Genomic DNA, 547580 nt, shown 5'->3' with positions numbered 1-547580 from the left:
CAGATTCAAAGAAGATAGACCAATGGCACATCCAAAGGAGATTGACTAATTGCAGATCCACTTAGGATTGACTAATGTGGGGTCCACATAGTATTGACTAATAGCGGATCCATGTAGGATTGATTAATGGCAAATCCAAGGAGGATTCGCTTATGGTGCACCCAACTATTATTGACTAAGTACTGATTTTGGTCCCCAGCATTCTGTCAGTGTTGTTGAATACAAAGTATGCCAAATATTGGCTGGTGCTGCTTGGCAAACTTGTTCCCATGGGTTTTGGGGCACTGAGTGGCTATAGGCCAGTTCTTTGGAGACCAGATGTCATTCACCCCACAAGTGTCCCAGGGCCCTGCGGTCTCCAGCTCTGCCTCTCTGAAGAGTAGCGCAATCAAGCGTTCAGTGCCTTAACTATGAAGTGGTGAGGGCTTGAAAATCAGATACTCTATGACACATAACAGCACCAAATAAAGGGAGTTATCTTTCAGAACTTTATTCTGAAAAAAATAAGTATATTTCTATAAGTACAATGTCAACATTTAAATGAGTAAACGTGAAGATATAGATAAAGAAACAAATACCTTTTTGCCTTCTGGTGCCAAGACATAACCCAAAGCATTTTATAGCACTTTTACCGTAAACCTCTACTGTTTTAGTAAATGTCATTCACCAGGGCAATTGAATCCTATTGGGAAAAGATCGGGAGCATAAGTCTAGCCTTAGAGCTCTTTGGGTCCCTGTGTTCACATCGTGGTGTTATTCCCACTCCAGTGTTCACTGAATAAAGGCACCAGAGGGAATACTTCAATGTGGCAACGATACTACCATCCATCTGCTGTTTCCCTACTTTCTCAGAGGCCTGGGACAAGGAGTGTAACTTAGTGGGTCAGAGTACAAGAGCTGAGACATTGACAATTCCAGGGTTTCCTGGATCGCGATAGTTAGCATTAGAGATTTCGATTCAACATTAGCCCATTTTCAGCCCTGACTTATCTCCAAATCAGAGTCATACGTGGGGAGGACTCACGATGGCATGGACTAGCACCCACCGGGCCCCATCAGATCTTATTGACACGTGGGCCCAGATATACAAACCTGTCACACTACGTAGCAGAGCACCCAATGTTGCTGTGCTGAGTTGCATGAGAAGGAGAAAGCAGGACAGAGCCATATCTAAGCAGATGAGATATTGCACTGACCTGCTCTGTCTCTAGAGCTGGTGCACAATCAGGTTTCCGAGCGCCAAACACACACATTTGCACCATGGTGCAAAGGTGTCTGTGTGAGTGTAGCATACGTTTTGTACTGGATACTACCAAATACTATGCTTAGAATAACTTTAAAACTCTTCCCACCTTGGATGTATGCTATACAGTACAGCACACATGGACAGTGGGAAACGTTGCGAGAAATGAAAGCATATCTCCTTTTTAAAGCCTACTTTCAAGTGGCTTTAATTTGTGGCGCGAAAACTGTCTACCAATGTTAGTAAATAGGGTTTTGCAACAGAAATCATGGGTGATTAAGTGGGGGTGCCTATATACCATCCATGGTAAGTCTCCTTGTCGGAGAGTAACCCACAGCAGTGCTTCTCACTATTTTGTGTTACTTTTTCTTACAAATCAACGCAAATATCAATTTACATTGGTTTGCAAATCCCAAAAAGGATTTTGCGTTGGGTCTACATTGAAAAAGTAACACAAACCAGAGGCAAAACCTTTGTAAATCTAGGCCTAGGTCGCATTCAAGGTTTCTAAGTTGACGATGAGTCCATGTAACCCGTAGCACTTACAGGATCCCACTTGTTCTAACCACCAATGTACATCTTTGAGCTCTCAGAAGCTTGCAAAAGACAAGGATAACAGGCTTAGAGCACAGACTGGCATTCCTGTCCTGTCTGCTTCCACCAGCTGTAAGTTACTACTTCATGCTACACACATACACACCTGCTTTGTCTCGAAAGTAGGTATGAGTAAATAATGATGTAGTAAGACATGCTCATGGGCATTTTGGGCTGTCAACGGTATGTGGCACAGTGGAGGCTACAACTGCTGCAGGTTGGCACTGGGTTAGTGGCTCAGTGGAGGGTGGTCTAGGTTGGCACAGGGTTAGTGGCCTTGGTAGATAGTCAAGGCCAAAGCAATCTAAGTAGCAGTTCAGGCTTACATTGAGTTAGTGGCACAGAGAAGTGCTTTGGTCTAGGCTGGCATTGAGTTAGATAGCAGATGTATAGTGCTAGTTGGCACTTCAATAGCACCACACTGCATAGTACAGCTGGGAAAAATGACATAGTAGGGGTGTGGACAAGGGTGGAACCAGGTTACTGGTACAATGGACTATGCATTCTAGGTTAGCCAGGACAATGTTTATATAATAATTCAGCACAGATGGGCACTACGATTGGCACTGTGTAGATTAAGCCACCTATTGGTGCTATAGCTTGTATGATGGTCCCAAAGTCACAAATCCACCAGGAGCGCTGGGGCTGGAATAATCCAGGCTGACATAATCCGGGGCTTCATTGGAATCTCAGGAAAGGATGTTGTGTTCAGCCTTGCACAGAAGAACTAGAAGAGGCGGAGCATTCTACCCTCTATTCATGGCTATGTTGGCTTTCTACAGGAGCGAATAACGCAACACATCTATTTATAACACCTCACCTAAAACTGGATTGCGTCTTGGAATGTGACAAACTAGCAAATAGTTAAGTGGTCGTTGCCTGATAGATTCTGCCACTCATTGGTCCTTCATTCTAGTGAGACTTCTGCTTCCTTGGCATCAAAACAGAGACCTCCCAAACAACTCTTTGCATGATTTTGGCCACAAGAACATATCAGCCAACCCAGACGTGCCACCATGCGGCCTGGAACCATGCCATGCAGATACTTAAAAGCCAGGCAGAACATTCCGGATGACATTTTGCCTCCCAGTGACACCCATTGCAAGGCACCTGCCCACCTGATAGGACAACTGCTTCCAATGTGATGTCAGTGTCATTTGCATAGTGTGGTGTAACGTCTCTAGTGCACTGAGAGTCTACGATGGCTAGCAACTGGGGGTTTGGTGTATTTATTTAGAATATCTAATATTTACAGATAGATGTTTATTGATGGCATACCATTGACATGGTGCATTAAGACAGAGTGGTCTTGCAGAACCTCAGGGTACTGGTACACGTCACATGTTGCGTGAGATGGAGTTCTAAAGGTGACTGAAAGTACCTCAGACCCTGACAGAGTAGACTGACTACAGGGTCTTAAAGGCATCAACAATTTGGAACCCGTCTCAAACGCACATTGAATAACACCTCTTCACTAGCATGGCGATTGGATTGTCACACCCGAGATAGTGCCACGCAAGCCAGCACTAGGAGAGGATGTACTTAAGGACATCACTGTGGGTTTGATTTGATACTGAACCATTACCTTAGCCTTGGAAAGAGGCGGTCATGGAAGTTGGCTTTGCCAATCAGACTCAGTGATAACCGTGAAACACGATTTGCGCAACTGGCAGCCTGCCAATGTCCGGTGCACACTCCCAATGCTCAGTGTTGCCCATCTGTGTTGAGCAATGTGATGTTCTGTCTCTCCACCTCCATCCACCACATGCCAAGTAGAGCATTGAAGCTGGTCTAGGGTTTAACATACAGCTGTGGTTTGAGCAATGCCTCATAGTACAGCTCAGTGACTACAGGAAGTCTTGCTGTCCATCGCTATGAAGCACATACTATGTTCCTAAAAGGATGATCGTAGACATATGCTAACTTCTGTAGTAGGAGGTACCCGCTTATCAGGTACCAATGCATTGTGTTCACTCTCTTTGCAACACTTTTTCATACAACCTTTTTATTATGTTAAAAAGTGGCTGAGAATCTCTGAAGATATAATTAAAACGTAATTACTAGCCTGGGGGCGGGGGGGGTATCCAAATCTGCTGCCATAGTCTAGCTGCTTGTTTATTCGTGATTGGATCCCAGAATGTGTTGTCTTAGTGGCCGAGAACGGTGGCCATGTTGACCCTTAATGTGGTTAGCCATACGTTTGCAAAAAACTCTGTCTGACAAACCCACTGGGTGGATGCAGTGAGTAAATCCCATTAACATCCTCCCCACCACTACTGGAACCATGATAGACACAGGGAATGAACAGGAGCCATGATGACAGGAGAGAGCGGTTTTGTGGGCCCATGTGCTCTTATAATCCGGTGCTGATGTTCTTCTTGTTACCTTCATGTAATACGTCATATGTTGAGGGACGAGGAAAGACCGACTATGAATGGTTGCCATTGCAGATATTGTTCACTCATTTTCCTCTGGCAGTCCCTTGAACCTCACCTCTAGTTTTTCACTTGTGGCTGCTGGCAAGAAGGGCTGTCGTTGCTGTCGGCGTCTGCAGCGCTCCATGGCCTGGCTGTACTTGGATTCTTGGATGAGCTGCTTGTTCTGCCCCTCCAGGTGCAGCTTGTGTGCCTGCAGTATGCGCGAGCGCCGGATCAGGTGCAGGAGCTCCTGCCGCAGCTGCTGGTTTTCTTGCACCACCCCCTCATTATGCTCCTTCATAAAGCGCTCTGCTTCCTTTTCCGCCTCCTTGGCGAGCGCCAGCACCTGCTGCTCAGAGTCTGCCATGTACAAAGCCTTACCCTGAAGGAAAGCTGCTTTGATCTTCAGCAGGGTGTCTGCGTTCTGGGCCCTGGAGGTCATGACGTCTTGTTCCAGCTCCTTGATCCTGGCGATTTGCTCTAGCTGCAGGTCCTTGACGGGCTGGAGATCTTCGATTTCCTGGTTGACTTGAGCCAGTTTGGCCTCTTTCTGAAGGAGCAAGTCCTTGAGCTGGGCCTCCTTCTCCATGAAGTTGGTTTGCAGTTCCTCTTGTTGCCTTTTGAGCTCCTCCAGCTCCCTCTGGTTCTGGTCGCTCAAGGTGATGATGGTGTTTTCCCGCTTCTGGGTCCTCTTGGACATGTAGGACATGTATTCTTGGCTCTCCACCCGGATCCGCTGGGCCTCCTCCTGCAAGAACTCATTGTCATGCCGCAGCATGTCTAGTCTCTTCCTCAGAGTCTCCATGCTCAGCGCCAGCTGGCTATTCTCTTGCTGAAGGAAGGCCTCCTTCTCAGACAAGACTGGCTCGATCGTGCCCTCCTCCTCTCCCTGTGTCTCACCTGTTGTGGGAGGAGCCTCTTTTGCAGATTTCCCTCCTATGCTCTTGGCATTGTCGGTCGGTTGCTTCTTTTTGGCTGGCATGGTGTTCGGCCCAGTCTTTAACCCTAGAGAAACAATCCCAAAAACAAGTGATGAGTCTGGGGTAAATTACTTAACAAAACAAAATACACCACCCACAGCATTTAAAAGTTCTAGCTAAGGACATCTGAAGCAATCACTACAGTATAAAGACTGATAGTGATGACTTTGTGTGACCTTTGAGTTTGAAGGACACCACTGTTATCTCAGTAAACTGATAAGAATGCTTGGGAGATTATCACGCCTATTTAGGGTAAATTGAGGATCCGAGACATAAGTTAACTCCTACTCCCACCTCTTCCAAGACTGTCGAAATGACAATGTTATTGCTGTTTGAGATTTTTCTTGGCGGCATTGAGGGTGGTGGTTGCTCTAATGTCCAAAGGGCAGAGTCCCAGTGGTAGGAATGAAAGATGTCCCGGATATCAAGGTGGCATGGAGAATTACAAGATGGATGGTATGGTGGTGAATGATCTGGGCTCTAAGGGTGCCACTGGGGTTGATTAAGGAGAAAGACACGATAATTACTGGAAACATATGCTCCTAGACGTCAGGTGCTAAATGACACCTCAAGGAGTTTAAGGTTGGGATTTTCAGCACACAAAATGGAAAATTCCAAACAGGGTTTCAGAAAGACTAAAGAATATGAAAATGACCCCATTGCAATATATGAATCTGTTGCATAAATATATTTATTAGGGAAATCATGAACTTGAATCTTAGGTCTGGCACAAACAATACATTTTTCTTTAAAAGATATATGCAGAGAATGAGCTTTGGGGCAACCTCCTTCAACCATTGAGGCCCATATTTATGGGCTTTCTGGCATAGGTCAGTGCAGCAAGTCAGCTTGCTGCACTGCGCTGTGTCACAGGGAAAGGGCAGGACTGCACTGTATTTATCCAAAACACACATTCTTGTTCTTTCCCCTGCGCTGGCGTCATTTTGGCTGCCTAGTGCCAACACAGGCACCCTTGCATCATGGTGCAAGAGTGCCTGCGTTGCACGCAGGATTGCTTTTGTGCAGGAAGGAGAACCTTCTTGCACATAAACAATCCTAAGAGTTTTTCCCTCTTTCTATCTCATTCTGCAGCACACACAAAAAGAGGAATAAATGAGGAAAATTAAACATATTTCTTCTCTTTACACCTCTCCTGGGGAGGCAGATCATTTTGCCACATTCACAGGTTTACAAGATCTTGGAAATTTGGGAATGCGTAAAAATCCATGGATGTTGTGCAGGTACACCCACGCAACACTCATGGAAATGCCTGGCGCAGAGTAATGTAACAGTGATTTGTGCTGTGGTGACCTTGCGTGTCTTCATAAATCTCATTTACGGTTTGCATCGCTCTTGCACCACGTTGCCCAGTGTGCTTTGGGTTAGCCCCCTTCAGCTTCAAACACATCTTGGATGAACTTAGACGAGTAGTTCTCTCTTAGCATCATGCTATTGGCTATCACACATATTATTCTGCCTCCTACGGGGTACTTCATATGCATTGCATGAGGGTCATTGTTTTCAGCATCTGGCAGGGCCTACTTGTTGAATACCGAACCCATCTTGCAGATAAGGCCTTCTCCACTAAAAGCACACACTTCCATTGGTACACACTGTCTTGAGGTTTCAACTAAATGAGTATGTAAATGCTTTATATAACTTCCCAAGTGTTCTTTTACCCTAAAAAATATTGTTTGCACAAAAAATGACACATACCAATAAATATATAATGTTTACATACCTGTTTAGGTGATATTTTAATAGTTTTTGGTGGTGAAAGCCACCAGTCTATGGTGGTTTCCTTCACATAGGGTATGCTTCTCCTCTTTTCTGTGTTCTTTTAGGTCGAGAATTTGAGACCTCTTGTATATACTTTAGTAAATACTTCTTTGTGGGCACTCTGCTTTTTCATTTGTTTGTTTCAGTGTTCTTAAAAGATCATTGCTCGCTAGTGGTCAGTCCTTCGTCTTTGTCCCTCCTTTTCCTATCTGAAAGAGCAGTGCCCCAGTACTTGTACCCTTCCACTTGTCCAATTGTAGCATCTGTTTAGGGACTAGTTTTCCCTTTCTCTAGGAGCATTTGACCAGAGTGCTAGATGTTTTCAGTAGCACTGAGGCCTGTTTCATTAAGCAAGGCTGTAAATCATGTTCTTATCTCATTACATTTGCTGTGCATTCAAAGACAGTAGTGCCAATGCTCCAATAAATCTGAGCTTTTCATCCGAGTATTTCTTTCATTATAACGCAAATGTTAAAGGCTGTTTTCCGAGGGCGCCTGTTTCCGCCCCTCCCCCTTGGTTGTTTCCAAGCATGGAGCCGCCCCTGCCACTCTGTTAAGTGCCATGTGTGCTGCCTGCTGGTACATGCAGTTTCTCGTGTGTTTTGTCGCACCAGCGTTGAGCGGGCACTCCAAGCTCTGTTTCTGTTCACAGGGCTGTAATTTTTGGATCTATTTTGGTGAAACTCTGTCATGAGGCCGTCGGTGCTTGTAGTCAGCACAGAGGGCTAGTTAATCAAATCAAACCTGTTAAGTGTTTAATGGTACTATGGGTATCTTATTCAGGGCAGTGATGGGGGTCATGACAGCTCAGCTCTGTGCGCTACTACTTTTGTCTGCCCATGCCGAGGCAGCGCCGAGGTTCGTCTGTACTTGGGTCAGATCTGTCCAATAGAGCCGACCTCCAAAGGCTGCTAAAGAGCGGGAGATACACAATACCAAAGAGACACCAAAAATATTACATGACACTAGTGTACCTCATCGAAAACATCACTCAGTTCCAAAATGGCTGCGCAAGAGGCGTTGCAGTCCTCTTTCTATTATCCTTCATGCGACTACCTGACTACTACTAGTTTCGGTCGAGATGTAAGAAAAAAAGAAGTGACAACTGAACACAAAGCTGCAATATTAATACTGAGAGGAAGCAGGAAAAGGTATAAGCTTTGCAAATTAACTGTGTGAAGGGCCTGACACTTAACTGTCTGTGGAGCACTAACCCTTGTCTGCTGCCTTCTAATTTCACTATTTCCTGTCCGCAATTTCCCACCCAAAGCTGATTAAAGGACAAGGTGAGAGCGGCTGGAAAGAGCATAGGGTATTATTCTGAGCATGCACCTGCATCGCACCAATAACCCATCCTTTGCGTTATTCTACTTTGTACCCCATTCAAAAACAAGTTTTACAGTTTAGTCCAAGGAGTCCGGTCTGTAACAGCATGAGGCCTAACCGTACCAGCAGCGGGCTGTAGGCGATCCAACAACTTAGGTTAATCTTCATCTACACAGCATATATAGTATTACGTTTGTTCAGGGGTCTTATGCAACAATTTACCATGTACAGAAGTGGGAAAGAAGCCAAATTCATAGTGAGAGCTGGGACAGAACTGAACAAAAGATATCGTCCTAAACTAAGGGCCAAAGTTTGAGCTGCAGCACCAAAATAATTGTCAAGTAGAATATTAAAATAAGGGTATTTAATGAACTGTTTAAAATTCCAAATGATTTATTTTTCTACAATTGTGGAGATAAAAGAAGGACATCACGGGCGTGGCAACAGACAAGTAAGAGGTGGCAGTACATAAATATTGAGTTGCACATATCTCACTCACATTATCTTTTTGAGTCTGAATCTGAGATATAAACCCAGCACATTAGTTTCTGAGCACTTTTGAAAATCAATCTATGGTTTTCAGGTTTTGTTTCATAACACCATTTCACTGAATTTGAGGGGTTTTGTTCAACACATATGTGATGTCTTATGAACAAAAAAACATAACTTACCCTTAAAGTTGCTTTGAGTGTTTTTTTGTTGATTGTACTACAAGTTTTTCATCCACCTCTTCCCAACCTCCTGTGTGGTAGCAATGGGTTCATGTGGCCTATATGCCATGCATCTATGATGCCCAAGACAGGAGCAGTCCCCTGCATCTGCGATCCCAAAGGTAATTCTGCCTTCTTGTGGTACATCATGGTTCCCAAGGGAACTGGAATCCCCCAAGCCAAGTATCTCCAATCCTGAGGTCACTGCCAGGCCCCCTACATACAGCTCTGATCCCCAAGCCACTGCCACTTCCCATGCCATACATCGATTTAAATCTAAGGCGGTACCAGCCCATACTGTTTTATGCAGGCTAATTCCAGGTGTCGCTGTGGCTACAGCTCTAATCTACCTGAAGTTGTGTCACCTGTGCTGTTTCTGGTCGTGCACAAAGGGCCAGAAACTGAGGTTTACGCATTAGGTAGTCTGATAATGTGCTCCATGGCTAAACACTAATAAGGTCCCATAGGCGGGCTTATTGGCTATGCCAATGCGTGTTTCATTTGTGCTCATGCTGCCGAGCATTGGATAAGGCCATCGTACATGTCTTGCAGCTCCTACAGGTAACAGTGTCTTCAAAACCTGCTTCATCCGAAAATTCCCTGTATCTCATCACCTTGGGCTTGTGTACACTTCTTTGTGCCATGTCTGCTGTTGTCTGCACAATGGGTTCCTGCTTGCTGGGGCTCATAACAGTAAGTGGCAAGGAATGTCTGCATGTCTGGCTTGGCATCCCAATTTCAACCCCAAACGCAAAGTGGGAGTGAGGAGAAGCAGGCAGACTGGGGTGACGGTCCTCTGCCTCTCCTCATTCTGGCACTGATCCCATTAACAAAGAGAAGCACCGCCATTTGCTGCACCTCCCTCTCACCTGTACGCTTCACACAGATTTTTCATGGCCCCCACTTTACCCATGCCATGTATGTAGCTGCAGTGGGAGGCGCAGTGTGCCAAGATACACCACAGCATCCTTGCACACTGCAAGATGGCCACTGATCTTTCATAAGCAGACCAGACACATAGCTTTGCAACAGGCCTTCTTTTATGTTTATTATTTCAATGTTTTTCAAAGGTATTTGATGCTGATTTGTGCTGTGAGCATCTCATGTGGCATCCTGATATGCCGCAGCAGTTTAGTCCATACTGCCCACTCCTTGCATACACATCTAAGGCTCAATGCATCTTAGCTGAAGTAACGTAAGCACAGCTTGTCAGTCATTGCATGCTAAAGGGGTTTGAGTTTCTGTCACATCAGCTGCAGGAAAGCCCTGCCTCACATATTGCTTGGTCACCAGCATGCTTGTTGTAAATCGAGTTAGGTTCAGAGACTTCACTCACAGTCGATTCGTTTGAGGAGCAGGGGCCGTATTACAGAAAGCTCCCGGGAGTGCACAGGGACACGCGCCTGCTGCCCCCGAGGCTCAATGCTTTCACAGGAGCCAAGTACGCTTGTCCGCCCCTCTGTAATACTGATAAAGATGAGCACACACAGCAGCAGCGTTATCATGAGAGGGCGTTCCCTCATTTGAGGAACCGCGTTGCCTGTGCCGCATTGAGGACAGGGCGCAGAGGCAAGGATGCCCTTAGGAGGTGCGCTGTAAATACACCGTATAAAGTGGCAATGTGGAGGGGACAAGTGGGGTTCCGTGGACACCTCTGACATCCGCCTGCTGGCAAGTGCGCTCACTCCCTGCACCTGCCTATAAGGGGATCTCTCTCCCCTCGTCACACTGCAGATGGCATGCTGCCTGCAGGGTGAAACACTGAGCTGCTTTCAAGCAGTCACTCTGGCCCGTATTTATACTCCATTTGCGCCGAATTAGCGTCGTTTTTTTCGACGCAAATTCGGCGCAAAACTAACGCCATATTTATACTTTGGCGTTAGACGCGTCTAGCGCCAAAGTATGGGCAAATAGCGTCATTTTTTTGCGTGAACGCCTTCCTTGCGTTAATGAGATGCAAGGTAGGCGTTCCCGTCTAAAAAAATGACGGCGACGCAAATGCGTCGTATTTATACTCCCGGGCAAAAATCACGCCCGGGAGTGGTCGGGTCAAAAAAACCCGCATTTGCGCCACTTTTTAACGCCTGGGTCAGGGTAGGCGTTAAGGGGCCTGTGGGCTCAAAATGAGCCCACAGGTGCCCTCCCATGCCCCCAGGGACCCCCCCTGCCACTCTTGCCCACCCCAGGAGGACACCCAAGGATGGAGGGACCCATCCCAGGGACATTCAGGTAAGTTCAGGTAAGTATAATTTTTAATTTTTTTAAATTTTTTTGGGTGGCATAGGGGGGCCTTATTTGTGCCCCCCTACATGCCACTATGCCCAATGACCATGCCCAGGGGACATAAGTCCCCTGGGCATGGCCATTGGGCAAGGGGGCATGACTCCTGTCTTTACTAAGACAGGAGTCATTTAAATGGCGTCTGGGCGCAAATCGGGTTGAGGCGATTTTTTTGCCTCAACCTGACTTGCCCCATTTTAAGACGCCCTAACGCCATTTTCCCCCTGCGCCGGCGCTGCCTGGTCTACGTGGTTTTTTTCCACGCACACCAGGCAGCGCCGGTCTGCTAGCGCCGGCTAACGCCATTCCATAAATACGGCGCCCGCATGGCGCTTCAGAATGGCGTTAGACGGCGCTAAATTTTTTGACGCTAAACTGCGTTAGCGCAGTTTAGCGTCAAAAAGTATAAATATGGGCCTATGTGTTTCACTCAAATGCGCTGCCCCGAGAACAACACAAGTTCGGGCTGCCCTGTGGGCATTGCATTCTTTATATTGTGGCACACTGTCCCTCTTCGCACCTGGAGCACCTTTTGAAAGCTGCACCGTGGCACAAATAGGGTAAGCGCGTCGTATGCATAATACGGCCCAAGGACAGTAAAGTATTTCCATAGACGGCAATGACTGTTTATGTTACGTAATGTTAATTAAGCTTATACTTAGCACATTAACCAGCTGTTTCTTGCCACTTTTCAGAATACAGAACTACTGATGAAACTTCTTAAAACCAGAGAGACTGCTCAGTTCAGTAAGCTTGCTTAAAAAGCCATGTCTTTAAGGATTTATGAAATAAACTGAAATCAGTTTCTTGGCGAATATTATCTGGCAATGCTGTAAATGTGTCCACCTGATCTGCATTTACAGAACTTTGGGACCATAAGTCAATTCCCATGCATCAATCTTAAGTTATGTTATTTACTGAGCTTGGTAAGAACTGATTTGAAAATATTTAATATTCTAATACATCATCTCTACCACACAGCAAAAACAGGAATGGGGTTTGTTACAGATACTTTTAAGACCTGGTGTGTCAGTTTTTAAATAAACATACATACGATGGAAGGCCTTCAAAAGCTCACAGCTATGTGATATGGCTCAAGCTTTAACAACCGCTAGGTCTAACTTTAATGTTATAACACATGCAAAACACAAGAATAACAAATGCTGTTTATATCTGTTAGCATCCTGAATCCAGATCTATTGATTTTTCCAATGCTTGTTGTTGGAAATGGCCTCTCTGCAGGGTCACCCCCAAACTTTTTGCCTTCCTCCTTCTCTTTTTCTGACCTCATTTTTGCTGGCTTTAGGATTCTGCATACTTTACCACTCCTAACCAGTGCTAAAGTGCATATGCTCTCTCCCTTAAAACATGGTAACATTGGTTCACACCCAACTGGCATATTTGAGCTACTTGTAAGTCCCTAGTAAAGTGCACTACATGTGTCTAGGGCCTTTTGATTAAATGCTATCAGTGGGCCTGCAGCACTGGCTGTGCCACCCACCTAAGTAGCCCCTTAACCATGTCTCCGGCCTGCCATTGCAAGGCCCGTGTGTGCAGTTTCACTGCCACTTCGACTTGGCATTTAAAAGTACTTGCCAAAACCTTAAACTCCCCTTTTTCTACATCTAAGTCACCCCTAAGGTAGCCCTAGCTAACCCATAGGGCAGGGTGCTGTGTAGGTAATAGGCAGGACATGTACCTGTGTAGTTATATGTCCTGGTAGTGGAAAACTACTACATTTGTTTTCCACCGCTTTGAGGCCTGCTCCTTTCATAGGATAGCACTAGGGTTACCCTCATATACTGTTTGAGTGTTAGATTCTGATCAGAAAGGGGTAAACAGGTCATGTTTAGTATGGCCTGAATGGTAATACAAAATCCTGCTTAATGGTGAGGTTCGATTTTATATTACTATTTCAGAAATTCCACTTTTAGAAAGTGAGCATTTCTCTGCACTTAAAAACCATCTGTGCCTTACAGCCTGTCTCCAATCTAAGTCTGGGCTGGTTGACAGCTCCCTTGTGCATTTCACACGGACAACCACAAACACAGGATGCTCAGTCACACTTGCACACATCTGCATACTGAATGGGTCCTCCTGGGATGGAAGGGTGGAAGGGCTTGACACTTACCTTTCAAAGGCTAGTGGTCTACCCTCAAACATAGGACTGCCAAAGCCCTTACTGGGACCTAGGCAGACAGACCTGTACTGAAAGGGGACCATGTGCACTTCAAAACAACTCTTTGAAGTCTCCCCCGCTTCAAAGGCACTTTTGGGTATACAAACTGGGTCCCTGGCTCTACCAACTCAGACACTTCCTGGGACAGACACTCTGAACCAGATCCTGTAACCTGCCAAGAGGAGCTGCCTGACTGCCCAAAGGACTCATCTGGACTGCTTTGTAGTGAAGGACTGCTACCTTGCTGTTGCCCTGCTGCCTTGCTGGCCTCTGGCTCTGCTGAGAAGGGCTCTCCAAGGGCTTGGATTGAGTTTGCCTCCTGTTCCTGAAGTCTCAGAGCCAAAAAGACTTCCTCTCTTCAAAGGAACTACTTGTGCAGCAAAAATCGATGCACAGCCTGCCAGAATCAACGCAGCCTGCCTAGTTGTGAGAGAATTACTGTATCACCGACCCGGAACGACGCAGCCAGGCTCCCCGAGTGGAGATCGATGCAGCGCCAGTGTTGCGACCGGAACTTCGACACACAGCCCACCGGATTGACTCATCACCAAGCCGGAACGATGCAGGCCGACTTCCTGCATGAGGAATCAACCCAATGCCTGTCGTGCGACAGAAACTCTGATGCATCGCCCACTGGATCGACACAGCACCTGTGACTTTGTCCTGCACGCCCAGGTTTTTCACGTATCGTTCCTGGGCATCAAACGACCCCGCATTGCAGAGAGGATCCAAGACTGCATGCCGGAAATCGACGCAAAGCCCTTGCAGTGTGTGAAGAAGAATCAACGGATCGTCTGTGCGTGTCTGGAAATCCGACGCACACCTTACTTTTTCCACGCATCTCCTCCTCTGCGGTCACCGTGCGTGTAATTTTGACGCATGCCAGGTACTTTGTGCACACAAGAGACATTTGTTAATTTTTTAAGACTAAGGCCCTCATTAGGACCTTGGCAGCACATGCCGCCTACCGCCATGGTGACAGCCACCAACATACATGGACAACAATGACCATGGCATTATGACCGTAGACGGAATACCGCCAGAAGGCTGGCGGAATTCCATCTACGGTCATGGTGGTGGAAGGCGGTAATGTTCCATGATACGGCCTGCAGTGTTTTGCTGGCAGACGCTGTTGCTGGCAGTAGCGCTGCATCCCGTCTCCTTCCGGAGGACCCCCTGCAAGCAGGTAAGTCGGGTTCTCCGACAGGAGAGGGGGCTGTGGGGTGTTGTGTGCATGAGTTGGGGTGTGTGACTGTGTTTAAATGCGTGCAGGAGTGTGTAATGCATGTGTGCATAAGTGGGTGTGAGTGTACGTGCATGTTGTGTTGTGAGATTGCGTGTGTGCCTGGATGTATGTTCGTGAGTGCTGCTGTGGGTGTGTATGAATGCCTGGGTGAATGTGTGTATGCGTATGTGTATGTATGTGCGTGTATGTGTGTAAGTGTGCGGGGGGGTCGGGAGAGGGAGGGCGAAGGTGGGGAAGGGCTCCTGGGAGGAATTCCCTGGCACTGATAGTGCCTACCCCCATGGTTTCAGTGGCGGTACAGAAACCACTGAAGCCATGGTGGTGGGTGGGGTCATAATGCCATGGGCGGCCTACTGACGGACGCCGGGCTCGTGACTGAAGTCTCCAGCCCGGCGGTCGTTACCGCCATGGCGGTCAGTGTGGTACCAATGTCATAATAGTGGAGGTAGGTACTGCCAGCCTGTTGGCGGTAATACCTCCACTATACCACCGACCGCCGGGGTCGTAATGACCCCCTAAGTCTCATCTTATCATTGCAAAAGCGATATTTCAACTTGTGCTTATCAAATCTTGATTGTTTTAACCTTGATTTACTCAGATAAATATCTTATATTTTTCTAAACCTGTGTGGTGTTTTCACTGTGTTATTGTATGATTTATTGCACAAATACTTCACACATTCCGTTCTAAGTTAAGCCTGACTGCTCAGTGCCAAGCTACCAGAGGGTGGGCACAGGATAATTTGGATTGCGTATGACTTACCCTGATTAGGATTGTGGTTTCTACTTGGTCAAGGGTGTATACTTCTGCCAACTAGAGACCCCATTTCCAACACTTGTTATGCTGGTTCTGTCCACAAGGACAATCTTAACTGAGAGGAAAGAAGACCTCTGAGTGACTGTTGCAACTTGCATCTCATTTTGAGGACCTCTGCTGCCTGGGGTTGTGGGATAGAGGAGAAGCTGCCCAATATGGCCAATAATCCACCTGGAAAACCTGAAACTCTAGACTGATACCATAGGCATCTGTATACTTCTGGGTTGTAATGGAATGCCTCTTTTTTTTCATTAATCGGCTTGCTTATGCCAACTGTTTTACTTTTTTTTTCAGTTTGTGTGCCAAAAAGTCCAGTTAGTCATTTTCAACGCAAATAGCTCTAACTCGCGCAAACGCGAGAACCACTGCATTGCAAATACTTGTAAATATATTGTTTCCCACATCACCGACTGTATCCCAGTACCTTTGTTTCTACCCAAAACGTGCTCACCCAATAGGGGCTTTGTTGTAAAATGGGATTTCTATTTACCTTTAGTTACTAGTCAGCACGCGCGGGTGATTTCTCCTATTCTCTGTTGGTTTTAGCACAAGGTTTGGGCAGGGTATGTAAACATAAATGACACTCTTATGCTGCTGTCCCAAGTATGATTGTCTCCCGCAAACAAACCTACCGTCCAGCAGTTTAACATTAACATCTAACGTCTATTTAACTATCTTTGCAGAGATGGTAACTTACTGCCTTTAACACTGGCTGAAGCGTCAGTTCTCTCATAAGTGTTTTCAACAGTCTTGGCCTTTTGTGCTCGACTGTAACACGTGACTTTCAAAGTACCACTTTGCCTTTAAAGTGAATAACACTTACAAAGTCTACCCTGCCTTATCGGCTCATCTGAAGCTCTGTTCTTTGTACAATGTGTTACGTTTGCCCTTGTTTACCGGCACTTGTGAGACGTTGCATATATTACATATAAATGATCCTACCTCAGCATTAACTATTGCTCTGAATGCATATAACTGAAAAGCTTTACCTATACAAATGCAAGAAAGGGTTTTAGCAATTGCATTTGGTGTAAAGGGGGTGGAGTAGAAAGTCGCAGTCTACCTTTCTGTGGCAGCAGCAACCTTTTGTTTATTTTAAGCACACTTACTGTGAAGCATGTACACGCTCCCTTGGTGCTATAGGATGGAGCCAGCCTGCGGGGAAAAGGCTGAGTAATCAAAGGCGGTGTCTGGTTAGTAGTCTGGATTGCCATAGAGGTCAGTAATTAAGATTTTATCAAGTAAAAAAGTAGAGAGTGAAAAAAGAAACCAAGAAAGTCCCCACAATCTTGAGTTTCATGTGTTTACGATAAAAAAAAAACACAAAAAACATGTGTTTAACTTTAACAAGCATCCAAGCTATTCTATTTACTAGCAACATAATGGGCCTGATTACAACTTTGGAGGAGGTGTTAATCCGTCCCAAATGTGACGGATATACCGCCGGCCGTATTACGTATTTTCCCAAAATGAATACACATGGCTATGTTGTATGGAGTTGTGTTTAAATAATCTTTTTTTTTATTTGTTGATTGGTATATACGGCATGCACATTTCACCTTTAATATTATTTAAAGGATCTTATGAAATAACCCATGAGACAGCAATGGAGTTGTATTTCGTCTGATTTCTGCATTTTACGGTGTCCGAACAGAGGCAGAAAATAGCTGCTTTTGAGTGGGAACCAAGTTGGTTTATTTTCCATTGCGTTGTTGCAATTTAAGATATACAGTGCCAGTAAATTATTTTGTATATCCCACCTCGCTATCATTATAAGGAAAAGCTCACGAAATAAACAAAGTATTTGCATTAAGGCTGCGTTTCACATTACCGGACAGACGGAGACATACAAGACACACAATAGCTGCTTAGAAGAGAGGACCCAAACCTTTGGTTTTGATGTGTGTTTTGTGTACCAAAAGAATGTTCATTGGTTTTTTAACTATGCAGAGTGGTCAAATCTTTATGACATGGCACTAAACAATTTCAAAATTGGAGACTGCATAAATTAAAACATTATGAACTGAATGGTGTCTATTTTGTGACGGTATTAAAAACATGGAGCACACACACGTTTTATGCAATCTTTCTGTTATAAATTACATTTGTTGCATGCATGCTTTCATATGCTGACCCTCTAATTCATAACACTAGTTCTCTTTGACTTTTCCTCTTCAATCTTTATGTCATAACAAAATCTCACCATCATCTTCATTGTCTCTCCACACTGTCATTAATATTATCTATATCTATCCATCTTATCAACTCTCATGCACACCTTTCTTTTGCACATGTTTATGGATCTGTGGCCCACTCTCCCCCTCTTTTTCTCTTTCTCACATACTCGCTCTGCTCCTCTAGAGGTCAGTCACCACTGCATACACAAACTCCCTATCTCTCTCTATTTTCCTTTCTATCTATTCTGTGCAGCTCTTACCCCTATCTGTTCACCATATCACATAATTCCACTACACAAGGACACTACACGCCACACATAACTCCACAACAAACCACATTCAGCCATTTCACTATAAACAAAACCATGTAGATAAAAAAAATGTCAATAGCTCCCACTCTCGCAAATGCATTGTAAATGTTTGGTATTGGTGCATTTTGTGAAATGTCCCTCATTTGTGTGCTGAGTTCCCTCCCAGGCGATTTAACTAAGTGAACATTTTTGTTGGCCATCACACTACCTCACGCTTCCTCCTGTTACAGCGTGTGATGGCCCCTCCTCCAGTTTTGGTTTGCCTTTCATTCCAGCCAGGATCCTTTCTAGACATTCACGCAGGGAGCCAATAACTCTCGCGCTCATGGCACTTTGAACTGACTTGCTTATGTAGACTTTTTTTACTTTTCATTTTCAATTTATGTGGCAAGAAAAGTCCAGTTGGGAATTTACAACGCTAATAGCTCTAACTTGAGCAAACGTGAGACCCATTACATTGCAAATGCTTGTTAATATATGCAAGTCACCCCTAAGGTAGACCTAATGAATCCTAAGTCAGGATGTGGTATATTACAACGTGGAACTTGTACTTCTACATGTTCCAACAGTAAAAACCCACAATTGTGATTTTTACTGTGGGAAAGGCTAGAAACCCCATTGGCTAGTGCAGAGTTACAGGCTGGCACCACAACCTTGCTAACTTCTGATTGGGGTACTAAAATTGATACTGTAAGGTATCAAACAGCTCATTACATTGAGCCTGTCTTGATGCCCAAGTCAAAATGAATGTAACTTTTTGCCAGTTTGTTGTCTTACGTTTCCTGTGCCCATTCACAGTTGCGCATGGGGTCTGTACCTTAGATAACTTTCTGCCCTTTTTGGGGAGTCGGGCTAACGGCTCCCAGGAAAGAACACAATAGAAACTTTTGTGGGGGAGAATGTTACCTCTCCCAGGCAGTAAGCCACAAAGGTATTGGACGAAAAGGGAAGCTTCAAAGGAAGCTTCAAATGGGAATCACTTGGGAGAGGGGTCCCTGTATTGTTTAGGTGGAGAGGCCGGCACTGGGGTAACAGTATCTCTATAGGGGTGAACCGAGGCCGGGAAGCCAGACTCCTCACCCGGAACGGAAGGAAGAGAATTTCCCTGGTGAACCTATAGGGGTCAAAGAAATACACTCTCCCTAGAACAATAAAACTCAAATCAGAGTATTTTCTCCCTGTGGGCCAGTTTATACGTATTAGGGGAAATTGTTCCTCTTTGGAAGATTACAAGCGAGAATCCAAAGTTCTTACAGAGAAACTATGCAACAAGAAATATCCAGAACCGATTATCAATAGAGCCAGAAAAAGTGTTTGGTATACACCGTGTGAATCTCGTCTAGAACCAAGTATATCCAAAGGCAGGGAATCCATCATCTGTGTAACAACTTATAACAACTAATTAAATTCTCTGAAAAAAAATATTAATAAGCACTGGAGGATTCTTAATTCCAACTGTTTATCTTTCGACAGACCCATGTTCTCCTTCAAGAAAAATAAGACCATAAAAGACCACCTGGCCCACACAAGGCCAGTTCAACAGCCCACAACTCAGCAAACCACTTTATGGAATTCGTCACCACTCACAGGACACTATCCCTGTGGCCAATGGGCTGCGTGTCCTTTCACGAGACAGTTGAGATTTTTAGACCTGGGTTTACCTCAACAGTGGGGACAACGCTCACATATGAATTGTAACTCTGAGAATATAGTCTACCTTATTGAATGTCCATGTAAACTTAAATACATTGGTATGACATCTCGAAAAGTCAAGATAAGGATAGGGGAACATAGGCGCAAGATCCATTGTAGAAAAGCATCCACAAGAATGACAGCACCTTTTTTAGAGAAGGGACACAACGTAAGCAATATAAGTTGGAGCGTCATTGAAAAGATATCCCATAATCCAACCATCCCCAAACTTCTTTTGGAAAGAGAACAACGTTCGGCTTATGAACTCAAAACACACATAGGAGGTCTAAATGATGATATTCCTCGGAACTCTTTGAACTTGCCTAATTGATTAGAGGCTGAGACTACTGACTATTGGTTGGCCTTCCATTGGTTTTTAAGTGAGCAAACTGAATACTCTGTTGTGCAGTTATGCTGGGATACATATTGTGGGGCGACAGTGATCCTATTTTTGCACTAATGTGACAGAGATGTACTGAGTTATGGAAAATGTGGAGTTTTTGTCGATCCATATCGTCCTTTATTTCTAGGGGATAAATACAACCCATTTTGTGAGGGAAATATTTACTGTTACCCTTACAAATTGACACTGAGCATGATGCCTGGGTGATATTTAACTTCCTTTACATCACTTTGTTTTTCTTTTTTTTACATTTGTTAGCGTTCTCGGCCCTGACCATTTCCTGACTTGCATTTTTGTGTTTATTAATATTTCTTTCTCTTTTTCTGAGATATACTATGGGCAAACTTTTTTGTGGCCAATAAATGGCTTATGCCTCACATAAAGTACCCCCTCATACATCAGTAAATTCCTTTTGCAGGTTACAGGGGTCATGTAAGTGCAGGTGTGTTTGCACATGTAGTTAGATTCTTAGTTTTCACCCTTCTGTTGGGGATGTGACATCACAATTTTTATATCCAAATTATGGCCAATTGATGGTGGCCTACAATGGCATATTTCACACATTAAGTATTTTGCTCTATGAATCTCTAAAAACAATTTTCAGGTCATAATAGCAATGACCGCAGGACCGTTTGTGAGTTTAAGTAACTCATCCATTTTTACTACCATGTGGGGGATGTGACACTACAAAATCACGGCCCGCATTGGACTCTTGAACCCACCCTGAAGCCGCACTGCAATGTGCAGGCACTGAAAATAGTGCCTCTCATTTCAACCAATCACCGCAACTAGCGGCACAAGCCTGGGATGGGCGGCCTAAATCAGGTGCGTTTGTAGTGCATTTCCCCCCGTGAGGATGTGAGTAGGGAGATTATCTCCCATGCAAAATTAGAGATATGGGTTCTCTGTTCCTTCTGCCTGTCCTAAGTTTGGTTTTTCTTTTCTCTCTGTCAGTCAGTCCAGCCACAACTTTAATATGAGGGAACTGCGCGGTGACCCGTCCGCTGGCGCCGAATGAGACAGAAGCCGGACCAACCGATTAAGTCACACGTGAAACCAACTCTAAGCACACTCGGTAGCCACTGGATGCACTGGCTCCGACCCACCCTCCTGACATCATATTGTCGGGCGCGGTACTGAGTGTACTTACCTTAGTCAGTGTTACATTGTAGTACCACTGTGCAGCTGAGCCAGAGTCCCCAAGCCTGCTGGAAGCAGTTTGCTCTTTGCGGCCCCTGGCACTGCCTTGCCGACCCTCTGGTCTCAGCGGTGGCAAATTCAGTGTCAGGAACACAGTCGCTGCTCATCCTTTAGGGCTACGCTCTCTTTGTTTTCTCTCAATTTTTTATTACAATTAGAGTGAATAATAATATATTCTTCACTATTTTTGTAATAAAAATGGAGTACAATTAGCTGTAATATACCCTTCCAGGGCAGCTGAAGTAAGTAAAAATGCATTTAAATGTATGTTAAAAATGGCGTCTTTGGTTGTTAGTCAGGTTACCCCATGTCCAAGCAAGGACCCTCACTCTAGTCAGGGTAAGTCACGCACAATCGAAATTATCCTGTGCCCATCCTCTGGTAGCTTGGCACTGAGCAGTCAGGCTTAACTTAGAAGGCAATGTGTAAAGTATTTGTGCAATAAATCACGCAATAACACAGTAGAACACAACAAAATTACACCACACAGTGTTTAGAAAAATATATAATATTTATCTGACAAGATGCAGGTCAAAACGATTAAGATGCAACAAGTATATGTTGAAATATCACTGTAAAAATGATATACCGTGTCTTTAGTCTCTTAGAGAAGCAACAAGTGTCTCTTGCAAGCACAAAGTACCTGGTTTGTGTTCAAATTCTCCGCAAGGGACCGCAGAGGATGAGAAGGGTGGAAAACGGGGAGGTGTGCGTTTTTTTTTCTGGCAGACACAGGCGATGCGTCATTGAGTTTTCACGCAGGGTAAGCTTTGCATCGGTTTCTGGCATGTAGATTGCGATCCTCTTCGGGTTGTGGGGTTTTCAGATGCCCCGGTGATGATGCGTTGAAACCTGGCGCTTGCAAAATGAAGTCATAGGGGCTGCGTCGATCCAGTGGGCGTTGTATAGAAATTTTTACCGCATGGCAGGCGCTGCGTTGATTCCTCTCAGGGAGTTGGGATACGTCGTTCTTGCTCGGCTTTGTGTCGATCCAGTGGGCCGTGCATCGACTTTCCGGTCGCTACGCTGGTGCCGTGTCGATCTTCTCCTTGCAAAGTCAGGCAGCGTCGTTCTGTTTCGGTGTGCGGGGATCTTCTCAATGCGATGCAGGCTGTGCGTCGTTTCTTGCAGGCTGTGCGTCGATTTTCACCGCACAAGACTTTCTCTTGCAGGAATGAAGTCTTTTTGGTCCTGAGACTTAAGGGAACAGGAGGCAAGCTCTATCCAAGCTCTTGGAGAGCACTTCTCAGCACAGCCTGAGAGCAGCAGGGCAACAGCAAGACAGCAGTCCTTCTCAGAAAAGCAGTCAGGTGAGTCCTTTGGGCAGCCAGGCAGTTCTTCTTGGCAGGTTGCAGGTTCTTGTTCAAGGTTTCATTTCCAGTGGTTCTTGTCCAGAAGTGTCTTGATGAAGTAGAGTATCTACCTCAGAAGTGTCTCCGTTCGTAGGGGCAGCGGCCCTGTTTGAATACCCAAATGTGCCTTTGAAGTGGGGGAGACTTCAAAGAGTGGTTTAGAAGTGCACAAGGTCCCCTTTCAGTTCCATCTTGTCTGCCAGGGTCCCAGTAGGGGGTGTGGCAGTGCTTTGTGTGAGGGCAGGCTACTGTCCTTTGACACGTAGGTGTCAGGCCCTCCACCCTCCCAGCCCAGGAAGACCCATTCAGTATGCAGATATGTGCAGGTGTGACTGAGCATCCTGTGTTTGGGGTTTGTCTGAGTGAATGCACAAAGGAGCTGTCAACTAAACCTAGCCAGACGTAGATTGTAAGGCACAGAAGGATTTAAGTGCAGAGAAATGCTCACTTTCTAAAAGTGGCATTTCTAAAATAGTAATATTAAATCCAACTTCACCAGACAGCAGGATTTTGCATTACCATTCTGGCCATACTAAAAATGACCTTGTTACTCCTTTCAGATCAGCAGCTACCACTCAAACAGTAGTTGAGGGTAGCCCTAATGTTAGCCTATGAAGGGAGCAGGCCTCACAGGAGTGTAAAACGAATTTAGGAGTTTTACACTACCAGGACATGTAAACTACACAGATACATGTCCTGCCTTGTGCCTATACAGCACCCTGCCCTATGGGTTACCTAGGGCCTACCTTAGGGGTTTCTTATATGTAGAAAAAGGGGAGTTTTAGGCTCGGCAAGTACTTTTAAAGGTCGAAATTGGTGAGCTTTGTGGTGTCATCTGCTCTTTGACATACAGCTGCAGTCGACGACCACTGTTGTGCCCTGTTCCGCACTCGGTTAATGATGCCGCTGAGTGACGCACGTTCGCAGTTGCTGGGCGCTTGGCCTAAGGATCACACGGACACAAGTTGTTTGGTTATACTGCTAGTCCAGCGGGTCACACTAACCACCCCGTCCCTCACACTTTCTTAACTGCCTCAAGTGACCTGGGACGTAACCAACAAAGTCAGCTGCAGAGGGGTTTTCACAACGGCACTCCCTGGGATCGTAACATAACGTTTCATCCTATAGTGCACATTCGTTACAGCACAAATGCAACACTACAAGCTTCTACTAATATTGCCCACACACCAAATAAAACACAAGGAGAAGCATTCGAGCCAATGGTGTAAACCAGGAAGGCACCAGGAGTGTGCTTCAGAGCATAAGATATTTTTGGATTTTCATATGAAAATAAACCCGTAGGTGAACCCAAGGGTAAATGGTGCTGTGGCTGCCAAGGGCATATTTCTTTAAGGCGCAGGAGGTTTTAGTTGGAGTATAGCGCTTATTACTACCATTCTGCAGCTATAATAAGTAGCAGAGCGAGTAATTGATATAGTTATATTATGATATTTACAGGATATTGGGTTTACAAAATTTTTGGTCACCAACAAATAACTCTTTACCAACACACACTAATTGTGGAACGCACATTATTAACGAACCTCAGGCCCTGTGGAAACACTGGGAGACAAAGTCTGGAAAAACAAAGAAGTTAAGGTGTTTAGGAGCCCTGTAATACTGAGGTTGGACCCACAAGCATGCTCAGTTTGGACTACACAGGAAAAGTCTGTAAGGACAACCAAGTATAGAGTGTTGGACTACCCAGGAATAATGTGCCTGGAACCCCTAACTAAATCCCGTGTCTGGAACCACAAGCGACGAGAGTCTCGGACTACCCAGTAATACTGAGTCTGAAACCAGAACCAGATACAGAGTAATGGACCAGACAGAAACGCAAAGTCTGAAACCACAAGCACAGTGCCTTCCACCATACAGTAATACTGAGGAAAGCTTGAACTGCAGCTGCCTGTGTTGGTGTGCATGAGAAGATTGCTTACTCCAGCTTGTGCTGTTCCTCTTGTGTGTACAAGAAGCTTGCTTGCTCCCGCCTGTGCTGGAATATGTGTGTATAAGAAGCTTGCTTGCTCCTGCCTGTACTGTCGCTGTGGTGTATATGAGAATCTTGCCTGCTGCCGCCTGTGCTGTCCCCGTTGTCTATATGAGAAGCTTGCTGGCTCCCACCTCAGCTGTCCCTATTGTGCATATGAGAAGCCTCCTTGTTCTCGCCTGTGCTCTCCCTGTTGTGTGTATGAGAAGCTTGCTTGCTCCGCCTGCACATTCCTGTTGTGCATATGAGAAGCTTGCTTGCTCCTGCCTGTGCTGTTGTGTATGAGAAGCTTGCTCCTGCCTGTGCTGCTGTGTATGAGAAGCTTGCTTGCTCCAGACTGCGCTTCCCCTGTTAGGTGTATTAGAAGTTTGCTTGCTTCAGCCTGTGCTGTCCCTGTTGTGTCTATGAGACGCTTGCTTGCTCCTGTCTGTGCAGTCCCTGTTATGTGTTTGAGAAGCTTGTTTGTCCCCAGTTGTGCTGTCGCTGTTGTGCATATGAGAAGCTTGTTTGCTGCTGCCTGTGCTGTCGTCCCTGTTGTGTGTTTGAGAAGCTTGCTTTTCCCACCTGTATTATGTGTGCATGAGAAGCTGCTGCCTACTGTCCATACCGAGTCTTGCCTGTAGTAAAGCGTGCCTGCTGCTGCTGTTTTTCTCGTCTCCGAGTCTGTAGTCGTGTTTCACTCTTCACGTGTCACTCTCTTTCACTATTAGGTTCTCAAATGTGACGTCATTCCGCCTCTTCTCTTACCCCATATTTCGTCCTGTTTCCTTCACTTCTCTTTATCTTGATGGTCCCTACTGCGGCGTCAGGCTCCTGCTACGTCACAGCTCAGTGCTGCAGCAGACAAACCCCACAGGACTGAGCACCGCAGCACATCACACTCCACAGCACAGCAGACGTCATCACCTCGTGTCTCAGTGGTGTAGGGCAGGAGCACAGCACAGAATGTGACACCGGCATCACAGCAGAGCACAGAGCCCAGCAGCGCACGCCGGCGGTGCAGCAACACCCCGTGACGTCACAGCACGTCAGTGAACGCAGCACCCCGTGACGTCACAGCACGTCAGTAAACCACGCAACACCCCGTGACGTCAATGCGCGTCAGTAAACACGCAACACCGAGCACGTCAGTGAACGAGGCAACACCCCGTGACGTTAGAGCACGTCAGTGAACCACGTAACAACCCGTGACGTCAGAGCCACGCAACACCTCGTGACGTCAGAGCACGTCAGTGAACCACGCAACACCCAGATTCAGAGCAAGTGACCTACCCAAGACCCCGTGACGTCAGAGCACGTGGCTGCGCTTCACAGGCCCGCGGCGGCACGCACACTAGGGCGCACCACGTGACATCAAAGGACGTCACACCGCACGGGATGACGTTGAACTAGAGCAGAACATACCACATGACGACACGCACGAGCAGCGCGCACCGCAGCAGACAGGGCGGCAGCACCGCGCACTACAGCACCCGGGGCCGCAGCACAACACCGCACAACCCCGCACCACAGCGAAACTCACCCCGTCACGGTGCAGTCACTGCAGGGCGACACCACCCGAGGGCGCCGGACGCAAAGTCACACACTAAACAGTGCGGCGCATCACAACCTACCGCGTCACAACCGCATACCGCATCACAACTACCGCATCACAACACACCGCATCACAACCTACCGCATACCGCATCACAACATACCGCACCACAACACACCGCATCACAACCTACCACACAACCACATACCGCATCACAACCGCATATCGCATCACAACCTACCGCATCACAACCGCATACCGCATCACAACTACCGCATCACAACCTACCGCATCACAACCTACCGCACCACAACCTACCGCATCACAACCTACCACACAACCGCATACCGCATCACAACTACCGCATCACAACCTACCGCATCACAACATACCACACAACCACATACCGCACAACCACATACCGCATCACAACCTACCACACCACAACACACCGCATCACAACCTACCGCATCACAACCTACCGCGTCACAACCGCATACCGCATCACAACCGCATACCGCACCACAACACACCGCATCACAACCTACCGCATACCGCATCACAACATACCGCACCACAACACACCGCATCACAACCTACCACACAACCACATACCGCATCACAACCTACCGCATCACAACCGCATACCGCACCACAACACACCGCATCACAACCTACCGCACCACAACACACCGCATCACAACCTACCGCATACCGCATCACAACATACCGCACCACAACACACCGCATCACAACCGCATACCGCACCACAACACACCGCATCACAACCTACCGCATACCGCATCACAACATACCGCACCACAACACACCGCATCACAACATACCACACAACCACATACCGCACCACAACCTACCGCATCACAACATACCACACAACCGCATACCGCATCACAACCGCATACCGCATCACAACTACCGCATCACAACCTACCGCATCACAACTACCGCATCACAACTACCGCATCACAACCTACCGCACCACAGCATACCGCACAACCGCATACCACACAACTGCATACCGCATCACAACATACCACACAACCACATACCACACAACCGCATACCGCATCGCAACCTACCGCATCACATTAACCGCATCACAACCTACCGCATCACAACACACCGCATCACAACCTACCGCACCACAACATACCGCACAACCGCATACCACACAACCGCATACCGCATCACAACATACCACACAACCACATACCGCACAACCGCATACCGCATCACAACATACCACACAACCACATACCGCATCACAACATACCGCACCACAACACACCGCATCACAACATACCACACAACCACATACCGCACCACAACCTACCGCATCACAACATACCACACAACCGCATACCGCATCACAACATACCACACAACCGCATACCGCATCACAACCGCATACCGCATCACAACTACCGCATCACAACCTACCGCATCACAACTACCGCATCACAACTACCGCATCACAACCTACCGCACCACAGCATACCGCACAACCGCATACCACACAACTGCATACCGCATCACAACATACCACACAACCACATACCACACAACCGCATACCGCATCGCAACCTACCGCATCACATTAACCGCATCACAACCTACCGCATCACAACACACCGCATCACAACCTACCGCACCACAACATACCGCACAACCGCATACCACACAACCGCATACCGCATCACAACATACCACACAACCACATACCGCACAACCGCATACCGCATCACAACATACCACACAACCACATACCGCATCACAACTACCGCATCACAACCTACCGCATCACAACTACCGCATCACAACTACCGCATCACAACCTACCGCATCACAACTACCGCATCACAACTACCGCATCACAACCTACCGCATCACAACCTACCGCATCACAACTACCGCATCACAACCTACCGCACCACAACATACCGCACAACCGCATACCGCATCACAACATACCGCACAACCGCATACCGCATACCGCATCACAACATGCCGCACAACCGCATACCGCATCACAACCGCATACCGCACCACAACATACCACACAACCACATACCACACAACCACATACCGCACCACAACCTACCGCACAACCGCATACCACACAACCACATACCGCACCACAACATGCCGCACAACCGCATACCGCATCACAACCGCATACCGCATCACAAGCACATACCGCACCACAACATACCACACAACCACATACCGCATCACAACATACCACACAACCACATACCGCATCACAACCGCATACCGCATCACAAGCACATACCGCACCACAACATACCACACAACCACATACCGCATCACAACATACCACACAACCACATACCGCATCCCAACCGCATACCGCATCACAAGCACTTACCGCACCACAACATACCACACAACCACATACCGCATCACAACATACCACACAACCACATACCGCATCACAACCGCATACCGCATCACAAGCACATACCGCACCACAACATACCACACAACCACATACCGCATCACAACATACCACACAACCACATACCGCATCACAACCGCATACCGCATCACAAGCACATACCGCACCACAACATGCCACACAACCACATACCGCATCACAACATACCACACAACCACATACCGCATCACAACCGCATACCGCATCACAAGCACATACCGCACCACAACATGCCACACAACCACATACCGCATCACAACATACCACACAACCGCATACCGCATCACACCCGCATACCGCATCACAACCTACCGCATCACAACCACATACCGCATCACAACCTACCGCACCACAACATACCACACAACCACATACCGCATCACAACCTACCACAAAACAACATACCACATCACAACCACATACCGCATCACAACCACATACCGCATCACAACACACCGCATCACCACATACCGCATCACAACCGCATACCGCATCACAACACACCGCATCACAACACACCGCATCACCACTACCGCATCACAACCACATACCGCATCACAACCTACCACAAAACAACATATCACATCACAACCACATACCGCATCACAACACACCGCATCACAACACACCGCATCACAACCACATACCGCATCACAACATACCGCATCACAACCTACCACAAAACAACATACCACATCACAACCACATACCGCATCACAACTACCGCATCACCACATACCGCAACATACCGCAATGGAGAGCTGCGGTGGCAGCGGCGCCTGGCACGGACCCGGAGTCCCACGGGAGAGCGGCGCTGTCACCGGAGACAAACTGCACAACCCTCCTGCGAGGCCCGGAGTTACCAGGCGACCGCAAACAAACCCTGTCCTGGGCCGCGCGGCCGGGGAGGGGCCCCGGGGCTCGGGTAGGCGCTAGAGGAGGGGGCCCCGGGGCTCGGGTAGGCGCTAGAGGAGGGGGCCCCGGGGCTCGGGTAGGCGCTAGAGGAGGGGGCCCCGGGACTCGGGTGGGCGCTAGAGGAGGGCGCCGGAGGAGGGGGCCCCGGGGCTCGGGTGGGCGCCGGAGGAGGGGGCCCCGGGGCTCGGGTGGGCGCCGGAGGAGGGGGCCCCGGGGCTCGGGTGGGTGCCAGAGGAGGGGGCCCCGGGGCTCGGGTGGGCGCCAGAGGAGGGGGCCGGGTGGGCGCCAGAGGAGGGGGCCCCGGGGCTCGGGTGGGCGCCAGAGGAGGGGGCCGGGTGGGCGCCGGAGGAGGGGGCCCCGGGGCTCGGGTGGGCGCCGGAGGAGGGGGCCCCGGGGCTCGGGTGGGCACCAGAGGAGGGGGCCGGGTGGGCGCCAGAGGAGGGGGCCCCGGGGCTCGGGTGGGCGCCAGAGGAGGGGGCCGGGTGGGCGCCAGAGGAGGGGGCCCTGGGGCTCGGGTGGGCGCCGGAGGAGGGGGCCCCGGGGCTCGGGTGGGCGCCGGAGGAGGGGGCCCGGGGCTCGGGTGGGCGCCGGAGGAGGGGGCCCCGGGGCTCGGGTGGGCACCGGAGGAGGGGGCCCCGGGGCTCGGGTGGGCGCCGGAGGAGGGGGCCCCGGGGCTCGGGTAGGCGCTAGAGGAGGGCGCCCGACCACAGGTGCGCTCATATGTAACACGTGCCAAACAGGGCCCTGGGCGGCCACCCGTGTGCTCTCCGCTACCGTTTCTACAATTAAGGAACTTTGGAAAACCTAGCACACAGTAGCGCTCTCCTAACATTTGCGCGTGCAGACTTTATTCCAGGTGTACATTTCTGCGGGGCTGTCTTAAAAGGATGCAGAAGTAAGGGAATGAGTGCTCCACAAGTTTACCTACTCCTAAAACCCTTTCTAGGGTCGAGCCTGCGAGTGCACGCGTCTCGCTTGTGAGACTCTGTTGTGTACAATAAAGGGCTTGGAGCCCACCCATAGTTTACCATATGTTGGCTCACGAGACACTCTTGTTTAAAGCCTCATAATTCCTCACTACTAATTCATCACTGCAGGTCTGGCATCATTTCCATTTCTCTCTGTGGAGCAGGAACCAAGCACTGACTGATTCAACTGAATCAGTGCCCGTTATTTATGGACTGGAAAAAACGTGCCCAACAGGACAAACAAAATTGCAAAGTTTTATTTTTTATACCTAACTTTTTTTTATTTTGCCAAGTTGTCTTTTCTCATTTTCCACTCATGTTTTTGCTTGCAGCAACTCTTCTCAAAAGATGGCAATTATCTTGGTTGAAATATGGCAAAGCAACACAGTTTCTTTATTATCTGTAATTTCTGAAATTATGCTTTAACACATAACTGTACACCCCAATTCCCCCCACTCCAATCCGCCCCACTCCAGTCCACCCCACCCAATCCAAACCACTCACCTCAATTCAATCCACTCCAATTATTCTACCCCACCCCAATCTAATCTGCCCCACTCCAATCCAAAACAATCTGCCTCACTTTCATCTACCCCACTCCATTTCAAAACAATCTGCCCGCTCTAATCTGCCACAATCCAAATCAATCTGCCCCACTCCAGTCCAGAAGAATCTGCCCGCTCCAATCTGCCCCACTTTAATCCAAAACAACCTTCCCCACTCCAGTCTGCCCCACTCCAATCCACCTCACCTCACCCCAATCCAACCCACCCCAGATTCACAAAACTCCATTCCACCACAATCCATCCCACTACAATCCTGTCCACCCAGCACCAATCCAATTTACCGCAGTCCAGCCCAGTCCAATCCACCCAGTCAATTCCACCCCAACTCAATCTATTCCACCCCCTCAAGTCCGCCCACCCCATCCCATTTCGAGCCACTCCACCACACTCTACTCCAATCCACCCACCCCATCCCAGTTCAGTTTACTGCAATCCAATCCACCCACCCCAATCTACTCATCCCAGTTCAGTCCACCCCACTCAATTCTATCCACCCCACAGCACTCCAATCCATTCCACCTCAAAGCAATCCACCCTACTCCACTCATCCCACTACAGCCCACCTCACCACACCACACCCCAATCCATTCCACCCCACCTCAATCCATCCCACTCCACTCCAGTCCACCCCAATCCAATCTACCCCACTCACTCCAATCCATCACACTGTAGTCCAATCCACCCACTCAATCCAAATCCAATGCAATACGCCCCATCCCAGTTCAGCCTGCTCCACTCCAATCCATCCAACCCACCCGAATCCACTCCACTCAAACCCATTTCACCCCACTACAATCCAATCCACCCCACTCCAATCATGTTCACCTCATTCCAGTCCTATCCACCCCACTTCAATCCTATCCACCCCACTCCAGTCCAATCCACCACACTCCAATTCAGTGAATCCAATCTAATCCACCCCACTCCAATCCAAACCAGTCCACTCCACCCACTCCAATCCAATCGACCCAGTCCTCACTCTAATCCACCCCACCCGCCCCAATTCGATCTAATCCACCCCACTCGAATCCACCCCAATCCTATCCACCTCACCCCATTTCAATCCACCCCACTCAAATCCAATCCACCCCACTACCTCAATCCACTCCAACCCATTCCACCCCACTACACTCTGCCACTGAACTCTATGGCACTCTACTTCTCCTACTCCACACCATTCCAACAACAACACCCTACTCTCCCCTCCCTCTGACACTCAACACCACTAACCTTTACCCATGCTGAGCACAGCCACACCGGTGTACACGGCAATCACATTGCAAAGCCAATAGCTCAAGCAGTGCACTTCACTGTAGTGGTGCAAGCGTGCGCTTACATCTTCCTTTCTGAGTGTCTTTAAACCCAACTAACTGTTGCTGGAAATGACACCCACTGCAGGTTTTGTAAGGCGTGTTAAGGTTAGCCTATGAGCAGTGACGTGCTTGCAATTGCACCCAGGAGGCATCTCTGCCCTCTCACCCACTGGGCTGTTTAACCCTTTACTGCCTACAAGAAAAAGGCAAGGAAGCAAAAAATTAACTTTTATTGTGCATTTCACATCTCTACGCTTTGGCAGTAGGACAGAGGATTCCATCATCTATTTTTGATTTCTCTAACCAACGGCACGTTGCATTGTGGGCCTTGTAGTTTTGCTTTTAACAGTTTCATCAGCTATTTTTTTAAAATTCCACCAAGTCATTGGCTATCTTTTAAAAAATTCCATAGTCGACTACGCCATTAAAAAAAAAACCTTGTTTACGCATAAATTCAAAAGTAAACTATGCTCACATATTTTGTGACGGTTCACCCTTTCATTCACGTCATGCATTTAAACAAGCACTGGTAATATGAATAATTTTTAGGTCTTAGCGTAAGCATACGACCTCTTGTATATTCCTAAGTATACTTCGTCTATGGGCTCCTGGCTATTTCATTTGTTAGTTTCAGTGTTCAGTGCTAGTGGTCAGCCATGCCTCCTTGTCCCTCCTTCTTCTGTGTGGGAGCAGGGACCAATGACTGTATAATTACGCTTTGTCCTGTTTATCTTGTCTGTAGGGGACTTTTTTAAACTTTGTTTCCTGCTCCTGTCCAGTGAAGCTTATCTTTTCATTTGCAGAGCATTCTTCCTCTGAGCATACCTGTAAACAAGGCTATAAATCAGGCTGTTATCTTGGTCACATCTGGTCTTTGTGGGCACTCTGCACCCTCTCAGCTGCCTGGCTCCCCTTCCTTGGCATGGATTTTTTTACCAAGTGTGCCTGCCTGTGTGCTGAGTGCAAGGGCAGAGGGTCGCTTTCAATTGTTTGTAGCCTAGGCACTCGTCTGTACCTGGGCTCCGCAATCCTTAGAGACAGTGCCCACACCTGCTCTATACTAGGATCCCACTCGCAGCTCCATCAGTGCACCTCAGTTCACACACTCCAAGCCCTCAGCCGTGCCAGTGCCAGGAACCACACACAGGCTGTCTGCCAGAGCGCCTCAGTTCTTGCAGCAAGTACACTCTGCTGCTCCAGTACTGGGACCTCGGGCGCAGCTCCATCAGTGCACCTCAGTTCACACCCTCCAAGCCCTCAGCCGTGCAAGTAACCCCACATATGCTGTCTGCCAGAGCACCTCAGTTCTTACGATCAGTACACTCTGCTGTTCCAGTACTGGGACCTCGGGCGCAGCTCCATCGGTGCACCTCAGTTCACACCCTCCAAGCCCTCAGCCGTGCAAGTAACCCCACATACGCTGTCTGCCAGAGCACCTCAGTTCTTACGATCAGTACACTCTGCTGTTCCAGTACCAGGACCATGGGCGCAGCTCCATCGGTGCACCTCAGTTCTACCCCAGCGAGGCCACTTCCTTTCCTATACTGGGACCCTGCTCACATACGGTTCCATTACAGCAGCTCAATTCAAATATTCAGTACCACTTCAAAGCCAGTACTGGACCCAAAAGTGCAAAACACCGCCCAGCCAGTTCATCTGAAGTCTAACATCCAACGCCATTGTTGATGGGAACCACCACAGCTCCACCAGAATCCATCAATTCTAACATTCAGTGCACATTTCTTCTCAGTACCAAGGCTCACACACACACCCTTCAGGACTCCTCGCTTCTGTGGTTCAGAGGCAAAGCCACTCCCATGCTGGACCCCACTCGCAGCTTTATTTCTACTCCTCTCCCTTTTTTTATTTTTCTCTTCCTCTTGCTACCTCCTCTTTCAAACTTGCCAAACGTGGTTATTTCTTTCCTTGTTTCGTTCCTCTCTTTTTTCATCAGGTGTTCAATCTTTCACTATTTTTTCTCTTCCCTTTGTTCTTTCTTTGCCTCTTTTATTTGCTTGTTCCTTTGACTTGGTATGTATCCTTCCACTTTTTTTTCAATCTTTCTTCCTTTCTTTCTCTGGTGTTTTTCTTATCGTTGTCTGTTAATTCAGATTTTACTATAAATCCTTCTTTTTCCTGTCTTTATGTGGAAACCACAAGTTACTTGTTGGACCTGAAGTGTCAATGTGGTTTTGCCATTCTGTGTCTGTGTGAAATGCATCGATACATACAAGCCCTGGTTCTTTTGCTGCTTGTTCCTTTCACCATCTCTTTTTTTCTCTAATGTTAATTTTTCTCTTTCTTTTCACACTTTCATTATTTTTTCCTCTTTATCTTTCGTTCGCTTGCTTCCTTCCCTTTTTTCTTTTGTTTGACACATTTGCTCTATTTCTTCTCTTAGTCGTGTTTTCATTTTCTCATTCTTTCTTTCCCTTTTTTCTTTAATTTTTTTGCGACCCCTTCTCTTCCGTTTGTCTGTTGTATTCCTTTCGCTTCTCTTTTTCTGCCCCATCCGCTTTCTCTCCTGGGGCCTTGTTATCAATGGAGCAACAGGTGCAGTGGCACCAGGGCCCAGAGTCCCATGGACCTCACTCAACTGTAATTGCTGCTGTATTTTCCTACCGAAATTGCAGTCAACCATTTTCCTTTCTTACTCCCGGGCCCCTGTCACCATTACTACGCCACTAGTCCTCTCCATCTTTATTCCAAACTCCCTCTTTCCTCTCACCCTCCAATCTGTCCCAAATTATATTTTTGTTATGGTGTTTTGAGCAATACACTCTAATGCCAAAAGTTTATTTCTGATGAAGGTTTATATGATAATTGTATATGTTTTAAGCTAGAGAAAGAAGGTAAATTGAAGTGCTTTAGTTAAATGCTGGGCCGCTGGAATTATATGGCGGGAGAAGACAAAATAATGAGACAGGATTGACCAGTTTATCTGACAAGAAATATCCAGTTCTGAATTTACAGTGCCAATAGCTCTAACTCAAGAAAATAGGAGACCTATTGCAAATACTTGTTTTTCTTTGTGCCAGTTCACAAGACATTAAAGGTACAACATGAATAGCAGCAACACAACCGTCTCTAACACAAATAATAAATTAAGGACGTGGCAGAAGTAGAAGGAGCATAACACGATTCTCTCACACATACAGGACTGGTACGACACAGGTAACTAACACACTAAAGAGTCAGCAAGAGGCCTAAAATGGCAGTTTTATAATTTCCATAAACATATGAGAAGTAGAAAACATCTGGAAGAAAAACCCAAACCTCATCTGGAATTAACATACAATCCTACTCATATAGGATGATGAACACTCACCTGCATAGTGTGGTGCTCTTCATCAGCGGGCTCCACATCTTGCACTGGGAAGCATTCACGAGTACCTCTGTTCACTATTTTTACTGTATCCTCACTATGGGTTCCCTAGTTTGGGAGTAGTTATGTCACGTGTCAAAATTTATGTTTGTTCTTTGTTACACTGTTAGACCTATAATCTGCCTGTGGATGAGCTAAAATTTAGTTTACTGGTGTTTCCCTACCAGATGAGGGAAGAGCAGCGGACCATACTTCTTTTTTCCATTAACATGTTTCGGAGGTTGCCCCTATTTCACCAGACGTCTTCCCCAGGAATAGAGGTATCTCCCATGAAGTATTGTGGAAAAGTCCCTGCTTCACATGGCATGTTCACTAACCTCAGAAAGAGGGTGGAGAGGGTGATGGGGTAAATGTTTTAGGCCTCACTCCTTGAAGAGACCTCACTATGTGCTCCTGGCGAGGTTGTCAAAACGTGCAGCATGTTTCATAGGGTGAGTCACTGTAGTCATAGTCTGCGCTATAAACAGGATGTGCCACGCTGCCAAGCCACGCTCACAACTGACTGGGTGTGGGAAGTGGGGATGCAACGAAGAGTATCCTACCTTGCTACCTGTACCACCAGGGGAGAGGTTGAGAAGCAGTGAGTGGCGTCTGCATTGCATCCTGTCTGAACCCTGCACAGTGGAGGCTGAGAGCAGCCCTTAGCTCATCCTGGACCTCCTAACCTACCGCAAGTGTCGCTGATTACCACATCATTTGTAGCTGAGGTGTGAACTCTTAACAAGTGTATTTTGGATTGTTTCACTTTAGCACCTTAGATTATGGGCTTGCACTAAGCTGCCTTTATTAGTGAACGACACCCTTTCTGCCATGACAGTTTAATTAATGACTTAAGAGGCAAGGGTCACACTGTTTGGTCAAGTTTGGAAGCCAGGAAAGAAACCAGGATTCCCAATTAGACATTGTGCAGGTCTGATCCTGGATGGTTTTCACATCCGTTCCCCTTCTGCCCTAATGACAATTCTATTAGTGAATAAATGCAAATTTGTTACATGCACAGATACTTTGGAAAGCAATGTCATGTCGCTGGAAGCGAGGGTAAAAGGCCTTTATTGTCCATCCAGGCAAGGCCATCCATACAAGGCCTTTATTGTTATTAATGAAGCAACGTTAGGGTCCGTTATACCACATACAAGAGTTATTTGTACAGTGCACATCATGAATTGAATTATTTCAAGGTGCTCTCAAATGTGTTGATCACTGAAAAAGAGGCAAAGAGAAGGAAAGTAATTGCCCAAGGCCACACAGTTTGGACAAGCTGGGAAGCTGTGACTGAAACCTGGGTTTTTCTGTCGGGGCTCTGCAACTAGTTTCCACTGGTTCAGACAAACGCTTCAGACTGGCCTTGGTACGTTATTAAGTGCGTTCAAAATATCCTTTGTAGTTTTATGAGATAGAGCAGCAGCATTGGAAACACCCCTCTCCACTGAACAGGTGCACCTTGGGTAGAAACAGTGCAGGCTTCCAAGAGGACAGGTACAGCTCGGGCAGCATCTGCACAAACCTTTCCCATCACAGAACAGGTACAAATCGTGCAGGGCAGTGCCAGGTTTACTTCCTCATAGAAGAGGGACAATATGGCAGTAACAAAGGAAGCTTGCCTCTTCTCAAAGAACATATACACATAAGGCCTGAGTGACATGTAGGTTACAGACAGCTTTCTGAAGTGGGGCCTAAGTTACTGAGAGGAATGCACAGGTGATGAGGTAGTGAATATGCACGTTCTGACAGAATTCTTGATTAGATGTTATTCCAAATCAGCATCATGGAAGTCCTACTGCTATCAGTTGGTGAACTGCTGTTTGTACTGGTTCTCTGGTGTTCCATACATTGAGAAGTAGCCATTAAATTGTAGGTCATTATTATTTGGAACAGCCCTGCCACAGCCTACGTAACTATGTTGTAGACATGTAGCAACCACTTTGAAGAAGTTCTGAATGTGTGCGCTCACCAGGTGTTGTGCAATCCCCAGCTCGATGATCCACCTGGTGCTGAAAATGTTTAGGGCCACCAGTGCAATCAGCACCCTTTTATTTTAAATGGAGTTAGGGTGTTTCAGATGTTTGGGGGGCCAAGTCACTAAGGCGCGTAAGAGTATGACAGGACTACCATTTTATTTACTGCAAATTGCCTTTGTGAATAGGTCCATGCATGTCTGAATGTGATGCAAATGTGCATTGGCAGAAGTAACTTAGTCGAGGCTAGCACAAGACATTCATGCATATTAATTAGGGTGCCAGAAGAAACCTTAGGTGCTGGAAGTAGAGGTGCACCATTACCGCAGCACCTCCAAAATAACCATGCTGGAGTTCTAAAGGTGAAAAAGCAGTAAATATGTCTTTACATTTTGTTTTCATTTTGTCACATCTGCTGTGTGTTCAAAGAGAGAGGTCAAATGTCAGGTTATGTCTTCTGACAAACTGCTGCTTATTCTTTTGACACTGGAGGCTGGTGTTTAATTTTTATTCTCTGCCTGTAAAGTTAGAGGATTTTATAAAGTGAATTAGGAGGCAATTTAGGTGGGGTACACGGAGTGTGAAACGAAAGATCATAGGATGTCAAGCTTGTTTAACACACAACAAAGTTTAAATATGTGTAAATGAACTGTATAAGTTATGCAAAATATATCAACCGTTAGGAAAGCATAAACAAAGCACCTTTTTGACATTCTGAAGTGCGATGGAAACAGATGGAAAGTACGACTTTGCTTGGTGATGCACAAATGATAAATATTCGTCAAATGCATTTCCACACATTATTGTTTGTGTGCTGTATAGTTTTGTTAGTAAAACTGCACGTCTGTGCAAATTTGGTGGCCATTTCAATAGAAAATGTGCTGGTTGTAAATGACTGTGCGCTACCGCTCCATGCCTCAGTAATATACTCGTGACAGTGTGCTCCAAAGTACACCATCAGCTAAATACCACACCCTTACCACTCTCCTGCAGAATGGGCGTGGCTCGTTTGCTACACTTGTTCTTAGTTGTGACGCTTGAAGTTTTTTTACTGACTTCAGTGATGTGACATTGATGACAGTACTCCCACTCTGAGAATTGTTTCAACATCATTGTAAGAAATGTACAAATATATTAGGGAATCTGCCAAGATACTCATCTATAGCAAAATGGCTGCATCAAGAGACTTTCACATATTAATGAGAGTGACATAAAATACTTTTGCATATTAGATAGACAGCCACAAGAGACCCATACAGAAGGAAAATGTTACTTGCCTGTAACAATAGTTTTCGGCTTGAAACCTTTTCTGGAGACAAATGCTGTGTGTTATTCTGCCATCTAGTGTTTGGGTCCAGAAATGTCCCCATTTTTCTCTTATCTGTTTTTTCATGTTGGGCATTGCCCAGTAGGTGGGTGGTGCATCCTCCTATAATGTCAGACATATAGCCACAGTGCCTCAGTGCCTGATCGCCAGCTTCAGATTTGTTTTTTCTTCCCTTCTTGGTTATCTGTGCTCTCCTACAGCTTTTTATCTTTTTAATGTCTAATATTGTTTTCTCACATTTTGCTTAAACTCACACCCCTTCCTTGTGCAGGCGGGAGTTGAGACAAGCCTCCAAGCTGCAAAACCATTGTTACAGGTAAGTAATCTGTTTTTCTTTTATTTTTGTAGCGTGTATCCTTTGTAGATTCATGAGCTGTGCATAGAATTTACAGGTGTAACCTCCACTTGGGAGGGTGGGTTGAAGTTTGTGCGCATTTGCAAACATGTTTCCTAAATACATTTTGACCCACTTGTGCCTCTCTATTATTATGGATGTCAACAAAGTATAATTTTGTGACTGTATGCATTGATGACCATGTGGCTGCCATAGAAAGGTAATTTGTGGAAACATTACCTAGGGATGCTCGAGCGGCTGTTTTTAGGTCGAATCCTTCCAGAAGCACGCATGTCTGGGTGCAGGAGGTATTGGAGTCATGTCCATAGCTTACCTGGAAAGCAACCCCACCCATTGTTGTCCACTGGCTTTTTGTTTTGTCACTTTTACTTTCTTGCTTTCTATTTATTGTTTTTATCTGCTTTAGCCCGTTCATCTCCTGTTTGCCTCTCCCATAGAGTACAACCTGCTTATGCCCCCCCCAGGTGACTGTTTCTAAGCTTCTAACAGCACTGCTTTTCAGGAACAATTTTCTTCTTTTTGTGAAGCGCTCCATGGGAGGGCATGCGTTTCCCAGCTCTCGTGCTTTTCTCCAGCCCGCCCCTCTTTTTGATTTGTTCTGTCTCCTGTGTGTACTTTTGTTTGCTAACTGCAGTTCTCCCCACCACTGGCTTTCCTGGGCTGCTTTGTACCCCACCTGCCCTTCTGTCCTGCTTTTTCCCCATCTGCCCTCCCTGCCTGCTTTGAGCCTCCTCCACTTTCACAAACCTTCTGCGATGGGGGGGGGGGAGGATTGCATGTGAATGTAGAAGTGTCAATCTGAATAATTATAATCACACATAAGCAACTGGTTTCTTTTGCAGCATGACATCTCTTCTAGGTTCACATGCTTTGCAAAAATAATGTAGCTGTATTATCTGCCCTTTGGCAGTGGGTAGAATAGGGAGTGGAAACAAATGTTTCTAAGCAGGATTTGTCCCAGTTCAACCTCTTTGTTTGAATGTAAGTCAACACAGCAATGATTTGTTAAAGTACACCCTGAGGCCCATGTGGCTGCTTTGCATATTTCCTGCATGGAGGTATTGGCCATAAAGGTCATTGTAGCCTCTTTCTTCCTGGTAGAATGTGCCCTTGGCTTAGTGTCAAAGGTTGGTTTGCTAATGTGTAACACAGCTGAATAGTCTGTACAATCCATCTAGAAGGAAATACTGTTCTTACCTAAAGGTGTCCCTAGAGCCTGCGTTGTATGCCCCACAAAGAACTGCATCCAACAGGCCAGGGCCCCTTTCTGCTGTGTTTGAACGCTTTTGGAAGAAAGTCACTATAGTGATGGTCTGGTTAAAGTGAAAAGGTGAGATAGCCTTTGATAAAGATTTTGGATGTCTTTTCATTACTACTTTATCCTTGTATATGGAAATAGTTCTTGTACTGTTACTATCTCGTTCACTATCCATAGCGATGTAATTACCGGCAAGAATGTTTTTTAATGTGAGGTGTCCCAGTGGGCCTTATTCATTGGTTCAAAAGGTAATTTTATCAATCCAGACTGCACTAGATTATGATTCCACTGCAGATTATTTCTTTGTGCCCCTTCCATGAACCTTTTGATTAGTGGAAGAAAAAAGAATGCTTTGTAGGTGCAGGGCTTTCAATTAAATTGAAATCACTGACAAATGTTCCCTTACCGAGGCATATGACCATCTACATTCCGTGAGCGGTGTGAGAGACTATGACCATTTGCTGATTAAGTATGTGTTGCATTTTCTTGGTTTGGCGCCATGTTATGTACCACTTGTACTCAAAGGTATAGCACTTCCTAGTGGCTGTCTCTGTGCTTTCCTGATGATATGCAATGTTGCCCTTAGTAGGTGTAAGTGGTCAAATTCTGCTATTTGAGGAACAATGGTATTAACTGCACTCCCCAAGGGTCTGGTTGGAATATTTCCCTTGCTACATGGCTAGGATGTCCCTTTGTAGTGGAATTTTGACATGCTGTTTTTTTTTACAGCTGGAGTAGGTGTGTGATGCATGGCTGCGTGGCCACCTTAGAGCAAAGAGAATCATTGTTGTGTTGGAGATCCTCAATCCTTCTAGAACAACCAGGATCAGTGGTAGAGGGGGAAAAGCATGTGCAAAAATACCATGCCAGTTTATCAACAGGACATTGTAGGAAGTTGGCTCTGTATGTGCTATTTCAAAGTAAGGAATAGCATGCACAGAGTCCAAGGGTTCCCCTTAGAGGTAAAATAGTGGTAAAAATAGATAATACTAATGCTCTATTTTGTGGTAGTGTGGTCGAGCAGTAGGCTTATCCAAGGAGTAGTGTTAAGCATTTGTTGTACATACACATAGACAATAAATGAGGTACACACACTCAGAGACAAATCCAGCCAATAGGTTTTGTTATAGAAAAATATATTTTCTTAGTTTATTTTAAGAACCACAGGTTCAAATTTAACATGTAATATCTTGTTTGAAAGGTATTGCAGGTAAGTACATTAGGAACTTTGAATCATTTCAATTGCATGTATACTTTTCAAGTTATTCACCAATAGCTATTTCAAAAGTGGACACAGTGCAATTTTCACAGTTCCTGGGGGAGGTAAGTTTTGGTTAGTTTTACCAGGTAAGTAAGACACTTACAGGGTTCAGTTCTTGGTCCAAGGTAGCCCACCGTTGGGGGTTCAGAGCAACTCCAAAGTCACCACACCAGCAGCTCAGGGCCGGTCAGGTGCAGAGTTCAAAGTGGTGCCCAAAACGCATAGGCTAGAATGGAGAGAAGGGGGTGCCCCGGTTCCGGTCTGCTTGCAGGTAAGTACCCGCGTCTTCGGAGGGCAGACCAGGGGGGTTTTGTAGGGCACCGGGGGGGACACAAGCCCACACAGAAATTTCACCCTCAGCAGCGCGGGGGCGGACGGGTGCAGTGTAGAAACAAGCGTCGGGTTTGCAATGTTAGTCTATGAGAGATCAAGGGATCTCTTCAGCGCTGCCGGCAGGCAAGGGGGGGCTTCCTCGGGGAAACCTCCACTTGGGCAAGGGAGAGGGACTCCTGGGGGTCACTTCTGCAGTGAAAGTCCGGTCCTTCAGGTCCTGGGGGCTGCGGGTGCAGGGTCTTTTCCAGGCGTCGGGACTTAGGTTTCAGAGAGTCGCGGTCAGGGGAAGCCTCGGGATTCCCTCTGCAGGCGGCACTGTGGGGTCTCAGGGGGGACAGGTTTTGGTACTCACAGTCGTAGAGTAGTCCGGGGGTCCTCCCTGGGGTGTTGGTCCTCCACCAGCCGAGTCGGGGTCGCCGGGTGCAGGGTTGCAAGTCTCACGCTTCTTGCGGGGAGTTGCAGGGTTCTTTAAAGCTGCTTCTGGAAACAAAGTTGCAGTCTTTTTGGAGCAGGTCCGCTGTCCTCGGGAGTTTCTTGTCTTTTTCGAAGCAGGGCAGTCCTCAGAGGATTCAGAGGTCGCTGGTCCCTTGGAAGGCGTCGCTGGAGCAGAGTTCTTTGGAAGGCAGGAGACAGGCCGGTGAGTTTCTGGAGCCAAGGCAGTTGTTGTCTTCTGGTCTTCCTCTGCAGGGGTTTTCAGCTGGGCAGTCCTTCTTCTTGTTGTTGCAGGAATCAAATTTTCTAGGGTTCAGGGTAGCCCTTAAATACTAAATTTAAGGGCGTGTTTAGGTCTGGGGGGTTAGTAGCCAATGGCTACTAGCCCTGAGGGTGGGTACACCCTCTTTGTGCCTCCTCCCAAGGGGAGGGGGTCACAATCCTAACCCTATTGGGGGAATCCTCCATCTGCAAGATGGAGGATTTCTAAAAGTCAGAGTCACCTCAGCTCAGGACACCTTAGGGGCTGTCCTGACTGGCCAGTGACTCCTCCTTGTTGCTTTCTTTGTTCCCTCCAGCCTTGCCGCCAAAAGTGGGGGCCGTGGCCGGAGGGGGCGGGCAACTCCACTAAGCTGGAGTGCCCTGCTGGGCTGTGACAAAGGGGTGAGCCTTTGAGGCTCACCGCCAGGTGTCACAGCTCCTGCTTGGGGGAGGTGTTAGCATCTCCACCCAGTGCAGGCTTTGTTACTGGCCTCAGAGTGACAAAGGCACTCTCCCCATGGGGCCAGCAACATGTCTCTGGTGTGGCAGGCTGCTGGAACTAGTCAGCCTACACAGACAGTCGGTTAAGTTTCAGGGGGCACCTCTAAGGTGCCCTCTGGGGTGTATTTTGCAATAAAATGTACACTGGCATCAGTGTGCATTTATTGTGCTGAGAAGTTTGATACCAAACTTCCCAGTTTTCAGTGTAGCCATTATGGTGCTGTGGAGTTCGTGTTTGACAGACTCCCAGACCATATACTCTTATGGCTACCCTGCACTTACAATGTCTAAGGTTTTGTTTAGACACTGTAGGGGTACCATGCTCATGCACTGGTACCCTCACCTATGGTATAGTGCACCCTGCCTTAGGGCTGTAAGGCCTGCTAGAGGGGTGTCTTACCTATACTGCATAGGCAGTGAGAGTCTGGCATGGCACCCTGAGGGGAGTGCCATGTCGACTTACTCGTTTTGTCCTCACTAGCACACACAAGCTGGCAAGCAGTGTGTCTGTGCTGAGTGAGAGGTCTCCAGGGTGGCATAAGACATGCTGCAGCCCTTAGAGACCTTCCTTGGCATCAGGGCCCTTGGTACTAGAAGTACCAGTTACAAGGGACTTATCTGGATGCCAGGGTCTGCCAATTGTGGATACAAAAGTACAGGTTAGGGAAAGAACACTGGTGCTGGGGCCTGGTTAGCAGGCCTCAGCACACTTTCAATTGTAAACATAGCATCAGCAAAGGCAAAAAGTCAGGGGGCAACCATGCCAAGGAGGCATTTCCTTACAGACATATACTAGAGACTGGGGATGGAAGTGGCTGAATGCGAAGCACTGGCATTTTGTTTTCTGGTGTTGCAAAGAGGTCTATGTCTGATGTTCCCTACAGTTTGAAAAGTGTGCCTACTATAGACTGTTGTACCTCTCAATTGTGGTTGCAACTTTATTATCTGCTTAGCCTGTCAACTTGTACATTTTCATGCTTTGCTACTAATTAAAAGTTCTTTAAAAGGGCCCACTCCCAAATGTTCTGGGTTGAGTGCGACAGTCGGTATGATACTGTCCCCTTTTGCAAAACATTGCAGTTGTACTGGGTGTTAATATTTGCACAGGTTTCCCCTTACCTGGCCCTGGAAGGCCTTCAGTGCTAGGAAGGTTGTTTTCAACTCAAGAAAATTGACGTGTCTAGTTGCATCTTGTTCGGACTATAGCCACCTTATCTTTAGAGTGTCCATGTGTGCCACCCAGCTACTAATGAGGGACCTGTGGTAATGGTATCTTGGAGGGTCGCCCTTTAGCATATTAACTATGCTCCACCACCTTAGTCCCTTGTCTGTTACAACCACTACATCCTCCCAGTTGCTTGTTCTCTGTGCCCACTGTTTAACCATTCTTTTACTGACCTCATGTAAAGTCTTAAGTTGGGAATGAGGTGGATACAGAAAGCCATCATCCCTAAGTGCTTTGTTACCGTCCTGACCATCAGAGACCATGATGCCTAGGAGGGGCGAAGCTGGGCCAACATGACCCGTACTCTCCATGTAGTCGGGTATGCCACTGCCAATTGTGTGTTGAGATCTGCCCCTTGGAAAGTTTTCCTTGTGTCTGAGCTGGGAGACACTTTTTCTCAGTTCACTGTAAATCCTAATGTTTGCAGCAGTAATACTATCTTTCTCATTTGCTTTCACTAGCCAATAGTCTAGGTAAGGATAAACGTCATATGTGCAGTCTTCTGAGCTGTGCAGCTACCACCACCGGTGCCTTGGTAGAGGTCGTTGGCAAGGAGTTTAACCTGAATGGCAGGACCTTGAACTGATGATGTTCCCTCTCCATAAAAACCTTAGGTACGTCTTGTATGGTGTGTGTATGCGTTTGTGGAAGTTGGCATACATGGGATCTACAGTTGGTATGTAGCCTCCTCTGCCTGGCAAGGGTATAGCATCTTGTAAAGTTTTCATTTGAAATGTTTTGCATCTTTTTGTATCTGTTAAAAAAGCACACCTCTGGAATTGTTCGCATGGTCAAGTCTTGTTTTGGTACAGGAAGTACACTAAGTACACAGCTGTGCATCTTTCCTCTTGCGGATAGTCTTGTCAACAGCTGTTGGACCTCGTTTTACAAGATTTGCAATTCGTTCTTTTTGTAATGCTGATGCTCTGTTGGCTTTGGTATAAAGTCTATTCATTAATTGTGATGAACTATATTTACAACCCACTTGTCTGTGGAAATGGCTTCCTAATTTGGTGTGTTGTTTGTTAGAGGAGAGAAGGCAGTCACTTAGAGGAGCTGGAAGCAAAACCTCTGCAGTTTCCACCACTCAGTTTACCTCTGCCTTGAAAAGGGGGTTTGGGGGGCTGTTTCTGCCACTGTCCATGACCTGGGAATTGACCCTGTGCCTCCATCATCGGCCTCTCCTCTTCTGAGGCCTCCCTCCCTTAAGTGTAGTCCTAAAAACTTGAAGGGCTTCCATAGCCTTTGCCGTTTCCTTTGCCTTGTTCATCTCTTCCAGTGCTTAGTCCCCCCCCCATATCATCTGGTTCCATGTGAAAGGTTTGATAGTACGGGATTTCACCTCAGGATGAAAAACGGAAATGCAGTGTTGGACCTGGCCCTTCCTGCAGGGTCATCCCCAATCATTTTGCCTCCTTCCTCTTATCTTTTCTGATCTGTTTTGTTGGCTTTAGGACTCTGTGCTAAAGTGCATATGTTATCTGGCTAAATTGTATTGGTGATTGTTTTCTCCACGATTTAAATATTTGATTTACTAGTAAGTCCCTAGTATAGTGCACCATGTGTGCCCAGGGCCTGTAAACCAAATGCCACTAGTGATCCTGCAGCTCTGATTGTGCCACCCACAGGAGTAGCCCTGTAAACATGTCTCAAACCTGCCACTGCAGTGTCTGTTCGTGCAGTTTTAAACTGCCAGTTCGACCTGGAAAGTGTACCCACTTGCCATGCCCAAACCTTCCCTTTTTCTACATATAAATCACCCCTGAAGTAGGCATAAGGCAGCCCTATGGGCAGGGTGCAGTGTCTGTTAAAGGTGAGACATGTACTGATGTGTTTTACATGTCCTGATAGTGAAATACTGCCAAATTTGTTTTTCACCTTTGCAAGGCCTACCTCTCCCATAGGTTAACATGGGGATTGCCTTGAAATATCTTGTAAGTGTAGTTTCCCATTGGGACCAGATAGAGATATGGAATTTGGGATCTCTGAACTCACAATGTAAAAATACATCTCTTGGTAAAGTTGTTTTTTAGATTGTAAGTTTGAAAATGCTACTGTTAGAAAGTGGGCATTTACTTCCTTAACCATTTTGTGCCTCTGCCTGTTTGTGTAATCCCTGTCTGGGTCAGACTGACAGTTTGTGAATCTCCACTAGACAGTGATACAAAGGGAGCTGAAGTGTGTCCTGCATTTCCTGATCGGTCTTCTTGGGCTGGAGTGGAGGAAGGAGCTGACACTTGGACCTGAAAGGGCTCTGCCTGCCCTCACACAATACAGTCTGTAACCCCCTAGAGTGTGTCTGGGGTAGGGCAAGGCAGGGGCAGGGTCTTGTGCACTATAAAGACTTTCCTTTGAAGTTTGACTATTTCAAAGGCAGAAATGAGTGTAAGTACTGGACCCAAAACCCCAGACTTTCAGATTACTTCTGGATCCAGAGGAACCTCTGCCAAAGAGAAAAGCTTGATGCTTGAGGAGCCCCTGCCACTCTGCCTGTTGCTTTGCTGTGCTGGCCTGCTGCTTCTGCCTTAAGAGGGAAAGGACTGGACTTTGCTTTCTAAATCCTGATTGTGAAGTTTCTCGAATGGCTTGGACTGAGCTTGCCCCCTGTTAAGAAGTATCAGGGACATCAAGGACTCCACCTGCCAGCACCGGGGTACTCCTGCTGAGGACCTTGACTAGCCAAGTGGTGCCATTCCAGTCCCTGGGCCCTTGGAAGTGAGTTCTGGTGAGAAACAAGAAGATCCAGGCACACCAACTCCAGAACTGGTGCCACTGCATAACACTGCGCAGCTGTCTGCAACACAAAGCCGTGGTCCTCGCTGGAGTACGACGACCCCGCCTGACACCGCAGGCCCGACTCCGCCGCAGCCTCGCTGAAGTCCTGCAGCGGTGTGAGTCCCGAAGTGCTGTGTCACCAACATCAGTGACACCCGACACCACTGTGACGCCTGGAGCCCTGTGGTTTAACCGCAACCCCAAGAGGTCGCCTATCATGTCTTGATTCGCTGGATTCATCGACCCTGCTGGACCGTCAGGAACCTACACCTCGCACCAATGCTGCATCACCTCCCCTTCTCTGCAGTAAGGAACCAATGCCGCACCAGATCCAGTTATGCCTCAGCTCCCCGACTCCGTACACCGGCTTGTCTTCTTGGTTACCAAAGGTACTGTATCTGGGGGTCCGTGCGACTCCGTGACCGGCGCCGCCCTCCCCGTGAGTGGTGCTGGGTTGTTGGGTACGAGGTTGGAGCAACTGTATTTTTAAGTGCTTTATTGGGATTAAATCTTTAAAAAAACATGTTGTTTTGATCTTGTTTGATTTAGATAAATATTGGCTATTTTTAGGATTGAGCGCGCAAAGCGCTCTGTCTCTGTTGTAATCTCTCTATGTGCTTTTAACCACACCCATCAGTTTGGTTGGTTTGTGAGATTGCCTTTTAAAATTCGCTTGATTTCATTAGTGAAAGGCATGCATACGTCATGCTTTTTCTGGTGTTTAGCCCTCCTTGAGGGCATCAGTCAACTACTAAAACATTTTAGGCTCCATGTTTTCAGTATGGTTTCTGGACTAATTTTTCTCTTTATTTTGTAGGCAGTGCGATCTCACTGGGCACGATGTACCGAGACTGGCCGGCCAAATCTTTTCTTGCTATCAGCTGGTCAGGGCCTCCTAGAGCGCCCAGATCAGGCCCACGTATAACGTGCCCTTTCAATAAAATGGAATAAAATTTGAAAAAGTCCCCCCTATTGCCACCTCTGGCCTCTGAACACGGACCGAGAGTGGCAGAGTAAAACAACCTCCTTCTCAGAGTTATTCTGATATTAAGAACAATTATACTCCCAACACAAGACTTCTAAATTGTTTAAAACAGACTAAAAAGAGTGCACAGTCACCTGTGGCTGTGTCTCGAGGAATCCGCTGCGTGCCCGCAGCATAACAGCCTTTATTGGCTCCAATTACCAGAGCATCACGCGGCTAGCCCGCTGACCTCCAAAGATGGCGGCTGAAAGTATGCCCCTAAAGAGGTTGGAAAATGGCCACCGTCTCGATGTACCAAGACCGGCCGGCCAAATCCTTTCTTGCTATCAGCTAGTCAGGGCCTCCTAGAGCACACAGATCAGGCCCCCGTATAACCTGCCCCTTCAATAAAATGGAATAAATGTACTAGGATCCCCAGATATTTAAGGCAGAATTGTTTTCAGGAAACCTGGAGGATCTTGAGAACTGCACTCGTAGTTATTGGGGACAGGGGTGAAGCTTCACTCTTATCCCAGTTTATTTTAAATCCTGATAGTGCCTCAAATTCTGCCAGGATAACTCGCAGTGCTTCGAGGGAACACGAGAGGTGCGTGAGTAAAATGTCATTAGCATATAAGTAAATCGACCTCCTGGGAAAGGGACACCAGCTGTGAGGGGTGGCCGTTAGATAGTAGCTGCCAGAGGCTCGACTGTCAAGAGGAATAGCAACAGCGATAGTGGACAACCCTGCGGGGTTTCCAGCTGGACAGAAAATACATCAGAGAGGAATCCCCCACAGTTGAACTGTGCCGTGGGTGAGCTGTATAGCCAACGGACTTTGGCAATGAACCCCTTTCCCAGACCACAGCGTTTCTGGGTCTCAAAACAATACCACCATTCGATTCGGTAGAAGGCCTTCTCAGCGTCAAGGGAGAGAGCCACAGCCTCCTCCCTGGAGTTTCTGTTGGCCCATAGTGCATGTGGTAGGGTGCAAAGGTGGTTCCTAGAGGAGCGTCCGGGTACAAATCCCAGCTGGGTATGATGGATAAGAGACAGAATGACTTTTTTGAGGTGGGACGCCTAGATGCTAGCCAGTATCTTAACATCCCTGTTGAGGAGGGAAATGGGACAATAGCTGCCACATAATAAGGGGTGCTTTCCTGGTTTCCAGAGGACCTCTATGGATGCCCTGTTAGAAAAAGGATACAAAGATCCTGTAGTTTCTGCACCCGAAAGGCTTCATAGAGGGAGTCCAATGTATCTGCTCCGGTCCATTTGTAATATTCTGCTGGGAATTCGTCCTCCCACGGGGATTTTTGTGGTAGGGTAGATTGGCTATAACATGCAATATCTCCTCTTTGCTGATCTCGCCTCCTAGTAGCCCTCTACCTTCCTCTGTAAGACTAGGAATCTGGGCCTCCTAAAAAAAAAGCAGCCAGTCGATCAGGATTTTCTCGTTTCGGGGGTATAGAGGGCCAGATAAAAGCATGTATCAGCTATATCCTGTGGGTGTGCGAGGAGCGTCCCTTCATCATCCTGAATGGCAGGGATCGTGAGCACTGCCTTCTGCTAGCGGAGTTGGGCCGCTAGCAGTCGACCTGCCTTTTCACCCTCCTCATAGTGTCTGCCCTTTATTCTTTGAAGGGCATACTCTTTCGGGGATGTATATAAAGTATTGAGCTCCATCTTTGCCTTCTCAAGACAGCGTGTGGTCGGGGAGGGAGCCCCAGTTTAATCGTGGGCATATATTGCTATTAGTCCTTCCAGTTCTCGTTGGCGAGATCGTCTTTGGCCGTTAGCAAGGTCTGTCTCTCTCATGAGTTGTCCCCTGATTGTCGCCTTTGCTGCAGCCCAGAAGACTTGAGGAGAAGAGACCGAACCTTTATTGTCGGTTTTATAGGCAGAGACGTGGGCACGGAGTTGCTCCTTGCCCTGCGGCGTATTATAGCGTGATGTGTTTAGACTCCATGGCTTACGGATGGAAGAAGCAAGGCCCAAATCTAGCACAAACTGACGGAGACATGGTCAGAGATTGCTGCCTCCAGTATCTGGGAGTCTCTGACCATGGGACCAGCGTATGAGAGACGAGGAAGTTGTCGATCCGGGACTGTGTCCAATGCACCAGTGATATAAAAGTGTACTCCCGGTCTATTGGATGTGTAAGGCGCCAATGGTCTACCAGTCCGTGGTCAGATATTACGTCTCCCCACAGTGCCCTGTCCATGTTGTTGACGATGTCCAAGCTGCCGATTCTATCAAGAACCAGGTTGCGGGCCAGGTTCCAGTCTCCACCCAGGAGGTATTGGGAGGCTCCTATCTCTGTCAAGAGGTGGTTAAAGCGTAGAAAGAAGGAATGTTTGGAGCCCTTAGGGGCATACATGGACCCAATGCAAAGTGTGCGACCTCCAAGTTTGAGTTTGGTAAAAATACATCGACCATCCGGGTCGGACCACGGCTGGAGCACCTTAAACAGTAAGGAACGGCAAAGGAGGATCGCGACCCCACATTTGCGTAAAGAGCTAGAGCCTCCCGACAGGGACGGCAGGCTACCACTATAATGCGCTTTGCCCACCCAGTCACGGTGCAGTTTTTCAGATTCCAAAGGTGATAAATGTGTTTCTTGCAAGAGGGAAATATCTGTGCGTTTGGATCGTAAATAAGAAATGACCTTCTTTCTTTTAATATAATGCGTGCGGCCGTGAACATTCTATGATACTGTTGTAAATGGCAGAGTGGTCCCCACATCAGGGACTGTCATAGGGGTCAGCTGGAGTAAAAAAAGGGCTCTTCTGGGTTTAGAAAACACGGGGAGGTGACTCGGACTTCCTATGTCGAAGTAGGTGGTAATGAGAAAAATAGACGGAGGGAGAAGTGGGAAGGGAAGGTAGGGAAAGGAACTGTGGTCGTATTCAGGAAATAAAGACCAGTCAAAGAAGAGGAAAATAAGAAGGGAAAAGAGAAAAGGAGTGAGTGAAAAAGAAAGAGACAGAGAGGAGAGAGTGGGGATAGTTATAGAGCTCACAGAGAGTGAGGGAGAAGTAATCGAAGATCGCTATGTGAGCAGGGGGGCACATTGTGTGGGCCAAACGCTGTTAAAACGTGGGTCTAAGCCTGGGAGACCTGTGATCAGGCGAGCACAGGAGGTGGGCAGGCAAGCAGCTGACGGGAAGAAAAGAGAACTACAGCACCAGAGTGTAGGTGGGGAAGCCAAGAGTCAGGGAGGGGGAAAAGGGAGAGGAGGAAGACCGACGGGGAGGTAAGCGGTGCTGGGGTAACAGGGAAAGAAAAGCAATAGTAGACCAGGATGGGAACGGTGGGTCCCCTGAAATGACCCCCAGGCAGCTGAGATGTACCCACAGACACATGGTGATTGAGGACAGAGGAGCAAGGATAGAGTCTCGAGAATATACGGGGGTATAGGGGTTTCATTTGGGTGTCAGTCGGGTAGGACATGAGGGGGAAACAACAAAGCAAAAACAAGCAGGGTGGAAGGGAGCTGTACCTTGTGGGATAACAGAACCTTAAACACACAAACCAGCATTGCTCATAGGAGAACAGTTCACTATAAAAGAATTGTCGTGAAGCAAAGCGGCAGATGCATGAGAGCCACCACATACTGGACTTAAGAATACCAATCTGGAGAACAAACGGAGGGTCCCCACACGTCAATCCATAGCGCAAGAACATCAGTATCAATAACCGTAACTGTATCAAAAACAGTGATATCAACAATGACAGAATAGCGGAGGAATGCACGCATGATACATAGCTTTCAGCGGATGATCATTCCGGAGATCCGGCCACAGACTGCAGGCGGGTCAGCAAATGTCCCCATGAGACATGGCCGTCCATCAGTCAGAAGGTGGCAGGGGCTGCAGTAGGGACTTTGATTGGTCTCTGTGTAGACCTTTGGTAATGTCTGCCACTGCCTGTAGAGCCACGTCTCTGTCATCCTGAGACATCAGTGGGTGATCCAGAAAGCGTCCCCTTTTGGGCGACGCAAAGGAGGTGAGGAGGGCGCCAGGGTCCATGTCAATGGTTCGGGTGTAGGTAATGAAGGTGGAAAGACTGGACAACAGGTCCGCGGATTCATGGTCCATGGGTTGGGCAGAGAGGCTATCCAAGTAAGAACGCAAGTCCGTAGGCTCAAAAAAGTCCCTGGAGTTACTGTCCACTGTTATCCACATGCGGGCTGGTTCAAAGAGCCCAAATTTCATGTTTAGATGATGCAACTGAGGTCTAAGGGGTGGGGGACGGGTCAGGGGGAGTTGCACCAAAAGTCCAGGGGCCGGTAGAGCCCAGAGCCGGAGTCCCAGTATCAAAGTATCAGCAGTGTCAGTGGGAGCCCGGATGCTGCTCAAAGGATCCCAACTATATCAGGAATATAGGACGTATCACCGACATCGAGCGGTACTTGTCCCTCCGTGTAGAGAAAGTGTAGTAGGGCTTACCAGTACCGAGGATCATGTAAACAAAGAAGGTCGCGGTAGCATCAGGCACGGACCCTGAAGACGAAGACGGTGGGCCACAGGCCAATGGTAGAAAGGTGCCGCAGAAGAGCAGTGGTCTCTGAAGTCTCTGGTCACTATCAGAAGTCAGTTCCATCTCTTGAAGATGGGCGAGAGAAGCGAAGTGCAAGGGAGTAGTACCCTAATGCATTGCTATGTACAAGTGGTCAGGCAAGGAGTCTGTCGGGGCTGGCAGGAGAAGAGGAAGACTCATGTTCATGGTGCGAAGAGAGAAGAAATACTGCATGTGAAACGCTTCCCTGGTAGCCCAGGACTAGGAGGCGCCACCTCGAGGTGGTCAGTGCGGTGTCTCGTAGGATTGTTGTGGCCCGCTGTGGAGGAGGAGGAGGTGTAAGGATGCTCCAGAACGTTGACTAGTCCCCCGGTCAGCCATCTCCTCTAGAATGCCCACCCCAGGCAGAGGTGGCAGTTTGTGGGTGAAAACAACGAGGGAGGTGTGGATAGGAGTCAAACAAACCCGGTCCGTGGCCGTCAACGCCGCCTCCAGTCCGGCAGACACCTTTAGGTGGGAAATAGCCAGATTTATAATAAAGAGGGGGAGCAGAATGCATAAACTGTATGAGGTTATAGCAATGCGTCAGGCACACAAGACACCCCTCTGGCAACGACTCCGCTGATGCCTTCTGTCGTCCAGAATACTGCGGGTGTCCGGCAGGTGCAGGGGTCGGCCTAGGACATGGGGTCATGGAGAATCCCAGGCGTTTGGGGGCCCTGAGGGGAAAAATGCCTTAAGGATGCCAGGGATGTTGGAATGTGGGTCTTTAGCTGCTCCCACGGCTGCTGGCTCTCCTGGCACTGCACAAAGCACAGAAATTGCGTAGAAGGCCTCTCTAGCGGGCCCCTAATGGTGCTTGCCATCGTGGTCCCCAAGGCAGGTGTCTGAGATGAAAAGTGAGCCCGTGGGCTACTTTGTGATGCTGCAGAGTGTCTGAAGCTCTCGATCCCCTCTAAGGATAACCTCAGTCGGCCAGGTAGGGGGCTCCCCCAATGGCCCAGCAATCCTACCCCCAAGCACTAACCAGGCCGCGGGGGCTTGACAAGCCGGCAGTGAGTGTCCTCAATACCTGGCCACACCCCTTTCAAAATCGAGCCCGCGGCTATTCACTTCCGCATGGCTGCGGGCTGCTCTGTCTCGCTACGGAGCTATTCTGGTTATGGGAGGCCCCCCGGGCCCAGCCGCTGGTAAGCTCTGCCGTTCTTGGGAAGGGTGTGAGGCTTCCCCCAATGGCCCATCTGTCCTACCGCCGCTTCTAAGCTCCCACGGGGCCACGGGGCCACGGGGCTCGGGAGTCAGGCAGCCATATGCACTCGTGGCCAGACCATGCCAGTCTCCATTTCTAACATTGGTGAGAATAGGACTTGTATTTGTACTTGACATACAGTGATTGGTGTACACTACTATTTTATTGCAGAACATTACACAACCACATACTGTTTTCCTCTTGGATGTTTGCTTTCTCCTTTTTTTGGATTTCCCTTGCCTCCTGAAAAACTGCACCTTTGTTGAGCCTTACTCACAATCATGTCTTAGTCTGGTGAACCATCAGTTGGAGCTGCAGAAGTAGTGTTTGCGCAGGAGAGGTTGGAGACCTATATGGTGCGTCAGCTCAAAAGGTTCTGCAGAGAGGTCAAATGTCCTATTAAAAACCTCATTGAAAAGGAGAAGCTCTGCAAAAGGAGCTCAGGGCCTGGCTGGCAGCAAAGGAGGCTGATGGGCCCATAGAGGAGAATGTTGCTATGGATGGGGAGGTCCAGAATATCCATGATGTATTTTTGGATAACCAAAGCCTGCCTGGAGGGAGGGCTTCTAGGGCAGGCAGGCAGCAGTGCTTCTTCCAAAGGCCTGACCCAGGAGGAACTGGAGGACAGGCGGGATCTCAGGAGACATCAATTGGAAATAGAGAAACTCATGCTGCAGCATGAAAGGGAACTTCAGCTGGATCTGGCTAGGATGAGAAGGGAGGAGAAAGACAAAATTGCTATGGAAAAGGAGAAAATGCATTTAGCTCAGGAGCGGAGCTTGAAAGAGCTGGATTGCAGAAGCAGGTCCAGCACAGAGGGTGGCAGAGTTTCTTCAGTGCAGTCTGAGAGCAGAGTGCACCTTCCCAAGAGTGTAGGGAAAGAGTACACTAAAGAGGATGACATCCACAGGTGGTTTCAGGGCTATGGGGCAGCTCTTCACTTGCATAGGATCCCTGAGAGATTGGGGGTAGGGGCCTGTGGAACTACTTCACAGTAGAGGGGAGGGACACCTTGTTAGCACTAGGAGCAGCTAGTGAGCTCATCTACTCTAACATGAAGGATGCTGTAGGAAGTTGGCTCTGTATGCACTATTTCAAAGTAAGGAATAGTATGCACGGAGTCCAAGGGTTCCCCTTAGTGGTAAGATAGTGGCAAAAAGAGATAATTCTAATGCTCTATTTTGTGGTAGTGTGGTCGAGCAGTAGGCTTATCAAAGGAGTAGTGTTAAGCATTTGTTGTACATACACAAGCAATAAATGAGGAAACCACACTCAGACAATTCCAGGCCAATAGGTTTTTGTATAGAAAAATATATTTTCTTAGTTTATTTTAAGAACCACAGGTTCAAGATTTATATGTAATACTTCAAATGAAAGGTATTGCAGGTAGGTACTTTAGGAACTTTGAATTAGCAAAATAGCATATACAGTTTTCACATAAATCAAATATAGCTATTTTAAAACTAGACAGTGCAATTTTCAACAGTTCCTTGGGGGAGTAAGAGTTTGTTAGTTTTTGCAGGTAAGTAAACCACCTACGGGGTTCAGGTTTGGGTCCAAGGTAGCCCACCGTTGGGGGTTCAGAGCAACCCCAAAGTTACCACACCAGCAGCTCAGGGCCGGTCAGGTGCAGAGGTCAAAGTGGTGCCCAAAACGCATAGGCTTCAATGGAGAAGGGGGTGCCCCGGTTCCAGTCTGCCAGCAGGTAAGTACCTGCGTCTTCGGAGGGCAGACCAGGGGGGGTTTTGTAGGGCACCGGAGGGGGACACAAGTCCACACAGAAAGTACACCTTCAGTGGCACGGGGGCGGCCGGGTGCAGTGTGCAAACAAGCGTCGGGTTTTCAATAGAAAGCAATGGGAGCAGAGAGTCAAGTCTCACGCTTCCGGCGGGAAACGCAAGTTTTTGCAAAGTTGCTTCTTTGTTTCAAAGTTGCCGTCTTTGGTGAACAGGGCCACTGTCCTCGGGAGTTCTTGGTTCTTCTAGATGCTGGGCAGTCCTCTGAGGCTTCAGAGGTCGCTGGTCCTTGGGGAGAGCGTCGCTGGAGCAGTGTCTTTAGAAGTGGGGAGACAGGCCGGTAGAGCTGGGGCCAAAGCAGTTGGCGTCTCCGTCTTCTCTGCAGGGTTTTTCAGCTTAGCATTCCTCTTCTTCTTAGGTTGCAGGAATCTATCTTGCTGGGTTCTGGGAGCCCCTAAATACTCAATTTAGGGGTGTGTATAGGTCTGGGAGGGCAGTAGCCAATGGCTACTAGCCCTGAGGGTGGCTACACCCTCTTTGTGCCTCCTCCCTGAGGGGAGGGGGCACATCCCTAATCCTATTGGGGGAATCCTCCATCTGCAAGATGGAGGATTTCTAAAAGTCAGAGTCACCTCAGCTCAGGACACCTTAGGGGCTGTCCTGACTGGCCAGTGACTCCTCCTTGTTTTTCTCATTATCTCTCCTGGACTCGCCGCCAAAAGTGGGAGCTGTGTCCAGAGTGCGGGCATCTCCACTAGCTGGAGTGCCCTGGGGCATTGTAACACGAAGCCTGAGCCTTTGAGGCTCACTGCTAGGTGTTACAGTTCCTGCAGGGGGGAGGTGTGAAGCACCTCCACCCAGAGCAGGCTTTTGTTTCTGTCCTCAGAGAGCACAAAGGCCCTCACCACATGGGGTCAAAAACTCGTCTCTCAGCAGCAGGCTGGCACAGACCAGTCAGTCCTGCACTGAACAATTGGGTAAAATACAGGGGGCATCTCTAAGATGCCCTCTGTGTGCATTTTTTTATAAATCCAACACTGGCATCAGTGTGGGTTTATTATTCTGAGAAGTTCGATACCAAACTTCCCAGTATTCAGTGTAGCCATTATGGAGCTGTGGAGTTCGTTTTTGACAGACTCCCAGACCATATACTCTTATGGCTACCCTGCACTTACAATATCTAAGGTTTTGCTTAGACACTGTAGGGGCATAGTGCTCATGCACATATGCCCTCACCTGTGGTATAGTGCACCCTGCCTTAGGGCTGTAAGGCCTGCTAGAGGGGTGACTTACCTATGCCACAGGCATTGTGAGGTTGGCATGGCACCCTGAGGGGAGTGCCATGTCGACTTAGTCATTTTCTCCCCACCATCACACACAAGCTGGCAAGCAGTGTGTCTGTGCTGAGTGAGGGGTCCCTAGGGTGGCTTAAGACATGCTGCAGCCCTTAGAGACCTTCCCTGGCATCAGGGCCCTTGGTACCAGTTACAAGGGACTTACCTGGGTGCCAGGGCTGTGCCAATTGTGGAGACAATGGTACATTTTAGGTGAAAGCACACTGGTGCTGGGGCCTGGTTAGCAGGGTCCCAGCACACTTCTCAGTAAAATCAGCATCAGTATCAGGCAACAAGTGGGGGTAACTGCAACAGGGAGCCATTTCTTTACAGATGCCCTCATCACTAGGTATGGCCTGACACCAGACATGTACAGGAAGAAGTTCAGGGAGAGTAGGAAACTTGATTCCCAGACCTGGCTTGAATGTGTGGATTTATTTTGCAAAGCACTGGATGGTTAGGTGAAGGGCAGTGAGGTAAGAGATTACCAGGGGCTGTACAATTTGTTTGTATGGGAACACTTGTCTAGTCTGTGTTTTCCAGAGCTGCACCAGCACTTGATTGACAGCAGGCTTACTGAACCCCGGAAGCTTGCTCAGGAGGCGGACCGTTGGGTGGGTACCAGGTTCCACAAAAAGTTGTATGGGGGAGACTCTGGCAAGGGTGGCTAAGGTCCTCAACAAAAGAAGGACGGGGGGGGGAACAAGGATAAAAGTAAGGAGTTCTCTAAAGGGCCCCAAACTAGTTCCCCGGGTAAAGATTCCCAGCCCCTTTTTGAGAAGAGTCGGTTTCCTTCAGGAAAGCCTGCAGGGAAGGGACGCATCAAGTGCCTTGCCTGTGGTCAGGAAAGACACATCAGAGACAGTCACAAGTGTACTAAGGGGGCACAGCCCCCCACCGGTGGGCAGTCACTTGGGGTGGTCAGTGTAGGACTTGGGGAGGAGTTGGCCCAAGTTAGTGGTGGGGAGCCACCTGAGTTAACACTAGTCTCCCTGGGTGAGGGGGAAGTGGTCCAGAGAACCCCCATGCCTGATAATACCAAGAAGTACAGGCAGTGGGTGACCATCAATGGGAGCCAGGTGGAGGCTCTTCGAGCCAGTGGAGCCAGTATGACAACAGTCCGCTGTCATCTGGTGTCTCAAGAGCATATAATCCCTAATGTGGTCAACCAAGCGGTAGCAGTAGACAACAGTGAGTGCCAATGCTTGGTAGCTAAGGTTCCCTTTGAATGGGGGAGAGGGGTGTCTCAGGTTCTTTGAGGGTAGCTGCGAGTCCATCCATGCCTGTTGACTGTCTGCTAGGGAGTGACATAGAGCATACAGCCTGAAAGGAGGTAGGGCTCAGGTTTCATTTGGAAATGTTGGGATTGCCAGAGTGGGTGTGCATGACCACAAGGTCCATGGCCGCCAGAGAGGGTAGTCAGGAGAACCTGAAGCCTGAAACAGTGGCCCAGGTCCCTGCCAGGAAATGAAGGGGCAAGGTGTGCGGGAAATCTGCTCCGGAGATTCCCACAGCCTGGGAGGAATCTGAGGAGGACGCCCCAGAATCTACAGGGGAAGACATGGCTGAACTGGGGGACCTGCCTGAGCTGATCCATTGGCAACAGGAACAAGGCCCCACCAGGGAGGAGTTATGTACAGAGCAGAAAGCATGCCCCAAACTTGAGGGCCTCTGGAAGCAGGCCCAGGCAGCTGGTGACACCTCTGGATCTCACCTGGTTTACTGGGAAAACAATCTTTTGTATAGTGAGCCTAATGTTACTGAGCCTGGGACAGCCCATGTGATGGTGGTACCCCAGTGTTTCAGAGTCTTCTTACTAGGCTTGCCTCATGATGTTTGCCTCTGGCAGGTCATTTGGGGCAGGGCAAAACCTTTGGCAGGCTTGTCACCCACCTTTATTGGCCTCAAATGAGGAATAACGCAGATGAATTCTGCAGGACTTGTCAGACCTGCCAGGCGAGTGGCAAATCAGGGAAGAGGTGCAAAACTCCTGTTCAACCCTTTCCTGTCGTGAGCACCCCTTTTGAGCGGGTGGGCATTGACATTTTGGGGGCTCTGGATCCAAAGACAGCCCTAGTAGAAGGTTTATCCAGGTCTTGGTGGACTATGCCACCCAGTACCCGAAACCTTTCTGTAGGAAAGTACCATCTTGCCTGGCATGTTACCCCCATTTTTCACTGTATATATGTTGTTTTAGTTGTATGTGTCACTGGGACCCTGGTAACCCAGGGCCCCAGTGCTCATAAGTGTGCCTGAATGTGTTACCTGTGTAGTGACTAACTGTCTCACTGAGGCTCTGCTAACCAGAACCTCAGTGGTTATGCTCTCTCATTTCTTTCCAAATTGTCACTGACAGGCTAGTGACCATTTTTTACCAATTTACATTGGCTTACTGGAACACCCTTATAATTCCCTAGTATATGGTACTGAGGTACCCAGGGTATTGGGGTTCCAGGAGATCCCTATGGGCTGCAGCATTTCTTTTGCCACCCATAGGGAGCTCTGACAATTCTTACACAGGCCTGCCACTGCAGCCTGAGTGAAATAACGTCCACGTTATTTCACAGCCATTTTACACTGCACTTAAGTAACTTATAAGTCACCTATATGTCTAACCTTGTGCCCCCACATTGTTCAGAGCCAATTCCCTGAACTTTGTGAGTGCGGGGACACCATTACACGCGTGCACTACATATAGGTCACTACCTATATGTAGCTTCACAATGGTAACTCCGAATATGGCCATGTAACATGTCTATGATCATGGAATTGCCCCCTCTATGTCATCCTGGCATAGTTGGCACAATCCCATGATCCCAGTGGTCTGTAGCACAGACCCTGGTACTGCCAAACTGCCCTTCCTGGGGTTTCACTGCAGCTGCTGCTGCTGCCAACCCCTCAAACAGGCAGCTGCCCTCCTGGGGTCCAGCCAGGCCTGGCCCAGGATGGCAGAACAAAGAACTTCCTCTGAGAGAGGGTGTGACACCCTCTCCCTTTGGAAAATGGTGTGAAGGCAGGGGAGGAGTAGCCTCCCCCAGCCTCTGGAAATGCTTTGTTGGGCACAGATGTGCCCAATTCTGCATAAGCCAGTCTACACCGGTTCAGGGACCCCTTAGCCCCTGCTCTGGCGCGAAACTGGACAAAGGAAAGGGGAGTGACCACTCCCCTGACCTGCACCTCCCCTGGGAGGTGTCCAGAGCTCCTCCAGTGTGCTCCAGACCTCTGCCATCTTGGAAACAGAGGTGCTGCTGGCACACTGGACTGCTCTGAGTGGCCGGTGCCACCAGGTGACGTCAGAGACTCCTTGTGATAGGCTCCTTCAGGTGTTGCTAGCCTATCCTCTCTCCTAGGTAGCCAAACCCTCTTTTCTGGCTATTTAGGGTCTCTGTCTCTGGGGAAACTTTAGATAACGAATGCAAGAGCTCATCCGAGTTCCTCTGCATCTCTCTCTTCACCTTCTGATAAGGAATCGACTGCTGACCGCGCTGGAAGCCTGCAAACCTGCAACATAGTAGCAAAGACGACTACTGCAACTCTGTAACGCTGATCCTGCCGCCTTCTCGACTGTTTTCCTGCTTGTGCATGCTGTGGGGGTAGTCTGCCTCCTCTCTGCACCAGAAGCTCCGAAGAAATCTCCTGTGGGTCGACGGAATCTTCCCCCTGCAACCGCAGGCACCAAAAAGCTGCATTACCGGTCCCTTGGGTCTCCTCTCAGCACGACGAGCGAGGTCCCTCGAATCCAGCAACTCTGTCCAAGTGACCCCCACAGTCCAGTGACTCTTCAGCCCAAGTTTGGTGGAGGTAAGTCCTTGCCTCACCTCGCTGGGCTGCATTGCTGGGAACCGCGACTTTGCAGCTACTCCGGCCCCTGTGCACTTCCGGCGGAAATCCTTTGTGCACAGCCAAGCTTGGGTCCACGGCACTCTAACCTGCATTGCACGACTTTCTAAGTCGGTCTCCGGCGACGTGGGACTCCTTTGTGCAACTTCGGCGAGCACCGTTTCACGCATCCTCGTAGTGCCTGTTTCTGGCACTTCTCCGGGTGCTACCTGCTTCAGTGAGGGCTCTTTGTCTTGCTCGACGTCCCCTCTCTCTTCAGGTCCAATTTGCGACCTCCTGGTCCCTCCTGGGCCCCAGCAGCGTCCAAAAACGCCAAACGCACGATTTGCAGCTAGCAAGGCTTGTTGGCGTTCTTTCGGCGGGAAAACACTTCTGCACGACTCTCCACGGCGAGAGGGATCCGTCCACCAAAGGGGAAGTCTCTAGCCCTTTTCGTTCCTGCAGAAACCTCAGCTTCTTCTGTCCAGTCGAAGCTTCTTTGCACCCGCAGCTGGCATTTCCTGGGCATCTGCCCATCTCCGACTTGCTTGTGACTTTTGGACTTGGTCCCCTTGTTCCACAGGTACCCTAGATTGGAAATCCACAGTTGTTGCATTGCTGGTTTGTGTTTTTTCTGCATTATTCCTCTAACACGACTACTTTGTCCTTAGGGGAACTTTAGTGCACTTTGCACTCACTTTTCAGGGTCTTGGGGAGGGTTATTTTTCTAACTCTCACTATTTTCTAATAGTCCCAGCGACCCTCTACAAGGTCACATAGGTTTGGGGTCCATTCGTGGTTCGCATTCCACTTTTGGAGTATATGGTTTGTGTTGCCCCTATCCCTAGGTTTCCCCATTGCATCCTATTGTAACTATACATTGTTTGCACTGTTTTCTAAGACTATACTGCATATTTTTGCTATTGTGTATATATATCTTGTGTATATTTCCTATCCTCTCACTGAGGGTACACTCTAAGATACTTTGGCATATTGTCATAAAAATAAAGTACCTTTATTTTTAGTATAACTGTGTATTGTGTTTTCTTATGATATTGTGCATATGACACTAAGTGGTACTGTAGTAGCACACGTCTCCTAGTTCAGCCTAAGCTGCTCTGCTAAGCTACCATTATCTATCAGCCTAAGCTGCTAGACACCCTATACACTAATAAGGGATAACTGGGCCTGGTGCAAGGTGCAAGTACCCCTTGGTACTCACTACAAGCCAGTCCAGCCTCCTACACTTTCCCCCTGAGGACAATGACTGCGTGCAGTGGCCAGGGCACTGATGGGGATCTTTACTCCTCTGGGTTTCCCCAAGTAAGTGGTATCTGACCTGAGTACCATTTTCATGTCACTGTACATGAAGGCCATGTGGAAGGTGTGTGGTGTAACATACATGTTCACCACGCCTTACCACTCCCAAAGCAATAGGTTGGTTGAGAGATTCAACCATACCCTGAAGGGTATGATTGTGGGGCTCTATGAACCCATGAGGCATAAGTGGGTATTCTATTTCTATGCCTGTTGTTTGCTGAGATACCATAGAAGAGGGTTGGCTTCAGACCTTTTGAGCTTCTGTATGGGCACCCTGTGAAAGGACCCCTCAGTTTGGTGGAGGAGGTCTGGGAGCAAGCTCCCAAGTAGCCCCCCAAGATGTATTCAGTTACATGCTGGCCTTCAGGAACCAGACAGCCTGCTTCTGGAAACTCTCCCAAGAGAATCTGGAAGCTAGCCAGGAAGATATGAAACACTGGTATGACCAGAATATTCCACTGGTTGAGTTTCAGCCTGGCCAGAAAGTGTGGATGATGGCCCCAGTAAAGCCCAGTGCTCTCCAAGACTGTTGGTCTGGGCCATTTGAGGCGAAGGAGCACAAAAGTAGTGTCACCTAATTTGTGGACATGCAGGCTACTAGAAACACTTTATGAGTGTTACACATAAACTGCCTCAAACCACACTTTGAGAAGTCTGAGTTGAGCATGCTCTTAGTCACAGATGATGGGGGTGGAAGAGGAGAATGAACCTCTCCCCAACATCCTGCCTGCCAAAGAGCAGGATGGGTCAGTGGAGAGTGTGAACCTCTCCCCTACTTTGACCCTAGAACAGCAGAGGGACTGTCGCCAGTTACTGGGTCAGTTCGCCTCACTGTTCTCACTCACCCCTGGGGTCACCCATTGGTGCACCCATGATTATTGACACTGGGGACAGTCTGCCTGTCAAGCACATGTCTTACAGGGTGACTGACATAGTGAGAGACGGCATCAAGGAGGAGGTCTCTAAGATGCTGGAGTTAGGGGTCATTGAGAAATCTAAAAGCCCTTGGTTCAGTCCTGTGGTTCTGGTTCCCAAAACTGCGCCACCTGGTGTCACACCTGAACTTAGTTTCTGTGTTGACTAACGGGGGCTCAATGCAGTCACCAGGAGTGATGTACACCCCATCCCCAGAGCTGATGAGCTAATTGATCGGTTGGGAGCTGCCAAGGTCCTCCGCATATTTGACATCTGGGTACTCGCAGATTGCCTCAACAGAGGGAGCAAAAGAGAGGATGGTGTTCTTCAACACCAGAGGGGCACTACCAGTATTGTGCCATGCCCTTTGGGTTGAAGAATGCCCTGCCATGTTCCAGAGGCAGGTCAACCAGGTGCTGGCTGGGCTGGAGAACTTGAGTGATGCCTACCTAGACAACATTGCTTTCTTCAGCTCCAGCTGGGTCGACTACTTGCACCACCGCCAGGAAGTGTTGAAGGCCCTGCAGAGTGCAGGCCTCACTATTAAGGCCAGTAAGTACCAAATAGGGCAGGGGCCTGTAGAATACTTAGGACACTAAGTAGGAAGCGGCCAGGTGACCCCCTACAGGTAAAATTGACACCATTCTGGTTTGGGCAGCCCCCAAGACACAGACCGAGGTGAGGGCTTTCTTAGGTCTCAAAGGATATTACAGGAGATTGGTCAAGGGGTACTGCACGGTTGTTCCCTTGACACAGTTGACTTCCAAGAAGCAGCCACCTCGGGTGATCTGGACCAAAGTGTGCCAGACTGCTTTTGACACCCTGAAGGAGGCCATGTGCACAGCACCCGTGCTCACGGCTCCTGACTTTTCCAAGGAGTTTGTGATGCAGACAGATGCTTCAGAGCATGTTGTGGGAGCTGTGCTCTCACGGCTGAACGAAGATGGCCAAGATCAACCTGAAGGGGATTATTTCCCTGGGAACAGAAGTGAAGTGCAATAGAAAGGGAAGCTTTTGCTGTGGTCTGGGCACTAAAGAAGCTAAGAACCTACTTGTTTGGTATTCACTTCCAGGTTCAGACAGACCACAGGCCCCTCAGGTGGCTAATGCAGATGAGAGACGAGAATCCTAAACTGTTGAGGTGGTCCATCTCTCTACAGGGAATTGACTTTAAAGTGGAACACCACCCTGGAACAGATCACGCAATACTGATGGTCTTTTCAGGTTTTTCCACCTTAGTGATGAGAACTCCCAAGGGGTTGGGTAGTTCTCCCCACTTTCAGCTGGAGGGGACACGTTAGACCTGGCAGCTCTTGGCATAGTTTCCCTGTACTTTTTTGCTTTGGACCCCCTGTTTTTGGATCCTGTGCTGTAATTTATTTTTGCAGGTTTTGATACTCTGAGCACTTTACCACTGCTAACCAGTGCTAAAGTGCAAGTGCTTTCTCTCTCAAATATATTGGTAATTGGTTTTCCATAACTGGCACATTTGATTTACTGGTAAGTCCCTAGTACAGTGCACTCTGTGTGTCCAGGGCCTGTGAATCAAATGCTACTAGTGGGCCTGTAGCACTGATTGTGCCACCCACATGAGTTGCCCTATAAACATGTCTCAGACCTGCCACTGCAGGGTCTGTGTCTGCAGAACTGCGCTGCCAATTCGACCTGGTAAGTGTACCCACTTGCCAGGCCCAAACCCTCCTTTTTACTACATGTAAGTCACCCCTAAGGTAGACCCTAGGTGGCCCCATTGGCAGGGTGCAGTGTATTTAAAAGGTAGGACATGCACTGTTGTGTTTTCCATGTCCTGACAGTGAAATACTGCCATATTCAGTTTTCACTATTGCAAGGCCTATCTCTCCCATAGGTTAACATGGGGATTGCCTTTAAATATCTTTTAAGTGCAGTTTCCCATTGGGAGCAGATCAGATATGGAGTTTGGGGTCTCTGAACTCACAATTTAAAAACACATCTTTTGGCGAAGTTGGTTTTTAGATTGTCCTTTTGAAAATGCCACTTTTAGAAAGGGGGCGTTTTTATGCTAAACCATTTTGTGCCTCTGCCTGGCTGCTGAATACACACCTGGGTCAGACTGACAGTTGGGCTGTTTGTGAATTCACTCTAGACAGTGACACAAAGGGAGCTGATGTGTGCCTTCCTGGGCTATAGTGGGAGGGAGGAGCGAACACTTACCCTTGGAAGGGCTGTGCCTACCCTCACACACTACAGTTTCCAACCCCCTAGTGTGTGTCTGGGGCAAGGCAAGGAAAAGGCAGGGTCTTGTGTACTACAAAGACTTTCCTTTGAAGCTTGCCTACTTCAAAAGTTAAAATGAGTATAAGTAGTGGACCCAAAACCCCAGAATTTCAGATTACATCTGGATCCAAAGGAACCTCTGCCAAAGAGAAGAGCTTGATGCTTGAGGAGGACCTGCCACTCTCCCTGTTGCTTTGCTGGCCTGCTGCTGCTTCTGCCTTAGGAGGGAAAACTGGACTTTGCTTTCAGAAATCCTGCTTGTGAAGTTTCTCCAAGGGCTTGGACTGAGCGTGTCTCCTGTCAAGAAGTCTCAGAGACATCAAAGACTTCACCTGCTAGCACTGGGGTACTCCTGCTGAGGACCCCAACTAGCCACGTGGTGCTATTCCAGTGCCTGGGCCCTTGGAAGAGAGTTCTGGTAAGAAACAAGATCCTGGCACACCGACTCCGGGTGACTCCAGAACTGGCGCTGCTGCACGACTCTGCGCCACTGCCTGCAACACAAAGCAGTGGTCCCCACTGGAGTGCGACGACCCCACCCTACAGGGCAGGCCTGACGCCACTGCAGCCTTGCTGAAGTCCCACATCTCCGTGAGTCCCGAAGTGCCGTCACACTGCTGCCCGTGATATCCGACACCGCTGCGGCGCCTGGAACCCCGTGCCGTGACCGCAACCCTGAGAGGTCGCCCATCGCGCCTTCTTCCACCCGATTCATCGGCCCTGCCGGATTGTTGGAAACCGCTGCCTCACACCAACGCCACATCACCTCCCCTGCTCTGTAGTACGGAACCGACGTCGCACTTGATTCAGCGACACCTCACCTCCCAGACTCCGTGCACCGGCTTGTTTTCTTTGTTACCAAAGATAGTGTACCTGGGGGTCCATGCGACTCTGTGACCGGCGCTGCCCTCGGACTGTTGGAAATGACTCAGTCAACGACATTGTGAAAACCCAAGGTCTTGTTTAATCTAGAGAAATAATGGCTATTTTTCTAAACTGGTTTGGAGTCCTTTTGTGGTGTTTTCACTGTGTTACTGCATGTGTTTGCACAAATACTTTACACATTGCCTCTGAGATAAGGCAGACTGCTCATGCCAAGCTACCAAGGGTGTGGGCAGGGGCTATCTGAGATATATATATCTCACTTACCCTGCGTAGAGTGCATGTCCCTGCTTGGACAGATTGCAAACTGACTGCCAACCAGAGACCCCATTTCTACCAGAAGTCATTTTGAGAAATGCCCTCTAATTCACATGCTAGAATGGAGACCCCCAAATTCAGAGATGTGCAAATAACCGGGTATACAATGAAAACCCATTGCAAGGTTCAGCTTATTTATTGCCTCTGGGTACCTTAGGTTCTTGATGAACCTACAAGCCATATATATACCTGCAACCAGAAGGGTCCAGCAAACAGACGCTTTAAAAAATCTGCTATAGCTGGAAAAAGTTACAGAAGTAAACGTAGACAGAAATGGCTGTTTTTTTCAACTAAATTTCAATTTTATTTTTATTTTAACTGTTATTTTCTATAAGAAAACCTTGAAGGTTCTGCACAAATGGCCCCATGCTCAATTCAGAATGCCTACTTTTCAGAAATGTTTAGCTGTGCCGGATCCACCCATTTCTGTCACTAACTGGAAGGAGGCTGAAACCACAAAAATAGTAAAATGGGGTATATATCCCAGTAAAATGCCAAAACTGTGCTGAAAAATGTGGTTTTCTTATTCAAGCCTGAATATTCCTGAAAACAGGGAAGATGGTGATTTTACCACCACAAACCCTTTGTTGCTGCCATTTGCAGGAAAAAAAAACAGATGCTTTCTTCTGCAGCACTTTTACCCCCCATTTTTCTCAATCAACCATCATTTTAGCTGTATTTTGGCTAATTTCTTGGTCTCCTTGGGGGAACCCACAAACTCTGGGTACCTTCAGAATTCGAATTCTCAGGTTGATGGAAAAATTGACGCAATTTTGGCATGGATAGCTTATGAGGACGAAAAGTTATGGGGGACCTAAGTGTGAACTACCGCAAATAGCCAAAAGAAAAAGGCTTGGCACAGGAGGGTGAAGAAGCCTGGCAGTGAAGGGGTTAAAGAAAATGAATACACTTCCTGACACAACCTCTAGATGGCAGGTTTGAACACAGCATGTGTATCTAGAAGAGATTTCATGCTGCAAAACACATAATTCCATAACACAGCATGGTTCTGTATAACAATAAAACAACACAGATCAGCATGCATAACACGTCAGCATGCGTAATTCACTAACATCCTAAAATTAAAACATAATCTACAGCATGACATAGAATAGCAAAAAATCCTAACAAAACACAGAATAGCACACCATGGGGTCATACAAGTGTGCTCTCTCCTCTCTATTACTGAGTCAATATTTAGTCTTGCTGGAGCAATCAGAAGAACTGCAGAGCTTATCCTAGGTGGCCAGCCACATAGTGAACTCTATTTCTTTTTTTTTCATAAGTTAACACTTTTGGCAGCTAATGTGTGCTCTGTCTCTAGATGGGGGGAGCTTCACCAGAGATGCTTCCCAGTCTCAAAAAGCACTTTAGAAAACATGCTGGTGTTCCAGGTTTGCTGAACAGAGGGAAACATTTATTGCAAACAGAATATTTTTTTTTCCAATCCAAAATTATTGTACTACTAAATGTTATAAAAGAGTATCCTTTTGAATCACCAACTGTAGCTACTTTTTAAAAAAAATAATTAACGTTAATTATAAGCCATACTGGATTTGCCAATGTTTGTTTTTCTTATTAATAACAGAATCCTATGTGCTGTTCTACCAATTGCTAAATACTAACACTTCAGTTTTGTTTGGTATATATAATTTGTTTTATCACAAATACAGCCTCTTTATTGCTTTGAACTATTTAAATAAAGTTCAGTTAGACATTATGTATTTATTGCTAACAGTTGTATGGCAATATCCTCTTTTGGTATTCACTGTCTTACATGTATGTACTAAAAGAACCTGACACCGTCTGCACCCTCATGTACCTGTGCATTGCAGCAGGCTGCTTCCATCAGATGACCCGCAAGTGGTGACTATCACCACCCCCACATCCCTCAAGGTCTGAAACCCAAGTGATGTCAGCCATCTTTTAAAAGATCACTTCTCACATCCCTCTGGCATCATTTTTTGCACCTAGCATTTATGAACCTGTTGGAAACCTTGTGTGAACCTGACACGCATAGCATGGGTCCTCATGGTTTATAGTGCAATTTCTAACTCAGGTGAAAAAATTAAATTCAATTCAGGGGGATTTGTAAAGCGCATTGCTACTGACGGGCTTTCCAGCGCTGGGTGGGTTAGGTTCAGACAGGGAGTCCTAATCCGATAAGTACGGTTTCAGTTGTTTTGTTAAACTTAGGTGATTGTTATTTGATTTGAGGGTGAGCAGCAAAGTGTTCCAAAGTTTTAGGGGAATAAAGGCAAAGGAGCACCCTCCACATCTGGCCCTTTTCACCCTAGAGATAGAGCTGGTGCGGGCTGTGTAGGGAACTGGGTTCTTTGTTGCGGTACCCCCCCACCCACACGCACATACTTTTTGCTTAGTATTTGATGCTACTTTGAATGAAGTGCACAGGGTCCCTGCCAACCACGTCCCCAGTGCCAGTGTTCTTTCCCACAAAACTGTACAACGGACAACATCTTTAGCACCCTGTTCAAGTCCCTAGTAAACGGTGTCCCTGGTTCCTTGGCCTGAGGTGGTAAAGAGGATCCCTAAGGGCTGCAGTAAAAATTGTGCCACCCTGAGGGAGCCCTTACTAAGCACATGAGAGGCTGCCATTGGTGCAGACAAAAGTGAAAACACCACTTGGCACCCAGCCTGTGGTGCCATGTCCCCTGACACTGCATGTAATATATGTAAGTCACTCCTACAGAAGGCCTAAGGCAGGGAGCATTATATAACATGTAGGGGCATATCAGCATGAGCCGATATGCCCGTTAGGACTTTGTCAATCCTGAGACATAGTCAGTGGCCAGGAAAGCCATTTTAAATGTATGTGCTCGACACTGGTCAATACGAGTTCCCCAGCTACATTATGGCTTCACTGAAGATAGGGATGTTTGGTATCAAACATCTTGTGTCGATAAGCCCATATTGATTCCAGCGATGGATTTATCAATACATGCACCCAGAGGGCACCTTAGAGGTGCCACCTGAGACACTGTTCTGACCCCCTAGGGTGTGAGCCTTCTGATCTCAGGAGGCCCAGCACACAGGCCTGCCTGGGAAAATGTTGTAACACCCCCTCCCACATGCAAGTTGGCCAAAACTCCCTCAAGATGGTATCTCTGAGTGATGGGACTTCAAAGCTAATGGCCGCCTAGAAGCCCAGGCTACAGAGACCTGAAATCCTGACTCAGTAAGACTAATCAAGTAGATGCAGTCTGCCGCTGTCTGCAGTCGTCCTCTGCTGCAGCCACATCAATGTCACTGAATCTCTGAAGGATGCATCTGGATGGTGAAGAGGTAATATATGTTTATAGGTAGATATGAAAGGGTTAGATATTTATATAGATTTCTGCTTACTGAGGATATTCAATGCAATGGCCCGATACAGGCTTAATTTTAATGGTGCTACCCGCCAAGATGACCCCACTGAAGAACAGTTAAGCTCACCCGAGATTTTAAAATGTCACAAGTATTCACTCATGTTCCTAGGGTCTCTAGAATAAGTTACCTTTTCCAAGGCTCCCTCTTCAGGGAGCCTATAGAGGTTGAGTGCAAAAGGTTTGAAACTCGTCTGCAGGTTGTATTTTTGGACAAGTTTACAGTCCTGAGCTTAAACCTAAAAAAGGCAAGCAAGTTCCAATTTGAAGTATCAATGTCTGTGAAAGACCACTTTAGTAGACTACTGCCACCTAGATCCGTTCCCGAAGATGATTTCAGTTAGGGGTGTGTGAAGTTGTATTTATTTTCTTTGTGACCTGTATAAAGTTCTATTCAAAACTTTGCAACTTCACACTAGTCTGAAAGATTTTCCACTTGATACTTGTAAGTGAAGACCAGGACTTTAGAGACAATTGATCCTGCACATTTAACACTCTGAAAAATGCTTGGACAAAGGTAAATTGGAAAAATATGCTAAGCCGAAAACCTGAAACGTTTGCTGTTGGACCTACATTTTAGGAAAATGGAAGCTATTAACTCCATTTCAAGATGTGGATGATGATTTGTAAGTCACACCTGCAAGCAGGTGGGAATATTCTACGTTTAGGACTATCAGTTAAGATTCTACAATGCAGAAGCAATGGATCCACACTGGATCTTTCCGCAGAGGATCCTTGTCATAAATCAGTAGAAAAGGGAGGCGGGTTTCACTTGGGCACAGAGAGCTCTGCTACTTTGAAGGTTTGCCCTAACAGTGCATAGGTCCCTGGGGGGCTGAGCTAACCGCCAAAGATGGCGGCGGCGTAGCGGAGTGGCTCCGGACCGGCCTACAGAGCATTCTGCCTATCTGGGCACTGCCCCGGGCTATATACGGCTCTGGAACTGGCGGCACGCGGCCGGGGAACGGAGCGGCCGCAGGACAACAGCCTCCTGTGGTGCGGAGCGGCAGTGCTGAAGAGGTGGTGAGCAGAGATGTCATGGCTACACAAAATGGCAGGCGCGCACGGTCTCTACTGAATTAGTGGTGTGTGCTGGCTGCTGCCGGTGGGCAGAGAGCGCAGGAACACCGGGCGCTGGTGCATACAGACGCTGCAGGTGCCCCGGGGCCCTCGGGGGGCAGAAGCTAGAAGTAACGGATGACGACGAAGACAGGAGGAGAATGAGGCCCGAAGGGGCTCCGCCCCCACCCCACCTTGCCCAGACTAGGAGTGGATGGGCGGATGGCACCTGATGTAGAGCTGGCAGACCCCCACGGCACAAAAGGGGAGCGGATACATCATGATGGGACAAAACTGTGAGGTGCGACCTGGGCAGATGTACTAGCACCAGTGAGCGCTGTGGGTCCGGCCTTCCATAGCCTGCCTGGGCGCGAACCACAGAGCCTGCAAGGAGTGCAATGGAGGGTGGTGCCAATACAGCAATAGTGGAAGACGGATCCCCCCCTCTTACTAGATCTTGAAACTCGGGAGTCGCGCGGAGAACCGGTTCAGGCTGGACCAATCTACCTGGGGGCGACGCAGGACCCCTGTTGAGGTGATACCGGGGGGGTCGGGGGTGGGAGGGGCGGCTCGGGCCACCGGCGGCCCTGTGCCTTGGAGGGCCTGCTGTGACCCTGCGGACCCCGAGCAGGGTCACAGCAGGCCAACATTGGTGGCAAGAGGCCCCCCTAGATTTATAACTGGTTACCGTGACCAAGTGAGCCTAATGGTGAAGCAACGCCCTAGGCCGCAGGAATCGCAGGCAGCAAGCCCGGACGCTGACCGTAGGACCACAACGCTGACCCCACAGATAGCACCCTAGTAGCCCCAGGTGTAAGACACCTTACAAAAGATCCTGGAGGTAATTGAGGACTCTAAGAACACCCTCTGACAAGAAATAGGGAAAGTGTCAGCTGAACTGGGCCTTCAAAGAACGGACAACCGAAAGCTGGTGGAGAGAGTGGACAATGCAGAGGAAGAGCTGAATGAAATGGGCACATCCCACCGGGTGCAACAAACTCAATTTACCCACCTTACAGACAGAGTGCAGAGACTGGAACATTGGTCTGAAAACACAGAGGGCCACAGCTGGCGTAACAAAGTCTGAATAGTAGGCCTACCAGAAGGAGTGGAGGGCAGCGACATGGTGGCCTTTTTGGGACCCTGGATGAAAGGACTTATGGGCCCTCACCAACTCACACCGTTCTTTGCCCTGGAGAGAGAGCACAGGGTCCCGACCAGGCCTCCTGCACCGGGACGACCCCCAGACCTGTTGTGGCCAAGATGCTCCATTACAAGGATTGGGACTTGCTACTTCAGAAAGCGCAGGAAGAGGGGCCCTATGATGTGGAGAACAGCAGGGTCAGTATGTATCCAGACTACACAGCCACGGTGCAGGCCAAGAGGGCATCTTATACTGAAGTGAAAAAGGCCCTACGGACTGAAGGGATTCGATATGCTCTGCTCTTTCCCTTGAAACTAAAAATAATGTGGGACGGCCACACCCATTTCTGCCTGAGCCCAGAGGAAGTATGGTCCTGCCTTGAAATGCATATAACTGGGACAGATGATCAGAACCTGCCTGAGCCCCCCCCCCCCCCCCGGCCAGACGCCGGAAAAAGACGCTGCTCCGGTGACAGCACTCTCAGAGACAGGGCGCTTGGGCCAACGAAAACACAAGCCAGCCAAGGCAAACGGGTGGCAATTCAAGCAGCCGCGTCTCTGACGGAGTCGCCCTCCTCTGATCAGGACAAATCAAGTCACACGGCTGCAGGAGAGGGGACTCATCGGACTATGAGTTGGTCGTGGATCCACTTGCCGGTCTGCCGCATGTGACACCTCAGACAGTTGAAGACATTATTGAGCCCCTGCCGCTTCTCGCCACTACATGGAACTCCGCTATATGGGAGCAGTGCCCGGAGTGCGAGTATAGGCTAATCCGACTACACCGATGGCCGACGCTACTGCGATGCTCAAAGACAAACATAACCCCCCCATTTGCCCCTGGACTGTTCCAGCAGTGTGAAGGCGATGGCTAGTATTAGACTGTTAACACAGATTTGGGAGGTCGGCCGTTGCCGTTCTGTTCTGGGGATGGGGAGCTGGGGATTGATTACTACTGTTGAGGTTCTTGCTGTTGTTGATGCCCAGGATGAAGATTGGTGTGCGGGGCTGGGGGGCGGGGGAACTAGCGGCAAGTGACAGGCTGGTTTCCTGAGGCCTGCAGTAACAACTCTTAAACTGATGTCTTGGAACATTCTGGGGATGAGGAGCATGTCAAAGCGCCACAGTATCCTGACATACCTGAAGAGAAGGGGAGTCCATATTGCATTGTCACAGGAGTCACACCTCACCAAGGTGGAGGTCGACCGCCTTCACAAACGATGGCAGGAGCAACTGTTTGCCACCACGTACTCTGCATATCCGCGTGGAGCATTGGTCTGGGTGAGGGCGGGAGTGCCGTTTGAACCAGCCTCAGTGGACGCGGACAGAGAGGGCCGTTATGTCTTGGTGGAAGGCCGCTTGTGCGGATGACTGGTGGTGCTGGGAGCATATACGCGCCCAACCAAGATCAAGTTTCCTTCTTACACAAGGTGTCTGCTCGACTGGCCATACACCCGGGCGGTCCTTATCTCCTGGGGGGAGACTTCAACGCTGTCCCTGATCCCGACATAGACCGTTCTACTCCACCTCTGTGGGGGGCGGCGGAAAACAGGGTGCCTGAGGGCCTGGTGAGTTGGAGATCTGGGTGGGAACTGGAAGATATATGGCGGTTGCACCGCCAGCACAGCAGAGAGTTCTCACACTACTCTCACATTTATCAAATACATAATAGAATCGACCATATGCTCTGTACGGCCAGCATTAGCAGTAAGTTCACAAACTCAAAATATTTAGGCCGCACGGTGTCAGATCACAGTCCACTGCTAGTGACGATGCAGACAGCTGAGAAATTACTACCAATCCCAACGTGGCACCTGTATCCTAGAGCCTTAGAGGACGAGGTCTTCCACGGCGCCTTAGTGTACTTCACCTTAAATAAAGGGACAGCCTCAGATCGGAGGGTGGAGTGGGAAACTCTGAAGGTGGTAATCCGAGGCCATTGCCTAGGTCAAACAGTGGGAATCAGAAGGGATCTGACAGCTGAAGTTCTTCGCATAGAGACAACACTACGTAGGTGGGAGTCGGAGTTGGGTATCAATCCGGAGGCAACTCGACTGCTCTCAGCAGCGCAGGAAGCACATAATGAGGCACTAGAACGCCGTTGCTGCCACGACTATAATATACACACTAATAGAATTCACGAGGAGGAGGTGAGAGCTGGGACGCTACTGGCTTGGCTGATAAAACCGGAAAGCAGGGGCACTCCAATTACCCACCTGACGACCCAGGACAGGACTATACTGCATCCACCGACGCACATTAATGATGAGTTTAGATCTTGCTACATGACCCTCTATAGCGCACCACTGCTGGCAGAGAGGAGTGAGCTGCACATTTATTTGAGTGGCTTACAACTGCGAATGCTGCCAGGACCTGACATTGAACAATTAGGGGCGCCAGTGACGGCAATGGAGATGCAGACTGCTATAAAATACCTGGTGACGGGGAAAACCACTTGGAGTGACGGTCTCCCCCCCTGAATTTTATCAAAGGTTCGTGGGAGAACGGACGCGACGACTGATGGAGTTGTATGCAGAGGCCTATGAGAAGAGGGAATTGCCTAACTCTGTTAGGCGTCAGTGATACCCTTACCTAAGAGGAGGTGGGACGGGGCGATGGTTGCTGATTATCGCCCACTTTCAATGTTAAACACCAACTTTAAAATACTCAGCAAGGTGCTGGCGAACAGACTAGCCCCACATATGAGGGACCTCATCCATGAGGACCAAAACGGGTTCATATCTGCGCAAAACACATCCAGTAATCTACGGAGGCTCTACAAGCTGCTCTATGATGAGAAACACCCACATGACCCTACAGCTATGAAAGTGTGAGTAGACCTGGAAAAGGCCTTTGACACTGTATGTTGGGATTTCCTGGAAAACGTAATGCAACGCATGGACCTGGGACTGGAGTGGGGGAAATGGGTAAACTTGCTCCACACTCACCCTTCAGTTAGGTCAGAGGTCTCCAAACTTTTTAATGCCCCCCCCCCCCCCCAATTGAAAAAAAAAGAAATCCTTGTGCCCCCCCCCTCAGAATTGTTCACAATTATTTTATAAACATGGCAATGTTTAAATATGTCTAAACCTATTTAAACATTGCAGTTAAGTACTGTTACCTTTTTAAAACTGCAATAACATGCTTCTGCTTTAAACAAAGGCCTGTTATCTGTATAATATTTATTTTGGCCAGAGTCTGCCCCCCCCCCCCCCCCCCTGGGATCAATTCAGGCCCCCCTAGGGGGGCCCGCCCCCCAGTTTAAAGACCTCTGAGTTAGGGTCAAAACAGGATGCACGATCTCTGCCAGCTATGAGGTTCATAGGAGAACTAGACAAGGCTGCCCACTCTCACCCCTACTATTTGCCTTGGGTATAGAGCCCTTGGCAGAGAAGTTCAGGAGTGAAGGACAGGAGTGGGGTGTCATTAGAGGAGGGGGTCCCACACATCATCTCCCTGTATGCAGACGACCTCCTTATCTATGTACGAGATGGGGGCGCTGTGCTTCTAAAGGTGCTCCAGACAGTGGAGGATTTCGGTAAACACTTGAGCTTACAGCTTAACAGGCAAAATACGTATGTGTTCCCCATGATAGAGGGGGTGACGCATACGCTATTGTGCCTGATGGATGTACAATGGGCCCCCCAGACGTTTAAGTAACTGGGGATCCATATTTACCATAATAAAAAAAGACCTTTGGGAGGGCAACTTGGGGAAAGCATATCAGGCTCTGAAAGCAGAGGTAGCCTTCTGACATTCATTAAAGCTACCAGTTATGACCAGGATTGCGTTTACCAAGATGGTGATGCTCCCTAGACTCCTCTATTATTTTACCAACTTACCGCTGACTGTGCCTGTATCGTGGTTTCAGACAAATTCTCTATTACGTGAGCTGATATGGGTCGGGGGACCCCAACGTGTGGCACTGGGGACGCTTCGTCTGCCAACTGAGAAGGGGGGGGACTCGGAGCCCCAGATTTTGAACTCTACTATCTGTCAGCTCAATTACAATAACTGGAGCGATGGCTAAATAGGCTAAACTTGGCAGAGAACGCTGGACGGTGAACCCGGGCGAGGGGAGGAACTCATAATACGTATGCTCGGGGAGAAAACAATACCGCCCAAACCGAAGAATACTGGTATCGAAGCTCTGGCAGCATGGAGTAGAGCCCATCGGAGAACAAATACAACTAATCCTTATGCACCTGCACTTCCCCTTGTGGGACTCCCACGTGATGCAGCTCGGTCCGCCTTCACCCCTGGACAACTTAAATATTGGACAGAGGCAGGGATCACTACTATGGGCGACTGCTACCAGGGAGGGATGTTGATCCCCTTCAGGGTCCTTGCAGACCAAAGGGGGCTGCTGCTCTGCCAATTCCTGACTTATGAGGCAGTGGCACAGGCCGTGAGAGCAGACTGTACTGGTTGCGGTGGAGGTTTGCACTTGTTTACCTGGATATATAAGGCTCTAAAAAGGATGATTGAGAGGCCACTAGACGGACTGCGACTCAAATAGGATGCCGACATAGATCGAACCATGACAGATGCCGAATGGCATAAGACTCTAGCCTCTGTATGTAAGATTTTACGCAATACATGTCTGAAGTTTATACAACATAACTATGTTCACAGGACCTATCTCACCCAGCACAGAATTAACCAGATGTACAGGGAGCGACAGGAGCATGCCCCCGATGTCAGTTGATTGCTGCGGACCTTCGCCATATGACTTGGGGCTGCCCATCGCTAAGACCCTACTGGGGAAAGGTGACTGCCCGTCTCAACACAGTTTTACAAAGACAACTAGATGATAGGCCAGCGGTGTGTCTGTTGGGCCTTTTTGACAGGCTTTTAGCTATAAAAAAAAAAAGTGGCGAATATGGTTGCAGATTTGGCATTAGTACTTGCGCACAGGAGAGTGGCGATGGCCTGGAAAAGCAAGTGTGGACCCCGGCTTGCCGAGTGGGTGGTAGATGTTACTCATTGGGCAAGGGCTAAGGAGAGAGTACTGCGAAGAGAAGAGATGAGGGACTGAGACGCCGACCGATTGCCTCTTTGTGGGCAGAAGTAGTGGACAATTATGAGGCGTTGGACGTCGAGGCGGATGATAACATGGTGGAGCCCCGACTTCAAACGGTATGGGGATGACTGAGCCCTAAGGCGGACCGGACCGCTGCCGGTCTGCGTTCTGGGAGGGATTTCCCCCTCGAACTCCCCCATCGTGTCCCCCCTTCTCCCACATAACCCCCCCCACCCTCTTTCCTGGCCCATGGGATCGAGGGCCGGCACAGACAACCGCACACATGACTTTTGAAACTCTGGGCAAGTTAACGGGAATTAAGTGTGATGTTTTGTTTCTTTCCACTTTGTTTTTGGCTTACGTACAAAGGGAGGACAGGTAGGCATTTCTGAGATGTTCATCGGAGCGATTACCAGCTCCCAGTCTCGCAAACACACAACTGAGACCTTGAGGGAGATTGAGATTTTGCCACTATGATTCTTTATGTCATACATCAAATAAGGTACTAGATACTTTGTAACTATGGTTCTACGAAGCAGGTAGTGGTTACCCACAAGCGGTATACCAATGTGATATAGCGCCTTGAGCGTTCAGTTTTGGCAAAATGAACTAACAAAATTGTACTCTTTGAAATGCCAATAAACAGAATTGTTTAAAAAAACAAAACAGTGCAGAGGTCCCAAGCTTGGCCCAGCTGCCCAAACCAACCAGGCTTCAGCTTGTATAGGAAGGGAGCCAAATCTTCCTGCAAGCTCCAATGACCAACCAGGCAATGCAAGCTCAGTTTACAGTATGTACACACGGGGTCCCAGGAACTCCAGCACTTGCGAGTTCATAGTCACACAGTGAAACACACACACATTACAAGGGACTGCACTGAATTCACCCATGGGGACCATCAGATAAATAATGGTGACATACTGAGGAAATGAGCTCACCAGTAAATAGCAAATGCAACAATTTGTTTTTATTCTACAGAGTTGTTATTAGTAACAGGATTTAAAAAAGGGAAAAGGTTTGGAAATAAGTTCATCTGTGGGAATTCAGGAATTGATTTTGCTTTATGATGTATACATGTTCCAACTCTTTGAATCGACCAACAGGCAAATTGAGGCACGCTGTTAAAATATAAATGAATGTTTGTCCTTCCTTTAAAGGAATGCACAGTAGCGGACTGGTTCACCATGATCGTAGGTAACTGTTGTGCATTTCTCTTGTCCCCAGGCAAGTTACAATTAGAGCACAGTTCAGACTTACTGTTAAAATGCAGTGTAGTTAAGCACACATTTCAGAAAAATACAATCTCAGCAAAAACAAAGCCATGACAACCAGACTCCAGTGACTTTATTGGAACAGAGGACAGCAGTAACGCAGTGATCGCCAAGTGGCATTTTCAATAAAGTGTTAACTGGGAAAGCAGTCTTGATCCAAACCAAAGTCAGTGGATCAATAAAGTGAATTAACAGTGGGATTATTTTATAAAAAATGTCACTTTTTGCTGGAAAACTGATAGCGGAGTTAGCAGCAGTTAATAAGTGTACAAACTAGGGAGTCTCTCATGCCCCTTCAGTCAGACATTTGATAAAACGGTACAGTAACACATGGACCATCATTTCATGGACTACGGCTAATGACAAAGGCAAGAGTTCAGTGTTTTTCTATACTGAAAAGGGTTTCGCACATGTCAAGCCACAGATCAGGAAGAGTATGGGAAGCAGTGGTGCAAAGTTCCCTCACACACACAACAGGAACAAAATCATAAGGAGGAGAACTGCAGACTTCCTTCACATTCTTACATTAAACACACAAAACAGGTGTGCTGCACATGTTTACAGCACAGGCACCCACAGAAATAAGGTCCTCCCTCACACAAACACACACACACCAGCTAAAGTATACTCAGCTGAGAAGCAAAAACAAACAAAGGAGGCAGTGGTGCAAACTCCACTGCACACGCCTAACAGGCAGGCCAAAGGCCTCATCAGTGTCCGCCTGCTTACATACTGGACTGGTGCAGCACCACTGTAAGCTTCCACTCTTCTCACAAGTGTGTGCAGCACCAGTGTAAGCTTCCACCCTTCTCACAAGTGTGTGCAGCACCAGTGTAAGCTTCCACCCTTCTCACAAGTGTGTGCAGCACCAGTGTAAGCTTCCACCCTTCTCACAAGTGTGTGCAGCACCAGTGTAAGCTTCCACCCTTCTCACAAGTGTGTGCAGCTCGCGTGTAAGCTTCCACCCTTCTCACAAGTGTGTGCAGCTCGCGTGTAAGCTTCCCAAGCACCCACACACCCACGGTCGTGAGATGAAGCTTTACCTGAGGGCAGGAGGAGAGCAGGCTTCAGGGACACTTGCAGCACAGCCTGAGGGGACAGGGAGAGGAAGTTTGTGAAAGAAAGAGGGCGTGTGTAACAGAGGTGGCGACACAGGACACAGGGAGTGGCTGCCAAGTGCTAGATACAGCGTGATGGGAAAAGGCAGACAGATTATAAAAGACCATCACCAGCTCATTGCAGGTGGACCCCAATATAACTCTCCAGGAGCCCGTAAAAATACTCACCAGCCTCAGAACCTAGAACACCCACAATTAGAGGACCCAAGAATTCACACTTCAGAGCTCACTAAATCTATAGAAAATAATAGGGCACTGAATCCCAAAACGGAGATTGTGGCATGAGGTGGGGAGGAAGGCAGTGAGACGTTTACACAGCAGGGTTGTGGAATAGGCAGAAATGATCGGAAGCAACACCTGTCGACCTGAGAACATGGTTGTGGTAGAAGAGGGGCTGAGGTGCTGTGGTGGGTGGGGCGTGAAGGGGGATGGACAGTCCCTGGAGACGCGAGAACATGAGTGGGGGAGATATGAAAGGCCTAGAGTTTGCCCCATGGTAATCACAGTCTCAATGTAGTGCAAGACAACGCGATCAATCCTCCGCGCACCCCCACACCAGACGTTGCTTGTTCTTGCTGCCAAAGCCCTAGATGCATCACAACTGAATTAACCACACACTTCCTGCCAAAAATATACATTTAAGTCCTGTCTCTAAGTTATCACCACAAAGTTCTAAGCCAATAACATAGTCAGACACCACTTCCCCGAAATTGATCAGCGCGCCAAGCTGATATTAGCAAGCACCAAGCGCACAGAGACACTCCTTAAGGTTTCAGGCAAAATATAACAGTAGAAGCATAAAAGGCCAGTCCCACTGAAGCAACAGGTTTACCTTACTGGGTAAAAATAAGAAGACATGGAAATATGCAGTCCTGCAAACCAAGACAGGGCCCATTCCTGCAGCCCCCTTTTCAGCCATAAGGACGTTATTTTATGGCCAAAATGGTGCACAGGAGTGGAGGAATGGCTGTAGGAGAAACTGAGCTGCAATACTGTTGGTACTAAGAAGAATTTATGTCCTAACCATAGCGCAATTAATGCATCAAGACATGACTGTGGAGGAGGAAGCAGCCATCACATGCAGTATAAACGTTTGCCAGGCCTGATCAAACTAAGAAAAGCCTGGGACAAACACCCAACTCATGTTGAGGTGGTACACCGGGAGCTTTGCACAGGTCTATGGAAAGCTGCTTATGGTGCATTCGCATCATGCTGGTGGGAGAGATCCCCTGTGGTGTGTCTTAGACGAACAGAACATAGTTTAACCAGAAATGAAAGATTTGACTGACAAAATGAACAAACATCTTTTTGGACAACTGAGTGTCTCTAGAATGCTCCAAGTATCAAGGTGGGTCAACTACATATTGGCCAAATGCTAGGAGCTTTCTGGCTGTAGGATACACTCGCAGGAATTGTGAATGAGAAGTCACAGCTCTGTGTTGACTCCTTTGTGGGTAGAAGGTGGGAAAAGGGTCAGAAGGAAATGCTTTTTTTAGGCACAAAAATAAAGGAAAGTGTATTTGGAGCATCATCTTGTCCTTCAGCAACTTCCTGCAGAACATTTTTAGCCAGCTAAACTTGAATATCAGCAAAACCACTTGCTACTGATAAAGCAGTATTCTCGGACATCAGTTAAACACCACATGGAATCATGGGCTCAAAGCACTTCTTAGCCAATGTGTCAATGTGTTTGACTTTCTGTTGGGAAAAAATGCAGAGATCAACCAAAAAGTCTAGTTTCATTGGAAGCAGTCCTGGAGGTTCTGGTGATACTGGAATGGGCATGAAATGTACAAATTACATTATGTCATCCACACTGGTGCTCCACTGCCAGGAATCTTCAGTAGTAACCCCTGCCTGACAACACACTTTGGGAGCCTAAAAAATGCCCCCCCCCCCCGAGGCATAACAGAACCAGATACATGTAAGAGGTAGAGAAAAAGAAAGGAATCAAAAAAGGACTGTGAAAATGTTTTATAACCACAGTTGGGGAAAACCAAAGTGAAAAGAGCCAGTAGGACTCTACTGGGTGGAGATATTAGGATGCAGCATGTCAAGTCACATGAACATCCAATGACAGTGTGCATCGTAGAGGAGGTTTCGAGGGTCTGGATATACGAATAAGTATGGGGAAACTTTCCAGGGAGTTATAAAGAACATCATAAAAATCAGGTAGGAAGCTCCTTTGGAGAAGAAGGAGGTGTTTTTAACAATAAGGCGAGAGAAATGCACTGAACCTACTAGCGACTGTGGTGTACCAGGCTCTTACTGTGCACACTATAAAAGAGTGATATTAAACAACAAACTACATTTCACTGGAGACAGGTGCCCTGCCAGAGGCCTACTTAAAGCGTGGTATCACGTACACACCACAGAGAAGAGGGACTGTGAGTGAGGAGTACCTCTTTCCCCTCGGGAGCCAGTATCAGGGACTAAGACACCATTGCTTGGAGAGCTGCTCTAAGAGAAGACTAACAGTTCATTGACAAGTTTCTGGTCCAAAGTAGCACTTGTCAGTGCACCATTCTACATTGTCACTTGCGTTTACGGTCAAGTTTTAGCACTGCTGCCTTTATGAGGCCTGGCTTCAATGTGGTAGTTTTAGCCAACCCTGGCTTCAGCTCCGTTGTCTTGCCCAACCCCGTCTTGGGCACTGCGGCCTTGATGAGCCCAGGCTTGAGCTCTGCTTTCTCGCCCAGTTCTGGTTTCAGTACAGCCTCCTTTATGAATCCGGGTTTCACCTCTGGGGTCTTAAAGGGCGTCAATGCGGCAGGTTTCACAATGGGCTGTCGTGCTCTCCAGATGACGGACCGGATCTCCTCCTCCATGCTGTTGGGGCTGCTTGCCCTGCTCTCACTGTCACTCTCAGATGGCACGCTGCGCATTCGCTCACTCTCGTTCTTAATTATGGTGGGTCTTGGGAGTTCCTCCTCAGCATCAGTGAGCTTTTTCACAGCGCCTTTCTTCTTCCCCCCTTTAGTAGCCTGCTTTTTCTTCTTCACTTTCTTTTTGTCATCCTCCTCTTGCATTTTCAACATTCTGTCAAAATTTCGAGCTGATCTGCTCTTTACTACAAACCATTCCTAAAGTAAAGAAAAGGACAGCATGTGGTAATATATTAAGATTCAAGCTAGCGGCCAGTGGGACATAATTATGCACAATATAAGTTAAAAGAACGATCCAAAGTCAGACTTAGGTGTGCACACAAAATGCGGTATATATATATGTGTATATATATATATATATATATATATATATATATATATATATATATATATATATATAATGTCACTTACCCAGTGTACATCTGTTCGTGGCATGAGGCGCTGCAGATTCACATGCTGTGCATTATCCTGCCATCTAGTGTTGGGCTTGGAGTGTTACAAGTTGTTTTTCTTCGAAGAAGTGTTTTCAAGACATGAGACCGAGGGACTCCTCCCTTTCGGCTTGTAGGAAGTTGGCTCTGTATGTGCTATTTCAAAGTAAGGAATAGCATGCACAGAGTCCAAGGGTTCCCCTTAGAGGTAAAATAGTGGTAAAAATAGATAATACTAATGCTCTATTTTGTGGTAGTGGGGTCGAGCAGTAGGCTTATCCAAGGAGTAGTGTTAAGCATTTGTTGTACATACACATAGACAATAAATGAGGTACACACACTCAGGGACAAATCCAGCCAATAGGTTTTTGTATAGAAAAATATCTTTTCTTAGTTTATTTTAAGAACCACAGGTTCAAATTCTACATGTAATATCTCATTTGAAAGGTATTGCAGGTAAGTACTTTAGGAACTTTAAATCATAAAAATTGCATGTATACTTTTCAAGTTATTGACAAATAGCTGTTTTAAAAGTGGACACTTAGTGCAATTTTCACAGTTCCTGGGGGAGGTAAGTTTTTGTTAGTTTTACCAGGTAAGTAAGACACTTACAGGGTTCAGTTCTTGGTCCAAGGTAGCCCACCGTTGGGGGTTCAGAGCAACCCCAAAGTCACCACACCAGCAGCTCAGGGCCGGTCAGGTGCAGAGTTCAAAGTGGTGCCCAAAACACATAGGCTAGAATGGAGAGAAGGGGGGTGCCCCGGTTCCGGTCTGCTTGCAGGTAAGTACCCGCGTCTTCGGAGGGCAGACCAGGGGGGTTTTGTAGGGCACCGGGGGGGACACAAGCCCACACAGAAATTTCACCCTCAGCAGCGCGGGGGCGGCCGGGTGCAGTGTAGAAACAAGCGTCGGGTTTGTAATGGAAGTCAATGGGAGATCTAGGGATCTCTTCAGCGCTGCAGGCAGGCAAGGGGGGGGTTCCTCGGGGAAACCTCCACTTGGTCAAGGGAGAGGGACTCCTGGGGGTCACTCCTCCAGTGAAAGTCCGGTCCTTCAGGTCCTGGGGGCTGCGGGTGCAGGGTCTCTCCCAGGTGTCGGGACTTAGGATTCAAAGAGTCGCGGTCAGGGGAAGCCTCGGGATTCCCTCTGCAGGCGGCGCTGTGGGGGCTCAGGGGGGACAGGTTTTTGTACTCACAGTCTTAGAGTAGTCCTGGGGTCCCTCCTGAGGTGTTGGATCGCCACCAGCCAAGTCGGGGTCGCCGGGTGCAGTGTTGCAAGTCTCACGCTTCTTGCGGGGAGCTTGCAGGGTTCTTTCAAGGCTGCTGGAAACAAAGTTGCAGCCTTTCTTGGAGCAGGTCCGCTGTCCTCGGGAGTTTCTTGTCTTTTCGAAGCAGGGGCAGTCCTCAGAGGATGTCGAGGTCGCTGGTCCCTTTGGAAGGCGTCGCTGGAGCAGGATCTTTGGAAGGCAGGAGACAGGCCGGTGAGTTTCTGGAGCCAAGGCAGTTGTCGTCTTCTGGTCTTCCTCTGCAGGGGTTTTCAGCTAGGCAGTCCTTCTTCTTGTAGTTTGCAGGAATCTAATTTTCTAGGGTTCAGGGTAGCCCTTAAATACTAAATTTAAGGGCGTGTTTTAGGTCTGGGGGGTTAGTAGCCAATGGCTACTAGCCCTGAGGGTGGGTACACCCTCTTTGTGCCTCCTCCCAAGGGGAGGGGGTCACAATCCTAACCCTATTGGGGGAATCCTCCATCTGCAAGATGGAGGATTTCTAAAAGTTAGAGTCACTTCAGCTCAGGACACCTTAGGGGCTGTCCTGACTGGCCAGTGACTCCTCCTTGTTTTTCTCATTATTTTCTCCGGCCTTGCCGCCAAAAGTGGGGCCTGGCCGGAGGGGGCGGGCAACTCCACTAGCTGGAGTGTCCTGCTGGGTTGGCACAAAGGAGGTGACCCTTTGAGGCTCACCGCCAGGTGTGACAATTCCTGCCTGGGGGAGGTGTTAGCATCTCCACCCAGTGCAGGCTTTGTTACTGGCCTCAGAGTGACAAAGGCACTCTCCCCATGGGGCCAGCAACATGTCTCGGTTTGTGGCAGGCTGCTAAAACTAGTCAGCCTACACAGATAGTCGGATAAGTTTCAGGGGGCACCTCTAAGGTGCCCTCTGGGGTGTATTTTACAATAAAATGTACACTGGCATCAGTGTGCATTTATTGTGCTGAGAAGTTTGATACCAAACTTCCCAGTTTTCAGTGTAGCCATTATGGTGCTGTGGAGTTCGTGTTTGACGGACTCCCAGACCATATACTCTTATGGCTACCCTGCACTTACAATGTCTAAGGTTTTGTTTAGACACTGTAGGGGTACCATGCTCATGCACTGGTACCCTCACCTATGGTATAGTGCACCCTGCCTTAGGGCTGTAAGGCCTGCTAGAGGGGTGTCTTACCTATACTGCATAGGCAGTGAGAGGCTGGCATGGCACCCTGAGGGGAGTGCCATGTCGACTTACTCGTTTTGTCCTCACTAGCACATACAAGCTGGCAAGCAGAGTGTCTGTGCTGAGTGAGAGGTCTCCAGGGTGGCATAAGACATGCTGCAGCCCTTAGAGACCTTCCTTGGCATCAGGGCCCTTGGTACTAGAAGTACCAGTTACAAGGGACTTATCTGGATGCCAGGGTCTGCCAATTGTGGATACAAAAGTACAGGTTAGGGAAAGAACACTGGTGCTGGGGCCTGGTTAGCAGGCCTCAGCACACTTTCAATTGTAAACATAGCATCAGCAAAGGCAAAAAGTCAGGGGGCAACCATGCCAAGGAGGCATTTCCTTACACAACCCCCCCCCAAACGAAAGAGGATGAGACTAACCTTTCCCAAGAGAGTCTTCATTTTCTAAGTGGAAGAACCTGGAAAGGCCATCTGCATTGGCATGGGCAGTCCCAGGTCTGTGTTCCACTATAAAGTCCATTCCCTGTAGGGAGATGGACCACCTCAACAGTTTAGGATTTTCACCTTTCATTTGCATCAGCCATTTGAGAGGTCTGTGGTCAGTTTGAACTAGGAAGTGAGTCCCAAAGAGGTATGGTCTCAGCTTCTTCAGGGACCAAACCACAGCAAAGGCCTCCCTCTCAATGGCACTCCAACGCTGCTCCCTGGGGAGTAACCTCCTGCTAATGAAAGCAACAGGCTGGTCAAGGCCATCATCATTTGTTTGGGACAAAACTGCCCCTATCCCATGTTCAGAGGCATCAGTCTGCACAATGAACTGCTTAGAATAATCTGGAGCTTTTAGAACTGGTGCTGAGCACATTGCTTGTTTCAGGGTGTCAAAGGCCTGTTGGCATTCTACAGTCCAGTTCACTTTCTTGGGCATTTTCTTGGAGGTGAGTTCAGTGAGGGCTGTCACAATGGATCCATATCCCTTCACAAACCTCCTGTAATACCCAGTCAAGCCAAGGAATGCCCTGACTTGAGTCTGGGTTTTTGGAGCTACCCAGTCCAGAATAGTCTGGATCTTGGGTTGGAGTGGCTGAACTTGGCCTCCACCTACAAGGTGTCCCAAGTAAACCACAGTTCCCTGCCCTATCTGGCATTTGGATGCCTTGATAGAGAGGCCTGCAGATTGCAGAGCCTTCAAAACCTTCTTCAGGTGGACCAGGTGATCCTGCCAGGTGGAGCTAAAGACAGCAATATCATCAAGATAAGCTGTGCTAAAGGACTCCAAGCCAGCAAGGACTTGATTCACCAACCTTTGGAAGGTGGCAGGGGCATTCTTTAAACCAAAGGGCATAACAGTAAACTGATAATGCCCATCAGGTGTGGAGAATGCTGTTTTCTCTTTTGCTCCAGGTGCCATTTTTATTTGCCAGTACCCTGCTGTCAAGTCAAAGGTACTTAAGAATTTGGCAGCACCTAATTTGTCTATGAGCTCATCAGCTCTTGGAATTGGATGAGCATCTGTCTTGGTGACAGAATTGAGCCCTCTGTAGTCCACACAAAACCTCATCTCTTTCTTTCCATCTTTGGTGTGAGGTTTGGGGACTAAGACCACTGGGCTAGCCCAGGGGCTGTCAGAGCGCTCAATTACTCCCAATTCCAGCATCTTGTGGACTTCCACCTTGATGCTTTCTTTAACATGGTCAGATTGTCTAAAGATTTTGTTCTTGACAGGCATGCTGTCTCCTGTGTCCACATCATGGGTACACAGGTGTGTCTGACCAGGGGTTAAGGAGAAGAGTTCAGGAAACTGTTGTAGGACTCTCCTACAATCAGCTTGCTGTTGGCCAGAGAGGGTGTCTGAGTAGATCACTCCATCTACTGTGCCATCTTTTGGGTCTGATGACAGAAGATCAGGGAGAGGTTCACTCTCTGCCTCCTGATCCTCATCTGTTACCATCAACAGATTGACATCAGCCCTGTCGTGGAAGAGCTTAAGGCGGTTTACATGGATCACCCTCTTGGGGCTCCTGCTTGTGCCCAGGTCCACCAGGTAGGTGACCTGACTCTTCCTTTCTAGTACTGGGTAAGGGCCACTCCATTTGTCCTGGAGTGCCCTGGGAGCCACAGGCTCCAGAACCCAGACTTTCTGCCCTGGTTGGAACTCAACCAGTGCAGCCTTTTGGTCATACCAAAACTTCTGGAGCTGTTGGCTGGCCTCAAGGTTTTTGGTTGCCTTTTCCATGTACTCTGCCATTCTAGAGCGAAGGCCAAGTACATAGTCCACTATGTCCTGTTTAGGCTCATGGAGAGGTCTCTCCCAGCCTTCTTTAACAAGGGCAAGTGGTCCCCTTACAGGGTGACCAAACAGAAGTTCAAAGGGTGAGAATCCTACTCCCTTCTGTGGCACCTCTCTGTAAGCGAAAAGCAGACATGGCAAGAGGACATCCCATCTCCTTTTGAGCTTTTCTGGGAGCCCCATGATCATGCCTTTTAATGTCTTGTTGAATCTCTCAACCAAGCCATTAGTTTGTGGATGGTATGGTGTAGTGAATTTATAAGTCACTCCACACTCATTCCACATGTGCTTTAGGTATGCTGACATGAAGTTGGTACCTCTGTCAGACACCACCTCCTTAGGGAAACCCACTCTGGTAAAGATACCAATGAGGGCCTTGGCTACTGCAGGGGCAGTAGTCGACCTAAGGGGAATAGCTTCAGGATACCTGGTAGCATGATCCACTACTACCAGGATATACATATTTCCTGAGGCTGTGGGAGGTTCTAGTGGACCAACTATGTCCACACCCACTCTTTCAAAGGGCACCCCCACCACTGGAAGTGGAATGAGGGGGGCCTTTGGATGCCCACCTGTTTTACCACTGGCTTGACAGGTGGGGCAGGAGAGGCAAAACTCCTTAACCATGTTGGACATATTGGGCCAGTAGAAGTGGTTGACTAACCTCTCCCACGTCTTGGTTTGTCCCAAATGTCCAGCAAGGGGAATGTCATGGGCCAATGTTAGGATGAACTTCCTGAACAGCTGAGGCACTACCACTCTCCTAGTGGCACCAGGTTTGGGGTCTCTGGCCTCAGTGTACAGGAGTCCATCTTCCCAATAGACCCTATGCGTTCCATTTTTCTTGCCTTTGGACTCTTCAGCAGCTTGCTGCCTAAGGCCTTCAAGAGAGGGACAGGTTTCTTGTCCCTTACACAGCTCCTCCCTTGAGGGTCCCCCTGGGCCTAAGAGCTCAACCTGATAAGGTTCAAGCTCCAAAGGCTCAGTTCCCTCAGAGGGCAGAACTTCTTCCTGAGAAGAGAGGTTCCCTTTCTTTTGCTGTGTTGCAGTTGGTTTCCCAACTGACTTTCCTTTCCTCTTGGTAGGCTGGGCCATTCTTCCAGACTCCAGCTCTACTTGTTCACCCTGTGCCTTGCATTGTGCTCTTGTTTTCACACACACCAGTTCAGGGATACCCAGCATTGCTGCATGGGTTTTTAGTTCTACCTCAGCCCATGCTGAGGACTCCAGGTCATTTCCAAGCAGACAGTCCACTGGGATATTTGAGGAGACCACCACCTGTTTCAGGCCATTGACCCCTCCCCATTCTAAAGTAACCATTGCCATGGGATGTACTTTTCTCTGATTGTCAGTGTTGGTGACTGTGTAAGTTTTTCCAGTCAGGTATTGGCCAGGGGAAACCAGTTTCTCTGTCACCATGGTGACACTGGCACCTGTATCCCTCAGGCCCTCTATTCTAGTCCCATTAATTAAGAGTTGCTGTCTGTATTTTTGCATGTTAGGCGGCCAGACAGCTAGTGTGGCTAAATCCACCCCACCCTCAGAAACTAGAGTAGCTTCAGTGTGGACCCTGATTTGCTCTGGGCACACTGTTGATCCCACTTGGAGACTAGCCATACCAGTGTTACCTGGATGGGAGTTTGGAGTGGAACCTTTCTTGGGACAGGCCTTGTCTCCAGTTTGGTGTCCATGCTGTTTACAGCTATGACACCAGGCCTTTTTGGGATCAAAGTTTTTACCCTTGTACCCATTGTTTTGTGAAGAGGCTCTGGGCCCACCCTCCTGTGCAGGTTTTTGGGGGCCTGTAGAAGACTCTTTACTATTTTTAGTTTTGGTTGTCTCATCACTCTTCCCCTGGGGAGTCTTTGTGACCCCTTTCTTTTGGTCACCCCCTGTTGAAGTCTTGGACACCCTTGTCTTGACCCAATGGTCCGCCTTCTTTCCCAATTCTTGGGGAGAAATTGGTCCTAGGTCTACCAGATGCTGATGCAGTTTATCATTGAAACAATTACTTAACAGGTGTTCTTTCACAAATAAATTGTACAGCCCATCATAATTACTTACACCACTGCCTTGAATCCAACCATCTAGTGTTTTCACTGAGTAGTCAACAAAGTCAACCCAGGTCTGGCTCGAGGATTTTTGAGCCCCCCTGAACCTAATCCTGTACTCCTCAGTGGAGAATCCAAAGCCCTCAATCAGGGTACCATTCATGAGGTCATAAGATTCTGCATCTTTTCCAGAGAGTGTGAGGAGTCTATCCCTACACTTTCCAGTGAACATTTCCCAAAGGAGAGCACCCCAGTGAGATCTGTTCACTTTTCTGGTTACACAAGCCCTCTCAAAAGCTGTGAACCACTTGGTGATGTCATCACCATCTTCAAATTTTGTCACAATCCCTTTGGGGATTTTTAACATGTCAGGAGAATCTCTGACCCTATTTATATTGCTGCCACCATTGATGGGTCCTAGGCCCATCTCTTGTCTTTCCCTTTCTATGGCTAGGAGCTGTCTCTCTAAAGCCAATCTTTTGGCCATCCTGGCTAACAGGAGGTCATCTTCACTGAGAGCATCCTCAGTGATTTCAGAAATGTGGGACCCTCCTGTGAGGGACTCACTATTTCTGACTAACACAGTTGGAGACAGGACTTGAGGGGTCCTGTTCTCCCTATTTAGGACTGGAGGAGGGACATTGGCCTCCAAGTCACTAATTTCTTCCTCTGTGAGGTCATCATCAGAGGGGTTGGCTTTTTCAAACTCTGCCAACAGCTCCTGGAGCTGAATTTTGGTAGGCCTGGAGCCAATGGTTATTTTTTTGATATTACAGAGAGACCTTAGCTCCCTCATCTTAAGATGGAGGTAAGGTGTGGTGTCGAGTTCCACCACCTGCATCTCTGTATCAGACATTATTCTGCTAAGAGTTGGAATACTTTTTTAAGAATCTAAAACTGTTTCTAGAATCTAATTCAAACTTTTAACAAACTTTTAAACTCTAAAAGACAATGCTAAACAGGGACTTAACACACAAAGCCCTAGCAGGACTTTTAAGAATTTAGAAAAATTTCAAATTGCAAAAATGAATTTCTAATGACAATTTTGGAATTTGTCGTGTGATCAGGTATTGGCTGAGTAGTCCAGCAAATGCAAAGTCTTGTACCCCACCGCTGATCCACCAATGTAGGAAGTTGGCTCTGTATGTGCTATTTCAAAGTAAGGAATAGCATGCACAGAGTCCAAGGGTTCCCCTTAGAGGTAAAATAGTGGTAAAAATAGATAATACTAATGCTCTATTTTGTGGTAGTGGGGTCGAGCAGTAGGCTTATCCAAGGAGTAGTGTTAAGCATTTGTTGTACATACACATAGACAATAAATGAGGTACACACACTCAGGGACAAATCCAGCCAATAGGTTTTTGTATAGAAAAATATATTTTCTTAGTTTATTTTAAGAACCACAGGTTCAAATTCTACATGTAATATCTCATTTGAAAGGTATTGCAGGTAAGTACTTTAGGAACTTTAAATCATAAAAATTGCATGTATACTTTTCAAGTTATTGACAAATAGCTGTTTTAAAAGTGGACACTTAGTGCAATTTTCACAGTTCCTGGGGGAGGTAAGTTTTTGTTAGTTTTACCAGGTAAGTAAGACACTTACAGGGTTCAGTTCTTGGTCCAAGGTAGCCCACCGTTGGGGGTTCAGAGCAACCCCAAAGTCACCACACCAGCAGCTCAGGGCCGGTCAGGTGCAGAGTTCAAAGTGGTGCCCAAAACACATAGGCTAGAATGGAGAGAAGGGGGGTGCCCCGGTTCCGGTCTGCTTGCAGGTAAGTACCCGCGTCTTCGGAGGGCAGACCAGGGGGGTTTTGTAGGGCACCGGGGGGGACACAAGCCCACACAGAAATTTCACCCTCAGCAGCGCGGGGGCGGCCGGGTGCAGTGTAGAAACAAGCGTCGGGTTTGTAATGGAAGTCAATGGGAGATCTAGGGATCTCTTCAGCGCTGCAGGCAGGCAAGGGGGGGGTTCCTCGGGGAAACCTCCACTTGGTCAAGGGAGAGGGACTCCTGGGGGTCACTCCTCCAGTGAAAGTCCGGTCCTTCAGGTCCTGGGGGCTGCGGGTGCAGGGTCTCTCCCAGGTGTCGGGACTTAGGATTCAAAGAGTCGCGGTCAGGGGAAGCCTCGGGATTCCCTCTGCAGGCGGCGCTGTGGGGGCTCAGGGGGGACAGGTTTTGGTACTCACAGTATCAGAGTAGTCCTGGGGTCCCGCCTGAGGTGTTGGATCGCCACCAGCCGAGTCGGGGTCGCCGGGTGCAGTGTTGCAAGTCTCACGCTTCTTGCGGGGAGCTTGCAGGGTTCTTTCAAGGCTGCTGGAAACAAAGTTGCAGCCTTTCTTGGAGCAGGTCCGCTGTCCTCGGGAGTTTCTTGTCTTTTCGAAGCAGGGGCAGTCCTCAGAGGATGTCGAGGTCGCTGGTCCCTTTGGAAGGCGTCGCTGGAGCAGGATCTTTGGAAGGCAGGAGACAGGCCGGTGAGTTTCTGGAGCCAAGGCAGTTGTCGTCTTCTGGTCTTCCTCTGCAGGGGTTTTCAGCTAGGCAGTCCTTCTTCTTGTAGTTTGCAGGAATCTAATTTTCTAGGGTTCAGGGTAGCCCTTAAATACTAAATTTAAGGGCGTGTTTTAGGTCTGGGGGGTTAGTAGCCAATGGCTACTAGCCCTGAGGGTGGGTACACCCTCTTTGTGCCTCCTCCCAAGGGGAGGGGGTCACAATCCTAACCCTATTGGGGGAATCCTCCATCTGCAAGATGGAGGATTTCTAAAAGTTAGAGTCACTTCAGCTCAGGACACCTTAGGGGCTGTCCTGACTGGCCAGTGACTCCTCCTTGTTTTTCTCATTATTTTCTCCGGCCTTGCCGCCAAAAGTGGGGCCTGGCCGGAGGGGGCGGGCAACTCCACTAGCTGGAGTGTCCTGCTGGGTTGGCACAAAGGAGGTGAGCCTTTGAGGCTCACCGCCAGGTGTGACAATTCCTGCCTGGGGGAGGTGTTAGCATCTCCACCCAGTGCAGGCTTTGTTACTGGCCTCAGAGTGACAAAGGCACTCTCCCCATGGGGCCAGCAACATGTCTCGGTTTGTGGCAGGCTGCTAAAACTAGTCAGCCTACACAGATAGTCGGATAAGTTTCAGGGGGCACCTCTAAGGTGCCCTCTGGGGTGTATTTTACAATAAAATGTACACTGGCATCAGTGTGCATTTATTGTGCTGAGAAGTTTGATACCAAACTTCCCAGTTTTCAGTGTAGCCATTATGGTGCTGTGGAGTTCGTGTTTGACGGACTCCCAGACCATATACTCTTATGGCTACCCTGCACTTACAATGTCTAAGGTTTTGTTTAGACACTGTAGGGGTACCATGCTCATGCACTGGTACCCTCACCTATGGTATAGTGCACCCTGCCTTAGGGCTGTAAGGCCTGCTAGAGGGGTGTCTTACCTATACTGCATAGGCAGTGAGAGGCTGGCATGGCACCCTGAGGGGAGTGCCATGTCGACTTACTCGTTTTGTCCTCACTAGCACATACAAGCTGGCAAGCAGAGTGTCTGTGCTGAGTGAGAGGTCTCCAGGGTGGCATAAGACATGCTGCAGCCCTTAGAGACCTTCCTTGGCATCAGGGCCCTTGGTACTAGAAGTACCAGTTACAAGGGACTTATCTGGATGCCAGGGTCTGCCAATTGTGGATACAAAAGTACAGGTTAGGGAAAGAACACTGGTGCTGGGGCCTGGTTAGCAGGCCTCAGCACACTTTCAATTGTAAACATAGCATCAGCAAAGGCAAAAAGTCAGGGGGCAACCATGCCAAGGAGGCATTTCCTTACACAACCCCCCCCCAAACGAAAGAGGATGAGACTAACCTTTCCCAAGAGAGTCTTCATTTTCTAAGTGGAAGAACCTGGAAAGGCCATCTGCATTGGCATGGGCAGTCCCAGGTCTGTGTTCCACTATAAAGTCCATTCCCTGTAGGGAGATGGACCACCTCAACAGTTTAGGATTTTCACCTTTCATTTGCATCAGCCATTTGAGAGGTCTGTGGTCAGTTTGAACTAGGAAGTGAGTCCCAAAGAGGTATGGTCTCAGCTTCTTCAGGGACCAAACCACAGCAAAGGCCTCCCTCTCAATGGCACTCCAACGCTGCTCCCTGGGGAGTAACCTCCTGCTAATGAAAGCAACAGGCTGGTCAAGGCCATCATCATTTGTTTGGGACAAAACTGCCCCTATCCCATGTTCAGAGGCATCAGTCTGCACAATGAACTGCTTAGAATAATCTGGAGCTTTTAGAACTGGTGCTGAGCACATTGCTTGTTTCAGGGTGTCAAAGGCCTGTTGGCATTCTACAGTCCAGTTCACTTTCTTGGGCATTTTCTTGGAGGTGAGTTCAGTGAGGGCTGTCACAATGGATCCATATCCCTTCACAAACCTCCTGTAATACCCAGTCAAGCCAAGGAATGCCCTGACTTGAGTCTGGGTTTTTGGAGCTACCCAGTCCAGAATAGTCTGGATCTTGGGTTGGAGTGGCTGAACTTGGCCTCCACCTACAAGGTGTCCCAAGTAAACCACAGTTCCCTGCCCTATCTGGCATTTGGATGCCTTGATAGAGAGGCCTGCAGATTGCAGAGCCTTCAAAACCTTCTTCAGGTGGACCAGGTGATCCTGCCAGGTGGAGCTAAAGACAGCAATATCATCAAGATAAGCTGTGCTAAAGGACTCCAAGCCAGCAAGGACTTGATTCACCAACCTTTGGAAGGTGGCAGGGGCATTCTTTAAACCAAAGGGCATAACAGTAAACTGATAATGCCCATCAGGTGTGGAGAATGCTGTTTTCTCTTTTGCTCCAGGTGCCATTTTTATTTGCCAGTACCCTGCTGTCAAGTCAAAGGTACTTAAGAATTTGGCAGCACCTAATTTGTCTATGAGCTCATCAGCTCTTGGAATTGGATGAGCATCTGTCTTGGTGACAGAATTGAGCCCTCTGTAGTCCACACAAAACCTCATCTCTTTCTTTCCATCTTTGGTGTGAGGTTTGGGGACTAAGACCACTGGGCTAGCCCAGGGGCTGTCAGAGCGCTCAATTACTCCCAATTCCAGCATCTTGTGGACTTCCACCTTGATGCTTTCTTTAACATGGTCAGATTGTCTAAAGATTTTGTTCTTGACAGGCATGCTGTCTCCTGTGTCCACATCATGGGTACACAGGTGTGTCTGACCAGGGGTTAAGGAGAAGAGTTCAGGAAACTGTTGTAGGACTCTCCTACAATCAGCTTGCTGTTGGCCAGAGAGGGTGTCTGAGTAGATCACTCCATCTACTGTGCCATCTTTTGGGTCTGATGACAGAAGATCAGGGAGAGGTTCACTCTCTGCCTCCTGATCCTCATCTGTTACCATCAACAGATTGACATCAGCCCTGTCGTGGAAGAGCTTAAGGCGGTTTACATGGATCACCCTCTTGGGGCTCCTGCTTGTGCCCAGGTCCACCAGGTAGGTGACCTGACTCTTCCTTTCTAGTACTGGGTAAGGGCCACTCCATTTGTCCTGGAGTGCCCTGGGAGCCACAGGCTCCAGAACCCAGACTTTCTGCCCTGGTTGGAACTCAACCAGTGCAGCCTTTTGGTCATACCAAAACTTCTGGAGCTGTTGGCTGGCCTCAAGGTTTTTGGTTGCCTTTTCCATGTACTCTGCCATTCTAGAGCGAAGGCCAAGTACATAGTCCACTATGTCCTGTTTAGGCTCATGGAGAGGTCTCTCCCAGCCTTCTTTAACAAGGGCAAGTGGTCCCCTTACAGGGTGACCAAACAGAAGTTCAAAGGGTGAGAATCCTACTCCCTTCTGTGGCACCTCTCTGTAAGCGAAAAGCAGACATGGCAAGAGGACATCCCATCTCCTTTTGAGCTTTTCTGGGAGCCCCATGATCATGCCTTTTAATGTCTTGTTGAATCTCTCAACCAAGCCATTAGTTTGTGGATGGTATGGTGTAGTGAATTTATAAGTCACTCCACACTCATTCCACATGTGCTTTAGGTATGCTGACATGAAGTTGGTACCTCTGTCAGACACCACCTCCTTAGGGAAACCCACTCTGGTAAAGATACCAATGAGGGCCTTGGCTACTGCAGGGGCAGTAGTCGACCTAAGGGGAATAGCTTCAGGATACCTGGTAGCATGATCCACTACTACCAGGATATACATATTTCCTGAGGCTGTGGGAGGTTCTAGTGGACCAACTATGTCCACACCCACTCTTTCAAAGGGCACCCCCACCACTGGAAGTGGAATGAGGGGGGCCTTTGGATGCCCACCTGTCTTACCACTGGCTTGACAGGTGGGGCAGGAGAGGCAAAACTCCTTAACCATGTTGGACATATTGGGCCAGTAGAAGTGGTTGACTAACCTCTCCCACGTCTTGGTTTGTCCCAAATGTCCAGCAAGGGGAATGTCATGGGCCAATGTTAGGATGAACTTCCTGAACAGCTGAGGCACTACCACTCTCCTAGTGGCACCAGGTTTGGGGTCTCTGGCCTCAGTGTACAGGAGTCCATCTTCCCAATAGACCCTATGCGTTCCATTTTTCTTGCCTTTGGACTCTTCAGCAGCTTGCTGCCTAAGGCCTTCAAGAGAGGGACAGGTTTCTTGTCCCTTACACAGCTCCTCCCTTGAGGGTCCCCCTGGGCCTAAGAGCTCAACCTGATAAGGTTCAAGCTCCAAAGGCTCAGTTCCCTCAGAGGGCAGAACTTCTTCCTGAGAAGAGAGGTTCCCTTTCTTTTGCTGTGTTGCAGTTGGTTTCCCAACTGACTTTCCTTTCCTCTTGGTAGGCTGGGCCATTCTTCCAGACTCCAGCTCTACTTGTTCACCCTGTGCCTTGCATTGTGCTCTTGTTTTCACACACACCAGTTCAGGGATACCCAGCATTGCTGCATGGGTTTTTAGTTCTACCTCAGCCCATGCTGAGGACTCCAGGTCATTTCCAAGCAGACAGTCCACTGGGATATTTGAGGAGACCACCACCTGTTTCAGGCCATTGACCCCTCCCCATTCTAAAGTAACCATTGCCATGGGATGTACTTTTCTCTGATTGTCAGCGTTGGTGACTGTGTAAGTTTTTCCAGTCAGGTATTGGCCAGGGGAAACCAGTTTCTCTGTCACCATGGTGACACTGGCACCTGTATCCCTCAGGCCCTCTATTCTAGTCCCATTAATTAAGAGTTGCTGTCTGTATTTTTGCATGTTAGGCGGCCAGACAGCTAGTGTGGCTAAATCCACCCCACCCTCAGAAACTAGAGTAGCTTCAGTGTGGACCCTGATTTGCTCTGGGCACACTGTTGATCCCACTTGGAGACTAGCCATACCAGTGTTACCTGGATGGGAGTTTGGAGTGGAACCTTTCTTGGGACAGGCCTTGTCTCCAGTTTGGTGTCCATGCTGTTTACAGCTATGACACCAGGCCTTTTTGGGATCAAAGTTTTTACCCTTGTACCCATTGTTTTGTGAAGAGGCTCTGGGCCCACCCTCCTGTGCAGGTTTTTGGGGGCCTGTAGAAGACTCTTTACTATTTTTAGTTTTGGTTGTCTCATCACTCTTCCCCTGGGGAGTCTTTGTGACCCCTTTCTTTTGGTCACCCCCTGTTGAAGTCTTGGACACCCTTGTCTTGACCCAATGGTCCGCCTTCTTTCCCAATTCTTGGGGAGAAATTGGTCCTAGGTCTACCAGATGCTGATGCAGTTTATCATTGAAACAATTACTTAACAGGTGTTCTTTCACAAATAAATTGTACAGCCCATCATAATTACTTACACCACTGCCTTGAATCCAACCATCTAGTGTTTTCACTGAGTAGTCAACAAAGTCAACCCAGGTCTGGCTCGAGGATTTTTGAGCCCCCCTGAACCTAATCCTGTACTCCTCAGTGGAGAATCCAAAGCCCTCAATCAGGGTACCATTCATGAGGTCATAAGATTCTGCATCTTTTCCAGAGAGTGTGAGGAGTCTATCCCTACACTTTCCAGTGAACATTTCCCAAAGGAGAGCACCCCAGTGAGATCTGTTCACTTTTCTGGTTACACAAGCCCTCTCAAAAGCTGTGAACCACTTGGTGATGTCATCACCATCTTCAAATTTTGTCACAATCCCTTTGGGGATTTTTAACATGTCAGGAGAATCTCTGACCCTATTTATATTGCTGCCACCATTGATGGGTCCTAGGCCCATCTCTTGTCTTTCCCTTTCTATGGCTAGGAGCTGTCTCTCTAAAGCCAATCTTTTGGCCATCCTGGCTAACAGGAGGTCATCTTCACTGAGAGCATCCTCAGTGATTTCAGAAATGTGGGACCCTCCTGTGAGGGACTCACTATTTCTGACTAACACAGTTGGAGACAGGACTTGAGGGGTCCTGTTCTCCCTATTTAGGACTGGAGGAGGGACATTGGCCTCCAAGTCACTAATTTCTTCCTCTGTGAGGTCATCATCAGAGGGGTTGGCTTTTTCAAACTCTGCCAACAGCTCCTGGAGCTGAATTTTGGTAGGCCTGGAGCCAATGGTTATTTTTTTGATATTACAGAGAGACCTTAGCTCCCTCATCTTAAGATGGAGGTAAGGTGTGGTGTCGAGTTCCACCACCTGCATCTCTGTATCAGACATTATTCTGCTAAGAGTTGGAATACTTTTTTAAGAATCTAAAACTGTTTCTAGAATCTAATTCAAACTTTTAACAAACTTTTAAACTCTAAAAGACAATGCTAAACAGGGACTTAACACACAAAGCCCTAGCAGGACTTTTAAGAATTTAGAAAAATTTCAAATTGCAAAAATGAATTTCTAATGACAATTTTGGAATTTGTCGTGTGATCAGGTATTGGCTGAGTAGTCCAGCAAATGCAAAGTCTTGTACCCCACCGCTGATCCACCAATGTAGGAAGTTGGCTCTGTATGTGCTATTTCAAAGTAAGGAATAGCATGCACAGAGTCCAAGGGTTCCCCTTAGAGGTAAAATAGTGGTAAAAATAGATAATACTAATGCTCTATTTTGTGGTAGTGGGGTCGAGCAGTAGGCTTATCCAAGGAGTAGTGTTAAGCATTTGTTGTACATACACATAGACAATAAATGAGGTACACACACTCAGGGACAAATCCAGCCAATAGGTTTTTGTATAGAAAAATATATTTTCTTAGTTTATTTTAAGAACCACAGGTTCAAATTCTACATGTAATATCTCATTTGAAAGGTATTGCAGGTAAGTACTTTAGGAACTTTAAATCATAAAAATTGCATGTATACTTTTCAAGTTATTGACAAATAGCTGTTTTAAAAGTGGACACTTAGTGCAATTTTCACAGTTCCTGGGGGAGGTAAGTTTTTGTTAGTTTTACCAGGTAAGTAAGACACTTACAGGGTTCAGTTCTTGGTCCAAGGTAGCCCACCGTTGGGGGTTCAGAGCAACCCCAAAGTCACCACACCAGCAGCTCAGGGCCGGTCAGGTGCAGAGTTCAAAGTGGTGCCCAAAACACATAGGCTAGAATGGAGAGAAGGGGGGTGCCCCGGTTCCGGTCTGCTTGCAGGTAAGTACCCGCGTCTTCGGAGGGCAGACCAGGGGGGTTTTGTAGGGCACCGGGGGGGACACAAGCCCACACAGAAATTTCACCCTCAGCAGCGCGGGGGCGGCCGGGTGCAGTGTAGAAACAAGCGTCAGGTTTGTAATGGAAGTCAATGGGAGATCTAGGGATCTCTTCAGCGCTGCAGGCAGGCAAGGGGGGGGTTCCTCGGGGAAACCTCCACTTGGTCAAGGGAGAGGGACTCCTGGGGGTCACTCCTCCAGTGAAAGTCCGGTCCTTCAGGTCCTGGGGGCTGCGGGTGCAGGGTCTCTCCCAGGTGTCGGGACTTAGGATTCAAAGAGTCGCGGTCAGGGGAAGCCTCGGGATTCCCTCTGCAGGCGGCGCTGTGGGGGCTCAGGGGGGACAGGTTTTGGTACTCACAGTATCAGAGTAGTCCTGGGGTCCCGCCTGAGGTGTTGGATCGCCACCAGCCGAGTCGGGGTCGCCGGGTGCAGTGTTGCAAGTCTCACGCTTCTTGCGGGGAGCTTGCAGGGTTCTTTCAAGGCTGCTGGAAACAAAGTTGCAGCCTTTCTTGGAGCAGGTCCGCTGTCCTCGGGAGTTTCTTGTCTTTTCGAAGCAGGGGCAGTCCTCAGAGGATGTCGAGGTCGCTGGTCCCTTTGGAAGGCGTCGCTGGAGCAGGATCTTTGGAAGGCAGGAGACAGGCCGGTGAGTTTCTGGAGCCAAGGCAGTTGTCGTCTTCTGGTCTTCCTCTGCAGGGGTTTTCAGCTAGGCAGTCCTTCTTCTTGTAGTTTGCAGGAATCTAATTTTCTAGGGTTCAGGGTAGCCCTTAAATACTAAATTTAAGGGCGTGTTTTAGGTCTGGGGGGTTAGTAGCCAATGGCTACTAGCCCTGAGGGTGGGTACACCCTCTTTGTGCCTCCTCCCAAGGGGAGGGGGTCACAATCCTAACCCTATTGGGGGAATCCTCCATCTGCAAGATGGAGGATTTCTAAAAGTTAGAGTCACTTCAGCTCAGGACACCTTAGGGGCTGTCCTGACTGGCCAGTGACTCCTCCTTGTTTTTCTCATTATTTTCTCCGGCCTTGCCGCCAAAAGTGGGGCCTGGCCGGAGGGGGCGGGCAACTCCACTAGCTGGAGTGTCCTGCTGGGTTGGCACAAAGGAGGTGAGCCTTTGAGGCTCACCGCCAGGTGTGACAATTCCTGCCTGGGGGAGGTGTTAGCATCTCCACCCAGTGCAGGCTTTGTTACTGGCCTCAGAGTGACAAAGGCACTCTCCCCATGGGGCCAGCAACATGTCTCGGTTTGTGGCAGGCTGCTAAAACTAGTCAGCCTACACAGATAGTCGGATAAGTTTCAGGGGGCACCTCTAAGGTGCCCTCTGGGGTGTATTTTACAATAAAATGTACACTGGCATCAGTGTGCATTTATTGTGCTGAGAAGTTTGATACCAAACTTCCCAGTTTTCAGTGTAGCCATTATGGTGCTGTGGAGTTCGTGTTTGACGGACTCCCAGACCATATACTCTTATGGCTACCCTGCACTTACAATGTCTAAGGTTTTGTTTAGACACTGTAGGGGTACCATGCTCATGCACTGGTACCCTCACCTATGGTATAGTGCACCCTGCCTTAGGGCTGTAAGGCCTGCTAGAGGGGTGTCTTACCTATACTGCATAGGCAGTGAGAGGCTGGCATGGCACCCTGAGGGGAGTGCCATGTCGACTTACTCGTTTTGTCCTCACTAGCACATACAAGCTGGCAAGCAGAGTGTCTGTGCTGAGTGAGAGGTCTCCAGGGTGGCATAAGACATGCTGCAGCCCTTAGAGACCTTCCTTGGCATCAGGGCCCTTGGTACTAGAAGTACCAGTTACAAGGGACTTATCTGGATGCCAGGGTCTGCCAATTGTGGATACAAAAGTACAGGTTAGGGAAAGAACACTGGTGCTGGGGCCTGGTTAGCAGGCCTCAGCACACTTTCAATTGTAAACATAGCATCAGCAAAGGCAAAAAGTCAGGGGGCAACCATGCCAAGGAGGCATTTCCTTACACGGCTCCATTGCGCATGGGCGTCGACTCCATCTTAGATTGTTTTCCCCGCTGAAGGTGAGGTAGGAGTTGAGAGTATACTAGATGTGCCCATGCAATAAAGTAGGTAAGTATGTACATAATGTGTCTTAAAAGAATATTTATTTACAAATTTACAATTCTTATTCAACTAACAACAGCTACAGGCTCCCGGGGAGGTGGGAGGGCGCATGTGAATCTGCAGCGTCTCTTGCCACGAACAGATGTACACCGGGTAAGTGACATTTTCCGTTCGGTGGCATGTGTAGCTGCAGATATACATGCTGTGCATAGACTAATAAGCAGTAATCTCCCCAAAAAGCGGTGGCTTAGCCTGTAGGAGTTGAAGTTGTCTGAAATAATGTTCTCAATACAGCCTGTCCTACTGTGGCTTGTTGTGTTGTTAACACATCTACACAGTAATGCTTTGTGAATGTATGAGGCGTGGACCATGTGGCTGCCTTACAGATTTCTGTCAGAGGTATATTCCCCAGAAAAGCCATTGTGGCGCCTTTTTTCCTAGTGGAATGCGCTCTTGGTGTAATAGGTAGATCTCTTTTTGCTTTAATATAGCAAGTTTGAATACATTCAACTTTCCATCTGGCGATGCCTTGTTTGGATATAGGATTACCTGCATGAGGTTTTTGGAAGGCTACAAACAATTGTTTTGTTTTACGAAATTGTTCTGTCCTGTCAATGTAATACATTAGTGCTCTTTTTATGTCTAATGTATGTAAGGCTCTTTTGGCTACTGAGTCTGGTTGTGGAAAGAAGACTGGGAGTTCCACTGTTTGGTTTAGGTGGAATGGCGATATGACCTTTGGTAGGAATTTGAGATTTGTACGGAGAACAACTTTATGTTTATGTATTTGTATAAAGGGTTCTTGTATAGTAAATGCTTGTATCTCACTTACTCTTCTAAGTGATGTGATAGCTATTAGAAAGGCTACTTTCCAAGTTAAGTATTGCATGTCACACGAGTGCATGTGTTCGAATGGTAGTCCCATGAGTCGTGTTAATACAATATTAAGGCTCCACAAAGGTACTGGTGGTGTTCTTGGGGGTATGATTCTTTTTAGTCCCTCCATAAATGCTTTGATGACTGGAATTCTAAAAAGCGATGTTGAATGTGTAATCTGCAGATAGGCAGATATTGCTGTGAGATGTATTTTAATTGAAGAGAATGCTAACTTAGACTTTAGTAAGTGTAATAAGTAGCCTACAATGTCCTTTGCGGAAGCATGTATTGGTTGAATTTGATTAGTGTGGCAGTAGTAAACAAGTCTTTTCCTTTTGTTTGCGTAACAATGTCTTGAAGTGGGTTTTCTAGCTTGTTTAATGACCTCCATACATTCTTGTGTAAGGTCTAAGTGTCCAAATTCTAAGACTTCAGGAGCCAGATTGCTAGATTGAGCGATGCTGGATTTGGGTGTCTGATCTGTTGTTTGTGTTGCGTTAACAGATCTGGCCTGTTTGGTAATTTGATGTGAGGTACTACTGATAAGTCCAGCAGTGTTGTGTACCACGGTTGGCGAGCCCAGGTTGGTGCTATGAGTATTAGTTTGAGTTTGTTTTGACTTAGTTTGTTTACCAGATAAGGAATGAGTGGGAGAGGGGGAAAAGCGTAAGCAAATATCCCTGACCAACTGATCCATAATGCATTGCCCTTGGATTGAGGGTGTGGCTACCTGGACGCGAGGTTTTGGCATTTTGCGTTTTCTTTTGTTGCGAATTGGTCTATTTGTGGTGTTCCCCAGCGTAGGAAGTAATCTTGCAGGATCTGGGGATGAATTTCCCATTCGTGTGTTTGTTGGTGATCTCGAATGAGACTGTCGGGCAACTGATTCTGAATGCCTGGGATGTATTGTGCTATTAGGCGAATGTGATTGTGAATTGCCCAATGCCAAAGTTTTTGTGCTAAGAGACACAGTTGTGGCGAGTGTGTCCCTCCTTGTTTCTTGAGATAATACATTGTTGTCATGTTGTCGGTTTTGACAAGAATGTGTTTGTGGGCTATTAGTGGTTGAAACACTTTTAATGCTAGAAACACTGCCAACAGTTCTAAATGATTTATGTGAAGTTGTTTTTGTTGATTGTCCCATTGTACCTGTATGCTGTGCTGGTTGGGGTGTGCTCCCCACCCCATGGAAGCATCTGTTGTTATTACGTCTTGAGGCACTGGGTTCTGGAATGGCCGCCCTTGGTTTAAATTTATAGGGTTCCACCATTGAAGCGAGAAGTGTGTCTGGCGGTCTACTAACACGGGATCTTGGAGTTGACCCTGTGCTTGTGTCCATTGTTTTGCTAGGCACTGTTATAAGGGCCGCATGTGTAATCTCGCGTTTGGGACAATGGCTATGCATGAAGACCTTATGCCTAGAAGTTTCATTACAAACCTTACTTGGTAGTGTTGGTTTGGCTGTATGTTTGATGTTATAGTTTGGAATGCTTGGACCCTTTGTGGACTTGGAGTGGCAATCGCTTTTTGTGCGTTGAGTGTTGCTCCCAAGTATTGTTGTATTTGGGATGGCTGCAGATGTGATTTCTGGTAATTTATAGAAAATCCTAGTTTGTGTAGAGTTTCTATAATATATTGTGTGTGAAGAAGACACTGTTGTTGAGTGATGGTTTTTATTAGCCAGTCGTCTAAGTATGGGAATACGTGCATGTGCTGTCTCCTTATGTGAGCGGCTACTACTGCAAGGCATTTTGTGAATACCCTTGGGACTGTTGTTATCCCGAACGGTAACACTTTGAATTGATAGTGCACGCCGTGTATTACAAACCTTAAGTATTTTCTGTGAGAAGGATGTATGGGTATGTGAAAGTAGGCATCCTTGAGATCTAACGTTGACATGTAGTCCTCTTTTTTTTAGTAAGGGAACCACGTCTTGAAGTGTTACCATGTGGAAGTGATCCAATTTGATGAAGAGATTCAGTGTTCTGAGGTCTAATATAGGTCTTAACGTTTTGTCCTTTTTTGGAATTAGGAAATATAGTGAGTAGACACCTGTTCCTTTCTGATGGTTGGGTACTAACTCTATTGCTTGTTTTTGTAATAATGCTTGGACCTCTAGTTGTAATAGGTCTAAGTGCTGTTTGGACATACTGTGTGCCCTTGGGGGCACATCTGGCGGGAAATTTATGAATTCTATGCAATAACCATGTTGGATAATGGCTAGGACCCATGCGTCCGTAGTTATGTGTGTCCAGTTTCGGTAGTATGCGGTAAGTCTCCCCCCCACTGGTGTTAAGTGTTGGGGTTTTGTGACATTGAAGTCACTGTTTGGTTTGACTTGTCTTAGGTGTTTGGAATTTTCCCCTTCCTCTTGGGAATTGTCCACCTCTATATGAGCCACAAAACCCTCCTCTCTGGTATTGTCCCTGATAGGTAGGTCTTGTTTGCGAGGTGGAAGGCTCTGGTGTTTGCATTCGAAACCCCCCTCTAAATTGTGGCTTTCTAAATGTGCCTCTGCTCTGTGGGGAGTATAGCGCGCCCATGGCTTTGGCCGTGTCCTTCTTTAATTTTTCAATTGCTGTGCCCACTTCCGGCCCAAACAATTGTTCCTGGTTAAAAGGCATGTTTAAGACAGCTTGTTGGATTTCTGGCATGAATCCTGAGCTTCGTAACCATGCCTGCCTGTGAATGGTTACCGCAGTGTTGCCTGTTAGTGCTGCTGTGTCTGCTGAGTCTAATGCAAACATTATTTGGTTGTTGGATATTACTTGTCCTTCTTCCACAACCTGTTGGGCACGTTTCTGGTGTTCTTTGGGCAAGTGCTGTATAATGTGTTGCATCTTGTCCCAGTGTGCCCTGTCGTAGCGAGCCAGTAGGGCTTGTGAGTTTGCGATCCGCCATTGATTGGCTGCCTGTGCTGCCACTAGTTTGCCCGCTGCATCAAACTTCCTACTCTCTTTGTTAGGCGGTGGAGCGTCTCCTGACGATTGAGAGTTTGCCCTCTTTCTTGCTGCTCCTACAACCACAGAGTCTTGTGTAAGTTGCTGTGTTATAAACACAGGGTCCGTTGGGGGAGGCTTGTATTTTTTCTCCACCCTAGGTGTGATAGCCCTTCCTTTAACTGGCTCTTGGAATACCTGTTTTGCATGCTTGAGCATGCCCGGGAGCATTGGCAGACTCTGGTAGGAAGTGTGGGTGTATGCCAAGGTGTTGAACAGGAAATCATCCTCTATTGGCTCGGAATTGTTTGCTACATTGTGGAACGTAGCTGCCCTTGATAGTACCTGCGTATATGCCGTACTGTCCTCTGGAGGTGACGGCATTGTTGGGTAACAATCTGGGCTGTTGTCTGATACTGGAGCATCATATAAGTCCCATGCATCCGGATCATCCTGTGTCATCCCTGTGTGCGTAGGTGACTGCATTGGAGGTGTTGTTACCGGGGACAGCGGTGGTGAGTGTAGTGGGGAAGGTTGTGGCGAAAACCTTGGTGGTGGGGTTTTATCTCTGCCCACCTTCGGCTGCATTTCTGACTCATGAAATGCCAGCTTTCGTTTGGTTTTGATTGGAGGAAGAGTTTGTATTTTTCCAGTCTCTTTCTGGATATGCAACCTCCTTTGCGTATGGTCTGGTTTCCCCCATACTTATTTCCTGCTCAAATCTGTGTTTTTCTTGCATTTGGCTGGAAAGTCCTTGCTCTTCTGTGTCTAAGAGCTTCTTTTCGGCTCCAAAGCCGTTTTTTTCGGTACAGATGCTTCCGATAAAGTATTTTTCGGTTCCGACGTTACTTTTCTCACCTTGGGTGAGTCGAACTCTCGGTGTCGAGATCGTTTGATGCCTGAATCTCAACCGGAGTCGGATGTCTTCGCCAATTCTTTGGCCTTTTTCGGTGCTGATGTTTGGTCACCTTCTTTTCGATGGGTTAAGCCATGGCCTGCTGGTGGTGGCATCCCCTTGGCCTTAACGATCTTTGTGTGAGTCTTGGACGGGGCAGTTTTACTCACTGTTTTCTGCATCGTCGTGGGTCGCTCACTTTCGGATTCGTCAGAGTCCGTCCCCTGGATGGAAATTCTTTCCTCCTCTTCAACGTCGAGTTGTTCTCTCGGTGTCGACGCCATTTGTAGTCTTCTCGCTCTTCGATCACGTAGGATCTTTTTTGATCGAAACACCCGACAGGCCTCACAAGTATCCTCCCTGTGTTCTGGTGATAAACACAGATTACAGACCAAGTGTTGGTCTGTATAAGGATACTTCGAGTGGCACTTCGGACAGAAACGGAAGGGGGTCCGGTCCATTAGTCTGGGACGACGGGTGTGGTCGGGCCCACCAGGCCTCGATGAAGAGTGGAAGCGCCGAAGCGGTCTTGATGTCGGTGCCGATACACTAACACTAAACCGGTACCGAACGAGAACAATACCGTCAAATTTTCGATACTTTAGCTAACTTTCCCGATTAGAAATACGGAGCGAAGAGGAACACGTCTGAACCCGATGGCGGAAAGAAAACAATCTAAGATGGAGTCGACGCCCATGCGCAATGGAGCCCAAAGGGAGGAGTCACTCAGTCCTGTGACTCGAAAAGACTTTTTCGAAGAAAAACAACTTGTAACTCCGAGCCCAACACTAGATGGCAGGAACAGTGCACAGCATGTGTATCTGCAGCTACACAAGCCATCGAATATATCACAACATTTATGTTTGCATGAGATGTTTAATAATCCACTGTGACTTACAATGGCTTCTTGATCTTGGAACTCTAACCTGGGAGTTCTTAGGCTTGCAAGTAGGTGAAGTGAGCTGAACCTCCACATACAAGGGAGCAGAGGTACAAAGGAGAGGAGTGTGGGTAAAATGAATAAATAACTTTTTAAGGAGGAGTAGTGGAGGCTGGAGGAGCAGATAGGGGTGCGGGGGGATACGATGAAGGCTTCTGCATTAGTGAAGCTTGCAGTGGTTTAGTTTGCATTCTAGTGGAGTGAAAACATGGGCAGCAGAGAAACATGCAGATGTCGACCAGGCTGTAGTGGACATGATGCCAGTGAATGTGAGGAAGCCTCGTTTTGCTGTCAAGGAGATGAGGCGCGAGTCAAGGAAGCGGTCGCAGGCATAATCAATACATTGTTTTGGATGTAGTAGGCAAGGAGAAATAACTGGACAGTCGTGGCGGTTTTGAGCATAAAGCAGTCATTTGCTGAGGGGTAGTCTACTGCAAGTGCAACGAACGGGATAGTCGAGAGTAGGAAAGGAAACTAGAAGGGGAAATGGCTAAGACACAAGTCTAGAAAGATACCGAATAGGTAGTGATGCAGCTGTACATTGGCAAAACACCAGCACATCGACTAAGGTAGGCAAACAAGGAAGGGGAGCTAGGATAGTGAAGTCACAATAATACTATCCAAGGTTTAGTTTCATATTTCACACACAAAGGAGGAGACACCAGGATCAGTATCTAAACTTGTAGGCTTTGTTAGGTGGGTCAAGAGTTCCAGAATGCATCAGAGATACTCCTGAGAAGGTCTCTGTTGCATAAGAAACATGTCAGGACGGCTCACAGGGCTGGATCTGTTTAACAATATGTTGTTCAAGGAACAGAAGACTGTGTTTAAAAAAAAGCAGCTCTTGCTTTTCAGGCACACACCAAAGTAGTAAAGTGAGCAGAATCCGTAGCGAGACTGAGCGTGAAGTAGATCTAGGTGTCGAGGCAACGGTCTGCTTACACGTACCTCACAATGTGCCCAATTGATGTGATACTTCACACCACTTTCAGAGCTGAATTCCTTGTCGCAAATCAGACACTTGTATTTCCCAGCAACAAAGTCCCCCTGAGATACAGAGAAAAAAGAAGAAAACAAATATTACAATAAATAAATAGTAATACATAGCACCTTTTCTCAAATAACAAATAGATGATGAGGCGAGGGAAGGAATGTATATGGAACTGCTATACGCAGACAAAGGAGTAACAAGCATTAGCAATGCAATGGGTCTCGTATTTTTTCAAGTTAGAGCTATTAGCATTGTAAACTCCTAACTAGACTTTTCTTGCCATATAAATTGAAAATGAAAAGTAAAACAGTTGACATAAGTGAGCTGATTCAAAGTGCCACGAGCGCGAAGAGACACAAAAATAAAATGAAGTTTGCAGTCAAATGCATTGGCAAATGTGCAATTATCAATGTAACAGGGTCGATGGCCAAGAAGGTAACAAAACTGCCCCAAGGAGGGACAAACGTAAAGCATTTACCAATGATAAAGGATTTTTTAAAGGCAAGCCCATCAATGAGTGATAATGATGTGTGTGAGGTGGGCGTAGTTGAAAGGCCACAAATAGATTACAACAGGCCAGAGCGCTGGCACGCTCAACCTAAAAATCACACACACTGAAGTCTCCAGACTCTGAGCCATAGACATAGAGAAGCTGAGGGATTGACAGTATTTATGGGATCTCACTGCAGACAGCATTGCAAAAACAAACTGTAGCATATACTTAGACTGGACGACCTCTTGTTTAAATTTCCAGCTCCTGTTCTGGGAACTACTATTCCTTTTATTAGTCTGTGGACATTACAGTGAACTGCACAGAAATCATACCGAACCTCAGCCTCAAATACCGGGCATTAGGCGCTGAAGGAGAAAATACCTCTAAATAATTGCATTCTATTAGCTGACCTGCATTCATGGATATTGTTGTCCACTTGCCGGTCATGAGAAAAAAGTGCACGCCACATAGGCTTTATGAACCCGCTTCTGAAGCCACCTGAGTCACAACTTTCCCGAAATGGCACTACCTTGACTGCGACTTGTCCTGCCCATATTGCTCCTGAATGATTTTATGCCTTGGTGCTATGATGGCGCAGGTCACCTGTAAGGAAATGCCTCCTTGGCATGGTTGCCCCCTGACTTTTTGCCTTTGCTGATGCTATGTTTACAATTGAAAGTGTGCTGAGGCCTGCTAACCAGGCCCCAGCACCAGTGTTCTTTCCCTAACCTGTACTTTTGTATCCACAATTGGCAGACCCTGGCATCCAGATAAGTCCCTTGTAACTGGTACTTCTAGTACCAAGGGCCCTGATGCCAAGGAAGGTCTCTAAGGGCTGCAGCATGTCTTATGCCACCCTGGAGACCCCTCACTCAGCACAGACACACTGCTTGCCAGCTTGTGTGTGCTAGTGAGGACAAAACGAGTAAGTCGACATGGCACTCCCCTCAGGGTGCCATGCCAGCCTCTCACTGCCTATGCAGTATAGGTAAGACACCCCTCTAGCAGGCCTTACAGCCCTAAGGCAGGGTGCACTATACCATAGGTGAGGGTACCAGTGCATGAGCATGGTACCCCTACAGTGTCTAAACAAAACCTTAGACATTGTAAGTGCAGGGTAGCCATAAGAGTATATGGTCTGGGAGTCTGTCAAACACGAACTCCACAGCACCATAATGGCTACACTGAAAACTGGGAAGTTTGGTATCAAACTTCTCAGCACAATAAATGCACACTGATGCCAGTGTACATTTTATTGTAAAATACACCACAGAGGGCACCTTAGAGGTGCCCCCTGAAACTTAACCGACTATCTGTGTAGGCTGACTAGTTTTAGCAGCCTGCCACAAACCGAGACATGTTGCTGGCCCCATGGGGAGAGTGCCTTTGTCACTCTGAGGCCAGTAACAAAGCCTGCACTGGGTGGAGATGCTAACACCTCTCCCGGGCAGGAATTGTCACACCTGGCGGTGAGCCTCAAAGGCTCACCTCCTTTGTGCCAACCCAGCAGGACACTCCAGCTAGTGGAGTTGCCCGCCCCCTCCGGCCAGGCCCCACTTTTGGCGGCAAGGCCGGAGAAAATAATGAGAATAACAAGGAGGAGTCACTGGCCAGTCAGGACAGCCCCTAAGGTGTCCTGAGCTGAGGTGACTCTAACTTTTAGAAATCCTCCATCTTGCAGATGGAGGATTCCCCCCAATAGGATTAGGGATGTGACCCCCTCCCCTTGGGAGGAGGCACAAAGAGGGTGTACCCACCCTCAGGGCTAGTGGCCATTGGCTACTAACCCCCCAGACCTAAACACGCCCTTAAATTTAGTATTTAAGGGCTACCCTGAACCCTAGAAAATTAGATTCCTGCAACTACAAGAAGAAGGACTGCCTAGCTGAAAACCCCTGCAGCGGAAGACCAGAAGACGACAACTGCCTTGGCTCCAGAAACTCACCGGCCTGTCTCCTGCCTTCCAAAGATCCTGCTCCAGCGACGCCTTCCAAAGGGACCAGCGACCTCGACATCCTCTGAGGACTGCCCCTGCTTCGAAAAGACAAGAAACTCCCGAGGACAGCGGACCTGCTCCAAGAAAAGCTGCAACTTCGTTTCCAGCAGCTTTAAAGAACCCTGCAAGCTCCCCGCAAGAAGCGTGAGACTTGCAACACTGCACCCGGCGACCCCGACTCGGCTGGTGGCGATCCAACACCTCAGGAGGGACCCCAGGACTACTCTGATACTGTGAGTACCAAAACCTGTCCCCCCTGAGCCCCCACAGCGCCGCCTGCAGAGGGAATCCCGAGGCTTCCCCTGACCGCGACTCTTTGAACCTAAAGTCCCGACGCCTGGGAGAGACCCTGCACCCGCAGCCCCCAGGACCTGAAGGACCGGACTTTCACTGGAGAAGTGACCCCCAGGAGTCCCTCTCCCTTGCCCAAGTGGAGGTTTCCCCGAGGAATCCCCCCCTTGCCTGCCTGCAGCGCTGAAGAGATCCCGAGATCTCTCATAGACTAACATTGCGAACCCGACGCCTGTTTCTACACTGCACCCGGCCGCCCCCGCGCTGCTGAGGGTGAAATTTCTGTGTGGACCTGTGTCCCCCCCGGTGCCCTACAAAACCCCCCTGGTCTGCCCTCCGAAGACGCGGGTACTTACCTGCAAGCAGACCGGAACCGGGGCACCCCCCTTCTCTCCATTCTAGCCTATGTGTTTTGGGCACCACTTTGAACTCTGCACCTGACCGGCCCTGAGCTGCTGGTGTGGTGACTTTGGGGTTGCTCTGAACCCCCAACGGTGGGCTACCTTGGACCAAGAACTGAACCCTGTAAGTGTCCTACTTACCTGGTAAAACTAACAAAAACTTACCTCCCCCAGGAACTGTGAAAATTGCACTAAGTGTCCACTTTTGAAATAGCTATTTGTGAATAACTTGAAAAGTATACATGCAATTTTGATGATTTGAAGTTCCTAAAGTACTTACCTGCAATACCTTTCGAATGAGATATTCCATGTAGAATTTGAACCTGTGGTTCTTAAAATAAACTAAGAAAAGTTATTTTTCTATATAAAAACCTATTGGCTGGATTTGTCTCTGAGTGTGTGTACCTCATTTATTGTCTATGTGTATGTACAACAAATGCTTAACACTACTCCTTGGATAAGCCTACTGCTCGACCACACTACCACAAAATAGAGCATTAGTATTATCTATTTTTACCACTATTTTACCTCTAAGGGGAACCCTTGGACTCTGTGCATGCTATTCCTTACTTTGAAATAGCACATACAGAGCCAACTTCCTACATCACCCAAGAGAACCTCAACAGCCTAAGGCTGGAGAGTGTTTTTACTTTCAAGAAGGTTATAGCACTTAGAGAACCTGCCTCCAACAGCTGTCCTCCTTGACATGTTTCTTCAGATTCACAACTGTTTAGCAGAGTGGAAGATGAGCTTAAGTAGAAACAAACCATGGAATACAATCAACTGAAGAGTCCAACTTGGGAAGCGAAAGCATGCTTCAAGCAAAGATGGTGAAGAATGCTGAATTGAGTAGCCCAGAGTCCTGACTCTAGAGAAGACATGAGCTGCCATCTCTCAAATATCTTCATGGAAAAGAATGGACTGAGCTAAGAAAATGCTTTAAATTATCGATACAAATGCACCTATGGAAAGAGCATCCATTACAACAACTTAAAGAGCTCTAGTTAAGAATCTTTGATGGAACCATATGAAACAAAGCTAATTGTCTAGCCCAGTGGTTCCCAACCTGTGGTCTGAGGACCCCTGGGGGTCCGCGAAGCCTCCTCAGGGGGTCCGCGACTGCTTAGAAAATCAAATAATATTAACACATTAGGTCCCCAGCTTTCACTAATGACTTGGTGGTGGGGTCCCCGGATTCTAATAATGTTTAGTGGGGGTCCCCGGGATCCAGTAATGATAAAGTGGAGGTCCACAGAAGTCACAAGGTTGGGAACCATTGGTCTAGCCTTCAATCATCTTCACAAACTATCTTCCTACCGGGAGGTTCCTTCCCATGATTCCAACGGTCACAATATGCATGTCAATTCATTCATTAATTGATAACATTTCAAGGAAAAAGGACAGTGATTTACCAATCACTACAAAGACATAAAAGACTATTTACGTAAGTAGACTGAAAATCTGTTTCTATAAACTTAGCCATCCACTGGTACCAGTGGGTGCTAATGGAGGGTAGAGAACAAGCTACCCACAGGTACTTCATGGATAAAGGAAAAATGACTTTTACCGTGCTTATCTATAATCTTAGTTCTGGTTGTCTCTCCTTCAAAAACTGATTGCAAAGTCTATACTGCAAGTAAGGCTAGAAGAAACCATCTCCAAAAGAATCGGTCAGTTCAAGAAACTGGTTAAGAAACCTAGTGCGAGCACCCCCTTTTTTGTGCAACACCAACACTTCCCGCTCAAATGTAAATCAAGAAGAAACATAATAACTTTGCTTGCTACTCCACCTTTTAAAAGAGATGGAGCTCCCCGCACCACGAAAACAACCTACGCTATTGACTGAGTGGATCACCAGAAAATCTAGTGCACCAATATTTATCCATCTGATTTTACCCAACCGCACCTCTGCTGGAAGTATTAACCCTCCAAGACATTAACCAACATTTCTTCATTTCCACCCATAACACTGCAATACCAGATCTCATACCTGCCTTAACTAATTTCCTATAAAATAAGGTGCAAGGTAACAGAAGGAGCCCAATCACTCGCCAATCATTTAATACCACACCATTTCCCTTATTATTTATGTGTGTTATAATGAGTTAATTATCGTAGTGCAATCATTTCTGAGAGTTATCTTAGATCCTAATGGTGACGAAAAAACTGAAGATGCCCCAACTACACATCCTATAGAACTCCTAAACAAACATAAAATACCCCTACTACTCATCCCACCGGATTTTCTATCCGGGATGGATTCCATCTAAAACCAACTATCCAACTCTCAGCTAATCACTGATCTACACAAGAGCCTTTGAAGATGATCCATTCACCATTTCACCCTGCCCTCAAACACCCTTCAATTTTTAGGAACAAGACACACAAAAAGATCAAGATGCCTTGAAAAAATCTGTCAACTTTGAAAGCGAATACGAAAACCCCAAATAATTAATCAATCCACTTGAGATAAATAACATGAACACCAGACACTTCTGTCACCATCCGCTGGATGGTGCAATCAACACTATTACATTAAAAAAACACACATACACAACGTTCACATACTAAAGAGATGTGCAACATCTATAACATTTATGTAAATGAAATATACATTTATAACATTTATGTAATTGAAAATGTGTAAATCGATGATGAAATCTTCCCCACGACCCTTCCCAGGGAGCCACATCTACCCGGGAGGTATTCTTTTAGGAAAACAATTATTATCCTTGATGACCCTTGCCTCGTTGACACCATCAAATCCACCTTGTTAACACTAATAATCAGCTATGCGCCCTTTCTCAATTTTTTCAAATTAATTCATTGCATAGTGTAAGGAAATGCCTCCTTGGCATGGTTACCCCCTGACTTTTTGCCTTTGCTGATGCTATGTTTTGAATTGAAAGTGTGCTGAGGCCTGCTAACGAGGCCCCAGCACCAGTGTTCTTTCCCTAACCTGTACTTTTGTATCCACAATTGGCACACCCTGGCATCCAGATAAGTCCCTTGTAACTGGTACCCCTGGTGCCAAGGGCCCTGATGCCAGGGAAGGTCTCTAAGGGCTGCAGCATATCTTATGCCACCCTAGAGACTCCTCACTCAGCACAGACACACTGCTTGCCAGCTTGTGTGTGCTAGTGAGAACAAAATGAGTAAGTCGACATGGCACTCCCCTAAGGGTGCCATGCCAGCCTCTCACTGCCTATGCAGTATAGGTAAGACACCCCTCTAGCAGGCCTTACAGCCCTAAGGCAGGGTGCACTATACCATAGGTGAGGGCACCAGTGCATGAGCACTGTGCCCCTACAGTGTCAAAGCCAAACCTTAGACATTGTAAGTGCAGGGTAGCTGTAGGAAGTTGGCTCTGTATGTGCTATTTCAAAGTAAGGAATAGCATGCACAGAGTCCAAGGGTTCCCCTTAGAGGTAAGATAGTGGCAAAAAGAGATAATACTAATGCTCTATTTTGTGGTAGTGTGGTCGAGCAGTAGGCTTATCCAAGGAGTAGTGTTAAGCATTTGTTGTACATACACATAGACAATAAATGAGGTACACACACTCAGAGACAAATCCAGCCAATAGGTTTTTGTATAGAAAAATATATTTTCTTAGTTTATTTTAAGAACCACAGGTTCAAATTCTACATGTAATATCTCATTCGAAAGGTATTGCAGGTAAGTACTTTAGGAACTTCAAATCATCAAAATTGCATGTATACTTTTCAAGTTATTCACAAATAGCTGTTTTAAAAGTGGACACAGTGCAATTTTCACAGTTCCTAGGGGAGGTAAGTATTTGTTAGTTTTACCAGGTAAGTAAGACACTTACAGGGTTCAGTTCTTGGTCCAAGGTAGCCCACCGTTGGGGGTTCAGAGCAACCCCAAAGTCACCACACCAGCAGCTCAGGGCCGGTCAGGTGCAGAGTTCAAAGTGGTGCCCAAAACACATAGGCTAGAATGGAGAGAAGGGGGTGCCCCGGTTCCGGTCTGCTTGCAGGTAAGTACCCGCGTCTTCGGAGGGCAGACCAGGGGGGTTTTGTAGGGCACCGGGGGGGACACAAGTCCACACAGAAATTTCACCCTCAGCAGCGCGGGGGCGGCCGGGTGCAGTGTAGGAACAGGCGTCGGGTTCGCAATGTTAGTCTATGAGAGATCTCGGGATCTCTTCAGCGCTGCAGGCAGGCAAGGGGGGGATTCCTCGGGGAAACCTCCACTTGGGCAAGGGAGAGGGACTCCTGGGGGTCACTTCTCCAGTGAAAGTCCGGTCCTTCAGGTCCTGGGGGCTGCGGGTGCAGGGTCTCTCCCAGGCGTCGGGACTTTAGGTTCAAAGAGTCGCGGTCAGGGGAAGCCTCGGGATTCCCTCTGCAGGCGGCGCTGTGGGGGCTCAGGGGGGCCAGGTTTTGGTACTCACAGTATAAGAGTAGTCCTGGGGTCCCTCCTGAGGTGTTGGGTCGCCACCAGCCGAATCGGGGTCGCCGGGTGCAGTGTTGCAAGTCTCACGCTTCTTGCGGGGAGCTTGCAGGGTTCTTTAAAGCTGCTGGAAACAAAGTTGCAGCTTTTCTTGGAGCAGGTCCGCTGTCCTCGGGAGTTTCTTGTCTTTTCGAAGCAGGGGCAGTCCTCAGAGGATGTCGAGGTCGCTGGTCCCTTTGGAAGGCGTCGCTGGAGCAGGATCTTTGGAAGGCAGGAGACAGGCCGGTGAGTTTCTGGAGCCAAGGCAGTTGTCGTCTTCTGGTCTTCCGCTGCAGGGGTTTTCAGCTAGGCAGTCCTTCTTCTTGTAGTTGCAGGAATCTAATTTTCTAGGGTTCAGGGTAGCCCTTAAATACTAAATTTAAGGGCGTGTTTAGGTCTGGGGGGTTAGTAGCCAATGGCTACTAGCCCTGAGGGTGGGTACACCCTCTTTGTGCATCCTCCCAAGGGGAGGGGGTCACAATCCTAACCCTATTGGGGGAATCCTCCATCTGCAAGATGGAGGATTTCTAAAAGTCAGAGTCACCTCAGCTCAGGACACCTTAGGGGTTGTCCTGACTGGCCAGTGACTCCTCCTTGTTGCTTTCTTTGTTCCCTCCAGCCTTGCCGCCAAAAGTGGGGGCCGTGGCCGGAGGGGGCGGGCAACTCCACTAAGCTGGAGTGCCCTGCTGGGCTGTGACAAAGGGGTGAGCCTTTGAGGCTCACCGCCAGGTGTCACAGCTCCTGCCTGGGGGAGGTGTTAGCATCTCCACCCAGTGCAGGCTTTGTTACTGGCCTCAGAGTGACAAAGGCACTCTCCCCATGGGGCCAGCAACATGTCTCTAGTGTGGCAGGCTGCTGGAACTAGTCAGCCTACACAGATAGTCGGTTAAGTTTTAGGGGGCACCTCTAAGGTGCCCTCTGTGGTGTATTTTACAATAAAATGTACACTGGCATCAGTGTGCATTTATTGTGCTGAGAAGTTTGATACCAAACTTCCCAGTTTTCAGTGTAGCCATTATGGTGCTGTGGAGTTCGTGTAAAACAGACTCCCAGACCATATACTCTTATGGCTACCCTGCACTTACAATGTCTAAGGTTTTGTTTAGACACTGTAGGGGCACAGTGCTCATGCACTGGTACCCTCACCTATGGTATAGTGCACCCTGCCTTAGGGCTGTAAGGCCTGCTAGAGGGGTGTCTTACCTATACTGCATAGGCAGTGAGAGGCTGGCATGGCACCCTGAGGGGAGTGCCATGTCGACTTACTCATTTTGTTCTCACTAGCACACACAGGCTTGTAAGCAGTGTGTCTGTGCTGAGTGAGGGGTCTCTAGGGTGGCATAAGACATGCTGCAGCCCTTAGAGACCTTTCTTGGCATCAGGGCCCTTGGTACTAGAAGTACCAGTTACAAGGGACTTATCTGAATGCCAGGGTGTGCCAATTGTGGATACAATGGTACCTTTTAGGTGAAGGAACACTGGTGCTGGGGCCTGGTTAGCAGGGTCCCAGCACACTTCTCAGTCAAGTCAGCATCAGTATCAGGCAAAAAGTGGGGGGTAACTGCAACAGGGAGCCATTTCTTTACACAAGCCCCCCCCAGCCCACAGGCCAGGAGACTCAGCCCAAGCTGGGAGAGTCTTCCTAGTCTGTCAGGCGAGGAAGAGTAGGAGAAATAGGCTGGTTAGTTGCAGGGCCTACTCTGCCTTACATCCTTCTGTTCAGGTCATTCCCTTTGGGGAACTGACCCACTTCCACAGTGATAGGACCTAGTCTGAATTGCCTCTTGTCTGCCTCTTCAATGTCTCCACCCATTCTTTCTATTTTGGTCTTAGAGGTGTCCACCTCTGCTAACCTTATCTTGGCCAGGGTCACCCCTAGCTTACCCAGAGAGGTTACCCAGAGCTGGAGTAACCCCACCATGACCAATAGGGTCAGGGGGCCTAACTTGCTATTTGGCATGGGGTCAGACCACCATGCTAAGGATAGTGCAGCCATAAAGGCTAACACCCAGCAGAGGCCACTGACAGCTGTCAGTGCCCAGAACCACACCTTTAGCTCTTCACCTCCAAGGGAAGGGGCTAAGTTACAGGCTTCTTTGGGTTCAGGGTGCCTGTCTGCTGTATTAGAGTTGGGGGTTACCACATTTTGTAGTAAACACCCTTCTTCCACTCTTTCTTCTGTTAGCTGAGGGGCCACCCACTCAGGTTTAACAGTTGCCTGACTAGCCAGGACTTCTTGTGGGTCAGGTTGGACTTTATCAGGGCCATTTTTGGAGTTCTCCCCTACTGGAGCAGAATCTCCCTGGCTTGCTGTAACCTTGGCTAAAGGTTGTCCACCCTTCCTACTCTGTTTTCTTTTCTTCTTCTTCTGGGGCCTGCTTGCATTTACTGCAGAGGCAGGACTTCCAGAATCCTTGGGAGAGGACTGGCACTGGACCAGTTCCTCTCTTGGGCTCTGACTAACCTCTGGGTAGTCATTTCCAAGGAGACAATCAAGGGGGAGGTCTGTACTGACTACTACCCTTCTCCAGCTAAGAGTGCCACCCACTTCTATGGGCACTAAAGCCACAGGCCTCTTAGTGACCCTATCTAGGCTAACTCTTACCCTGGCAGTCTCACCTGGGATGTACTGGTTTGAGAGCACCAGCCTGTCATGCACAATAGTGTGACTGGCACAAGTGTCTCTCAGGGCAGTGGTTGGGATTCCATTCACCAGTAGGTGGTGGAAGTGTCTACTTCCCTCTGGAATCTCCAACTCACCTGTTGGGCCCTGTTTCCAGTTGAAGGCTAGGAAGACCTCCTCATCTGAGGAGTCATCTCCCATGGCTACACTGGTTACCCCAGGAATTTTGTTCTGGGGTTTGTTTTTGGGACAAGAAGTGTCCTTGGTGTGGTGCCCAGACTGTTTACAGTTGTGGCACCAGGCCTTAGTGGCATCCCAGTTCTTACCCTGGTACCCACCTTTGTTTTGGGTTGTGTCTTGGGGCCCACCCACCTGTTCTGGTTTTTGGGGGCCTACAGAGGACTCTTTTTCTTTGTTTCTAGTGTTACCCACTTTCTCCTGGGGAGTTTTTGTAACCCCTTTCTTTTGGTCACCCCCAGTGGAAGTTTTGGTTACCCTAGTCTTGACCCAGTGGTCTGCCTTCTTTCCCAATTCTTGGGGAGAAATTGGACCTAGGTCTACCAGATACTGATGCAACTTTTCATTGAAGCAGTTACTTAAAATGTGTTCTTTCATAAACAAATTATAAAGCCCAACATAGTCACACACTTCATTTCCAGTTAACCAACCATCTAGTGTTTTTACTGAGTAGTCTACAAAATCAACCCAGGTCTGGCTCGAGGATTTTTGAGCCCCCCTGAATCTAATTCTATACTCCTCAGTGGAGAATCCAAAGCCCTCAATCAGGGTACCCTTCATGAGGTCATAAGATTCTGCATTTTTTCCAGAGAGTGTGAGGAGTCTATCCCTACACTTTCCAGTGAACATTTCCCAAAGGAGAGCACCCCAGTGAGATCTGTTTACTTTTCTGGTTACACAAGCCCTCTCAAAAGCTGTGAACCATTTGGTGATGTCATCACCATCTTCATATTTTGTTACAATCCCTTTGGGGATTTTTAGGATGTCAGGAGAATCTCTGACCCTATTTAAGTTGCTGCCACCATCGATGGGACCTAGGCCCATCTCTTTTCTTTCCCTTTCTATGGCTAGGAGCTGCTTTTCCAAAGCCAATCTTTTGGCCATCCTGGCTAACAGGAGGTCATCTTCACTGAGAGCATCTGTAAAGAAATGGCTCCCTGTTGCAGTTACCCCCCACTTTTTGCCTGATACTGATGCAGACTTGACTGAGAAGTGTGCTGGGACCCTGCTAACCAGGCCCCAGCACCAGTGTTCCTTCACCTAAAATGTACCATTGTATCCACAATTGGCACACCCTGGCATTCAGATAAGTCCCTTGTAACTGGTACTTCTAGTACCAAGGGCCCTGATGCCAAGAAAGGTCTCTAAGGGCTGCAGCATGTCTTATGCCACCCTAGAGACCCCTCACTCAGCACAGACACACTGCTTACAAGCCTGTGTGTGCTAGTGAGAACAAAATGAGTAAGTCGACATGGCACTCCCCTCAGGGTGCCATGCCAGCCTCTCACTGCCTATGCAGTATAGGTAAGACACCCCTCTAGCAGGCCTTACAGCCCTAAGGCAGGGTGCACTATACCATAGGTGAGGGTACCAGTGCATGAGCACTGTGCCCCTACAGTGTCTAAACAAAACCTTAGACATTGTAAGTGCAGGGTAGCCATAAGAGTATATGGTCTGGGAGTCTGTTTTACACGAACTCCACAGCACCATAATGGCTACACTGAAAACTGGGAAGTTTGGTATCAAACTTCTCAGCACAATAAATGCACACTGATGCCAGTGTACATTTTATTGTAAAATACACCACAGAGGGCACCTTAGAGGTGCCCCCTGAAACTTAACCAACTAGCTGTGTAGGCTGACTGGTTCCAGCAGCCTGCCACACTAGAGACATGTTGCTGGCCCCATGGGGAGAGTGCCTTTGTCACTCTGAGGCCAGTAACAAAGCCTGCACTGGGTGGAGATGCTAACACCTCCCCCAGGCAGGAGCTGTGACACCTGGCGGTGAGCCTCAAAGGCTCACCCCTTTGTCACAGCCCAGCAGGGCACTCCAGCTTAGTGGAGTTGCCCGCCCCCTCCGGCCACGGCCCCCACTTTTGGCGGCAAGGCTGGAGGGAACAAAGAAAGCAACAAGGAGGAGTCACTGGCCAGTCAGGACAGCCCCTGAGGTGTCCTGAGCTGAAGTGACTAACTTTTAGAAATCCTCCATCTTGCAGATGGAGGATTCCCCCAATAGGGTTAGGATTGTGACCCCCTCCCCTTGGGAGGAGGCACAAAGAGGGTGTACCCACCCTCAGGGCTAGTAGCCATTGGCTACTAACCCCCCAGACCTAAACACGCCCTTAAATTTAGTATTTAAGGGCTACCCTGAACCCTAGAAAATTAGATTCCTGCAACAACAAGAAGAAGGACTGCCTAGCTGAAAACCCCTGCAGAGGAAGCCCAGAAGACAACAACTGCCTTGGCTCCAGAAACTCACCGGCCTGTCTCCTGCCTTCCAAAGATCCTGCTCCAGCGACGCCTTCCAAAGGGACCAGCGACCTCGACATCCTCTGAGGACTGCCCCTGCTTCGAAAAGACAAGAAACTCCCGAGGACAGCGGACCTGCTCCAAGAAAAGCTGCAACTTTGTTTCCAGCAGCTTTAAAGAACCCTGCAAGCTCCCCGCAAGAAGCGTGAGACTTGCAACACTGCACCCGGCGACCCCGACTCGGCTGGTGGAGAACCGACACCTCAGGAGGGACCCCAGGACTACTCTGATACTGTGAGTACCAAAACCTGTCCCCCCTGAGCCCCCACAGCGCCGCCTGCAGAGGGAATCCCGAGGCTTCCCCTGACCGCGACTCTTTGAATCCAAAGTCCCGACACCTGGGAGAGACCCTGCACCCGCAGCCCCCAGGACCTGACGGACCGGACTTTCACTGGAGGAGTGACCCCCAGGAGTCCCTCTCCCTTGATCAAGTGGAGGTTTCCCCGAGGAACCCCCCCCTTGCCTGCCTGCAGCGCTGAAGAGATCCCTAGATCTCCCATTGACTTCCATTACAAACCCGACGCTTGTTTCTACACTGCACCCGGCCGCCCCCGCGCTGCTGAGGGTGAAATTTCTGTGTGGGCTTGTGTCCCCCCCGGTGCCCTACAAAACCCCCCTGGTCTGCCCTCCGAAGACGCGGGTACTTACCTGCAAGCAGACCGGAACCGGGGCACCCCCTTCTCTCCATTCTAGCCTATGTGTTTTGGGCACCACTTTGAACTCTGCACCTGACCGGCCCTGAGCTGCTGGTGTGGTGACTTTGGGGTTGCTCTGAACCCCCAACGGTGGGCTACCTTGGACCAAGAACTGAACCCTGTAAGTGTCGTACTTACCTGGTAAAACTAACAAAAACTTACCTCCCCCAGGAACTGTGAAAATTGCACTAAGTGTCCACTTTTAAAACAGCTATTTGTGAATAACTTGAAAAGTATACATGCAATTTTGATGATTTGAAGTTCCTAAAGTACTTACCTGCAATACCTTTCGAATGAGATATTACATGTAGAATTTGAACCTGTGGTTCTTAAAATAAACTAAGAAAAGATATTTTTCTATATAAAAACCTATTGGCTGGATTTGTCCCTGAGTGTGTGTACCTCATTTATTGTCTATGTGTATGTACAACAAATGCTTAACACTACTCCTTGGATAAGCCTACTGCTCGACCACACTACCACAAAATAGAGCATTAGTATTATCTATTTTTACCACTATTTTACCTCTAAGGGGAACCCTTGGACTCTGTGCATGCTATTCCTTACTTTGAAATAGCACATACAGAGCCAACTTCCTACAGCATCCTCAGTGATTTCAGAAATGTGGGACCCTCCTGTGAGGGACTCACCATTTCTGACTAACACAGTTGGAGACAGGACTTGAGGGGTCCTGTTCTCCCTATTTAGGACTGGAGGAGGGACATTGGCCTCCAAGTCACTAATTTCTTCCTCTGTGATGTCATCATCAGAGGGGTTGGCTTTTTCAAACTCTGCCAACAGCTCCTGGAGCTGAATTTTGGTAGGTCTGGAGCCAATGGTTATTTTTTTGATATTACAGAGAGACCTTAGCTCCCTCATCTTAAGATGGAGGTAAGGTGTGGTGTCGAGTTCCACCACATTCATCTCTGTATCAGACATTATTTTGCTAAAAGTTGGAAGACTTTTTAAAGAATCTAACACTGTTTCTAGAATCTAATTTCAAACTTTTAACAAATTTTTAAACTCTAAAAGAAAATGCTAAACAGGGACTTAACACACAAGGCCCTAGCAGGACTTTTAAGAATTTAGAAAAATTTCAAATTGCAAAAATGAATTTCTAATGACAATTTTGGAATTTGTCGTGTGATCAGGTATTGGCTGAGTAGTCCAGCAAATGCAAAGTCTTGTATCCCACCGCTGCCACACCAATGTAGGAAGTTGGCTCTGTATGTGCTATTTCAAAGTAAGGAATAGCATGCACAGAGTGCAAGGGTTCCCCTTAGAGGTAAGATAGTGGCAAAAAGAGATAATACTAATGCTCTATTTTGTGGTAGTGTGGTCGAGCAGTAGGCTTATCCAAGGAGTAGTGTTAAGCATTTGTTGTACATACACATAGACAATAAATGAGGTACACACACTCAGAGACAAATCCAGCCAATAGGTTTTTGTATAGAAAAATATCTTTTCTTAGTTTATTTTAAGAACCACAGGTTCAAATTCTACATGTAATATCTCATTCGAAAGGTATTGCAGGTAAGTACTTTAGGAACTTCAAATCATCAAAATTGCATGTATACTTTTCAAGTTATTCACAAATAGCTGTTTTAAAAGTGGACACTTAGTGCAATTTTCACAGTTCCTAGGGGAGGTAAGTATTTGTTAGTTTTACCAGGTAAGTAAGACACTTACAGGGTTCAGTTCTTGGTCCAAGGTAGCCCACCGTTGGGGGTTCAGAGCAACCCCAAAGTCACCACACCAGCAGCTCAGGGCCGGTCAGGTGCAGAGTTCAAAGTGGTGCCCAAAACACATAGGCTAGAATGGAGAGAAGGGGGTGCCCCGGTTCCGGTCTGCTTGCAGGTAAGTACCCGCGTCTTCGGAGGGCAGACCAGGGGGGTTTTGTAGGGCACCGGGGGGGACACAAGTCCACACAGAAATTTCACCCTCAGCAGCGCGGGGCGGCCGGGTGCAGTGTAGGAACAGGCGTCGGGTTTGCAATGTTAGTCTATGAGAGATCTCGGGATCTCTTCAGCGCTGCAGGCAGGCAAGGGGGGGATTCCTCGGGGAAACCTCCACTTGGGCAAGGGAGAGGGACTCCTGGGGGTCACTTCTCCAGTGAAAGTCCGGTCCTTCAGGTCCTGGGGGCTGCGGGTGCAGGGTCTCTCCCAGGCGTCGGGACTTTAGGTTCATAGAGTCGCGGTCAGGGGAAGCCTCGGGATTCCCTCTGCAGGCGGCGCTGTGGGGGCTCAGGGGGGACAGGTTTTGGTACTCACAGTATCAGAGTAGTCCTGGGGTCCCTCCTGAGGTGTTGGGTCGCCACCAGCCGAATCGGGGTCGCCGGGTGCAGTGTTGCAAGTCTCACGCTTCTTGCGGGGAGCTTGCAGGGTTCTTTAAAGCTGCTGGAAACAAAGTTGCAGCTTTTCTTGGAGCAGGTCCGCTGTCCTCGGGAGTTTCTTGTCTTTTCGAAGCAGGGGCAGTCCTCAGAGGATGTCGAGGTCGCTGGTCCCTTTGGAAGGCGTCGCTGGAGCAGGATCTTTGGAAGGCAGGAGACAGGCCGGTGAGTTTCTGGAGCCAAGGCAGTTGTCGTCTTCTGGTCTTGCGCTGCAGGGGTTTTCAGCTAGGCAGTCCTTCTTCTTGTAGTTGCAGGAATCTAATTTTCTAGGGTTCAGGGTAGCCCTTAAATACTAAATTTAAGGGCGTGTTTAGGTCTGGGGGGTTAGTAGCCAATGGCTACTAGCCCTGAGGGTGGGTACACCCTCTTTGTGCATCCTCCCAAGGGGAGGGGGTCACAATCCTAACCCTATTGGGGGAATCCTCCATCTGCAAGATGGAGGATTTCTAAAAGTCAGAGTCACCTCAGCTCAGGACACCTTAGGGGCTGTCCTGACTGGCCAGTGACTCCTCCTTGTTGCTTTCTTTGTTCCCTCCAGCCTTGCCGCCAAAAGTGGGGGCCGTGGCCGGAGGGGGCGGGCAACTCCACTAAGCTGGAGTGCCCTGCTGGGCTGTGACAAAGGGGTGAGCCTTTGAGGCTCACCGCCAGGTGTCACAGCTCCTGCCTGGGGGAGGTGTTAGCATCTCCACCCAGTGCAGGCTTTGTTACTGGCCTCAGAGTGACAAAGGCACTCTCCCCATGGGGCCAGCAACATGTCTCTAGTGTGGCAGGCTGCTGGAACTAGTCAGCCTACACAGATAGTCGGTTAAGTTTTAGGGGGCACCTCTAAGGTGCCCTCTGTGGTGTATTTTACAATAAAATGTACACTGGCATCAGTGTGCATTTATTGTGCTGAGAAGTTTGATACCAAACTTCCCAGTTTTCAGTGTAGCCATTATGGTGCTGTGGAGTTCGTGTAAAACAGACTCCCAGACCATATACTCTTATGGCTACCCTGCACTTACAATGTCTAAGGTTTTGTTTAGACACTGTAGGGGCACAGTGCTCATGCACTGGTACCCTCACCTATGGTATAGTGCACCCTGCCTTAGGGCTGTAAGGCCTGCTAGAGGGGTGTCTTACCTATACTGCATAGGCAGTGAGAGGCTGGCATGGCACCCTGAGGGGAGTGCCATGTCGACTTACTCATTTTGTTCTCACTAGCACACACAGGCTTGTAAGCAGTGTGTCTGTGCTGAGTGAGGGGTCTCTAGGGTGGCATAAGACATGCTGCAGCCCTTAGAGACCTTTCTTGGCATCAGGGCCCTTGGTACTAGAAGTACCAGTTACAAGGGACTTATCTGAATGCCAGGGTGTGCCAATTGTGGATACAATGGTACCTTTTAGGTGAAGGAACACTGGTGCTGGGGCCTGGTTAGCAGGGTCCCAGCACACTTCTCAGTCAAGTCAGCATCAGTATCAGGCAAAAAGTGGGGGGTAACTGCAACAGGGAGCCATTTCTTTACAGTAGCCATAAGAGTATATGGTCTGGGAGTCTGTCAAACACGAACTCCACAGCACCATAATGGCTACACTGAAAACTGGGAAGTTTGGTATCAAATTTCTCAGCACAATAAATGCACACTGATGCCAGTGTACATTTTATTGTAAAACACACCACAGAGGGCACCTTAGAGGTGCCCCCTGAAACCTTAACCAACTATCTGTGTAGGCTGACTGGTTCCAGCAGCCTGCCACACCAGAGACATGTTGCTGGCCCCATGGGGAGAGTGCCTTTGTCACTCTGAGACCAGTAACAAAGCCTGCACTGGGTGGAGATGCTAACACCTCCCCCAGGCAGGAGCTGTAACACCTGGCGGTGAGCCTCGAAGGCTCACCCCTTTGTCACAGTACCGCAGGACACTCCAGCTAGTGGAGTTGCCCGCCCCCTCCGGCCACGGCCCCCACTTTGGGCGGCAAGGCCGGAGGAAACAAAGAAAACAATAAGGAGGAGTCACTGGCCAGTCAGGACAGCCCCTAAGGTGTCCTGAGCTGAAGTGACTAACTTTTAGAAATCCTCCATCTTGCAGATGGAGGATTCCCCCAATAGGATTAGGGATGTGACCCCCTCCCCTTGGGAGGAGGCACAAAGAGGGTGTACTCACCCTCAGGGCTAGTAGCCATTGGCTACTAACCCCCCAGACCTAAAGAAGCCCTTAAATTTAGTATTTAAGGGCTCCCCTGAACCTAAGATTTAGATTCCTGCAACTTACCTGAAGAAGAGGACTGCTGAGCTGAAAACCCCTGCAGAAAGAAGAAAGAAGACACCAACTGCTTTGGCCCCAGCCCTACCGGCCTGTCTCCTGCCTTCCAAAAGAAACCTGCTCCAGCGACGCTTTCCTAAGGACCAGCGACCCCTGAATCCTCAGAGGACTGCCCTGCTTCAAGAAAAGACAAGAAACTCCCGAGGACAGCGGCACTGCTTCAAAAGAACTGCAACTTTGTTACAGAGGAGCAGATTTAAAGACCCCTGCAAATCCCCGCAAGAAGCGTGAGACTTGCAACACTGCACCCGGCGACCCCGACTCGACTGGTGGAGAACAAACAACTCAGGGAGGACCCTCCGGCGACTCCGAGACCGTGAGTAACCAAAGTTGTACCCACTGAGCCCCCACAGCGACGCCTGCAGAGGGAATCCCGAGGCTCCCCCTGACCGCGACTGCCTGAAACTCCATTTCCCGACGGCTGGAAAAGACCCTGCACCCGCAGCCCCCAGCACCTAAAGGAACGGAACTCCTGTGCAGGAGTGACCCCCAGGAAGCCCTCTCCCTTGCCCAGGTGGTGGCTACCCCGAGGAGCCCCCCCCTTGCCTGCATCGCTGAAGAGACCTCTTGGTCTCCCATTGAAATCTACAGAAAACCCGACGCTTGTTTGCACACTGCACCCGGCCGCCCCCGCGCTGCTGAGGGTGTACTTTTTGTGTGGACTTGTGTCCCCCACGGTGCCCTACAAAACCCCCCTGGTCTGCCCTCCGAAGACGCGGGTACTTACCTGCTGGCAGACTGGAACCGGGGCACCCCCTTCTCTCCATTGAAGCCTATGTGTTTTGGGCACCTCTTTGACCTCTGCACCTGACCGGCCCTGAGCTGCTGGTGTGGTGACTTTGGGGTTGCTCTGAACCCCCAACGGTGGGCTAACTTGGACCAAAAACTGAAACCTGTAAGTGACTTACTTACCTGTGAAATCTAACAAAACTTTACCTCCCCCAGGAACTGTGAAAATTGCAGTGTGTCCACTTTTAAAACAGCTATTTGTGTTTTATGTAAAAAGTATACATGCTAAAGTAATTGTAAGGAAATGCCTCCTTGGCATGGTTGCCCCCTGACTTTTTGCCTTTGCTGATGCTATGTTTACAATTGAAAGTGTGCTGAGGCCTGCTAACCAGGCCCCAGCACCAGTGTTCTTTCCCTAACCTGTACTTTTGTATCCACAATTGGCAGACCCTGGCATCCAGATAAGTCCCTTGTAACTGGTACTTCTAGTACCAAGGGCCCTGATGCCAAGGAAGGTCTCTAAGGGCTGCAGCATGTCTTATGCCACCCTGGAGACCTCTCACTCAGCACAGACACACTGCTTGCCAGCTTGTGTGTGCTAGTGAGGACAAAACGAGTAAGTCGACATGGCACTCCCCTCAGGGTGCCATGCCAGCCTCTCACTGCCTATGCAGTATAGGTAAGACACCCCTCTAGCAGGCCTTACAGCCCTAAGGCAGGGTGCACTATACCATAGGTGAGGGTACCAGTGCATGAGCATGGTACCCCTACAGTGTCTAAACAAAACCTTAGACATTGTAAGTGCAGGGTAGCCATAAGAGTATATGGTCTGGGAGTTTGTCAAACACGAACTCCACAGCACCATAATGGCTACACTGAAAACTGGGAAGTTTGGTATCAAACTTCTCAGCACAATAAATGCACACTGATGCCAGTGTACATTTTATTGCAAAATACACCCCAGAGGGCACCTTAGAGGTGCCCCCTGAAACTTAACCGACTGTCTGTGTAGGCTGATTAGTTCCAGCAGCCTGCCACACTAGAGACATGTTGCTGGCCCCATGGGGAGAGTGCCTTTGTCACTCTGAGGCCAGTAACAAAGCCTGCACTGGGTGGAGATGCTAACACCTCCCCCAGGCAGGAGCTGTAACACCTGGCGGTGAGCCTCAAAGGCTCACCCCTTTGTCACAGCCCAGCAGGGCACTCCAGCTTAGTGGAGTTGCCCGCCCCCTCCGGCCACGGCCCCCACTTTTGGCGGCAAGGCTGGAGGGAACAAAGAAAGCAACAAGGAGGAGTCACTGGCCAGTCAGGACAGCCCCTAAGGTGTCCTGAGCTGAGGTGACTCTAACTTTTAGAAATCCTCCATCTTGCAGATGGAGGATTCCCCCAATAGGGTTAGGATTGTGACCCCCCTCCCCTTGGGAGGAGGCACAAAGAGGGTGTACCCACCCTCAGGGCTAGTAGCCATTGGCTACTAACCCCCCAGACCTAAACACGCCCTTAAATTTAGTATTTAAGGGCTACCCTGAACCCTAGAAAATTAGATTCCTGCAACAACAAGAAGAAGGACTGCCTAGCTGAAAACCCCTGCAGAGGAAGACCAGAAGACAACAACTGCCTTGGCTCCAGAAACTCACCGGCCTGTCTCCTGCCTTCCAAAGAACTCTGCTCCAGCGACGCCTTCCAAAGGGACCAGCGACCTCTGCATCCTCTGAGGACTGCCCTGCTTCGACGACGACAAGAAACTCCCGAGGACAGCGGACCTGCTCCAAAAAGACTGCAACTTTGTTTCAAGAAGCAGCTTTAAAGAACCCTGCAACTCCCCGCAAGAAGCGTGAGACTTCCAACACTGCACCCGGCGACCCCGACTCGGCTGGTGGAGAACCAACACCTCAGGGAGGACCCCCGGACTACTCTACGACTGTGAGTACCAAAACCTGTCCCCCCTGAGCCCCCACAGCGCCGCCTGCAGAGGGAATCCCGAGGCTTCCCCTGACCGCGACTCTCTGAAACCTAAGTCCCGACGCCTGGAAAAGACCCTGCACCCGCAGCCCCCAGGACCTGAAGGACCGGACTTTCACTGCAGAAGTGACCCCCAGGAGTCCCTCTCCCTTGCCCAAGTGGAGGTTTCCCCGAGGAATCCCCCCCTTGCCTGCCTGCAGCGCTGAAGAGATCCCTTGATCTCTCATTGACTTCCATTGCGAACCCGACGCTGGTTCTAACACTGCACCCGGCCGCCCCCGCGCCGCTGAGGGTGAAATTTCTGTGTGGGCTTGTGTCCCCCCCGGTGCCCTACAAAACCCCCCTGGTCTGCCCTCCGAAGACGCGGGTACTTACCTGCTGGCAGACTGGAACCGGGGCACCCCCTTCTCTCCATTGAAGCCTATGCGTTTTGGGCACCACTTTGAACTCTGCACCTGACCGGCCCTGAGCTGCTGGTGTGGTAACTTTGGGGTTGCTCTGAACCCCCAACGGTGGGCTACCTTGGACCAAGAACTGAACCCTGTAAGTGTCTTACTTACCTGGTAAAACTAACAAATAGCGGTGGGGTACAAGACTTTGCATTTGCTGGACTACTCAGCCAATACCTGATCACACGACAAATTCCAAAATTGTCATTAGAAATTGATTTTTGCAATTTGAAAAGTTTTCTAAATTCTTAAAAGACCTGCTAGGGCCTTGTGTTAGATCCTGTTTAGCATTTCTTTTAGAGTTTAAAAGTTTGTAAAAGTTTGAATTAGATTCTAGAACCAGTTTTAGATTCTTAAAAAGTATTCCAACTTTTAGAAGCAAAATGTCTAGCACAGATGTGACTGTGGTGGAACTCGACACCACACCTTACCTCCATCTACAGATGAGAGAGCTAAGGTCACTCTGTAAACTAAAGAAAATAGCAATGGGCCCCAAACCTACCAAAGTACAGCTCCAGGAGCTTTTGGCAGAGTTTGAAAAGGCCAACCCCTCTGAGGATGGCAACTCAGAGGATGAAGATAGTGACTTGGAGGGAAATTCCCCCCCTCCAGTCCTACTTAGGGAGAGCAGGGCTTCTCAAGCCCTGACTCCACAAATAATAGTCAGAGATGCTGGGTCCCTCACAGGAGGGACCAACAACTCTGAAATCACTGAGGATAACCCCAGTGAAGAGGACATCCAGTTAGCCAGGATGGCCAAAAGATTGGCTTTGGTAAGACAGATCCTAGCCATAGAGAGGGAAAGACAAGAGATGGGCGTAGGACCCATCAATGGTGGCAGCAACATAAATAGGGTCAGAGATTCTCCTGACATGTTGAAAATCCCTAAAGGGATTGTAACTAAATATGAAGATGGTGATGACATCACCAAATGGTTCACAGCTTTTGAGAGGGCTTGTGTAACCATAAAAGTGAACAAATCTCACTGGGGTGCTCTCCTTTGGGAAATGTTCACAGGAAAGTGTAGGGATAGACTCCTCACACTCTCTGGAAAAGATGCAGAATCTTATGACCTCATGAAGGGTACCCTGATTGAGGGCTTTGGATTCTCCACTGAGGAGTATAGGATTAGATTCAGGGGGGCTCAAAAAACCTCGAGCCAGACCTGGGTTGACTTTGTAGACTACTCAGTAAAAACACTAGATGGTTGGATTCAAGGCAGTGGTGTAAGTAATTATGATGGGCTGTACAATTTATTTGTGAAAGAACACCTGTTAAGTAATTGTTTCAATGATAAACTGCATCAGCATCTGGTAGACCTAGGACCAATTTCTCCCCAAGAATTGGGAAAGAAGGCGGACCATTGGGTCAAGACTAGGGTGTCCAAAACTTCCACAGGGGGTGACCAAAAGAAAGGGGTCACAAAACCTCCCCAGGGGAAAGGTGGTGAGACAGCCAAAAATAAAAATAGTCAAGAGTCTTCTACAGGCCCCCAAAAATCTGCACAGGAGGGTGGGCCCAGAGCCTCTTCACAAAACAATCCTGGGTACAAGGGTAAAAACTTTGATCCCAAAAAGGCCTGGTGTCGAAACTGTAGTCAGTCTGGACACCAAACTGGAGACAAGGCCTGTCCCAAGAAAAGTTCCACTCCAAACTCCAATCCAGGTAACACTGGAATGGCTAGTCTCCAAGTGGGATCAACAGTGTGCCCAGAGCAAATCAGGGTCCACACTGAAGCTACTCTAGTCTCTGAGGGTGGGGTGGATTTAGCCACACTAGCTGCCTGGCCTCCTAACATGCAAAAATACAGGCAGCAGCTCTTTATTAATGGGACAAGTGTAGAGGGCCTGAGGGATACAGGTGCCAGTATCACCATGGTGACAGAGAAACTGGTTTCCCCTGGCCAATACCTGACTGGAAAAACTTATACAGTCACCAACGCTGACAATCAGACTAAAGCACATCCCATGGCAATGGTAACTTTAGAATGGGGAGGGGTCAATGGCCTGAAACAGGTGGTGGTCTCCTCAAACATCCCAGTAGACTGTCTGCTTGGAAATGACCTGGAGTCCTCAGCATGGGCTGAGGTAGAACTAAAAACCCATGCAGCCATGCTGGGTATCCCTGAACTGGTGTGTGTAAAAACAAGAGCACAATGCAAGGCACAGGGTGAAAAAGTAGAGCTGGAGTCTGGAAAAATGGCCCAGCCTACCAAGAGAAAAGGAAAGTCAGTTGGGAAACCAACTGCAACACAGTCAGAAAAAGAGAACCTCTCTTCTCAGGAAGAAGTTCTGCCCTCTGAGGGAACTGAGCCTTTGGAGCTTGAACCTTATCAGGTTGAGCTCTTAGGCCCAGGGGGACCCTCAAGGGAAGAGCTGTGTAAGGGACAAGAAACCTGTCCCTCTCTTGAAGGCCTTAGGCAGCAAGCTGCTTAAGAGTCCAAGGGCAAGAAAAATGGAACACATAGGGTCTATTGGGAAGATGGACTCCTGTACACTGAGGCCAGAGACCCCAAACCTGGTGCCACTAGGAGAGTGGTAGTGCTTCAGTCGTTCAGAGAGTTTATTCTGACCTTAGCCCATGATATTCCCCTTGCTGGGCATTTGGGACAAACCAAGACGTGGGAGAGGTTAGTCAACCACTTCTACTGGCCCAATATGTCCCAGAAGGTTAAGGAGTTTTGTCTCTCCTGCCCCACCTGTCAATCCAGTGGTAAGACAGGTGGGCACCCAAAGGCCCCCCTCATTCCACTTCCAGTGGTGGGGGTCCCCTTTGAAAGAGTGGGTGTGGACATAGTTGGTCCACTGGAACCTCCCACAGCCTCAGGAAATATGTACATCCTAGTAGTAGTGGATCATGCTACTAGGTATCCTGAAGCTATTCCCCTTAGGTCGACTACTGCCCCTGCAGTAGCCAAGGCCCTCATTGGTATCTTTACCAGAGTGGGTTTCCCTAAGGAGGTGGTGTCTGACAGAGGTACCAACTTCATGTCAGCATACCTAAAACACATGTGGAATGAGTGTGGAGTGACTTACAAATTCACTACACCATACCATCCACAAACTAATGGCTTAGTTGAGAGATTCAACAAGACATTAAAAGGCATGATCATGGGGCTCCCAGAAAAACTCAAAAGGAGATGGGATGTCCTCTTGCCATGTCTGCTTTTTGCTTACAGAGAGGTGCCACAGAAGGGAGTAGGATTCTCACCCTTTGAACTTCTGTTTGGTCACCCTGTAAGGGGACCACTTGCTCTTGTTAAAGAAGGCTGGGAGAGACCTCTTCATGAGCCTAAACAAGACATAGTGGACTATGTACTTGGCCTTCGCTCTAGAATGGCAGAGTACATGGAAAAGGCAACCAAAAACCTTGAGGCCAGCCAACAGCTCCAGAAGTTTTGGTATGACCAAAAGGCTGCACTGGTTGAGTTCCAACCAGGGCAGAAAGTCTGGGTTCTGGAGCCTGTGGCTCCCAGGGCACTCCAGGACAAATGGAGTGGCCCTTACCCAGTGCTAGAAAGGAAGAGTCAGGTCACCTACCTGGTGGACCTGGGCACAAGCAGGAGCCCCAAGAGGGTGATCCATGTGAACCGCCTTAAGCTCTTCCATGACAGGGCTGATGTAAATCTGTTGATGGTAACAGATGAGGATCAGGAGGCAGAGAGTGAACCTCTCCCTGATCTTCTGTCATCAGACCCAAAAGATGGCTCAGTAGATGGGGTGATCTACTCAGACACCCTCTCTGGCCAACAGCAAGCTGATTGTAGGAGAGTCCTACAACAGTTTCCTGAACTGTTCTCCTTAACCCCTGGTCAGACACACCTGTGTACCCATGATGTGGACACAGGAGACAGCATGCCTGTCAAAAACAAAATCTTTAGATAGTCTGACCATGTTAAGGAAAGCATCAAGGTGGAAGTCCACAAGATGCTGGAATTGGGAGTAATTGAGCGCTCTGACAGCCCCTGGGCTAGCCCAGTGGTCTTAGTCCCCAAACCTCACACCAAAGATGGAAAGAAAGAGATGAGGTTTTGTGTGGACTACAGAGGGCTCAACTCTGTCACCAAGACAGATGCTCATCCAATTCCTAGAGCTGATGAGCTCATAGACAAATTAGGTGCTGCCAAATTCTTAAGTACCTTTGACTTGACAGCAGGGTACTGGCAAATAAAAATGGCACCTGGCGCAAAAGAGAAAACAGCATTCTCCACCCCTGATGGGCATTATCAGTTTACTGTTATGCCCTTTGGTTTAAAGAATGCCCCTGCCACCTTCCAAAGGTTGGTGAATCAAGTCCTTGCTGGTTTGGAGGCCTTTAGCACAGCTTATCTTGATGATATTGCTGTCTTTAGCTCCACCTGGCAGGATCACCTGGTCCACCTGAAGAAGGTTTTGAAGGCTCTGCAATCTGCAGGCCTCTCTATCAAGGCATCCAAATGCCAGATAGGGCAGGGAACTGTGGTTTACTTGGGCCACCTTGTAGGTGGAGGCCAAGTTCAGCCACTCCAACCCAAGATCCAGACTATTCTGGACTGGGCAGCTCCAAAAACCCAGACTCAAGTCAGGGCATTCCTTGGCTTGACTGGGTACTACAGGAGGTTTGTGAAGGGATATGGATCCATTGTGACAGCCCTCACAGAACTCACCTCCAGGAAAATGCCCAAGAAAGTAAACTGGACTGTAGAATGCCAACAGGTCTTTGACACCCTGAAACAAGCTATGTGCACAGCACCAGTTCTAAAAGCTCCAGATTATTCTAAGCAGTTCATTGTGCAGACAGATGCCTCTGAACATGGGATAGGGGCAGTTTTGTCCCAAACAAATGATGATGGCCTTGACCAGCCTGTTGCTTTCATTAGCAGGAGGTTACTCCCCAGGGAGCAGCGTTGGAGTGCCATTGAGAGGGAGGCCTTTGCTGTGGTTTGGTCCCTGAAGAAGCTGAGACCATACCTCTTTGGGACTCTGTAAGGAAATGCCTCCTTGGCATGGTTGCCCCCTGACTTTTTGCCTTTGCTGATGCTATGTTTACAATTGAAAGTGTGCTGAGGCCTGCTAACCAGGCCCCAGCACCAGTGTTCTTTCCCTAACCTGTACTTTTGTATCCACAATTGGCAGACCCTGGCATCCAGATAAGTCCCTTGTAACTGGTACTTCTAGTACCAAGGGCCCTGATGCCAAGGAAGGTCTCTAAGGGCTGCAGCATGTCTTATGCCACCCTGGAGACCTCTCACTCAGCACAGACACACTGCTTGCCAGCTTGTGTGTGCTAGTGAGGACAAAACGAGTAAGTCGACATGGCACTCCCCTCAGGGTGCCATGCCAGCCTCTCACTGCCTATGCAGTATAGGTAAGACACCCCTCTAGCAGGCCTTACAGCCCTAAGGCAGGGTGCACTATACCATAGGTGAGGGTACCAGTGCATGAGCATGGTACCCCTACAGTGTCTAAACAAAACCTTAGACATTGTAAGTGCAGGGTAGCCATAAGAGTATATGGTCTGGGAGTCTGTCAAACACGAACTCCACAGCACCATAATGGCTACACTGAAAACTGGGACGTTTGGTATCAAACTTCTCAGCACAATAAATGCACACTGATGCCAGTGTATATTTTATTGTAAAATACACCACAGAGGGCACCTTAGAGGTGCCCCCTGAAACTTAACCGACTATCTGTGTAGGCTGACTAGTTTTAGCAGCCTGCCACAAACCGAGACATGTTGCTGGCCCCATGGGGAGAGTGCCTTTGTCACTCTGAGGCCAGTAACAAAGCCTGCACTGGGTGGAGATGCTAACACCTCCCCCAGGCAGGAATTGTCACACCTGGCGGTGAGCCTCAAAGGCTCACCTCCTTTGTGCCAACCCAGCAGGACACTCCAGCTAGTGGAGTTGCCCGCCCCCTCCGGCCAGGCCCCACTTTTGGCGGCAAGGCCGGAGAAAATAATGAGAAAAACAAGGAGGAGTCACTGACCAGTCAGGACAGCCCCTAAGGTGTCCTGAGCTGAGGTGACTCTAACTTTTAGAAATCCTCCATCTTGCAGATGGAGGATTCCCCCAATAGGGTTAGGATTGTGACCCCCTCCCCTTGGGAGGAGGCACAAAGAGGGTGTACCCACCCTCAGGGCTAGTAGCCATTGGCTACTAACCCCCCAGACCTAAACACGCCCTTAAATTTAGTATTTAAGGGCTACCCTGAACCCTAGAAAATTAGATTCCTGCAACTACAAGAAGAAGGACTGCCTAGCTGAAAACCCCTGCAGAGGAAGACCAGAAGACGACAACTGCCTTGGCTCCAGAAACTCACCGGCCTGTCTCCTGCCTTCCAAAGATCCTGCTCCAGCGACGCCTTCCAAAGGGACCAGCGACCTCGACATCCTCGGAGGACTGCCCCTGCTTCGAAAAGACAAGAAACTCCCGAGGACAGCGGACCTGCTCCAAGAAAAGCTGCAACTTTGTTTCCAGCAGCTTTAAATAACCCTGCAAGCTCCCCGCAAGAAGCGTGAGACTTGCAACACTGCACCCGGCGACCCCGACTCGGCTGGTGGCGATCCAACACCTCAGGAGGGACCCCAGGACTACTCTGATACTGTGAGTACCAAAACCTGTCCCCCCTGAGCCCCCACAGCGCCGCCTGCAGAGGGAATCCCGAGGCTTCCCCTGACCGCGACTCTTTGAACCTAAAGTCCCGACGCCTGGGAGAGACCCTGCATCCGCAGCCCCCAGGACCTGAAGGACCGGACTTTCACTGGAGAAGTGACCCCCAGGAGTCCCTCTCCCTTGCCCAAGTGGAGGTTTCCCCGAGGAATCCCCCCCTTGCCTGCCTGCAGCGCTGAAGAGATCCCGAGATCTCTCATAGACTAACATTGCGAACCCGACGCTTGTTTCGACACTGCACCCGGCCGCCCCCGCGCTGCTGAGGGTGAAATTTCTGTGTGGACTTGTGTCCCCCCCGGTGCCCTACAAAACCCCCCTGGTCTGCCCTCCGAAGACGCGGGTACTTACCTGCAAGCAGACCGGAACCGGGGCACCCCCTTCTCTCCATTCTAGCCTATGTGTTTTGGGCACCACTTTGAACTCTGCACCTGACCGGCCCTGAGCTGCTGGTGTGGTAACTTTGGGGTTGCTCTGAACCCCCAACGGTGGGCTACCTTGGACCAAGAACTAAGCCCTGTAAGTGTCTTACTTACCTGGTTAACCTAACAAATACTTACCTCCCCTAGGAACTGTGAAAATTGCACTAAGTGTCCACTTTTAAAACAGCTATTTGTGAATAACTTGAAAAGTATACATGCAATTTTGATGATTTGAAGTTCCTAATGTACTTACCTGCAATACCTTTCAAACAAGATATTACATGTTAAATTTGAACCTGTGGTTCTTAAAATAAACTAAGAAAAGATATTTTTCTATAACAAAACATATTGGCTGGATTTGTCTCTGAGTGTGTGTACCTCATTTATTGTCTATGTGTATGTACAACAAATGCTTAACACTACTCCTTGGATAAGCCTACTGCTCGACCACACTACCACAAAATAGAGCATTAGTATTATCTCTTTTTACCACTATTTTACCTCTAAGGGGAACCCTTGGACTCTGTGCATGCTATTCCTTACTTTGAAATAGCACATACAGAGCCAACTTCCTACAGTAGTGCAAAGAGTTAACAACTGCGCTGTGAAGTGCGTGCTTTTTATTGTCATTGTATTTCCACAGTGCTTACTTCACCTGGAGGTGTTGAAGGGACAGCTATTAAAAAATAAAAGGTATTGCATATCCTCTGATATTACTTAAATCTACATTCTGGAACCACAGTTTAAGCTTAAACCTTTTTGTAGTGGCCTATCTTATACTGTGTGTAATGCAAATATAAAATAATGCCTTACATATTCACAGTGCTTTCTGACACAGGCTGTGACCTCGTGACACTAAAAATACAGAAGTCACTATTATCAACTGCACTAACCAAGATTTAGTTCTGTCACTCTCTGGTTACACGCAGACCTCTGCAGTGCATTAACTAATAGAGGTTTCATAATGCAATAATGCACTACAGTTCCTTTACCAATGAGTAACAACTTTTTTTTATTTATTTTTCATTTAAGCTGGCTGTTATTTTATATGTAGCTTCCTGACAGTGAAAGACCTAAAAAAAAAACGTAGAGAATATTTTGGGTTTGTTTATGAGAGGCTTGCGCTGCTGGAGCATCACTTTTTTTTACGCTCCAGCGGCGCAAGCCTCTCAATCATACCTATGAGGTGACGCAAAGCCTTCCTGAGTGGCTTTGAATGGCATTGTAGATATGGAGAAAGGCAAAGCAGTGCAAGCTGCTGCATTGCCTTACTTTGCGTCGAGGAGGCGTTCCATGGGCGTAGTGGTAGGTGTTCCCATGCAACACGCATGGATTTTGACGCTGCCCCAGATTTACAATATGAGGAGAAATGTTTTCATTTCTCCTTGTTTTTTCCTCTTTCCATGTGTGTTGCTATCTGCCGCACATCTAGAAAGGATTGTTTTTGTGCCGGAAGGTGCCCCTTCCTGCACAAATACTATCCTGCCTATATTGGCGCTAGGCAACAATCGTGCGCCAGCGCATGGGGAAAGGACAGAAATGCACTGTATTTCATAAATACGGTGCATTCCTGCCCTTTTATATTGGCTTGGGGCAGTGTAGCAAGAAAACCTGTGGCACTGTCATATGCCATATCATCATAAAGAAGTACCTTTGTTTTTAGCCACACCCTTGACCACTCCCCAACACTCACTGACCTTTGGTTTGCTATACACTGTTTAATATTATTTCCTCACAGTAAAAATGATTTGCTGTGGGCAAAGGGGGACGTTTATTATTGTTGTTGATGATGAGGAGTACCAGGTTCTAGACATTTTTATCAGAAGGGGGTCCTTACACCTAAAAATGTTTAAGAGGGGGTCCCGGCATCATAAAGTTTGAAGACCTCTGCTTTAAGGCCTACATCTTCTGCCCCAGTCTGCTTCCCTTTGGTGGTAAGTGTGGGGGAAACTCTTTGCTCCTGCTGTAACTTTATGATATTGTGGATGGAAGGTAAGAGAATGAAAGAAGTCCATAGCGATCACTGGAGTTTTGGTCTCATTATATGTAGAACCCTTCTCTGCCATAAGTATGAAATCCGCATTCTTTTAGAGGAGGAACAGTATGATTCCCTGTGTTCCTTACAGAGACCTAGCTTTATGATTGCTCTATCCCGGACATTAACCAGGCACTCCCACCAGGTTACTACATCTGTCGGAGAGATTGGCCGCAGAAAAGGTGAGGAGGAATCGCCATTATCCTAAAAGATATCAATAAATGTCTATTTAATTCTCTAGACAACCCAAACTGTGACAACATTGACTTTACTATTAATCTCTCCCCCACATTCATTTTCTCTGGGATGCTAATATATCTTCCCCCCCCCCCCGGTCCTAGTTCTAGGTTTATGTATAGGTTTCCTTAAACTGTGGCTGGTCTCATAATTGGGAAAAAACAACTACACATTGTTAGATTTTAATGTTCATCTTAAGGAAGCTACTAACCCTCAAGTGACTAAAATCCTGCAAGACCTGGACAGGATGCAGTTAACGCAAAAGGTTAATGGACCTACGCATGTCAAGGGTCAGCTGTTACTGCTCATTACTAAATAGTGTCTGCCTTAATGTAAAGGCCACCCGACAAATAGCTTCGACAGATCATGCCCTTATTGCATTCACACTGGAAGGCCCCTCTGGTGGCCCCAAAGCTAAGACTAAATATAGTAAGGGCTGTAAGTGGTCTAGTCTTAAAGAGTCTTGGAGATCAGTGCTGGCCAGTACAAGACCAGTGTTAGGTTATGACTTGGATGAAAGTAACTTGAGGTTGAATACCTGGATACAGCATTCATTTGACACCACCATTACTTTCTCCATTATAAGAAAAAGCAGGAAAGAAAAGTCTGCACCATGGTTTAATGAACAGCTAATGGCTTTAAAAAAAAAAAAAAAAGGTTGCAAAAAGCTGGAAAGAATATGGATACGTCAATATGATAATTGACCCGTGCCTACCATCTAGAGATCAGGAAGGCTCAAGCTGCTTACTATGAAGACCTTTTGGGTAAGGCTGCGAATGTCCAGAGGGAATTGTTTCAGATTGTACAGCCCCTAAATACCCTTAAAGCTGGTAACCCACCCCCAGCTCCCACAGAAGAACACTGTAATGAGCTTGCAACCTATTTTCAGGATAAAGTGGAGAGAATTTACACAGAATTACTAAAGGGAAGAGATGTATCACCTACAATAGCAGGAGCCCCCCTGTTTGGAAAGCTATGTACTCTTGATAGTTTCCGTCTTATCAAAGAAGAGAACGTCCCGGCCGTGCTAAGGTCAGTAACACTGGTACCCCCCCCTTGGAGTTGGCGCCTCCGCGTATCATCTGGGAAGGTAGACAGGAGATTTGACCTGCTATCTTGGATCTTTCAAACCTCTCCATTATATCAGGTTCAGTCCCGCTGGAATGGAAGCAGGCAGTAGTCAAAGCACTGTTGAAGAAAGCTGGCCTCCATCCTGCCTTACCTGCCAATTACAGGCCCTTTTACTTGCTGCCATTTTTGGGAAAAGTTATAGAGAGGCACATCAACAAGTCCCTCTCTAATAACTTCGAGATAAATTGGCAACTTGACTCGACCCAAAACAGCTTTCGGCCTAAACAAAGCACGGAATTGGCCATGCTATAACTTACGGAGGAGGTCAAACAACTCCTTGATAAAGAGGCAGCGGCCGCAATCATTCTACTAGATTTTAGTGCAGCATTCAACACTGTTGACCATGAAATCCTAGGACTTAGGTTGAGTGAGATAGGGGTAAAGAAACAATCCTTAAAATGGCTGTGCTCTTTTCTTAAAGACAGATCCTTTCAGGTCTGGGATCCCCCATTCTTATCTGAAGTCTTCCCCCTCAAATATGTGGTGCCGCAGAGGTCCACTTTTAGCCTAACGCTTTACAACATTTATTTGCAGCCTTTGGCTGCTTTGATGAAGGGATTTGGGGTAGCCATTATTTCTTACGCCAATGATATGCAGCTGGTGGTCTCTATTTCCTTTAATAACGGTACCCAAGATAGGTTGGAACCCTGTCTGGATATGGTCGCCCTATGGATGCCAAATTGCTCTCTAAAACTAAATGGAGAGAAAACTGAGCTGCTCATGGTCCAAAATAATGCCTTCCTTGGCAGTCCGGGAGGATGCACTGGATTGTCCTAGGAGCCTTGGGACCTCTCCTCAGCCCTCAAATACTATAAAAAAGTCTAGGGATTTGATTAGACAGTTCTCTGTCAATGGAAGTGCAGGTAAAAAAAAATGATGTGCTCATGTTTTGCCTCACTAAGGATGCGGCGCAGAATTCTGCACCTATTACCTTTCACATCCAGGAGAATCGTGGCGTTGATATTGTCCCACCTAGACTATGGGAATTCCTTATATTTAGGATCACTTAAATCAGTCCTTAAGAGACTACAGATTGTTCAGAATGCTGCGGCCAGGACCATTCTTAAATTACCAAAGCAGGCCCCAGTGAAAGAGGCTTTGGCCTCTCGGCATTGGCTCTAGGTGGAGGAAAGAATTAAATTCAAGGTGCTGTGTCTCACTCACGGAGCGGTTAATGACGAAGGGCCGAAGCTGGTTAGGGATCTTTTTACTTTATACCCTCCCAGCAGAACTCCAAGGTCCGCTAGTTCTGGTCTGCTGAAGGTCTCTCGGATTCATAGGGCTTCATGGGGAGGAAGATCTTTCTTCTACATCTCCCCTAAATTGTGGAACTCTTTGCCACGCGGATTGAGAATAGTCTAATTAAATTATTTTCAGGAAATGTCTTAAAACTTGGCTCTGGCCAATCTCTTGAATCACCTGCTAACTGGAGTGGTGCTGCATATTTTCATAGCGCGGGGAAGCCTCCAGGTAGCCATGCACTTTATAAACCCCGATAAGATAAGGCTGTTGTAAAAGGACAGGTCGTCTGGCGGTAAAGGCCTCAACAGATAGTTATCCACACCCTCCTTCGGGGATCCGGTGTAGTGATCATGCCAAGTATCCTCAAACTGGCCATCTTCCTGCAATGCTGATTATTTGTCTTCATCGAACATGAAGAACTCTTCCTGTCCTTTCACATGTGGCTATGAGGATGAGGGTTTTTCAATGTCCACCTGTTTGTCCTCCATCTCGGTTGTTCCGGAATATCTTTCCGGGATGTGAAGATTCCTCAAGGATTTGTCAAACTTCTTTTTACTCTGAAGGAGGGTTGCCATTTCGGCCTCGAGTCTATGTGTTTGTGTTCAACCTAGAGCGCCCTTTGTTTGGTGCTGAGTGTGGGATGTGTCTTTAACTGTGGCACCAGCGGTTCTTTCACTTTTGGCTCCTTGCCCTATTTCTTCACTCCCTCTTGAGCACCTGCTTGCGTTGAGGGTTTGCACAAACGTTTGTCTCTATCAGTGTCCTTTGGTTCAGACTGATGCAGCTCCTTATGCTTGTGGTGGCCTTCAGTCGTTAGATGCTTCAAAGTTGAGGCAGCTTTTGGTGACTTAAGAGTCTGAGGGCTAAGCATCTTAGCTTATCAGCATTTTTGTTACCACCTGCAGTTTTATTTTGGTGTCTCTCGCCACTCTTCTTGTGGATTCCATGTTTTCGGCATCAGCAGTGCTACCTTTAGCGTCCAACTCCCCTCCCTGTGCTGGTTCGGCCCCCTCAATGTTTTCCTCATCCTTGCTGGACAGAGCAAGATCCTTAAGGGATTCCTGTGTCTTGTGCGTGCTAGCCATGGTGTGGTGTACTAGTCATAGTGGGAGTCTTCCATAGAGTGTCTTCGGTGCAAATGTGGCATAGACCTCATAATCTTTGTTTTTATCAGGCTTCAGTGTAGCTCACTTCAAGAGCTTTGAATTTCACTATTGGACTGATGCACCAGATGCTCAACCTGTGTCTCCTATGTCACCATCTGTCCAAACTCTGCTCCTTTCTAGTAAGCGGTGCACCTGTGTGTGAGTAGCGTGGCTGTGTCAGGGCTGAACATCTATCATGTTTTTTTAATGCATTTTGGGGGATGTGCCTGTGTGAATGCAGAATTAATACTGCCTTTTGTGAGTGCAGGATTTGTGGTCTACGGGTTGAATGTTGTGCCTGTTTGAGTACAGAGTAAGCCATATGCCTGTGTGAGTGCAGCATGAGGGATGTGCCTATGTCAGGGCATCAGTGTGACTGTAGATCCTAGGTCTTTGTGTGCATGCAGTTTACAAAAACCAAACCTATTGGCTTTGGTGATGTTTTAAAGGTTATGGCTTTGACTTTCAGAAATGCAGTGCATTTAGCAGAAAAACAATAGAGTGTCTCTGAGACTCGTAGTGAGTTTTGATATTGCAGACTGTTGAAGGAGGTTGAGGAGTATCGGGGACAGCTGACCGACTGAGACACCACCCTAGAGAGGGAAGCAGTTACTGTGCTTGCATGAGGGCCCATGGCAACCTAGCTACGCTACTGCTGGGGGCCCGCTCACATCTCACCGAGGTGCTATTCAGCTCCTGGCTGAGAGCTGGAAGCGCAAGCAAATGAGCTTTTAGAGGTTTTAGGCAGATAAAAGGGAACTTTCAAACAGTACCCTCTGTAAAACATTTATGACAAATTTGAATATACCAAGAAATGTAATTGCAATAACTTAAAAAAGTACAAGAATTAACTTTTGAGTTGGTTGGTAGGCAGAGATAACTTTATTAAGTTTAATAATGCTTCCCAGTGCTTTCCTATGGAACAGCGAACCTGGCTACAGTGGAAATAACTTTAAGGGCTGTATCAATATAAGGACATGCGTTACATTAAACCTACACATGGCCTACCTTAAAGTAACAGGGGTAACTTACTAATATTTAAAAGGAGGGTTTAGGCCTGTGAAAAAGGCGGGGGGGGGGGGGATTTTGACAGGCCGAACTTGCAGCTTTATACCTGCACAGACAGGCTACAGTAGCAGGCCTGCAGTCATATTTTGCACTGTCACTTTAGTGGTGGCAAAATGTGTGCTCCAGTCCAATAATGTCAGTTAACTTGCAGTCCTTGGGTATACTTTGTACCATATATTAGGGACTTAGTTAAATTTGCCACTTAGGTGAATATACAATGTTTCAGGGGTCAGGGCCCATGCACGTGGGGCTGATTAGCGGAGTCCCAGTACACATACAAAAAAAAAAAAAGCACTGAAATTAAGCAAAAAGTGAGGGTGACCAAACAAAACAAAATGGTAGATAACCGTGCAAAAAGAAGCATTTTCTTGTAATCAATTTAGAACATAGTTACATGACCTAAATTTAAGGTCCCTCTCAATGTAATGCATGCAATATTGAGAATACAGCAACGATTGTTCCAGAACGACAAAATACCTGTGTACAAGAGCCAAGGTGAGCCTTCAATCCTGAGACACTGCTGTACACTGATACGCAGCCCTGAAAAATCAAAAAGGTCTATATATAACAAATATTGTGGTAAACAATCAAATATACCTCAAGAACGAATACAAGAGTCTTTTTATGTATGCTGTTCACTGCTGTGATATGTTTAGCTTTTATCGTGCAGCAGTAACACAAGGTGTCGAAAGAAATGTTTGTGATTCATATATTAGAGTGGCAGAACATAGAGGCAGACATCAGTGGAAGAATAACAACATTTAATCTGCCCAATTCAGAGCAGCTACACCATCCCAGTGACTATTTAATTTACAACTGAGTTACAGATTCACAAACTGCATAGTGCAATGTGTTGCAGCAGTCAGTGTGCTGACTGTTATGAGCAGTCACATTTTAGCCCTGCCCTTCTCCTCCCCATTACCTTCAATTACTGCGAGTTCCACTGTCTCTTGTTGCTGTTCTGATCAGCGGTGTCTTGAGTTCTCAGAGTGCTATCCCACAGGGACAACATAACTCAAAGGGGAAAGACAGCACAGGTAAGCAAATCCTGGCTCTTTCTGCAACTTTATTGCTTGGGTTAGATCCCCTGCCATACACCCCCCCCACCCCAATGTTTGGCTAGTGACAGCTTTTTGATGCCTACTGGTTTTATGCGCTTTATAAATTTAAGATTCAATTCAGTTCAAACTTGCAAAACCCTTCATTTGATTAGTTTCAATTGTCGAGCCTTTAACTGAATGTACTCCCTGGAGTGCAAGCTTTGAAAGAGCTTGTAGGCAAACTCGCATAAATTATTCTGAAAGACTGCCCTTAAACCTACAGTTTTAGGCCTGTGGTCAACATGTACAGAGTTGATCATGAAAGTGTGACCAGAAAAAACAGAAGCGTTTGCATTTGATCTTTTACTGGTGTTTAAAATGAATCTATGACTGTAGAGGGGGAAGCAGGGAGTGTTGCTCACCACATGCATAAAATCCCTGGCACCTTCTCTTAGTGACAGCAGGGACCTAACAAAATGTTAGTTTTTTTTTAATAAGGTCTCGAACTTGTCCAAAAGGCTGAAACCCATGTAGTTTCAGGCACTTCAAGACGTAACAGACGTTCACGAATACCAAGACCTCTTCACTGGCTACCCATCAGCTCCAGAGTTTCTTTCATACCTGTAGGAAGTTGGCTCTGTATGCACTATTTCAAAGTAAGGAATAGCATGCACAGAGTCCAAGGGTTCCCCTTAGAGGTAAGATAGTGGCAAAAAGAGATAATACTAATGCTCTATTTTGTGGTAGTGTGGTCGAGCAATAGGCTTATCAGAGGGTAGTGTTAAGCATTTGTTGTACATACACACAGGCAATAAATGAGGAACACACACTCAGAGACAATTCCAGGCCAATAGGTTTTTGTATAGAAAAATATATTTTCTTAGTTTATTTTAAGAACCACAGGTTCAAATTCTACATGCAATATCTCATTTGAAAGGTATTGCAGGTAAGTACTTTAGGAACTTTGAATAATCACAATAGCATATATACTTTTGAAATAAAACACATATAGCTATTTTAAAACTAGACAGTGCAATTTTCACAGTTCCTGGGGGAGGTAAGTTATTGTTAGTTCTTGCAGGTAAGTAAACCACCTACGGGGTTCAAATTGGGGTCCAAGGTAGCCCACCGTTGGGGGTTCAGAGCAACCCCAAAGTTACCACACCAGCAGCTCAGGGCCGGTCAGGTGCAGAGTTCAAAGTGGTGCCCAAAACACATAGGCTTCAATGGAGAAGGTGTTGCCCCGGTTCCAGTCTGCCAGCAGGTAAGTACCCGCATCTTCGGAGGGCAGACCAGGGGGGTTTTGGAGGGCACCGGGGGGGGACCACAAGTCAACACAGAAAGTACACCCTCAGCAGCACGGGGGCGGCCGGGTGCAGTGTGCAAACACGCGTCGGGTTTTCAATAGGTTTCAATGGGAGACCAAGGGGTCTCTTCAGCGATGCAGGCAGGCAAGGGGGGGGGCTCCTCGGGGTAGCCACCACCTGGGCAAGGGAGAGGGCCTCCTGGGGGTCGCTCCTGCACTGGAGTTCCGATCCTTCAGGTCTTGGGGGCTGCGGGTGCAGGGTCTTTTCCAGGCTTCGGGATCTGGGAGTCAGACAGTCGCGGTCAGGGGGAGCCTGGGGATTCCCTCTGTAGGCGTCGCTGTGGGGGCTCAGGGGGGACAACTTTGGTTACTCACAGTCTCTGAGTCGCCGGGGAGTCCTCCCTGAAGCGTTGTTTCTTCACCAGTCGAGTCGGGGTCGCCGGGTGCAGAGTTGCAAGTCTCACGCTTCTGGCGGGAATTGCAGGGGTCTTTAAATTGCTTCTTTGAGACAAAGTTGCAGTCTTGGGTGAACAGGGCCGCTGTTCTCGGGAGTTTCTTGGTCCTTTTAGAGCAGGGCAGTCCTCTGAGGATTCAGAGGTCGCTGGTCCTGGGGAAAGCGTCGCTGGAGCAGTTTTCTTCCGAAGGGGGGAAGACAGGCTGGTAGGGCTGGGCCCAAAGCAGTTGGTGTCTCTGTCTTCTCTGCAGGGTTTTTCAGCTCAGCAGTCCTCTTTTTCTTAGGTTGCAGTAATCTAAGGTTCAGGCGAGCCCCTAAATACAGAATTTAGGGGTGTGTTTAGGTCAGGGAGGGCAGTAGCCAATGGCTACTACCCCTGAGGGTGGCTACACCCTCTTTGTGCCTCCTCCCAAGGGGAGGGGGGGTCACATTCCTATCCCTATTGGGGGGATCCTCCATCTGCAAGCTGGAGAATTCCTAAAAGTCAGAGTCACTTCAGCTCAGGTTGCCTTAGGGGCTGTCCTGACTGGTCAGTGACTCCTCCTTGTTTTTCTCATTATCTCCTCCGGCCTTGCCGCCAAAAGTGGGGCTGTGGCCGGAGGGGGCGGGCAACTCCACTAGCTGGAATGCCCTGTGGCGCTGGAACAAAGGGGGTGAGCCTTTGAGGCTCACCGCCAGCTGTTACAGCTCCTGCAAGGGGGAGGTGATAGCATCTCCACCCAGTGCAGGCTTTGTTACTAGCCACAGAGTGACAAAGGCACTCTCCCCATGTGGCCAGCAACATGTCTCAAGTGTGGCAGGCTGCTAAAACCAGTCAGCCTACACAGGTAGGTGGTTAAGGTTTCAGGGGGCACCTCTAAGGTGCCCTCTGGGGTGTACTTTACAATAAAATGTACACTGGCATCAGTGTGCATTTATTGTGCTGAGAAGTTTGATACCAAACTTCCCAGTATTCAGAGTAGCCATTATGGAGCTGTGGAGTTCGTTTTTGACAGACTCCCAGCCCATATACTCTTATCGCTACCCTGCACTTACAATGTCTAAGGTTTTGCTTAGACACTGTAGGGGCATAGTGCTCATGCACATATGCCCTCACCTGTGGTATAGTGCACCCTGCCTTAGGGCTGTAAGGCCTGCTAGAGGGGTGACTTACCTATGCCACAGGCAGTGTGAGGTTGGCATGGCACCCTGAGGGGAGTGCCATGTCGACTTAGTCATTTTCTCCCCACCAACACACACAAGCTGGCAAGCAGTGTGTCTGTGCTGAGTGAGGGGTCCCTAGGGTGGCATAAGACATGCTGCAGCCCTTAGAGACCTTCCCTGGTATCAGGGCCCTTGGTACCAGGGGTACCAGTTACAAGGGACTTACCTGGGTGCCAGGGTTGTGCCAATTGTGGAGACAATGGTACATTTTAGGTGAAAGAACACTGGTGCTGGGGCCTGGTTAGCAGGATCCCAGCACACTTCTCAGTCAAGTCAGCATCAGTATCAGGCAAAAAGTGGGGGGTAACTGCAACAGGGAGCCATTTCTTTACAGCGACAATCAAGCATTCCTGGGAGGCTGGGCTCTCGAGGAGTACAGGTTTCCTTAGCTTTTGGAGATCCTGAAGCTTAACAGGAGGCTTGTCAACTAGTCCTTGGAGTCGCTTCTTCTCTCCTAGCATAAGTGGAGCTCTTTTTCACATGTTTGTAAGCCAACCACCCCAGGAAGGGATGCAAAGTGGGAAGGGTTGCTTCATGAAAACTATTACCCCATTGGCTAGTAAGCCCTCTCCTTCAACAAACGAGAACCTTGCATGAAAGTGGCACCCCAGAAACACAGGTTCACATCACTACTGAACTGGAAGGAAGACAGAAGGACTGCCCTGCAGCGCCCTGGAACAATCAAAGAGTAGCTGCACCTGCTGCACCCGAGGGTCCTGCAAAGAGGAATGTGCCTGCTGTGTCCACATGTGAAAAAGAGCTCCACTTGTGCTGGGAGAGAAGAAGTGACTCCAAGGACTAGTTGACTAGCCTCCTGTTAAGCTTCAGGATCTCCAAAAGCTAAGGAAACCTATACTCCTTGAGAGCCCAGCCTCCCAGGAATGCTTGATTATCGCTGGACACCAAAGTCGCTGTTGGGGGGACTAAGTCCTGATCTCTCAGATGTGACCCTGATTAAGTGGGATCCGTAGCCGAAGTAGAACGTGGTACTCAGAAAGAAAAGATTTCCTTACCTGTAAGCAACCACTGAAACTGCGGTAACCAGGAGATCTACTGACCAATGGCGACTGGACATGCACTTGACTTCACTGCTGCATTGTGGGAGATTCAGTCCTGAGGCCAGAGACGACCCCGATGATGGCTATCAGGGTGACACCAGGAACACTCACTGCATTTCTACAGCATCCTGTATACTGCAGCATCAGGACCAATTCTTTGATGGACTGCGGTAGAGACAAGCAGTGCACTGAGGACCAGAGACTGCTGGACCCAACAGATAAGTGTCTCCCTGGACCTAAGTGGCCCCTGTAACTGGCTCCCATCCTGTTGTGGCCTATCCAAGTGAAGAGAAGAAGCCAATCTAACTAGTTCGCTAAAAACTGCTAAATCACTTACAATTCAATTATTGCATTTCCTAAAAGTGAACTACAGTAATTTACTTACCTTTGCAAACTCATATATTCGGTTTCATTAAATTTTGTCATTTTGGTGTCTATTTTAAGATAACAATACAATATAATCTATTTATAAATTGATGTCAGATTTTCATTTTGTTACATTTCTAGTTCTGTTACTTATGCTTTACATTAAGCCAGGCTGCTCTGTGCCACTATTACCAGGACTGAGTTGAGGGTTTTATTAAGAAACCTAACTGGACCTGATAAAAAAGTTGACTTTATTTCATGGTGAGCTCTCACTACTACATCGCATAATAATCCACTCTCCTGCCTGCTCCAGAGCAGCACACCAGATGATCTACCTTTCCATTACACTCCATTCATCCCCGGCTGACAGAAAACAATCTGAAGATGGAGTCGAGGATTATCCACAAACAAGAGCAGTCACTATGTTCCGTGACTCGAAAGACTTTCGAACGCAAACAAGATGCAACTTTCCAGACCTAGGACTAGATGGCAGAAGTATGCAGAACATATGTATCTACAACTTCACATGCCATCAAACATATAGATATGGAAAATGTCACTTACCCAGTGTACATCTGTTCGTGGCATTAGTCGCTGCAGATTCACATGCTGTGCATAGTCCGCCGTCTGGTGTTGGGCTCGGAGTGTTACAAGTTGTTTTTCTTCGAAGAAGTCTTTTCGAGTCACGAGACCGAGGGACTCCTCCTACTTTGGTTCCATTGCGCATGGGCGTCGACTCCATCTTAGATTGTTTTCCCCGCAGAGGGTGAGGTAGGAGTTGTGTATGTTGGTAATAGTGCCCATGCAATGGAATGAATAAGTATGTACAAAATGAAGGTTAAAGTAATATATTTACAAATGTACAAATGTTGAAGATTACTTCCAAACGGCTACAGGCTCCCAGGGAGGCGGGTGGGCACATGTGAATCTGCAGCGACTAATGCCACGAACAGATGTACACTGGGTAAGTGACATTTTCCGTTTGGTGGCATGTGTAGCTGCAGATACACATGCTGTGCATAGACTAGTAAGCAGTTATCTCCCCAAAAGCGGTGGTTCAGCCTGTAGGAGTGGAAGTAGTTTGAAATAAAGTTCTTAGTACAGCTTGACCTACTGTGGCTTATTGTGCAGATAACACGTCTACACAGTATTGCTTAGTAAATGTATGAGGCGTAGACCATGTTGCTGCCTTACATATTTCGTTCATTGGAATATTTCCTAGAAAGGCCATGGTAGCACCTTTCTTTCTGGTTGAGTGTGCCTTTGGTGTAATAGGCAGCTCTCTCTTTGCTTTAAGGTAGCAGGTTTGGATGCATCGAACTATCCATCTAGCTATACCTTGTTTTGATATTGGATTTCCTGAAGGAGGTTTTTGAAATGCAATAATGAAAATGTCACTTACCCAGTGTACATCTGTTCGTGGCATCAGTCGCTGAGATTCACATGGTATGCATGAGCTCGCCATCTGGTGTTGGGTCGGAGTGTTACAAGTTGTTTTTCTTCGAAGAAGTGTTTTCGAGTCACGGGACCGAGTGACTCCTCCTTCTGTGCTCATTGCGCATGGGCGTCGACTCCATCTTCGATTGTTTTCCCTGCAGAGGGTGAGGTAGGAGTTGTACTATAGTAATAGTGCCCGCGCAATGAAAAATGTAAGTATGTACCTATTAAAGGATTAAATAATATATATACAAATGTACAAAATTGAAGGTAACTTCTGAACTGCTACAGGCTTCCGGGGAGGTGGGTGGGTCCATGTGAATCTCAGCGACTGATGCCACGAACAGATGTACACTGGGTAAGTGACATTTTCAGTTCGATGGCATCTGTCGCTGTAGATACACATGGTATGCATAGACTAGTAAGCAGTTAGTTCCCCATAAGCGGTGGTTTAGCCTGTAGGAGTAGAAGTTGTCTGAAATAGAGTTCTTAATACAGCTTGACCTACTGTAGCTTGTTGTGCGGATAGCACATCTATACAGTAGTGTTTGGTGAATGTGTGAGGCGTAGACCAAGTGGCTGCCTTACATATTTCCTGCATTGGGATGTTTCCTAAAAAGGCCATTGAAGCACCTTTTTTCCTTGTTGAATGTGCCCTGGGAGTAATGGGCAGTTGTCTTTTTGCTTTAAGGTAGCAGATTTGGATGCATTTAACTATCCATCTGGCTATACCTTGTTTTGATATTGGGTTACCTGCATGAGGTTTTTGGAATGCAATAAATAGCTGTTTAGTTTTTCTGATGTTTTTTGTTCTGTCAATGTAGTACATTAATGCTCTCTTGACATCTAATGTATGTAGTGCTCTTTCAGCCACAGAATCTGGCTGTGGGAAAAAAACTGGTAGTTCTACCGTTTGATTTAGATGGAATGGTGAAATAACTTTTGGTAAAAATTTTGGATTAGGTCGTAGGACGACCTTATTTTTATGTATTTGTATAAAAGGCTCTTGTGTTGTGAACGCTTGAATTTCACTTACTCTTCTTAGAGATGTAATGGCGATGAGAAAGGCAACTTTCCAGGTTAGGAATTGTATTCCGCAAGAGTGCATGGGTTCGAAAGGTGGGCCCATGAGTCTTGTTAGAACCACGTTTAGGTTCCATGAAGGAACAGGTGGTGTTCTTGGTGGTATAATTCTTTTAAGCCCTTCTATGAATGCTTTGATAATTGGTATCCTATACAAGGAAGTTGAATAGGTAGTTTGCAGGTATGCAGATATTGCTGCAAGGTGTATTTTAATAGAAGAGAAGGCTAGCTTTGCTTTTTGTAAATGGAGCAAGTAATTTACTATATGTTTTGGAGTTGCGTCTAGTGGTTGTATCTGATTATGATGGCAGTACCAAACAAATCTTTTCCACTTACTTGCGTAGCAGTGTCTAGTGGATGGCCTTCTGGCCTGCTTTATGACTTCCATACACTCTTGGCTAAGTTGTAAGTGTCCGAATTCTAGGATTTCAGGAGCCAGATTGCTAGATTCAGCGATGCTGGGTCCGGGTGTCTGATCTGTTGGTTGTGTTGCGTTAACAGATCTGGTTTGTTGGGCAGTTTGATGTGTGGTACTACAGACAGATCTAGCAGTGTTGTGTACCAGGGTTGTCTTGCCCAAGTTGGTGCTATTAAAATGAGTTTGAGTTTGTTTTGACTCAATTTGTTTACTAGGTAAGGAAGGAGAGGGAGAGGAGGAAAAGCGTAAGCAAATATTCCTGACCAGTTCATCCATAGGGCATTGCCTTGGGATTGCTTGTGTGGGTATCTGGACGCGAAGTTTTGGCATTTTGCGTTCTCTTTTGTTGCAAATAAGTCTATTTGTGGTGTTCCCCAGAGTGTGAAGTAGGTGTTCAGAATCTGTGGGTGGATTTCCCATTCGTGGACTTGCTGGTGATCTCGAGAGAGATTGTCTGCCAGCTGATTCTGGATCCCCGGAATAAACTGTGCTATTAGACCAATTTGATGGTGGATTGCCCACTTCCATATTTTTTGAGCTAACAAGCTTAACTGCGTTGAATGTGTTCCACCTTGTTTGTTTAGATAATACATCGTTGTCATGTTGTCTGTTTTGACAAGGATGTATTTGTGGGTTATGATTGGTTGGAAAGCTTTTAGTGCTTGAAAAACTGCTAATAATTCTAGATGATTTATATGCAGTTTTGTTTGATGTATGTTCCATTGTCCTCTTATGTTGTGTTGATTGAGATGTGCTCCCCACCCTGTCATGGAAGCATCTGTTGTTATTACGTACTGTGGCACTGGGTCTTGGAAAGGCCGCCCTATGTTTAAATTTATACTGTTCCACCATAGAAGCGAGAGGTAAGTTTGGCGGTCTAGCAACACCAGATCTAGAAGGTGACCCTGTGCTTGAGACCACTGTGAGGCTAGGCACTGTTGTAAGGGCCTCATGTGCAGTCTTGCGTTTGGGACAATGGCTATGCATGAGGACATCATGCCTAGGAGCTGTAGTATTGTTCTTGCTTGTATTGTTTGGTTTGGAGACATGTGTTGAATGACCCTGTTGAAATTGTGGATCCTTTGTGGAGTTGGCGTTGCTACTCCTTTTGTCGTGTCTATTATGGCTCCTAGATATTGCTGTACTTTGCTTGGCAGAATGTTTGATTTTGCAAAGTTGACGGTGAACCCTAGTTTGTAGAGGGTTTGTATGACTTGATTTGTGTGGTTTGAGCATTGTGTGAGCGAACTGGTTTTGATTAGCCAGTCGTCTAGATACGGGAACACATGTATTTGCTGCCTTCTGATGTGTGCAGCGACTACTGCTAGGCATTTTGTGAATACTCTTGGAGCGGTTGTTAAACCAAAAGGCAATACTTTGAATTGGTAATGTATTCCTTTGAATACAAACCTTAGATATTTCCTGTGTGATTGATGTATTGGTATATGGAAATATGCGTCCTTGAGGTCTAGGGTTGTCATGTAGTTGTGTTTTTTGAGCAATGGTAACACTTCTTGTAGTGTGACCATGTGAAAGTGGTCTGATTTGATGAATGTGTTTACTACTCTGAGGTCTAGAATTGGTCTCAGTGTTTCGTCCTTTTTTGGTATCAAGAAGTACAGTGAATAAACTCCTGTGTTTATTTGTGTGCTTGGTACTAATTCTATTGCATTTTTTTGCAGTAGTGCTTGAACTTCTATCTCTAGAAGCTGTGAATGGTATTTTGATAAATTTTGTGATTTTGGTGGTATGTCTGGAGGGAATTGCAGGAATTCTATGCAATAACCATGTTGGATAATTGCTAGGACCCATGTGTCTGTAGTTATTTTGTCCCATGCTTCGTAATATTGACGTATCCTCCCCCCCACTGGTGTTGTGTGGGAGGGGTGAGTGACGTGTGAGTCACTGCTTGTTGGTAGTGGTTTTGGGGCTTTGAAATCTTCCCCTATTCCTAGGGAATTGCCCCCCTCTATACTGGCCCCGAAAACCTCCCCTGTACTGTCCCTGGTAGGTGGGCGGTGCGGACTGTGAGGTGCTAGCTTGTGTGGCCTGACCCCGAAACCCTCCTCTAAAAGGTGTTTTGCGGAAGGTGTTATAAGATCCTCTGCTCTGCGGGGAGTAGAGTGCGCCCATGGCCTTGGCAGTGTCAGTGTCCTTCTTGAGCTTTTCTATGGCTGTGTCGACCTCCGGACCGAACAGAAGTTTTTCGTTTACTGGCATGTTAAGCACTGCCTGCTGAATTTCTGGCTTGAATCCAGACTTTCTGAGCCATGCGTGCCTACGGATGGTAACCGACGTATTAATGGTCCTTGCGGCCGTGTCTGCTGCATCCATGGAGGAGCGTATTTGATTGTTGGAAATGTTTTGACCCTCCTCAACAACCTGTTTTGCTCTTTTTTGCAGATCTTTTGGGAGATGTTCAATGAGATGCTGCATCTCATCCCAGTGGGCTCTGTCGTATCGCGCTAGCAGCGCTTGTGAATTTGCAATGCGCCACTGGTTTGCTGCTTGGACCGCAACCCTCTTCCCGGCTGCATCGAACTTCCTGCTTTCTTTATCTGGGGGAGGTGCATCCCCAGAAGTGTGTGAATTTGCCCGTTTTCTGGCAGCCCCTACCACCACAGAATCTGGTGGCAGCTGAGAGGTGATGAATACAGGGTCCGTAGGAGGCGCCTTATACTTTTTGTCCACCCTAGGCGTCACTGCCCTACTTTTAACTGGCTCCTTGAAAATGTCCTTTGCATGGCGTAGCATGCCTGGGAGCATCGGCAGGCTTTGGTAGGAGCTGTGGGTTGAAGAGAGGGTGTTAAATAAAAAATCATCCTCTACTTGTTCAGAGTGTAGTTCCACATTATGGAATAGTGCTGCTCTAGCCACCACTTGTGAGTAGGCTGTGCTGTCTTCCGGTGGTGATGGCCTAGTTGGGTATGTGTCTGGGCTGTTATCAGACACTGGTGCGTCGTACAAGTCCCACGCATCCTGATCTTGGTCATCGTGGCTCATGGCGGTGTGAGCTGGCGAATGTGACGGGGTGTAAGTTGGTGAAGCCGGAGTTACAGGTGGAGGCGAGGGAGGAGGTGTTACCTTTTGTGCTGTTTGTTGCTGAGGAGTAAACTGAAGCGTTCTCTTTCGTTTGACAGGTGGAAGGGTACTGATCTTCCCAGTCCCCTGCTGAATAAAGATACGCTTTTGCGTGTGATCCACGTCAGTGGATTGCAGTTCTTGTTCAAATCTATGTTTCTTCATTTGTGAAGACATAGAATGCTCTTCAGTATAGGAGCCTGAAACAGGGTCTGATGTCGCTTTTTTCGGCTCCGAAAACCCTGTTGATTGTTTTTTCGGCTCCGAGGTAACCTTCCTCTTTTTCTGTGCCGAAAATTCTTGGCCTCTATGGTCTTCGGCGCCACTGTCTCGGCGTTGATCCGTGTCGACACCGAACTCTCGGTGTCGATGCTTCTGTTTAGCACTCTCTCGGTCCCGAGGAGGCTGCGTGCCGGTGTCTCGACCGAAGTCGGACGATCTCGACACTGAATGGGCCTTTTTCGGTGCCGATTGTTGGTCACCGAGAATTTGGGTGGAGCCATGGCCGGTTGGCAGTGGCGTCCCCTGGGCCTTCTTTCCTTTTTTAAGTTCTGATCTCGACGTCTTACTCACAGTTTTTGTAGAGCCTAGCTCGTCGGAGTCTGAATCCTGGATGGAAAAGGATTCCTCCTGTTCCTCTTCTGTCTCGAACTGTCGACGCTCCTTTGGCGTGGACGCCATCTGCAGTCTTCTCGCTCGACGGTCGCGCAGAGTTTTTCGGGACCGGAACGCCCGACAGGCCTCACAGGATTCTTCGCTGTGCTCGGGTGACAGGCACAGGTTACAGACCGAGTGTAGGTCTGTATAAGGATATTTGTTGTGGCATTCGGGGCAGAATCGAAACGGGGTCCGTTCCATCGGCGTTGTTCTCCACGCGGTCGGGCCGACTAGGCCCCGACGGGGTGCCGAAATCTACCCCGAAGGGCACCGAAGCGCTTCGATGTTCAACGCGTCGTCGTATGTGTCTATCTCGAACCGGATCGCAACGATACCGTCGAAAATCTTCCGTTTTCAGCTATCTTTCCGTTCCGAAACCCGGAGCGACAGGAACACGTCCGAACCCGATGGCGGAAAGAAAACAATCGAAGATGGAGTCGACGCCCATGCGCAATGAGCACAGAAGGAGGAGTCACTCGGTCCCGTGACTCAAAAACACTTCTTCGAAGAAAAACAACTTGTAACACTCCGACCCAACACCAGATGGCGAGCTCATGCATACCATGTGTATCTACAGCGACAGATGCCATCGAACATAGTTGTTTTGTTTTCCTAATTAGTTTTGTTCTGTCAATGTAGTACATTAGTGCTCTTTTGATGTCTAATGTATGTAGTGCTCTTTCAGCTATTGAGTCTGGCTGTGGGAAGAACACTGGTAATTCTACTGTTTGATTTAAGTGGAACGGTGAGATAACCTTTGGTAAGAATTTTGGGTTGGTTCCTAGAACTACCTTATTTTTTTGTATTTGAATAAATGGTTCTTGTATGGTAAACGCCTGAATTTCACTTACTCTTCTTAGAGATGTGATGGCAATGAGAAATGCAACTTTACACGTTAAGTATTGCATTTCACAAGAATGCATGGGTTCGAAAGGTGGACCCATGAGTCTTGTTAAGACAATGTTGAGGTTCCATGAAGGAACAGGTGGTGTCCTTGGTGGTATAATTCTTTTTAGGCCTTCCATAAACGCTTTAATGACAGGTATTCTAAATAGGGAAGTAGAATGAGTAATCTGCAGGTATGCAGATATTGCTGCGAGATGTATCTTTATGGAAGAGAAAGCTAGATTTGACTTTTGCAAATGTAGTAAACACCTTACAACATCTTTTGGAGATGCATGCAATGGTTGAACTTGATTATTATGGCAGTAGCAAACAAACCTTTTCCATTCATTGCATAGCAGTGTCTAGTGGATGGCCTTCTAGCTTGTTTTATGTCCTCCATACATTCTTGTGTGAGGTTTAAGTGTCCAAATTCTAGGGTTTCAGGAGCCAAATTGCTAGATTCAGCGATGCTGGGTTTGGATGTCTGATCTGTTGTTTGTGTTGTGTTAACAGATCTGGCCTGTTGGGTAGTTTGACATGAGGTACTACTGACAGGTCTAGTAGTGTTGTATACCAAGGTTGTCTTGCCCATGTTGGTGCAATTAGTATGAGTTTGAGTTTGTTTTGACTCCATCTGTTTACTAGATATGGAAGTAGAGGGAGAGGGGGAAAAGCGTATGCAAATATTGAGGTGTTCCCCAAATTTGGAAGTAAGTGTTCAGGATTTGGGGGTGAATCTCCCATTTGTGGACCTGTTGATGATCCCGAGAGAGATTGTCTGCTAGCTGGTTCTGGATCCCTGGAATAAACTGTGCTATTAGGCGAATGTGGTTGTGAATTGCCCAATGCCATATTTTTTGTGTTAGGAGACACAACTGTGTTGAGTGTGTTCCTCCCTGTTTGTTTAAATAATACATTGTCGTCATGTTGTCTGTTTTGACAAGAATGTATTTGTGGGTTATCATGGGTTGGAATGCTTTCAACGCTAGAAATACTGCGAGCAATTCGAGGTGATTTATATGAAACTTTCTTTGATGTACGTCCCATTGTCCTTGGATGCTGTGTTGATTGAGGTGTGCTCCCCACCCTGTCATGGAAGCATCTGTTGTTATGACGTATTGTGGCACTGGGTCTTGGAAAGGCCGCCCTTTGTTTAAATTTGTACTGTTCCACCATAGAAGCGATATATATGTTTGGCGGTCTATCAACACCAGATCTAGAAGTTGACCCTGTGCATGTGACCATTGTGACGCTAGGCACTGTTGTAAGGGCCTCATGTGCAATCTTGCGTTTGGGACAATGGCTATGCATGAGGACATCATGCCTAGGAGTTTTAATACCATCTTTGCATGTATGTTTTGTGTTGGATACATGGCTTGTATTACCTTGTGAAAATTTTGAACCCTTTGTGGACTTGGAGTGGCTATCCCTTTTGTTGTGTTGATTGTCGCTCCTAAGTATTGCTGTGTTTGACACAGCAGAATGTGTAACTTTGCATAGTTGATGGAGAATCCCAGTTTGTAAAGGGTTTGTATAACATAATGTGTGTGGTGTGAACACTTTGTTAGCGAGTTGGTCTTTATTAACCAATCGTCTAGGTACGGGAACACATGTATTTGCTGCCTCCTGATATGTGCAGCTACTACTGCTAGACATTTTGTAAAGACTCTTGGCGCGGTTGTTATTCCGAATGGCAACACTTTGAATTGGTAATGTATTCCTTTGAATACGAACCTTAGGTATTTCCTGTGCGAGGGATGTATCGGTATATGGAAATACGCGTCTTTTAGATCTAAGGTTGTCATGTAGTCCTGCTGTTTTAGTAGTGGTATAACGTCTTGTAATGTGACCATGTGAAAGTGGTCTGATTTGATGTAGGTGTTTAATGTTCTGAGATCTAATATTGGTCTCAGACTTTTGTCCTTTTTCGGTTTTAGAAAGTACAGTGAGTAAACTCCTGTGTTGTTTTGTGGACCTGGTACTAATTCTATTGCGTCTTTTTGCAGTAATGCTTGAACCTCTAGTTCTAGAAGGTCTAAATGCTGCTTTGACATATTGTGTGTTTTCGGTGGGACGTTTGGAGGGAGTTGGAGAAATTCTATGCAATAACCATGTTGGATAATTGCTAAGACCCAAGTGTCTGTTGTTATTTCCTCCCAAGATTTGTAGAACTGTCTTAGTCTTCCCCCCACTGGTGTTGTGTGAAGGGGTTGTGTGACCTGTGAGTCACTGCTTATTTTGAGGGGTTTTGGGACCTTGAAATTTCCCCCGGTTTCTTGGGAATTGGCCCCCTCTGTATTGGCCCCGAAAGCCTCCCCTTTGATATTGTCCCTGGTAGGTGGGTGGTGTTGTTTGTGAGGTGCTGGCTTGTGTGGCTTGACCTCGAAACCCTCCTCTGAAAGTTGTTTTGCGAAATGTGCCAAATGTGCCTCTGCCCTGCGGGGAATAGAGTGCGCCCATGGCCTTAGCTGTGTCAGTGTCTTTCTTCAATTTTTCAATTGCAGTGTCCACTTCCGGTCCAAACAATTGTTGTTCATTGAACGGCATATTGAGCACTGCCTGTTGTATCTCAGGTTTGAAGCCAGATGTGCGCAACCATGCGTGCCTCCTTATCGTTACAGCAGTATTTATTGTTCTTGCAGCTGTATCTGCTGCATCCATAGAGGAACGTATTTGGTTGTTGGAGATATTTTGTCCCTCCTTAACCACTTGTTTTGCCCGTTTCTGGAATTCTTTGGGGAGGTGCTCGATGAGATGCTGCATCTCGTCCCAATGGGCTCTGTCATATCGCGCTAGGAGTGCCTGTGAGTTGGCGATGCGCCACTGATTTGCAGCTTGTACTGCAACTCTTTTCCCAGCTGCATCAAACTTGCGGCTCTCCTTGTCTGGAGGTGATGCGTCGCCTGATGTGTGCGAGTTGGCTCTTTTACGAGCTGCTCCTACGACAACTGAATCTGGTGTCAGTTGTGATGTAATAAAAGCAGGGTCTGTGGGCGGTGCCTTGTATTTCTTCTCCACCCTTGGAGTTATTGCTCTGCTTTTAACTGGCTCCTTAAAGATTTGTTTAGCGTGCCTTAGCATTCCTGGGAGCATAGGAAGGCTTTGATAATTGCTATGGGTGGAGGACAGGGTGTTAAAAAGGAAGTCATCCTCGATAGGCTCTGAATGTAGCGATACGTTATGAAACTCTGCTGCCCTAGCTACCACCTGTGCATAGGCTGTACTGTCCTCAGGTGGTGAGGGCTTAGTGGGGTACGACTCAGGGCTATTGTCCGATACTGGGGCGTCATAGAGATCCCATGCGTCCTGGTCATCTTGGCTCATCGTGGTATGAGCTGGTGATTGTGACGGAGTCTGTGCTGGTGATATATGAGTTGCCGGTGGTGGAGAGGGTGGTGGAGTTAACTTCTTTACCACTTTTGCTTGTGGTGTCTTTTCTTGTTGTTGGAAATCTAGTTTCCTTTTTCTTCTGATGGGGGAAGAGTGCTGATCTTCCACTTTGTATAAAGATCCGCTTTTGCGTGTGATCTACATCTGTTGTTTGTAATTCCTCCTCAAACCTGTGTTTTTGTAGTTGGGAGGACAGTGATTGTTCCTCTGAGTAGGAACTGGCTTTCGGTTCGGTTGCTGGGCGTTTTGGCACCGAAACCGTGTCTTTTGTTGTTTTCGGCTCCGACGAGATTTTTCTCTTCGGTGTCGTACCCTCTCGGCGTCGACCATCTTCGGTGCCGCTATCTCTGTGCCGAGCAGCTTCGGTGCCGCTGTCTCGGTGTCGACCCTTTTCTGCAGCACTTTCTCGGTCCCGAGATTGCTGCGTGCCTGTGTCACGACCTGAGTCGGACGACCTCAGCACTAGCTCGCCCTTTTTCGGTGCCGATGGATGGTCACTTAATTTATGGGTTGAGCCATGGCCTGTTGGCAGTGGCGTCCCCTGGGCTTTGTCTGTTTTTCCGTGTGATGTTTGTTTCGACGTCTTACTCACGGTTTCTTCGACGTCGAATTCTTCGGAATCCGATTCGTGGATGGAGAAAGTTTCTTCTTCTTCTCCCTCTTCCTTGAACCGTCGTTGTCCTGTCGGCGTGGACGCCATTTGCAACCTTCTGGCTCTTCGGTCTCGGAGCGTTTTTCTCAACCGAAACGCTCGACAGGCCTCACACGTCTCTTCTTTATGCTCGGGTGACAGGCACAAATTACAGACCAAATGTTGGTCTGTATAGGGATATTTACTGTGGCATTTAGGACAGAATCGGAACGGGGTCCGTTCCATCAGTGTCGATGTTGCACGCGGTCGGGCCGACCAGGCCCCGACGGGGGATCGAAATTACCCCGAAGGGCTACCGGAGCTCTTCAAGATTCGGTGTTGATTCTAATCTAACCCGATACCGAACGAAACAATACCGACGTAGTTTTCCGAGATTCTGACTAACTTTCCGACCCGAAACACGGAGCGAAAAGGAACACGTCCGAACCCGATGGTGGAAAAAAAACAATCTAAGATGGAGTCGACGCCCATGCGCAATGGAACCAAAGTAGGAGGAGTCCCTCGGTCTCGTGACTCGAAAAGACTTCTTCGAAGAAAAACAACTTGTAACACTCCGAGCCCAACACCAGACGGCGGACTATGCACAGCATGTGTATCTGCAGCTACACATGCCACCGAACATATAGTTTCATTGTGTTTGTGAAAGAGTCAAGATTAAACAGAAAGGGGCGGCTAATCAACGATGCACTCTCACAGCTGGCATTAGGTTTTCAGAACAATCAGCTGAAATTAGGAGGATGGGATGACTGCAGCATCTGGGTCCTGCCTGCTTGCTAGTGCTTGGAGGGTTGAGATTCATACTTGCACTGGTACCTTTATCCACCGGGGACCTACTGTGATCTGACAACAGGTAGGATGGAAAACCATAATGTAAAAGAACCATGAGCAATGCTGTAGTGGGCTGCTGGGCAGCCAGACACCACAGAGGTCAGCTTAAGCTCTGGTCGTGAGAGCTAGGTTTTCATAAGCCATGTGATTAGGGAGAGACTGCACAGCTCAATTACAGGCATGGAGGGGCCTGGGGTTGTATAAATGTAGGAAGCTGGCTCTTTATATAGTCAAACAAAATGAGATATACTGTGCAAAGAGGCCAGGCAGATCCCGAAGGTATCACAGAGGCCCAAATGAAACCCTAAATGCTCTCTTTTTTGGTCGTGTGGTCGAGGGTAGTGCTAAGCATGTAAGGCGCACTGTAAGGAAATGCCTCCTTGGCATGGTTGCCCCCTGACTTTTTGCCTTTGCTGATGCTATGTTTACAATTGAAAGTGTGCTGAGGCCTGCTAACCAGGCCCCAGCACCAGTGTTCTTTCCCTAACCTGTACTTTTGTATCCACAATTGGCAGACCCTGGCATCCAGATAAGTCCCTTGTAACTGGTGCTTCTAGTACCAAGGGCCCTGATGCCAAGGAAGGTCTCTAAGGGCTGCAGCATGTTTTATGCCACCCTGGAGACCTCTCACTCAGCACAGACACACTGCTTGCCAGCTTGTGTGTGCGAGTGAGGACAAAACGAGTAAGTCGACATGGCACTCCCCTCAGGGTGCCATGCCAGCCTCTCACTGCCTATGCAGTATAGGTAAGACACCCCTCTAGCAGGCCTTACAGCCCTAAGGCAGGGTGCACTATACCATAGGTGAGGGTACCAGTGCATGAGCATGGTACCCCTACAGTGTCTAAACAAAACCTTAGACATTGTAAGTGCAGGGTAGCCATAAGAGTATATGGTCTGGGAGTTTGTCAAACACGAACTCCACAGCACCATAATGGCTACACTGAAAACTGGGAAGTTTGGTATCAAACTTCTCAGCACAATAAATGCACACTGATGCCAGTGTACATTTTATTGTAAAATACACCCCAGAGGGCCCCTTAGAGGTGCCCCCTGAAACTTAACCGACTATCTGTGTAGGCTGACTAGTTTTAGCAGCCTGCCACAAACCGAGACATGTTGCTGGCCCCATGGGGAGAGTGCCTTTGTCACTCTGAGGCCAGTAACAAAGCCTGCACTGGGTGGAGATGCTAACACCTCCCCCAGGCAGGAATTGTCACACCTGGCGGTGAGCCTCAAAGGCTCACCTCTTTTGTGCCAACCCAGCAGGACACTCCAGCTAGTGGAGTTGCCCGCCCCCTCCGGCCAGGCCCCACTTTTGGCGGCAAGGCCGGAGAAGATAATGAGGAAAACAAGGAGGAGTCACTGGCCAGTCAGGACAGCCCCTAAGGTGTCCTGAGCTGAGGTGACTCTGACTTTTAGAAATCCTCCATCTTGCAGATGGAGGATTCCCCCAATAGGGTTAGGATTGTGACCCCCTCCCCTTGGGAGGAGGCACAAAGAGGGTGTACCCACCCTCAGGGCTAGTAGCCATTGGCTACTAACCCCCCAGACCTAAACACGCCCTTAAATTTAGTATTTAAGGGCTACCCTGAACCCTAGAAAATTAGATTCCTGCAACTACAAGAAGAAGGACTGCCCAGCTGAAAACCCCTGCAGCGGAAGACCAGAAGACGACAACTGCCTTGGCTCCAGAAACTCACCGGCCTGTCTCCTGCCTTCCAAAGATCCTGCTCCAGCGACGCCTTCCAAAGGGACCAGCGACCTCGACACCCTCTGAGGACTGCCCCTGCTTCGAAAAGACAAGAAACTCCCGAGGACAGCGGACCTGCTCCAAGAAAAGCTGCAACTTTGTTTCCAGCAGCTTTAAAGAACCCTGCAAGCTCCCCGCAAGAAGCGTGAGACTTGCAACACTGCACCCGGCGACCCCGACCCGGCTGGTGGAGAACCGACACCTCAGGAGGGACCCCAGGACTACTCTGATACTGTGAGTACCAAAACCTGTCCCCCCTGATCCCCCACAGCGCCGCCTGCAGAGGGAATCCCGAGGCTTCCCCTGACCGCGACTCTTTGAATCCAAAGTCCCGACACCTGGGAGAGACCCTGCACCCGCAGCCCCCAGGACCTGAAGGACCGGACTTTCACTGGAGAAGTGACCCCCAGGAGTCCCTCTCCCTTGCCCAAGTGGAGGTTTCCCCGAGGAACCCCCCCCTTGCCTGCCTGCAGCGCTGAAGAGATCCCGAGATCTCTCATAGACTAACATTGCGAACCCAACGCTTGTTTCTACACTGCACCCGGCCGCCCCCGCGCCGCTGAGGGTGAAATTTCTGTGTGGGCTTGTGTCCCCCCCGGTGCCCTACAAAACCCCCCCTGGTCTGCCCTCCGAAGACGCGGGTACTTACCTGCAAGCAGACCGGAACCGGGGCATCCCCTTCTCTCCATTCTAGCCTATGTGTTTTGGGCACCACTTTGAACTCTGCACCTGACCGGCCCTGAGCTGCTGGTGTGGTGACTTTGGGGTTGCTCGGAACCCCCAACGGTGGACTACCTTGGACCAAGAACTAAGCCCTGTAAGTGTCTTACTTACCTGGTTAACCTAACAAATACTTACCTCCCCTAGGAACTGTGAAAATTGCACTAAGTGTCCACTTTTAAAACAGCTATTTGTGAATAACTTGAAAAGTATACATGCAATTTTGATGATTTGAAGTTCCTAAAGTACTTACCTGCAATACCTTTCGAATGAGATATTACATGTAGAATTTGAACCTGTGGTTCTTAAAATAAACTAAGAAAAGATATTTTTCTATACAAAAACCTATTGGCTGGATTTGTCTCTGAGTGTGTGTACCTCATTTATTGTCTATGTGTATGTACAACAAATGCTTAACACTACTCCTTGGATAAGCCTACTGCTCGACCACACTACCACAAAATAGAGCATTAGTATTATCTCTTTTTGCCACTATCTTACCTCTAAGGGGAACCCTTGGACTCTGTGCATGCTATTCCTTACTTTGAAATAGCACATACAGAGCCAACTTCCTACATTGGTGGATCAGCGGTGGGGTACAAGACTTTGCATTTGCTGGACTACTCAGCCAATACCTGATCACACGACAAATTCCAAAATTGTCATTAGAAATTCATTTTTGCAATTTAAAATTTTTCTAAATTCTTAAAAGTCCTGCTAGGGGCTTGTGTGTTAAGTCCCTGTTTAGCATTGTCTTTTAGAGTTTAAAAGTTTGTTAAAAGTTTGAAATTAGATTCTAGAAACAGTTTTAGATTCTTTAAAAAGTATTCCAACTCTTAGCAGAATAATGTCTGATACAGAGATGCAGGTGGTGGAACTCGACACCACACCTTACCTCCATCTTAAGATGAGGGAGCTAAGGTCTCTCTGTAATATAAAGAAAATAACCATTGGCTCCAGACCTACCAAAATTCAGCTCCAGGAGCTGTTGGCAGAGTTTGAAAAAGCCAACCCCTCTGATGATGACATCACAGAGGAAGAAATTAGTGACTTGGAGGCCAATGTCCCTCCTCCAGTCCTAAATAGGGAGAACAGGACCCCTCAAGTCCTGTCTCCAACTGTGTTAGTCAGAAATAGTGAGTCCCTCACAGGAGGGTCCCACATTTCTGAAATCACTGAGGATGCTCTCAGTGAAGATGACCTCCTGTTAGCCAGGATGGCCAAAAGATTGGCTTTAGAGAGACAGCTCCTAGCCATAGAAAGGGAAAGACAAGAGATGGGCCTAGGACCCATCAATGGTGGCAGCAATATAAATAGGGTCAGAGATTCTCCTGACATGTTAAAAATCCCCAAAGGGATTGTGACAAAATTTGAAGATGGTGATGACATCACCAAGTGGTTCACAGCTTTTGAGAGGGCTTGTGTAACCAGAAAAGTGAACAGATCTCACTGGGGTGCTCTCCTTTGGGAAATGTTCACTGGAAAGTGTAGGGATAGACTCCTCACACTCTCTGGAAAAGATGCAGAATCTTATGACCTCATGAAGGGTACCCTGATTGAGGGCTTTGGATTCTCCACTGAGGAGTACAGGATTAGGTTCAGGGGGGCTCAAAAATCCTCGAGCCAGACCTGGGTTGACTTTGTTGACTACTCAGTGAAAACACTAGATGGTTGGATTCAAGGCAGTGGTGTAAGTAATTATGATGGGCTGTACAATTTATTTGTGAAAGAACACCTGTTAAGTAATTGTTTCAATGATAAACTGCATCAGCATCTGGTAGACCTAGGACCAATTTCTCCTCAAGAATTGGGAAAGAAGGCGGACCATTGGGTCAAGACAAGGGTGTCCAAGACTTCAACAGGGGGTGACCAAAAGAAAGGGGTCACAAAGACTCCCCAGGGGAAGGGTGATGAGACAACCAAAACTAAAAATAGTAAAGAGTCTTCTACAGGCCCCCAAAAACCTGCACAGGAGGGTGGGCCCAGAGCCTCTTCACAAAACAATGGGTACAAGGGTAAAAACTTTGATCCCAAAAAGGCCTGGTGTCATAGCTGTAAACAGCATGGACACCAAACTGGAGACAAGGCCTGTCCCAAGAAAGGTTCCACTCCAAACTCCCATCCAGGTAACACTGGTATGGCTAGTCTCCAAGTGGGATCAACAGTGTGCCCAGAGCAAATCAGGGTCCACACTGAAGCTATTCTAGTTTCTGAGGGTGGGGTGGATTTAGCCACACTAGCTGTCTGGCCTCCTAACATGCAAAAATACAGACAGCAACTCTTAATTAATGGGACTAGAATAGAGGGCCTGAGGGATACAGGTGCCAGTGTCACCATGGTGACAGAGAAACTGGTTTCCCCTGGCCAATACCTGACTGGAAAAACTTACACAGTCACCAACGCTGACAATCAGAGAAAAGTACATCCCATGGCAATGGTTACTTTAGAATGGGGAGGGGTCAATGGCCTGAAACAGGTGGTGGTCTCCTCAAATATCCCAGTGGACTGTCTGCTTGGAAATGACCTGGAGTCCTCAGCATGGGCTGAGGTAGAACTAAAAACCCATGCAGCAATGCTGGGTATCCCTGAACTGGTGTGTGTGAAAACAAGAGCACAGTGCAAGGCACAGGGTGAACAAGTAGAGCTGGAGTCTGGAAGAATGGCCCAGCCTACCAAGAGAACAGGAAAGTCAGTTGGGAAACCAACTACAACACAGCAAAAGAAAGGGAACCTCTCTTCTCAGGAAGAAGTTCTGCCCTCTGAGGGAACTGAGCCTTTGGAGCTTGAACCTTATCAGGTTGAGCTCTTAGGCCCAGGGGGACCCTCAATGGAGGAGCTGTGTAAGGGACAAGAAACCTGTCCCTCTCTTGAAGGCCTTAGGCAGCAAGCTGCTGAAGAGTCCAAAGGCAAGAAAAATGGAACGCATAGGGTCTATTGGGAAGATGGACTCCTGTACACTGAGGCCAGAGACCCCAAACCTGGTGCCACTAGGAGAGTGGTAGTGCCTCAGCTGTTCAGGAAGTTCATCCTAACATTGGCCCATGACATTCCCCTTGCTGGACATTTGGGACAAACCAAGACGTGGGAGAGGTTAGTCAACCACTTCTACTGGCCCAATATGTCCAACATGGTTAAGGAGTTTTGCCTCTCCTGCCCCACCTGTCAAGCCAGTGGTAAGACAGGTGGACATCCAAAGGCCCCCCTCATTCCACTTCCAGTGGTGGGGGTCCCCTTTGAAAGAGTGGGTGTGGACATAGTTGGTCCACTGGAACCTCCCACAGCCTCAGGAAATATGTATATCCTGGTAGTAGTGGATCATGCTACCAGGTATCCTGAAGCTATTCCCCTTAGGTCGACTACTGCCCCGGCAGTAGCCAAGGCCCTCATTGGTATCTTTACCAGAGTGGGTTTCCCTAAGGAGGTGGTGTCCGACAGAGGTACCAACTTCATGTCAGCATACCTAAAGCACATGTGGAATGAGTGTGGAGTGACTTATAAATTCACTACACCATACCATCCACAAACTAATGGCTTGGTTGAGAGATTCAAGAAGACATTAAAAGGCATGATCATGGGGCTCCCAGAAAAGCTCAAAAGGAGATGGGATGTCCTCTTGCCATGTCTGCTTTTCGCTTACAGGGAGGTGCCACAGAAGGGAGTAGGATTCTCACCCTTTGAACTTCTGTTTGGTCATCCTGTAAGGGGACCACTTGCCCTTGTTAAAGAAGGCTGGGAGAGACCTCTCCATGAGCCTAAACAGGACATAGTGGACTATGTACTTGGCCTTCGCTCTAGAATGGCAGAGTACATGGAAAAGGCAACCAAAAACATTGAGGCCAGCCAACAGCTCCAGAAGTTTTGGTATGACCAAAAGGCTGCACTGGTTGAGTTCCAACCAGGGCAGAAAGTCTGGGTTCTGGAGCCTGTGGCTCCCAGGGCACTCCAGGACAAATGGAGTGGCCCTTACCCAGTGCTAGAAAGGAAGAGTCAGGTCACCTACCTGGTGGACCTGGGCACAAGCAGGAGCCCCAAGAGGGTGATCCATGTGAACCGCCTTAAGCTCTTCCATGACAGGGCTGATGTGAATCTGTTGATGGTAACAGATGAGGATCAGGAGGCAGAGAGTGAACCTCTCCCTGATCTTCTGTCATCAGACCCAAAAGATGGCACAGTAGATGGAGTGATCTACTCAGACACCCTCTCTGGCCAACAGCAAGCTGATTGTAGGAGAGTCCTACAACAGTTTCCTGAACTCTTCTCCTTAACCCCTGGTCAGACACACCTGTGTACCCATGATGTGGACACAGGAGACAGCATGCCTGTCAAGAACAAAATCTTTAGACAATCTGACCATGTTAAGGAAAGCATCAAGGTGGAAGTCCACAAGATGCTGGAATTGGGAGTAATTGAGCGCTCTGACAGCCCCTGGGCTAGCACAGTGGTCTTAGTCCCCAAACCTCACACCAAAGATGGAAAGAAAGAGATGAGGTTTTGTGTGGACTACAGAGGGCTCAATTCTGTCACCAAGACAGATGCTCATCCAATTCCAAGAGCCGATGAGCTCATAGACAAATTAGGTGCTGCCAAATTCTTAAGTACCTTTGACTTGACAGCAGGGTACTGGCAAATAAAAATGGCACCTGGAGCAAAAGAGAAAACAGCATTCTCCACACCTGATGGGCATTATCAGTTTACTGTTATGCCCTTTGGTTTAAAGAATGCCCCTGCCACCTTCCAAAGGTTGGTGAATCAAGTCCTTGCTGGCTTGGAGTCCTTTAGCACAGCTTATCTTGATGATATTGCGGTCTTTAGCTCCACCTGGCAGGATCACCTGGTCCACCTGAAGAAGGTTTTGAAGGCTCTGCAATCTGCAGGCCTCTCTATCAAGGCATCCAAATGCCAGATAGGGCAGGGAACTGTGGTTTACTTGGGACACCTTGTAGGTGGAGGCCAAGTTCAGCCACTCCAACCCAAGATCCAGACTATTCTGGACTGGGTAGCTCCAAAAACCCAGACTCAAGTCAGGGCATTCCTTGGCTTGACTGGGTACTATAGGAGGTTTGTGAAGGGATATGGATCCATTGTGACAGCCCTCACTGAACTCACCTCCAAGAAAATGCCCAAGAAAGTGAACTGGACTGTGGAATGCCAACAGGCCTTTGACACCCTGAAACAAGCAATGTGCTCAGCACCAGTTCTAAAAGCTCCAGATTATTCTAAGCAGTTCATTGTGCAGACTGATGCCTCTGAACATGGGATAGGGGCAGTTTTGTCCCAAACAAATGATGATGGCCTTGACCAGCCTGTTGCTTTCATTAGCAGGAGGTTACTCCCCAGGGAGCAGCGTTGGAGTGCCATTGAGAGGGAGGCCTTTGCTGTGGTTTGGTCCCTGAAGAAGCTGAGACCATACCTCTTTGGGACTCACTTCCTAGTTCAAACTGACCACAGACCTCTCAAATGGCTGATGCAAATGAAAGGTGAAAATCCTAAACTGTTGAGGTGGTCCATCTCCCTACAGGGAATGGACTTTATAGTGGAACACAGACCTGGGACTGCCCATGTGTAAGGAAATGCCTCCTTGGCATGGTTGCCCCCTGACTTTTTGCCTTTGCTGATGCTATGTTTACAATTGAAAGTGTGCTGAGGCCTGCTAACCAGGCCCCAGCACCAGTGTTCTTTCCCTAACCTGTACTTTTGTATCCACAATTGGCAGACCCTGGCATCCAGATAAGTCCCTTGTAACTGGTACTTCTAGTACCAAGGGCCCTGATGCCAAGGAAGGTCTCTAAGGGATGCAGCATGTCTTATGCCACCCTGGAGACCTCTCACTCAGCACAGACACACTGCTTGCCAGCTTGTGTGTGCTAGTGAGGACAAAACGAGTAAGTCGACATGGCACTCCCCTCAGGGTGCCATGCCAGCCTCTCACTGCCTATGCAGTATAGGTAAGACACCCCTCTAGCAGGCCTTACAGCCCTAAGGCAGGGTGCACTATACCATAGGTGAGGGTACCAGTGCATGAGCATGGTACCCCTACAGTGTCTAAACAAAACCTTAGACATTGTAAGTGCAGGGTAGCCATAAGAGTATATGGTCTGGGAGTCTGTCAAACACGAACTCCACAGCACCATAATGGCTACACTGAAAACTGGGAAGTTTGGTATCAAACTTCTCAGCACAATAAATGCACACTGATGCCAGTGTACATTTTATTGTAAAATACACCACAGAGGGCACCTTAGAGGTGCCCCCTGAAACTTAACCGACTGTCTGTGTAGGCTGACTAGTTCCAGCAGCCTGCCACACCAGAGACATGTTGCTGGCCCCATGGGGAGAGTGCCTTTGTCACTCTGAGGCCAGTAACAAAGCCTGCACTGGGTGGAGATGCTAACACCTCCCCCAGGCAGGAGCTGTGACACCTGGCGGTGAGCCTCAAAGGCTCACCCCTTTGTCACAGCCCAGCAGGGCACTCCAGCTTAGTGGAGTTGCCCGCCCCCTCCGGCCACGGCCCCCACTTTTGGCGGCAAGGCTGGAGAGAACAAAGAAAGCAACAAGGAGGAGTCACTGGCCAGTCAGGACAGCCCCTAAGGTGTCCTGAGCTGAGGTGACTCTGACTTTTAGAAATCCTCCATCTTGCAGATGGAGGATTCCCCCAATAGGGTTAGGATTGTGACCCCCTCCCCTTGGGAGGGGGCACAAAGAGGGTGTACCCACCCTCAGGGCTAGTAGCCATTGGCTACTAACCCCCCAGACCTAAACACGCCCTTAAATTTAGTATTTAAGGGCTACCCTGAACCCTAGAAAATCAGATTCCTGCAACAACAAGAAGGACTGCCTAGCTGAAAACCCCTGCAGAGGAAGACCAGAAGAAAACAACTGCCTTGGCTCCAGAAACTCACCGGCCTGTCTCCTGCCTTCCAAAGAACTCTGCTCCAGCGACGCCTTCCAAAGGGACCAGCGACCTCTGAATCCTCTGAGGACTGCCCTGCTTCGACGACGACAAGAAACTCCCGAGGACAGCGGACCTGCTCCAAAAAGACTGCAACTTTATCCAAAGAAGCAGCTTTAAAGAACCCTGCAATCTCCCCGCAAGAAGCGTGAGACTTGCAACACTGCACCCGGCGACCCCGAATCGGCTGGTGGAGAACCGACACCTCAGGGAGGACCCCCGGACTACTCTACGACCGTGAGTACCAAAACCTGTCCCCCCTGAGTCCCCACAGCGCCGCCTGCAGAGGGAATCCCGAGGCTTCCCCTGACCGCGACTCTCTGAAACCTAAGTCCCGACGCCTGGAAAAGACCCTGCACCCGCAGCCCCCAGGACCTGAAGGACCAGACTTTCACTGCAGAAGTGACCCCCAGGAGTCCTGCTCCCTTGCCCAATGGAGGTTTCCCAGAGGAAGCCCCCCCTTGCCTGCCTGCAGCGCTGAAGAGATCCCTTGATCTCTCATTGACTTCCATTGCGAACCCGACGCTTGTTCTAACACTGCACCCGGCCGCCCCCGCGCCGCTGAGGGTGAAATTTCTGTGTGGGCTTGTGTACCCCCCGGTGCCCTACAAAACCCCCCTGGTCTGCCCTCCGAAGACGCGGGTACTTACCTGCTGGCAGACTGGAAACGGGGCACCCCCTTCTCTCCATTGAAACCTATGCGTTTTGGGCACCACTTTGAACTCTGCACCTGACCGGCCCTGAGCTGCTGGTGTGGTGACTTTGGGGTTGCTCTGAACCCCCAACGGTGGGCTACCTTGGACCAAGAACTGAACCCTGTAAGTGTCTTACTTACCTGGTAAAACTAACAAATACTTACCTCCCCTAGGAACTGTGAAAATTGCACTAAGTGTCCACTTTTAAAACAGCTATTTGTCAATAACTTGGAAAGTATACATGCAATTTTGATGATTTGAAGTTCCTAAAGTACTTACCTGCAATACCTTTCGAATGAGCTATTACATGTAGAATTTGAACCTGTGGTTCTTAAAATAAACTAAGAAAAGATATTTTTCTATATAAAAACCTATTGGCTGGATTTGTCTCTGAGTGTGTGTACCTCATTTATTGTCTTGTGTATGTACAACAAATGCTTAACACTACTCCTTGGATAAGCCTACTGCTCGACCACACTACCACAAAATAGAGCATTAGTATTATCTCTTTTTACCACTATTTTACCTCTAAGGGGAACCCTTGGACTCTGTGCATGCTATTCCTTACTTTGAAATAGCACATACAGAGCCAACTTCCTACATTGGTGGATCAGCGGTGGGGTACAAGACTTTGCATTTGCTGGACTACTCAGCCAATACCTGATCACACGACAAATTCCAAAATTGTCATTAGAAATTGATTTTTGCAATTTGAAAAGTTTTCTAAATTCTTAAAAGACCTGCTAGGGCCTTGTGTTAGATCCTGTTTAGCATTTCTTTTAGAGTTTAAAAGTTTGTTAAAAGTTTGAATTAGATTCTAGAACCAGTTTTAGTTTCTTAAAAAGTATTCCAACTTTTAGAAGCATAATGTCTAGCACAGATGTGAATGTGGTGGAACTCGACACCACACCTTACCTCCATCTACAGATGAGAGAGCTAAGGTCACTCTGTAAACTAAAGAAAATAGCAATGGGCCCCAAACCTACCAAAGTACAGCTCCAGGAGCTTTTGGCAGAGTTTGAAAAGGCCAACCCCTCTGAGGATGGCAACTCAGAGGATGAAGATAGTGACTTGGAGGGAAATTCCCCCCCTCCAGTCCTACTTAGGGAGAGCAGGGCTTCTCAAGCCCTGACTCCACAAATAATAGTCAGAGATGCTGGTTCCCTCACAGGAGGGACCAACAACTCTGAAATCACTGAGGATAACTCCAGTGAAGAGGACATCCAGTTAGCCAGGATGGCCAAAAGATTGGCTTTGGAAAGACAGATCCTAGCCATAGAGAGGGAAAGACAAGAGATGGGCCTAGGACCCATCAATGGTGGCAGCAACATAAATAGGGTCAGAGATTCTCCTGACATGTTGAAAATCCCCAAAGGGATTGTAACTAAATATGAAGATGGTGATGACATCACCAAATGGTTCACAGCTTTTGAGAGGGCTTGTGTAACCAGAAAAGTGAACAGATCCCACTGGGGTGCTCTCCTTTGGGAAATGTTCACTGGAAAGTGTAGGGATAGACTCCTCACACTCTCTGGAAAAGATGCAGAATCTTATGACCTCATGAAGGGTACCCTGATTGAGGGCTTTGGATTCTCCACTGAGGAGTACAGGATTAGGTTCAGGGGGGCTCAAAAATCCTCGAGCCAGACCTGGGTTGACTTTGTTGACTACTCAGTGAAAACACTAGATGGTTGGATTCAAGGCAGTGGTGTAAATAATTATGATGGGCTGTACAATTTATTTGTGAAAGAACACCTGTTAAGTAATTGTTTCAATGATAAACTGCATCAGCATCTGGTAGACCTAGGACCAATTTCTCCCCAAGAATTGGGAAAGAAGGCGGACCATTGGGTCAAGACAAGGGTGTCCAAGACTTCAACAGGGGGTGACCAAAAGAAAGGGGTCACAAAGACTCCCCAGCAGAAGGGTGATGAGACAACCAAAACTAAAAATAGTAAAGAGTCTTCTACAGGCCCCCAAAAACCTGCACAGGAGGGTGGGCCCAGAGCCTCTTCACAAAACAATGGGTACAAGGGTAAAAACTTTGATCCCAAAAAGGCCTGGTGTCATAGCTGTAAACAGCATGGACACCAAACTGGAGACAAGGCCTGTCCCAAGAAAAGTTCCACTCCAAACTCCAATCCAGGTAACACTGGAATGGCTAGTCTCCAAGTGGGATCAACAGTGTGCCCAGAGCAAATCAGGGTCCACACTGAAGCTACTCTAGTCTCTGAGGGTGGGGTGGATTTAGCCACACTAGCTGCCTGGCCGCCTAACATGCAAAAATACAGGCAGCAGCTCTTTATTAATGGGACAAGTGTAGAGGGCCTGAGGGATACAGGTGCCAGTGTCACCATGGTGACAGAGAAACTGGTTTCCCCTGGCCAATACCTGACTGGAAAAACTTATACAGTCACCAATGCTGACAATCAAACTAAAGCACATCCCATGGCAATGGTAACTTTAGAATGGGGAGGGGTCAATGGCCTGAAGCAGGTGGTGGTCTCCTCAAATATCCCAGTGGACTGTCTGCTTGGAAATGACCTGGAGTCCTCAGCATGGGCTGAGGTAGAGCTAAAAACCCATGCAGCAATGCTGGGTATCCCTGAACTGGTGTGTGTGAAAACAAGAGCACAGTGCAAGGCACAGGGTGAAAAAGTAGAGCTGGAGTCTGGAAAAATGGCCCAGCCTACCAAGAGAACAGGAAAGTCAGTTGGGAAACCAACTGCAACACAGCAAAAGAAAGGGAACCTCTCTTCTCAGGAAGAAGTTCTGCCCTCTGAGGGAACTGAGCCTTTGGAGCTTGAACCTTATCAGGTTGAGCTCTTAGGCCCAGGGGGACCCTCAAGGGAAGAGCTGTGTAAGGGACAAGAAACCTGTCCCTCTCTTGAAGGCCTTAGGCAGCAAGCTGCTGAAGAGTCCAAAGGCAAGAAAAATGGAACACATAGGGTCTATTGGGAAGATGGGCTCCTGTACACTGAGGCCAGAGACCCCAAACCTGGTGCCACTAGGAGAGTGGTAGTGCCTCAGCTGTTCAGGGAGTTCATCCTAACATTGGCCCATGACATTCCCCTTGCTGGACATTTGGGACAAACCAAGACGTGGGAGAGGTTAGTCAACCACTTCTACTGGCCCAATATGTCCAACATGGTTAAGGAGTTTTGCCTCTCCTGCCCCACCTGTCAAGCCAGTGGTAAGACAGGTGGGCATCCAAAGGCCCCCCTCATTCCACTTCCAGTGGTGGGGGTGCCCTTTGAAAGAGTGGGTGTGGACATAGTTGGTCCACTGGAACCTCCCACAGCCTCAGGAAATATGTATATCCTGGTAGTAGTGGATCATGCTACCAGGTATCCTGAAGCTATTCCCCTTAGGTCGACTACTGCCCCTGCAGTAGCCAAGGCCCTCATTGGTATCTTTACCAGAGTGGGTTTCCCTAAGGAGGTGGTGTCTGACAGAGGTACCAACTTCATGTCAGCATACCTAAAGCACATGTGGAATGAGTGTGGAGTGACTTATAAATTCACTACCCCTTACCATCCACAAACTAATGGCTTAGTTGAGAGATTCAACAAGACATTAAAGGGCATGATCATGGGGCTCCCAGAAAAACTCAAAAGGAGATGGGATGTCCTCCTGCCATGTCTGCTTTTCGCTTACAGGGAGGTACCACAGAAGGGAGTAGGGTTCTCACCCTTTGAACTTCTGTTTGGTCATCCTGTAAGGGGACCACTTGCCCTTGTTAAAGAAGGCTGGGAGAGACCTCTCCATGAGCCTAAACAGGACATAGTGGACTATGTACTTGGCCTTCGCTCTAGAATGGCAGAGTACATGGAAAAGGCAACCAAAAACCTTGAGGCCAGCCAACAACTCCAGAAGTTTTGGTATGACCAAAAGGCTGCACTGGTTGAGTTCCAACCAGGGCAGAAAGTCTGGGTTCTGGAGCCTGTGGCTCCCAGGGCACTCCAGGACAAATGGAGTGGCCCTTACCCAGTGCTAGAGAGGAAGAGTCAGGTCACCTACCTGGTGGACCTGGGCACAAGCAGGAGCCCCAAGAGGGTGATCCATGTGAACCGCCTTAAGCTCTTCCATGACAGGGCTGATGTGAATCTGTTAATGGTAACAGATGAGGATCAGGAGGCAGAGAGTGAACCTCTCCCTGATCTTCTGTCATCAGACCCAAAAGATGGCACAGTAGATGGAGTGATCTACTCAGACACCCTCTCTGGCCAACAGCAGGCTGATTGTAGGAGAGTCCTACAACAGTTTCCTGAGCTTTTCTCCCTAACCCCTGGTCAGACACACCTGTGTACCCATGATGTGGACACAGGAGACAGCATGCCTGTCAAGAACAAAATCTTCAGACAGTCTGACCATGTTAAGGAAAGCATCAAGATGGAAGTCCACAAGATGCTGGAATTGGGAGTGATTGAGCACTCTGACAGCCCCTGGGCTAGCCCAGTGGTCTTAGTCCCCAAACCTCACACCAAAGATGGAAAGAAAGAGATGAGGTTTTGTGTGGACTACAGAGGGCTCAACTCTGTCACCAAGACAGATGCCCATCCAATTCCAAGAGCTGATGAGCTCATTGACAAATTAGGTGCTGCCAAATTTCTAAGTACCTTTGACTTGACAGCAGGGTACTGGCAAATAAAAATGGCACCTGGAGCAAAAGAGAAGACAGCATTCTCCACACCTGATGGGCATTATCAGTTTACTGTTATGCCCTTTGGTTTAAAGAATGCCCCTGCCACCTTCCAAAGGTTGGTGAATCAAGTCCTTGCTGGCTTGGAGTCCTTTAGCACAGCTTATCTTGATGATATTGCTGTCTTTAGCTCCACCTGGCAGGATCACCTGGTCCACCTGAGGAAGGTTTTGAAGGCTCTGCAATCTGCAGGCCTCTCTATCAAGGCATCCAAATGCCAGATAGGGCAGGGAACTGTGGTTTACTTGGGACACCTTGTAGGTGGAGGCCAAGTTCAGCCACTCCAACCCAAGATCCAGACCATTCTGGACTGGGTAGCTCCAAAAACCCAGACTCAAGTCAGGGCATTCCTTGGCTTGACTGGGTACTACAGGAGGTTTGTGAAGGGATATGGATCCATTGTGACAGCCCTCACTGAGCTCACCTCCAAGAAAATGCCCAAGAAAGTGAACTGGACTGTGGACTGCCAACAGGCCTTTGACACCCTGAAACAAGCAATGTGCTCAGCACCAGTTCTCAAAGCTCCAGATTATTCTAAGCAGTTCATTGTGCAGACTGATGCCTCTGAACATGGGATAGGGGCAGTTTTGTCCCAAACAAATGATGATGGCCTTGACCAGCCTGTTGCTTTCATTAGCAGGAGGTTACTCCCCAGGGAGCAGCGTTGGAGTGCCATTGAGAGGGAGGCCTTTGCTGTGGTTTGGTCCCTGAAGAAGCTGAGACCATACCTCTTTGGGACTCACTTCCTAGTTCAAACTGACCACAGACCTCTCAAATGGCTGATGCAAATGAAAGGTGAAAATCCTAAACTGTTGAGGTGGTCCATCTCCCTACAGGGAATGGACTTTATAGTGGAACACAGACCTGGGACTGCCCATGCCAATGCAGATGGCCTTTCCAGGTTCTTCCACTTAGAAAATGAAGACTCTCTTGGGAAAGGTTAGTCTCATCCTCTTTCGTTTGGGGGGGGGTTGTGTAAGGAAATGCCTCCTTGGCATGGTTGCCCCCTGACTTTTTGCCTTTGCTGATGCTATGTTTACAATTGAAAGTGTGCTGAGGCCTGCTAACCAGGCCCCAGCACCAGTGTTCTTTCCCTAACCTGTACTTTTGTATCCACAATTGGCAGACCCTGGCATCCAGATAAGTCCCTTGTAACTGGTACTTCTAGTACCAAGGGCCCTGATGCCAAGGAAGGTCTCTAAGGGATGCAGCATGTCTTATGCCACCCTGGAGACCTCTCACTCAGCACAGACACACTGCTTGCCAGCTTGTGTGTGCTAGTGAGGACAAAACGAGTAAGTCGACATGGCACTCCCCTCAGGGTGCCATGCCAGCCTCTCACTGCCTATGCAGTATAGGTAAGACACCCCTCTAGCAGGCCTTACAGCCCTAAGGCAGGGTGCACTATACCATAGGTGAGGGTACCAGTGCATGAGCATGGTACCCCTACAGTGTCTAAACAAAACCTTAGACATTGTAAGTGCAGGGTAGCCATAAGAGTATATGGTCTGGGAGTCTGTCAAACACGAACTCCACAGCACCATAATGGCTACACTGAAAACTGGGAAGTTTGGTATCAAACTTCTCAGCACAATAAATGCACACTGATGCCAGTGTACATTTTATTGTAAAATACACCACAGAGGGCACCTTAGAGGTGCCCCCTGAAACTTAACCGACTGTCTGTGTAGGCTGACTAGTTCCAGCAGCCTGCCACACCAGAGACATGTTGCTGGCCCCATGGGGAGAGTGCCTTTGTCACTCTGAGGCCAGTAACAAAGCCTGCACTGGGTGGAGATGCTAACACCTCCCCCAGGCAGGAGCTGTGACACCTGGCGGTGAGCCTCAAAGGCTCACCCCTTTGTCACAGCCCAGCAGGGCACTCCAGCTTAGTGGAGTTGCCCGCCCCCTCCGGCCACGGCCCCCACTTTTGGCGGCAAGGCTGGAGAGAACAAAGAAAGCAACAAGGAGGAGTCACTGGCCAGTCAGGACAGCCCCTAAGGTGTCCTGAGCTGAGGTGACTCTGACTTTTAGAAATCCTCCATCTTGCAGATGGAGGATTCCCCCAATAGGGTTAGGATTGTGACCCCCTCCCCTTGGGAGGGGGCACAAAGAGGGTGTACCCACCCTCAGGGCTAGTAGCCATTGGCTACTAACCCCCCAGACCTAAACACGCCCTTAAATTTAGTATTTAAGGGCTACCCTGAACCCTAGAAAATCAGATTCCTGCAACAACAAGAAGGACTGCCTAGCTGAAAACCCCTGCAGAGGAAGACCAGAAGAAAACAACTGCCTTGGCTCCAGAAACTCACCGGCCTGTCTCCTGCCTTCCAAAGAACTCTGCTCCAGCGACGCCTTCCAAAGGGACCAGCGACCTCTGAATCCTCTGAGGACTGCCCTGCTTCGACGACGACAAGAAACTCCCGAGGACAGCGGACCTGCTCCAAAAAGACTGCAACTTTATCCAAAGAAGCAGCTTTAAAGAACCCTGCAATCTCCCCGCAAGAAGCGTGAGACTTGCAACACTGCACCCGGCGACCCCGAATCGGCTGGTGGAGAACCGACACCTCAGGGAGGACCCCCGGACTACTCTACGACCGTGAGTACCAAAACCTGTCCCCCCTGAGTCCCCACAGCGCCGCCTGCAGAGGGAATCCCGAGGCTTCCCCTGACCGCGACTCTCTGAAACCTAAGTCCCGACGCCTGGAAAAGACCCTGCACCCGCAGCCCCCAGGACCTGAAGGACCAGACTTTCACTGCAGAAGTGACCCCCAGGAGTCCTGCTCCCTTGCCCAATGGAGGTTTCCCAGAGGAAGCCCCCCCTTGCCTGCCTGCAGCGCTGAAGAGATCCCTTGATCTCTCATTGACTTCCATTGCGAACCCGACGCTTGTTCTAACACTGCACCCGGCCGCCCCCGCGCCGCTGAGGGTGAAATTTCTGTGTGGGCTTGTGTACCCCCCGGTGCCCTACAAAACCCCCCTGGTCTGCCCTCCGAAGACGCGGGTACTTACCTGCTGGCAGACTGGAAACGGGGCACCCCCTTCTCTCCATTGAAACCTATGCGTTTTGGGCACCACTTTGAACTCTGCACCTGACCGGCCCTGAGCTGCTGGTGTGGTGACTTTGGGGTTGCTCTGAACCCCCAACGGTGGGCTACCTTGGACCAAGAACTGAACCCTGTAAGTGTCTTACTTACCTGGTAAAACTAACAAATACTTACCTCCCCTAGGAACTGTGAAAATTGCACTAAGTGTCCACTTTTAAAACAGCTATTTGTCAATAACTTGGAAAGTATACATGCAATTTTGATGATTTGAAGTTCCTAAAGTACTTACCTGCAATACCTTTCGAATGAGCTATTACATGTAGAATTTGAACCTGTGGTTCTTAAAATAAACTAAGAAAAGATATTTTTCTATATAAAAACCTATTGGCTGGATTTGTCTCTGAGTGTGTGTACCTCATTTATTGTCTTGTGTATGTACAACAAATGCTTAACACTACTCCTTGGATAAGCCTACTGCTCGACCACACTACCACAAAATAGAGCATTAGTATTATCTCTTTTTACCACTATTTTACCTCTAAGGGGAACCCTTGGACTCTGTGCATGCTATTCCTTACTTTGAAATAGCACATACAGAGCCAACTTCCTACACCATGCCAATGCAGATGGCCTTTCCAGGTTCTTCCACTTAGAAAATGAAGACTCTCTTGGGAAAGGTTAGTCTCATCCTCTTTCGTTTGGGGGGGGGTTGTGTAAGGAAATGCCTCCTTGGCATGGTTGCCCCCTGACTTTTTGCCTTTGCTGATGCTATGTTTACAATTGAAAGTGTGCTGAGGCCTGCTAACCAGGCCCCAGCACCAGTGTTCTTTCCCTAACCTGTACTTTTGTATCCACAATTGGCAGACCCTGGCATCCAGATAAGTCCCTTGTAACTGGTGCTTCTAGTACCAAGGGCCCTGATGCCAAGGAAGGTCTCTAAGGGCTGCAGCATGTTTTATGCCACCCTGGAGACCTCTCACTCAGCACAGACACACTGCTTGCCAGCTTGTGTGTGCGAGTGAGGACAAAACGAGTAAGTCGACATGGCACTCCCCTCAGGGTGCCATGCCAGCCTCTCACTGCCTATGCAGTATAGGTAAGACACCCCTCTAGCAGGCCTTACAGCCCTAAGGCAGGGTGCACTATACCATAGGTGAGGGTACCAGTGCATGAGCATGGTACCCCTACAGTGTCTAAACAAAACCTCAGACATTGTAAGTGCAGGGTAGCCATAAGAGTATATGGTCTGGGAGTTTGTCAAACACGAACTCCACAGCACCATAATGGCTACACTGAAAACTGGGAAGTTTGGTATCAAACTTCTCAGCACAATAAATGCACACTGATGCCAGTGTACATTTTATTGTAAAATACACCCCAGAGGGCCCCTTAGAGGTGCCCCCTGAAACTTAACCGACTATCTGTGTAGGCTGACTAGTTTTAGCAGCCTGCCACAAACCGAGACATGTTGCTGGCCCCATGGGGAGAGTGCCTTTGTCACTCTGAGGCCAGTAACAAAGCCTGCACTGGGTGGAGATGCTAACACCTCCCCCAGGCAGGAATTGTCACACCTGGCGGTGAGCCTCAAAGGCTCACCTCTTTTGTGCCAACCCAGCAGGACACTCCAGCTAGTGGAGTTGCCCGCCCCCTCCGGCCAGGCCCCACTTTTGGCGGCAAGGCCGGAGAAGATAATGAGGAAAACAAGGAGGAGTCACTGGCCAGTCAGGACAGCCCCTAAGGTGTCCTGAGCTGAGGTGACTCTGACTTTTAGAAATCCTCCATCTTGCAGATGGAGGATTCCCCCAATAGGGTTAGGATTGTGACCCCCTCCCCTTGGGAGGAGGCACAAAGAGGGTGTACCCACCCTCAGGGCTAGTAGCCATTGGCTACTAACCCCCCAGACCTAAACACGCCCTTAAATTTAGTATTTAAGGGCTACCCTGAACCCTAGAAAATTAGATTCCTGCAACTACAAGAAGAAGGACTGCCCAGCTGAAAACCCCTGCAGCGGAAGACCAGAAGACGACAACTGCCTTGGCTCCAGAAACTCACCGGCCTGTCTCCTGCCTTCCAAAGATCCTGCTCCAGCGACGCCTTCCAAAGGGACCAGCGACCTCGACACCCTCTGAGGACTGCCCCTGCTTCGAAAAGACAAGAAACTCCCGAGGACAGCGGACCTGCTCCAAGAAAAGCTGCAACTTTGTTTCCAGCAGCTTTAAAGAACCCTGCAAGCTCCCCGCAAGAAGCGTGAGACTTGCAACACTGCACCCGGCGACCCCGACCCGGCTGGTGGAGAACCGACACCTCAGGAGGGACCCCAGGACTACTCTGATACTGTGAGTACCAAAACCTGTCCCCCCTGAGACCCCACAGCGCCGCCTGCAGAGGGAATCCCGAGGCTTCCCCTGACCGCGACTCTTTGAATCCAAAGTCCCGACACCTGGGAGAGACCCTGCACCCGCAGCCCCCAGGACCTGAAGGACCGGACTTTCACTGGAGAAGTGACCCCCAGGAGTCCCTCTCCCTTGCCCAAGTGGAGGTTTCCCCGAGGAACCCCCCCCTTGCCTGCCTGCAGCGCTGAAGAGATCCCGAGATCTCTCATAGACTAACATTGCGAACCCGACGCTTGTTTCTACACTGCACCCGGCCGCCCCCGCGCCGCTGAGGGTGAAATTTCTGTGTGGGCTTGTGTCCCCCCCAGTGCCCTACAAAACCCCCCCTGGTCTGCCCTCCGAAGACGCGGGTACTTACCTGCAAGCAGACCGGAACCGGGGCATCCCCTTCTCTCCATTCTAGCCTATGTGTTTTGGGCACCACTTTGAACTCTGCACCTGACCGGCCCTGAGCTGCTGGTGTGGTGACTTTGGGGTTGCTCGGAACCCCCAACGGTGGACTACCTTGGACCAAGAACTAAGCCCTGTAAGTGTCTTACTTACCTGGTTAACCTAACAAATACTTACCTCCCCTAGGAACTGTGAAAATTGCACTAAGTGTCCACTTTTAAAACAGCTATTTGTGAATAACTTGAAAAGTATACATGCAATTTTGATGATTTGAAGTTCCTAAAGTACTTACCTGCAATACCTTTCGAATGAGATATTACATGTAGAATTTGAACCTGTGGTTCTTAAAATAAACTAAGAAAATATATTTTTCTATACAAAAACCTATTGGCTGGATTTGTCTCTGAGTGTGTGTACCTCATTTATTGTCTATGTGTATGTACAACAAATGCTTAACACTACTCCTTGGATAAGCCTACTGCTCGACCACACTACCACAAAATAGAGCATTAGTATTATCTCTTTTTGCCACTATCTTACCTCTAAGGGGAACCCTTGGACTCTGTGCATGCTATTCCTTACTTTGAAATAGCACATACAGAGCCAACTTCCTACACGCACACTCCTACAGTAAGTGAGAAACACTCACTAAAGAAATCTGAGCCCAATTTATAAAAATAACACAGACTTTTATATAAATTTAGATACCAAGATCACCATAATCAGGCGAGTACTTTACGAAATATGTATTTTTTAGAGTTTGCAAAAGTTGACACAGTGCAGGTTTCAGATGCAGTAATGTTATCCTATGGAGGAATAATAAGCACTGCATACAGGTATAGTACAGCAACTTATGGGACCAATCTACTGGACTTAGGGTAACTATGGGGAAAGGTCCAAGGCCACAAGAACAGCTCACCTCGTGCAGCACTGGGGTGGCCAGGTACAGTGGTGCAGCTCAGCGTTGGATGGCCCGTTTATGGGGATCGGTCCGGCCACAAAGTTGCTGCAGAGGTGAACTGAGAGTCTAGTCCAGGGAAACCAGCAAGGGGGTTCAAACCTTGTGATGCTTGGGCCCGTAGGGACACCAGTGGTCCTGTTCTCCTCCGTCTGGGGCGTCTGGGTGTAGAGGTGGTTTGGACCGTCAGGTTTGCAATCACCGGTGCCAGTCACAGTAAAAAGGTGGGGAGCAGGGGTAGTTTATGGGGCCAGGCACAGAATCAGGCTGCAGGCATGGACTGGGGGATCTAGTGTAACCGAAATAATGAGTGGGTTGAGGTCTCTCAAGTCTCATGGACAAAGGGACACCTGTGCTGGTCTTGTCCTCCATCCAGGGTGACTGGGTGTAGTGGACCGTCAGGGTCTCCATCACCGGAGGCGGTATGGGGGGGCGGGGGGGCCGTCTGCAGACAAAGGATGCAGATGCCGTCGGGAAGTTCACAGTGGGCAAGTTTAAAGTGGTTCTCGTCTCTAGAGGTCCTGAGAACCACATCTGACACCACTGGCCTACTTCAGCCCAGGCTAGATGGCTCGGGTGCAGTAGTGATGTCTGGAATCAGGTTTTGGCAGCCCCAGTTCTCACAGTTCTTTCCTTGGTTGCCTGCGGATGCAGAGAAGCAGCTCCTCTACTCCAAGGGAGTTCTTCTTGTCGATATGCGAAGCACTGGCAGATCTACCAGTTTCTTGGAGGCTGCAAGGGCAGAAGAGGTCAGTTGCTCCTCGAGGGTTGGGTGCAGCAGTCAGGCTGGCAGGGTAGGCGCTAAGTCAGTCATGCTCCTCGGTCAACAGACTCCTTTTGTGTCTAGCGAAGATCTGAGGTCCTGGTATCACTGGTGCCCTAACTACTCAATTCTGGGGGTGTTAAGGGGAGTGAAGGGTAGTAGCCAATGGGCCCCTTGCCCTTGGTATCACTACACCCCCTAAATTACCACTTCCTTTGGGGAGTGGGCATCACCCTGTTCCAGAATTCTTAATACCACTGCATGCAAGATGGTGGAATTCCTAAGGCTGAATTAATTTCAGGCTAGTCACCCTAGGGGTTTGTCCAGCCTGCAAATGCAACACACCTCCTGCATAGCTAAATTTCTCACCTGTCAAAGTGCCAAATGGGCCCTGGGGCAGGGGTTTGGCTTCTCTCTTCTGAGTGAAGCCAGCACATTGGTGTCTAAAACACTGCCTTTCCCCTCCCGATTCTCTCTCCTCGCCGCCCCAAGCATCTTTAAGGATGTGTGATTCATAATGTTCGATCACTAGATGTTGGATATTACTATACTCAGTTGTGGCGCTCCCTATGATGACCAGTTTGGTTGTAGATGGAGTAACTGGGATGGTGGTCAATAAATATAATCCTAAACTTGAATCACAGGACAACAAATATGCATAACTAATCAAAGGTAATAAAATAAAGTGCTACAAGAGTAGCTGCAGAATATGAAAAGCATGCTACAAAGCTATATGCTTACTGTGCAGCAAAATGTCCTATTCCATGTGGCAATGTGCTGGGGTCTCAAAGAGTGACTGCACATTACATACTTCAAAGAAGTGTTAAAAATACAAGTGTAGTTTATTGCTGTTAGCTTTCCAAGTGTCCTACTAGATTGAGATACATTACTATTGAGTCTCAAGATAAATTCAGCACGTCTTAGGCTTCCAGAGATGTAAGCATTTTTCATCTCTTAGAAATCTGAAACTGTTTATTTATTGGGAGATTTAAACTCTATTGGTAAATACAAAACACAGAAACAGCGTATTTCCAAAACTGGCTTCTTTGACTATATTTAAAGTGAGAAGGATTCCAGTAACATCATGTTATGTCTGGTTACACGTGTTGTAAGGATACGGCAAGTCACTGAGGGGTTACCTGACTACGACCAAAAAGCACTCATTTATAAGGCATAGCAACAACACATGCCTAGATGTTCAGGTTAGATCATTTAGAATAGTGTAGTCTAAAGTTTAAGAGGCTGATAAGTGCTCTATCCAGAATCTGCTGGCCCTGCAGGAGACACTGCGATGTGGCAACTGAACTGCAATAATTTATCATGCTAGAGCGATTTTGTCATTTTCTTTTTAAAGGTGAATAACGATGGCACAGACGGACCGTAACAAGAAAGTACGAGACAGTTTGATGTCCTCCATGCACTGTTTTTGCTTAAATATCAGCTGTCACTGCTGTCAGCAAAACTTTAAAGAGGCAGAAAGTCTTTCTTTATTCAGGTCTTAGTCATGCAGAAATGCCATTATCACTGAACATCACCCCGTAAGTCAGACTTCCACCTGACTACACACGCACCTTGTTCGGACATCGGATTCTTCGATATGCTTTCATTTCAGACCTCCACTTGCGTATCACCTCCTGACTGAAGGCAGGGAGCCCTGGGCGGCTGTACTTTAACTAACAGAAAAACCAGTAAAAACACAACATCAGCACCAAGGTGAGTACTCAATGGACATCACAGCTTCTCAAAGGATGTCAGGATGCAGTCACAAAAAGCTAATTGCATCGTGGATGAACGTCATCTATTTACACAGTTTTGTGTATTATATGTACATAACGTATTCTGTAAGAATTATAGAAATTTGTTAGGATTCAAACTAAGCGTGAACAAATCTGAAATCTTAGGAATAGACACAGAGGAACAATTAGATAGAATATGAAAATGTCACTTACCCAGTGTACATCTGTTCGTGGCATCAGTCGCTGTAGATTCGCATGTTTTGCATAGCTCGCCATCTGGTGTTGGGCCGGAGTGTTACAAGTTGTTTTTCTTCGAAGAAGTCTTTCGAGTCACGGGACCGAGTGACTCCTCCTTTTGTCTCCATTGCGCATGGGCGTCGACTCCATCTTCGATTGTTTTTCCCCGCAGAGGGTGAGGTAGGAGTTGAATTGTAGTAATAGTGCCCATGCAATGGAGTGACTAAGTATGTACCTATTTAAGGTTGAGATGATACATATACAAATAGTTGAAGGTAACTTCCAAACTGCTACAGGCTCCCGGGGAGGCGGGTGGGCACATGCGAATCTACAGCGACTGATGCCACGAACAGATGTACACTGGGTAAGTGACATTTTCAGTTCGATGGCATCTGTCGCTGTAGATACGCATGTTTTGCATAGACTAGTAAGCAGTTATCTTCCCAAAAGCGGTGGCTCAGCCTGTAGGAGTGGAAGTAGTTTGAAATAATGTTCTTAATACGGCTTGACCTACTGTGGCTTGTTGTGCGGATAACACGTCTACACAGTAGTGCTTGGTGAATGTGTGAGGCGTAGACCATGTGGCTGCCTTACATATTTCTTGCATTGGGATGTTTCCTAGAAAGGCCATGGTAGCACCTTTCTTTCTGGTTGAGTGTGCCCTTGGTGTAATGGGCAGCTGTCGTTTAGCTTTAAGGTAGCAGATTTGGATGCATTTAACTATCCATCTGGCTATACCTTGTTTTGATATTGGGTTTCCTGCATGAGGTTTTTGAAATGCAATAAATAGTTGTTTAGTTTTTCTGATGTTCTTTGTTCTGTCAATGTAATACATTAATGCTCTTTTGACATCTAATGTATGTAGTGCCCTCTCAGCTACGGTATCTGGTTGTGGAAAGAACACTGGAAGTTCCACTGTTTGATTTAGATGGAACGGTGAAATAACCTTTGGCAAAAATTTAGGATTAGTCCTTAGGACGACCTTATTCTTGTGTAGTTGTATAAAAGGTTCTTGTATTGTAAACGCCTGAATCTCGCTTACTCTTCTTAGGGAAGTAATGGCGATGAGAAATGCAACCTTCCAGGTTAGGAACTGTATTTCGCAGGAGTGCATGGGTTCAAAAGGTGGACCCATAAGTCTAGTTAGGACAACATTTAGGTTCCATGAAGGAACAGGTGGTGTTCTTGGTGGTATAATTCTCCTAAGGCCCTCCATGAATGCTTTAATGACTGGTATCTTATATAGGGAAGTTGAATAGGTAGTCTGCAGGTATGCAGATATTGCTGCAAGGTGTATTTTAATGGAAGAGAAAGCCAGGTTAGATTTTTGTAAGTGAAGCAAGTAACCCACTACATGTTCTGGAGTTGTGTGTAATGGTTGTATTTGATTAATATGGCAGTAGCAAACAAACCTCTTCCATTTACTTGCATAGCAGTGCCTGGTGGATGGCCTTCTGGCTTGCTTTATGACTTCCATACATTCTTGGGTAAGTTGTAAGTGCCCGAATTCTAGGATTTCAGGAGCCAGATTGCTAGATTCAGCGATGCTGGATCTGGGTGTCTGATCTTTTGGTTGTGTTGTGTCAACAGATCTGGCCTGTTGGGCAATTTGATGTGGGGTACTACTGATAGGTCTAGCAGCGTTGTGTACCAAGGTTGCCTTGCCCAAGTTGGTGCTATTAATATGAATTTGAGTTTGTTTTGACTGAGTTTGTTTACCAGGTAAGGAAGGAGAGGGAGAGGAGGAAAAGTGTAAGCAAATATCCCTGACCAGTTCATCCATAGGGCATTGCCTTGGGACTGTTTGTGTGGGTATCTGGATGCGAAGTTTTGGCATTTTGCGTTCTCCTTCGTCGCAAACAAGTCTATTTGAGGTGTTCCCCAGAGTTTGAAATAGGTGTTCAGAATTTGGGGGTGAATTTCCCATTCGTGGACCTGTTGGTGATCTCGAGAGAGATTGTCTGCGAGTTGATTTTGGATCCATGGTATAAATTGTGCTATTAGGCGAATTTGGTTGTGAATTGCCCAACGCCAAATTTTTTGTGCTAGCAGGCTTAACTGCGTGGAGTGCGTCCCCCCTTGCTTGTTTAGATAATACATTGTTGTCATGTTGTCTGTCTTGACGAGAATGTATTTGTGAACTATTATTGGTTGGAAAGCTTTTAGTGCTTGAAAAACTGCTAGAAGTTCTAGGTGATTTATATGCAGTTTTGTTTGATGTACCTTCCATTGTCCTTGTATGCTGTGTTGATCGAGGTGTGCTCCCCACCCTGTCATGGAAGCATCTGTTGTTATTACGTATTGTGGCACTGGGTCTTGGAAAGGCCGCCCTTTGTTTAAATTTATGTTGTTCCACCACAGAAGCGAGAGGTAAGTTTGGCGGTCTATTAACACCAGATCTAGAAGATGACCCTGTGCTTGAGACCACTGTGATGCTAGGCACTGTTGTAAGGGCCTCATGTGCAGTCTTGCGTTTGGGACAATGGCTATGCATGAAGACATCATGCCTAGGAGTTGTAATATCATCTTTGCTTGTATCTTTTGTGTTGGATACATGCGTTGTATGATGGTGTTGAAATTTTGAATTCTTTGGGGACTTGGAGTGGCTACTCCTTTTGTTGTGTCTATTATGGCTCCTAGGTATTGTTGTACCTTGCACGGCAGAATGTTGGATTTCGTGAAGTTGGCGGTGAACCCTAGTTTGAAGAGGGTTTGTATGATCTGATTTGTGTGATTTGAGCACTCTATTAACGAATGGGCCTTGATTAGCCAGTCGTCTAGATATGGGAACACATGTATTTGCTGCCTTCTGATGTGTGCAGCGACTACTGCTAGACATTTGGTAAAGACTCTTGGTGCGGTTGTTAATCCGAAAGGCAGTACCTTGAATTGGTAATGTATTCCTTTGAATACAAACCTTAGGTATTTCCTGTGCGATGGGTGTATTGGTATATGGAAATACGCGTCCTTGAGGTCTAAAGTTGTCATGTAGTCGTGTAGTTTTAGCAATGGTAATACTTCTTGTAGTGTGACCATGTGAAAGTGGTCTGATTTGATGAATGTGTTCACTATTCTGAGGTCTAGGATTGGTCTCAGCGTTTTGTCCTTCTTTGGTATCAGAAAGTACAGTGAGTAAACTCCTGTGTTTATTTGTGTGTTTGGCACTAATTCGATTGCATTCTTTTGCAATAGTGCCTGCACTTCTATCTTCAGGAGATTGGAATGATGTTTTGTCAAATTTTGTGCTTTTGGTGGTATGTTTGGAGGGAATTGTAGAAATTCTATGCAATAACCATGTTGGATAATTGCTAGAACCCAAGTGTCTGTAGTGATTTCCTCCCATGTCTGTAATAATGACTTATTCTTCCCCCCACTGGTGTTGTGTGGAGGGGGTGAGTGACATGTGAGTCACTGCTTAGTAGTAGGGGTTTTGGGGCTTTGAAATTTTCCTCTATTCCTAGGGAATTGCCCTCCTCTATATTGTCCCTGAAAACCTCCTCTGTACTGTCCCTGGTAACTGGACGGTGTTGCCTGTGAGGTGCTGGCTTGTGTGCTGTGACCCCGAAACCCCCCTCTAAAGGGTGTTTTACGGAATGTGCTGTAATTCCCTCTGCTCTGCGGGGAGTAGAGTGCGCCCATGGCTTTAGCAGTGTCCGTGTCTTTTTTGAGTTTCTCAATCGCTGTGTCCACTTCTGGACCGAACAGTTCTTTTTCGTTAAAAGGCATATTGAGAACTGCTTGCTGAATCTCTGGTTTAAATCCAGACGTTCGGAGCCATGCATGCCTTCTGATAGTTACAGATGTATTAATTGTCCGTGCAGCTGTATCTGCAGCGTCCATGGAGGAGCGGATTTGGTTGTTGGAAATGGTCTGTCCCTCCTCAACCACTTGTTTTGCCCTATTTTGTAGGTCCTTGGGCAGATGGTCAATGAGATGTTGCATCTCATCCCAATGGGCTCTGTCATAGCGCGCAAGTAGTGCCTGGGAGTTAGCGATGCGCCACTGGTTTGCAGCTTGTGCTGCGACTCTCTTACCAGCTGCATCGAACTTGCGGCTTTCTTTATCTGGGGGTGGTGCATCTCCAGATGTGTGGGAGTTGGCCCTTTTCCTAGCTGCTCCTACAATGACAGAGTCTGGTGGCAGCTGTGTAGTGATGAAAGCCGGGTCTGTAGGAGGCGCCTTATACTTTTTTCCCACTCTTGGTGTGATTGCCCTACTTTTGACCGGCTCCTTAAAGATTTCTTTTGCGTGCCGGAGCATACCAGGGAGCATAGGCAGGCTTTGGTAGGAGCTGTGGGTGGAGGAGAGTGTGTTGAATAAAAAGTCATCCTCGACCTGTTCTGAGTGGAGGCTTACATTGTGAAATTGTGCTGCTCTAGCCACCACTTGAGAATACGCAGTGCTGTCCTCTGGTGGAGATGGCTTCGTAGGGTATGCCTCCGGACTGTTATCTGACACTGGGGCGTCGTATAAGTCCCATGCGTCTTGATCTTGGTCACCCTGGCTCATGGTGGTGTGAGCTGGGGAATGTGATGGAGTTTGTGCTGGTGAGACGTTAATCACAGGTGGAGGAGAGGGTGGTGGGGTAACTTTTTTCACCACTTTTGTTTGTGGTGTTTGTTCAGTTTGGAACTCCAATCTTCTCTTTCTTCTAATAGGGGGAAGGGTGCTTATTTTTCCTGTCCCCTGATGTATGAAAATACGCTTTTGCGTATGGTCTACATCAGTTGAGTGTAGCTCTTCCTCAAACCTATGCTTTTGCATTTGGGAGGTTAGCGAGTGCTCTTCTGTATAAGAGCCTGAAACTGGGTCGGTTGCAGTTTGTTTTGGCACCGAAACCCTGTCTGCATCTTTTTTCGGCTCCGAGGTGACTTTTTTCTTTTTCGGGGCCGAAACCTCTCGGCGTCGATCTTCTTCGGTGCCGCTGTCTCGGCGTCGAACCGTGTCTACACCGGTATCTCGGTGTCGATGCTTGTCTCCAGCACTTTCTCGGTCCCGAGAAGGCTGCGTGCCGGTGTCTCGACCGGAGTCGGACGATCTCGGCACTGTTTGGGCCTTTTTCGGTGCCGACGGTCGGTCACCGAATTTATGGGTCGAGCCATGGCCTGGTGGCAGTGGCGTCCCCTGGGCCTTGTAAATCTTCTTCTGAGTGGTTTTCGACGTCTTACTCACGGTTTGTGTATCGTCGAATCCTTCGGAGTCCGATTCTTGGATCGAAAAGGTTCCCTCCTCTTCTTGTTCCTCGAACTCCCGGTGGGCTGTCGGCGCGGACGCCATCTGAAGTCTTCTGGCTCGACGGTCTCGGAGTGTTTTTCGGGACGGGAACGCACAACAAGCCTCGCAGGTGTCTTCACTGTGCTCAGGTGACAGGCACAGGTTGCAGACCAAGTGTTGGTCTGTATAGGGGTATTTATTGTGGCATTTGGGACAGAAATGGAACGGGGTCCGTTCCATCGGCGTTCTTCTGCACGCGGTCGGGCCGACCAGGCCCCGACGGGGGATCGAAAAAATTACCCCGAAGGGCACCGGAGCTCTTCGATCTTAGACACGGTGTTGAATCTAACTACGCCGATCCCGAACGCAACAATACCGACGAAAATCTTCCGAAATTAGCTATCTTTCCGTTCCGAAACTCGGAGCGACAGGAACACGTCCGAACCCGATGGCGGAAAAAAAACAATCGAAGATGGAGTCGACGCCCATGCGCAATGGAGACAAAAGGAGGAGTCACTCGGTCCCGTGACTCGAAAGACTTCTTCGAAGAAAAACAAATTGTAACACTCCGGCCCAACACCAGATGGCGAGCTATGCAAAACATGCGTATCTACAGCGACAGATGCCATCGAACATATGTTTCAGGTAGGTTAAAGGAAAGGTTAAGTTTCTGGACATCTTTGAAATGCTCGCTATCCAGGGGCTATATAGAGAAAATTACCCTAAACTAACAATGGAAATAAAAGGTGACTCAAGATGCTGGCAGCCCCTCTGCATATTAAGGGTCTGGAGGAAGGCAGGCATTAAAGGTAATGTATTACCAAGGCTGTGATACCTATTCTAGGCCTGACTAACCCCATTTTCAAAGAATATAAAATAGGAACTACAAAAAGTGTGTAAGAACTTCATATGGGGGAAGCAAGATACCCAGATAGGACAGAAATATGATAAACAAAATGAGTTGGGGAACAAAACAGGGATGAGCTGCAGACCAGCCTTACCTTCCCATCATCAGGAACCAGGTCCTGCAGCACCTTGCGCTTGGGCCACTCTTTGATGAGCTCTTCGGTGGCAATCTCATGGAGGTGGTAGATAGCAACCTTCGCCGACTTCCTCTTGGCCCTGCCCATGCAGTCACTCTGCTCTTCCTTGATATCTTTGAGTTTCTCGTCTTCTGTAGCATCGCGGCGATACGACACCTTAAAAGACAAACAGCTGTAATTCAGATACTGATGAACATGGAGGAAGGTGAGGAAAAGGTGGCCAGCATTTACTCAAGCAGTGTCGCTTCTACAATATTTAAACTTCTCCTTTTGGTACCATGGAGAGCTGCACCATGATTTGGTTGGTACAGACCAAGGCGAAAACGTTATGCGCAGAGGCGAACAGTGCATGTTATTCCCATTACTATTTACCTGGACTCGCCACTCTACACCGCGCCTTATCAATCAGTTCACAACTAACCAGAAAACCTTACTAACTGATCTGGACCAATAGGAGGAGGTTGGCTCATTTGAAAGAGGGGGGGGGGGGGGGGGAGCCTAAAACAAAGGCTAGAACAGCCCACCGAGGCAGCTTGACAAAGTGCCTCTAAGCAGCAGTGCCTGAGCAGGCAGAAAAGCAAGTCCTCCTCCTGGCAAGAGGACTTCAGCTTTTCAGTAGGCAGGTAGGTCTTCCTTCTTTCACAGGTTCAGCAAAGCAGAACCCCAGATGTTTCCCAGACATCAGCAAAGTCTGGAGGGGCGTGGCAAAGCTGCACCCGGCCCACTGCTGGTTCTGTGTACTCTGCCCTACCCTGGCAGACATGTTTTTCTTGATCAACAAGCAGAAATGGTAATTCATCTTTTTACGATGCCCAGGCCTAACCAACCAAGTGTTTGTCAACATTCACATCTAGCTCAGCTGCCCAAGAGCCCTAGAGGTGGTTAGGTTGACTAAATGAGAATGTGGGAATGAGTAAACACAGGCCATTTCCTAAGTAATGCAAATCCCAGCAGATGAGAGAATGGGGGTGTTTTTCCTCTGGCAGGAAAACTAAAGATACATGAGCAGGGCGTAGCTGGCTACTTCCTCCTTGTTCACATGCAAGCCTCAGCCTGAAAAATACACTCAGCCTCATACTCAGCAATCGCATTGAGCCGCATAACAACTGCAGTGTAATGGACACCACCCACACTTTATTCACATGTTGCAGGCACACAAGTAAACAACACTCACGAGCACAGAAGCCTCTTGTGCAGGCCCCACATATCCTGAAGTTAAAGGATCTTGTAATGTGTGGCAGTGGAGACATTAAAAGGGGGAGGGGGTAGAAGGAGGGTGGCAGAGAGTCTTCCTACTTGGGTACTGATAAAATAAGGCCTGATCCAAAAACTATGTATAGGTCATGTGGCCACCACTGACAGAACCAACATACAATGGGAAGAGGGGTCAGCATTTTATTTTCAAAAGAAGCGTGCACTCCCCAAGCCTTATCAACATCACAGCCAAAATTTGAAATGTTACAACTGTGAAGTGGGAGTGCTAAAAGGGCAAGGCACCGTGGATTCGTAGCCATGCATACCTATCCCCCTGAATTTGGTGTTAGAGGTCACTACCAATATTTGTATTGTGCAATGAACAGATCTTCCTCCAGTCTGCCCTCATGGGCACTTTTTATACATTTTGAGGTATTCCGAATGCTGTTAAATATCAAGCATCAGGGCGTGGTTTCGGAAAGAACTCAGAACTAGCTGGGAACTAGCTGTTGCAAGCATGTTGCGAGCATGTGTGTACAGGATATGTGCTGGGAGACAAAGACCTAACCACAGCAGAACTGGCATGATTTTGTCCTGAGGCCTATAGAAGGTCAGATACACCTTGCACCCCCAGTGCCCCTCTTTGGGAAGGTCTCTTTGTAGCCTCTACATTATGAGCTGCCTCTGACCATGACGGCTTATCTACTCAAGATAGTATATCTATGCCCGGCCATTTAGCAGCCTTACAATCAGCAGCCACATGACTACTTCCTACTGCGCAATACACAACACATTAGAAAAGTGGATACTGAAAACAATGTGGCTTCAGGTCAATGAAATGGAAAAGAAAAAAAGAAAAAAAAGACAGGGATGAACTTTCTTTTTTTTAGTCCCAGAAAAGCTAAGTAAATCAGTAACTGTTTATTTTGGACAAAAATTGTATTGATTGTGAGACAATTGGGGCAGCGAGGAGACAACTTACAAGGGATGGAGTGAAGCAGAGGATCAATCCATCACATGCAGATTACATTTCCACACTAATGCCAGTGGCACTTGAACCAGGTGCATACTGACCGGGTCATGTTCCGTCTTCATATGATACATGAGGCCTGCCCTCGAGTGGTAAATCTTTCCGCAGTTATGGCACTTCAGGGCCATCTCTTCCAGCTCCGATTCTTTCTTCCCGCATTTCTTTGAGTGGTACAGGTATCCGACAACAGAAGTAAAGATGCTTGTGCAGCCCTGAATGGGAGAGGGGGCAGAATGGGAGATAAAATCAGAGATACATGCAGAAGCTAACTAAGAAAAACAAGACAGAAGTAAGAAGGTGCTAATTACTAGTGATATTGGCTCTGCAGAATGACAGCCTTGCACAGATTTAGAAGCAAGTACCATGTACCATCTGCCACCTCCCAGCAACATTCCAGGGCAGTCTTTAACTACTTACCAAGGTGCCCATCATCAGATTGTGTGGGACACCTCAAGAACAGTTCATCATCATTTACATTTAGGACGGCTGTATGACGTGGCTGTCAGCACATTGATGCTGGGGAGCTAGTCTTATGTCAGTCACTTATTCTTTGCCACTATGTGCTCCACCACAGGTCTATATGCTTGCAAGTCATGTCCATGTTCAAGAAAGACCAAATGAGATTCCCCAGATAGATTGTCTATGGCTGGCTGACCCACTTCTGTATTGGTGGTACTAAGTTTTTAAAGATTCTTTAATGTACTTCAATTTTGCCCTGAGGACAGAATTTGATCTTTGAGCTTCTCTATCATGTCGCACGGTGGCCTCACTCCACTGTCTTTCTTGTTATTTTTTAAAATCCCAAGTGCCACACCAAAGAAACAGAACACTCTGGCCAACACACTCCCCAGGCCCCATGGCCTCCTGGCTGTCTTAAACCTGTGGAGCAGAGAGTGGAACCCACTTCCGCTCTGCCAGTCGGTTCCTTGGCTGGCCCACATTGTCCAATGCTGGCGTGGGAGCTGATGTGATCATTCTCCTGCTCACTCCCCCCAGTCACGAGGAGCAAGAGGTGGCTTGTCTCGGAGGATTAAGCCCCGGCACATCATTGATTTTGGCAGGCCCGTGGAGATGGGGTTCCTGGAGTAGGACCACTTCAAAGGTATTTTTTGGGAAAGTGCCACCAAGTGGCACAAGAACGGTCCTCTGTCCCGCCAACCCCCCCTCCCCCCCCCCCCCCCACCACAACACCACCTACGCCCGGGTTAACCAAGATGTATCTTGGGACACATAGTATATTCTTGGACTCATTTTACTCTTGGTGGCCAGTGCCAGCCATCAGAAGCATTCTCTTCAAGCCTCCGGGGTTCTAAAAGGGCATTTTCTGTGGGGTGCTGGATTTCAGTGGCCCCCGCTTCAGACCTGTCATCTGCCTGTACTCCTAAGGCTCTGTCCCCTCTTTAGGGGGGTGCAGGGGAAGTCCTTCACAGCAACTCTACAGCAAGCAGAACACTCTCCCTACCGCATTCCCCAGGCCACACGGCCTCTTGGCCATCTAACAAGGCACCTGTGCGTTGGCAGTGGAATCAAGGGGCAGTTCACACAAGTTACAGGGGAACCATCCAGGGTCCCCCAGCAGGCCCATTGCCCCAACTGTTCCTCAGGAGGCATAATGGAGACGCACCCTAGTCCTGGGGGTCAGCTGGAGTCGAAGTCCTTAATCCTTGCAGGACATCAAGTGGCTTCCCCTTCCACATTGGAATTCTTTTGCCGTTGTCGCTATCAGGTCCAGTGTCTTCTCCTCTGTCTCCCACTCATGCAGAGGTTTTAGGTGGTGGTGGATGTTGCAGAAGCTGGTCACCGATGGTCACTCCTAGGATTCCACATCATCCCTCCACCCCGTACCAATTCTACTGCACAGCATTCTAGGACAATCCAGTATGGAGACTTCAAGTTGTCTGTGGAAAGAGCTCCCATGAGAGCCTCAACTCTGCCCCTAGCTGACACAGCTGCCTGAAGCCTTCCCACCAAAGCTTCAAAGGTGAACCCCCTCCCCAGTGTTGGTTACAGAGATCTGTCTCTTATCCTTTGTTTCCGTGGGAATGGGCTGCCCCAGGCTCGGTGCAGTGTGACAAGGTAATTAACAGATGCAGTTTTATCCCCATTCTTTTCGCAGGAACTGGATCTAGGCAGCCGATAGCTCTATTTTGTAGGGAGGCCTTTGACCTTCCTATTGGAGATCTGAATAATTAACTTGGCCCATTGGGTGGGGGGGGGGGGGAGGAGGGGAGGGTGTTGTTCCCTTGAGATTGCAGGGTTCCCTAGCTTTTGGTGCTTCTGAAGTATAACAGGAGGCTAGCCAACTAGCCCTTGAAGTCACTTCTTCTGTCCTGGAATAGGTGGAGCTCTTTTCCACGAGTGGGCACAGCCAGCAAAGCCCTCTTTCCGCAGGTGAAATCCAGTCTTTTGGTGCAGCCTCTTTGCTTGGTCCATGGAGGAACACAGCAGTCCTTTTTCTGTCAACTCTCCAGTTCAGTAATGATCTGAGAACTGTGTGTCTGGGGTGCCACTTTTATGCCAACTTCCAGTTTGTGGGAGGAGAGAAAACTCACTGGCCAACGGGGCAACAGTTCCAATGAGGAACTCACTTAACATCACTCCCTGGGGATTTGGGCACCAAAAAAAAAAAAAAATCAACAGATATCATAACCAGTCTCCCCCTGTGAGGAGCCCTGGAGGAAACCTCTGGGATGTACCCAGCATAATAAGCCACTCGTCATGGAAAACTGTGTTTCCCCCCTCTGTAGGAGATGCCAGCCTGTCTGCTTACAAAAAGGAGTAGGCAGGCAAAGCTGTGATCACCATTTGCTTCACTGTGGCGGTAGCCTCTTTCAAGCTGGGACATCTGTGGCAACCACCCAATATTCATCCTGCTGGAGGAGGAGAAGACATCTTCTCCCACCAGTAACTCTCTCTTTTTCCCCCGTTCCGGGAAGCACTTCACATTTCCTAGCAGGGGGATCGCATGTTTCTTGGGTGACAACTTTTGCAGAAAGACAGGAAAGAATGCCAGGGGTTTGGACAACAAAGTAGTGGCTATCTAAAGCTATCTTTCTATTAAACATCACTTATCCTAAATCCGACCTCAACAATAAGTCAGGTTTAATATAATAGTTAATTTGATATCTTGGAGCAACATCATTGGCGCTACCAAACGGAAGTTAGTACTTAGCGTGTTGGCTAGTGGAACTCCATGTTAGCCAAAGGGCAGTGAAAATAATTGTATATGAAAACAGCTTCAGATGTTCAAACAAAACCCTCAAAGCTAAAGGAACAAATGGCTAAAGAAAAAGACATCTAGTAAAAAAAAAAAAAAAAAAAAAATCAAAGCTGAAGTGACCAATTTGCCAAATAATTCTGTATACATTTAAAAATGTTTGTAAAAATGGCCAGTTATCAAAAGATCAAGAAAAAAAAATAAAAAAAAAAAATAATAAAGCAAAACAAGCAGATGTATATGACATACATTTTTAGGTGTGGTGTGAGGCACAGTCTTTTGATTTTACTAAAATTATACGTATCATATACTTGCTCAAAGGGGATTTCAGCCAGCTGTCATTTACATTTTGCTTTCACCCACTGCAGCATACAGCACGGGGCAATGGGTCAGCCTACTTAAGCCACCTGTTAACGCCACTCCGAGTGACTGCATTTTGCTCTTTCACAAGGAGCACATCTGCACACAAGGTAGTTCCCTTCAGTGCAAGTGTTTTTGTTTTAACCTTAGAATTACTTTAAAGTTACCTCTGTCCTTAGGGACTAATGTGATAGAAGGCTTCTCTTGATTTGAGTACAGGGCACAGTCCAGCTTTATCAGTTTCGGTCAAAGCTGTAGTAAATTCCTTTAGGACTGGGCTTTATTTATCCGGCAGCTGCTATTTTACGGAATACTGGATTGTGTCCATTTGAAACTGTTAGGGATTGAGTTATCCTCCTTCTACTACGTAATTATTATATCCATCTAATCCAATATGATACACAAAACAAAAGCTTCAATATTATAGGATGTGAATTCAGAAGCGGGCAATTCTGCAGGACACATTTATCATGGACTCTGTTTCACAAATGGCTCTTGAATAAACTTTGCCCTCGAGGAAAACAGGGCTCTAGGCCTTTGTGAGGTGTAATGAAAATGTCACTTACCCAGTGTACATCTGTTCGTGGCATCAGTCGCTGTAGATTCGCATGTTTTGCATAGCTCGCCATCTGGTGTTGGGTCGGAGTGTTACAAGTTGTTTTTCTTCGAAGAAGTCTTTCGAGTCACGGGACCGAGTGACTCCTCCTTTTGTCTCCATTGCGCATGGGCGTCGACTCCATCTTCGATTGTTTTTCCCCGCAGAGGGTGAGGTAGGAGTTGTATTGTAGTAATAGTGCCCATGCAATGGAGTGACTAATTATGTACCTATTCAAGGTTAAAATAATATATATACAAATAGTTGAAGGTAACTTCCGAACTGCTACAGGCTCCCGGGGAGGCGGATGGGCACATGCGAATCTACAGCGACTGATGCCACGAACAGATGTACACTGGGTAAGTGACATTTTCAGTTCGATGGCATCTGTCGCTTTAGATACGCATGTTTTGCATAGACTAGTAAGCAGTTATCTCCCCAAAAGCGGTGGCTCAGCCTGTAGGAGTGGAAGTAGTCTGAAACAATGTTCTTAGTACGGCTTGACCTACTGTGGCTTGTTGTGCGGATAACACGTCTACACAGTAGTGCTTGGTGAATGTGTGAGGCGTAGACCATGTGGCTGCCTTACATATTTCTTGCATTGGGATGTTTCCTAGAAAGGCCATGGTAGCACCTTTCTTTCTGGTTGAGTGTGCCCTTGGTGTAATGGGCAGCTGTCGTTTAGCTTTAAGGTAGCAGATTTGGATGCATTTAACTATCCATCTGGCTATACCTTGTTTTGATATTGGGTTTCCTGCATGAGGTTTTTGGAATGCAATAAATAGTTGTTTAGTTTTTCTGATGTTCTTTGTTCTGTCAATGTAATTCATTAATGCTCTTTTGACATCTAATGTATGTAGTGCCCTCTCAGCTACGGAATCTGGCTGTGGGAAGAACACTGGGAGTTCCACTGTTTGATTTAGATGGAACGGTGAAATAACCTTTGGTAAAAATTTAGGATTAGTCCTTAGGACGACCTTATTTTTGTGTAGTTGTATAAAAGGTTCTTGTATTGTAAACGCCTGAATCTCGCTTACTCTTCTTAGAGAAGTAATGGCGATGAGAAATGCAACCTTCCAGGTTAGGAACTGTATTTCGCAGGAGTGCATGGGTTCAAAAGGTGGACCCATAAGTCTAGTTAAGACAACATTTAGGTTCCATGAAGGAACAGGTGGTGTTCTTGGTGGTATAATTCTTTTAAGGCCCTCCATGAATGCTTTAATGACTGGTATCCTATATAGGGAAGTTGAATAGGTAGTCTGCAAGTATCCAGATATTGCTGCAAGGTGTATTTTAATGGAAGAGAAAGCTAGGTTAGATTTTTGTAAGTGAAGCAAGTAACCCACTACATCTTTTGGAGTTGCGTGTAATGGTTGGATTTGATTAATATGGCAGTAGCAAACAAACCTCTTCTATTTACTTGCATAGCAGTGCCTGGTGGATGGCCTTCTGGCTTGCTTTATGACTTCCATACATTCTTGGTTAAGTTGTAAGTGTCCGAATTCTAGGATTTCAGGAGCCAGATTGCTAGATTCAGCGATGCTGGATCTGGGTGTCTGATCTGTTGGTTGTGTTGTGTTAACAGATCCGGCCTGTTGGGCAATTTGATGTGGGGTACTACTGATAGGTCTAGCAGCGTTCTGTACCAGGGTTGTCTTGCCCAAGTTGGTGCTATTAATATGAGTTTGAGTTTGTTTTGACTGTTGGTAATCCAACCGGGCCCGAAACTCAGAGGGTGTTGCGGGATCTTGATGGCAAGGAGTTAATGCAATACCTCATGAACCGTACCGATCCAGTGAACACTAGCAGTGTGCTGCTGCACACTGCACACTGGGCCTGGGGCCGATACGCGTTGCAAAACGCAAAGGTCCCGCAGTACTCACCAAGGATTCCACTGCTGGCCCAACCGACATTAGCAAAAATAGCAGCCAAAGTGGGCCTGAATACATGGGGTAGCAGGGGCATACTTACACTAGGTGACATCTACCAGGACGGGCAACTTCAAACCTACGAAGCGCTGGCCGATAGATATGCGCTCGGCCGGGGAGGTTTCATAGCTTACGGTGCAATTCGGCAGGTAATGAGTGAGAGTTGGAGTAAAGGCAACTCGGAACCGGATACCTCCCCTCTGCTACACAAACTTTTGGGAAGCATAAACACCCCATCAAGCATTTCAAATATATATAATATCATCGCCGCCCAGGCTGAACACAAACAGGATCAGGCAAAAAACAAATGGGACTGCGTGCTACCGGAACCACTATCCCCTAATTCATGGGAACAGGCATTGAAACTGAATCGCGAGGTTTCACGCAACCCGCGTGTAAGGAAATGCCTCCTTGGCATGGTTGCCCCCTGACTTTTTGCCTTTGCTGATGCTATGTTTACAATTGAAAGTGTGCTGAGGCCTGCTAACCAGGCCCCAGCACCAGTGTTCTTTCCCTAACCTGTACTTTTGTATCCACAATTGGCAGACCCTGGCATCCAGATAAGTCCCTTGTAACTGGTACTTCTGGTACCAAGGGCCCTGATGCCAAGGAAGGTCTCTAAGGGCTGCAGCATGTCTTATGCCACCCTGGGGACCTCTCACTCAGCACAGACACACTGCTTGCCAGCTTGTGTGTGCTAGTGAGGACAAAACGAGTAAGTCGACATGGCACTCCCCTCAGGGTGCCATGCCAGCCTCTCACTGCCTATGCAGTATAGGTAAGACACCCCTCTAGCAGGCCTTACAGCCCTAAGGCAGGGTGCACTATACCATAGGTGAGGGTACCAGTGCATGAGCATGGTACCCCTACAGTGTCTAAACAAAACCTTAGACATTGTAAGTGCAGGGTAGCCATAAGAGTATATGGTCTGGGAGTCGGTCAAACACGAACTCCACAGCACCATAATGGCTACACTGAAAACTGGGAAGTTTGGTATCAAACTTCTCAGCACAATAAATGCACACTGATGCCAGTGTACATTTTATTGCAAAATACACCCCAGAGGGCACCTTAGAGGTGCCCCCTGAAACTTAACCGACTATCTGTGTAGGCTGACTAGTTCCAGCAGCCTGCCACACTAGAGACATGTTGCTGGCCCCATGGGGAGAGTGCCTTTGTCACTCTGAGGCCAGTAACAAAGCCTGCACTGGGTGGAGATGCTAACACCTCCCCCAGGCAGGAGCTGTAACACCTGGCGGTGAGCCTCAAAGGCTCACCCCTTTGTCACAGCACCGCAGGACACTCCAGCTAGTGGAGTTGCCCGCCCCCTCCGGCCCGGCCCCCACTTTTGGCGGCAAGGCCGGAGAAAATAATGAGAATAACAAGGAGGAGTCACTGGCCAGTCAGGACAGCCCCTAAGGTGTCCTGAGCTGAGGTGACTCTAACTTTTAGAAATCCTCCATCTTGCAGATGGAGGATTCCCCCAATAGGGTTAGGATTGTGACCCCCTCCCCTTGGGAGGAGACACAAAGAGGGTGTACCCACCCTCAGGGCTAGTAGCCATTGGCAACTAACCCCCCAGACCTAAACACGCCCTTAAATTTAGTATTTAAGGGCTACCCTGAACCCTAGAAAATTAGATTCCTGCAACTACAAGAAGAAGGACTGCCTAGCTGAAAACCCCTGCAGAGGAAGACCAGAAGACGACTACTGCCTTGGCTCCAGAAACTCACCAGCCTGTCTCCTGCCTTCCAAAGATCCTGCTCCAGCGACGCCTTCCAAGGGGACCAGCGACCTCGACATCCTCTGAGGACTACCCCTGCTTCGAAAAGACAAGAAACTCCCGAGGACAGCGGACCTGCTCCAAGAAAGGCTGCAACTTTGTTTCCAGCAGCCTTGAAAGAACCCTGCAAGCTCCCCGCAAGAAGCGTGAGACTTGCAACACTGTACCCGGCGACCCCGACTCGGCTGGTGGAGATCCAACACCTCAGGAGGGACCCCAGGACTACTCTGATACTGTGAGTACAAAAACCTGTCCCCCCTGAGCCCCCACAGCGCCGCCTGCAGAGGGAATCCCGAGGCTTCCCCTGACCGCGACTCTTTGAATCCAAAGTCCCGACGCCTGGGAGAGACCCTGCACCCGCAGCCCCCAGGACCTGAAGGACCGGACTTTCGTTGGAGAAGTGACCCCCAGGAGTCCCTCTCCCTTGCCCAAGTGGAGGTTTCCCCGAGGAACCCCCCCCTTGCCTGCCTGCAGCGCTGAAGAGATCCCGAGATCTCTCATAGACTAACATTGCGAACCCGACGCCTGTTTCTACACTGCACCCGGCCGCCCCCGCGCCGCTGAGGGTGAAATTTCTGTGTGGACTTGTGTCCCCCCCGGTGCCCTACAAAACCCCCCTGGTCTGCCCTCCGAAGACGCGGGTACTTACCTGCAAGCAGACCGGAACCGGGGCACCCCCTTCTCTCCATTCTAGCCTATGCGTTTTGGGCACCACTTTGAACTCTGCACCTGACCGGCCCTGAGCTTCTGGTGTGGTGACTTTGGGGTTGCTCTGAACCCCCAACGGTGGGCTACCTTGGACCAAGAACTGAACCCTGTAAGTGTCTTACTTACCTGGTAAAACTAACAAAAACTTACCTCCCCCAGGAACTGTGAAAATTGCACTAAGTGTCCACTTTTAAAATAGCTATTTGTCAATAACTTGTAAAGTATACATGCAATTTTTATGATTTAAAGTTCCTAAAGTACTTACCTGCAATACCTTTCAAATGAGATATTACATGTAGAATTTGAACCTGTGGTTCTTAAAATAAACTAAGAAAAGATATTTTTCTATAACAAAACCTATTGGCTGGATTTGTCACTGAGTGTGTGTACCTCATTTATTGTCTATGTGTATGTACAACAAATGCTTAACACTACTCCTTGGATAAGCCTACTGCTCGACCACACTACCACAAAATAGAGCATTAGTATTATCTATTTTTACCACTATTTGACCTCTAAGGGGAACCCTTGGACTCTGTGCATGCTATTCCTTACTTTGAAATAGCACATACAGAGCCAACTTCCTACACCGCGCTTCCGATACACACAGTTTAATTATGTGCATCAGACTTACCTATCACCTCACCGCATAACACGTATGTTTCCCCGGTCGCCGCAGACATGCCCTAGATGCGACACAGAAGAGGCCACATTCTACCACATGACATGGGAATGCCTCCCGATCCGGAACACATGGATAGAGATAATAACGTTGCTAGCGGAATGGACGGACACTACACTATCCCCCACTCCTGAGGTGTGCCTATTGGGCATAACACCTCACCCCAAGAAGCGCAAATATACATATAAATGCATTGCCTTGGCACTGGTGCTGTATAGACGCCTGATCGCCATGAAGTGGAAAGCCCCCGGTGCCCCCAGTGTGGCCCAATGGCGCGAAGAGGTAATACGATGGACCAAAGCAGAAACACAGACATTGCAGAATCTACTGGATAGGGGTATACTAGTTAAAGGCTTGGAGGTTTGGAACTCGTTTTTGACAGCTGTAGAAAAAAAAGACGATGTGCGTCCTCCCTGAACTAATGATAGGAGAGATTTTACATCATCGCAGTAGCCATAGTGTAACACCAATATATGGCGCGTTCGGGGCATGCGGGTGAGAGGGAGGGGGGGAAAAAAAGGAATAATATGAAGAAAATATTTTTTTTAAAAATAATAATAATAAAGCAAATGAACCAGTATAAAATTGTGACGCCTTCTGCGCTTTCCCCTGGGCGCATTGTGGGTGCCTTGCGGTGCGCTGGGGGGTACTGGGTCTGGGAGACTTTGGACCCCTCTGGCTCCCTCCTGCTGCGTCCCGTCTCACGTGCATAGCGCTCCACGGCCAATGGTGGGCTGGTCCCCTGGGGTCGTGGGATGGCCTGGCCACGTGCTGATGAGACGTAACGCGTGGAGACTTGCGCAAATGTCATGCAAGCCTCATTTAGATTGCCTCCTGACCCCTCCGGAGACTGGTTCCTCACCCTCCTGGGCCCCTCCTCTCCTCCTTTGTCGGTCCCCTCCTTCTCCCCCACCGTTGCGGTTCAGCTATAGCCTACTCAGCGTCTATCTTTACTCTCTTTTCTCTATGTTTCTTGAAAAATTTTGCATATGTTAAATACAACTCCTACGTGTACGTGCCACTTGTGGAGCCCTTTCCGGGCGTTGTTACACGCATACGAGAGTTGCGTTTTGCTCATACGTAACAATTATTTGTGTAATGCACGTTGAAACATAATGTAACAGTTTGCACTTTATTTCAATGTGGCCTCTCGGCCGATAAAACAATAAAAATATATTTAAAAAAAAAAAAAGAGTTTGTTTTGACTGAGTTTGTTTACCAGATAAGGAAGGAGAGGGAGAGGAGGAAAAGCGTAGGCAAATATCCCTGACCAGTTCATCCATAGGGCATTGCCCTGGGACTGCCTGTGTGGGTATCTGGATGCGAAGTTTTGGCATTTTGCGTTCTCTTTTGTCGCAAACAAGTCTATTTGAGGTGTTCCCCAGAGCTTGAAGTAAGTGTTCAGAATTTGGGGGTGAATTTCCCATTCGTGGACCTGTTGGTGATCTCGAGAGAGATTGTCTGCGAGTTGATTCTGAATCCCTGGGATAAACTGTGCTATTAGGCGAATTTGGTTGTGAATTGCCCAACGCCATATCTTTTGTGCCAGCAGGCTCAACTGCGTTGAGTGTGTCCCCCCTTGTTTGTTTAGATAATACATTGTTGTCATGTTGTCTGTTTTGACGAGAATGTATTTGTGAACTATTATTGGTTGGAAAGCCTTTAGTGCTTGAAAAACTGCTAGCAGTTCTAGGTGATTTATATGCAGTTTTGTTTGATGTACGTTCCATTGTCCTTGTATGCTGTGTTGATCGAGGTGTGCTCCCCACCCTGTCATGGAAGCATCTGTTGTTATTACGTATTGTGGCACTGGGTCTTGGAAAGGCCGCCCTTTGTTTAAATTTATATTGTTCCACCATAGAAGCGAGAGGTAAGTTTGGCGGTCTATTAACACCAGATCTAGAAGGTGACCCTGTGCTTGTGACCACTGTGATGCTAGGCACTGTTGTAAGGGCCTCATGTGCAGTCTTGCGTTCGGGACAATGGCTATGCATGAAGACATCATGCCTAGGAGTTGTAATATCATCTTTGCTTGTATTCTTTGTGTTGGATACATGCGTTGTATGATGTTGTTGAAATTTTGAATTCTTTGTGGACTTGGAGTGGCTACTCCTTTGTTGTGTTTATTATGGCTCCTAGGTATTGTTGTACCTTGCACGGCAGGATGTTTGATTTTGCGAAGTTGGCGGTGAACCCTAGTTTGTAGAGGGTTTGTATGATTTGATTTGTGTGGTGTGAGCACTTTGTTAACGAATGGGTCTTGATTAGCCAGTCGTCTAGATACGGGAATACATGTATTTGCTGCCTTCTGATGTGTGCAGCGACTACTGCTAGACATTTTGTAAAGACTCTTGGTGCGGTTGTTAAACCGAAAGGCAATACTTTGAATTGGTAATGTATTCCTTTGAATACAAACCTTAGGTATTTCCTGTGCGATGGATGTATTGGTATATGGAAATACGCGTCTTTGAGGTCTAAGGTTGTCATGTAGTCGTGTAGTTTCAGCAATGGTAACACTTCTTATAGTGTGACCATGTGAAAGTGGTCTGATTTGATGTATGTGTTTAGTATTCTGAGGTCTAGGATTGGTCTCAGCATTTTGTCCTTCTTTGGTATTAAGAAGTACAGTGAATAAACTCCTGTGTTTATTTGTGTGTTTGGTACTAATTCGATTGCATTCTTTTGCAATAGTGCTTGAACTTCTATCTCCAGGAGCTCGGAATGATGTTTTGATAAATTTTGTGCTTTTGGTGGTATGTTTGGAGGGAATTGTAGAAATTCTATGCAATAACCATGTTGGATAATTGCTAGAACCCAAGTGTCTGTAGTGATTTCCTCCCATGCTTTGTAATAATGACCTATTCTTCCCCCCACTGGTGTTGAGTGTGGAGGGGGTGAGTGACATGTGAGTCACTGCTTAGTTGTAGGGGTTTTGGGGCTTTGAAATTTTCCCCTATTCCTAGGGAATTGCCCTCCTCTGTATTGGCCCCGAAAACCTCCCCTGTACTGTCCCTGGTAACTGGACGGTGTTGCCTGTGAGGTGCTGGCTTGTGTGGCCTGACCCCGAAACCCCCCTTTAAAGTGTGTTTTGCGGAAGGTGCTGTAATTTCCTCTGCTCTGCGGGGAGTAGAGTGCCCCCATGGCTTTGGCAGTGTCCGTGTCTTTTTTAAGTTTCTCAATCGCCGTGTCCACTTCTGGACCGAACAGTTCTTTTTCGTTGAATGGCATGTTGAGAACTGCCTGCTGTATCTCTGGCTTAAACCCAGACGTTCGTAGCCATGCGTGCCTTCTGATGGTCACAGATGTATTAATTGTTCTTGCAGCTGTGTCTGCTGCGTCCATGGAGGAGCGTATCTGGTTGTTTGAAATGTTTTGTCCTTCCTCAACCACTTGCTTTGCCCTCTTTTGTAGTTCTTTGGGTAGATGTTCAATGAGGTGTTGCATCTCATCCCAATGGGCTCTGTCATAGCGCGCAAGTAGTGCTTGAGAGTTAGCGATGCGCCACTGGTTTGCAGCCTGTGCTGCGACTCTCTTTCCAGCTGCATCGAACTTGCGGCTTTCCTTATCTGGGGGTGGTGCATCCCCAGATGTGTGGGAGTTGGCCCTTTTCCTAGCTGCTCCTACAACGACGGAATCTGGTGGCAGCTGTGTAGTGATGAAAACAGGGTCTGTAGGAGGCGCCTTATACTTCTTTTCCACCCTTGGTGTTATTGCCCTACTTTTGACCGGCTCCTTAATGATTTCTTTTGCGTGCCGAAGCATACCAGGGAGCATAGGCAGGCTTTGGTAGGAGCTGTGGGTGGAGGAGAGGGTGTTGAATAAAAAGTCATCCTCGACTTGTTCTGAGTGGAGGCTTACATTGTGGAATTGTGCTGCTCTAACCACCACCTGAGAATATGCAGTGCTGTCTTCTGGTGGTGATGGCTTTGTAGGGTATGCCTCCGGACTGTTATCTGACACTGGGGCGTCGTATAAGTCCCATGCGTCCTGATCCTGGTCACCTTGGCTCATGGTGGTGTGAGCCGGGGAATGTGATGGAGTTTGTGCTGGTGAGACGTTAATTACGGGTGGAGGAGAGGGTGGCGGAGTAACCTTTTTCACCATTTTTGTTTGTGGTGTTTGGTCAGTTTGAAACTCCAGTCTTCTCTTTCTCCTAATAGGGGGAAGGGTGCTTATTTTTCCTGTCCCCTGCTGTATAAAAATACGTTTCTGCGTATGGTCTACATCAGTAGATTGCAGCTCTTCCTCAAACCTATGCTTTCGCATTTGGGAGGTCAGTGATTGCTCCTCTGTATAAGAGCCTGAAACTGGGTCGGTTGCAGGTTGTTTTGACACCGAAACCCTGTCTGCATCTTTTTTCGGCTCCGAGGTGACTTTTTTCTTTTTCGGAGTCGAAACCTCTCGGCGTCGATCTTCGTCGGTGCCGCTGTCTCAGCGTCGAGCCGTGTCTACACCGCTATCTCGGTGTCGATGTTTGTCTCCAGCACTTTCTCGATCCCGAGAAGGCTGCGTGCCGGTGTCTCGACCGGTGTCGGACGGCCTCGGCACTGTTTGGGCCTTTTTCGGTGCCGACGGTCGGTCACCGAATTTATGGGTCGAGCCATGGCCTGGTGGCAGTGTCGTCCCCTGGGCCTTGTCAATCTTCTTATGAGTGGTTTTCGACGTCTTACTCACGGTTCTTGGATCGTCGAATTCCTCGGAGTCCGATTCGTGGATCGAAAAGGTTTCTTCTTCCTCTTGTTCCTCGAACTCTCAGTGGGCTGTCGGCGTGGACGCCATCTGAAGTCTTCTGGCTCGACGGTCTCGGAGTGTTTTTCGGGACCGGAACGCACGACAGGCCTCGCAAGTCTCTTCACTGTGCTCAGGTGACAGGCACAGGTTACAGACCAAGTGTTGGTCTGTATATGGGTATTTGTTGTGGCATTTGGGACAGAAACGGAACGGGGTCCGTTCCATCGGCGTTGTTCTACACGCGGTCGGGCCGACCAGGCCCCGACGGGGGATCGAAAACTACCCCGAAGGGCACCGGAGCTCTTCGATCTTCGATGCGGTGTTGAATCTAACTACGCCGATCCCGACCGCAACAATACCGACGAAAATCTTCCGAAATTTAGCTATCTTTCCGTTCCGAAACTCGGAGCGACAGGAACACGTCCGAACCCGATGGCGGAAAAAAAACAATCGAAGATGGAGTCGACGCCCATGCGCAATGGAGACAAAAGGAGGAGTCACTCGGTCCCGTGACTCGAAAGACTTCTTCGAAGAAAAACAACTTGTAACACTCCGACCCAACACCAGATGGCGAGCTATGCAAAACATGCGTATCTACAGCGACAGATGCCATCGAACTTTAGGTTTTAGTACCCAATATTTTAAACTGGGACCTATAGTAAAAAACTGATAAACCTGCAGGAGCTTCAGTATCTGAAAATTGAGTTATAGTTATATTCATGTGGAGGTAAAATAGTTCTATTAGAATATAATAATAACGTATACTTTTGAAGACTGCGCGATAACTCATTAAGAGTGTAATTTTGTAGACATTCATGAGCCAGGTAGAGAGCGCAGTACAATGGAAACGGTGATACCTTAGCGTGCTGCTCAGAGAGCTTGTAGGATGTTGGCTCTGTATGTGCTATTTCAAAGTAAGGAATAGCATGCACAGAGTCCAAGGGTTCCCCTTAGAGGTAAGATAGTGGCAAAAAGAGATAATACTAATGCTCTATTTTGTGGTAGTGTGGTCGAGCAGTAGGCTTATCAAAGGAGTAGTGTTAAGCATTTGTTGTACATACACAGGCAATAAATGAGGAACACACACTCAGAGACAAATCCAGCCAATAGGTTTTTGTTATAGAAAAATATATTTTCTTAGTTTATTTTAAGAACCACAGGTTCAAATTCTACATTTAATATCTCATTTGAAAGGTATTGCAGGTAAGTACTTTAGGAACTTTGAATCATTACATTAGCATGTATACTTTTTACATAAAACACATTTAGCTGTTTTAAAAGTGGACACAGTGCAATTTTCACAGTTCCTGGGGGAGGTAAAGTATTGTTAGTTTTCACAGGTAAGTAAGTCACTTACAGGTTTCAGTTTGTGGTCCAAGGTAGCCCACCGTTGGGGGTTCAGAGCAACCCCAAAGTCACCACACCAGCAGCTCAGGGCCGGTCAGGTGCAGAGGTCAAAGATGTGCCCAAAACACATAGGCTTCAATGGAGAGTCTGCCAGCAGGTAAGTACCCGTGTCTTCGGAGGGCAGACCAGGGGGGTTTTGTAGGGCACCAGGGGGGACACAAGTCAGCACAGAAAGTACACCCTCAGCAGCGCGGGGGCGGCCGGGTGCAGTGTGCAAACACGCGTCGGGTTTCCAATAGTTTCCTATGGGAGACCAAGGGGTCTCTTCAGCGATGCAGGCAGGCAAGGGGGGGGGGGGGGGGGGGGGCTCCTCGGGGTAGCCACCACCTAGGCAAGGGAGAGGGCCTCCTGGGGGTCACTCCTGCACAGGAGTTCCGTTCCTTTAGGTGCTGGGGGCTGCAGGTGCAGGGTCTTTTCCAGCCGTCGGGAAATGGAGTTCAGGCAGTCAGGGGGAGCCTCGGGATTTCCTCTGCAGGCGTCGCTGTGGGGGCTCAGGGGGGACAACTTTGGTTACTCACGGTCTCGGAGTCGCCGGAGGGTCCTTCCTGAGTTGTTGTTTCTCCACCAGTCGAGTCGGGGTCGCCGGGTGCAGTGTTGCAAGTCTCACGCTTCTTGCGGGGAGCTGCAGGGGTCTTTAAATCTGCTCCTCTGTAACAAAGTTGCAGTTCTTTTGGAGCAGTGCCGCTGTCCTCGGGAGTTTCTTGTCTTTCTAGAAGCAGGGCAGTCCTCAGAGGATTCAGAGGTCGCTGGTCCCTTGGAAAGCGTCGCTGGAGCAGGTTTCTTTGGAAGGCAGGAGACAGGCCGGTAAGTCTGGAGCCAAAGCAGTTGGTGTCTTCTGTTCTTCCTCTGCAGGGGTTTTTCAGCTCAGCAGTCCTCTTCTTCTTGTAGTTTCAGGAATCTAAATTCTTAGGTTCAGGGAAGCCCTTAAATACTAAATTTAAGGGCGTGTTTAGGTCTGGGGGGTTAGTAGCCGATGGCTACTAGCCCTGAGGGTGAGTACACCCTCTTTGTGCCTCCTCCCAAGTGGAGGGGGTCACATCCCTAATCCTATTGGGGGAATCCTCCATCTGCAAGATGGAGGATTTCTAAAAGTTAGAGTCACTTCAGCTCAGGACACCTTAGGGGCTGTCCTGACTGGCCTGTGACTCCTCCTTGTTGTTTTCTTTGTTTCCTCCGGCCTTGCCGCCAAAAGTGGGGGCCGTGGCCGGAGGGGGCGGGCAACTCCACTAGCTGGAGTGTCCTGCGTTGCTGTGACAAAGGGGTGAGCCTTTAAGGCTCACCGCCAGGTGTTACAGCTCCTGCCCGGGGGAGGTGCTAGCATCTCCACCCAGTGCAGGCTTTGTTACTGGCCTCAGAGTGACAAAGGCACTCTCCCCATGGGGCCAGCAACATGTCTCTAGTGTGGCAGGCTGCTGGAACCAGTCGGCCTACACAGATAGTTGGATACAGTTTCAGGGGGCACCTCTAAGGTGCCCTCTGGGGTGTGTTTCACAATAAAATGTACACTGGCATCAGTGTGCATTTATTGTGCTGAGAAGTTTGATACCAAACTTCCCAGTTTTCAGTGTAGCCATTATGGTGCTGTGGAGTTCGTGTTTTACAGACTCCCAGACCATATACTCTTATGGCTACCCTGCACTTACAATGTCTCAGGTTTGTCTTAGACACTGTAGGGGCACAGTGCTCATGCACTGGTGCCCTCACCTATGGTATAGTGCACCCTGCCTTAGGGCTGTAAGGCCTGCTAGAGGGGTGTCTTACCTATACTGCATAGGCAGTGAGAGGCTGGCATGGCATCCTGAGGGGAGTGCCATGTCGACTTACTCATTTTGTTCTCACTAGCACACACAAGCTGGTAAGCAGTGTGTCTGTGCTGAGTGAGGGGTCTCTAGGGTGGCATAAAACATGCTGCAGCCCTTAGAGACCTTCCCTGGCATCAGGGCCCTTGGTACCAGAGGTACCAGTTACAAGGGACTTACCTGGATGCCAGGGTGTGCCAATTGTGGATACAAAAGTACAGGTTAGGGAAAGAGCACTGGTGCTGGGGCCTGGTTAGCAGGCCTCAGCACACTTTCAAGTCAAAACATAGCATCAGCAAAGGCAAAAAGTCAGGGGGCAACCATGCCAAGGAGGCATTTCCTTACACAACCCCCCCCCCCCCCCCAAACGAAAGAGGATGAGACTAACCTTTCCCAAGAGAGTCTTCATTTTCTAAGTGGAAGAACCTGGAAAGGCCATCTGCATTGGCATGGGCAGTCCCAGGTCTGTGTTCCACTATAAAGTCCATTCCCTGTAGGGAGATTGTAAGGAAATGCCTCCTTGGCATGGTTGCCCCCTGACTTTTTGCCTTTGCTGATGCTATGTTTACAATTGAAAGTGTGCTGAGGCCTGCTAACCAGGCCCCAGCACCAGTGTTCTTTCCCTAACCTGTACTTTTGTATCCACAATTGGCAGACCCTGGCATCCAGATAAGTCCCTTGTAACTGGTACTTCTAGTACCAAGGGCCCTGATGCCAAGGAAGGTCTCTAAGGGCTGCAGCATGTCTTATGCCACCCTGGAGACCTCTCACTCAGCACAGACACACTGCTTACCAGCTTGTGTGTGCTAGTGAGAACAAAACGAGTAAGTCGACATGGCACTCCCCTCAGGGTGCCATGCCAGCCTCTCACTGCCTATGCAAGTAAAGGTCAGTCACCCCTCTAGCAGGCCTTACAGCCCTAAGGCAGGGTGCACTATACCATAGGTGAGGGTACCAGTGCATGAGCATGGTACCCCTACAGTGTCTAAACAAAACCTTAGACATTGTAAGTGCAGGGTAGCCATAAGAGTATATGGTCTGGGAGTTTGTCAAACACGAGCTCCACAGCACCATAATGGCTACACTGAAAACTGGGAAGTTTGGTATCAAACTTCTCAGCACAATAAATGCACACTGATGCCAGTGTACATTTTATTGCAAAATACACCCCAGAGGGCACCTTAGAGGTGCCCCCTGAAACTTAACCGACTGTCTGTGTAGGCTGACTAGTTCCAGCAGCCTGCCACACTAGAGACATGTTGCTGGCCCCATGGGGAGAGTGCCTTTGTCACTCTGAGGCCAGTAACAAAGCCTGCACTGGGTGGAGATGCTAACACCTCCCCCAGGCAGGAGCTGTAACACCTGGCGGTGAGCCTCAAAGGCTCACCCCTTTGTCACAGCCCAGCAGGGCACTCCAGCTTAGTGGAGTTGCCCGCCCCCTCCGGCCACGGCCCCCACTTTTGGCGGCAAGGCTGGAGGGAACAAAGAAAGCAACAAGGAGGAGTCACTGGCCAGTCAGGACAGCCCCTAAGGTGTCCTGAGCTGAGGTGACTCTAACTTTTAGAAATCCTCCATCTTGCAGATGGAGGATTCCCCCAATAGGGTTAGGATTGTGACCCCCTCCCCTTGGGAGGAGGCACAAAGAGGGTGTACCCACCCTCAGGGCTAGTAGCCATTGGCTACTAACCCCCCAGACCTAAACACGCCCTTAAATTTAGTATTTAAGGGCTACCCTGAACCCTAGAAAATTAGATTCCTGCAACAACAACAAGAAGGACTGCCTAGCTGAAAACCCCTGCAGAGGAAGACCAGAAGACAACAACTGCCTTGGCTCCAGAAACTCACCGGCCTGTCTCCTGCCTTCCAAAGAACTCTGCTCCAGCGACGCCTTCCAAAGGGACCAGCGACCTCTGAATCCTCGGAGGACTGCCCTGCTTCGACGACGACAAGAAACTCCCGAGGACAGCGGACCTGCTCCAAAAAGACTGCAACTTTATCCAAAGGAGCAGCTTTAAAGAACCCTGCAATCTCCCCGCAAGAAGCGTGAGACTTGCAACACTGCACCCGGCGACCCCGACTCGGCTGGTGGAGAACCAACACCTCAGGGAGGACCCCCGGACTACTCTACGACTGTGAGTACCAAAACCTGTCCCCCCTGAGCCCCCACAGCGCCGCCTGCAGAGGGAATCCCGAGGCTTCCCCTGACCGCGACTTTCTGAAACCTATGTCCCGACGCCTGGAAAAGACCCTGCACCCGCAGCCCCCAGGACCTGAAGGACCGGACTTTCACTGCAGAAGTGACCCCCAGGAGTCCCTCTCCCTTGCCCAAGTGGAGGTTTTCCCGAGGAAGCCCCCCCTTGCCTGCCTGCAGCGCTGAAGAGATCCCTTGATCTCTCATTGACTTCCATTGCGAACCCGACGCTTGTTCTAACACTGCACCCGGCCGCCCCCGCGCCGCTGAGGGTGAAATTTCTGTGTGGGCTTGTGTCCCCCCCGGTGCCCTACAAAACCCCCCTGGTCTGCCCTCCGAAGACGCGGGTACTTACCTGCTGGCAGACTGGAACCGTTGAAGCCTATGCGTTTTGGGCACCACTTTGAACTCTGCACCTGACCGGCCCTGAGCTGCTGGTGTGGTAACTTTGGGGTTGCTCTGAACCCCCAACGGTGGGCTACCTTGGACCAAGAACTGAACCCTGTAAGTGTCTTACTTACCTGGTAAAACTAACAAAAACTTACCTCCCCCAGGAACTGTGAAAATTGCACTAAGTGTCCACTTTTAAAATAGCTATTTGTGAATAACTTGAAAAGTATACATGCAATTGAAATGATTCAAAGTTCCTAATGTACTTACCTGCAATACCTTTCAAACAAGATATTACATGTTAAATTTGAACCTGTGGTTCTTAAAATAAACTAAGAAAAGATATTTTTCTATAACAAAACCTATTGGCTGGATTTGTCTCTGAGTGTGTGTACCTCATTTATTGTCTATGTGTATGTACAACAAATGCCTAACACTACTCCTTGAATAAGCCTACTGCTCGACCACACTACCACAAAATAGAGCATTAGTATTATCTATTTTTACCACTATTTTACCTCTAAGGGGAACCCTTGGACTCTGTGTATGCTATTCCTTACTTTGAAATAGCACATACAGAGCCAACTTCCTACAGAGATGGACCACCTCAACAGTTTTGGATTTTCACCTTTCATTTGCATCAGCCATCTGAGAGGTCTGTGGTCGGTTTGAACTACAAAGTGAGTTCCAAAGAGGTATGGTCTCAGCTTTTTCAGGGACCAAACCACAGCAAAGGCCTCCCTCTCAATGGCACTCCAACGCTGCTCCCTGGGGAGTAACCTCCTGCTAATGAAAGCAACAGGCTGGTCAAGGCCATCATCATTTGTTTGGGACAAAACTGCCCCTATCCCATGTTCAGAGGCATCTGATTGCACAATGAATTGCTTGGAGTAATCTGGAGCTTTTAGAACTGGTGCTGTGCACATTGCTTGTTTCAGGGTGTCAAAGGCCTGTTGGCATTCTACAGTCCAGTTTACTTTCTTGGGCATTTTCTTGGAGGTCAATTCTGTGAGGGCTGTCACAATGGATCCATATATCCCTTCACAAACCTCCTATAGTACCCAGTCAAGCCAAGGAATGCCCTGACTTGAGTCTGGGTTTTTGGAGCTACCCAGTCCAGAATAGTCTGGATCTTAGGCTGGAGTGGCTGAACTTGGCCTCCACCTACAAGGTGTCCCAAGTAAACCACAGTTCCCTGCCCTATCTGGCATTTGGATGCCTTGATAGAGAGGCCTGCAGATTGCAGAGCCTTCAAAACCTTCTTCAGGTGGACCAGGTGATCCTGCCAGGTGGAGCTGAAGACAACAATATCATCAAGATAAGCTGCACTAAAGGATTCCAACCCAGCAAGGACTTGATTCACCAACCTTTGGAAGGTGGCAGGGGCATTCTTTAAACCAAAGGGCATAACAGTGAACTGATAATGCCCATCAGGTGTGGAGAATGCTGTCTTTTCTTTTGCTCCAGGGGCCATTTTGATTTGCCAGTACCCTGCTGTTAAGTCAAAGGTACTTAAGAATTTGCCAGCCCCTAATTTGTCTATTAGCTCATCAGCTCTAGGAATGGGATGGGCATCTGTCTTGGTGACAGAGTTGAGCCCTCTGTAGTCCACACAAAACCTCATCTCTCTCTTTCCATCTTTGGTGTGAGGTTTGGGGACTAAGACCACTGGGCTAGCCCAGGGGCTGTCAGAGTGCTCAATTACTCCCAATTCCAGCATCTTGTGGACTTCCACCTTGATGCTTTCCTTAACTTCATCAGACTGTCTAAATATTTTGTTTTTGACAGGCATGCTGTCTCCTGTGTCCACATCATGGGGTACACAGGTGTGTCTGACCAGGGGTTAGGGAAAAGTGTTCAGCAAACTGTTGTAGGACCTTCCTACAGTCAGATTGCTGTTGGCCAGAGAGGGTGTCTGAATAGATCACTCCATCCACTGAGCCATCTTTAGGGTTTGATGAGAGGAGATCAGGGAGAGGTTCACTCTCAGCTTCCTGGTCCTCATCTGTTACCATCAACAGATTTACATCAGCCCTATCATGGAAGAGTTTTAGGCGGTTTACATGGATCACCCTCTTGGGGCTCCTGCTTGTGCCTAGGTCCACCAGGTAGGTGACCTGACTCTTCTTTTCCAGGATTGGGTAAGGGCCACTCCATCTGTCCTGAAGTGCCCTGGGAGCCACAGGCTCCAAAACCCAAACTTTCTGCCCTGGTTGGAATTCAACCATTGCAGCCTTTTGGTCATACCAAAACTTCTGGAGCTGTTGGCTGGCCTCAAGGTTTTTACTTGCCTTTTCCATGTACTCTGCCATTCTTGAGCGAAGGCCAAGTACATAGTCCACTATGTCTTGTTTAGGCTCATGAAGAGGTCTCTCCCAGCCTTCTTTAACAAGAGCAAGTGGTCCCCTTACAGGGTGGCCAAACAGAAGTTCAAAGGGTGAGAACCCTACTCCCTTCTGAGGCACCTCTCTGTAAGCGAAAAGCAGACATGGCAGGAGGACATCCCATCTCCTTTTGAGTTTTTCTGGGAGCCCCATGATCATGTCTTTTAATGTCTTGTTGAATCTCTCACCAAGGCCATTAGTTTGTGGATGATATGGTGTAGTGAATTTATAAGTCACTCCACACTCATTCCACATGTGTTTTAGGTATGCTGACATGAAGTTGGTACCTCTGTCCGAAACCACCTCCTTAGGGAAGCCCACTCTGGTAAAGATACCAATGAGGGCCTTGGCTACTGCAGGGGCAGTAGTCGACCTAAGGGGAATAGCTTCAGGATACCTAGTAGCATGATCCACTACTACTAGGATGTACATATTTCCTGAGGCTGTGGGAGGTTCTAGTGGACCAACTATGTCCACACCCACTCTTTCAAAGGGGACCCCCACCACTGGAAGTGGAATGAGGGGGGCCTTTAGATGCCCACCTGTCTTACCACTGGCTTGACAGGTGGGGCAGGAGAGGCAAAACTCCTTAACCTTCTGGGACATATTGGGCTAGTAGAAGTGGTTGACTAACCTCTCCCACGTCTTGGTTTGTCGAAAATGCCCAGCAAGGGGAATATCATGGGCTAAGGTCAGAATAAACTCTCTGAAACCCTGAGGCACTACCACTCTCCTAGTGGCACCAGGTGTGGGATCTCTTGCCTCAGTGTACAGGAGTCCATCTTCCCAATAGACCCTATGTGTTCCATTTTTCTTGCCTTTGGACTCTTCAGCAGCTTGCTGCCTAAGGCCTTCAAGAGAGGGACAGGTTTCTTGTCCCTTACACAACTCTTCCCTTGAGGGTCCCCCTGGGCCCAAGAGCTCAACCTGATAAGGTTCCAGCTCCATAGGCTCAGTTCCCTCAGAGGGCAGAACTTCTTCCTGAGAAGAGAGGTTCTCTTTTTCTGACTGTGTTGCAGTTGGTTTCCCAACTGACTTTCCTTTTCTCTTGGTAGGCTGGGCCATTTTTCCAGATTCCAGCTCTACTTTTTCACCCTGTGCCTTGCACTGTGCCCTTGTCTTGACACACACCAGTTCAGGGATACCCAGCATGGCTGCATGGGTTTTTAGTTCTACCTCAGCCCATGCTGAGGACTCCAGGTCATTTCCAAGCAGACAGTCTACTGGGATGTTTGAGGAGACCACCACCTGTTTCAGGCCATTGACCCCTCCCCACTCTAAAGTTACCATTGCCATGGGATGTGCTTTAGTTTGATTGTCAGCATTGGTGACTGTATAAGTTTTTCCAGTCAGGTATTGGCCAGGGGAAACCAGTTTCTCTGTCACCATGGTGACACTGGCACCTGTATCCCTCAGGCCCTCTACACTTGTCCCATTAATTAAGAGCTGCTGCCTGTATTTTTGCATGTTAGGGGGCCAGGCAGCTAGTGTGGCTAAATCCACCCCACCCTCAGAGACTAATGTAGCTTCAGTGTGGACCCTGATTTGCTCTGGGCACACTGTTGATCCCACTTGGAGACTAGCCATTCCAGTGTTACCTGGATTGGAGTTTGGAGTGGAACTTTTCTTGGGACAGGCCTTGTCTCCAGTTTGGTGTCCAGACTGACTACAGTTTCGACACCAGGCCTTTTTGGGATCAAAGTTTTTACCCTTGTACCCAGGATTGTTTTGTGAAGAGGCTCTGGGCCCACCCTCCTGTGCAGGTTTTTGGGGGCCTGTAGAAGACTCTTGACTATTTTTATTTTTGGCTGTCTCACCACCCTTCCCCTGAGGAGGTTTTGTGACCCCTTTCTTTTGGTCACCCCCTGTGGAAGTTTTGGACACCCTAGTCTTGACCCAATGGTCCGCCTTCTTTCCCAATTCTTGGGGAGAAATTGGTCCTAGGTCCACCAGATGCTGATGCAGTTTATCATTGAAACAATTACTTAACAGGTGTTCTTTCACAAATAAATTGTACAGCCCATCATAATCACTTACACCACTGCCTTGATTCCAACCATCTAGTGTTTTTACTGAGTAGTCTACAAAGTCAACCCAGGTCTGGCTCGAGGATTTTTGAGCCCCCCTGAATCTAATACTATACTCCTCAGTGGAGAATCCAAAGCCCTCAATCAGGGTTCCCTTCATGAGGTCATAAGATTCTGCATCTTTTCCAGAGAGTGTGAGGAGTCTATCCCTACACTTTCCTGTGAACATTTCCCAAAGGAGAGCACCCCAGTGAGATTTGTTCACTTTTCTGGTTACACAAGCCCTCTCAAAAGCTGTGAACCATTTGGTGATGTCATCACCATCTTCATATTTAGTTACAATCCCTTTAGGGATTTTAAACATGTCAGTAGAATCTCTGACCCGATTTATGTTGCTGCCACCATTGATGGGTCCTAGGCCCATCTCTTGTCTTTCCCTTTCTATGGCTAGGATCTGTCTTTCCAAAGCCAATCTTTTGGCCATCCTGGCTAACTGGATGTCCTCTTCACTGGAGTTATCCTCAGTGATTTCAGAGGTGCTGGTCCCTCCTGTGAGGGAGCCAGCATCTCTGACTATTATTTTTGGAGTCAGGGCTTGAGAGGCCCTGTTCTCCCTAGTTAGGACTGGAAGGGGGGAATCTCCCTCCAAGTCACTATACTCATCCTCTGTGTTGCCATCCTCAGAGGGATTGGCTCTTTCAAACTCTGCCAACAGCTCCTGGAGCTGTAGTTTGGAAGGTCTGGAGCCCATTGATATTTTCTTTAGTTTACAGAGTGACCTTAGCTCTCTCATCTGTAGATGGAGGTAAGGTGTGGTGTCGAGATCCACCACATTCACATCTGTGCTAGACATTATGCTTCTAAAAGTTGGAATACTTTTTAAGAATCTAAAACTAGTTCTAGAATCTAATTCAAACTTTTACCAAACTTTTAAACTCTAAAAGAAATGCTAACAGGGACTAACACAAGGCCCTAGCAGGACTTTAAAGAATTTAGAAAAATTTCAAATTGCAAAAAACAATTTCTAATGACAATTTTTGGAATTTGTCGTGTGATCAGGTATTGGCTGAGTAGTCCAGCAAATGCAAAGTCTTGTACCCCACCGCTGATCCACCAATGTAGGATGTATGTGCTATTTCAAAGTAAGGAATAGCATGCACAGAGTCCAAAGGTTCCTCTTAGAGGTAAGATAGTGGCAAAAAGAGATAATACTAATGCTCTATTTTGTGGTAGTGTGGTCGAGCAGTAGGCTTATCAAAGGAGTAGTGTTAAGCATTTGTTGTACATACACACAGGCAATAAATGAGGAACACACACTCAGAGACAAATCCAGCCAATAGGTTTTTGTTATAGAAAAATATATTTTCTTAGTTTATTTTAAGAACCACAGGTTCAAATTCTACATGTAATATCTCATTTGAAAGGTATTGCAGGTAAGTACATTAGGAACTTTGAATCATTACATTAGCATGTATACTTTTTACATAAACCACATTTAGCTGTTTTAAAAGTGGACACAGTGCAATTTTCACAGTTCCTGGGGGAGGTAAAGTATTGTTAGTTTTCACAGGTAAGTAAGTCACTTGCAGGTTTCAGTTTTTGGTCCAAGGTAGCCCACCGTTGGGGGTTCAGAGCAACCCCAAAGTCACCACACCAGCAGCTCAGGGCCGGTCAGGTGCAGAGGTCAAAGAGGTGCCCAAAACACATAGGCTTCAATGGAGAGAAGGGGGTGCCCCAGTTCCAGTCTGCCAGCAGGTAAGTACCTGCGTCTTCGGAGGGCAGACCAGGGGGGTTTTGTAGGGCACCGGGGGGGACACAAGTCAGCACAGAAAGTACACCCTCAGCAGCGCGGGGGCGGCCGGGTGCAGTGTGCAAACACGCGTCGGGTTTCCAATAGTTTCCTATGGGAGACCAAGGGGTCTCTTCAGCGATGCAGGCAGGCAAGGGGGGGCTCCTCGGGGTAGCCACCACCTAGGCAAGGGAGAGGGCCTCCTGGGGGTCACTCCTGCACAGGAGTTCCGTTCCTTTAGGTGCTGAGGGTGCAGGGTCTTTTCCAGCCGTCGGGAAATGGAGTTCAGGCAGTCGCGGTCAGGGGGAGCCTCGGGATTCCCTCTGCAGGCGTCGCTGTGGGGGCTCAGGGGGGACAACTTTGGTTACTCACGGTCTCGGAGTCGCCGGAGGGTCCTCCCTGAGTTGTTGTTTCTCCACCAGTCGAGTCGGGGTCGCCGGGTGCACTGTTGCAAGTCTCACGCTTCTTGCGGGGAGCTGCAGGGGTCTTTAAATCTGCTCCTCTGTAACAAAGTTGCAGTTCTTTTGGAGCAGTGCCGCTGTCCTCGGGAGTTTCTTGTCTTTCTTGAAGCAGGGCAGTCCTCAGAGGATTCAGAGGTTGCTGGTCCCTTGGAAAGCGTCGCTGGAGCAGGTTTCTTTGGAAGGCAGGAGACAGGCCGGTAAGTCTGGAGCCAAAGCAGTTGGTGTCTTCTGTTCTTCCTCTGCAGGGGTTTTTCAGCTCAGCAGTCCTCCTCTTCTTGTAGTTTCAGGAATCTAAATTCTTAGGTTCAGGAAAGCCCTTAAATACAAAATTTAAGGGCGTGTTTAGGTCTGGGGGGTTAGTAGCCAATGGCTACTAGCCCTGAGGGTGAGTACACCCTCTTTGTGCCTCCTCCCAAGGGGAGGGGGTCACATCCCTAATCCTATTGGGGGAATCCTCCATCTGCAAGATGGAGGATTTCTAAAAGTTAGAGTCACTTCAGCTCAGGACACCTTAGGGGCTGTCCTGACTGGCCTGTGACTCCTCCTTGTTGTTTTCTTTGTTTCCTCCGGCCTTGCCGCCAAAAGTGGGGGCCGTGGCCGGAGGGGGCGGGCAACTCCACTAGCTGGAGTGTCCTGCGGTGCTGTGACAAAGGGGTGAGCCTTTGAGGCTCACCGCCAGGTGTTACAGCTCCTGCCTGGGGGAGGTGTTAGCATCTCCACCCAGTGCAGGCTTTGTTACTGGCCTCAGAGTGACAAAGGCACTCTCCCCATGGGGCCAGCAACATGTCTCTAGTGTGGCAGGCTGCTGGAACCAGTCAGCCTACACAGATAGTTGGATACAGTTTTAGGGGGCACCTCTAAGGTGCCCTCTGGGGTGTGTTTCACAATAAAATGTACACTGGCATCAGTGTGCATTTATTGTGCTGAGAAGTTTGATACCAAACTTCCCAGTTTTCAGTGTAGCCATTATGGTGCTGTGGAGTTCGTGTTTTACAGACTCCCAGACCATATACTCTTATGGCTACCCTGCACTTACAATGTCTCAGGTTTGTCTTAGACACTGTAGGGGCACAGTGCTCATGCACTGGTGCCCTCACCTATGGTATAGTGCACCCTGCCTTAGGGCTGTAAGGCCTGCTAGAGGGGTGTCTTACCTATACTGCATAGGCAGTGAGAGGCTGGCATGGCATCCTGAGGGGAGTACCATGTCGACTTACTCATTTTGTTCTCACTAGCACACACAAGCTGGTAAGCAGTGTGTCTGTGCTGAGTGAGGGGTCTCTAGGGTGGCATAAAACATGCTGCAGCCCTTAGAGACCTTCCCTGGCATCAGGGCCCTTGGTACCAGAGGTACCAGTTAAAAGGGACTTACCTGGATGCCAGGGTGTGCCAATTGTGGATACAAAAGTACAGGTTAGGGAAAGAGCACTGGTGCTGGGGCCTGGTTAGCAGGCCTCAGCACACTTTCAAGTCAAAACATAGCATCAGCAAAGGCAAAAAGTCAGGGGGCAACCATGCCAAGGAGGCATTTCCTTACAGAGCTCGATTGGTTGATTCTGAGTCAGCAATCTGTAATGCAGTCTTTCTTTCCTTCCTTCCTTCTTTCTGCCATTCTTTCCTCTCTGTTCCTTCCTTATCTTGTCTTTTATGTCCTTCATTTTAAATGTTTTTTTTTGTTTCGTTCTTCCCCAGTCCTTATTTTTCTGCCTTTCTTTCTGTCTTTTCTTTCTCACTTTTTCCTTTCTGCTTGCCTTTCCTTTTTTCACTCTTCTTTGTATCTTGCATTTTGCTGTTTTTTCTTTCTTACCCTTTTCCTGCTTTCTTGCATTCTTCTGTTTTTTTCTGGCTTCTTTCTTCCTTTCTTTATTTGTTGCCTTTTTTTTATGCCTTCTTTCTCAAAGGCAAGAGGCTGGCCCCCACTGCCAGACAGACTGTCTTTAGTTTTAGATCTGTTTTAGCCAAGACTTTGATTTTCCTAAAAGTATGTGCATAGTTTTCAGACAGATTTCATCCACTAGTTTGTGGTGGTGTCATTCACATTTTTCTTTCACCCACTCCAGCATGCATCAAGGGGCAATGGGTCAGCTCACGCAAGCCACTGATTGATTTTACTAGGCGTTATGGCATTCTGCCCTTTAACAAGGAGCACATCCACACACAAATTAGTATCCTTCAATGCCAGGCATGACTAAGGGTATGTTGCCTTTGTTGAGTCAAAAAAAAAAAAAAAAAAAAAAAAAAAACATATTTGTCTTTATCCAATGTTTCTTTAACTGATGTGGGGTGGCAACAATACAGTTTTACAAAAAAAGACATAGTGGCTTTGGCAATGCTTGTTGGACTTTGGGGTGGATATTCTGAATCTCAACAGTGTGGATAAGCTACAAATAAATGTTTATGTGTGTGGACAGTTCCCTCATCACAAATGCCATTAGTTTACTAATTAGGCGTGGTTGAAAAGTGCCTTTACTACTGCTGCAGGATTAGTGCGAGTGCAAAGAGGGTTCTAGGGCAGTGGTTCCCAACCTTTTGATTTCTGTGGACCCCCACTTTAACATTAATGGAACCCAGGCACCCCCACTGAATCATCATTAGAATTTGGGGAACCCCGCATGAGTCATTACTGGAAGCTGGGGACCTAATTTGTCAATATTTGTTAATATTTTTTTATTTTCTAGGCTCTCGCGGACCCCCTGAGAAGGCTTCGTGGACCCCCAGGGGTCCCCGGACCACAGGTTGGGAACCACTGTTCTAGGGGGTGACTGGCATAGGCTGCACATCTGGTTTATCTGCAGGTTACTTGAGATAGTTCTACTATGTAATTCTGTACAGTTTCAACTTGCGTAGCATATAGCTTAATTACTGTCCATGTCATTTAACAAACTGTATTCAAATGACTCATGCTCTACATGGCTTAACACTACTAGTTAATGGATACCCTATCCTGTATATTCACTTTATAGAAACCACAACCTGCCTCAGCATCATTAAACCCACCTCTCTTGAGCATTTTAACTTGCCCCTCTGCCTCAGCACTACACGCAGCTGCTCCCGCACTGACTGAGTGTTTACGTCCTCTCCATCTGCAAGAACTGGCTGTGAAGAAAAGCACAACTTCAGTTGTCCAAGCAATATTGTTCCGATAATCAGCAAAATACCAATTAGTGCCCAAAAATGATAATATATTTAATTACTTTATTCAATGATTACAATTACTACAACACACTATGCAATGCGAACTGATGACCGGTTTATCCAACTCAATGGTACTCATTGAATGAACTTTGGAAGGATTAAAAAAAAGAACTTATGAGGATTCAACACACTGACTTTCAGGCTCGATTGATCTCTACAGCAGATGTATTAACCCATCGAGCTGTCTGGCATACTATACAAAATCTATCTTTTATTTAGCCCACCGCATCAGCCGGTGAGAGTCAGAGGCTAGAGAGCTCTCAGCAATAGCTGCCCAAGACTTTGGACAGTGTTGTGTTGCACTGGACAACGGACGTCAAATGTCCTGCCCCCCATGACAGTGGCCCGGATCTGGGCGGAGCTGGTTAGCTCTAGGGCGTGTCGCGCGCGTCCCCTCTCTCACTCGAGTGACCTGAAGGTATCTGGATATTCTGCATCTGCTGCTGTGATTGGTTCTTTCAAAGTTACTCAGCTTCTCAGTTTACAGGGGCGGGACCAGCACAATGCATCTCCAGAACAATATGGACTGTTTGGTCGACCAGGTGAGGGTCGCTAAAAACAGATAATGGACAGAATAAACAAATAAAAGATGCTAGGGGTCGGGTTTCAGTCATTTAATGGAAAAGATTAAAAATGCCAAATTTAGCTTCCCAGAGTAAGAATACTATTCAAAGACAAACATAAGTGTGTCACGAAGAATACGCCAGCCCGGCCGGTTTTGAGAAGTTGTGTGGTGACTAGTGCAGCACACACAGGGGTTACTCATGGCTTGTACTTCCACCGCACAGAGTTCCTCACTGGAGCCGCAGCCTTTTTGTACCATTTGCCTAATTACCAAGATGACCAAGTAAGGTCGACCCCTCACGCGCCCCCCCCCCCCCCCCCAACTCTTTCACAGCATGATGCTGAAGGCACTCAGTCTCAAGGTGTACTGGAGAATGGGAAATGTCCCCGAGATCGTCAGATATTACTGTATGGGTACTGCCAGGTACCACTGGGGTCCTCTGCCCACCAGGGTACTTTAGTCCAACCGAAGAGACTCCCTCTAGGCACTGGACTCTTGAAGGGTGGCAAGCTGGGCACTCAAGGACTAGTAGTAAATAGCACAAATTGTAGCCCTGGTTTTGCATTTTAGCAATCTTCGTCAGAATCATAAAAATACTTACCCTCTGCATGAGGGGTCTCATAATGCTTTAAATCTATACATATCAAAGGGGTCAAGGTTCAGCGTATCCACTGCAGACACGCACCTGAGTGCACCAAGTGAAAGGTTTTCAGACTGGTTTGTGACTGTATTCACTTACAAAGCAGAGTAACACCCCTCACAATACTACATTGCAGCAACTAGAAGAAACAGCAGCTTTCTGCCTGAAAACCTGGATGGTCTGTATGATTAAAAATGAGGAAAAATACAGCCTCCTAGGCTTCACCATAGGAAGAGGTGAAAGAGGGTCCTGTCACATTAAGGCTCCAGGGGCTGCCACATCAATTAGCACAGACAGATACCTCGGGTTTTTAACAGCTCATGACAGCTGAATCACGCAAAAAGGTGGGCACTGGTGACCATTTGTCATCGGATTATCTATATAAATATGTTTCCATATGATGTGCATCTGTACTTAACATCTTTCCATCCAGGGACACTTTTAAAGGATTTCTTTGCCATTTCTTGTCATCATGCCTCCAAATCTTGTGAAGAGCACCTTAATTAGGGAAAAACTGTCCCTTGGCGTGTGGTTTATCTTCCAGCATTTCGGCTGAGCCTATATACCATAACATCAGAGTGGAACCCTAAACTGCCTACCTGGCTGTGTTATGCATTCTGAGAGAGTTAAGTGTCCGGATTCCTTGAAGGACTACAACAAAAATTCCTGCACCATCTGCAGCTTTATTTTTTATTTTAGGAAATAGCTGAAGTGCATTTCTCAGCAATAATGTGAATTTTTTTTTCAATAATTTTCAACTGTAAAAAAAGACGAGTTTTCCTTCAAATGAAAGATTTATCTGCATGTGTGTAGAGACCCCCCACACACGGTGAAGCAACCTTGATAGTCTCTGCATACTCCAGGTCCCACGAAGGGGTTCATGAACACGCACCGGCTGGACATCCGTGAGCCTCTATCCCTACCGATGCAACATCTCAGTGCTAACGCAGGGTCTGTGCCCAAATCCCCTACTCCTGCATTAACTTGCTAACAGGAACCTTTCACCACACCCTCACCCATCCTCCTACTCACTCCCACCGATAACCAGACGGATACTCATTACCATATTGTTGTGGTCGGCCATGATGTGATACTTCATCCCAGGAGCAGATCTGAGCTGCTTGCCACAGTGCTGACATTTAAACACCACCTAGGGAAAACAAAACTGAAATCAAAAGAAGCATACATGATTGCAATCCCACCTCCACGGTTTTCTCACCCCCTTGTTCTTGCAGCAGTAAGATTTATCTATGGCTGCATCACATGACAGTTCCACCAATGGGAGAACTTGTTTGTTTTTCAGAGATTGGAGTTGTCCTGTTTCTGAGCTCATGAGCCCACCAATGTCTGTTTAGTAACCCCCCCCCCCTTCTTTACCCAGCTATTTCAAGTTGACAGCCACTGTCTGAAGTAAAACTACAACACAATGTGCTTCACTGATATAGTGGCATTCTGGCAAATCAAGATATTTCTATTTTTTTCTACTCATTTATTGAAGGGATCAAGTTAGTGCCTCTGCTTTGTATCAGAGCATCAAGAGGACGGCCAGACTGAAGTGAGTGGAGGAGGGAATTTTGGAGAACTATTTAACGGATAATTGTTTTTTCTCTGGTACAGGGTTGGGCTAGATTCCTGGTGAACATGAGCAGAAGAGATGGTGACGAATAGAACAGCAGGTACATGAGGCCAGTAACTTTGGCTAAAAATGTTTTTATGGTTTAAAGTCTACTTTGCAAAGAGGGCTTCAGAAGTGCCCTCAATAATATACATTAGCAAATAATGCATTTGTGCAGAGGCAACCATGTGTATGTGTTTACTGGAGGCAAAATGTTTACCTCAAAGAATGAAAATGTCACTTACCCAGTGTACATCTGTTCGTGGCATCAGTCGCTGTAGATTCGCATGTTTTGCAATAGCTCGCCATCTGGTGTTGGGCCGGAGTGTTACAAGTTGTTTTTCTTCGAAGAAGTCTTTCGAGTCACGGGACCGAGTGACTCCTCCTTTTGTGTCCATTGCGCATGGGCGTCGACTCCATCTTCGATTGTTTTTCCCCGCAGAGGGTGAGGTAGGAGTTGTATTGTAGTAATAGTGCCCATGCAATGGAGTGACTAAGTATGTACCTATTTAAGGTTGAAATGATATATATACAAATAGTTGAAGGTAACTTCCGAACTGCTACAGGCTCCCGGGGAGGCGGGTGGGCACATGCGAATCTACAGCGACTGATGCCACGAACAGATGTACACTGGGTAAGTGACATTTTCAGTTCGATGGCATCTGTCGCTGTAGATACGCATGTTTTGCATAGACTAGTAAGCAGTTATCTCCTGTAGGAAGTTGGCTCTGTATGTGCTATTTCAAAGTAAGGAATAGCATGCACAGAGTCCAAGGGTTCCCCTTAGAGGTAAAATAGTGGTAAAAATAGATAATACTAATGCTCTATTTTGTGGTAGTGTGGTCGAGCAGTAGGCTTATCCAAGGAGTAGTGTTAAGCATTTGTTGTACATACACATAGACAATAAATGAGGTACACACACTCAGAGACAAATCCAGCCAATAGGTTTCTGTATAGAAAAATATCTTTTCTTAGTTTATTTTAAGAACCACAGGTTCAAATTCTACATGTAATATCTCATTCGAAAGGTATTGCAGGTAAGTACTTTAGGAACTTCAAATCATCAAAATTGCATGTATACTTTTCAAGTTATTGACAAATAGCTGTTTTAAAAGTGGACACTTAGTGCAATGTTCACAGTTCCTAGGGGAGGTAAGTATTGGTTAGGTTAACCAGGTAAGTAAGACACTTACAGGGCTTAGTTCTTGGTCCAAGGTAGCCCACCGTTGGGGGTTCAGAGCAACCCCAAAGTCACCACACCAGCAGCGCAGGGCCGGTCAGGTGCAGAGTTCAAAGTGGTGCCCAAAACACATAGGCTAGAATGGAGAGAAGGGGGTGCCCCGGTTCCGGTCTGCTTGCAGGTAAGTACCCGCGTCTTCGGAGGGCAGACCAGGGGGGTTTTGTAGGGCACCGGGGGGGACACAAGCCCACACAGAAATTTCACCCTCAGCAGCGCGGGGGCGGCCGGGTGCAGTGTAGGAACAGGCGTCGGGTTTGTAATGTTAGTCTATGAGAGATCTCGGGATCTCTTCAGCGCTGCAGGCAGGCAAGGGGGGGATTCCTCGGGGAAACCTCCACTTGGGCAAGGGAGAGGGACTCCTGGGGGTCACTTCTCCAGTGAAAGTCCGGTCCTTCAGGTCCTGGGGGCTGCGGGTGCAGGGTCTCTCCCAGGCGTCGGGACTTTAGGTTCAAAGAGTCGCGGTCAGGGGAAGCCTCGGGATTCCCTCTGCAGGCGGCGCTGTGGGGGTTCAGGGGGGACAGGTTTTGGTACTCACAGTATCAGAGTAGTCCTGGGGTCCCTCCTGAGGTGTTGGATCGCCACCAGCCGAGTCGGGGTCGCCGGGTGCAGTGTTGCAAGTCTCACGCTTCTTGCGGGGAGCTTGCAGGGTTCTTTAAAGCTGCTGGAAACAAAGTTGCAGCTTTTCTTGGAGCAGGTCCGCTGTCCTCGGGAGTTTCTTGTCTTTTCGAAGCAGGGGCAGTCCTCAGAGGATGTCGAGGTCGCTGGTCCCTTCGGAAGGCGTCGCTGGAGCAGGATCTTTGGAAGGCAGGAGACAGGCCGGTGAGTTTCTGGAGCCAAGGCAGTTGTCGTCTTCTGGTCTTCCGCTGCAGGGGTTTTCAGCTGGGCAGTCCTTCTTCTTGTTGCAGGAATCTAACTTTCTAGGGTTCAGGGTAGCCCTTAAATACTAAATTTAAGGGCGTGTTTAGGTCTGGGGGGTTAGTAGCCAATGGCTACTAGCCCTGAGGGTGGGTACACCCTCTTTGTGCCCCCTCCCAAGGGGAGGGGGTCACAATCCTAACCCTATTGGGGGAATCCTCCATCTGCAAGATGGAGGATTTCTAAAAGTTAGAGTCACTTCAGCTCAGGACACCTTAGGGGCTGTCCTGACTGGCCAGTGACTCCTCCTTGTTGCTTTCTTTGTTCCCTCCAGCCTTGCCGCCAAAAGTGGGGGCCGTGGCCGGAGGGGGCGGGCAACTCCACTAAGCTGGAGTGCCCTGCTGGGCTGTGACAAAGGGGTGAGCCTTTGAGGCTCACCGCCAGGTGTCACAGCTCCTGCCTGGGGGAGGTGTTAGCATCTCCACCCAGTGCAGGCTTTGTTACTGGCCTCAGAGTGACAAAGGCACTCTCCCCATGGGGCCAGCAACATGTCTCTGGTGTGGCAGGCTGCTGGAACTAGTCAGCCTACACAGACAGTCGGTTAAGTTTCAGGGGGCACCTCTAAGGTGCCCTCGGTGGTGTATTTTACAATAAAATGTACACTGGCATCAGTGTGCATTTATTGTGCTGAGAAGTTTGATACCAAACTTCCCAGTTTTCAGTGTAGCCATTATGGTGCTGTGGAGTTCGTGTAAAACAGACTCCCAGACCATATACTCTTATGGCTACCCTGCACTTACAATGTCTAAGGTTTTGCTTAGACACTGTAGGGGCACAGTGCTCATGCACTGGTACCCTCACCTATGGTATAGTGCACCCTGCCTTAGGGCTGTAAGGCCTGCTAGAGGGGTGTCTTACCTATACTGCATAGGCAGTGAGAGGCTGGCATGGCACCCTGAGGGGAGTGCCATGTCGACTTACTCATTTTGTTCTCACCAGCACACACAGGCTTGTAAGCAGTGTGTCCGTGCTGAGTGAGGGGTCTCTAGGGTGGCATAAGACATGCTGCAGCCCTTAGAGACCTTTCTTGGCATCAGGGCCCTTGGTACTAGAAGTACCAGTTACAAGGGACTTATCTGAATGCCAGGGTGTGCCAATTGTGGATACGATGGTACATTTTAGGTGAAGGAACACTGGTGCTGGGGCCTGGTTAGCAGGGTCCCAGCACACTTCTCAGTCAAGTCAGCATCAGTATCAGGCAAAAAGTGGGGGGTAACTGCAACAGGGAGCCATTTCTTTACACAAGCCCCCCCCAGCCCACAGGCCAGGAGACTCAGCCAACGCTGGAGGAGTCTTCCTAGTCTGTCAGGCGAGGAAGAGTAGAGGAAATGGCTGGTTTGTTGCAGGGCCTACTCTGCCTTACATCCTCCTGTTCAGGTCATTCCCTCTGGGGAACTGACCCACTTCCACAGTGATAGGACCTAGTCTGAACTGCCTCTTGTCTGTGCTTTTTATGTCTTCACCCATTCTCTCTATTTTGAGGTCAGAGGTATCCACCTCTGCTAATCTTATCTTAGCCAAGGTCACCCCTAGCTTACCCAAAGAGGTTACCCAGAGCTGGAGTAACCCCACCATGACCAACAGGGTCAGGGGGCCTAACTTGTTATTTGGCATGGGGTCAGACCACCATGCCAAGGATAGTGCAGCCATAAAGGCTAACACCCAGCAGAGGCCACTGACAGCTGTCAGTGCCCAGAACCACACCTTTAGCTCTTCACCTAAAAGGGAAGGGGCTAAGTTACAGGCTTCTTTGGGTTCAGGTTGCCTGTCTGCTGTATTGGAGTGGGGGGTTACCACATCTTGTAGTGAACACCCTTCTTCCACTCTTTCTTCTGTTAGCTGAGGAGCCACCCACTCAGGTTTAACAGTTGCCTGACTAGCCAGGACTTCTTGTGGGTCAGGTTGGACTTTATCAGGGCCATTTTTGGAGTTCTCCCCTACTGGAGCAGAATCTCCCTGGCTTGCTGTAACCTTGGCTAAAGGTTGTCCACCCTTCCTACTCTGTTTTCTTTTCTTCTTCTTCTGGGGCCTGCTTGCATTTACTGCAGAGGTAGGACTTCCAGAAACCTTGGGAGAGGACTGGCACTGGACCAGTTCCTCTCTTGAGCTCTGACTAACCTCTGGGTAGTCATTTCCAAGGAGACAATCAAGGGGGAGGTCTGTACTGACTACTACCCTTCTCCAGCTAAGAGTGCCACCCACTTCTATGGGTACTAAAGCCACAGGCCTCTTAGTGACCCTGTCTAGGCTAACTCTTACCCTGGCAGTCTCACCTGGGATGTACTGGTTTGAGAGCACCAGCCTGTCATGCACAATAGTGTGACTGGCACAAGTGTCTCTCAGGGCAGTGGTTGGGATTCCATTCACCAGTAGGTGGTGGAAGTGTCTACTTCCCTCTGGAATCTCCAACTCACCTGTTGGGCCCTGTTTCCAGTTGAAGGCTAGGAAGACCTCCTCATCTGAGGAGTCATCTCCCATGGCTACACTGGTTACCCCAGGAATTTTGTTCTGGGGTTTGTTTTTGGGACAAGAAGTGTCCTTGGTGTGGTGCCCAGACTGTTTACAGTTGTGGCACCAGGCCTTAGTGGCATCCCAGTTCTTACCCTGGTACCCACCTTTGTTTTGGGTTGTGTCTTGGGGCCCACCCACCTGTTCTGGTTTTTGGGGGCCTACAGAGGACTCTTTTTCTTTGTTTCTAGTGTTACCCACTTTCTCCTGGGGAGTTTTTGTAACCCCTTTCTTTTGGTCACCCCCAGTGGAAGTTTTGGTTACTCTAGTCTTGACCCAGTGGTCTGCCTTCTTTCCCAATTCTTGGGGAGAAATTGGACCTAGGTCTACCAGATACTGATGCAACTTTTCATTGAAGCAGTTACTTAAAATGTGTTCTTTCATAAACAAATTATAAAGCCCAACATAGTTACACACTTCATTTCCAGTTAACCAACCATCTAGTGTTTTTACTGAGTAGTCTACAAAATCAACCCAGGTCTGACTCGAGGATTTTTGAGCCCCCCTGAATCTAATTCTATACTCCTCAGTGGAGAATCCAAAGCCCTCAATCAGGGTACCCTTCATGAGGTCATAAGATTCTGCATCTTTTCCAGAGAGTGTGAGGAGTCTATCCCTACACTTTCCAGTGAACATTTCCCAAAGGAGAGCACCCCAGTGAGATCTGTTTACTTTTCTGGTTACACAAGCCCTCTCAAAAGCTGTGAACCATTTGGTGATGTCATCACCATCTTCATATTTTGTTACAATCCCTTTGGGGATTTTTAGGATGTCAGGAGAATCTCTGACCCTATTTAAGTTGCTGCCACCATCGATGGGACCTAGGCCCATCTCTTTTCTTTCCCTTTCTATGGCTAGGAGCTGCTTTTCCAAAGCCAATCTTTTGACCATCCTGGCTAACAGGGGGTCATCTTCACTGGAGTTATCCTCAGTGATTTCAGAGGTGTTGGTCTCTCCTGTGAGGGAACCAGCATCTCTGACTATTATTTTTGGAGTCAGGGTTTGAGGGACCCTGTTCTCCCTAGATAGGACTGGTAGGGGGGAATTTTCCTCCAAGTCACTATCCTCTTCCTCTGAGTTGCTACCCTCAGAGGGGTTGGCCTTTTCAAACTCTGCCAAAAGCTCCTGGAGCTGTATTTTGGTAGGTTTGGGGCCCATTGTTATTTTCTTTATTTTACAGAGTGACCTTAGCTCCCTCATCTTAAGATGGAGGTAAGGTGTGGTGTCGAGTTCCACCACAGTCACATCTGTGCTAGACATTTTGCTTCTAAAAGTTGGAATACTTTTTAAGAATCTACAACTGGTTCTAGAATCTAATTCAAACTTTTACAAACTTTTAAACTCTAAAAGAAATGCTAAACAGGATCTAACACAAGGCCCTAGCAGGTCTTTTAAGAATTTAGAAAACTTTTCAAATTGCAAAAATCAATTTCTAATGACAATTTTGGAATTTGTCGTGTGATCAGGTATTGGCTGAGTAGTCCAGCAAATGCAAAGTCTTGTACCCCACCGCTGATCCACCAATGTAGGAAGTTGGCTCTGTATGTGCTATTTCAAAGTAAGGAATAGCATGCACAGAGTCCAAGGGTTCCCCTTAGAGGTAAAATAGTGGTAAAAATAGATAATACTAATGCTCTATTTTGTGGTAGTGTGGTCGAGCAGTAGGCTTATCCAAGGAGTAGTGTTAAGCATTTGTTGTACATACACATAGACAATAAATGAGGTACACACACTCAGAGACAAATCCAGCCAATAGGTTTCTGTATAGAAAAATATCTTTTCTTAGTTTATTTTAAGAACCACAGGTTCAAATTCTACATGTAATATCTCATTCGAAAGGTATTGCAGGTAAGTACTTTAGGAACTTCAAATCATCAAAATTGCATGTATACTTTTCAAGTTATTGACAAATAGCTGTTTTAAAAGTGGACACTTAGTGCAATTTTCACAGTTCCTAGGGGAGGTAAGTATTGGTTAGGTTAACCAGGTAAGTAAGACACTTACAGGGCTTAGTTCTTGGTCCAAGGTAGCCCACCGTTGGGGGTTCAGAGCAACCCCAAAGTCACCACACCAGCAGCGCAGGGCCGGTCAGGTGCAGAGTTCAAAGTGGTGCCCAAAACACATAGGCTAGAATGGAGAGAAGGGGGTGCCCCGGTTCCGGTCTGCTTGCAGGTAAGTACCCGCGTCTTCGGAGGGCAGACCAGGGGGGTTTTGTAGGGCACCGGGGGGGACACAAGCCCACACAGAAATTTCACCCTCAGCAGCGCGGGGGCGGCCGGGTGCAGTGTAGGAACAGGCGTCGGGTTTGTAATGTTAGTCTATGAGAGATCTCGGGATCTCTTCAGCGCTGCAGGCAGGCAAGGGGGGGATTCCTCGGGGAAACCTCCACTTGGGCAAGGGAGAGGGACTCCTGGGGGTCACTTCTCCAGTGAAAGTCCGGTCCTTCAGGTCCTGGGGGCTGCGGGTGCAGGGTCTCTCCCAGGCGTCGGGACTTTAGGTTCAAAGAGTCGCGGTCAGGGGAAGCCTCGGGATTCCCTCTGCAGGCGGCGCTGTGGGGGTTCAGGGGGGACAGGTTTTGGTACTCACAGTATCAGAGTAGTCCTGGGGTCCCTCCTGAGGTGTTGGATCGCCACCAGCCGAGTCGGGGTCGCCGGGTGCAGTGTTGCAAGTCTCACGCTTCTTGCGGGGAGCTTGCAGGGTTCTTTAAAGCTGCTGGAAACAAAGTTGCAGCTTTTCTTGGAGCAGGTCCGCTGTCCTCGGGAGTTTCTTGTCTTTTCGAAGCATGGGCAGTCCTCAGAGGATGTCGAGGTCGCTGGTCCCTTCGGAAGGCGTCGCTGGAGCAGGATCTTTGGAAGGCAGGAGACAGGCCGGTGAGTTTCTGGAGCCAAGGCAGTTGTCGTCTTCTGGTCTTCCGCTGCAGGGGTTTTCAGCTGGGCAGTCCTTCTTCTTGTTGCAGGAATCTAACTTTCTAGGGTTCAGGGTAGCCCTTAAATACTAAATTTAAGGGCGTGTTTAGGTCTGGGGGGTTAGTAGCCAATGGCTACTAGCCCTGAGGGTGGGTACACCCTCTTTGTGCCCCCTCCCAAGGGGAGGGGGTCACAATCCTAACCCTATTGGGGGAATCCTCCATCTGCAAGATGGAGGATTTCTAAAAGTTAGAGTCACTTCAGCTCAGGACACCTTAGGGGCTGTCCTGACTGGCCAGTGACTCCTCCTTGTTGCTTTCTTTGTTCCCTCCAGCCTTGCCGCCAAAAGTGGGGGCCGTGGCCGGAGGGGGCGGGCAACTCCACTAAGCTGGAGTGCCCTGCTGGGCTGTGACAAAGGGGTGAGCCTTTGAGGCTCACCGCCAGGTGTCACAGCTCCTGCCTGGGGGAGGTGTTAGCATCTCCACCCAGTGCAGGCTTTGTTACTGGCCTCAGAGTGACAAAGGCACTCTCCCCATGGGGCCAGCAACATGTCTCTGGTGTGGCAGGCTGCTGGAACTAGTCAGCCTACACAGACAGTCGGTTAAGTTTCAGGGGGCACCTCTAAGGTGCCCTCGGTGGTGTATTTTACAATAAAATGTACACTGGCATCAGTGTGCATTTATTGTGCTGAGAAGTTTGATACCAAACTTCCCAGTTTTCAGTGTAGCCATTATGGTGCTGTGGAGTTCGTGTAAAACAGACTCCCAGACCATATACTCTTATGGCTACCCTGCACTTACAATGTCTAAGGTTTTGCTTAGACACTGTAGGGGCACAGTGCTCATGCACTGGTACCCTCACCTATGGTATAGTGCACCCTGCCTTAGGGCTGTAAGGCCTGCTAGAGGGGTGTCTTACCTATACTGCATAGGCAGTGAGAGGCTTGCATGGCACCCTGAGGGGAGTGCCATGTCGACTTACTCATTTTGTTCTCACCAGCACACACAGGCTTGTAAGCAGTGTGTCCGTGCTGAGTGAGGGGTCTCTAGGGTGGCATAAGACATGCTGCAGCCCTTAGAGACCTTTCTTGGCATCAGGGCCCTTGGTACTAGAAGTACCAGTTACAAGGGACTTATCTGAATGCCAGGGTGTGCCAATTGTGGATACGATGGTACATTTTAGGTGAAGGAACACTGGTGCTGGGGCCTGGTTAGCAGGGTCCCAGCACACTTCTCAGTCAAGTCAGCATCAGTATCAGGCAAAAAGTGGGGGGTAACTGCAACAGGGAGCCATTTCTTTACATCTCCCCAAAAGCGGTGGCTCAGCCTGTAGGAGTGGAAATAGTCTGAAACAATGTTCTTAATACGGCTTGACCTACTGTGGCTTGTTGTGCGGATAACACGTCTACACAGTAGTGCTTGGTGAATGTGTGAGGCGTAGACCATGTGGCTGCCTTACATATTTCTTGCATTGGGATGTTTCCTAGAAAGGCCATGGTAGCACCTTTCTTTCTGGTTGAGTGTGCCCTTGGTGTAATGGGCAGCTGTCGTTTAGCTTTAAGGTAGCAGATTTGGATGCATTTAACTATCCATCTGGCTATACCTTGTTTTGATATTGGGTTTCCTGCATGAGGTTTTTGGAATGCAATAAATAGTTGTTTAGTCTTTCTGATGTTCTTTGTTCTGTCAATGTAATACATTAATGCTCTTTTGACATCTAATGCATGTAGTGCCCTCTCAGCTACGGAATCTGGCTGTGGGAAGAACACTGGAAGTTCCACTGTTTGATTTAGATGGAACGGTGAAATAACCTTTGGCAAAAATTTAGGATTAGTCCTTAGGACGACCTTATTCTTGTGTAGTTGTATAAAAGGTTCTTGTATTGTAAACGCCTGAATCTCGCTTACTCTTCATAGGGAAGTAATGGCGATGAGAAATGCAACCTTCCAGGTTAGGAACTGTATTTCGCAGGAGTGCATGGGTTCAAAAGGTGGACCCATAAGTCTAGTTAGGACAACATTTAGGTTCCATGAAGGAACAGGTGGTGTTCTTGGTGGAATAATTCTTTTAAGGCCCTCCATGAATGCTTTAATGACTGGTATCCTATATAGGGAAGTTGTAAGGAAATGCCTCCTTGGCATGGTTGCCCCCTGACTTTTTGCCTTTGCTGATGCTATGTTTACAATTGAAAGTGTGCTGAGGCCTGCTAACCAGGCCCCAGCACCAGTGTTCTTTCCCTAACCTGTACTTTTGTATCCACAATTGGCAGACCCTGGCATCCAGATAAGTCCCTTGTAACTGGTACTTCTAGTACCAAGGGCCCTGATGCCAAGGAAGGTCTCTAAGGGCTGCAGCATGTCTTATGCCACCCTGGAGACCTCTCACTCAGCACAGACACACTGCTTGCCAGCTTGTGTGTGCTAGTGAGGACAAAACGAGTAAGTCGACATGGCACTCCCCTCAGGGTGCCATGCCAGCCTCTCACTGCCTATGCAGTATAGGTAAGACACCCCTCTAGCAGGCCTTACAGCCCTAAGGCAGGGTGCACTATACCATAGGTGAGGGTACCAGTGCATGAGCATGGTACCCCTACAGTGTCTAAACAAAACCTTAGACATTGTAAGTGCAGGGTAGCCATAAGAGTATATGGCCTGGGAGTCTGTCAAACACGAACTCCACAGCACCATAATGGCTACACTGAAAATTGGGAAGTTTGGTATCAAACTTCTCAGCACAATAAATGCACACTGATGCCAGTGTACATTTTATTGCAAAATACACCCCAGAGGGCACCTTAGAGGTGCCCCCTGAAACTTAACCGACTGTCTGTGTAGGCTGACTAGTTCCAGCAGCCTGCCACACTAGAGACATGTTGCTGGCCCCATGGGGAGAGTGCCTTTGTCACTCTGAGGCCAGTAACAAAGCCTGCACTGGGTGGAGATGCTAACACCTCCCCCAGGCAGGAGCTGTGACACCTGGCGGTGAGCCTCAAAGACTCACCCCTTTGTCACAGCCCAGCAGGGCACTCCAGCTTAGTGGAGTTGCCCGCCCCCCTCCGGCCACGGCCCCCACTTTTGGCGGCAAGGCTGGAGGGAACAAAGAAAGCAACAAGGAGGAGTCACTGGCCAGTCAGGACAGCCCCTAAGGTGTCCTGAGCTGAGGTGACTCTAACTTTTAGAAATCATCCATCTTGCAGATGAAGGATTCCCCCAATAGGGTTAGGATTGTGACCCCCTCCCCTTGGGAGGAGGCACAAAGAGGGTGTACCCACCCTCAGGGCTAGTAGCCATTGGCTACTAACCCCCCAGACCTAAACACGCCCTTAAATTTAGTATTTAAGGGCTACCCTGAACCCGAGAAAATTAGATTCCTGCGACAACAAGAAGAAGGACTGCCCAGCTGGAAACCCCTGCAGAGGAAGACCAGAAGACAACAACTGCCTTGGCTCCAGAAACTCACCGGCCTGTCTCCTGCCTTCCAAAGAACTCTGCTCCAGCGACGCCTTCCAAAGGGACCAGCGACCTCTGACTCCTCTGAGGACTGCCCTGCTTCGAAAAAGACAAGAAACTCCCGAGGACAGCGGACCTGCTCCAAAAAGACTGCAACTTTGTTTCAAGAAGCAGCTTTAAAGAACCCTGCAACTCCCCGCAAGAAGCGTGAGACTTGCAACACTGCACCCGGCGACCCCGACTCGGCTGGTGGAGAACCAACACCTCAGGGAGGACCCCCGGACTACTCTCCGACTGTGAGTACCAAAACCTGTCCCCCCTGAGCCCCCACAGCGCCGCCTGCAGAGGGAATCCCGAGGCTCCCTCTGACCGCGACTCTCTGAAACCTAAGTCCCGACGCCTGGAAAAGACCCTGCACCCGCAGCCCCCAGGACCTGAAGAACCGGACTTTCACTGGAGAAGTGACCCCCAGGAGTCCCTCTCCCTTGCCCAAGTGGAGGTTTCCCCGAGGAAGCCCCCCCTTGCCTGCCTGCAGCGCTGAAGAGATCCGTTGATCTCTCATAGACTAACATTGCGAACCCGACGCTTGTTTCTACACTGCACCCGGCCGCCCCCGCGCTGCTGAGGGTGAAATTTCTGTGTGGGCTTGTGTCCCCCCCGGTGCCCTACAAAACCCCCCTGGTCTGCCCTCCGAAGACGCGGGTACTTACCTGCAAGCAGACCGGAACCGGGGCACCCCCTTCTCTCCATTCTAGCCTATGCGTTTTGGGCACCACTTTGAACTCTGCACCTGACCGGCCCTGAGCTGCTGGTGTGGTGACTTTGGGGTTGCTCTGAACCCCCAACGGTGGGCTACCTTGGAAAAAGAACTGAACCCTGTAAGTGTCTTACTTACCTGGTAAAACTAACAAAAACTTACCTCCCCCAGGAACTGTGAAAATTGCACTAAGTGTCCACTTTTAAAGTAGCTATTTGTGAATAACTTGAAAAGTATACATGCAATTGAAATGATTCAAGGTTCCTAATGTACTTACCTGCAATACCTTTCAAACAAGATATTACATGTTAAATTTGAACCTGTGGTTCTTAAAATAAACTAAGAAAAGATATTTTTCTATAACAAAACCTATTGGCTGGATTTGTCTCTGAGTGTATGTACCTCATTTATTGTCTATGTGTATGTACAACAAATGCTTAACACTACTCCTTGGATAAGCCTACTGCTCGACCACACTACCACAAAATAGAGCATTAGTATTATCTCTTTTTACCACTATTTTACCTCTAAGGGGAACCCTTGGACTCTGTGCATGCTATTCCTTACTTTGAAATAGCACATACAGAGCCAACTTCCTACATTGGTGGATCAGCGGTGGGGTACAAGACTTTGCATTTGCTGGACTACTCAGCCAATACCTGATCACACGACAAATTCCAAAATTGTCATTAGAAATTGATTTTTGTAATTTGAAAAGTTTTCTAAATTCTTAAAAGACCTGCTAGGGTCTTGTGTTAGATCCTGTTTAGCATTTCTTTTAGAGTTTAAAAGTTTGTAAAAGTTTGAATTAGATTCTAGAACCAGTTGTAGATTCTTAAAAAGTATTCCAACTTTTAGAAGCAAAATGTCTAGCACAGATGTGACTGTGGTGGAACTCGACACCACACCTTACCTCCATCTTAAGATGAGGGAGCTAAGGTCACTCTGTAAAATAAAGAAAATAACAATGGGCCCCAAACCTACCAAAATACAGCTCCAGGAGCTTTTGGCAGAGTTTGAAAAGGCCAACCCCTCTGAGGGTGGCAACTCAGAGGAAGAGGATAGTGACTTGGAGGAAAATTCCCCCCTACCAGTCCTATCTAGGGAGAACAGGGTCTCTCAAACCCTGACTCCAAAAATAATAGTCAGAGATGCTGGTTCCCTCACAGGAGAGACCAACACCTCTGAAATCACTGAGGATAACTCCAGTGAAGAGGACATCCAGTTAGCCAGGATGGCCAAAAGATTGGCTTTGGAAAGACAGATCCTAGCCATAGAGAGGGAAAGACAAGAGATGGGCCTAGGACCCATCAATGGTGGCAGCAACATAAATAGGGTCAGAGATTCTCCTGACATGTTGAAAATCCCTAAAGGGATTGTAACTAAATATGAAGATGGTGATGACATCACCAAATGGTTCACAGCTTTTGAGAGGGCTTGTGTAACCAGAAAAGTGAACAGATCTCACTGGGGTGCTCTCCTTTGGGAAATGTTCACAGGAAAGTGTAGGGATAGACTCCTCACACTCTCTGGACAAGATGCAGAATCTTATGACCTCATGAAGGGTACCCTGATTGAGGGCTTTGGATTCTCCACTGAGGAGTATAGGATTAGATTCAGGGGGGCTCAAAAATCCTCGAGCCAGACCTGGGTTGACTTTGTAGACTACTCAGTAAAAACACTAGATGGTTGGATTCAAGGCAGTGGTGTAAGTAATTATGATGGGCTGTACAATTTATGTGTGAAAGAACACCTGTTAAGTAATTGTTTCAATGATAAACTGCATCAGCATCTGGTAGACCTAGGACCAATTTCTCCCCAAGAATTGGGAAAGAAGGCGGACCATTGGGTCAAGACTAGGGTGTCCAAAATTTCCACAGGGGGTGACCAAAAGAAAGGGGTCACAAAACCTCCCCAGGGGAAAGGTGGTGAGACAGCCAAAAATAAAAATAGTCAAGAGTCTTCTAAAGGCCCCCAAAAACCTGCACAGGAGGGTGGGCCCAGAGCCTCCTCACAAAACAATCCTAGGTACAAGGGTAAAAACTTTGATCCCAAAAAGGCCTGGTGTCGAAACTGTAGTCAGTCTGGACACCAAACTGGAGACAAGGCCTGTCCCAAGAAAAGTTCCACTCCAAACTCCAATCCAGGTAACACTGGAATGGCTAGTCTCCAAGTGGGATCAACAGTGTGCCCAGAGCAAATCAGGGTCCACACTGAAGCTACTCTAGTCTCTGAGGGTGGGGTGGATTTAGCCACACTAGCTGCCTGGCCTCCTAACATGCAAAAATACAGGCAGCAGCTCTTTATTAATGGGACAAGTGTAGAGGGCCTGAGGGATACAGGTGCCAGTGTCACCATGGTGACAGAGAAACTGGTTTCCCCTGGCCAATACCTGACTGGAAAAACTTATACAGTCACCAATGCTGACAATCAAACTAAAGCACATCCCATGGCAATGGTAACTTTAGAATGGGGAGGGGTCAATGGCCTGAAACAGGTGGTGGTCTCCTCAAACATCCCAGTAGACTGTCTGCTTGGAAATGACCTGGAGTCCTCAGCATGGGCTGAGGTAGAACTAAAAACCCATGCAGCCATGCTGGGTATCCCTGAACTGGTGTGTGTAAAAACAAGAGCACAATGCAAGGCACAGGGTGAAAAAGTAGAGCTGGAGTCTGGAAAAATGGCCCAGCCTACCAAGAGAAAAGGAAAGTCAGTTGGGAAACCAACTGCAACACAGTCAGAAAAAGAGAACCTCTCTTCTCAGGAAGAAGTTCTACCCTCTGAGGGAACTGAGCCTTTGGAGCTTGAACCTTATCAGGTTGAGCTCTTAGGCCCAGGGGGACCCTCAAGGGAGGAGCTGTGTAAGGGACAAGAAACCTGTCCCTCTCTTGAAGGCCTTAGGCAGCAAGCTGCTGAAGAGTCCAAGGGCAAGAAAAATGGAACACATAGGGTCTATTGGGAAGATGGACTCCTGTACACTGAGGCCAGAGACCCCAAACCTGGTGCCACTAGGAGAGTGGTAGTGCCTCAGTCGTTCAGAGAGTTTATTCTGACCTTAGCCCATGATATTCCCCTTGCTGGGCATTTGGGACAAACCAAGACGTGGGAGAGGTTAGTCAACCACTTCTACTGGCCCAATATGTCCCAGAAGGTTAAGGAGTTTTGCCTCTCCTGCCCCACCTGTCAATCCAGTGGTAAGACAGGTGGGCACCCAAAGGCCCCCCTCATTCCACTTCCAGTGGTGGGGGTCCCCTTTGAAAGAGTGGGTGTGGACATAGTTGGTCCACTGGAACCTCCCACAGCCTCAGGAAATATGTACATCCTAGTAGTAGTGGATCATGCTACTAGGTATCCTGAAGCTATTCCCCTTAGGTCGACTACTGCCCCTGCAGTAGCCAAGGCCCTCATTGGTATCTTTACCAGAGTGGGTTTCCCTAAGGAGGTGGTGTCTGACAGAGGTACCAACTTCATGTCAGCATACCTAAAACACATGTGGAATGAGTGTGGAGTGACTTACAAATTCACTACACCATACCATCCACAAACTAATGGCTTAGTTGAGAGATTCAACAAGACATTAAAAGGCATGATCATGGGGCTCCCAGAAAAACTCAAAAGGAGATGGGATGTCCTCTTGCCATGTCTGCTTTTTGCTTACAGAGAGGTGCCACAGAAGGGAGTAGGATTCTCACCCTTTGAACTTCTGTTTGGTCACCCTGTAAGGGGACCACTTGCTCTTGTTAAAGAAGGCTGGGAGAGACCTCTTCATGAGCCTAAACAAGACATAGTGGACTATGTACTTGGCCTTCGCTCTAGAATGGCAGAGTACATGGAAAAGGCAACCAAAAACCTTGAGGCCAGCCAACAGCTCCAGAAGTTTTGGTATGACCAAAAGGCTGCAATGGTTGAGTTCCAACCAGGGCAGAAAGTCTGGGTTCTGGAGCCTGTGGCTCCCAGGGCACTCCAGGACAAATGGAGTGGCCCTTACCCAGTGCTAGAAAGGAAGAGTCAGGTCACCTACTTGGTGGACCTGGGCACAAGCAGGAGCCCCAAGAGGGTGATCCATGTGAACCGCCTTAAGCTCTTCCATGACAGGGCTGATGTGAATCTGTTGATGGTAACAGATGAGGATCGGGAGGCAGAGAGTGAACCTCTCCCTGATCTTCTGTCTTCAGACCCAAAAGATGGCTCAGTAGATGGAGTGATCTACTCAGACACCCTCTCTGGCCAACAGCAAGCTGATTGTAGGAGAGTCCTACAACAGTTTCCTGAACTCTTCTCCTTAACCCCTGGTCAGACACACCTGTGTACCCATGATGTGGACACAGGAGACAGCATGCCTGTCAAAAACAAAATCTTTAGACAGTCTGACCATGTTAAGGAAAGCATCAAGGTGGAAGTCCACAAGATGCTGGAATTGGGAGTAATTGAGCGCTCTGACAGCCCCTGGGCTAGCCCAGTGGTCTTAGTCCCCAAACCTCACACCAAAGATGGAAAGAAAGAGATGAGGTTTTGTGTGGACTACAGAGGGCTCAATTCTGTCACCAAGACAGATGCTCACCCAATTCCTAGAGCTGATGAGCTCATAGATAAATTAGGTGCTGCCAAATTCTTAAGTACCTTTGACTTGACAGCAGGGTACTGGCAAATAAAAATGGCACCTGGAGCAAAAGAGAAAACAGCATTCTCCACACCTGATGGGCATTATCAGTTTACTGTTATGCCCTTTGGTTTAAAGAATGCCCCTGCCACCTTCCAAAGGTTGGTGAATCAAGTCCTTGCTGGCTTGGAGTCCTTTAGCACAGCTTATCTTGATGATATTGCTGTCTTTAGCTCCACCTGGCAGGATCACCTGGTCCACCTGAAGAAGGTTTTGAAGGCTCTGCAATCTGCAGGCCTCTCTATCAAGGCATCCAAATGCCAGATAGGGCAGGGAACTGTGGTTTACTTGGGACACCTTGTAGGTGGAGGCCACGTTCAGCCACTCCAACCCAAGATCCAGACTATTCTGGACTGGGTAGCTCCAAAAACCCAGACTCAAGTCAGGGCATTCCTTGGCTTGACTGGGTATTACAGGAGGTTTGTGAAGGGATATGGATCCATTGTGACAGCCCTCACTGAACTCACCTCCAAGAAAATGCCCAAGAAAGTGAACTGGACTGTGGAATGCCAACAGGCCTTTGACACCCTGAAACAAGCAATGTGCTCAGCACCAGTTCTAAAAGCTCCAGATTATTCTAAGCAGTTCATTGTGCAGACAGATGCCTCTGAACATGGGATAGGGGCAGTTTTGTCCCAAACAAATGATGATGGCCTTGACCAGCCTGTTGCTTTCATTAGCAGGAGGTTACTCCCCAGGGAGCAGCGTTGGAGTGCCATTGAGAGGGAGGCCTTTGCTGTGGTTTGGTCCCTGAAGAAGCTGAGACCATACCTCTTTGGGACTCACTTCCTAGTTCAAACTGACCACAGACCTCTCAAATGGCTGATGCAAATGAAAGGTGAAAATCCTAAACTGTTGAGGTGGTCCATCTCCCTACAGGGAATGGACTTTATAGTGGAACACAGACCTGGGACTGCCCATGCCAATGCAGATGGCCTTTCCAGGTTCTTCCACTTAGAAAATGAAGACTCTCTTGGGAAAGGTTAGTCTCATCCTCTTTCGTTTGGGGGGGGGGGGGTTGTGTAAGGAAATGCCTCCTTGGCATGGTTGCCCCCTGACTTTTTGCCTTTGCTGATGCTATGTTTACAATTGAAAGTGTGCTGAGGCCTGCTAACCAGGCCCCAGCACCAGTGTTCTTTCCCTAACCTGTACTTTTGTATCCACAATTGGCAGACCCTGGCATCCAGATAAGTCCCTTGTAACTGGTACTTCTAGTACCAAGGGCCCTGATGCCAAGGAAGGTCTCTAAGGGCTGCAGCATGTCTTATGCCACCCTGGAGACCTCTCACTCAGCACAGACACACTGCTTGCCAGCTTGTGTGTGCTAGTGAGGACAAAACGAGTAAATCGACATGGCACTCCCCTCAGGGTGCCATGCCAGCCTCTCACTGCCTATGCAGTATAGGTAAGACACCCCTCTAGCAGGCCTTACAGCCCTAAGGCAGGGTGCACTATACCATAGGTGAGGGTACCAGTGCATGAGCATGGTACCCCTACAGTGTCTAAACAAAACCTTAGACATTGTAAGTGCAGGGTAGCCATAAGAGTATATGGCCTGGGAGTCTGTCAAACACGAACTCCACAGCACCATAATGGCTACACTGAAAACTGGGAAGTTTGGTATCAAACTTCTCAGCACAATAAATGCACACTGATGCCAGTGTACATTTTATTGCAAAATACACCCCAGAGGGCACCTTAGAGGTGCCCCCTGAAACTTAACCGACTGTCTGTGTAGGCTGACTAGTTCCAGCAGCCTGCCACACTAGAGACATGTTGCTGGCCCCATGGGGAGAGTGCCTTTGTCACTCTGAGGCCAGTAACAAAGCCTGCACTGGGTGGAGATGCTAACACCTCCCCCAGGCAGGAGCTGTGACACCTGGCGGTGAGCCTCAAAGGCTCACCCCTTTGTCACAGCCCAGCAGGGCACTCCAGCTTAGTGGAGTTGCCCGCCCCCTCCGGCCACGGCCCCCACTTTTGGCGGCAAGGCTGGAGGGAACAAAGAAAGCAACAAGGAGGAGTCACTGGCCAGTCAGGACAGCCCCTAAGGTGTCCTGAGCTGAGGTGACTCTAAGTTTTAGAAATCCTCCATCTTGCAGATGGAGGATTCCCCCAATAGGGTTAGGATTGTGACCCCCTCCCCTTGGGAGGAGGCACAAAGAGGGTGTACCCACCCTCAGGGCTAGTAGCCATTGGCTACTAACCCCCCAGACCTAAACACGCCCTTAAATTTAGTATTTAAGGGCTACCCTGAACCCGAGAAAATTAGATTCCTGCGACAACAAGAAGAAGGACTGCCCAGCTGAAAACCCCTGCAGAGGAAGACCAGAAGACAACAACTGCCTTGGCTCCAGAAACTCACCGCCCTGTCTCCTGCCTTCCAAAGAACTCTGCTCCAGCGACGCCTTCCAAAGGGACCAGCGACCTTTGACTCCTCTGAGGACTGCCCTGCTTCGAAAAAGACAAGAAACTCCCGAGGACAGCGGACCTGCTCCAAAAAGACTGCAACTTTGTTTCAAGAAGCAGCTTTAAAGAACCCTGCAACTCCCCGCAAGAAGCGTGAGACTTGCAACACTGCACCCGGCGACCCCGACTCGGCTGGTGGAGAACCAACACCTCAGGGAGGACCCCCGGACTACTCTAAGACTGCGAGTACCAAAACCTGTCCCCCCTGAGCCCCCACAGCGCCGCCTGCAGAGGGAATCCCGAGGCTTCCCCTGACCGCGACTCTCTGAAACCTAAGTCCCGACGCCAGGAAAAGACCCTGCACCCGCAGCCCCCAGGACCTGAAGGACCGGACTTTCACTGGAGAAGTGACCCCCAGGAGTCCCTCTCCCTTGCCCAAGTGGAGGTTTCCCAGAGGAAGCCCCCCCTTGCCTGCCTGCAGCGCTGAAGAGATCCGTTGATCTCTCATAGACTAACATTGCGAACCCGACGCTTGTTTCTACACTGCACCCGGCCGCCCCCGCGCTGCAGAGGGTGAAATTTCTGTGTGGGCTTGTGTCCCCCCCGGTGCCCTACAAAACCCCCCTGGTCTGCCCTCCGAAGACGCGGGTACTTACCTGCAAGCAGACCGGAACCGGGGCACCCCCTTCTCTCCATTCTAGCCTATGCGTTTTGGGCACCACTTTGAACTCTGCACCTGACCGGCCCTGAGCTGCTGGTGTGGTGACTTTGGGGTTGCTCTGAACCCCCAACGGTGGGCTACCTTGGACCAAGAACTGAACCCTGTAAGTGTCTTACTTACCTGGTAAAACTAACAAAAACTTACCTCCCCCAGGAACTGTGAAAATTGCACTGTGTCCACTTTTAAAGTAGCTATTTGTGAATAACTTGAAAAGTATACATGCAATTGAAATGATTCAAAGTTCCTAATGTACTTACCTGCAATACCTTTCAAACAAGATATTACATGTTAAATTTGAACCTGTGGTTCTTAAAATAAACTAAGAAAAGATATTTTTCTATAACAAAACCTATTGGCTGGATTTGTCTCTGAGTGTGTGTACCTCATTTATTGTCTATGTGTATGTACAACAAATGCTTAACACTACTCCTTGGATAAGCCTACTGCTCGACCACACTACCACAAAATAGAGCATTAGTATTATCTCTTTTTACCACTATTTTACCTCTAAGGGGAACCCTTGGACTCTGTGCATGCTATTCCTTACTTTGAAATAGCACATACAGAGCCAACTTCCTACATTGGTGGATCAGCGGTGGGGTACAAGACTTTGCATTTGCTGGACTACTCAGCCAATACCTGATCACACGACAAATTCCAAAATTGTCATTAGAAATTGATTTTTGTAATTTGAAAAGTTTTCTAAATTCTTAAAAGACCTGCTAGGGTCTTGTGTTAGATCCTGTTTAGCATTTCTTTTAGAGTTTAAAAGTTTGTAAAAGTTTGAATTAGATTCTAGAACCAGTTGTAGATTCTTAAAAAGTATTCCAACTTTTAGAAGCAAAATGTCTAGCACAGATGTGACTGTGGTGGAACTCGACACCACACCTTACCTCCATCTTAAGATGAGGGAGCTAAGGTCACTCTGTAAAATAAAGAAAATAACAATGGGCCCCAAACCTACCAAAATACAGCTCCAGGAGCTTTTGGCAGAGTTTGAAAAGGCCAACCCCTCTGAGGGTGGCAACTCAGAGGAAGAGGATAGTGACTTGGAGGAAAATTCCCCCCTACCAGTCCTATCTAGGGAGAACAGGGTCTCTCAAACCCTGACTCCAAAAATAATAGTCAGAGATGCTGGTTCCCTCACAGGAGAGACCAACACCTCTGAAATCACTGAGGATAACTCCAGTGAAGAGGACATCCAGTTAGCCAGGATGGCCAAAAGATTGGCTTTGGAAAGACAGATCCTAGCCATAGAGAGGGAAAGACAAGAGATGGGCCTAGGACCCATCAATGGTGGCAGCAACATAAATAGGGTCAGAGATTCTCCTGACATGTTGAAAATCCCTAAAGGGATTGTAACTAAATATGAAGATGGTGATGACATCACCAAATGGTTCACAGCTTTTGAGAGGGCTTGTGTAACCAGAAAAGTGAACAGATCTCACTGGGGTGCTCTCCTTTGGGAAATGTTCACAGGAAAGTGTAGGGATAGACTCCTCACACTCTCTGGACAAGATGCAGAATCTTATGACCTCATGAAGGGTACCCTGATTGAGGGCTTTGGATTCTCCACTGAGGAGTATAGGATTAGATTCAGGGGGGCTCAAAAATCCTCGAGCCAGACCTGGGTTGACTTTGTAGACTACTCAGTAAAAACACTAGATGGTTGGATTCAAGGCAGTGGTGTAAGTAATTATGATGGGCTGTACAATTTATGTGTGAAAGAACACCTGTTAAGTAATTGTTTCAATGATAAACTGCATCAGCATCTGGTAGACCTAGGACCAATTTCTCCCCAAGAATTGGGAAAGAAGGCGGACCATTGGGTCAAGACTAGGGTGTCCAAAATTTCCACAGGGGGTGACCAAAAGAAAGGGGTCACAAAACCTCCCCAGGGGAAAGGTGGTGAGACAGCCAAAAATAAAAATAGTCAAGAGTCTTCTAAAGGCCCCCAAAAACCTGCACAGGAGGGTGGGCCCAGAGCCTCCTCACAAAACAATCCTAGGTACAAGGGTAAAAACTTTGATCCCAAAAAGGCCTGGTGTCGAAACTGTAGTCAGTCTGGACACCAAACTGGAGACAAGGCCTGTCCCAAGAAAAGTTCCACTCCAAACTCCAATCCAGGTAACACTGGAATGGCTAGTCTCCAAGTGGGATCAACAGTGTGCCCAGAGCAAATCAGGGTCCACACTGAAGCTACTCTAGTCTCTGAGGGTGGGGTGGATTTAGCCACACTAGCTGCCTGGCCTCCTAACATGCAAAAATACAGGCAGCAGCTCTTTATTAATGGGACAAGTGTAGAGGGCCTGAGGGATACAGGTGCCAGTGTCACCATGGTGACAGAGAAACTGGTTTCCCCTGGCCAATACCTGACTGGAAAAACTTATACAGTCACCAATGCTGACAATCAAACTAAAGCACATCCCATGGCAATGGTAACTTTAGAATGGGGAGGGGTCAATGGCCTGAAACAGGTGGTGGTCTCCTCAAACATCCCAGTAGACTGTCTGCTTGGAAATGACCTGGAGTCCTCAGCATGGGCTGAGGTAGAACTAAAAACCCATGCAGCCATGCTGGGTATCCCTGAACTGGTGTGTGTAAAAACAAGAGCACAATGCAAGGCACAGGGTGAAAAAGTAGAGCTGGAGTCTGGAAAAATGGCCCAGCCTACCAAGAGAAAAGGAAAGTCAGTTGGGAAACCAACTGCAACACAGTCAGAAAAAGAGAACCTCTCTTCTCAGGAAGAAGTTCTACCCTCTGAGGGAACTGAGCCTTTGGAGCTTGAACCTTATCAGGTTGAGCTCTTAGGCCCAGGGGGACCCTCAAGGGAGGAGCTGTGTAAGGGACAAGAAACCTGTCCCTCTCTTGAAGGCCTTAGGCAGCAAGCTGCTGAAGAGTCCAAGGGCAAGAAAAATGGAACACATAGGGTCTATTGGGAAGATGGACTCCTGTACACTGAGGCCAGAGACCCCAAACCTGGTGCCACTAGGAGAGTGGTAGTGCCTCAGTCGTTCAGAGAGTTTATTCTGACCTTAGCCCATGATATTCCCCTTGCTGGGCATTTGGGACAAACCAAGACGTGGGAGAGGTTAGTCAACCACTTCTACTGGCCCAATATGTCCCAGAAGGTTAAGGAGTTTTGCCTCTCCTGCCCCACCTGTCAATCCAGTGGTAAGACAGGTGGGCACCCAAAGGCCCCCCTCATTCCACTTCCAGTGGTGGGGGTCCCCTTTGAAAGAGTGGGTGTGGACATAGTTGGTCCACTGGAACCTCCCACAGCCTCAGGAAATATGTACATCCTAGTAGTAGTGGATCATGCTACTAGGTATCCTGAAGCTATTCCCCTTAGGTCGACTACTGCCCCTGCAGTAGCCAAGGCCCTCATTGGTATCTTTACCAGAGTGGGTTTCCCTAAGGAGGTGGTGTCTGACAGAGGTACCAACTTCATGTCAGCATACCTAAAACACATGTGGAATGAGTGTGGAGTGACTTACAAATTCACTACACCATACCATCCACAAACTAATGGCTTAGTTGAGAGATTCAACAAGACATTAAAAGGCATGATCATGGGGCTCCCAGAAAAACTCAAAAGGAGATGGGATGTCCTCTTGCCATGTCTGCTTTTTGCTTACAGAGAGGTGCCACAGAAGGGAGTAGGATTCTCACCCTTTGAACTTCTGTTTGGTCACCCTGTAAGGGGACCACTTGCTCTTGTTAAAGAAGGCTGGGAGAGACCTCTTCATGAGCCTAAACAAGACATAGTGGACTATGTACTTGGCCTTCGCTCTAGAATGGCAGAGTACATGGAAAAGGCAACCAAAAACCTTGAGGCCAGCCAACAGCTCCAGAAGTTTTGGTATGACCAAAAGGCTGCAATGGTTGAGTTCCAACCAGGGCAGAAAGTCTGGGTTCTGGAGCCTGTGGCTCCCAGGGCACTCCAGGACAAATGGAGTGGCCCTTACCCAGTGCTAGAAAGGAAGAGTCAGGTCACCTACTTGGTGGACCTGGGCACAAGCAGGAGCCCCAAGAGGGTGATCCATGTGAACCGCCTTAAGCTCTTCCATGACAGGGCTGATGTGAATCTGTTGATGGTAACAGATGAGGATCAGGAGGCAGAGAGTGAACCTCTCCCTGATCTTCTGTCTTCAGACCCAAAAGATGGCTCAGTAGATGGAGTGATCTACTCAGACACCCTCTCTGGCCAACAGCAAGCTGATTGTAGGAGAGTCCTACAACAGTTTCCTGAACTCTTCTCCTTAACCCCTGGTCAGACACACCTGTGTACCCATGATGTGGACACAGGAGACAGCATGCCTGTCAAAAACAAAATCTTTAGACAGTCTGACCATGTTAAGGAAAGCATCAAGGTGGAAGTCCACAAGATGCTGGAATTGGGAGTAATTGAGCGCTCTGACAGCCCCTGGGCTAGCCCAGTGGTCTTAGTCCCCAAACCTCACACCAAAGATGGAAAGAAAGAGATGAGGTTTTGTGTGGACTACAGAGGGCTCAATTCTGTCACCAAGACAGATGCTCACCCAATTCCTAGAGCTGATGAGCTCATAGATAAATTAGGTGCTGCCAAATTCTTAAGTACCTTTGACTTGACAGCAGGGTACTGGCAAATAAAAATGGCACCTGGAGCAAAAGAGAAAACAGCATTCTCCACACCTGATGGGCATTATCAGTTTACTGTTATGCCCTTTGGTTTAAAGAATGCCCCTGCCACCTTCCAAAGGTTGGTGAATCAAGTCCTTGCTGGCTTGGAGTCCTTTAGCACAGCTTATCTTGATGATATTGCTGTCTTTAGCTCCACCTGGCAGGATCACCTGGTCCACCTGAAGAAGGTTTTGAAGGCTCTGCAATCTGCAGGCCTCTCTATCAAGGCATCCAAATGCCAGATAGGGCAGGGAACTGTGGTTTACTTGGGACACCTTGTAGGTGGAGGCCAAGTTCAGCCACTCCAACCCAAGATCCAGACTATTCTGGACTGGGTAGCTCCAAAAACCCAGACTCAAGTCAGGGCATTCCTTGGCTTGACTGGGTATTACAGGAGGTTTGTGAAGGGATATGGATCCATTGTGACAGCCCTCACTGAACTCACCTCCAAGAAAATGCCCAAGAAAGTGAACTGGACTGTGGAATGCCAACAGGCCTTTGACACCCTGAAACAAGCAATGTGCTCAGCACCAGTTCTAAAAGCTCCAGATTATTCTAAGCAGTTCATTGTGCAGACAGATGCCTCTGAACATGGGATAGGGGCAGTTTTGTCCCAAACAAATGATGATGGCCTTGACCAGCCTGTTGCTTTCATTAGCAGGAGGTTACTCCCCAGGGAGCAGCGTTGGAGTGCCATTGAGAGGGAGGCCTTTGCTGTGGTTTGGTCCCTGAAGAAGCTGAGACCATACCTCTTTGGGACTCACTTCCTAGTTCAAACTGACCACAGACCTCTCAAATGGCTGATGCAAATGAAAGGTGAAAATCCTAAACTGTTGAGGTGGTCCATCTCCCTACAGGGAATGGACTTTGTAGGAAGTTGGCTCTGTATGTGCTATTTCAAAGTAAGGAATAGCATGCACAGAGTCCAAGGGTTCCCCTTAGAGGAAATAATAGTGGTAAAAAGAGATAATACTAATGCTCTATTTTGTGGTAGTGTGGTCGAGCAGTAGGCTTATCCAAGGAGTAGTGTTAAGCATTTGTTGTACATACACATAGACAATAAATGAGGTACACACACTCAGAGACAAATCCAGCCAATAGGTTTTTATATAGAAAAATATCTTTTCTTAGTTTATTTTAAGAACCACAGGTTCAAATTCTACATGTAATAGCTCATTCGAAAGGTATTGCAGGTAAGTACTTTAGGAACTTCAAATCATCAAAATTGCATGTATACTTTTCAAGTTATTCACAAATAGCTGTTTTAAAAGTGGACACTTAGTGCAATTTTCACAGTTCCTAGGGGAGGTAAGTATTTGTTAGTTTTACCAGGTAAGTAAGACACTTACAGGGTTCAATTCTTGGTCCAAGGTAGCCCACCGTTGGGGGTTCAGAGCAACCCCAAAGTCACCACACCAGCAGCTCAGGGCCGGTCAGGTGCAGAGTTCAAAGTGGTGCCCAAAACACATAGGCTAGAATGGAGAGAAGGGGGTGCCCCGGTTCCGGTCTGCTTGCAGGTAAGTACCCGCGTCTTCGGAGGGCAGACCAGGGGGGTTTTGTAGGGCACCGGGGGGGACACAAGTCCACACAGAAATTTCACCCTCAGCGGCGCGGGGGCGGCCGGGTGCAGTGTAGAAACAAGCGTCGGGTTCGCAATGTTAGTCTATGAGAGATCTCGGGATCTCTTCAGCGCTGCAGGCAGGCAAGGGGGGGGTTCCTCGGGGAAACCTCCACTTGGGCAAGGGAGAGGGACTCCTGGGGGTCACTTCTCCAGTGAAAGTCCGGTCCTTCAGGTCCTGGGGGCTGCGGGTGCAGGGTCTCTCCCAGGCGTCGGGACTTTAGGTTCAAAGAGTCGCGGTCAGGGGAAGCCTCGGGATTCCCTCTGCAGGCGGCGCTGTGGGGGCTCAGGGGGGACAGGTTTTGGTACTCACAGTATCAGAGTAGTCCTGGGGTCCCTCCTGAGGTGTCGGGTCTCCACCAGCCGAGTCGGGGTCGCCGGGTGCAGTGTTGCAAGTCTCACGCTTCTTGCGGGGAGCTTGCAGGGTTCTTTCAAGGCTGCTGGAAACAAAGTTGCAGCCTTTCTTGGAGCAGGTCCGCTGTCCTCAGGAGTTTCTTGTCTTTTCGAAGCAGGGGCAGTCCTCAGAGGATGTCGAGGTCGCTGGTCCCTTTGGAAGGCGTCGCTGGAGCAGGATCTTTGGAAGGCAGGAGACAGGCCGGTGAGTTTCTGGAGCCAAGGCAGTTGTCGTCTTCTGGTCTTCCTCTGCAGGGGTTTTCAGCTAGGCAGTCCTTCTTCTTGTAGTTTGCAGGAATCTAATTTTCTAGGGTCCAGGGTAGCCCTTAAATACTAAATTTAAGGGCGTGTTTAGGTCTGGGGGGTTAGTAGCCAATGGCTACTAGCCCTGAGGGTGGGTACACCCTCTTTGTGTCTCCTCCCAAGGGGAGGGGGTCACAATCCTAACCCTATTGGGGGAATCCTCCATCTGCAAGATGGAGGATTTCTAAAAGTTAGAGTCACCTCAGCTCAGGACACCTTAGGGGCTGTCCTGACTGGCCAGTGACTCCTCCTTGTTATTCTCATTATTTTCTCCGGCCTTGCCGCCAAAAGTGGGGGCCGGGCCGGAGGGGGCGGGCAACTCCACTAGCTGGAGTGTCCTGCGGTGCTGTGACAAAGGGGTGAGCCTTTGAGGCTCACCGCCAGGTGTTACAGCTCCTGCCTGGGGGAGGTGTTAGCATCTCCACCCAGTGCAGGCTTTGTTACTGGCCTCAGAGTGACAAAGGCACTCTCCCCATGGGGCCAGCAACATGTCTCTAGTGTGGCAGGCTGCTGGAACTAGTCAGCCTACACAGATAGTCGGTTAAGTTTCAGGGGGCACCTCTAAGGTGCCCTCTGTGGTGTATTTTACAATAAAATGTACACTGGCATCAGTGTGCATTTATTGTGCTGAGAAGTTTGATACCAAACTTCCCAGTTTTCAGTGTAGCCATTATGGTGCTGTGGAGTTCGTGTTTGACAGACTCCCAGACCATATACTCTTATGGCTACCCTGCACTTACAATGTCTAAGGTTTTGTTTAGACACTGTAGGGGTACCATGCTCATGCACTGGTACCCTCACCTATGGTATAGTGCACCCTGCCTTAGGGCTGTAAGGCCTGCTAGAGGGGTGTCTTACCTATACTGCATAGGCAGTGAGAGGCTGGCATGGCACCCTGAGGGGAGTGCCATGTCGACTTACTCGTTTTGTCCTCACTAGCACACACAAGCTGGCAAGCAGTGTGTTTGAGCTGAGTGAGAGGTCTCCAGGGTGGCATAAGACATGCTGCAGCCCTTAGAGACCTTCCTTGGCATCAGGGCCCTTGGTACTAGAAGTACCAGTTACAAGGGACTTATCTGGATGCCAGGGTCTGCCAATTGTGGATACAAAAGTACAGGTTAGGGAAAGAACACTGGTGCTGGGGCCTGGTTAGCAGGCCTCAGCACACTTTCAATTGTAAACATAGCATCAGCAAAGGCAAAAAGTCAGGGGGCAACCATGCCAAGGAGGCATTTCCTTACACAACCCCCCCCCCAAACGAAAGAGGATGAGACTAACCTTTCCCAAGAGAGTCTTCATTTTCTAAGTGGAAGAACCTGGAAAGGCCATCTGCATTGGCATGGGCAGTCCCAGGTCTGTGTTCCACTATAAAGTCCATTCCCTGTAGGGAGATGGACCACCTCAACAGTTTAGGATTTTCACCTTTCATTTGCATCAGCCATTTGAGAGGTCTGTGGTCAGTTTGAACTAGGAAGTGAGTCCCAAAGAGGTATGGTCTCAGCTTCTTCAGGGACCAAACCACAGCAAAGGCCTCCCTCTCAATGGCACTCCAACGCTGCTCCCTGGGGAGTAACCTCCTGCTAACGAAAGCAACAGGCTGGTCAAGGCCATCATCATTTGTTTGGGACAGAACTGCCCCTATCCCATGTTCAGAGGCATCAGTCTGCACAATGAACTGCTTAGAATAATCTGGAGCTTTGAGAACTGGTGCTGAGCACATTGCTTGTTTCAGGGTGTCAAAGGCCTGTTGGCAGTCCACAGTCCAGTTTACTTTCTTGGGCATTTTCTTGGAGGTGAGTTCAGTGAGGGCTGTCACAATGGATCCATATCCCTTCACAAACCTCCTGTAATACCCAGTCAAGCCAAGGAATGCCCTGACTTGAGTCTGGGTTTTTGGAGCTACCCAGTCCAGAATAGTCTGGATCTTGGGTTGGAGTGGCTGAACTTGGCCTCCACCTACAAGGTGTCCCAAGTAAACCACAGTTCCCTGCCCTATCTGGCATTTGGATGCCTTGATAGAGAGGCCTGCCGATTGCAGAGCCTTCAAAACCTTCCTCAGGTGGACCAGGTGATCCTGCCAGGTGGAGCTAAAGACAGCAATATCATCAAGATAAGCTGTGCTAAAGGACTCCAAGCCAGCAAGGACTTGATTCACCAACCTTTGGAAGGTGGCAGGGGCATTCTTTAAACCAAAGGGCATAACAGTAAACTGATAATGCCCATCAGGTGTGGAGAATGCTGTCTTTTCTTTTGCTCCAGGTGCCATTTTTATTTGCCAGTACCCTGCTGTCAAGTCAAAGGTACTTAGAAATTTGGCAGCACCTAATTTATCAATGAGCTCATCAGCTCTTGGAATTGGATGGGCATCTGTCTTGGTGACAGAATTGAGCCCTCTGTAGTCCACACAAAACCTCATCTCTTTCTTTCCATCTTTGGTGTGAGGTTTGGGGACTAAGACCACTGGGCTAGCCCAGGGGCTGTCAGAGCGCTCAATTACTCCCAATTCCAGCATCTTGTGGACTTCCACCTTGATGCTTTCCTTAACATGGTCAGACTGTCTGAAGATTTTGTTTTTGACAGGCAGGCTGTCTCCTGTGTCCACATCATGGGTACACAGGTGTGTCTGACCAGGGGTTAAGGAGAAGAGTTCAGGAAACTGTTGTAGGACTCTCCTACAATCAGCTTGCTGTTGGCCAGAGAGGGTGTCTGAGTAGATCACTCCATCTACTGTACCATCTTTTGGGTCTGATGACAGAAGATCAGGGAGAGGTTCACTCTCTGCCTCCTGATCCTCATCTGTTACCATCAACAGATTGACATCAGCCCTGTCGTGGAAGAGCTTAAGGCGGTTTACATGGATCACCCTTTTGGGGCTCCTGCTTGTGCCCAGGTCCACCAAGTAGGTGACCTGACTCTTCCTCTCTAGTACTGGGTAAGGGCCACTCCATTTGTCCTGGAGTGCCCTGGGAGCCACAGGCTCCAGAACCCAGACTTTCTGCCCTGGTTGGAACTCAACCAGTGCAGCCTTTTGGTCATACCAAAACTTCTGGAGCGGTTGGCTGGCCTCAAGGTTTTTGGTTGCCTTTTCCATGTACTCTGCCATTCTAGAGCGAAGGCCAAGTACATAGTCCACTATGTCCTGTTTAGGCTCATGGAGAGGTCTCTCCCAGCCTTCTTTAACAAGGGCAAGTGGTCCCCTTACAGGATGACCAAACAGAAGTTCAAAGGGTGAGAACCCTACTCCCTTCTGTGGTACCTCCCTGTAAGCGAAAAGCAGACATGGCAGGAGGACATCCCATCTCCTTTTGAGTTTTTCTGGGAGCCCCATGATCATGCCTTTTAATGTCTTGTTGAATCTCTCAACTAAGCCATTAGTTTGTGGATGGTAGGGTGTAGTGAATTTATAAGTCACTCCACACTCATTCCACATGTGCTTTAGGTATGCTGACATGAAGTTGGTACCTCTGTCAGACACCACCTCCTTAGGGAAACCCACTCTGGTAAAGATACCAATGAGGGCCTTGGCTACTGCAGGGGCAGTAGTCGACCTAAGGGGAATAGCTTCAGGATACCTGGTAGCATGATCCACTACTACCAGGATATACATATTTCCTGAGGCTGTGGGAGGTTCTAGTGGACCAACTATGTCCACACCCACTCTTTCAAAGGGCACCCCCACCACTGGAAGTGGAATGAGGGGGGCCTTTGGATGCCCACCTGTCTTACCACTGGCTTGACAGGTGGGGCAGGAGAGGCAAAACTCCTTAACCATGTTGGACATATTGGGCCAGTAGAAGTGGTTGACTAACCTCTCCCACGTCTTGGTTTGTCCCAAATGTCCAGCAAGGGGAATGTCATGGGCCAATGTTAGGATGAACTCTCTGAACAGCTGAGGCACTACCACTCTCCTAGTGGCACCAGGTTTGGGGTCTCTGGCCTCAGTGTACAGGAGCCCATCTTCCCAATAGACCCTATGTGTTCCATTTTTCTTGCCTTTGGACTCTTCAGCAGCTTGCTGCCTAAGGCCTTCAAGAGAGGGACAGGTTTCTTGTCCCTTACACAGCTCTTCCCTTGAGGGTCCCCCTGGGCCTAAGAGCTCAACCTGATAAGGTTCAAGCTCCAAAGGCTCAGTTCCCTCAGAGGGCAGAACTTCTTCCTGAGAAGAGAGGTTCCCTTTCTTTTGCTGTGTTGCAGTTGGTTTCCCAACTGACTTTCCTGTTCTCTTGGTAGGCTGGGCCATTTTTCCAGACTCCAGCTCTACTTTTTCACCCTGTGCCTTGCACTGTGCTCTTGTTTTCACACACACCAGTTCAGGGATACCCAGCATTGCTGCATGGGTTTTTAGCTCTACCTCAGCCCATGCTGAGGACTCCAGGTCATTTCCAAGCAGACAGTCCACTGGGATATTTGAGGAGACCACCACCTGTTTCAGGCCATTGACCCCTCCCCATTCTAAAGTAACCATTGCCATGGGATGTACTTTTCTCTGATTGTCAGCGTTGGTGACTGTGTAAGTTTTTCCAGTCAGGTATTGGCCAGGGGAAACCAGTTTCTCTGTCACCATGGTGACACTGGCACCTGTATCCCTCAGGCCCTCTATTCTAGTCTGTAAAGAAATGGCTCCCTGTTGCAGTTACCCCCCACTTTTTGCCTGATACTGATGCTGACTTGACTGAGAAGTGTGCTGGGACCCTGCTAACCAGGCCCCAGCACCAGTGTTCCTTCACCTAAAATGTACCATTGTTTCCACAATTGGCACACCCTGGCATCCAGATAAGTCCCTGGTAACTGGTACCTCTGGTACCAAGGGCCCTGATGCCAGGGAAGGTCTCTAAGGGCTGTAGCATGTATTATGCCACCCTAGAGACCCCTCACTCAGCACAGACACACTGCTTACAAGCCTGTGTGTGCTGGTGAGAACAACATGAGTAAGTCGACATGGCACTCCCCTCAGGGTGCCATGCCAGCCTCTCACTGCCTATGCAGTATAGGTAAGACACCCCTCTAGCAGGCCTTACAGCCCTAAGGCAGGGTGCACTATACCATAGGTGAGGGTACCAGTGCATGAGCACTGTGCCCCTACAGTGTCTAAGCAAAACCTTAGACATTGTAAGTGCAGGGTAGCCATAAGAGTATATGGTCTGGGAGTCTGTTTTACACGAACTCCACAGCACCATAATGGCTACACTGGAAACTGGGAAGTTTGGTATCAAACTTCTCAGCACAATAAATGCACACTGATGCCAGTGTACATTTTATTGTAAAATACACCACAGAGGGCACCTTAGAGGTGCCCCCTGAAACTTAACCGACTGTCTGTGTAGGCTGACTAGTTCCAGCAGCCTGCCACACCAGAGACATGTTGCTGGCCCCATGGGGAGGGTGCCTTTGTCACTCTGAGGCCAGTAACAAAGCCTGCACTGGGTGGAGATGCTAACACCTCCCCCAGGCAGGAGCTGTGACACCTGGCGGTGAGCCTCAAAGGCTCACCCCTTTGTCACAGCCCAGCAGGGCACTCCAGCTTAGTGGAGTTGCCCGCCCCCTCCGGCCACGGCCCCCACTTTTGGCGGCAAGGCTGGAGGGAACAAAGCAAGCAACAAGGAGGAGTCACTGGCCAGTCAGGACAGCCCCTAAGGTGTCCTGAACTGAGGTGACTCTGACTTTTAGAAATCCTCCATCTTGCAGATGGAGGATTCCCCCAATAGGGTTAGGATTGTGACCCCCTCCCCTTGGGAGGAGGCACAAAGAGGGTGTACCCACCCTCAGGGCTAGTAGCCATTGGCTACTAACCCCCCAGACCTAAACACGCCCTTAAATTTAGTATTTAAGGGCTACCCTGAACCCTAGAAAATTAGATTCCTGCAACTACAAGAAGAAGGACTGCCCAGCTGAAAACCCCTGCAGCGGAAGACCAGAAGACGACAACTGCCTTGGCTCCAGAAACTCACCGGCCTGTCTCCTGCCTTCCAAAGATCCTGCTCCAGCGACGCCTTCCAAAGGGACCAGCGACCTCGACATCCTCTGAGGACTGCCCCTGCTTCGAAAAGACAAGAAACTCCCGAGGACAGCGGACCTGCTCCAAGAAAAGCTGCAACTTTGTTTCCAGCAGCTTTAAAGAACCCTGCAAGCTCCCCGCAAGAAGCGTGAGACTTGCAACACTGCACCCGGCGACCCCGACTCGGCTGGTGGAGATCCGACGCCTCAGGAGGGACCCCAGGACTACTCTGATACTGTGAGTACCAAAACCTGTCCCCCCTGAGCCCCCACAGCGCCGCCTGCAGAGGGAATCCCGAGGCTTCCCCTGACCGCGACTCTTTGAACCTAAAGTCCCGACGCCTGGGAGAGACCCTGCACCCGCAGCCCCCAGGACCTGAAGGACCGGACTTTCACTGGAGAAGTGACCCCCAGGAGTCCCTCTCCCTTGCCCAAGTGGAGGTTTCCCCGAGGAACCCCCCCCTTGCCTGCCTGCAGCGCTGAAGAGATCCCGAGATCTCTCATAGACTAACATTGCGAACCCGACGCTTGTTTCTACACTGCACCCGGCCGCCCCCGCGCCGCTTAGGGTGAAATTTCTGTGTGGACTTGTGTCCCCCCCGGTGCCCTACAAAACCCCCCTGGTCTGCCCTCCGAAGACGCGGGTACTTACCTGCAAGCAGACCGGAACCGGGGCACCCCCTTCTCTCCATTCTAGCCTATGTGTTTTGGGCACCACTTTGAACTCTGCACCTGACCGGCCCTGAGCTGCTGGTGTGGTGACTTTGGGGTTGCTCTGAACCCCCAACGGTGGGCTACCTTGGACCAAGAACTGAACCCTGTAAGTGTCTTACTTACCTGGTAAAACTAACAAATACTTACCTCCCCTAGGAACTGTGAAAATTGCACTAAGTGTCCACTTTTAAAACAGCTATTTGTGAATAACTTGAAAAGTATACATGCAATTTTGATGATTTGAAGTTCCTAAAGTACTTACCTGCAATACCTTTCGAATGAGATATTACATGTAGAATTTGAACCTGTGGTTCTTAAAATAAACTAAGAAAAGATATTTTTCTATATAAAAACCTATTGGCTGGATTTGTCTCTGAGTGTGTGTACCTCATTTATTGTCTAGGTGTATGTACAACAAATGCTTAACACTACTCCTTGGATAAGCCTACTGCTCGACCACACTACCACAAAATAGAGCATTAGTATTATCTATTTTTACCACTATTTTACCTCTAAGGGGAACCCTTGGACTCTGTGCATGCTATTCCTTACTTTGAAATAGCACATACAGAGCCAACTTCCTACATTGGTGGATCAGCGGTGGGGTACAAGACTTTGCATTTGCTGGACTACTCAGCCAATACCTGATCACACGACAAATTCCAAAATTGTCATTAGAAATTGATTTTTGCAATTTGAAAAGTTTTCTAAATTCTTAAAAGACCTGCTAGGGCCTTGTGTTAGATCCTGTTTAGCATTTCTTTTAGAGTTTAAAAGTTTGTAAAAGTTTGAATTAGATTCTAGAACCAGTTGTAGATTCTTAAAAAGTATTCCAACTTTTAGAAGCAAAATGTCTAGCACAGATGTGACTGTGGTGGAACTCGACACCACACCTTACCTCCATCTTAAGATGAGGGAGCTAAGGTCACTCTGTAAAATAAAGAAAATAACAATGGGCCCCAAACCTACCAAAATACAGCTCCAGGAGCTTTTGGCAGAGTTTGAAAAGGCCAACCCCTCTGAGGGTGGCAACTCAGAGGAAGAGGATAGTGACTTGGAGGACAATTCCCCCCTACCAGTCCTATCTAGGGAGAACAGGGTCCCTCAAACCCTGACTCCAAAAATAATAGTCAGAGATGCTGGTTCCCTCACAGGAGAGACCAACACCTCTGAAATCACTGAGGATAACCCCAGTGAAGAGGACATCCAGTTAGCCAGGATGGCCAAAAGATTGGCTTTGGAAAAGCAGCTCCTAGCCATAGAAAGGGAAAGAAAAGAGATGGGCCTAGGTCCCATCAATGGTGGCAGCAACTTAAATAGGGTCAGAGATTCTCCTGACATCCTAAAAATCCCCAAAGGGATTGTAACAAAATATGAAAATGGTGATGACATCACCAAATGGTTCACAGCTTTTGAGAGGGCTTGTGTAACCAGAAAAGTAAACAGATCTCACTGGGGTGCTCTCCTTTGGGAAATGTTCACTGGAAAGTGTAGGGATAGACTCCTCACACTCTCTGGAAAAGATGCAGAATCTTATGACCTCATGAAGGGTACCCTGATTGAGGGCTTTGGATTCTCCACTGAGGAGTATAGAATTAGATTCAGGGGGGCTCAAAAAACCTCGAGCCAGACCTGGGTTGATTTTGTAGACTACTCAGTAAAAACACTAGATGGTTGGTTAACTGGAAATGAAGTGTGTGACTATGTTGGGCTTTATAATTTGTTTATGAAAGAACACATTTTAAGTAACTGCTTCAATGAAAAGTTGCATCAGTATCTGGTAGACCTAGGTCCAATTTCTCCCCAAGAATTGGGAAAGAAGGCAGACCACTGGGTCAAGACTAGGGTAACCAAAACTTCCACTGGGGGTGACCAAAAGAAAGGGGTTACAAAAACTCCCCAGGAAAAAGTGGGTAACACTAGAAACCAAGAAAAAGAGTCCTCTGTAGGCCCCCAAAAACCAGAACAGGTGGGTGGGCCCCAGGACACAACCCAAAACAAAGGTGGGTACCAGGGTAAGAACTGGGATGCCACTAAGGCATGGTGCCACAACTGTAAACAGTCTGGGCACCACACCAAGGACACTTCTTGTCCCAAAAACAAACCCCAGAACAAAATTCCAGGGGTAACCAGTGTAGCCATGGGAGATGACTCCTCAGATGAGGAGATCTTCATAGCCTTCAACTGGAAACAGGGCCCAACAGGTGAGTTGGAGATTCCAGAGGGAAGTAGACACTTCCACCACCTACTGGTGAATGGAATCCCAACCACTGCCCTGAGAGACACTTGTGCCAGTCACACTATTGTGCATGACAGGCTGGTGCTCTCAAACCAGTACATCCCAGGTGAGACTGCCAGGGTAAGAGTTAGCCTAGACAGGGTCACTAAGAGGCCTGTGGCTTTAGTACCCATAGAAGTGGGTGGCACTCTTAGCTGGAGAAGGGTAGTAGTCAGTACAGACCTCCCCCTTGATTGTCTCCTTGGAAATGACTACCCAGAGGTTAGTCAGAGCCCAAGAGAGGAACTGGTCCAGTGCCAGTCCTCTCCCAAGGATTCTGGAAGTCCTGCCTCTGCAGTAAATGCAAGCAGGCCCCAGAAGAAGAAGAAAAGAAAACAGAGTAGGAAGGGTGGACAACCTTTAGCCAAGGTTACAGCAAGCCAAGGAGATTCTGCTCCAGTAGGGGAGAACTCCAAAAATGGCCCTGATAAAGTCCAACCTGACCCACAAGAAGTCCTGGCTAGTCAGGCAACTGTTAAACCTGAGTGGGTGGCTCCTCAGCTAACAGAAGAAAGAGTGGAAGAAGGGTGTTTACTACAAGATGTGGTAACCCCCCACTCTAATACAGCAGACAGGCAACCTGAACCCAAAGAGGCCTGTAACTTAGCCCCTTCCCTTTTAGGTGAAGAGCTAAAGGTGTGGTTCTGGGCACTGACAGCTGTCAGTGGCCTCTGCTGGGTGTTAGCCTTTATGGCTGCACTATCCTTGGCATGGTGGTCAGACCCCATGCCAAATAGCAAGTTAGGCCCCCTGACCCTGTTGGTCATGGTGGGGTTACTCCAGCTCTGGGTAACCTCTTTGGGTAAGCTAGGGATGACCCTGGCTAAGATAAGATTAGCAGAGGTGGATACCTCTAAACCCAAAATAAAAAGAATGGGTGGAGACATTGAAGAGGCAGACAAGAGGCAATTCAGACTAGGTCCTATCACTGTGGAAGTGGGTCAGTTCCCCAAAGGGAATGACCTGAACAGAAGGATGTAAGGCAGAGTAGGCCCTGCAACTAACCAGCCTATTTCTCCTACTCTTCCTCGCCTGACAGACTAGGAAGACTCTCCCAGCTTGGGCTGAGTCTCCTGGCCTGTGGGCTGGGGGGGGCTTGTGTAAAGAAATGGCTCCCTGTTGCAGTTACCCCCCACTTTTTGCCTGATACTGATGCTGACTTGACTGAGAAGTGTGCTGGGACCCTGCTAACCAGGCCCCAGCACCAGTGTTCCTTCACCTAAAATGTACCATTGTTTCCACAATTGGCACACCCTGGCATCCAGATAAGTCCCTGGTAACTGGTACCTCTGGTACCAAGGGCCCTGATGCCAGGGAAGGTCTCTAAGGGCTGTAGCATGTATTATGCCACCCTAGAGACCCCTCACTCAGCACAGACACACTGCTTACAAGCCTGTGTGTGCTGGTGAGAACAACATGAGTAAGTCGACATGGCACTCCCCTCAGGGTGCCATGCCAGCCTCTCACTGCCTATGCAGTATAGGTAAGACACCCCTCTAGCAGGCCTTACAGCCCTAAGGCAGGGTGCACTATACCATAGGTGAGGGTACCAGTGCATGAGCACTGTGCCCCTACAGTGTCTAAGCAAAACCTTAGACATTGTAAGTGCAGGGTAGCCATAAGAGTATATGGTCTGGGAGTCTGTTTTACACGAACTCCACAGCACCATAATGGCTACACTGGAAACTGGGAAGTTTGGTATCAAACTTCTCAGCACAATAAATGCACACTGATGCCAGTGTACATTTTATTGTAAAATACACCACAGAGGGCACCTTAGAGGTGCCCCCTGAAACTTAACCGACTGTCTGTGTAGGCTGACTAGTTCCAGCAGCCTGCCACACCAGAGACATGTTGCTGGCCCCATGGGGAGGGTGCCTTTGTCACTCTGAGGCCAGTAACAAAGCCTGCACTGGGTGGAGATGCTAACACCTCCCCCAGGCAGGAGCTGTGACACCTGGCGGTGAGCCTCAAAGGCTCACCCCTTTGTCACAGCCCAGCAGGGCACTCCAGCTTAGTGGAGTTGCCCGCCCCCTCCGGCCACGGCCCCCACTTTTGGCGGCAAGGCTGGAGGGAACAAAGCAAGCAACAAGGAGGAGTCACTGGCCAGTCAGGACAGCCCCTAAGGTGTCCTGAACTGAGGTGACTCTGACTTTTAGAAATCCTCCATCTTGCAGATGGAGGATTCCCCCAATAGGGTTAGGATTGTGACCCCCTCCCCTTGGGAGGAGGCACAAAGAGGGTGTACCCACCCTCAGGGCTAGTAGCCATTGTCTACTAACCCCCCAGACCTAAACACGCCCTTAAATTTAGTATTTAAGGGCTACCCTGAACCCTAGAAAATTAGATTCCTGCAACTACAAGAAGAAGGACTGCCCAGCTGAAAACCCCTGCAGCGGAAGACCAGAAGACGACAACTGCCTTGGCTCCAGAAACTCACCGGCCTGTCTCCTGCCTTCCAAAGATCCTGCTCCAGCGACGCCTTCCAAAGGGACCAGCGACCTCGACATCCTCTGAGGACTGCCCCTGCTTCGAAAAGACAAGAAACTCCCGAGGACAGCGGACCTGCTCCAAGAAAAGCTGCAACTTTGTTTCCAGCAGCTTTAAAGAACCCTGCAAGCTCCCCGCAAGAAGCGTGAGACTTGCAACACTGCACCCGGCGACCCCGACTCGGCTGGTGGAGATCCGACGCCTCAGGAGGGACCCCAGGACTACTCTGATACTGTGAGTACCAAAACCTGTCCCCCCTGAGCCCCCACAGCGCCGCCTGCAGAGGGAATCCCGAGGCTTCCCCTGACCGCGACTCTTTGAACCTAAAGTCCCGACGCCTGGGAGAGACCCTGCACCCGCAGCCCCCAGGACCTGAAGGACCGGACTTTCACTGGAGAAGTGACCCCCAGGAGTCCCTCTCCCTTGCCCAAGTGGAGGTTTCCCCGAGGAACCCCCCCCTTGCCTGCCTGCAGCGCTGAAGAGATCCCGAGATCTCTCATAGACTAACATTGCGAACCCGACGCTTGTTTCTACACTGCACCCGGCCGCCCCCGCGCCGCTTAGGGTGAAATTTCTGTGTGGACTTGTGTCCCCCCCGGTGCCCTACAAAACCCCCCTGGTCTGCCCTCCGAAGACGCGGGTACTTACCTGCAAGCAGACCGGAACCGGGGCACCCCCTTCTCTCCATTCTAGCCTATGTGTTTTGGGCACCACTTTGAACTCTGCACCTGACCGGCCCTGAGCTGCTGGTGTGGTGACTTTGGGGTTGCTCTGAACCCCCAACGGTGGGCTACCTTGGACCAAGAACTGAACCCTGTAAGTGTCTTACTTACCTGGTAAAACTAACAAATACTTACCTCCCCTAGGAACTGTGAAAATTGCACTAAGTGTCCACTTTTAAAACAGCTATTTGTGAATAACTTGAAAAGTATACATGCAATTTTGATGATTTGAAGTTCCTAAAGTACTTACCTGCAATACCTTTCGAATGAGATATTACATGTAGAATTTGAACCTGTGGTTCTTAAAATAAACTAAGAAAAGATATTTTTCTATATAAAAACCTATTGGCTGGATTTGTCTCTGAGTGTGTGTACCTCATTTATTGTCTAGGTGTATGTACAACAAATGCTTAACACTACTCCTTGGATAAGCCTACTGCTCGACCACACTACCACAAAATAGAGCATTAGTATTATCTATTTTTACCACTATTTTACCTCTAAGGGGAACCCTTGGACTCTGTGCATGCTATTCCTTACTTTGAAATAGCACATACAGAGCCAACTTCCTACATAGTCCCATTAATTAAGAGTTGCTGTCTGTATTTTTGCATGTTAGGCGGCCAGACAGCTAGTGTGGCTAAATCCACCCCACCCTCAGAAACTAGAGTAGCTTCAGTGTGGACCCTGATTTGCTCTGGGCACACTGTTGATCCCACTTGGAGACTAGCCATACCAGTGTTACCTGGATGGGAGTTTGGAGTGGAACCTTTCTTGGGACAGGCCTTGTCTCCAGTTTGGTGTCCATGCTGTTTACAGCTATGACACCAGGCCTTTTTGGGATCAAAGTTTTTACCCTTGTACCCATTGTTTTGTGAAGAGGCTCTGGGCCCACCCTCCTGTGCAGGTTTTTGGGGGCCTGTAGAAGACTCTTTACTATTTTTAGTTTTGGTTGTCTCATCACCCTTCTGCTGGGGAGTCTTTGTGACCCCTTTCTTTTGGTCACCCCCTGTTGAAGTCTTGGACACCCTTGTCTTGACCCAATGGTCCGCCTTCTTTCCCAATTCTTGGGGAGAAATTGGTCCTAGGTCTACCAGATGCTGATGCAGTTTATCATTGAAACAATTACTTAACAGGTGTTCTTTCACAAATAAATTGTACAGCCCATCATAATTACTTACACCACTGCCTTGAATCCAACCATCTAGTGTTTTCACTGAGTAGTCAACAAAGTCAACCCAGGTCTGGCTCGAGGATTTTTGAGCCCCCCTGAACCTAATCCTGTACTCCTCAGTGGAGAATCCAAAGCCCTCAATCAGGGTACCCTTCATGAGGTCATAAGATTCTGCATCTTGTCCAGAGAGTGTGAGGAGTCTATCCCTACACTTTCCTGTGAACATTTCCCAAAGGAGAGCACCCCAGTGAGATCTGTTCACTTTTCTGGTTACACAAGCCCTCTCAAAAGCTGTGAACCATTTGGTGATGTCATCACCATCTTCATATTTAGTTACAATCCCTTTGGGGATTTTCAACATGTCAGGAGAATCTCTGACCCTATTTATGTTGCTGCCACCATTGATGGGTCCTAGGCCCATCTCTTGTCTTTCCCTCTCTATGGCTAGGATCTGTCTTTCCAAAGCCAATCTTTTGGCCATCCTGGCTAACTGGATGTCCTCTTCACTGGAGTTATCCTCAGTGATTTCAGAGTTGTTGGTCCCTCCTGTGAGGGAACCAGCATCTCTGACTATTATTTGTGGAGTCAGGGCTTGAGAAGCCCTGCTCTCCCTAAGTAGGACTGGAGGGGGGGAATTTCCCTCCAAGTCACTATCTTCATCCTCTGAGTTGCCATCCTCAGAGGGGTTGGCCTTTTCAAACTCTGCCAAAAGCTCCTGGAGCTGTACTTTGGTAGGTTTGGGGCCCATTGCTATTTTCTTTAGTTTACAGAGTGACCTTAGCTCTCTCATCTGTAGATGGAGGTAAGGTGTGGTGTCGAGTTCCACCACATTCACATCTGTGCTAGACATTATGCTTCTAAAAGTTGGAATACTTTTTAAGAAACTAAAACTGGTTCTAGAATCTAATTCAAACTTTTACCAAACTTTTAAACTCTAAAAGAAATGCTAAACAGGATCTAACACAAGGCCCTAGCAGGTCTTTTAAGAATTTAGAAAACTTTTCAAATTGCAAAAATCAATTTCTAATGACAATTTTGGAATTTGTCGTGTGATCAGGTATTGGCTGAGTAGTCCAGCAAATGCAAAGTCTTGTACCCCACCGCTGATCCACCAATGTAGGAAGTTGGCTCTGTATGTGCTATTTCAAAGTAAGGAATAGCATGCACAGAGTCCAAGGGTTCCCCTTAGAGGTAAAATAGTGGTAAAAAGAGATAATACTAATGCTCTATTTTGTGGTAGTGTGGTCGAGCAGTAGGCTTATCCAAGGAGTAGTGTTAAGCATTTGTTGTACACACATAGACAATAAATGAGGTACACACACTCAGAGACAAATCCAGCCAATAGGTTTTTATATAGAAAAATATCTTTTCTTAGTTTATTTTAAGAACCACAGGTTCAAATTCTACATGTAATAGCTCATTCGAAAGGTATTGCAGGTAAGTACTTTAGGAACTTCAAATCATCAAAATTGCATGTATACTTTTCAAGTTATTCACAAATAGCTGTTTTAAAAGTGGACACTTAGTGCAATTTTCACAGTTCCTAGGGGAGGTAAGTATTTGTTAGTTTTACCAGGTAAGTAAGACACTTACAGGGTTCAGTTCTTGGTCCAAGGTAGCCCACCGTTGGGGGTTCAGAGCAACCCCAAAGTCACCACACCAGCAGCTCAGGGCCGGTCAGGTGCAGAGTTCAAAGTGGTGCCCAAAACACATAGGCTAGAATGGAGAGAAGGGGGTGCCCCGGTTCCGGTCTGCTTGCAGGTAAGTACCCGCGTCTTCGGAGGGCAGACCAGGGGGGTTTTGTAGGGCACCGGGGGGGACACAAGTCCACACAGAAATTTCACCCTCAGCGGCGCGGGGGCGGCCGGGTGCAGTGTAGAAACAAGCGTCGGGTTCGCAATGTTAGTCTATGAGAGATCTCGGGATCTCTTCAGCGCTGCAGGCAGGCAAGGGGGGGGTTCCTCGGGGAAACCTCCACTTGGGCAAGGGAGAGGGACTCCTGGGGGTCACTTCTCCAGTGAAAGTCCGGTCCTTCAGGTCCTGGGGGCTGCGGGTGCAGGGTCTCTCCCAGGCGTCGGGACTTTAGGTTCAAAGAGTCGCGGTCAGGGGAAGCCTCGGGATTCCCTCTGCAGGCGGCGCTGTGGGGGCTCAGGGGGGACAGGTTTTGGTACTCACAGTATCAGAGTAGTCCTGGGGTCCCTCCTGAGGTGTCGGGTCTCCACCAGCCGAGTCGGGGTCGCCGGGTGCAGTGTTGCAAGTCTCACGCTTCTTGCGGGGAGCTTGCAGGGTTCTTTCAAGGCTGCTGGAAACAAAGTTGCAGCCTTTCTTGGAGCAGGTCCGCTGTCCTCGGGAGTTTCTTGTCTTTTCGAAGCAGGGGCAGTCCTCAGAGGATGTCGAGGTCGCTGGTCCCTTTGGAAGGCGTCGCTGGAGCAGGATCTTTGGAAGGCAGGAGACAGGCCGGTGAGTTTCTGGAGCCAAGGCAGTTGTCGTCTTCTGGTCTTCCTCTGCAGGGGTTTTCAGCTAGGCAGTCCTTCTTCTTGTAGTTTGCAGGAATCTAATTTTCTAGGGTCCAGGGTAGCCCTTAAATACTAAATTTAAGGGCGTGTTTAGGTCTGGGGGGTTAGTAGCCAATGGCTACTAGCCCTGAGGGTGGGTACACCCTCTTTGTGTCTCCTCCCAAGGGGAGGGGGTCACAATCCTAACCCTATTGGGGGAATCCTCCATCTGCAAGATGGAGGATTTCTAAAAGTTAGAGTCACCTCAGCTCAGGACACCTTAGGGGCTGTCCTGACTGGCCAGTGACTCCTCCTTGTTATTCTCATTATTTTCTCCGGCCTTGCCGCCAAAAGTGGGGGCCGGGCCGGAGGGGGCGGGCAACTCCACTAGCTGGAGTGTCCTGCGGTGCTGTGACAAAGGGGTGAGCCTTTGAGGCTCACCGCCAGGTGTTACAGCTCCTGCCTGGGGGAGGTGTTAGCATCTCCACCCAGTGCAGGCTTTGTTACTGGCCTCAGAGTGACAAAGGCACTCTCCCCATGGGGCCAGCAACATGTCTCTAGTGTGGCAGGCTGCTGGAACTAGTCAGCCTACACAGATAGTCGGTTAAGTTTCAGGGGGCACCTCTAAGGTGCCCTCTGTGGTGTATTTTACAATAAAATGTACACTGGCATCAGTGTGCATTTATTGTGCTGAGAAGTTTGATACCAAACTTCCCAGTTTTCAGTGTAGCCATTATGGTGCTGTGGAGTTCGTGTTTGACAGACTCCCAGACCATATACTCTTATGGCTACCCTGCACTTACAATGTCTAAGGTTTTGTTTAGACACTGTAGGGGTACCATGCTCATGCACTGGTACCCTCACCTATGGTATAGTGCACCCTGCCTTAGGGCTGTAAGGCCTGCTAGAGGGGTGTCTTACCTATACTGCATAGGCAGTGAGAGGCTGGCATGGCACCCTGAGGGGAGTGCCATGTCGACTTACTCGTTTTGTCCTCACTAGCACACACAAGCTGGCAAGCAGTGTGTTTGAGCTGAGTGAGAGGTCTCCAGGGTGGCATAAGACATGCTGCAGCCCTTAGAGACCTTCCTTGGCATCAGGGCCCTTGGTACTAGAAGTACCAGTTACAAGGGACTTATCTGGATGCCAGGGTCTGCCAATTGTGGATACAAAAGTACAGGTTAGGGAAAGAACACTGGTGCTGGGGCCTGGTTAGCAGGCCTCAGCACACTTTCAATTGTAAACATAGCATCAGCAAAGGCAAAAAGTCAGGGGGCAACCATGCCAAGGAGGCATTTCCTTACAGACTTTATAGTGGAACACAGACCTGGGACTGCCCATGCCAATGCAGATGGCCTTTCCAGGTTCTTCCACTTAGAAAATGAAGACTCTCTTGGGAAAGGTTAGTCTCATCCTCTTTCGTTTGGGGGGGGGGGTTGTGTAAGGAAATGCCTCCTTGGCATGGTTGCCCCCTGACTTTTTGCCTTTGCTGATGCTATGTTTACAATTGAAAGTGTGCTGAGGCCTGCTAACCAGGCCCCAGCACCAGTGTTCTTTCCCTAACCTGTACTTTTGTATCCACAATTGGCAGACCCTGGCATCCAGATAAGTCCCTTGTAACTGGTACTTCTAGTACCAAGGGCCCTGATGCCAAGGAAGGTCTCTAAGGGCTGCAGCATGTCTTATGCCACCCTGGAGACCTCTCACTCAGCACAGACACACTGCTTGCCAGCTTGTGTGTGCTAGTGAGGACAAAACGAGTAAATCGACATGGCACTCCCCTCAGGGTGCCATGCCAGCCTCTCACTGCCTATGCAGTATAGGTAAGACACCCCTCTAGCAGGCCTTACAGCCCTAAGGCAGGGTGCACTATACCATAGGTGAGGGTACCAGTGCATGAGCATGGTACCCCTACAGTGTCTAAACAAAACCTTAGACATTGTAAGTGCAGGGTAGCCATAAGAGTATATGGCCTGGGAGTCTGTCAAACACGAACTCCACAGCACCATAATGGCTACACTGAAAACTGGGAAGTTTGGTATCAAACTTCTCAGCACAATAAATGCACACTGATGCCAGTGTACATTTTATTGCAAAATACACCCCAGAGGGCACCTTAGAGGTGCCCCCTGAAACTTAACCGACTGTCTGTGTAGGCTGACTAGTTCCAGCAGCCTGCCACACTAGAGACATGTTGCTGGCCCCATGGGGAGAGTGCCTTTGTCACTCTGAGGCCAGTAACAAAGCCTGCACTGGGTGGAGATGCTAACACCTCCCCCAGGCAGGAGCTGTGACACCTGGCGGTGAGCCTCAAAGGCTCACCCCTTTGTCACAGCCCAGCAGGGCACTCCAGCTTAGTGGAGTTGCCCGCCCCCTCCGGCCACGGCCCCCACTTTTGGCGGCAAGGCTGGAGGGAACAAAGAAAGCAACAAGGAGGAGTCACTGGCCAGTCAGGACAGCCCCTAAGGTGTCCTGAGCTGAGGTGACTCTAAGTTTTAGAAATCCTCCATCTTGCAGATGGAGGATTCCCCCAATAGGGTTAGGATTGTGACCCCCTCCCCTTGGGAGGAGGCACAAAGAGGGTGTACCCACCCTCAGGGCTAGTAGCCATTGGCTACTAACCCCCCAGACCTAAACACGCCCTTAAATTTAGTATTTAAGGGCTACCCTGAACCCGAGAAAATTAGATTCCTGCGACAACAAGAAGAAGGACTGCCCAGCTGAAAACCCCTGCAGAGGAAGACCAGAAGACAACAACTGCCTTGGCTCCAGAAACTCACCGCCCTGTCTCCTGCCTTCCAAAGAACTCTGCTCCAGCAACGCCTTCCAAAGGGACCAGCGACCTTTGACTCCTCTGAGGACTGCCCTGCTTCGAAAAAGACAAGAAACTCCCGAGGACAGCGGACCTGCTCCAAAAAGACTGCAACTTTGTTTCAAGAAGCAGCTTTAAAGAACCCTGCAACTCCCCGCAAGAAGCGTGAGACTTGCAACACTGCACCCGGCGACCCCGACTCGGCTGGTGGAGAACCAACACCTCAGGGAGGACCCCCGGACTACTCTCCGACTGCGAGTACCAAAACCTGTCCCCCCTGAGCCCCCACAGCGCCGCCTGCAGAGGGAATCCCGAGGCTTCCCCTGACCGCGACTCTCTGAAACCTAAGTCCCGACGCCAGGAAAAGACCCTGCACCCGCAGCCCCCAGGACCTGAAGGACCGGACTTTCACTGGAGAAGTGACCCCCAGGAGTCCCTCTCCCTTGCCCAAGTGGAGGTTTCCCCGAGGAAGCCCCCCCTTGCCTGCCTGCAGCGCTGAAGAGATCCGTTGATCTCTCATAGACTAACATTGCGAACCCGACGCTTGTTTCTACACTGCACCCGGCCGCCCCCGCGCTGCTGAGGGTGAAATTTCTGTGTGGGCTTGTGTCCCCCCCGGTGCCCTACAAAACCCCCCTGGTCTGCCCTCCGAAGACGCGGGTACTTACCTGCAAGCAGACCGGAACCGGGGCACCCCCTTCTCTCCATTCTAGCCTATGCGTTTTGGGCACCACTTTGAACTCTGCACCTGACCGGCCCTGAGCTGCTGGTGTGGTGACTTTGGGGTTGCTCTGAACCCCCAACGGTGGGCTACCTTGGACCAAGAACTGAACCCTGTAAGTGTCTTACTTACCTGGTAAAACTAACAAAAACTTACCTCCCCCAGGAACTGTGAAAATTGCACTGTGTCCACTTTTAAAGTAGCTATTTGTGAATAACTTGAAAAGTATACATGCAATTGAAATGATTCAAAGTTCCTAATGTACTTACCTGCAATACCTTTCAAACAAGATATTACATGTTAAATTTGAACCTGTGGTTCTTAAAATAAACTAAGAAAAGATATTTTTCTATAACAAAACCTATTGGCTGGATTTGTCTCTGAGTGTGTGTACCTCATTTATTGTCTATGTGTATGTACAACAAATGCTTAACACTACTCCTTGGATAAGCCTACTGCTCGACCACACTACCACAAAATAGAGCATTAGTATTATCTCTTTTTACCACTATTTTACCTCTAAGGGGAACCCTTGGACTCTGTGCATGCTATTCCTTACTTTGAAATAGCACATACAGAGCCAACTTCCTACAGAAGTTGAATAGGTAGTCTGCAGGTATGCAGATATTGCTGCAAGGTGTATTTTAATGGAAGAGAAAGCTAGGTTAGATTTTTGTAAGTGAAGCAAGTAACCTACTACATCTTTTGGAGTTGCGTGTAATGGTTGGATTTGATTAATATGGCAGTAGCAAACAAACCTCTTCCATTTACTTGCATAGCAGTGTCTGGTGGATGGCCTTCTGGCTTGCTTTATGACTTCCATACACTCTTGTGTAAGTTGTAAGTGTCCGAATTCTAGGATTTCAGGAGCCAGATTGCTAGATTCAGCGATGCTGGATCTGGGTGCCTGATCTGTTGGTTGTGTTAACAGATCCGGCCTGTTGGGCAGTTTGATGTGTGGTATAGGATAGGTCTAGCAGCGTTGTGTACCAGGGTTGCCTTGCCCAAGTTGGTGCTATTAATATGAGTTTGAGTTTGTTTTGACTGAGTTTGTTTACCAGATAAGGAAGGAGAGGGAGAGGAGGAAAAGCGTAGGCAAATATCCCTGACCAGTTCATCCATAGGGCATTGCCCTGGGACTGCCTGTGTGGGTATCTGGATGCGAAGTTTTGGCATTTTGCGTTCTCTTTTGTCGCAAACAAGTCTATTTGAGGTGTTCCCCAGAGCTTGAAGTAAGTGTTCAGAGTTTGGGGGTGAATTTCCCATTCGTGGACCTGTTGATGATCTCGAGAGAGATTGTCTGCGAGTTGATTCTGAATCCCTGGGATAAACTGTGCTATTAGGCGAATTTGGTTGTGAATTGCCCAATGCCATATTTTTTGTGCCAACCGGCTCAACTGCGTTGAGTGTGTCCCCCCTTGCTTGTTTAGATAATACATTGTTGTCATGTTGTCTGTTTTGACGAGAATGTATTTGTGAACTATTATTGGTTGGAAAGCCTTTAGTGCTTGAAAAACTGCTAGCAGTTCTAGGTGATTTATATTCAGTTTTGTTTGATGTACGTTCCATTGTCCTTGTATGCTGTGTTGACCGAGGTGTGCTCCCCACCCTGTCATGGAAGCATCTGTTGTTATTACGTATTGTGGCACTGGGTCTTGGAAAGGCCGCCCTTTGTTTAAATTTATATTGTCCCACCATAGAAGCGAGAGGTAAGTTTGGCGGTCTATTAACACCAGATCTAGAAGGTGACCCTGTGCTTGTGACCATTGTGATGCTAGGCACTGTTGTAAGGGCCTCATGTGCAGTCTTGCGTTCGGGACAATGGCTATGCATGAAGACATCATGCCTAGGAGTTGTAATATCATCTTTGCTTGTATCTTTTGTGTTGGATACATGCGTTGTATGATGTTGTTGAAGTTTTGAATTCTTTGTGGACTTGGAGTGGCTATTCCTTTTGTTGTGTTTATTATGGCTCCTAGGTACTGTTGTACCTTGCACGGCAGGATGTTTGATTTTGCGAAGTTGACGGTGAACCCTAGTTTGTAGAGGGTTTGTATGATTTGATTTGTGTGGTGTGAGCACTTTGCTAACGAATGGGTCTTGATTAGCCAGTCGTCTAGATACGGGAATACATGTATTTGCTGCCTTCTGATGTGTGCAGCGACTACTGCTAGACATTTTGTAAAGACTCTTGGTGCTGTTGTTAAACCGAAAGGCAATACTTTGAATTGGTAATGTATTCCTTTGAATACAAACCTTAGGTATTTCCTGTGCGATGGATGTATCGGTATATGGAAATACGCGTCTTTGAGGTCTAAGGTTGTCATGTAGTCGTGTAGTTTCAGCAATGGTAACACTTCTTGTAGTGTGACCATGTGAAAGTGGTCTGATTTGATGTATGTGTTTACTATTCTGAGGTCTAGGATTGGTCTTAGCGTCTTGTCCTTTTTTGGTATTAAGAAGTACAGTGAATAAACTCCTGTGTTTATTTGTGTGTTTGGTACTAATTCGATTGCATTCTTTTGCAATAGTGCTTGAACTTCTGTCTCCAGGAGCTGGGAATGATGTTGTGATAAATTCTGTGCTCTTGGTGGTATGTTTGGAGGGAATTGTAGAAATTCTATGCAATAACCATGTTGGATAATTGCTAGAACCCAAGTGTCTGTAGTGATTTCCTGCCATGCCTTGTAATAATGACCTATTCTTCCCCCCACTGGTGTTGTGTGGAGGGGATGAGTGACATGTGAGTCACTGCTTAGTTGTAGGGGTTTTGGGGCTTTGAAATTTTCCCCTATTCCTAGGGAATTGCCCTCCTCTATATTGGCCCCGAAAACCTCCCCTGTACTGTCCCTGGTAACTGGACGGTGTTGCCTGTGAGGTGCTGGCTTGTGTGGCCTGACCCCGAAACCCCCCTCTAAAGGGTGTTTTGCGGAAGGTGCCGTAGTTTCCTCTGCTCTGCGGGGAGTAGAGTGCGCCCATTGCTTTAGCAGTGTCCGTGTCCTTTTTAAGTTTTTCTATCGCCGTGTCCACTTCTGGACCGAACAGTTCTTTTTCATTGAAAGGCATATTGAGAACTGCCTGCTGTATCTCTGGTTTAAACCCAGACGTTCGTAGCCATGCATGCCTTCTGATGGTCACAGATGTATTAATTGTCCTTGCAGCTGTGTCTGCTGCGTCCATGGAGGAGCGTATCTGGTTGTTTGAAATGTTTTGACCTTCCTCAACCACTTGCTTTGCCCTCTTTTGTAGGTCTTTGGGTAGATGTTCAATGAGGTGTTGCATCTCATCCCAATGGGCTCTGTCATAGCGCGCAAGTAGTGCTTGAGAGTTCGCGATGCGCCACTGGTTTGCAGCCTGTGCTGCGACTCTCTTTCCAGCTGCATCGAACTTGCGGCTTTCCTTATCTGGGGGTGGTGCATCCCCAGATGTGTGGGAGTTGGCCCTTTTCCTAGCTGCTCCTACAACGACGGAATCTGGTGGCAGCTGTGTAGTGATGAAAACAGGGTCTGTAGGGGGCGCCTTATACTTCTTTTCCACTCTTGGCGTGATTGCCCTACTTTTGACCGGCTCCTTAAAAATTTCTTTTGCGTGCCGGAGCATACCAGGGAGCATAGGCAGGCTTTGGTAGGAGCTGTGGGTGGAGGAGAGGGTGTTGAATAAAAAGTCATCCTCGACCTGTTCTGAGTGGAGGCTTACATTGTGAAATTGTGCTGCTCTAGCCACCACTTGAGAATACGCAGTGCTGTCCTCTGGTGGAGATGGCTTCATAGGGTATGCCTCCGGGCTGTTATCTGACACTGGGGCGTCGTATAAGTCCCATGCGTCCTGATCCTGGTCACCCTGGCTCATGGTGGTGTGAGCTGGGGAATGTGATGGAGTTTGTGCTGGTGAGACGTGAATTGAGGGTGGTGGAGTAACCTTTTTCACCACCTTTGTTTGTGGTGTTTGTTCAGTTTGGAACTCCAGTCTTCTCTTTCTTCTAATAGGGGGAAGGGTGCTTATTTTCCCTGTTCCCTCCTGTATGAAAATACGCTTTTGCGTATGGTCTACATCGGTTGATTGCAGCTCTTCCTCAAACCTATGCTTTCGCATTTGGGAGGTTAGTGATTGCTCCTCTGTATAAGAGCCTGAAACTGGGTCGGTTGCAGGTTGTTTTGGCACCGAAACCCTGTCTGCATCTTTTTTCGGCTCCGAGCTGACTTTTCTCTTTTTCGGGGCTGAAACCTCTCGGCGTCGATCTTCGTCGGTGCCGCTGTCTCGGCGTCGAGCCGTGTCTACACCGCTATCTCGGTGTCGATGCTTGTCTCCAGCACTTTCTCGGTCCCGAGAAGGCTGCGTGCCGGTGTCTCGACCGGAGTCGGACGGTCTCGGCACTGTTTGGGCCTTTTTCGGTGCCGACGGTCGGTCACCGAATTTATGGGTCGAGCCATGGCCTGGTGGCAGTGGCGTCCCCTGGGCCTTGTCAATCTTCTTATGTGTTGTTTTCGACGTCTTACTCACGGTTCGTGGGTCATCGAATTCCTCGGAGTCCGATTCGTGGATCGAGAAGGTACCTTCCTCTTCTTGTTCCTCGAACTCTCGGTGGGCTGTCGGCGCGGACGCCATTTGAAGTCTTCTGGCTCGACGGTCTCGGAGTGTTTTTCGGGACCGGAACGCACGACAGGCCTCGCAGGTGTCTTCACTGTGCTCAGGTGACAGGCACAGGTTACAGACCAAGTGTTGGTCTGTATAGGGGTACTTGTTGTGGCATTTGGGACAGAAACGGAACGGGGTCCGTTCCATCGGCGTTCTTCTGCACGCGGTCGGGCCGACCAGGCCCCGACGGGGGATCGAAAAACTACCCCGAAGGGCACCGGAGCTCTTCGATCTTCGATGCGGTGTTGAATCGAACTACGCCGATCCCGAACGCAACAATACCGACGAAAATCTTCCGAAATTAGCTATCTTTCCGTTCCGAAACTCGGAGCGACAGGAACACGTCCGAATCCGATGGCGGAAAAAAAACAATCGAAGATGGAGTCGACGCCCATGCGCAATGGACACAAAAGGAGGAGTCACTCGGTCCCGTGACTCGAAAGACTTCTTCGAAGAAAAACAACTTGTAACACTCCGGCCCAACACCAGATGGCGAGCTATTGCAAAACATGCGTATCTACAGCGACAGATGCCATCGAACACAAGCGTTTCTGAGAACAACCTTTACTTGTCCTTCTACCACAGGAATGGTGCAGATATAGCAACAGAGAAAGGACAGGCCCAAACCTCAGAACACAGAGTTATCAAACATTTTACTTATACCCATTGGCTCTGGCTTCAACCAGGAAACCCATCACTCGACGAGAGACATAATGAACAGGCTGGTGGACAACACAGCAGAGCTGTCCCTGAAGTGAGATTTTACAAGCATTAGATTTAGAGAGCAAAGCCAAGGTGTACAGAGATCTTACTCGGGCTGGGGGTAGCAGACTTACATCTCAAGTTAACAAGTCCTGCAAGCTCAGCCCTTGTACAATATCACACAAGTGACAGAGGATTGCAAAGACTTTGCTTTAGACAGCCCACTATTAGGTGACATCAGTTACTGCTCAGGCTACACATTATTAGCAGATTTTAGCTTCAGACAGCTCAGACATGAAAGCTACCTTTTCTGAGCAGATTTTATTGTTCAAGGCATTAGGCAGGGCTGTCTCTTAGGTGCACTAAGCTAGGAGAACTGACATTATTTGCTGCTGGCGTTTTGGAGGGGTCTTTAAATCATAAGGTGTTGTGACCAGGATTACTGACCCAATATATTAACAATCCACCATTTGCCTAGATTAGTAAACCACATGTGTAGCTACTGCATGCAGAAAAGCACATGCATGTTGTTAATGAAGATGTGGCGAACGTCCTGGTCCCTGCTAGAGGGAAGGCACACTGCCCTTCTGTCGTCAAGAATACCAGAAACCCGAGATGAGAATCTGTAAATTACAGCTGCCGACACACTGAAATGAGCATGTATGCAAGACTTCAGACCAACAGTACAGAAATAACAAGTCCAGTGTAAATTCCCAAAACAAACTACAGTTGTGTATATGCTATGCATAGTTGCTGTCAAGGTACCATAGTGTCTCAAAAGGGTGTAAATGTGTCACCTGACAACTCTACTTCAAAAAAACAAAAAACAAATCCCAGGTGCTGATATGGGGCACTATAGGCAGTGTGAGACCTTGAGCTAGTCTCACAGGATAATCTTTAGCAACACTTGCTCCCTTACCTGCAATGCTCAGCCTCCTTACCTCCCTGCAGGTGGACATGTGCTTCTTCAAGCCCTCCACAGTCTTCCTAGTGACACCACGGCATGTGGGACAGTTTATTTTGCCCCGATCCAGGATCTCCAGATACCAACGTTCCTCTGTGCTCCCTAAGGTTTGGAAAGTAACCACGGTTGAGAAGGTGCAGATACATGATTGCTATAACAGCTACATCTTTCGTCAGATTGGTCATTTACAGTTTTCATTAAACTAGCGTGGAAGAATTCACAAGGTTAAGAGTTAGAGGATGGTTTTATTACAGAATGAGAAATGCAGACATAATAACAGGTTAATTACAATACTGTCTGAAATCTAAACCCGATTACATACCCATATCTACAGCGCTCTAGTGCACCTACTACAGATACGCGATGCGTGAATTATACACGGATATCAGCTCAGGCTCTCAAAAGTCAGTAGTACTTAGCGTTCATTAGTGGTATTCATTCTTCTTAAGCTTTATGAACACATACATCCCACAAAAGGCTCTAAACCTTGAGCCATTACGGTTCCTTCTTAAAGGTTACTGCTCAATGGTTTTTGTGTGATTCTAAGACGAGGTGTAGGAAAGTACCCTCTTTCTTAGCATGGGTACCCCCAATTCTGCCTGGTGTCAGTGTGTTTGACTGTGTTCACTGAGATCCTGCTAACCAGGACCCCAGTGATTATGCTCTCTCCCTTCAGACTTGGCTACTTTAACCACTTAGACCCCACATTTAGCATACTGGTGCCCCCATGTAAGTCCCTAGTATATGGTACTCAGGTACCCAGGGCATTGGGGTACTAGGGGATCCCCATGAGCTGCAGCATGTATTATGCCACCCATGAGGAGCCCATGCAAACTGTATCTGCGGGCCTGCCATTGCAGTCTGCGTGAAAGGGTGCATGCAGGCTTTTCACTACAGATCACTACACGAGGTCACTGTAACTCACTCCTATAGCAGGCACTCCTAGCCCAGAGGGAAGGGGGCAAGTACCTGTGGGTGAGGGCACCCCTGCACTAGCAGAGGTGCCCCCACGAACTCCAGTTCCATTTTCCTGGACTTCATGAGTGAGGGGACGCCATTACTGGACATAGGTTATGTAGGAAGTTGGCTCTGTATGTGCTATTTCAAAGTAAGGAATAGCATGCACAGAGTCCAAGGGTTCCCCTTAGAGGTAAAATAGTGGTAAAAATAGATAATACTAATGCTCTATTTTGTGGTAGTGTGGTCGAGCAGCAGGCTTATCCAAGGAGTAGTGTTAAGCATTTGTTGTACATACACATAGACAATAAATGAGGTACACACACTCAGAGACAAATCCAGCCAATAGGTTTTGTATAGAAAAATATCTTTTCTTAGTTTATTTTAAGAACCACAGGTTCAAATTTAACATGTAATATCTTGTTTGAAAGGTATTGCAGGTAAGTACATTAGGAACTTTGAATCATTTCAATTGCATGTATACTTTTCAAGTTATTGACAAATAGCTACTTTAAAAGTGGACACAGTGCAATTTTCACAGTTCCTGGGGGAGGTAAGTTTTTGTTAGTTTTACCAGGTAAGTCAGACACTTACAGGGTTCAGTTCTTGGTCCAAGGTAGCCCACCGTTGGGGGTTCAGAGCAACCCCAAAGTCACCACACCAGCAGCTCAGGGCCGGTCAGGTGCAGAGTTCAAAGTGGTGCCCAAAACGCATAGGCTAGAATGGAGAGAAGGGGGTGCCCCGGTTCCGGTCTGCTTGCAGGTAAGTACCCGCGTCTTCGGAGGGCAGACCAGGGGGGTTTTGTAGGGCACCGGGGGGGACACAAGCCCACACAGAAATTTCACCCTCAGCAGCGCGGGGGCGGCCGGGTGCAGTGTAGAAACAAGCGTCTGGTTTGCAATGGTAGTCTATGAGAGATCAAGGGATCTCTTCAGCGCTGCAGGCAGGCAAGGGGGGGGCTTCCTCGGGGAAACCTCCACTTGGGCAAGGGAGAGGGACTCCTGGGGGTCACTTCTCCAGTGAAAGTCCGGTCCTTCAGGTCCTGGGGGCTGCGGGTGCAGGGTCTTTTCCAGGCGTCGGGACTTAGGTTTCAGAGAGTCGCGGTCAGGGGAAGCCTCGGGATTCCCTCTGCAGGCGGCGCTGTGGGGGCTCAGGGGGGACAGGTTTTGGTACTCACAGTCGGAGAGTAGTCCGGGGGTCCTCCCTGAGGTGTTGGTTCTCCACCAGCCGAGTCGGGGTCGCCGGGTGCAGTGTTGCAAGTCTCACGCTTCTTGCGGGGAGTTGCAGGGTTCTTTAAAGCTGCTTCTGGAAACAAAGTTGCAGTCTTTTTGGAGCAGGTCCGCTGTCCTCGGGAGTTTCTTGTCTTTTTCGAAGCAGGGCAGTCCTCAGAGGATTCAGAGGTCGCTGGTCCCTTGGAAGGCGTCGCTAGAGCAGAGTTCTTTGGAAGGCAGGAGACAGGCCGGTGAGTTTCTGCAGCCAAGGCAGTTGTCGTCTTCTGGTCTTCCTCTGCAGGGGTTTTCAGCTAGGCAGTCCTTCTTCTTGTAGTTTGCAGGAATCTAATTTTCTAGGGTTCAGGGTAGCCCTGAAATACTAAATTTAAGGGCGTGTTTAGGTCTGGGCGGTTAGTAGCCAATGGCTACTAGCCCTGAGGGTGGGTACACCCTCTTTGTGCCTCCTCCCAAGGGGAGGGGGTCACAATCCTAACCCTATTGGGGGAATCCTCCATCTGCAAGATGGAGGATTTCTAAAAGTTAGAGTCACCTCAGCTCAGGACACCTTAGGGGCTGTCCTGACTGGCCAGTGACTCCTCCTTGTTGCTTTCTTTGTTCCCTCCAGCCTTGCCGCCAAAAGTGGGGGCCGTGGCCGGAGGGGGCGGGCAACTCCACTAAGCTGGAGTGCCCTGCTGGGCTGTGACAAAGGGGTGAGCCTTTGAGGCTCACCGCCAGGTGTTACAGCTCCTGCCTGGGGGAGGTGTTAGCATCTCCACCCAGTGCAGGCTTTGTTACTGGCCTCAGAGTGACAAAGGCACTCTCCCCATGGGGCCAGCAACATGTCTCTAGTGTGGCAGGCTGCTGGAACTAGTCAGCCTACACAGACAGTCGGTTAAGTTTCAGGGGGCACCTCTAAGGTGCCCTCTGGGGTGTATTTTGCCATAAAATGTACACTGGCATCAGTGTGCATTTATTGTGCTGAGAAGTTTGATACCAAACTTCCCAGTTTTCAGTGTAGCCATTATGGTGCTGTGGAGTTCGTGTTTGACAAACTCTCAGACCATATACTCTTATTCCTACCCTGCACTTACAATGTCTAAGGTTTTGTTTAGACACTGTAGGGGTACCATGCTCATGCACTGGTACCCTCACCTATGGTATAGTGCACCCTGCCTTAGGGCTGTAAGGCCTGCTAGAGGGGTGTCTTACCTATACTGCATAGGCAGTGAGAGGCTGGCATGGCACCCTGAGGGGAGTGCCATGTCGACTTACTCGTTTTGTCCTCACTAGCACACACAAGCTGGCAAGCAGTGTGTCTGTGCTGAGTGAGAGGTCTCCAGGGTGGCATAAGACATGCTGCAGCCCTTAGAGACCTTCCTTGGCATCAGGGCCCTTGGTACTAGAAGTACCAGTTACAAGGGACTTATCTGGATGCCAGGGTCTGCCAATTGTGGATACAAAAGTACAGGTTAGGGAAAGAACACTGGTGCTGGGGCCTGGTTAGCAGGCCTCAGCACACTTTCAATTGTAAACATAGCATCAGCAAAGGCAAAAAGTCAGGGGGCAACCATGCCAAGGAGGCATTTCCTTACACAACCCCCCCCCCAAACGAAAGAGGATGAGACTAACCTTTCCCAAGAGAGTCTTCATTTTCTAAGTGGAAGAACCTGGAAAGGCCATCTGCATTGGCATGGGCAGTCTCAGGTCTGTGTTCCACTATAAAGTCCATTCCCTGTAGGGAGATGGACCACCTCAACAGTTTAGGATTTTCACCTTTCATTTGCATCAGCCATTTGAGAGGTCTGTGGTCAGTTTGAACTAGGAAGTGGGTCCCAAAGAGGTATGGTCTCAGCTTCTTCAGGGACCAAACCACAGCAAAGGCCTCCCTCTCAATGGCACTCCAACGCTGCTCCCTGGGGAGTAACCTCCTGCTAATGAAAGCAACAGGCTGGTCAAGGCCATCATCATTTGTTTGGGACAAAACTGCCCCTATCCCATGTTCAGAGGCATCTGTCTGCACAATGAACTGCTTAGAATAATCTGGAGCTTTTAGAACTGGTGCTGAGCACATTGCTTGTTTCAGGGTGTCAAAGGCCTGTTGGCATTCCACAGTCCAGTTCACTTTCTTGGGCATTTTCTTGGAGGTGAGTTCAGTGAGGGCTGTCACAATGGATCCATATCCCTTCACAAACCTCCTGTAATACCCAGTCAAGCCAAGGAATGCCCTGACTTGAGTCTGGGTTTTTGGAGCTACCCAGTCCAGAATAGTCTGGATCTTGAGTTGGAGTGGCTGAACTTGGCCTCCACCTACAAGGTGTCCCAAGTAAACCACAGTTCCCTGCCCTATCTGGCATTTGGATGCCTTGATAGAGAGGCCTGCAGATTGCAGAGCCTTCAAAACCTTCTTCAGGTGGACCAGGTGATCCTGCCAGGTGGAGCTAAAGACAGCAATATCATCAAGATAAGCTGTGCTAAAGGACTCCAAACCAGCAAGGACTTGATTCACCAACCTTTGGAAGGTGGCAGGGGCATTCTTTAAACCAAAGGGCATAACAGTAAACTGATAATGCCCATCAGGTGTGGAGAATGCTGTTTTCTCTTTTGCTCCAGGTGCCATTTTTATTTGCCAGTACCCTGCTGTCAAGTCAAAGGTACTTAAGAATTTGGCAGCACCTAATTTATCTATGAGCTCATCAGCTCTAGGAATTGGATGAGCATCTGTCTTGGTGACAGAATTGAGCCCTCTGTAATCCACACAAAACCTCATCTCTTTCTTTCCATCTTTGGTGTGAGGTTTGGGGACTAAGACCACTGGGCTAGCCCAGGGGCTGTCAGAGCGCTCAATTACTCCCAATTCTAGCATCTTGTGGACTTCCACCTTGATGCTTTCCTTAACATGGTCAGACTGTCTAAAGATTTTGTTTTTGACAGGCATGCTGTCTCCTGTGTCCACATCATGGGTACACAGGTGTGTCTGACCAGGGGTTAAGGAGAAGAGTTCAGGAAACTGTTGTAGGACTCTCCTACAATCAGCTTGCTGTTGGCCAGAGAGGGTGTCTGAGTAGATCACTCCATCTACTGAGCCATCTTTTGGGTCTGATGACAGAAGATCAGGGAGAGGTTCACTCTCTGCCTCCTGATCCTCATCTGTTACCATCAACAGATTCACATCAGCCCTGTCATGGAAGAGCTTAAGGCGGTTCACATGGATCACCCTCTTGGGGCTCCTGCTTGTGCCCAGGTCCACCAGGTAGGTGACCTGACTCTTCCTTTCTAGCACTGGGTAAGGGCCACTCCATTTGTCCTGGAGTGCCCTGGGAGCCACAGGCTCCAGAACCCAGACTTTCTGCCCTGGTTGGAACTCAACCAGTGCAGCCTTTTGGTCATACCAAAACTTCTGGAGCTGTTGGCTGGCCTCAAGGTTTTTGGTTGCCTTTTCCATGTACTCTGCCATTCTAGAGCGAAGGCCAAGTACATAGTCCACTATGTCTTGTTTAGGCTCATGAAGAGGTCTCTCCCAGCCTTCTTTAACAAGAGCAAGTGGTCCCCTTACAGGGTGGCCAAACAGAAGTTCAAAGGGTGAGAATCCTACTCCCTTCTGTGGCACCTCTCTGTAAGCAAAAAGCAGACATGGCAAGAGGACATCCCATCTCCTTTTGAGTTTTTCTGGGAGCCCCATGATCATGCCTTTTAATGTCTTGCTGAATCTCTCAACTAAGCCATTAGTTTGTGGATGGTATGGTGTAGTGAATTTGTAAGTCACTCCACACTCATTCCACATGTGTTTTAGGTATGCTGACATGAAGTTGGTACCTCTGTCAGACACCACCTCCTTAGGGAAACCCACTCTGGTAAAGATACCAATGAGGGCCTTGGCTACTGCAGGGGCAGTAGTCGACCTAAGGGGAATAGCTTCAGGATACCTAGTAGCATGATCCACTACTACTAGGATATACATATTTCCTGAGGCTGTGGGAGGTTCCAGTGGACCAACTATGTCCACACCCACTCTTTCAAAGGGGACCCCCACCACTGGAAGTGGAATGAGGGGGGCCTTTGGGTGCCCACCTGTCTTACCACTGGATTGACAGGTGGGGCAGGAGAGGCAAAACTCCTTAACCTTCTGGGACATATTGGGCCAGTAGAAGTGGTTGACCAACCTCTCCCACGTCTTGGTTTGTCCCAAATGCCCAGCAAGGGGAATATCATGGGCTAAGGTCAGAATAAACTCTCTGAACGACTGAGGCACTACCACTCTCCTAGTGGCACCAGGTTTGGGGTCTCTGGCCTCAGTGTACAGGAGTCCATCTTCCCAATAGACCCTATGTGTTCCATTTTTCTTGCCCTTGGACTCTTCAGCAGCTTGCTGCCTAAGGCCTTCAAGAGAGGGACAGGTTTCTTGTCCCTTACACAGCTCCTCCCTTGAGGGTCCCCCTGGGCCTAAGAGCTCAACCTGATAAGGTTCAAGCTCCAAAGGCTCAGTTCCCTCAGAGGGCAGAACTTCTTCCTGAGAAGAGAGGTTCTCTTTTTCTGACTGTGTTGCAGTTGATTTCCCAACTGACTTTCCTTTTCTCTTGGTAGGCTGGGCCATTTTTCCAGACTCCAGCTCTACTTTTCACCCTGTGCCTTGCATTGTGCTCTTGTTTTTACACACACCAGTTCAGGGATACCCAGCATGGCTGCATGGGTTTTTAGTTCTACCTCAGCCCATGCTGAGGACTCCAGGTCATTTCCAAACAGACAGTCTACTGGGATGTTTGAGGAGACCACCACCTGTTTCAGGCCATTGACCCCTCCCCATTCTAAAGTTACCATTGCCATGGGATGTGCTTTAGTTTGATTGTCAGCATTGGTGACTGTATAAGTTTTTCCAGTCAGGTATTGGCCAGGGGAAACCAGTTTCTCGGTCACCATGGTGACACTGGCACCTGTATCCCTCAGGCCTTCTACACTTGTCCCATTAATAAAGAGCTGCTGCCTGTAATTTTGCATGTTAGGAGGCCAGGCAGCTAGTGTGGCTAAATCCACCCCACCCTCAGAGACTAGAGTAGCTTCAGTGTGGACCCTGATTTGCTCTGGGCACACTGTTGATCCCACTTGGAGACTAGCCATTCCAGTGTTACCTGGGTTGGAGTTTGGAGTGGAACTTTTCTTGGGACAGGCCTTGTCTCCAGTTTGGTGTCCAGACTGACTACAGTTTCGACACCAGGCCTTTTTGGGATCAAAGTTTTTACCCTTGTGTAAGGAAATGCCTCCTTGGCATGGTTGCCCCCTGACTTTTTGCCTTTGCTGATGCTATGTTTACAATTGAAAGTGTGCTGAGGCCTGCTAACCAGGCCCCAGCACCAGTGTTCTTTCCCTAACCTGTACTTTTGTATCCACAATTGGCAGACCCTGGCATCCAGATAAGTCCCTTGTAACTGGTACTTCTAGTACCAAGGGCCCTGATGCCAAGGAAGGTCTCTAAGGGCTGCAGCATGACTTATGCCACCCTGGAGACCTCTCACTCAGCACAGACACACTGCTTGCCAGCTTGTGTGTGCTAGTGAGGACAAAACGAGTAAGTCGACATGGCACTCCCCTCAGGGTGCCATGCCAGCCTCTCACTGCCTATGCAGTATAGGTAAGACACCCCTCTAGCAGGCCTTACAGCCCTAAGGCAGGGTGCACTATACCATAGGTGAGGGTACCAGTGCATGAGCATGGTACCCCTACAGTGTCTAAACAAAACCTTAGACATTGTAAGTGCAGGGTAGCCATAAGAGTATATGGTCTGGGAGTCTGTCAAACACGAACTCCACAGCACCATAATGGCTACACTGAAAACTGGGAAGTTTGGTATCAAACTTCTCAGCACAATAAATGCACACTGATGCCAGTGTACATTTTATTGCAAAATACACCCCAGAGGGCACCTTAGAGGTGCCCCCTGAAACTTAACCGACTATCTGTGTAGGCTGACTAGTTCCAGCAGCCTGCCACACTAGAGACATGTTGCTGGCCCCATGGGGAGAGTGCCTTTGTCACTCTGAGGCCAGTAACAAAGCCTGCACTGGGTGGAGATGCTAACACCTCCCCCAGGCAGGAGCTGTAACACCTGGCGGTGAGCCTCAAAGGCTCACCCCTTTGTCACAGCACCGCAGGACACTCCAGCTAGTGGAGTTGCCCGCCCCCTCCGGCCCGGCCCCCACTTTTGGCGGCAAGGCCAGAGAAAATAATGAGAATAACAAGGAGGAGTCACTGGCCAGTCAGGACAGCCCCTAAGGTGTCCTGAGCTGAGGTGACTCTAAGTTTTAGAAATCCTCCATCTTGCAGATGGAGGATTCCCCCAATAGGGTTAGGATTGTGACCCCCCTCCCCTTGGGAGGAGACACAAAGAGGGTGTACCCACCCTCAGGGCTAGTAGCCATTGGCTACTAACCCCCCAGACCTAAACACGCCCTTAAATTTAGTATTTAAGGGCTACCCTGAACCCTAGAAAATTAGATTCCTGCAACAACAAGAAGAAGGACTGCCTAGCTGAAAACCCCTGCAGAGGAAGACCAGAAGACAACAACTGCCTTGGCTCCAGAAACTCACCGGCCTGTCTCCTGCCTTCCAAAGAACTCTGCTCCAGCGACGCCTTCCAAAGGGACCAGCGACCTCTGAATCCTCTGAGGACTGCCCTGCTTCGAAAAAGACAAGAAACTCCAGAGGACAGCGGACCTGCTCCAAAAAGACTGCAACTTTGATTCAAGGAGCAGCTTTAAAGACCCTGCAATCTCCCCGCAAGAAGCGTGAGACTTGCAACACTGCACCCGGCGACCCCGACTCGGCTGGTGGAGAACCAACACCTCAGGGAGGACCCCCGGACTACTCTCCGACTGTGAGTACCAAAACCTGTCCCCCCTGAGCCCCCACAGCGCCGCCTGCAGAGGGAATCCCGAGGCTTCCCCTGACCGCGACTCTCTGAAACCTAAGTACCGACGCCTGGAAAAGACCCTGCACCCGCAGCCCCCAGGACCTGAAGGACCGGACTTTCACTGGAGAAGTGACCCCCAGGAGTCCCTCTCCCTTGCCCAAGTGGAGGTTTCCCCGAGGAAGCCCCCCCTTGCCTGCCTGCAGCGCTGAAGAGATCCGTTGATCTCTCATAGACTAACATTGCGAACCCGACGCTTGTTTCTACACTGCACCCGGCCGCCCCCGCGCTGCTGAGGGTGAAATTTCTGTGTGGGCTTGTGTCCCCCCCTGTGCCCTACAAAACTCCCCCTGGTCTGCCCTCCGAAGACGCGGGTACTTACCTGCCAGCAGACCGGAACCGGGGCACCCCCCTCTCTCCATTCTAGCCTATGCGTTTTGGGCACCACTTTGGACTCTGCACCTGACCGGCCCTGAGCTGCTGGTGTGGTAACTTTGGGGTTGCTCTGAACCCCCAACGGTGGGCTACCTTGGACCAAGAACTGAACCCTGTAAGTGTCTTACTTACCTGGTAAAACTAACAAAAACTTACCTCCCCCAGGAACTGTGAGAATTGCACTAAGTGTCCACTTTTGAAATAGCTATTTGTGAATAACTTGAAAAGTATACATGCAATTGAAATGATTCAAAGTTCCTAATGTACTTACCTGCAATACCTTTCAAACAAGATATTACATGTTAAATTTGAACCTGTGGTTCTTAAAATAAACTAAGAAAAGATATTTTTCTATAACAAAACCTATTGGCTGGATTTGTCTCTGGGTGTGTGTACCTCATTTATTGTCTATGTGTATGTACAACAAATGCTTAACACTACTCCTTGGATAAGCCTACTGCTCGACCACACTACCACATAATAGAGCATTAGTATTATCTATTTTTACCACTATTTTACCTCTAAGGGGAACCCTTGGACTCTGTGCATGCTACTCCTTACTTTGAAAAAGCACATACAGAGCCAACTTCCTACATTGGTGGATCAGCGGTGGGGTACAAGACTTTGCATTTGCTGGACTACTCAGCCAATACCTGATCACACGACAAATTCCAAAATTGTCATTAGAAATTGATTTTTGCAATTTGAAAAGTTTTCTAAATTCTTAAAAGACCTGCTAGGGCCTTGTGTTAGATCCTGTTTAGCATTTCTTTTAGAGTTTAAAAGTTTGTAAAAGTTTGAATTAGATTCTAGAACCAGTTGTAGATTCTTAAAAAGTATTCCAACTTTTAGAAGCAAAATGTCTAGCACAGATGTGACTGTGGTGGAACTCGACACCACACCTTACCTCCATCTTAAGATGAGGGAGCTAAGGTCACTCTGTAAAATAAAGAAAATAACAATGGGCCCCAAACCTACCAAAATACAGCTCCAGGAGCTTTTGGCAGAGTTTGAAAAGGCCAACCCCTCTGAGGGTGGCAACTCAGAGGAAGAGGATAGTGACTTGGAGGAAAATTCCCCCCTACCAGTCCTATCTAGGGAGAACAGGGTCTCTCAAACCCTGACTCCAAAAATAATAGTCAGAGATGCTGGTTCCCTCACAGGAGAGACCAACACCTCTGAAATCACTGAGGATAACTCCAGTGAAGAGGACATCCAGTTAGCCAGGATGGCCAAAAGATTGGCTTTGGAAAGACAGATCCTAGCCATAGAGAGGGAAAGACAAGAGATGGGCCTAGGACCCATCAATGGTGGCAGCAACATAAATAGGGTCAGAGATTCTCCTGACATGTTGAAAATCCCTAAAGGGATTGTAACTAAATATGAAGATGGTGATGACATCACCAAATGGTTCACAGCTTTTGAGAGGGCTTGTGTAACCAGAAAAGTGAACAGATCTCACTGGGGTGCTCTCCTTTGGGAAATGTTCACAGGAAAGTGTAGGGATAGACTCCTCACACTCTCTGGACAAGATGCAGAATCTTATGACCTCATGAAGGGTACCCTGATTGAGGGCTTTGGATTCTCCACTGAGGAGTATAGGATTAGATTCAGGGGGGCTCAAAAATCCTCGAGCCAGACCTGGGTTGACTTTGTAGACTACTCAGTAAAAACACTAGATGGTTGGATTCAAGGCAGTGGTGTAAGTAATTATGATGGGCTGTACAATTTATTTGTGAAAGAACACCTGTTAAGTAATTGTTTCAATGATAAACTGCATCAGCATCTGGTAGACCTAGGACCAATTTCTCCCCAAGAATTGGGAAAGAAGGCGGACCATTGGGTCAAGACTAGGGTGTCCAAAACTTCCACAGGGGGTGACCAAAAGAAAGGGGTCACAAAACCTCCCCAGGGGAAAGGTGGTGAGACAGCCAAAAATAAAAATAGTCAAGAGTCTTCTAAAGGCCCCCAAAAACCTGCACAGGAGGGTGGGCCCAGAGCCTCTTCACAAACCAATCCTGGGTACAAGGGTAAAAACTTTGATCCCAAAAAGGCCTGGTGTCGAAACTGTAGTCAGTCTGGACACCAAACTGGAGACAAGGCCTGTCCCAAGAAAGGTTCCACTCCAAACTCCAATCCAGGTAACACTGGAATGGCTAGTCTCCAAGTGGGATCAACAGTGTGCCCAGAGCAAATCAGGGTCCACACTGAAGCTACTCTAGTCTCTGAGGGTGGGGTGGATTTAGCCACACTAGCTGCCTGGCCCCCTAACATGCAAAAATACAGGCAGCAGCTCTTTATTAATGGGACAAGTGTAGAGGGCCTGAGGGATACAGGTGCCAGTGTCACCATGGTGACAGAGAAACTGGTTTCCCCTGGCCAATACCTGACTGGAAAAACTTATACAGTCACCAATGCTGACAATCAAACTAAAGCACATCCCATGGCAATGGTAACTTTAGAATGGGGAGGGGTCAATGGCCTGAAACAGGTGGTGGTCTCCTCAAACATCCCAGTAGACTGTCTGCTTGGAAATGACCTGGAGTCCTCAGCATGGGCTGAGGTAGAACTAAAAACCCATGCAGCCATGCTGGGTATCCCTGAACTGGTGTGTGTAAAAACAAGAGCACAATGCAAGGCACAGGGTGAAAAAGTAGAGCTGGAGTCTGGAAAAATGGCCCAGCCTACCAAGAGAAAAGGAAAGTCAGTTGGGAAACCAACTGCAACACAGTCAGAAAAAGAGAACCTCTCTTCTCAGGAAGAAGTTCTGCCCTCTGAGGGAACTGAGCCTTTGGAGCTTGAACCTTATCAGGTTGAGCTCTTAGGCCCAGGGGGACCCTCAAGGGAGGAGCTGTGTAAGGGACAAGAAACCTGTCCCTCTCTTGAAGGCCTTAGGCAGCAAGCTGCTGAAGAGTCCAAGGGCAAGAAAAATTGAACACATAGGGTCTATTGGGAAGATGGACTCCTGTACACTGAGGCCAGAGACCCCAAACCTGGTGCCACTAGGAGAGTGGTAGTGCCTCAGTCGTTCAGAGAGTTTATTCTGACCTTGGCCCATGATATTCCCCTTGCTGGGCATTTGGGACAAACCAAGACGTGGGAGAGGTTAGTCAACCACTTCTACTGGCCCAATATGTCCCAGAAGGTTAAGGAGTTTTGCCTCTCCTGCCCCACCTGTCAATCCAGTGGTAAGACAGGTGGGCACCCAAAGGCCCCCCTCATTCCACTTCCAGTGGTGGGGGTCCCCTTTGAAAGAGTGGGTGTGGACATAGTTGGTCCACTGGAACCTCCCACAGCCTCAGGAAATATGTACATCCTAGTAGTAGTGGATCATGCTACTAGGTATCCTGAAGCTATTCCCCTTAGGTCGACTACTGCCCCTGCAGTAGCCAAGGCCCTCATTGGTATCTTTACCAGAGTGGGTTTCCCTAAGGAGGTGGTGTCTGACAGAGGTACCAACTTCATGTCAGCATACCTAAAACACATGTGGAATGAGTGTGGGGTGACTTACAAATTCACTACACCATACCATCCACAAACTAATGGCTTAGTTGAGAGATTCAACAAGACATTAAAAGGCATGATCATGGGGCTCCCAGAAAAGCTCAAAAGGAGATGGGATGTCCTCTTGCCATGTCTGCTTTTCGCTTACAGAGAGGTGCCACAGAAGGGAGTAGGATTCTCACCCTTTGAACTTCTGTTTGGTCACCCTGTAAGAGGACCACTTGCTCTTGTTAAAGAAGGCTGGGAGAGACCTCTTCATGAGCCTAAACAGGACATAGTGGACTATGTACTTGGCCTTCGCTCTAGAATGGCAGAGTACATGGAAAAGGCAAGCAAAAACCTTGAGGCCAGCCAACAGCTCCAGAAGTTTTGGTATGACCAAAAGGCTGCAATGGTTGAGTTCCAACCAGGGCAGAAAGTCTGGGTTCTGGAGCCTGTGGCTCCCAGGGCACTTCAGGACAAATGGAGTGGCCCTTACCCAGTGCTAGAAAGGAAGAGTCAGGTCACCTACCTGGTGGACCTGGGCACAAGCAGGAGCCCCAAGAGGGTGATCCATGTGAACCGCCTTAAGCTCTTCCATGACAGGGCTGATGTAAATCTGTTGATGGTAACAGATGAGGATCAGGAGGCAGAGAGTGAACCTCTCCCTGATCTTCTATCATCAGACCCAAAAGATGGCTCAGTAGATGGAGTGATCTACTCAGACACCCTCTCTGGTCAACAGCAAGCTGATTGTAGGAGAGTCCTACAACAGTTTCCTGAACTCTTCTCCTTAACCCCTGGTCAGACACACCTGTGTACCCATGATGTGGACACAGGAGACAGCATGCCTGTCAAAAACAAAATCTTTAGACAGTCTGACCATGTTAAGGAAAGCATCAAGGTGGAAGTCCACAAGATGCTGGAATTGGGAGTAATTGAGCGCTCTGACAGCCCCTGGGCTAGCCCAGTGGTCTTAGTCCCCAAACCTCACACCAAAGATGGAAAGAAAGAGATGAGGTTTTGTGTGGACTACAGAGGGCTCAATTCTGTCACCAAGCAGATGCTCATCCAATTCCTAGAGCTGATGAGCTCATAGATAAATTAGGTGCTGACAAATTCTTAAGTACCTTTGACATGACAGCAGGGTACTGGCAAATAAAAATGGCACCTGGAGCAAAAGAGAAAACAGCATTCTCCACACCTGATGGGCATTATCAGTTTACTGTTATGCCCTTTGGTTTAAAGAATGCCCCTGCCACCTTCCAAAGGTTGGTGAATCAAGTCCTTGCTGGCTTGGAGTCCTTTAGCACAGCTTATCTTGATGATATTGCTGTCTTTAGCTCCACCTGGCAGGATCACCTGGTCCACCTGAAGAAGGTTTTGAAGGCTCTGCAATCTGCAGGCCTCTCTATCAAGGCATCCAAATGCCAGATAGGGCAGGGAACTGTGGTTTACTTGGGACACCTTGTAGGTGGAGGCCAAGTTCAGCCACTCCAACCCAAGATCCAGACTATTCTGGACTGGGTAGCTCCAAAAACCCAGACTCAAGTCAGGGCATTCCTTGGCTTGACTGGGTATTACAGGAGGTTTGTGAAGGGATATGGATCCATTGTGACAGCCCTCACTGAACTCACCTCCAAGAAAATGCCCAAGAAAGTGAACTGGACTGTGGAATGCCAACAGGCCTTTGACACCCTGAAACAAGCAATGTGCTCAGCACCAGTTCTAAAAGCTCCAGATTATTCTAAGCAGTTCATTGTGCAGACAGATGCCTCTGAACATGGGATAGGGGCAGTTTTGTCCCAAACAAATGATGATGGCCTTGACCAGCCTGTTGCTTTCATTAGCAGGAGGTTACTCCCCAGGGAGCAGCGTTGGAGTGCCATTGAGAGGGAGGCCTTTGCTGTGGTTTGGTCCCTGAAGAAGCTGAGACCATACCTCTTTGGGACTCACTTCCTAGTTCAAACTGACCACAGACCTCTCAAATGGCTGATGCAAATGAAAGGTGAAAATCCTAAACTGTTGAGGTGGTCCATCTCCCTACAGGGAATGGACTTTATAGTGGAACACAGACCTGGGACTGCCCATGCCAATGCAGATGGCCTTTCCAGGTTCTTCCACTTAGAAAATGAAGACTCTCTTGGGAAAGGTTAGTCTCATCCTCTTTCGTTTGGGGGGGGGGTTGTGTAAGGAAATGCCTCCTTGGCATGGTTGCCCCCTGACTTTTTGCCTTTGCTGATGCTATGTTTACAATTGAAAGTGTGCTGAGGCCTGCTAACCAGGCCCCAGCACCAGTGTTCTTTCCCTAACCTGTACTTTTGTATCCACAATTGGCAGACCCTGGCATCCAGATAAGTCCCTTGTAACTGGTACTTCTAGTACCAAGGGCCCTGATGCCAAGGAAGGTCTCTAAGGGCTGCAGCATGACTTATGCCACCCTGGAGACCTCTCACTCAGCACAGACACACTGCTTGCCAGCTTGTGTGTGCTAGTGAGGACAAAACGAGTAAGTCGACATGGCACTCCCCTCAGGGTGCCATGCCAGCCTCTCACTGCCTATGCAGTATAGGTAAGACACCCCTCTAGCAGGCCTTACAGCCCTAAGGCAGGGTGCACTATACCATAGGTGAGGGTACCAGTGCATGAGCATGGTACCCCTACAGTGTCTAAACAAAACCTTAGACATTGTAAGTGCAGGGTAGCCATAAGAGTATATGGTCTGGGAGTCTGTCAAACACGAACTCCACAGCACCATAATGGCTACACTGAAAACTGGGAAGTTTGGTATCAAACTTCTCAGCACAATAAATGCACACTGATGCCAGTGTACATTTTATTGCAAAATACACCCCGGAGGGCACCTTAGAGGTGCCCCCTGAAACTTAACCGACTATCTGTGTAGGCTGACTAGTTCCAGCAGCCTGCCACACTAGAGACATGTTGCTGGCCCCATGGGGAGAGTGCCTTTGTCACTCTGAGGCCAGTAACAAAGCCTGCACTGGGTGGAGATGCTAACACCTCCCCCAGGCAGGAGCTGTAACACCTGGCGGTGAGCCTCAAAGGCTCACCCCTTTGTCACAGCACCGCAGGACACTCCAGCTAGTGGAGTTGCCCGCCCCCTCCGGCCCGGCCCCCACTTTTGGCGGCAAGGCCGGAGAAAATAATGAGAATAACAAGGAGGAGTCACTGGCCAGTCAGGACAGCCCCTAAGGTGTCCTGAGCTGAGGTGACTCTAACTTTTAGAAATCCTCCATCTTGCAGATGGAGGATTCCCCCAATAGGGTTAGGATTGTGACCCCCTCCCCTTGGGAGGAGACACAAAGAGGGTGTACCCACCCTCAGGGCTAGTAGCCATTGGCTACTAACCCCCCAGACCTAAACACGCCCTTAAAGTTAGTATTTAAGGGCTACCCTGAACCCTAGAAAATTAGATTCCTGCAACAACAAGAAGAAGGACTGCCTAGCTGAAAACCCCTGCAGAGGAAGACCAGAAGACAACAACTGCCTTGGCTCCAGAAACTCACCGGCCTGTCTCCTGCCTTCCAAAGAACTCTGCTCCAGCGACGCCTTCCAAAGGGGCCAGCGACCTCTGAATCCTCTGAGGACTGCCCTGCTTCGAAAAAGACAAGAAACTCCCGAGGACAGCGGACCTGCTCCAAAAAGACTGCAACTTTGTTTCAAGGAGCAGCTTTAAAGACCCTGCAATCTCCCCGCAAGAAGCGTGAGACTTGCAACACTGCACCCGGCGACCCCGACTCGGCTGGTGGAGAACCAACACCTCAGGGAGGACCCCCGGACTACTCTCCGACTGTGAGTACCAAAACCTGTCCCCCCTGAGCCCCCACAGCGCCGCCTGCAGAGGGAATCCCGAGGCTTCCCCTGACCGCGACTCTCTGAAACCTAAGTCCCGACGCCTGGAAAAGACCCTGCACCCGCAGCCCCCAGGACCTGAAGGACCGGACTTTCACTGGAGAAGTGACCCCCAGGAGTCCCTCTCCCTTGCCCAAGTGGAGGTTTCCCCGAGGAAGCCCCCCCTTGCCTGCCTGCAGCGCTGAAGAGATCCGTTGATCTCTCATAGACTAACATTGCGAACCCGACGCTTGTTTCTACACTGCACCCGGCCGCCCCCGCGCTGCTGAGGGTGAAATTTCTGTGTGGGCTTGTGTCCCCCCCGGTGCCCTACAAAACCCCCCCTGGTCTGCCCTCCGAAGACGCGGGTACTTACCTGCCAGCAGACCGGAACCGGGGCACCCCCCTCTATCCATTCTAGCCTATGCGTTTTGGGCACCACTTTGGACTCTGCACCTGACCGGCCCTGAGCTGCTGGTGTGGTAACTTTGGGGTTGCTCTGAACCCCCAACGGTGGGCTACCTTGGACCAAGAACTGAACCCTGTAAGTGTCTTACTTACCTGGTAAAACTAACAAAAACTTACCTCCCCCAGGAACTGTGAGAATTGCACTAAGTGTCCACTTTTGAAATAGCTATTTGTGAATAACTTGAAAAGTATACATGCAATTGAAATGATTCAAAGTTCCTAATGTACTTACCTGCAATACCTTTCAAACAAGATATTACATGTTAAATTTGAACCTGTGGTTCTTAAAATAAACTAAGAAAAGATATTTTTCTATAACAAAACCTATTGGCTGGATTTGTCTCTGGGTGTGTGTACCTCATTTATTGTCTATGTGTATGTACAACAAATGCTTAACACTACTCCCTGGATAAGCCTACTGCTCGACCACACTACCACAAAATAGAGCATTAGTATTATCTATTTTTACCACTATTTTACCTCTAAGGGGAACCCTTGGACTCTGTGCATGCTATTCCTTACTTTGAAATAGCACATACAGAGCCAACTTCCTACACCTTGTACCCAGGATTGTTTTGTGAAGAGGCTCTGGGCCCACCCTCCTGTGCAGGTTTTTGGGGGCCTTTAGAAGACTCTTGACTATTTTTATTTTTGGTTGTCTCACCACCTTTCCCCTGGGGAGGTTTTGTGACCCCTTTCTTTTGGTCACCCCCTGTGGAAGTTTTGGACACCCTTGTCTTGACCCAATGGTCCGCCTTCTTTCCCAATTCTTGGGGAAAAATTGGTCCTAGGTCTACCAGATGCTGATGCAGTTTATCATTGAAACAATTACTTAACAGGTGTTCTTTCACAAATAAATTGTACAGCCCATCATAATTACTTACACCACTGCCTTGAATCCAACCATCTAGTGTTTTTACTGAGTAGTCTACAAAGTCAACCCAGGTCTGGCTCGAGGATTTTTGAGCCCCCCTGAATCTAATCCTATACTCCTCAGTGGAGAATCCAAAGCCCTCAATCAGGGTACCCTTCATGAGGTCATAAGATTCTGCATCTTGTCCAGAGAGTGTGAGGAGTCTATCCCTACACTTTCCTGTGAACATTTCCCAAAGGAGAGCACCCCAGTGAGATCTGTTCACTGTTCACTTTTCTGGTTACACAAGCCCTCTCAAAAGCTGTGAACCATTTGGTGATGTCATCACCATCTTCATATTTAGTTACAATCCCTTTAGGGATTTTCAACATGTCAGGAGAATCTCTGACCCTATTTATGTTGCTGCCACCATTGATGGGTCCTAGGCCCATCTCTTGTCTTTCCCTCTCTATGGCTAGGATCTGTCTTTCCAAAGCCAATCTTTTGGCCATCCTGGCTAACTGGATGTCCTCTTCACTGGAGTTATCCTCAGTGATTTCAGAGGTGTTGGTCTCTCCTGTGAGGGAACCAGCATCTCTGACTATTATTTTTGGAGTCAGGGTTTGAGAGACCCTGTTCTCCCTAGATAGGACTGGTAGGGGGGAATTTTCCTCCAAGTCACTATCCTCTTCCTCTGAGTTGCCACCCTCAGAGGGGTTGGCCTTTTCAAACTCTGCCAAAAGCTCCTGGAGCTGTATTTTGGTAGGTTTGGGGCCCATTGTTATTTTCTTTATTTTACAGAGTGACCGTAGCTCCCTCATCTTAAGATGGAGGTAAGGTGTGGTGTCGAGTTCCACCACAGTCACATCTGTGCTAGACATTTTGCTTCTAAAAGTTGGAATACTTTTTAAGAATCTACAACTGGTTCTAGAATCTAATTCAAACTTTTACAAACTTTTAAACTCTAAAAGAAATGCTAAACAGGATCTAACACAAGGCCCTAGCAGGTCTTTTAAGAATTTAGAAAACTTTTCAAATTGCAAAAATCAATTTCTAATGACAATTTTGGAATTTGTCGTGTGATCAGGTATTGGCTGAGTAGTCCAGCAAATGCAAAGTCTTGTACCCCACCGCTGATCCACCAATGTAGGAAGTTGGCTCTGTATGTGCTATTTCAAAGTAAGGAATAGCATGCACAGAGTCCAAGGGTTCCCCTTAGAGGTAAAATAGTGGTAAAAATAGATAATACTAATGCTCTATTTGTGGTAGTGTGGTCGAGCAGTAGGCTTATCCAAGGAGTAGTGTTAAGCATTTGTTGTACATACACATAGACAATAAATGAGGTACACACACATGTATACTTTTCAAGTTATTCACAAATAGCTATTTCAAAAGTGGACACAGTGCAATTTTCACAGTTCCTGGGGGAGGTAAGTTTTTGTTAGTTTTACCAGGTAAGTCAGACACTTACAGGGTTCAGTTCTTGGTCCAAGGTAGCCCACCGTTGGGGGTTCAGAGCAACCCCAAAGTTACCACACCAGCAGCTCAGGGCCGGTCAGGTGCAGAGTTCAAAGTGGTGCCCAAAACGCATAGGCTTCAATGGAGAGAAGGGGGTGCCCCGGTTCCAGTCTGCCAGCAGGTAAGTACCCGCGTCTTCGGAGGGCAGACCAGGGGGGTTTTGTAGGGCACCGGGGGGGGACACAAGCCCACACAGAAATTTCACCCTCAGCGGCGCGGGGGCGGCCGGGTGCAGTGTTAGAACCAGCGTCGGGTTCGCAATGGAAGTCAATGAGAGATCAAGGGATCTCTTCAGCGCTGCAGGCAGGCAAGGGGGGGCTTCCTCGGGGAAACCTCCACTTGGGCAAGGGAGAGGGACTCCTGGGGGTCACTTCTGCAGTGAAAGTCCGGTCCTTCAGGTCCTGGGGGCTGCGGGTGCAGGGTCTTTTCCAGGCGTCGGGACTTAGGTTTCAGAGAGTCGCGGTCAGGGGAAGCCTCGGGATTCCCTCTGCAGGCGGCGCTGTGGGGGCTCAGGGGGGACAGGTTTTGGTACTCACAGTCGGAGAGTAGTCCGGGGGTCCTCCCTGAGGTGTTGGTTCTCCACCAGCCGAGTCGGGGTCGCCGGGTGCAGTGTTGCAAGTCTCACGCTTCTTGCGGGGAGTTGCAGGGTTCTTTAAAGCTGCTTCTGGAAACAAAGTTGCAGTCTTTTGGAGCAGGTCCGCTGTCCTCGGGAGTTTCTTGTCTTTTTCGAAGCAGGGCAGTCCTCAGAGGATTCAGAGGTCGCTGGTCCCTTGGAAGGCGTCGCTGGAGCAGAGTTCTTTGGAAGGCAGGAGACAGGCCGGTGAGTTTCTGGAGCCAAGGCAGTTGTCGTCTTCTGGTCTTCCTCTGCAGGGGTTTTCAGCTAGGCAGTCCTTCTTCTTGTAGTTTGCAGGAATCTAATTTTCTAGGGTTCAGGGTAGCCCTTAAATACTAAATTTAAGGGCGTGTTTAGGTCTGGGGGGTTAGTAGCCAATGGCTACTAGCCCTGAGGGTGGGTACACCCTCTTTGTGCCTCCTCCCAAGGGGAGGGGGTCACAATCCTAACCCTATTGGGGGAATCCTCCATCTGCAAGATGGAGGATTTCTAAAAGTTAGAGTCACCTCAGCTCAGGACACCTTAGGGGCTGTCCTGACTGGCCAGTGACTCCTCCTTGTTGCTTTCTTTGTTCCCTCCAGCCTTGCCGCCAAAAGTGGGGGCCGTGGCCGGAGGGGGCGGGCAACTCCACTAAGCTGGAGTGCCCTGCTGTGCTGTGACAAAGGGGTGAGCCTTTGAGGCTCACCGCCAGGTGTTACAGCTCCTGCCTAGGGGAGGTGTTAGCATCTCCACCCAGTGCAGGCTTTGTTACTGGCCTCAGAGTGACAAAGGCACTCTCCCCATGGGGCCAGCAACATGTCTCTAGTGTGGCAGGCTGCTGGAACTAGTCAGCCTACACAGACAGTCGGTTAAGTTTCAGGGGGGCACCTCTAAGGTGCCCTCTGGGGTGTATTTTGCCATAAAATGTACACTGGCATCAGTGTGCATTTATTGTGCTGAGAAGTTTGATACCAAACTTCCCAGTTTTCAGTGTAGCCATTATGGTGCTGTGGAGTTCGTGTTTGACAAACTCTCAGACCATATACTCTTATGGCTACCCTGCACTTACAATGTCTAAGGTTTTGTTTAGACACTGTAGGGGTACCATGCTCATGCACTGGTACCCTCACCTATGGTATAGTGCACCCTGCCTTAGGGCTGTAAGGCCTGCTAGAGGGGTGTCTTACCTATACTGCATAGGCAGTGAGAGGCTGGCATGGCACCCTGAGGGGAGTGCCATGTCGACTTACTCGTTTTGTCCTCACTAGCACACACAAGCTGGCAAGCAGTGTGTCTGTGCTGAGTGAGAGGTCTCCAGGGTGGCATAAGACATGCTGCAGCCCTTAGAGACCTTCCTTGGCATCAGGGCCCTTGGTACTAGAAGTACCAGTTACAAGGGACTTATCTGGATGCCAGGGTCTGCCAATTGTGGATACAAAAGTACAGGTTAGGGAAAGAACACTGGTGCTGGGGCCTGGTTAGCAGGCCTCAGCACACTTTCAATTGTAAACATAGCATCAGCAAAGGCAAAAAGTCAGGGGGCAACCATGCCAAGGAGGCATTTCCTTACAGGTTACTACCAATATCAAGCTATTTAATGGTAACTCCGAACCTAGGCATGTTTAGTATCAAATATGTCAGAAGCATACCCCAATATTGTTGCCAGTATTGGAAGTATGATTCAATGCACTCTGGGGGCTCCTTAGAGGACCCCCAGCATTGCTCCCACCAGCCTTCTGGGGATTTCCAAGCAGCCCAAGCTGCTGCCACCCCTCAAGAGAGGTTTCTGCCCTCCTGCTGCTTGTACAGCTCAAGCCTAGCAAGGCAGAACAAAGGATTTCCTTTGGGAGAAGGGGGGTAGGAGGAGGGATAACAGTCTCTATCTTTGGAAATAGATGTTACATGGCTTGGAAGGGGTAGCCTCCCCAAGCCACTGGTATGCTTTGAAGTGCACATTTGATGCCCTCCATGCATAAGCCAGTCTACGCCAGTTCAAGGACCTCCAGCCCCTGCTCTGGTGCAAAACTGGACAGGGGAGTGACCAATCCCCTGTCCATCACCATCACAGGGGTGGTGCCCAGAGGCCCTCCAGAGGGTCTTGGGTTCTGCAATCTTGAAACCAAGGTTGGCAGGGACCTCTAGGCACATCTGAGTGGCCAGGTCTGGCAGGTGACGTCAGAGCACCCTCCTGGTTGGTGGTCACCAGGCTATGTGACCAATCCCCCTTTCAGGGCTATTTACGGTCTCTCTCTTGGGTGGGTCCTCAAATTCGCCTTGCAAGATTCCAGCAGGGCTCCTCTGCAACCTCTACATCGACTTCTTGCCACTGGAATCGCTACTGGACCTTCTGGGAACCGACAATCTGCATCCACAAGACTCTGCTTACATTATTGTTTCCACAGCTTCTTCCAGCTTCTGCAACATTTCCCCAGCTGTGCATGGAGGGTGGCAAGTCTTCAGCCTGCACAAAAAGAATGAAGGAATCTCCCTGGGAGTGAAGGAGTCACTCACCTGCATCCGCAGGCACCAACTGCAACGACGACCGGCTGCGTGGATCTCCTCTCATCCTGAGCTCCTTGGATCCTGCATCACAAGTGGTGGTCTGGAGTAGTCCTCTTGGTCCTCTCTGCCAGCTGTCCAACTTTGGTGAAGGTATGCAGGACAGTACCCGCGTGCAAAGCGTCTCTGGCAGCTACCAAGGCTTGTTGGCATGTCCTCCAAGGGATCTTCAGGCTCCGTGTAGTCCGAGCACCCAGCACTACTTCCTGCGATGTATAGCCCTCTTCGTGTGTCTCCTGCAGCGTGGGACCCTTCTCTAGTTGTGCTGTGTGGGCTCCTCTGTGACTCCTGGTTCCTCTTCCAGTGTGTCTCCTGTGGGGGCTGACTCTTCTTCTTTGGATTCACTGCCTTGCTGAGGGCCCCCTAGTAATTCCCCTGTGGGTTGAGCCTCCTAGACCTTGCTGGTCCCTGTCAGCTCCACTTTTTTGCTTCACTGCGACTTCTGCCTTTGCCAAGGCGTGTTGGTGGCTTTTCAATGCCACTGACCGACTGCATTCATCCATCTGGCGTAGGACGATGACTGCATCCTCCAGGAACTCTTCACCTGCTCCAGGGTTGCATTCCTGACCGTCTTCGTCCTACCATCGACCAACACCTGCAACCACAGTTGGGTACGTAGTAGCTCCTGCCCCCACTGAACACTTCTGTGACTTCTGGACTTGGTCCTCTTCTTCCACAGGTCTTCCTCTTTAGGAATCCACCATTGGTTTCTTTCAGTCTTGTCTGGTTGTTGCATTTTCTTCTTTTTCCTCCTTTTGGGTGGTTTGGGGAAAATCCAGTAACTTACTCACCTCTTCCTGGTCGTTGGGAGGCACTTTGGTACTTACCTTGGGGTTTCCTGTTTCCCAAAGCACCCCTCTATAAAGTCCACTGTAAAGAAATGGCTCCCTGTTGCAGTTACCCCCCACTTTTTGCCTGATACTGATGCTGACTTGACTGAGAAGTGTGCTGGGACCCTGCTAACCAGGCCCCAGCACCAGTGTTCTTTCACCTAAAATGTACCATTGTTTCCACAATTGGCACAACCCTGGCACCTAGGTAAGTCCCTTGTAACTGGTACCCCTGGTACCAAGGGCCCTGATGCCAGGGAAGGTCTCTAAGGGCTGCAGCATGTCTTATGCCACCCTAGGGACCCCTCACTCAGCACAGACACACTGCTTGCCAGCTTGTGTGTGCTGATGGGGAGAAAATGACTAAGTCGACATGGCACTCCCCTCAGGGTGCCATGCCAACCTCCCACTGCCTGTGGCATAGGTAAGTCACCCCTCTAGTAGGCCTTACAGCCCTAAGGCAGGGTGCACTATACCACAGGTGAGGGCATATGTGCATGAGCACTATGCCCCTACAGTGTCTAAGCAAAACCTTAGACATTGTAAGTGCAGGGTAGCCATAAGAGTATATGGGCTGGGAGTCTGTCAAAAACGAACTCCACAGCTCCATAATGGCTACACTGAATACTGGGAAGTTTAGTATCAAACTTCTCAGAATAATAAACCCACACTGATGCCAGTGTTGGATTTATTAAAAAATGCACACAGAGGGCATCTTAGAGATACCCCCTGTATTTTACCCAATTGTTCAGTGCAGGACTGACTGGTCTGTGCCAGCCTGCTGCTGAGAGACGAGTGTCTGACCTCATGCGGTGAGAGCCTTTGTGCTCTCTGAGGACAGAAACAAAGCCTGCTCTGGGTGGAGGTGCTTCACACCTCCCCCCTGCAGGAACTGTAACACCTAGCAGTGAGCTTCAAAGGCTGAAGCTTCGTGTTACAACGCCCCAGGGCACTCCAGCTAGTGGAGATGCCCGCCTCCTGGACCCAGCCCCCACTTTTGGCGGCAAGTCCAGGAGAGATAATGAGAAAAACAAGGAGGAGTCACTGGCCAGTCAGGACAGCCCCTAAGGTGTCCTGAGCTGAGGTGACTCTGACTTTTAGAAATCCTCCATCTTGCAGATGGAGGATTCCCCCAATAGGATTAGGGATGTGACCCCCTCCCCTTGGGAGGAGGCACAAAGAGGGTGTACTCACCCTTAGGGCTAGTAGCCATTGGCTACTAACCCCCCAGACCTAAACACGCCCTTAAATTTAGTATTTAAGGGCTCCCCTGAACCCTAGAAAATTAGATTCCTGCAACTACAAGAAGAAGGACTGCCTAGCTGAAAACCCCTGCAGAGGAAGACCAGAAGACGACAACTGCCTTGGCTCCAGAAACTCACCGGCCTGTCTCCTGCCTTCCAAAGATCCTGCTCCAGCGACGCCTTCCAAAGGGACCAGCGACCTCGACATCCTCTGAGGACTGCCCCTGCTTCGAAAAGACAAGAAACTCCCGAGGACAGCGGACCTGCTCCAAGAAAGGCTGCAACTTTGTTTCCAGCAGCCTTGAAAGAACCCTGCAAGCTCCCCGCAAGAAGCGTGAGACTTGCAACACTGCACCCGGCGACCCCGACTCGGCTGGTGGAGATCCAACACCTCAGGAGGGACCCCAGGACTACTCGGATACTGTGAGTACCAAGACCTGTCCCCCCTGAGCCCCCACAGCGCCGCCTGCAGAGGGAATCCCGAGGCTTCCCCTGACCGCGACTCTTTGAATCCAAAGTCCCGACGCCTGGGAGAGACCCTGCACCCGCAGCCCCCAGGACCTGAAGGACCGGACTTTCACTGGAGAAGTGACCCCCAGGAGTCCCTCTCCCTTGCCCAAGTGGAGGTTTCCCCGAGGAACCCCCCCCTTGCCTGCCTGCAGCGCTGAAGAGATCCCGAGATCTCTCATAGACTAACATTGCGAACCCGACGCTTGTTTCTACACTGCACCCGGCTGCCCCCGCGCTGCTGAGGGTGAAATTTCTGTGTGGGCTTGTGTCCCCCCCGGTGCCCTACAAAACCCCCCCTGGTCTGCCCTCCGAAGACGCGGGTACTTACCTGCAAGCAGACCGGAACCGGGGCACCCCCTTCTCTCCATTCTAGCCTATGTGTTTTGGGCACCACTTTGAACTCTGCACCTGACCGGCCCTGAGCTGTTGGTGTGGTGACTTTGGGGTTGCTCTGAACCCCCAACGGTGGGCTACCTTGGACCAAGAACTAAGCCCTGTAAGTGTCTTACTTACCTGGTTAACCTAACAAATACTTACCTCCCCTAGGAACTGTGAAAATTGCACTAAGTGTCCACTTTTAAAACAGCTATTTGTGAATAACTTGAAAAGTATACATGCAATTTTGATGATTTGAAGTTCCTAAAGTACTTACCTGCAATACCTTTCGAATGAGATATTACATGTAGAATTCGAACCTGTGGTTCTTAAAATAAACTAAGAAAATATATTTTTCTATACAAAAACCTATTGGCTGGATTTGTCTCCGAGTGTGTGTACCTCATTTATTGTCTATGTGTATGTACAACAAATGCTTAACACTACTCCTTGGATAAGCCTACTGCTCGACCACACTACCACAAAATAGAGCATTAGTATTATCTATTTTTACCACTATTTTACCTCTAGGGGGAACCCTTGGACTCTGTGCATGCTATTCCTTACTTTGAAATAGCACATACAGAGCCAACTTCCTACATCCACTTACCTAGGTGTGGTTCCTCAAGTTACATTCCATTTTTTTAGTATATGGTTTCAGCTCCTCCAAGGGTCACTACTGTTTATTTGCTATTGCCCTGTTTTCTATCACTTTTTATGCCTATTTCTGATTACTAGTGTACATGTCTAGTGTGTTACTTACCTCCTATTGGAGGGTTGCCTCTCTAGTACTTTAGTGTCACTAAAATCAAGTACCTTCATTTTTATAACGTTGAGAGTTTTCTTTCATGTGTGAGAGTACTATGTGACTACAGTGGTATTGCATGAGCTTTGCATGTCTCCTAGATAAGCCTTGGCTGCTCGTCCACAGCTACCTCTAGAGAGCCTGGCTTCTAGAAACGGACTACACCTCACTGAGAGGGGATACCCGGACCTGGTATAAGGTGTAACCTTAGGTACCCACCACAGCAGTTTTCTACGAGAGGAATGTAAGCAAAGATGTGACTGGAGAAGATACTTGCACTGTTGCATTACTATGGACATTAACTGCTGTACGAGCAGTGACACAGAACAACAGAAGTGAAATCTCACAGTGGCTCTGAGCATCAAATGAAGCATGTTGAAGTCTACTGCAACATTCGGCTCCAAAGTTGTGTGTCATAACGTGATTTCCATACAGGTATCTTTCAAATGTTATCCAGGGTGGAGGGTGGTTGGCCAGACTGTTACAAATTCGGAACCTTTACATACATCTATCATCTACTGACTGGTCCGAAAAAGTTCAACCAATTTAATGTAACCGTTTTTTCACCTTGAGTGCTACAATGCGCATATCTCGTCAAGGACCTCCCCTAGAACAGTAACCAGAGCTAAATAATACTCCACAGGTGGCAGTGCTATCTTTAGACACGGTTTATACCAGTCCGGGCAGATATATAAAACCATATACATACACACACACACACACATTTCACAAGCATAACATTTTGCTACACAGTTGTTAAGGGACGAATACTGATAGATTCACATTCTTTACTAGAAGCAAGTAGCATTTTGTGGGAGGGCGAGTTTGAGATAGAAGCAATACGAAATAATTTATTCTGCACAGCATTTCTAATCTGGCCTTAAGTGGGATAAGGGTGGGCTAATAGGGCTAACTTAATTTACAGTGAAGAGCTGGATTTACCTCCTACCTGCTGGATATGATGGAGGGTCTTTCCGCACCATTCGGCCTTTAGATTTTGAGTTCTGCTTCTTATCTGGGGAAAATAAAAGAACAGACTATAGTATATGAAAACAGCAATTACAAGCTCAGGTTCTAAACTTTCCCACTCTCTGGTCCATATGTTGCCTCCAGCTGAAAAAAGTAAAAAAGAGGGGAGAGGGAAAATGAAAATGTCACTTACCCAGTGTACATCTGTTCGTGGCATCAGTCGCTGTAGATTCGCATGTTTTGCAATAGCTCGCCATCTGGTGTTGGGCCGGAGTGTTACAAATTGTTTTTCTTCGAAGAAGTCTTTCGAGTCACGGGACCGAGTGACTCCTCCTTTTGTGTCCATTGCGCATGGGCGTCGACTCCATCTTCGATTGTTTTTCCCCGCAGAGGGTGAGGTAGGAGTTGTATTGTAGTAATAGTGCCCATGCAATGGAGTGACTAAGTATGTACCTATTTAAGGTTGAAATGATATATATACAAATAGTTGAAGGTAACTTCCGAACTGCTACAGGCTCCCGGGGAGGCGGGTGGGCACATGCGAATCTACAGCGACTGATGCCACGAACAGATGTACACTGAGTAAGTGACATTTTCAGTTCGATGGCAACTGTCGCTGTAGATACGCATGTTTTGCATAGACTAGTAAGCAGTTATCTCCCCAAAAGCGGTGGCTCAGCCTGTAGGAGTGGAAGTAGTCTGAAACAATGTTCTTAATACGGCTTGACCTACTGTGGCTTGTTGTGCGGATAACACGTCTACACAGTAGTGCTTGGTGAATGTGTGAGGCGTAGACCATGTGGCTGCCTTACATATTTCTTGCATTGGGATGTTTCCTAGAAAGGCCATGGTAGCACCTTTCTTTCTGGTTGAGTGTGCCCTTGGTGTAATGGGCAGCTGTCGTTTAGCTTTAAGGTAGCAGATTTGGATGCATTTAACTATCCATCTGGCTATACCTTGTTTTGATATTGTGTTTCCTGCATGAGGTTTTTGGAATGCAATAAATAGTTGTTTAGTCTTTCTGATGTTCTTTGTTCTGTCAATGTAATACATTAATGCTCTTTTGACATCTAATGTATGTAGTGCCCTCTCAGCTACGGAATCTGGCTGTGGGAAGAACACTGGAAGTTCCACTGTTTGATTTAGATGGAACGGTGAAATAACCTTTGGTAAAAATTTAGGATTAGTCCTTAGGACGACCTTATTCTTGTGTAGTTGTATAAAAGGTTCTTGTATTGTAAACGCCTGAATCTCGCTTACTCTTCTTAGGGAAGTAATGGCGATGAGAAATGCAACCTTCCAGGTTAGGAACTGTATTTCGCAGGAGTGCATGGGTTCAAAAGGTGGACCCATAAGTCTAGTTAGGACAACATTTAGGTTCCATGAAGGAACAGGTGGTGTTCTTGGTGGAATAATTCTTTTAAGGCCCTCCATGAATGCTTTAATGACTGGTATCCTATATAGGGAAGTTGAATAGGTAGTATGCAGGTATGCAGATATTGCTGCAAGGTGTATTTTAATGGAAGAGAAAGCTAGGTTAGATTTTTGTAAGTGAAGCAAGTAACCTACTACATCTTTTGGAGTTGCGTGTAATGGTTGGATTTGATTAATATGGCAGTAGCAAACAAACCTCTTCCATTTACTTGCATAGCAGTGTCTGGTGGATGGCCTTCTGGCTTGCTTTATGACTTCCATACTGTAGGAAGTTGGCTCTGTATGTGCTATTTCAAAGTAAGGAATAGCATGCACAGAGTCCAAGGGTTCCCCTTAGAGGTAAAAATAGTGGTAAAAATAGATAATACTAATGCTCTATTTTGTGGTAGTGTGGTCGAGCAGTAGGCTTATCCAAGGAGTAGTGTTAAGCATTTGTTGTACATACACATAGACAATAAATGAGGTACACACACTCAGAGACAAATCCAGCCAATAGGTTTTTGTATAGAAAAATATCTTTTCTTAGTTTATTTTAAGAACCACAGGTTCAAATTCTACATGTAATATCTCATTCGAAAGGTATTGCAGGTAAGTACTTTAGGAACTTCAAATCATCAAAATTGCATGTATACTTTTCAAGTTATTGACAAATAGCTGTTTGGAAAGTGGACACTTAGTGCAATTTTCACAGTTCCTAGGGGAGGTAAGTTTTGGTTAGTTTTACCAGGTAAGTAAGACACTTACAGGGTTCAGTTCTTGGTCCAAGGTAGCCCACCGTTGGGGGTTCAGAGCAACCCCAAAGTCACCACACCAGCAGCTCAGGGCCGGTCAGGTGCAGAGTTCAAAGTGGTGCCCAAAACACATAGGCTAGAATGGAGAGAAGGGGGTGCCCCGGTTCCGGTCTGCTTGCAGGTAAGTACCCGCGTCTTCGGAGGGCAGACCAGGGGGGTTTTGTAGGGCACCGGGGGGGACACAAGTCCACACAGAAATTTCACCCTCAGCGGCGCGGGGGCGGCCGGGTGCAGTGTAGAAACAAGCGTCGGGTTCGCAATGTTAGTCTATGAGAGATCTCGGGATCTCTTCAGCGCTGCAGGCAGGCAAGGGGGGGGATTCCTCGGGGAAACCTCCACTTGGGCAAGGGAGAGGGACTCCTGGGGGTCACTCCTCCAGTGAAAGTCCGGTCCTTCAGGTCCTGGGGGCTGCGGGTGCAGGGTCTCTCCCAGGCGTCGGGACTTTAGGTTCAAAGAGTCGCGGTCAGGGGAAGCCTCGGGATTCCCTCTGCAGGCGGCGCTGTGGGGGCTCAGGGGGGACAGGTTTTAGTACTCACAGTATCAGAGTAGTCCTGGGGTCCCTCCTGAGGTGTTGGATCGCCACCAGCCGAGTCGGGGTCGCCGGGTGCAGTGTTGCAAGTCTCACGCTTCTTGCGGGGAGCTTGCAGGGTTCTTTAAAGCTGCTGGAAACAAAGTTGCAGCTTTTCTTGGAGCAGGTCCGCTGTCCTCGGGAGTTTCTTGTCTTTTCGAAGCAGGGGCAGTCCTCAGAGGATGTCGAGGTCGCTGGTCCCTTTGGAAGGCGTCGCTGGAGCAGGATCTTTGGAAGGCAGGAGACAGGCCGGTGAGTTTCTGGAGCCAAGGCAGTTGTCGTCTTCTGGTCTTCCGCTGCAGGGGTTTTCAGCTGGGCAGTCCTTCTTCTTGTAGTTGCAGGAATCTAATTTTCTAGGGTTCAGGGTAGCCCTTAAATACTAAATTTAAGGGCGTGTTTAGGTCTGGGGGGTTAGTAGCCAATGGCTACTAGCCCTGAGGGTGGGTACACCCTCTTTGTGCCTCCTCCCAAGGGGAGGGGGTCACAATCCTAACCCTATTGGGGGAATCCTCCATCTGCAAGATGGAGGATTTCTAAAAGTCAGAGTCACCTCAGCTCAGGACACCTTAGGGGCTGTCCTGACTAGCCAGTGACTCCTCCTTGTTGCTTTCTTTGTTCCCTCCAGCCTTGCCGCCAAAAGTGGGGGCCGTGGCCGGAGGGGGCGGGCAACTCCACTAAGCTGGAGTGCCCTGCTGGGCTGTGACAAAGGGGTGAGCCTTTGAGGCTCACCGCCAGGTGTCACAGCTCCTGCCTGGGGGAGGTGTTAGCATCTCCACCCAGTGCAGGCTTTGTTACTGGCCTCAGAGTGACAAAGGCACTCTCCCCATGGGGCCAGCAACATGTCTCTAGTGTGGCAGGCTGCTGGAACCAGTCAGCCTACACAGATAGTTGGTTAAGTTTCAGGGGGCACCTCTAAGGTGCCCTCTGTGGTGTATTTTACAATAAAATGTACACTGGCTTCAGTGTGCATTTATTGTGCTGAGAAGTTTGATACCAAACTTCCCAGTTTTCAGTGTAGCCATTATGGTGCTGTGGAGTTCGTGTAAAACAGACTCCCAGACCATATACTCTTATGGCTACCCTGCACTTACAATGTCTAAGGTTTTGTTTAGACACGGTAGGGGCACAGTGCTCATGCACTGGTACCCTCACCTATGGTATAGTGCACCCTGCCTTAGGGCTGTAAGGCCTGCTAGAGGGGTGTCTTACCTATACTGCATAGGCAGTGAGAGGCTGGCATGGCACCCTGAGGGGAGTGCCATGTCGACTTACTCATTTTGTTCTCACTAGCACACACAGGCTTGTAAGCAGTGTGTCTGTGCTGAGTGAGGGGTCTCTAGGGTGGCATAAGACATGCTGCAGCCCTTAGAGACCTTTCTTGGCATCAGGGCCCTTGGTACTAGAAGTACCAGTTACAAGGGACTTATCTGAATGCCAGGGTGTGCCAATTGTGGATACAATGGTACATTTTAGGTGAAGGAACACTGGTGCTGGGGCCTGGTTAGCAGGGTCCCAGCACACTTCTCAGTCAAGTCAGCATCAGTATCAGGCAAAAAGTGGGGGGTAACTGCAACAGGGAGCCATTTCTTTACACAAGCCCCCCCCAGCCTACAGGCCAGGAGACTCAGCCCAAGCTGGGAGAGTCTTCCTAGTCTGCCAGGCGAGGAAGAGTAGGAGAAATAGGCTGGTTAGTTGCAGGGCCTACTCTGCCTTACATCCTTCTGTTCAGGTCATTCCCTTTGGGGAACTGACCCACTTCCACAGTAATAGGACCTAGTCTGAATTGCCTCTTGTCTGCCTCTTCAATGTCTCCACCCATTCTTTCTATTTTGGTCTTAGAGGTGTCCACCTCTGCTAACCTTATCTTGGCCAGGGTTACCCCTAGCTTACCCAGAGAGGTTACCCAGAGCTGGAGTAACCCCACCATGACCAATAGGGTCAGGGGGCCTAACTTGCTATTTGGCATGGGGTCAGACCACCATGCTAAGGATAGTGCAGCCATAAAGGCTAACACCCAGCAGAGGCCACTGACAGCTGTCAGTGCCCAGAACCACACCTTTAGCTCTTCACCTAAAAGGGAAGGGGCTAAGTTACAGGCTTCTTTGGGTTCAGGTTGCCTGTCTGCTGTATTGGAGTGGGGGGTTACCACATCTTGTAGTAAACACCCTTCTTCCACTCTTTCTTCTGTTAGCTGAGGAGCCACCCACTCAGGTTTAACAGTTGCCTGACTAGCCAGGACTTCTTGTGGGTCAGGTTGGACTTTATCAGGGCCATTTTTGGAGTTCTCCCCTACTGGAGCAGAATCTCCTTGGCTTGCTGTAACCTTGGCTAAAGGTTGTCCACCCTTCCTACTCTGTTTTCTTTTCTTCTTCTTCTGGGGCCTGCTTGCATTTACTGCAGAGGCAGGACTTCCAGAATCCTTGGGAGAGGACTGGCACTGTACCAGTTTCTCTCTTGGGCTCTGACTAACCTCTGGGTAGTCATTTCCAAGGAGACAATCAAGGGGGAGGTCTGTACTGACTACTACCCTTCTCCAGCTAAGAGTGCCACCCACTTCTATGGGCACTAAAGCCACAGGCCTCTTAGTGACCCTATCTAGGCTAACTCTTACCCTGGCAGTCTCACCTGGGATGTACTGGTTTGAGAGCACCAGCCTGTCATGCACAATAGTGTGACTGGCACAAGTGTCTCTCAGGGCAGTGGTTGGGATTCCATTCACCAGTAGGTGGTGGAAGTGTCTACTTCCCTCTGGAATCTCCAACTCACCTGTTGGGCCCTGTTTCCAGTTGAAGGCTAGGAAGACCTCCTCATCTGAGGAGTCATCTCCCATGGCTACACTGGTTACCCCAGGAATTTTGTTCTGGGGTTTGTTTTTGGGACAAGAAGTGTCCTTGGTGTGGTGCCCAGACTGTTTACAGTTGTGGCACCAGGCCTTAGTGGCATCCCAGTTCTTACCCTGGTACCCACCTTTGTTTTGGGTTGTGTCTTGGGGCCCACCCACCTGTTCTGGTTTTTGGGGGCCTACAGAGGACTCTTTTTCTTTGTTTCTAGTGTTACCCACTTTGTCCTGGGGAGTTTTTGTAACCCCTTTCTTTTGGTCACCCCCAGTGGAAGTTTTGGTTACCCTAGTCTTGACCCAGTGGTCTGCCTTCTTTCCCAATTCTTGGGGAGAAATTGGACCTAGGTCTACCAGATACTGATGCAACTTTTCATTGAAGCAGTTACTTAAAATGTGTTCTTTCATAAACAAATTATAAAGCCCAACATAGTCACACACTTCATTTCCAGTTAACCAACCATCCAGTGTTTTTACTGAGTAGTCTACAAAATCAACCCAGGTCTGGCTCGAGGATTTTTGAGCCCCCCTGAATCTAATTCTATACTCCTCAGTGGAGAATCCAAAGCCCTCAATCAGGGTACCCTTCATGAGGTCATAAGATTCTGCATCTTTTCCAGAGAGTGTGAGGAGTCTATCCCTACACTTTCCAGTGAACATTTCCCAAAGGAGAGCACCCCAGTGAGATCTGTTCACTTTTCTGGTTACACAAGCCCTCTCAAAAGCTGTGAACCATTTGGTGATGTCATCACCATCTTCATATTTAGTTACAATCCCTTTAGGGATTTTCAACATGTCAGGAGAATCTCTGACCCTATTTATGTTGCTGCCACCATTGATGGGTCCTAGGCCCATCTCTTGTCTTTCCCTCTCTATGGCTAGGATCTGTCTTTCCAAAGCCAATCTTTTGGCCATCCTGGCTAACTGGATGTCCTCTTCACTGGGGCTATCCTCAGTGATTTCAGAGGTGTTGGTCTCTCCTGTGAGGGAACCAGCATCTCTGACTATTATTTTTGGAGTCAGGGTTTGAGGGACCCTGTTCTCCCTAGATAGGACTGGTAGGGGGGAATTGTCCTCCAAGTCACTATCCTCTTCCTCTGAGTTGCCACCCTCAGAGGGGTTGGCCTTTTCAAACTCTGCCAAAAGCTCCTGGAGCTGTATTTTGGTAGGTTTGGGGCCAATGGTTATTTTTTTGATATTACAGAGAGACCTTAGCTCCCTCATCTTAAGATGGAGGTAAGGTGTGGTGTCGAGTTCCACCACATTCATCTCTGTATCAGACATTATTTTGCTAAAAGTTGGAAGACTTTTTAAAGAATCTAAAACTGGTTCTAGAATCTAATTCAAACTTTTACAAACTTTTAAACTCTAAAAGAAATGCTAAACAGGATCTAACACAAGGCCCTAGCAGGTCTTTTAAGAATTTAGAAAACTTTTCAAATTGCAAAAATCAATTTCTAATGACAATTTTGGAATTTGTCGTGTGATCAGGTATTGGCTGAGTAGTCCAGCAAATGCAAAGTCTTGTACCCCACCGCTGATCCACCAATGTAGGAAGTTGGCTCTGTATGTGCTATTTCAAAGTAAGGAATAGCATGCACAGAGTCCAAGGGTTCCCCTTAGAGGTAAAAATAGTGGTAAAAATAGATAATACTAATGCTCTATTTTGTGGTAGTGTGGTCGAGCAGTAGGCTTATCCAAGGAGTAGTGTTAAGCATTTGTTGTACATACACATAGACAATAAATGAGGTACACACACTCAGAGACAAATCCAGCCAATAGGTTTTTGTATAGAAAAATATCTTTTCTTAGTTTATTTTAAGAACCACAGGTTCAAATTCTACATGTAATATCTCATTCGAAAGGTATTGCAGGTAAGTACTTTAGGAACTTCAAATCATCAAAATTGCATGTATACTTTTCAAGTTATTGACAAATAGCTGTTTGGAAAGTGGACACTTAGTGCAATTTTCACAGTTCCTAGGGGAGGTAAGTTTTGGTTAGTTTTACCAGGTAAGTAAGACACTTACAGGGTTCAGTTCTTGGTCCAAGGTAGCCCACCGTTGGGGGTTCAGAGCAACCCCAAAGTCACCACACCAGCAGCTCAGGGCCGGTCAGGTGCAGAGTTCAAAGTGGTGCCCAAAACACATAGGCTAGAATGGAGAGAAGGGGGTGCCCCGGTTCCGGTCTGCTTGCAGGTAAGTACCCGCGTCTTCGGAGGGCAGACCAGGGGGGTTTTGTAGGGCACCGGGGGGGACACAAGTCCACACAGAAATTTCACCCTCAGCGGCGCGGGGGCGGCCGGGTGCAGTGTAGAAACAAGCGTCGGGTTCGCAATGTTAGTCTATGAGAGATCTCGGGATCTCTTCAGCGCTGCAGGCAGGCAAGGGGGGGGATTCCTCGGGGAAACCTCCACTTGGGCAAGGGAGAGGGACTCCTGGGGGTCACTCCTCCAGTGAAAGTCCGGTCCTTCAGGTCCTGGGGGCTGCGGGTGCAGGGTCTCTCCCAGGCGTCGGGACTTTAGGTTCAAAGAGTCGCGGTCAGGGGAAGCCTCGGGATTCCCTCTGCAGGCGGCGCTGTGGGGGCTCAGGGGGGACAGGTTTTGGTACTCACAGTATCAGAGTAGTCCTGGGGTCCCTCCTGAGGTGTTGGATCGCCACCAGCCGAGTCAGGGTCGCCGGGTGCAGTGTTGCAAGTCTCACGCTTCTTGCGGGGAGCTTGCAGGGTTCTTTAAAGCTGCTGGAAACAAAGTTGCAGCTTTTCTTGGAGCAGGTCCGCTGTCCTCGGGAGTTTCTTGTCTTTTCGAAGCAGGGGCAGTCCTCAGAGGATGTCGAGGTCGCTGGTCCCTTTGGAAGGCGTCGCTGGAGCAGGATCTTTGGAAGGCAGGAGACAGGCCGGTGAGTTTCTGGAGCCAAGGCAGTTGTCGTCTTCTGGTCTTCCGCTGCAGGGGTTTTCAGCTGGGCAGTCCTTCTTCTTGTAGTTGCAGGAATCTAATTTTCTAGGGTTCAGGGTAGCCCTTAAATACTAAATTTAAGGGCGTGTTTAGGTCTGGGGGGTTAGTAGCCAATGGCTACTAGCCCTGAGGGTGGGTACACCCTCTTTGTGCCTCCTCCCAAGGGGAGGGGGTCACAATCCTAACCCTATTGGGGGAATCCTCCATCTGCAAGATGGAGGATTTCTAAAAGTCAGAGTCACCTCAGCTCAGGACACCTTAGGGGCTGTCCTGACTAGCCAGTGACTCCTCCTTGTTGCTTTCTTTGTTCCCTCCAGCCTTGCCGCCAAAAGTGGGGGCCGTGGCCGGAGGGGGCGGGCAACTCCACTAAGCTGGAGTGCCCTGCTGGGCTGTGACAAAGGGGTGAGCCTTTGAGGCTCACCGCCAGGTGTCACAGCTCCTGCCTGGGGGAGGTGTTAGCATCTCCACCCAGTGCAGGCTTTGTTACTGGCCTCAGAGTGACAAAGGCACTCTCCCCATGGGGCCAGCAACATGTCTCTAGTGTGGCAGGCTGCTGGAACCAGTCAGCCTACACAGATAGTTGGTTAAGTTTCAGGGGGCACCTCTAAGGTGCCCTCTGTGGTGTATTTTACAATAAAATGTACACTGGCTTCAGTGTGCATTTATTGTGCTGAGAAGTTTGATACCAAACTTCCCAGTTTTCAGTGTAGCCATTATGGTGCTGTGGAGTTCGTGTAAAACAGACTCCCAGACCATATACTCTTATGGCTACCCTGCACTTACAATGTCTAAGGTTTTGTTTAGACACGGTAGGGGCACAGTGCTCATGCACTGGTACCCTCACCTATGGTATAGTGCACCCTGCCTTAGGGCTGTAAGGCCTGCTAGAGGGGTGTCTTACCTATACTGCATAGGCAGTGAGAGGCTGGCATGGTGTAAAGAAATGGCTCCCTGTTGCAGTTACCCCCCACTTTTTGCCTGATACTGATGCTGACTTGACTGAGAAGTGTGCTGGGACCCTGCTAACCAGGCCCCAGCACCAGTGTTCCTTCACCTAAAATGTACCATTGTATCCACAATTGGCACACCCTGGCATTCAGATAAGTCCCTTGTAACTGGTACTTCTAGTACCAAGGGCCCTGATGCCAAGGAAGGTCTCTAAGGGCTGCAGCATGTCTTATGCCACCCTAGAGACCCCTCACTCAGCACAGACACACTGCTTACAAGCCTGTGTGTGCTAGTGAGAACAAAATGAGTAAGTCGACATGGCACTCCCCTCAGGGTGCCATGCCAGCCTCTCACTGCCTATGCAGTATAGGTAAGACACCCCTCTAGCAGGCCTTACAGCCCTAAGGCAGGGTGCACTATACCATAGGTGAGGGTACCAGTGCATGAGCACTGTGCCCCTACAGTGTCTAAACAAAACCTTAGACATTGTAAGTGCAGGGTAGCCATAAGAGTATATGGTCTGGGAGTTTGTCAAACACGAACTCCACAGCACCATAATGGCTACACTGAAAACTGGGAAGTTTGGTATCAAACTTCTCAGCATAATAAATGCACACTGATGCCAGTGTACATTTTATTGTAAAATACACCACAGAGGGCACCTTAGAGGTGCCCCCTGAAACTTAACCAACTAGCTGTGTAGGCTGACTGGTTCCAGCAGCCTGCCACACTAGAGACATGTTGCTGGCCCCATGGGGAGAGTGCCTTTGTCACTCTGAGGCCAGTAACAAAGCCTGCACTGGGTGGAGATGCTAACACCTCCCCCAGGCAGGAGCTGTGACACCTGGCGGTGAGCCTCAAAGGCTCACCCCTTTGTCACAGCCCAGCAGGGCACTCCAGCTTAGTGGAGTTGCCCGCCCCCTCCGGCCACGGCCCCCACTTTTGGCGGCAAGGCTGGAGGGAACAAAGAAAGCAACAAGGAGGAGTCACTGGCCAGTCAGGACAGCCCCTAAGGTGTCCTGAGCTGAAGTGACTCTAACTTTTAGAAATCCTCCATCTTGCAGATGGAGGATTCCCCCAATAGGGTTAGGATTGTGACCCCCTCCCCTTGGGAGGAGGCACAAAGAGGGTGTACCCACCCTCAGGGCTAGTAGCCATTGGCTACTAACCCCCCAGACCTAAACACGCCCTTAAATTTAGTATTTAAGGGCTACCCTGAACCCTAGAAAATTAGATTCCTGCAACTACAAGAAGAAGGACTGCCTAGCTGAAAAACCCCTGCAGAGGAAGACCAGAAGACGACAACTGCCTTGGCTCCAGAAACTCACCGGCCTGTCTCCTGCCTTCCAAAGATCCTGCTCCAGCGACGCCTTCCGAAGGGACCAGCGACCTCGACATCCTCTGAGGACTGCCCCTGCTTCGAAAAGACAAGAAACTCCCGAGGACAGCGGACCTGCTCCAAGAAAAGCTGCAACTTTGTTTCCAGCAGCTTTAAAGAACCCTGCAAGCTCCCCGCAAAAGGCGTGAGACTTGCAACACTGCACCCGGCGACCCCGACTCGGCTAGTGGCGATCCAACACCTCAGGAGGGACCCCAGGACTACTCTGATACTGTGAGTACCAAAACCTGTCCCCCCTGAGCCCCCACAGCGCCGCCTGCAGAGGGAATCCCGAGGCTTCCCCTGACCGCGACTCTTTGAAACCAAAGTCCCGACACCTGGGAGAGACCCTGCACCCGCAGCCCCCAGGACCTGAAGGACCGGACTTTCACTGGAGGAGTGACCCCCAGGAGTCCCTCTCCCTCGCCCAAGTGGAGGTTTCCCCGAGGAATCCCCCCCTTGCCTGCCTGCAGCGCTGAAGAGATCCCTAGATCTCCCATTGACTTCCATTACAAACCCGACGCTTGTTTCTACACTGCACCCGGCCGCCCCCGCGCTGCTGAGGGTGAAATTTCTGTGTCAACTTGTGTCCCCCCCGGTGCCCTACAAAACCCCTCTGGTCTGCCCTCCGAAGACGCGGGTACTTACCTGCAAGCAGATCGGAACCGGGGCACCCCCTTCTCTCCATTCTAGCCTATGTGTTTTGGGCACCACTTTGAACTCTGCACCTGACCGGCCCTGAGCTGCTGGTGTGGTGACTTTGGGGTTGCTCTGAACCCCCAACGGTGGGCTACCTTGGACCAAGAACTGAACCCTGTAAGTGTCCTACTTACCTGGTAAAACTAACAAAAACTTACCTCCCCCAGGAACTGTGAAAATTGCACTAAGTGTCCACTTTTAAAACAGCTATTTGTCAATAACTTGAAAAGTATACATGCAATTTTGATGATTTGAAGTTCCTAAAGTACTTACCTGCAATACCTTTCGAATGAGCTATTACATGTAGAATTTGAACCTGTGGTTCTTAAAATAAACTAAGAAAAGATATTTTTCTATATAAAAACCTATTGGCTGGATTTGTCTCTGAGTGTGTGTACCTCATTTATTGTCTATGTGTATGTACAACAAATGCTTAACACTACTCCTTGGATAAGCCTACTGCTCGACCACACTACCACAAAATAGAGCATTAGTATTATCTATTTTTACCACTATTTTACCTCTAAGGGGAACCCTTGGACTCTGTGCATGCTATTCCTTACTTTGAAATAGCACATACAGAGCCAACTTCCTACATTGGTGGATCAGCGGTGGGGTACAAGACTTTGCATTTGCTGGACTACTCAGCCAATACCTGATCACACGACAAATTCCAAAATTGTCATTAGAAATTGATTTTTGCAATTTGAAAAGTTTTCTAAATTCTTAAAAGACCTGCTAGGGCCTTGTGTTAGATCCTGTTTAGCATTTCTTTTAGAGTTTAAAAGTTTGTAAAAGTTTGAATTAGATTCTAGAACCAGTTTTAGATTCTTAAAAAGTATTCCAACTTTTAGAAGCAAAATGTCTAGCACAGATGTGACTGTGGTGGAACTCGACACCACACCTTACCTCCATCTTAAGATGAGGGAGCTAAGGTCACTCTGTAAAATAAAGAAAATAACAATGGGCCCCAAACCTACCAAAATACAGCTCCAGGAGCTTTTGGCAGAGTTTGAAAAGGCCAACCCCTCTGAGGGTGGCAACTCAGAGGAAGAGGATAGTGACTTGGAGGACAATTCCCCCCTACCAGTCCTATCTAGGGAGAACAGGGTCCCTCAAACCCTGACTCCAAAAATAATAGTCAGAGATGCTGGTTCCCTCACAGGAGAGACCAACACCTCTGAAATCACTGAGGATAACCCCAGTGAAGAGGACATCCAGTTAGCCAGGATGGCCAAAAGATTGGCTTTGGAAAAGCAGCTCCTAGCCATAGAAAGGGAAAGAAAAGAGATGGGCCTAGGTCCCATCAATGGTGGCAGCAACTTAAATAGGGTCAGAGATTCTCCTGACATCCTAAAAATCCCCAAAGGGATTGTAACAAAATATGAAGATGGTGATGACATCACCAAATGGTTCACAGCTTTTGAGAGGGCTTGTGTAACCAGAAAAGTGAACAGATCTCACTGGGGTGCTCTCCTTTGGGAAATGTTCACTGGAAAGTGTAGGGATAGACTCCTCACACTCTCTGGAAAAAATGCAGAATCTTATGACCTCATGAAGGGTACCCTGATTGAGGGCTTTGGATTCTCCACTGAGGAGTATAGAATTAGATTCAGGGGGGCTCAAAAATCCTCGAGCCAGACCTGGGTTGATTTTGTAGACTACTCAGTGAAAACACTAGATGGTTGGTTAACTGGAAATGAAGTGTGTGACTATGTTGGGCTTTATAATTTGTTTATGAAAGAACACATCTTAAGTAACTGCTTCAATGAAAAGTTGCATCAGTATCTGGTAGACCTAGGTCCAATTTCTCCCCAAGAATTGGGAAAGAAGGCAGACCACTGGGTCAAGACTAGGGTAACCAAAACTTCCACTGGGGGTGACCAAAAGAAAGGGGTTACAAAAACTCCCCAGGAGAAAGTGGGTAACACTAGAAACAAAGAAACAGAGTCCTCTGTAGGCCCCCAAAAACCAGAACAGGTGGGTGGGCCCCAAGACACAACCCAAAACAAAGGTGGGTACCAGGGTAAGAACTGGGATGCCACTAAGGCATGGTGCCACAACTGTAAACAGTCTGGGCACCACACCAAGGACACTTCTTGTCCCAAAAACAAACCCCAGAACAAAATTCCAGGGGTAACCAGTGTAGCCATGGGAGATGACTCCTCAGATGAGGAGGTCTTCCTAGCCTTCAACTGGAAACAGGGCCCAACAGGTGAGTTGGAGATTCCAGAGGGAAGTAGACACTTCCACCACCTACTGGTGAATGGAATCCCAACCACTGCCCTGAGAGACACTTGTGCCAGTCACACTATTGTGCATGACAGGCTGGTGCTCTCAAACCAGTACATCCCAGGTGAGACTGCCAGGGTAAGAGTTAGCCTAGACAGGGTCACTAAGAGGCCTGTGGCTTTAGTGCCCATAGAAGTGGGTGGCACTCTTAGCTGGAGAAGGGTAGTAGTCAGTACAGACCTCCCCCTTGATTGTCTCCTTGGAAATGACTACCCAGAGGTTAGTCAGAGCCCAAGAGAGAAACTGGTCCAGTGCCAGTCCTCTCCCAAGGATTCTGGAAGTCCTGCCTCTGCAGTAAATGCAAGCAGGCCCCAGAAGAAGAAGAAACGAAAACAGAGTAGGAAGGGTGGACAACCTTTAGCCAAGGTTACAGCAAGCCAAGGAGATTTTGCTCCAGTAGGGGAGAACTCCAAAAATGGCCCTGATAAAGTCCAACCTGACCCACAAGAAGTCCTGGCTAGTCAGGCAACTGTTAAACCTGAGTGGGTGGCTCCTCAGCTAACAGAAGAAAGAGTGGAAGAAGGGTGTTTACTACCAGATGTGGTAACCCCCCACTCTAATACAGCAGACAGGCAACCTGAACCCAAAGAAGCCTGTAACTTAGCCCCTTCCCTTTTAGGTGAAGAGCTAAAGGTGTGGTTCTGGGCACTGACAGCTGTCAGTGGCCTCTGCTGGGTGTTAGCCTTTATGGCTGCACTATCCTTAGCATGGTGGTCTGACCCCATGCCAAATAGCAAGTTAGGCCCCCTGACCCTATTGGTCATGGTGGGGTTACTCCAGCTCTGGGTAACCTCTCTGGGTAAGCTAGGGGTAACCCTGGCCAAGATAAGGTTAGCAGAGGTGGATACCTCTAAGACCAAAATAGAAAGAATGGGTGGAGACATTGAAGAGGCAGACAAGAGGCAATTCAGACTAGGTCCTATCACTGTGGAAGTGGGTCAGTTCCCCAAAGGGAATGACCTGAACAGAAGGATGTAAGGCAGAGTAGGCCCTGCAACTAACCAGCCTATTTCTCCTACTCTTCCTCGCCTGACAGACTAGGAAGACTCTCCCAGCTTGGGCTGAGTCTCCTGGCCTGTAGGCTGGGGGGGGCTTGTGTAAAGAAATGGCTCCCTGTTGCAGTTACCCCCCACTTTTTGCCTGATACTGATGCTGACTTGACTGAGAAGTGTGCTGGGACCCTGCTAACCAGGCCCCAGCACCAGTGTTCCTTCACCTAAAATGTACCATTGTATCCACAATTGGCACACCCTGGCATTCAGATAAGTCCCTTGTAACTGGTACTTCTAGTACCAAGGGCCCTGATGCCAAGGAAGGTCTCTAAGGGCTGCAGCATGTCTTATGCCACCCTAGAGACCCCTCACTCAGCACAGACACACTGCTTACAAGCCTGTGTGTGCTAGTGAGAACAAAATGAGTAAGTCGACATGGCACTCCCCTCAGGGTGCCATGCCAGCCTCTCACTGCCTATGCAGTATAGGTAAGACACCCCTCTAGCAGGCCTTACAGCCCTAAGGCAGGGTGCACTATACCATAGGTGAGGGTACCAGTGCATGAGCACTGTGCCCCTACAGTGTCTAAACAAAACCTTAGACATTGTAAGTGCAGGGTAGCCATAAGAGTATATGGTCTGGGAGTTTGTCAAACACGAACTCCACAGCACCATAATGGCTACACTGAAAACTGGGAAGTTTGGTATCAAACTTCTCAGCATAATAAATGCACACTGATGCCAGTGTACATTTTATTGTAAAATACACCACAGAGGGCACCTTAGAGGTGCCCCCTGAAACTTAACCAACTAGCTGTGTAGGCTGACTGGTTCCAGCAGCCTGCCACACTAGAGACATGTTGCTGGCCCCATGGGGAGAGTGCCTTTGTCACTCTGAGGCCAGTAACAAAGCCTGCACTGGGTGGAGATGCTAACACCTCCCCCAGGCAGGAGCTGTGACACCTGGCGGTGAGCCTCAAAGGCTCACCCCTTTGTCACAGCCCAGCAGGGCACTCCAGCTTAGTGGAGTTGCCCGCCCCCTCCGGCCACGGCCCCCACTTTTGGCGGCAAGGCTGGAGGGAACAAAGAAAGCAACAAGGAGGAGTCACTGGCCAGTCAGGACAGCCCCTAAGGTGTCCTGAGCTGAAGTGACTCTAACTTTTAGAAATCCTCCATCTTGCAGATGGAGGATTCCCCCAATAGGGTTAGGATTGTGACCCCCTCCCCTTGGGAGGAGGCACAAAGAGGGTGTACCCACCCTCAGGGCTAGTAGCCATTGGCTACTAACCCCCCAGACCTAAACACGCCCTTAAATTTAGTATTTAAGGGCTACCCTGAACCCTAGAAAATTAGATTCCTGCAACTACAAGAAGAAGGACTGCCTAGCTGAAAAACCCCTGCAGAGGAAGACCAGAAGACGACAACTGCCTTGGCTCCAGAAACTCACCGGCCTGTCTCCTGCCTTCCAAAGATCCTGCTCCAGCGACGCCTTCCGAAGGGACCAGCGACCTCGACATCCTCTGAGGACTGCCCCTGCTTCGAAAAGACAAGAAACTCCCGAGGACAGCGGACCTGCTCCAAGAAAAGCTGCAACTTTGTTTCCAGCAGCTTTAAAGAACCCTGCAAGCTCCCCGCAAAAGGCGTGAGACTTGCAACACTGCACCCGGCGACCCCGACTCGGCTAGTGGCGATCCAACACCTCAGGAGGGACCCCAGGACTACTCTGATACTGTGAGTACCAAAACCTGTCCCCCCTGAGCCCCCACAGCGCCGCCTGCAGAGGGAATCCCGAGGCTTCCCCTGACCGCGACTCTTTGAAACCAAAGTCCCGACACCTGGGAGAGACCCTGCACCCGCAGCCCCCAGGACCTGAAGGACCGGACTTTCACTGGAGGAGTGACCCCCAGGAGTCCCTCTCCCTCGCCCAAGTGGAGGTTTCCCCGAGGAATCCCCCCCTTGCCTGCCTGCAGCGCTGAAGAGATCCCTAGATCTCCCATTGACTTCCATTACAAACCCGACGCTTGTTTCTACACTGCACCCGGCCGCCCCCGCGCTGCTGAGGGTGAAATTTCTGTGTCAACTTGTGTCCCCCCCGGTGCCCTACAAAACCCCTCTGGTCTGCCCTCCGAAGACGCGGGTACTTACCTGCAAGCAGATCGGAACCGGGGCACCCCCTTCTCTCCATTCTAGCCTATGTGTTTTGGGCACCACTTTGAACTCTGCACCTGACCGGCCCTGAGCTGCTGGTGTGGTGACTTTGGGGTTGCTCTGAACCCCCAACGGTGGGCTACCTTGGACCAAGAACTGAACCCTGTAAGTGTCCTACTTACCTGGTAAAACTAACAAAAACTTACCTCCCCCAGGAACTGTGAAAATTGCACTAAGTGTCCACTTTTAAAACAGCTATTTGTCAATAACTTGAAAAGTATACATGCAATTTTGATGATTTGAAGTTCCTAAAGTACTTACCTGCAATACCTTTCGAATGAGCTATTACATGTAGAATTTGAACCTGTGGTTCTTAAAATAAACTAAGAAAAGATATTTTTCTATATAAAAACCTATTGGCTGGATTTGTCTCTGAGTGTGTGTACCTCATTTATTGTCTATGTGTATGTACAACAAATGCTTAACACTACTCCTTGGATAAGCCTACTGCTCGACCACACTACCACAAAATAGAGCATTAGTATTATCTATTTTTACCACTATTTTACCTCTAAGGGGAACCCTTGGACTCTGTGCATGCTATTCCTTACTTTGAAATAGCACATACAGAGCCAACTTCCTACACATGGCACCCTGAGGGGAGTGCCATGTCGACTTACTCATTTTGTTCTCACTAGCACACACAGGCTTGTAAGCAGTGTGTCTGTGCTGAGTGAGGGGTCTCTAGGGTGGCATAAGACATGCTGCAGCCCTTAGAGACCTTTCTTGGCATCAGGGCCCTTGGTACTAGAAGTACCAGTTACAAGGGACTTATCTGAATGCCAGGGTGTGCCAATTGTGGATACAATGGTACATTTTAGGTGAAGGAACACTGGTGCTGGGGCCTGGTTAGCAGGGTCCCAGCACACTTCTCAGTCAAGTCAGCATCAGTATCAGGCAAAAAGTGGGGGGTAACTGCAACAGGGAGCCATTTCTTTACACATACACTCTTGTGTAAGTTGTAAGTGTCCGAATTCTAGGATTTCAGGAGCCAGATTGCTAGATTCAGCGATGCTGGATCTGGGTGCCTGATCTGTTGGTTGTGTTGTGTTAACAGATCCGGCCTGTTGGGCAGTTTGATGTGTGGTACTACTGATAGGTCTAGCAGCGTTGTGTACCAGGGTTGCCTTGCCCAAGTTGGTGCTATTAATATGAGTTTGAGTTTGTTTTGACTGAGTTTGTTTACCAGATAAGGAAGGAGAGGGAGAGGAGGAAAAGCGTAGGCAAATATCCCTGACCAGTTCATCCATAGGGCATTGCCCTGGGACTGCCTGTGTGGGTATCTGGATGCGAAGTTTTGGCATTTTGCGTTCTCTTTTGTCCCAAACAAGTCTATTTGAGGTGTTCCCCAGAGCTTGAAGTAAGTGTTCAGAGTTTGGGGGTGAATTTCCCATTCGTGGACCTGTTGATGATCTCGAGAGAGATTGTCTGCGAGTTGATTCTGAATCCCTGGGATAAACTGTGCTATTAGGCGAATTTGGTTGTGAATTGCCCAATGCCATATTTTTTGTGCCAACCGGCTCAACTGCGTTGAGTGTGTCCCCCCTTGCTTGTTTAGATAATACATTGTTGTCATGTTGTCTGTTTTGACAAGAATGTATTTGTGAACTATTATTGGTTGGAAAGCCTTTAGTGCTTGAAAAACTGCTAGCAGTTCTAGGTGATTTATATGCAGTTTTGTTTGATGTACGTTCCATTGTCCTTGTATGCTGTGATGACCGAGGTGTGCTCCCCACCCTGTCATGGAAGCATCTGTTGTTATTACGTATTGTGGCACTGGGTCTTGGAAAGGCCGCCCTTTGTTTAAATTTATATTGTCCCACCATAGAAGCGAGAGGTAAGTTTGGCGGTCTATTAACACCAGATCTAGAAGGTGACCCTGTGCTTGTGACCATTGTGATGCTAGGCACTGTTGTAAGGGCCTCATGTGCAGTCTTGCGTTCGGGACAATGGCTATGCATGAAGACATCATGCCTAGGAGTTGTAATATCATCTTTGCTTGTATCTTTTGTGTTGGATACATGCGTTGTATGATGTTGTTGAAGTTTTGAATTCTTTGTGGACTTGGAGTGGCTACTCCTTTTGTTGTGTTTATTATGGCTCCTAGGTACTGTTGTACCTTGCACGGCAGGATGTTTGATTTTGCGAAGGAAGTTGACGGTGAACCCTAGTTTGTAGAGGGTTTGTATGATTTGATTTGTGTGGTGTGAGCACTTTGCTAACGAATGGGTCTTGATTAGCCAGTCGTCTAGATACGGGAATACATGTATTTGCTGCCTTCTGATGTGTGCAGCGACTACTGCTAGACATTTTGTAAAGACTCTTGGTGCTGTTGTTAAACCGAAAGGCAATACTTTGAATTGGTAATGTATTCCTTTGAATACAAACCTTAGGTATTTCCTGTGCGATGGATGTATCGGTATATGGAAATACGCGTCTTTGAGGTCTAAGGTTGTCATGTAGTCGTGTAGTTTCAGCAATGGTAACACTTCTTGTAGTGTGACCATGTGAAAGTGGTCTGATTTGATGTATGTGTTTACTATTCTGAGGTCTAAGATTGGTCTTAGCGTCTTGTCCTTTTTTGGTATTAAGAAGTACAGTGAATAAACTCCTGTGTTTATTTGTGTGTTTTGTACTAATTCGATTGCATTCTTTTGCAATAGTGCTTGAACTTCTGTCTCCAGGAGCTGGGAATGATGTTGTGATAAATTCTGTGCTCTTGGTGGTATGTTTGGAGGGAATTGTAGAAATTCTATGCAATAACCATGTTGGATAATTGCTAGAACCCAAGTGTCTGTAGTGATTTCCTGCCATGCCTTGTAATAATGACCTATTCTTCCCCCCACTGGTGTTGTGTGGAGGGGATGAGTGACATGTGAGTCACTGCTTAGTTGTAGGGGTTTTGGGGCTTTGAAATTTTCCCCTATTCCTAGGGAATTGCCCTCCTCTATATTGGCCCCGAAAGCCTCCCCTGTACTGTCCCTGGTAACTGGACGGTGTTGCCTGTGAGGTGCTGGCTTGTGTGGCCTGACCCCGAAACCCCCCTCTAAAGGGTGTTTTGCGGAAGGTGCCGTAGTTTCCTCTGCTCTGCGGGGAGTAGAGTGCGCCCATTGCTTTAGCAGTGTCAGTGTCCTTTTTAAGTTTTTCTATCGCCGTGTCCACTTCTGGACCGAACAGTTCTTTTTCATTGAAAGGCATATTGAGAACTGCCTGCTGTATCTCTGGTTTAAACCCAGACGTTCGTAGCCATGCATGCCTTCTGATGGTCACAGATGTATTAATTGTCCTTGCAGCTGTGTCTGCTGCGTCCATGGAGGAGCGTATCTGGTTGTTTGAAATGTTTTGACCTTCCTCAACCACTTGCTTTGCCCTCTTTTGTAGGTCTTTGGGTAGATGTTCAATGAGGTGTTGCATCTCATCCCAATGGGCTCTGTCATAGCGCGCAAGTAGTGCTTGAGAGTTCGCGATGCGCCACTGGTTTGCAGCCTGTGCTGCGACTCTCTTTCCAGCTGCATCGAACTTGCGGCTTTCCTTATCTGGGGGTGGTGCATCCCCAGATGTGTGGGAGTTGGCCCTTTTCCTAGCTGCTCCTACAACGACGGAATCTGGTGGCAGCTGTGTAGTGATGAAAACAGGGTCTGTAGGGGGCGCCTTATACTTCTTTTCCACTCTTGGCGTGATTGCCCTACTTTTGACCGGCTCCTTAAAAATTTCTTTTGCGTGCCGGAGCATACCAGGGAGCATAGGCAGGCTTTGGTAGGAGCTGTGGGTGGAGGAGAGGGTGTTGAATAAAAAGTCATCCTCGACCTGTTCTGAGTGGAGGCTTACATTGTGAAATTGTGCTGCTCTAGCCACCACTTGAGAATACGCAGTGCTGTCCTCTGGTGGAGATGGCTTCGTAGGGTATGCCTCCGGGCTGTTATCTGACACTGGGGCGTCGTATAAGTCCCATGCGTCCTGATCCTGGTCACCCTGGCTCATGGTGGTGTGAGCTGGGGAATGTGATGGAGTTTGTGCTGGTGAGACGTGAATTGAGGGTGGTGGAGTAACCTTTTTCACCACCTTTGTTTGTGGTGTTTGTTCAGTTTGGAACTCCAGTCTTCTCTTTCTTCTAATAGGGGGAAGGGTGCTTATTTTCCCTGTTCCCTCCTGTATGAAAATACGCTTTTGCGTATGGTCTACATCGGTTGATTGCAGCTCTTCCTCAAACCTATGCTTTCGCATTTGGGAGGTTAGTGATTGCTCCTCTGTATAAGAGCCTGAAACTGGGTCGGTTGCAGGTTGTTTTGGCACCGAAACCCTGTCTGCATCTTTTTTCGGCTCAGAGCTGACTTTTCTCTTTTTCGGGGCTGAAACCTCTCGGCGTCGATCTTCGTCGGTGCCGCTGTCTCGGCGTCGAGCCGTGTCTACACCGCTATCTCGGTGTCGATGCTTGTCTCCAGCACTTTCTCGGTCCCGAGAAGGCTGCGTGCCGGTGTCTCGACCGGAGTCGGACGGTCTCGGCACTGTTTGGGCCTTTTTCGGTGCCGACGGTCGGTCACCGAATTTATGGGTCGAGCCATGGCCTGGTGGCAGTGGCGTCCCCTGGGCCTTGTCAATCTTCTTATGTGTTGTTTTCGACGTCTTACTCACGGTTCGTGGGTCATCGAATTCCTCGGAGTCCGATTCGTGGATCGAGAAGGTACCTTCCTCTTCTTGTTCCTCGAACTCTCGGTGGGCTGTCGGCTCGGACGCCATTTGAAGTCTTCTGGCTCGACGGTCTCGGAGTGTTTTTCGGGACCGGAACGCACGACAGGCCTCGCAGGTGTCTTCACTGTGCTCAGGTGACAGGCACAGGTTACAGACCAAGTGTTGGTCTGTATAGGGGTACTTGTTGTGGCATTTGGGACAGAAACGGAACGGGGTCCGTTCCATCGGCGTTCTTCTGCACGCGGTCGGGCCGACCAGGCCCCGACGGGGGATCGAAAAACTACCCCGAAGGGCACCGGAGCTCTTCGATCTTCGATGCGGTGTTGAATCTAACTACGCCGATCCCGAACGCAACAATACCGACGAAAATCTTCCGAAATTAGCTATCTTTCCGTTCCGAAACTCGGAGCGACAGGAACACGTCCGAACCCGATGGCGGAAAAAAAACAATCAAAGATGGAGTCGACGCCCATGCGCAATGGACACAAAAGGAGGAGTCACTCGGTCCCGTGACTCGAAAGACTTCTTTGAAGAAAAACAACTTGCAACACTCCGGCCCAACACCAGATGGCGAGCTATTGCAAAACATGCGTATCTACAGCGACAGATGCCATCGAACAATAAGTTACTCTTTGGTGTCCTATTCAAAGCAGAATGCATTGAATAACGTGCAATGCTTCTGAAGAGAAAGAAATGCCACATACAGTGTTTAGTTTTATTTAACTGAGATGTGGCATTTAATGCTTTGGAGGCATCATGCAACAAGGGAACCCTTTAAAAAACACTAAGTCCCAGAGACCATCATTCAAGTAATATGTTGGAGCTCATGAGATTCAAGCATCTCACACTGGTTTATCTGTTGCTCTTCACTTAACGAAATTTGCACTGCGTGTGGCACAGATGCCCAGAGTAACCTTATTCCTGGGATAGGCTTGCCGATGGGAAGTGCAGAACTCTGGGGGTTATTACAACTTTGGAGGAGGTGTTAATCCGTCCCAAAAGTGACGGTAAAGTGACGGATATACCACCAGCCGTATTACGAGTCCATTATATCCTATGGAACTCGTAATACGGCTGGTGGTATATCCGTCACTTTACCGTCACTTTTGGGACGGATTAACACCTCCTCCAAAGTTGTAATAACCCCCTCTGTCTTTCATCTCAAAGACGGATCAGGACCCCCTAACAAGAGAGTAATGGGTAGAACAATAAGGACGACTAATCTTCAACGCATTAGTTTTACTTGCATGTGTCACTGTGTATGTTTCAATAACGTTGCAATATATTTTGCCTGAGTATCTGAAGAAATAGCTCATGGACATATTCACTCACATGCGACTAAAGCCTCCTAGGCCCTCTGTCTCCTGGCATATTATTACAGCTGACTCTCTTGCATCATCCTTTGCAAGTAATAGCAAGGATCTCTATGTGGCCACGAATTTGTACTATCGATGGATCGATTTCTTTCTCAATATCATTCCTCCAGTCAAAAATCATAAGACCAATAGAATTATGCCCTCTGAACCTCAGACTCCAGAAGCAGACCTGTCGCAGGCTGGAAAGAAAATGGAGACTCAACTATGGGCTACTAGAAAGAGAATCTTCTAAACGGTCACAAAGAGAAAGTTTGCTTTCACACCTGCAAAATCGAGGTGGCAAAAAACGCATCTAAATAACTTTTTTCCACAGTTCAAAAACTTAAAACATCTCCTGAAAACAAAAGTACTAACATTAGTCAAGTCTTTTGTAATTCCTTAGCATCCTTTTTTCAAGACAAGGTAAAGACAGTCTATTGTCATTTCTCAGCCTATCATAGACTCAGCCAGTCCTCTACCAAAGATGCTTCATCTGTAAACCTCATTTCCCATTCCTCTCGGACAGAATTGGATTTCCCCACGGATCTCGAAGATACTGCTGGTCAAAGATTCTGCTACATTGTCTACTTTTTCATCCCTCACACCAGTGCAAGTCAGGATTCTACTGAGTCAAACTAAATCAGGCTCCCCCCTTGATCCCTGCCCCCCCAATATCATTCATCAAGCACCAGATATAATTTCTGAACAGTTAACTATCAACTTCAATCAGATATTCCACATGGGATATTTTCCCACTAAGTGGAAGATAGACTCAATCTTGCTACTTTTAATAAAGCCCAACCTAGATACTACAGATGCAAATAAATATCGCCCCATTTCACAACTCCCTTTTCCTGCCAAAACTGTTGAGAAGGCCACAAACATTGAACTAGCACCTTTTACTGAGACCCACAGATACCTCGATTCCTCAGAGTTTGGCTTCGGAAGCCACCATAGTACAGAACTTGCCCTCATAACAGCATTTTAGCAAAATAAACTGACAGCCTATTAGACCTCTCTGCAGCATTTGACACGGTCAACTGTGACATTCTACTAGCTCGTCTTGCCTCCATCAGGATCGAAGACTTAGCACTTACTCTTCTCAAGTCTTTCCTGACCAACCGCGAACAATTAAACACCCTTAATGAATTCAAGTCACCGGCCTTTACTCTACCGTGTGGCATTCCTCAGGACTCATCTTTGAGCCCAACCGTTTTTAACACATCTCTCCATTGGCGAAACTTATTAGGTCTTTCGGGTTCTCTGTAGTCTCCTATGCCAATGGCACCCAAATTGTGATGTCAGTGGCCAGCGATCCAGCAGAGACAGCCACTCGTTTCCATGATTTTGTGCTCCAGGTCAGTAATTGTATGTCTCTTAACTGTCTCAATAAAAATAGAGGTCCTAGTTTTTGGTAAGTTCCTTCTGGTCCCCAGATTTGTGGCTGCAGAAAATGGGCTTGCCCCAATCCATGTTTCTGAGGTAAAAAACCAAAGAGTAATACTTGACAGTAATCTGACTGTTGCTGGCCACATCAACGCTATCACTTCAGCAGCCACTTTCTACATCATGAAACTCCTTAGGAAAATGTTCCTTTTATTACGCCCAAATTGAAAAAAATTGTAACCTCAGCTCTGGTACTGTCGAGAGTTGACTACTGCAATGCCATATTCGTCAACATACGAATAAAAAGTCCAAAAAAAAATTAGATTCTTCAGAATGCTGCTGCCCACCAAATTTTAGGCGCTCCCATATTTGAGTTGTTCTCCTCTAGACTTAGGGGGTCATTACGACCCTGGCGGTCGGCAGAGAAGCGGCGGTCTTACCGCCAACAGGCTGGCGGTAAACATTTTGAAATTATGACCATGGCGGTTACCGCCATGGTCATCCGGCACTTCTCTGTTCCGCCCGCTGGGTCTCCAGCCCGGCAGTCGTCACAATACCGCCGGCAGTATTATGACCCGGCTGACCGCCATGGATTTCATGGGGTTTGGAACCGCCATGAAATCCATGGCGGTAAGCACTATCAGTGCCAGGGAATTCCTTCCATGGCAATGATAGGGGTCTCTCCCACCCCCCACCCCGAGTCCTTCCCCTACACCCCCCAACACCCCTGCCACCCCCCAAAGGTGGCAGGACCCCCCTCCCCACCCCTACCCCCAACATTACCTTACACATACACACCCGACATGCACGCAGGCACCACCAACACACATACCCGCGCACACACCAACATACATGCCAACTGCCACACACACAGTCATACACGCACACCCTCATTCAGACATACACGCACACATCCATACAGACATACATACAGACAGACACTCACTCATTGCCAAACACACAACACCCCCGCATGCATACACGCACTCACACACCCCCTCTACATACACACATGCACACACCCCCATACCCACATGCACGCACACAACACACAACACCCCTCCACCCCCCTCGCCTAACGGACGATCAACTTACCTGGTCTGTTGATCCTCCGGGAGGGGACGGGATCCATGGGGGCTGCTCCGCCGCCACCACACCGTCAACAGAACACTGCCACGCCGAATCACAGGACGTGATTCGGTGGGTGGTGTTCTGTTGACGTGGCGGTGGAGGTGGAGCAACCTCCACTTCCCCGCCGCCCGCCAGTATGGCTGCTGGCGGCTCTCCGTCAGAAAAAGGACGGAGGGCTGGCAGCAGTCATAATATGCCGAGCGGAAAACCGCCACCACGGTCCCTCAGCGGTCTTGTCAAAAGACAGCCGAGGTCAAAATGACCCCCTTAGTCTTTTTCACTTACTCCCAGACAAAAAGGCATCAATTTTAAGGCTCTGTGCATTGCCCATAGGGCACTCCAGAGCCTTGGCCCAAACTACCTCAGGCAAAGTTTTCAATGGTGCATGCCGTCTACAAAACTGCAATCAGCCTCCGCTCACAATATTATAGTCCTCAAATTCAAAAAAGCCTGTTGGTTTGGGAGAGGCTTTGCTGTTCGTACAACCAGACTCTGGAACTCCCTTCTCCTCGAAATGAAAAAAATAAATCAAATCTGTTAGCATTCAGGTAAAGACCTTAAACCTAACTCTCCACTCAATAAACTTAATCTAAGATCACTCTCGGTTATGAGCTACGGGCTTTCTGAGACTAAACAAACAGACACCCCAGAGCGCTCTATAAATTACATTTTCATTGATCATTAAGCCTGTAATCTACTCACTCTCAGAAAAGAAGCTGTTGCTACAAGACAAAAATACATTCTAGCACATTTTCGACCAGTGACCTCATTAGTTGTGAGAACATGGAATTTAAATCCCATATTATGCTAAGAATGTCAATATCTGGCTCCCTGAAAAATAATCCATTATATTTAGCCTTGAGAAAATCTGTTAAGGCAGCAAGATGAATCATAATTGAGAAGAAGCATAACTGAGACTTCTTTGAAAATATAACAGGTAGTCTAAGACATCTTTCACTGTTCAACCTACTAGTGATAGCTCATTTCTGATTGCTAACAGCACAAATAATTACCACTTAGTGCACAGCCATACTTCCCCTCTAGTTACCACTTTACTATAAAGAGCGCCAAATAAGCTAATTGTGCCTTACCTGTAGGAGAACACAATTAACCTTTCGGGAACAAAGCAGGGTGAAAGAGAAGAACTGTGCTACTGTTCAACAGCATAACCTTCATTTTACACCCTGACATTCATAACCGAGAAACACACAAATGCTGAACAGAATCCCATCAATGGGGACTGGCATCATAAAAAGATCTAGATCAGTGGTTCCCAACCTGTGGTCCGGGGACCCCTGGGGGTCCCCGAAGCCTTCTCAGGGGGTCCGCGAGAGCCTAGAAAATTAACAAATATGAACAAATATTGACAAATTAGGTCCCCAGCTTCCAGTAATGACACAGGCGGGGGTCCCTGGATTCCGATGATGATTCAGTGGGGGTCCCTGGGTTCCATCAATGTTAAAGTGGGGGTCCACAGAAGTCAAAAGGTTGGGAACCACTGATCTAGATAGCATGATCTACACAGGATCTGTGGTTCAAATAGCTCTGTGTTTGACAACACTTTATTTACTGGTTCTGTGACAAAGTTGTACTTCCAGGCAGCAGGCAAAAAGACAGAAATGTTGCGTTAAGAGGAGTTAAATCACACTTGTAGACTCCGTGTACCAAAGTATTGTGTCTGTCTGCCCAAGCCACATCTGATCTCATTTTAAAAGTGCATATCTAAAAGGTTAGACTATCACATCTGACTGCACATACACAACTGCAGGCTCACTTCCGCAGTTTTAAAACGGGATTAAGCTCAGTATTCAGATGAAGGGAAAGTTCTCAAGTTAGGCAACTGATGGCAAAGGTCATTCTGTTCATACATCTTTGGATATTGAGCATATGCACTGCTTCATAAGCACTGAAGCTGCAGAAGTCAACGCAAGGCCCAGGCTACTCTGACACCACATGGGTCTCACAGCTCCTCAACTGGAAACAACCCTAGTGAACTGCAAAACCAGAGCTGCACTCCCTTAATTTAGTGTGAAGAACTGGATTTACCTCCTACCTGCTGTGTATGATGGTGAGTTTTTCTGCGCAATGCGACCTTTGGGAGGAGAGCTCTGCTTCTTTTCTGGGAATAATAAGAGAATGGGTTAGAGTATTATAAAGTGGCAATTTTATGTTTTGGCTTTAATTATTCATTTCAATGTCCCAAGTCGTAAAATCAGATGTAGCTTAAAAAACTATTAAAAGTTGAAGAAATTGAATAAAATATGCAGTTTCTGAAGACAAATTTCACATAACAATTAAATCAAATCAAAATCAAATCATTAGCATTTATAAAGCGCGCTACTCACCCGTGCGGGTCTCAAGGCGCTAGGGACAAAGGGGGTGGTTATCGCTGCTCGAACAGCCAGGTCTTTAGGAGTCTCCGGAAAGCGGAGTGGTCCTGGGTGGTCCTGAGGCTGGTGGGGAGGGAGTTCCAGGTCTTGGCTGCCAGGAAGGAGAAAGATCTCCCACCCGCCGTGGAGCGTCGGATGCGAGGGACGGCGGCGAGTGCGAGGCCAGAGGAGCGGAGGGGGCGGGTGGGGACGTAGAAGTTGAGCCGTCTGTTGAGGTATTCCGGTCCCTTGTCGTGGAGGGCTTTGTGTGTGTGGGTGAGAAGTCGGAAGGTGATCCTTTTGCTGACTGGGAGCCAATGCAGGTGTCTCAGGTGTGCGGAGATGTGGCTGTTGCGGGGTACGTCGAGGATGAGGCGGGCTGAGGCGTTTTGAATGCGTTGCAGGCGATTTTGGAGTTTGGCGGTGGTCCCAGCGTAGAGGGTGTTGCCGTAGTCCAGGCGGCTCGTGACGAGGGCGTGGGTCACGGTTTTTCTGGTGTCGGCGGGGATCCAGCAGAAGATCTTGCGGAGCATGCGGAGGGTGAGGAAGCAGGCGGAGGACACGGCGTTGACTTGCTTGGTCATGGTGAGAAGGGGGTCCAAGATGAAGCCGAGGTTGCGGGCGTGGTCTGCGGGGGTCGGTGCGGTGCCGAGGGCCGTGGGCCACCAGGAGTCGTCCCAGGCGGACGGGGTGTTGCCGAGGATGAGGACTTCAGTTTTTTCAGAGTTCAGCTTTAGGCGGCTGAGCCTCATCCAATCTGCGACGTCCTTCATACCCTCTTGTAGGTTGGTCTTGGCGCTGGCGGGGTCCTTGGTGAGGGAGAGTATAAGTTGGGTGTCGTCGGCGTAGGAGGTGATGATGATGTCGTGCTTGCGTACGATGTTAGCGAGGGGGCTCATGTAGACATTGAAGAGTGTCGGGCTGAGTGATGAGCCTTGAGGTACGCTGTAAGGAAATGCCTCCTTGGCATGGTTGCCCCCTGACTTTTTGCCTTTGCTGATGCTATGTTTACAATTGAAAGTGTGCTGAGGCCTGCTAACCAGGCCCCAGCACCAGTGTTCTTTCCCTAACCTGTACTTTTGTATCCACAATTGGCACACCCTGGCATTCAGATAAGTCCCTTGTAACTGGTACTTCTAGTACCAAGGGCCCTGATGCCAAGGAAGGTCTCTAAGGGCTGCAGCATGTCTTATGCCACCCTGGAGACCTCTCACTCAGCACAGACACACTGCTTGCCAGCTTGTGTGTGCTAGTGAGGACAAAACGAGTAAGTCGACATGGCACTCCCCTCAGGGTGCCATGCCAGCCTCTCACTGCCTATGCAGTATAGGTAAGACACCCCTCTAGCAGGCCTTACAGCCCTAAGGCAGGGTGCACTATACCATAGGTGAGGGTACCAGTGCATGAGCATGGTACCCCTACAGTGTCTAAACAAAACCTTAGACATTGTAAGTGCAGGGTAGCCATAAGAGTATATGGTCTGGGAGTCTGTCAAACACGAACTCCACAGCACCATAATGGCTACACTGAAAACTGGGAAGTTTGGTATCAAACTTCTCAGCACAATAAATGCACACTGATGCCAGTGTACATTTTATTGTAAAATACACCACAGAGGGCACCTTAGAGGTGCCCCCTGAAACTTAACCAACTATCTGTGTAGGCTGACTGGTTCCAGCAGCCTGCCACACTAGAGACATGTTGCTGGCCCCATGGGGAGAGTGCCTTTGTCACTCTGAGGCCAGTAACAAAGCCTGCACTGGGTGGAGATGCTAACACCTCCCCCAGGCAGGAATTGTCACACCTGGCGGTGAGCCTCAAAGGCTCACCTCCTTTGTGCCAACCCAGCAGGACACTCCAGCTAGTGGAGTTGCCCGCCCCCTCCGGCCAGGCCCCACTTTTGGCGGCAAGGCCGGAGAAAATAATGAGAAAAACAAGGAGGAGTCACTGGCCAGTCAGGACAGCCCCTAAGGTGTCCTGAGCTGAGGTGACTCTAACTTTTAGAAATCCTCCATCTTGCAGATGGAGGATTCCCCCAATAGGGTTAGGATTGTGACCCCCTCCCCTTGGGAGGAGGCACAAAGAGGGTGTACCCACCCTCAGGGCTAGTAGCCATTGGCTACTAACCCCCCAGACCTAAACACGCCCTTAAATTTAGTATTTAAGGGCTACCCTGAACCCTAGAAAATTAGATTCCTGCAACTACAAGAAGAAGGACTGCCCAGCTGAAAACCCCTGCAGCGGAAGACCAGAAGACGACAACTGCCTTGGCTCCAGAAACTCACCGGCCTGTCTCCTGCCTTCCAAAGATCCTGCTCCAGCGACGCCTTCCAAAGGGACCAGCGACCTCGACATCCTCTGAGGACTGCCCCTGCTTCGAAAAGACAAGAAACTCCTGAGGACAGCGGACCTGCTCCAAGAAAAGCTGCAACTTTGTTTCCAGCAGCTTTAAAGAACCCTGCAAGCTCCCCGCAAGAAGCGTGAGACTTGCCACACTGCACCCGGCGACCCCGACTCGGCTGGTGGCGATCCAACACCTCAGGAGGGACCCCCGGACTACTCTGATACTGTGAGTACCAAAACCTGTCCCCCCTGAGCCCCCACAGCGCCGCCTGCAGAGGGAATCCCGAGGCTTCCCCTGACCGCGACTCTTTGAACCTAAAGTCCCGACGCCTGGGAGAGACCCTGCACCCGCAGCCCCCAGGACCTGAAGGACCGGACTTTCACTGGAGGAGTGACCCCCAGGAGTCCCTCTCCCTCGCCCAAGTGGAGGTTTCCCCGAGGAATCCCCCCCTTGCCTGCCTGCAGCGCTGAAGAGATCCCGAGATCTCTCATAGACTAACATTGAAAACCCGACGCTTGTTTCTACACTGCACCCGGCCGCCCCCGCGCTGCTGAGGGTGAAATCTCTGTGTGGACTTGTGTCCCCCCCGGTGCCCTACAAAACCCCCCTGGTCTGCCCTCCGAAGACGCGGGTACTTACCTGCAAGCAGACCGGAACCGGGGCACCCCCCTTCTCTCCATTCTAGCCTATGTGTTTTGGGCACCACTTTGAACTCTGCACCTGACCGGCCCTGAGCTGCTGGTGTGGTGACTTTGGGGTTGCTCTGAACCCCCAACGGTGGGCTACCTTGGACCAAGAACTAAGCCCTGTAAGTGTCTTACTTACCTGGTTAACCTAACAAATACTTACCTCCCCTAGGAACTGTGAAAATTGCACTAAGTGTCCACTTTTAAAACAGCTATTTGTCAATAACTTGAAAAGTATACATGCAATTTTGATGATTTGAAGTTCCTAAAGTACTTACCTGCAATACCTTTCGAATGAGATATTACATGTAGAATTTGAACCTGTGGTTCTTAGAATAAACTAAGAAAAGATATTTTTCTATATAAAAACCTATTGGCTGGATTTGTCTCTGAGTGTGTGTACCTCATTTATTGTCTATGTGTATGTACAACAAATGCTTAACACTACTCCTTGGATAAGCCTACTGCTCGACCACACTACCACAAAATAGAGCATTAGTATTATCTCTTTTTGCCACTATCTTACCTCTAAGGGGAACCCTTGGACTCTGTGCATGCTATTCCTTACTTTGAAATAGCACATACAGAGCCAACTTCCTACATTGGTGGATCAGCGGTGGGGTACAAGACTTTGCATTTGCTGGACTACTCAGCCAATACCTGATCACACGACAAATTCCAAAATTGTCATTAGAAATTGATTTTTGCAATTTGGAAAGTTTTCTAAATTCTTAAAAGACCTGCTAGGGCCTTGTGTTAGATCCTGTTTAGCATTTCTTTTAGAGTTTAAAAGTTTGTAAAAGTTTGAATTAGATTCTAGAACCAGTTTTAGATTCTTAAAAAGTATTCCAACTTTTAGAAGCAAAATGTCTAGCACAGATGTGACTGTGGTGGAACTCGACACCACACCTTACCTCCATCTTAAGATGAGGGAGCTAAGGTCACTCTGTAAAATAAAGAAAATAACAATGGGCCCCAAACCTACCAAAATACAGCTCCAGGAGCTTTTGGCAGAGTTTGAAAAGGCCAACCCCTCTGAGGGTGGCAACTCAGAGGAAGAGGATAGTGACTTGGAGGACAATTCCCCCCTACCAGTCCTATCTAGGGAGAACAGGGTCCCTCAAACCCTGACTCCTAAAATAATAGTCAGAGATGCTGGTTCCCTCACAGGAGAGACCAACACCTCTGAAATCACTGAGGATAGCCCCAGTGAAGAGGACATCCAGTTAGCCAGGATGGCCAAAAGATTGGCTTTGGAAAGACAGATCCTAGCCATAGAAAGGGAAAGACAAGAGATGGGCCTAGGACCCATCAATGGTGGCAGCAATATAAATAGGGTCAGAGATTCTCCTGACATGTTAAAAATCCCCAAAGGGATTGTGACAAAATTTGAAGATGGTGATGACATCACCAAGTGGTTCACAGCTTTTGAGAGGGCTTGTGTAACCAGAAAAGTGAACAGATCTCACTGGGGTGCTCTCCTTTGGGAAATGTTCACTGGAAAGTGTAGGGATAGACTCCTCACACTCTCTGGAAAAGATGCAGAATCTTATGACCTCATGAAGGGTACCCTGATTGAGGGCTTTGGATTCTCCACTGAGGAGTACAGGATTAGGTTCAGGGGGGCTCAAAAATCCTCGAGCCAGACCTGGGTTGACTTTGTTGACTACTCAGTGAAAACACTAGATGGTTGGATTCAAGGCAGTGGTGTAAGTAATTATGATGGGCTGTACAATTTATTTGTGAAAGAACACCTGTTAAGTAATTGTTTCAATGATAAACTGCATCAGCATCTGGTAGACCTAGGATCAATTTCTCCCCAAGAATTGGGAAAGAAGGCGGACCATTGGGTCAAGACAAGGGTGTCCAAGACTTCAACAGGGGGTGACCAAAAGAAAGGGGTCACAAAGACTCCCCAGCAGAAGGGTGATGAGACAACCAAAACTAAAAATAGTAAAGAGTCTTCTACAGGCCCCCAAAAACCTGCACAGGAGGGTGGGCCCAGAGCCTCTTCACAAAACAATGGGTACAAGGGTAAAAACTTTGATCCCAAAAAGGCCTGGTGTCATAGCTGTAAACAGCATGGACACCAAACTGGAGACAAGGCCTGTCCCAAGAAAGGTTCCACTCCAAACTCCCATCCAGGTAACACTGGTATGGCTAGTCTCCAAGTGGGATCAACAGTGTGCCCAGAGCAAATCAGGGTCCACACTGAAGCTACTCTAGTTTCTGAGGGTGGGGTGGATTTAGCCACACTAGCTGTCTGGCCGCCTAACATGCAAAAATACAGACAGCAACTCTTAATTAATGGGACTAGAATAGAGGGCCTGAGGGATACAGGTGCCAGTGTCACCATGGTGACAGAGAAACTGGTTTCCCCTGGCCAATACCTGACTGGAAAAACTTACACAGTCACCAACGCTGACAATCAGAGAAAAGTACATCCCATGGCAATGGTTACTTTAGAATGGGGAGGGGTCAATGGCCTGAAACAGGTGGTGGTCTCCTCAAATATCCCAGTGGACTGTCTGCTTGGAAATGACCTGGAGTCCTCAGCATGGGCTGAGGTAGAACTAAAAACCCATGCAGCAATGCTGGGTATCCCTGAACTGGTGTGTGTGAAAACAAGAGCACAGTGCAAGGCACAGGGTGAAAAAGTAGAGCTGGAGTCTGGAAAAATGGCCCAGCCTACCAAGAGAACAGGAAAGTCAGTTGGGAAACCAACTGCAACACAGCAAAAGAAAGGGAACCTCTCTTCTCAGGAAGAAGTTCTGCCCTCTGAGGGAACTGAGCCTTTGGAGCTTGAACCTTATCCGGTTGAGCTCTTAGGCCCAGGGGGACCCTCAAGGGAGGAGCTGTGTAAGGGACAAGAAACCTGTCCCTCTCTTGAAGGCCTTAGGCAGCAAGCTGCTGAAGAGTCCAAAGGCAAGAAAAATGGAACACATAGGGTCTATTGGGAAGATGGACTCCTGTACACTGAGGCCAGAGACCCCAAACCTGGTGCCACTAGGAGAGTGGTAGTGCCTCAGCTGTTCAGAGAGTTCATCCTAACATTGGCCCATGACATTCCCCTTGCTGGACATTTGGGACAAACCAAGACGTGGGAGAGGTTAGTCAACCACTTCTACTGGCCCAATATGTCCAACATGGTTAAGGAGTTTTGCCTCTCCTGCCCCACCTGTCAAGCCAGTGGTAAGACAGGTGGGCATCCAAAGGCCCCCCTCATTCCACTTCCAGTGGTGGGGGTTCCCTTTGAAAGAGTGGGTGTGGACATAGTAGGTCCACTAGAACCTCCCACAGCCTCAGGAAATATGTATATCCTGGTAGTAGTGGATCATGCTACCAGGTATCCTGAAGCTATTCCCCTTAGGTCGACTACTGCCCCTGCAGTAGCCAAGGCCCTCATTGGTATCTTTACCAGAGTGGGTTTCCCTAAGGAGGTGGTATCTGACAGAGGTGCCAACTTCATGTCAGCATACCTAAAACATATGTGGAATGAGTGTGGAGTGACTTATAAATTCACTACACCTTACCATCCACAAACTAATGGCTTAGTTGAGAGATTCAACAAGACATTAAAGGGCATGATCATGGGGCTCCCAGAAAAACTCAAAAGGAGATGGGATGTCCTCTTGCCATGTCTGCTTTTCGCTTACAGAGAGGTGCCACAGAAGGGAGTAGGATTCTCACCCTTTGAACTTCTGTTTGGTCATCCTGTAAGGGGACCACTTGCCCTTGTTAAAGAAGGCTGGGAGAGACCTCTCCATGAGCCTAAACAGGACATAGTGGACTATGTACTTGGCCTTCGCTCTAGAATGGCAGAGTACATGGAAAAGGCAACCAAAAACCTTGAGGCCAGCCAACAGCTCCAGAAGTTTTGGTATGACCAAAAGGCTGCATTGGTTGAGTTCCAACCAGGGCAGAAAGTCTGGGTTCTGGAGCCTGTGGCTCCCAGGGCACTCCAGGACAAATGGAGTGGCCCTTACCCAGTGCTAGAAAGGAAGAGTCAGGTCACCTACCTGGTGGACCTGGGCACAAGCAGGAGCCCCAAGAGGGTGATCCATGTGAACCGCCTTAAGCTCTTCCATGACAGGGCTGATGTTAATCTGTTGATGGTAACAGATGAGGATCAGGAGGCAGAGAGTGAACCTCTCCCTGATCTTCTGTCATCAGACCCAAAAGATGGCACAGTAGATGGAGTGATCTACTCAGACACCCTCTCTGGCCAACAGCAAGCTGATTGTAGGAGAGTCCTACAACAGTTTCCTGAACTCTTCTCCTTAACCCCTGGTCAGACCCACCTGTGTACCCATGATGTGGACACAGGAGACAGCATGCCTGTCAAGAACAAAATCTTTAGGCAGTCTGACCATGTTAAGGAAAGCATCAAGGTGGAAGTCCACAAGATGCTGGAATTGGGAGTAATTGAGCGCTCTGACAGCCCCTGGGCTAGCCCAGTGGTCTTAGTCCCCAAACCTCACACCAAAGATGGAAAGAAAGAGATGAGGTTTTGTGTGGACTACAGAGGGCTCAATTCTGTCACCAAGACAGATGCTCATCCAATTCCAAGAGCTGATGAGCTCATAGACAAATTAGGTGCTGCCAAATTTCTAAGTACCTTTGACTTGACAGCAGGGTACTGGCAAATAAAAATGGCACCTGGAGCAAAAGAAAAGACAGCATTCTCCACACCTGATGGGCATTATCAGTTTACTGTGATGCCCTTTGGTTTAAAGAATGCCCCTGCCACCTTCCAAAGGTTGGTGAATCAAGTCCTTGCTGGCTTGGAGTCCTTTAGCACAGCTTATCTTGATGATATTGCTGTCTTCAGCTCCACCTGGCAGGATCACCTGGTCCACCTGAGGAAGGTTTTGAAGGCTCTGCAATCTGCAGGCCTCTCTATCAAGGCATCCAAATGCCAGATAGGGCAGGGAACTGTGGTTTACTTGGGACACCTTGTAGGTGGAGGCCAAGTTCAGCCACTCCAACCCAAGATCCAGACTATTCTGGACTGGGTAGCTCCAAAAACCCAGACTCAAGTCAGGGCATTCCTTGGCTTGACTGGGTACTACAGGAGGTTTGTGAAGGGATATGGATCCATTGTGACAGCCCTCACTGAACTCACCTCCAAGAAAATGCCCAAGAAAGTAAACTGGACTGTGGAATGCCAACAGGCCTTTGACACCCTGAAACAGGCAATGTGCTCAGCACCAGTTCTCAAAGCTCCAGATTATTCTAAGCAGTTCATTGTGCAGACTGATGCCTCTGAACATGGGATAGGGGCAGTTTTGTCCCAAACAAATGATGATGGCCTTGACCAGCCTGTTGCTTTCATTAGCAGGAGGTTACTCCCCAGGGAGCAGCGTTGGAGTGCCATTGAGAGGGAGGCCTTTGCTGTGGTTTGGTCCCTGAAGAAGCTGAGACCATACCTCTTTGGGACTCACTTCCTAGTTCAAACTGACCACAGACCTCTCAAATGGCTGATGCAAATGAAAGGTGAAAATCCTAAACTGTTGAGGTGGTCCATCTCCCTACAGGGAATGGACTTTATAGTGGAACACAGACCTGGGACTGCCCATGCCAATGCAGATGGCCTTTCCAGGTTCTTCCACTTAGAAAATGAAGACTCTCTTGGGAAAGGTTAGTCTCATCCTCTTTCGTTTGGGGGGGGGGTTGTGTAAGGAAATGCCTCCTTGGCATGGTTGCCCCCTGACTTTTTGCCTTTGCTGATGCTATGTTTACAATTGAAAGTGTGCTGAGGCCTGCTAACCAGGCCCCAGCACCAGTGTTCTTTCCCTAACCTGTACTTTTGTATCCACAATTGGCACACCCTGGCATTCAGATAAGTCCCTTGTAACTGGTACTTCTAGTACCAAGGGCCCTGATGCCAAGGAAGGTCTCTAAGGGCTGCAGCATGTCTTATGCCACCCTGGAGACCTCTCACTCAGCACAGACACACTGCTTGCCAGCTTGTGTGTGCTAGTGAGGACAAAACGAGTAAGTCGACATGGCACTCCCCTCAGGGTGCCATGCCAGCCTCTCACTGCCTATGCAGTATAGGTAAGACACCCCTCTAGCAGGCCTTACAGCCCTAAGGCAGGGTGCACTATACCATAGGTGAGGGTACCAGTGCATGAGCATGGTACCCCTACAGTGTCTAAACAAAACCTTAGACATTGTAAGTGCAGGGTAGCCATAAGAGTATATGGTCTGGGAGTCTGTCAAACACGAACTCCACAGCACCATAATGGCTACACTGAAAACTGGGAAGTTTGGTATCAAACTTCTCAGCACAATAAATGCACACTGATGCCAGTGTACATTTTATTGTAAAATACACCACAGAGGGCACCTTAGAGGTGCCCCCTGAAACTTAACCAACTATCTGTGTAGGCTGACTGGTTCCAGCAGCCTGCCACACTAGAGACATGTTGCTGGCCCCATGGGGAGAGTGCCTTTGTCACTCTGAGGCCAGTAACAAAGCCTGCACTGGGTGGAGATGCTAACACCTCCCCCAGGCAGGAATTGTCACACCTGGCGGTGAGCCTCAAAGGCTCACCTCCTTTGTGCCAACCCAGCAGGACACTCCAGCTAGTGGAGTTGCCCGCCCCCTCCGGCCAGGCCCCACTTTTGGCGGCAAGGCCGGAGAAAATAATGAGAAAAACAAGGAGGAGTCACTGGCCAGTCAGGACAGCCCCTAAGGTGTCCTGAGCTGAGGTGACTCTAACTTTTAGAAATCCTCCATCTTGCAGATGGAGGATTCCCCCAATAGGGTTAGGATTGTGACCCCCTCCCCTTGGGAGGAGGCACAAAGAGGGTGTACCCACCCTCAGGGCTAGTAGCCATTGGCTACTAACCCCCCAGACCTAAACACGCCCTTAAATTTAGTATTTAAGGGCTACCCTGAACCCTAGAAAATTAGATTCCTGCAACTACAAGAAGAAGGACTGCCCAGCTGAAAACCCCTGCAGCGGAAGACCAGAAGACGACAACTGCCTTGGCTCCAGAAACTCACCGGCCTGTCTCCTGCCTTCCAAAGATCCTGCTCCAGCGACGCCTTCCAAAGGGACCAGCGACCTCGACATCCTCTGAGGACTGCCCCTGCTTCGAAAAGACAAGAAACTCCCGAGGACAGCGGACCTGCTCCAAGAAAAGCTGCAACTTTGTTTCCAGCAGCTTTAAAGAACCCTGCAAGCTCCCCGCAAGAAGCGTGAGACTTGCCACACTGCACCCGGCGACCCCGACTCGGCTGGTGGCGATCCAACACCTCAGGAGGGACCCCCGGACTACTCTGATACTGTGAGTACCAAAACCTGTCCCCCCTGAGCCCCCACAGCGCCGCCTGCAGAGGGAATCCCGAGGCTTCCCCTGACCGCGACTCTTTGAACCTAAAGTCCCGACGCCTGGGAGAGACCCTGCACCCGCAGCCCCCAGGACCTGAAGGACCGGACTTTCACTGGAGGAGTGACCCCCAGGAGTCCCTCTCCCTCGCCCAAGTGGAGGTTTCCCCGAGGAATCCCCCCCTTGCCTGCCTGCAGCGCTGAAGAGATCCCGAGATCTCTCATAGACTAACATTGAAAACCCGACGCTTGTTTCTACACTGCACCCGGCCGCCCCCGCGCTGCTGAGGGTGAAATCTCTGTGTGGACTTGTGTCCCCCCCGGTGCCCTACAAAACCCCCCTGGTCTGCCCTCCGAAGACGCGGGTACTTACCTGCAAGCAGACCGGAACCGGGGCACCCCCCTTCTCTCCATTCTAGCCTATGTGTTTTGGGCACCACTTTGAACTCTGCACCTGACCGGCCCTGAGCTGCTGGTGTGGTGACTTTGGGGTTGCTCTGAACCCCCAACGGTGGGCTACCTTGGACCAAGAACTAAGCCCTGTAAGTGTCTTACTTACCTGGTTAACCTAACAAATACTTACCTCCCCTAGGAACTGTGAAAATTGCACTAAGTGTCCACTTTTAAAACAGCTATTTGTCAATAACTTGAAAAGTATACATGCAATTTTGATGATTTGAAGTTCCTAAAGTACTTACCTGCAATACCTTTCGAATGAGATATTACATGTAGAATTTGAACCTGTGGTTCTTAGAATAAACTAAGAAAAGATATTTTTCTATATAAAAACCTATTGGCTGGATTTGTCTCTGAGTGTGTGTACCTCATTTATTGTCTATGTGTATGTACAACAAATGCTTAACACTACTCCTTGGATAAGCCTACTGCTCGACCACACTACCACAAAATAGAGCATTAGTATTATCTCTTTTTGCCACTATCTTACCTCTAAGGGGAACCCTTGGACTCTGTGCATGCTATTCCTTACTTTGAAATAGCACATACAGAGCCAACTTCCTACATACGCCGCAGATGATCTCAGTGGGTTCTGAGCGAAACGGAGGGAGGTAGACTCTTTGGGAGCGGTTTACGAGGAAGGAGGCGATCCAGTCCAGGGCCTGGTCTTGGATCCCGGTGGAGCGGAGGCGGGTGATTAGGGTGCGGTGACTGACGGTGTCAAAGGCAGCCGAGAGGTCGAGAAGAATGAGGGCGACTGTTTCACCGTTGTCCATCAGGGTTCTGATGTCGTCTGTGACTGAGATGAGGGCGGTTTCAGTGCTGTGGTTGGTTCGGAATCCGGTCTGTGAGGGGTCGAACAGGTTGTTGTCTTCCAGGAAGGTGGTCAGCTGTTTGTTGACGGTCTTCTCTATTACTTTGGCTGGGAAAGGCAGAAGGGAGATGGGGCGGAAGTTTTTCAGGTCGCTCGGGTCAGCCGTAGGTTTCTTTAGTAGGGTGTTGACTTCGGCGTGTTTCCAGCATTCGGGGAAGGTAGCAGAAGAAAAAGAAGAGTTGATGACGGTCTGGAGGTGCGGGGCGATGATGTTGTCGGCTTTGTTAAAGATGAAGTGCGGGCAGGGGTCCGAAGGGGCGCCGGAGTGGATAGAGTTCATGATGGATTTGGTTTCTTCCGTGCTGATGTGGGTCCAGTTGTTGAGGGTGATGGTCGGGGATGTGGGTTCGGTGGTGTTAGGTTGGGTCTGGTGTCCGAAGCTGTCGTGGAGGTCGCTGATCTTGCGATGGAAGAAAGTGGCGAGGGATTCGCATAGATCCTGTGAGGGCGTGACGGCGTTGGCGCTGGGGTTGGAGAACTCCTTGACGATGCTGAAGAGTTCTCTGCTGTTGTGGCTCTTTTTGTCCAGTCTGTCGGTGAAAAAAATTCCTTTTGGCAGTGCGGATCAGGTGGTGGTGTTTGCGGGTAGCGTTCTTGAGGGCGGTCATGTTGTCAGCGGTGCGGTCCTTGCGCCAGGCTTTCTCAAGTGCGCGACAAGTTTTCTTTGATTCTTTGAGGGTGTCAGAGAACCAGAGGGGTTTCTTGGTGTTGTTCTGTCGCTGCGAGCGTTTGAGGGGAGCAAGGTTGTCTGCGCAGTTGGAGATCCAGTTTGTGAGGTTGAGGGCTGCGATGTTGGGGTCGGTGGTGAGGGTGGGTTGGTTGGCGGCGAGTGCGGCGAAGAGTTGCTCTTCAGGGATCTTGTTCCACTGTCGGCGAGGGATGGGTTGAGTGCGGAGGTGGCGGGTCTCGCGTCGGAATGTGAAGTGGACATTTAGTGGCAATTAATGCTTTACTAAACTGGGATATGAGATTTCACGCTCTGTAGGTCACACAAGCCACGAACTTCTTTTTAAAAAACTGTTTAATAACAGGAGGCTCACAAATCTCAGAATGATTTATCCATTGTTGTTCTTCACTTGCCCTCGCTGAAAGAAGCACATGACTGTCCCCTCTTTCTCGAAGAGGAATCAAGCTATCCAACAAGAGACTGTTTTGAAAGCTCACAGGAATACAAAGTATACTCCTTTGCAATATAAAAATGTGTGACAACAATTGCAGCTCAGTATAAGCATTCAGCTGCTTGGGTAGGTAACTTCTGCTGACCATCAAGGGTGAACTAGAAAGAGAGCATAATCCTCATCAGAACACATTTCAAAAGAACAAGCAGCGAATAAACCCAAATTGACCAAGCACTCGAGAGAAAACTCGATTATAAACACAGACACACACACACACTACAATGTACAGACTGCCTTCAGCACTGGAAAATTAAGTCTTTTTTATTTTATTTTTTTAAATACTTAATTCTTACAATAAGGGTTTCCCTTTACTGACGACCCATGACCACCTAACCTGTTTGCTGTAGGTTCACCTGTAATTAATCCTTTAGCGAATAGGGTGTTAAACTCTTCTCTAGAGTCAGCTAGGGCACAAGCTCCTGGAAGCAACCCAAAAGTCTGCCCTTATTAAAGAAACCTTCAGCGGATCCTGGGGTACAGTCTAATTACAGACCAATAGCCCTGCTCCCAGCATTTTCCAAGATACTGGAGAAGAACCTAAACCATCAGATCAGCTCTCTAAATATTTGGAATCCAATAACTTGCTCCACTGCAGCCAGCACGCTGGATGTAGGGAGAAAGGCAGTGCTGATTATGTTAGACCTATTAGCAGCCTTTGACACAATCCTGAAGTGGCTTTCCTCCTTTCTGGAGGGACGCAGCCAACAGGTTTGGATTCCACCCATCTCCCCTGAGCCTTGTGAGCGGACACTGGGAGTGCCCTAGGGTTCTACTTCGAATCTTCCATTTTTTAGGTATATCTCACCCCTGTTGCTCACTCATCAGAATCCCTGGGTGCTAAAGTTATATCTTATGCTGGTGACACCCAGCTACTGTTCTCATGTGAGAAGTAGTAGTTTTTCAGTATTTACAGACAACTAGAAAACAAGCTGCCCTACAAGGCCTAAAACACAGGAATCAACTACCTTGCAAATATAACCATAGAAATGTGTCAGTGGCATTTCTTCTCTGTCATACCTTCCCCCCAGTTACATTATTTCTCGGTAAGGAGACAGCCTCCCATAACCTACAGGTACATTCTAGAACTATCGTTGGCATTTTTAGCATCGGTTGTCTATATCAGTAGGAGTCATTTTACTGAAGGGAAGGTCTCTCCACAGCTCAGAGCTGTAAATGCTTACATCATTAACCCATACACAAATAACCATTTAAATGGAGTGTAATTTAAAGAAATCTTCCATCTCTACTACAAACTCAGTAGAGTTCTGGCATCACACAGCACAAACCAACATCAAGGGACTCATCTCTTCCCTGGGATTTGCCATTCACATTCTAACTTCGCTTCAGTGCATCTTAAAATAGGGACCCAGTCATTAGGAAAACCACTGCTTATAAAGTAGGGTTTGGAAACATCTAACCACTGAAAAATCTTTCAAACCATTCAAGGGGACAACTTGGTGGGAGACAGCTTAGCAACACATTTCCATGCCAACAAATATGTACCAAGTGTACTGCGTGTATCAATGATGCATAACAATGCACCACTGACTGACGTATCGACTAAGGCCTTTCCCAGAATCAACACAAGAGAATTAAGTACTGGACAAGTAGTTTATGGTAACAGCCAATGTCATATGAATAAATTACTCAAAACTCCACAAGCAACCCATGTGATTACAGCAGCCCTTTAAATGCCACCTTGCATAAAGGCACGGAAGTTCTGCACATAAGGAGCAGCACACATACAAAAGAATCATTAAGAATCCTTCCTAAAATCATCAAAGCACCTTCAAAAACCTCTTACCATGGCAGGCACCTGTATCTTAAAAGAAGTGATGTAGAGTAAAAGGCTGGGATACCTCTCTACTATTATACACAGAGCAGAAAGAATCAGCAGAGCATTACATCTCTACAGGGCATGAATAGTACTTTCAATGACTATTAAAGAAGCAAATAAAACATTCCTGAAACAGTCTGTTAAATAAAGCCTCAGAACCCAGGGCAGATTACAATGGAAGGGCTACCCCAGAAGGCTTTTATGAAGTACATACATAAGCCATGCTTTTATAACTCTTTAGTCACCTATACTAGTGTGAACCTTGACATTGCATATACCACATCACAAAAGATTCAACAGTGTAAAACCACAGAAAGAGCAGTACCCAGCCACCCTGAGTGACATCCCCTTAGAAGTCATCCTCATCCTTTCCCGTCACTATGTAAAACATTTCTGTTTATCAGAGTAGTCTGGTAAGCAAAGGATAACCTGGAGGTTCCATGCCACCATCCGGAGTGTCATGTTGCTCGTCTTCTGCTTTGAGAAGCCGCCTCTTCTTCGTCGAGGTTCCCTCTATAAAATTAATAGGAATGCTCAAATCAGTATCTATGGAAAAAATAGGAAATCTGGTAGTAAAGGGAAATCCCTTCCCTTTGACTTGCATTCTAGTCCCAGATACATCTCATAAAGCAATTGTGAATGGGCACTAACTGTGCCCATTTATAAGCAGTGGCAAACGAGGTCAATAAAAAATCTTGCAACAAGGCAGGCAAGCAGTAAGCGGGCATTGAAATTAATCACATACAGTTTAAATATATTTCGGAGCATCCCAATACACATTAATTGTCAAACATATAAGGGAGTGAAATACAATGGACAACATATGCATTCTAAGGTAATGATGGCTTAATGAAATTTGACTTTGCAAAGTGCTCCAATATTTCTGTCACAACTCTTCCAGGGAGATGAAAAGCAGCCTAAAACAAGACAGTCAACAGTGGAAAGAATGTGCCCATAAACATCTCTTCACAAATATGGCAGATGCAGGCCTAAGATTCACTACGGCTTACAAATGAAGGGAACTAATAATTTCCTGTACTGTATGCACAGAATGGCAACACTACAGGCACACATGCACCACACAGGTAGATAATACAGGTACAGACAATCACAGGCAAGCAAACAAATACTCTGATAACATACATGCACACACAAAAAATATATATATATATATATATATATATATATATATATATATATATATATATATATATATATATATATATATATATATATCGCTGTAAGAGTATGTTGCTCGTCTCTCCTTGTAGCAGTGCCCTGAAAATGTGTCCATTGTTGCAATTAGCAACTAAAGGAGCATAAGCTGAACACACAGTCGACCCCGTCTTCATGTCCTGTGACAGAGTCAAATTCAGCGACATCACAGAACGCACCTGGTCCGAGCACACCATTGTCCACTTCACCATCCTCGACGCACAGCAAATTATCACCAAGCACCACAACCTCTTCCACTGCAGCTGGAGTAAGGTAACAGGAACACCGTGGACTCAGGCCCTCAGCACCACCCAACGCAAAGCCTCACCAGCCCTAGAACAGACCCGACCAGAACTTGTCCAACTGGATCACCAAATGCGCCAACGGAATCATCACACTGAAGCCAGCTAAGATGCAACAAGACAAGCCAACTGGCACACCACAGAGCTCAGATACACCAAGTGTAACTGCTACAAACACGAAAAACAATAGGGCTCTACCAAAAATCCCTCAGACAGAGCCGCCCACAAAGCCGCCCTTAGTAACTACCACCTGCTCATCAAAATAGTCAAGGAATACTCCCACCCAGCAGCCACAGAAAACACAATCCACCCTTCACAAGAACTCTGCGACTCCCTCTCGGACTATTTCCACAGCAAGATCACCATCTCTACAACAAATTCGACCCCCAGCCCACAGCTCTCGACCTCAAGAACCTCGGACAACCAACACACACCAGCCGTATGATCACTGAATTGTCCCAGCTCACCACTAAGACCACAATGACCATCATGTTGTCCATCCACTCAGGGGCACCTACCAACCCATGCCCCCATCATCTCTTCAATCTCTGAGCCAACTACACCAGCTTAGAACTCACCGGCATCCGCAACCCCTCCATCATCTCGGTATCCTTCACGGACAGTTGGACACATGCAGAAATCAGACCCCTACTAAAGAAACCCTCCCTCGATCCCAGTGTTGCAGGGTAACTTAAAAAAATAAAAAGAAAGACAAACTTCTGTTGGCAATGTAAAAACATCTCCTTACTGTTGCAACAGGAAGAGTGACAAGTCCACACCAGTAAAGAGCCAGTCACTATTTGGTGCGTCACAGGCAGCTTCTTTTATACAGAGTCAGACAATACTTCATTACAAAATGTCAATCAATCACTACATAGTTATACATAGCTATACATTAGTTGTAGAAAAACATAATGCGACTTAATCTAAATTACTACACATCCTTTATAGCAAGTCTAACAATGCTTAACAAACTAATCATGCTCCATGCATAAATACATACGTATTTGTATACGTGCTTTATCACGCTGCTCTGAAAACCCTTTATCAGATGTTGTGAACTCTTTTGCTAATTCAAGCTTCTGCTCCTATTCTTCAATCACCTTCAATCACATTTGTGTTTAACTAGAATAAGAGAATATGTGTCCGAGTGCCAAGACCATAAATTCCTAGATGCCTGCCACACAGGAGTTTTCCTTAAACAGCGATCATGCGTTCTACTTACAAGTGAACTCTTCACCTTTCTCTTTTTAACACAGGTGTGTGACCTGCAGTCTTCATTCACCATGTATAGATGTGTGTCACACTCTACTGTTGTCTACTGTTGCGCCATGTTTTCATAGTTCACATTTCCTAATACAACAGTGAACTAAAAAATTACCGACCAATCTCTCTGCTCTCCTAACCCGCCAAAGTACTTGAGAAGGCCAGCAACCAACAGTTCAGTGAACACCTGGAAGAAAACCGCCTGTTCAACTTCTCCCAATCAGGATTCAGCGCCAACCACAGCACAGGAACCACTCTGATGGCAGCCACAGATCACATTGAAACCCTCCTTGACCACAGCCTTGATCCTCCTCAACCTCTGCGGCATACCCTAAAGATCATCCCGCAGCCCTAAGCAGTTCAATACCTACATGATCCCCCCCCCCCCCCCCCACAGACACGGTCAGATCCCACTGTCTCAACATCATATCCTACGCACACGACACACTATTGCTCACTGAGGACCCCGACCACCAGAACAAACGTCCACGATGGCATGACCAACATAGCCAACTGGATGAGAGCCAATTGCCTTAAAATCAACTCCAACAAGACGGAAGTACAGATCTTCGGTACAAACACATCCATATGGGACAACAACTGGTTGTCAGCCGAACTCGGACCCACATTCACAGACCATGCATGCAACCTCAGCATCATCCTCAACAGCGAACTGACCATGAAACGGCAGATCAACTCAGCCCCCTCTTCGTGCTTCCACCCCCTTTGCATGTTCCACAGAATCTTCAGATGGATCCCAGTATGCAACAGGAAGACCGTCATCCAGGCCTTAGTCACAAGTTGCCTCAACTACGGCAACACACTCTACTCCAGTATCTCCATCCAACTCCTCAAGAGACCCCAGATCATACAGAACGCTGCAGCCAGACTCATCCTGGACCTCTCCAAAATGAACCACATCAATCCCCCACCTCAGAAACCTTCACTGGCTCCCCATCCAGAAGCAATGTCAGTTCAAGATACTAAGGCAGGCCTTCAAGGCCCTACACGATCAAGGGCCGGCTTACATCAACCACTGACTGAACTTCCCTCCAGGCACCAGCAGTCCTCCTCACTGGTCTTCACGTGCACACCCTACATCAGTCGCAGTGGTGGCCGTGCCTTTTTCTACATTGCAGTCAAGACCTGGAACAAGCTTCCCCTCCATCTTCGAACAGCACCCTCCCTTACAGATTTCAGAATAAAACTCAAGATCTGGCTTTTCGACAGATATCGCACCTCAGCAACCAGATACCCCCAGGGTCGACAAATACTGTTTGGTTGATTGATTAGGCTTAATCATTAAACACTCTGAGGCACAGAACATGGGCATGAAAGGAGATCCACAACAACTTACAAACATAACAAGTATCTTTATATATTTTTAGGCACAAGACATCAGGTAAGTACATTTTACAATTCTTTTTTTTTTTTTTTTTTTTTTAACAGGTTTGAAAAGTCAACAGTGTAATTTTCTGAAGCTGTAATGTTATCTGTAAGGAAATGCCTCCTTGGCATGGTTACCCCCTGACTTTTTGCCTTTGCTGATGCTATGTTTTGAATTGAAAGTGTGCTGAGGCCTGCTAACCAGGCCCCAGCACCAGTGTTCTTTCCCTAACCTGTACTTTTGTATACACAATTGGCACACCCTGGCATCCAGATAAGTCCCTTGTAAATGGTACCCCTGGTACCAAGGGCCCTTATGCCAGGGAAGGTCTCTAAGGGCTGCAGCATGTCTTATGCCACCCTAGAGACCCCTCACTCAGCACAGACACACTGCTTACCAGCTTGTGTGTGCTAGTGAGAACAAAATGAGTAAGTCGACATGGCACTCCCCTAAGGGTGCCATGCCAGCCTCTCACTGCCTATGCAGTATAGGTAAGACACCCCTCTAGCAGGCCTTACAGCCCTAAGGCAGGGTGCACTATACCATAGGTGAGGGCACCAGTGCATGAGCACTGTGCCCCTACAGTGTCTAAGCAAAACCTTAGACATTGTAAGTGCAGGGTAGCCATAAGAGTATATGGTCTGGGAGTCTGTCAAACACGAACTCCACAGCATCATAATGGCTACACTGAAAACTGGGAAGTTTGGTATCAAACTTCTCAGCACAATAAATGCACACTGATGCCAGTGTACATTTTATTGTAAAATACACCCCAGAGGGCACCTTAGAGGTGCCCCCTGAAACTTAACCCACTATCTGTGTAGGCTGACTGGTTCCAGCAGCCTGCCACACTAGAGACATGTTGCTGGCCCCATGGGGAGAGTGCCTTTGTCACTCTGAGGCCAGTAACAAAGCCTGCACTGGGTGGAGATGCTAACACCTCCCCCAGGCAGGAGCTGTAACACCTGGCGGTGAGCCTCAAAGGCTCACCCCTTTGTTACAGCACCGCAGGACACTCCAGCTAGTGGAGTTGCCCGCCCCCTCCGGCCACGGCCCCCACTTTTGGCGGCAAGGCCGGAGGAAACAAAGAAAACAACAAGGAGGAGTCACTGGCCAGTCAGGACAGCCCCTAAGGTGTCCTGAGCTGAAGTGACTAACTTTTAGAAATCCTCCATCTTGCAGATGGAGGATTCCCCCAATAGGATTAGGGATGTGACCCCCCTCCCCTTGGGAGGTGGCACAAAGAGGGTGTACTCGCCCTCAGGGCTAGTAGCCATTGGCTACTAACCCCCCAGACCTAAACACGCCCTTAAATTTAGTATTTAAGGGCTTCCCTGAACCTAAAGATTTAGATTCCTGCATGTAAGGAAATGCCTCCTTGGCATGGTTGCCCCCTGACTTTTTGCCTTTGCTGATGCTATGTTTACAATTGAAAGTGTGCTGAGGCCTGCTAACCAGGCCCCAACACCAGTGTTCTTTCCCTAACCTGTACTTTTGTATCCACAATTGGCAGACCCTGGCATCCAGATAAGTCCCTTATAACTGGTACTTCTAGTACCAAGGGCCCTGATGCCAAGGAAGGTCTCTAAGGGCTGCAGCATGTCTTATGCCACCCTGGAGACCTCTCACTCAGCACAGACACACTGCTTACCAGCTTGTGTGTGCTAGTGAGAACAAAATGAGTAAGTCGACATGGCACTCCCCTCAGGGTGCCATGCCAGCCTCTCACTGCCTATGCAGTATAGGTAAGACACCCCTCTAGCAGGCCTTACAGCCCTAAGGCAGGGTGCACTATACCATAGGTGAGGGTACCAGTGCATGAGCACTGTACCCCTACAGTGTCTAAGCAAAACCTTAGACATTGTAAGTGCAGGGTAGCCATAAGAGTATATGGTCTGGGAGTCTGTTTTACACGAACTCCACAGCACCATAATGGCTACACTGAAAACTGGGAAGTTTGGTATCAAACTTCTCAGCACAATAAATGCACACTGATGCCAGTGTACATTTTATTGCAAAATACACCCCAGAGGGCACCTTAGAGGTGCCCCCTGAAACTTAACCGACTATCTGTGTAGGCTGACTAGTTCCAGCAGCCTGCCACACTAGAGACATGTTGCTGGCCTCATGGGGAGAGTGCCTTTGTCACTCTGAGGCCAGTAACAAAGCCTGCACTGGGTGGAGATGCTAACACCTCCCCCAGGCAGGAGCTGTAACACCTGGCGGTGAGCCTCAAAGGCTCACCCCTTTGTCACAGCACCGCAGGACACTCCAGCTAGTGGAGTTGCCCGCCCCCTCCGGCCCCGGCCCCCACTTTTGGCGGCAAGGCCGGAGAAAATAATGAGAATAACAAGGAGGAGTCACTGGCCAGTCAGGACAGCCCCTAAGGTGTCCTGAGCTGAGGTGACTCTAACTTTTAGAAATCCTCCATCTTGCAGATGGAGGATTCCCCCAATAGGGTTAGGATTGTGACCCCCTCCCCTTGGGAGGTGGCACAAAGAGGGTGTACTCGCCCTCAGGGCTAGTAGCCATTGGCTACTAACCCCCCAGACCTAAACACGCCCTTAAATTTAGTATTTAAGGGCTACCCTGAACCCTAGAAAATTAGATTCCTGCAACAACAAGAAGAAGGACTGCCTAGCTGAAAACCCCTGCAGAGGAAGACCAGAAGACAACAACTGCCTTGGCTCCAGAAACTCACCGGCCTGTCTCCTGCCTTCCAAAGAACTCTGCTCCAGCGACGCCTTCCAAAGGGACCAGCGACCTCTGAATCCTCTGAGGACTGCCCTGCTTCGACGACGACAAGAAACTCCTGAGGACAGCGGACCTGCTCCAGAAAGACTGCAACTTTATCCAAAGGAGCAGCTTTAAAGACCCCTGCAATCTCCCCGCAAGAAGCGTGAGACTTGCAACACTGCACCCGACGACCCCGACTCGGCTGGTGGAGAACCAACACCTAAGGGAGGACCCCCGGACTACTCTACGACTGTGAGTACAAAAACCTGTCCCCCCTGAGCCCCCACAGCGCCGCCTGCAGAGGGAATCCCGAGGCTTCCCCTGACCGCGACTCTCTGAAACCCAAGTCCCGACGCCTGGAAAAGACCCTGCACCCGCAGCCCCCAGGACCTGAAGGACCGGACTTTCACTGCAGAAGTGACCCCCAGGAGTCCCTCTCCCTTGCCCAAGTGGAGGTTTCCCCGAGGAAGCCCCCCCTTGCCTGCCTGCAGCGCTGAAGAGATCCCTTGATCTCTCATTGACTTCCATTGCGAACCCGACGCTGGTTCTAACACTGCACCCGGCCGCCCCCGCGCCGCTGAGGGTGAAATTTCTGTGTGGGCTTGTGTCCCCCCCGGTGCCCTACAAAACCCCCCTGGTCTGCCCTCCGAAGACGCGGGTACTTACCTGCTGGCAGACTGGAACCGGGGCACCCCCTTCTCTCCATTGAAGCCTATGCGTTTTGGGCACCACTTTGAACTCTGCACCTGACCGGCCCTGAGCTGCTGGTGTGGTAACTTTGGGGTTGCTCTGAACCCCCAACGGTGGGCTACCTTGGACCAAGAACTGAACCCTGTAAGTGTCTTACTTACCTGGTAAAACTAACAAAAACTTACCTTCCCCCAGGAACTGTGAAAATTGCACTAAGTGTCCACTTTTGAAATAGCTATTTGTGAATAACTTGAAAAGTATACATGCAATTGAAATGATTCAAAGTTCCTAAGGTACTTACCTGCAATACCTTTCAAACAAGATATTACATGTTAAATTTGAACCTGTGGTTCTTAAAATAAACTAAGAAAAGATATTTTTCTACAACAAAAACTATTGGCTGGATTTGTCTCTGAGTGTGTGTACCTCATTTATTGTCTATGTGTATGTACAACAAATGCTTAACACTACTCCTTGGATAAGCCTACTGCTCGACCACACTACCACAAAATAGAGCATTAGTATTATCTCTTTTTACCACTATTTTACCTCTAAGGGGAACCCTTGGACTCTGTGCATGCTATTTCTTACTTTGAAATAGCACATACAGAGCCAACTTCCTACATTGGTGGATCAGCGGTGGGGTACAAGACTCTGCATTTGCTGGACTACTCAGCCAATACCTGATCACACGACAAATTCCAAAATTGTCATTAGAAATTGATTTTTGCAATTTGAAAAGTTTTCTAAATTCTTTAAAGTCCTGCTAGGGCCTTGTGTTAGTCCCTGTTAGCATTTCTTTTAGAGTTTAAAAGTTTGTTAAAAGTTTGAATTAGATTCTAGAACCAGTTTTAGATTCTTAAAAAGTATTCCAACTTTTAGAAGCATAATGTCTAGCACAGATGTGAATGTGGTGGAACTCGACACCACACCTTACCTCCATCTACAGATGAGAGAGCTAAGGTCACTCTGCAAACTAAAGAAAATAACAATGGGCTCCAAACCTACCAAAGTACAGCTCCAGGAGCTTTTGGCAGAGTTTGAAAAAGCCAACCCCTCTGAGGATGGCAACACAGAGGATGAAGATAGTGACTTGGAGGGAAATTCCCCCCCTCCAGTCCTACTTAGGGAGAACAGGGCTTCTCAAGCCCTGACTCCACAAATAATAGTCAGAGATGCAGGTTCCTTCACAGGAGGGACCAACAACTCTGAAATCACTGAGGATAACTCCAGTGAAGAGGACATCCAGTTAGCCAGGATGGCCAAAAGATTGGCTTTGGAAAGACAGATCCTAGCCATAGAGAGGGAAAGACAAGAGATGGGCCTAGGACCCATCAATGGTGGCAGCAACATAAATAGGGTCAGAGATTCTCCTGACATGTTGAAAATCCCTAAAGGGATTGTAACTAAATATGAAGATGGTGATGACATCACCAAATGGTTCACAGCTTTTGAGAGGGCTTGTGTAACCAGAAAAGTGAACAGATCTCACTGGGGTGCTCTCCTTTGGGAAATGTTCACAGGAAAGTGTAGGGATAGACTCCTCACACTCTCTGGAAAAGATGCAGAATCTTATGACCTCATGAAGGGTACCCTGATTGAGGGCTTTGGATTCTCCACTGAGGAGTATAGGATTAGATTCAGGGGGGCTCAAAAATCCTCGAGCCAGACCTGGGTTGACTTTGTAGACTACTCAGTAAAAACACTAGATGGTTGGATTCAAGGCAGTGGTGTAAGTAATTATGATGGGCTGTACAATTTATTTGTGAAAGAACACCTGTTAAGTAATTGTTTCAATGATAAACTGCATCAGCATCTGGTAGACCTAGGACCAATTTCTCCCCAAGAATTGGGAAAGAAGGCGGACCATTGGGTCAAGACAAGGGTGTCCAAAACTTCCACAGGGGGTGACCAAAAGAAAGGGGTCACAAAACCTCCCCAGAGGAAGGGTGGTGAGACAGCCAAAAATAAAAATAGTAAAGAGTCTTCTACAGGCCCCCAAAAACCTGCACAGGAGGGTGGGCCCAGAGCCTCTTCACAAAACAATCCTGGGTACAAGGGTAAAAACTTTGATCCCAAAAAGGCCTGGTGTCGAAACTGTAGTCAGTCTGGACACCAAACTGGAGACAAGGCCTGTCCCAAGAAAAGTTCCACTCCAAACTCCAATGCAGGTAACACTGGAATGGCTAGTCTCCAAGTGGGATCAACAGTGTGCCCAGAGCAAATCAGGGTCCACACTGAAGCTACTCTAGTCTCTGAGGGTGGGGTGGATTTAGCCACACTAGCTGCCTGGCCGCCTAACATGCAAAAATACAGGCAGCAGCTCTTTATTAATGGGACAAGTGTAGAGGGCCTGAGGGATACAGGTGCCAGTGTCACCATGGTGACAGAGAAACTGGTTTCCCCTGGCCAATACCTGACTGGAAAAACCTATACAGTCACCAACGCTGACAATCAGACTAAAGCACATCCCATGGCAATGGTAACTTTAGAATGGGGAGGGGTCAATGGCCTGAAACAGGTGGTGGTCTCCTCAAACATCCCAGTAGACTGTCTGCTTGGAAATGACCTGGAGTCCTCAGCATGGGCTAAGGTAGAACTAAAAACCCATGCAGCCATGCTGGGTATCCCTGAACTGGTGTGTGTAAAAACAAGAGCACAATGCAAGGCACAGGGTGAAAAAGTAGAGCTGGAGTCTGGAAGAAAGGCCCAGCCTACCAAGAGAAAAGGAAAGTCAGTTGGGAAACCAACTGCAACACAGTCAGAAAAAGAGAACCTCTCTTCTCAGGAAGAAGTTCTGCCCTCTGAAGGAACTGAGCCTTTGGAGCTTGAACCTGGTTGAGCTCTTAGGCCCAGGGGGACCCTCAAGGGAGGAGCTGTGTAAGGGACAGTAAACCGGTCCCTCTCTTGAAGGCCTTAGGCAGCAAGCTGCTGAAGAGTCCAAGGGCAAGAAAAATGGAACACATAGGGTCTATTGGGAAGATGGACTCCTGTACACTGAGGCCAGAGACCCCAAACCTGGTGCCACTAGGAGAGTGGTAGTGCCTCAGTCGTTCAGAGAGTTTATTCTGACCTTAGCCCATGATATTCCCCTTGCTGGGCATTTGGGACAAACCAAGACGTGGGAGAGGTTAGTCAACCACTTCTACTGGCCCAATATGTCCCAGAAGGTTAAGGAGTTTTGCCTCTCCTGCCCCACCTGTCAATCCAGTGGTAAGACAGGTGGGCACCCAAAGGCCCCCCTCATTCCACTTCCAGTGGTGGGGGTCCCCTTTGAAAGAGTGGGTGTGGACATAGTTGGTCCACTAGAACCTCCCACAGCCTCAGGAAATATGTACATCCTAGTAGTAGTGGATCATGCTACTAGGTATCCTGAAGCTATTCCCCTTAGGTCGACTACTGCCCCTGCAGTAGCCAAGGCCCTCATTGGTATCTTTACCAGAGTGGGTTTTCCTAAGGAGGTGGTGTCTGACAGAGGTACCAACTTCATGTCAGCATACCTAAAACACATGTGGAATGAGTGTGGAGTGACTTACAAATTCACTACACCATACCATCCACAAACTAATGGCTTAGTTGAGAGATTCAACAAGACATTAAAATGCATGATCATGGGGCTCCCAGAAAAGCTCAAAAGGAGATGGGATGTCCTCTTGCCATGTCTGCTTTTCGCTTACAGAGAGGTGCCACAGAAGGGAGTAGGATTCTCACCCTTTGAACTTCTGTTTGGTCACCCTGTAAGGGGACCACTTGCTCTTGTTAAAGAAGGCTGGGAGAGACCTCTTCATGAGCCTAAACAGGACATAGTGGACTATGTACTTGGCCTTCGCTCTAGAATGGCAGAGTACATGGACAAGGCAAGCAAAAACCTTGAGGCCAGCCAACAGCTCCAGAAGTTTTGGTATGACCAAAAGGCTGCAATGGTTGAGTTCCAACCAGGGCAGAAAGTCTGGGTTCTGGAGCCTGTGGCTCCCAGGGCACTCCAGGACAAATGGAGTGGCCCTTACCCAGTGCTAGAAAGGAAGAGTCAGGTCACCTACCTGGTGGACCTGGGCACAAGCAGGAGCCCCAAGAGGGTGATCCATGTGAACCGCCTTAAGCTCTTCCATGACAGGGCTGATGTAAATCTGTTGATGGTAACAGATGAGGACCAGGAGGCAGAGAGTGAACCTCTCCCTGATCTTCTGTCATCAGACCCAAAAGATGGCTCAGTAGATTAAGTGATCTACTCAGACACCCTCTCTGGCCAACAGCAAGCTGATTGTAGGAGAGTCCTACAACAGTTTCCTGAACTCTTCTCCCTAACCCCTGGTCAGACACACCTGTGTACCTATGATGTGGACACAGGAGACAGCATGCCTGTCAAAAACAAAATTTTTAGACAGTCTGACCATGTTAAGGAAAGCATCAAGGTGGAAGTCCACAAGATGCTGGAATTGGGAGTAATTGAGCGCTCTGACAGCCCCTGGGCTAGCCCAGTGGTCTTAGTCCCCAAACCTCACACCAAAGATGGAAAGAAAGAGATGAGGTTTTGTGTGGACTACAGAGGGCTCAACTCTGTCACCAAGACAGACGCCCATCCAATTCCTAGAGCTGATGAGCTCATAGACAAATTAGGTGCTGCCAAATTCTTAAGTACCTTTGACTTGACAGCAGGGTACTGGCAAATAAAAATGGTACCTGGAGCAAAAGAGAAAACAGCATTCTCCACACCTGATGGGCATTATCAGTTTACTGTTATGCCCTTTGGTTTAAAGAATGCCCCTGCCACCTTCCAAAGGTTGGTGAATCAAGTCCTTGCTGGTTTGGAGTCCTTTAGCACAGCTTATCTTGATGATATTGCTGTCTTTAGCTCCACCTGGCAGGATCACCTGGTCCACCTGAAGAAGGTTTTGAAGGCTCTGCAATCTGCAGGCCTCTCTATCAAGGCATCCAAATGCCAGATAGGGCAGGGAACTGTGGTTTACTTGGGCCACCTTGTAGGTGGAGGCCAAGTTCAGCCACTCCAACCCAAGATCCAGACTATTCTGGACTGGGTAGCTCCAAAAACCCAGACTCAAGTCAGGGCATTCCTTGGCTTGACTGGGTACTACAGGAGGTTTGTGAAGGGATATGGATCCATTGTGACAGCCCTCACTGAACTCACCTCCAAGAAAATGCCCAAGAAAGTGAACTGGACTGTAGAATGCCAACAGGCCTTTGACACCCTGAAACAAGCAATGTGCTCAGCACCAGTTCTAAAAGCTCCAGATTATTCTAAGCAGTTCATTGTGCAGACAGATGCCTCTGAACATGGGATAGGGGCAGTTTTGTCCCAAACAAATGATGATGGCCTTGACCAGCCTGTTGCTTTCATTAGCAGGAGGTTACTCCCCAGGGAGCAGCGTTGGAGTGCCATTGAGAGGGAGGCCTTTGCTGTGGTTTGGTCCCTGAAGAAGCTGAGACCATACCTCTTTGGGACTCACTTCCTAGTTCAAACTGACCACAGACCTCTCAAATGGCTGATGCAAATGAAAGGTGAGAATCCAAAACTGTTGAGGTGGTCCATCTCCCTACAGGGAATGGACTTTATAGTGGAACACAGACCTGGGACTACCCATGCCAATGCAGATGGCCTTTCCAGGTTCTTCCACTTAGAAAATTAAGACTCTCTTGGGAAAGGTTAATCTCATCCTCTTTCGTTTGGGGGGGGGTTGTGTAAGGAAATGCCTCCTTGGCATGGTTGCCCCCTGACTTTTTGCCTTTGCTGATGCTATGTTTACAATTGAAAGTGTGCTGAGGCCTGCTAACCAGGCCCCAGCACCAGTGTTCTTTCCCTAACCTGTACTTTTGTATCCACAATTGGCAGACCCTGGCATCCAGATAAGTCCCTTATAACTGGTACTTCTAGTACCAAGGGCCCTGATGCCAAGGAAGGTCTCTAAGGGCTGCAGCATGTCTTATGCCACCCTGGAGACCTCTCACTCAGCACAGACACACTGCTTACCAGCTTGTGTGTGCTAGTGAGGACAAAATGAGTAAGTCGACATGGCACTCCCCTCAGGGTGCCATGCCAGCCTCTCACTGCCTATGCAGTATAGGTAAGACACCCCTCTAGCAGGCCTTACAGCCCTAAGGCAGGGTGCACTATACCATAGGTGAGGGTACCAGTGCATGAGCACTGTACCCCTACAGTGTCTAAGCAAAACCTTAGACATTGTAAGTGCAGGGTAGCCATAAGAGTATATGGTCTGGGAGTCTGTTTTACACGAACTCCACAGCACCATAATGGCTACACTGAAAACTGGGAAGTTTGGTATCAAACTTCTCAGCACAATAAATGCACACTGATGCCAGTGTACATTTTATTGCAAAATACACCCCAGAGGGCACCTTAGAGGTGCCCCCTGAAACTTAACCGACTATCTGTGTAGGCTGACTAGTTCCAGCAGCCTGCCACACTAGAGACATGTTGCTGGCCTCATGGGGAGAGTGCCTTTGTCACTCTGAGGCCAGTAACAAAGCCTGCACTGGGTGGAGATGCTAACACCTCCCCCAGGCAGGAGCTGTAACACCTGGCGGTGAGCCTCAAAGGCTCACCCCTTTGTCACAGCACCACAGGACACTCCAGCTAGTGGAGTTGCCCGCCCCCTCCGGCCCCGGCCCCCACTTTTGGCGGCAAGGCCGGAGAAAATAATGAGAATAACAAGGAGGAGTCACTGGCCAGTCAGGACAGCCCCTAAGGTGTCCTGAGCTGAGGTGACTCTAACTTTTAGAAATCCTCCATCTTGCAGATGGAGGATTCCCCCAATAGGGTTAGGATTGTGACCCCCTCCCCTTGGGAGGAGGCACAAAGAGGGTGTACCCACCCTCAGGGCTAGTAGCCATTGGCTACTAACCCCCCAGACCTAAACACGCCCTTAAATTTAGTATTTAAGGGCTACCCTGAACCCTAGAAAATTAGATTCCTGCAACAACAAGAAGAAGGACTGCCTAGCTGAAAACCCCTGCAGAGGAAGCCCAGAAGACAACAACTGCCTTGGCTCCAGAAACTCACCGGCCTGTCTCCTGCCTTCCAAAGAACTCTGCTCCAGCGACGCCTTCCAAAGGGACCAGCGACCTCTGAATCCTCTGAGGACTGCCCTGCTTCGACGACGACAAGAAACTCCCGAGGACAGCGGACCTGCTCCAGAAAGACTGCAACTTTATCCAAAGGAGCAGCTTTAAAGACCCCTGCAATCTCCCCGCAAGAAGCGTGAGACTTGCAACACTGCACCCGGCGACCCCGACTCGGCTGGTGGAGAACCAACACCTCAGGGAGGACCCCCGGACTACTCTACGACTGTGAGTACCAAAACCTGTCCCCCCTGAGCCCCCACAGCGCCGCCTGCAGAGGGAATCCCGAGGCTTCCCCTGACCGCGACTCTCTGAAACCTAAGTCCCGACGCCTGGAAAAGACCCTGCACCCGCAGCCCCCAGGACCTGAAGGACCGGACTTTCACTGCAGAAGTGACCCCCAGGAGTCCCTCTCCCTTGCCCAAGTGGAGGTTTCCCAGAGGAAGCCCCCCCCTTGCTTGCCTGCAGCGCTGAAGAGATCCCTTGATCTCTCATTGACTTCCATTGCGAACCCGACGCTGGTTCTAACACTGCACCCGGCCGCCCCCGCGCCGCTGAGGGTGAAATTTCTGTGTGGGCTTGTGTCCCCCCCGGTGCCCTACAAAACCCCCCTGGTCTGCCCTCCGAAGACGCGGGTACTTACCTGCTGGCAGACTGGAACCGGGGCACCCCCTTCTCTCCATTGAAGCCTATGCGTTTTGGGCACCACTTTGAACTCTGCACCTGACCGGCCCTGAGCTGCTGGTGTGGTAACTTTGGGGTTGCTCTGAACCCCCAACGGTGGGCTACCTTGGACCAAGAACTGAACCCTGTAAGTGTCTTACTTACCTGGTAAAACTAACAAAAACTTACCTCCCCCAGGAACTGTGAAAATTGCACTAAGTGTCCACTTTTGAAATAGCTATTTGTGAATAACTTGAAAAGTATACATGCAATTGAAATGATTCAAAGTTCCTAAGGTACTTACCTGCAATACCTTTCAAACAAGATATTACATGTTAAATTTGAACCTGTGGTTCTTAAAATAAACTAAGAAAATATATTTTTCTATAACAAAACCTATTGGCTGGATTTGTCTCTGAGTGTGTGTACCTCATTTATTGTCTATGTGTATGTACAACAAATGCTTAACACTACTCCTTGGATAAGCCTACTGCTCGACCACACTACCACAAAATAGAGCATTAGTATTATCTCTTTTTACCACTATTTTACCTCTAAGGGGAACCCTTGGACTCTGTGCATGCTATTCCTTACTTTGAAATAGCACAACTTCCTACACTGCAACTACAAGAAGAAGGACTGCTGAGCTGACAAACCCCTGCAGAGGAAGAACAGAAGACACCAACTGCCTTGGCCCCAGACTTACCGGCCTGTCTCCTGCCTTCTAAAGAAACCTGCTCCAGCGACGCTTTCCAAGGGACCAGCGACCTCTGAAACCTCTGAGGACTGCCCTGCTTCGAAAAAGACAAGAAACTCCCGAGGACAGCGGCACTGCTCCAAAAGAACTGCAACTTTGTTACAGAGGAGCAGATTTAAAGACCCCTGCAACTCCCCGCAAGACGCATGAGATTTGCAACACTGCACCCGGCGACCCCGACTCAACTGGTGGAGAAACAACAGCTCAGGGAGGACCCTCCGGCGACTCCGAGACCGTGAGTAACCAAAGTTGTCCCCCCTGAGCCCCCACAGCGACACCTGCAGAGGGAATCCCGAGGCTCCCCCTGACCGCGACTGCCTGAAACTCCATTTCCCGACGGCTGGAAAAGACCCTGCACACGCAGCCCCCAGCACCTAAAGGAACGGAACTCCTGTGCAGGAGTGACCCCCAGGAGGCCCTCTCCCTTGCCCAGGTGGTGGCTACCCCGAGGAGCCCCCCCCTTGCCTGCATCGCTGAAGAGACCTCTTGGTCTCCCATTGAAAAATACAGGAAACGCGACGCTTGTTTGCACACTGCACCCGGCCGCCCCCGCGCTGCTGAGGGTGTACTTTTTGTGTGGACTTGTGTCCCCCACGGTGCCCTACAAAACCCCCCTGGTCTGCCCTCCGAGGACGCGGGTACTTACCTGCTGGCAGACTGGAACCGGGGCCCCCCCTTCTCTCCATTGAAGCCTATGTGTTTTGGGCACCTCTTTGACCTTTGCACCTGACCGGCCCTGAGCTGCTGGTGTGATAACTTTGGGGTTGCTCTGAACCCCCAACGGTGGGCTACCTTGGACCAAAAACTGAAACCTGTAAGTGACTTACTTACCTGTTAAAACTAACAATATCTTACCTCCCCCAGGAACTGTGAAAATTGCACTGTGTCCACTTTTAAAACAGCTTATTGTGTTTTATGTAAAAAGTATACATGCTAAAGTAATGATTCAAAGTTCCTAGAGTACTTACCTGCAATACCTTTCAAATGAGATATTACATGTAAAATTTGAACCTGAGGTTCTTAAAATAAACTAAGAAAATATATTTTTCTATAACAAAACCTATTGGCTGGATTTGTCTCTGAGTGTGTGTACCTCATTTATTGTCTATGTGTATGTACAACAAATGCTTAACACTACTCCTTTGATAAGCCTCCTGCTCGACCACACTACCACAAAATAGAGCATTAGTATTATCTCTTTTTGCCACTATCTTACCTCTAAGGGGAACCCTTGGACTCTGTGCATGCTATTCCTTACTTTGAAATAGCACATACAGAGCCAACTTCACAACAACTTACAAACATAACAAGTATCTTTATATATTTTTAAGCACAAGACATCAGGTAAGTACATTTTACAATTCTTTATTTTTTATTTTTTTTAACAGGTTTGAAAAGTCAGCAGTGTAATTTTCTGAAGCTGTAATGTTATCCTAGGGAGAAAAAACAAATAAAACTAAGACATACAGGTACACAACAGTGACTTACAGGACCAATCATCCAGACTTGATGTGAGTATGAGGAATGGTCCGAGGCCACATCAACAATTCACATTGGGCGGCACCGGGGCGGCTGGGTGCAGAGGTGTAGTTCAGTGTTGGGTGCCCATTTGAAGTCAATAGGAATTGGTCCAGTCAGAAAGGCACTGCAAGCAGAGACTAGGGATCCCATCGAGGGGAACCAACAGGTAGGTTCAAGTCGTGAGATGCTCGGTGATGTGGGGACACCTTTGTTCCTCTTCTCCTGCAGCCAGGACGGATGGGTGCAGGGGAGTCCTTAGGCATTGAGTTTTTGTCACCGGAGTGGTCGTGGTAGAGGGGGCCTACAGAAATAGGTTGCAGGTGTGAACTGGCGAGCAGTCCGACTAAGCCAACAAGTGGGTCAAAGTCTCACAAGGCAGGGAGACCTGGGGACAACCTTTGTTTATCTCCTCCTTTGGGCGGGGCGGACAAGTGGAGAGGTCTCTGAGGCACTGGGTTTTGTCTCCAGGTCACTCGCGGTAGAGTGGGATCTGCACAAAGAGACTGCTGTATGCGTCATTGTGAAGGTCGCAGTGGAGAAACCCATGATGGACTTTGTCTCGAGAGACTAGGGACCACGTTGGCCTCATTGGTCCACTTCAACTCCGGCTAGGGGGCACAAGTGCAGTGGTGCTGCCCGGCGTCCTCTTCAGTGTTTCTTGGGTGCCTGCAGGGAAGCAGCTCTGCTACTCCCCAGGAGGTTCTTGTGCTAGGGGGAAGGCTGGCAGTCTTCCTGGGCTTTTGAAAGTTTCAGCAGCTGGAAGACAAGGCATCTTTTGCCCAATTGCCAAAGTCAGCTGGCAGGTTTGGGGCCGAGTCAGTCACTGGTCTTCAGTTCTTGCCTTTTAAATCTCTTGAGTGTCCTTCTTCAGGTCAGCAGGATCTGGTTTCTTGGGGCAAAGGGCTCCCCTAAATACTGAATTTAGGAGTGTTTTAGGGGAGTGTCAATAGCCTACTTACACCTGGAGTCACTACGCCCCCCATATGACCACATCCTGTGGGAAGTGGGCATAACCCTGTCCCAGAGTTCCTAGTTCTGCCATCACCAAGATGGCAGATTTTCAAAGGTTGTGTCCACATCAGGCTGCTCACCTTAGTGGTGGGACTGACCTGAGAGGCGGGCACGCCTCTCTGACTACTAATTTTCCTGCCTGTCCAGGTGCCAAAAGGGCCCTGGGGCGGGGCGTCGGCATCCTCTCCTTTGAGGGAAGGCAGATCTGCATACTATTCTTTGAAGCCCCCTGCCTTGGAATACAGTTTTGCCGGTCATCCTGTTCGAAGGGGTGTGTTAACACCCCTGTCAGGGCAGGCTTTGTTCCGGTCTGCCGGATATAAAAGGTGCTCACCCTTGGGGGCCAGAAACCTGTCTGGTAGTGGCAGGCTAGGTAGAAATAGTCAGCCAGCACAAGGGTAAATGGTAGGTTTTCCAGGGGGTACCTCTAAGGTGCCCTCTGGGTGCATGCATTAATAAATCAGTCACTGGCACTGGCACCAGTGAGGGTCTACTGATACGAGATGTTTGATACCAAACAACCCTATTTTAAGTGAAGCCATCATGCAGCTGGGGAACTCTTATTGACCAGTGTCCAGCACATGTATCCAAAATGACAAAGACATAGCAGGGGCATATCTGCTTGTGCAGATTTGTTCTCACACGTAAAACAATGCACCCTGCCTTAGGCATGTATGGCCTGCTGTAGGGGTGACTTACATATATTGCAGGCAGTGTTGAGGGACATAGCACACAGACTGCATGCCATGTCGTGTTTTCACTTTTAGCTGCACCAAGACACGCAGCCTGCAATGACAGTGTGCATGTGCTAGGTGAGGGGTCCTCTTAGAGTGGCACAATAAATGCTGCAGCCCATGGGGACCCTCTTTGGTACCCACACTGTAGGTACAATGGGTAACATCTACTAGGGACTTACAAGGGAGCCAAAGGCATTGCCAATTGGGGACTGTAGGAAGTTGGCTCTGTATGTGCTATTTCAAAGTAAGGAATAGTATGCACAGAGTCCAAGGGTTCCCCTTAGAGGTAAGATAGTGGTAAAAAGAGATAATACTAATGCTCTATTTTGTGGTAGTGTGGTCGAGCAGTAGGCTTATCCAAGGAGTAGTGTTAAGCATTTGTTGTACATACACATAGACAATAAATGAGGTACACACACTCAGAGACAAATCCAGCCAATAGGTTTTGTATAGAAAAATATATTTTCTTAGTTTATTTTAAGAACCACAGGTTCAAATTTAACATGTAATATCTTGTTTGAAAGGTATTGCAGGTAAGTACATTAGGAACTTTGAATCATTTCAATTGCATGTATACTTTTCAAGTTATTCACAAATAGCTACTTTAAAAGTGGACACAGTGCAATTTTCACAGTTCCTGGGGGAGGTAAGTTTTTGTTAGTTTTACCAGGTAAGTAAGACACTTACAGGGTTCAGTTCTTGGTCCAAGGTAGCCCACCGTTGGGGGTTCAGAGCAACCCCAAAGTTACCACACCAGCAGCTCAGGGCCGGTCAGGTGCAGAGTTCAAAGTGGTGCCCAAAACGCATAGGCTATAACGGAGAGAAGGGGGTGCCCCGGTTCCGGTCTGCTTGCAGGTAAGTACCCGCGTCTTCGGAGGGCAGACCAGGGGGGTTTTGTAGGGCAACGGGGGGGACACAAGCCCACACAGAAATTTCACCCTCAGCGGCGCGGGGCGGCCGGGTGCAGTGTTAGAACAAGCGTCGGGTTCGCAATGTAAGTCAATGAGAGATCAAGGGATCTCTTCAGCGCCGCAGGCAGGCAAGGGGGGGCTTCCTCGGGGAAACCTCCACTTGGGCAAGGAAGAGGGACTCCTGGGGGTCACTTCTGCAGTGAAAGTCCGGTCCTTCAGGTCCTGGGGGCTGCGGGTGCAGGGTCTTTTCCAGGCGTCGGGACTTAGGTTTCAGAGAGTCGCGGTCAGGGGAAGCCTCGGGATTCCCTCTGCAGGCGGCGCTGTGGGGGCTCAGGGGGGACAGGTTTTGGTACTCACAGTCGTAGAGTAGTCCGGGGGTCCTCCCTGAGGTGTTGGTTCTCCACCAGCCGAGTCGGGGTCGCCGGGTGCAGTGTTGCAAGTCTCACGCTTCTTGCGGGGAGTTGCAGGGTTCTTTAAAGCTGCTTCTTGAAACAAAGTTGCAGTCTTTTTGGAGCAGGTCCGCTGTCCTCGGGAGTTTCTTGTCGTCGTCGAAGCAGGGCAGTCCTCGGAGGATTCAGAGGTCGCTGGTCCCTTTGGAAGGCGTCGCTGGAGCAGAGTTCTTTGGAAGGCAGGAGACAGGCCGGTGAGTTTCTGGAGCCAAGGCAGTTGTTGTCTTCTGGTCTTCCTCTGCAGGGGTTTTCAGCTGGGCAGTCCTTCTTCTTGTTGTTGCAGGAATCTACTTTTCTAGGGTTCAGGGTAGCCCTTAAATACTAAATTTAAGGGCGTGTTTAGGTCTGGGGGGTTAGTAGCCAATGGCTACTAGCCCGGAGGGTGGGTACACCCTCTTTGTGCCTCCTCCCAAGGGGAGGGGGTCACAATCCTAACCCTATTGGGGGAATCCTCCATCTGCAAGATGGAGGATTTCTAAAAGTTAGAGTCACCTCAGCTCAGGACACCTTAGGGGCTGTCCTGACTGGCCAGTGACTCCTCCTTGTTATTCTCATTATTTTCTCCGGCCTTGCCGCCAAAAGTGGGGGCCGGGGCCGGAGGGGGCGGGCAACTCCACTAGCTGGAGTGTCCTGTGGTGCTGTGACAAAGGGGTGAGCCTTTGAGGCTCACCGCCAGGTGTTACAGCTCCTGCCTGGGGGAGGTGTTAGCATCTCCACCCAGTGCAGGCTTTGTTACTGGCCTCAGAGTGACAAAGGCACTCTCCCCATGGGGCCAGCAACATGTCTCTAGTGTGGCAGGCTGCTGGAACTAGTCAGCCTACACAGACAGTCGGTTAAGTTTCAGGGGGCACCTCTAAGGTGCCCTCTGGGGTGTATTTTGCAATAAAATGTACACTGGCATCAGTGTGCATTTATTGTGCTGAGAAGTTTGATACCAAACTTCCCAGTTTTCAGTGTAGCCATTATGGTGCTGTGGAGTTCGTGTTTGACAAACTCCCAGACCATATACTCTTATGGCTACCCTGCACTTACAATGTCTAAGGTTTTGTTTAGACACTGTAGGGGTACCATGCTCATGCACTGGTACCCTCACCTATGGTATAGTGCACCCTGCCTTAGGGCTGTAAGGCCTGCTAGAGGGGTGACTGACCTATACTTGCATAGGCAGTGAGAGGCTGGCATGGCACCCTGAGGGGAGTGCCATGTCGACTTACTCGTTTTGTTCTCACTAGCACACACAAGCTGGCAAGCAGGGTGTCTGTGCTGAGTGAGAGGTCTCCAGGGTGGCATAAGACATGCTGCAGCCCTTAGAGACCTTCCTTGGCATCAGGGCCCTTGGTACTAGAAGTACCAGTTACAAGGGACTTATCTGGATGCCAGGGTCTGCCAATTGTGGATACAAAAGTACAGGTTAGGGAAAGAACACTGGTGCTGGGGCCTGGTTAGCAGGCCTCAGCACACTTTCAATTGTAAACATAGCATCAGCAAAGGCAAAAAGTCAGGGGGCAACCATGCCAAGGAGGCATTTCCTTACACAACCCCCCCCCCAAACGAAAGAGGATGAGACTAACCTTTCCCAAGAGAGTCTTCATTTTCTAAGTGGAAGAACCTGGAAAGGCCATCTGCATTGGCATGGGCAGTCCCAGGTCTGTGTTCCACTATAAAGTCCATTCCCTGTAGGGAGATGGACCACCTCAACAGTTTAGGATTTTCACCTTTCATTTGCATCAGCCATTTGAGAGGTATGTGGTCAGTTTGAACTAGGAAGTGAGTCCCAAAGAGGTATGGTCTCAGCTTCTTCAGGGACCAAACCACAGCAAAGGCCTCCCTCTCAATGGCACTCCAACGCTGCTCCCTGGGGAGTAACCTCCTGCTAATGAAAGCAACAGGCTGGTCAAGGCCATCATCATTTGTTTGGGACAAAACTGCCCCTATCCCATGTTCAGAGGCATCTGTCTGCACAATGAACTGCTTAGAATAATCTGGAGCTTTTAGAACTGGTGCTGAGTACATTGCTTGTTTCAGGGTGTCAAAGGCCTGTTGGCATTCCACAGTCCAGTTCACTTTCTTGGGCATTTTCTTGGAGGTGAGTTCAGTGAGGGCTGTCACAATGGATCCATATCCCTTCACAAACCTCCTGTAATACCCAGTCAAGCCAAGGAATGCCCTGACTTGAGTCTGGGTTTTTGGAGCTACCCAGTCCAGAATAGTCTGGATCTTGGGTTGGAGTGGCTGAACTTGGCCTCCACCTACAAGGTGGCCCAAGTAAACCACAGTTCCCTGCCCTATCTGGCATTTGGATGCCTTGATAGAGAGGCCTGCAGATTGCAGAGCCTTCAAGACCTTCTTCAGGTGGACCAGGTGATCCTGCCAGGTGGAGCTAAAGACAGCAATATCATCAAGATAAGCTGTGCTAAAGGACTCCAAGCCAGCAAGGACTTGATTCACCAACCTTTGGAAGGTGGCAGGGGCATTCTTTAAACCAAAGGGCATAACAGTAAACTGATAATGCCCATCAGGTGTGGAGAATGCTGTTTTCTCTTTTGCTCCAGGTGCCATTTTTATTTGCCAGTACCCTGCTGTCAAGTCAAAGGTACTTAAGAATTTGGCAGCAGCTAATTTGTCTATGAGCTCATCAGCTCTAGGAATTGGATGAGCATCTGTCTTGGTGACAGAGTTGAGCCCTCTGTAGTCCACACAAAACCTCATCTCTTTCTTTCCATCTTTGGTGTGAGGTTTGGGGACTAAGACCACTGGGCTAGCCCAGGGGCTGTCAGAGCGCTCAATTACTCCCAATTCCAGCATCTTGTGGACTTCCACCTTGATGCTTTCCTTAACATGGTCAGACTGTCTAAAGATTTTGTTTTTGACAGGCATGCTGTCTCCTGTGTCCACATCATGGGTACACAGGTGTGTCTGACCAGGGGTTAAGGAGAAGAGTTCAGGAAACTGTTGTAGGACTCTCCTACAATCAGCTTGCTGTTGGCCAGAGAGGGTGTCTGAGTAGATCACCCCATCTACTGAGCCATCTTTTGGGTCTGATGATAGAAGATCAGGGAGAGGTTCACTCTCTGCCTCCTGATCCTCATCTGTTACCATCAACAGATTTACATCAGCCCTGTCATGGAAGAGCTTAAGGCGGTTCACATGGATCACCCTCTTGGGGCTCCTGCTTGTGCCCAGGTCCACCAGGTAGGTGACCTGACTCTTCCTTTCTAGCACTGGGTAAGGGCCACTCCATTTGTCCTGGAGTGCCCTGGGAGCCACAGGCTCCAGAACCCAGACTTTCTGCCCTGGTTGGAACTCAACCAGTGCAGCCTTTTGGTCATACCAAAACTTCTGGAGCTGTTGGCTGGCCTCAAGGTTTTTGGTTGCCTTTTCCATGTACTCTGCCATTCTAGAGCGAAGGCCAAGTACATAGTCCACTATGTCTTGTTTAGGCTCATGAAGAGGTCTCTCCCAGCCTTCTTTAACAAGAGCAAGTGGTCCCCTTACAGGGTGACCAAACAGAAGTTCAAAGGGTGAGAATCCTACTCCCTTCTGTGGCACCTCTCTGTAAGCAAAAAGCAGACATGGCAAGAGGACATCCCATCTCCTTTTGAGTTTTTCTGGGAGCCCCATGATCATGCCTTTTAATGTCTTGTTGAATCTCTCAACTAAGCCATTAGTTTGTGGATGGTATGGTGTAGTGAATTTGTAAGTCACTCCACACTCATTCCACATGTGTTTTAGGTATGCTGACATGAAGTTGGTACCTCTGTCAGACACCACCTCCTTAGGGAAACCCACTCTGGTAAAGATACCTATGAGGGCCTTGGCTACTGCAGGGGCAGTAGTCGACCTAAGGGGAATAGCTTCAGGATACCTAGTAGCATGATCCACTACTACTAGGATGTACATATTTCCTGAGGCTGTGGGAGGTTCCAGTGGACCAACTATGTCCACACCCACTCTTTCAAAGGGGACCCCCACCACTGGAAGTGGAATGAGGGGGGCCTTTGGGTGCCCACCTGTCTTACCACTGGATTGACAGGTGGGGCAGGAGAGGCAAAACTCCTTAACCTTCTGGGACATATTGGGCCAGTAGAAGTGGTTGACTAACCTCTCCCACGTCTTGGTTTGTCCCAAATGCCCAGCAAGGGGAATATCATGGGCTAAGGTCAGAATAAACTCTCTGAACGACTGAGGCACTACCACTCTCCTAGTGGCACCAGGTTTGGGGTCTCTGGCCTCAGTGTACAGGAGTCCATCTTCCCAATAGACCCTATGTGTTCCATTTTTCTTGCCCTTGGACTCTTCAGCAGCTTGCTGCCTAAGGCCTTCAAGAGAGGGACAGGTTTCTTGTCCCTTACACAGCTCCTCCCTTGAGGGTCCCCCTGGGCCTAAGAGCTCAACCTGATAAGGTTCAAGCTCCAAAGGCTCAGTTCCCTCAGAGGGCAGAACTTCTTCCTGAGAAGAGAGGTTCTCTTTTTCTGACTGTGTTGCAGTTGGTTTCCCAACTGACTTTCCTTTTCTCTTGGTAGGCTGGGCCATTTTTCCAGACTCCAGCTCTACTTTTTCACCCTGTGCCTTGCTTTGTGCTCTTGTTTTTACACACACCAGTTCAGGGATACCCAGCATGGCTGCATGGGTTTTTAGTTCTACCTCAGCCCATGCTGAGGACTCCAGGTCATTTCCAAGCAGACAGTCTACTGGGATGTTTGAGGAGACCACCACCTGTTTCAGGCCATTGACCCCTCCCCATTCTAAAGTTACCATTGCCATGGGATGTGCTTTAGTCTGATTGTCAGCATTGGTGACTGTATAGGTTTTTCCAGTCAGGTATTGGCCAGGGGAAACCAGTTTCTCTGTCACCATGGTGACACTGGCACCTGTATCCCTCAGGCCCTCTACACTTGTCCCATTAATAAAGAGCTGCTGCCTGTATTTTTGCATGTTAGGAGGCCAGGCAGCTAGTGTGGCAAAATCCACCCCACCCTCAGAGACTAGAGTAGCTTCAGTGTGGACCCTGATTTGCTCTGGGCACACTGTTGATCCCACTTGGAGACTAGCCATTCCAGTGTTACCTGGATTGGAGTTTGGAGTGGAACCTTTCTTGGGACAGGCCTTGTCTCCAGTTTGGTGTCCAGGCTGATTACAGCTACGACACCAGGCCTTTTTGGGATCAAAGTTTTTACCCTTGTACCCAGGATTGTTTTGTGAAGAGGCTCTGGGCCCACCCTCCTGTGCAGGTTTTTGGGGGCCTGTAGAAGACTCTTTACTATTTTTATTTTTGGCTGTCTCACCACCTTTCCCCTGGGGAGGTTTTGTGACCCCTTTCTTTTGGTCACCCCCTGTGGAAGTTTTGGACACCCTAGTCTTGACCCAATGGTCCGCCTTCTTTCCCAATTCTTGGGGAGAAATTGGTCCTAGGTCCACCAGATGCTGATGCAGTTTATCATTGAAACAATTACTTAACAGGTGTTCTTTCACAAATAAATTGTACAGCCCATCATAATTACTTACACCACTGCCTTGAATCCAACCATCTAGTGTTTTTACTGAGTAGTCTACAAAGTCAACCCAGGTCTGGCTCGAGGTTTTTTGAGCCCCCCTGAATCTAATCCTATACTCCTCAGTGGAGAATCCAAAGCCCTCAATCAGGGTACCCTTCATGAGGTCATAAGATTCTGCATCTTTTCCAGAGAGTGTGAGGAGTCTATCCCTACACTTTCCTGTGAACATTTCCCAAAGGAGAGCACCCCAGTGAGATTTGTTCACTTTTCTGGTTACACAAGCCCTCTCAAAAGCTGTGAACCATTTGGTGATGTCATCACCATCTTCATATTTAGTTACAATCCCTTTAGGGATTTTCAACATGTCAGGAGAATCTCTGACCCTATTTATGTTGCTGCCACCATTGATGGGTCCTAGGCCCATCTCTTGTCTTTCCCTCTCTATGGCTAGGATCTGCCTTTCCAAAGCCAATCTTTTGGCCATCCTGGCTAACTGGATGTCCTCTTCACTGGAGTTATCCTCAGTGATTTCAGAGTTGTTGGTCCCTCCTGTGAGGGAACCAGCATCTCTGACTATTATTTGTGGAGTCAGGGCTTGAGAAGCCCTGCTCTCCCTAAGTAGGACTGGAGGCGGGGAATTTCCCTCCAAGTCACTATCTTCATCCTCTGAGTTGCCATCCTCAGAGGGGTTGGCCTTTTCAAACTCTGCCAAAAGCTCCTGGAGCTGTACTTTGGTAGGTTTGGGGCCCATTGCTATTTTCTTTAGTTTACAGAGTGACCTTAGCTCTCTCATCTGTAGATGGAGGTAAGGTGTGGTGTCGAGTTCCACCACAGTCACATCTGTGCTAGACATTTTGCTTCTAAAAGTTGGAATACTTTTTAAGAATCTAAAACTGGTTCTAGAAACTAATTCAAACTTTTACAAACTTTTAAACTCTAAAAGAAATGCTAAACAGGATCTAACACAAGGCCCTAGCAGGTCTTTTAAGAATTTAGAAAACTTTTCAAATTGCAAAAATCAATTTCTAATGACAATTTTGGAATTTATTGTGTGATCAGGTATTGGCTGAGTAGTCCAGCAAATGCAAAGTCTTGTACCCCACCGCTGATCCACCAATGTAGGAAGTTGGCTCTGTATGTGCTATTTCAAAGTAAGGAATAGCATGCACAGAGTCCAAGGGTTCCCCTTAGAGGTAAGATAGTGGTAAAAAGAGATAATACTAATGCTCTATTTTGTGGTAGTGTGGTCGAGCAGTAGGCTTATCCAAGGAGTAGTGTTAAGCATTTGTTGTACATACACATAGACAATAAATGAGGTACACACACTCAGAGACAAATCCAGCCAATAGGTTTTGTATAGAAAAATATATTTTCTTAGTTTATTTTAAGAACCACAGGTTCAAATTTAACATGTAATATCTTGTTTGAAAGGTATTGCAGGTAAGTACATTAGGAACTTTGAATCATTTCAATTGCATGTATACTTTTCAAGTTATTCACAAATAGCTACTTTAAAAGTGGACACTTAGTGCAATTTTCACAGTTCCTGGGGGAGGTAAGTTTTTGTTAGTTTTACCAGGTAAGTAAGACACTTACAGGGTTCAGTTCTTGGTCCAAGGTAGCCCACCGTTGGGGGTTCAGAGCAACCCCAAAGTTACCACACCAGCAGCTCAGGGCCGGTCAGGTGCAGAGTTCAAAGTGGTGCCCAAAACGCATAGGCTATAACGGAGAGAAGGGGGTGCCCCGGTTCCGGTCTGCTTGCAGGTAAGTACCCGCGTCTTCGGAGGGCAGACCAGGGGCGTTTTGTAGGGCACCGGGGGGGACACAAGCCCACACAGAAATTTCACCCTCAGCGGCGCGGGGGCGGCCGGGTGCAGTGTTAGAACAAGCGTCGGGTTCGCAATGTAAGTCAATGAGAGATCAAGGGATCTCTTCAGCGCTGCAGGCAGGCAAGGGGGGGCTTCCTCGGGGAAACCTCCACTTGGGCAAGGAAGAGGGACTCCTGGGGGTCACTTCTGCAGTGAAAGTCCGGTCCTTCAGGTCCTGGGGGCTGCGGGTGCAGGGTCTTTTCCAGGCGTCGGGACTTAGGTTTCAGAGAGTCGCGGTAAGGGGAAGCCTCGGGATTCCCTCTGCAGGCGGCGCTGTGGGGGCTCAGGGGGGACAGGTTTTGGTACTCACAGTCGGAGAGTAGTCCGGGGGTCCTCCCTGAGGTGTTGGTTCTCCACCAGCCGAGTCGGGGTCGCCGGGTGCAGTGTTGCAAGTCTCACGCTTCTTGCGGGGAGTTGCAGGGTTCTTTAAAGCTGCTTCTTGAAACAAAGTTGCAGTCTTTTTGGAGCAGGTCCGCTGTCCTCGGGAGTTTCTTGTCGTCGTCGAAGCAGGGCAGTCCTCAGAGGATTCAGAGGTCGCTGGTCCCTTTGGAAGGCGTCGCTGGAGCAGAGTTCTTTGGAAGGCAGGAGACAGGCCGGTGAGTTTCTGGAGCCAAGGCAGTTGTTGTCTTCTGGTCTTCCTCTGCAGGGGTTTTCAGCTGGGCAGTCCTTCTTCTTGTTGTTGCAGGAATCTACTTTTCTAGGGTTCAGGGTAGCCCTTAAATACTAAATTTAAGGGCGTGTTTAGGTCTGGGGGGTTAGTAGCCAATGGCTACTAGCCCTGAGGGTGGGTACACCCTCTTTGTGCCTCCTCCCAAGGGGAGGGGGTCACAATCCTAACCCTATTGGGGGAATCCTCCATCTGCAAGATGGAGGATTTCTAAAAGTTAGAGTCACCTCAGCTCAGGACACCTTAGGGGCTGTCCTGACTGGCCAGTGACTCCTCCTTGTTGCTTTCTTTGTTCCCTCCAGCCTTGCCGCCAAAAGTGGGGGCCGTGGCCGGAGGGGGCGGGCAACTCCACTAAGCTGGAGTGCCCTGCTGGGCTGTGACAAAGGGGTGAGCCTTTGAGGCTCACCGCCAGGTGTTACAGCTCCTGCCTGGGGGAGGTGTTAGCATCTCCACCCAGTGCAGGCTTTGTTACTGGCCTCAGAGTGACAAAGGCACTCTCCCCATGGGGCCAGCAACATGTCTCTAGTGTGGCAGGCTGCTGGAACTAGTCAGCCTACACAGACAGTCGGTTAAGTTTCAGGGGGCACCTCTAAGGTGCCCTCTGGGGTGTATTTTGCAATAAAATGTACACTGGCATCAGTGTGTGTAAGGAAATGCCTCCTTGGCATGGTTGCCCCCTGACTTTTTGCCTTTGCTGATGCTATGTTTACAATTGAAAGTGTGCTGAGGCCTGCTAACCAGGCCCCAGCACCAGTGTTCTTTCCCTAACCTGTACTTTTGTATCCACAATTGGCAGACCCTGGCATCCAGATAAGTCCCTTGTAACTGGTACTTCTAGTACCAAGGGCCCTGATGCCAAGGAAGGTCTCTAAGGGCTGCAGCATGTCTTATGCCACCCTGGAGACCTCTCACTCAGCACAGACACACTGCTTGCCAGCTTGTGTGTGCTAGTGAGAACAAAACGAGTAAGTCGACATGGCACTCCCCTCAGGGTGCCATGCCAGCCTCTCACTGCCTATGCAAGTATAGGTCAGTCACCCCTCTAGCAGGCCTTACAGCCCTAAGGCAGGGTGCACTATACCATAGGTGAGGGTACCAGTGCATGAGCATGGTACCCCTACAGTGTCTAAACAAAACCTTAGACATTGTAAGTGCAGGGTAGCCATAAGAGTATATGGTCTGGGAGTTTGTCAAACACGAACTCCACAGCACCATAATGGCTACACTGAAAACTGGGAAGTTTGGTATCAAACTTCTCAGCACAATAAATGCACACTGATGCCAGTGTACATTTTATTGCAAAATACACCCCAGAGGGCACCTTAGAGGTGCCCCCTGAAACTTAACCGACTGTCTGTGTAGGCTGACTAGTTCCAGCAGCCTGCCACACTAGAGACATGTTGCTGGCCCCATGGGGAGAGTGCCTTTGTCACTCTGAGGCCAGTAACAAAGCCTGCACTGGGTGGAGATGCTAACACCTCCCCCAGGCAGGAGCTGTAACACCTGGCGGTGAGCCTCAAAGGCTCACCCCTTTGTCACAGCCCAGCAGGGCACTCCAGCTTAGTGGAGTTGCCCGCCCCCTCCGGCCACGGCCCCCACTTTTGGCGGCAAGGCTGGAGGGAACAAAGAAAGCAACAAGGAGGAGTCACTGGCCAGTCAGGACAGCCCCTAAGGTGTCCTGAGCTGAAGTGACTCTAACTTTTAGAAATCCTCCATCTTGCAGATGGAGGATTCCCCCAATAGGGTTAGGATTGTGACCCCCTCCCCTTGGGAGGAGGCACAAAGAGGGTGTACCCACCCTCAGGGCTAGTAGCCATTGGCTACTAACCCCCCAGACCTAAACACGCCCTTAAATTTAGTATTTAAGGGCTACCCTGAACCCTAGAAAATTAGATTCCTGCAACTACAAGAAGAAGGACTGCCCAGCTGAAAACCCCTGCAGAGGAAGACCAGAAGACGACAACTGCCTTGGCTCCAGAAACTCACCGGCCTGTCTCCTGCCTTCCAAAGACCCTGCTCCAGCGACGCCTTCCAAAGGGACCAGCGACCTCGACATCCTCTGAGGACTGCCCCTGCTTCGAAAAGACAAGAAACTCCCGAGGACAGCGGACCTGCTCCAAGAAAAGCTGCAACTTTGTTTCCAGCAGCTTTAAAGATCCCTGCAAGCTCCCCGCAAGAAGCGTGAGACTTGCAACACTGCACCCGGCGACCCCGACTCGGCTGGTGGAGAACCGACACCTCAGGAGGGACCCCAGGACTACTCTGATACTGTGAGTACCAAAACCTGTCCCCCCTGAGCCCCCACAGCGCCGCCTGCAGAGGGAATCCCGAGGCTTCCCCTGACCGCGACTCTTTGAATCCAAAGTCCCGACACCTGGGAGAGACCCTGCACCCGCAGCCCCCAGGACCTGAAGGACCGGACTTTCACTGGAGAAGTGACCCCCAGGAGTCCCTCTCCCTTGCCCAAGTGGAGGTTTCCCCGAGGAACCCCCCCCTTGCCTGCCTGCAGCGCTGAAGAGATCCCGAGATCTCTCATAGACTAACATTGCGAACCCGACGCTTGTTTCTACACTGCACCCGGCCGCCCCCGCGCCGCTGAGGGTGAAATTTCTGTGTGGGCTTGTGTCCCCCCCGGTGCCCTACAAAACCCCCCTGGTCTGCCCTCCGAAGACGCGGGTACTTACCTGCAAGCAGACCGGAACCGGGGCACCCCCTTCTCTCCATTCTAGCCTATGTGTTTTGGGCACCACTTTGAACTCTGCACCTGACCGGCCCTGAGCTGCTGGTGTGGTGACTTTGGGGTTGCTCGGAACCCCCAACGGTGGGCTACCTTGGACCAAGAACTAAGCCCTGTAAGTGACTTACTTACCTGGTTAACCTAACCAATACTTACCTCCCCTAGGAACTGTGAAAATTGCACTAAGTGTCCACTTTTAAAACAGCTATTTGTGAATAACTTGAAAAGTATACATGCAATTTTGATGATTTGAAGTTCCTAAAGTACTTACCTGCAATACCTTTCGAATGAGATATTACATGTAGAATTTGAACCTGTGGTTCTTAAAATAAACTAAGAAAAGATATTTTTCTATACAAAAACCTATTGGCTGGATTTGTCTCTGAGTGTGTGTACCTCATTTATTGTCTATGTGTATGTACAACAAATGCTTAACACTACTCCTTGGATAAGCCTACTGCTCGACCACACTACCACAAAATAGAGCATTAGTATTATCTCTTTTTGCCACTATCTTACCTCTAAGGGGAACCCTTGGACTCTGTGCATGCTATTCCTTACTTTGAAATAGCACATACAGAGCCAACTTCCTACAGTGTGCATTTATTGTGCTGAGAAGTTTGATACCAAACTTCCCAGTTTTCAGTGTAGCCATTATGGTGCTGTGGAGTTCGTGTTTGACAAACTCCCAGACCATATACTCTTATGGCTACCCTGCACTTACAATGTCTAAGGTTTTGTTTAGACACTGTAGGGGTACCATGCTCATGCACTGGTACCCTCACCTATGGTATAGTGCACCCTGCCTTAGGGCTGTAAGGCCTGCTAGAGGGGTGACTGACCTATACTTGCATAGGCAGTGAGAGGCTGGCATGGCACCCTGAGGGGAGTGCCATGTCGACTTACTCGTTTTGTTCTCACTAGCACACACAAGCTGGCAAGCAGGGTGTCTGTGCTGAGTGAGAGGTCTCCAGGGTGGCATAAGACATGCTGCATCCCTTAGAGACCTTCCTTGGCATCAGGGCCCTTGGTACTAGAAGTACCAGTTACAAGGGACTTATCTGGATGCCAGGGTCTGCCAATTGTGGATACAAAAGTACAGGTTAGGGAAAGAACACTGGTGCTGGGGCCTGGTTAGCAGGCCTCAGCACACTTTCAATTGTAAACATAGCATCAGCAAAGGCAAAAAGTCAGGGGGCAACCATGCCAAGGAGGCATTTCCTTACAGGGACCAACTGCACAGTTTTAGGGAAAGAGATCTGGCACTGGGGTCCTGGATAGCAGGAGCCCAGTGCACTTTCAGTCAAAATTGCATCAATTGCCAGGCAAAAAGTGAGGGTGACAATGTAAAAAAGGGGCACCTTCCTACACGAATTCATAAAAGGTCTGCCTTGCAGCGTGTTGTGGTTGTTCCACCATTGCAGGGTTTGATACATCCTGGCTGAATCAACAAGTTTGTCTAAACTGGCCACTGCTTGTGACGAGTGTGACGCAAAAACACACCTGTAAATGGCTTACGGGACAATAACTATACAGGACGTCTTCATTCTTAAGAGGTGAATTGCTGTCCTGACTGGCAGGTGACTACGTGGCTTGCTCTGGACGTTCAGAACCCTCTGTGGATTGGGGTAGGTTTGACCATAACTAATTTGCTAATCGCTCCTAGGTAAGGTTGAACCTGAAGTAGTTCTAGGTGTAATTTAGTTGTGTTTATTATAAATCCGAGCCGGCGGAGAAGATTGATTGTGGCTTGTGTATCTTTCACACACTTGAGTTTGTCTGAACTCTTTATCAGTCAATCATTTAGATAAGGGAAGACATGCTTTGCCTGCTTAGATGTGAAGGCAACTACAGGTAGGCATTTTGTCAACACCCTCGGAGCTGTGGTGACCCCAAAAGGTAGAACCTTGAGGTGCTCACTTACCACGAACCGCAGATGACAGCAGTGAGTAGTGTTTATGGGAATGTAGACGCATGAATCCTTTAGAACGAGAGCTGCCATGAAGTCTCCTTCCTGTAAGTGGTATAACATTCTACAGTGTGACTGAGAAAATGTTCCAACAGGATGTCTCTGTTAAGAAGCCTGTGGTGTAGTACTGGCCTGGGTATTACGTCATTCTTTGAAATAAGAAATTAAAGAGAATACATCCCCCTGCTCAATAGCTCCCTTTGCAAGGAACGCTTTTACCTCTTCCTCGAGAAGGGTTAAGAATCAAGAGTGTGTCTGCATGTAGGCATGTTTAGTGGGATTGCTGGGAGTTTGAGACAGTAACTATGCTTGATGATGGAGCACTTGATGGTCGTAAGTGATGTCCTGCTAATCGGTCACAAACCCCTGGAGTCTGACCCCGACAGGTATTAAATGAGTGGGGAAATGTGAGGGGAGTTCATGTTTACTGGTTGAGGCACCCTTTGCAGGGGTAACTCTACCTCTTTCCTTAGCTCCATTGCCTTTAAAGGCTCCTTTACAGTACACTCTACCACCTTTCAGAAGATACGCTTGTTGTTGCATTTGGTAGGTCTGTCCCTACTCGGAAGTAGATGCTTTGGCACTACCCCTTGCTTGATGCTAAAGAAAGGACTTGCATGGATTGATTGGTTTGCAGCCTCAGTACCTTTTCTAATATTTCCAGCATTTTATTGCTCTGTAGACAGAATAAATGCTCACCATCATATGGAATGTTAAGTAGATACTGTAGTACCTCGGAACTTAGTTTTTCAATGTGCAGCCAATCATGTCTGAGTAAAATGAATGCTGAGTTTATACCCCTTGCGGAGGTGTCAGCGGTGTTTAGTGCATACTGAAATGCTGCATTGGATTTTAGTTTCCCCTCACCACCCACTAATACCCCACCTTTCTTTTGGTACTGTTCTGGAAGATGCTGTGGAAGATCTTTCATCTCATCCCAGGGGGTCCTGTTGTACGGAGAGAGTAACCCCACTGGCTTAGCAATCCTCGAGTGATTAGCGCCCTCTACAGCCTACCTTTTCCCTGTAGCGTCAATGAAATTCTTTCTTTACCAGGAGGCGGGTATCTCCTTTTGCCTGAGCTGCAGTCCTTTTGCAGGCAGTAGCAATGACGAATGAGTCAGGGAAGGATGTCCACTCATTTACAGTGGGTTTGAGAAGTATAATGTACACTTCCTCTCCACTTCTGGAGTAAATACCATTGCTTTTAATAGATCTTTGAATATTTCTGCAGCTGGTTTTAGAACACACTTTATCATAGTTAAGTACTGAACTGACCTTTCTGTTTTGGATAAAGTATCTACCAAAAAATCATCATCCTTAGATGCTATACACATCTGCTTTATGAGATGCTGCTCCTCCCTGGATGCCTCTATGGTGTCCCATGGTAAGATTGCACTGTCATCATGCATTGATGGTTCAATAGGTTCAGACTGTGGGTCAATGTCGTCCTGAAGGTTGACATCTTAAACCTCCAAAGGTTTTCATAAATTTAAGGGTGGTACATGGGCTTCCTGTGTCTGACTGGGAGTGTGTGACCATGTAGTGGATTATGATGGTGGTGCTGAGTAGCGTGGAGAACGCTGTGGTGAAGGAATCTGATGGTGGTGGTGGACTTGCGACTTTGTGTGCCACACTTTTCTTTTTTGGTGGCAATATAGTAGACGATTCCAACTCAAGCTTTACCTTTGTGGTAAGGTTTCCAGTCTGGGGTCAATAACAATTGTCCTTTTACCTTTGGCAAGGACTTGCTGTAACTTCAAGGCTAATGTTCCTGTTCCTCAATAAGTAAACTGAGGTGGAATAGTGAGCAAAAAATGATGGATTGGGGTGCGCCTCAAGCAATTGCCAGTGGCCGAGATTAATTCAAGCATTTTATCAATCACCTTGTCTTTGCATTTGCTGCCCAGACGTGGGTCTCGGGCTCACTGTGCTGCTGGAACCAAGCTATATCTGGCTGAAGAGCCCTAACAAGGGAGAAACCGGTCCAAGGATGCTTGTGTTCCCGTTCAGGGAGGACCTAATTGGCAGTTCGGGCTGGACTGTTCTGATCAGGAGCACGGTTAAGCCTGATTTGCATATGACTGGGTCCAAACTGTGGTGGCATAGTGGACAAAAACACAATGGATTGAGATGCAGCCCGAGCAACTGCCAATGGCTGAGATTAATTCAAGCCTTCCATCCATCACCTTGTTGTTTGTGCACTTGCCACCCTAGGTGCGCCGGAAAAGCCCAGACGTGGGTCCCAGGGTCACTGGAACCAAGCTATGCCTGGCTGAAGAGCCCTAACCAGAGCGAAACCGGTCCTAGGTTGCCTGTGTTCTGGTTCAGGGAGGATCTAGCATGGCAGTTCAGGCTGGATTGTTCCCATGAGGAGCAGGGGCAAAACTGATTTGCATACAGCTGGGTCCAAACGGAGGTGGTGCGATGGGCAAAAAAAAAAAAAAAGGATTGGGATGCGGACTAAGCAATTGCCAGTGGCTGAGATTACTTAAAGCATCCATCCATCACTTGTTCTTTTTGCATTTGCCACCTTCTTGTTCCTCAGCAGTTGCCACCGATGATTTTTTCTGCACTGGCTTGCTTTTTTGATAATGACGGTACCTTGGACCCAATGTGTTATTTCATCTGTGCCTTCTCCTTCGGTGCTGGGGGTTTTCTGCACCAAGGATTGCAAAGCCGAAGGCTGTGTTGGCTTCCAGGGTTGTTTCTTGGTGCATAATTGGTCTTTTGGCTCAGAGCCCTCTCTGTGTGAATCAGAACCATCTGGTTGCGAAGCACCGGCCATGTGTACTGTGTAGCAACAGAGCTGCCCTATCGGCCTCCAATAAGATTTGACCCTGGTACCTGCTTGTGGCTATTTAGGGTGTATTTGGGAGTGAGGGCCCTGAGTACTCACAGCCTTTGGTGTGGTCTTTTTTGTCGTAAAAGATCCCCTTCAAGCATCGGTGTTGAGGATGTCAAGCACACTTACTGATGCTCAGCTCTTAAATCCCAGACTCTGGTGAGGCAACCTAATGTAGGCTCAATAAAAGCATGCCTCCCTCCTCGTGCTCCTGTTTCTCTGTGCCGACTGGTTCCCCCTCTCCCGAGAACTCTGCCTCAACCCCCATCTCCATGTTGTGAACAAGGTGACAATCTCTTCAATACGTCCGTTTTTGTTGTTATTTTTTTTTTTACTTGAACTGCAAGTACGCAGGGGTCTCTTTTTTGTTGTGTGAAGGGTAGAGGCACAGGTTACAGACCTGACGGTGTTCGGTGTGTGGATATTTCACGCTGCACTGAGGGCACTAACGGAATGGAGTCTGATCCACCACTCCTGATGGCACATTTTCTAGTCAGGCCTAGAGGCAGGTACCCAGTGGCTCAAATCAAGTGACTCTCCACCCAGCGACTATCCCCCCGCTGGATGTTCAGGTAGGGATGTCTTCATGCAAACTGAGTAGAGTCTGTTGCTTCTTCAAATAATCGTTTGTTATGCAACTGTTTGGCATTGAAAATTGGAGGTTTGGCGAAACCTGTCCAAGCCAGATGACAGAATAAAACAATCTAACGATAGGGCCGATGACCATAGGCATTGCCATAGAGAGGAGGAGCTACAGTACCTCACGACTCAAAAAACTGCAATGAAAAACAAGTTACAAATGTGCAAATCCAACACTAGATTGCAGAAGTATGCATAATATGGTTATTTACAGACACACATGCTACAAATATATTTTTCTAGTGAGCCAATTAGGCCTCTAGCTGCCATCATAGGCTTGTCACCATAACCAACAAAGACCTACTTGTTGGTTATAAGCCTGCCCACAAGACAACCAACAGGTATACCATATTAAAATTACAAATACGTATACAATGAAGTTGTAAAAACAATATAAAATACCTTCTAATAGAGTTTAATTAGGAATACCATAATGCAAATCTCCTCTCCCATGGTCTGTTTGAGTAGGTCACTGACATCAAAACCCTTGCCTACTAAGGTAATCTGCGAGATTCCATGTCATAAAATATATTCCTACAGTCTTTATCTTAGTGTAATAACAAAATTATCCTTAAAACCAGATTGCCTTTTACACCTGTCTTTCACAATAAGTAGGGCCTACTTTGTTTGTCATAACGTTTCCCTATAAACAGATCACACCCAAGGAATCTGAGATACCTTTGCCTCATGTACTGATAAGGCCTCTAGCCTTTACCAGTGGCTTGAATCTGTATACAGCACAGGCCTGCTGAAGTGTGCATAAACAGGCAATCATCATGCATACAGTTGTGAAATTACAGATATGTACAAAATTACAGAGGGAACAACAATACAATCCCTCTCACCCAACAAAAATCATCACAGTGAAATTCTGCTCCCATGGAATTGCCTATTGACTGACATATGGGTTTCACACTCATCATGCCAGGCCTACAGCTTTTATCATAATTTTTCATAATAAATAATCAGGCCTACACCCTTTATCAATTGCTTGTCACCAACACCAACTTACTGAGTATAAGCTTGCGACAAGGTAACCTTCCGGCATACAGTCATAAAAGTACAAATAAATACACAAAATTACAGTTGGCAAAGCAAAATACTGTCTCTAAGGATTATTAGAGTGCATATCTTCGATCCATGTGGTTAAACAATAACAAACCATCCATAAATGTTTGCTCTCTTTAACACATGTCTTTCACAATAAGTAGGTCTGGCTTATCATCTTTGGTATAACATTTCATAATAAACAAAATCATACCTCTGAATTGTGGCATAACTTTTCCCAATGAACCGTTAAAGCCTTTACCCTTTATACCTTGCCAAACAAAGGCTTATTCAAGTGCACATAAACTGGCAACCAACATGCATACAGCTATAAATGAATAAATATGTAGAAAAACACAGCTGCAGAACAATATATGTAGGAAGTTGGCTCTGTATGTGCTATTTCAAAGTAAGGAATAGCATGCACAGAGTCCAAGGGTTCCCCTTAGAGGTAAAATAGTGGTAAAAAGAGATAATACTAATGCTCTATTTTGTGGTAGTGTGGTCGAGCAGTAGGCTTATCCAAGGAGTAGTGTTAAGCATTTGTTGTACATACACATAGACAATAAATGAGGTACACACACTCAGAGACAAATCCAGCCAATAGGTTTTTATATAGAAAAATATCTTTTCTTAGTTTATTTTAAGAACCACAGGTTCAAATTCTACATGTAATATCTCATTCGAAAGGTATTGCAGGTAAGTACTTTAGGAACTTCAAATCATCAAAATTGCATGTATACTTTTCAAGTTATTGACAAATAGCTGTTTTAAAAGTGGACACTTAGTGCAATTTTCACAGTTCCTGGGGGAGGTAAGTTTTTGTTAGTTTTACCAGGTAAGTAGGACACTTACAGGGTTCAGTTCTTGGTCCAAGGTAGCCCACCGTTGGGGGTTCAGAGCAACCCCAAAGTCACCACACCAGCAGCTCAGGGCCGGTCAGGTGCAGAGTTCAAAGTGGTGCCCAAAACACATAGGCTAGAATGGAGAGAAGGGGGTGCCCCGGTTCCGGTCTGCTTGCAGGTAAGTACCCGCGTCTTCGGAGGGCAGACCAGGGGGGTTTTGTAGGGCACCGGGGGGGACACAAGCCCACACAGAAATTTCACCCTCAGCAGCGCGGGGGCGGCCGGGTGCAGTGTAGAAACAAGCGTCGGGTTGTCAATATTAGTCTATGAGAGATCTCGGGATCTCTTCAGCGCTGCAGGCAGGCAAGGGGGGGATTCCTCGGGGAAACCTCCACTTGGGCAAGGGAGAGGGACTCCTGGGGGTCACTTCTCCAGTGAAAGTCCGGTCCTTCAGGTCCTGGGGGCTGCGGGTGCAGGGTCTCTCCCAGGCGTCGGGACTTTAGGTTCAAAGAGTCGCGGTCAGGGGAAGCCTCGGGATTCCCTCTGCAGGCGGCGCTGTGGGGGCTCAGGGGGGACAGGTTTTGGTACTCACAGTATCAGAGTAGTCCTGGGGTCCCTCCTGAGGTGTTGGATCGCCACCAGCCGAGTCGGGGTCGCCGGGTGCAGTGTGGCAAGTCTCACGCTTCTTGCGGGGAGCTTGCAGGGTTCTTTAAAGCTGCTGGAAACAAAGTTGCAGCTTTTCTTGGAGCAGGTCCGCTGTCCTCGGGAGTTTCTTGTCTTTTCGAAGCAGGGGCAGTCCTCAGAGGATGTCGAGGTCGCTGGTCCCTTTGGAAGGCGTCGCTGGAGCAGGATCTTTGGAAGGCAGGAGACAGGCCGGTGAGTTTCTGGAGCCAAGGCAGTTGTCGTCTTCTGGTCTTCCGCTGCAGGGGTTTTCAGCTGGGCAGTCCTTCTTCTTGTAGTTGCAGGAATCTAATTTTCTAGGGTTCAGGGTAGCCCTTAAATACTAAATTTAAGGGCGTGTTTAGGTCTGGGGGGTTAGTAGCCAATGGCTACTAGCCCTGAGGGTGGGTACACCCTCTTTGTGCCTCCTCCCAAGGGGAGGGGGTCACAATCCTAACCCTATTGGGGGAATCCTCCATCTGCAAGATGGAGGATTTCTAAAAGTCAGAGTCACCTCAGCTCAGGACACCTTAGGGGCTGTCCTGACTGGCCAGTGACTCCTCCTTGTTGCTTTCTTTGTTCCCTCCAGCCTTGCCGCCAAAAGTGGGGGCCGTGGCCGGAGGGGGCGGGCAACTCCACTAAGCTGGAGTGCCCTGCTGGGCTGTGACAAAGGGGTGAGCCTTTGAGGCTCACCGCCAGGTGTCACAGCTCCTGCCTGGGGGAGGTGTTAGCATCTCCACCCAGTGCAGGCTTTGTTACTGGCCTCAGAGTGACAAAGGCACTCTCCCCATGGGGCCAGCAACATGTCTCTGGTGTGGCAGGCTGCTGGAACTAGTCAGCCTACACAGACAGTCGGGTAAGTTTCAGGGGGCACCTCTAAGGTGCCCTCTGTGGTGTATTTTACAATAAAATGTACACTGGCATCAGTGTGCATTTATTGTGCTGAGAAGTTTGATACCAAACTTCCCAGTTTTCAGTGTAGCCATTATGGTGCTGTGGAGTTCGTGTTTGACAAACTCCCAGACCATATACTCTTATGGCTACCCTGCACTTACAATGTCTAAGGTTTTGTTTAGACACTGTAGGGGTACCATGCTCATGCACTGGTACCCTCACCTATGGTATAGTGCACCCTGCCTTAGGGCTGTAAGGCCTGCTAGAGGGGTGTCTTACCTATACTGCATAGGCAGTGAGAGGCTGGCATGGCACCCTGAGGGGAGTGCCATGTCGACTTACTCGTTTTGTCCTCACTAGCACACACAAGCTGGCAAGCAGTGTGTCTGTGCTGAGTGAGAGGTCTTCAGGGTGGCATAAGACATGCTGCAGCCCTTAGAGACCTTCCTTGGCATCAGGGCCCTTGGTACTAGAAGTACCAGTTACAAGGGATGTAGGAAGTTGGCTCTGTATGTGCTATTTCAAAGTAAGGAATAGCATGCACAGAGTCCAAGGGTTCCCCTTAGAGGTAAAATAGTGGTAAAAATAGATAATACTAATGCTCTATTTTGTGGTAGTGTGGTCGAGCAGTAGGCTTATCCAAGGAGTAGTGTTAAGCATTTGTTGTACATACACATAGGCAATAAATGAGGTACACACACTCAGAGACAAATCCAGCCAATAGGTTTTTGTATAGAAAAATATCTTTTCTTAGTTTATTTTAAGAACCACAGGTTCAAATTCTACATGTAATATCTCATTCGAAAGGTATTGCAGGTAAGTACTTTAGGAACTTTAAAGCATAAAAATTGCATGTATACTTTACAAGTTATTGACAAATAGCTGTTTTAAAAGTGGACACTTAGTGCAATTTTCACAGTTCCTAGGGGAGGTAAGTTTTGGTTAGTTTTACCAGGTAAGTAAGACACTTACAGGGTTCAGTTCTTGGTCCAGGGTAGCCCACCGTTGGGGGTTCAGAGCAACCCCAAAGTCACCACACCAGCAGCTCAGGGCCGGTCAGGTGCAGAGTTCAAAGTGGTGCCCAAAACACATAGGCTAGAATGGAGAGAAGGGGGTGCCCCGGTTCCGGTCTGCTTGCAGGTAAGTACCCGCGTCTTCGGAGGGCAGACCAGGGGGGTTTTGTAGGGCACCGGGGGGGACACAAGTCCACACAGAAATTTCACCCTCAGCGGCGCGGGGGCGGCCGGGTGCAGTGTAGAAACAAGCGTCGGGTTCACAATGTTAGTCTATGAGAGATCTCGGGATCTCTTCAGCGCTGCAGGCAGGCAAGGGGGGGATTCCTCGGGGAAACCTCCACTTGGGCAAGGGAGAGGGACTCCTGGGGGTCACTTCTCCAGTGAAAGTCCGGTCCTTCAGGTCCTGGGGGCTGCGGGTGCAGGGTCTCTCCCAGGCGTCGGGACTTTAGGTTCAAAGAGTCGCGGTCAGGGGAAGCCTCGGGATTCCCTCTGCAGGCGGCGCTGTGGGGGCTCAGGGGGACAGGTTTTGGTACTCACAGTATCAGAGTAGTCCTGGGGTCCCTCCTGAGGTGTTGGATCGCCACCAGCCGAGTCGGGGTCGCCGGGTGCAGTGTTGCAAGTCTCACGCTTCTTGCGGGGAGCTTGCAGGGTTCTTTAAAGCTGCTGGAAACAAAGTTGCAGCCTTTCTTGGAGCAGGTCCGCTGTCCTCGGGAGTTTCTTGTCTTTTCGAAGCAGGGGCAGTCCTCAGAGGATGTCGAGGTCGCTGGTCCCTTTGGAAGGCGTCGCTGGAGCAGGATCTTTGGAAGGCAGGAGACAGGCCGGTGAGTTTCTGGAGCCAAGGCAGTTGTCGTCTTCTGGTCTTCCGCTGCAGGGGTTTTCAGCTGGGCAGTCCTTCTTCTTGTAGTTGCAGGAATCTGATTTTCTAGGGTTCAGGGTAGCCCTTAAATACTAAATTTAAGGGCGTGTTTAGGTCTGGGGGGTTAGTAGCCAATGGCTACTAGCCCTGAGGGTGGGTACACCCTCTTTGTGCCTCCTCCCAAGGGGAGGGGGTCACAATCCTAACCCTATTGGGGGAATCCTCCATCTGCAAGATGGAGGATTTCTAAAAGTTAGAGTCACCTCAGCTCGGGACACCTTAGGGGCTGTCCTGACTGGCCAGTGACTCCTCCTTGTTTTTCTCATTATCTTCTCCGGCCTTGCCGCCAAAAGTGGGGCCTGGCCGGAGGGGGCGGGCAACTCCACTAGCTGGAGTGTCCTGCTGGGTTGGCACAAAGGAGGTGAGCCTTTGAGGCTCACCGCCAGGTGTGACAATTCCTGCCTGGGAGAGGTGTTAGCATCTCCACCCAGTGCAGGCTTTGTTACTGGCCTCAGAGTGACAAAGGCACTCTCCCCATGGGGCCAGCAACATGTCTCGGTTTGTGGCAGGCTGCTAAAACTAGTCAGCCTACACAGATAGTCGGTTAAGTTTCAGGGGGCACCTCTAAGGTGCCCTCTGTGGTGTATTTTACAATAAAATGTACACTGGCATCAGTGTGCATTTATTGTGCTGAGAAGTTTGATACCAAACTTCCCAGTTTTCAGTGTAGCCGTTATGGTGCTGTGGAGTTCGTGTTTGACAAACTCCCAGACCATATACTCTTATGGCTACCCTGCACTTACAATGTCTAAGGTTTTGTTTAGACACTGTAGGGGTACCATGCTCATGCACGGGTACCCTCACCTATGGTATAGTGCACCCTGCCTTAGGGCTGTAAGGCCTGCTAGAGGGGTGTCTTACCTATACTGCATAGGCAGTGAGAGGCTGGCATGGCACCCTGAGGGGAGTGCCATGTCGACTTACTCGTTTTGTCCTCACTAGCACACACAAGCTGGCAAGCAGTGTGTCTGTGCTGAGTGAGAGGTCTCCAGGGTGGCATAAGACATGCTGCAGCCCTTAGAGACCTTCCTTGGTATCAGGGCCCTTGGTACTAGAAGTACCAGTTACAAGGGACTTATCTGGATGCCAGGGTCTGCCAATTGTGGATACAAAAGTACAGGTTAGGGAAAGAACACTGGTGCTGGGGCCTGGTTAGCAGGCCTCAGCACACTTTCAATTGTAAACATAGCATCAGCAAAGGCAAAAAAGTCAGGGGGCAACCATGCCAAGGAGGCATTTCCTTACACAACCCCCCCCCAAACGAAAGAGGATGAGACTAACCTTTCCCAAGAGAGTCTTCATTTTCTAAGTGGAAGAACCTGGAAAGGCCATCTGCATTGGCATGGGCAGTCCCAGGTCTGTGTTCCACTATAAAGTCCATTCCCTGTAGGGAGATGGACCACCTCAACAGTTTAGGATTTTCACCTTTCATTTGCATCAGCCATTTGAGAGGTCTGTGGTCAGTTTGAACTAGGAAGTGAGTCCCAAAGAGGTATGGTCTCAGCTTCTTCAGGGACCAAACCACAGCAAAGGCCTCCCTCTCAATGGCACTCCAACGCTGCTCCCTGGGGAGTAACCTCCTGCTAATGAAAGCAACAGGCTGGTCAAGGCCATCATCATTTGTTTGGGACAAAACTGCCCCTATCCCATGTTCAGAGGCATCAGTCTGCACAATGAACTGCTTAGAATAATCTGGAGCTTTGAGAACTGGTGCTGAGCACATTGCCTGTTTCAGGGTGTCAAAGGCCTGTTGGCATTCCACAGTCCAGTTCACTTTCTTGGGCATTTTCTTGGAGGTGAGTTCAGTGAGGGCTGTCACAATGGATCCATATCCCTTCACAAACCTCCTGTAATACCCAGTCAAGCCAAGGAATGCCCTGACTTGAGTCTGGGTTTTTGGAGCTACCCAGTCCAGAATAGTCTGGATCTTGGGTTGGAGTGGCTGAACTTGGCCTCCACCTACAAGGTGGCCCAAGTAAACCACAGTTCCCTGCCCTATCTGGCATTTGGATGCCTTGATAGAGAGGCCTGCAGATTGCAGAGCCTTCAAAACCTTCCTCAGGTGGACCAGGTGATCCTGCCAGGTGGAGCTAAAGACAGCAATATCATCAAGATAAGCTGTGCTAAAGGACTCCAAGCCAGCAAGGACTTGATTCACCAACCTTTGGAAGGTGGCAGGGGCATTCTTTAAACCAAAGGGCATAACAGTAAACTGATAATGCCCATCAGGTGTGGAGAATGCTGTCTTTTCTTTTGCTCCAGGTGCCATTTTTATTTGCCAGTACCCTGCTGTCAATTTGGCAGCACCTAATTTGTCTATGAGCTCATCAGCTCTTGGAATTGGATGAGCATCTGTCTTGGTGACAGAATTGAGCCCTCTGTAGTCCACGACAAAACCTCGTCATCTCTTTCTTTCTCATCTTTGGTGTGAGGTTTGGGGACTAAGACCACTGGGCTAGCCCAGGGGCTGTCAGAGCGCTCAATTACTCCCAATTCCAGCATCTTGTGGACTTCCACCTTGATGCTTTCTTTACCATGGTCAGATTGTCTAAAGATTTTGTTCTTGACAGGCATGCTGTCCCCCGTGTCCACATCATGGCGGTACACAGGTGTGTCTGACCAGGGGTTAAGGAGAAGAGTTCAGGAAACGTGTTGTAGGACTCTCCTACAATCAGCTTGCTGTTGGCCAGAGAGGGTGTCTGAGTAGATCACTCCATCTACTGTCCCATCTTTTGGGTCTGATGACAGAAGATCAGGGAGAGCTTCACTCTCTGCCTCCTGATCCTCATCTGTTACCATCAACAGATTGACATCAGCCCTGAGCGTCGGAAGAGCTTAAGGCGGGTTTACATGGATCACCCTCTTTGGGGCTCCTGCTGGTGCCCAGGTCCACCAAGTAGGTGACCTGACTCTTCCTCTCTAGTACTGGGTAAGAGGCCACTCCATTTGTCCTGGAGTGCCCTGGGAGCCACAGGCTCCAGAACCCAGGACTTTCTGCCCCTGGCTTGGAACTCAACCAGTGCAGCCTTTTTGGTCATAGCCAAAACTTCTGGAGCTGTTGGCTGGCCTCAAGGTTTTTGGTTGCCTTTTCCATGTACTCTGCCATTCGAGAGCGAAGGCCAAGTACATAGTCCACTATGTCCTGTTTAGGCTCATGGAGAGGTCTCTCCCAGCCTTCTTTAACAAGGGCAAGTGGTCCCCTTACAGGATGACCAAACAGAAGTTCAAAGGGTGAGAATCCTACTCCCTTCTGTGGCACCTCTCTGTAAGCGAAAAGCAGACATGGCAAGAGGACATCCCATCTCCTTTTGAGCTTTTCTGGGAGCCCCATGATCATGCCTTTTAATGTCTTGTTGAATCTCTCAACCAAGCCATTAGTTTGTGGATGGTATGGTGTAGTGAATTTATAAGTCACTCCACACTCATTCCACATGTGCTTTAGGTATGCTGACATGAAGTTGGTACCTCTGTCAGACACCACCTCCTTAGGGAAACCCACTCTGGTAAAGATACCAATGAGGGCCTTGGCTACTGCAGGGGCAGTAGTCGACCTAAGGGGAATAGCTTCAGGATACCTGGTAGCATGATCCACTACTACCAGGATATACATATTTCCTGAGGCTGTGGGAGGTTCCAGTGGACCAACTATGTCCACACCCACTCTTTCAAAGGGCACCCCCACCACTGGAAGTGGAATGAGGGGGGCCTTTGGATGCCCACCTGTCTTACCACTGGCTTGACAGGTGGGGCAGGAGAGGCAAAACTCCTTAACCATGTTGGACATATTGGGCCAGTAGAAGTGGTTGACTAACCTCTCCCACGTCTTGGTTTGTCCCAAATGTCCAGCAAGGGGAATGTCATGGGCCAATGTTAGGATGAACTTCCTGAACAGCTGAGGCACTACCACTCTCCTAGTGGCACCAGGTTTGGGGTCTCTGGCCTCAGTGTACAGGAGTCCATCTTCCCAATAGACCCTATGCGTTCCATTTTTCTTGCCTTTGGACTCTTCAGCAGCTTGCTGCCTAAGGCCTTCAAGAGAGGGACAGGTTTCTTGTCCCTTACACAGCTCCTCCCTTGAGGGTCCCCCTGGGCCCAAGAGCTCAACCTGATAAGGTTCAAGCTCCAAAGGCTCAGTTCCCTCAGAGGGCAGAACTTCTTCCTGAGAAGAGAGGTTCCCTTTCTTTTGCTGTGTTGCAGTTGGTTTCCCAACTGACTTTCCTTTCCTCTTGGTAGGCTGGGCCATTCTTCCAGACTCCAGCTCTACTTGTTCACCCTGTGCCTTGCACTGTGCTCTTGTTTTCACACACACCAGTTCAGGGATACCCAGCATTGCTGCATGGGTTTTTAGTTCTACCTCAGCCCATGCTGAGGACTCCAGGTCATTTCCAAGCAGACAGTCCACTGGGATATTTGAGGAGACCACCACCTGTTTCAGGCCATTGACCCCTCCCCATTCTAAAGTAACCATTGCCATGGGATGTACTTTTTTCTGATTGTCAGCGTTGGTGACTGTGTAAGTTTTTCCAGTCAGGTATTGGCCAGGGGAAACCAGTTTCTCTGTCACCATGGTGACACTGGCACCTGTATCCCTCAGGCCCTCTATTCTAGTCCCATTAATTAAGAGTTGCTGTCTGTATTTTTGCATGTTAGGCGGCCAGACAGCTAGTGTGGCTAAATCCACCCCACCCTCAGAAACTAGAGTAGCTTCAGTGTGGACCCTGATTTGCTCTGGGCACACTGTTGATCCCACTTGGAGACTAGCCATACCAGTGTTACCTGGATGGGAGTTTGGAGTGGAACCTTTCTTGGGACAGGCCTTGTCTCCAGTTTGGTGTCCATGCTGTTTACAGCTATGACACCAGGCCTTTTTGGGATCAAAGTTTTTACCCTTGTACCCATTGTTTTGTGAAGAGGCTCTGGGCCCACCCTCCTGTGCAGGTTTTTGGGGGCCTGTAGAAGACTCTTTACTATTTTTAGTTTTGGTTGTCTCATCACCCTTCCCCTGGGGAGTCTTTGTGACCCCTTTCTTTTGGTCACCCCCTGTTGAAGTCTTGGACACCCTTGTCTTGACCCAATGGTCCGCCTTCTTTCCCAATTCTTGGGGAGAAATTGGTCCTAGGTCTACCAGATGCTGATGCAGTTTATCATTGAAACAATTACTTAACAGGTGTTCTTTCACAAATAAATTGTACAGCCCATCATAATTATTTACACCACTGCCTTGAATCCAACCATCTAGTGTTTTCACTGAGTAGTCTACAAAGTCAACCCAGGTCTGGCTCGAGGATTTTTGAGCCCCCCTGAATCTAATCCTATACTCCTCAGTGGAGAATCCAAAGCCCTCAGTCAGGGTACCCTTCATGAGGTCATAAGATTCTGCATCTTGTCCAGAGAGTGTGAGGAGTCTATCCCTACACTTTCCTGTGAACATTTCCCAAAGGAGAGCACCCCAGTGAGATCTGTTCACTTTTCTGGTTACACAAGCCCTCTCAAAAGCTGTGAACCATTTGGTGATGTCATCACCATCTTCATATTTAGTTACAATCCCTTTAGGGATTTTCAACATGTCAGGAGAATCTCTGACCCTATTTATGTTGCTGCCACCATTGATGGGTCCTAGGCCCATCTCTTGTCTTTCCCTCTCTATGGCTAGGATCTGTCTTTCCAAAGCCAATCTTTTGGCCATCCTGGCTAACTGGATGTCCTCTTCACTGGGGCTATCCTCAGTGATTTCAGAGGTGTTGGTCTCTCCTGTGAGGGAACCAGCATCTCTGACTATTATTTTAGGAGTCAGGGTTTGAGGGACCCTGTTCTCCCTAGATAGGACTGGTAGGGGGGAATTTTCCTCCAAGTCACTATCCTCTTCCTCTGAGTTGCCACCCTCAGAGGGGTTGGCCTTTTCAAACTCTGCCAAAAGCTCCTGGAGCTGTATTTTGGTAGGTTTGGGGCCCATTGTTATTTTCTTTATTTTACAGAGTGACCTTAGCTCCCTCATCTTAAGATGGAGGTAAGGTGTGGTGTCGAGTTCCACCACAGTCACATCTGTGCTAGACATTTTGCTTCTAAAAGTTGGAATACTTTTTAAGAATCTGCAACTGGTTCTAGAATCTAATTCAAACTTTTACAAACTTTTAAACTCTAAAAGAAATGCTAAACAGGATCTAACACAAGGCCCTAGCAGGTCTTTTAAGAATTTAGAAAACTTTTCAAATTGCAAAAATCAATTTCTAATGACAATTTTGGAATTTGTCGTGTGATCAGGTATTGGCTGAGTAGTCCAGCAAATGCAAAGTCTTGTACCCCACCGCTGATCCACCAATGTAGGAAGTTGGCTCTGTATGTGCTATTTCAAAGTAAGGAATAGCATGCACAGAGTCCAAGGGTTCCCCTTAGAGGTAAAATAGTGGTAAAAATAGATAATACTAATGCTCTATTTTGTGGTAGTGTGGTCGAGCAGTAGGCTTATCCAAGGAGTAGTGTTAAGCATTTGTTGTACATACACATAGGCAATAAATGAGGTACACACACTCAGAGACAAATCCAGCCAATAGGTTTTTGTATAGAAAAATATCTTTTCTTAGTTTATTTTAAGAACCACAGGTTCAAATTCTACATGTAATATCTCATTCGAAAGGTATTGCAGGTAAGTACTTTAGGAACTTTAAAGCATAAAAATTGCATGTATACTTTACAAGTTATTGACAAATAGCTGTTTTAAAAGTGGACACTTAGTGCAATTTTCACAGTTCCTAGGGGAGGTAAGTTTTGGTTAGTTTTACCAGGTAAGTAAGACACTTACAGGGTTCAGTTCTTGGTCCAGGGTAGCCCACCGTTGGGGGTTCAGAGCAACCCCAAAGTCACCACACCAGCAGCTCAGGGCCGGTCAGGTGCAGAGTTCAAAGTGGTGCCCAAAACACATAGGCTAGAATGGAGAGAAGGGGGTGCCCCGGTTCCGGTCTGCTTGCAGGTAAGTACCCGCGTCTTCGGAGGGCAGACCAGGGGGGTTTTGTAGGGCACCGGGGGGGACACAAGCCCACACAGAAATTTCACCCTCAGCAGCGCGGGGGCGGCCGGGTGCAGTGTAGAAACAAGCGTCGGGTTGTCAATATTAGTCTATGAGAGATCTCGGGATCTCTTCAGCGCTGCAGGCAGGCAAGGGGGGGATTCCTCGGGGAAACCTCCACTTGGGCAAGGGAGAGGGACTCCTGGGGGTCACTTCTCCAGTGAAAGTCCGGTCCTTCAGGTCCTGGGGGCTGCGGGTGCAGGGTCTCTCCCAGGCGTCGGGACTTTAGGTTCAAAGAGTCGCGGTCAGGGGAAGCCTCGGGATTCCCTCTGCAGGCGGCGCTGTGGGGGCTCAGGGGGGACAGGTTTTGGTACTCACAGTATCAGAGTAGTCCTGGGGTCCCTCCTGAGGTGTTGGATCGCCACCAGCCGAGTCGGGGTCGCCGGGTGCAGTGTGGCAAGTCTCACGCTTCTTGCGGGGAGCTTGCAGGGTTCTTTAAAGCTGCTGGAAACAAAGTTGCAGCTTTTCTTGGAGCAGGTCCGCTGTCCTCGGGAGTTTCTTGTCTTTTCGAAGCAGGGGCAGTCCTCAGAGGATGTCGAGGTCGCTGGTCCCTTTGGAAGGCGTCGCTGGAGCAGGATCTTTGGAAGGCAGGAGACAGGCCGGTGAGTTTCTGGAGCCAAGGCAGTTGTCGTCTTCTGGTCTTCCGCTGCAGGGGTTTTCAGCTGGGCAGTCCTTCTTCTTGTAGTTGCAGGAATCTAATTTTCTAGGGTTCAGGGTAGCCCTTAAATACTAAATTTAAGGGCGTGTTTAGGTCTGGGGGGTTAGTAGCCAATGGCTACTAGCCCTGAGGGTGGGTACACCCTCTTTGTGCCTCCTCCCAAGGGGAGGGGGTCACAATCCTAACCCTATTGGGGGAATCCTCCATCTGCAAGATGGAGGATTTCTAAAAGTCAGAGTCACCTCAGCTCAGGACACCTTAGGGGCTGTCCTGACTGGCCAGTGACTCCTCCTTGTTGCTTTCTTTGTTCCCTCCAGCCTTGCCGCCAAAAGTGGGGGCCGTGGCCGGAGGGGGCGGGCAACTCCACTAAGCTGGAGTGCCCTGCTGGGCTGTGACAAAGGGGTGAGCCTTTGAGGCTCACCGCCAGGTGTCACAGCTCCTGCCTGGGGGAGGTGTTAGCATCTCCACCCAGTGCAGGCTTTGTTACTGGCCTCAGAGTGACAAAGGCACTCTCCCCATGGGGCCAGCAACATGTCTCTGGTGTGGCAGGCTGCTGGAACTAGTCAGCCTACACAGACAGTCGGGTAAGTTTCAGGGGGCACCTCTAAGGTGCCCTCTGTGGTGTATTTTACAATAAAATGTACACTGGCATCAGTGTGCATTTATTGTGCTGAGAAGTTTGATACCAAACTTCCCAGTTTTCAGTGTAGCCATTATGGTGCTGTGGAGTTCGTGTTTGACAAACTCCCAGACCATATACTCTTATGGCTACCCTGCACTTACAATGTCTAAGGTTTTGTTTAGACACTGTAGGGGTACCATGCTCATGCACTGGTACCCTCACCTATGGTATAGTGCACCCTGCCTTAGGGCTGTAAGGCCTGCTAGAGGGGTGTCTTACCTATACTGCATAGGCAGTGAGAGGCTGGCATGGCACCCTGAGGGGAGTGCCATGTCGACTTACTCGTTTTGTCCTCACTAGCACACACAAGCTGGCAAGCAGTGTGTCTGTGCTGAGTGAGAGGTCTTCAGGGTGGCATAAGACATGCTGCAGCCCTTAGAGACCTTCCTTGGCATCAGGGCCCTTGGTACTAGAAGTACCAGTTACAAGGGATGTAGGAAGTTGGCTCTGTATGTGCTATTTCAAAGTAAGGAATAGCATGCACAGAGTCCAAGGGTTCCCCTTAGAGGTAAAATAGTGGTAAAAATAGATAATACTAATGCTCTATTTTGTGGTAGTGTGGTCGAGCAGTAGGCTTATCCAAGGAGTAGTGTTAAGCATTTGTTGTACATACACATAGGCAATAAATGAGGTACACACACTCAGAGACAAATCCAGCCAATAGGTTTTTGTATAGAAAAATATCTTTTCTTAGTTTATTTTAAGAACCACAGGTTCAAATTCTACATGTAATATCTCATTCGAAAGGTATTGCAGGTAAGTACTTTAGGAACTTTAAAGCATAAAAATTGCATGTATACTTTACAAGTTATTGACAAATAGCTGTTTTAAAAGTGGACACAGTGCAATTTTCACAGTTCCTAGGGGAGGTAAGTTTTGGTTAGTTTTACCAGGTAAGTAAGACACTTACAGGGTTCAGTTCTTGGTCCAGGGTAGCCCACCGTTGGGGGTTCAGAGCAACCCCAAAGTCACCACACCAGCAGCTCAGGGCCGGTCAGGTGCAGAGTTCAAAGTGGTGCCCAAAACACATAGGCTAGAATGGAGAGAAGGGGGTGCCCCGGTTCCGGTCTGCTTGCAGGTAAGTACCCGCGTCTTCGGAGGGCAGACCAGGGGGGTTTTGTAGGGCACCGGGGGGGACACAAGTCCACACAGAAATTTCACCCTCAGCGGCGCGGGGGCGGCCGGGTGCAGTGTAGAAACAAGCGTCGGGTTCACAATGTTAGTCTATGAGAGATCTCGGGATCTCTTCAGCGCTGCAGGCAAGGGGGGGATTCCTCGGGGAAACCTCCACTTGGGCAAGGGAGAGGGACTCCTGGGGGTCACTTCTCCAGTGAAAGTCCGGTCCTTCAGGTCCTGGGGGCTGCGGGTGCAGGGTCTCTCCCAGGCGTCGGGACTTTAGGTTCAAAGAGTCGCGGTCAGGGGAAGCCTCGGGATTCCCTCTGCAGGCGGCGCTGTGGGGGCTCAGGGGGACAGGTTTTGGTACTCACAGTATCAGAGTAGTCCTGGGGTCCCTCCTGAGGTGTTGGATCGCCACCAGCCGAGTCGGGGTCGCCGGGTGCAGTGTTGCAAGTCTCACGCTTCTTGCGGGGAGCTTGCAGGGTTCTTTAAAGCTGCTGGAAACAAAGTTGCAGCCTTTCTTGGAGCAGGTCCGCTGTCCTCGGGAGTTTCTTGTCTTTTCGAAGCAGGGGCAGTCCTCAGAGGATGTCGAGGTCGCTGGTCCCTTTGGAAGGCGTCGCTGGAGCAGGATCTTTGGAAGGCAGGAGACAGGCCGGTGAGTTTCTGGAGCCAAGGCAGTTGTCGTCTTCTGGTCTTCCGCTGCAGGGGTTTTCAGCTGGGCAGTCCTTCTTCTTGTAGTTGCAGGAATCTGATTTTCTAGGGTTCAGGGTAGCCCTTAAATACTAAATTTAAGGGCGTGTTTAGGTCTGGGGGGTTAGTAGCCAATGGCTACTAGCCCTGAGGGTGGGTACACCCTCTTTGTGCCTCCTCCCAAGGGGAGGGGGTCACAATCCTAACCCTATTGGGGGAATCCTCCATCTGCAAGATGGAGGATTTCTAAAAGTTAGAGTCACCTCAGCTCGGGACACCTTAGGGGCTGTCCTGACTGGCCAGTGACTCCTCCTTGTTTTTCTCATTATCTTCTCCGGCCTTGCCGCCAAAAGTGGGGCCTGGCCGGAGGGGGCGGGCAACTCCACTAGCTGGAGTGTCCTGCTGGGTTGGCACAAAGGAGGTGAGCCTTTGAGGCTCACCGCCAGGTGTGACAATTCCTGCCTGGGAGAGGTGTTAGCATCTCCACCCAGTGCAGGCTTTGTTACTGGCCTCAGAGTGACAAAGGCACTCTCCCCATGGGGCCAGCAACATGTCTCGGTTTGTGGCAGGCTGCTAAAACTAGTCAGCCTACACAGATAGTCGGTTAAGTTTCAGGGGGCACCTCTAAGGTGCCCTCTGTGGTGTATTTTACAATAAAATGTACACTGGCATCAGTGTGCATTTATTGTGCTGAGAAGTTTGATACCAAACTTCCCAGTTTTCAGTGTAGCCGTTATGGTGCTGTGGAGTTCGTGTTTGACAAACTCCCAGACCATATACTCTTATGGCTACCCTGCACTTACAATGTCTAAGGTTTTGTTTAGACACTGTAGGGGTACCATGCTCATGCACGGGTACCCTCACCTATGGTATAGTGCACCCTGCCTTAGGGCTGTAAGGCCTGCTAGAGGGGTGTCTTACCTATACTGCATAGGCAGTGAGAGGCTGGCATGGCACCCTGAGGGGAGTGCCATGTCGACTTACTCGTTTTGTCCTCACTAGCACACACAAGCTGGCAAGCAGTGTGTCTGTGCTGAGTGAGAGGTCTCCAGGGTGGCATAAGACATGCTGCAGCCCTTAGAGACCTTCCTTGGTATCAGGGCCCTTGGTACTAGAAGTACCAGTTACAAGGGACTTATCTGGATGCCAGGGTCTGCCAATTGTGGATACAAAAGTACAGGTTAGGGAAAGAACACTGGTGCTGGGGCCTGGTTAGCAGGCCTCAGCACACTTTCAATTGTAAACATAGCATCAGCAAAGGCAAAAAAGTCAGGGGGCAACCATGCCAAGGAGGCATTTCCTTACACAACCCCCCCCCAAACGAAAGAGGATGAGACTAACCTTTCCCAAGAGAGTCTTCATTTTCTAAGTGGAAGAACCTGGAAAGGCCATCTGCATTGGCATGGGCAGTCCCAGGTCTGTGTTCCACTATAAAGTCCATTCCCTGTAGGGAGATGGACCACCTCAACAGTTTAGGATTTTCACCTTTCATTTGCATCAGCCATTTGAGAGGTCTGTGGTCAGTTTGAACTAGGAAGTGAGTCCCAAAGAGGTATGGTCTCAGCTTCTTCAGGGACCAAACCACAGCAAAGGCCTCCCTCTCAATGGCACTCCAATGCTGCTCCCTGGGGAGTAACCTCCTGCTAATGAAAGCAACAGGCTGGTCAAGGCCATCATCATTTGTTTGGGACAAAACTGCCCCTATCCCATGTTCAGAGGCATCAGTCTGCACAATGAACTGCTTAGAATAATCTGGAGCTTTGAGAACTGGTGCTGAGCACATTGCCTGTTTCAGGGTGTCAAAGGCCTGTTGGCATTCCACAGTCCAGTTCACTTTCTTGGGCATTTTCTTGGAGGTGAGTTCAGTGAGGGCTGTCACAATGGATCCATATCCCTTCACAAACCTCCTGTAATACCCAGTCAAGCCAAGGAATGCCCTGACTTGAGTCTGGGTTTTTGGAGCTACCCAGTCCAGAATAGTCTGGATCTTGGGTTGGAGTGGCTGAACTTGGCCTCCACCTACAAGGTGGCCCAAGTAAACCACAGTTCCCTGCCCTATCTGGCATTTGGATGCCTTGATAGAGAGGCCTGCAGATTGCAGAGCCTTCAAAACCTTCCTCAGGTGGACCAGGTGATCCTGCCAGGTGGAGCTAAAGACAGCAATATCATCAAGATAAGCTGTGCTAAAGGACTCCAAGCCAGCAAGGACTTGATTCACCAACCTTTGGAAGGTGGCAGGGGCATTCTTTAAACCAAAGGGCATAACAGTAAACTGATAATGCCCATCAGGTGTGGAGAATGCTGTCTTTTCTTTTGCTCCAGGTGCCATTTTTATTTGCCAGTACCCTGCTGTCAAGTCAAAGGTACTTAGGAATTTGGCAGCACCTAATTTGTCTATGAGCTCATCAGCTCTTGGAATTGGATGAGCATCTGTCTTGGTGACAGAATTGAGCCCTCTGTAGTCCACACAAAACCTCATCTCTTTCTTTCCATCTTTGGTGTGAGGTTTGGGGACTAAGACCACTGGGCTAGCCCAGGGGCTGTCAGAGCGCTCAATTACTCCCAATTCCAGCATCTTGTGGACTTCCACCTTGATGCTTTCTTTAACATGGTCAGATTGTCTAAAGATTTTGTTCTTGACAGGCATGCTGTCCCCTGTGTCCACATCATGGGTACACAGGTGTGTCTGACCAGGGGTTAAGGAGAAGAGTTCAGGAAACTGTTGTAGGACTCTCCTACAATCAGCTTGCTGTTGGCCAGAGAGGGTGTCTGAGTAGATCACTCCATCTACTGTCCCATCTTTTGGGTCTGATGACAGAAGATCAGGGAGAGCTTCACTCTCTGCCTCCTGATCCTCATCTGTTACCATCAACAGATTGACATCAGCCCTGTCGTGGAAGAGCTTAAGGCGGTTTACATGGATCACCCTCTTGGGGCTCCTGCTGGTGCCCAGGTCCACCAAGTAGGTGACCTGACTCTTCCTCTCTAGTACTGGGTAAGGGCCACTCCATTTGTCCTGGAGTGCCCTGGGAGCCACAGGCTCCAGAACCCAGACTTTCTGCCCTGGTTGGAACTCAACCAGTGCAGCCTTTTGGTCATACCAAAACTTCTGGAGCTGTTGGCTGGCCTCAAGGTTTTTGGTTGCCTTTTCCATGTACTCTGCCATTCGAGAGCGAAGGCCAAGTACATAGTCCACTATGTCCTGTTTAGGCTCATGGAGAGGTCTCTCCCAGCCTTCTTTAACAAGGGCAAGTGGTCCCCTTACAGGATGACCAAACAGAAGTTCAAAGGGTGAGAATCCTACTCCCTTCTGTGGCACCTCTCTGTAAGCGAAAAGCAGACATGGCAAGAGGACATCCCATCTCCTTTTGAGCTTTTCTGGGAGCCCCATGATCATGCCTTTTAATGTCTTGTTGAATCTCTCAACCAAGCCATTAGTTTGTGGATGGTATGGTGTAGTGAATTTATAAGTCACTCCACACTCATTCCACATGTGCTTTAGGTATGCTGACATGAAGTTGGTACCTCTGTCAGACACCACCTCCTTAGGGAAACCCACTCTGGTAAAGATACCAATGAGGGCCTTGGCTACTGCAGGGGCAGTAGTCGACCTAAGGGGAATAGCTTCAGGATACCTGGTAGCATGATCCACTACTACCAGGATATACATATTTCCTGAGGCTGTGGGAGGTTCCAGTGGACCAACTATGTCCACACCCACTCTTTCAAAGGGCACCCCCACCACTGGAAGTGGAATGAGGGGGGCCTTTGGATGCCCACCTGTCTTACCACTGGCTTGACAGGTGGGGCAGGAGAGGCAAAACTCCTTAACCATGTTGGACATATTGGGCCAGTAGAAGTGGTTGACTAACCTCTCCCACGTCTTGGTTTGTCCCAAATGTCCAGCAAGGGGAATGTCATGGGCCAATGTTAGGATGAACTTCCTGAACAGCTGAGGCACTACCACTCTCCTAGTGGCACCAGGTTTGGGGTCTCTGGCCTCAGTGTACAGGAGTCCATCTTCCCAATAGACCCTATGCGTTCCATTTTTCTTGCCTTTGGACTCTTCAGCAGCTTGCTGCCTAAGGCCTTCAAGAGAGGGACAGGTTTCTTGTCCCTTACACAGCTCCTCCCTTGAGGGTCCCCCTGGGCCCAAGAGCTCAACCTGATAAGGTTCAAGCTCCAAAGGCTCAGTTCCCTCAGAGGGCAGAACTTCTTCCTGAGAAGAGAGGTTCCCTTTCTTTTGCTGTGTTGCAGTTGGTTTCCCAACTGACTTTCCTTTCCTCTTGGTAGGCTGGGCCATTCTTCCAGACTCCAGCTCTACTTGTTCACCCTGTGCCTTGCACTGTGCTCTTGTTTTCACACACACCAGTTCAGGGATACCCAGCATTGCTGCATGGGTTTTTAGTTCTACCTCAGCCCATGCTGAGGACTCCAGGTCATTTCCAAGCAGACAGTCCACTGGGATATTTGAGGAGACCACCACCTGTTTCAGGCCATTGACCCCTCCCCATTCTAAAGTAACCATTGCCATGGGATGTACTTTTTTCTGATTGTCAGCGTTGGTGACTGTGTAAGTTTTTCCAGTCAGGTATTGGCCAGGGGAAACCAGTTTCTCTGTCACCATGGTGACACTGGCACCTGTATCCCTCAGGCCCTCTATTCTAGTCCCATTAATTAAGAGTTGCTGTCTGTATTTTTGCATGTTAGGCGGCCAGACAGCTAGTGTGGCTAAATCCACCCCACCCTCAGAAACTAGAGTAGCTTCAGTGTGGACCCTGATTTGCTCTGGGCACACTGTTGATCCCACTTGGAGACTAGCCATACCAGTGTTACCTGGATGGGAGTTTGGAGTGGAACCTTTCTTGGGACAGGCCTTGTCTCCAGTTTGGTGTCCATGCTGTTTACAGCTATGACACCAGGCCTTTTTGGGATCAAAGTTTTTACCCTTGTACCCATTGTTTTGTGAAGAGGCTCTGGGCCCACCCTCCTGTGCAGGTTTTTGGGGGCCTGTAGAAGACTCTTTACTATTTTTAGTTTTGGTTGTCTCATCACCCTTCCCCTGGGGAGTCTTTGTGACCCCTTTCTTTTGGTCACCCCCTGTTGAAGTCTTGGACACCCTTGTCTTGACCCAATGGTCCGCCTTCTTTCCCAATTCTTGGGGAGAAATTGGTCCTAGGTCTACCAGATGCTGATGCAGTTTATCATTGAAACAATTACTTAACAGGTGTTCTTTCACAAATAAATTGTACAGCCCATCATAATTATTTACACCACTGCCTTGAATCCAACCATCTAGTGTTTTCACTGAGTAGTCTACAAAGTCAACCCAGGTCTGGCTCGAGGATTTTTGAGCCCCCCTGAATCTAATCCTATACTCCTCAGTGGAGAATCCAAAGCCCTCAGTCAGGGTACCCTTCATGAGGTCATAAGATTCTGCATCTTGTCCAGAGAGTGTGAGGAGTCTATCCCTACACTTTCCTGTGAACATTTCCCAAAGGAGAGCACCCCAGTGAGATCTGTTCACTTTTCTGGTTACACAAGCCCTCTCAAAAGCTGTGAACCATTTGGTGATGTCATCACCATCTTCATATTTAGTTACAATCCCTTTAGGGATTTTCAACATGTCAGGAGAATCTCTGACCCTATTTATGTTGCTGCCACCATTGATGGGTCCTAGGCCCATCTCTTGTCTTTCCCTCTCTATGGCTAGGATCTGTCTTTCCAAAGCCAATCTTTTGGCCATCCTGGCTAACTGGATGTCCTCTTCACTGGGGCTATCCTCAGTGATTTCAGAGGTGTTGGTCTCTCCTGTGAGGGAACCAGCATCTCTGACTATTATTTTAGGAGTCAGGGTTTGAGGGACCCTGTTCTCCCTAGATAGGACTGGTAGGGGGGAATTTTCCTCCAAGTCACTATCCTCTTCCTCTGAGTTGCCACCCTCAGAGGGGTTGGCCTTTTCAAACTCTGCCAAAAGCTCCTGGAGCTGTATTTTGGTAGGTTTGGGGCCCATTGTTATTTTCTTTATTTTACAGAGTGACCTTAGCTCCCTCATCTTAAGATGGAGGTAAGGTGTGGTGTCGAGTTCCACCACAGTCACATCTGTGCTAGACATTTTGCTTCTAAAAGTTGGAATACTTTTTAAGAATCTGCAACTGGTTCTAGAATCTAATTCAAACTTTTACAAACTTTTAAACTCTAAAAGAAATGCTAAACAGGATCTAACACAAGGCCCTAGCAGGTCTTTTAAGAATTTAGAAAACTTTTCAAATTGCAAAAATCAATTTCTAATGACAATTTTGGAATTTGTCGTGTGATCAGGTATTGGCTGAGTAGTCCAGCAAATGCAAAGTCTTGTACCCCACCGCTGATCCACCAATGTAGGAAGTTGGCTCTGTATGTGCTATTTCAAAGTAAGGAATAGCATGCACAGAGTCCAAGGGTTCCCCTTAGAGGTAAAATAGTGGTAAAAATAGATAATACTAATGCTCTATTTTGTGGTAGTGTGGTCGAGCAGTAGGCTTATCCAAGGAGTAGTGTTAAGCATTTGTTGTACATACACATAGGCAATAAATGAGGTACACACACTCAGAGACAAATCCAGCCAATAGGTTTTTGTATAGAAAAATATCTTTTCTTAGTTTATTTTAAGAACCACAGGTTCAAATTCTACATGTAATATCTCATTCGAAAGGTATTGCAGGTAAGTACTTTAGGAACTTTAAAGCATAAAAATTGCATGTATACTTTACAAGTTATTGACAAATAGCTGTTTTAAAAGTGGACACTTAGTGCAATTTTCACAGTTCCTAGGGGAGGTAAGTTTTGGTTAGTTTTACCAGGTAAGTAAGACACTTACAGGGTTCAGTTCTTGGTCCAGGGTAGCCCACCGTTGGGGGTTCAGAGCAACCCCAAAGTCACCACACCAGCAGCTCAGGGCCGGTCAGGTGCAGAGTTCAAAGTGGTGCCCAAAACACATAGGCTAGAATGGAGAGAAGGGGGTGCCCCGGTTCCGGTCTGCTTGCAGGTAAGTACCCGCGTCTTCGGAGGGCAGACCAGGGGGGTTTTGTAGGGCACCGGGGGGGACACAAGTCCACACAGAAATTTCACCCTCAGCGGCGCGGGGGCGGCCGGGTGCAGTGTAGAAACAAGCGTCGGGTTCACAATGTTAGTCTATGAGAGATCTCGGGATCTCTTCAGCGCTGCAGGCAGGCAAGGGGGGGATTCCTCGGGGAAACCTCCACTTGGGCAAGGGAGAGGGACTCCTGGGGGTCACTTCTCCAGTGAAAGTCCGGTCCTTCAGGTCCTGGGGGCTGCGGGTGCAGGGTCTCTCCCAGGCGTCGGGACTTTAGGTTCAAAGAGTCGCGGTCAGGGGAAGCCTCGGGATTCCCTCTGCAGGCGGCGCTGTGGGGGCTCAGGGGGACAGGTTTTGGTACTCACAGTATCAGAGTAGTCCTGGGGTCCCTCCTGAGGTGTTGGATCGCCACCAGCCGAGTCGGGGTCGCCGGGTGCAGTGTTGCAAGTCTCACGCTTCTTGCGGGGAGCTTGCAGGGTTCTTTAAAGCTGCTGGAAACAAAGTTGCAGCCTTTCTTGGAGCAGGTCCGCTGTCCTCGGGAGTTTCTTGTCTTTTCGAAGCAGGGGCAGTCCTCAGAGGATGTCGAGGTCGCTGGTCCCTTTGGAAGGCGTCGCTGGAGCAGGATCTTTGGAAGGCAGGAGACAGGCCGGTGAGTTTCTGGAGCCAAGGCAGTTGTCGTCTTCTGGTCTTCCGCTGCAGGGGTTTTCAGCTGGGCAGTCCTTCTTCTTGTAGTTGCAGGAATCTGATTTTCTAGGGTTCAGGGTAGCCCTTAAATACTAAATTTAAGGGCGTGTTTAGGTCTGGGGGGTTAGTAGCCAATGGCTACTAGCCCTGAGGGTGGGTACACCCTCTTTGTGCCTCCTCCCAAGGGGAGGGGGTCACAATCCTAACCCTATTGGGGGAATCCTCCATCTGCAAGATGGAGGATTTCTAAAAGTTAGAGTCACCTCAGCTCGGGACACCTTAGGGGCTGTCCTGACTGGCCAGTGACTCCTCCTTGTTTTTCTCATTATCTTCTCCGGCCTTGCCGCCAAAAGTGGGGCCTGGCCGGAGGGGGCGGGCAACTCCACTAGCTGGAGTGTCCTGCTGGGTTGGCACAAAGGAGGTGAGCCTTTGAGGCTCACCGCCAGGTGTGACAATTCCTGCCTGGGAGAGGTGTTAGCATCTCCACCCAGTGCAGGCTTTGTTACTGGCCTCAGAGTGACAAAGGCACTCTCCCCATGGGGCCAGCAACATGTCTCTGGTGTGGCAGGCTGCTGGAACTAGTCAGCCTACACAGACAGTCGGGTAAGTTTCAGGGGGCACCTCTAAGGTGCCCTCTGTGGTGTATTTTACAATAAAATGTACACTGGCATCAGTGTGCATTTATTGTGCTGAGAAGTTTGATACCAAACTTCCCAGTTTTCAGTGTAGCCATTATGGTGCTGTGGAGTTCGTGTTTGACAAACTCCCAGACCATATACTCTTATGGCTACCCTGCACTTACAATGTCTAAGGTTTTGTTTAGACACTGTAGGGGTACCATGCTCATGCACTGGTACCCTCACCTATGGTATAGTGCACCCTGCCTTAGGGCTGTAAGGCCTGCTAGAGGGGTGTCTTACCTATACTGCATAGGCAGTGAGAGGCTGGCATGGCACCCTGAGGGGAGTGCCATGTCGACTTACTCGTTTTGTCCTCACTAGCACACACAAGCTGGCAAGCAGTGTGTCTGTGCTGAGTGAGAGGTCTTCAGGGTGGCATAAGACATGCTGCAGCCCTTAGAGACCTTCCTTGGCATCAGGGCCCTTGGTACTAGAAGTACCAGTTACAAGGGATGTAGGAAGTTGGCTCTGTATGTGCTATTTCAAAGTAAGGAATAGCATGCACAGAGTCCAAGGGTTCCCCTTAGAGGTAAAATAGTGGTAAAAATAGATAATACTAATGCTCTATTTTGTGGTAGTGTGGTCGAGCAGTAGGCTTATCCAAGGAGTAGTGTTAAGCATTTGTTGTACATACACATAGGCAATAAATGAGGTACACACACTCAGAGACAAATCCAGCCAATAGGTTTTTGTATAGAAAAATATCTTTTCTTAGTTTATTTTAAGAACCACAGGTTCAAATTCTACATGTAATATCTCATTCGAAAGGTATTGCAGGTAAGTACTTTAGGAACTTTAAAGCATAAAAATTGCATGTATACTTTACAAGTTATTGACAAATAGCTGTTTTAAAAGTGGACACAGTGCAATTTTCACAGTTCCTAGGGGAGGTAAGTTTTGGTTAGTTTTACCAGGTAAGTAAGACACTTACAGGGTTCAGTTCTTGGTCCAGGGTAGCCCACCGTTGGGGGTTCAGAGCAACCCCAAAGTCACCACACCAGCAGCTCAGGGCCGGTCAGGTGCAGAGTTCAAAGTGGTGCCCAAAACACATAGGCTAGAATGGAGAGAAGGGGGTGCCCCGGTTCCGGTCTGCTTGCAGGTAAGTACCCGCGTCTTCGGAGGGCAGACCAGGGGGGTTTTGTAGGGCACCGGGGGGGACACAAGTCCACACAGAAATTTCACCCTCAGCGGCGCGGGGGCGGCCGGGTGCAGTGTAGAAACAAGCGTCGGGTTCACAATGTTAGTCTATGAGAGATCTCGGGATCTCTTCAGCGCTGCAGGCAAGGGGGGGATTCCTCGGGGAAACCTCCACTTGGGCAAGGGAGAGGGACTCCTGGGGGTCACTTCTCCAGTGAAAGTCCGGTCCTTCAGGTCCTGGGGGCTGCGGGTGCAGGGTCTCTCCCAGGCGTCGGGACTTTAGGTTCAAAGAGTCGCGGTCAGGGGAAGCCTCGGGATTCCCTCTGCAGGCGGCGCTGTGGGGGCTCAGGGGGACAGGTTTTGGTACTCACAGTATCAGAGTAGTCCTGGGGTCCCTCCTGAGGTGTTGGATCGCCACCAGCCGAGTCGGGGTCGCCGGGTGCAGTGTTGCAAGTCTCACGCTTCTTGCGGGGAGCTTGCAGGGTTCTTTAAAGCTGCTGGAAACAAAGTTGCAGCCTTTCTTGGAGCAGGTCCGCTGTCCTCGGGAGTTTCTTGTCTTTTCGAAGCAGGGGCAGTCCTCAGAGGATGTCGAGGTCGCTGGTCCCTTTGGAAGGCGTCGCTGGAGCAGGATCTTTGGAAGGCAGGAGACAGGCCGGTGAGTTTCTGGAGCCAAGGCAGTTGTCGTCTTCTGGTCTTCCGCTGCAGGGGTTTTCAGCTGGGCAGTCCTTCTTCTTGTAGTTGCAGGAATCTGATTTTCTAGGGTTCAGGGTAGCCCTTAAATACTAAATTTAAGGGCGTGTTTAGGTCTGGGGGGTTAGTAGCCAATGGCTACTAGCCCTGAGGGTGGGTACACCCTCTTTGTGCCTCCTCCCAAGGGGAGGGGGTCACAATCCTAACCCTATTGGGGGAATCCTCCATCTGCAAGATGGAGGATTTCTAAAAGTTAGAGTCACCTCAGCTCGGGACACCTTAGGGGCTGTCCTGACTGGCCAGTGACTCCTCCTTGTTTTTCTCATTATCTTCTCCGGCCTTGCCGCCAAAAGTGGGGCCTGGCCGGAGGGGGCGGGCAACTCCACTAGCTGGAGTGTCCTGCTGGGTTGGCACAAAGGAGGTGAGCCTTTGAGGCTCACCGCCAGGTGTGACAATTCCTGCCTGGGAGAGGTGTTAGCATCTCCACCCAGTGCAGGCTTTGTTACTGGCCTCAGAGTGACAAAGGCACTCTCCCCATGGGGCCAGCAACATGTCTCGGTTTGTGGCAGGCTGCTAAAACTAGTCAGCCTACACAGATAGTCGGTTAAGTTTCAGGGGGCACCTCTAAGGTGCCCTCTGTGGTGTATTTTACAATAAAATGTACACTGGCATCAGTGTGCATTTATTGTGCTGAGAAGTTTGATACCAAACTTCCCAGTTTTCAGTGTAGCCGTTATGGTGCTGTGGAGTTCGTGTTTGACAAACTCCCAGACCATATACTCTTATGGCTACCCTGCACTTACAATGTCTAAGGTTTTGTTTAGACACTGTAGGGGTACCATGCTCATGCACGGGTACCCTCACCTATGGTATAGTGCACCCTGCCTTAGGGCTGTAAGGCCTGCTAGAGGGGTGTCTTACCTATACTGCATAGGCAGTGAGAGGCTGGCATGGCACCCTGAGGGGAGTGCCATGTCGACTTACTCGTTTTGTCCTCACTAGCACACACAAGCTGGCAAGCAGTGTGTCTGTGCTGAGTGAGAGGTCTCCAGGGTGGCATAAGACATGCTGCAGCCCTTAGAGACCTTCCTTGGTATCAGGGCCCTTGGTACTAGAAGTACCAGTTACAAGGGACTTATCTGGATGCCAGGGTCTGCCAATTGTGGATACAAAAGTACAGGTTAGGGAAAGAACACTGGTGCTGGGGCCTGGTTAGCAGGCCTCAGCACACTTTCAATTGTAAACATAGCATCAGCAAAGGCAAAAAAGTCAGGGGGCAACCATGCCAAGGAGGCATTTCCTTACACAACCCCCCCCCAAACGAAAGAGGATGAGACTAACCTTTCCCAAGAGAGTCTTCATTTTCTAAGTGGAAGAACCTGGAAAGGCCATCTGCATTGGCATGGGCAGTCCCAGGTCTGTGTTCCACTATAAAGTCCATTCCCTGTAGGGAGATGGACCACCTCAACAGTTTAGGATTTTCACCTTTCATTTGCATCAGCCATTTGAGAGGTCTGTGGTCAGTTTGAACTAGGAAGTGAGTCCCAAAGAGGTATGGTCTCAGCTTCTTCAGGGACCAAACCACAGCAAAGGCCTCCCTCTCAATGGCACTCCAATGCTGCTCCCTGGGGAGTAACCTCCTGCTAATGAAAGCAACAGGCTGGTCAAGGCCATCATCATTTGTTTGGGACAAAACTGCCCCTATCCCATGTTCAGAGGCATCAGTCTGCACAATGAACTGCTTAGAATAATTTGGAGCTTTGAGAACTGGTGCTGAGCACATTGCCTGTTTCAGGGTGTCAAAGGCCTGTTGGCATTCCACAGTCCAGTTCACTTTCTTGGGCATTTTCTTGGAGGTGAGTTCAGTGAGGGCTGTCACAATGGATCCATATCCCTTCACAAACCTCCTGTAATACCCAGTCAAGCCAAGGAATGCCCTGACTTGAGTCTGGGTTTTTGGAGCTACCCAGTCCAGAATAGTCTGGATCTTGGGTTGGAGTGGCTGAACTTGGCCTCCACCTACAAGGTGGCCCAAGTAAACCACAGTTCCCTGCCCTATCTGGCATTTGGATGCCTTGATAGAGAGGCCTGCAGATTGCAGAGCCTTCAAAACCTTCCTCAGGTGGACCAGGTGATCCTGCCAGGTGGAGCTAAAGACAGCAATATCATCAAGATAAGCTGTGCTAAAGGACTCCAAGCCAGCAAGGACTTGATTCACCAACCTTTGGAAGGTGGCAGGGGCATTCTTTAAACCAAAGGGCATAACAGTAAACTGATAATGCCCATCAGGTGTGGAGAATGCTGTCTTTTCTTTTGCTCCAGGTGCCATTTTTATTTGCCAGTACCCTGCTGTCAAGTCAAAGGTACTTAGGAATTTGGCAGCACCTAATTTGTCTATGAGCTCATCAGCTCTTGGAATTGGATGAGCATCTGTCTTGGTGACAGAATTGAGCCCTCTGTAGTCCACACAAAACCTCATCTCTTTCTTTCCATCTTTGGTGTGAGGTTTGGGGACTAAGACCACTGGGCTAGCCCAGGGGCTGTCAGAGCGCTCAATTACTCCCAATTCCAGCATCTTGTGGACTTCCACCTTGATGCTTTCTTTAACATGGTCAGATTGTCTAAAGATTTTGTTCTTGACAGGCATGCTGTCCCCTGTGTCCACATCATGGGTACACAGGTGTGTCTGACCAGGGGTTAAGGAGAAGAGTTCAGGAAACTGTTGTAGGACTCTCCTACAATCAGCTTGCTGTTGGCCAGAGAGGGTGTCTGAGTAGATCACTCCATCTACTGTCCCATCTTTTGGGTCTGATGACAGAAGATCAGGGAGAGCTTCACTCTCTGCCTCCTGATCCTCATCTGTTACCATCAACAGATTGACATCAGCCCTGTCGTGGAAGAGCTTAAGGCGGTTTACATGGATCACCCTCTTGGGGCTCCTGCTGGTGCCCAGGTCCACCAAGTAGGTGACCTGACTCTTCCTCTCTAGTACTGGGTAAGGGCCACTCCATTTGTCCTGGAGTGCCCTGGGAGCCACAGGCTCCAGAACCCAGACTTTCTGCCCTGGTTGGAACTCAACCAGTGCAGCCTTTTGGTCATACCAAAACTTCTGGAGCTGTTGGCTGGCCTCAAGGTTTTTGGTTGCCTTTTCCATGTACTCTGCCATTCGAGAGCGAAGGCCAAGTACATAGTCCACTATGTCCTGTTTAGGCTCATGGAGAGGTCTCTCCCAGCCTTCTTTAACAAGGGCAAGTGGTCCCCTTACAGGATGACCAAACAGAAGTTCAAAGGGTGAGAATCCTACTCCCTTCTGTGGCACCTCTCTGTAAGCGAAAAGCAGACATGGCAAGAGGACATCCCATCTCCTTTTGAGCTTTTCTGGGAGCCCCATGATCATGCCTTTTAATGTCTTGTTGAATCTCTCAACCAAGCCATTAGTTTGTGGATGGTATGGTGTAGTGAATTTATAAGTCACTCCACACTCATTCCACATGTGCTTTAGGTATGCTGACATGAAGTTGGTACCTCTGTCAGACACCACCTCCTTAGGGAAACCCACTCTGGTAAAGATACCAATGAGGGCCTTGGCTACTGCAGGGGCAGTAGTCGACCTAAGGGGAATAGCTTCAGGATACCTGGTAGCATGATCCACTACTACCAGGATATACATATTTCCTGAGGCTGTGGGAGGTTCCAGTGGACCAACTATGTCCACACCCACTCTTTCAAAGGGCACCCCCACCACTGGAAGTGGAATGAGGGGGGCCTTTGGATGCCCACCTGTCTTACCACTGGCTTGACAGGTGGGGCAGGAGAGGCAAAACTCCTTAACCATGTTGGACATATTGGGCCAGTAGAAGTGGTTGACTAACCTCTCCCACGTCTTGGTTTGTCCCAAATGTCCAGCAAGGGGAATGTCATGGGCCAATGTTAGGATGAACTTCCTGAACAGCTGAGGCACTACCACTCTCCTAGTGGCACCAGGTTTGGGGTCTCTGGCCTCAGTGTACAGGAGTCCATCTTCCCAATAGACCCTATGCGTTCCATTTTTCTTGCCTTTGGACTCTTCAGCAGCTTGCTGCCTAAGGCCTTCAAGAGAGGGACAGGTTTCTTGTCCCTTACACAGCTCCTCCCTTGAGGGTCCCCCTGGGCCCAAGAGCTCAACCTGATAAGGTTCAAGCTCCAAAGGCTCAGTTCCCTCAGAGGGCAGAACTTCTTCCTGAGAAGAGAGGTTCCCTTTCTTTTGCTGTGTTGCAGTTGGTTTCCCAACTGACTTTCCTTTCCTCTTGGTAGGCTGGGCCATTCTTCCAGACTCCAGCTCTACTTGTTCACCCTGTGCCTTGCACTGTGCTCTTGTTTTCACACACACCAGTTCAGGGATACCCAGCATTGCTGCATGGGTTTTTAGTTCTACCTCAGCCCATGCTGAGGACTCCAGGTCATTTCCAAGCAGACAGTCCACTGGGATATTTGAGGAGACCACCACCTGTTTCAGGCCATTGACCCCTCCCCATTCTAAAGTAACCATTGCCATGGGATGTACTTTTTTCTGATTGTCAGCGTTGGTGACTGTGTAAGTTTTTCCAGTCAGGTATTGGCCAGGGGAAACCAGTTTCTCTGTCACCATGGTGACACTGGCACCTGTATCCCTCAGGCCCTCTATTCTAGTCCCATTAATTAAGAGTTGCTGTCTGTATTTTTGCATGTTAGGCGGCCAGACAGCTAGTGTGGCTAAATCCACCCCACCCTCAGAAACTAGAGTAGCTTCAGTGTGGACCCTGATTTGCTCTGGGCACACTGTTGATCCCACTTGGAGACTAGCCATACCAGTGTTACCTGGATGGGAGTTTGGAGTGGAACCTTTCTTGGGACAGGCCTTGTCTCCAGTTTGGTGTCCATGCTGTTTACAGCTATGACACCAGGCCTTTTTGGGATCAAAGTTTTTACCCTTGTACCCATTGTTTTGTGAAGAGGCTCTGGGCCCACCCTCCTGTGCAGGTTTTTGGGGGCCTGTAGAAGACTCTTTACTATTTTTAGTTTTGGTTGTCTCATCACCCTTCCCCTGGGGAGTCTTTGTGACCCCTTTCTTTTGGTCACCCCCTGTTGAAGTCTTGGACACCCTTGTCTTGACCCAATGGTCCGCCTTCTTTCCCAATTCTTGGGGAGAAATTGGTCCTAGGTCTACCAGATGCTGATGCAGTTTATCATTGAAACAATTACTTAACAGGTGTTCTTTCACAAATAAATTGTACAGCCCATCATAATTATTTACACCACTGCCTTGAATCCAACCATCTAGTGTTTTCACTGAGTAGTCTACAAAGTCAACCCAGGTCTGGCTCGAGGATTTTTGAGCCCCCCTGAATCTAATCCTATACTCCTCAGTGGAGAATCCAAAGCCCTCAGTCAGGGTACCCTTCATGAGGTCATAAGATTCTGCATCTTGTCCAGAGAGTGTGAGGAGTCTATCCCTACACTTTCCTGTGAACATTTCCCAAAGGAGAGCACCCCAGTGAGATCTGTTCACTTTTCTGGTTACACAAGCCCTCTCAAAAGCTGTGAACCATTTGGTGATGTCATCACCATCTTCATATTTAGTTACAATCCCTTTAGGGATTTTCAACATGTCAGGAGAATCTCTGACCCTATTTATGTTGCTGCCACCATTGATGGGTCCTAGGCCCATCTCTTGTCTTTCCCTCTCTATGGCTAGGATCTGTCTTTCCAAAGCCAATCTTTTGGCCATCCTGGCTAACTGGATGTCCTCTTCACTGGGGCTATCCTCAGTGATTTCAGAGGTGTTGGTCTCTCCTGTGAGGGAACCAGCATCTCTGACTATTATTTTAGGAGTCAGGGTTTGAGGGACCCTGTTCTCCCTAGATAGGACTGGTAGGGGGGAATTTTCCTCCAAGTCACTATCCTCTTCCTCTGAGTTGCCACCCTCAGAGGGGTTGGCCTTTTCAAACTCTGCCAAAAGCTCCTGGAGCTGTATTTTGGTAGGTTTGGGGCCCATTGTTATTTTCTTTATTTTACAGAGTGACCTTAGCTCCCTCATCTTAAGATGGAGGTAAGGTGTGGTGTCGAGTTCCACCACAGTCACATCTGTGCTAGACATTTTGCTTCTAAAAGTTGGAATACTTTTTAAGAATCTGCAACTGGTTCTAGAATCTAATTCAAACTTTTACAAACTTTTAAACTCTAAAAGAAATGCTAAACAGGATCTAACACAAGGCCCTAGCAGGTCTTTTAAGAATTTAGAAAACTTTTCAAATTGCAAAAATCAATTTCTAATGACAATTTTGGAATTTGTCGTGTGATCAGGTATTGGCTGAGTAGTCCAGCAAATGCAAAGTCTTGTACCCCACCGCTGATCCACCAATGTAGGAAGTTGGCTCTGTATGTGCTATTTCAAAGTAAGGAATAGCATGCACAGAGTCCAAGGGTTCCCCTTAGAGGTAAAATAGTGGTAAAAATAGATAATACTAATGCTCTATTTTGTGGTAGTGTGGTCGAGCAGTAGGCTTATCCAAGGAGTAGTGTTAAGCATTTGTTGTACATACACATAGGCAATAAATGAGGTACACACACTCAGAGACAAATCCAGCCAATAGGTTTTTGTATAGAAAAATATCTTTTCTTAGTTTATTTTAAGAACCACAGGTTCAAATTCTACATGTAATATCTCATTCGAAAGGTATTGCAGGTAAGTACTTTAGGAACTTTAAAGCATAAAAATTGCATGTATACTTTACAAGTTATTGACAAATAGCTGTTTTAAAAGTGGACACTTAGTGCAATTTTCACAGTTCCTAGGGGAGGTAAGTTTTGGTTAGTTTTACCAGGTAAGTAAGACACTTACAGGGTTCAGTTCTTGGTCCAGGGTAGCCCACCGTTGGGGGTTCAGAGCAACCCCAAAGTCACCACACCAGCAGCTCAGGGCCGGTCAGGTGCAGAGTTCAAAGTGGTGCCCAAAACACATAGGCTAGAATGGAGAGAAGGGGGTGCCCCGGTTCCGGTCTGCTTGCAGGTAAGTACCCGCGTCTTCGGAGGGCAGACCAGGGGGGTTTTGTAGGGCACCGGGGGGGACACAAGTCCACACAGAAATTTCACCCTCAGCGGCGCGGGGGCGGCCGGGTGCAGTGTAGAAACAAGCGTCGGGTTCACAATGTTAGTCTATGAGAGATCTCGGGATCTCTTCAGCGCTGCAGGCAGGCAAGGGGGGGATTCCTCGGGGAAACCTCCACTTGGGCAAGGGAGAGGGACTCCTGGGGGTCACTTCTCCAGTGAAAGTCCGGTCCTTCAGGTCCTGGGGGCTGCGGGTGCAGGGTCTCTCCCAGGCGTCGGGACTTTAGGTTCAAAGAGTCGCGGTCAGGGGAAGCCTCGGGATTCCCTCTGCAGGCGGCGCTGTGGGGGCTCAGGGGGACAGGTTTTGGTACTCACAGTATCAGAGTAGTCCTGGGGTCCCTCCTGAGGTGTTGGATCGCCACCAGCCGAGTCGGGGTCGCCGGGTGCAGTGTTGCAAGTCTCACGCTTCTTGCGGGGAGCTTGCAGGGTTCTTTAAAGCTGCTGGAAACAAAGTTGCAGCCTTTCTTGGAGCAGGTCCGCTGTCCTCGGGAGTTTCTTGTCTTTTCGAAGCAGGGGCAGTCCTCAGAGGATGTCGAGGTCGCTGGTCCCTTTGGAAGGCGTCGCTGGAGCAGGATCTTTGGAAGGCAGGAGACAGGCCGGTGAGTTTCTGGAGCCAAGGCAGTTGTCGTCTTCTGGTCTTCCGCTGCAGGGGTTTTCAGCTGGGCAGTCCTTCTTCTTGTAGTTGCAGGAATCTGATTTTCTAGGGTTCAGGGTAGCCCTTAAATACTAAATTTAAGGGCGTGTTTAGGTCTGGGGGGTTAGTAGCCAATGGCTACTAGCCCTGAGGGTGGGTACACCCTCTTTGTGCCTCCTCCCAAGGGGAGGGGGTCACAATCCTAACCCTATTGGGGGAATCCTCCATCTGCAAGATGGAGGATTTCTAAAAGTTAGAGTCACCTCAGCTCGGGACACCTTAGGGGCTGTCCTGACTGGCCAGTGACTCCTCCTTGTTTTTCTCATTATCTTCTCCGGCCTTGCCGCCAAAAGTGGGGCCTGGCCGGAGGGGGCGGGCAACTCCACTAGCTGGAGTGTCCTGCTGGGTTGGCACAAAGGAGGTGAGCCTTTGAGGCTCACCGCCAGGTGTGACAATTCCTGCCTGGGAGAGGTGTTAGCATCTCCACCCAGTGCAGGCTTTGTTACTGGCCTCAGAGTGACAAAGGCACTCTCCCCATGGGGCCAGCAACATGTCTCGGTTTGTGGCAGGCTGCTAAAACTAGTCAGCCTACACAGATAGTCGGTTAAGTTTCAGGGGGCACCTCTAAGGTGCCCTCTGTGGTGTATTTTACAATAAAATGTACACTGGCATCAGTGTGCATTTATTGTGCTGAGAAGTTTGATACCAAACTTCCCAGTTTTCAGTGTAGCCGTTATGGTGCTGTGGAGTTCGTGTTTGACAAACTCCCAGACCATATACTCTTATGGCTACCCTGCACTTACAATGTCTAAGGTTTTGTTTAGACACTGTAGGGGTACCATGCTCATGCACGGGTACCCTCACCTATGGTATAGTGCACCCTGCCTTAGGGCTGTAAGGCCTGCTAGAGGGGTGTCTTACCTATACTGCATAGGCAGTGAGAGGCTGGCATGGCACCCTGAGGGGAGTGCCATGTCGACTTACTCGTTTTGTCCTCACTAGCACACACAAGCTGGCAAGCAGTGTGTCTGTGCTGAGTGAGAGGTCTCCAGGGTGGCATAAGACATGCTGCAGCCCTTAGAGACCTTCCTTGGCATCAGGGCCCTTGGTACTAGAAGTACCAGTTACAAGGGACTTATCTGGATGCCAGGGTCTGCCAATTGTGGAAACAAAAGTACAGGTTAGGGAAAGAACACTGGTGCTGGGGCCTGGTTAGCAGGCCTCAGCACACTTTCAATTGTAAACATAGCATCAGCAAAGGCAAAAAAGTCAGGGGGCAACCATGCCAAGGAGGCATTTCCTTACAAGGGACTTATCTGGATGCCAGGGTCTGCCAATTGTGGATACAAAAGTACAGGTTAGGGAAAGAACACTGGTGCTGGGGCCTGGTTAGCAGGCCTCAGCACACTTTCAATTGTAAACATAGCATCAGCAAAGGCAAAAAGTCAGGGGGCAGCCATGCCAAGGAGGCATTTCCTTACACAACCCCCCCCCAAACGAAAGAGGATGAGACTAACCTTTCCCAAGAGAGTCTTCATTTTCTAAGTGGAAGAACCTGGAAAGGCCATCTGCATTGGCATGGGCAGTCCCAGGTCTGTGTTCCACTATAAAGTCCATTCCCTGTAGGGAGATGGACCACCTCAACAGTTTAGGATTTTCACCTTTCATTTGCATCAGCCATTTGAGAGGTCTGTGGTCAGTTTGAACTAGGAAGTGAGTCCCAAAGAGGTATGGTCTCAGCTTCTTCAGGGACCAAACCACAGCAAAGGCCTCCCTCTCAATGGCACTCCAACGCTGCTCCCTGGGGAGTAACCTCCTGCTAATGAAAGCAACAGGCTGGTCAAGGCCATCATCATTTGTTTGGGACAAAACTGCCCCTATCCCATGTTCAGAGGCATCAGTCTGCACAATGAACTGCTTAGAATAATCTGGAGCTTTTAGAACTGGTGCTGAGCACATTGCCTGTTTCAGGGTGTCAAAGGCCTGTTGGCATTCCACAGTCCAGTTCACTTTCTTGGGCATTTTCTTGGAGGTGAGTTCAGTGAGGGCTGTCACAATGGATCCATATCCCTTCACAAACCTCCTGTAATACCCAGTCAAGCCAAGGAATGCCCTGACTTGAGTCTGGGTTTTTGGAGCTACCCAGTCCAGAATAGTCTGGATCTTGGGTTGGAGTGGCTGAACTTGGCCTCCACCTACAAGGTGGCCCAAGTAAACCACAGTTCCCTGCCCTATCTGGCATTTGGATGCCTTGATAGAGAGGCCTGCAGATTGCAGAGCCTTCAAAACCTTCCTCAGGTGGACCAGGTGATCCTGCCAGGTGGAGCTAAAGACAGCAATATCATCAAGATAAGCTGTGCTAAAGGACTCCAAGCCAGCAAGGACTTGATTCACCAACCTTTGGAAGGTGGCAGGGGCATTCTTTAAACCAAAGGGCATAACAGTAAACTGATAATGCCCATCAGGTGTGGAGAATGTTGTTTTCTCTTTTGCTCCAGGTGCCATTTTTATTTGCCAGTACCCTGCTGTCAAGTCAAAGGTACTTAGGAATTTGGCAGCACCTAATTTGTCTATGAGCTCATCAGCTCTTGGAATTGGATGGGCATCTGTCTTGGTGACAGAATTGAGCCCTCTGTAGTCCACACAAAACCTCATCTCTTTATTTCCATCTTTGGTGTGAGGTTTGGGGACGAAGACCACTGGGCTAGCCCAGGGGCTGTCAGAGCGCTCAATTACTCCCAATTCCAGCATCTTGTGGACTTCCACCTTGATGCTTTCCTTAACATGGTCGGACTGTCTGAAGATTTTGTTCTTGACAGGCATGCTGTCTCCTGTGTCCACATCATGGGTACACAGGTGTGTCTGACCAGGGGTTAGGGAGAAAAGCTCAGGAAACTGTTGTAGGACTCTCCTACAATCAGCCTGCTGTTGGCCAGAGAGGGTGTCTGAGTAGATCACTCCATCTACTGTGCCATCTTTTGGGTCTGATGACAGAAGATCAGGGAGAGGTTCACTCTCTGCCTCCTGGTCCTCATCTGTTACCATCAACAGATTCACATCAGCCCTGTCATGGAAGAGCTTAAGGCGGTTCACATGGATCACCCTCTTGGGGCTCCTGCTTGTGCCCAGGTCCACCAGGTAGGTGACCTGACTCTTCCTCTCTAGCACTGGGTAAGGGCCACTCCATTTGTCCTGGAGTGCCCTGGGAGCCACAGGCTCCAGAACCCAGACTTTCTGCCCTGGTTGGAACTCAACCAGTGCAGCCTTTTGGTCATACCAAAACTTCTGGAGTTGTTGGCTGGCCTCAAGGTTTTTGGTTGCCTTTTCCATGTACTCTGCCATTCTAGAGCGAAGGCCAAGTACATAGTCCACTATGTCCTGTTTAGGCTCATGGAGAGGTCTCTCCCAGCCTTCTTTAACAAGGGCAAGTGGTCCCCTTACAGGATGACCAAACAGAAGTTCAAAGGGCGAGAATCCTACTCCCTTCTGTGGTACCTCCCTGTAAGCGAAAAGCAGACATGGCAGGAGGACATCCCATCTCCTTTTGAGTTTTTCTGGGAGCCCCATGATCATGCCTTTTAATGTCTTGTTGAATCTCTCAACTAAGCCATTAGTTTGTGGATGGTAGGGTGTAGTGAATTTATAAGTCACTCCACACTCATTCCACATGTGCTTTAGGTATGCTGACATGAAGTTGGTACCTCTGTCAGACACCACCTCCTTAGGGAAACCCACTCTGGTAAAGATACCAATGAGGGCCTTGGCTACTGCAGGGGCAGTAGTCGATCTAAGGGGAATAGCTTCAGGATACCTGGTAGCATGATCCACTACTACCAGGATGTACATATTTCCTGAGGCTGTGGGAGGTTCTAGTGGACCAACTATGTCCACACCCACTCTTTCAAAGGGCACCCCCACCACAGGAAGTGGAATGAGGGGGGCCTTTGGATGCCCACCTGTCTTACCACTGGCTTGACAGGTGGGGCAGGAGAGGCAAAACTCCTTAACCATGTTGGACATATTGGGCCAGTAGAAGTGGTTGACTAACCTCTCCCACGTCTTGGTTTGTCCCAAATGTCCAGCAAGGGGAATGTCATGGGCCAATGTTAGGATGAACTCTCTGAACAGCTGAGGCACTACCACTCTCCTAGTGGCACCAGGTTTGGGGTCTCTGGCCTCAGTGTACAGGAGTCCATCTTCCCAATAGACCCTATGCGTTCCATTTTTCTTGCCTTTGGACTCTTCAGCAGCTTGCTGCCTAAGGCCTTCAAGAGAGGGACAGGTTTCTTGTCCCTTACACAGCTCCTCCCTTGAGGGTCCCCCTGGGCCTAAGAGCTCAACCTGGTAAGGTTCAAGCTCCAAAGGCCCAGTTCCCTCAGAGGGCAGAACTTCTTCCTGAGAAGAGAGGTTCCCTTTCTTTTGCTGTGTTGCAGTTGGTTTCCCAACTGACTTTCCTGTTCTCTTGGTAGGCTGGGCCATTCTTCCAGACTCCAGCTCTACTTGTTCACCCTGTGCCTTGCACTGTGCTCTTGTTTTCACACACACCAGTTCAGGGATACCCAGCATTGCTGCATGGGTTTTTAGTTCTACCTCAGCCCATGCTGAGGACTCCAGGTCATTTCCAAGCAGACAGTCCACTGGGATATTTGAGGAGACCACCACCTGTTTCAGGCCATTGACCCCTCCCCATTCTAAAGTAACCATTGCCATGGGATGTACTTTTCTCTGATTGTCAGCGTTGGTGACTGTGTAAGTTTTTCCAGTCAGGTATTGGCCAGGGGAAACCAGTTTCTCTGTCACCATGGTGACACTGGCACCTGTATCCCTCAGGCCCTCTATTCTAGTCCCATTAATTAAGAGTTGCTGTCTGTATTTTTGCATGTTAGGCGGCCAGACAGCTAGTGTGGCTAAATCCACCCCACCCTCAGAAACTAGAGTAGCTTCAGTGTGGACCCTGATTTGCTCTGGGCACACTGTTGATCCCACTTGGAGACTAGCCATACCAGTGTTACCTGGATGGGAGTTTGGAGTGGAACCTTTCTTGGGACAGGCCTTGTCTCCAGTTTGGTGTCCATGCTGTTTACAGCTATGACACCAGGCCTTTTTGGGATCAAAGTTTTTACCCTTGTACCCATTGTTTTGTGAAGAGGCTCTGGGCCCACCCTCCTGTGCAGGTTTTTGGGGGCCTGTAGAAGACTCTTTACTATTTTTATTTTTGGTTGTCTCATCACCCTTCTGCTGGGGAGTCTTTGTGACCCCTTTCTTTTGGTCACCCCCTGTTGAAGTCTTGGACACCCTAGTCTTGACCCAATGGTCCGCCTTCTTTCCCAATTCTTGGGGAGAAATTGGTCCTAGGTCTACCAGATGCTGATGCAGTTTATCATTGAAACAATTACTTAACAGGTGTTCTTTCACAAATAAATTGTACAGCCCATCATAATTAATTACACCACTGCCTTGAATCCAACCATCTAGTGTTTTCACTGAGTAGTCTACAAAGTCAACCCAGGTCTGGCTCGAGGATTTTTGAGCCCCCCTGAATCTAATCCTATACTCCTCAGTGGAGAATCCAAAGCCCTCAATCAGGGTACCCTTCATGAGGTCATAAGATTCTGCATCTTGTCCAGAGAGTGTGAGGAGTCTATCCCTACACTTTCCTGTGAACATTTCCCAAAGGAGAGCACCCCAGTGAGATCTGTTCACTTTTCTGGTTACACAAGCCCTCTCAAAAGCTGTGAACCATTTGGTGATGTCATCACCATCTTCATATTTAGTTACAATCCCTTTAGGGATTTTCAACATGTCAGGAGAATCTCTGACCCTATTTATGTTGCTGCCACCATTGATGGGTCCTAGGCCCATCTCTTGTCTTTCCCTCTCTATGGCTAGGATCTGTCTTTCCAAAGCCAATCTTTTGGCCATCCTGGCTAACTGGATGTCCTCTTCACTGGGGCTATCCTCAGTGATTTCAGAGGTGTTGGTCTCTCCTGTGAGGGAACCAGCATCTCTGACTATTATTTTAGGAGTCAGGGTTTGAGGGACCCTGTTCTCCCTAGATAGGACTGGTAGGGGGGAATTGTCCTCCAAGTCACTATCCTCTTCCTCTGAGTTGCCACCCTCAGATGGGTTGGCCTTTTCAAACTCTGCCAAAAGCTCCTGGAGCTGTATTTTGGTAGGTTTGGGGCCCATTGTTATTTTCTTTATCTTACAGAGTGACCTTAGCTCCCTCATCTTAAGATGGAGGTAAGGTGTGGTGTCGAGTTCCACCACAGTCACATCTGTGCTAGACATTTTGCTTCTAAAAGTTGGAATACTTTTTAAGAATCTACAACTGGTTCTAGAATCTAATTCAAACTTTTACAAACTTTTAAACTCTAAAAGAAATGCTAAACAGGATCTAACACAAGGCCCTAGCAGGTCTTTTAAGAATTTAGAAAACTTTTCAAATTGCAAAAATCAATTTCTAATGACAATTTTGGAATTTGTCGTGTGATCAGGTATTGGCTGAGTAGTCCAGCAAATGCAAAGTCTTGTACCCCACCGCTGATCCACCAATGTAGGAAGTTGGCTCTGTATGTGCTATTTCAAAGTAAGGAATAGCATGCACAGAGTCCAAGGGTTCCCCTTAGAGGTAAAATAGTGGTAAAAAGAGATAATACTAATGCTCTATTTTGTGGTAGTGTGGTCGAGCAGTAGGCTTATCCAAGGAGTAGTGTTAAGCATTTGTTGTACATACACATAGACAATAAATGAGGTACACACACTCAGAGACAAATCCAGCCAATAGGTTTTTATATAGAAAAATATATTTTCTTAGTTTATTTTAAGAACCACAGGTTCAAATTCTACATGTAATATCTCATTCGAAAGGTATTGCAGGTAAGTACTTTAGGAACTTCAAATCATCAAAATTGCATGTATACTTTTCAAGTTATTGACAAATAGCTGTTTTAAAAGTGGACACTTAGTGCAATTTTCACAGTTCCTGGGGGAGGTAAGTTTTTGTTAGTTTTACCAGGTAAGTAGGACACTTACAGGGTTCAGTTCTTGGTCCAAGGTAGCCCACCGTTGGGGGTTCAGAGCAACCCCAAAGTCACCACACCAGCAGCTCAGGGCCGGTCAGGTGCAGAGTTCAAAGTGGTGCCCAAAACACATAGGCTAGAATGGAGAGAAGGGGGTGCCCCGGTTCCGGTCTGCTTGCAGGTAAGTACCCGCGTCTTCGGAGGGCAGACCAGGGGGGTTTTGTAGGGCACCGGGGGGGACACAAGCCCACACAGAAATTTCACCCTCAGCAGCGCGGGGGCGGCCGGGTGCAGTGTAGAAACAAGCGTCGGGTTGTCAATATTAGTCTATGAGAGATCTCGGGATCTCTTCAGCGCTGCAGGCAGGCAAGGGGGGGATTCCTCGGGGAAACCTCCACTTGGGCAAGGGAGAGGGACTCCTGGGGGTCACTTCTCCAGTGAAAGTCCGGTCCTTCAGGTCCTGGGGGCTGCGGGTGCAGGGTCTCTCCCAGGCGTCGGGACTTTAGGTTCAAAGAGTCGCGGTCAGGGGAAGCCTCGGGATTCCCTCTGCAGGCGGCGCTGTGGGGGCTCAGGGGGGACAGGTTTTGGTACTCACAGTATCAGAGTAGTCCTGGGGTCCCTCCTGAGGTGTTGGATCGCCACCAGCCGAGTCGGGGTCGCCGGGTGCAGTGTGGCAAGTCTCACGCTTCTTGCGGGGAGCTTGCAGGGTTCTTTAAAGCTGCTGGAAACAAAGTTGCAGCTTTTCTTGGAGCAGGTCCGCTGTCCTCGGGAGTTTCTTGTCTTTTCGAAGCAGGGGCAGTCCTCAGAGGATGTCGAGGTCGCTGGTCCCTTTGGAAGGCGTCGCTGGAGCAGGATCTTTGGAAGGCAGGAGACAGGCCGGTGAGTTTCTGGAGCCAAGGCAGTTGTCGTCTTCTGGTCTTCCGCTGCAGGGGTTTTCAGCTGGGCAGTCCTTCTTCTTGTAGTTGCAGGAATCTAATTTTCTAGGGTTCAGGGTAGCCCTTAAATACTAAATTTAAGGGCGTGTTTAGGTCTGGGGGGTTAGTAGCCAATGGCTACTAGCCCTGAGGGTGGGTACACCCTCTTTGTGCCTCCTCCCAAGGGGAGGGGGTCACAATCCTAACCCTATTGGGGGAATCCTCCATCTGCAAGATGGAGGATTTCTAAAAGTCAGAGTCACCTCAGCTCAGGACACCTTAGGGGCTGTCCTGACTGGCCAGTGACTCCTCCTTGTTGCTTTCTTTGTTCCCTCCAGCCTTGCCGCCAAAAGTGGGGGCCGTGGCCGGAGGGGGCGGGCAACTCCACTAAGCTGGAGTGCCCTGCTGGGCTGTGACAAAGGGGTGAGCCTTTGAGGCTCACCGCCAGGTGTCACAGCTCCTGCCTGGGGGAGGTGTTAGCATCTCCACCCAGTGCAGGCTTTGTTACTGGCCTCAGAGTGACAAAGGCACTCTCCCCATGGGGCCAGCAACATGTCTCTGGTGTGGCAGGCTGCTGGAACTAGTCAGCCTACACAGACAGTCGGGTAAGTTTCAGGGGGCACCTCTAAGGTGCCCTCTGTGGTGTATTTTACAATAAAATGTACACTGGCATCAGTGTGCATTTATTGTGCTGAGAAGTTTGATACCAAACTTCCCAGTTTTCAGTGTAGCCATTATGGTGCTGTGGAGTTCGTGTTTGACAAACTCCCAGACCATATACTCTTATGGCTACCCTGCACTTACAATGTCTAAGGTTTTGTTTAGACACTGTAGGGGTACCATGCTCATGCACTGGTACCCTCACCTATGGTATAGTGCACCCTGCCTTAGGGCTGTAAGGCCTGCTAGAGGGGTGTCTTACCTATACTGCATAGGCAGTGAGAGGCTGGCATGGCACCCTGAGGGGAGTGCCATGTCGACTTACTCGTTTTGTCCTCACTAGCACACACAAGCTGGCAAGCAGTGTGTCTGTGCTGAGTGAGAGGTCTTCAGGGTGGCATAAGACATGCTGCAGCCCTTAGAGACCTTCCTTGGCATCAGGGCCCTTGGTACTAGAAGTACCAGTTACAAGGGACTTATCTGGATGCCAGGGTCTGCCAATTGTGGATACAAAAGTACAGGTTAGGGAAAGAACACTGGTGCTGGGGCCTGGTTAGCAGGCCTCAGCACACTTTCAATTGTAAACATAGCATCAGCAAAGGCAAAAAGTCAGGGGGCAGCCATGCCAAGGAGGCATTTCCTTACAATATAGAAACCCACTGAACAGGCCCTAACAAGAATTATCTCAGTGTGTCTTGTGTGAGTGGGAAGCCAATGCCAAATGCCAAAATCCTTGCCTACTAAAGTAATTTGTGTGATTACGTGTAACAAATTACCTATCGGTAGGCTTTAATACAGATTAATAATCCAGACAAATGTCTATTGACATTAACTTATGCTTTTTCACAGTAAACATGTCAGGCCTAGTGCTGTACCATTACATGTCATAATAAACAGATCAGGCCACTAGCCATGCTGTTTGGCTTGCCATCATAACCAAATCAGTTCTGCTGTATAGAGTATAACCTTTACCAAAAGCCAAAAAGTGTCATATAAGCAGTCTTTTTAGTGAAAGCACACAAATATGGCCCAATCAGATCCTGTACTCAGGGCAATCAACGCATGGATGGAGCCTAAGCACCTCCCTCAGTAGTAGTCTGAAATGTATTTTTTGTCGATTAGGTAAGATACAACTATTGCACTTCCAAACCAGACCTAAAAATCCATCTAGATCCCATACCGCTGTCAAATCCAAATCTGCACTCTGAGATCTATAGTTAATAATGGAAGGGGAGGATGGTGAGACTACAATACAGTCCTTACAGCTGCCCTCCTCCCATCTGTGCGACTGCCACAGAAAAACAAACACCAAACATAATACATGATCATGAGTTATCTAAGACACGTCAATAGCATTGCTATGTTATGTGTATGCCCCTCACAGCTGAAGCTCAGGCAGCTGGATAACTAAACAATATTATCACAGCTGGATGGAGGGCAAACATTTTGTGAAGCACACACCTGCCTGATCAAAACAAAAACTCCTGGTTCCCAACATGTGGGTGGAGCCAAAGCGCATCTCTTGGTAATTCTCATATAATGTCTAATGACAGCTGCCCTGTCAAGTCAGACTATAAATAAACATTTATGTCAAAAAACAACAGGGAAATACAACTGAATTCAAAACTTTCTTTAACCTCTCAGTCCATTCTACAACCGAGACTACTCTCCTTCAACCCTACAATGAAACAGGATGTCACCAACATCACGAAAATAGATTCCAAAAATCAAAGTAGGCATTAGCCTATTGTCTCTTTTAGCTATAGTCCAATTTATTATGGTCCGTTCAAAGGAACATTGACAGACAGAGCTGCTTAAACTTAATTACCAGCATTGAAGAATAAGTGTAGGAAAGTGCCCTCTTTCTTGGCATGGGTTCCCCCATTTTCTGCCTGTTGTCAGTGTGTTTGACTGTGTTCACTGGGATCCTGCTAACCAGGACCCCTGTGATAATGCTCTATCCTCTAAATTTGGTTGCTACTAACCTTTTCTCCCCACAATTGGCATACTGGTGCCCTCATGTAAGTCCCTGGCATATGGTACCTAGGTACCCAGGGCACTGGGGTTCCAGGGGACCCCTATGGGCTGCAACAGTTATTCTGCCACCCACGGGGAGCCCATGCAAAGGGTTCTGCAGGCCTGCCATTGCATGCACCCGGTTTCACTACAGGTCACTGCACCAGGTCACTATAAGTCACCCCGATGGTAGGCCCTCTCAGTCCAGAGGGCAGGGTGCAGGAACCTGTGTGTGAGGGCACCCCTGCACTGGCAGAGGTGCCCCACGAATGCCAGCACCATTTTACTGGGCTTTGTGAGTGCGGGGGAGCCATTTCATGCATGTACTGGACATAGGTCACTACCTATGTCCAGCCACATAATGGCAACTCCGAACCTGGGCATGTTTGGTATCAAATATGTCGGAATCATACCCCAGTACTGTTTCAAGTATTGGAAGTATGATCCTATGCACTCTGGGAGCTCCTTAGACGACCCCCAGCATTGCTATCACCAGTCTTACTGGGTTTTCACAGGCAGCCCAGCTGCTCCCACCCCTCAGACGGGATTCTGCCCTCCAGCTGCTTGATCTGATCAAGCCCAGGAAGGCAGAAGAAAGCATTTCCTTTGGGAGAGGAGATAACACCCTCTCCCTTTGGAAATAGGTTTGACTGGCTTGAGAGGGGTAGCCTCCTAAAGCCACCAGTTTTGCTTTGAAGGGCACAAACGGTGCCCTCCTTGCATAATCCAGTCCACACCAGTTCAGGAACCCCCCAGTCCCTGCTCTGGAGCGAAACTGGACAACGGAAAGGGGAGTGATCACTTCCCTGTCCATCACCACACCACAGGTGGTGCCCAGAGCTCCTCCAGAGGGTCCCTGGGTTCTGCCATCCTGAATCCAAGGTTGGCAGGGAACTCTGGGAGCATTTGAGTGGCCAGGCCAGGTAGGTGACATCAGAGGCACCCCCTGATAGGTAGTTACCTGGTTAGGTGACCAATCCCCATCTTTGGGCTATACAGTCTTCCTCTGGGGTGGGTCCTCAGATTTGGCTTGCAAGACTCCTCCGCAACCTCTACTTCGACTTCTGGCCGAACCGTGTCTCGACCCTACAGGAACCTACAAGCTGCAGATCCACGAGGAAGACTCTTTTGCAACATTGTATCCGGAACTCCTACCAGCTTTTCAACATTTCTCTTGCTGTGCATCCTAAGAAGACTGCAACTCTTCAGCCTGGACGAGAAGAAGAAGAAATCTCCCTTGGGGTGAAGGCCTCACTCCCCTGTAACTACAGGTACCTGGCTGCATCAACGACTGGCGGCGTGGATCTTCCCTGATCCCGAGTGGTGTGGGTCCTGCATCACAGGTGGTGGTGGTCCGGAGAGTCGCCCTTGGTCCTCTTTACCAACTGTCGCACTTTGGTGGTGGTAAGTCCTTTCCATTCCACGCAAGACAGTACTGCTGTGCACCACGTCCTTTGAAGCTGCCAAGGCTTGTTGCTTCACCTCCAAGGGGAACTTCAGGCGACGTGTAGCTCCAGCCCTTAGCACTCCCTCCTGCAACTTCTGGACCTCTGTGAGGTACTCCAGCGACGTGGGAGCAACTTATGTGGTGCTGCGTGAGCTGCTTCAGCAACTTCTGTGTCCCTCTCCTGTGGGACACCTCTGGGTGCTGCCTCTGCTCCTGTGGGCCTTCTGCAATGAGGAGGGTCTCCTGTGACTCCCCCTCCTGGATAGAATCCTCCCGGGCCTTGCTGGTCCCTGGCAATACCTCGTTTCCTCCAACCGTGAATTTGCCTTTGCCAAGGCCTATTGGTGAAAATCCCTCACCAACACCCATCTGCAATCCAGCTTCCAGCATGAGACACCTTTTGCACACATCAGGAACTCTTCTCCAGCTTCTGTGCTGCAGTGTTGACCCGTCTTCATTCTTTGTCGACCAACTCCAAAAGGTACCTCTGGGTGGGTACTATCTCCTAACTCCCCCTGGATTCCACAGACACTTCTAGACTTGGTCCCCTCGCTCCACAGTTCTCCATCTTCAGTTTTCCACTGTTGGTTACCTGCTGGCTGTTCTAGGTGTCTTAATTTTCTTCTTTTCATCCTTTGGGGCGGTTTTGGTGAAATCCAGTGTTTTACTCCTGCATTCCTGGTCACTGGGGTGTACTCCATTACTTACCTGCGTGGTTTCCTAGTACCCCCAGCTCCCCTCTATATGATTTATTTACGTAGGTGGGGGCCCTGTGTTCACACTCCACTTTCTTAGTATATGGTTTGGCCTCCCCCTAGGGCAACTATTGCTATTTTTTACACTGTTTTTTAACTTTTTGTATGCCTCTTGCTGTTTATCAGTGTGTATATAGTGTATTTACTTACCTCCTGCTGGAGGGTTGCCTCTCTAGTAATTTCTGATACTGGGTTCCAAAAATAAAGTACCTTAATGTTTGTACAACCAAGTGTTTTCTTTCTTGCGTGTAAGTACTGTGTAACTACAGTGGTATTGCATGAGCTTTGCATGTCTTCTAGATAAGCCTTGGCTGCTCATCCACAGCTACCCCTACAGAGCCTGGCTTCTAAGCACTGCCTACACTACACTACTAGGGGATACCTGAATCTGGTATAAGTACCATAGGTACCCACCACACACCAGGCCTGCTTCCAACAATAAGAGTAATCCCTCAGGCGTCCAAACAGGATTTTGCCGTGAAAAGGAATCTCAGATGACTGCGACATGAGATTACATCAAGAGTAAGGTGGATGCAACTAGAGTAGCAGCATGTCTAATACTTGTCCTCTTATCTCCCCTTGATACAGTCCATCATCGGACACTGCACTGGAGACTTCAAACAACTGAAATACCTCAACCACCACCACTCCTTCTACACACCCTCAAGGCAACTCCGCTCTGCTCAACTGACCCTCGCCACCATCCCCAGGATCTGGAAGAACACAGCTGGAGGAAGATCCTTCTCCTACCTCGCCGCTCAGGCCTGGAGCATGATGCCGGTCCATCTCAGGTACTCCCACTCGCTGGCTCAGTTCAGGAAGGACCTCAAGACCTGGCTCTTCGACTGACCTGCGTCTCCCAGCTAACACCTTGAGACAACCCAGCTTTACAAATGTTGACTGATTGAATGATTGATTGAAGTACATGGCACTGTGTTTCACTGGACCGTTTCCATCTTCTCTAACATACGCTTCATACCATCACTTCTTTGTTTCTTCTTTAGAGCTGTTCCCATGCCTGCTGGAGTTCCTGAAGGTTCCACCTTCACCCTACTTCATCCCGAGCCAATCACCTCCTTCAGCCCGAGTGTGACAATTAGTCCGATACAATGCTCATTATACTAAAACTTGAGAGCGCATCTGATTTTGTCTCCTGCGTTATGGGCTTATGCCGTCTAGCTGCTGATAATTGGACCTACCCACCTCAAACTAAACATGCCAAAGTCTGAAATACTAGTTTGTGTTAACCGGACCTCCTATCGCCATCTGCCAATACCTTATCAGTACTCACATTTTACTGGCCCTTCTGTCACTTGGCTCCTTGGCTGCCTGTGGCCAGACATCACAATCAAGCAATGTGAAAAGCACATTGTCTGTTCGCAGCCCGGGACCTCTCTTTCTTGCACAAAATTTGTACCTTCTAACAACTTTGAGATCTTAGATATTGGCTGGCCTCTTTCCTGAACATCCATTCCTTAAAAATATCTACCATGGGAGGAATCGCTTCAGACACTTAACATGAAACTTGATCCATTCTAGATTAAGAATAATATGCAACCAAGTAAAATTTCAGAGAAACCTACTAGCTCTTCCCATACACACAACCACTAAACTATGCTTATGCACAGTTTCGTCACCCCAACAAATCTAGAGCAAGTCTTCGCGTGTAGCACTTTATGCCAGACATCACCGAGCCCCCTACCAGCTGCTGTAGTCACTCATGGTGTGCAGGGCTGAGATGCAGTCACCCTCGGTGTGCATAGTTAAGATGCGGTCTCCAGTCTCACTGCCTTTGCTGAACTTAATGGGTCCTAGGTCCCTAGAGGGCCATTTTGCTGCGCAGGGGGGTGGAGAATAACTCATTTTCCACTTGCTGCTCATCCCTTCTGGAGTATCAGTTGTTAAGCGACAATACACTATCATTCATGACAACTGGCCCCTCAAACAAAGATGGACTTCCCTGTGGGTTGATCTAAAATGTGACTATTCAAAAAGTAATGTAAGAAAGGCGCCGACCCAAAGCAGCTTTCTAGGTATATTGTTTCTTCCTTACCTGTGATCTGGCACTGTTAAACTGTTTAGATATAAAAAGGAGTCTGAAACCCAGGAAATGAGACTTACATTATGAAGAGAAAAACTGGAAACAAACTATACATAGCTCCACAAATCGGGCTTGTGTCTCATCTTGCAGTTCAATAAAACTGATAAAAGCAACCCTCAACGCTTGTGCCCTGGGTAACTATTGTCACCTTTCCTTCCTCACTGCTATACAGAGGATCATGAATCCCCCCCTGCAGTTCTTGCATACACAACACATACTGCATCGTCCTCATCAGCTAGGTTTGTGCTGCATAATACTTACATACAAGCAAAAATGCATGTCATACAAAGCAGAAGCACAAGGGGACTACAGTAGGTTCATGAGATATATTGCACATTCCCCAGCAAGCAGCCTAGAATGAGCGAAAACACAAGAGTACCTGTTGCAGAAAGGCTGCTGTCACTGGATTTGATGCCCCTCATTTCCAGCCAGTAAGTGGGCCGGCGGATGGCAATCGCTGTGCTGGGGTCACAGCTGCCTTTGTCCCTGGAAGATGTGGAGGAATCGCTGTGGGACTCATCGTAGCTGTCCGCAGACTGCAACCTTCGATCTGACAACTTGGTCCTCGTAAGAGAATAAAAACAGAAGATGAACTTTAATACTTTGTACTTAACTTTCTTACTTTCAATTAGCTTTTTTTTTTTTATAAGTCAAAATAGTACTTAATTTCACGACTTATGTGAGTGGGTGAATGCAAGAAAGGGTCAATTGGGTGGATGGATGAATGGACAGATGGGCAAGTACATGGATATATGTATGTGAACACACTTTTTCTCTCTTACCATTTGGAGGAAAATAACTCCTTTTATATAATCACCCACCCCTACATTTTTCAGCTGATGCCGCTGTTTTGTTTACTCTGTAGTGCACTGGACCGTCCTGTCAAGGCCTCAGTACATGTGCTCTGACCCACAAAGTATGTATAGAGTTGTCTAATACATGAATAGCTCAATTAACTTACTTATAAGTCCTTAGTATACGGAACAAGAAGTACCCAGGGTTAGTAAGTTAAATGTCACAAGTGGATTGCAGCACTTTAATTGTAAAAGGTGAAAACGTGACTCTAGGCCTGACACTGCAACCTAGTCGGGCAGCTTTAAACCTACTGACTCGACATGGCAAAATAACCCATGCTGCCAGGACAAAACCGTTTAAAAAAAAAATATTAATAAGGCACTACAGGGAAGGCCTTAAGAGCAGGGTGCTTGATATTAAAAAGAAGGGCATGGGCTTAACATGGCTGGAGAGTGAAAAAACTAATTTGCAGATTTCACTGTAGCAAGCTCTGTGGTCCCACTGGCTAACATGGACTTTCAATAGCCACTGAACTAAGGGCTAACTTCTATTTAGTACCACCAAAGATATTACTCCAAGGTAGAAAATCAATTGTTACATAAAACCGGACTCATCGTAGAGGTCAGATTTAAGGTAACTTAATAGAAAGGTGACTCTTTCACCACTTTGTTGCCCGTATCTCCGGTAGTCTTTCCTGTCTATCTGCAGCAGCTGTCACCTCTGCTAGGAAGTGTGAGGCACTCCCAGGACCAGGGAACAAAGAGAACTGCTGTGTACAGGAGGAGTGACCTCCTCCGGTAGGATGACTATCTGGTGGTGACCACAGATGCCCCAGCTTCAAAAAGGCCACCTCCTCAGTGAAGCAAAGGCCAACCTCACCTTTGCCTGCCCGCTCCTTTGAGTAGACAGGCTATCATCTCCTCTAGAGGGCGCAATTCCGCTGCAGAACTGGTTTTCCATGAGGAGTGGCTCATTATGTTGGGTACACCCCATGGGAGTGCATAGGGCTCTTCACAGGGGAAGAAGGCTTGCGCCATCTTGGCTAAGGGTAGAGATGGGTCTCTTGGGATTGGTTGGTGGCCAGACCCTCAGGAACAGATGTAAAGGGTGAAGGATGTAAAGCAGGAAAGGTGCCCTCACTGGAACTACTGCCCTAATGACTAGTGATTCCTCCCCTGCCACAAGCAAGATATGGTACAGAAGTGTCACCCCAGACACAGTCTTCTGATCACTAATGGATCAGAAAAAAGAAGAAGAACTGCCCTGCTACTCTCCAGACCAAGAGAAGAGAGGCTGCACCAAAGGCTGGACTGCATCTGCTGCATCTGAGGTACCCGCAAAGAGGACTGTGCCTGCTGTATCAACCCGAGCAAAAAGCTCCAATAGTGCCGGGGCGGAAGAAGAGACCAGCTACCCAACAACGTCTGCCAGCCACTGTACGCTGCAGTGCTTGCTGGGAAATTGAGTTCTGACGTGACAAATGTGTTTCCCCAAGCCGCGGCCAATGATGTAGTGGACTCTGGTGGCCTAAGAAACAGAAGCCTACCTAGAAGCAACCGCTTAAGTCCCCTTGAACCAGGAGACCAGAGGCAACAAGATCTGCAATGGACCCTGTCGGAGGCCGAGATCTGAGACCAAAGACAACCCCGACACTTGTATGTGGCAGGGAACAATCACTAAAGGTCTACAGCAACTCCTGCATTTTCAGAATCCTCAGCATCACAATGACTTCTGGACAGGACCGCATAAAAAGGAAAAAAGTGCACTGAGGAACCCAAGACAGCTGAATGCAACAGGTTAATTGCCCCAGTGGACCCAAGCCATTGTTGCTAGTCCAAGACAGTTCTTTTAACAGGCATTTCAGTCTGTTGACTGCAAACCACTCGCATCGATTTACTGCATCTAAAGTATAACTTAAAGTAGTTTTTCTCACCATTAAAAAAATCATATCTCCGGTTTTCCTCAATAGATTTTTGTTGTTTTGGTGTACACACTATTTTTACAAATTGATGTAGGATTTTTGTCTTGATCTTCTTACTTGTAAGGAAATGCCTCCTTGGCATGGTTACCCCCTGACTTTTTGCCTTTGCTGATGCTATGTTTTGAATTGAAAGTGTGCTGAGGCCTGCTAACCAGGCCCCAGCACCAGTGTTCTTTCCCTAACCTGTACTTTTGTATCCACAATTGGCACACCCTGGCATCCAGATAAGTCCCTTGTAACTGGTAACCCTGGTACCAAGGGCCCTGATGCCAGGGAAGGTCTCTGAGGGCTGCAGCATGTCTTATGCCACCCTGGAGACCCCTCACTCAGCACAGACACACTGCTTGCCAGCTTGTGTGTGCTGATGAGAACAAAATGAGTAAGTCGACATGGCACTCCCCTCAGGGTGCCATGCCAGCCTTTGAGGCTCACCGCCAGGTGTTACAGCTCCTGCCTGGGGGAGGTGATAGCATCTCCACCCAGTGCAGGCTTTGTTATTGGCCACAGAGTGACAAAGGCACTCTCCCCATGTGGCCAGCAACATGTCTCGGGGGTGGAAGGCTGCTGGAACCAGTCAGCCTACACAGATAGTCGGTTAAGTTTCAGGGGGCACCTCTAAGGTGCCCTCTGGGGTGTATGTTACAATAAAATGTACATTGGCATCAGTGTGCATTTATTGTGCTGAGAAGTTTGATACCAAACTTCCCAGTTTTCAGTGTAGCCATTATGGTGCTGTGGAGTTCGTGTTTGACAAACTCCCAGACCATATACTCTTATGGCTACCCTGCACTTACAATGTCTAAGGTTTTGCTTAGACACTGTAGGGGCACAGTGCTCATGCACTGGTACCCTCACCTATGGTATAATGCACCCTGCCTTAGGGCTGTAAGGCCTGCTAGAGGGGTGTCTTACCTATACTGCATAGGCAGTGAGAGGCTGGCATGGCACCCTGAGGGGAGTGCCATGTCGACTTACTCATTTTGTTCTCACTAACACACACAACCTGGTAAGCAGTGTGTCTGTGCTGAGTGGGGGGTCTCCAGGGTGGCACAATACATGCTGCAGCCCTCAGAGACCTTCCCTGGCATCAGGGCCCTTGGTACCAGAGGTACCAGTTACAAGGGACTTATCTGGATGCCAGGGTGTGCCAATTGTGGAATCAAAAGTACAGGTTAGGGAAAGAACACTGGTGCTGGGGCCTGGTTAGCAGGCCTCAGCACACTTTCAATTCAAAACATAGCATCAGCATAGGCCAAAAGTCAGGGGTAACCATGCCAAGGAGGCATTTCCTTACACAACCCCCCCGCCCCCAAACGAAAGAGGATGAGACTAACCTTTCCCAAGAGTCTTCATTGTCTAAGTGGAAGAACCTGGAAAGGCCATCTGCATTGGCATGGGCAGTCCCAGGTCTGTGTTCCACTACAAAGTCCATTCCCTGTAGGGAGATGGACCACTTCAACAGTTTTGGATTTTCACCTTTCATTTGCATCAGCCATCTGAGAGGTCTGTGGTCAGTCTGAACTAGGAAGTGAGTACCTAAGAGGTATGGTCTCAGCTTCTTCAGGGACCAAACCACAGCAAAGGCCTCCCTCTCAATGGCACTCCAACGCTGCTCCCTGGGGAGTAACCTCCTGCTAATGAAAGCAACAGGCTGGTCAAGGCCATCATCATTTGTTTGGGACAAAACTGCCCCTATCCCATGTTCAGAGGCATCTGTTTGCACAATGAATTGCTTGGAGTAATCTGGAGCTTTTAGAACTGGTGCTGTGCACATAGCTTGTTTCAGGGTGTCAAAGGCCTGTTGGCACTCTACAGTCCAGTTTACTTTCTTGGGCATTTTCTTGGAGGTCAATTCTGTGAGGGCTGTCACTATTGATCCATATCCCTTCACAAACCTCCTATAGTACCCAGTCAAGCCAAGGAATGCCCTGACTTGAGTCTGGGTTTTTGGAGCTACCCAGTCCAGAATAGTCTGGATCTTGGGTTGAAGTGGCTGAACTTGGCCTCCACCTACAAGGTGTCCCAAGTAAACCACAGTTCCCTGCCCTATCTGGCATTTGGATGCCTTGATAGAGAGGCCTGCAGATTGCAGAGCCTTCAAAACCTTCTTCAGGTGGACCAGGTGATCCTGCCAGGTGGAGCTGAAGACAGCAATATCATCAAGATAAGCTGCACTACAGGATTCCAACCCAGCAAGGACTTGATTCACCAACCTTTGGAAGGTGGCAGGGGCATTCTTTAAACCAAAGGGCATAACAGTGAACTGATAATGCCCATCAGGAGTGGAGAATGCTGTCTTTTCCTTTGCTCCAGGGGCCATTTTGATTTGCCAGTACCCTGCTGTTAAGTCAAAGGTACTTAAGAATTTGGCAGCCCCTAATTTGTCTATGAGCTCATCAGCTCTAGGAATGGGATGGGCATATGTCTTGGTGACAGAGTTGAGACCTCTGTAGTCCACACAAAACCTCATCTCTCTCTTTCCATCTTTGGTGTGAGGTTTGGGGACTAAGACCACTGGGCTAGCCCAGGGGCTGTCAGAGTGCTCTATTACTCCCAATTCCAGCATCTTGTGGACTTCCACCTTGATGCTTTCCTTAATTTGATCAGACTGTCTAAATATTTTGTTTTTGACAGGCATGCTGTCTCCTGTGTCCACATCATGGGTACACAGGTGTGTCTGACCAGGGGTTAGGGAAAAGAGTTCAGCAAACTGTTGTAGGACCTTCCTACAGTCAGCTTGCTGTTGGCTAGAGAGGGTGTCTGAGTAGATCACTCCATCCACTGAGCCATCTTTAGGGTCTGATGAGAGGAGATCAGGGAGAGGTTCACTCTCAGCTTCCTGGTCCTCATCTGTTACCATCAACAGATTTACATCAGCCCTGTCATGGAAGAGCTTAAGGCGGTTCACATGGATCACCCTCTCGGGGCTCCTGCTTGTGCCCAGGTCCACCAGGTAGGTGACCTGACTCTTCCTCTCTAGTACTGGGTAAGGGCCACTCCATTTGTCCTGAAGTGCCCTGGGAGCCACAGGCTCCAGAACCCAGACTTTCTGTCCTGGTTGGAACTCAACCAGTGCAGCCTTTTGGTCATACCACAACTTCTGGAGTTGTTGGCTGGCCTCAAGGTTTTTACTTGCCTTTTCCATGTACTCTGCCATCCTTGAGCGAAGGCCAAGTACATAGTCCACTATGTCTTGTTTAGGCTCATGAAGAGGTCTCTCCCAGCCTTCTTTAACAAGAGCAAGTGGTCCCCTTACAGGGTGACCAAACAGAAGTTCAAAGGGTGAGAACCCTACTCCCTTCTGAGGCACCTCCCTGAAGGCGAAAAGCAGACATGGCAAGAGGACATCCCATCTCCTTTTGAGTTTTTCTGGGAGCCCCATGATCATGCCCTTTAATGTCTTGTTGAATCTCTCAACAAGGCCATTAGTTTGTGGATGATATGGGGTAGTGAATTTATAAGTCACTCCACACTCATTCCACATGTGTTTTAGGTAAGCTGACATGAAGTTGGTACCTCTGTCAGAAACCACCTCCTTAGGGAAACCCACTCTGGTAAAGATACCAATGAGGGCCTTGGCCTTGGTTGAGAAGCCCTGTCCTCCCTAGATAGGACTGGTAGGGGGAATCATCTTCCAGCTCACTATCCTCTTCATCTGTGTTGCCACTCACAGAGGGGTTGGCTCTATCATACTCTGCCATCAGCTCCTGGAGCTGAAGTTTGGTAGGTCTGGAGCCCATTGCTATTTTTCTTATTTTACAGAGTGACCTTAGCTCTTTCATCTGGAGATGGAGGTAAGGTGTGGTGTCGAGTTCCACCACATTCATATCTGTACTAGACATTATTCTTCTAAAAGTTGGAATGCTTTTAAGAATCTAAAACTAGTTCTAGAATCTAATTCAAACTTTTACAAACTTTTAAACTCTAAAAGAAATGCTAACAGGGACTAACACAAGGCCCTAGCAGGACTTTAAAGAATTTAGAAAAATTTCAAATTGCAAAAATCAATTTCTAATGACAATTTTTGGAATTTGTCGTGTGATCAGGTATTGGCTGAGTAGTCCAGCAAATGCAAAGTCTTGTATCCCACCGCTGCCACCAATGTAGGAAGTTGGCTCTGTATGTGCTATTTCAAAGTAAGGAATAGCATGCACAGAGTCCAAGGGTTCCCCTTAGAGGTAAAATAGTGGTAAAAAGAGATAATACTAATGCTCTATTTTGTGGTAGTGTGGTCGAGCAGTAGGCTTATCCAAGGAGTAGTGTTAAGCATTTGTTGTACATACACATAGACAATAAATGAGGTACACACACTCAGAGACAAATCCAGCCAATAGGTTTTGTTATAGAAAAATATCTTTTCTTAGTTTATTTTAAGAACCACAAGTTCAAATTTTACATGTAATAGCTCATTTGAAAGGTATTGCAGGTAAGTAATCTAGGAACTTTGAATCATTACTTTAGCATGTATACTTTTGTCATAAAACACAATAAGCTGTTTTAAAAGTGGACACTTAGTGCAATTTTTACAGTTCCTGGGGGAGGTAAGATACTGTTAGTTTTAACAGGTAAGTAAGTCACTTACAGGTTTCAGTTTTTGGTCCAAGGTAGCCCACCGTTGGGGGTTCAGAGCAACCCCAAAGTTATCACACCAGCAGCTCAGGGCCGGTCAGGTGCAAAGGTCAAAGAGGTGCCCAAAAGACATAGGCTTCAATGGAGAGAAGGGGGTGCCCCGGTTCCAGTCTGCTTGCAGGTAAGTACCCGCGTCTTCGGAGGGCAGACCAGGGGGGTTTTGTAGGGCACCGGGGGGGACACAAGTTAGCACAGAAAGTACACCCTCAGCAGCGCGGGGCGGCCGGGTGCAGTGTGGGAACAAGCGTCGGGTTTCCTTCAGTTTTCAATGGGAGACCAAGAGGTCTCTTCAGCGATGCAGGCAGGCAAGGGGGGGGGGCTCCTCGGGGTAGCCACCACCTGGGCAAGGGAGAGGGCCTCCTGGGGGTCACTCCTGCACAGAAGTTCCGTTCCTTTAGGCGCTGGGGGCTGCGGGTGCAGGGTCTTTTCCAGCCGTCGGGAAATGGAGTTTAGACAGTCGCGGTCAGGGGGAGCCTGGGGATTCCCTCTGCAGGCGTCGCTGTGGGGGCTCAGGGGGGGGACAACTTTGGTTACTCACAGTCATAGAGTCGCCGGAGGGTCCTCCCTGAGCTGTTTGTTCTCCACCAGTCGAGTCGGGGTCGCCGGGTGCAGTGTTGCAAGTCTCACGCTTCTTGCGGGGAGTTGCAGGGGTCTTTAAATCTGCTTCTTGTAACAAAGTTGCAGTTCTTTTGGAGCAGTGCCGCTGTCCTCGGGAGTTTCTTGTCTTCTTCGAAGCGGGGCAGTCCTCAGAGGATTCAGAGGTCGCTGGTCCCTTGGAAAGCGTCGCTGGAGCAGGGTTCTTTGGAAGGCAGGAGACAGGCCGGTGAGTTCTGGGGCCAAGGCAGTTGGTGTCTTCTGGTCTTCCTCTGCAGGGGTTTTCAGCTTTGCAGTCCTTCTTCTTGTAGTTGCAGGAATCTAGTTTCTAGGTACAGGGAGAGCCCTTAAATACTAAATTTAAGGGCGTGTTTAGGTCTGGGGGGTTAGTAGCCAATGGCTACTAGCCCTGAGGGTGAGTACACCCTCTTTGTGCCTCCTCCCAAGGGGAGGGGGTCACATCCCTAATCCTATTGGGGGAATCCTCCATCTGCAAGATGGAGGATTTCTAAAAGTTAGAGTCACTTCAGCTCAGGACACCTTAGGGGCTGTCCTGACTGGCCAGTTACTCCTCCTTGTTGTTTTCTTTGTTTCCTCCGGCCTTGCCGCCAAAAGTGGGGGCCGTGGCCGGAGGGGGCGGGCAACTCCACTAGCTGGAGTGTCCTGCTTGGCTGTGACAAAGGGGTGAGCCTTTGAGGCTCACCGCCAGGTGTTACAGCTCCTGCCTGGGGGAGGTGTTAGCATCTCCACCCAGTGCAGGCTTTGTTACTGGCCTCAGAGTGACAAAGGCACTCTCCCCATGGGGCCAGCAACATGTCTCTAGTGTGGCAGGCTGCTGGAACCAGTCAGCCTACACAGATAGTCGGTTAAGTTTCAGAGGGCACCTCTAAGGTGCCCTCTGGGGTGTATGTTACAATAAAATGTACACTGGCATCAGTGTGCATTTATTGTGCTGAGAAGTTTGATACCAAACTTCCCAGTTTTCAGTGTAGCCATTATGGTGCTGTGGAGTTCGTGTTTGACAGACTCCCAGACCATATACTCTTATGGCTACCCTGCACTTACAATGTCTAAGGTTTTGCTTAGACACTGTAGGGGCACAGTGCTCATGCACTGGTACCCTCACCTATGGTATAGTGCACCCTGCCTTAGGGCTGTAAGGCCTGCTAGAGGGGTGTCTTACCTATACTGCATAGGCAGTGAGAGGCTGGCATGGCACCCTGAGGGGAGTGCCATGTCGACTTACTCATTTTGTTCTCACTAGCACACACAAGCTGGTAAGCAGTGTGTCTGTGCTGAGTGAGGGGTCTCCAGGGTGGCACAATACATGCTGCAGCCCTTAGAGACCTTCCCTGGCATCAGGGCCCTTGGTACCAGAGGTACCAGTTACAAGGGACTTATCTGGATGCCAGGGTGTGCCAATTGTGGAATCAAAAGTACAGGTTAGGGAAAGAACACTGGTGCTGGGGCCTGGTTAGCAGGCCTCAGCACACTTTCAATTCAAAACATAGCATCAGCATAGGCAAAAAGTCAGGGGGTAACCATGCCAAGGAGGCATTTCCTTACATACTTTTTTCACATTTTGTGATTAAATGACTTTCTTAAATGAGAAAGAACATGGAAAAGATATAGAAGGTAGGAGTGTGAAATGGAACAGTAAACGGACTCCAGGCAAGCAACCTCTTCACTTACTTCGCACTGCTCTCCTCAACATTTTTTATTGGAATGCTACGATCCTTCTTTGGAGATCCCTGTGAAGAGACAAACAAGGTAAATTAAGCAAGTAAGTAGAATTCTGCAGCACAAGAACAGACAACAGTGTAAGACTGTAAATACTCCACAGGCTGAATATTTTCTAGAAGCTAAGCAAGAACTTGGATGACAAGAAATGTAACATACAATATTAAATTCATGCACAATGGAAATACAAAGGACAATTAAGCCTGAATAAAGCTAGATAGTTAGATTGAGTTCTGTTAACACTGGACTCAATGTATCTGACGAAACCATGTGGACTTTCATACCTTGTATTAGCTTAACATTATTTGGAGGATTACAGAGGTACTTTATGATATCTAATTAAATGTATTACCGATATGTGACGGATGATATTGTGTAGAGTGTACCAATTTACATCTACTGTATATGCTTTTGTTTGCACGGACTTACTATTTTCATGCATGTTTGATTTTTTATTTCCAGTTTTCCAAAAATATTAATTTTCCTTCACTGTAAGATGTTCCCAGTGTTTTTCTTTGGGAACTGCTTTATATTTCTTTCCTTAAATTTTCCTGCTCTCGTTGCTGGCGATCTTACTAGACTATTGGGTGTTTCTCTCAAGTCGTGTCTTTTTTTGCCTTTAATCACTCTTTCTGGTAGACGAGGAATCCTTCTCCCTCCCATCCCAATGTGCTTTGTCTTCTGGTATGCTTCGCTGTGTGTGCTGCAATCCGTTAAGTTATATTTAGATTAATATCCTCCTATGCTTTGTTTTTCAAAATATATCGCTTTAGGTGTCACATTCTTACATGCCTTGGCTTTGACTACCATTCCTCTTCACCAGTGGTTCCCAACCTTTTGACTTTTGAGGACCCCCACTTTATCATTACTGGAACCCGGGGACCCCACTTAATCATAATTGGAATTCGCCCCCCCCCACCCCTTTTTTAGTCATTACTGAAAGCGGGGGACCTAATCTGTTAATACTTTAATTTTCTAACCAGTCGCGGACCTCCTGAGAAGGCTTTGCGGACCCACAGGTGTCCCCAGACCACAGGTTGGGAACCACTGACCTACACCAACTACAGCCTGCAAATACTGCGGCACCAACTGCATCATTGCCTGAACACTGAAACCATCCCACCCCCAACCCCCCCACCGTTTAGTAGTGTCACATACAGGTCAGTCAATGACTCCGATTTTAAATTGATAGGATTTGTCCCCTCCTTTCCAATGTTTTGAATCCTGTTATATAAAATCCCCTTTTTTAATTTAGACATGGACTCCATTCTAGTATAACTCATCATCTTCCACGGCCAGCTTCATTACGGTCTCCATGACTACTGGTTCTCTACCTTTTCCAGGTATGATCTTCCACAATGCTTTGTTTTGGTTATTTAATTTGGATACATAGGTGTTTTAATCTCTTTCCACTCTTAAATATGAGTGTTTTACAGACTACAGTTCTCCTTTTGATTAGCCGTTTTCTCGGGATGTGCTTGGCTGTCCATAGGTAAGCCCACCATACTTGATTTTCGCTTGTCTTCTTACGTCTTCACTTTGAGGTTTTGTTTACCTTTTCTTTCTATTATTCTTTTGTAGGTCACTTTTAGTTATGGTCTTAGATTCTGTCCTGATGATGGCACTAGGCAATTCAACCTTTGCAGCTGAACAGCCACCTTTTAAAGTTTTTGAGCAATCTGGACTGTTAGTTGATCAAAGCCAAGAGGCAGTTGCATATAGTACATCTCATTGATAGGCCTATCAGACTATTATCTCAACATAAAGGACAACAGTCCTTGTGAAAAAAAATTCACATGTATATACTGCATCATTTTGCAACTCATTTCCAGACTAATACCAGCACTGTTATGACTCCCTTTATCCTGGTACAAAAAACCAATCTCAATTTTCCTAAATATATACCGATTGCAGTTAAAATATTCCCTTGTGTTTTCTGTACTTTTCTTCATGGCTTACCTTATCTGTTGCTGCATTTATTTATACTTGTGCTTGCAGTCTTTGCTGTGAAAAGAAAGTTGCAACATTTGCTTCTCTGTTGTTTTAATTGTGGTTCTTCCCCTTCCCCAAGGGGACCAGTGTTTTGTTACAATAGAATTGCCCAGATACTTAGTGTTACTGGGCCTGCACTGTTTGTTTATTACTGTGAACTGAAGCAAGACAGCGTAATGCAGTCATTATGCTTCCTCTGACTAGAATTTAAAATCAATGAGCCTTCTCTCCAGGCTTAAGCCCATCTTCTCAAGAGCATTTACCTCTGTTTAGAGGTCATTCTTACAACAAACTAAAGTTGGTATCACGTCCACAATCTTATTTTCTGTTGTGTTTACTTGGATGTCATCCTGAGGTTCCTGTGCAGTCTTGGTTCCTGCTCCTTACAGGAAGAGTTACACAAAATAACATTTAATTGGCTCTTCATTAGAAAAGATCATCTTTGCTAGCTGGCACAAAACTGAAAAACAGATGGACTCAGCTGAGCAGGAAGGCAAAAACACAGAAGAAAATGTTCACGGTGAAAAATCACAAAGACTGAAATAAGTCATTTACATAGCTGTAATAAAAAGCTATGAGCTTACATCCTGTGCAAAATAAGACTGTTGTTACTGGCCTCCAATAAGCAGAGAGCTGCAAGTAAATAGTCTTAGATTACATTTAATTTTATCATGTACAAAAAAAGTATACAGATAACATTAATGTAAAAGACATAAGTCTTCCATATCAGGGACATACACTGTATGGCACGTGGGCTGCTGTTTACCTGAATGACCACTAACATTAAGAAAGATGTTAAACAAATGGAGTAAACACGTATTTGCACATTACCTGATGCTTAGGAGGTGTAATGCACCACTTATCTTTAGGAACACCTTAATGTTTAAAGATATTTTGCAACAAACATGGAAATACATGACAAACTCCCTCCTAAATTAAAAAGTGTACTTCCCTAGCATGCAGACATTGAGTTTGTGCACACAAAGAAATCTTTGTTTTTCAAATCCTTTCATTACATTTTCTTTTGTGTTTTTTAATTACACCATTTTCCATTGTTTTTCCTTTACACAGTTAGTCCTCTATAAGATCGGCAAGAATCAATGTGTTACTTTTGTTATCTAGTTCTAATAATTACAAGAATAAATATTATTATAACAATCAGTAATGTTATCTTGTCTGTCAGTAATGTTATCTTGTCTGTTTACTCACAGATTAGATAAGTGGGTTGGTCAGTGCAGATTTCTTCTAGTTTTTGGTTATACAGCAATGTATGAACTATAATAGTAAATGATCACTCTGATCTTCCATCATTCTAAATAAAGTACTTCCATCCCAACCACAGAGGTGCCATCTATGTGTTCTTTTACTGTGTACCGTCATTGGAGGTGGTACACGTTTCACAGTTTTCTCCTGCACAAAGCAGGCTGTGATCCGGGGGCTTAAAAGGGTTGAGGAACTAATTCCAGTGTTCAGTCATAGGAAGTTTCCTGTCCTCCGTCCTCTTTTTTTTTTTTTGAGCACCCAAAAATCTTATGCAAAATACTTAGCAAGGCTAGTCAAAAACAGGTTGCCGAATGACATACCGTGAATTGGGGGAGCGGCTAGTTGTGAGTTTGAGGCGCAGTGAGATAGGGTGAGTGGGGAGTTGGGGGGGGTGATGTTTGTGGTTTGTTGTGGGTTTGCGGAACAGGATACAGGGGAGGTCGCCAAGCACACGGAAAAGGGAGGATGGGACAATGTAACAGAGGCATCTTCACATGACCAATAATAGCATACCAGTATTATCATGGAACGTGAATGGTCTCGGTCACAAAATTAAGTGGGGTCTATCAAATAAAGCCCCATCACATAAAAAAAGAAAAGAAAACAGGTTGCCATGATACTAAATTCTTTTATTTGGATTAGGACTTAGGACCCTTCATGCAGTTTAGGTTTAATCAACTAAAACCACTGAGGATTACAGGGTCTTAACACAGGAGAAAAGCTTCATAAAGACAGTGCAGGCTTTAAATTCCAGTGCAAGACTTGAGGACAAAATAATGCTGAAATGTTGACATTTTTAAGCATATGGTTCAGAGAACTAGACTCCAATTTAACAAAATGCTAAATTCTATATTTTTAAAACTGTAAAATGACTGAATCAAATGTTTTTTGGTCTAAAGATTTTGATAAACTATACATTAAAAAAAGAAAATGGATGAGAGGAACACAAACATTTGGGTACAAGTAGGTGCTACAGACCAATGGACAGAACTGGAAGAGACATATCAAGAGATTTTGATAAAGCACACCACTGGCCCCCAAGACATGACAAGGTACCCTGTGCACAAAGCCTATATATTAATAAAAACTTCAACACTGGAGCGGTCCCTTTCCAATGGTGGTTTAAAGGCCATGGTCGGCTTTGGCCAACAATGTAATAATGAGAAATTTATTGTATGTGATACGTGTTTCAGAAGCACTACAAATGGCTTCCACTTAATGTGCTACCTTGAGCAACAGTATTGGTTTATTGAACCAGAAAGGTCACTACATATTGTACTAATTAGAACATGTTGGTCTGAAGATCAGCCTACACCAATATGCAGATGAGCATGTTCCTGTGAAAACAATGATGAAGCCAAGCTAGAGGATTTGGAAAATGTTTTCTGAGCACTTTTGGGCTTTCTGGGTTGATTTACAGACTTTTGATAATTAAAGTTCCAACTACAAGTGAAGATGGTAGTTCCAGATCTCTGACGTTTGTAACGCTAGACAGAGGTTCTAGGCATTTTTTTTTTTTTTTTTATTTGTACCAGCTGCAATAGTCTAGATTGTTAAAAAATTTAACATGGTTTGTTTCTCACAGGGAAAGGTGTCATCACTTTTGAGGATATCTTGATTTTTGCTCATTCCATAGCTGAAAAGGCGATGGGTCAATCGAGTGAGAGGAAGTGGTAGAGAAGTTGATAAGGGATGATGACAGGGATAGAGGGAAGGGTTGGTAAAGGGAGGAAAGGGAAGATTACAGGTAGGGAGCTGGTCACTGGGGGACAAGTCAACAGGGGAGAGAAGACGAGGAGCACTGAAGGACAAGGCATCTAAAACAAGAAGGCGAGTATGTGTGTGAAGTGTCAAAGGTGTGTTTGAGGAAACAAGAGTTAAGGTCACTAGAACCAGGAAGACAAGTCATGGTAGAAAAGGGGGCATGTGCGGAGCGCAGGGGAGAAGATAACTAATGTGTACACTTCAGAGATATGGGGAAAGTGTGGTACTGCCATACTGTATGCATTACTTGTCATTGTACTGTTTTTGCATTTGTATCTTTCATATACTTAGGAACTTGGTTGGTGTTCCAGAACTTCTGGGCAATCTGCTAGTTGGTTGCTGGATGCCAGAGTGCTGGCCAGTTCCTCTTGGTCGTGGGTCCTTATATTAGATTAAAGTTGTTATTTATTCGAAGAATCTCTTTTTGAGTGTGATTTTTTAATATCTAGTCATTCATGCAACATACTTTAGCTAGAAGGAAGGTCTTGGTCTAGCGATCCACCAACCACTACCAGCCACTATCTCTTTAGGAGCGCTTTACAGTTAATCGTGCACCTGTGGAATGGTGCGGACATCGGCTCTGCTGTGAATGCAGTGTAGGAACCAGCTGTATGTCCTTGGATAGGGGTTTGATGAATAGTGTTATGCACAAATGAGCCAGGTGCACACTTCAAGGTTTTCGAATACTCAGCACCGCACCTTTGGAGGAATTGGGATGGGCTGAGGTTTTGCGAACTGTGAAAACTTGCTACAGACTTTAGAAGTACAGTGCACATCGGCTTTGACTACTAAAGCTCTTTTCAACGTGATCACATCTTATCAAGCTCACAAAAAGAGAGGCCTGCATCTTTTGAATCCAGTAAGCGTGCACTTTCCTTGTCTCGCTCCATTACAAGACGAGTAATACAGTGCAAATTCCCAGGAATCCAGTACATAATCTCCAAATTCCTTGCATTAAACACAAGGCTGTGGGCAAACATGTGACATCACACATCAGCGGACATCTTAGTTTGGGCTCATTCATACTGATTAGCTTTGACTATCTTTTCCAGAACACTCTACTTCCAAATATGCATTGTACTGTGGAAATCTTTCCTTCTGGAGTTGCCTGCAAGCGAAGGCGGGCTATTTCTTTGATTTATTTTTTTAAAACAATGTTTTAATTGCATGATACTATGGCCTCTTCACAAACTACTTCACAACCACTGCTTTTTCTATAAGGTGCAGGAAAAACACAAATAAAACGGAAACAGTGGTTGTCAATTATATTGTATTGTAGCTACTGATGCAATGATATTTGATGCCTCCAGAAAAAAGCTCTATTATTTAATCATCTTGGTTTGGAAGGTCAAAAGTTTTCTGACAATCTGCTTCTTATCCAAGCTCCACGCAGTGAATCTATAGTGTGGTATATCCATATAAAACCCAAGGCCTGAATGATGAAGCAATGTTCTGAAGAATCTATTGTTCTTCTTTAGAGACACACATTTCTTAAACGTAAGCAAGGCAGAGATGTCTGTGGAAGAATATATACTGCTTTACGTACACAAGCGGCTCCTTGCAGGTTTGAAAACTGTGTTATCATATATACAAGACCAAGTTGCGTTTAATTGCTTCCAAAGAAACATAAAAAAGGCTTCCTCACTTGTAGAAATCCCACGTCATCAGAAGTGCTTGACCTAGCCAAATACAGCACTGAGAGATCAATAGTTTCCACTCAAGCTTTGTCAAATCAAGAAGGATTATCTCCGGTGAGTTGTTTGGATGGCTGAAGCAGCATCTGTAGCCACAATAGTGTGTGTACTCAATACTAGACTTAACAGATGCTTTAGGAAAGGTCAATCAATTTGTTATAGATGCAGACCTGAGAACCACATTGGTAACAACCCAACCTGTTCCACTCTAGAAAGAAAATACAAGGGCTGTTAATTTTTTTTTTTTTTTTTAAACAGGCAATCTTCAATCTGTTTGTATAGCTTTGGGAAACAGTGTCAAGATTAGTAATATCAACAGAGGATTGTGAGAAAAAACAAAAACGCATATACTGTTATTGATTCCAATAGAGAGATAGAGGGCTTTTGTGTAAAGCTAGGATCATTATATCGCTTAACCTGTGATGGCAGATTCTGGTGTATTCATAACTATTATAGCAGATGCAACTTCAAACAAATTCTGTGTCCTACAAGGATGTTGTTGCAGCAGACAAACATTAAGCACAAAGCGTTTAGTGATCATGAACTAGACATGTCGGGTTATTTTGTGGCTCAGATCGAATGTTTGGGTAGGCAAATCAAAACTAAAATTTATTAGGAAGTCAAAGGTCATGATATTGTAGGGTGGATGAATTTGGCCAAAATGGGTATTTGGTTGAAACAGGGCATGCCTGTATGGGCACTGTGGCATGCTGTACTGTTACTGGAACATGATGCTAAAATAGTTCAAAACATTTCTAAATTTCCTGATGTTTTTAAAATTGTGATTGGCACTGTTACAGGCTTTGAGTAGACAACAAAAATGAAACATAATTGCTGTACAATAAAGTTAGATCAACACTACTTAATATAAGGGAAGTTTAAAGAAATTGCCAGAAACCCTATGTTCTGATAGTGTCATAAAACCAAAACTGATCAGAATGGATTTCCCCAAAAGATGTGACACACAAAACGTCTGGAGAGTTATGTTTAGGTGTGATGAGAATCCTAGTTTATTTTAATGAGATAACAGGAGTTAGCTTAGCCTCTGGCTTGCAGACTCGTGCCTCCGTCACCTAGTGACTTTTAACCTGCTTAGCTCATTTAATTATTTAATTCTTCTAAGATGGCTGCCTTGTTTATAGTTAGGCCACTTGTTATGCTTTGCATTATCAGTGCCACCGCGCTAAGGCGTCCAGATCAAGCAACAAAGACAAACAAACAGTAGATGTTCACACTTCGGGATTTTCCCTCTCTATACTTTCGAGGGATTGTTTATATTAATTGCCGTCCCAAGCATGTCTGTTATTTATTGTTTTGGAACACACCTACATCAGGGGTCCTGGTAGATCTGTATAAATACATCGCACTTTAGACAGATAATCAGAAGGATTCCGACCAGAGGGCATCACCACCATCGCTGATACCGATGCTGCACGTCGTCTTGCCGCTGGCTCAGTCTTCGTGTCCCTGCGGAGTCTGAGATAGATTCCTCATTCCAAGGTAACAAGGGTTGGGGGCTCCTCTCATGGACATGGCATTGGCAGATTAGGTTTAGCAAACCCAGCTCTCCTTTAGGTAGGAGGTTAGGCCTCTCACATTAGGGTATTAGGCATATTACATCTCGTATGTCTTTTCTATGCCTTGCAAGATGGTGAGGGTCTTTGTAATAATGACTCTCGTCTTCACAATTCTGTTCCTTGCATTATTCATTATCCTAATCATTGCAGCCCATGCAACTTATCGTAAATTGCAGTTGTGTTAAATAAAAACTATTGAAACGTTACCGCATCTTTGTCATTGCCTGTGTTTGTATGAGACATGATAGATCAGTGAGAAAGGGGTAATCTCCGTTTAACCACAACGCTCCCTGAGATGTCTTATTCTCGAGTCCATGCGTAAAGGCTGCCACAAATCACCTTTTACTATTGTTTTTCTGGTGAGGTGCTGCTAGTGAGCAAGTAAGGTTGGGACAACAGTTGCGACTTGTTGTAGGATAGGCATAGTCGCCTACAAACAAAAGTAGTGTCATCCTTTAACCAGCAGTCTTGCCTAGAGCAAGAGTCCATACTACGACCTGGCGCCACCAACGATGGTGTTTAGGCACTAATTTACGGATACCCCGACTATCACTGTCTCACAGACAATTGATACCCTAAGTACCATTATATGGAGACGTCCGTGGTCTTTGGGAAATTCCTCCTCAGCTGAAAAGGTAACACCTGATTAAGCTGTAGGTTGTTCGAGCTCGAACTAATAAAAGGACTTATACTCCCCATTTTGGTGTTCCGTTGTTTTCTAAACAAAAATGGCTGCTGCCATAGACATTCCTGAAAATGCTAGACATGCACTAACACAACATTTATTAACGCATGACCTTACAGATGAGGGCGGGATGTTACTCTTATAATAGAAGCTAATGAAGCATACCAAACAGAAACATTTTACTTTTGGGTCACCTTTCCTGAGGTAGACCAAAGAACACATACATTCCACACATATGAAATTGCAAATTTACCTCCACGGTACCGAGCATACCAGTATCATGAAATATCGCTCACATACCAAGAGCACCAGAACTGGTTTGAAGGCGCCCTACCACATATATTACAAAGAGTGAGGCTAGGTCCCTTAAGTAATGACGGACCAACATGGCCTATGTTTGCCACATACACACCTCACCCAGGCATACAAAATATGGCAATAGCAGATCTGCCAGATTTATATAATGAATTAGTGACATTATTATATAGACGATTAGTTCAGTTCGTAATGCGAACATTGACCACAATACCAGCGCGTCCAGCACCTGGTGGTTACAAATTGGCTATGGGGATTAATCCACAAACAGTGCATACTATCATGGGTAAAGTTCCCGCGCAACGGGAAAAAATACCGTTCTGGATTGCCCAGAAAACTAATCAGCTGGAAGCTGTTTTTCCCATACGGGACCACAGGAAAAACAAACTGCTCACTATGTGCTTGCCCTTTGGGATGGTTCCCTCATGGATGACTGCGCCACATGGGGTACAGTCTTCGCTGGAATATATACACTACCACACATGGTACCCCGACACTTGGCAATTTACCAGAAGTTTTAAAAGAAATACAAAATGAGCACGGGCTGCAAAGGCCCTGGATTTGGGGATGAAATTAATGCGTAACTTTGACGCGGTTTCCTCAATAATACTCAGTAATATTGAAGGGGAAGAGGTAGCACTGGTGATACGCCAGTGTCTCCGGGAAACTCCACACCAGGAACAAGAGAGACAGTTACCAAAAATGATTTCCAATACCTATACTAGTATAGGGCGGGATAGTTTGGGAGCCAAGCCAAAGAAATTGGAGTTACAAGGTACCACCTATAGGGAAGGTACTAAGCAGGCACAAGAAGGCCCTAAGAAGCGCTGGGACAAACAAAAGGAGATACAATCTCAGAAATAGGGAGAACATTAAAACTCCAGACAGATATACTGATTCATGTCCCTCTCGTTCCTTTCAAGATGCACCGGATAGACGTAGCGAGAGAGGAGGCCGTCCAGATCAACGTCCTGAATACGTGAAAGAAAAGAAAGACTTGCAGCAGTCTACCATTAAAAAAGAAGAAAAGACTCCTCAGCAAAAGCCACAGTTTAAAAAGAAGAAGGTGGCACTGACAGCTAAAAATTGCCAGTATACTTGAAAACACTGTTGAGGTACAAGACGTGGGCAGTGACTCTGTTAGACAGCGCAGCAGAGGTCACAATATGTCGCCAGAGTCTGAAAGATCATCTGGATGCGACAGCAACTAGTGATTTAATCGCAGTTGAAACAGCAGACGGCCGCGTTCTACCCTTGACGGGGTATATGATTTAAAAATTCAGATAGAGGGAGATGTGGAGCGCACCATTAGTGTGATATTTTGTGATGAACTTACTAGTGATATCCTACTGGCCAAAAGAGACTGGCCACCTGAACACGTCCGTAAGCTCCCGCATGGGGAAAATGTAATTTTGCCTTCTTTCTCTGATCTTGTTCCGGAAGCAGAAAAAGAAGCCTATGCTGCTGAATGGGCTTTAGCGCAGGCACTTGCGTTATATCGCAATCATGTAGGTTAGGACAAGGAGTCTCCTTGTCATGTTATTCCCGTTAGGTCTACACCCCAACCGCACCAATATCCTGTCAAACATGAGAGAGATCCTCACCTAGCTTGAGTACCAGGGAGTAATTGAGCCCTGTACATCTGCAATGAATAATCAGTTATTCCCCGTTGCAAAGCCGGACCATTCATATAGAATAGTCATTGATTATAGACATTTAAATAGTCATACACGCACATATGCTATAACAAATTCACACAACACAGCACTAATAAACAATACAGTGCGTAAAAAATATAAAACTTTAGACATATCTAATGGCTTTTTCTGTCAGAACTTAGCACATGAAAGTCGGGACCTGAGTGCATTCTCATTTGGCTCTCGGATACGCTTTTGTCGTTTACCTGAAGGCTATAAAAATAGCCCGGGCTATTTTCAGCACGTGTAACATCATTATTATATGATATTGATGCCAAGGAGTTATCCTACGTGGATGACATATCTCACAGACAACGACCTCGACATTCATCTTGCAAGGGTCGATCGGATCATTTTGGGATTTGCAGACCTCGGTTACAAATTCAACTTTAAGAAAAGCAAGATTGCCTTTCTCAGCGTATTATTCCTGGGATATGAGCTATCAAACGAGGGAAAGAGCCTAGCCCTGCACTTTCTGGAGAAATGTGCTCAACTGCACCCTCCTAACACACTTAAGAAACTACAGTCATTACTAGGTTTCTTTAATTTTGGCAGAACGTACATTCCAGATTATACACAACGTATCAAGCCACTTTATGACTTGGTTGAGCCCAAGTTTTCTGGCAGACACACCCGCATCCTAAGGGAAAAGCAACAGGACATGCTAGAAGCTAAACACTTGCACACAGAGGACAATAAAACAAATTTGGTCATCAGAATAATTGCTGGTGGCATTGGTTTTACTTATGTCACCTTCAACGAGGGTGACACAGTACCTTTTAGCATTTAAATCCCATTTATACTCTAATGCAGAACAGCGTTTTGCACCTATAGAAAAGATTCTGACTACAGTTCAGGGAAACGTATTATTGTTGTCTCCCTGGTGCCGGCCTTAGAGGCTGTCACCAAAGCAAGCGTTCCAAACGCTAAAGCATTACATCTACGCTGGATTCAATGGGCAACGTTTCTGACGCAAGAACTTCTCCAGTACGAACAAGAGTACCCCCGCTCCTCTAAATATCTTGCCACTAGACAGATACCATATTGTCATATACACGGACAGTTCAGCACAACCGGCTGTAGGTACTAAACATCAATACTCTGCAGCTTGCGCAGCCGTGAGCGCAGTGATGGAAGATGGAGTCTTCCACCCTCACAATACCTACACGCAGACCTCAGGGGACTGCACAGCCCAGTTGGCTGAACTTAAAGCTCTAATAGTAGTGCTCAAACATTCCGAGCCAGGAAGCCTGACTTTAATAGTCTGTGACTCATAATACTGCGTCCAGTCATACAATGATTATCTTAATCATTGGAAGCTCAACGGGTTTAGAGATTCTAAACGGAACACCATTAAACACAAAATATTGTGGGGGAGGGTGGCTGATCTTGAGGATCAGCTACCGTGTGTCCATGTAGTACATATATTGGGCCACCTACGTGTAGGAATACACGTTACCGGTAATATATTGGCTGATGAAGCGCCAAGGCAGCAGTAGCTATGGCTTCTGTGGCTGCAGTGACTCGTTCACAGACGAGATTGGATAATGAAATATTGACTGCCGTGAAAGCTTTGGCTGCAGGCAAGCCCCTTCCGAAGGGATACCCTACAAACTATACTTACCATATCAGTGCACAGAATGTTGCCTATGCAACAATTCCTGGGGTTGGAGATCGAGTGATCCCCAACGAAGACCAGAGATTAGATCTAGGAAAAGCAGCACATGAGGGTGTCGCTTCTGTACATGCTGGTATATCGGCCAAGATAACACTCTTACAGAAGCGCTTCTGGTGGCCTGGTCTATGCAGACGAACAAAACAGTATGTCTTCTGCTGTGACATTTGCCAGCAGATAAAGGGCTCTAATATCAAACGTCCACCACAGACATCCCTATTAGTGTCCAATAGCCCACTACAGTGTGTGTATCTGGACCATTGCGGCCCCTTACAGCCTGATGGTGCATACAAATACATTCTAGTCGCTGTAGATTCTTGTTCTAGATTCCTGTGGGTATGGCCACAGCGGTCGGCTGACGCTCGGACTGTTATAAAAGATTTGCTAATCTTTATTAGTACATATGGGGTTGCAGCATTCTATTCGGAGCAGGGCCCTGCATTTGCCTCTAAGGCATTCAGGGACACCATGGGGATGATGGGTGTTGAACTCCATTACTCCTCACCATACCATCCCGAGGGAAATTCGGTCGTGGAGAGGCGGAATCGTGATCTAAAGCAGTCCTTAACGGCTCGAGTATTAGGTTCAGGCCGCAGCTGGTTACATCACCTATACGGGGTCCAGAGAGCACTGAATAATCTGCCAAAACGGTCCTTGGGGGGACGCACTCCATATGAGGTTCTCTTTGGGATACCTATGTATGTCCCAGATCTTTCTGCAGCTGGTATGGTGGCAGCAGAAACACCATTTGACATAAATGAACGTCTCACTGTTTTACAGTAGCTTCAGCAATGTCGTGATGATAAATCATCTGCAAGTGCTGCCACTTTAGGAATAAGGGAATTAGCGAAAACTTCGACTGGCTGGATTCCTAAAATTGGGGATCTGGTTCGTGAGAAGATCGCTGTGAAGACGGGATTCAGTCCATCATACAGAGCACCTGTACCGGTCTTGGGAATACAAGGTACCGGGACTGTCATCTTACCACCACTGTCTGGCTCTAGAACGAACAGATTCATTTCCATCGATAACATCAAATTACACCGTGTGGCCGATCCTTCACAGTAGACCAAGAAGTCCCATGGGTGGTTCCCGATCACCTCTCACTACCCAACAGGACATATAGCTACATAGTAGGATGCACAGCGTTACTACAGACTATGCAATAATGTCCAACACTGTTCCAAATGCCTCCTCGACCATGGGGAGGGCAGAAAAGAAACTCTTGCTAGTTCCTGTCACCACTACAGTGACCACTCCCGTCCAAGATTTGGCTGTTTTTTACACAAACACATCACAGACTAATGACACCGTCTACCAAGAGCCTCCACATGAAGTGGACCAAAGTACGGATAGTGCACTGGCTCCCGTGTTTGCAGAGACTGCCTTTGGCTATTTTATTGACAAAGATGACTTTTCTTCAGACTCATCCACTGCTGTGATTGATAATGTTTCAAAAAGAAGTAAGCTATATCAATGGCTTAAAAAGAACTATTTGATATACCCGTGGAACTATTTATGGTTCTGTTTGACATTTTTTGCATTATTTTTATGGATTGGTTTTGTGACTGTTTTCTTTTTGCTCATAAATGGTCACTATATTCCTGATCGCTCCTGTTGATGAAGTTTTAACTCCATATCATTCCTCACATAAGGTCCGAAGAGACTTGTCCCCTGTAAATGTTACAGCAATACCGATTTCTGATGGGATTGTGTGGGACAAAGTTCCATTTGATATATACGGGCCTACAGGAATTATTCAAATACCATACGTGATCAAAATTTCGATGACAGATGTCATTACACCTGATGTTGTCTCTGATGATTGGGATGTCCAAACAGTTGATTCCATGCTAAATTAAATGAAGGACTATTCCGCTTTTGAAAGTGATGATGTATATGAACAAACAATGAATTATGGGGAAATGTTCTGCTATAACAATTGGGGGCTTTACTACCTACACCGTGCCACTAGATACAGGCCAGTATTAAACTACACACAGTGGGAACACTGTTCTACACCACCGGTGGGGAGCCCAAAATACTATAGTGATAAATGTACATATTTTTCTGGGCATGACACAAAAAAAGCAGTCTCGTATTATTTTAAAATACCTCCAGCACAAATTAGGAAAATTTTGCTAACTGACACGAAATTGATTTATTCAGATCCCTTTGTTTCTCGGCTCGCAGTTGAAGGTTACAAATACTGGAAGAGCACTGCTGACTTGAAAAGTGTATGGGGAACACAAGATTGGCAGATACAGGGTAGGGAAGCTTTATTTCGAGCATGCCTGTGCAAATGATTTTCTTAAATGACACTATTCAGCAGACATCCTGTCTGGGGTTAGCAAAAATTAAAGACATGAACACGCCCAGTATCCCCACTCCGGCAAGGTTTAAAGATTGGCAATATTTCCTTAATATCACCGGGGAAAAGCTAGATGCAATGGTTAAGGCTGGTGCCTATAATTCTTCACTTTCCAGTCCCGGGGGTGGTTAATATGGCCCACTGACACTAATGAGTGTCAAGCGCGTTTTTTGAACTCTTCAGGGGATTTTTCAATTAACAGGCCAGACCCTTGCTTTGTATCAGGCCAACATACAGGAATAGTCACGGCATACAGTGTGGGTAAGCTGTGCCAGCAATGGGTACAGACCAAAACGTTAGCCGCAGTTAAGAAACACCTGAACACTCTTTCTGAAGATGTAGACTTGCAGGATTTTCTGCTGGGTCCTAGAAAAGAGCGCTCGAAAAGGTTTCTATATGCTATGTACAATGAAATTTGGAAACTTTCACAGATTGAGGCTGCTGCGCGTTTAAGGCAATTGGATAAGGAAAATTTAGAAAAGGCTTTAGCGGTTGTCGACAACGGCATGAACACTCTGTCCAACAGGATTTATTCACTATCAAATATAGTGTTGTCTGCTATTGATATCACTCACACAGACTTGTCCCGGTTATATCATGGGCAAACACAGCTACGTTCCATCATGCAGCTGGGTTGGATTTTACAGACACTGAAAAATGGCCGCATTCCATGGAAGTATATTAACGGGAGTGAATTCTTCACTGCTTTAAATTTTTCCAGAGAACAACAGACAATGGCTAAGAGGGAGGCAAGTTTCACCATGCTTCACGTAGAAAAATTAGATAAGTTGCCCTTCACGGTAGCAGAGAGTCCTTCAACTATCTGGCTCTTACAAGGCATAATTAATTTACCCATTTCGACCTTTCGTGTCTCATGCTGCCTGAAACATCTTGCAGTGGGAAGGTACAAGCAACTAGGAGATAGCTATATTAAGGAAGAGTGGGAGTTGCCCTTTGATTATAAATGTCTGAATGGCGAAAAAGAGGTCTTTCTAAGCGGAAGTGAATGTGAGACTGCTGTTAATCATTCAATGATATGTAAGCAGGTGTCCCTTCACGGTCTTTGCAATGCGGGGGTCGCGAATTTGGCCCGTTTGCTGAAGGGTACTTCCGTCCCTTTGATTCGCCCGGTATTTCATGTACTTTCCAATGGAAGTTATGTGGTACTGAACGATCAAAGTTGTTGCGGCATGCGACCAGGAATTGCCTATGCAATCTCGGTCTCGAAGGTCGTTACGTATTGTGGACATGTTTTGTTCCCCCCCACATCGATACTATTAATGTGAAGTATGACAAGCTGAGCAGGCTAAAGGCGCTATTGTTTCAAAAACAGTTTGACATCCGCAAAGGAGACGTATGCTCTCCAGATTGCGAGATCATCAGCCGAGATACAATCCCTATTAAATACCAACTTCCCCAAGCACTTTGGAGAACTGGTATCCAGAATATTCAATGCTTTAAGCACCACTGGGATTGTTCATTTCTTTAAGGCTGTCGGGTCTGGTTTCGTGTCCATCTTCCAGACTGTCTTCAAAGTCATCCCGTCAGCCATCCACTCACACTTTTCAAGCGTGTTTGGTGGCTTTCCAATTATTTTGGCTTTGATTGGCGGACTACTACTGCTATTTCTTCTGAGTCGCAGTGGCTGTTTCTTTCCTGCTACGCAGAGCAATGGAGCTGCTCCCACCAACTCCACTGTGCCGTGAACGCATGGTTCGGATCTTCGGTGCACCCTTGCTGGAGGAACTGGAGCACGATTGGTCGTTGTCATTTCGGCCCCTTCTCTGGTGCGTACAACCAGTCTTCAGCTGCATATGGTGCCTCTTTGAACATCTGTCTATGGTCTGTCTTGCTGTTGCACCAACATCTCCTGTGGACCACGAACTGCTGATGTCCCCGATGAGGGTTCATACACGGTCATGCCCCTTGAGACTGAGGTTGCTCCGCGAGGCCACCTATGAGCCTTCCGTTTTGAGATCTACTATGGACAAGGGCACTGCAACAAATTACGTTACACCAGAAAGTACTTCTCACTACTGCTCTGTGGATCCGTTTGTCCGCCCAGCACTCGATTTAACATCAGACGATGTTGACTCATTTTTGAGGTCGTTGGTTGGTGACTTCGATGACACTCTTCAAGATCATGCATACAGCAAATAATCTGATGAATTGACTTGCCATTCCCGATTACAAAGTATCCATTTAAATTGACTTGCTTTGGCACACTGTGCTTGTCATGGTTGACATTAACATTTCTGTATGTATTTTAGTGGAACTGTTTTTATTACCTTTTTAACACATTTTAAAGATTTTTTTAGCTGGTTTTTATGCTTTTAGCTTTTTAGTTCAGAGCAATTTTAGCGTTTGGGTTCCTGTACCTTCGTTATACCTGTTACGGCAATGGGGAGGGTGTAGTAAATCCTGGTTAGTTTTAATGGGATAACAGGAGTTAGCTTAGCCTTTGGCTTGCAGACTCGTGCCCCCGTCACCTAGTGACTTTTAACCTACTTAGCTTGCTCTGTCTTAGCCCATTTAATTCTTCTAAGATGGCTGCCTTATTTATAGTTAGGCCACTTGTTATGCTTTGCATTATCAGTGCCACCATGCTAAGGCGTCAAGATCAAACAACAAAGACAAACTAACAGTAGGTGTTCATACTTCGGGATTTTCCCTCTCTATACTTTCGAGGGATTGTTTATATTAATTGCTGTCCCAAGCATGTCTGTTATCTATTGTTTGGGAACACACCTACATCAGGGGTCCTGGTAGATCTGTATAAATACATCGCACTTTAGACAGATAATCAGAGGGATTCCGACCAGAGGGCATCGCCACCATCGCTGATATCGATGCTGCACGTCGTCTTGCCGCTGGCTCAGTCTTCGTGTCCCTGCGGAGTCTGCGATAGAGAACTCATTCCAAGGTAACAAGGGTTGGGGGCTCCTCTCATGGACATGGCATTGGCAGATTAGGTTTAGCAAACCCAGCTTTCCTTCAAGAAGGGTAGGCCTCTCACATTAGGGTATTAGGGCATATTATATCTCGTATGTCTTTTCTATGCCTTGCAAGGTGGTGGGGGTCTTTGTAATAATGACTCTCGTCTTCACAATTCTGTTTCTTGCATTATTCATTATCCTAATCATTGCAGCCCAGGCAACTTATCGCAAATTGCAGTTGTGTTAAATAAAAACTATTGAAACTTTACAGCATCTTTGTCATTGCCTGTGTTTGTATGAGACATGATACATCAGTGAGAAAGAGGTAATCTCCGTTTAACCACGACACTCCCTGAGATGTCTTATTCTCGAGTTCATGCATAAAGGCTGCCACAAATCACCTTTAACTATTGTGTTTCTGGTGAGGTGCTGCTAGTGAGCCGGTAAGGTTGGGACAACCGTTGCAACTTGTTGTAGGATAGGCATAGTCGCCTACAAACAGAAGTACTGTCATCCTTTAACCAGCAGCCTTGCCTAGAGCAAGAGTCCAAACTACGACAGTTGTAGATCTTGACACCTTAAAATAAAATATATTAGTTGACTTCCACCCTCTGCCTCCCATTCTTGGGATAATGGCTAAAATTGGTAAGGCCACATATTTTTCAACCGTAGATTTTCTATCACCAAAAAGCCTTGTCAAAGGTGACACAGAGTCTCACGGCCTTTGTTATTCCTCATGGTGTTTATACATGTAGGAAGTTGGCTCTGTATGTGCTATTTCAAAGTAAGGAATAGCATGCACAGAGTCCAAGGGTTCCCCTTAGAGGTAAAATAGTGGTAAAAATAGATAATACTAGTGCTCTATTTTGTGGTAGTGTGGTCGAGCAGTAGGCTTATCCAAGGAGTAGTGTTAAGCATTTGTTGTACATACACATAGACAATAAATGAGGTACACACACTCAGAGACAAATCCAGCCAATAGGTTTTTGTATAGAAAAATATATTTTCTTAGTTTATTTTAAGAACCACAGGTTCAAATTCTACATGTAATATCTCATTCGAAAGGTATTGCAGGTAAGTACTTTAGGAACTTTAAATCATAAAAATTGCATGTATACTTTTCAAGTTATTGACAAGTAGCTGTTTTAAAAGTGGACACTTAGTGCAATTTTCACAGTTCCTAGGGGAGGTAAGTATTTGTTAGGTTAACCAGGTAAGTAAGACACTTACAGGGTTCAGTTCTTGGTCCAAGGTAGCCCACCGTTGGGGGGTTCAGAGCAACCCCAAAGTCACCACACCAGCAGCTCAGGGCCGGTCAGGTGCAGAGTTCAAAGTGGTGCCCAAAACGCATAGGCTAGAATGGAGAGAAGGGGGTGCCCCGGTTCCGGTCTGCTTGCAGGTAAGTACCCGCGTCTTCGGAGGGCAGACCAGGGGGGTTTTGTAGGGCACCGGGGGGGACACAAGTCCACACAGAAATTTCACCCTCAGCAGCGCGGGGGCGGCCGGGTGCAGTGTAGAAACAGGCGTCGGGTTCGCAATGTTAGTCTATGAGAGATCTCGGGATCTCTTCAGCGCTGCAGGCAGGCAAGGGGGGGGATTCCTCGGGGAAACCTCCACTTGGGCAAGGGAGAGGGACTCCTGGGGGTCACTTCTCCAGTGAAAGTCCGGTCCTTCAGGTCCTGGGGGCTGCGGGTGCAGGGTCTCTCCCAGGCGTCGGGACTTTGGATTCAAAGAGTCGCGGTCAGGGGAAGCCTCGGGATTCCCTCTGCAGGCGGCGCTGTGGGGGCTCAGGGGGGACAGGTTTTGGTACTCACAGTATCAGAGTAGTCCTGGGGTCCCTCCTGAGGTGTTGGATCTCCACCAGCCGAGTCGGGGTCGCCGGGTGCAGTGTTGCAAGTCTCACGCTTCTTGCGGGGAGCTTGCAGGGTTCTTTCAAAGCTGCTGGAAACAAAGTTGCAGCCTTTCTTGGAGCAGGTCCGCTGTCCTCGGGAGTTTCTTGTCTTTTCGAAGCAGGGGCAGTCCTCAGAGGATGTCGAGGTCGCTGGTCCCTTTGGAAGGCGTCGCTGGAGCAGGATCTTTGGAAGGCAGGAGACAGGCCGGTGAGTTTCTGGAGCCAAGGCAGTTGTCGTCTTCTGGTCTTCCTCTGCAGGGGTTTTCAGCTAGGCAGTCCTTCTTCTTGTAGTTGCAGGAATCTAATTTTCTAGGGTTCAGGGTAGCCCTTAAATACTAAATTTAAGGGCGTGTTTAGGTCTGGGGGGTTAGTAGCCAATGGCTACTAGCCCTGAGGGTGGGTACACCCTCTTTGTGCCTCCTCCCAAGGGGAGGGGGTCACAATCCTAACCCTATTGGGGGAATCCTCCATCTGCAAGATGGAGGATTTCTAAAAGTCAGAGTCACCTCAGCTCAGGACACCTTAGGGGCTGTCCTGACTGGCCAGTGACTCCTCCTTGTTGCTTTCTTTGTTCCCTCCAGCCTTGCCGCCAAAAGTGGGGGCCGTGGCCGGAGGGGGCGGGCAACTCCACTAAGCTGGAGTGCCCTGCTGGGCTGTGACAAAGGGGTGAGCCTTTGAGGCTCACCGCCAGGTGTTACAGCTCCTGCCTGGGGGAGGTGTTAGCATCTCCACCCAGTGCAGGCTTTGTTACTGGCCTCAGAGTGACAAAGGCACTCTCCCCATGGGGCCAGCAACATGTCTCTGGTGTGGCAGGCTGCTGGAACTAGTCAGCCTACACAGACAGTCGGTTAAGTTTCAGGGGGCACCTCTAAGGTGCCCTCTGTGGTGTATTTTACAATAAAATGTACACTGGCATCAGTGTGCATTTATTGTGCTGAGAAGTTTGATACCAAACTTCCCAGTTTTCAGTGTAGCCATTATGGTGCTGTGGAGTTCGTGTTTGACAAACTCCCAGACCATATACTCTTATGGCTACCCTGCACTTACAATGTCTAAGGTTTTGTTTAGACACTGTAGGGGTACCATGCTCATGCACTGGTACCCTCACCTATGGTATAGTGCACCCTGCCTTAGGGCTGTAAGGCCTGCTAGAGGGGTGTCTTACCTATACTGCATAGGCAGTGAGAGGCTGGCATGGCACCCTGAGGGGAGTGCCATGTCGACTTACTCGTTTTGTCCTCACTAGCACACACAAGCTGGCAAGCAGTGGGTCTGTGCTGAGTGAGAGGTCTCCAGGGTGGCATAAGACATGCTGCAGCCCTTAGAGACCTTCCTTGGCATCAGGGCCCTTGGTACTAGAAGTACCAGTTACAAGGGACTTATCTGGATGCCAGGGTCTGCCAATTGTGGATACAAAAGTACAGGTTAGGGAAAGAACACTGGTGCTGGGGCCTGGTTAGCAGGCCTCAGCACACTTTCAATTGTAAACATAGCATCAGCAAAGGCAAAAAGTCAGGGGGCAACCATGCCAAGGAGGTATTTCCTTACACAACCCCCCCCCCAAACGAAAGAGGATGAGACTAACCTTTCCCAAGAGAGTCTTCATTTTCTAAGTGGAAGAACCTGGAAAGGCCATCTGCATTGGCATGGGCAGTCCCAGGTCTGTGTTCCACTATAAAGTCCATTCCCTGTAGGGAGATGGACCACCTCAACAGTTTAGGATTTTCACCTTTCATTTGCATCAGCCATTTGAGAGGTCTGTGGTCAGTTTGAACTAGGAAGTGAGTCCCAAAGAGGTATGGTCTCAGCTTCTTCAGGGACCAAACCACAGCAAAGGCCTCCCTCTCAATGGCACTCCAACGCTGCTCCCTGGGGAGTAACCTCCTGCTAATGAAAGCAACAGGCTGGTCAAGGCCATCATCATTTGTTTGGGACAAAACTGCCCCTATCCCATGTTCAGAGGCATCAGTCTGCACAATGAACTGCTTAGAATAATCTGGAGCTTTTAGAACTGGTGCTGAGCACATTGCTTGTTTCAGGGTGTCAAAGGCCTGTTGGCATTCCACAGTCCAGTTCACTTTCTTGGGCATTTTCTTGGAGGTGAGTTCAGTGAGGGCTGTCACAATGGATCCATATCCCTTCACAAACCTCCTGTAATACCCAGTCAAGCCAAGGAATGCCCTGACTTGAGTCTGGGTTTTTGGAGCTACCCAGTCCAGAATAGTCTGGATCTTGGGTTGGAGTGGCTGAACTTGGCCTCCACCTACAAGGTGGCCCAAGTAAACCACAGTTCCCTGCCCTATCTGGCATTTGGATGCCTTGATAGAGAGGCCTGCAGATTGCAGAGCCTTCAAAACCTTCCTCAGGTGGACCAGGTGATCCTGCCAGGTGGAGCTAAAGACAGCAATATCATCAAGATAAGCTGTGCTAAAGGACTCCAAGCCAGCAAGGACTTGATTCACCAACCTTTGGAAGGTGGCAGGGGCATTCTTTAAACCAAAGGGCATAACAGTAAACTGATAATGCCCATCAGGTGTGGAGAATGCTGTTTTCTCTTTTGCTCCAGGTGCCATTTTTATTTGCCAGTACCCTGCTGTCAAGTCAAAGGTACTTAAGAATTTGGCAGCACCTAATTTGTCTATGAGCTCATCAGCTCTTGGAATTGGATGAGCATCTGTCTTGGTGACAGAATTGAGCCCTCTGTAGTCCACACAAAACCTCATCTCTTTCTTTCCATCTTTGGTGTGAGGTTTGGGGACTAAGACCACTGGGCTAGCCCAGGGGCTGTCAGAGCGCTCAATTACTCCCAATTCCAGCATCTTGTGGACTTCCACCTTGATGCTTTCCTTAACATGGTCAGACTGTCTAAAGATTTTGTTTTTGACAGGCATGCTGTCTCCTGTGTCCACATCATGGGAACACAGGTGTGTCTGACCAGGGGTTAAAGAGAAGAGTTCAGGAAACTGTTGTAGGACTCTCCTACAATCAGCTTGCTGTTGGCCAGAGAGGGTGTCTGAGTAGATCACTCCATCTACTGTGCCATCTTTTGGGTCTGATGACAGAAGATCAGGGAGAGGTTCACTCTCTGCCTCCTGATCCTCATCTGTTACCATCAACAGATTCACATCAGCCCTGTCATGGAAGAGTTTAAGGCGGTTCACATGGATCACCCTCTTGGGGCTCCTGCTTGTGCCCAGGTCCACCAGGTAGGTGACCTGACTCTTCCTTTCTAGCACTGGGTAAGGGCCACTCCATTTGTCCTGGAGTGCCCTGGGAGCCACAGGCTCCAGAACCCAGACTTTCTGCCCTGGTTGGAACTCAACCAGTGCAGCCTTTTGGTCATACCAAAACTTCTGGAGCTGTTGGCTGGCCTCAAGGTTTTTGGTTGCCTTTTCCATGTACTCTGCCATTCTAGAGCGAAGGCCAAGTACATAGTCCACTATGTCCTGTTTAGGCTCATGGAGAGGTCTCTCCCAGCCTTCTTTAACAAGGGCAAGTGGTCCTCTTACAGGATGACCAAACAGAAGTTCAAAGGGTGAGAATCCTACTCCCTTCTGTGGCACCTCTCTGTAAGCGAAAAGCAGACATGGCAAGAGGACATCCCATCTCCTTTTGAGTTTTTCTGGGAGCCCCATGATCATGCCTTTTAATGTCTTGTTGAATCTCTCAACTAAGCCATTAGTTTGTGGATGGTATGGTGTAGTGAATTTGTAAGTCACTCCACACTCATTCCACATGTGTTTTAGGTATGCTGACATGAAGTTGGTACCTCTGTCAGACACCACCTCCTTAGGGAAACCCACTCTGGTAAAGATACCAATGAGGGCCTTGGCTACTGCAGGGGCAGTAGTCGACCTAAGGGGAATAGCTTCAGGATACCTGGTAGCATGATCCACTACTACCAGGATATACATATTTCCTGAGGCTGTGGGAGGTTCTAGTGGACCAACTATGTCCACACCCACTCTTTCAAAGGGAACCCCCACCACTGGAAGTGGAATGAGGGGGGCCTTTGGATGCCCACCTGTCTTACCACTGGCTTGACAGGTGGGGCAGGAGAGGCAAAACTCCTTAACCATGTTGGACATATTGGGCCAGTAGAAGTGGTTGACTAACCTCTCCCACGTCTTGGTTTGTCCCAAATGTCCAGCAAGGGGAATGTCATGGGCCAATGTTAGGATGAACTTCCTGAACAGCTGAGGCACTACCACTCTCCTAGTGGCACCAGGTTTGGGGTCTCTGGCCTCAGTGTACAGGAGTCCATCTTCCCAATAGACCCTATGTGTTCCATTTTTCTTGCCTTTGGACTCTTCAGCAGCTTGCTGCCTAAGGCCTTCAAGAGAGGGACAGGTTTCTTGTCCCTTACACAGCTCCTCCCTTGAGGGTCCCCCTGGGCCTAAGAGCTCAACCTGATAAGGTTCAAGCTCCAAAGGCTCAGTTCCCTCAGAGGGCAGAACTTCTTCCTGAGAAGAGAGGTTCCCTTTCTTTTGCTGTGTTGCAGTTGGTTTCCCAACTGACTTTCCTGTTCTCTTGGTAGGCTGGGCCATTCTTCCAGACTCCAGCTCTACTTGTTCACCCTGTGCCTTGCACTGTGCTCTTGTTTTCACACACACCAGTTCAGGGATACCCAGCATTGCTGCATGGGTTTTTAGTTCTACCTCAGCCCATGCTGAGGACTCCAGGTCATTTCCAAGCAGACAGTCCACTGGGATATTTGAGGAGACCACCACCTGCTTCAGGCCATTGACCCCTCCCCATTCTAAAGTAACCATTGCCATGGGATGTACTTTTCTCTGATTGTCAGCGTTGGTGACTGTGTAAGTTTTTCCAGTCAGGTATTGGCCAGGGGAAACCAGTTTCTCTGTCACCATGGTGACACTGGCACCTGTATCCCTCAGGCCCTCTATTCTAGTCCCATTAATTAAGAGTTGCTGTCTGTATTTTTGCATGTTAGGCGGCCAGACAGCTAGTGTGGCTAAATCCACCCCACCCTCAGAAACTAGAGTAGCTTCAGTGTGGACCCTGATTTGCTCTGGGCACACTGTTGATCCCACTTGGAGACTAGCCATACCAGTGTTACCTGGATGGGAGTTTGGAGTGGAACCTTTCTTGGGACAGGCCTTGTCTCCAGTTTGGTGTCCATGCTGTTTACAGCTATGACACCAGGCCTTTTTGGGATCAAAGTTTTTACCCTTGTACCCATTGTTTTGTGAAGAGGCTCTGGGCCCACCCTCCTGTGCAGGTTTTTGGGGGCCTGTAGAAGACTCTTTACTATTTTTAGTTTTGGTTGTCTCATCACCCTTCCCCTGGGGAGTCTTTGTGACCCCTTTCTTTTGGTCACCCCCTGTTGAAGTCTTGGACACCCTTGTCTTGACCCAATGGTCCGCCTTCTTTCCCAATTCTTGGGGAGAAATTGGTCCTAGGTCTACCAGATGCTGATGCAGTTTATCATTGAAACAATTACTTAACAGGTGTTCTTTCACAAATAAATTGTACAGCCCATCATAATTACTTACACCACTGCCTTGAATCCAACCATCTAGTGTTTTCACTGAGTAGTCTACAAAGTCAACCCAGGTCTGGCTCGAGGATTTTTGAGCCCCCCTGAATCTAATCCTATACTCCTCAGTGGAGAATCCAAAGCCCTCAATCAGGGTACCCTTCATGAGGTCATAAGATTCTGCATCTTGTCCAGAGAGTGTGAGGAGTCTATCCCCACACTTTCCTGTGAACATTTCCCAAAGGAGAGCACCCCAGTGAGATCTGTTCACTTTTCTGGTTACACAAGCCCTCTCAAAAGCTGTGAACCATTTGGTGATGTCATCACCATCTTCATATTTAGTTACAATCCCTTTAGGGATTTTCAACATGTCAGGAGAATCTCTGACCCTATTTATGTTGCTGCCACCATTGATGGGTCCTAGGCCCATCTCTTGTCTTTCCCTCTCTATGGCTAGGATCTGTCTTTCCAAAGCCAATCTTTTGGCCATCCTGGCTAACTGGATGTCCTCTTCACTGGGGCTATCCTCAGTGATTTCAGAGGTGTTGGTCTCTCCTGTGAGGGAACCAGCATCTCTGACTATTATTTTTGGAGTCAGGGTTTGAGGGACCCTGTTCTCCCTAGATAGGATTGGTAGGGGGGAATTTTCCTCCAAGTCACTATCCTCTTCCTCTGAGTTGCCACCCTCAGAGGGGTTGGCCTTTTCAAACTCTGCCAAAAGCTCCTGGAGCTGTATTTTGGTAGGTTTGGGGCCCATTGTTATTTTCTTTATTTTACAGAGTGACCTTAGCTCCCTCATCTTAAGATGGAGGTAAGGTGTGGTGTCGAGTTCCACCACAGTCACATCTGTGCTAGACATTTTGCTTCTAAAAGTTGGAATACTTTTTAAGAATCTACAACTGGTTCTAGAATCTAATTCAAACTTTTACAAACTTTTAAACTCTAAAAGAAATGCTAAACAGGATCTAACACAAGGCCCTAGCAGGTCTTTTAAGAATTTAGAAAACTTTTCAAATTGCAAAAATCAATTTCTAATGACAATTTTGGAATTTGTCGTGTGATCAGGTATTGGCTGAGTAGTCCAGCAAATGCAAAGTCTTGTACCCCACCGCTGATCCACCAATGTAGGAAGTTGGCTCTGTATGTGCTATTTCAAAGTAAGGAATAGCATGCACAGAGTCCAAGGGTTCCCCTTAGAGGTAAAATAGTGGTAAAAATAGATAATACTAGTGCTCTATTTTGTGGTAGTGTGGTCGAGCAGTAGGCTTATCCAAGGAGTAGTGTTAAGCATTTGTTGTACATACACATAGACAATAAATGAGGTACACACACTCAGAGACAAATCCAGCCACTAGGTTTTTGTATAGAAAAATATCTTTTCTTAGTTTATTTTAAGAACCACAGGTTCAAATTCTACATGTAATATCTCATTCGAAAGGTATTGCAGGTAAGTACTTTAGGAACTTTAAATCATAAAAATTGCATGTATACTTTTCAAGTTATTGACAAGTAGCTGTTTTAAAAGTGGACACTTAGTGCAATTTTCACAGTTCCTAGGGGAGGTAAGTATTTGTTAGGTTAACCAGGTAAGTAAGACACTTACAGGGTTCAGTTCTTGGTCCAAGGTAGCACACCGTTGGGGGTTCAGAGCAACCCCAAAGTCACCACACCAGCAGCTCAGGGCCGGTCAGGTGCAGAGTTCAAAGTGGTGCCCAAAACGCATAGGCTAGAATGGAGAGAAGGGGGTGCCCCGGTTCCGGTCTGCTTGCAGGTAAGTACCCGCGTCTTCGGAGGGCAGACCAGGGGGGTTTTGTAGGGCACCGGGGGGGACACAAGTCCACACAGAAATTTCACCCTCAGCAGCGCGGGGGCGGCCGGGTGCAGTGTAGAAACAGGCGTCGGGTTCGCAATGTTAGTCTATGAGAGATCTCGGGATCTCTTCAGCGCTGCAGGCAGGCAAGGGGGGGATTCCTCGGGGAAACCTCCACTTGGGCAAGGGAGAGGGACTCCTGGGGGTCACTTCTCCAGTGAAAGTCCGGTCCTTCAGGTCCTGGGGGCTGCGGGTGCAGGGTCTCTCCCAGGCGTCGGGACTTTGGATTCAAAGAGTCGCGGTCAGGGGAAGCCTCGGGATTCCCTCTGCAGGCGGCGCTGTGGGGGCTCAGGGGGGACAGGTTTTGGTACTCACAGTATCAGAGTAGTCCTGGGGTCCCTCCTGAGGTGTTGGATCTCCACCAGCCGAGTCGGGGTCGCTGGGTGCAGTGTTGCAAGTCTCACGCTTCTTGCGGGGAGCTTGCAGGGTTCTTTCAAAGCTGCTGGAAACAAAGTTGCAGCCTTTCTTGGAGCAGGTCCGCTGTCCTCGGGAGTTTCTTGTCTTTTCGAAGCAGGGGCAGTCCTCAGAGGATGTCGAGGTCGCTGGTCCCTTTGGAAGGCGTCGCTGGAGCAGGATCTTTGGAAGGCAGGAGACAGGCCGGTGAGTTTCTGGAGCCAAGGCAGTTGTCGTCTTCTGGTCTTCCTCTGCAGGGGTTTTCAGCTAGGCAGTCCTTCTTCTTGTAGTTGCAGGAATCTAATTTTCTAGGGTTCAGGGTAGCCCTTAAATACTAAATTTAAGGGCGTGTTTAGGTCTGGGGGGTTAGTAGCCAATGGCTACTAGCCCTGAGGGTGGGTACACCCTCTTTGTGCCTCCTCCCAAGGGGAGGGGGTCACAATCCTAACCCTATTGGGGGAATCCTCCATCTGCAAGATGGAGGATTTCTAAAAGTCAGAGTCACCTCAGCTCAGGACACCTTAGGGGCTGTCCTGACTGGCCAGTGACTCCTCCTTGTTGCTTTCTTTGTTCCCTCCAGCCTTGCCGCCAAAAGTGGGGGCTGTGGCCGGAGGGGGCGGGCAACTCCACTAAGCTGGAGTGCCCTGCTGGGCTGTGACAAAGGGGTGAGCCTTTGAGGCTCACCGCCAGGTGTTACAGCTCCTGCCTGGGGGAGGTGTTAGCATCTCCACCCAGTGCAGGCTTTGTTACTGGCCTCAGAGTGACAAAGGCACTCTCCCCATGGGGCCAGCAACATGTCTCTGGTGTGGCAGGCTGCTGGAACTAGTCAGCCTACACAGACAGTCGGTTAAGTTTCAGGGGGCACCTCTAAGGTGCCCTCTGTGGTGTATTTTACAATAAAATGTACACTGGCATCAGTGTGCATTTATTGTGCAGAGAAGTTTGATACCAAACTTCCCAGTTTTCAGTGTAGCCATTATGGTGCTGTGGAGTTCGTGTTTGACAAACTCCCAGACCATATACTCTTATGGCTACCCTGCACTTACAATGTCTAAGGTTTTGTTTAGACACTGTAGGGGTACCATGCTCATGCACTGGTACCCTCACCTATGGTATAGTGCACCCTGCCTTAGGGCTGTAAGGCCTGCTAGAGGGGTGTCTTACCTATACTGCATAGGCAGTGAGAGGCTGGCATGGCACCCTGAGGGGAGTGCCATGTCGACTTACTCGTTTTGTCCTCACTAGCACACACAAGCTGGCAAGCAGTGGGTCTGTGCTGAGTGAGAGGTCTCCAGGGTGGCATAAGACATGCTGCAGCCCTTAGAGACCTTCCTTGGCATCAGGGCCCTTGGTACTAGAAGTACCAGTTACAAGGGACTTATCTGGATGCCAGGGTCTGCCAATTGTGGATACAAAAGTACAGGTTAGGGAAAGAACACTGGTGCTGGGGCCTGGTTAGCAGGCCTCAGCACACTTTCAATTGTAAACATAGCATCAGCAAAGGCAAAAAGTCAGGGGGGCAACCATGCCAAGGAGGCATTTCCTTACAATACATATCTGTGCTTACTGTTTGGTTATACATCAGCACCAAGTGCTTTCCAGAAGACCATGGATATACTATTTAGTGACTTTAAAAATGTTCAGGCATTTTAAGATGATACCTTGAGATTCACATAGGAACTTTAACAACACTAGATAGTGCTGGAACAAGTGCTCAATATACTAATGAGAGAGAGATGACTATCAGGCTCAAAAAGTGCAAGTTGTTTGCTACAGGAGTTGAGTACTTGTGTCACACTATTTCCTCAACTGCTTTTTTACCAAAATTTAGCAATTCAGAAGAAATTTGGAAAGAACCTCCTCCATCTGATAAAGATGCCTTATACTCTTTTCTAGGTCTGTGTGAATATTATGAAGGTTTGTGCCTTGATATGGAGTTAATTAAAACCATTAAAAAACAAATAAATGAAATTTGAAATTAAAATATAATCACAATAAAAAAACATTTTATTTTATCAATAAAGAGCTTCTGCAAGTAATATTCAACTGCAGATTAATCAATTATGCAGAATTCATCTAAAGGAGCTTAGACTTCTGTTGATCTTTTGTGCTGGCCACCCCCACTAAGTGGGATAGCAATCGCTTGACTGTTTTAACATATTTTGTGCATCTAGCCAAGGACCAGGCAGCCGAGAGTGAGAAGCAGAAGTTAGATGTCTCGATGCTAGTGCGCACCTCCAAGGCCAAAGCTGGTTTGATTCATTTTCTCCTGTGAACGGCTAAAGAGGGGCAACAACAAAGGAGGTGTAACCAACTTTCGTGTTGAAAGGGGCAGTATCTACAGGTTATTTTAAACCTGTTGCGGGCCAAGAGGAGTTAAAGCCCTTGATTGGTAAAGCTAGCATCTGCACACAAAGGATCTGATGTCAAGTTCCTGCATTTATCGATTCCAAAAGTTATGGCTGAGGAGCGCCAATCAAGTAGGAGTCATTTAAGACTGGCACTGATAATGGAGAGTTAACCAACAGTAAATCTTGCTCACTTGAGATTTCCTTAGATCTTCTGTTAATTCTTTTTTTTTCCAAGCGCTAAATGCCACGATGTCTGCCAGCTGGATGGAGTCACCCATTTCGAAGGTCTCTAGAGCTTTGCTTAGCTCTGCATACAAGGGGTTACTAGGCGTTTGAAAGATGAATCTCAAGTAAAGTTTTAGAGAATGCAAGTTGGCCTTCCTAAGCCTAAAATAAGATTTAATGATGGCTGCTTGGCAGTCTAGCTTCTGCGACATGAGGCCCAGTTCCAATATGAGTCTTGAGTGTTAGATATACTTTGGTTGTTGAAAAATTCTTAGATACACCCTGCAGTGGACTTATTCTAGGGTGGCTTCTAGGGAACCAGGGTATGCCAGGTTACCATAGTACAGGGCGGTGAGTAGAGTCGCCTTGGTTACCCTCAGTAGTGGGGCGGCCGATGCACTTCTTAGTTGATTGTTCAGTTGGGAGATCCCATATGTTATTACATCAGCTTTGTTTGTGATAGCACCTTTTTGTCTCCCAGCCGAACTATTTTCAGTGAACCACACGCCAAGGTAATTGTATTTTTTAGCTGAGTGGATGGTCAGACATCCAAGCTGCCAGGCAGTAATATTTTTGTTTTTATATTTATATATATATATATATATATTTATATATATATATATATATATATATTTATATATAAGGACTTTTGTTTTACCCTGGTTTACTTGAAGTTGGCTGGCTATATTGAATGTATTCAGAGCATTTAAAGCCTGCTCCATTATCACAATATCGTCAGCATATTGAATGGTTTGAAGTTTTGTGGAACTGATTTTTAGTGAAACCAAACTGCTGGTCTGCAGGTGTGACCGTATGTGTGATGTGTACACGTTAAAAAAAAAAATGGTGGGGCAAGGACGCAACCCTGCTTTAGGCCTCGGTTAGTTGCTATTTTCATAGACATTGTGCCTGGGCAAGTTGTAACTCGGACCCATGTGTGAGTGTACAGTGAATTGATAGCTCTTAGGAGCTGTGTGGGAATACGTCATGCTGACAGCTTCCTCCATAGGGTTTCACAATCCACACTATTGAAAGCTGCGCTGTAATCCATGAAGCAGCAGAATAACAGCAGGCGACTGTTTTTAACTGCTTGCTGCTGCAAGTATGAGCCACAAGGTGGGCCACATTTGACTGCTAGAAGGACCATACTTTGAGTATCACTTCCTTGGATGGTCAACATGTTTCTGCTTAGACTCTGGGGTTCAAATCATAAACAGCAGTGCCTGAAGAGCCAGGTTGTACTGAAAATGAGTCTAGTGTGGTAGAGTGTACTGAATGAAGTGCAAGGGAGTGCCCTCAAAGTAAAGAGTCTGAACAAATCACAAGATTGTGGTCCATTGTGTTTACTTTTGTATTACTGTGAAGGGTACTGTGGTTTTGACACTGTGCTGTCATTGCATTTCTCTCTCTGGTGCATTCCTTTAAGAACTTTGGGGGGTGCTCCAGGTCTGCTAGTCAGCTGCTGGATGCCTGGGGGCAGGCTGTTACTGGTACAAGGGTCGTGGGCCCTTGTATTGGATTAAAGCTTGTTATTTTTCCGAAGGATCTCTTTTCCATCGTGAACTTTGACTCTCGAAGGACCCATGCACCAGTCACTGGAGCTGCGGGGTGGATACCTATCCAGGAGGGCAGGTAGACTGCCCCAGGACATGCCTGGAGAAACGTGCTGTAAAGGGACGCTGCGAACATAAATTGTCACTGGAAGATCGGGTCACTGCTCACCTCTTCCAAAGCTCCTACAAAAGTCTGTAACCCTTGCCCTTTGCTCCGGATATGCCCTCACCTGCGACTTCGCCTCTGCCGCGCGCTTCTTCCTCCCGGGCGGCATTATGATAACAAAACACTAGGAAGGCTCGCGTGACGTCATGTGCAGAGGACACCCGGAGCCCCACCGCAGTGTCGCATCTACTCGACGTCACGGGGGAGGACAACCATTCAGACCAGTGCGTTGAATGGAGATGAGCCTTTACACCTTCAGCCACTAGACCGCGCGTCTCCTGCTTCTGCGGCCATGTTGGATGTGGCTAACGTTCAAATAGGGAGGGGTTAGCCTCTTCAAAAACCACCGCAAACCTTCAGCTTTGAGAACCATGTGGCAGTAGAATCCGTGACTGTCTGCCCCGGAGAACCTCAGTGCCCACGGTGGTGACAAGCATGGTTTATAAAAAACTATTATTTTAGAGTTAACACTTCAGAGATGAAAAAATATTTTACACACGGGCCATGTGCTTACAGAATGGAAAGTGTATAAATCAAAGTACACAGTACAAATCATTACACTTTGCAAAGAAAGCAAGTGATAGATACGTTTATTGTAGTACATTCATGGAACTCTTTAAAATGTCTACAAATTAACAAAGAAATGCCCAACTAGAGCAGAGGCAAGGGACTGGCTTGGCCATTTAAACCACGCAACCAACCCCATCTACAAATATGATGAAAACTGTTCATAATTCAAAAATGTTTATTTGTTTACTAAGCAGGAGGATTTTAATTTGATATGTCAGATTATATCACTGCATTGAGAAGCGTTTTAAAAGGAATAGTTGTTATATATGAAACATTCATGCCCACCCCGACGACAAAGATGTTAGTAAATTAACCGGCAGGTCATTTATCATGTGGCCCCAATATGTCATCTTGAGTGTTATACATGGCGCAATGTTATAGTCGATTAAATCAAACACAAGAGGTATTTATACAGCTCAGATCCCGAACTCACATATTTGAAGATCCTCTCATATGTGACAATGAAGAAAAATGTGTGATGGTCAAATAAAATATTTGCCTAGGAACACACAATTTGTTCAAGCGAGGAAGCCAGGGTTGATCCCTGGGTTTCTGGTTTCATACTGCGCAATTCAGCCAATAAATGGGTACCTCTTTCTTTCTCCTGCTTTATATCAAAAGTCAATGCTTTGGCTTTAATCTTTGGTGCATGAGTTTAGAACCTGGGCTCCAGGCAAAAGCCATGTGAAAGCTTGGCTCCTTATGGGCTTGAGGGCCCAAAAGGACCTCGAAGTGAGCCAAGGCCATTCTTTGGGGCAAGCCAGTCTCGGGCTGTCAGTGGCTCATCCCCTTCTGTCAGCTTCCCAGCAGTTAAAACAATTTGACTGTCCTAGAAATAAAGTTTCTTAAAATACATTCTGTGATAGTTCATAACAAGTTAAAAATGAAAATTAGCTTATGCAATTTATCATATCTAACCTATAAAAAAACAACAGTTTGAAATCAACTCAAGCAATTATTCAGAAAGCTGTGAACAATTTTTAAAGGTAATTTAAGAGGAATTTAGAAGCCTGGCATAGTTCCAATATGTTCCCCATACTTAGACAATATTTTAATGCTTCAGTGCATCATGTCATTCTATTGACAAGAAAAACATGTTTAATAAAAATTTGTCTCTGGAATTTAGCTCCTCGACAACAGCATACAAGATGAAGTATTGATTTATTTTTATGATCAAACAGTATGCATCTTTGAATGATAAAGATTTGATTAGGCCTAGATTATCTAAATTCTTTTATAGGAAATGACATAAAGAGATAAAAATTATATTTTGTTGGGCTGATTTGTGTCGTCCTGGCTCCATTAAAAAGTATTGAGCGGACTTGAGGTTATATGAATCAATGATTAAATCTGCATGTCTAGGGTTTGTCAGCTCTGTAACACCCGCAGCACGTGTAAGCAGCATAATTATCGATTTTATCACGGACATAAAAAACATTCTTGAAGCTTTATTCTTCCAAGTGGCGTCTACTTTATGTTCCTGGGATGCATCTAATAAGTACGTATATGATGATTTGTTAGTATAACTACTGTTCTACAAGGTCAGTCCTAATGCATGTTTCAAGTAGCACTGCTTTGTGTTTATTACAAGATGACAATATTTTAAAAAGTTGGCTTTGTATGTCTCACAAATTATAATCCTGTTTGAGCCCGAGATGTGCTCCTAGGTAGGTGAAAAAGCTTCCTGAAATAGTTGCTTTGTATCAAATCCACGTTTACATCTAAACGCCTAGGACAGTCCTGATGAAAATAGATGAGGACAGAGAGGAGTTCTGCTCATGCTACCTTTGAAATCATACTTTTTTCTGTTAGCCATATTTCCTGATAAACATATGCAGAGACATATCCCAGGGAAGATGAGTCGATATGCCACAATTTTCTGGATTTAGTCACATATCTTAAAAATACCATAACATTTGATTTGTTCTGGCTTACATCTAGCTTCTAGTTAAGGTTGTACGTGTGTAGCTCAATCAAAGCATACAAGTTCGATGGAGAATAACATCTTCCTCAAGATACTTCAGGATTTGTAGTAGGTGGTTTCGAATTCTTGGTGGAAATTATGTGGCTCTAATAATGGCCTACAGTTATTGGCTGTTTAGACAATGAAGAACAGCGGGGCTAATACGCACCCTTGTTTGAGCCCAATTATCTGTATTTATATCACTTGAAGCGCTAACACCATGACCGTCTTTGAAGCTCACCCAAGTGTATAAGTACAGAGATATTATGGGTCTCAACACGGGGGTCAGGAGCCCCAGTCCGATCGTTTTTTTCCAACAAAATGTGGCAATCGGCTATGTTGAAAGTGGCGAAGTAGTGGATAAAAAGGCAAAAAGAGGGCTGTCATTCTGAGTGATCTACTGATGCACCAAAAACGATAGGGCAATGGTAGTATGAGCCATGTTACAGGTGGATCTGGAACCTTTGAAAGAAGCATTGGCCAAGCCAATATGTCTGGCCTATGTGAGAGCTGTTGGCTTTGGCAATGTGTTTAGCCATGTTGTACACCAGCGTGGCTGCTGTTCAGGATGGCTAAAAGTTAGTGGTGTGCAGTGGGGTAGATTGTGATAGGTTGAAGTGGGGTAAATTGGAGTGTGGTAGACTGGAGTGGTATAGATTGGGGTAAAGTGCAGTGTGGTAGATTGGGGTAGTCTGGAGTGGGATAGATTGGAGTGGAGTGGGGTACTGGGGTGGAGCAGAGTGGGATAGATTAGGGTAGAGTAGTGGGGTAGATTGACTTGTGGTAGTTTGGGGTGAAGTGGGGTAGTTTGGGATAGAGTGGAGTAGATTGGAGTGGGGTAAATTGGAGTAGATTGTACTGGAGTGGAGAGATTAAAGTTGAGTGGGATACAGTGGGGTAGTTTGGGGTGGAGTGGGATGGAGTGGAGTGAGATAGATTGGAGTGAGGTAGATTGAAGTGCGGGAGTTGGGTAGCTTGGAGTGAGGTAGATTGGATTGAGGTGGAGTGGGTCAGATTGAAGTAGGATGGAGTAGAGTAGATTGGAATGAGGAAGAGTGGGTAGATTTGAGTGGAGTGGGGTAGATGGAAGCTGAGTGGGGTAGATTGGAGTGGAGTGGGGTAGATTGATGTTGAGCAGAGTAGAGTGGGTTAGATAGGAATGGAGTATGGCAAAGTGGAGTGGGGTAGATTAAAGTGAGGGAGTAGAGTAGGTTGGAGTGGGGTAGATTAGATTGGGGTGGAGTGGGGCAGAGTGGGGTAGATTGGGGTGGAGTGGAGTGTGGTAGATTGGGGTAGAGTGTAGTGGAGACATTTGGAGTGTGTTAGTTTGGGGTACAGTGGGGCAGTTTGGGGTAGAGTGGAATAGACTAGAGTGGGGTAAATTGGATTGGGGTAAAGTGGGGTAGATGTGAGTGGAGTGGGGTAGATGGAGTGGGATGACGTAGATTAAAGTTAAGTGGGATAGAGTGGGGTAGCTTGGAGTGGAGTGAGGTGGAGTGGGATAGATTGGCGGAGGGGACTATTGAGATGTGGGAGTGGCGTAGCTTGGAGTGGGGTAGATTGGATGGAGGTGGAGTGGGGTAAATTGGAGGGGGTGGGGTAGATTTGAGTAAGGTGGAGTGGGGTAGATTGGAGTGGAGTGGGGTACATAGGAGTTGAGTCGGGTAGATTGGAGCAGAGTGGAGTGGGGTAGATTGGTGTGGCGTGGACTGTATACATTTTGGGGTGGGGTTGAGCTGAATTGGGTAGATTGGAGTGGGATAGATTAGAGTGGAGTGGGGGTAGACTGGAGTGGCGTGGGGTACATTCTATACTAATGGGGTAGATTCTAGTGGAACGGGGTAGATTGGGGGAGACTGGACTGGGGTAGACCAGTGTGGGGTAGACTGGAGTGGGCTAAATTTGAGTGGAGTGCATTGGGGTAGACTGAGGTGCAGTGGGTAGATTGGGGTGGAGTGGAGAGATGTAGGTTGCGGTAGAAAGGAGTGGAGTGGGTAGAATGTGGTATACTGGAGAGGAGTGGGGTAGATTGGAGTGGAGTGGTGAAAATTGGAGTGGAAGGAGGTAGACTGGGATAGATTGGAGTGGGGTAGAGTGGGGTGGGGTAGATTGGAGTGGGGTGGATTGGGATAGATTGGGGTGCAGTGGGGTAGATTAGGGTGTGGTGGGGTAGATTTGAGTGCAGTGGGGTAGATTGGAGGTGAACGGAGTGGGGTACATTGAAGTGGATTGGGGTAGAGTGGAGGGGGTAGATTGGGGTAGACTGCAGTGGGGTACAGTGGGGTGGATTGGAGTTGGGTAGATTGGAGTGGAATGGAGTAGATTGGGGTAGGATACAAGGATTGCAGTGGATTGGTGAGGATTGTGGTAGATTAGGGTGGATTGGAGAGGAGGAGATATGGGTGGAGTAGAGTGTGGACGTTTGGGGTGGGGTGGAGTAGATTGAAGTGTGGGAGTAGGGTAGCTTGGAGTGGGGTATAGTTGATTGGGGTGGAGTGCTATATATTGGAATGGAGTGGGGTATATAAGAGTGGAGTGGGATGGAATGGAGCAAGGTGGAGTGGGGTAGATTGGATTGGGAGGGTGCAGATTGGAGTGAGGTACATTGGAGTGGAGTGGGGTAGATTGGAGTGGAGCGGTGCAGATTAGAGTGAAGTGGGGTGGATTGGGGTCGTGTTGAGTGGGGTAGACAGGAGCGGAGTGGGGAGATTGGAGTGGGGTGGATTGGAGTGGGGTGGTGTGCATTGGGGTAGAGTGGGGTAGACTGGTGTGGAGTGGGTAGATTGGAGTGGAGTGGGCTAAATTGGTGTGTTGTGGGCTGTATTGGGTGGAGTGGGGTAGAATGGGGTGGGGCTGAGCGGGGTAGATTTGAATGAGGTGAGATAGATTGTAGTGGAGTGTGGTAGATTGGACTGGAGTGGGGTAGATTGAAGTGGGGCAGAGCGGTGTGGGGTAGATTGGAGTGGGGTAGATTGGGGTTGAGTGCATTGGGGTAGATTGGGGTGTAGTGGGGTAGACTGGGTAGATTGGAGTAAAGTCAAGTGGGGTAAAATGGGGTAGACGTTAGTGGACTGGGTAGGTTGGGGTAGAATGGAGTGGAGTGGGGTAGATTGTGGTAGATTGGAGTAGAGTGGGGTAGAGTGGAGTGGGGTAAATTGGAATGGAATGAGGTAGATTGGGATAGATTGGAGTAAGATAGAGTGGTGTTGGGTAGATTGGAGTGGGGTGAATTGGGGTGCTGTGGCATAGATTAGGGTGAACTGGGGTAGACTGGAGAGCAGTGGGGTAGACTAATATAGATTGGAGTTGAGTGGAATGGGGTAGATTGAAGAGGAGCGGGGTAGATTTGAGTAGAGTAGAGTGGGGAAGATTGGAGTGGAATGGGGTAGAGTGGTGTAGAGTGGAGTGGGGTAGATTGGGGTAGAATAGAGTGGAGTGGGGTTGATTGGAGTGGAATGGTGAGGATTGAGGTAGATAAGCGTGGGTTGGAGTAGGGTAGATTGGGGTGGAGTGGAGTGTGGTAGTATGAGGTGGAGTGGAGTGGGGAGAGTAGATTGGAGAGAGATAGATTGTAGTAGATAGGAGTGGAGTAGATTGGGTAGACTGGAGCGGAATGGGACAGATTGGAGTGGAGTGGGGTATAGTGGAGTGGCATGGGGTAGATTGGGGTAGAGTTGAGTGGAGTGGGGTAGATCGAAGTGCAGTGAAGTGGGGTAGATTGGGGTAGATTAAGGTAGATTGGAGTGTGGTAGATTGGAGTGTAGTGAACTGGGGTAGATTGGGAAACATCAGGGTGGATTGGAGTGGGGTTGATTGGGGTGGAGAGGAGTGTGGCAGATTGGAGTGGTTTTGAGCGGGATAGATTGGAGTGGATTGCAGAAGGTCAGATTGTGGTACATAGGAGTGGAGTAGATTGAGGTAGATTTGAGTGGAGTGAGGTAGATTAGAGTGGAGTGGGGTAGATTGAAGGTGAATGGAATGGGGGTGATTGAAGTGGAGTAGATTGGGGTAGAATAGAGTGGAGTGGGGGTAGACTGGGGTAGATTGGAGTGTAATGGTGTAGATTGGGGTAGATTAGGGTGGATTGGATTCGGATAGATTGGGGTGGAGTGGAGTGTGGTAGTCTGGGGTGGAGTGAAGTGGGGTAGATTGGGTAGAATGGAGATGGTTAGATTATAGTAGATTAGAGTGGAGTAGCTAGGGTTAGACCAGAATGGAGTAGAGTGGGGTAGACAGGATTACAGTGAGGTAGATTGGGGTAGACTAGAGTGGAGTGGGGTAGATTGGAGTGCAGTGGAGTAGGGTAGATTGGAGTAGATTAGGGTGGGTTGGAGTGGGGTACATTGTGGTGGGGATGGGTGTGGTAGATTGGAGTGGAGTGTGGTAGAATGGGGTAAATTGGAGATGGTTAGATTGTGGTAGATTGGAGTGGACTATATTGGGGTAGACTTGAGTGCAGTGGGGAAGATTGGAGTGGAGTGGGGTGTACTGGAGTGGTGTAGGGTGGATTGGAGTGGAGTGGGGTAGATTGGGTTATAGTGGGTTGGATTGGGGTTGATTGGAGTGGAGTGAGGTAGACTGGAGGGGGTAGACTGGGGTAGATTGAAGTGGGGTGTGGGTAGATTGGAGTTTAGTGGAGTGGATTGGGGTAGACTCGGGTAGATTGGAGTCAAGTAGGTAGAGTGGGGTAGAATAGGGTGAAGTGAAGTGTGGTAGATTAGAGTGGAGTGGGAAGGAGTGGAATGGGGTAGACTGGAGAGGGTTTGATTGTGTTAGATAGGAGTGGAGTAGATTGGGATAGATTGTAGTGGAATGGGATAGATTAGAGTGGAGTGGGGTGGGGTATATTGGAGTAGCGTGAGGTAGATTGGGGTAGAGTAGAGTGAAGTTGGGTAGATTGGAGTGCAATGGAGTGGGGTAGATCGGGGTAGATTAGTGTGATTGAAGTGGGGTATATTGGGGTGGGGAGGAGTGTGGTAGACTGGAATGAAGTGGAGTGTGGTAGATTGGGGTGGATTGGAGAGGGTCAGATTGTGGTAGGTATGATTGGAGTAGATTGGGGTAGATTGAGTGGCGTAGATTGAAGGTGAGTGGAATGGGGTAGATTGAAGTGGAGTGGGGTAGGTTGGGATACATTGGATTGGGGTGGATTGTAGTGGAGTGGGGTAGAGTGGAGTGGAGTATTTTGGGGTAGAATAGAGTGGAGTGGGGTAGACTGCAGTAGATTGGAGTGTAATGGTGTAGATTGGGGTAGATTAAGGTGGATTGGAGTTGGGTAGACTGGGGTGAAGTGAAGTGGAGTTTGGTAGTTTAGGGTGGAGTGGAGTGGGGTAGATTGTGTAGACTGGAGAGGGCTAGATTGTGGTAGATTAGAGTGGAGTAGATATGGGTAGACAGGAGTGGAGTCGACTGTATTGGACATTGGTCAACACGAGTTCCCCAGCTACGTTTTGGCTTCACTGAAAATAGGGATGTTTGGTATCAAACATCTCGTATTTATAAACCCTCACTGATACCAGTGGTGGATTTATTAATACATGCATCCAGAGGGCATCTTAGAGGTGCCCCTGAAAACCCAAAGGTTTACCTGTGTACTGGCTGACTAGTTCTAACTAGCCTGTCACCACCAGACAGGTTTCTGACCCCCAAGAGTGAGAGCCTTTGTTGTTGGCACACCTCTTCCAACAGGATGACCTGCAAACCTGTATTCCAAGGCGGGGGGGGGGGCTTCAAAGAAGCCCACCGCCCTTGGTATGCAGATCTGCTTCCCTCAAAGGAGAGGATGCTGCCCCCCGCCCCAGGGCCCATTTGGCATCTGGACAGGTGGGAAAATTAGTAGTCATAGAGGTGTGCCCACCTCTAAGGTGAGCTACCTGATGTAGACACAACTTTTGAAAGTCTGCCATCTTGGTGATGGGAGGACTAGGAACTCTGGAACAGGACTATGCCCATTTCCCACAGGAAGTGGTCATATAGGGAGGCGTAGTGATCCCAGGGTGTAAGTAGCCCATTGGCTACTACCCTACACTTCCCTAAGCACCACTAAATTCAGTATTTAGTGGAGCCCGGGGCACCAGGAAATCAGATCCTGCTGACCTGAAGAAGAAGGCCACTCAATAGATGCAAAAGGCAAGAACTGAAGACCAGAGACTAACTTGGCGCCAACCCTGCCAGCCTGCGTGCTTACTTTGACAATTGTGAGAAAGACACCTCGTCCTCCAGCTGCTGAAAGTTCCAAAAGCCCAGGAAGACTGCCAGCTGTCACCCCAGAACAAGGAACTCCTGTGGAGTGGCAGAGCTGCTTCCCTGCAACCTTGGGGGCACCCAAGAAACCCTGAAGATGACTCCGGACTGCCAAAACCCAACACCTGACAGCACCATGCCCCTTAACCCAAGTTGGAGTGGGCCAACAGTGCCAGGGTGGTTCCCAGCCTCTTCAGAGTCAAAGTCCATCATGGGTTTCCCCACTGCTGACGTCTGCAGCCTCTTGGTGCAGGCCCTCCTCTACAGCGAGTGCCTGGAAACAAAGACCCAATGCCTCAGGACACCTCTGCACCCGTCTTCCTCTAACCGAGAAGAGGAGAACCAAGGGCGTCCCCATATCTCCCTGCCTTGTGAGACCTGAGCCCACTTGTTGGCTTGGTTGTACTGGACCCCCAGTCCTTTCCTGTAGCCTCTTTCTCCAGGCCCTTTCTACGTGACCGCTCCGGTGACAGAAACCCAACGCCTAAGGACACCCCTGAACCCGGCTGTCCTGGCTCCAGGAGAAGAGGACTGAAGGTGTCCCAGAGGATCTCAAGATTTGAACCTTCTGGTTGGTTCACCCTGACTGAATCCCCAGACCCTGGCTGCAGTGCCTTTCTAACCAGACCGATCCCATTGACTTCAATGGGGTACCAGACTCTGAACTGCACCTGTCCACCCCAGTGCTGCTTGAGGTGACCTGTTGGTGTGGTCTAGGACCCTGCTGCATACTCACCTTAAGTCTTGAAGATTGGTCCTGTAAGTCACTACTGAGTCCGTTTGCCATTTATATTTTTAGGCTAGCATTGCAGCTTCAGAAAATTCCACTGTGTTGACTTTTCAAAACTGTAAGAATTTCTTCTGCAAGACATACTTACCCGATCGTATTGATTTTGGTGCCTAAATATATATAAAGATACTTGTTATTTTTGTAAACTGGTGTGGATTACCTTATTGAGTTGTGTGTGTCATTTATTGACTGTGTGCCTACTGCAGATGTCTCACATTCCTCTCACTATCCCCTAAAAGAGCACTTTGGGATTGCTAGAGCAATCCCCTGTCCACTTATAAGGGAACCCCTGGACTCTTTGCACAGTATACCACATTTTGGTATAACACATAAAAAGCTTCCTACACCAATATATAGGGATTCTCAGACAGGAGTGTAGATGATAATTGCTATTGATTTTAAGGACTGATTAATTTTGAAATCTTTAATCATTTACTCTGTGTACGATTAGAATGCTTACATTGCCTCTTCATTGTTTATTCGAGACATGCCAGAGCACAAAGCTTATAGGGCAATATCCAGGTAGGTCAAAATAAACCTGGTTATGGGAACAAATCACACCCTAGAGCATTACTGGACTGATGGTGATTTAAAGGTAAATTTGTCAGGCTTGGTATAGTTGGATCTGTCTCACCCGGGAGTAAGATTGAGAGGATCAGTGTATTGAGGATGACGTTGAGGCATGAGCAAACAGGAATTTTGCACCTGAGTACAATCCTAGGCATCCCTTGCTGTGATATTCTGAGTTTCTTCCACTGACACTTCTCTTCCATGTCTGCTGAGCTAGTCTAGTACTGTTGAAATCCCAAATGTACGAGATGCGAGATGTAGAGCACTGCTTAATTTGAAAAAGAAAATAAGTGCCTTGGCTATTCTCAGGAGGTCACTGCAGCTTGTACCACCTGGTGCGACCACTAGTGCCTCAAATGCCAGTACCAACACAACTACTATAAGTGAGATTTGAGATTATTTCTGACCGCTAAAAGCTATAAGAATGGCCAGGGCCGCAGGTTTTAAAAAAATAGATTTTTAATGTATTTTGAATCGAACACACAATTGGTGTGTTCACATAACACTCAGAGAAACAACGCCACTGTGTGGTGGACAATGATAGGTGGTGGTATTGAGAATCAAGTGCTGGTGTTAAGCACTGGCAAACACCAGGTCAAATTAAGCCAGCCCAACCATGCCCCATTCTCAGGACCCAGCTGCCCTGCTGCACATCAAACCCTTCCTGGCTTCTCTAGGTGGGGGGTATCAGAGAGGACACAGTGATGGCGAGCGCAGAGCCAGTACCTGTGGGGCCCAACTCATCCATAAATGCGGAGAATTGAGGGGTGCCGAAATGACTGAAGCTGCTAGGTTTGCACAGCTATTTCCTATCCACTCTTCTGTCTTGTGTTGTCGTGGGTTCACCTTTTAGCACCTAGATTGAGCACCCGTATTTTTACCTTTAGGCCCTTAGCCTGTGCTTTTAAGGCATGCTCACATTTTATTCACTTTTATTCATTTTATTATATTTTACCACAGCTAGCTTTTCAGTTTGTTGTTTTTACGTTTAATCAGCTGCCATTCTCAGAAAACACATATTAGTTGTGTTCTACATTTATCTGCCCTTTGTATGCATTTTGTTCTGTGCTTTGCTCTAGGCTGCTATATTTATACACGATAGTTTACTAAGTATTGCCGCTACCAGAGAACGAAGTAAAGCAACTATCCATGGACACAAAATCATGTCAGGCCTGTTCTCAGAATACAACGTGTTTTGTTATATAAACACCACACAGGGCTATGATGGTTAGAGAGGACATTCCCGCCAGAGAAGCCATCTTATGCTGTGTGCCACTTCATCGCAGCTTTGCTGACCTTGTCCTTGTCTTTCCAATCAACTGGGAGGACTGCCAAGCAGATCGATAGGCAAGACCTTGGCCTATCTCTCAGTGATGGGGTCTGGGCTCCTTCCATAAGACTGCGATGGGCAGAAAGGCTAACACTGCTATGCTTTCATGTTGGAGAATAGGGTGTAAGTAGGAATTCTTAGACACATGTTTATTCCAGGATGTTGGGACCGTTTATTTGTTTTTCCCTAACAGTCACAATCATCACTGTGTTATGATTTATCCTCCCAATAATTGTAGCACGTTTTTTATCATACAATGCAGTCATTTCAATAAATACATTGAAACTTGTCCTGCATCTCTTTGTCTGCCTTTGCCTGAGTGAGACATTGTGTAACTGAGAGAAAAGGGTACAATCCGTCGACCATGACTTCCCTGAGGAGTCAGAGTGTCATGTTTTCTAGGCTGCCACAAATCCCCTTCACTGTCCACGGCTAGATAGCCGAAAAGGTCAGGCCGACAGCTTCCCGCCAGTGCAGGACTGACTCATTCACCGTCACATGGTGGTGGTGCCACCCAAAACCAAGCAGTCTTAACCCCAAGGTAAGAGTCCTATGACACTGTTACCGCCCCCTGCCAAGCGTCTCTTTCTTCTTTGCATGAGAAACGCTGAGACCTGCATCAGCTTATTGCTGAACATAGGCAAGTAGGCACAGGCTGGGCAGGGTTACTGCTCTGGATGTAGTGACACAACAAGACCCTAAAGATGACAACTGGACAGAGAGGCACAGTCGGACCCCCAGAGGGCCGCAGCTAATGTGCACGGAGGGTGCTCCCTGTGGAAGCAGTCAGCCGGAAACAGAGGCGAGTGAGTGGGCAGGTCCTGACCTCTCACCGGCCTTTCTTCGCATCTCATTGTGTGAAGTTTGCCAGGTGGGGGAAAGCCCTACGCAGAATTGGTTGCGCCCGGCTCAAACAGGCCAATGGGAGTGGATGGGCCTCACAATTCAAAGGGATGGGAGCAGCTTCTGTTGTTTCAGCTATGCTACTGTTGTGCTGCCATCATCATCTCCCCGCTCGCCATCAGCCTGCCAGCATGGGGGGACCAGAGGAGGGCATAAAGGATGTGCAGGGTGCCGGATCAAAGCAATCAGAGGGTGCGGCGGCAGAGCCAAAGGGGCACAAAGGCAGCCCGATGGGTGTGGATGGGGTAGTGCACTGTGAGTGGTTTGGGGCCTGTGAGGTGCGGGTTTTCAGAACCTGCTGCACCAACTCAGATTTTGCAAACCGGCCTGGGCGAGGGTTACTGGGGGGACAGACAGCTGTCCGGACAAACTGGGCACTTCCCCTTGCAAACTGACAAAGAATATGGTTGGCAGCAGGAAGACACGCGTAGGACACGTTGGGGCAGCTGTGGGCAGAAGGCAGTGCCAGCTGCCGGTGCGCTATATGGTTGAGGAGGAGCATGACCATGCAGCCATTGTGGTCCATGGAGACATCTTCCAAAGCACCGTACTACACACTGAGAATTTACTGGACCTAACCAATTCCTTACATATTCAGGGTTTTGTTGAAAAACAAACAGGGAAAGGAAAAACGTGTTTCTTTTGATTATAATGACCCTTAACCAGGATTGTGTCACACTTCATCATCGGGTCACACTCTGATGGTGTTTCTCCATGGTGAACTCAACCAGCCAGCTGGGACCTATATTATTTTTCATATGTGTCTGTGTAGAAGAAGTGGAAGAAATAAAGCTATCTTGTTGACAAATCCTAAATGTATTAATGTTGGACGCCACAGACAAAATAAAAAAAGATATGTAGTGTCGATATGGGCTATTGGGATCCCTAACATCTCAATACTGTCAACATGTTCCAACCAGCTTGATAATATATAGTAGGTCTCTCACTTTCTTCAGAACATAATTCCCTACTTCTACCAATGTTGTTCACAATTTGGGGAGTTCAGACACACTGGCCTCATTAATTCCAATCAATCATAGCCATACTCACTTCTTCTGGAGCCAAGAAGGCAATCTTGTTGCAACAGATAGTCAATGTATATCAGGGTTACTAGACACTTCTGATATCATGTAATAACTCTCACATAGCACCCCAAGATCCACAGCAAACCATGCCAAATTCACAGCACGTATGGGAAATGTGCCCAATAGCAAATCAAAGCATGCCACTTCAGGGCAAACACTCACCCCATACTTAAATATAAAAGCCCTCTGAGATATGGGGAGTGAGATGACTCCCTGTAATCAAACACTTTGAATTAAAAAAAAAAACAGCCCTATTAGGTTATTTTTACATAAATATCCCATAGTCGTTTATTGTTTCGGCAAGCTGATCCTTTGAAATTGAATAGGGTGGAGGCCACCACCCGAACTTACTTTGTCAAGGGACTGTCGTCACCTGTTTCTACTTCTGCATTTCCTGCCGAATGGTTGGTAATACAGGTTGAGGTTGTTTTAAGTTTGTAAAATGTGTGCGCTTCCGTGTTACTTTACATGGAGACGCAAAAGCGTCTCTGCAAATCCACCATCTTAAACAGCTTGTGTGTTCTGTTCCAATTGTTAGGTGTCTATGCTGCGCAGAGAATGCTTGTGTCGAACAGACCATATTGGGTAGATATAAAGTCCAAAGTTGAGGCTTTCATAGATCACAGGAGTAAGTGATTTGAGACATGGGCCCTCATTTTGACGATGGCGGTATATCCCGCCGCCGACCATACTGACAGTCAATGGAAGACCACCAGTGGCGACGGCAGGCATCCAGCCATATTCCGATGCATGGAGCCTCAGCACCATTGTTGGTGGTGAGGTCCGCCATGCGCCGTGCTGGCGGTCGGTGGCGGGGGTGGAGGCTGCTCCACCCTCACCACCAAGGCAGTCCATACACTGCCACGTCTATGATGATGCAGTCATAGGCATGGCAGTGTATGGAGGTGAGGCGATGCTGGCGGAGCAGCATCCAAGGAGCCCATTCCCTCCCGGAGCAGCGCCGCGGAACAGGTAAGTGCTGTCCAGAAGGGAAGGAGGGGAGGGGTGTGTGATTGTGAGTGTGTGAGTGCATGGAGGTGTACGTGAGTTTTTGTGAAGGGTGGGGGATGTTTGTCTGAGTGTATGTATGCATGTGTGCATGTAGGTGTATGTGTGCATGAGGTTGTGGGGGATTGGAGTTTGGGGGACCTGTATAGAGGGGGGTGGGTGGAGGCTGGTGAGGAGCCCAGCTGGGAGGCCTACAGGGATATTTGGGGGGAGGAGGTATGGGGGTCGGTTTTCATGGTTCGGGGGGTGGGGGCAGTTCTAGTGGCTTTGGGGGGGTGGGTGGGGTTGTAGTGGCAAGGGGGGGGCTGGCGTGTCACATACAAGTGACAGGAAGGAGAATTCCTGTCACCCGTATACTTTCCACCAGGGATTACCTGGCGGGGTATCCCACCAGGAAATCCCTGGTGGAAATGGAATCATAATCTCACCGCCAGTCTGGCCTCCACCGCGGGGTCGTAAGTGCCTACCGTCGGCCTGGCAGTCGATTCTGGCCTGGCGGTGGGTAGTAGTGAACTGGATGCTTTGCAGCCAGTTCACTACTGTGTTCAAAATATGGCGGTCTGGACCGCAATGCCATTGGTGGTAATGTCATTACCGCCATGTTCATCATGAGGGCCATGGTCAGTATTGTCACTGAAACAGAAAACGTTAACATCTAGGATAGAAAAGTGTTTTTTGTACAACTTTTCAAGGGAAGAGAGAACAGCAATATCTGAATTCAAATCTGTCAGGAACCCAGTTATTAAACTAGCAGATAAATGTGGTGCTATGGTGCGGCAGAATAAGTCAGCATACAATGATGAGTATTTATGCCTTTTAAGCGATCAAGGCAACTACACACAGTTATCAACTGACCCCACAGACAAATTCTCATTGGTCATAAAATCTCTAGCCAGTGAAACTCTTGACAATAAGTGGATAACTCACAATGAAGCAGACGCTTTGATTAATAAGACTCCAGGCACTCCCGATGTCTACACCACACTATGTATCAGTCAAAGCTCCACTGGGGCGCCACATTGTATCAGGGATTGGAACCCTATTGGAACTCTCGTCTAAATGCTGCTACTCCTAAAAATTGCACCTGACATAAAAGACACATTTGAACAATAATATGCACTCAATAAATTATATTAGTCACAAATTGAGTTAATTCATCCCATGGTATCACTTCGTCCACACAGAAATATACAGTCAAAATGTAATTCAAATTAAAAAAATATTTTATTGTTCTTGTTGCTCCAAAATGTCTTAATGTTGCAAAGTATCACAATCCATTTAATAAATCTTATTGTCAGTCAACACGTTTTGTTCCCATTTGTTCCTAAAGACTTATGGCCTGATTTAGAACTCGGTTGACGGGTTACTCTGTCACAGCGGTGATGGATATTATCCATGAAATAATGGGATTTACATTTCGGTGGAGGGGATATCTCTCACCGTTGGATGGAGTAACCTGTCCGCCAAGTTCTAAATCAGGCCCTTAATTTTTAACAGTTACTGTGGTTTTGTTTTTGACAGTCACATTAGTATCTGCCAAATATTTCATGAGCATGAACAGAACCATATAGCACATAGCGTCACCCCCTCCAAGATCAGGACAATGTCATAGGATCTCTAGCCAGTGAAGCTGTTGAAAATAAGTGGATGGTTCAAAATGAAGCAGAGGTTTTGATTAACAACTCAGTCACTCCCTACACTACACCAAAGATATATAAATCAGATATATGTCACTACAACAAAGGTACATAAACCAGATATATGTCACTACACCAAAAATGTTCACACATAGAGAGAAAAACAGACACACACTCTCTCTGGTAGAAAATACTTCAAAAGTGTTGGTTATTTCACAAAATAATGTGTTTTCTCTTCCTTAGTACCCCTACCAATCTACATTCCTCTCCCTTTTCACTGCCCCTTGGGCGCCCTGCTTTTCGTATAATGTATTTTAACATTATGTGCCAGCCTGATTGTTGGGAAATAGAAGCTCACACCCCCAATCTTACTGACCAAGCCACGCCCCTGAATAAGAAGGGCGAGGGAACTAAAGCCTTTGTGTTTTGTTAGAACTGAGCATCAACCTTAGCAGCGCTATCGATTGACAGAAGGGTGGGAGACAGAGATGCATGCTTCTGGATCAGCTATACATTTGAAAAGGTAAAGAAGATCTAGGTGTTGGAAGAATTGTCACAAAATGAGAAAACAAAATAATATTACTAAGAGATGCTTGTATAGTCTTTTGAATATTATTTTTCTCTGCAAATTTTCTTGGATCATTTTTTGGAATCTTTAATATCCTTTTCTTTATTTTGTAATCCTGAGGCTGTATTTTTATTTCTTTGTAATTTGTTTCACATGTAGATAGTCTACCTTCTCATGCTGTGTGGTAGCGCCTGCATTCCCGTTCACTTCATAAGAGGCTAGTTTTTAGGTCGAGGGTGCAAGCGCTTTGACCTTTTGTAATCTATTTGTGGGCTTTTAACCACGCCCACCGCACGCCCATCACTATCACTTGTTTTTGGGCTTGCCTTTCAAAAATCCTTTGTTATCATTAGTAAATGCTTTATGTTTGTCCTTCCTTGGGGTGGTTTTGTTACCGCCTTAGACACCCACCATGTTACATGGATAATTACACGATTGCCAATATGTTTGACTGCGAGCTAACTTCTTTTTCCTTTTGTGTCTCTTCTTTGCGCTCATGATCATGGCGGCAGTGGCGCTTTGAATGGGCTCGCTTATGTCAACTGTTTTACTTTTATTTTCAATTTATGTGGCAAGAAAAGTCCAATTAGGAATTTACAACGCTAATAGCGCAAACTCAAGCAAACACGAGACCCATTGCATTACAAATGCTTGTTTTCTTTCTAGTCAGACTCCAGACCTTCCATAGCCAACAAAAAATATATATTGTTTCTCCGGAGGTGGAGCTGGTCTCCATCTTTGGGGCATCAAAGTGAAGGAGATAGCCTGGGGGTTTGCTCATTCGCTGTGGAGGCTTCTCTTTCCCCTGTTTTTGGGGGATAGCATCACACATATCGCCCTTTACATTGTGTTGGGAATTGTAGGAGGGGGTTTTGGATATCCATGCATGCCTTTTGAATTCCTGCTTGCGCATGTTCAGTAGAGGAGGTTTAATGTGTATCCTTTCATATCAGACACGTAGTGGCAGCACAACCTTTTTCAGTATATAAACTCTACAGATAAGCATTTCTTCATATTTCTGGTGCATTTTGTTGGCAAGATCTTTTTTGGAGTATTTTGTAATATGACAAGGCATTCTTCAAAAAAGAGAGGTGTATCCTCTTCTTCTTCATGATCTGTGGCAACCTCTGATTTCAGGAACTCTGACAGTGATGGCGGTACCCCTGATTCCAGTGATTTCAAGGGCAAGTACATTGCTAAAGACATGTTGATGGACTTGTTGGTGCATATCAGAGAGAGTGTGAATTTCCTGTTGGGAAACCAGGAACCTCATATGAATCTTTGTTAAGAGAGTTTTAAAAGCCATCTAACTTGCCAATGATGTGGTTAAACAAGAGGGAAAGGATCCTGATGGGATCATTTTGCTGAGATTGTTTGCCAAGCATTATGCCCTCATATTCATGGATAGTCTGCTACCAGACATTATGCTTGTGGATTCTGTGGTGCAGAGCCTGGTGGTCCATTCATCCATTGTGGAAGAAAATATCTTGAAGGATCCATTGGATGAATAAGTGGATTCTGCATTAAGAATGTCTTCTCAGCTTTGATGTGGCTATGATGGCTGGGAGTTATGGGGCATATACAGTGCAATCTCGCATCTCATAGTTTAAGAATCTATTTTCAGAATTCAAAATAATTTAGATTGTCTACCTTGACTGAAAGGCATTGAGTGCCAGATAGAATTTCTGTCTGAAATTTCATTCAATGTGGTCTAATCAGCGGCGCTAGCTTGAGGTGCTTCCACAGCTGCAAGAAGAAATCTGTACCTAAAAGACTGGTGCATTGGTGTGGCACAGAGGGCAACAGCATTAAAGATGCCATTTGAAGGTTCTAGTATTTGGCTCTGAGCTTAAGGATAAGCTCCACCAGATTATTTAAAGAAAGGAAGCATTCTTCATCTTCCCAACATCAGCCATCAAGAGGGTCAAGTTTTTCAAAATCTAACTCCTCTTTTTGCCAGACTTTAAGGAGACAACAAGCCCTGGATAAGTCTTCCAAGTTCCAGGGAAAATCATCATCCTTCTGATCTTACCCAAATCAGGATACAGGTATCAAAAATCAGCATTCCTGACTATGCTGAGATGAAGTGTTCTCTATTAAAAGCTGGAGGACAAATTCTACAGTTCATTTCAGATTGGAAAACAATAATGATGGATCATTGGGTTCTACTAGTGGTCAGCATAGGGTTCCTAAATGAGGTCTTCTCAAACCCAATACCCACTGGGATTATTTGTACTCCACTCCCTCAAGATCAAGTCAATTAGGTAAGCTCTCCTAAAGGGAGTATCTCACCTTCAGATGAAGGGAGCAGTTGTTCCAGGACCCCGGGAAGAAACAGATCAGGCAGTGTAATACATTGTCTTTCTAATCCTAAAGTCATTGGGGACCACTATGTGGTAATCGACTTGAAGAATCTCAACACTTTCCTCCAGAGCATCACGTTCAAGATGGAAACTGTGCAGACAATCATTCCTCTAATTCCTGTCAATCACTTCCTAATAACCGTGGATCTTTTGGATGGTTATATGGATATTCCAATTGCAAGCACTGTCACAAACATTGAGGTTTGTAGTGGAGAATCAACACCGGCAGTTTTAAGTCTTCCCTTTTGGTCTGAAGTCAGCCTAAGAGTGTTCACAGAAATGATGGCTTCGATTGTGGCACATCTTCATCTGCACGAAATTCCAGTTTTAACTTACTAATACGACCAGTCGTAGTTTGACTCTCGCTCTAGGCAAGACTGCTGGTTTAGGGATAACTGCACTTTTGTTTGTATGTGACTAGGCCAATCCTACAACAAGTTGCAACTGTTGGCCCAACCCTCCCGGCTCACAAGCAGTACCTCACCATAAACCCAAATAGTTAAAGGCGATTTGTGGCAGCCTTTATGCATGAACTCAAGAGAGCAACATCTCAGGGGAGTCGTGGTTAAACAGAGATGACCCTTTTCTCACATGAGCAACAAGTCTCAGTCACACGCAGGCAATCAAAGAGATGCAGTGAAGTTTTTAATAGGTTTTATTAACAATACTGCAATCAACTGAAAAATACATGGGCTGCGATATTTAGGATAATGAACAATGCAACAAACAGAATTGTGACAATGAGCGTCATAAATACAAAGACCCCCGCCATCTTGCAACATCATAGGATTGAAAAGCAGGTGTGAAATAAATCCTAACACCTTAGCATGATGAACCCAATCTTTAACCTAAAGAGAGCTAGGTGTGTTAAACCTAATCTGTCAGTACCATGGCCATGAGAAGAGCCCCCCAACCCTTGTTACCTTGGAATGAGGTGTCTAGATCAGACTCTGTGGTGACACGAAGGCCGAGTCTTCATCAAGGCGACGTGTAGCATAGATAGCGTCAATGGCATCTGGTAGGAATCCCTCTGATAATCATGTCCTGACGCAGGTGTGTTCCCAAACAATAGATAAAAAGGCATGCTTGGGGCAGCAATAGTATAAACAATTCCCTGAAAAAGTACATTATATTACTCTCACACAAAAGTGGGAAAGTACATGATGTGAATACCTACGTAAGAGTGGCACTGATAATGTGAAACTAAAACATCTTCCTAACTATAAACATGGTAGCCATCTTGGAAGAAATAATTAAATAAATGTTGTAAAACAGAGCAAGCTAAGTAGGTTAAAAGTCACTAGGTAATGGGGGCACAGGCCTGCAAGCAAAAAAGGTTAAGCTAAACTCTTGATTCACATTAAAACTAAATAGGATCCACTACACCCTCCTCATTGCTGGAACACGTATGACGCCATTATGATGACGCCAGAGAAGGTGCATGAACCCAAGCTAAAATGCTTTGGACTAAAATAAGCTAAAAGCATTTAAAAATATGACTAAAATCTAATTAAAAAATTGTTAAAAATAGCTAAAACATACAAAGAGACACAATGTCAGTCATGACAACCACAGCAGGCCAAAGTTAAAGGCAATGTTTGGCAAACATTTGTAAACTTTAGAATAGGCCGATGGTCAAATTTATTCAACAGTAGTCATGATCTTGAAGAATGTCTTCGAAGCCATCAAAAGGAAAGGCATTCAGGACAGAAGCCACATCGTCAAATGTTAGATTGATGACAGGAATGGCAGATGGATCCATGGAGCAGTAGTGCACAACAGTCTAAGGATCTCCTGCGAAAGCAGAACCATCCAAAGTGCTCAAATGAGCCCGACAATCCACTAAAGGCGGCTTGTAAGTGGCCTCACGAATCAGCCTCAGTCTCATGGGGCACAACCGTGAATGAACCCTCATTGGGAACATCAGCAGTTCCTTGTCTACCGGAGGCACTGGTGGAACAGCAAGGCACACCAAAGGTAGATGTTCGAAGAAGCTCCAGGTGCAGTAAAAGACTGGTTGCAGATACCAAAGGACTGGTCGGAATGACAGTGACCAATCATCCTCCAATTCTTCCAGCAATGGAGCACCAAAGAACTGTACCATACGATCACGGCACAGCTGGGCTGGTGGTAGTAGCTCCATCACTCCGCTTAGCTGGAAAGGCACAACCACTGCGAATCAGGAAGCACAGCACTAGTATCCCGCCGATCAATGCCAAAGTCACAGGGAAGCCGCCAAACACACTGGATAAGAGTGAATGGAGGGCTGAAAGTATTACTCCGAAGATAGTCTGGAAGATGGACACAAATCCAGATCCAAAAGCCCTAAAGAAATGGACAATCCCCGTAGTGCTCAAAGCGTTGAATATTCTGGATACAAGCTCTCCAAAATGCTTGGGGAAGTTGGTATTTAATAGAGATTGTATCTCTGCTGATGATCTCGCTATCTGGAGAGCATACGTCTCTCTAGCCGATGTCAACGCAACATGTTTCTGGAACAGTAGTGCCTTTAGTCTGCTCAGCTTGTCATAATTTACATTAGTAGTATCAATGTGAGGCCACATTTCTGCTACTCTTAACTCTTGTGTGGCGGGAAATAAAACATGTCTGCAACACGTTACGATCTTAGAGACTGAAATTGCATAGGCAATTCCTGGTCTCATACCGCAACAGCTTGGTTTGTTCAGGACCACATAACTTCCATTTGAAAGTCCATGAAATGCTGGACGAATCAAAGGGACAGGAGTACTCTTCAGAAAACAGGCCAAGTTCGCGACCCGCTACCCCTGTATTGCAAAGGCCATGAAGAGACACCTGTTTGCAAATCATTGAATGACTAACAGTAGTCTCACATTTGCTTCCGCTAAGACAGACCTCTGTTTCGCCATTCACATTTATATTCAAAGGGCAACTCCCGCGCTCATTTAATATAGCTCATATCTGCCCACGGCAAGATGTTTCAAGCATTTTGAAAAACGAATGGTGGAAATGGGCAGATTTATAATGCCATATACGAGCCATACTGTTGGACTTTTTGCAAATGTGAAAGGCAACTTTTCTAGCTTTTCTATGTGAAGCATGGTGAAACTTGCTTCCCTTTTAGCCATTGTCTGTTGTTCCCTGAATAAATTAAAAGCAGTAAACAAGTCACTACTGTTAATATATTTCCATGGAACGTGGCCATTTTTCAGAATCTGTAGTGTCCAACCTAACTGCATTATGGAACACAGCTGACTTTGTCTATGATGTTAAAAGGACATGTCATTCTGAATTTTGTCTATTAAAGATGACACTATGTTATTTAGGGAATAAATCCTGTTGGACAGAGTGTTCATGCCATTATCGACAACAGCTAAAGCCTTTTCCAAATTCTCTTTATCTATCTGCCTTAAACTTGCTTCCATTTGAGAAAGCTTCCAGATCTCATTGTATATGGCATAGATTAATCTTTTAGAGCAAGGTTTTCTTGGACCTAACAAAAAGTCCTGTAAGTCTATATCTTCAGAAAGAGTGTTAAGATGTTCCTTAACTGCTGCTAAGGTGTTAGTCTGTAACCACTGTTGGCACATTTTACCCACACTGTATTTAGTAACAATACCCAAGTTTTGACCTGAGACAAAGCAAGGGTCCGGTCGGCTAATCTTGAAACCCCCTGAGGAATTCACAAAACGCACCTGACACCTATTTGTGTCTACTGGCCACAATAACCACCTGCTGGGACTGGAAAGTGAAGAATTATAGGTACCAGCCTGAACCTTTGCATCTAATTCAGGAAGGACTGCCAACTGGCGAATTTTGCCGGTATGGGGATACTAGGTACATTCATTTCTTTTATTTTTGCTAACGCTAGACAAGATGTCTGTTGAACTGTTTCATTTAAAAAAATAATTTGCAGAGGAATAAGGCATGCTCTAAATAAAGCTTCCCTACCCTGAATTTGCCAAACTTGTCTTCCCCATACACTCTTTACATAAATAGAGTTCTTCCAGTATTCGTAGCCTTCAACTGCAAGTCAGGAAACAAAGGAATCTGAATAAATCAATGTTGTGTTTGATAGCAAAATGTTCCTAATTTTAGAAGGTGGTAACTTGAAATAGTATGACTCTGCATTTTTAACATCATTCCCAGAAAAATATGTGGATTTATCCAAATAATGTTTGGGGCTACCCACAGGCAGTTGAACAGTGTTCCCACTGTGTGTAATTGAATACTGATCTGTGTCAAGTTGCTCGGTGCAGGTAGTAATGTCCCCAGTTATTATAACAGAACATTTCCCCATAATTCTTTGTGTTAGTGTATACATCGTCACTTTCAAATACAGTGTAATCCTTCAATTCAGCAAACATTTGAATCAACTGTTTGAACATCCTAGTCATCAGAAACAACACCAGGTGTAATTACATCAGTCATTGAAAATGTAAAGACATATGAAATTTGAATGACCTCAGAAGGCCCGTATATATCAAATGGAACTTTATCTCACACAATCCCATCAGAAATTGGTACTGCTGAAATGTTCACAAGGGACAAGTCTCTTCGGATCTTATGTGAGGAAAGATATGGAGTTAGGACTTCATTTACCCACTCAACAGAGGAGCGTTCAGGAAGATAATGACCATTCATAAGGAGAAAGAAAAAAGTCACGAAACCAATCCAAAATAGAAAGGCAAACAAAGTCAGAAATATCCACAGATAGTTTTATGGATAAATTAAATAGTTATTCTTAAGCCATATGTACAGCTTACGTGTCTTTGAAATAGTTTCAGTAGCAGGTGTGGATGAAGCCGAGGAAAAATCATCAAGGTCAATGAAATATCCAGAAGCAGTTTCTGCGAACACAGGAGTTGGTGCATTACTGAGGATGGATCCACTTCTCGTGGAGGCTCATAGTAGACAATGTAATCAGTTTTTATTGGAGTAAAAGACATCTTGGACAGGTTTTGTCTGTGAGGTGGTGACAGGAATGAGCAGAAGATCATTTTCCGCCCTCCCCATGCTTGAGGAAGTATTTGTAGCATTTTTGAACATGCTATTGTCAGAAGTGTTGTTGTTCCTTCTTTGAAGAGGTATGTCCTGTTGGGTAGTGAGAAGGGACCAGGAACTACCCAAGGGACCTCTGGGTGTACTTGCAGGATTGGCTACATCATGGACTTTGATGTTGTCAATGGAGACAAATCTGCTTACTTTAGAACCAGGCAGTGGTGGTAGGATGACCGTTCTGGTACCTTGTACTCCCAGGACTTAGACCGGTGCTCTGTATAATGGACCAAATTCCTTCTTTACAGCAATCTTCTCACGAACCAGATCCCCAACTTTAGGAATCCAGCCTGTAGAAGTTGTTAGCAAATCCCTTATTCTTAAGGTGGAAGCACTGGCAGATGAGTTAACATCACAACATTTCTGAAGCTCCTGTAAGACAGTGAGACGTTCATTTATGTCAAAGGTGTATCTGCTGCCACAAAGACAGGGCCATCTAGATCTGGGACATACATAGGTATCCCAAAGAAAACCTCATAGAGAGTGCGTCCTCCCAAGGACCTTCTTGGCAGATTATTCAGTGCTCTCTGGACCCCACCTAGGTAATGAAGCCAGCTGCGGCCAGAACCTAATATTTAGCTGTTAAGGACTGCTTTAGATCTTGATTACTCCCCTCCGCAACCGGATTTCCCTCGGGATGACAGGTTCAACACTCATCGTCCCTAGGGTGTCCCTGAATGCCTCTGAGGCAAAGGCAGGGCCCTGGTCCGAATGGAAAGCTGCAACCGCATATGTGCAGATAAAAATCAGTGAGTCTTTCATAATAGTTTGATCATCAGATGACCGCTGAGGCCACACCCACAGGAATCTAGAACAAGAATCGACAGTGACTAAGATGTATTTGTATGTACCATTAGGTTGTAGGGGATCATAATGGTTCAGGTACACACATTGTAGTGGCTTGTTGGAGACTAAAAGGGATGTCTGCGGAGGGTGTTTGATGTTTGAGCCCTTTATCTGCTGGCAAATGTCACAAAAAAGGACATATTTCCTGGTCTGTTTGTATAGACCCGGCCACCAGAAGCGTTTCTGTAGGAGTGTTGTTTTGGCCGCAATACCAGCTAGTGCAGAGGCGACACCTGCATGCACTGCATTTATTAGATCTAATCTCTGGCCTTGGTTGGGGATCACTCCATCTCCAACCCCAGGAAATGTTGCATAAGCAACAGTCTGTGCACTGATGTGGTAAAAGTATTTTGTAGGGTATGCTTTTGGGAGAGGCTTGCCTTTAGCCGAAGCTTTCACAGCAGCCAAGATTTGATTATCCAATCTCATCTGAGATCGAGTCACTACATCCACAGAAGCCGTAGCTACTGCAGATTTGGCCACTTCCTCAGCCAAAGTGTTGCCAATAACGTGTACTCCTACACGTTGATGGCCCAATGTATGGACTAAATGAGCACTCAGTAGTTAATCCTTCATATTAGCCATCCTCCCCCACAGTGTTCTGTGTTTTATGGTGTTCCCTTTTGAGTCTCTGAACCTGTTCAATTGCCAATTATTAAGATAATCATTGTAGAACTCGACACAGACAATCAAGGTGAGTTGTTCTGGATCCAATGTTCTAGCGTTCAGATGCGTGTAGCGATTGTGAGGGTGGAATACACCATCCTTCATCACTCCACTCACGGCTGCGCAAGCGGCTGAGTATTAATGCTTGGTACCTACAGCTGGTTGTTCTGAACCATCAGTGTAAATGACAGTATGGCATCTGTCAAGTGGCAAGATGTCTGGAGGTGCCGGTACTCCTGCTCGTATACAAGGAATTCTTATGTTTGACGTTTTGGATCAAAGATATAATCAACACTGGTGGCAGTCACTACCTTTGGTGACGACCTCTAAGGCTGGCACCGGGGTAACGACAATAATGCGTTTCCCTTCGGCAAGTGGTCTGTCCTTGATGACAGTCATCTGAAATGCAGTTAGATTTTTTTCTGTCTGTGCAAAGCGCTGTTCTGCATTGGAATATAAATGTGATTTATAGGCTTTGGGCACCATATCGCCTAAGTGAATCCAATGGCACCAGCAATTATTCTGATGACCAAATATGTTCTGTTATCATGGGTGTGTAAGTGTTTTGCTTCTAGAATGTCCTGTTGCAATCCTCTAAGGATGCATGTGTCTTCTACTGTCCAGTGTCTGCTAGAGAAATCAAGGTGTATTAAGTCATAGAGTGGCTTGATACGTTGTGCATAGTCTGGAATGTAAGTTCTGCCAAAGTTAAAGAAGCTAAGTAAAGACTGTAGTTTCTTGATTGTATTTGGTGGCTGGAGTTGAGCACACTTCTCTAAAAAGAGCGGGGCCAGACTCTTGCCCTCGTTTGATAGCTTGTGTCCCAGGAACAATACACTGAGAAAGGCTATTTTAGGTTTCCTAAAATTGAATTTGTAACCAAGGGCTGCGAATCCTAGAACGATCCGATCGACCCTGGCAAGATGAATGTTGAGGTCGTCATCTGTGAGATAGATGTCAGCCACATAAGACAACGCCTCGGGATCAATATCAGGCAATATTGATGTTACACGGGCTGAGAACAGCTCTGGGCTGTTCTTGTAGCCTTGGGGCAAATGACAGAAGCGTTTTCGTGAGCCAAATGAGAATGCACTCAGGTCCCAAATTTCATGAGCTAAGTTCTGGCAGAAAAAAATCATTGGAGATATCTAAGGTTGTTTTGTACTGTTTATGCACTATGTTGTTAATTAGTGCTGTGCTGTGTGAATTTTGTATTGCATATGTGAGAGTATGAATGTTTAAGTGTCTGTAATCTAAGATTATTCTGTATGAATTGTCTGTCTTTGCTACGGGGAATAACAGGTTATTCATTGCAGAGACACGGGGCTCAATTACTCCCTGGTACTCGAGCTGAGTGAGGATCTCCCTCACTGGAGCTTTAGCTTCGTGTTTAACAGAATATTGGGGCTGAGGCTGGGGTGTAGACCTAATAGGTATTACATGGCAAGGTGAATCCTTGTCCCAACCTACATGATTGCGGTATAGTGCAGGTGCCTGTGCTAAAGCCCAGTTGACAGCGCAGGCTTGTTTTACCACCTCTGGAACAAGATCAGAGAAAGAAAGTAAAATGGCATCTTCCCCATGTGGGAACTCACGGGCGCGCTCAGGTGGCCAGTCCCTTTTGACCAGTAGGATGTCACAACTAAGTTCATCCCAGAATATCACACTAATGGTGCGCTCTATGTCTCCCTCAATTTGGATATTTATATCATAAACCTTGTCGGGTGGGAGAACGCATCCATCCACAGTCCCGACTGCAGTAAAGTTGCTAGTTGCTGTCACATATGGATGATCTTTCATACTCTGGCAACATATTGTGACCTCTGCTGCGCTGTCTAGCAGTGTCACTGCCCACGTCTTGTTCTTCAGCAATGTTCTCAAGTGTGCTAGCATTTTTAATTGATGGTGCTGCCATCTTTTTCTTTTTAAAATGTGGCTTTTGTTGTGGGGACTTATCTTCTTTTTTGCCTGAAGACTGTGGTGAGTCTTTCTTCTGTTTCACGTAGTCATGATGTCACTCTGACCGTCCCACTCTCTCCCTACATCTATCCGGTGCGTCCTGAAAGGAACAAGAGGGACGTGAATCAGTATATCTGTCAGGAGCTTTTATATTTTCTATATTTCTGAGATTATGGCCCTCATTATGAACACAGTAGTAAAAACCGCCGTGTTCATGCTGGCGGTCAAAATACTGAACACCAGCTTCCCCGGATCCCCGCAGGCCTCATAAAGAACATTCCTGTGGGCCAGCGGGAGGAAACATTTTACGCCCACCGGCCCACAGGAAGGCCTGGCCGGGACATTGACAGCGGCTCCACATGGAGCTGAAGCCAATGCCTCTGTGCGGCGGGTGCAGCTGCACCCGTTGCGCAGAGACCTGCTCGATGAGGCACTGCACCGGGGCCCCTGCACTGCCCATGCTAAGTGCATGGGCAGTGCAGGGGCCCCCAGGGGTGCCCCGGTGCACCCCTTCCACCAGCCTTTCCCTGGTGGGGAAACCCGCCAAGGAAAGGCTGGTGGCTGAGGAAACACTATCCGAGGGGTAGCACCGCTGCCCTGTCGAATAATGTTTCCGACCGCCGTCAGGCTGCCTGACGGAGGCAGCCTGGCAGTGAGTGAGGGCTGCCGATGGTGGCCCTCATAGGGTACATTATGTGGCGGTGTAGCCCGCCATGCCGGCTGGCGGTTTTAGCCGCCACCACCGGCATGGCGGGCCACACCACCATGTTCATAATGACCGCCTATATCTCCTTTCTGAGTTCTCCAGGTGTGGAGAATCTGGTCTCTGACTTTGTCTGTCTTTAAATTGTTTTTGTTTATTCCAGCGCTTTTTAGAATCCTCCTGTGCTTCTTTGGTACCTTACTTAGGGGAAGCACCATTTATTTCAGGCTTTTTTTGGCTCCCAAACTATCCCATCATATACTGGTATAGGTATCAGAAATTATTTTCGGTAGCTGTTTCTCCTGTTCCAGGTGTGGAATCTCTCGGAGCCGCTGGCGTATAGCCAACGCTACCACTTCCCCTTTAATGTTACTGAGTATTACTGAGGAGACTGCGTCAAAGTTACGCATCAGTTTCATCCCCAAGTCTAGGGCTGGTGCAGCCCCGTGCTCATTCTGAATCTGTTTTAACACTTCCAGTAAATTGGCAAGTGTCTGGGTACCATGTATGGTAATCTAAATTGCAGTGAAGACTGTACCACATGTGGCGCAGTTATCCACTGAGGGAACTATCCCTAAGAGCAAGCCCATTGCGAGAATTCTGTTTTTCCTGTGGTCCTGTATTGGGAATCACAGCTTCCAGCTGATTTGTTTTCTGGGCTATCCAATACAGGGTTTTCTCTCGTTCCTTGGGCACTTTGCCCATGATAGAATGTACTGTTTGTGGATTAATTCCAGTAGTAGTCAATTGGTATCCAGCAGGTGCTGGTGGTCCTGGATGCACTAGTGTTGTGTTCAGAGTTTGCATTACGTACTGAACAAGTCGTCTATATAATGTTACTATCTCAATGTATAGATTGCGCAGATCAGCTGCCTGCATGTTTGGTACACCGGGGTGAGGTGTATATGTGGCAAACATAGGCCACGTTGGTCCTTCATTATCTTAGGGAACTGACCTCATGGGTTGTATTATATGTGGTAGGGCGCAATTAAACCAGTTGTGATGTTCTTGATAAGTAATCCAAATTTCAAGATATCATTGTTGTAAAGAAATGGCTCCCTGTTGCAGTTACCCCCCACTTTTTGCCTGATACTGATGCTGACTTGACTGAGAAGTGTGCTGGGACCCTGCTAACCAGGCCCCAGCACCAGTATTCTTTCACCTAAAATGTACCATTGATCCCACAATTGGCACACCCTGGCATCCAGATAAGTCCCTTGTAACTGGTACCTCTGGTACCAAGGGCCCTGATGCCAGGGAAGGTCTCTAAGGGCTGCAGCATGCATTATGCCACCCTAGAGACCCCTCACTCAGCACAGCCACACTGCTTACAAGCCTGTGTGTGCTAGTGAGAACAAAATGAGTAAGTCGACATGGCACTCCCCTCAGGGTGCCATGCCAGCCTCTCACTGCCTATGCAGTATAGATAAGACACCCCTCTAGCAGGCCTTACAGCCCTAAGGCAGGGTGCACTATACCATAGGTGAGGGTACCAGTGCATGAGCACTGTGCCCCTACAGTGTCTAAGCAAAACCTTAGACATTGTAAGTGCAGGGTAGCCATAAGAGTATATGGTCTGGGAGTCTGTTTTACACGAACTCCACAGCACCATAATGGCTACACTGAAAACTGGGAAGTTTGGTATCAAACATCTCAGCACAATAAATGCACACTGATGCCAGTGTACATTTTATTGTAAAATACACCACAGAGGGCACCTTAGAGGTGCCCCCTGAAACTTAACCAACTATCTGTGTAGGCTGACTAGTTCCAGCAGCCTGCCACACCAGAGACATGTTGCTGGCCCCATGGGGAGAGTGCCTTTGTCACTCTGAGGCCAGTAACAAAGCCTGCACTGGGTGGAGATGCTAACACCTCCCCCAGGCAGGAGCTGTAACACCTGGCGGTGAGCCTCAAAGGCTCACCCCTTTGTCACAGCCCAGCAGGGCACTCCAGCTTAGTGGAGTTGCCCGCCCCCTCCGGCCACGGCCCCCACTTTTGGCGGCAAGGCTGGAGGGAACAAAGAAAGCAACAAGGAGGAGTCACTGGCCAGTCAGGACAGCCCCTAAGGTGTCCTGAGCTGAAGTGACTCTAACTTTTAGAAATCCTCCATCTTGCAGATGGAGGATTCCCCCAATAGGGTTAGGATTGTGACCCCCTCCCCTTGGGAGGAGGCACAAAGAGGGTGTACCCACCCTCAGGGCTAGTAGCCATTGGCTACTAACCCCCCAGACCTAAACACGCCCTTAAATTTAGTATTTAAGGGCTACCCTGAACCCTAGAAAATTAGATTCCTGCAACTACAAGAAGAAGGACTGCCTAGCTGAAAACCCCTGCAGAGGAAGACCAGAAGACGACAACTGCCTTGGCTCCAGAAACTCACCGGCCTGTCTCCTGCCTTCCAAAGATCCTGCTCCAGCGACGCCTTCCAAAGGGACCAGCGACCTCGACATCCTCTGAGGACTGCCCCTGCTTCGAAAAGACAAGAAACTCCCGAGGACAGCGGACCTGCTCCAAGAAAGGCTGCAACTTTGTTTCCAGCAGCTTTGAAAGAACCCTGCAAGCTCCCCGCAAGAAGCGTGAGACTTGCAACACTGCACCCGGCGACCCCGACTCGGCTGGTGGAGATCCAACACCTCAGGAGGGACCCCAGGACTACTCTGATACTGTGAGTACCAAAACCTGTCCCCCCTGAGCCCCCACAGCGCCGCCTGCAGAGGGAATCCCGAGGCTTCCCCTGACCGCGACTCTTTGAATCCAAAGTCCCGACGCCTGGGAGAGACCCTGCACCCGCAGCCCCCAGGACCTGAAGGACCGGACTTTCACTGGAGAAGTGACCCCCAGGAGTCCCTCTCCCTTGCCCAAGTGGAGGTTTCCCCGAGGAATTCCCCCCTTGCCTGCCTGCAGCGCTGAAGAGATCCCGAGATCACTCATAGACTAACATTGCGAACCCGACGCTTGTTTCTACACTGCACCCGGCCGCCCCCGTGCTGCTGAGGGTGAGATTTCTGTGTGGGCTTGTGTCCCCCCCGGTGCCCTACAAAACCCCTCTGGTCTGCCCTCCGAAGACGCGGGTACTTACCTGCAAGCAGACCGGAACCGGGGCACCCCCTTCTCTCCATTCTAGCCTATGTGTTTTGGGCACCACTTTGAACTCTGCACCTGACCGGCCCTGAGCTGCTGGTGTGGTGACTTTGGGGTTGCTCTGAACCCCCAACGGTGGGCTACCTTGGACCAAGAACTGAACCCTGTAAGTGTCTTACTTACCTGGTAAAACTAACAAAAACTTACCTCCCCTAGGAACTGTGAAAATTGCACTGTGTCCACTTTTAAAACAGCTATTTGTCAATAATTTGAAAAGTATACATGCAATTTTTATGATTTAAAGTTCCTAAAGTACTTACCTGCAATACCTTTCGAATGAGATATTACATGTAGAATTTGAACCTGTGGTTCTTAAAATAAACTAAGAAAAGATATTTTTCTATACAAAAACCTATTGGCTGGATTTGTCTCTGAGTGTGTGTACCTCATTTATTGCCTATGTGTATGTACAACAAATGCTTAACACTACTCCTTGGATAAGCCTACTGCTCGACCACACTACCACAAAATAGAGCATTAGTATTATCTATTTTTTTACCACTATTTTACCTCTAAGGGGAACCCTTGGACTCTGTGCATGCTATTCCTTACTTTGAAATAGCACATACAGAGCCAACTTCCTACAATTGTGGTACGTTTGTGATTCTGTATGTGTGGAATGTGAATGATCTAGGATCCTCCTGAGGAAAGGTGACCCAAGAGTCGAATGTTTCTGTTTGGTAAGCTTCACTAGCTTCTACGATTAATGTGACATCCCCTCCCTCTTCTGTTAAGCTACGCGCTACTAGATGTAGTGTTAATGCTTGTCTTGCTTTCTCAGGAATGTCTATGGCGTTAGCCATATTGTGTAATGGGTAAAGAGATGGAACACCAAGTGGGGAGAAAGCCCTTTTAATAGTTTGAGGTCGAACAGCCTACAGCCTAATTAGTTGCCCCCTGTTCAGCTGAGGAGGATCTTCCCCAAGACCATAGACGTCTCCGTATAATGATACGTAGGGTACCTGTTGTGTGTGAGACAGAGATATTGAGAGCATCTGTAAATTAGTGCCTAAACACCATCGTTGGTGGTACCATGTCGTAGTTTGACTCTTATTCTAGGCAAGACTTCTGGTTTAGGGCTGACAGCACTTTTGTTTGTAGGTGACTAGGCCAATCCTATAACAAGTGGCAACTGTCGGCCCAACCCTTCCTGCTCACAAGCAGTACCTAACCAAAAACCCAAACAGTAAAAGGTGATTTGAGGCAGCCTTTGCATATGGACTCAAGAGTGCGACATCTCAGGGGAGTCGTGGTTAAACAGAGATTACCCTTTTCTCACATGAGCAACAAGTCTCAGTCACGCACAGGCAATGAGAGAGATGCAGTGAAGTTTTTAATAGATTTTATTAACTGCAATCCACTGTAAACTACATTGGCTGCATTTACTAGGATAATGAACAATGCACAAAACAGAATTGTAAATGAGTACAAAGACTTCCACCATCTTTCAATAACAAGTTGTAAAGCAGGTGTGAAATAAATCCTAATACCTTAGCATGATGAACCTAATCTCTAACCTAAAGAGAGCTAGGTGTGTTAAACCTAATCTGCCAGTAACATGTCCATGAGAAGAGAACCCCAACCCTTGTTACCTTGGAATGAGGTGTCTAGATCAGACTCCGTGGTGACACGAAGGCTGGGTCTGCATCAAGGCGACGTGTAGCATATATAGCGTCACTGGCATCTGGTAGGAATCCCTCTGATAAACATGTCTGTGTGAGATGTATTTATACAGATCTTGTAGGAGCCCTGACACGGGTATGTTCCCAAACAATAGCTAAGAAGGCATGCTTCGGGTGGCAATTATATAAACAATTCCCTGAAAAGGTTCATTATGTTACTATCACATGAAAGTGAGAAAGTACATGATGTGAATACCCACGTATCTCATTTATCTTTGAAGCTGATAGTGACGCCTTTACAGGGTGGCACTGATAACGTGAAACTAAATCATCTTCCTAACTATAAATATGGGAGCCATCTTGGAAGAAATAATTAAATAAATGTGCTAAAACAGAGCAAGGTAAGTAGGTTAAAAGTCACTAGGTGACGGGGGCACAGGCCTGCAAGCCAAAGGCTAAGCTAAACTCCAAAATAGGATCCACTACACTCCATGCTCCAACAGTAAATCAAAAGATCCAGATCTGAGAACAAACAAGAATAGCCATTTTGTGTATGGGTTTCCTGCTCAACAGTCTAAAGGGTCAGCTTCCTTGTTCCAAGAACCTGGTGTTATTGGGCTTTTTTCTTCCAGAAACACTCCCTGACTTCCTCACAGCACAAACAGTCACAAAAGAAGACCGGCAGCATCCTTCTGGTGTAAAGGTTGCAAAGTGTTGCCAGCTGCTGCATGGTCACAAAAGTACAGCACCCTTGCAGTTAACATTTAGTTAGCCGAATGCACTGTACAGTGAATTATTTTGTATGCAGAATATTAAGTGGGGAGACCATTACAGGCTCACCCTTCATAGTACTAATCTTTGTGGTACTTTGAGGTATTGAACTGCAGTCACATGGAGTGAACCAGCTATACATAAAATTACAGAAGATAGTTGTGAGGTGCATGTGCCCTTGGGTTTTGTATATCTCTTTCCTTTTACCAAGCGATAGCCTTCCTTTCTAAAAGGATCAGTGATTACGTATGGGAAGGTAAACATGTCTACATTATTATTATCTTAAACTAACTTTTTTTATTTAATCAACCTTTCCGCAGATTCTAAAATGTTGAACTTCAGACAGAAAGAAATGAGGATACAATACATTATTGCTGATGTTAGCTGCTGATCCTTTGAAGTGTTTTTACAATGGCTGCTTCAATGCCTGGAAGATGGGTTTCTGGTGATAACCTTGGTCAGCAAAGATGCTACCTACAGGGTGTTACCAACAAATTACATATAACTGTTCATGATCAAGGCCACTGGAATTATGCAATTTTGTGGCTGCAGCACTTTCTGCATCATTATGGATTTCCCTCATGTGGGACATAATCCATCCGTTGTACAATCTGCAGTTTTCAATGAAGAATGTGTTTCCAAGCTCAAATGGGTCAAAAGTTAATAAAAATATAGCAACTTGTATTGCCACACAGTGGAAGACCGTTTCTTATTTCTGAATTTGGGTGTCAAAGTGGTACTAAGAAGTTGAAAGCTTTGAAGTAATACTCACATAAAATGTGCCGCGTTACCCCACATAATTTGCCTTTCTTCCCGCATAATTTAGCTGACTCCTCTGTATAACCTGGCCCTCCCCTCATAGTTCCGGTGGCACTCTTCATGGTGTATTCTCCCAGAGTGGGATTGCACAGTCTTCCAACTAAAAGATGTTGGGATACTCCTAAGTGGAACCTAGGCAGCACATTCTTGTGAGCCTGATCTCTATTGATCACACGTCCTCTCCTGAATAACTATCACTAATGCAAAGGTACCTGTGTGCTACAGCAGATGATATGTCTAGGTGATATAAAGGGCAGGCTGCTGAATAAGCATGTAATCTTCCTCTAGGAATGATGCCACCCAGTGTTGTATGCATCTGTAGGTCAGGAACATCTCTCTATTCACGACAACATACATATTGCTAAGTAGAGGGCATTTTGAGAGAGTTTTTTCAAAGTGCGCTTTTCAGAGTTTCTTCCCTGAAGTTCACCTCCTTCATGCACTGCCACCTACAATGCCCAATGAAAACTGAACATTTTATTACAAGCAACACAAAAGGATGATGGATGGAGTGGTGAAACTTTTCAACCACTCACCCCCCCTGTCACAGATCTGGGTTTAATCCATCGTTCTTTTGCTCACCATGCCACCCCAGTTCAGACACAGCCTTATGCAAATCAGTCCTGACCCCGCTCCCCATGGGAACAGTCGAGCCCAAACTGCCAGGCCATGGGGAACAGGGTCAAGACTTTTGCATTTGTCGCACCAACTGGGAAGGGTATGCCCAGATGGTGGGTCCCGTGCTTGCTATGCCACCAGATTCAAGCTAGCCTGGCTGATGAAGGGTGATACCCTGAAACCAGTCCCAGGATGCTTGTTTCTGGTCCAGGGAAGACCGGGCCTGGCAGTTCAGGCTGGACTGTTCCCATGGGGAACAGGGTCAAGCCTGATTTGCATATGTCTGGGTCCAAACTGGAATGGCATGGCAAGCAAAAACACTGATGGATTAAACCCAGATCTGTGACTGGGGGTGAATGCTTGATTTGCTCTGCATTCCGTCCATCATGTGTTGTTTTTGCATTTTATTACAAGACCGGAGGCTCATGTTATGCTTTCTTAACTCGCTACTTTTATTGTAGAAGCCATGAATCACAGAAAAGGTCACCTCCACGCACATCCTGGGTCACAGATTACAGGTGGAGAGAAAGTGAAACCACCAATCATTCATGAGCTTAGCAGTTTATTCACAAAGGTAAATCTACATGTGTTTACTTACTGCAAGTAAATTTACTCTTACACTTTAGAGCCACTGTACAAGTTTGGCTAGTCAATACTTACAAGCGTAAACTTACTAAAAGTGCAGATTTATAAATCCCTACACTTGATATAAGGGGTGAAGTCACTAAAAACATCATACACAACTCCAAAGTTACTACTAGCATTGACTTTCGAACCGTATTTGATGTTCTGCACACTTGACAGACTCTGCAATTGGGGCAGAGATTTCCCTGTGGTAAAGTACAGGAAAAAGTGTAAATGTTTATTAAACTCTTCAAAAAAATCAGAAACAAAATATTTTTATGTAAATTAATTTTATAGCGTTTTTAGAAATGTACAATACAAAAAAGTTGCAGCATTAATGATAAAACATATTTTATTTTTAAATATTTTAATAACCATGTTTAATAAATAATGTTGCATTGATGTTTATTAAAAATAATAAAAATAACAAAATTACTTCTAATTAATTCTATACATCGCTTTTAATACTTTTAATTCATAATAAAAATACTTTTCAGTTTAAGTAGGATTTTTGTAACTAAAACTTCCCAAAAATAATTTTAGTTTCATTTAATATATTCCTAATTATTAATTTTTTTTTATTTGAAATTAGGTTTGTAGACGTGTGTAACACTAAACAAAATGTATTTATGTTTTTTTAAATAGTTTACATTTTTTAATTTAATTAGACATTAGTTCCTATGGGGTTTCATTTTAAATCCCTTCCTTCATCATTCTCATTATTTTCTATGGGAGGGTTTTGCGGTAGCAGTGGTTGGCCATGCGTGGTGCTTGAGTGTATTTACTACTGTTGTGGGTCTTTTTGGCTGTAATATGTGAACAGCAATTGGCTCACTCCTTTGTGGGTATGTCCCTCCCTAAACCTCTCACTAACTTCCCTAAACCCGTCCTCACTCCTGTCCTTTTGTCATAAATAGTGCCCATTTCCAGCCTCTCCTCTCTTTCCCTCCCACATTTACGACTAAAATGCATACTTTGTGAATAGGCCCTTAGTCTATATATAGCAGTCACCAGGAAGTAACAGCCCCTTTTCTTGCTGCTCAGCCATTAGTTAAAAACTCCACGTCACTCATTTTTATATTCTGTTGATAGAAATTTTCCTGGATTGTGTTTACTATTGCGTTGCATGTTGGGCTTCATTGGCCTGCGTTTCCCAGAGTTGCACTTCTTATTGGCTTTGTTTCTATACATCTAGATATATATTTGGGTGCTGATTTCCCTTTCCATCTACCTGGGCTTCCACTAGGCATGCTATATTTCTTGCACTGACATTTTGGTTAAAGACATGACATGGACACTACAATGACCAGCATGCATTGCTATTATATAGCAGATTCTGAACTGAAGTACTTTTCTAAATAAAGGTCCAGTGACTGCCCACGTGCATTTATGAATTGAACTTGGTATGCCTGTTCATGGTATTGTGCTTGTAGAAGTCAAATTGTTCGGTGCATGGCACACACAGTAAAATAGAAAGATACAGACTGCCTGAGTGTGGCGGTTATGCTTTCTAAACCTTGGATTTCAATATATATTTGTGAGAATACTGTATTAGTTGGTTTTCATAGAACTTTGAGATTATAATAACTATAATTGTGAATGTCTGGTATCTTTAATATGATTCTGGATTTAAAGAGGAAGACTTGATAAAAAAATAACTTATATTCGTCCCTCACTACTTCTGTTTCAAAGTTCATGGCTTAAGATAATATCTTCTGGCCGGTGTGGTTAAACCTGGTCCTCACCCGCTGGTACCATCAGGCTGCACACACCACACTCTTTTGGTGAGTCTGTCTCTCCAGCCAGAGAAATTCAGTCTTCAAACGAAGGAGGTAAATGTTCTTTAAATCAAAAAATGTGCATTCTCATAAGATCCAGCAGCCTTCTGTACAATAGATTTCCAACTCTGTCCATATTGTGTATAGCAGTTTTTGATTGCCCAAAGCGATTGATATTCAGTCAGTCCTTTAACCCTCATGTTTGGAGGGTGCAAGATGAAGAAATGGCCTCATGTTTTTTTGGGGAATCTGCACAAAAGGATAACTATGATAAGCATGATACCACTCATTCACACAATGAAAATTCAGATGATTCCAGTACTGTTGGTATTGTGATTAGCAGTTCATGACCTCCCAAAGATAACAGCACTTGGTTAGTCATTTGACCCTCATGCCTGCAGGTAGAATCCTAGAAAAAAAGAACCTAATGTTGTTGGTAAATTTGATTATGAGTGTTATAATGATTATTATACTGTTGGTTCAGACACTAATATTGTAAAGATTCCCATTCTTTGTGCTTTGCTCCTGGCCCATCAAAAAGACAAAAGATGTCCACTGCTCCTGCCCTCAAAGACAGAAGTATTCCAGAGCTAGTGCCAGTTGTTCTACATGCCACCCTAAACTGTCTCATTCAGTATCCCAGTTTCACAGCTATCCCGGTATCAGCTCTCAGAATGGGTTTCATCAAAGGTGAGAGGGCCTGATATTGAGAGGCCCTGATCTTGTTCCAGAACAAACGTATAGATGTCATGAATCCATTTACTAAGTTTTTAGAATTCCCACAACAAGTTAAGGAGTTTAGGGATTCGACATTCGGTCTTGTCTAAATGGACTCAATAGTCTGTCTAGCCTCAGTAGTCAATAGCCTGTCTTGTCTAACTGAGCTCAACAAGGTTTGCTGATAATGCTAACATCGATATTTTGCTGGAAAGGCACAATATTGTGCTGCTTAAATTGTATGAACTTGCAAGCTCAGAGACTCGTGCACCATCTCAGAGTTTCCTTTTTCAGTGATCATCTTACAAATAAAATGGGGATATAGGTCAAGTCTTTTCCTCTCTAAACAAAGTACAATTCTCTCTGAAGAGGGTGTTTGGGAAACATATTTTTGACAAAGCCAGTAGGTCTAGGAACTGTTAGCACCAAATATTACCACTCTATTAAAGGGTTACAACATTAGCCATGTGTTGGCCTGGTTCAGCACTACCAATGATCCTTCTTCTTCTTTCCACAAAAGAGAACAGACCAGTGTTTCCTCTACAACAGTGGAAAAGGGAGAGCTTGTTTTCAAGGTCAGCATCCCATTTCCCCCCTGCCAATTGGTTGCAAAATGTGAGTTTCTTCAAATTTAGAAAGCAATTTCAGTGAATCCCTGGGTCCTTCAAACTGTACAGGGATTTCAAGTAGTTTTTCTTTTCTTTGTTTCAAACTTTCCTCTAAGGCCAATTCATTTATGTGTAGAAGAATTAGAGCTCATATTGAGATAGGAAATCATTTTTCCAAGAGAGCCATAAAAGAGCCCTCTCTCCACCCTAATTGTTTTTGGGACCAAAAAATGAAAAAGGAAAGTTTAAAAAAAAGAACAGTCACTTCAAAATGAGGGTGATTGTTCATCCCAGGAATGTTCTTTTTCCAGGAGCATGGATAGAGATATTAGACTCTAAGGACTCTTACTTCTCTGTTCTAATTTGTTTAGATAAAAGGTTTCTTTCATGACATTGGCACACCAGAGTTTTTTTAACAATGTATGTCTCACTTCTTTGATTTTATCTTCTGCTCCATATTTCACCTGGATTCTCTGTAGAATCCTGAAAGGAAAATTAACTTTTTCCAGAGTCCAAGATAACTCTTATCAACAATAAATAAGAATGATGTCACACTCTCACACACCTCTCAGGCAACGAGCCACAATGATAGGGGTTTTGACATTGTCTATTTAAGCCGTATTTCCATTACCCCTTCATTACTATATAAGGTAATATCTCAATATCAGACATTACAGAAGAGTGGCTCTATAGAGACAAAGTACCCCTCAACAAAGACATTCAAGAAAAGATGAGACAGTGGCAACACCATTTAGTTGGCCTGAATGGTCGTCCCGTCTTCGCCAGATCCCAATATCTTGTTTTGGTCACAAAGCATTATGTGGAGGCGAGTTCCTTGGAGTGTTCTGTACTGGTGGGACCTGATCTGTAAAGGAATGTCAGTGCATATCAATTGTTGATAGAGCTTGCAGGCTCTTTTGCCACTCAATTTCACCAAGAACAAGGAGCATTTAACTGTACTCTGGTGGATAGACAACACTTCCCTGGTCCAATACATAAACCGTCTGGAAGGTGCCAAGCTGAAACCCCTGATAGGGGTGGCAAATGCATTTTGGGAGTTTTTTCTTTGTCAAAACATTCCATTTAGAACAGGATGGTGGCTGACATGCCTAGTAACTCCTTGACAGGAGACTTCATCTAGTGTTTTTTCCAAATACTGAATTATCACTGGGGCCTGCTGCCAACAGACCTTTGTCTTATGTTTGAACTTACATATTGCTACACTTTTGCAGTACCCTCTTGTCACCGCGGGTCTCCGGCTGTCACCAGGGCTTTGCCTGATTACAAGAGGAGGGTGACCAGGGATTCAGGTATTTGCAGTGAGTGCTCCTGGGCTCACTGAATGTATTGATGGTTCTATACGACTTGTTAAGGTCACTGGTTCCCAGAGCATAACGTCTGGTGATTAACTGTCCCATCACGTACCGAGGGTTTGGCCTTATTGTTTCACTGATTACCAAGGGTTTGTTGTGCCATGTGTTTCCAATTCTTTCGATACCACTCCTTATTTTCAGCGCTGATCTAGCTTACATTATCACACATGTTTTAGTCTTTTACGTTGCTTGCCATGCTCCCACCACTCTGTTGTGATAAGGCCATTGTGGATTTCTATCTTGGATTCCTTATTGTTGTACTGGGTCATTCCCCTTGCATGCATTGTACTTGCACAGTCCGCAGCAGAGACCTGCGTTCTCTACCAAATGTCGAACCTCAATAAAAGAAACACAGACAATTGTCAAGTTTCATACGCAAAGTTTATTCGTGACTCATGGGGCATGAGCTAGGAGATGCATGTCAAATATGTGTGAGTTCCAGTAGGTTCTTTTATACATAAAAAAAACACAAAAAGTGTGAAAAATGCACATTCAATCATGACACAAAAGAGAGCATTTCCTCCACATTATAATTAGATACATGGTGTGATGTTGATCAGAAGGTACAGAAAGTACACAATCATTACACATCCAGCCAAACAAAATGAAATGACAATTTGTGGCAAAAGCATGAGACAAGATGGCTGCGGGTGTGACCTTTGCATGCCCAACGGAGGGGTGGGAGGCAGAGGGGCTTTTCCAAATGTGTACATTTGATGATTTTGCACCATTAATACCTAATCAGATGTAGGTCTTTAGGCCTTTGGCTATACATGATCATAGATATATCTAACTGCTGATGTTGCTGGTCGAGCGAAACAATGCATATCACCAGAGGTGTCCCTTTGTGCAAGCCTTGTGTTACAAGCTGTTCAGCACAGCACATTATTTTAGCTGCGGTCATCCGACCTCTGGACACGTTGTGAAAGCCTGGTCATCATTGACTATCACAGGACACAAAGAAAGGAAAAAATGAATTTCCGTCAAAAGTAAAAATGACTTGCACATAGACATATACTTGTAAAATTGGTCACATTTACACTTTTCCTCCTTTTGTCATGATTTCCAGGTGCCTGGCTCATATTCTTACATAGAAGGGGTTTGCGGTTCTAATGTCCCCCACCTCTGGGTGGCTCAAGCCTGGTTCTGATCTCTTCTCAGAATGGCAACAGATATTCTTGTTTTCCTTCCATTACACCCTTACCTTTTCTAAGATCCCTGCAGCAATAGTCACACCCAGGACCTACATGATAATCTACAGCTGATATGTCATGACTTCCCTGACCCTAGGCATCCTGAACGGGTTGGGATTCATGCCCTCGCCTCTGGGGCATGTCCGTGATGCATAACCTACATCATGCATAAGACATCTACACTGGCCATCTTCAGGTCCCCCCTCCTGTTTAAATCCATGCCCACTTTAATTACTATGGGGATGCACTGGGCACCAAACTCATGTCCTGCCTTCCAACATAACCAATGTACTTTGTAAATGTAACATGCTCTGGATTTGTGAAAGATAATTGCAGTGTTTTCATTACCTTATTTCCTCCAGGCACCCTTGGATCGTAACCTGCAGCAAACCGAAATAGCGACGGTCCCTAGTGGCTTGGGCTGCACTTTTTAGGGTCGGGCCTGCGAGTGCATGCACTAGCGCATGCATCTTGCTCGCAAGACGCTGTTGTGTCCAGTAAGGGCTTGGAGCCTGCCTGTCGCTCACCATTTGTTGGTTTGCAAGGCACTCTTCTTTACAGCCTTGTAATTTGTCAAGGCACATCTGGCCTCATTTCCGTTCCTCTGTGTGGAGCAGGGATCAAGCACTCATTAATTCCACTTAATTAGTGCCCGTCCGCTGCTCGAGACGTGATCGAGGTACTATTTTGTTCTTTTTATCTTCCAGTGCCCCGCAAACCAATGGCTTGTGACTGACAAAAACGTGCCCAGTAGGACAAACAAAATTGCAACGTTTTATTTTTTAAAGCTAATTTTCTTTTATTCTGTTAAGGCGTATTTTGTCAGTTTCCACCCATGTTTTCTTTTGTTTTTGCTCGTGGGCGCTGTTGTCAAAAGATGACAATTAACTTGTTCAAAATATGCGAGACCTATTGCTTGTTTTTCCCGCAGACCTTACTTTCGGTCATCCCTGACTGGCTGTGCCTGAGCTGTGCCTGAGCTTCTCTGATTGCAGTGAAGGGACCTCAGTGGCTGGGGCTCCCTCGCAAGATGCTGGACCTGAAGGGGGCCATTTTGTTTTCCTGCACTGTATTTAAACCATGCCCCTGGAAGTCTCATTGCTACACATTAGGAAATTCCAGTGAGGCAGTCCAGTGGCCCTTCGCTCCAGTTTGGGATAGCTTCAGACTCCCATTGCTAGGCAAACAGGAGACTCCAATAATCCTAGGGATTGCAGACAAGTCATTGTGCCCCTTTGGAGCTCAATCTTTGGTCCGATGGGCAATACTATCACCATAACTAGCAGCACCTGCAACTTACTTTTCATATGCTTTGCAGAGGATGCTTTAGTAAGACTTTTTTGCAACATCATCCCTCCTAGGGAAGCAATGCCAACAGTGGGCCTAGAGAATTAGACCCTGTGGTCTGTTTTGTTGTTTGGCAGTCTGTGTGAATAACAGCAGCTTGAAACTGCATCTTGTGATTTGTTGAATACCTTGATTCAGGGATTTATACCTTGATCCTGGGATTTATCGTCTTGTATGGTATAATGTGAAGTTATCAGTTTCCAAAACTAAAACTTCCATGGCCCCCCACAAGTGTGGGGGGGTCTTATATCTATTGTGCAGCATGATATGTGTGCTTGTTACCAAAACTTAACCCACTGAGTAATATTGTGTGCTGATAACATGATATGTTGTAGGAGTTGGCCTTGCAAACTACTCAAGAACCTCAGGTGGGTGTTTTGTAGTTAGATTCTGTTACCATTGTTATGATTATTAGAATAGCAAGGGACTGACTAGAAGAGTAGTTTTGGACAGAATTTGAAATCCAAGGGTAAGAACAGTGACCCTTCATTCGCTTTCTCCTTAAGGACAAACCCACACCTGTTGTTACCTTTCTTTTTTTAGCTTGTTGTGTTCGTTTACTGCTTGTTTCCAAACCCTCTTCCCTTGGGATCATTGGATGGGTACCAGTAATCTTATTTTCTAAATCCATCGGGTTGTTTCCAGGTTGTTGGGTTCCAGCTGCCTCTGCGATCTTAGCGGTGAGAAGAACACGTTCCAACGTTAAGTTCCCAAGCATCCCTGCTATGACGGCTTCTAAACCTTCTGGTATTCTTGGTCACAGACAGGCCTTTTACATTCAGCTGCTAGACCAGGGGTCTTCAAACTGGGAGGCAGGCCCCCCTAGGGTTGCCTCAAGTCATTCCAGGGGGGGCGCCAGGCTCTGGCCAAAAGAAGGATTATACTGATAACAGTGTTTTGTTTGCGGCAGTAAAATGCTCTGTAATGGGGCATCACTAACATCTTTCGTCATTTATATCCTGGCTGGGAGAAGGTGTCAAAAGGGAAGGGGCTTTAACTATTATTTAAACCCCCTCACCCCCATATTTAATAATCACACTGTGGATACATTTACACGTTATTAATACCTGCCTGACCAGAATAATATCTTTGGAAATGATGTATTTGATTGCAATTATAAATTGGTAACAGAACTTAACTGCAATGTTTAATAAGTCTAGACATATTTAAACATTGCCAGTTTAATAAAATAATTGTGAAACTTTTTAAGGGGGGCGATTTTTTTCCACTTGTGGGGGGGGCACCATTAAATAGTTTGAAGACCACTGTGCTAGACAAAGACGTTCTTCCTGGTCCCCCGGTACCATCAAGACTTAGAGTAAATTCTGAATGTACTTGGCTCATTGGTGTCACAGGGCAATTATTTCATGACTATTAACGGCTACAGAACAGATATTAAGCAAAGCCATAACAAAGGCTCCTGCAGCTCCCTCGTGCGGGGTGGGCCATGAGCTCCAGTGCCCCCCTCAGCACAATACCCTGGCCTGACAGCTCCTGGATGAGTTTGAAGGGGCCCCCTCTATGTATTTTGCAGGGGACGGCCCTCAAATTTCATTACGCCATTGATATTAAGGTGGCTTTGAATGGTTTTAAAATAAACTCATATAGGAACATCCTTTAGTCTGTAAATTGTTGTTAGAAATCATATATTTCACCCTTTAAGCTCCATTATTCATCAACATGGGATGTTAATCTAATTCTGCCATTGTTCCAAACGCGGTTTGACAACAACTCCCTATCATTGCAAAACTGACCTCCCTAATCTGCTTGATTTTTTTTTCTAAAGAGTATTGAATGATAGCGCTCCGGGTGTTTTTACAAAACATTATTCTCCTTTGGGGGTGTTCTTTTTTGTTGACAGACGCATGAAGAATACCTTCATTAGTGGTGAATATCCTAGTGCTCCTTCCTATCCAAAGTTGTGTGTAGAGGCCTTAATTAATCTGAATTAAAGACTACTGATTTAAGAACATCCCCTTCTCATATGTTAATCTTTCTAAAAACCCATACTCCTTTATCTTGTTCTACCTTAGCCTTACGCTAAGGCTATGTCTTGTGCTGAAAAAGATACAGAATCTTATGAGGTTCATTTCACTAGGGAGGACGTGGCCTTCAGAACCTTTGTACATGCAGGAAGATCAGAGGACATTTGTAGATCTTCTGATTGGTCCAGAGTGTCAACATTCAGGATGTTTTATTGCAAACTGGTGGCTCATGCCAAGTTATCAGTAGTGAATGAGCTTTGGCCAATCATTTGATGGTCTTGTAATCACATGCAGATTTTCTCAGCTAAGACTAGTGCAAGAAAGACCTGACTTTATTAAAGACACAGAGTTGAATATTATAACTTCACAGTCTAGATTTGTCAGGTGTATTATTTCCCTCCCATTACATTTTCTATACTACCAAAGTTCTTGATTAATCGTTTAAGCTTCAATTGCTACAACCCCTGGTTCTTCCTAAGGATTCATCTCAACAGGACACATTAGGCTCAAATGCCCAGGCTTCTGAATCTTTGCAATGAGTCGTCTGAAGATTTGAATGAAGAGTTTAATATGTCCTCACACAAGAAAACAGGTTGTTACTTCCTGGTGACTGCTCTATAAGTGCATAGCTCGTTAACGATTGGTGGTTTCACTTCCCCCTCCTCGTGTAGTTTGTGACCCCAGCCCTGCTGGGAAGTGTAGTGTTCTGTGACTCATGTCTGCTATAATAAAACTAACAAGTTAAAAAAGCATAATATTTGCTTTTATGTCTTAAAATCCGGGCCTTCCTAAACTGTTGTAGCAAGGGACATCTCCTTTTCACCAGAGGCCACCACACCAGCCCCTGTAAATGTGGAGTGAGGAGGCACTGATTAGATGTGTCTACAGAGAGAGGGATGTAAGTACAGCCTCCCTCAGCTGTTGGTGGTTGGAAGTGCTCTTGCTGTGCTCAGAGGTGGATCTGTAGACACCAGAATAATCAGGTAGAATCAGATAGAACAAATAAATGAATGTAAAGCTTGTGCGCTGTATCTCTCACGCCTCTACATCCGATCACCTGCCTAGGTGTGGTTACCTAAGAGAAGAGCACTACTTGGGTCAGGCAGTTTGGTATGACACCAAAGCGTTCACCACACACACCTCCCTATAGTGTCAAGACTCATACATCCAAGCACTCCCCAGGGTGCAGTGTGCTACCCATCCACCTATGCGCCTCAGTGCCTCATCAGGGGTATAAAGCTCCATAAATGCAACAACAATGGAGCAAAATAACATGAAAGAACATTGGACCCACATGTCATTTATGAAACATGTGCACCTTCGATTGTGCCTGTTTTTTTACAAGGAGCATTTTAGTTGGTTATCAACATTCAAACACAGGGCGATGGGTGATGAACACATTCTAATTCCAAAAGCAACAAGATCAACATTTGCAGTAGGTGAGAAGTTCAACTGAATGAGATGTCTTCATACAAGGCTGAAGGAAAGTAGGCGCAGGAGAAACATTTGATAAAATGTATTTATGGAAAGGGCAGTGAAAGGGTGCAACATCAATCTCCCACTAGATCAGGCTGTTTCCCATAAGTAAAAATTCCTATTCATGGTGAATGTGGGAATGAACGGCTTGAATAATGGGTTGATGAGCGTCTGAATACATGAATGATGACTGCATACCTGAAAGTATACCTCTGTCCACGTACATCTTTCTCATATTCATTCACCCACCCATCCACTCAATCTATAAGGAAGCACTTTCACTTACAGAAAACTCCAGACCTATTGCCTTTGCCAAAGGTTGTTATACTATCTATATATATTATGAAATGTGATATCATTATCAATTACAACAGCATGAACAGTACTCAATATTAAACTACTTTTGAAGGCGCAATACCACTGATCTGGTCAGTACACTGCTCGGCCTCCCCAGGCTCCACCTTGCAAGTAGAACCCTTTCCCTGGCTCCACTGAACTCCTGACCCCTGTTAGGAGTTCGAGGCCCTCCTCCACCAGCAGGCTTCTGCCTGCGCATCATCCCTCGTGTCTAGTGGGAGAGCTCTGCTTTCCTACTAGGCTACCTTCTGCCTCTCTCCTCCTTTTCTCCTCCTTTCTCTGCTTTGCTCTCTACTCTTCTGTCCCTTTGTGCTCCTTTTGCTTCCGTACTCTCTTCCTCGTGTTTCTCTCACTCTGCTCTCTCTCTCTCACTTTCACTCTTCCCCATCTCTCCCCTGCTGCTGCTGCTCCGCCCCCTTTTTTGCACCATTTTTCATCCCTGCTCCCGCCTCCCAGCTGTCCTCTCCTCCCCCACCGCCTTACTTAATGGCGGGTGCTGTGTGGCCGCGCGCAGCAGACGCATCGCTGGCATGCCAAAGGCAAGCCCATCTGCGTGCGGCCATCTGCGTGTGTGCGCTCAGCGACAGATCCCCTAGCTCCCTTCCCCCCCCCACCGCCGCCACGCACTTCTTCACTACAACCCTCGATGCCTTCAACACCGGCTGCTCTCCTGCCTGCCTTCAAGCCTCCCTACAGACCACCCGTGGGACCCTTCTCCTGCCGGAACTGCACCTTCACCAGCATCCATGCCAATGACCGACGCACAAGGCAGGACGCAACCATCTCAGATGTATCCTCCTCAACACCCGCTCTGTCCACAAGCATGCAGTAGAGCTATGGAATCTACAAATCTACTCGACTCATCCTCCCCAGACGTCGCCTTCCTGACCGAGACCTGGATGAACCCCTCCTTAGTGCCTGACATCGCCATAGCCATCCCGGACGGCTACAAGATCACCCACAGGGACTGCTCCAACAAACCAGGAGGAGGCATCACCATCATCCACAAGAACTCCCTCAGGATCACGATGAGTGCCGAAGACACCCTCAGCACCGCCGAACACCTGCACTTCCAGATCCATACTGACCCAAATGCCACCCTCTGAGGGGCCCTCATCTACAGGCCCCGTGGCCCCTGACAGCAGTTCAGCGACTCCATCACTGACAACATCAGCACGCGCGCTTTCGCATCCACTGACTACATACTCCTCGGTGACTTAAACTTCCACCTCGAGGACACAAACGACAACAACACCGCCACCCTGCTCGACAACCTCTCCAACCTCGGCCCCAAACAGCTCGTCATGATACCGAACCTATTTTCTCCACCAGCAATCTGTAGGAAAGTACCATCTTGCCTGGCATGTTACCCCTATATTTCACTGTATATATGTTGTTTTAGTGTATGTGTCATTGGGACCCTGCCAGCCAGGGCCCCAGTGCTCATAAGTGTGCCCTGTATGTGTTCCCTGTGTGATGGCTAACCGTCTCACTGAGGCTCTGCTAACCAGGTCCTCAGTAGTTATGCTCTCTCTGCTTTCTAAATTGTCACTAACAGGCTAGTGACCAATTTCACCAATTCACATTGGCATACTGGAACACCCTTATAATTCCCTAGTATATGGTACTGAGGTACCCAGGGTATTGGGGTTCCAGGAGATCCCCATGGGCTGCAGTATTTCTTTTGCCACTCATAGGGAGCTCTGACAATTCTTACACAGGCCTGCCACTGCAGGCTGAGTGAAATAACGTCCACGTTATTTCACAGCCATTTATCACTGCACTTAAGTAACTTATAAGTCACCTATATGTCTAACCTTCACCTGGTGATGGTTGGGTGCTAAGTTACTTAGTGTGTAGGCACCCTGGCACTAGCCAAGGTGCCCCCACATCGTTCATGGCAAATTCCCCGGACTTTGTGAGTGCAGGGACACCATTTTTACGCGTGCACTATACATAGGTCACTACCTATGTATAGCGTCACAATGGTAACTCCGAACATGGCCATGTAACATGTCTAAGATCATGGAATTGTCACCCCAATGCCATTCTGCCATTCTGGCATTGGGGAGACAATTCCATGATCCCCCGAGTCTCTAGCACAGACCCGGGTACTGCCAAACTGCCTTTCCCGGGGTTTCACTGCAGCTGCTGCCAACCCCTCAGACAGGTTTCTGCCCTCCTGGGGTCCAGCCAGGCCTGGCCCAGGAAGGCAGAACAAAGGACTTCCTCAGAGAGAGGGTGTTACACCCTCTCCCTTTGGAAAAAGGTGTCAGGGCTGGGGAGGAGTAGCCTCCCCCAGCCTCTGGAAATGCTTTGATGGGCACAGATGGTGCCCATCTGTGCATAAGCCAGTCTACACCGGTTCAGGGATCCCCCAGCCCTGCTCTGGCGCGAAACTGAACAAAGGAAAGGGGAGTGACCACTCCCCTGACCTGCACCTCCCAGGGGAGGTGCCCAGAGCTCCTCAAGCGTGCCCCAGACCTCTGCCATCTTGGATTCAGAGGTGTGCTGGCACACTGGACTGCTCTGAGTGGCCAGGGCCAGCAGGTGACGTCACAGACTCCTTCTTATAGGCTCTTACCTGTGTTATTGGCCTATCCTCCTTCCTAGGTAGCCAAACCTACTTTTCTGGCTATTTAGGGTCTCTGCTTTGGGGAATTCTTCAGATAACGAATGCAAGAGCTCACCAGAGTTCCTCTGCATCTCTCTCTTCACCTTCTGCCAAAGGATCGACCGCTGACTGCTCAGGATGCCTGCAAAACCGCAACAAAGAAGCAACGACGACTACTGCAACCTTGTATCGCTTATCCTGCTGCCTTCTCGACTGTTTCCTGGTGGTGCATGCTCTGGGGGTAGCCTGACTCCTTCTTGCACCAGGAGCTCTGAAGAAATCTCCCGTGGGTCGACGGAATCTTCCCCCTGCAACCGCAGGCAACAAAAGACTGCATCACCGGTCCTCTGGGTCCCCTCTCAGCACGACAAGCGTGGTCCCTGGAACTCAGAAACTCTGTCCAAGTGACTCCCACAGTCCAGTGACTCTTCAGTCCAAGTTTGGTGGAGGTAAGTCCTTGCCTCCCCACGCTAGACTGCATTGCTGGGTACCACGTGATTTGCAGCTGCTCCGGCTCCTGTGCACTCTTCCAGGATTTCCTTCGTGCACAGCCAAGCCTGGGTCCCCGACACTCTAACGTGCAGTGCACAACCTTCTGAGTTGTCCTCCGGCGTCGTGGGACTCCCTTTTGTGTCTTCGGGTGGACTCCGGTTCACTCCTCTTCCAAGTGCCTGTTCTGGTACTTCTGCGGGTGCTGCCTGCTTCTGTGAGGGCTCACTGAATTGCTGGGCACCCCCTCTGCCTTTTCATCCAAGTGGTGACATCCTGGTCCCTCCTGGGCCACAGCAGCATCCAAAAACCCTAACCGCGACCCTTGCAGCTAGCAAGGCTTGTTTGCGGTCTTTCTGCGTGGGAACACCTCTACAAGCTTCTTCACGACGTGGGACATCCATCCTCTAAAGGGGAAGTTTCTAGCCCTCTTTGTTCTTGCAGAATCCACAGCTTCTACTATCCGGTGGCAGCTTCTTTGCACCCTCAGCTGGCATTTCCTGGGCATCTGTCCACTCTCGACATTGTCGCGACTCTTGGACTTGGTCCCCTTGTTTCACAGGTACTCAGGTCCGGAAATCCACTGTTGTTGCTTTGCTGGTGTTGGTCTTCCTTGCAGAAACCCCCTATCATGACTTCTGTGCTCTCTGGGGGTTATAGGTGCACTTTATACCTACTTTTCAGGGTCTTGGGGTGGGCTATTTTTCTAACCCTCACTGTTTTCTTACAGTCCCAGCGACCCTCTACAAGCTCACATAGTTTTGGGGTCCATTCGTGGTTTGCATTCCACTTTTGGAGTATATGGTTTGTGTTGCCCCTATACCTATGTGCTCCGTTTGCAATCTACTGTAAGTTTACATTGCTTGCATTACTTCCTTTTGCTATTACTGCATATTTTTGGTATTGTGTACATATATCTTGTGTATATTTGGCATCCTCATACTGAGGGTACTCACTGAGATACTTTTGGCATATTGTCATAAAAATAAAGTACCTTTATTTTTAGTATATCTGTGTATTGTGTTTTCTTATGATATTGTGCATATGACACCAGTGGTATAGTAGGAGCTTTGCATGTCTCCTAGTTCAGCCTAAGCTGCTCTGCTATAGCTACCTTCTATCAGCCTAAGCTGCTAGAAACACCTCTTCTACACTAATAAGGGATAACTGGACCTAGTACAGAGTGTAAGTACCCCTTGGTACCCACTACAAGCCAGGCCAGCCTCCTACACACTCACATCTCCTTCAGCCATACTACCGAACTCCACTGGACAGATCACCGCTGCATCCACTTCTCCTTCAAGAAACCCACAACACACCACCACCCACAATGGATCCCCCACCGCAGTTGGAACAAGGTCACTGAAAAGACCAACTTATTGCAACCCTCTCCAGGAACCAACCCATCGACACCACTGACACTGATGCAGCTGCCCGCAACTTCAGGCAATGGGTCGACACTTGTGCCAATACTCTCGCCCCAGTCAAGAAACCCTCCAACAGACGCACCGACAGAAAGGCCTTCTGGTTTACCGCCAACCTCCACACATCTAATCAAACCTGCTGAAGACTCGAAAGAAAGTGGCCCCAAGATCAGACTTTGTACAACCACACAGCCTTCAAAAACGCCATTTGCATACACCACCAACTCATCTGAGCTGCCAAGAGAACTGCCTTTAAAGACCAAATCAACAACGCACACAGCCACACGGAGCTCTTCAACGTCGTGAAGGAACTCTCCAATCCCAGCTCTAACGCCAGCGACATCCCGCTATCCCAAGACCTCTGCGACTCCCTAGCCTCCTACTTCAACAGCAAGATTGCAGACATCCACAACAGCTTCAGCACCCAGACCCCCCCGGAAACCACCAACACCACAGACTCACCTCCGAGCAAACTCCTGCTCTCCTGGACCCCCATCAACGACAACAACACCATCGAAATCATGAACACCATCCACTCCGGCTCTCCATCTCAACAAAGCAAGCTCGGTCATTGTGCCCACAACTACGGAAGATCCTCAACAGCTCCTTCGAGTCTGCTACCTTCCTGGAGATCTGGAAACATACCGAGATCAACGCCCTCCTCAAAAACCCAAGGCTGTCCCAAAGGACCTCAAGAACTTCCGGCTTATCTCCCTGCTTCCCTTCCCGGCAAAAGTCATTGAGAAGGCTGTCAACAGACAACTAACCCGCTTCCTGGACCCTTCCCAATCCGGATTCCGCAGCAACCACAGTACCAAAACTGCCTTCATCGCCACCACCAACGACATCAGAACCATACTGGACAACGGCGAAACCGCGGCCCTCATTCTCAAGGACCTCTCAGTTGCATTCAACACCGTCTGCCACCACACCCTACGCTCACGCCTCAGCAATGCAGGAATATGCAACACAGCCATGGACTGTGTCTACTCCTATCTCACCGGCAGAACCCAGAGAGTCCACCTCCTCCCATTCCGCTCGGAGGCCACCAAAATAATCTGCGGCGCACCCCAGGGTTCATCCCTCAGCCTGACCCTCTACAACGTCTACATGGCCCTGCTTGCTAACATCGCCCGATCCCACAACCTCAACATCATCTCATATGCTGACAACACCCAGTTGATCCTCTCCCTCACCAAGGACTCCGCCAAGACCAACCTCCACGAAGGAATGAAGGCCATCGCCGAATGGATGAAGAGCAGCTGCCTCAAACTCAATTCCGACAAGACAGAAGTCCTCATCTTCGGCTCCACCCCCTCCGCATGGGATGACTCCTGGTGGCCTGCCACTCTCGGAGCCGCTCCAACTCCCACCGACCACGCACGCAACCTAGGATTCATCTTGGACTCCTCATTTTCCATGACCCAGCAAGTCAACGCCATCTCCTCCTCCTGCTTCAACACCCTCTGCATGCTCCGAAAGATCTACAAATGGATACCCACCAAAACCAGAAGAGCAGTCACCCAGGCCCTTGTAAGCAGCAAACTGGGCTACGGCAATGCCCTCTATGCAGGAACCACAGCCAATCTCCAGAAGAGGCTGCAAGGCATCCATAAGACCTCTGCACGCTTCATCCTGGACATCCCCCGCCACTGCCACATCACAGACCACCTGAGAAACCTGCACTGGCTCCCAGTCAACAAGAGAATCACATTCAAAGTCCTCTCCCACGCTCACAAAGCACTGCACAACACCGGACCAGAATACCTCAACAGATGGCTCTCCTTCTACACCCCGACCCGACATCTCCGCTCCGCCGACCTCGCCCTCTCAACCGTTCCACTTGTATGCAGAACTACAACAGGTGGTAGATCATTTTCGCACCTCGCCGCCAAAACCTGGAACACTCTTCCCACCCACCTGCACCAGACCAAAGAGCTCCTTACCTTCAGGAAACTTCTCAAGACCTGGCTGTTCGAGCAGTAGCAGCACCTCCCTCCCCCTCCTTCAGTGCCTTGAGACCCTCATGGGTGAGTAGTGCGCTTTACAATTTCCTGATTGATTGATTGATTGAAGGACACTGCAAACGTAGCCTGTCAGTGCTGCTTGTGCGCTTAACCTTAAACCCCTCCCTTTACCTGTAACTTTTTCTGCCCATCCAATACTTTCACCCTCCATACATGCAGACCTTGTTCCTTCACACCTCTCTGTTAGTCCTAATTCATTTGTCTTAATTTCTTTCTAACATTTATTCAATTTTATGCAATTATCGGTTGCTTCTTTTTGGTTTCAATCTCTTTCTGTTAAAAGCTCCAGTTTCTAGAAGCTGAAAGAACACCGACACGCCAGGCAGCACCCATAGCCAGGATAGCACATACTCGGGCTGGACAGGGGCTGCCTTGAGGTGTTGGGGCCCAGATGCTCTCATGTGTACTTCCTACAAGATACAAACACAATAAGTAACTTGGTTTCATATTCAAATTCACAACCCCAATCATTTATGAGCAAGAAAGATAGATTCATACAACTTTTCAGGAAACTATATGTAGCCTATTTTCTCTTGCTGGGCAGATTCAGTTGTATTGGTCAGTGACACCCCTTGATCTGGCCCCAACTATAAAGTATAACTTTCAGAAACGCACTCTCCCAATCCTTCAGAAACCATTTACAAGGCAAAAAGCAGGAGCTGAGGGAAAACTTTCATCATCAGAAAACAAGTTCACTGTAGTCTAATTCCCCAGGAAATGTCTTTTTGGAAATGATTGCATCAAAACCTATGGTTTTGCATATGTTCCCCTTCAATTAATCATTTATTGCATAGGGTCAGATCAACAGTAAAGAAAACAAAATCAATTTTGTTGTATCATGGTTCGTTCACTACCTCACCAGGATGGTACCGCTCAGGGAAAGGCACTCTCAATAGCCCATCGTGTTTAGGACTTGAATTAACACATTTTGCAAATTAGCTTTCTAGTTTAGTCTTTGGCCAACAGGAGAGAGAAGACCTCATAATTTTCTGTCCAACCTTAACTTCCATCTCCATCCTATCTGTAAGAAATTACCCTTTGTGCATTGTCACCCAACCAATTTTTGGTAGATTTTATTGCTGGTGTATGGACTTTGAAAACTGGGGCGCTGCTGTCCAATGCCCAGAGCATGTGCTCTGACCTCTAAAATGTGTACAATTGAGTGATTGACTTATTTAACTTTGTTGCTTGCAGGAGAAAAGACGAGAGGCGTCTGGCAAAACAGGAAACAGTAACTTTAATTAAACATTATTACCGATGGGAGAGCAGTTACAGAACCAGGGTCTGAGGACTGGCACTCATAGTACATTGAATTGATGCAGGTTTTATACATTTCTCTGGGTGCAATAAAGTCATAAAAAGCAAACATGTACCACAGAGGAGTCTTAGATACAGTTCTAGATAGGGAAAGCAGGTGGGACTTGACCTGGGGTGGAGTATGTGTCCAGATGTCCGGCCTGAGGGGCGCATGGGAACCAGCAGCAGAGTGGGGCATAGGCTCCGGTGGGCACCTGAAATGATGAACTTCGGTGAGGATTCCCAATCAGCAGCCACACAGCAGCTCTAGATCGCAGACTCTAGAAAGGACACCCAGTCAACAGCCACTCAATAAACCTGAATGTCCCCAAGTACGGGTAAAGTTTGAAATCACTAATGCTATTCTTGTTTTCCTTTTCCTTTGAATTGTACTACTTTGAATTTGTAAGGTGTGCCTGAAATGTATACTTTGTACTGGGGTGCAAAGGCCTACTGCGCATTTGGATTCTGTGTCTGTGCGAAAGCATTGCTTCCCCAAGTGGCTACACCTCCCTGCCGCGGCTGTGGCCCTGTTCCATGTTGGGCCTGGTTCTGCGGCTGCTGATGTCATGCACCCATCCATCTTCCTGACCCATGCTGCGGTGGTATGGCAGTGGACTCATTTCCATGCGGCTGAGTATAAGGTTAGGTTACGTTTCCTGGGCCTGATTCTGTGGATGGGAGTTCTGCGGGGCCTGGCCTTGGGTCACTGACGTCTGCACATGGTGTGCCCTTAGTTGGCATTTGTCGGCCATGTGGCCCATTCTGCGGCAACAGTAGCATTGTATGGGGTTTGGCTGCTGCCAGTCACCATGATTTCCATCACTGTAGCCATTTTGGAACCCTCGGGGGTCCTGCAATGGAGTTCCCTTCATGACTGGTGTCATCCGCACTCTTGCAGCCAACGTGGCCCCTTGAGGGTGGTCTTCCTTAGCTTATGTTGGATCAACTTAGCGTTGTCCTTCTCGGCTTGATCTTGCTTCTCTTTGTCCTTCTCTTCTTTCATCTTGAGGAAATGCAGTATATGTGCTTGTATTTCTTGCCAGGGTTTAGTTTCTAGTCCTACTATGCTGTCCAACCTGCTTTGTATTTCAGCAGGCATCCCCTTCTTGAGGTTGTTATAAAAGAAAACTACTTGAGGGCCTATATCTGTCCACGGCTGTCCTGTCTTCTGTTCCCACCGTTCTATCATCCTATCTAGGAAGTCTAATATGGTCACAACAAGTCTCATTATTTTTTCCATCAACCCACCTACATCTGGGCAGTCAGGGAATATTTCCCTCAGGGCTGTCCATATCTGATGCCTGTATGAATTAAATAAGGCTTGTTGTGTTCTGAGTTGGTCAATATGTACATTGGGATGCGGGTGAACACCTTGTTGGTCTGCTCACCAATAATGCTGCTTGGCTGACTCTTAACATCGCCTATCGCTAGAGTGATCCCTGCGGTGTTCTTCTCAAAGCATGATATCCGTTTCCCGGCCCCATTCATCAACGGTGGCGGCTTGGCTCTTAGTCCCTCCTTAATTATCTGGGCCCATGGCACACAGATGGTCCCTGACATGCCTGTAGTAACAGGCTTATTCTTGCTCTGGACATCTCTACTGGTTTTCCCTCTACATAGCGTTCCCATCTCCCAAACACTCCTGCTTGTAAGGGAAGTTCCACTTGGGATCTCCCCTTCCGTGCCAGATGCAGTCTTCCGTAATAGCTATGTCTTCTCGTTCAAAGGATCCCTCCTCCAACCAGGGCCTATTATATTGATTGCTTCTCCCAGTCCAGTGGGCTAGCAGGTGGCAAAAGGGACGGGCGAATAATTTTCCTTCCTCCTGAGCTGCAATGTCTCTTCGGGTTATTTTACCTGTCTTGTGCATTCAGGGGGAGCAGGGGATGTCCTTGTCGTTGTTTTCCCTGTGTGCAAGCAGTGATGCCATCTTAGTCTTCCTGTGGCTAAGCTGGGTCCACACCAGGCTGCCTTGGTCCCTAATCTCCTGGTCAGCCCCTCTCCTTCGCTAGCACTCTGGTGAGGCACGACCCCCGTCAAAAACTTCCCTTCTGAGTCTATCTCGGAGTTTTCTGTGACTGAGACTCCATACCTACTACTCCCGGGCTCCTCAGGTGGAAGGTGTGCTACTCTACTGTCTCGCGGCTTCCAGAGTGCTCTCTCTCTCTCGCTCCCTCCTCAGTTCACACCTTTCCTCTGACTCCCATCTAGATCGTCTGCTTCGCTCAGAGCTATGCGATGTCCTTCTAAGTCAGGACCTGCTCTCATGCTCACTCCCCATGGTGTCCTCGGCTACCTGAGCATATTCTGTGGCTCCCTCCTCACTGCCAGATCTCGGAGGTCTGGGACCTCTTCCCTCACTCTTGCTAGCTGTCTCACTATCTAAGACGGCTATAAATCTTCCCTGCACTCGGATCCATTCCACAGAACCAGCGAGGGTGCGTGCCCACCGTGAAGCTGAGGCTCGGCCTGCTGACCAGGATGGACGGGTGGTCGAGCTTCAGGGCACTCTAGTGCTGGACTGGGGTGGTGCGGGGAGTGTCGGCCAAGTGGGTCTGTTTGTCCGCCATGCCTGGACCTAACAGCCTCCTGTTAGGTAGGAGCCTCTGGAGCTCCCTCAACTGGTGGGCTAGTGTATCCTAACCCGGGAGTAGCAGACATCGGGGAAAGCACCTGCATATGGAGGGTGAGTTGCAGACGCCTTGCTTGCCGCCGGTGGGTCAGTGCTATTGGCCTGTACTTCCTCAAAGATGGCCCACAATTCTAGCAATTCTTCCCTTTTGTCCTTTTTTTGCTCTGTGTATTTTGTTTGAGCATGTGTTCTTGTGTGCTCAATGGTGTTGGTGTTGAATGTTCCCTCTTCTGGCCAGGGGAATGTGTGTGCCTTTGTGTGCGTGTGTAACTCGTGGCAGAGCTTGCTAAGCTTTTTAGCCTGCGTGGGGAACTTACTCTGCATGTGCTCTAAAGGAGATCCCAGGGTGGAATTTGGGTAGTCTTTTTAGAGTATAGTTATTCTTCTCGGTTCAGATTTTTTAGGGGATTTTTAAGTTACACATGTTCTAACTTTCTATTTATATTGGGTTTTCCTTTCTAATTTGCTAATTTTTCAGTTTTTATAGATTTCTAAATTTTACTTGGGTGACAGGAAAATATGTAGAAGGGTATTACTGTATCACTCTGGTGGTCGGAAATATATACACAAGGGATTTACCATCTATAATCTGGTAGGTGAGGATATACACACGGGGACTCCTAAATCTAATGAGCTCAACGTTATTCGCAGATGCATCAAAATAAACATATAACAAGCAAATACTTTGGCATCAAACAACAATCTGTATGAATCAATAATATATTCAATTATGCATTAAACATTGATAAAAACACAACATTCAACATTCAAGATAAACACAATCATGTCACTCAAGATAAACACAGTCATGTTGGTCTACCAGCATCATAATTTCAAAACAACACCATTTCAATTGGCACGGGAGATGCTGACTAGGCCCAAAATCAGGGGAACGACCCACCTGCATTACCTTAGTCCTGCCCACTCCTAGCACATGTTATCGTGTGACCAAGGGAAGATCTGGCCTGAGTGGGGCTAGGGGAGACTGATAATCTTGCTGATACCAGCTCAGGGGAAAACATTGCAGCAATTTATGCGGAGAAAGAAAGGACTTACTTAAATGACTATAGACCCTTCTTGGCAAAACACAGCTATGCCTAATCCCCTGGATCCTAATTGTTCTAGTACTCTAACGTCTGAAATCCCCCTATGTCACACCCATGGATCCTGCGTACCATCTGTGTCATACTCAGTGGTCCAAGCAAAGCACACCCCTCACTTCTTTCAAATGTGAGCAGTTTTAAGAACCAGGATAGCCAAATAAAATCGAGATGTGGGCCCTATATCACACCCAGAGCCTATGCTTACCGATTGCATCATGCCCAGCTGTCCAAGCGAAGGCACCTCTTAAAACAGAGAGCTGGCCCTATGTCACTCCCAGAGCCTTAAGCGTACTATCAGTGTCACGTCCAGTGGCCCAAGTGGCCAGCAACCTAAAAACCTTGTATTACACCCAGGGGTTAAGCGTACCCGCTGTGTTATGCACATCCGTCCAAGGGATCACCCTTTGTAAAGCTGACGATCAAGAAAGTGTCTTCCATGAATATGCTTTTTCCTAGTTTGCCATACGCCAAATGCTAGGACTTAAGGCTCTGATGTAGTCTCTTACCCTTGCGACGGCAGCTTCAGGACGGACCTCCACCCCATGGATTCAGTAGAACTTCCAATCAATTGCAGTGTGTGCTCACTTTTTTGTTGCACAAATGTGAATCCATCTGGGCGAGGACCCCTTCCTTTGGTCGCAGTCGTGTCCGAAGGACCAATCAGTTCCTGGCAGGCTCACCAAAATGTTGCTCGAATGACAATTTACCTTAAAAAAAAAAAAAAAAAAAAGTCGAGGCGTCTGGCAAAACAGGATACAGTCTGAGGACTGTCTCTCATACTACATTGAATTATTGAGGGTTTTATACATTTCTCTGGGTGCAATAAAGTCATAAAAAGCAAACATTCGCCACAGAATCTTAGATTCAATTCTAAATAGGGAAAGCAGATTGGCCTTGACCTGGGGTGGTCGCAATGTGGCCCAGCAAATATGTGTCCAGGTGTCCGGCCCGAGGGGCGCGTCTTATTGCATATGCTGTGCACTATGTCCTGATTGACTAACTATGTGTGGCATCTAATACTTTATGGTGTTTTCTGAATGCATGCATCCGTCTGGCCATAAATGCTTTATAGGGAGCAATCTCCGGAGACCATTGTCATGTTGCTGCCTATCTGTGGGATCTGCTCTAAGTTTGCATGTTTGTGCATTTGGCTGTCAGCTAAGTAATACCCCACATGTGACCTGTAAGTCATTAACCTTCAGGCCTGGGTCTCAGAGCCTGCCTGACCATGTACCTATGTGGGGCTGATGGAGAGTTCACAATGGGGGAATGTAACTGCAGTGATGTGACTTTGTTTGTGTATTAAAATGTATTGTTCGTGTATAAGAATGTCTTGTTGGCGTGTGCATCATCTTTTACCGTCCAATATCAACAAATTACCAGTAAGCCCCTAGTAAGCGGTATCTTGTGTACCCAGGGTCTGTAAATTAAATGCCACTAATGGACTGCAGCATTTATTGTGTTATCACTAAAGTGATTATGTATAACATGACTTTGGGCCTCCTGCACCATCCTAACATGGCAGTTTTAAAGCTGCCATTTCGACCTGGCAAAAATCACCCTTTTAACAGGCCTAAAGGCACATAGAGCAGAGTGCATGATATTATGAAGTATGACATCTGTATTTAAGTTTTACATGTCCTGGGAACAAAAACCCTCCAAAGTCATTTTCACTGCAGCAAGGCTGGCTTCCCCATAGAAAAGCCCTGGGTTACATTAAAGCACCGTATAATACATACCATCAGTTTGGGAAAACCTACAACCATGGTTCGAGGACTCAAATTATTAGGAATGTAAAATTCAATCTGATGTTCAAGTCAGATTATAAATTATTACTTTGCAAAAAACACATTTAGAACATTGGCATTTTCCTGCTTCAAGTAGCCTCTTCACAATTAGCCCCTAACTGCCACCTTGCAGCCTGCTGGGAGGTGTGAATGCCTACCAGTAAAGGGAACAAAATGTCTGGTTTCTCCAAGTAAGTCATGAAAGTGCTGGACTTTCAGCTTGAGCTTTACCAGGAGGCTCACAGGAAAGGTTCCACGTGCCACATTTTCAAGTCCATTAAATAATAAAACTGATCTCTAAGAATCTTGGAGAGCATATGTTTCAAAGTCTTGTAACCCTTCCACCTGGTTCCACTGCTACTGAACCAAGGTTTGGATATGGACGTGGTTATGTCACTAACTCTAACATTTAGATAATGACTCATGGAATGTGGGGGTATTCCCATTGACTAGGAATTTCAAGTTACATAGTACCTCAAACAATCCTTTGGCAAGACCAGTCCACTTTGAATTTCACTCATTGTGGAGATTTCATCTCACATCCAGTTTGTCAAGGCAACTCTCCAAAAAGACTTTAGTACAAATTCTAGCACTTGGAACACGATGGAGTGCGCTATGACATGTCGATCACCCACAGGCACAATGGCTTCATGATCTGGTAGTCTGAAGCAGAAGTGAATACAGTGTGTTGTGCTCAGTCTCAGGGCAGAATTTGCTTCCGTTGCCATGGGAGATGGTATCACCACAGGACATCCAAGATTCACAAATTTTGCCAAGGGTGGGGGAAAACTATATAATATACTAAATGGGAAGAAACATTAAGGGAAGGAAAGCGCTCCCAACGTTCCCCTCTTTAATAGTAAAAGAAAGTGACCAATTAGAGGTACGGTGCTCCCGGCCTAGGAGGATCCTCCCCTACCTCCAATACTGTATCAGAAAAGATACAACAAAATTATTACAAAGACCAAGGCACTCGTAAATAGATTTATAATTTTAAAGTCAGTAATTCATAATTCTCAAAATCATAACTCAATTATCCAATTCAAATAGGACATGCAGGTGAACAAAATTCCACTGGAGTGATTTGAATGAAGAATTCATCTTTAATGTATCACATAACAGCCAACACGTGTTTCGTCATGGGAGTAAGTGCTCCCCGTGACTTTCTCAAGGCTCAAATAGGTATAGCGCAGGAACCCTTAGTGTCCCGGAATTCATGACCAAATAAATTAATCCAACTCGAAAATGTATCTCGTGTGTGTAGGTCCGTATAGAGCGAGGTGTAACACTAACACCTCTAGTACCCGGCAATAGCTATTAGTATACAGAGGAGCCTGAGTTCATGGCTCCGATCAGACGAGTGGGGGAAAACTACTCTGGACAAATAGAATGGGCTTATCACTGGCCACCCCCGTCCGGTACAAAGGTTTCATGGAAGGGACAGGAAAAGCATGCATGTATCCATATTTCTCAACAGCGATCCATTACTACCAGTACTAATAAGGTGCAGCTACTGTGGTAAAGTGAATACCTGCACCTCTAACTATCCATTTTCAACACAGCAAATGGCACTGCAAAAGTGAAGGAAAGCAAGAGTGGAAAGTTAAGCATACCTTATATGATCTCACAAGCAGCCAACAGGTGTGCTTGTTATCCCCCACACTTTTCTTCTTACGCGTAATTGATGTATACCAATAGGTGCTGGCAACTTCGCAAAATGTGGTAGCAGTGGAGGGTTTTCAGGTCTTGCTGCAAACCGATGAGTCCCTCTTGATTGCTCACACTCAATGCAGCACAAGTACACTAAGATGCAGAGGGAAGGTTTGTGCCCTATAGAATCTTAAAAAAATAAAATTTATCATAGTGGTTTTTGATTTACAACATTAGAGAAGGATTAAATAATCTTACCTTCGACGGTGCTTAGCTGGAAGAAATGCTGCCATTCCAGTACCTTAGAATAACACGATTCAGAATTCTTGGATCAAAAAACAGCATCAGAGGACCAAACTGGAAATCAGAGGCAGTATACACCATGATCCTATGTTTTTCAAGGAATCATGGAAACACATTTTTAGTAAATTGTGACAGGGCTATCTAGTCAAAAGTGGGGTGTTGGGTAGCCTTTGAAGTATTTCACTGCAATTAATAAAAGGGCAGTTAAAAGACCCTCAAAGACCATATTTCGAAAACCTCGAGCATCAGGGGTAGCCTTCAAACCTATACTGATACCTGGTCTTGTGAAGGCACTCTGCAGGTCTAGATAGGAGAGACATCTGACAAGGACATTGTGTTGCTGGTCCCCTCAGGGCTTGGCTCAAACCTAGCAACTGGAGATGCTGTGCTGGAGAACCCCTCAATGTAGAGAATGTTGCTAGGAGCCACAAGAATTCACCAGTCACAATAGTGGCCATTGTCAAATTGTACAACAATAATAATTCTAGAGAGTTAACAGAGTTAGAACTATCAAAGGTTAATGTAATTTGGTAAAGCACTTGACTATTGAATGTATGTGTATTTTGTGTTTCTGTAGCGTGGACCTAACCAGAAGGCAGAGGAGCGCTGTACAGTGTCACAGGCAAAGATACAAAGAATACATATTGGAGAGGTGGCTGGTTTCTGGGAGCAGATAGAGACTGATACACAGGCCCTCATTACAACCCTGGTGGTTGGTAACACCGCCAACAGGCCGGGGGTAAAAAAACATGGAATCATGATCATAGCGGAAACCGCCAACACAGACAGCCACTTTAACACTCCGACCGCCACGGCGGTAGCAACAAACACCACAGCGGTACCCGCCAACAGTCAGGCGGAAGACAAGGTTCTGCCCACTGTATTACAAGAGGCCTATCTGCCACCTTTTCCGGGGCGGTACCAACGACATCAAAAGCACGGCAGAAACAGTGTTCTGAAGGGAAACGACTCACCTCTCGACACTCAAGCAAGAACCAGGACGCCACGGAGCCTGAGCTGCACGTCTTTCCCATGCTGGTGTATCTGCTCATATACCAGGAGTACCAACGCCAGCGACGATGACCACGGTGAGTACTGCACCTAGCACACAGGGAAGGGGGGAGGAAAAAGAAAGTGACACACAGAGGCAACACACAACACCCCCACCCCCACCCTCACCCCCAACACCATACACCCAAACACATGCAGCAACATTACATATACACCCCGTAACCCTCTGGAATAACACAAGGACAAAAGGAATGGAGTCAAATGAGTGTAATATTAGAACTACTTAGAAATACGTACATAAATAAATGAACACTATGTACAATATATACAATATATACAAAATGAGGGACAATGTCCAAACAAAAATAGCCCGTGGCCCACTGGGCCATAACACATAGGCCAAACCCACACTTGACTCTTGCCTCAAAACGGAGAGAACACTGCAGGGTCATCAGGGCGAAAACAAACAGGCACCTCAGGGGGACGGGGAGGGAGGGCACCTCAGCCAGAAGATGGTACTACGCCACTGCTCCTGGAGGGGGCTCCATGCCCACTGTTAGTCCTGGGGAGTGCAAAGCCACTGTCTCTCAAGTGGGTGGTTTGCCCACTGCTTGGTCCTGGGGAGTGCAAGACCACAGTCCCTCAAGTGGGTGGTTTGCCCACTGTTTGGTCTTGGGGAGTGCAAAGCCACAGTCTCTCAAGTGGGTGGCCCCCTGCTTGGTCCTGGGGAGTGTAAGGCCGCAGTCTCTCAAGTGGGTGGTTTGCCCACTGGTTCTGGAGGGGGCTTTGTGCACAGTGTCCTCATCCTGCCGAGGATAGGGTGAGTGGATGCTGGTTCTGGAGGGGGCCTTGTGCCCAGTGTGCTTCATCCTGCCCAGGATAGGGTGAGTGGATGCCTTCTTCCACTGGTTCTGGAGGGGGCTTTGTGCCCAGCGTGCTTCATCCTGCCAATGATAGGGTGAGTGGATGCCTTCTTCCACTTGTTCTGGAGGGGGCTTTGTGCCCAGCGTGCTTCATCCTGCCAAGGATAGGGTAAGTGGATGCCTTCTTCCACTGGTTCTGGAGGGGGCCTTGTGCACAGCGTGCTTCATCCTGCCAAGGATAGGGTGAGTGGATGCCTTCCTCCACTGGTTCTGGAGGTGGCCTTGTGCCCAGTGTGCTTCATCCTGCCAAGGATAGGGTGAGTGGATGCCTTCTTTCACTGGTTCTGGAGGGGGCCTTGTGCCCATTGTGCTTCATCCTGCCAAGGATAGGGTGAGTGGATGCCTTCTTCCACTGGTTCTGGAGGGGGCTTTGTGTCCAGTGATACAGCAGGTGGGGGGTGCCAGGTCACAGTCCCTCACCTGGGCGTCAGAGCCACGAGATTTGCAGTGGCTAGGATGCATGATACTCCATGGAGGCAGGGCTACAGTCCATCCGCCGGCGGCTACGGCTGCACAGTGGTAGTAGTGCCGGTGCTGGTGAGGGTGCTGCCAGTGTTGGGGGGAGGCTCTACCCCTTCCCCTGCAGCCTGGATGGCTGCCCACTGGGGCTGCTGCTGCTGGCAGTGGTCCTACTTTCAGCGGTGCAGGTGGCGGTGCTTGCAGCGGGGCTTTCGGCGGTGGAGGTGGCGGTGCTGGCTGCAGTGCAGGTGCCGGTGCTGCCAGTGGTGGAGGGAGGCTCCAGCCCTTCCCCTGCAGCCTCGGATGGCTGCCCACTGAAGCTGGCGCTGCTGACAGTAGTGGTGCTTGTGGCGGTGCAGGTGGTGGTGCATGCGGCGCTTGCGGCGGTGCAGGTGGCGGTGCTGGCCGCGGTGCAGGTAGCGTACTGGCGGTTGTGCTGGTAGCCACCAGGCCTCCACCTGCAGGCTCGGATGGCCGAAGTACCTTGGCTGGTGTTTTGTGCCCCTTCCTGTCCTTGGCAGATGGTGGTGTCACCTTGGGTCTGGCAGCTGGAGTCTTTGACGTGGCCTTGCTCTGTGGTTGTGGCTCCTTCTCCTTGCTGGATGCTGTCCCCTTCTTGACCTTGCCAGGTGGCAAAATCTTCTTGGCCACTGGCTGGGCTGACGGGTGCCCCCTTAGAGCCTCTGACAGCTGCAGAAACCACAGCGGACGTGGACTTGGTGGCTGAGGTGCTGGGCTGTTTCTGGCCACCCTGGCCTGAGGTGAAGGGCGGGGGGGTGGTAGGGAAGAGGTCAAGGGTGGCTAGGAAAAGCTTCTTAGGGACATTGGGGCGGGAAGAGGGTGAAGATTTGGGAGTGGAGGAAGAGGGAGTGGTTGTAGGAGGTGTCAGTCTGCTGTGTTTGGGTGCAGGTGCATGAACTGGATGCTGTTGTGAGGTGGATGGCTGTTGGGTGGGTGTGTGCTTGCATTTGTGTACTTTGGGAGGAGGGGCCACAGACACAGTGGGAGAGGACACAGGGGACGTGTGCATGGATGTGGGGGTGGTGACTGCCAGTGAGGGGTGTGTAGTGATGGGCGTGCTGCTGATGGAGGTAGTGGATGAGGATGTAGTGCATGCAGGTGTGAGTGGAGATGCTACTGAGAGGGAGGTGGACGAGGAGGGGGACACAGTGGAGGCTGTGGATGTTGGTGTGTCTGCATGGGGATGGTGCTTGTGTGAGTGCCTGTGAGATGAAGTGTGGTGCTTGTGTTTGCCTGATCCACTTCTGTGTGTTGATTTGGGTGAATGCTGGTCTGAAGGTGTGCTTGGGTTAGGCTGGGGTTGAGGGGAGTGGGACTGGGTAGAGGAAGTTGGAGGGGGAGACTGAAGACAGGGACAATGGCTACCATCAGTGGGGAGGCCAGAGCCTGAAATGCTCTCTGTTGGGCCACCACGCCAGATTGAATGGCCTCCAGGTATGCATTTGTTTGTTGCAAATGCCTATCGACACCCTGAATAGCATTCAGAATGGTTGACTGACCAACAGTGAGGGATCTCAGGAGGTCAATAGCCTCCTCCAGAGGGCAGCAGGGCTGACTGAGGCAGGGCCTGAGGTGCCTGGGGCAAAGGAGATGCCCATCCTCCTGGGTGAACGGGCACGGGAATCACGCTGAGGGGCTGCTGGGAGGGCGGTGCTGGTAGGGGGTCGGCGGCTGTACCTGTTGTTGGGGTGGGCACAGAGGTGTCCGCCACCACCAGGGAGCTTCCATCAGAGGAGGAGTCGCTCTTGGTAGTGTCCCCTCCTGTCTCCGTCGTGGTGCTCCCCCCGCCCTCCGTCCCACTGGTGCCCTCACCGTCGGTGGATTTGGCCTCTAGGGATGCAGCTCCCTCCATCGCCGGTGCCTCTGCTCCTCCGCCAGATGATGCTAATACACACAAGGACAGGGTGACAAAACAAAAAGGGGGGGAGAGACAGAGGATACACTTGGTCAATGCCACCAACAACACTACCGTTGGCATGCACAACACACAGGGAGCAGCCCTATGCACTAGGCCATGCAAAGTTACAAAGATAGTCACCAGCCCATGGGGTACATAGCATAACGCCATCAGCTGCACACCAGAAACAAACAGGGCCCTGCCCAGTAGTAGATGCCCACTAACACCATTGGGGTTGGAGTGCTTCAGAGCCTGACCAACAAGGGACCTACCCTGCCATGTTCGCCCTGGCCTAGGGGCACCCACAGTCCACATCCCCACCCAGGTAAAACCTTAACGCATGCAAAGTCATGATTCTGAATCTGTACTCACCCCCTTGTGGCTGCTGTGATGCCCTCAAGCGCCCATCCAACTCCGGATAGGCCACCGCTAGGATGCGGAACATCAGGGGGGTCAGGGTACGACAGGCACCCCTTTCTCATTGGAAGGCCAGCCCCAGCTGGGCCTCCGCCGTCTTCCTTGCCCAGCGGCGCAGGTCCTCCCACCATTTGTGGCAGTGGGTGCTGTAAGGAAATGCCTCCTTGGCATGGTTGCCCCCTGACTTTTTGCCTTTGCTGATGCTATGTTTACAATTGAAAGTGTGCTGAGGCCTGCTAACCAGGCCCCAGCACCAGTGTTCTTTCCCTAACCTGTACTTTTGTATCCACAATTGGCAGACCCTGGCATCCAGATAAGTCCCTTGTAACTGGTACTTCTAGTACCAAGGGCCCTGATGCCAAGGAAGGTCTCTAAGGGCTGCAGCATGTCTTATGCCACCCTGGAGACCTCTCACTCAGCACAGACACACTGCTTGCCAGCTTGTGTGTGCTAGTGAGGACAAAACGAGTAAGTCGACATGGCACTCCCCTCAGGGTGCCATGCCAGCCTCTCACTGCCTATGCAGTATAGGTAGGACACCCCTCTAGCAGGCCTTACAGCCCTAAGGCAGGGTGCACTATACCATAGGTGAGGGTGCCAGTGCATGAGCATGGTACCCCTACAGTGTCTAAACAAAACCTTAGACATTGTAAGTGCAGGGTAGCCATAAGAGTATATGGTCTGGGAGTCTGTCAAACACGAACTCCACAGCACCATAATGGCTACACTGAAAACTGGGAAGTTTGGTATCAAACTTCTCAGCACAATAAATGCACACTGATGCCAGTGTACATTTTATTGTAAAATACACCACAGAGGGCACCTTAGAGGTGCCCCCTGAAACTTAACCGACTGTCTGTGTAGGCTGACTAGTTCCAGCAGCCTGCCACACCAGAGACATGTTGCTGGCCCCATGGGGAGAGTGCCTTTGTCACTCTGAGGCCAGTAACAAAGCCTGCACTAGGTGGAGATGCTAACAACTCCCCCAGGCAGGAGCTGTGACACCTGGCGGTGAGCCTCAAAGGCTCACTCCTTTGTCACAGCCCAGCAGGGCACTCCAGCTTAGTGGAGTTGCCCGCCCCCTCCGGCCACGGCCCCCACTTTTGGCGGCAAGGCTGGAGGGAACAAAGAAAGCAACCAGGAGGAGTCACTGGCCAGTCAGGACAGCCCCTAAGGTGTCCTGAGCTGAGGTGACTCTGACTTTTAGAAATCCTCCATCTTGCAGATGGAGGATTCCCCCAATAGGGTTAGGATTGTGACCCCCTCCCCTTGGGAGGAGGCACAAAGAGGGTGTACCCACCCTCAGGGCTAGTAGCCATTGGCTACTAACCCCCCAGACCTAAACACGCCCTTAAATTTAGTATTTAAGGGCTACCCTGAACCCTAGAAAATTAGATTCCTGCAACTACAAGAAGAAGGACTGCCTAGCTGAAAACCCCTGCAGAGGAAGACCAGAAGACGACAACTGCCTTGGCTCCAGAAACTCACCGGCCTGTCTCCTGCCTTCCAAAGATCCTGCTCCAGCGACGCCTTCCAAAGGGACCAGCGACCTCGACATCCTCTGAGGACTGCCCCTGCTTCGAAAAGACAAGAAACTCCCGAGGACAGCGGACCTGCTCCAAGAAAGGCTGCAACTTTGTTTCCAGCAGCCTTGAAAGAACCCTGCAAGCTCCCCGCAAGAAGCGTGAGACTTGCAACACTGCACCCGGCGACCCCTACTCGGCTGGTGGAGATCCAACACCTCAGGAGGGACCCCAGGACTACTCTGATACTGTGAGTACCAAAACCTGTCCCCCCTGAGCCCCCACAGCGCCGCCTGCAGAGGGAATCCCGAGGCTTCCCCTGACCGCGACTCTTTGAATCCAAAGTCCCGACGCCTGGGAGAGACCCTGCACCCGCAGCCCCCAGGACCTGAAGGACCGGACTTTCACTGGAGAAGTGACCCCCAGGAGTCCCTCTCCCTTGCCCAAGTGGAGGTTTCCCCGAGGAAGCCCCCCCTTGCCTGCCTGCAGCGCTGAAGAGATCCGTTGATCTCTCATAGACTAACATTGCAAACCCGACGCTTGTTTCTACACTGCACCCGGCCGCCCCCGCGCTGCTGAGGGTGAAATTTCTGTGTGGGCTTGTGTCCCCCCCGGTGCCCTACAAAACCCCCCTGGTCTGCCCTCCGAAGACGCGGGTACTTACCTGCAAGCAGACCGGAACCGGGGCACCCCCTTCTCTCCATTCTAGCCTATGCGTTTTGGGCACTACTTTGAACTCTGCACCTGACCGGCCCTGAGCTGCTGGTGTGGTGACTTTGGGGTTGCTCTGAACCCCCAACGGTGGGCTACCTTGGACCAAGAACTGAACCCTGTAAGTGTCTTACTTACCTGGTAAAACTAACAAAAACTTACCTCCCCCAGGAACTGTGAAAATTGCACTAAGTGTCCACTTTTGAAATAGCTATTTGTGAATAACTTGAAAAGTATACATGCAATTGAAATGATTCAAAGTTCCTAATGTACTTACCTGCAATACCTTTCAAACAAGATATTACATGTTAAATTTGAACCTGTGGTTCTTAAAATAAACTAAGAAAAGATATTTTTCTATAACAAAACCTATTGGCTGGATTTGTCTCTGAGTGTGTGTACCTCATTTATTGTCTATGTGTATGTACAACGAATGCTTAACACTACTCCTTGGATAAGCCTACTGCTCGACCACACTACCACAAAATAGAGCATTAGTATTATCTCTTTTTACCACTATTTTACCTCTAAGGGGAACCCTTGGACTCTGTGCATGCTATTCCTAACTTTGAAATAGCACATACAGAGCCAACTTCCTACATTGGTGGATCAGCGGTGGGGTACAAGACTTTGCATTTGCTGGACTACTCAGCCAATACCTGATCACACGACAAATTCCAAAATTGTCATTAGAAATTGATTTTTGCAATTTGAAAAGTTTTCTAAATTCTTAAAAGACCTGCTAGGGCCTTGTGTTAGATCCTGTTTAGCATTTCTTTTAGAGTTTAAAAGTTTGTAAAAGTTTGAATTAGATTCTAGAACCAGTTGTAGATTCTTAAAAAGTATTCCAACTTTTAGAAGCAAAATGTCTAGCACAGATGTGACTGTGGTGGAACTCGACACCACACCTTACCTCCATCTTAAGATGAGGGAGCTAAGGTCACTCTGTAAAATAAAGAAAATAACAATGGGCCCCAAACCTACCAAAATACAGCTCCAGGAGCTTTTGGCAGAGTTTGAAAAGGCCAACCCCTCTGAGGGTGGCAACTCAGAGGAAGAGGATAGTGACTTGGAGGAAAATTCCCCCCTACCAGTCCTATCTAGGGAGGACAGGGTCCCTCAAACCCTGACTCCAAAAATAATAGTCAGAGATGCTGGTTCCCTCACAGGAGAGACCAACACCTCTGAAATCACTGAGGATAACTCCAGTGAAGAGGACATCCAGTTAGCCAGGATGGCCAAAAGATTGGCTTTGGAAAGACAGATCCTAGCCATAGAGAGGGAAAGACAAGAGATGGGCCTAGGACCCATCAATGGTGGCAGCAACATAAATAGGGTCAGAGATTCTCCTGACATGTTGAAAATCCCTAAAGGGATTGTAACTAAATATGAAGATGGTGATGACATCACCAAATGGTTCACAGCTTTTGAGAGGGCTTGTGTAACCAGAAAAGTGAACAAATCTCACTGGGGAGCTCTCCTTTGGGAAATGTTCACAGGAAAGTGTAGGGATAGACTCCTCACACTCTCTGGACAAGATGCAGAATCTTATGACCTCATGAAGGGTACCCTGATTGAGGGCTTTGGATTCTCCACTGAGGAGTATAGGATTAGATTCAGGGGGGCTCAAAAATCCTCGAGCCAGACCTGGGTTGACTTTGTAGACTACTCAGTGAAAACACTAGATGGTTGGATTCAAGGCAGTGGTGTAAGTAATTATGATGGGCTGTACAATTTATTTGTGAAAGAACACCTGTTAAGTAATTGTTTCAATGAAAAACTGCATCAGCATCTGGTAGACCTAGGACCAATTTGTCCCCAAGAATTGGGAAAGAAGGCGGACCATTGGGTCAAGACAAGGGTGTCCAAGACTTCAACAGGGGGTGACCAAAAGAAAGGGGTCACAAAGACTCCCCAGGGGAAGGGTGATGAGACAACCAAAACTAAAAATAGTAAAGAGTCTTCTACAGGCCCCCAAAAACCTGCACAGGAGGGTGGGCCCAGAGCCTCTTCACAAAACAATGGGTACAAGGGTAAAAACTTTGATCCCAAAAAGGCCTGGTGTCATAGCTGTAAACAGCATGGACACCAAACTGGAGACAAGGCCTGTCCCAAGAAAGGTTCCACTCCAAACTCCCATCCAGGTAACACTGGTATGGCTAGTCTCCAAGTGGGATCAACAGTGTGCCCAGAGCAAATCAGGGTCCACACTGAAGCTACTCTAGTTTCTGAGGGTGGGGTGGATTTAGCCACACTAGCTGTCTGG

General features: G+C 48.0%; 2 protein-coding genes across 7 annotated transcripts; both read right to left on the bottom strand.

The window, feature by feature from the left end:
* Positions 1–528: 528 nt before the first annotated feature.
* CCDC121 (coiled-coil domain containing 121) lies at positions 529–29547 on the bottom strand. Its single transcript, XM_069233562.1, has 2 exons — positions 29458–29547; positions 529–5259 (listed from the first exon to the last, which is right to left on the bottom strand). Exon 2 carries the CDS (start codon positions 5234–5236, stop codon positions 4295–4297), a length of 942 nt encoding a protein of 313 aa, XP_069089663.1. The 5' UTR covers positions 5237–5259; positions 29458–29547; the 3' UTR covers positions 529–4294.
* Positions 29548–78405: 48858 nt separating this feature from the next.
* Positions 78406–476543, bottom strand: ZNF512 (zinc finger protein 512). 6 transcript variants are annotated; one of them, XM_069233556.1, is made up of 15 exons: positions 476416–476543; positions 444386–444444; positions 435074–435258; positions 349638–349721; positions 334178–334243; positions 306446–306511; positions 278884–279008; positions 226117–226203; positions 223651–223749; positions 194246–194413; positions 191936–192133; positions 185319–185420; positions 143997–144059; positions 108220–108318; positions 78406–82932 (listed from the first exon to the last, which is right to left on the bottom strand). In XM_069233556.1, the coding sequence occupies exons 1-15, from the start codon at positions 476458–476460 to the stop codon at positions 82384–82386; spliced, it is 1995 nt and encodes a 664-aa protein (XP_069089657.1). In that variant the 5' UTR covers positions 476461–476543; the 3' UTR covers positions 78406–82383. The 6 variants fall into 6 exon arrangements, with proteins under 6 accessions (XP_069089657.1, XP_069089661.1, XP_069089662.1 ...); XM_069233560.1 differs by having other exon boundaries at positions 476355–476510; XM_069233561.1 differs by having other exon boundaries at positions 306439–306511; positions 476416–476469.
* Between the last annotated feature and the right edge of the window lie 71037 nt (positions 476544–547580).

Source organism: Pleurodeles waltl, chromosome 5 (assembly GCF_031143425.1).
Source record: "Pleurodeles waltl isolate 20211129_DDA chromosome 5, aPleWal1.hap1.20221129, whole genome shotgun sequence".
NCBI lineage: Eukaryota > Metazoa > Chordata > Amphibia > Caudata > Salamandridae > Pleurodeles > Pleurodeles waltl.
Note: the sequence above shows the minus strand (reverse complement) of the source record. Positions and strands in the feature narration are given on the sequence as shown.

Coding starts and splice junctions, on each gene's coding strand:
- CCDC121 (XM_069233562.1), bottom strand. CDS start 5,236: ATGCCAGCCAAAAAGAAGCAACCGACCGACAATGCCAAGAGCATAGGA.
- ZNF512 (XM_069233556.1), bottom strand. CDS start 476,460: ATGCCGCCCGGGAGGAAGAAGCGCGCGGCAGAGGCGAAGTCGCAG. Junction 334,244..349,637: donor TGGTGGCATGGAACCTCCAG/GTTATCCTTTGC, acceptor TATTATTCCCAG/AAAAGAAGCAGAGCTCTCCT. Junction 279,009..306,445: donor CCCTCCATCATATCCAGCAG/GTAGGAGGTAAA, acceptor TCCAAACCTTAG/GGAGCACAGAGGAACGTTGG.